At 42.9% G+C, this 480,412-nt stretch overlaps 1 protein-coding gene and 2 long non-coding RNA genes across 19 annotated transcripts; 2 read left to right on the plus strand and 1 right to left on the minus strand.

The window, feature by feature from the left end:
* Positions 1-18,981: 18,981 nt before the first annotated feature.
* SV2C (synaptic vesicle glycoprotein 2C) lies at positions 18,982-331,124 on the minus strand. Of its 15 annotated transcripts, none has more exons than XM_045021372.1 (19): positions 326,076-326,140; positions 318,532-318,676; positions 316,899-317,028; positions 316,651-316,748; positions 309,740-309,916; positions 209,175-209,226; positions 179,067-179,765; positions 115,914-116,094; positions 100,696-100,847; positions 57,245-57,378; positions 57,005-57,094; positions 47,422-47,532; positions 46,388-46,476; positions 44,636-44,800; positions 41,226-41,359; positions 38,618-38,821; positions 37,631-37,790; positions 28,725-28,896; positions 18,982-24,212 (listed from the first exon to the last, which is right to left on the minus strand). In XM_045021372.1, the coding sequence occupies exons 7-19, from the start codon at positions 179,644-179,646 to the stop codon at positions 24,174-24,176; spliced, it is 2,211 nt and encodes a 736-aa protein (XP_044877307.1). In that variant the 5' UTR covers positions 179,647-179,765; positions 209,175-209,226; positions 309,740-309,916; positions 316,651-316,748; positions 316,899-317,028; positions 318,532-318,676; positions 326,076-326,140; the 3' UTR covers positions 18,982-24,173. The 15 variants fall into 15 exon arrangements, with proteins under 15 accessions (XP_044877307.1, XP_044877306.1, XP_044877310.1 ...); XM_045021371.1 differs by having other exon boundaries at positions 316,651-316,777; XM_045021375.1 differs by adding an exon at positions 240,727-240,834 and having other exon boundaries at positions 316,651-317,028.
* LOC123372850 lies at positions 35,140-46,505 on the plus strand. 2 transcript variants are annotated; one of them, XR_006580474.1, is made up of 5 exons: positions 35,140-35,309; positions 36,382-36,622; positions 37,644-38,742; positions 43,992-44,191; positions 44,634-46,505. It is a non-coding gene; the product is annotated as an uncharacterized LOC123372850 (long non-coding RNA). The 2 variants fall into 2 exon arrangements; XR_006580475.1 differs by lacking the exon at positions 37,644-38,742.
* LOC123372849 lies at positions 309,890-312,188 on the plus strand. Of its 2 annotated transcripts, none has more exons than XR_006580472.1 (3): positions 309,890-310,023; positions 311,353-311,497; positions 312,131-312,188. It is a non-coding gene; the product is annotated as an uncharacterized LOC123372849 (long non-coding RNA). The 2 variants fall into 2 exon arrangements; XR_006580473.1 differs by having other exon boundaries at positions 312,134-312,187.
* Positions 331,125-480,412: the final 149,288 nt, after the last annotated feature.

A 480,412-nucleotide genomic window follows, 5' to 3' on the forward strand; every position in this document is an offset into this window, starting at 1 on the left:
ATACTATATTAATTTATAAGGTAATAAACAGATTTAAAATCCTAAAGTGGTTTTGGAAATTGTGGCAATAAATTCCAATAAGGTTTTAATTTCCACAGGTCAAAGTCTGCTTTCAGTAACACCAGTGTAAATCCAGAATAACTCCACTGGCTGTATGCCAATGTAAGTGAAAGCAGAATTTGACCTCATATTCTTACTTTGCACTTTGGATTCATGTGATTGATTTAGAAATCAGGACCTTAAAACCCTGCTGTTACAATCTGGTTTGTAAATGCCACACACATTTTTTATGGCTCTTTTGAGTTACAATCCTGGACTATGGTGGTGGTGCAGTCAACAAATTATATATTTTTTAAATGACCAATGATCCATTCCCCTGTCAAAGATCCTGTGGGTGCACCAGGCTAGGGACTGGAAAGTTTCCTACCACATTCTGCTCCTATAATGCAAGCCCTAATTAGCACTCCATCCTCTACACATGTATTTGGCAGAGACATATGCTGCAGTGAGACACTACTACCACACTGTGCAGACCCACAAGCAGGGTTTAGGTTTGCCACTTTCCCAGTTTTTCCAGGATCGTCCCTATTTTTAGGTAGCTACAGGGCCACCCAGAGGATTCAGGGGGCCTGGGGCAAAGCAATTTTGGGGCCCCTTCCATAAAAAAAAGTTGCAATACTATAGAATACTGTATTCTCATGGGGGCCCGGGGCAAATTGCCTCACTTGCCCCCCCTCTGGGCAGCCCTGGGTAGCTATCCTGGAAAATCTGAGAGTCTAGTCAGGACATTGTAAGTTCCAGTTTGTGTCAGTCATGCCATTGCTGGCTCCTCCAGTTGCACATGGCTGGCACCTGCACAGAGTGAGTTCTAGCTCCAGAGTGTCTCGGAGCCACATGGAGGGGGCAGTTTGGGACCAGTGAGTGGGACAGGGGAGTGTGGGGCTAGCAGCAGTGCAGGTACTAGCTGTGGGTTCATCACAGGGTGGCAGCAGAATTGATTTGGCCAGTGCTACATCCTATTTGTTGAGGTCAATGCCCAGGACAGCACCAGCAGCAGGAGCTAGCATGTGCTGGTACCCTCTCCCAGGAATGGGATGGGGAAACAATACCTTGGGTGGAGACAGGCAGTACCCAGGGTGTATGTGGTCAGGTGTGGGGGACAGGCAGATGTCCCATAGTGTGAAGGAGGAGGAGAAATGTGTGAGAGTGAGGCATGGACCAGGCATTGCTAGGCTCAGTGGTAGATTAGACAGGTGAAGTGAATATCAGATTTAATGAACAGAACAAATGTTGATGCAGTTTATTTCATCAATATTTGTTCTGATCATTAAATTTGATATTTGATTTGCCTATTGAATAGTTTGTGATTTCAGAGAAGTGAAAAACCGTTTTAACTGTATGTCGTAATAAGGTTTACATATTTTTGGAAACCAGCCACTAGAGGGGGACATCACTACAGAGTCTACACATAGACTAATCCAACAGAGGGCAGCAGTATATACACATCATACCAATGTACTACAGAGAACATATTACAATAAATAAAATAAGTCAGACTTATTCTGCCTGATACAGAGGACTATGGCCCAGTTCCTCAAAACTATTTACGCAATTAGGCACCTAAAATATGTTTGAGGATCTGGGCCTAGATGTCTAATAAGCACACACTTTAGATATCAATTTGGTCAGTAATCTAGTGTAAATGTTTCACAACTCAGGACTATGAGAATCAGATTAATGTAAAAGTTGTATTATAAGAATATAATATTGCAGATCATATATTTCTCACTGCTTTCTAATTCATGTTCCAGCTCAGAAATGGCTGTATATGAAGCAACACTGAACTACAGATAACAAATTGTAACAGGTTCACCATTTATTTATTTATTCAGTTGCAGCTGATAAGAGTTAAAACAGAAGAAATATGAAACAGAAAATTGATGAGGAAAAATACAAGTATCAGTGTCAAGCATCCCATTGTAGGAACATAGGTCTAAAAACAGAGTACTCTTCTATGCTACTTTGTATTTCTTGACAGTCCTACTGTGTACAAAGGGATTTTACACAAAGAGGATATTGATAGTTGAAATTCTTGGGTGGCTTAAGTAGGAGTGACGCAAATGCGTGCAGGTAATTAGAGAGACTAGGCTTTCTGTTGGAAATAGCTGCTTTGATGTCACTTTTCCTGTGACAATACATTTCTTTTATTTGTAAATTATGTGCTGTGATTAGTTGCATTTGTCCTACAGAAAGGGAAACTGCATTTGCTACTTTAAATGAGCTCTGTCCAAAATGTTAGAGAGCAACTGGTTATGCTTTAACTTGTACATGAGAGAAAGAGGGAAAGACACTGGGACTGAGGCTATGTCTACACTACAAACCTTGCAGTGGTACAGCTGTACTGCTGTAGCTGCGCTGCTGTAAGGTCTCCCCTGTAGCTGCTCTCTGCCAGCAGGAGAGTGCTCTCCTGCTGGCATAATGAAGCCACCCCCAATGAGCAGCGGTAGCTATGTCGGCAGGAGAGTATCTCCCACCAACATAGTATTGTCCACGCTGGCAATTTTGTGAGTGAAACTTATGTCGGTCCTGGGAGGGGGGGCGGGGGAGGTTTGACACCCCGACCAACAAAAGTTTTACCAACAATAGTGCTAGAGTAGACAGACCCCGAGGCAGAAAGATACAGTAATTTTATTTGGTAAACAGAGCTGTAGAATTGCTCTATAAGTGTGGCCAGTTTTATTCTGTGCAAAACAATAAGGAATGTAATTAATATAATTCAAGCTTTCAGTTCTCAGAGAACTTTTAGATTGTTTTCTTCATGCAGCTAATTAAAGTGTAGCAAGATGAAGTTATTCTTCCCATGCTGGCCCTGATGCAGACTAAATTACAATGCATTTGAACAAAAACAACATTGGCAGCATTTCTACGCCTATAGCTACAAAAAAAAACAAATTGCAATACAGTAACACGCATAAGAACTGGAATACAGCTAAATTCTGAGACATGCTGAGCATTAGGGCCTGATCCAGTAACCCTTACTCATATGAGTAGTCCAGTTGTGTTTGTGGATTTCTCACACGAGTCAGGGTTGGGCCCTGTTGAGCATCTACAGCTTCTGTTGATCTCACTGGAAGTCTGCAGGTAAAGCAACAGCAGGAAGAACAAAATTTGAACTTTCCTCCTCCTCCCACCCCCATCAAAGCTGTTTTAGCATTACCTAGAGCTTGTCTTCACTGCAACAGTTATAGCTCAAATTTCTCCACTCAGACTAGCCTGGTGAGAGCAGCCCAACTGAACAATACTTCAGTTTCACAGAATGATTGGATTAGCATCTGATTGTGCTAACTCTGGTTGTAGTGTGTAGCTGCATCAGCAGCACTCAAGCTTCAACCCATAAAACCTGTGGAAGAGCTCTGTGTGGCTCTAAAGCTTGTCTCTCTTGCCAACAGAAGTTGGTGCAATAAAAGATATTACCTCACCCACCTTGTCTCTCCAGCTAGCTTGAGTTAAAGGCACCACTTAACTGGAGTTAGAGATTTTTGTGTATCAACAGGAGTCAGGTTTGGGTCAACACTTAAGTTATATCTCAAGTTGACACTGCAGTGAAGACAAGCCCATGGATAATCAAGGCAGCCACTTCAGCAGAACAAGATGTTCCACGCACAGTAGCCTCGATGCTGCACTAGTAAATCAAGAGGAGTTTTACCCTTGATTTCAATGGGAGTTGGATCTGGGCCATAGAAAGAGAATCTGACTTCCCTTTCCAGTGAAGTGATCCAGTTTTGGGATGCATATGAAAAAATATGAACTTTTTAAAAAAATCAAACTCCTGTTTAATTTGCTGCCTATTATACTCCTACGTCCCTTTCAACCTTCCTTCTTCCCAGGTTTCTCCCTCCCATCAAATATCTGTGGTTTGGATTATTTTGCTCATATATATTTTTCCAAGTCAAATCTCATTTTGTTACCTGGAGGAACAGCAACTGCTACACACCATAAAAGAGTATGGTTTGCTATCCCCTGCCAGCCTTTTCCCAGCTGGTACAGAAAGGGGTAAGCCATGGCCATGCATCATCTTCACTCCACTCTCCAGGGTTTCTAGAGTGCAATGAAGGGTTAACCATCAGTAGGAAGGTTAAAGCTGCCGCACATCCTGCAGGACACAGCAGTACCACACTCCCTGTTGCTTCTCGTGGACTCTCTCATATAAAGAGATAGGCATCAACTGCAGAGATTAGCATAGAGAATACAGCCAAGTTAGATTGCAGCAGCATCAATATGGCATTTATTTTATACATTATCTTTTGTCATTAGTTAAATAAGCCAATATAGCGTAGGTACTTTTATGGCCGCCATCACCGTAGTATCTGAGCACCCCACAGTCTTTAATGTATTCATCCTCATAACAGCCCTATGAGGTAGGGAAGTGCTATCATATCTCCAACACCAAATGACAAATAAAAGGAACCCAGCATTTTAAAAATCTCATGATTTGTAATCCACTCTCATGGTTTGGGAGGACCCAATTCATGAGTATTGAACACATGGCAATACTGTGATGGTGGCCAAATGACTCCCTCCAGATTCAGCCCAGGCATTGTACTGTACTGCACATTAGAAGGTGGGGGGAGGGAACTTGTGTGGAAAGGCTAACTTCAAGTGGCATTTATGTTCCGCTAGTTAGAAAGCTGACGTTCCCTAGACATTAGAATGGAATGCTATGTTATTTTTATAAGGTGGGATCAGCTGGAAAAAAAAAGGAGCACTACATTTATTATACTCTTATTTTTAAATCTGTAACTTTTACACTATACGCTCATATTATTTAGATAGCTCAACATCAGCTGTTACACAACACTAAGACACCTACAGTAATTTTTTTAAAGATACCCAGATATCCACTGTCTTCAGTTTTTCCCCTTAACAAAGTTGGAATCCCAGCAGGGTCTGACAAATCCTGTCTGCCAGGGCCCCTAACAACCAACTTCTCTGCTTGAACAAGCTTTTAAAAAGTTTTTGTTCAAAATGTCTTGGACAAATGCCCTGAATCCTGCAATAGTGGCAGTGTTTTATAAGAAGGAGTTGATGGTGTTTTTCAGAGAATTCTGAAAGCATTTGTCACCTTGATTAAATATGTATTTATTTATTTAAAAGTATATTTTTACTTGAAAGAACCTTCAGCTCAAGATATAATGAATGACTGAATACTGAGATATGGAGCTACTCATAATGAGGGAACATCTGTGCTCTGCAGCTGCCAGCACAGTCAGTAACAACCACCCTTTACCAAGTAGCATGTGGATTTGGTGAGATTTAGATTGTTTCCTTACACATTATCTGGGGATTAGGCACTGTCTTGTTATTGTTTCTTTTTTTCTGTGGTACCTGGATGTCTTAGGATCTGCATGTGTCTTCAATTGCATGTGTCTAATGATGTACATGTGTGTTTCCTCCACACGCAATATTTACATATTTATTTATTTGGACTTATATTAGTGCCTATGGACAACTCTAGGCCAGGGATTTCTAAACTGTGGTACGTGTACGTGGCGGTATATGAGCTTGTTGGAAGTGGTAAACCAAAAACTCTTAAACAAAAACAAATAAACAAACACACCTTTCAGTTCCAAACAGTCATCGCATGCATTGCTGCACACCAGAAAATGCCCAAGAAATACAATACACTCTCCTCTCACACATTGATGCTGTATTTTGGGGTAACCTATTGTTGAAAATCCACAAGCAGCCATTAATGTGGAGAGAGTGGATAGATAAGAAAATAATTTGTGTCTCTCACTTGATCTCAGATGATCAGTTTCTGCCATTCTAAGTGCCCCAACAATGATATAATCTACCTGATCCAGCTGCATGGCATTACCTGCAGTTTAAGCTTCTCTTGAATAACATGTTTGATTCTGACGTACTGGAAGCACCAGAGTCTCCAGAATTGTTGGTGATGCTATTCACCCCCGGGTGCTGAAGAAAATAGCTGAAGAAATCTTGGCGTCACTGGCAACAACAAGGGAGCTATAGACCAGTCAGCCTGACCTCAATACCTGGAAAACTAGTAAAGCGGTGTATAAAACATTAAGTTTGTGAATACCTGGACGATGAAGGGGTAATCACTAGCAGCAAGCACGGATTTACTAAGAACAAATTATGTCAAACCAGCTTGACTTCCTTCTTTGACAGGATAACTGGTTTGGTGGATAGGGGGAATGCAGTGGACAAAATATACCTGGGTTTCAGCAAGGTTTTTGACACAGTCCCAAATGACATTCTGATAAGTAAGCTGGAGAAATGCAGGATTGGCAGAACTACCATTAAGTTAATACATAATTGATTAAACAGCTACAAATAAAGAATATCTATTAAAGGAATGATGTCAGATTGGAGGGAGGTCTCAAGTGGGGTTCCACAGGAATCTGTTTTGGGTCCAGTGTTAATTAACATCTTTATTAATGACCTGGATGTAGGAATACAGAGCAGTGATCAGATTTGCAGATGAGACACAGCTGGGGGGAGCTGCCAACACTTTAGAGGATAGAGCTGGAATTCAAAGGGATATTGATACATTTGAGAACTGGGCTATAGACAACCAAATGAAATTCAACTAAAACAAATATAAGGCGTTACACTTAGGGAGGAAAAAACAAATGCACAAATACGGCACTGCTGAGAAGGATCCGAGAGTTGTGGTGGATCACAACCTCAACATGAATCAACAATCCAATGTGTTTCCAAAAAAGCAAATGCAATTTTAGGTTTCTTTAACAGAGACATAGCATGCAAATCACAGGAGGTGAGACTAGTGCACTATTTGGCACTGGTTAGGCCTCAGCTGTAGTCTGATTGGACTGTGTCCAATTTTGGTCACCAATGTATAGAAAGGATGTAATGAAACTGGAAAGGATCCAGAGGAAAGTGACACAGATGATCAAAGGGATGGAATGCAAGCTATATGAGCAAAGGCAGAAGGAATTGGGTATGTTTAGTTTGGAAAAGTGGAGATTAAGGGGCATGGGGGACATGATAGCAGTCTTCAAATACTTGAAAGGCTGCCATAAAAAAGATGGAGAAAAGTTGTTCTCTCTTGCCACAGAGGGCAGACAAGGGGTAATGGGTTCAAACTCCAGCATAGCAGGTTTAGATTAAATCTCAGGAAAAACTTCCTATCTGTAAAGAACAGTAGGACAGTGGAACACACTGCCCAGGGAGATTGTGGAAGCTCCTTCACTAGAGGTTTCCAAAAGGAGGCTGGATAGCCATCTGTCTTGGATAGCTTAGACCCAGCAAATTCTGTGTCTTGGCATAGGGTTAGACTAGATGACCCTTGCAGTCCCTTCTAACACTATGGTTCTATGCAGAGAGAGCTCCATAGGTTGCAGCCTGTGATAACTTCATGGCCAAATGAACCTTCTTAATTTAGATGGTTCCAGACCTGGTGCAGACAAGGATTTGTGTGTATCCTGGAACACCAGCCAATGGGGAAGCATCTTACAAAACATTAAAAATTCTACTATTGATCTATTGTTAAGGCTGACTCATCAGAAAACTATATATCATCCATGCTGGTCCCCACATAAGTTACAGGCCTGGGCTTTGCAAAACAGGCTGCTGCTAGAGATGGATCTCCCAGAGCTGTACTGGCTCACATGCTTTGAGACTGTCCCAGGTTATGATCCTTTTGGTTAGAAGTAGGCAGGAGGATTAATGATAATGGATACCTCCTGAAAAGTTACTCCCCAGAACTGTGTTTTGAGATATCTCTCTTCATCTTGAACACTCTCCAGTTCAAATAATATTAACAACAAGAGGGAAGAAATGTAAGCCAAAATAGAGAAAGAATATTTAAATAAGTTAGATGTATTCAAGTTGTCAGGGCCTGATGAAATTCATCCTAGGATATTTAAAGAACTAGCTGAATCAAGCGTGGAACTGTTAGCAATTATCTTTGATATCTCATAGAGGACTGGAGAAGGGCAAATATAGTACCTATCTTTAAAAAGGGGAAGAAAGAGGACCCAGGGAATTATAGACCAATCAGCCTAACATCCATACCTGGAAAGATACTGAAACAAATTATTAAACATTCAATTTGTAAGCACCTAGAGGATAACAGGGTTATAAGGAATAGCCAGCAACAAATCATGCCAAACCAACCTAATTTCCTTCTTTGACAGCGTTACTGACCTAGCGGATAGAGGGGAAGCTGTAGAGGTGATGTATCTTGATTTTAGAAAGGGTTTTGATACAGTCCTACATGACATTCTCATAAGCAAACTAGGGCAATATGGTCTAGATTAAATTACTTTTATGTAGGTGCAGAACTGGTTGACAGATCGTACTCAGAGAGTAATTATCAATGGTTCACTGTCAAACTGAGAGGATGGATCTAGTGGGATCCCATAGGAGTCTGTCTTGGGTCTGGTACTATTTAATATTTTAATTAATTACGTGGCTAATGGAATAGAGATTACACTTATACAATTTGCACATGGCACAAATCTGGAAGGGGTTGCAAGCACTTTGGAGGACCAGATTATAATTCTAAACAACCTTGAAATTTAGAGAATTGGTTTGAAATCAACACGATGAAATTCAATAGAGACAAGTTAAAGTACTTCATTTAGGATGGAAAAAAATCAGCTGTAGTGATACAAAATGGGATATAACTAGGTAGGCAGTAGTACTGCTGAAAAGGATCTGAGGGCTATAGTGGATCACAAATTGGCTATGGGTTTGTCTACACTGCAATATAAAACCAGGGTTAGTTGAAGTAGAGTTGCAGACTCTGGGTTTGTTAGCCCTACGGCTTGAGTGTCTACACTTATTTGTAACCCCATATTAGGGATTGTTGAACTGTGTGACCCAGCCCGGGGGTCTAGTGTCTACACTGCATTAGGTGAGTCCAAGTCCAACCACCCTTATCCCAGATTCAGTGTCCTCCCAAAGTGGTTGGTCTAGCCCTTTGTTCATGATGCAGAGTGGAAAAGCTTGACTGCCCACCAGAACTTTAATAAATAAATGATTCAAGGTGAATATTTTAAAGATTTTCCTACTAGCTGAGAGATGTTTGCAAAGTTTCATTCAACAGTAAATCTTTCTGGCAGCTATAAATCCTTTGAAAATGAGTGTGTTGAAGTAGCCAATTTGGTTCTATGCATAGTACACTTCCTGGCAGTAACTGATGGTTCATTGTATGGCAGTAGTGATGGCTGCTGACTTGCTGGCAGAGAGTTCTTTCTGTTGGCACACCCTATAAGGAATACTAGTGTGCAGGTTTCACAAAGCCCATGTGGTTACCTGAGCTGAAAAATGCCCATATTTCTATGGAAGGATCACAGCCTGCCCTAGTGCACAACTGAATGATCATTGGAACTTTCAGTGATTCCTGGAAGCTGAATGCAAGTATTCTTTTCTCTGATAGACTTTTTTCTGTATTTCCCTATGCCCCCTGGTGATCAGACAGCAAATTGCACTACGCTATACGTAAGTGAATCTGTTTATTTCCAATAATCTGATATTGCCGGAGACCCAAGGCAATGTGTAATAATGACCTGGTGTAATAAAAAACCAAAACACTTGTGCCATGGTTAGTATTTGGAATTTTGTTAGTGCTCCAACGAGAGGGTGTCCATGAGGTACATTTTGTAAACTAACGTGGAATAAACTAATACATTTTCTTAGGTTTCAGATACAACAGGCACATAGACAAACTTCTTATTTGGCATTGCTAGTTCTACTGAGGATTTTTAAAAACATTTTGTGCTGCTGTAATTCAGTAGTTGCTCTGATTTTTTTTTTTAAACCTGGCAATTTGCCACTGATTTGCCTTTAAAATGTGGGTTAGGACCTTTTGTTTTGAAAATTGATTACAGTGACGTACAATCACTGTTTGAATTTCTTTATAATAACCATAATCTACATAGTTACCATAAGCACACCAAGAGTTCCATCCAGAACTCAGGCCTTGCATTGACTTTAAAGGATATTAGATCTGGCCTGAATCTACCAACTTGCTACAATAGGCCCTGATCCTGCAAACACTTATGCACGTGAGTAATGTTGCACTTGTAACTAATACCACTGACTTCTATGGAGCTCCTCATGTAAGTAAAGTTACACACGTTTAACTGTTTGCAGGATCAGGGGATTACTCTGGAAAGGCTCTGATGTAATCTGTTACAAGAAATTAAATGGTTAATCTAATTAAGATACACAAATCAAACTGGTGGATAAGATACAGATTACTCCCAATAAGTTCAATTTGATGGACAACTTGCTCCTCCTACTGTGCAGGCAGGGGCAGCTCCAGGCACCAGTGCAGCAAGTGTGTGCCTGGGGCGGCAAACCGGGGTGGTGGTGGTGGTAGCGTGCCAGTCGCCATGAGGGTGACAGGAAGGCAGCCTTTGGCAGCGTTTCTGCGGGAGGTCCGCTGGTCCCGCAGCTTCGGCGGCAATTCGGCAGCGGCTACGCCGAAGGGGCGGGATCGGCAGATCACCCGCAGAAACGCTGCTGTAGGTTGCCTGACTGCCGTGCTTGGGGCAGCAAAAAACATAGAGCCGCCCCTGTGTACAGGAGAAAAATCTTTGAAATTAGTTCAATCCTTCAGCTCTAGTGTTATGTTCTCTTGCACCTGGTTTTCTATAGCAGCAACCATGGCCATGTTCTGGGCCTGTCACGGGGTCTGCTAAGCGCCTTCTCATGGGTCATCTGGGGAATTAACTTGCCGCTTCCACACCCCATCCGGCAATCACTCAGCCTGTTTCCTCTGTCACTCGCACCAGGCCCCTCTATTACTCATCAGGAGCTGCAGTGCCTCTCCTTTGTGACTTAGTCCTCCAGCCCTGCTGGGTTATAATCAGAGTCTGCATTCTCAGAGTCTCAGGCAGTTGCCATCTCCTCTGTGCTGACTGTGGCACTACTGCACTGGTTGGGGGGGGGGAACCCAGGACCTCTCTCTACATCGGGTTCCAATCTGGGGACCCTTGAACCTGCAGTTCAGGTCTATCCCTCTCAGACCTTACTGCTCCCTCCCTGGACTGCTTCCTACTATGCCTTGCTCAGGCTCCTACTCTCTCCCTTGTATCAGGGAGCATGACTGCAACCCCACCTCACTGCAGCCCCCTACACTAGCCTTGACTTCTGGGCTTTAGAGAGGCTCTGCCTGTTTCTGCCCAGGTGAGCTTCATTCTCAGTCAGTCTCATTGCTCCTTAGCTACCCAGCAGGTGCAGCCTAAGGCTAATTGGCCTTTCTTGCCATTTTAACCCCATCTGTGCTGGTGTGTTGGGCGTTCACCCCATCACAGGGGGCTCTATGAAAATGCTGTGTTAACGAGCTTACCACGAAACTGTGGATCGACAGAACCATGGTTAGGCCAACTCTATCATAGAGCAGTGAAATGTGGACCCCGAGGAAGGTTGAAGAGTGGCATATTGATGTTCTCAATTCTCATCTTTGTCAGCAGCTCTATATTAAATGGCAGGACAAGATCAGCATTGAGAATATTTGTAACCAATTCCTGAAACTGTCTCCATCAGCACAGCTTTGGTTTGGGCAGCTTCCTTGGTGCAGACATGTTATTATGGTGGGAGACTAGCAACTAGGAAGCACTTTTATCAAGGACTGCTGCTACATGGATCCCATGGTTGCCAAAACTTCAATGGTGTGATAAGATCGCCATTGACTGAAACAGACAATATCCAACCAGACCATGTTAAGGACCTAGCCACAGATAGATCTGGGTAGCTGTCAATATACAAGGAAGCTATGTCCCTTTGGGATTCACCTTCATGTTGACTATAGATCCATAGAATTGTAGGCTGGAAGGGATCTTACAGTGTCATCAAGTCTAGTCCCCTGTGTTGAGGCAAGACCAAGTAAATCTAGACCATCCCTGACAGGTGTTTGTCTAACCTGTCATTAAAAATCTCCAATGATGGAGATTCCACAACCTCTCTTGGAAGCCTGTTCCAGAGCTTAAGTATTCTTATAGTTAGAAAGTTTTTCCTAATATCTAACCTAAATTTCTCTTGCTGCAGATTAAGCCTTTTACTTCTTGTCTTATCTTAAGTAGACATGGAGAACAATTGATCACGGTCTTCTTTATAACAGCCCTTAATATATATGCAGACTGTTAGCAGACCCCCTCTCAGTCTTCTTTGCTCAAGACTAAATACGCCAAGTTTTTTTAACCTCTCTCAAACAGGTTTTCTAAACCCTTTATTATTTTTGTTGCTCTCCTGTGGACTTTCTCCAATTTGTCCCCATCTTTTTTAAAGTGTGATGCCCAGAACTAGACAGAGGACTCCAGCTGAGGCTTCACCAGTGCTGAGTAGAGCAGGACAGTTACCTCCCATGTCTTACAAACAACATTCCTCTTAATACATCCTAGAATGTTATCACCCTTTTTTGCAGCTTTATCACATTGCTGATTCATTATCAATTTGTGCTCTGCTATAACCCCCAGATCCTTTTCCACAGTACTTCTGCCTAGTGAGTTATTCTCCATTTTGTAGTTGATTTTTACTTCCTAAGAGTAGTACTTCACAATTGCCTCTATTAAATTTCATCTTGATTTCTGACTACTTCTCCAATTTGTAAAGGTCATTTTGAATTCTAATCCTGTCCTCCAAACTTTTAGCAACCTCTCCCAGCTTGGTTGCATCTGCAACCTTTAAAAGCATACTCTGAACTTCATTAGCCAAGTCATTTATGGAAATATTGACTAGTACTGGATCTAGGATAGCCATTTGTGGACCCCACTAGATAGGCCCTCCCAGTTTGACAGCAAACCTTTGATAACTACTCTGTCTTTCAACCATTTTTGCACCCACCTCAGTAATTTCACCTAGACCACATTTCCCTAGCTCGCTTATAAGACTGTCATATGGGACTGTGTCAAAAGCCTTATTAAAATTAAGATTGTCATGTCTATAGCTTCCCCCCATCCAGAAACCCTGCCAAAGAAGGAAATTAGGTTGGTTTGGCATGATTTGTTCTTGACAAACCTATGCTGGGTGTTCCTTATAACCCTGTTATCCTCAAGGTGCTTACAAACCGACTATTTAATCATTTATTTCTGTAACTCTCCAGGTATCAAAGTTAGGCTGTCTGGTCTATAATTCCCCAGATCTTCTTTGTTCCCCAGTTTAAAGACAGGTACTATGTTTACCCTTTTCCAGTCCTCTGGGACCTCACCCACCTTCCTTGAGTTCTTGAAGATATTCGCCAATAATTCCGAAGTTGCTTCAGATAGGTCTTTAAATACCCTTGGATGAATTTCATCAGGCCCTGCTGATACATCAAACGTATCTAAATATTCTTTAACCTGGTCTTCCCCAATTTTAATTTGCATTCCTTCCCCGTTGTTGTTAATATTAAATTGTATTATTTGGTTACAATTTACCTTTTTAGTGACAAATAAAGCAAAATAGACTTTAAATAGCTTTCTTGATGTTGTCCCTTATTAGCAGTCCTTTCCTGCTAAATAGAGGACCCATAAGCACCGAATCCATGGGGGCTCCAGGCCTGGAGCATCCATAGAGAAAAATCAGTGGGTGCTCAACACCCATGGTCCCCCCCTCGCCTCTCTCCTGCAGGCAACTGCACTGATCACTCCTCTCATCCCTCTCTCCCTCCCAGCACCTCCTGCCCACTGTGAACAGCTGTTTCACAGCATGCAGGTTGGCTCCAGGAGGGAGGGGGAGGAGCAGGGATGGGGCACACTTGAGGGAGAGGGCAGAAAGAGGCAGGGTGGGAGTTTGGGGGAAGGGGTGGAGTGGAGCCGGGGGGCGGGGTTTGAGTACCCCACGGGTAAAGGGGAAGTCAGCACCTATGAGAGAACCTACACCTTCCTTCTCTTGCTCTTAATGTATAATAGAATTCTTGTTGCCTTTTATGTCCCTTGGTATGTGGGATTTATTTTGTGCCTTAGCTTTTCTGATTATGACCTTACACGTTTGTGCTGTTCTTTTGTGCTCCTCCTTAGCAATTTGTCCATGTGTCCACATTTTGTAGGATTCCTTTTAGATTCTCAGATCATTAAAGAACAGATGGTGCTATAGCAGCCGCTTTCTGTTCCTCCTAGCTTGCCTTCTGATTGGGATAGTTTGCAGGTACATCTTTAATATTGTCTCTATGAGAAACTTCCAGCTCTCCTGAACTCTTATTTCCTTTAGATTTTTTTCTCATGAGACCGTAGCTATCAGTTCTCTGAGTTTGTTAAAGTCAGGTTTTTAGAAGTCCACTTTCCTTATTCTGCTGCTCTCACTCCTTCCTTTCCTTAGAATAATGAAATCTATCATTTCATGATTACTGGCATCCAAATTGTCTTCAGCTTTCAGATTCATAACCTACTCCTCCCTGTTATCAGAATCAAGTCTGAAATGGCTTCCCCCTGGTTACTTCCTCCACCTTCTGAAACAAAAAGTTGCTCCTAGTACATTCCAAGAACTTACTGCGTTTATGTATAGACATCTGTAGCAAAGCACAGACTCACCAGTACAGCCCTTCCCACTGGTCATCCTGGGAATTAGCTCATCCAGCACTCTGAGCACCTCCTGGTGGCGAGCAACTCGCCTGCCAGAGGCACCCCCCTCCATGTCCCTCCCAGCCCCTGGTGCCCTTTACCTCAGGATTCTGCCCCTGCAGTACCCCCACACCCTGGGTCTCCCCTCCCAGGGGACCCCCCCAACCCTCTACACCCACCTGGCCTCAGTGGCTACTGCCAGTCATCATCTAGCCCCCACTTACTGGGGCAAACTGCAGTGGGTCATGGCCACTCATCATTAACAAGCAGGTTGGACCAGCAGCCTCTGCCTAACCCCAGGCTGCACCTCCCAGCCCTAGTACTCACATAGGCCTTTTATCATAGCCTCAGCCAGGGGGGGTTGCCAGGCTGGAGCTCCTCTTGCCCTTCCCCAGCCCTGCTCTGCTCTGCCCCAGGTACCCTATTCCCAGGCAGCTAGGTCCTTCTCTGGCTCCACAGCTAGAGAGACTAACCCAGCCCCTCCCTGAGTCCTTATAACAGGGCCAGGTTTGGCCTGATTGGGGTGTGGCCCCCAGCTGTGGCTGTCTCCCCACTCAGCCCAGCCTTCCTCCACCAGAGCAGGCTAATTGCCCAGCTACAACATCTAAGAGCTGCCTGCTGTTCGGGCCTACCTTGACCAGGTCCTGCATGAGGGTGAGCCCCGCCCACCCTCCACCCTGGGCCTTCCGGACCTCTTCATCGGGCCCCTGCCCCATGGACCCGACCGCCCCCCCCCCGACCCTTCTCTGCAAGCCGGCTGCACGATCTGCAGCCGGTCCGCTTCCAAACCGCGCCACGGAAACATCTCTACGCGCTTGTGCTCCACACCCTTCACTTCCTCACCCTCGTGTCCCGCCCCGACACCAAGTGGCGGGACCTCTTCCCACCTGTGGAGGGTGAGGAGCCCCGGTGGGCCAGCCTCTACTCCACCCTGGTCCCTAGGTCCGCCGGGGATATCAGCTGGCGGCTCCTTCACGGGGCCGTGAGCACGGGCGTGTACTTGGCGCGGTTCACCCCCGTCCCGGATACCTGCCCCTTCTGCGGCGTGAGGGAGACCCTGGCGCATGTTTACCTAGAGTGCGCCAGGTTGCAGCCCCTATACCGGCTCCTCACCGACATTCTGTTACGTTTCTGGCTGCACTTTTCCCCTCACCTCCTTATCCATGCACTCCCTATCCGTGGCCCCACAAAGTCGTGGAACCTCCTGGTCAACCTCCTCCTCGCCCTGGCTAAAAAGGCCATCCACGCGACCAGGGAGAGGAGGTTGGCCGACGGAGACTCCTGCGACTGTGGGGCTTGTTTCCGGTCCCTCGTCCGCTCACGTCTCCGGGCGGAGTTCCTCTGGGCGGCGTCCGCTGGCTCCCTTGACGCCTTCGAGGAGCAGTGGGCGCTGTCTGGGGTTCTCTGCTCGGTGTCCCCGTCAGGCTCCCTCCTTATGACCCTTTGACCGCACTCCTGTCCCTGTTATTTCCTTAGTTGTCCCGCAAAATCAGTTGGGTTTCAGGTCCTGTAGATCCTCCTCTTAGGCTTTGTGGGGGTGGGGGGATCCTTTAGCAGTGGGCGGGCTTCTGCCCACCCACTTCCCGGAACCCAATAGGTACATCTAAGATGTTTAGTGTATCCCCCTCTCCCCCCATCCTCCCAGTATCCCTCTTGTTATTCCTGTGATGCTACTGTAATTTTCCACTTCCCTCCCAACATTTATCCCTCTGTTAAGGTCACCAGGTTTTATACTTACCTATGTATTTTTGTCAATTGCCGCCTTTGAATTAAGTTAAACTCTTCCTTACTAGATTGGTCAGGTGGACCCAATCTCTTCCCAGAAGCCCTCCTTCCCAGACCAGCATCCCATAGTTGAAGCCAAAGCCCTCATGTTGACACCATCTGTGCAGCCATAAATTCATTGCCTGAATGCATGTGGCCCTGCCTGGATCCTTAGCCTAAACTGGGAGAATGGTCGAGAACACCACTTGCTTCCCCCAACTCCTTCATTCCCCACCCTGGTGCTAATGATGATGTGATTTCTGGTTAATCAATGGTCCTGGGTTGGCTTTGCCCTTCAAATCCAAGAGTTTGCTACTGGGAGTAAAGTGCCACAAATCCTAAGAGTCCAGTGCTGAACTATTATGTGGATGCATTCAGTCATCTAATTTTAGCACCATAAAACTTCATTGCCTGATCTTGGAACTGCAACCTGCCCTGGGTCCCCCAGACAGAAAAGGGATGGCTGGGCAAATTATGGTTTACTCTCACCATTACTACATGTACCTTTCCAGCTAAAGAATAGTAAGTAACAGGATTGTATTGTTACTTGGGCCCTTTTCTATATCTTTACAAACAATAGGCAATAGGCCATTGTACTCTTTGAGTCTTTTTTGGCATAATGGAATCCCATTGTAATTCCAATAAAAAAGTCTGATATCAGTGATGTCTCAGCAATAAATAAGTTTCTCATGCATTTGGGGCCTCAGGAGACAGGGTGGTGAGTCTATGCTACCGTGAGCTTGCATTTTTTTGACAATTATATTACTTTTTCCATTTAAAGTTATCCTCATTTTTTTTAGATTCTGTTATCTGTAACTCCTGTTACCAGGAAAGAAAGAAAAAACTCCACTAAGCTACCAAACAGCAAATACATCTATATTAAAACACAACAACCTAAAATAAAATTCCCTAGAACTGCATAAATATTACTTCCTTTAAAATGCTCTGTGAGCAATCTAAACAATGACACCCTCTTCCAGTGTTACAAACTTAGCACAGGGTTGGAACCTATTGCAGTAGAGTCACCAAGTAGTAAAAGAGCATCAGTCACTCTAAGCGTCTCCTGTTGGCTCTACTCAGCTGCGGGTGAATCACTCACAGCATTATCAGATTTCTACTCTGTATAAAGTCCACCAGCTAGGGTGGATTGTAAAGCTGTTTGTTTGCCTTTTAAATTCTGAACCACCTGACACTGGCAAGGGAGTTTGAAAGCTGCATGAATGTGCTTGAAATCAGGACCTTGGGGGGGATGGGATACATTTTTATTCTCTGTAAGAATGTTTAGTTTTTCTTTCACATAGGTTAAATAAAATAAAATAAAATAAAATAAAACAAATAAGGCTGGGCTTTTCAAAGGGGGCTTTCTTGCTTTGGTTTTAAAAACAATCTCCACCGCTGCCTACCATGTCATTGGTTTATTCCCCACTTTGAACTTTAGCGTCCACAAGATGAGGACCTGCATGGACTCCTCTAAACTTAAATCCTAGTTTAGATCTGGTTATGCTGCCACCAGCTAGAAATTCCAGTGTCTAGCACACTCCCTGTTCTCCCAAAACTTTCCCTGGGGAACACAGATTCAAACTCCTTGGATCTTAACACAAAGGGAAATAGCCCATTCCCCCACCTCCACCTCCCTTAGCCGTCAGGAGAGATCACCTTGATTCAAACTTCTTGAATCAAACAAAGAGGGATTCCCTTTTCCCCCCTCCTCCTCTTCCCCTGAGATTCCAAACAAGGGAAGAAATCAATCAGGTTCTAAAAAGAAAAGATTTTATTAAAAGAAAGAAAGTAATACTATCTCTGTAACACCAGGATGAAAAATATTACAGGGTCTAACTTATAAATCAAGAGGAACTTCCCCCCCTCCTTTCTCAGAATAATCAAAGTAACAGCAAACAGAAATAAAGAGATTTCTCCAGCCAACACACATTTGCAAATACAGAAATTAATTATAAGACTAATCCGCCTTTCTAATACTCACTATACTGAATAGAAGAAAATACTTCAGGAAACTTGGAGAGCCTGGATATATGTCTGGCCCCTCTCAGATCCAAAGAGAGAACAACCCCCCAAACAAAGAACACAAACAAAGACTTCCCTCCACAGAGATTTGAAATTATCTTGTCCCTTGATTGGTCCTCTGGTCAGGTGTCCGTCAGGTTATTGAGCTTGTTAACCCTTTACAGGTAAAAGAGACCTTAACCCTTAACTATCTGTTTATGACAATGGGTTCCTTCCCTGTGCTCTGTTGCCCATCCCAATTCAGTATAATTAGTGATCTCTCTGTCATATACTCTTAGGAATCTCCCCTAGTCTTTTTGCACATATACCTTCTTGGCTCACTTGATTCCTAACTTGGTTCAATTCAACAACAGGAAATAGCATGATCTCAAGCCCAAGTAGGTTTTTGTGAGAAGATGAGGATTCTGCTGGATAAGTTGCAATTTATTACAATTCACAATATGGGTTGTGAATCTCTTGTATCTCCTATGTGGGACCCTTAAGCAAATCTTCTTTTTCAGTGTTGTTACCAGGAAGTTAGATTCCAAAGAAAGCAGCAAGAGCTGCAGAATATGAGCAACACGAGGCAGGGACCACTTATAACCATCTTAATGTCAGTAACCGAATGGGTTACGCCACATTAGGCTGGAGTAAGCTCAGAATCTGACCGTGGATCCTTTATTGTTTCTGTAGGGCTCCATGCACACCCTTGGTGTATGCATACAATCCAAGTGACAAAATAACAAAAATAAATAATATTGCTAGCAGAGCAGTGGAGTGAAAGGCATGCTGAGGATGGCCCATGCCATATCTTACAGTTTGGTGTGAAATACTTTATATCCCAAGCCACAAAATGCTGCAGCCTCCTCTTACATATTGTATAGTTTGTACTGAAAGGTAGGCTGCTCTACATTTAAAAGTTTTACTGGCACAGGCATACCAGTCCAGGGGAGTGATTTTTTCCCTCCTGCTAACTGACACAGCTATGCTAGCACAAGCCTTAGGGCAGACACAGTTATACTGGCAAAAAAGTGCTTTTGCCGTACATCTTACTCTGTTTGGGGAACTGGTTTAAGCAGTCTGTTGGTGATATAAGCCCACTCTCCCATAGACTGGTTGGCCAGTATAACTATCCTGGTATATCTATAGCAGCAAACCCTTTCAAATGTAGACAAGGCATTCATTACAACGAAGAGCACTTTAACACATACCCCTATTGTGCAGTTTATGTAGTGACAAGACCAGACTTCCTTTTGTGCCATTATATAGTATTAAAATATGGGTCCCAGATGGCTGAATACAGAGGATCTTCACCTCCTACAAACGTAACTTTTATTTTGTATTGTTGTTATATTGACTTACATTTCTTTCACATTAGTAACTTGTTCCAGGTTTTCTTTTATCACTGTCTTGGATCTCTATCACCGGATATATATAATGGGCACTGAAGATGAAATACATTCATAGCCATAACAACAGAGCACTAAAAATACGTTAAAAGTACCATACTGATTAAATCAAAGCAATTGTTTTCAGTATTTTGTGGCTACAATAAAGAATGCATCTTTAACGGTCAGCACACCTGGTGTACATTCATTGCAAAGAATAACTCTTTATTGGAATATAGTGGAGCAAAAAATGCCCCTTTATTAATTTGATGTACATTAAATATCTTTGCATTTGTTACGTGTATGATAGGTATTTGACAGATAAATTTATTCACACTTCCACATTTTATAGATTTATACTGTACATAGTCATCCTACACAGAGCATGCCCTTTCACAGTTAGACAGACAGCTTTTCTCAGGGGACTTTATACACTTGGTCAAGCATTTTGGCAATCAGCAATCTGACACAGAGGAGCATGCCAGAAAGATGAGTTCACAATTGTACCAGCTGTACTTGGAATGAAAAATCCAGAAACCTGAAAGTGAGAATTTATCAATGCACACACATGCAAGCACATATATACAGGAGTGATAACTGTAACCCACATTACAGGAGATCATACAGAGCAGTAAAAAAAGAAAAAGGTCAGGGCCATTGCCAAGATCTCAGTACAAAATTGTGGATCTGAAAATGAATGTGAAGAATGGAAATTTAACTTAAAAATCTTAGTACTTTATATACAATATATACACATTGTCATGTTACAAAACACAGGATACCAGGACATACAGACACACCATGTTTTGTATGTTAAAGACAGTGTGCCAAATTCTGCTCCCAGTTGCCTTGTTTCAACACCCTTACTTTTACTTGAGCTGTACTGGGGAAAATTAAGAGCAGAATTTGGCTCAGCATAAAGAAAGCACATACATTTTTTCTTTTGTGTTTGCTATTTTTGGGGATTTAGGAGGCACAAACTAGTTACCAAGAATCAGTACCTTGACTATATCAGTAACTGATATTGAAGGCATGGAATTATATTTTCAGCTGGATGGTTATTTTTGTATACACAGGACTGAAATTAACCCAGTGAAGTGTGAAGAAAAAAACATCCATTTTTTGTTTGTTTACACGCCTTCACACGTCAAATATATTTGTGGCCACATATAAGTTACAATTTAATTTATTAGAATTTTAACTCAAGACAGATAACATTTTTTACATATATAAAATGGCTGGAAAATAAAGTGATCAGTTGATTCATGTGGTTTCTGACCTGGGATGATATTACAATGCAGTGTATTGGTTGGAACTCCAGTCACTTGTATGAGGACATCAAAGGTTAAAATTATTAAGTTACAATCCATACATTGGTAGATTAAACCAACATGTTATAGAGAATTCCTCTCACCCCAGGACTCAGTAAAGAAGTTGCTTCCAATACTGCATAACACAATATCATGCATTTAACTGTTGTTTTTCTTTTAAGTTAACTTATAAGAAAGCTCAGGTCTTAATACCATAAACTGCTCCATTGACTTCCATTGTCTATATAGGCATAGGGGCTTGCCTGTATAGACCAACTTGCTGGATCAAGGCCTAAATCAGTAGGTATATGCTGCTCTAGTTCTGAGGGATTTTTTTAAATGAAAGTATATTCTTCATGATCATAGGTGAAGTGTTATAGAAACCGGCCATCACACTGGCTGGGATCCACACAGGGGGAGGGACGAGAGAGCTCTAAGTTTCTTACAAAAACATTGTATTGTTAAATATAACTATTTAAAGTTAATGTTTAACATTCTATTACTTTTTCTTCTAAATTATTTCATTTTAATGTTTGTTACATAGTTCCAATTATGATGATAAAGTCAGCAACATTCATTGGAAACCTAAAGACTCATTTTCATTTTTTAAAAGAAAGACTACAAGAAATTGCAGGCTACAGTGTCCCACCACTGACATTTTTTTTTCTTTCCATTAGAATATCCACCATCCACTAATGATGATGTTGTATCAGCATTGCTGCACTGTTGTGTGTTATTACTTAACTAAATGGCTCAGAATGAATTTCACTCTCAAGTAAATCAGGCAATACGTGTGATTTCCAACTATGGACAGTGCGGTGTTGTCTGTTTTAATTTCTTGTAAAAAGTCTTAGTTTTCCTGTACCAAATATGCTTTGTTCATTCTTGTGAGCCTAGAACGCCCTTTTTTTCTGCTGACTCCTTAATTCTGCAATGCACAGGCACACAGACTCCCCGGAAACACATTGGAAAGAATGAAGTTGTTTGCATCTAGGGAAGAAGCATAATGAGTGCTGGAGCTCTAGAAGTAACTCTCTCCACCCTCCTTCCTTGTGTGTGCGCTTTTTCAGACTGGCTTCACTTGAATAATAGCGGGAATGGTACTATACACTGCTCATTACGGAGCTAGATCTTTGTCAACGTTAATGATTAATTGAAAGACATCCTGACAATGGCTCTGTTTCTAGCTGGTCAAAGAATGCTGATAAGAGCAGTGGCAAACAATTCAGCCATAAGAACATTATTAGAACAGCAGCAGCTATGTCTGCAGGAACAATGAAAAACATACAGTACAGAAAGAAGACAGACATATTCCCATATATTACACAGAAGTTAATACGTTGAGATCCATATGGAACATTATTCAGAACATACTTTGCTTCCAAAAAGAAAAAAAACCCCAAGAATTTATATTTGATTTTGAATATTCTAGAATGCTGAGTCACTGGAACATGTGTGACTGATACTTCTATATGGTTTGTTGCTTCATTGTTTGGCACAGCATGGCGAGGGAAGGATGCAGCTAAATCAAAGCTTACTCCTAAAACAATTACAGGCGTTCTCTTTCAGTGACATCAAATGAAGGGCAAACTAAGAAAGCACTTGGCACCACAGCAATTTTATGGATGATTAAGAAAAGAATTTTGCACAAGGAAATAAGTAGTGTATTTTGTATTCAAAGCATAATGCAGCAAATGGCAATCAATGGCACTGAGAATGAAACTGCATTTTAAAAACAACATTCCAAATTAAGTTTTATAATGTATAAAAGTCTACACTTGTCATACACACACAGAGAGGAATGCGTGTGTGTGTGTGTATGCATTTTCACCACAACTGTACAGTACATCTCTTTTACAATAAACAATACTCACATAGCTGCATTATATCAGGGCAGTGATTAGAACTCAAAGAAAATTTACTGCAGAAAAAACCTAGGACCTGAACCATAGGCCTCTAACCTACTACTCCTGACTTTATTTTGTTTTGTTTTATTCTATTTCATAATCTCTCACTTTCTCTCTCCCCCTCCCCCATCTTTTTTTCTTTATTGAGCAAATATGCTCCTGTTGAGAATGAGAAACTGATCCTGCCACATTGCTTCAGCTGGAGATAGGCCTGAATTTACCAGTGGGATGCCGGACAAGTATAATGGGAGTGAGTTTGAAAGTGTGTGCAGTGATGGGAAGAGAAAAGCACTAGATGGCAGTTCTAGCTGGAGACACCCATGAAATGGGAGCAGGGCTACAGAACACAGATCTATACGAGCACCTGGCAGAGTGGTTTGCTCTCAGCAGTTTATATGAAGTGATGTACAGTGTCCATTCATGGCATTGCAGTTTAGGGTTGTACTGCGGGGGCTCATGGTTCAGATCTAGGGATCCTGGATGCCCAGGCTATGGTAGGTGGCTAACCTTAGAAGTAAAAAGATGTGGGGATCTTTAGGATCCAAGAAGAAAGTAGCAGAGCTGACTGGCCATGGAGAGACCAAGGGAAACTGCAGTCCCCCAAGTTGATCCTCCCTTTCATTACTAGATTGATGTCCTGGGTTATAGCCTGCAGCTCAGATGAAAGGAGGAACTGAAAGCTGGAGTAGCTGACAAGATGCATAGTTCAGCTACTCCCACATGCCCGCTAGGATGTCTGTCCTATTAAATGTATATCAATGGAGAAGGTGGGTGGGAGGGACAGTTCTATTTTGTGTTGAGTTACTCTTATCCAGTGACCATCGTGGCTAAGCAATCCCTTTCCCCTCCTGAGAGGGTGAGGAGAAAGTAGCATGTACTAGAGCATTCTACTAAAGAGAAGATCATTAAAGCCCCAATCCTAGAAAGCAATTGAATTTGTGATTTGTCCCACAAATCTACTCAGCCTTGAAAATCAAGGAGGCATGATAGGCTCCCCAAAGTCACATTTTTGCTGCACTAAGAGGAGTCTCAGCGCAGCAGATAATTTCACCCGAATTTATACAAATTTAGGTGAAAAAAAGACTGCAGACAAACTCTACTTCCTTTTAATTTAGTTTATTTGGGTTGGATGCAGCCCTGCACAAGCTGGTAAAGGTGGAAATAACACTAGTGTAAAACTGGTGTACCCAAGAGAAGAATCAACCAAGCACACTGAACCTCTGGATCAAAGAGAAGACCTGAAGTGGCCTGGAGTCCTCTCCAGTAATTTTAAGATTCTAGAGCAGAGTTAAATGTTGAAGGATCCTCCTAAATCCAAGAAAAGAAATGGAGGAAAACAGATCACTATAGGAAAAATAAAGAATAAAAAACAGTGACAGGCCCATACATGTTTTTTATAACCAGGTTAAACTGCACCACACACACACACACACAATGCTTGAAAGTTTTCAGAAAGATCAATTGGGCCACGTAGCAGATGCCAGCAGGATGATGTCAACCCGAGGACTATAATTTAATCATTCTGTTCTACAGAGCTTGAGAAGATCTACTACAAACTAATGCCTTCTAATTAGTTTGTGATTCTGCTTTTGTGTTACAAACTCACATGTCTGACACATGTTTGCCATATCATGGCAAAAATCCAGATTTGTATTTATCTGCATGTTAAACTATCTTTTTTGATACTGTTTGCAGTGTTGTGACAGCCATGTTGGTCCCAGGATATTAGAGAGACCAGATGGGTGAGATAATATCTTTTATTGGACCATCTTCTGTTGGTGAGAAAGACAAGCTTTCAGATTTCAGGACCTGAAGAAGCTCTCTCTAGATCTCAAAAGCTTGTCTCTTTCACCCACAGAAGTTGAGCCAATAAAAGATATTACCTCACCCACCTGGTCTCTCTTCATGCTGTGTTTCCTGAACTGATAGTAAAGGATCTTATTAACAAGGGCTGACATCTGACAGTGAATTTGGTGAACAGGAAGGCAGGAAATGCTGAGGAAAAGTAGTCCGTCTGACTTGTTTTCTTCTGGAATTTGACTGCTGAGCATTTTTTCCCCACATTCTGGAGGAAGTGGAGCAGCTCTGCTTCACTTCCTGTATATGTGACCCACTGAGTGTACAGTATTGAGGATTCACTTTTAACCTTGTGTTTGAACTGTAGTTCCATTTCCAGCTAAATATAAAAAAATAAAGTGTGTCAGACAAGTTATGCTAACATAGCGCTGCCTTGGTTGGATAAGGGAGCTATGATAGGATGTATGTAACTGTCCCTGGCTGAATGAAGAAGTGTTTTAAAACCCTTCACTGGGGAAAGAGCTAAAGCCTAGCCAATAGAGACTGCCTGAGCTGTCAGGCCTGGAGAAAGGAGCTGACAGCTATGGCTCCATTAGGCTACTGGAAAGTGGCGCTGACAGATACGCCTCAATAGCATGGCCAGCAGCTATATAAAAGTGAGGTTTCCAGGGGTGCCAAGAAAGAAAAAGGGTGAAGCTTCTGCGAAAAAAGAATGAAACTTCCTCCCAAATGGAGCTGAGCTTGGTGACAATACCAGGGTACTTTCCTTGATCTTCATTCACCACATCTAAAGGGATAAGTGGAGCTTCTGACAGGATGATCTTTATTCCTTGATTATGTGTGTTAGTTAGGCCACCTGGACATTAAATGAACTTTCAGAGACTATCTACTTCCTATGATGGGGACAACTTGAAGGGCTGTTTTGCTTTACCTTGTTTTCCAACCTGGGTTAAAGAAGTGTTGACCTCAAACCCAAAGGGTGGAGCATTGTCTTATTACTGGAGGATATAAGGAAATTAAAGGCAATTGAGAGGAATAAGTGAGGGAATTTAGAAGAGGATTTTTGGAAGGCAAGTTAATTTGGAATCAGTACAATGGTAGGATCAGGGAGAAGAAAGGAAAAAGTGAGACGGGAGACTTGATAAATGTAATAGCCTGTTTGGAAATCTTGGGAATAACAGGGAACATGAGGCTGGGCAAGAGGAGGACAGCTGGGCTGGAGCTATCAGGCAAGGAGCTCTGGCATCTTTTCTTCTGTGATTAAAGGCTGCATGATTGTCCTCAGTGAAGGCACTGGCTAGAACCAGGCACTATGAAGGCAGGCTTCCCTGCATCTCTCTGCCAGCCTACTTCAATCCCACCCTGCAGGAACCATGCACTAGGACCATTCTAGTCCTAGCCCTCTCTTTCTATAGTTATAAATCTCTGACTACCTGGAGCAAGCATTAGCGCTGTGTTGAACCCTCTTCATTTCAAAGCAGAAAAAAGGCTAGAACTTGCATCTTCCTCCACAAATAACAAGGGCCCCCAACATTTGAACTGAAAGAGAATCTCTGTTACCTCACAGCAGGATAAGGACTATGACACACAGATAAGTAGTTAGGATTTCATCAATTAGAGGGCTCTGGTACATTAACCCAAGCCAGTTTGGTTTGTTCTCTCTAATATGTACACACACAGTACATGGCATTCTCCTATGAAGTTGCATGTGATTTATCTTCTTCAATGAAGTAGAGTAACATCTGGACCTAAGCCTCCAAAGGTCAAATACTGGTGCTCCAAGCGGCTATACTACCAAGCCCCTGATTGTATGTCCACAGCTGCAATTATATTCTCTGCTCTTGCCATCACAGCATAACATGTTGGGAATATGGAGGAGGGAGGGCTTGCATTTATATTCTCTTTGTTCCTCTCCCCTTCTATTCTTCCTTTTCTTTTCCCCCTTCCTCCTTCTCTCCCTTCTTTTCCCACTCCCACCTCACTTTAAGTGTGTGCGGGGGAAGGGTCTTATAACATTCATTGGTAGCCTGGAGCTGCATCCAGGCACTCAGGTATTTTCTTTTTCTGTAGGCCAGTTTATATCACTAGTCTACAGAAAATCACACTATGTGCTCTAATGCTGTTGGCTACACTGTATCTAGGCTGAGTCATAGACTGAGGTGGCTATAAGCAAGAATCTAAGATGTAGCCTAGATTTAGCAAAATCACCAGCATTGTTGTGGATAACGGTGAAATAGTGGTGAGGATTTAATAGTAAATGAGCATGTTTTAAAACATAATGAGATTTTAGCATGTTAGCCCTGAATTGGAGCCCTCAGTAACTGATCCTCACTTTCCTACGTCCCCTTTTCTCCACACTGGTCATAGCCCTACACACACTGAATTTCATAATTCTTTAAAGTAACATACAGAACTAAACACAACATATCACTTTAAATAGACAGTGTGTGCACAAAAATGTTATTTACCACTGGTTGTTGATCATCACTCTAAATCTGTACAGAGGCTTCAGATTTCGAAACAAGATGTGCAATAAGTACAAGGCAGTCATCTGACTAAGGGGTGACACAAGGGAGTGCCCTGAAAAATGAGCGAGCGAGCAAGAGCGAGACGCACATAATGGCCAGAATTAGGTACTATCCTAATTACAGGAAACGGCTTTTCACTATTGCTAAGGCTGTGACACATAGATAAAATCCACGAGACTCAAGGCTAACATTCTGGTTTTTTTTTTTTTTTGAGAGGTGTGCAGGGCTGGGAGGACTAGGAAGTGTTAAATGATGAGATATTGTTAAGATTAATATTTGCAAATTTATGCCAATTGTATAAACTGATATACTAAGAAATGTTACTTTTTTTTTTTTTTTTAAAGTTTAGCAGCTGTAGGTAAATGATTTAGTTCCGGAGATTGTGATCATGTTAAACAGAGGCCGAAGTTAACATGTAGGAGGCACTCTAATATAAAATATTTTTTCTAAATATTGTATGTCATCAAGGGAGTAAAAGTTAGTAGGTTAAATAGCAAAAGCACTTTTCTTAAAGCTGTTTACTTTTCATACAGGCATTGGGCTTTATTCTGCCTTCACTCACACTAGTTTTACATTAGTGAACTATTGACTAGATTAGAACTACTCATGGTTTACACTGGGATAAGTTCAGACAAAGCCCTTGTTTTCTAAAATGCTCAGAAATTTCCAGACATCCAAGTGTTGGTATCTCTAAATACACTCTGGAGGATCAGCAAGCAGTGAAAGTGCTGCTTTTCCTATTCTCTTACTTCCCTCACCCATTATGAGCTTTGCTGGCCTCTGTAACAGGAGTTGTTTCTCCTCAGCACAGACAGTTTTACTGTTATGATTGCAATTGTTAATCTTTAACCACGACTGAATCTACATAAGATGGTTTCCTCTGAAAGAGGCATTGCCACTGCCAAAGCCTGCCGTGCCCTTTTCTAAGAAAGCAGGAAGTCCCTACTGCTTAAATATAGTCACACAACGTTAATATTCTCAGTACGGATGTAGAATATGCAGTTTCCTGTTTAATGCTACATGCATTGATCTGTGTAAGATTGACATTTACTGCACCAATACTGTTAAATAATTGACTTCCATGTCTGTATCACTGTGGAAGCTAATGGTGTCATGGCAAAAATCTAGAACCTATTTTTTCATGTCCAAGATGTGACAATCCGCTTGGATTTTAAACACCTAGCTATGAGCATGGTTTTCTCTTCCTGAATATGTCTTTGAAAATGTTTCAAGAGGTAGCTTTGCAATTTGAAAGATAAAAAGTATTAAACAGCAGAAGTATGCAAAAGAAGGTGAAACTTTAAAACTTTCTTATGGAAGTTTCTAAACCTCTGTCACAGAAAAAAATCTCATTTTGAGTTAGATTTCTGCTATCTGATCACCATTCTAAGAACTGAAAATCTGAAGCCTTTGCACCATTCAGTTACGAGAGCTGACACTTGAAAGGAGAAGGAAATAAATCATAAATGGCTTTTTTCCAGTTTTACATCAACACCTGGGTTCTTGTGTCAGGAAGTCGAAGTCCCACCAGACCTCCACACACGAGAACAGTTGAAGCTAGAAGAATGGGGATTGCTTTGGTGATGCCAACAAGGGAACCAAATATTAAGTTTCCAAGTACAGCTGCTGCTTTGCATAGTGCATTCAAAAAGCCGAAGCCTGTTGCCCTAAAAGGGAAAAAAAAAAAGAACAACATTAAACATGCTTGAAAAATTAAAGCCTTTGGGACAGATCCTCAGCTGGGGTAAATCAGGGTAGCCCCGTTGACTTCAGTGGAGCCATCCCAATTTACACTAGCTGAGGATCTGGCCTCTTGATTGTACAGTGTGCCAACAAAACAAGGGGACGATCATCTTTGTATGAGGGAACAGAAAGTTTTAATTTCCTCCAGCTGGCACACCTGATCAAACAGTTGGTGGAAATGCTGATGAGATCTTATCCTCATATAATAATGAACATTAAGACTTTGTACATGAACCGAATGGGGGCCTTGAAAAATGGGTCTTGGGATGGAGGTGAGATGTAAGGGTATAACTACACTGCAAAGAAAACCCCACAGCCCCGAGTCTCAGAGCCCTGGTCAACTGACTCAGGCTCGTGGGGTTGGGCTGTGGGGCTATAAAATTGCAGCGTAGACATTCAGGCTCAGCTCTGAAAGCTTGCAAGTAGGGAGGGCCTCGAAGTACAGGCTCCAGCCCCAGCCTGAACATCTACACTGCTATTTTCAGCCCCGCAGCCCAAGCCCCATGAGTCTGAGTCAATTGACCCAGGCTCTGAAATTTGGTGCCACAGGTTTTAATTTGAAGTGTAGACGTGCCCTAAGAGATTCTGCAGGATAGGGAAGGGAGATGGTTTGCTAGCTGAGAATCTAATAAAAACACTTCCGAGTGGACATTGCTTTATGGAAACATAATATACGATCCTATTAATATTCTGTATCAAAGCCGAAGAGTAACTCATCTGCTTAGCTGATGACAAGGTTAAAACTAGATATGTTCTGCAAACCACTTTGATTTTAAAAAACCTTGTTTAATCAGGACTATATCATATGGAGACTGTTGCTTAGGTAATTTTGCACAGGATGTCCCAAAGAGAACAAAACCTCTAATAGAAACAAAAAAAGGCAAAGGGTATCAGAAGTGTTAGTCAATATGGGTTTGGATAGAGATATCTTGTGTCATCAGGGGCTTCAGTCAGAGGAACACAAGGGTGAAGCCTGATGATCAAGAAGACACTGTAGTGGGATGTTGTACAAATGCTGAAGCCAACATTCTTCTTTTCCAAGAATTCTTATGGGAGAAAAATCGTAAGTGTTGATATCTATTGTTTCCACATTAGCTCTGTGAATTATGTACTTTCTGAACTCATGACACATGCTCAGTTTTGCTGTGTGATTATAACCATCACTGCTATGTTAGACCCTTGGCATATACTCTGGTGCCCACAGGTCACTTGCAGCCAACAGCTGTGTTTTATGATTCCCTTGCAACTTTTAAAATACTTGGACTTTAGCAAAATATTGTTCCTTTTGATTAAAGTATTGATTATTCTTTTTTATACCACATGGTGCCCCTTTAACATACCACACTAGGGAAAAAACCTCAGTGATATGTCTGGGAGCTATCAAGTGATTAAAAAATTAATCATGATTAATTGCGCTGTTAAACAATAGAATACCATTTACTTTAAATATTTTCGGATGTTTACTACATTTTCAAATATATTAATTTAAATTATAACACAGAATACAAAGTGTACAGTGCTCACTTTATTTTTTATTACAAATATTTGCACTGTAAAAAACAAAACAAAAAACCCCAAAATTATATTTTTCAATTCACCTCATACAAGTACTATAGTGCAATCTTTTTATTGTGAAAGATGAATGTACAAATATAGAATTATGTACAAAAAAACTGCATTCAAAAATAAAACAATGTAAACTTTAGAGCCTACTTTGTTTTTACCCGCATTCTGCATATATTTCATGTTCTAGCAGTCTCGGATGATGACCCAGCACATGTTCGTGTTAAGAACACTTTCACAGCAGATTTGACAAAACACAAAGAAGGAACCAATGTGAGATTTCTAAAAATAGCTAAAGCACTCAACCCAGAGTTTAAGAATCTGAAGTGCCGTCCAAAAATCAGAGAGGGACGAGGTGTAGAGCATGCTTTTAGAAGTCTTAAAAGAGCAACACACTGATGCAGAAACTACAGAACCCAAACCACCAAAAAAGAAAATCAACCTTCTGCTGGTGACATCAGACTCAGATGATGAAAATAAACGTGCATCAGTCCACACTGCTTTGGATTGTTATCAAGCAGAAGCCATCATCAGCATGGACGGCTGTCCTCTGGAATGATGGTTGAAGCATGAAGGGACATATGAATCTTCAGTGCATCTGGCATGTAAATATCTACCAACTCTGGCTACAAAAGTGCCATGTGAACGCCTGTTCTCACTTTCTGGTGACGTAAATAAGAAGCAAGCAGCATTATCTTCTGCAAATTGTAACCAACCTTGTTTGTCTGAGTGATTGGCTCATCAAGAAGTAGCACTGAGTGGACTTGTAGGCTCTAAAGTTTTACACCCTTTTGGTTTTGAGTGCAGTTATGTAACCAAAAAAAAATCTGCATTTGCTAGTTACACTTTCACCATAAAGAGGATTGCACTTCAGTACTTGTATCTTGTATGAGATGAATTAAACTAAAGAAATAATATTTTTTATCATTTTTACAGTGCATATATTTGTAATAAAAATAATAATATAAAGTGAGCACTGTGAACTTTATATTCTGTGTTGTAATTGAAATCAATATTGGAAATGTGGAAAAACATCCAAAAATATTTAATATATTTCAATTGGTATTCTAGTGTTATAAGTGCGGTTAATCACATGAGTTAACTGTGATTGACAGCCCTATTTTTTTAATTATATATATATACATACACACACACACACACACACATACACACACACACACACTTATTGTAGCTTCCACTAGTGCCCTAAAGCCAAAATTTGCCCAAAAGATTATGAACACTGAGAAAAACAATGTTTATGTAGCGATAATGTAATCGTTTTCTGTCCACAGGTCTCAGCCTAAATGCAGTAAAAGCTAACAGAATAAGAGTTAACAGAACTAACAAAAGAATATAGATCTAGCTAATGCAAATTTAGACACAGATCTAGACATGAAATCTTTGGAAGGGCAATGCTAGGGAACATATGGAGATACTTTTTATATTACTCTGTAGAGGTAAATTGCTTCACAGGTGCTATCTGCTTACATCATCTAGTTATACTGCATATAATTTCCTGAGCATTTGGAATATTTATTTTCATATCCTGTGCTCTACAACTAGCACATTCAGAACCTGCAGTATATTCCGGGACTGTTATCAGGTGGATGTCTCTGTATTTTAACTCAAATATGAAGGTACTTTTTAAAGATGGTATGTAATATATTTGAACTAAATTGGTGCAGTATTCAGGTACTGAAAAAACCCAGCTCTTTTGCAAAATATAATTGGCATAGTCAAACTTTTGCAACTGGATGGTGCTGCTAATTTTCTGATCTCATGAACATTGTCAAATGATCATAAAGAGATGAATAAGACTGTTAAAATAAGCCCATTTTTCTTTGGCTTTGACTGTTCCAAGGTTTTAAAACGAACAACCCTGTAGTAAATCTCATCTTTTGATCTTTACGCAGTCTCCACACATAAAATGTTGCATAAAATACTATGTTGTTAATTGTGACCAGGAATAAAAATAAGATGTTCAAAAAATGAAGAAAAATGTCTGAATAATGTAGTCCTTTCTTGGTGCATCTGAACAGTGTTCTCTCTATTTTCAATCATTTCTGATCGCTCACTTGAATCTTGAAATTATGGGCCCGACTGTGCATGCCCTGTGCCCCAGTAAACACGAACAAGAGTTTCGATGCACAAGGAAAGCAGAATCAGGCCCTACAGCTTTAAAATACAAACATATTTGTTAAAATATTTGTGATTCAAATCAATTAAATCCCATATTAATACTTCCCTTCAGTGCACCCATAACTCATTCTAGTACAACGGCAGGACAGAGAAATGTTGTATGTATCTGCCCCAATCCCCAAGCACAACAGGGCCCAGTCTCCCTCTCTATCTCTGCTGCAATCCTTGCTGCTGTGCTTCGAAGAAGAGATGAAGTGTACTGACATTCTAAGAATCATCAAGGAAACCTGGTGAATCATCAAATGCACTCAGTGTGGATTGAAATGCAGATGCCTGAAGGCGTGAAGTCATTACCAAACATTGTACCAATCTGCACTACATTGATCAGTTAATGGGCAAATCGTTGGCACAAATTCCTGTTTTCTGACTTAGCTGTGTGATCCCCATTAGGGACCAGGGGAGTTATGTAGTCATAATCCTGTGCACAGCTTAGAAAATTGACAGGAACACATCACATCAATACTGGTAGTGCAGTGGGGTGGGTTTATTCAACTCTTCAAAAATTATTTATTTTATATCTTTTAGTAATACTAGAACCATATGCAAAATCCTCCAGAAATATGGGGGTGTGACAGGTCTGCCAGTGTGGTGGCAGTGAGAAGGTAGGTAAGGGAGGCCTGGTTTAGTTAAGACATGACAAAGAGAAATGGCTTCCTTTAGCCAAAGTCACAAATGAAAAAAACTGACTAAAAATGGGAGGTTAGTGACCCAAGCATATAGCTCACCAGAGCTCTTTCCCTGAATGCCATGTGTATTCTTCTGTGGGCCAGGTACTTCTACTACTAAACTTAATGGTCTGGCCTTGCAGCCGTACCACCCAGTGACTATCTTCCTGAAATCCCAGCAGCACTTGCAGGGGGACCTGTCTGTGCAGCCCAGGGGTTTGACACTTTATTTTCCAGACCCAGTGCCAGGTTCCATCCACATCTTCGCACAAATCTATGAATAACATTATCATGGCTCCCTGAAATATATGTGAGAAGATATAATGGAAGTTAGCAGTTTTTCCTCAATATGTTATGGCCAATCTTCTAATGTTGACAACCCAAGCATGTCCAGTTTTTAATCCCTTTCACATTAGGGCACAGTTTCATATCCTAGACTAAGAAGGTGCAAAATTTTACCCACAAGTAGGACCACAGAATTTGCCTTTCTGCATCTGATTAATGGTTCATCAAGGACAATTGTATAGTCTGGTTATAAATCTCTGAAATGGGATCATTTCACCACCACACATAGAAGTATACATTTGGAGATATAAGAAAAGGAACTAAAGTCAGAGAATTAGGAGTCCTAGATTTTTGCATTCTTGATGCTGAAGAGTGAGAGGGAGGGAGGAAGGAGATAGACACTTTGACAAGTACCTAGAGAACTAGATCAAGTGAGTTAATAAAACCCATCTGCTTTTTACAAAAAAAATTTCCAGCTGAGTTTATCTGAAGTCATCTGCTGGACAGGACAAGTGCAAGTCAGCAAATGGGAATGATCAGGATTATATTACATATGAATCCTCCTTGAGATAATATCTGAAACAAAACATACAGCAGTAGCCTAAAAATAAAGACAACAAAGAAAGATTTGTGAGGCATTTTATGTCATAAGAATAGAAACCTGAGTATCCACAGAGTGCAGTTGAACCACATCCACAGGATGGCAGTAAAAAATAACTGCCAGGAAGTGTACTATGAGTCAGTGACTGCAAAGCTATGTCTGAGATGAATATAAAATTTCTCTTCTGACAGCAACAACAATACAACCTAAGGTTTAAAATATCCTGTGGATAATGTTTATCACTCTGGGGGAGTTCTCCAGGCTCAGAAAGGGAAATGAAGGATGGGTGCACTGAGCGGTAGGTAGATCTGTAATTTTTCATTTTTGACCAAACTCTATGCACTCTTTTCAAATGCTCTGGGAAAAGGCAGGATATGATGATTGCATTTTACAGTACATTGTGAACTCTAAATTAGCTGGCCAAGATCAAAATCCAGATGTCTGGCAGACCTAGTGAAGTTAATGAACTGTTGGATTACTTGATCTAATGTGACCGTGAGGAGATACAATGAGATGACTATACTTTTCAGTCTTATTCCAAAGTCCACTTAGGTTTGGCTTATTTATCTGGTCACAGCTACTCCTGGGTCAGAGTTCTAACTTCTAATCGTGGTGCTTCCCAAACTAGTTCACAACAAGCTGTTGTCATTTACATGAATGTAGCAATTGAATGTTAAAGAAAGAAAATCTTCCTAAACATCTCTTCTCTAGAGAATTTTAGCCCTATTCCATTCAAATGTGTATTACAGTTAGAGCTGGTTGCCTGTGCAACCTTAATTCTACCTCCTCATGCATATGCATTATAGTAGTGTCTTTAATTACTTGACTGCACACTATTTTTTCCCCGACAGGTCCCTCGCCTGATTCAGTGCATGGCATGGACCTGCTCTGGGGATAAATCAGGGCTGTACAATAAAGGAGACTGTTGTCTGTAGGACCCCTGCCTCATTTGTTGAAGAAGCTGGAAGGTGTGTACTGAATGAATCATGGGAATGCCGAGGAGAAAGGACAGTCTCATCTTAAGGTAGTTGAATGCTGGCCTGCAGAACTGGATTCTATCCCTATCTCTACTACAGAGTCTCTGTGTGATGCCGGGCAAGTTGCACCACACTTCTCTAATTGTGTGTTCCTCATTTTCTGGGTGTCCAACTCAAGACTCCGGAATTTGATTTGCAGAAGTGTTGCAGCTCATAGCTGCAACTGAAGTCAATGGGAGCTCTGCTTCGAACATATAAACTGTTATACGATGCTAAGTATTCTGAGAAGTTAGATCTTAGGTGTCTCAAATTGGAAACCCAAAACTAGTGGACACTTCTGACTATACTGTGCCTCAGTTTCCCCTGTGTGAAAAGGGAACAATAATACCACCTTTCCTCACTGGGATGTTGTGAAGATTAATTAATTTATGATTGCGAAGAACTAAGAAACTGGAATAAGAGCACCTTAAGGGAAAAAAACACAGGGTAATTATAATTCGGTAGTCAGTGCAGGGTTTCGATGGTGTGCAGTACTCTTCACATAACTCTGCAAAACATAGGGCCAGCCCTGCATATAAATAACCCAGAAGGCCACTGTTAGGCCAGAGTTCCTATTCAACAGCTTCCACTGACAACAACAAGTGGTGCTGGGAGCTGAGCTCTTGTGAAAATCTGGCCCTTGTGAAAAACTGGTATATATTACCAATGGCCAGTCAAAGATCAGCAGATTCTACCAACCAGCCTTTTTATGCAATATAAAAATATTTGCTCTCTGGTTGAGCCCTCGTAGAAGAAATTTCAGCTGGAAGTCATCTTTTGTGGTGGAACTGTGGGCAGCTGTTATTGTGTGTAAATTGTTTTAAAGGGACAAATAGGAAAACACTTTGTTGTAGTAATGGTATTAGCAGAAACTGCTAAAGAGCAACTATTAAGTAAAGATGTAATGCAGACTCACTAGGATATATACTGAAATGTAAAAAAGTAGATGGAATAGTTACCTGTAGTAACTTTTTATTATTAGGAAAAAATATTTTTTCCTTCCACTAAAATTAATGAGTTTTATCACAGTAATTTCCCTCTACTTGGCTTTAATAAAATATTTACTTCTATTACATTTAGGAATGCCAAGAAAATAGCTATCTGTAAAGAAGGTTTATAATGCTTGGTTGATGGGATGATTATTATCGGAAGAGCACTTCTTGAGGTGTAATAAAAACACAGTGACATAAAAATAGAATGCTTTGGATTCATAAGTCATCTGGTATGGTTATCTTGAGATAGCTACAACAATGGAGATGAACTTCCAGGGTAAAAAAAAAGAAAGTGTCTTTGAAGCTTTTCTGCCAAAGAGGAACTAGAGGTGAGTGTTGTACTTATTCTTGTATCTATAATTTCTCCTTTCCCGAGGAAATGTCTATGCATATATTCACCCCAAAAGCTTGGAATAGCATGTAAGGCATTAGGCAATAAGTAGCCTCTGGGTATTTTTATGTCCAGTGTTAGAAATGTCTAATGCCTTCATGACATGATGTACAATAATGTGAGAAAAGATGCCCCCCCGGCTTCACTGACAGGAATCTGAACAATTACAACAGAAGCATTTTTTCAAGAATAAAAGAAAATAAACTCTCTCAGTTTTCAGATCTACTAGTTTTACTCTTTATGAACTACATCATCTTATACATCCTTGTCCTTTTAATCCCTTCACTGACATTAGACCAATGATCTAGAGCTCCAATCTTAGTGTGAGATGAGAAACTTTCTTGCAGAAATTGGGAGTGGCCTGGGGGCCCTTCAAGAGCCTGGAAAGGTCAGAAGCAGTGCTCCAGAGGCTTCTTTGTAGCTGGTTAATGAAGAGACCACAGAGATACCTGCTGACCCTTCATACAAATCCTCACAGGACTGATTAATAGTTCATACTTGGGCCAAACACATTAGCTCTCCCAAAATATGCTATAATCACTGGCACAGGGATTTGATATTACAATCTCCACATCATTTCAAAGTCGATACACAATTATACTTTGGTTCAAATTCTGCCCTTTAGTTATACTATTGTAAATCCAGAATCAGTCCACTGAAGTCAGCAGAATCACTGCATATTAGCACAGTCTAAATGAGAGCAGAATTTGAACCTACACGTTTCACATCAACTATACTTCCTATGGTATTAATTCAAAAGAGCAGGTATCTGATGCAAAATATGTCTCAAATCATTATCAAACAAACTGCTCAGAAACCAGATTCTTTTTTGCTCTGTTTGCAAGAGAAATGAGGAGTGGAAGACTAGCACACTAATACTCAAAGTCTTATAATGTATGTTTTGCAATGGAGCCAGCAGGACTAACACAGTTATATTTCAATGTACCTTCTGTCTGTAGGATACAGTTCCACAGTAATGACATCAAGGGAGTTCCATGCTGAGATGGTGAGACCATTGTACAAACACAGCATGCCTATCATCATGGATTCACTGGTACCAAACCACAAGAAAAAACAGCTAATTCCAGAGAGTACCATAGAACCACCTATATTAAAGGCAGACCAAAAAAAATCATTGTTTTTACAGAATAATAATATTTATAATCTTGTTTGTTTTGCATAACAATGGACTTTCCACATTGGACAGTTTAAATCACTAAACTGCATATTTGAATTTAAAACTAAATTCTAAAATAGAACCCATTTCTCTGGCAACTGTCAGTTGGGACCACACCTCTTGCAATTACAAGGAATGCATTTACATACCATAGTAAACTAAACTAACAAGAATAATTTAGTAGGACTCAGTCTTTATGTAGGATGTTGCTCATAGAAAATCAACATAATAAATTACTTAGTTATTTAAGTAAAATGAGCATAAATTTGTCATTATGAAGAGTTGACATCTGATTTTCAACCTCCACTAATGTCCCAAAATAGAAACTTGTCTACGGGCTCCTCTAAATTATACCAGCTAGATGGTTCCCTACACTCAGTAAATGGTCTGGTCCACCATCTGAGGATTACCTGTGCACAGCTCCCTCTCCCTTTAATGGAGCAAGCCAATAATGAACACTTTTTAAAATCCCACAATCACAAGTGCTTAAAATAGTATACTTCTTTTATTTTATGGTAATACTGAGTGATGAACAAATATATGGCAGTTGAGAATTGGCTGAGCTCCTTAACTGTTAATTTCCAAACTTTCTAACATTTGGGTGTTTTTGAATAGGAGTTTAGGATTATACACTAATGAAAAAATCGCTGGAAGGGATTTTTTCTTGCCTTTATGAACAGCAAACCCTAAAAGAGAAAACTTTATTTTATCTAGACTGCTTTAGGTTTTTTGGGGGGATTTTGGCAAAGCCCATACCTAACATCGTTAAACGTCCAATTCTGTCCATCAGAAGAGCAGATACAATATTCCCTGGTAACACAGCCAAAGTTCCCAGGAAATTAACAAAGTAAATCCAATAAGCACTGTAGTCATCATCAAAGGTAATCTGACATCCTGTCTTGTTGTGCTTAAATATGCAGTTTATAAATTCAGTGTCAATGAATTTATATTGCTCGAGATCTGTAGAAACAAGGGAAGTGTCAGCAAAAACAATATCAGATAACTCATAACCCTATGAGAAGCATACGATTTAAAACATCCCAAGATTAGACACTCTGATTGATAAACAGGAGCTTTCATGCTGCTTTGCTTAGTATAATATGGCTAGTTACTGCTGTTACTTGTTGGTATATAATATATATATATATATATATATATATTATTCTCCAGATGAATTCAGAGCTCATGAAAATAAGGGACTACGGCCTTGATCCAGCAAAGCACAAAAATTGGTGCTTAAAGTTCCATACGTGCTTTGCTCAGCTGGAGGCTGATAATACAGCCTACCACCCGGCATACTGAAGATTTACAAACTTCCACCACATAGCATTGTCAATGTTCCTCAGTCTTGTTCAGCTACAGACCTGGGTCTCACTTGAACAGAGACTGTCAATCATGTCACCTTTTGGTGGGTTTGTGGTGAGGATGAATGTCCACTGGAAACTCAGATGAGACTCATTTTCTTTTGGGATCGGATGTATTAGTTTTCAATTGCAGTTCTATTCTAAAAAAGTGACTGCAAGAATGCTCTGGAATCACTGAGATGCAATTAGGTTTTTCTAAGGCTTGTCTATGCCCTCCAGAGGGGTGTAAATTTGAGGGTGCTGTAAGACCCCATGTGGACCCTGCTGATGGACTAGGAACCTTTTAGAGCATGTCAGCAGGGTCTACACAGGGCAGTTACTGCACTTTCCAATTGACACCTGGTGCATATTGCCCCTCATGTAGAGAAGCCTTAAGTGCCAGCTCTGCAAACACAGCCTGAGGTGTGGGTTTTGTTTGTTTCCTTTTTAGTGAGACACAAATGAGGCCAGAGCATCAGTGACTGCTCCAGTTTCCACCTTGTTGTCCCACATGGCCATTTACTTCAAGGGCCCTCCATAGTAGCCCTGGACTATGTTAGGGATTTGAACATAGTTCTCCAGAGGTATAAAGCTAGTGTGCTCGCTCACTGGCATTTCCATTTGTTACGTTTTGAACCAGGAAGTGAACAAGCTATTAAATGCAGACAGTTTTCCCCCAGTGTCCTCCAAACTCGCTCTGGAAGATCAGACCCTGCATTTCCCCCTTTGCTTCTCTTACTGCTGTCAGCCTTGAGGTCCTGAGTCACATAGACTTTCCCTTCAGGCAAAGAGGGCTGGGCATTTTTACCTCAGACACCTACCAACACAGCTTGCAAGATGGCCATGTGGGAGAGCAATAAGAGCTGCTACATCCCCCAAATGTTAAGCCCAGCGAACCAGATTCTCATCTCATTTACATGGGATTCAACTGGACAAAATGGAGCTACTCTGGATTTACGACTGTGTAAATAAGATCAGGCCCTGCCCCATTGTCTCTGCGATATTCCCACCTCTTATTGGCCTAGGTAATGGAGGAAGGGAGGGAGGGGGAGAGAGAAAGAAAGAGAGAAAAAAAGAGAGAGAGAAAGAAAAAAGAGAGAAAGAAAGAAAGGGTATGAATTGTGAACTTAGATCCCCTCCTCTAAACATAGTAGCATATTGCACATCACTACTAGACAGGTATGCCAGCTCCGGCACTGATCTTTTTAAAACTCCCATTCAGCCAAGTCAGATATAAGCCTAATTAGAGCAATCACTATACAAGTAAACAAACTTTCTCTTATGCGTTCTGAAACTCCACAGAGACTTAAATTGGAGAGATTTAAAATTCACTCCCTGAATTAATAGTGGGCATGTGATCTTTTAAATGGGTGTGTTCCTTTACATTTATTTTTATTATTACTATTGTGCATGTTTATTACAGTAGTGCCTAAGGACCAACCAAGGGTGAGGTCCAATTGTGCTAGGCACTGGACAATCACAGTAGTAAACAGCCCCTTCCCAGAAGAGCTTGCAGTCTAAATAGACAAGACAGACACAGGGTGGGAGAAGGGGTTTAAACACAGCAGCACAATGTGCGCCAATGCAACAGCAAATGCCATGTTATTTCCACTTTTGTTTTGTTTGTTTGTTAAAAGACAGATTTAGTTAGGAAAGGATCAGCTAAATGGAAAGAAAAGGGATGGGGAAAGGATACATTGAAGGGAAGGGAGGTGAGGGGGACAGGGGAGGAGAGAAGAGGGTAACTGGCAGCTGTGGAGTGAAACTGAGGTGAAGAGACTATGTGACAAGGGAAGGAAGAGGGCTGCAGCAAACAGCCAATCAGCACAGGGCAGAGAAAAATCTAGTCAAAACTATGGAAAACTTTCTGAACGTCCAAAGGTTCCTGCTTCACCCTGGCGCTGGAGTCTCTGTCTTGTATTTATATCTGTTGCTTTTACCGCTATTGTATTCCTGACAAGCAGCTTTGTGAAATAAGACCACGGTAGTTGGACAGTGATATGATTTTCCTTTCAGCATACCTGTGCTGGAGAAGTTGGTTTCCACAAAAGTACAGTTCCTGAAGTATGTGCTCACAGAAGTAATGTCCTCAAATAAGCAATTCTTAAAAAGGGAATCTTCAAAGGTTACTGATTTAAACTTCATCATAATAAACCTGCCCAATACAAATAATTTCCATCAGTCTGCCTTCATGCATCATGATTAGAGATTCAGCTGTGCAGTCTTACATGGATGCCATTCTCAGAAGTCCCAGGCCCACAAACATAATGCTTCTTGCAGAGTCAGAATGGCTGATTGCCTGATGCTGTGCAACCATTGTTGAATACATTGATTTCACAAAATGGCATTCCCTCACAGCTGCTGGGCATACCCTTTTCATAGTTAATACAAGGATAAAATAGTTATCACCAATCTCTAATCAAAATGTAAAGAACCTCAGGACTCTGGTGTAATATACTTTTAAAAGCAATGTTAAATAGCATTTCACAAGTGCCACTGTATTCTTCGCTAAGGCTCCAGAAATCTGGCTTCTTGGAATAAATGATTAGTGGAGATGCTAACAGATTTTAAAGAACCTTTATTTCTACAGCCAGACAAAACCCTCTCCATCAGGTCAGGCTCAACATTTTGGTCCAGAATTTTAAAAAACGTTTACACAAAAATGCTGGAACACAGTCACAAATATTGCATGTGCAGATAATCTGCTAGATGTCTAAATGGAAATATGTTTATGTTGCTACTGTGTACAATTGTAATTATAGTGCACAGAAATTATGCACATGCATTTTTGTGCACACGATTCTAAAATTGCCTCTTTCCAGTTCCTAGCTCTTCTTACTTTCTGTCCCCTCCTTCTTACTGACTCTCAGATAACTAATACCATAGCCTTTTGACCTATTTAATTAATTTTAAAAAGTAAAGGAAACCATACATAATATAAAAACATTAGACTCAATATTCTTAGGCCAAGTCTACACAACAAACTTTTTGCCAACATAGCTATGTTGGTCAGGGGTGTGATGAGGTGTGATTTGTGACCAACATAGCTGGGTCGGCAAAAGCCCTTTGTGTAGAATAATTTATACCAGCAAAACTGCACTTTTGGCAGTTTAGATTTTTTGGGGGGAAATGGGAGGTGGTGGAATAAGCTATACTGGCAAAAACAGTTTTGCAAGCATAAGCTGCATCCACCCTAGGATCACTTTGCCAGTATAGTTATACCAGCAAAGCCTTCTAAATCTTAGTCTAGCTAAAATTTCTACTAAACAAACTTCTCATGTCTTATACTAAACAACTTATTTAAGTTTTAGGTCAAAGAGCAATTTTCTTCTTGGGGTAGAAAGTAGGAGTAGGAGTTGGGGGGTGGAAGAACATCAAACAAGTTTATTGTGAGGTAGATAAAAATGGTGGGAATTAAACTCTCTCACAGATAAAATTGCTAGAATCACATTTTTTGTAGGAAGAGGGGACCCAAAATTCTATTTTGATTTTCATAGGTTACTGGCTAATGACTTCGCTGCTAGTATTGGACAGGAAAATGATGCCTTCGGTCTATTCATTAATTAACAACTGTACCTTTTCTCATCTGTGACAGACTCAGATTAAAATCTGTCGAATTCAGTGTCAACCCATTATCCTTTTTCACAACACCACCATGCTTGGTCTTCCTGCTCAAAATATTGTCTCAATTGTTTAAAAGGGAAACAAAGAGCAACAGGACTAACCAATTGAAACAGAAGAGCCAGACTGTGTTCCCTGCATGCATACTGCCAGATGTGTCTTTTGCACTTTGGACAGGAAACATATTTTGAAACAAAATGAAAAAGAAAATCCAGCTGCTATAAAACTGGTGTAGATTGTTGAGATGGTTTGAATTCAGATCCAACCAGATTTAGAAAGTTAGAACGCTGAATAGTGTTGGAAACATGTTCTGATTAAGAGAGATTATGAAAAAAGGAGCAGAGGCGGCAAAGAGAAAAAAATCCACACACACACAAAAATCTACTAACTGCCCCCGTGAAAATAGTGAATCTTTTTTTGGAGGGAACGAACGCAAAAGTTTACACTCCTGGGGAAAAATGGCTCAAGTAGTTCACCAGTGTCAAAGTTTGCATACTTGATAGATTCAGGGCAGATTTGGAAGCCACAGTATTTTTACAAGCATTTTTATTTGGACGTGATCTGCAGTACCTGGTCTGGCAGAGTGCACAGCAACTGAAATTTACTGAATGATAATAAAGGGCTCCACTTTTTTAGACAGCATCCATCTCCTGAAATGGAACTAAATTTGGAAGGCAGACGCTAATTTAAAATGAAATAGGCTAGTCATAATTTTCAATTGCTCTGCATTGAACAAAACTTTAATTGTTTCCAAATTCAAATTCTTATTAAAAAAAGAAGCCTTCTTATATTACCAAAACCATTAATATAATACACTTAAATGTAATTTTATTATATAAATAACAACTATTTAGTACCACAGGGCTTAGAACCTTAATATACTTTATATTATATACATATGTATTGTAGACAGAGACCAGACACTTAAAACAACTCTGTGACCATAGAGTGATTAAACACAATTGGATTGCTTTGATGTCTTTATATAAGTAAGTCATTTAGAATTGTGCTCTGTAAAATCCTAGCTAGTGCCTTTAGACTTCTGGACTCAATTTAAAAATAAAAGGACATTGCTCATCTGGATTTTTTTACTTTTTACAACGGTTCATACTTTCTATCAAATGCCTCTTGTATTTATCTTTTCAACTATTTTTTCCCCTTTTAAGATGTCATCCTGTAAGGTGCTCAGTGTTTCTGAAGCTCAGCATTTTGCCAGAAGAGACCCTAAGTGAGTACCAAGAAAGGAAAAAAAAAGTAAAAAAGGAACAAAAGAAAAACCACCCTGTCTCCCACCATTAGAGATACATCTCCTGCATTCTCACATGCCACACACATTGGGTCTGAAAATCTGAGTCCCCTGGTGAAAGTAAGTACCAATAATGTGTATCCTCTAGTCTGGTTTATCAAAATAACCAAGGCCTCAATGCAGCAAAAGGGATCCACCTACATGGACCCATAACCCATGTACAGTCCCCATCTACTTCCACTAGAGTGCAGGATCAAGCACCAAGGAGATAAGAACAAAATGACTCTTCCAAAAATTAAATGTAAACAAACCCAACCCAACCAACCTATTAACGGTCAACACTGAAAAACATTAGTGTATTAAGAGCTTGTCTACACAGTGAAGCAAAGTACTCTAAAAGGGGGCAGTGAGAGCTCAGAAAGCACTCTAAAAGGGGGCAGTGAGAATCAGAATGCTTTACAAATCATGTCCCTCTACCATTTTACCATATAGACAAGCCCTTAGGCAGAAACTTAAAATGTTAGTGAAATTAATGATATTTTCTTAACCAAAATCTTTCTAGACCTGTCATTGATGTATGATCCATTGATGTGAATCTGATTTTCCAATGTGAAGTTGAAGTTGAAATCTACAAGTCTCTCTCCGTTAAAACGTTTCACTTTGGATGCATATTCGTCCGATTGCAGATGTTTAATGACATCAGGGAACCAGACGGACAATCCATAGTAGCTGTGAAAAGCAGAAGGGTTCAGTCACAAAGCTCACCTTAATGTCAGAAGTATGTACAGACTAGAGAGACAACCTACAGCATCCAACTACTTAAAGCAGATAACTAGATCTGCAGAAACACTTCTACTTCTACCTGAATTTTAGATTTTTAAGCATCAAGCATAAGAATGCTTTTAGGATGAAATGCATTTTGCTTGCATAAAGTCAGAATACTGGGGTCTCTCACACTCTTCATCTGTGTGAGATGGGAGGAATAAATCCATCCTCCAATCAGGATCAGAGCTCAGGGGTGCACCATAGACCTCCTACAGCTGCTCGTTTAACCTGTTGTGCTTTCAAGGTTGTTAGAACCACTGGAACTGTGTGGTCACCTATCCATTATTTGATTCACACTGTAATCGTTCCCTATGCCAGACTATGCAGGGCCAGCAGAAACACCATCAGTGGGATGCAGGGAGAGTGGAGACCCTCGGTTCAGATGTTCTGCCAGCTGCTCATGCTGTGCAGTCCCAACACAGAGTTTAAGTGGCTGGAGAATCTTGCCCAAGCTCTCTTCACTACAGTGAATGTCACTGTGAAGTTTAAACTCTTTAGTTAGGGATTGGGCCCCAGCAAATTTACACGGCATAATGATTACAATGGTCTGAGAATTATCCTTAGCCCTGAGAGGGACATGATTGCTATAGAAATTCCCAAACCAAAGTAAGCTGGTGTATCACTTACTCTACTGTTAAGGTCTCAAAAAATGTTATCTGGAATCAGGGGACAACTGGCTGGAAGCTGGAGTGGGTCAGAGTGGAGTGCGGGTTGGGGCACTCTGTATAGTGGGAAGTTGCAAAGGAGATAAGGAGATGTTGTTGTGGAAGGGATCCTGAAATAGAGGCGGCAGAGAGCACTTTATGAAGGTGGAGGAAAGCTAAGGAACTAAAAATGAGTTTTACTCTCCTTCAGTTCCTCAGTGTACTTCAATGAGGATAAATTTAGCACAACAATAATTAATTATGATTAAAAAATACAAGAAAAGTTCATTTTCTGACAGTTCAATTTAAATCTATATAGAACGACAGTCATTAGGTTAATAAGGAAGCAAATAAGTGAATTACTGTAGCATCTGTTCACCAATAAAACATGTGCATGGAACAATAAGCCATAATAATAATAATATTATTATTGAGGATTTATATAATGCTTTACATCTTCCAAGTGCTTACAAACTCTGACCCTTAATCCATTTTTTTCTCATGGGAAATCTCTTTTTATTCAAGAAGATAGTGTGCTGGGCCTATATATTCAGAAGTGACAAGTGATCTGGAGTTCCTCAGTTTTTGGTCACACAACTCAACACCTTGAAGAGTCCTGAAAGTCAGAACCCTTTAAGGTGCCAGCTGGGAAACCAAAAATGGAGTAACCCCAAAATATGATGTTTTATTTAAAAGGTAATGTAGTAAGTATTGTCAATAAGAAAAGAAAATCACAATGGCAAAACAGATTTGCATTCTGCATGACTGGCAGCATTAAACTTCATCTGTATTTCAAGATTTACAGGCTAACCACGGAAAATTCATAAAGAATCCAAGTCAATCATACCCAAAAGACAGCGTGAACCATACAGCTGTAAGTTTGATTGTATTGTCCTTGACTGGATAGTTGAAACATCTCATAAATGTTAACCAAATCTGTAAAATATGGGAAAATACATTTAAAAATAAACAGTGTTTTAGACAATTAAGTTATAGAGGCCTGGTTCTGTTCTCTGCTTCATCAGTGCAGCAGCAAGCAAGGGGCATCACATTACAGCTCTTTGATTCTCAGGCCAGACCTGAACGCTGGTGTAGGTAAAAGCAGGTATTGCCAAACTCCATTTATCACTCACCTTTGATGGTCTCCCCTGCACTGAATCCACTGTGGTTACTTCTAACATTCTTAATCCCTATATAGCTTCAAACAATCACTGTTTAAAAACAAAACGATCAGAAATATTTCCATCTTTCCTGCCAAAATTATACTGTTCTGAGTGGGACAGGCAATATTTCGCCCAGAAATACTGACACTTTCAAGGTCTGATATGTCATGACCCATCACATCTAGAACTTGGTGCTTTACACAAAGGGGAAGGAGCTGGGACGGCCTTCATTTCAGAAGGTTTACAGCAGAGCTGGTTGGAAAATGGGGTTTTCCACGACATCTCCCACGATACACCACCGTCTCCCTTCCTGGAGAGGCTTCACAAACTGTTAATAATGTGGCCATCCCAAACCTTAAACAGATAGAACCTTTTCATCATCATATGTTCCCCTGACCCAATATCACACTTGTTTTTCCAGTATATATTAAACAGTGCTTGAGACATAGTCCCATATTATTGTTAGGAATGACTCATAAGGGCCTGGGCTGCCCTTTTCCTTATGGAGGATGGACCCATCATCTCTATGATGCTCAGTTCTCTCCCACTGTCCTGCGAAACTGAAATCTTGTGATTGTTCCTGAAGCCAGGTGTCATATTCAGTGTACAGCACACCAGCTGTCCACATCAGGTCATCCAATCACTCCCATTTCTGGGCACTAATGATGGCTCTCTTGTTACCATATACACGAACTACAGCTTGGATTTTATTACTTACCCCATATAGCTCTGTGTGGATTCTAACAAAACACCTTCTGTACCAGGTTCCTGTGTCGCTCTGAATTTCTATGAGCTCATCTATCTGTTTGGGAGTTTTGATTCTGTTAACCTGTAAATGGAAACAGGGCAGCATTGTCTTGAACCGTTAAAATGCAATTAAAGAGGACTTGAAAGTTTAAATAAGCTCCATAAGTTAAAGATGGGCAGACAGTTAGGGGCAGATTGTCAAAAAGATAGAAGTGTAAAGTTTTCACTGGAAATTAACAACTACAAATATCCTATTTGCAAATGCAATATAGTTTACATGCCCAAATCAGGTGTGCTATTGCACACACTTTTGCTCTTGGACCTGGGTTTCTGCATATTCAAACACTAGTTTCTGTGCAAACAAACTAGGTCAACTTTGCAGCTGCTTTAACAAAGAGTTGCCAAAAATGTGGGCCTTAAGGTGCTATTGTGGGTAAGAGCATAACAAGCAGAAATACCCAATTTCTTACAAACTGAATGAAGTATGAGACAATTTGCCATGTATGCCATGCTGTCCTATTTGAAATATATCTAAGGTACGTATTTGGGGGAAAACAATGGGGAGGAATATGTGGCTAATCAACAAACAAAATGCACAATAACACTTTGGTGCTGAGAAGGGCATGCCTTGGGCCCATTAGGGATAAAATGTTAATGAAACCCTTCTTCACTATTATAGCATTAAAGAGGTGAGTGTGGTCCAGGGTTATGTGTTCAGTTATTGCTGGGTTACTTTCACTGTGACAAACACCATTAAAGGTCTTTTAAATCATTTATTAGAGATACCAAAAAAGAAGGAAAATAGTTAAAGCTTTTGAAATATAAAGTATTAGGTACAGCTTTGATTTTAACAATATCCTTTACTCTTTTTCCCTTTAGCTGTGGGGAGCTTTTATAGGGATTTCCCACCTCTCTCTCCCGCTGCTTCACCATCTTTAGATGGTATTAAAAATGTTTATTAAATGTCCTTTTTAGGAAAAGAGAACGTTAGTTGAAATGGGCTGAAGCTGTTGTTGAAGTCCAGTCCTGTTTTCTTTAAGACAAAACCAAACGGACAAAAGGGAAGCAAAACAACAGCAAAGACAGAAAATGCAGCTTGTGTGTCTGGTGCTGACTCTCACTTGCAGCCTTGCCACCAGAGAAACACAGACATAGTACATGGCCTTATCAGCTACTCTGACACCTGGCAAATTTGTACCAGTGCTGGGCTGTTTAAAGCTGTGATTTTAACTGCCTGTCTCAGTGGTCCCCAATGCGGTGCCCGCGGGCGCCATGGTACTCGCCGGGGCATCTATGTGAGCCTGCGTACTGTCCGGCGGACAAGCATCCACCGAAATGCCGCCGAGAAGCATCATCGCCACTGAGGTGTCGCCACTGAAATGCCGCTGTTTTTCGGCAGTGATGCCTCTGGATGCTGCTGCTTGTCGATGGCATTTCGGCGGTGACGCCTATTGACACTGACGCTTCTCAGCAGCATTTCAGCGGATGATCGTCCACCAGCCATGGTGGCTCGTTGTCTGGCGCCTGCCAGATGAAAAAGGTTGGGGACCACTGGCCTGTCTGGAGACAGGCTCACAGCAATATGGCAAAAGGTGGAGTTGTCTTGGTCAGCTCAGCCAGACTTTTTTTTAGACAAAAGACAAATAGAAAGGTAAGAAATAAGGTATGGAAGAAAAATGCCATGGGGGGAGGGATAACAGCAGGAACTCAAGGATCACACTCCAGATATTATATGGGATTTAGCTGAAAGCAGTGGAGGTGGCAACGTCATCTGTTTCCTTTTCATTTGCCCAGTTTGGTCAGGATCAGGACAACAAAGGCCCAATGGTGTCATGATAGATAACAACGTCTCCAGAAATAGAGAGGGTGGTGGCCAATGATGATAAAGCTTGCTTCTTTCAGTCCACCCCCGCAACCCCAGATATACAGGCCCTGAGCACCATTTTGCTGGGCTCAAGGTAAATTCCTAACACGGGTCCCCATCTCACCCCGCACTGACACTAATGAAAGAAAAATTTATATTTGTTCTGAAATGGCATAGCTAGGCCTCATCACTTTACGACTCTACTTTTCCAGTGCAAAAGCACAAAGGACCCCACTAAAGTCAATGTTTTCCTATGAGTTCACACTCAATAGGCAAAACAGCAAGATGACTTAAGTGTTCCTGTGCCATTGTAGATCTGCAGTTTTTGATGATATCTAGGTACGAACATGCTCACCGAAACTGACTAAATATTATTTAGTCAAACTCAAAGATCCACAATTTAGCCTGAATTTTTTTTTCTTGGTGATGTGCTTGTGGCCCTCTGGCTGGGTTCCTTGGACCAGACTTGGCCCTGGTAAAGTGTATCCATTTCCCCCCTTTTACTTGGGGCTTGGAGATATACAATGTCCTGGAAGAGGCAGCAGCCTCATTCCATTAACTAATCAAAGCACACTTCAGTGATTTTTACTTTCAATTCATTGCCATGCCAACCAGTGACTTTACCAGGAACTTTGAAGAGTCTAATGTCACAGGTCTTTTAATCTAATCTAAACAATCCAATTTGGACCCATCTACTTGTCTCCAACTTTTCCTGACCTTCATAAAGAATTTTGTGGAACAGGCCATTATTTTTTTTTAACCTTGAACAACTTAGTGTACAGGCCTCTGCACCACAACACTTGCATAAAATAGCTGTAACTGATAGACACAAACAGGCAGACTGCTGGATAGATTCATTTCTGATCAACAGCCAATGTGCAGGGCTTACAGTAAAGAAAGTGTGTTCTCCCCCCACACCTCCCTTAAAATAGAGGAATGGAAGATAACCTGCCCAAACATAGCTCATTGTAGGCTTCAAAGTAGTAGCTCATTGTTTTATTCAGTATGACTTTATCTGCACTCTTTACCAGCACTGTTGAAATGTTTCCTGTTTAGAGCCTGTAACAGGATGGCATCCACCTCTTGCGTGTGCACTCTTGGCCGAGTGCATGTGCATGCCCTCTCTAATATTGTGGTTAAGTCTTCAGTAACTCACCCCTCCGGTCGAGTCACACAGTCTGAACATGAAACACAACTCCCTTCCAGGGTAAACAGTTGTAATGGGGGCCTATCCCAATACCCCTTGGTTGGCCTCTCGCTTCCTGTAGCCCTCCCAGGCTCAGGTCCTGGCCCTGGTATCGAGCCATACCTCCAGGGATCCCTCCTCGGAGGCAATGTCTTTGCCACCTCTGGGCCAGCTTGGTTACTAAACAGTTCAGGTCTCCTTCTGGAGGGTTGTATTCTCAGTTCAACATCCATGCCACTTCCCCAGCAGCAAATGGGAGAAACCAGACCTGCCCACTACTCCAGGTCCCAGCCCTACAAATAGCAACCACTCGCCATGTCCCTTTAACTAAACTGCATTGCTGCTACAATTTCCTGGGCCACTTCCCCTTGGCCCCAGCACTTTTGCTCTCACTGTTGGGCTGAAGTCTTTGAGCTTCTCTACTCCCCTGCTCCCTTCAGCAGCTGCTCGAACCATGATCCTGTAGCTCCCTCAGCCAGCCAGGAACACCACCCTTACTCCTTCAGCTCCAGAGAACAATTGCCCTCACCTCTGCCCTGCAGCTCCTTTTATATGGGCCTGCTGTGTCCGGACTGGCTGCTCCCTGCAGCCTCTCTCTGATTGGCTGCGTCCCATGCAGCCTCTCTAGGCCACGTGGAGGACTCACCTCTACTTCTTCTTTCTGGGATGAGGTGTGGTAGGATCATGAGGCCTCCAAGGAGGGGGCCTCAGGGCCTGGTAGACCCTGTCACAGAGCTCTTTCTAGCAACTAATCTTCATTGGATACAGCCCAAAATCCTCATCCTTTTAAATCAGATTCTGGTAGCAAAATAGAAATGTTCCTAATATAAATAACTATGATTTTGGTTAGAGCTGGAGAACTTGTTTTTGCAGAATTAACTCTACACCTATAGAATATACAAGATGCTCCTCAACAATGACAACAAAATACAGTTGGATAATATACTGAAAGAAATAACAGAATCCCTTTCTGACTAAAATTATTAAAATGCTCAGCTGAATAAGTAAAAAGATTTGAAGAAACAAGAATACTAAGTTATCCAATCATCCATTTTATGTCTTTTATCTGTAAAAATTTGTGACTATAATGAGAGAGCTGCAAGACTGAGTTATTCTAAGTGGGAGATTTTCTGTTGGGTAGGTGTAGAAAAAAATATTTTGAAGCAAGTCTAGTTTCCAGGGTATGAAATATGGGAAAAAAACAAAAACAAAAAACCAAGAATAGCTGCATATTTGAGTGAAAAGGCAACTTCCATATTCCACAGATGACTAGAAGTACATAGTGCCTCAAATTTTACAAACTAATGAAACACGGTAAAGGAAAATTCACCAAGAAAAAATGCTCAATTAACATAAATGCCATATGAATTGACTGAGGGGGAAGAATTTTGGTTGTAGTGGATTGGAAGATTTTTTTACATGGATATCGATCCAAGGCAACTTAATGTATGCTTTTTTAAAAGCCCTAGTTCAGGAAGGTAAACACGTGCTTAAAATTTAAGCATGTGGGTAGTCCTGGGGCCTTCAATGAGACTTACTCATATACTTGAAGTTAGGCACGTGACTAATTGTGAATCATGGCCTAAGAACGTAACTGCCTAGAGGTATAAATATTTGCAGTGTTGTTGTAGCCATGTTTGTCCCAGGATTTGACAGGGAAAAGGTGGGTGAAGTAGTATCCTTTATTGGACAAACTTCTATTGGAGAAAAAGACAAACTATCAAGCTTCACAGAGCTCTTCTTCATGTCTTCTAGAGCAGTGGGGTGCGCAAGAGGATTCTTGGCGGGTGTGCGGCAGGAGCAGCGCTTTTTTTTTTTGCGCTTTGCTTCGTCAGTTTGTGCGGGAGTCTGAGCGTCTTTTTTTTTTTGCTTCATCAAAAATGGTAGAGCCGGCGCGTCACGGGATGCGTGCTCAAATTTTTTTTTACTGATAGGGGTGTGTGACCAAAAAAGTTTGGAGACCACTGTTCTAGAGGTATAAATAGGCACTTCCTGATACCTCTAAATAAATAAATAAATAAATAATGTGGTAGCAACTAAAATGTGCTAAGCACCACACACCTATTTCCAAAAGAGGACTCAAATTGCACCTGCAAAATTTGCCTACGAAAATTATGGGCTTGATTCTCCACTCATTGATGTCAGTTTTACACCAGTGTAACTCCACTGAGTTCTACTGATAGTATAGGCTGTTGTAGTAATACATTTGTTAGTGGACAGCAACAAGTTTTTTCTTGCCTGTGCAACAGGAAGAATACTGTATTAATAAGTCATTTTTTGAATTAGAGGAATACAGAGAAATGTTAGACAAGCCAAAATGTCAAACCTGGGTAATTTTTAATGACGTGTAATTTAAAAATAGTTGAACTGATTTTCTTGAATCTGTGCAGAAAAGTTCTTTAGCCTTCCAACATTCAGGCCATATCAGTTTTGCTCACCAGAACTCTGGGTGCTTAAAAATAAAACAGAACCTGCTAGTAGCTTTAACGATGGAAAGACTATTCTTTATCCATAATTTCATCTGCTTCTAAAGTGCTTATCTCCATGATATCTAGGTACTCTTTTTAGGTTTTACTATGGCCTCCATTACCAAAGTATCTCATGGCCTTTTATCCTCACAACACTCTGATGTAGGGAAGGATTATTATCCCCATTTTAAAGATGGGGAATTGAGGCACAGAGAGACTAAAAGTGACTTGCTCAAGGTCACACAAGGACTCAACCCAGGTTTCTTAGGTCCCAAGTGAGTGCCCTAACCACTGACCCATTCTTGCTTTCTAACACGGGTCACAGAGAACAGTGGGATCCACTCTACATGTTGCTCTTTAGTTTAATCAGTGGCTTCTATTTTGAAGTCAGTGATAATAAGGACTGATTGGTTTGTCCCTTCCATGTTAAAATTAAGGGGTTTTCTGTCCAAAGCATTATGATCTGCTGTTTATCCCAGTCACTGCAATTTCCCAATAATATTACATGGTGTCTTTCATAGTTTTAATTGGGCCAGATTTTAAGAATGGATGTCAAGGCTTTGTCTACACTACAAGCTGGGGTGTGATAGCTCTCAACAAGTTAGCACGAGTATAAATAGTGTAGCCAGGGTAGCATGAGTAGCGGCAGCTGAGGCCTGTCTTAGCCATGTTAAATACACACCCACCTGAAACTGGTGCGTACTTACTCAGCATGGCCAAGCCAAGCCTCTGCCGCTGCTATTCATGCTACCATGGCTACACTGCTATTTATACCTCTGCTAGCTAGCATGAGTATGTGTACACAAGCAGAGTGATCACAACTCAGCTCTAGACAGGCCATTTGTTTGGTTTAAAACCAGACAGTCCTCTTTTTGAGTGGCTGTACTCAGATAAAACCGGATGTGGTTTTGTCCAGTATTAGACAAGGGACACCATTCTGAAGAGTCATGCTGTTCTGCCCCTGCTGGTGTGAGCTTGCACGCACCGCGAGTGTGAGGTTACACTGGCAGGGTCACACCAGCAGGGGCACAGCCGTGTTATTCCTGGAAGTACCAGCATGTCTGCTATTCTGGGAATGTGTGAGTGGCCACCCTACCCAGTTACTAGTGTAGGCATAGCCTAAGTGTATTCCCCACCCCAGTTCAATTTGTCTCCTTCTCATTTTGGTTTTGATAACCATATCTAAAGGTGAAGCCCTAATCATACTGGAAACAAGTGTAAATATTACTGGCAGATGACAAGTGGCTTCTGGACAATATGACATCATATAATTAGGAAAATGTATCAAAAAAACCCACTCATATTAAATTAAGAAAAAGGAAAATCACCTGAATTTAATAGAAATTACATCTGCTGCAGGATCAGAAAACATGTTAACTACCAAAGGATCTGTATCTTTTTGATATAACCATTAACACAGACGTCAAATAAGAGATGACAAATTATCAAGGCATACAGTGAGACTGGATAAAGCTATGAAGTTTAAGAATACCAGCTGAGTAAATAGTTGGATAACAATTCACAATAGCCAGGTCTAATTTAAATTGAAAAAATTAAAGACAAAAAAGCAAATTACACAAAAATTCTTTGCATGTGTGCCTAATATGATAAGATGCTAACATAGTCCAATGAGGAAACTGTGATAAACTAACATTCTAATCGGTTAATATTGTATTAGGAAAACACAAACCTACATTAGGAAACCACTTTGATGCATAACCTTGATGTACAATACAATGGTTCTAATCCTTTAATACTTTGGTATTGGAGTCAAGTTTTCCCACCACTAACAGCAGCAGCACTGAAAAATCCCCACCCCCTGATGTTTTACCTCTTATCCATGCAATAGGAAAGTGGAGGTTTAATCATATTAAAAGTTGACAAACTATTTACAAAATTTAAAAACACACTGAGTTTAGTTTTAATAATTTTTCCAGTATTTTATTTCAATAATTAATGTAGAACAGTGGTTCCCAAACTAAGAACCTGTGAACCGCTTTCACTAAAATGTCAAGTCTCGCGAACTCCCTTCTAAAAATGAATATTTCCAGGGATTTTCTCCTTTACCTGAGCATAAATTATAAAAGCAGTGATCTTGGAAATAACAAAAATGTTTTTATGACATGCTTATTACACACTTAATTATTATTAATTATTTATCATTACAGTATTTTATTACATTATGAAAACAAGATCTTCCAAGATCTCACTTTTGTAGCTTGTATCTCTTTGAATAAGCCTGTTATAAGACAAGGCTCCTATGTTTCATCCAGGAGTATCAGATGTGAAACAGCATAAAGGTATTTAAGAAGCCAACTCAAAGAGTTCCTCGTACACAAGCATTCAGGTCTCAGGCAGTCCAGGCAAACAACGGATGTTACAAGAAAATTTTAAGAACAAGTTAAAGCTATTATGAACAATACTAGCTGCCTATTTAATTTTAAAAACAGCAAAAAATATCCACCTCCCTTTCTATTTCTTATAAGGAGTCTTGAAGTTTAAATCTCCTCAGTGTGATAGATAGGCTTGCTTTGATCTGCTTAGCTCCTGGAAGTCCAGGGGCTCCAGGCTGCTGGCCCCATGCTGCCCGGGGTCCCTAGAGACAGCTCTGTATGCCATTAGGGAATCCCCCCCAAAGAACCCCCTGTAACATTTCATGAACTCCCAGGGGTTCACCCCAGTTTGGGAACCACTGATGTAGAAGGAGGTACTGTTCTCTAGCAGTTAGATCAGTGGAGCAGGAGTAACTAAGCCCAGGTTCTTTCACAGCTCCACTGCTCACTCACTGTGTAGACTTAGGCAATTTGCTTTATCTACAAATGACACTAGGTATTAGCAGGTGTAATAACAACAACATTATGCTGGAAGGTTTTAATGGCTGCCATCAAGTGGATCTTTGATCCAAAGGCAGTCACAGACCTGGTTAAAGCTGATGGGAGTGCTAAGCACCCTTCTTTTAGACTAAACTGAAAGAGCAACTAAGCTCCTATATGAAGACAGCTGAAGAGGACAGACACTACCACCCAAGGCAACTGGCTACATGGCAAAGCCTGAGCAGAGTTACATTGTGAAGTCTGAAGGGTTCTCCTGGGACTGATTGCAAATGCAGGGAGTAGGGGATTATTTTTGGCAAGATGTATGTGTTAAAGCAACAAGAAAGCCAGCAGAAAGCAAGAAAAACCAGTCATGGGCATTAGTCTGAGAGGGAGCAGAGAGACAGAGTGTCTTGGGGCACAGAACTGGCCGGAGAGGCAGACTTGGATTTCTGAGCAAGGAAACTGACTATTGTGGTTTGTTTCTGCCGTGTTCAGAGAAACAAGACTTCGCATACATTCTTTGTAAATAAACAGGATTGCACCAAAGAAATACTTGTCTCATATAATCCATTTCTCCTCCGAAAGGAAACGAATCTGCAAGGACCTGAATATTGGTAATAACTCAGGCCAAAGAGGCAACAATAATAGTCGACTTCCCAGGAGGGTATCAGAAAATTATTTTTAAATATTTTGAGATCTTGATATTAAAAAAAAAAGACATTCTACAAAAGTGCAGAATACTTTATTCTTTTAGCTGGGTAAAAACTGAAATTCATTTGAAAAGGTTTCAGTGCATAAAAAGCAGCTGTTAGAGGTCCAGTGACGTTATCCTTCTGTATGTGTTTACTATTATCCATGTTAATGCAGAGGTAGGCTTTGCAGCAGCTTTCTTAAGGAACACTAAAACTGGAGAATATTGGTTACATCACTGATTCACATGCTCTGCAATATACCAGCTGAGGTTTCCAAAGCCAGCTAAGAGATTTGGACACCTAATACCTATTCATGTTAAAGGAAACTGGGTATCTAATTCCCTTAGGTAGATTTTAAAACTGTAGCCATTTAGTTTATATGGCAGGGCTGTAGAATAACTTCCTTACTCTGAGTCAGATGTACCACAGGTATGTAGAGTACAGTTACTGCTTGCTAAACCATTCAGGACCTGGTTGACAGGAGAACGGATGCTGCTCTAAGAGATCAGCTTGGTGATTAATACTCACTGTGAAGACTTTTTCAGGCTGCCCACGAGCTCGCATGTTAGTGTCATGAATTTGCTTGAGAATCATCCAAGCTTCATCGTGTTTTCCAACCTATAAAATTTGACCAAATTACGGAAAAGATTTATGTTAATACTTCTTAAATAATATTGGTACCTGGTGCTGTGATACTATGGGGATGAATGCTTCAGACACAAGATTGACAGGAACAGGGAATTATAAAGAACATGTTGAAAGTTTTACCTCCAGCAGAAACCTTGGACTTTCTGGCATGAAAGTGAGTGCTACTACTGAGGAGACACAGGGCAGTGCACAGACGACTACAAATACTCTCCAGCTGTGAAACTGGTAGGCAGACCCCATACTAAAACTCCACCCTATGGGAGAGAAAAAACAAACATGAAAAGAAACAAGGAGCACGTCACATGTTGACGTCTGTCGACTTTTAAATAGTTGCATATAAACCTACACCAAATTTGGCCCAGCAAATATTTATTTTGAGAGGGAGGGAAGGGAATTATCCCCAGCATTTATTCTATTCTTGTTCCACAGACGTTCAAGGGATCAAGCTTTACTTACACAAATGCTCACAGGATGAATTTTAAACTTCTCTGTGATTATTCACACTGGAAATGGTAATACCTTATGTGGGATGGGAGGCTGCTCAACACAGCTGGGGGAAAAGTTTCCCCAACCCCCTGCCAGAAACCTCATCCAGAGATAACAAAATGAACCAAAGAAGGACATCACTGCAACCTTCGCAAATAGGATCTCACAGATACACATGTGTGAATATGACAGGAAAATTAAATTTAAATGCTACACCCACCCAATATGTTTTACAATAGTCTATTTTTTCTAGGAATGATGCCTCTGACAGGACCTGTGTGAGCCTGAAAGGACAAGCTTAGTATTTTATAAAATTCCATCATCCTGCTTATCTGCTACATCTGGCTCTATTACTACCACTCCCTGAGAGAGTCAAAGTCCGAGTGGCTTCTTCAGACTTTCCTATTGATTGCTGATAGGATTTAGATCTATCCCATTAGGGAACAGTAATGATGCCATGGGACTTTTGGATAACAAGTGTCGAATTCTCAAACTATTACTAATCAATCCAAACAGAGTAGAAAATTGAAAAAAAAAAGTGACAAGTATATTCATATAACAAATAAATTTGAATCAATAGCAATATGTAAAAAGAGGTTAAAATCAGAGTAAACTTTTCATTGTGAATTATTTGCTCAGTTATCTGCTTTAAACTAAGCAGGCATGTTTTTATTTTTCTGATAAAACACTGGAATTTTGTTTTGTTTTTAACTGAATCAATTAATTTTTTGGTATAGGATCAAGAGTTTCTGAAATTGCATTACCTCTCATTTAGAAAAGTGAATATGGCCAGAGTGAATTCCTTTTTAGGTTTGGGTGAACAGCTAAGGAATTTTTTTGGTGGTGGTTTTCACCCCACTAATTTTTATAGAACTGAAAGATAGAAGAACAACAGTTATTTTGATTTAAGATTCCAAAGTCTGCTTTTTATTTATTTTTTCTACAAAAAGAAGATGCTAATGTCAATAAACTCAGTATGGAAACAGAGTCCGAGAGTGCAATACAAGGCAATGCACAATGCATAGACAATTACAGGGCATAACTCTCTTCACATCTAGTTCCAGAACACTGTACAAAGAGCTATCTAAAACCTATTATCATGAACATCAAATGCCTTCAGTTGGAAGTACTAAGAAGAACATTCAGTGTTGAATCTCAGATGAGAGTTTAAAGTCCTTAATCCTGAAGCAGTTAAGGCTAGATTTGAGGCAAAATAGGAGCGGTGAGAAGAAAAAACCCCGAAAATAACTGTCCCCTTCCTCCAAAGGATAGATCTTGTGAAGGAACTCTAACAGAAATATCACTGAGTTGAGTTAAGAATAAGTTTTCCTAGCTAAAATGCTTCAAAGAAGACAAAGGGAAAGAGGGCTTCCCTTTGGCAAAAAGTTTATTAGTCAAGCCTTGATCATTTATAGAACAGTCAAAACTCTGAAAATGCAAGTGTGCTTAAAAGATACAGGTATGTGGATACACATCATATTGTATATTCTTTGTGTAATAGATACACATATATTCTGTTGAAGATTTCCTTTGCATCATTTGTGTACAGCACGATTACAGAAGCATGATTGAAACTGGTAACATGTCCCCTGATGCTCAATTAAAACACTGTAATTCTCCCTTTTACATAATGACACAAATGTGTTTGACATTAAGCTTTTTCTTTGTAGGCTATTTTTGTTCCACAGAGTGTGTCAGAATATGGTTTGTTATGCATTTGCCATAATACAATGAAATACAGCTTTGTTTTGTAGAGTAGCTTTCATAAAAACTTTACCTGAAAGCACTTTACAGAGTTAAATAACAAGAGAGAGAGAAATAATACAGTTAGAGTGTAAATAATAGCAGAAGGAGAAAGAAATTGAGGTAAGAGAAAGAAGATGTTTTCAAATAAGAGTTAAAAGGAGATTGAATTAATGAGGCAAAGAGTTACAGTAAAGCTGTTACAAGTGACAGCTGCTGCAAAGGAGAAGGTTCTTGCACCAACACTAGTGAGATTGTGTGAAGGGACAAAGAGGGGTCATAAATCAAAGTAGCTCCATTGAAGTCAATTAAGTTATGTTGATTTACATCAGTTGAGGATCTGGCCAAGGACAATTGTGACCTGGATCCTGAAGTGGGCGTGGAACCAGGAGAATTGTTTGAGGAGTAAATGAATGCATTGCAGTTCTAGGTATGGTAACATGAGAGAAGACGGGCAGCAGTATTCTGCACAGGTTGGAAACATTAGAGCCTATAGGGAATGGACTAACAAGGTGAAAGAAGCTGATGGTTTGGATGCGAATTTTCAGCAGAGATGGAGTTGAGACAGTAATGTACCTTGGCAATGTTACAGAGATGCTAACAGCAGATTCACAGACAAAGGACATGTGTAAGCAACGAGAATTTAAAATTCAAGAATTACATCAAATTATGGACTATAAACCGAATTATTCTGTTGTTCCAGCCCCCATAAAGCACCCGTAGGCTGCTGTGTTTGGGTCCCACTATGCCAGACCAACACATTCTTAAGCTTCCTTTGGTCTGAGTCAGCTGCAGCACTTTTTCTTTGTCCTCTTGGTCACACTTTCTGAGCACAGGCTCTCTGGCTGTTACCCCGTTATGTAAGCGGGACCTCACGGTCCAGCTGCCTTGGACCCCGGGACCAGTGCTGATCCCCCAGACTCCTTAGTAGATTAAGAACACCCTTTTCCAGCATTCCAGCCTCATGGGCACTCTGGTTTACAGTTCACCTCTTTAGGGATGTATCACAGTTGAAGGACATAACATGCAGGCTTTGTAAAGGTTTCTAACACAATCACTCCACCTTAGACAGCACAAGCAATATACAGAGCTAGACTAAACAACAAAACCTTTGTATGCATTTTCCTGCCTCAGTTTCCTCATCATACTTGAACGTTCTTAGGTCAGAGTCATCTAGGGTGTTCAAGACCTCCCTCTTGCCCATGGCTTCTCCTCCAAATCATTGAGTGTGTGTGTCTCCCTTCTCTCCCCTAACCCCCTCCAGCCAGCTTCATTCTACTCTCTCCCCAAAGGACTGAGAGACCCTTTCTTTTACCCCCCCAGTCCTCTATGTCAGGTGACCCCCATGATCAGCCTCATCAAGTGATTAAAGTCACCTACCAGCTGAACCACTGCTTAGTCATCAGACCATCTAGGCAGACTGGTTCTGGGTGGTAGCCAACTCTTTGTCCTAAGGGACTTCCATGGGAATAGAGGACCATCCAGTTTTTAACCTGCATTGTTCTCTCTGTGCCACCCCCCCCTGGAATTTCAGTCCAAGGCTGAGGTGAAAAGACAGAGAAGCCCCACATTCAAAATGGAGTTTGCCCTCTGAAACAGATGTACATATGATATCAAACACAATTCATAAGCTGTATATAGACAGATTCCTGAAATTGTTACACATATACAATCACACTGGGAGACACATTTGCAATGGCACAATTAAATAGAATTTGGTCCAGTGGAAGCAATAAATTGTTCAAGACAAAGAGAGAGAAGGGAGGATGTTCCTTATACCCAAAAGCAGAACTTCTGTTTAAGAGACATTGAGCTGAAAGAACTTAAATCAAAGCCACAATTTGCTTAGTCAAAGCAGGTGAGGGAAAAGACAGTTTGACAGGTGGGAGAGGAACCACAACAAGAAGGAACAAGAGATGTCTGTATAATTATGGAAGTGGACTAAGAAGATGGAGTGGTCCATAGGGTGGACCACACAATAATAAAGGAGGAGGAGTCACCAGCAGTCGAAAGAATCAGTTATTAACTGCATGGAGGAACAACAAGGAGTCTGGTGGCACCTTAAAGACTAACATTTATTTGGGCACAAGATTTCGTGGGTAAAAACCTCACTTCTGCCCAAATAAATCTGTTAGTCTTTAAGGTGCCACCGGACTCCATGTTGTTTCTGTGGATACAGACTAGCAGAGCTACCCTCTGATAGTTGCATGGAGGAATGTGGCTTCTGTGCTACAATTAATGGAACGCAACCAAGGACCTTGTTCTAGGAGAGGTAAGTGCTGAGACAGAGAAGGCTACATAGTGGTTTCTTTTAAAAAAAAAACCATTAAGATGACACTGTGTAACAAATAGTTGTAGGGGTTTGATGGACATGGAAGAGAACATAACTGTAGTGGGATCTACAAACCCCATACTGAGCAGAGGTAGAAAGGGGAGGGGAGCCTCTCCTGCCTGCAGACAAGCAGCCTGACCACATCCCTACACAGCTGCCAGAACTGCCAATCGTGGAGGCAGGCACTCACAGCTGCAACCAATACAGGAAACAAGGCCTGCTATAAAAGGAAAGAGCTCAGAGAAGGAAGAGAGGCAGAAAGGCTCGGGACAGTGAAGGGCTAACACCCCTGCACCAGCTTTCCTCCAGAAACATGGCCCAAAGGGACTGAAGGAGACCACTAGGCCTAATTAGAGGCCAGGGGCCAATAGTTGTCCTGTCCAGGTGCTAACCAAAGAAAGCCAATCGGGGGACAATAGAGACCCTCTGAAAGACCACATCAAGGACTGGTGACAACAACACAATATCTTACACAGCCACTGGCAGCACACAGGAGATACATTATGGCAGATCCAGGTGATGCTTGAAGAGCATCACCAGAGAGACATTAGCTGGTGATATGGCTCATTTCTGGATCACCATTGCCCAGGGATGGAAGCATCAATAGTAGCAATTTGTGTCAGGAAAGATGCTACTAGGAATGGAAAAGCCAGTAACACACCAAAGCACTATTTGAAGAGGACAGACTTGTTACTGCCATCATAGCCCTGAATCATGTTTCCTTGGGAAAAATGAGTTATTCCTTTGGCACATTTTTTAATACATCAGGACATAGTGCAATAGATCAGTAACTCATGGTATTCACAAACAGGGCCTGGTGTAAGACTAGTCTATAGATAATATACTTTCTATGGCAGGAGTTACTCCTTCCCACCACCCACTCATTTATCTTTATTTTGTCTATATGATGCCCATATAGTCTCTGATCCTGCAATTTAGTGTATACACAAATAATATCAAAACTGATTTAATAAAAACCAGTAAAAATTATCCCACGGTGTGAAACTGATTTATTTATTTTAATTCCATAATGTGTTAGGCAATTAATAGTTGGTGCCTGTGACAAAGAGCTTACAAACTATGGTACTCATCCTGCAATTTACAATGCATGGGATACCAAGAAAGCGATACACACTGCTATAATAAACTGCTTCCTAATATATGAACAATCAAGCAGAGCTGGAAATAGCAGCTGCCTCTATCTTGATACTCCATGTATTGTAAATTGCAAGATTAGCATCTTAGACTGTAAATTCTTTGGTGCAGGCACCCATCTGTTAAGTGCCTAGCACCTTCTGGAAGCAAAATACATAAATGTACAGTGTACCATTTTGATATTATAAAGTACAGGATTTTCAGGCGTGTGAACCTGTTTTTCTGGCTTTTTGACTAGGTTTTGTAATTCAGAAACTGCATAAGATTACATCACAGGATCATTTAGTGCTGCTGCCTCTTTCTCAAGAAGAAATGAGAAAGAAAACAAAGTGACTGATAACCCTTCAAGGGTTGTTTATTACATTCAGTGCCTGAGAGAGAGACACACAGACATCTAGGCATGGAAAGTTTCTTGAGCCCTTGCTGGCTTTGAAAAAACTGAGACGCTTAGCCCCCCTCCAAACACACAGATTTTTACATAAAATTCTGCAGAAAATTGTTTATTAAAAAAGGATTTATTTGTATTTCAGGTTGATTGACTGAGGAACATGTGACAATGCATGTGAATCAATTAATTTGAGCAAGTAAAGATGTACTTTGATTTGATACATTAATTTTTTATAACAAACAAATTGGAGGCTACTTTCCTAACAAACTGCTTCCTAATATACAGTCAAGATGAGCTAGAAATAGTGGCAATGTCTGTTGCTGTCTTCATATCCTATGTTATATTCTTGAGTAGCAATGGCTCCTTCATAATTAAGATTGAAGCTTGCCTCACTTTATAAGCCCAATTTTTAACCTTCCCCTTGAAAACTTCCCATAAAAGAAACCAATCCCCCTGAAATATCATGTTCCTCATTTCATCCTATAGTATTCTACTTGGAAGTTTGGGAAAAAAGCAGAAATGGGATTTTAGTGTTATTTAAAATGTATTTTTCACTGACTTTAACACCCTCACCCCCTTTTTTTTTTCATTCAGTGGATCTCCAAATGGCCCGGGCTACAAAATCTAAAGTTTTATATTTGACTGGCCTATTTTTTCGGGAGAGGGAGGATGTAAAGAAGAAGAGGTGGCAAGGGAGGTAATTACAAACATATCTAGTAAAAAGAGCTTGTTATGGGGTGTGCATACACTATGCTGATAGGTAGGGAAGGAGCGACTCATTTAAAGCAGAAACAAGGTCTGGTCTACATTTAAGTTAGGTCAACATAGCTATGTTTGTGAGGGGTGTGAAAAATCCACACCTCTGACTGATGCAGCTATGCGCTGATATCGCCCCCAGTGTATATGCAGCTATGGCAACGGCAGAGTGCCTATGTCGATGTAGCGACTGTTGTATGGGGATGTGGTGTTTCCAGGGCCGACTCCAGACCCCAGCGCGCCAAGCAGGCGTGTGGGGCGGCATTGTCGGGGCAGGGCGGCATTTGTCTCCGGCGGACCTTCCGCAGTCATGGCTGCGGGAGGTCCACCGGAGCCCCGGGATGAGCGGACCTGCCGCAGGCATGACTGCAGAGGGTCCCCTCTTCCCGCGGCTCCGCTTGACCTCCCGCAGGCATGACTGCGGCGGGTGCGCTGGTTCCGCGGCTCAGACGGAGCTCCCGCAGGCATGCCTGCGGATGCTCCATCGGAGCCATGGGACCACGGGACCGTCCACAGGCCCTTCTGCCCCGGCCGCGGGACCGGGGAAGGGCGGTGTGAGCGGCGCAGCGCGCCGCCCTGCTTCGGGCGGCGGAATTTCTAGAGCCGCCCCTGGGTGTTTCTACACTAGCAGAAAAACTCCCTTTGTCAGCATAGGCTGCATTTATTCTATGGGTTTATGCCAGCAGCATAACTATGTTGATGTAGCAATGCCAGTATAGTCTCTACAGTGTAGACATACCCTCAAGCAAAGGTAATGGAAGTTGGTGCTGTATATACCAGCAAAAATGTTATTACCGTAAGTCAAGTGTGTAGCAAAATCCAATTTTAGTGGACAGTAACATATTTGTTGATATATTTTTATGTAGAGAAATTACATCCATATTTACAAAAACCAATATTCTTGGCATCCTCCCTTTTCAGCCATCCAAAGCGCCCTATTCTACACAATTCCACCCCTCTAAAAAAAGGTCACTATTCTTGATGGTTCATTTATAAACTCCACAGTAACACTTTACATTATTCCAGTGATAGGGCAAAAATAATCCTTGGCATATAATCTGTTTATCTGGTTTCCCTGATTTGGTTTGAACTTGTTCTTCTCTTAGACTCAATGTGTCATCACTTATTGAAAAACATTACATCGCATATTGCACAGAGTATGTTCCTGTGCAAATGAGCCTCAGATCGATTTTCAGTCAATTCAACAATCACTTGCTGTAGATCAAGCTCCAGTCTGGGCTAAGTAACAATGTTTGTTTTTTAACCACCATCTTTGTTTAAAGTCAGATGCCACAAAACTGAAATTGTTGTGCTCTTGCCACTCCTTATTTTTGGGAATGAGAATAATTTACACACACACACACACACACACACACACACACACACACACACACACACACACACACACACACACACACACACACACACACACCTTATTCTACATATGCATCTCAGCTTAGAGACTCTTATCCAATAAACGTCAGTCCCAAACCCCACATTTCAGGTTTGCACAAAACAGATTATAAAGTTCTGTTTCCAATGTCAACCAAATACCATATAATAGAGCAGGGACCACATCAAAACGGATACTCTGGAAAAGAGGTTATAAATAAAATAAAACCAAATCTCAATGAAATACAGATACAGTACGAACAAAATCAGCTCATGTTATAAACCTCCGAAGTCAACATCTTGTATGACTGATTTTTACCTTTTTATTTATTTAATAGAGGATCATACTCAAAGTCAAGTCATCTCATTTTCAAGAAACAGGTTATTGCTTGTGTTTCTCTGACAGCAATCCCATCTGCAAGCTTCCAAAGCGAGTGTATGCTGTTTTACTCTCAGACATATAATCAGTGTTACAGTCCTCCAGACAAATTCCTATGAAACTCCTATGACAGCCACAGTAAAAAGATTGTTACCCATGCAATTTCAATTAGTAAAAAAGACCTATACAAATCTTTCAGATCAACACAATCAAAGCAATAGCTGATGTTGTCACTAGAATTAGTCACAGTAACATATGCAGCTAGGATTACACAATCCCCACTCCACCTCTTAATTTTCAGACAAGTTCATCCATCCTTACTTATGTTCAGGAGTCTAATTCTACCAGTAGTTCCACTGAAGTAAACTGAGTTACACTGGCATGAAAACTGGTGTAAAACATTAGGCATGATTCTCCACTGTTTTACTACTGCGGTGCCTCCTATTTAATTCTGGAAAATCCTAGGCAATAAGTCACTTCCCAGCTATTAAGTTTAGTGAACCAATATTTAACAGTGCTACATTTAATGAATAACACCCATTCACAGCTATGGACACACACTTTACCTTCTGCTGTCACTCTAACAACATCAAAACCTTTTTCATTGTATAACTCCTTAAGATTCCTGGCACCTTCTCAACGGGTAGGTTCATTAAAGATTTTATTGCTCTTATCCTTTTTTCCTCCCTCTTCTCTGTTTTTCAGCTGCTGCAATTTATCTCTTGTTTTACTCACATTTCCATTATTATGAATTATTATTCATGGCAAAAATATTAAAAGAAATATAGGGAAAGGGGGGGGGGAGAGAAGAAAACTCAGTGGCAACACATTTTTCTTAGCCTTGGGTTGCCTGTTGTAATACCCATTCTAAAAATCACATGAGTAGCAAAACAAAATTAAAAGCATAGCGACTATCTGCTTATTATTATGTTTAACACATTCAGAAACTGCACCAATTTTCTTAGATCATGAACTAGACTGGGAAACTTGGAACGACTATTATGATAATTTTGGAGTTGGTCCCCAAGATATCTGTCATTCTGATTGTTTGAAGATAAGCTTTGGAGCCAAATGTAAGCATGTTCTTGGAGCTAACTCAATTTGCCTCTCCCATCCCTGAGATATGGTACAACAACACGACAGATGTAAGAGCTTTTACTCTGTTTTATTCTGGGTGTTGTGCAGCAGCTATCCAGAGTTAAATATCACCCTGGCTCCTTGGAAATGCTGTATCCCAAAATCATTAATCTGAAGCCAGTAGCAAGTTCCAAGGTGCTATGGATTGTTAAAATAATTGGTCCCAGTGTATCCTGGGAATAGTTTTCATAGGCCACGGTGCAAAATAAAACCTTCACTGACTAAGCTGGAAGCTCTGTAGCAGCTTCTCACTCTGATTACCAGAAATGACCAGATGAATCACTGAGCCTGCAGCAACAGATTACAGAACAGTAGTAGTGCAGAGCAAATCAATGGCAAAATGTACAATGATGATAATTTACATAACCACTTATTTAAATGTCAAATTCCAGCCCTTGTCAGATTTGTTTTCTATTATGGCACTGCATCTCCTACATGGAATTATTAAACTGAAAGAATATCTTTAAACAAAGGATATGTCTACACTACCCACCAGATTGGCAGGTAGTGATCCATCTATTGGGGAAAGACGATTTATCATGCCTAGTGTAGACGCGATAAAATCGATCCCCAATTGCTCTGCCGTTGACTCCGGAACTCCATTGCGTGCGAGAGGCGGAAGCAGAGTTGACGGGGGAGCAGCAGTGATTGACTTGCTGCCGTCCTCACGGCTAGGTAAATCAACCTAAAATACGCTGACTTAAGCAACTTCAGCTACATGAATAGTGTAGCTGATCTTAGGTTGACTCCCCCCCCTAGTGTAGACCTTGCCTAAGTTTCTGATCTGAGGAAAGAAAGGACATTTCAGTTGTACACATGCTAATGGAAGTGATGCACAGCATACCTTGGAATTTGTTTCTAACAGGAATTTAAGGCCTTTTTCTGTGGTGTTTTCATGGTACAAGATTCTTGTAAAAGAGATGCTTCCTATCTTCATTTAAAAATAAATAGCACTCACTGCAGAAAGAAGGGAGGTTATGGTCCAACATCCCATATCAACACAGTAGGTACAGTTAGGGGATTTTTATCCCCAAACTTCTAGACATGAGAATCTCATATCTTTGGTAGAAATGACCCCTTCTTAACAATGCAGTTTTCTAAAGGTGGCAGTGAGCGAGGCACTTTCCAGACCTAGGTATTCTTCTCATGGGGAAGCCTTCAGATCTACAGTAAAGTCACAATGTCTCACCTACTGGGACTCCGTGTGTGTGTGTGGGGGGAAGGCGGAGGAGAAGGGGGGCGGGAGAGCAGCCCAAAATGTAGGTGGAAGGGAAATGGCCAGGGAAGCCAAGGGAATTCATTGATTCAATGTACGTCATCAGCAGCTTCCCTTCTATGCCCTTCAACAGTGCTTATCACCCTGGGACCTGAGCACCTACACTGGCCACAACTCCAAAGCCGTTCTCCACTCTCTTATGTTTACTTTTAAATCTGGCAAATGTGCTCACTAAACAGAACCTGTGATTAACCTAAATTGCCGCTTGATGGCACTGTTACTGCACTCAGATATAAAATAGCCAGTAGATAATTCAACTCTACAGTGAACATTGCTGGGTAATTTAGAAAACCCTAGATATAAGCTAAATCTAAAGGATAAGGCTAGAAATATTTTACACTGGGCAGAAGTTGAGACACACTGTTACTAGGTTTCAATTGGTAGTAAATCTGCCCATAGCGTTTCCCAATTTAAATGTCAGCAATATCAGTGGAGTTAAAAAAGGACTGCAGCTAGAACATCCACGCTTTGAGGTCCTGAGATTGGAACAATGGATTTTGACCATATTAAGCTAAATCATACTCCTATGGGATCAAGTTAGATATTTTCACAGGGTCAATTGAAATAAATGTTTTCTGACAAACGTAGGTACTATTTTGGGATTACACTGGAAACATGTTCTTGATGGGGGGCTATAGTGTCGGGGAGCTGGTTACCACACTAGTCTTGCATATACATAAAGATAAATCTTGCTAAAATCACACATGAAGAGTAGTTTGATGGTCTGAGACTAATCACCAATGGATCTCACTCCACATCACAAAAACCAGCATGCAACCTGGCACAATAAATCAGCTACTGGCAATTTTTGCAGAAGAGAGCCCAGAGCTGAAATAGCTGGAGTGTTGCAGGTCATGACTGAGGTACATTATCAAAGCTGCATGTAGAAGCTTGCATAATGTCTGGCTGCATTATGTCTGGATCTCTAGCCAATGCTATTAGTCCCTGACATTCACAAGGAGGAGCAATTTAATACAAGAAGAAAGTAATACTGTTAAGCAGACATCCTTACATTGTATCTTTTATAACTGTATTAAATTCCTAGCTCAGGCCTGCTCTGAGGACATTTAAATCTTTGATTAAAAGCAATGAGGTATTTTAGAGACAGCCTCAGAAATTTAACTGGGTCTTTTAAAGTTTTGAGCTCCAAGAGCCAGAACTGCAGATGGTGTAAGCTTGTGTAGCTGGAGCTATGCCGAGTTACACCAACTGAGGATCTAGTTCTGTGTGTGCAGGGTTGGTGAAGAGGTGTTAATCAATGGAGCTCAAAGCATTTAAACCCAATGATCATGATGGCTTACCCTCTCCCCCATATCCAATAAGATTATTCTGGAATAAGGTAACTGGCCAAAGCTACAAACACACGGGGTAGCAGGGAGTGGAACAATCTATTCTTTACTATTACCATTGGCTGCTTCATTAGCAGTAAATGATGTAAAACATCAGCAGAGACATAAGGAACAGTGTTCATTAAACATACTGTGAGGCCAGCAATACATGCTCAGGCTCAGTTGATTCTCTCCATGTCCCACACAGGAGCAACCTCCTCAAGCCCCCCCCCCCCCCCCACAAAGCCTCTAAATCGCACAGTATTAAAAGTTCCACCTTAACCCTCATTCTCTTTCTTCGATTCCGCTCATCATATGACACCTTTCCCATTTTTACAAACACATTAAACAAATGAACTTCTATTCCACAAAACACCCTAGGCCAGAGATTACTAACACTGACACTAGTCAGTCACATTGTTGCCACAGTCTCAGGTGGATGGATAGCCTCTGAAAGAGTGTGGTTCCCTGAGCAGATAACTGGACCTATCTGTCTCTAGATTCTCTTCCAACACTGCAGCATTGGCCAAATTTGTTCTCCATCTCTGCACTCTCTAGCATTCTTGGTCTCTATGGCTGCATGTTGGGTGGTTTCCCATTGTTCCTACTGTATCTGACTTACAGATGTCTGTAGTTTTGTTTTATTATTTAATATTTATATTGCAGTAATGCCTAGAGGACTCAACCAGTTTGGATCCCATTGTGCTACAAACTGCACAAACAGAGAAAATGACAATCCCTGGCCCAAAGAACTTACAGTCTAAAAGACAAGACATAGGTGGATGAAACAAACCAGGGGTTCAGGCTGAAGACTGGTGGGAGGGTATAACAATAGTAGGGTGTAGACAATTTTCAGTCAAAAGCAGTGATCACAATCTGTCATCTGCCTAGCTGTTACCAGGTTACAGTTTCCTGTGTGCATTATGGCAGCGGTGACTCTAGAGAAGGCATTTGTTGTAATATTTGTCCCTCCTGAGTGATCACCTTGTATAATTTGGGTGACTCTGCACTACTCATGATTTCTTTAGTCCACCAGTTCTTGTACCTTCCTAAAGGCTTGATCTATATTCCAGAGCTGCTATCTTTGACCGGCCATTTTCCATTTGGTAGTTTCTCACTACTTTTCACTGTAGCAAGTCCCTCTTCATTGGCAGCGAGGTTTTTGCCCCTCACACCATCAGAACTTGCACTTGACAGCTCTGCAACGGAAAGTTCTCAAGGTGTCGGCCAACATTAGAAAAGTGGTATCTACCTTTTCTGAACAGCGTTGCAGGTGCACTGGAGGATGCTTGAAAGATGTGGATGCTTGTATTGCAGCAGTCACTGCAATATTTTGGAGGCATCGTGACATCAAGCTTACCACGGATCTACAGATTGACAGAACCACAGTTAGATCAACTTGACCGTACAGCTGTGAAATGAGAGTGCTGAGGAAGGCTGAAGAGCAGCAAATTGATGTTTTCAATTCTCCTTGCCTTTGCCAGCTGCTTTATATTAAGTGACTGGACAAGATCAGCAATGAGGATATTCATAGCCAAATCCAGCAACTCCCTCTGTCAATAATAGCTTAGTTTCCGTGGCTTGCTTAGTACAGACATATTAGGATGAAAGACCAATGAATTAGGAAGTGTGTTTATCAAGGAATGCTGTTACAAGGTTGGTGATTACTCAGGTGCTAAAAGCTCTGGTGGCCCAATAAGATCGCCAGTGAGAGACATAGTATGAACATCCAGCCAGCCTGTCTTAAGGACCTAGCTAGAGATCGGCCTGGATGGCGCTTCAGCTGCAAGGATGCTACATCCCTTCGGGATTTGCCTTGATGATTATGATGATTGTGGGGGCACTAACATTTGGGGTGCTACAGAGGGGTTTAGCCATTATTGTTTCTAGTGGTTTTGGGTCTGATTGTATTATTACAAAGCGACCATAGATATAGTGGTAGAACCAATCCACTCCAAACACTACGGAGTCTTGATCTCTTCTATTTTGGTCAGTTTCCAGTAGAGTTCTGCTGGAATACAAAATTGGCTGTCCCTGTATGTCAACCACCTACAAATCCTTTCTCTGATGCACCTTTCTCTGAATCCCCTAGTTGGTAGTACTGATGCCCTTGTGCTGAAGTAATCAGCTTTTTAAATGTTTCAAATACTTGTTGATGTGGCACTGCTCAGTCCCATTTCACATTCTGCCTTGTAAACCAGCATATGGGCAGTGCTACTGCTACCAAATGAAGACAGAATCTGGACTGGAAGTTTATAATTCATAGGAAGTGCTGCACCCCAGGTACATCCACTGGGACTGGTATCTCTCTGAATGCCTGGGCCTTGTTCGGATCTGCTTTCAACCCTTCTGCTGTTAGCAAATAAACTTATGTAGGTCACCTGTTGCTGTCTGAGATACAGTTAAACCCAGAAAAAAAAAGTGTATGTTCTTGTCTCAGCATTTCTACAGAAGCCCTGCAGTTGCCACACAAGACCTTTTAGGAGTTTTAATTCTAGCAGGCAGCACTGACAGTGCAGAGCAGACTGACACTTCCTGCTGTCCCGGGGCTAGGTAGGTACCTGCTATTCTCAGAAGATTTCAGTACAAGGTAGTGGCCCGACTTAGCTGGCACACTCCATCCTCGTTAGACAGCAATAGTTCCTGGGGGCCTCAGGAAGGAAAAGTGGTGTGGGTAGAGGAGGAAACATCGATTCTCATGAGATTTCTGCTGTTTTACTTTGGATAAACTGTTGAAAACCTAAATTCATCCAAATATGGACACAGCATAAGATCAGCCCCTCTCTAATGTTGTATATATGGATGGATTGGAAGGTTTCTGTTAGTCTTCTACGGAAATGCTAATATAATAGCTGTGACAAGCTTGCTCCAAGAGCTATAAAAATCAGCAGGAAGTCCAGAATGCTACAGAAGGCTTAGGAAATGAGGAACAGGGAGGAGAGTTCAAGTTATACTGTGTGCAGACTGTAATTGTTGGTTTTAAATCTGAGATTCAGTTGGCCCAACACTACAGATTGAGCAAGTTGCTGTGATTCATAAGCCTCAGATTTATGAAATAAATTAATTTTTTAAATTGTAGAGGTGATGGATGGATGTGATCATGTTACAGAATTAAAGAATGACCCCTAACAGGAGAAACCTGAGTATATTGCTGGATCCCTAATAGACTGGTACTGCCATTTGGCAGCTGTTAAAGGTGGCAAAGGATGGCTAATCAGTGGGTTGTTAATGACTATAAAACACAAGTGTCTTTTGCCTTTCTGGCTAAAGGGAATTGAATTCATGTAGGAAAACCATGGAGAGTTGAACCAGATTGTTGTAAATGCTGAGCTGACAGGCAACTTTGTATCCTTGCTTTTAATGCCATATTCCTATATACAGTTTTCCTTCACTGGGGAAGGAGGTAGGACTCACTATACAAAACAAAGACAACGATAAGGAAAAAACTTACTGATAATTCATTTTTTTCAGGTTTTCAGAAAAAAACCCTCCTCTTTTCACACTGTGGAAAATTCCAAACGACCAACATGATGGTACCATCTACGCCAGGAAGCAAGAAATAATGAAAGACAGAGGCTATAAGGGCAGACTTCATCCCTTCAAGCTCTTCACTGAGTTCTACAGCCAATAATTGATAGGATCTCATAACACAAGGGGAGAAGGGAGGGAGACAGAAGAGAAGAAAAGGGACTCTGACAAACTGAATTACCAGTGTGTAATTTCTTCTTGTCCTGTGTCCCCCTCTTCTACTATCCTGTGGATAATTCCAGAGACTCAGCAGATATAGTGAGCAGTCCTATAAGAGGAGATGGGCTTAGCAAAGAGGCAGCTTATGAAATGTTGGGAGCTAACTTTATTCTGTCTATATGCACAAGGGAGAGCAAGAGTAAAGCAAGGATATAAGTAGCACTGCAGAATTTCAATGTGGTGACCTCAGCCATCTCAACCCAAAAGGTGGAAATATCTATGATAGATTAACCCTTTACTGGAAGAGGTGCAGTCTTGTCTATCTGCCCACAAGTCAAGTTAATGTACAACTTTAACCAATGACAGATATGGGCAAGACTGCAAGAGACCCTAGTGTGGGTCATGGAAAAGGACAAAATCTCTTTGCTTATGTACAGTAGTGAGTGTGAAGCAAATACATCTTAATGGATAGCTCTATATCCAGAGAGGGCAGTTTCTTATTAAAGGGGGAAAAGAGAGTTGGGTAGAGGATTGGCAGGACCATGAGCTCATTCACATGGAACATTTAGGAAGTAACTCCCGAGGCAACTGACACCAGTTTGTTGGTCAAAAAACTAAAAAGCTTGATTCTCAAACACACCATCCTGGGGTTAGCAACTAAAAGAGTGACTGGGGAAATTTTCCTTTCTGTACCCACAGACCCTTGCAGTCCTACTGAGGGGTCACGTTTCTGAAAAGTACCATGACTGAAAAACATGGCGATGAAAGGATTGGAAGTGAAAGTCCATCAGACTTCAGAACAAGGCAGAGATGGCTGAAACCCAAACTCCGAGACCAGGAAGCTGCAGACCCCCATCTAACCTGGCTAAAATAAACTCAGACATACTATAAGGAACAACTCAAGGCTGTGAGAGCCTGCACACAGATCCATGAGAAATACGTCATCCAGATGTACGATTAAGCTTCTTGCTCAAGGGCTTGTGGCTATTTAGCCAACATGTATGAAACTTTGAAAGAGAGGTGAAGTGACTTGCATAAAGTCATAGAGAACAGTGACTGCTTTGTCTGTGATCTTATTTGAAGTCCAGGGGATCAAAGGGAGCAAAGTAGAGTGGATGGAGAGAGGGGAAAAGATATTTAAATGCTTTCCCTCAGTTCCAGGAGCATAGTGTGAGGACCTTGGCACAGGATCTGAAGGCAAACCAACCCACGAGAGACTTCCCTAATAAAGAGAAAGGTAGAGGACATCTTTTAATGTAAGTCCCATTGCTCCAGGATAAGGGAACCTAAGTTTTAATTGGGGAATTCAATCTCTTATTTTTCTTCTTGTCCTGGAAATAAAAGAGAAAAATAGATAAAAATAGAGCTGAAGGCATAGGGCTGCCTTCAATTCTTCTTTGAAGAAGAGTATTTCAGCTTAGACTAGCAACATACGTGATACCACCTCTGATTCTTCACACAAATTCTCTGTGGTTCTGCAAAATATCTTTGGAGACAGCCTGGGCAAGTTGTAGCCATAGACACTGTTGGTGACTCAGCCTCCCTATCTATAAAATGGGGACAATAATACTTCAGTTAAGGACTAATTCATTAATGTTTGTAAATTCTCTGAGAACTTAGAAGACATTAAATAAGAGCAAAACTAGCTTCCGAAACAAACATCCAAAGAGAGGAGACTGAGTGTAGCTGAATCCCTGGGGAAAAGCGAGTAAGTGGCTTGAGAGGCAGAGCCATTATCCCTGTGGAGAAAGACTGCATAGCAAGTGGAGGCCCCCTGCAGGGTTTTCACCAACAGTCTTGCTGCCAGGGCCTGTACAGTCGATTGAAGGTGCTCTCCCTTTAGGCACTGGGACCTTGCACAACAGGTGTAGGGTCACCATACAGTGCTCAGTTTTGGCTTTTTCTGGTTGGACCCTTCCTGTTTGTGTCCCTCTTTTCCTTGTCTCACTTCTTGGAATCCTCTTCCTCTGATCTTCTAATGCCATCCAGGCATTCCTAGAGGGAAAGAAGGAGTTAGATTCAAAGAGCTGAGAGCAAAGCTCTATGCTTCCAGAGAGGAGGTAAAGGATACCAGAACTAAACGGTGAAGACTGTCCTTAAATCCTCTGCCTCTCACAGTTCTTTGCCTCCTTGCTTTATGGCACTGTAACACTGGTTGTCTGGAATTTTCCAGAGGCTGGGGAAAGAGGTGGACAAAGTTCTAACAATAAAACATTTTCTTGAGATTGCCTAGTGATAAAATTATCTCCCCACCTGGCTATCACCATGCAGAATCCAATTTTGCATTTGAAAGCTATGTTAATATTACCTTGTGCAATTCTGTGCTGAATACAGACACAACACGTCTGCTTTGAATAGCTGGAATTTTGTCAAAGCACTTTAACGCCACACTCGAATGGGTAGGCTAAGGACAGCATTGAGGAGCTCCCACTCTGTCCGGAGTCATTTTTCCATATTCAGAACACTTGTAACCAGGATTTAAACCTGCACAGCCACTGCAGTCCCCCATGCTGAATGCAAACACCATTATATTTAGAACCACTGGAAAATGGGGTAAACCTTCCATGCCAAACAAGGATTTTGCTCTGTTTCTGGTAGAAACTAGATTCTGTAGATTCTAGACTAACAGAAAAAAATGATCTGTTGTAAGATAGATCTGTAGTAAAAAAACCCCAAACCAACAGTATACCCAATGTTATTGTAAATGGAACTGGAGTGAAGAGTTAATATCTGGATCCAGGTTAAGTTTAGGTTAGAGTTCAGTGTTCAGGTTCAAAACTGAACAAGAGCTATAGCTCACAACAGAACAGAAATCTCAATAGTTATTTTCTCTATTTTTAAAAATCTATTTTTAATGCACATCACACAACAATGGTTGTTTTTGTGAGATTTCAGCTGCCTTGGGGTGCATCAAAACCAGATTTGGAAAACAGGCCTCTTCCAGTTTTGGATCTGATGCAGACCCAAAACTGAAGGTGAGTTTAGGATACTGGGATTCTAACTTCTGCTTCCTCAAGTCTACATGAACTGGGGTGGGGGTAGGTGTTTGGATGTGAAGTACAATTTCAGGTCTCTCTCCAGATTTAAATACTGTTCTCAATTGCAATTTTCCTAATGTTCTGATAAAATTTGAGGGTGTAGGGAGAAAGGAAAGCAAAAGGCAATGCTGTGATGCAATTGCTAAGAGCATCTTGAAGGGATGGTAAAGGAAAGAATGGCATACTGGAATGTTGCCTTAATTTAACAAATAGGTAAAAAATAAGCATAAAAATGATAATTTTTTTTTGAAAAGCAAGTGGGATTCACTTAAATATTTACATCAAAATTTCCATTATAGCTCCCAAGGAAGAATTTCCATTGAAGAATTTCCAGGGAACTTTCCATTATAGCTTCTGAAAAAGAGCTCTGTGTAATCTTGAAAGCTTGTCTCTCTCTCCCACAACAGAAGTTGGTCCAATAAAAGATATTACCTCACCCACCTTGTTTCTCTAATATCCTGGGATCAACACAGCTCAACAACACTGTGTATGTTACAGCTCAGGGCAGATCAAAAACAACATGAAGAACTTGGGAAGATAATGCTCTAATTATGTATAAAAGCCAGAGCAGGCCACCGAGGGTTAATGTTAAACTGATACCATTGAAAATCTCATTACAAGGATTGTGGCACATAATTGAGCTGACAGTATGGCTGACTGAGTCAGTGGCCCCAGAGATTTATATACCCACACAGCTCTGCAGAGTCCTTGATTGGGTCTGACTCCACAGTGCTATTCAGTTAGAGCATTTTACAGTGTGCAAAAGTAGATAAAAACCTATGAATCAGCAGCAAACATACTAGAGATCACTCTGACAACAGGCAGTAACTTAAGGGATACCCTCAGCATTAGTGGGCTCATCAGACTAAAAGAATCCAGGACAAAAAAAAATAATCACCTCTTACTTTAGAGAGATTGCTGATCAAGCAGCTTCAATTAGTTAACAAAACTTGTTATTTTAAAAGCTGCTGCTCTGCTGACAAAATTAAAGACTCTGCTGACAAAATTAAAGAATCAGATTTTGGGCTATGTAGTCAAATGGCATTAAAAACACCCTTGAAATAAGGCTTTAAACTGCCTCATTTCAGACTTCTTGTTAGACTTTTAGCAATAAGATAACTCTTCTGTCTATTTGGAATTTTCCTCGACTTCCTTCTGCTGCATTTGGTGAATTAAAAAATTGACCCAATGGTTTGCATATGGAGTTGGACATCTCTGTTTGGATAGCACTAAAGAGTATAATAATATTTATTCATCAACAGTAAATGTAACATTTCCAAATATCACTGCCCAGGGCAGTATTGAACTATAGGCTAAGCTGAAAAGAAAACACTGCCTGAAACAGGATCTGATTATATAATTTTGGAAATAATGACTTCTAGCCTACAAAATACACAATCTATACTGATAGAAAGATAGCTCTATATCTATATATTGGTCCTCTACAACTGAGCCCACAATTTTGAAGTTTACAGTTTTCTATTCTAGCCTGTATAGATTCTCATACTGCGCTCATCACTGTAGTATCTGAGCACCTGACAGCGGTGTATTAAGCAACATGGCTAACATCTGTTGTGTTTGTTTTCTCATCCGCTCTTCTGGAGGAGGAGAGCATGCAGTGGAGCATCTTGTCTTTGTAGGGATTTTTTGTATGGTTTAGTGTGTGTATCACCATAAGTTGGTGGACACAAATATTATGATTTCAATAGCTACTTGATCTGTGGGTACAAACCACGTTTGTCCCCCAAAATCAGGTAGTGAATCTTCATCAAAATTATGTATGTACCTACAAAGATGAGAGAATGTATTGCAGGCATCTATTTAAAGGCTGGATTAATGCCCTTTGAAAATGTGGTTCATAAGATACCTATATAATACACAGAATAATGGACTGCTGAAAAAGACAACTCAATTGACTATTTTAGGACTGTGATGGCAATGCTTAGAATGCATACGTCTTCAAAAGTGTTGTATGTACATGAACTAATTCATCCTCACAATTTTCCTCTGAGGTAATTTTGACTCTGGCTCCTAACATTACTTCTTTTACATTTTTTTTTTGGTAAAAGACAAAAAGACAAGCAATAAAAGTAAATACTTGAGTAAATAAAAAGAACAAGTCTCAAACTGTGGCATTAAAATTTACATGAGAGGGAAGGATTTTGCTTTGCACCACCTTCCAAAACAACTCTAAAATATAACCAAACAAATTCTAAAAAGAGCTAACTGAATTTCACTGATGTTTTATTGTTATATTGCACCAAAACATGAAAGAATTAAAATGGATATCACTGGTCGTTATACTGCTCACTCTTTGTACACCATAGTGAAAATGTACTGTAGAGTTTTAGTGAATGATTTGCATGTAAAAGTTAAACTAGATAAACAGCTCTATTTCCCTTTGGTAAACTGCAGCATTTTAATATGCCACTTACTGATTGCATTCTTTGATTAATCACTTCTCTGTTCTTGGTCACAAGAAGCCCATCTTTTAAATATCCGTAGATCCAGATGCCCATAAATCAGTTAAATCCAAACCAGTACTGAAACACTTACATTTTCAATTAACATCCAGATTTAACTGCTGCTATTAGATATGATTACAACAATCTGAAAGGCCATACCACATCTAACACTTAGGTTGGGATATGGCCTTTAGAACCCCCCTGCAAAATATTTTCAAGATTTTAATGCATGTTTCTGCTTGCAAGTTTATCTATTACTCATTAAATAGATTTGGTCTTTTGTCTGGGGAATGCAAGTTAAAGTGATTGAAATTTGACTATATAACTGTGACACTCTGTACCTCAAAATAGCACCCTGGGACCCCCATATTCACCACTGTAATATGATTATGTGTTTTGTACAAAGTATGCCTTGTGAGGTATAATTTGAGAAGTCACAAGCTACTGAACATTACTACCCTGTTGAATTATGCGTGTTACCATTGCATGTGGAGTTATGAAGTATTGCTTTGTGTGTGTTACTGAAATATGTTGTGAGGCTGGGAGATGCACACAGCCAGCCTTTCAGTGGCAACAAAGGAGCACCTATTGAGAGAGATTTTCATCAGGACCAGCCAGACATCTGTTGATGGCTCATTAAGGGGAATCCTCAGAGAGGGCACGGAGGCAATGAGGGCTATCTAACTCATGTAACACAGCAAGGATCCTTCTAGCAGCTGGAGGAAAGTATAAAAAAGGGACAGTGACATCACCACTTGGCCTCTCTCCTCCCCCATCTTAATACCTGGAAGAATGTCTGGAAAACAAAGACTTTGTACTGGGGAGATTGGTCCCCGGCTGAAAGTGAATACAGCCTGTGTATTAAGAATTGTGATCTGCCTATAGGGTAAGAAAAGCCATTTGATTCAAATATTGCTTAGGCCTGGTCTACACTAGGACTTTAATTCGAATTTAGCAGCGTTAATTCGAACTAACTGCTCAACCGTCCACACCAGGAAGCCATTTAATTCGAACTAGAGGGCTCTTTAGTTCGAATTTGGTACTCCACCCCGACAGGTGGAGTAACGCTAAATTCGACATGGCTAGCTCGAATTAGGCTAGGTGTGGATGCAAATCGAACTTAGTAGCTCCGGGAGCTATCCCACAGTGCACCACTCTGTTGACGCTCTGGACAGCAGTCCGAGCTTCGATGCTCTGAGCAGCCACACAGGAAACGACCCGGGAAAATTTGAATTCCTTTTCCTTTCTGGACAGTTAGAATCTCATTTCGTGGTTGGACATCGGGGCGAGCTCAGCAGCACCGGCAGCAATGCAGAGCTCTCCAGCAGAGGAGTTCATGTAATCTCTGAATAGAAAGAGGGACCCGGCATAGACTGACCAGGAACTCTTGGATCTGATCGGTGTTTGGGGCGAGGAGTCTGTGCTTTCGGAGCTGCGCTCCAACAAACGGAATGCAAAGACCTACGAGAAGGTCTCCAAAGCCATGATCCAGACAGAGGATACAGCCATCATGCAACGCATCGCCGCGTGAAAACCAAGGACCCCAGACAAGGCTACCAAAAAATCAAAGCGGCAAACGGACGCTACGGAGCCTGCCACCACTGCCCCACCAGTGACCATGGACTCTGATGATGGGACAGTGTCGACGGACAGTTCCTCGACGATGTTTACGGACGGGGAAGATGAGGAAGTGTTTGTGGAGGACGAGGCAGGCGAGAGCGCTTACAACGCTGGTTTCCCCGACAGCCAGGATCTATTCATCACCGTCACGGAGATCCCCTACCAACCCTCCCCGGCCATGAACCCGGATCCTGAATCAGGGGAAGGAGCAGTCGGTAAGTGCTTTAACCATGTTAACTTTTATTCTTAATATAACAGGAATCTGAAGTGTGTGAGAAGGAGGTCTCTCTATATATGGTGATAGAACAGAAATCATCCTGGGAGATCTCCACGAAGCTCTCCTTCTGTTAATCGATAAGCATCAGCAGGAGGTTCCTGGGGAGAGCTGCCTTATTGGGTGCTCCGTGATAGCACCCTTTTCCGCGCGAGGCTTTCATGCGGTATTCAGGGAGCATTGCCTCCCCGAGCACGGCTGCATAGGTCCGTGGTTCATGATAGATTTCACGCAGCATGCGCTCTCTATCTCCTTCAGTGCCCGTCCTCACGGTGATCTCGCTAGGAGACTCATGCATCTAAGTAGTGGAATTACTGTTATGGTGCGCCTGGTCCAAAGTATTTTTAATAAATCCACGGACAGACGGCATAGCACAGACTCAGCACGCAGCTGCGTGACGAGCGTAACGGAAAGCCAAAGAATCAAATGGACGCTCATGGAGGGAGGGGGGAATGAGGACGCAAGGTATCCCACAGTTCCTGCTGTCTCCGAAAATCATTTGCATTCTTGGATGAGCTCCAAATGCTTCTATGGTAAAACACCGTGTCCGCGTTGGTTCAGGGCACAGCTCTGCAATTTACGCCCCCCCCCGAAACCGAGAAGTTAAAGGGAAATCAATCCTCTGTTGACTCGTTTACATGTCACCGTATCTTTACTGAATGCTGCAGATAGATGCGATGCTGCAGCACTCAACACCAATATCCTTGCTCCCCCCCCCCCGCCATGGGTGGCTGACGGTACAGTACGATTGATACCCGTCGTCATCGTCAGCCTATTGGCACATGGGGCAGTGCAAAAGGGCTGGTAACCATGCCGACTAGCATCAGTAAGGTCAATCAAGGGTGCCTGTCCCTAATTTTTCATGGCAGATGGTGCAATATGGCTGGTAACCGTCCTCATCATTGCAACAGGGGGCTGAGCTCCATCAGCCCCCACCCTTCATTGTAAATAAAAGATTCAATTGCCCCTGGACTAGCAGAGGGATGATGGGCTCCTTCATCCACAGTAATTAATGTCCTGCCTGGACTATCATTGCAGCTGGAGGCTTCCTTCCACTCATTTCTCACAAACAAGTCACTGTGTCTTATTCCTGCATTCTTTATTACTTCATCACACAAGTGGGGGGACAATGGTATGGTAGCCCAGGAAGGCTGGGGTAAGAACGGAATGAACAGGTGGTGTTGTTGCAGGAGCACCCCCTGTGAATAGCATACAGCTCATAATTTATGCAGGATCGGACACAGAGCAGCTGTGCTCTCTGGTTCTATGATACAGTGGTTCTCTAGTACACTTGCCCATATTCTAGGCAGGACTGATTCTATTTTTAGATACCAAAAAGGAGGGATTGACTCAGGGAGTCATTCCCAATTTTGGCTTTTGCGCCCCTGGCTGATCGGCCAGGGGCACTTATGACAGCACCAAATGGTGCAGTGCAAAAGGACAGGTAACCATGACCATCTTATTACCGTCTTCTTACCAATTCATGGTATGGTAGACGGTGCAGTATGCCTGGTAACCATCGCTGCTGTCATGCAAAAGCAAAAGCATGCTGCTGTGCAGCGCTGCTGGCCCACCTCTGTCAGCGGCATCTAGTACACATACGGTGACATACACAAAATCCAAAACAGGCTCCATGGTTGCCACGCTATGGCGTATGCCAGGGCAATTCATGGAAAACGTGCTCAAAATGATTGTCTGCCGTTGCTTTCCCGGAGGAAGGAATGACTGGCGACATTTACCCAGAATCCACCGCGAAAATGATTTGTGCCCTAGCAGGCACAGGGGTCTCAACCCAGAATTCACACAGACAGCTTAGACTCAGTTAATTGTTCGCAAAAAAGAATATTTGCAAGGAATTCACTCCCTGTTTCCCATCTCACAGCTTCCACTGTCTCCAGACCTGACACAGCATCCCCCTCGCAGAGGCTTGCAAAGATTAGGCGGCGAAAGAAAAAGGGACAAGATGTTCGAGGAACGTATGGGCTGCTACCTAGCAGAGGCGGACCAGCAGAGCCAGTGGAGGGAGACCGTCTCTCTGTGCCAGCGCTCACACAGCGAACGGGAGGAGAGGTGGCGTGAGGAAGACAAGCAGGCGACTGAAACAATGCTTGGACTAGTGAGGGAGCAAACGGACATGCTCAGGCGCCTTGTGGATGTTCTGCAGGACCGCAGGAGGACAGAGACACCCTGCAGTGTATCTGCAACCGCACTCCCCCGCCACAAAGTCCCATACCCCCCTCACCGAAAATAATCAGGAGGAGGGGTGGCCGGGGACGTGAATACTGTCACTGCACCACAGCACAGTGCTCAAGTACCCAAAAGCTCTCATACCCTACATTTGCCGAAGTCCTTCACTTCCAGACTCACAGTAGTCCCAATCCCAGTCCCATCCCCTAACTGTCTACTTAATTAATAAAAATGCTTTGCTGTTAATTACTGTTTCCGTTATGTTTTTTCAAAGAAGACTGTGTTTGAATGGGGGGCGTGGGGAAGGGGGTGGTTAATTGCATAGGACAGTCACCTTTCCCAGGGTACAGACACGGGGGCAGGATCAGCAGCGGGTCACACACACGGTGCAGTCAGTAGGCACCCTGGTCGGTATGGGAGGTGGTTTCCAGGATCTGTGTGGGCGGGGAAGATGTGACTTTGCAGCAGGGGAGGGCGGTTACAGATCTTATACAGCGGTCCTTGTCCTGGACCGCTGAGTCACGCAGCTGAGGAATCTGTATCCGTCCTCCTCCACCACAAGGTCACATATCCGCCCGCACACAGAATTCCATAAAGAGGGATGGCAGGCTCCATTGAAAGAAGCATTCCGGCACTGCGGACCGCTCTAGGAGCAGGAGCCTGTCATTCGTTGAGTTTAGAGGCGGTCTTTACATCACCACACACCCTACCCAGCACAGTCTGCCTCCCAGTTTCAACCCTTTAACGCAAAGTCATGAATAAAGAAACCTTTCTTCAGTAACAATGGGACATGTATTTTATGTTTACACGTGTGTTGGAAGTGGGGGAAACGGGGTGAACAGGGTATGTAACCGAAGAGGAGAGTCAATAGTCAGTGGGTAAAGAAACAGGGGCAGGTTCAGCTTCTCTGTAAAGAAAATGAACAGTCACAGGTCACGCTGCTCGCTGGTATTTGAAGAGTTCCTTGTCGCTGTCCCAGGCGCCTGTATAGGGCTTCATGAGCAAGTGCATTAGCGGGCAGGCTGGGTCACCGAGGATCACTATAGGCATCTGCACATCCACAACAGTTATTTCGTGGTCCGGGAAGAAACTACCTTCCTGCAGGCGTCTGAGCAGCCCACAGTTCCTGAAAACACACGCATCATGAACCTTGCCCGGCCACCTGACGTTGATGTTTGCAAAACGTCCCCTATGGTCCCCCAGTGCTTGCAGCACCATTGAAAAGTAGCCCAATTTCTCATCAGCTGACTGTGGAAGAGGTGGACGATAAAGTGCGAGGAGGAGAAAACGGCGATGATCGCAGCGGGCTCCATGCTTGCAGTGCTGTGGCGTCCGCGCTGTCACTGACCAGAAAAGTGCACGAACAGATTGCCCGCAGGCGCTTTCAAGGAGGGAGGGAGGGAGGGTGTGATTGACGGTTCAATGACGACACTTACCCAAAACCACCCTCGACACATTTCTCCCCCCAGCAGGCATTGGGGGCTCTACCAGCATTCCAATGGGCAGCGGGGACTGCGGGAACTGTGGGATAGCTTCCCACAGTGCACCGCTTCCAAAGTCGACGCTGGCCCCGTGAATGTGGACTCAGAAATTCGAATTAGTGTATTTAGTATGGATACACAAATTCGACTTCATAAGGTCGAATCCACAAATTCGAACTAAGTTGATTCGAAATAGTCTTGTAGTGTAGACAAGGCCTTAGTCTGTTACAGTTAGACTTCAGACTGCAGTCTTATTTTTTTCTTATGTAATCAACTTTGATCTCTGTGCCTATCACTTAAAATCTATCGTTTAGTAGATAATAAATCTGTTTTATATTTTACCTAAAACAGTGTGGTTTTGGTTGAAGTGCTTGGGGAATCTCAGCTTGGGTTAACAAGGGCTCTTGCATGTCCACTACTCTTTTATCAAACTGGTGAACTAATTAATGAGCTTGCACAGTCCAAGGGAATCTTGAGCAGCATAAGATGGAGTATTTCTGGGGTGCAAGGTTGGGGTGATTGGCTGGTATCTCTCTCGGTATAATCCATGAGTGGCTTGGTGAGCTTCACGCCATTAATCTGGGCTTGGGGATCCACATGCTGATGGCTGAGTGAGCACAGTGCCTGGAGGAGTTCACTGTCTGTCAGTGGCATAACTTTGTGAGAGACAGCCCAGGCTGGAGAGTTAACAGGGCACAAAAAGTCCCACAGTTCCAGGCTGTACCCTGGAGATCCTGTCACAATAACTAACAAAGACAAGGAAGAAAATATTATATGGTGTAAGCTTGCGCAGACTCACCCGGCAGTGCTTCCTGCTGGTTATCTTCGGGAATTAGCTTCCAGCGTCCAGAGCGCCCTCTGCTGGCTTGTGATTCGCTTTACTGCTGGCCCCCATGTCCCTTCCAGGACCCCGGTGCCCCTTTAACTGGGTGCTGCCCCCTGGCAGTAACCCCACAGTTCTGGATCTCCTCCTCCCAGGGGAACCCCCCACCCACTATCCCCACTTCACCTCAGTCTTTGCTACTGCCTAGTCTCCATCTAGCCCCCATTCACAGGGGCAGATTGCAGTATAAGGCACTCATCACAGGCAAAGGGATTCGGACCTGCTGCCTCTGCCTACCCTTGGGCTGCCCCGTTGCAACCCTGCACCTATTCGGCCTATAGCGAGGCCCGCAGCCTGGGGCTTTCCAGGCCAGCGTTCCCAGCTCCTCTGGCCCTTCCCCAGCCCTGCTCCCAATCTAGGTGTCTTGCTAGGTCCCTGCAGCCAGGCCCTTCTCCCTCTCCAAGCAGAGGGAAACCTACTGGGTTTCTGGCTCACAGCCTCTTATAGGGGTCAGCTGGGCCTGATTGGGGCATGGCCACAGCTGAGCCGACTTTCCCCAATCAGCCCAGGCTTCTTGCCCCAGCCACAGCCCCCTCCTGAGCTGTTTCAAGCCCCTCAGGGCAGGAGCAAGTAACCACCCGGCTACATATGGTAATATAAACAGATTATACTACTTTTTTCTCTTTTCAAAAATCCTCTCAATTTCCCTAGCTGAATCTAGGATTTTCAAAGGACTGTAAGGAAGTTAGGTGCCTAAAGCCCACTGAAACTCATAGATTCCTTTGAAAATAGCAACCTAAGAGCCCTATACTGATCTCATCTACTAGTATTCATCATTGTTGTTTTTATGTATTCTAGTAGCACCAAGACAATCTAACCAAGATTGAGGCCCAAACATATAGTAAAACACAATCGGTGCCCCCAGAGAGCTTACAAAACAAATAGGACAGAAGGGAAAACAGAGAGGTGAGATGAAGTGTCTTGCCTAATCTTACATAGCAGGTCAGTAGTAAAGCTGGAAATAGAACACAGATCTCGCAAGTCCTAGGACATGTGTACACTGTTGTGCAGTTCAGACTACAGGGCTGTGAATTAAAAAAGGACTGCGTTAACATAAAGTAGGAACCTTTTAGTTTGCATCTGCAGTGTCCCTACGGGGGACTTACAGCACCGCACTTTGTGCAGTGTCTAGCTTCTCTGTACTCTCATACTGCTGCTCTGTTCACATTTCACTGTCTTTCCTGCTAGTGCACTCTGTAAAACAGAGAAACATGAACCTATAGATTAGGAATGTTGTATTAATTTTGATAGACTATATGGGCTTAAAGAGTTAAAGGTGTTAACAGGACCCTGTTACCGTTTAACGTTAATTTTAAAAAAGGTTTGGTATACAAAGACCTTAGCTTGGTTAGTACCATAACAAACATTTTTTTAATTTTTTATTGAAAAGAAGGAAAAACAGTTAAAGCATTTAAAATTTAAAGTATTAAATAAAACTTTTATTTTAACTATAACCGTAGGTGTGTGGTTTTTTGTTGTTTTTGGGGGGGATGGTTAGTTGTAGAAAGCTTTTCTAAGGAAAACCTTTCTGTTGGACAGTTTTTTAGCTGATATGAAAGATGGCAATAACTGGGTTTTTTGGGGGGGAAAGAGAAAGTTAGTTGAGATAGGCTCCAGCTGTTGTTGTCGCAGTTGTTAAATTTAATTTTGTTTCTTAGAAGACAAGGCAAAGGCACACAAAAGGGGAAAGAAGACAACAGCAAAGACAGAAAATGCAGCTCAGGCTTGTGGGGCTTGGGCTGTGGGGCTATTTCATTGCAGTGTAAACCTCCCACCCTGCAGGGTCTTAGAGCTAGGGCTCCAGTCCAAGTCCAAAAACCTAGACAGCAATGAAACCACAACACAGCCTGAGCCCTGTGACCTCGGGTCAACTGGCACGGGCCAGCCGTGGGTGTCTAGTTACTGTTTAGACATAACCTCTGAGACCTGCAAAGCACAGGGTTACTTAGGGCATTGATTGTAGCTGTCCTTTTGGTTTCAGGCTTGCAGCAGTGGTGCAAAATATACAATTTTGGCCAGCTAAACCAGACTCTTATTAGATAGAAGGAAAAGCAGAAGGATAGGAAAGAGAAGAAATGAGGTGGGGAAGGGAAAGAACATATGGGGGAAGGGAAGTAATGCCTATTTTCCCTCATGTATGCTCAATATCCATCTGTAGCAATGAATACACACAGCAAGGTATATGATCATAGCACCTCTTCAGATACTGTCCATGAGTACAAAAGCTTCGGTGAAGTAATTTACTCAGTATCTAGGTGTGACTACTAGAAATAACAGGTTATTTTTTTTTTTGAGGGAGAGGAGAACTAAGTTTGCTAAAAAAATAAAGTGCACATTCTGTAATTAATTCTGTTCATCTTATTTTATAGGCAATAGCATTACAAATTGAAGTAGTGAGATTCAAGTTGTACAAAAGCTCTATGGGCTGAATCTGTTACGGAAATCACAGTAAATTGCAACTGCAAGGGAAACTGCTGGCTCTTGTCAGCCTGAGAGTACAGTAAACAAGGATGGGTTAAGAGACTTGTATTTTATTCTAAACAAAATGGACATAGAATTGTATGCATCTAAATTCTCGTACCAGCTCTGATATCTAAATGACTGTTCATTAGCACATAGCTGCACTTTTCTATGATTTACTGTAGGTAGACCACACAGCACTGATCATTTCTCTGTTTTATGGAAAAAAGGCTTTGGTCTCTAAAAAAATAAAAAGCAGATCCAGGAACAAATTTCACCAGAACAAACAAACTAATCTCACTTTATTCATTACTGGCAATGACAGGCAAAGATTATGCCTGCTCCTTCTTCCAGTTTGGAAATATTATAATCCCCAATGCACCAGGCACTTCTAAAAGATCCTGGGCCAGATCCTGGTGCAGCTCCATTGATTTCAATTGAGATATTCCTTATTTACATCAGTGTGAGTTGAGAATCAGGCCCGCTGTGTAAAATGAGTCTTTCAAGCAAACACAGAAAAGGAGTCGCTGCTCTGATACTGCCATAAAGTTACTGGCTTGCATTTTTAGTTTTCTCTAAACCTCTGGGAAAACAAATCCTTTTTCTCTTTTTCAATCAATTTACAGAGCCACGGGAGAAGGTTCTTTCTGAAGCTCACTTAATGAACATCTTTACTATTCATTAAGTAGATGTGTTAAAAGCTACTTAAAGCTTCTAACAGTTGTGATTATAAACTTTTAAATGACCATAAAAAACCCTGCAGCAAGGTACAGAAAATAGTGCAAAGTGATAAACAAAAGAATTTGTTTTGCTTGCCTATCCTGATTTGCATAAACATCCTTTCTGTATTCTGCTGTGTTGTCATTCTTGTTGTTGCTAAGATAAAGATAATATTTATAAGTGTACACCTTGAGTATAAACTAATTAGACAGAATTTTCAAAAACAAAAAACAATTCAGGAGTGGGAGTTGACCACTCAAGCTGTCACTAAAACTACCTTGTTCCCACTGTAATTGACTAAGATTTAGAAAATGCAGTATTAGCTTGCAGGAGACAAAATGAATGGAAATGCACTGAATGTCAGCAAAAAGTCAACACTTTGGGATCATTATGCCCTTTAGTGGAATAGAAAATAGACCAAAAGATGTTTCATTATACAGTAGATGCTTTTATGTCTTATTCTATTTATTTTGTATTACACGGGTTTCATGGCAAATGTAGATTCGAGCATAACAAAGCTAAAATATCATTGAAGTCCAAAATAATATTTTCCCATACCTAAAATATCTACAAATAGCTTTAGGGTGCTATAGCTTTCCTTACCCACAATGACACTCCTTTTTATCCTGTTCTCACTCCCCTCACCCCAAATGCCAAGTTGGGAACTACAAGCCCTATGCTTTGTCTTGTCTGATTTTAAGTGTCTCAGATTATGGGGATTTTGCCAATTCCTGTGGGAGACTGTTTCACACTCTAATAGATCTGGGACTGGTTTCCTTTTTTTTTTTCTTTTTAAATCTTCACATTATGCTTTTCTCAAAACTTGTATTTACTTTTCATTCACAATGCAATTTGTTTCTTTGTCTCATTTCATTTTTACTTAATCCTTTTTATCCTGACAGCTAATAGATTTTTTTCTATGCAGTGAGGCAAGCAAAATCCTGACAGAATTCCCTTTAAGAAAATATATTGTCAGCCACACTGTATTACTTAAAGCTGTACTCAAAAGAGCAAGGAAGGGTGGGGGACCAAAGGTTCACAATAGGAGCTCAGACTGCATGATCACAGTGGTCTGGCTCTGTAACCTAGGCATTTATAACCTATGCATTAATGACACCGCTGTATTTTCCGGTTAATCTATCAAAAGGTATTTATAATGCACCAACCACAACAGTATCAGTTTTATAGTTATAGGACTGTGGTGAAGGTTTTTTGTATTTTTCTCCCCATTTTAATTTTCTTCTACATTCATGCTTTTTCTTGTAGTTTAAAATTTTTATAAACTCTTAATTGTGTTTTGTTTGTGCCTTTCTTCTATTTAGGGCTGTCAATTAATTGCATTTAATGCATGTGATAAATGCAAAACAAACTAGATTAAAAAAGTCACAATTAATTGCAATTTTAATCACACCATTAAACAATAACAGAATACCAATTTAAATTGATTATAAATATTTTTGGATGTTTTTCTACATTTTCAAATACACCGGACTCTCGCTAGAACGCGCGTCTATATAGCACAAATTTGCACAGAACATGGTCGCGGCCATGGATCCCAAATTTAATTACTTTAATTGCAATTCATTTTAACGCGGTCCCCTCTATAATGTGGTCCTCATGTTAATGCGGTACCACGCATGGATCCCAAATCCCACGTTCTAGCGAGGGTTCGGTGTATACTGATTTCAGTGACAACACAGAATACAAAGTGCACAATGCTCACTTAATATTATTTTTGATTACAAATATTTGTACTGTAAAAAAGATAAATAAAAGAAATAGTATTTTTCAATTCACGTCATACAAGTCCACTCAGTCCTACTTCTTGTTCAGCCAATCACTAAGACAAACAAGTTTGTTTATATTTACTAGAAATAATGCAGCCTGCTTCTTATTTACAGTGTCACCTGAAAGTGAGAACAGGCATTCGCATGGCACTGTTGTAGCTGGCGTTGCAAGGTATTTAAGTGCCAGATAAGCTAAACATTTGTATGCCTCTTTATGGTTCAACTTGTAAGCTCAGAATTCCCCCAGGAGTAGACTCTGGAGGCAAATACCTCCAGACAAGAGGGTCCTTCTGTTTCTATGTACCAGCATGACCCCATCTGGGTTCCAAGAGGCTGGGATGGGGACAATAGCTTCCCTCCTCATGTAAATGGTTTGAAAGTGCCATTGCTACCTGTTTATCCAGCGATTCTCTGGGGGCCTAGCTGCCTCCACATGCAGCCTGCCTGTGTATTTATGTAACCCACACACTTTCTGGGTGTGGTGCTCTGTTCTATCTAAGTGGTCTCGGTGCCACTAGAGACAGAGTTAAATGAGTTTTTTTTTTATCAGAGAGGCAAAATGATTACAATGGCTTGGGATGACTCCTCTTAGTTTCTCAGCCCCCAGTTGTGGGGTCATTTGACATTATATTGAAGGAGATATTTGGGAGTAATCCAAATATCCATTTAAATCTGCAATGGAAACAGGAAAACATTTTTTCAGACTTAAGACGGTGCATTATATGAAAACCAAACACAATGCCAAACGTTTACTGCCTTTTGACATTCATTAAAGATATTTACCTTCAAATACTATGCAGAACTGGAAGTTGCACTTTCAAAATCGTGTACAAAATGGCTCATTAACCTTCCTATAAAACCTAGCCTAGTGAAAGTGTAAGTCAATGTCTCCATAGTGACCAGGGGCAGCTCTATGATTTTGCCGCCCCAAGCATGACAGTCAGGCGGCCTTCGGCGGCACGCCCGCGTGGATTCGGCGGTGTTTTTGCGGGTGATCTGCCAGTCCCGTGCCTTTGGCGTACCCACCATCGAATTGCCACTGAAGCTGCTGGTGCCTGGAGCCGCCCCTGATAGTGACCCATGCTGACCTTGTCCATGGGTAGTAATTGTGAACATCTCTTCACAGACGTTTCCACTTCTAATAGCAGCTCTGTGACATGAACTCCTCTTTCAGGGACCCTAGGCAAGTCCACATTCATTTTCAGTTTTAATACAAAGGACAACAATTATAAATTAACAAAGCCCTTCAACAGAGGAACTAGCACTTAGAGCGGAGATTATGAGGGACCTGAAGCAGTGATCTTTCAACACAGGGTCCCTGAAGTACTACATCAGTTCCACCTTATGATCTTTTTATTAATGAAAGTTTTGCTTCGATTTTACCCTATTAGCACATTGTTGGTTGTGTTAACAATGAGAGGTTGGTGCCAAAGCACTATTAACTTGTTCTACTTTGCCTTTTGATAGCCCCCTGCCTAGCCTCCAGGAATTATCATGCTGCTTGAACAGAAAAAGAGACAAGTTATTGCATATATGCCATGTCATTTTCTTTCTCTCCTGACAAAAAGCGAAGGCTAGATGCTGAGCTCGTGTAAACTGACATTGCTCCACTGCCAGCAATGAAGCTATGCTGACTCACAGCAGCTGAGGATCTCCCCTTTTTTCAGAAGTGTCTTATATAAGAGTGTGTACTTCTGAAAGGTGTACACTGCTGAGAAAAAAAGGTTCTACCCTCTCCTTCTAGTTACCCTCTTTTTATACCTGCAATACAAGCAGGGACAGCTCCAGGCACCAGCACGCCAAGCGCGTGCCTGGGGCGGCAAGCCACAGGGGGCGCTCTGCTGGTCGCCGCAAGGGCGGCAGGCAGGTTGCCTTCGGCGGCATGCCTGCGGAGGGTCCGCTGGTCCTCCTGCAGGCTGCCGCCGAATCCGTGGGACCGGGGACCTCCCACAGGCGTGCCGCCGAATCCGCGGGACTGGGGACCTCCCACAGGCAAGCTGCCAAAGGCAGCCTGCCTGCCATGCTTGGGGCAGCAAAATACCTAGAGCCGCCCCTGAATACAAGTATCTACCACGGCTGTCAGCTAATGCGTTTTTAAATGAGCTAACACCTATTAGGTTTGATTCTTCTCTCTCTTAGGCCTGGTCTACACTAGGACTTTAATTCGAATTTAGCAGCGTTAATTCGAACTAACCGCTCAACCGTCCACACCAGGAAGCCATTTAATTCGAACTAGAGGGCTCTTTAGTTCGAATTTGGTACTCCACCCCGGCAGGTGGAGTAACGCTAAATTCGACATGGCTAGTTCGAATTAGGCTAGGTGTGGATGCATATCGAACTTAGTAGCTCCGGGAGCTATCCCACACTGCACCACTCTGTTGACGCTCTGGACAGCAGCCCGAGCTTGGATTCTCTGCCCAGCCACACAGGAAATGACCCACGAAAATTTGAATTCATTTTCCTGTCTGGGCGGTTTGAATCTGACGTTCTGGTTGCACATCGGGGCGAGCTCCGCAGCACCGGCAGCAATGCAGAGCTCTCCAGCAGAGGAGTTCATGTAATCTCTGAATAGAAAGAGGGACCCGGCATAGACTGACCGGGAACTCTTCGATCTGATCGGTGTGTGGGGCGAGGAGTCTGTGCTTTCGGAGCTGCGCTCCAACGAACGGAATGCAAAGACCTACGAGAAGGTCTCCAAAGCCATGATCCAGACAGAGGATACAGCCGTCATGCAACGCAGCGCCGCGTGAAAATCAAGGACCCCAGACAAGCCTACCAAAAAATCAAAGCGGCCAACGGACGCTACGGAGCCTGCCACCACTGCCCCACCAGTGACCATGGACTCTGATGATGGGACAGTGTCGACGGACAGTTCCTCGACGATGTTCACGGACGGGGAAGATGAGGAAGGGTTTGTGGAGGACGAGGCAGGCGATAGCGCTTACAACGCTGGTTTCCCCGACAGCCAGGATCTATTCATCACCATCACGGAGATCCCCTACCAACCCTCCCCGGCCAGGAACCCGGATCCTGAATCAGGGGTAGGATCTGTCGGTAAGTGCTTTAACCATGTTAACTTTTATTCTTAATATAACAGGAATCTGAAGTGTGTGAAAAGGAGGTCTCTGTATATATGGTGATAGAACAGAAATCCTCCTGGGAGAATGCCACGAAGCTCTCCTGCCGTTAATCGATAAGCATCAGCAGGAGGTTCCTGGGGAGAGCTGCCTTATTGGGTGCTCCGTGGTAGCACACTTTTCCGCGCGAGGCTTTCACGCGGTATTCAGGGAGCACTGCCTCCCAGAGCACGGCTGCATAGGTCCGTGGTTCGTGCTAGATTTCACGCAGCATGCGCTCTCTATCTCCTTCAGTGCCCGTCCTCACGGTGATCTCGCTCGGAGACTCCTGCATCTAAGTAGGGGAAGAAATGTTACGTTACGCCTGGTCCAAAGTATTTTTAATAAATAAACGGACAGACGGCATAGCACAGACTCAGCACGCAGCTGCGTGACGAGCGTAACGGAAAGCCAAAGAATCAAATGGACGCTCATGGAGGGAGGGGGGAACGAGGACGCAAGGTATCCCACAGTTCCTGCTGTCTCCGAAAAGCATTTGCATTCTTGGCTGATCTCCAAATGCTTCTAGGGTCAAACACAGTGTCCGCGGTGGGTCGGGGCATAGCTCGGCAATTTACGCAGCCCCCCGACCCCCAGAAGTTAAAGGGAAAACAATCCTCTGTTGACTCTTTTACATGTCACCGTATCTGTACTGAATGCTGCAGATAGACGCGATGGTGCAGCACTCAACACCAACATCCTTGCTCCCCCCACGCTATGGATGGCTGATGATGAGGATGCATTTCCATCTTTTTGTACCATCAGCCTATTGGCACATGGGGCAGTGCAAAAGGGCTGGTAACCATGACAACCGTACCAACTTGCTTGGGACCGGTCGGTCAAGGCCGCCTGTTGCTAATTTTTCATGGTAGATGGTGCAGTATGGCTGGTAACCGTCCTCATCATTGCAACAGGGGGCTGAGCTCCATCAGCCCCCACCCTTCATTGTAAAGAAAAGATTCAATTGCCCCTGGACTAGCAGAGGGATGAGTGGCTCCCTCCTCCACACCCCTTAATGTCATCTCTGGACTATCATTGCAGCTGGAGGCTTCCTTCCACTCATTTCTCACAAACGACTACCTGTGTCTTGTTCATGCATTCTATATTACTTCATCACACAAGTGGGGGGACAATGGTATTGGAACCCAGGAAGGCTGGGGGAAGAACGGAATGAACAGCTGGGGTTGTTTCAGGAGCACACCCTGTGAATAGCGTTCAGCTCAAAATTTATGCAGGATTGGACAGAGAGCAGCTGTGGTCTCTGGTTGTATGATACAGTGGTTCTCTAGTACACTTGCCCATAATCTAGGCAGGACTGATTCTATTTTTAGATACCCAAAAAGGAGGGATTGACTCGGGGAGTCATTCCCAAATTTTGCTTTTGCGCCCCTGGCTGATCGACCAGGGGCACTTATGACAGCACCAAATGGCGCAGTGCAAAAGGACAGGTAACCATGACCATCTTATTACCGTCTTCTTACCAGTTCATGGTATGGTAGACGGTGCAGTATGCCTGGTAACCATCGCTGCTATCATGCAAAAGCATAAGCATGCTGCTGTGTAGCGCTGCTGGTCCGCCTCTGTCAGCGGCATCCAGTACACATACGGTGACATATACAAAAGGCAAAATAGGGTCCATTGTTGCCACGCTATGGCGTGTGCCAGGGCATTTCATGGAAAACGTGCTCGAAATGATTGTCTGCCATTGCTTTCCCGGAGGAAGGAATGACTGGCGACATTTACCCAGAATCCACCGCGCAAATGATTTGTGCAACAGCAGGCACAGGGGTCTCAACAAAAAATTCACAGAGACAGCCTAGACTCAGTTAATTGTTCGCAAAAAAGTATCATTGCAAGGAATTAACTAACTGTTTCCCATCTCACAGCTTCCACTGTCTCCAGACCTGCCACAGCATCCACCTCGCAGAGGCTGGCGAAGATTAGGCGGCGAAAGAAAAAGACAAGGGACACGATTTTCGATGAATGTGTGGGCTGCTACCTAGCCGAGGCGGACCAGCAGAGGCAGTGGAGGGAGAACGTCTCTCTGTACCAGCGCTCACACAGCGAATGGGAGGAGAGGTGGCGTGAGGAACACAAGCAGGCGACTCAAGCAATGCTTGTACTACTGAGGGAGCAAACGGACACGCTCCGGCGACTTGTGTATGTTCTGCAGGACCGCTGCAGGACAGAGCCCCCGGCAGTATCTCTGCAACTGCCCTCCCCCGCCACAAAGTCACATTCCCCCTCACCTCAAATAACCAGGAGGATGCCCGCCCTGGGCCGTGAATACTGTCACTGCACCCCAGCAGAGTGCTCAAGTAACCAAAAGCTCTCCTACCCTACATTTGCATAAGTCCTTCCCTTCCGGACTCAAACAAGTCCCAATCCCAGTCCCATCCCATAACTGTGTACTTAAGTAATAAAAATACTTTGCTGTTAAGTACTGTTTCCGTCATGTTTCTTCACTGAAGACTGTGTTTGAATGGGGTGCGTGGGGAAGTGCGTTGCTAATTGCATAGGACAGGCACCTTTCGCAGGGTACAGACACGGGGGCCGGATCAGCAGCGGGTAACACACACAGTGCAGTCAGCAGGCACCGTGGTCGGTATGGGAGGTGGTTTCCAGGTTCTGTGTGGGCGGTGGGGATGTGACTTTTTAGCGGGGGAGGGCAGGTACAGATCTTATACAGCGGTCCTTGTCGTGGACCGCTGAGTCACGCAGCAGAGGAATCTGTATCCGTCCTCCTCCGCCACAAGGCCACATAGCCCCCCGCACACAGAATCCCAAAAAGGAGGGATGGCAGGCTCCGTTGAAACAAGCAGTCCGGCAATGCGGACCGCTGTAGGAGCAGGAGCCTGTCATTCCTTGAGTTTAGAGGCGGTCTTTACATCAGCGCACACCCTACCCACCGCAGTCTGCGTTCCAGTTTCGACCCTTTAACGAAAAGTCATGAATAAAGAAACCTCTCCTCAGTAACAGTGTGACATGTATTTTATTTTTACACGTGTCTTGGAAGTGGAGGAAACGGGGAGAACGGGGTATTTAACCGAAGAGGAGAGTCAACAGTAACTGGGTAAAGAAACAGGGGCAGGTTCAGCTTCTCTGTAAAGAAACTGAACAGTCACAGGTCACGCTGCTCGCTGGTATTTGAAGAGTTCCTTGTCGCTGTCCCAGGCGCCTGTATAGGGCTTCATGAGCAAGTGCATTAGCGGGCAGGCTGGGTCACCGAGGATCACTATAGGCAAATGCACATCCACAACAGTTATTTCGTGGTACGGGAAGAAACTACCTTCCAGCAGGCGTCTGAGCAGCCCACAGTTCCTGAGAACACACGCATCAGGAACCTTGCCCGGCCATACGACGTTCATGTTGGTAAAACGTCCCCTATGGTCCCCCAGTGCTTGCAGAACCATTGAAAAGTAGCCCAATTTCTCAGCAGCTGAATGTGGAAGAGGTGGACGATAAAGTGCGAGGAGGAGAAAACGGCGAGGATCGCAGCGGGCTCCATGCTTGCAGTGCTGTGGCGTCCACGCTGTCACTGACCAGAAAAGTGCACGAACAGATTGCCCGCAGGCGCTTTCAGGGAGGGAGGGAGTGAGGGCGTGATTGACGGTTCAATGACGACAGTTACCCAAAACCACCCTCGACACATTTTTTCCCCCAGCAGGCATTGGGGGCTCTACCCAGCATTCCAATGGGCAGCGGGGACTGCGGGAACTGTGGGATAGCTTCCCACAGTGCACCGCTTCGAAAGTCGACGCCGGCCCCGTTAATGTGGACTCAGAAGTTCGAATTAGTGTATTTAGTATGGATACACAAATTCGACTTCATAAGGTCGAATCCACAAATTCGAATTAAGTAGATTCAAAATAGTCCTGTAGTGTAGACAAGGCCTTACACTAGTGTAAATCAGGAATAATTCCAGTGAAGTCAATGAAGTTACTCTGATTTTGAACAGGTGCAACTGCATTCATTTCCATGGAATTACGTCTGATTTACATTTGTATAAGGGAACAATCACGCCTCGTGCACACACCGTGGCCTGGCCTACACTAAATTTTTGCTGGCTTAGCTATGTTGATTGGGAGTGTGAAGAAAAAGGCACACACCTAACTGACTTTGCTATGCTGGCAAATGCCATAGGGTAGACACAGTTATACTGGCAAAAAAGTTTGTTTGCTGTTATAGCTTATTTTGTTCAGGGAGCTAGGATAAGCTATACCAGCAAAATAATTCTTTTGCTGATATAAGCTCACTAGGAGGGTTTGCCAGTATAGCTGTATCATTGTAACGATGTTAACAAACCCTTCCTCGCTTAGACAAGGTCCACATGAAAAGCAAAAAGCAGAGAAATGCCTCCAGTCTAAATAAATAGATTACTGAAGTGGGTGGATTGGGCTATTTAGAATTCTGATTTGCTTCCTGGTAGGTGAAGATATAATGTTGAGGATGACTGGAAAGTATTTTGGGGGACAACTGAAGATTTTGGACCACTTCTGGGGGAAATGTAGAATTTATAAAAGAGAAAATACCAATACATGTCGTCTGTTTGACCCAAACCAATGTCAAAAGGGTAAATCATTTAGAAATTAATTTATCAAACTTGTTTCAAAATAAAAAGGGAGGAAATCTTGAAACACAAAGCACTTCTCTTTCCTTGTTTCTTTTCTTTCTCTTTCCTCCTCCTTGGGTGCCATTTTGGAAAGAGGATTGGGGGGGGCGGGAATAATGTTGTTCAGCAGATTTATGTGTGTTTGTGTTGCCATTCTGTTCTTTCCTAGTCCTCTGAAATACCCTCCCTGTCTTCAGTCTCACTGCCCACTATATTATTTTCTCTCTCATTGATATCTATTATTTTATAGCACCTGTAATGGTGCTAAATGCTTCACAGAAGGCCTGGTCCCTGAAGCCTGAATCAAAGGTGTCATACAAGTGGGAGCAATGAATAGTATGACTCTGATGAAACAGGAAGACCAAGATTTGCAGCAATATGATCATGTTATTACTCACCCAAATGCACATCTTAGTGGTTCAAGTTTTTTTTTTAACATTACACCTACATGTGATAAATGTATTTATCATGCACATTTGTGAAGGGGATATACTAGGAACAAGTTGGTGTCTGGAGAGCACTGCACTCTGGCAATCCCCAACTGGCAGATGCTTTCCCAGAGACCACTGCCAGGTGGAGCATATTAAAGCAAACCCCAGACTGCCCTAACATGTGGCAAGCCAGGCTGAAAACCAGGGAAGTGTAGCCAGCTTTCCGATGGTTCCACATCTCTACTGCACTCTGCAACGCTGGAAGTGGCAGAGAATCTGGCTCAGTGAGTGATAATGGAGGGCTAGAATTCAGCAAAATACTTTTTGAGTAGAATTTCATTTTAAACATTTGAATCTTAACCTTTCGCAGTGTAGCTGCTTAGTTCTTGTTAATGGCAAGAAGAGTTATGCAGCATGTGTAGATGATATGGACCTCATGGGTTTTAAATGTAATCTAGGTGACAAACAGGATCTTCTAGAAACAGTGGGCCACATCCTTAGCTGGTGTAAATTGCCATAGCTCATTTGATTTCACCGATATGATCCCACTTTTGCAGCAGCTGAGGATCTGTCCCATTGTTTTTAAATTAGCCAGTGGGGTTAAGTAAGTCCGTCTGAGAGTGATGACCCTTGTAAGTCTCCCCACTAAAACCCATACAAATGGTTTTACCAATTTTGCAAAACTGATGTTTGAACAGAAAAGTTTGTGCTTTTTCACTGTGATGAAGAGAAATTTTTGCTGGCAATTTTTCCCCTTTGCTGTTAGGATCCCCCTTTTATGGAGGGGGAAAAACGCACTGCAAGGTCTAAGCGTTGTGTGGCTGAATCTGAAGAATATCATCCCTCAGAATTTCCTTTTACATTTCTTTTTAGGTCTCCAGCTGAAGTGATACCTCCCAATAACAGGGCAGAAAGGCCTGATTTAGTATGGCTTTCTATTACTGGTGTTCTTCCACTGTTGGAGGATGAGGGGAATTAATTCCCGAGTGTCATTACTTTGGCATACGGGTATGCATTATTATTTGAGATTTGTTTTCATATAAAGTTACAAAACACCATCTCAGGAAAGGTTACTGAGGTATTTCCAGAATCTGCAGTAAAACTAGACAACCTTTTAAAAATCAATTTATCATAATGTTTGCATTTCTGCTTCAAGGTAAGTGTAAGTGAAAGAATAATGTATACTAGAATGAAAAGTTACTTGGTATCCAGAGTACTTTACTAATTGAAAAGTAAAATCAATTCATATACTCTTGCCAGTAATTGTTTTTGAGTTTTGGCAACTCAAGGACTGAGAGGCCGGGTCAGGAACTCAGATTCAGCTTTTCTGTGAGATTCCCTGATTAATTTTAATCCAAGATTCTTTGCTATCTGATTAAGCAGTTTTAGTCTGTATAGTTATGACCCATTCCTCCTTTTCCTTCTCATCACCTGTCCTCATCTCCTTTATGAAAGCCTCAAGAATCCCCTGTTTTCTTCCCTTTACACTCCAACTCTTATGGTCACCATCGTTCTGGCTGAAGAAAATTGGTTAGGATTTCCATTACATCTCATGGCAGTCCTTTAATTGTTTGGAAAGGTGCAATGAGCAACGTTTCTACATCCTGCCTATTCACAAGAGCTTATTTTTAAAGGGCACTGAGCAACCTCTGTGCCCACTGAAGTCTGAGAGTAGTCAATACCTCAAAATCAGGCCCAAGTGCCCAGGAATCAAAACTGTATCTCAATGTTACCTTTTCACTGTGCTATGACTTTCAGGAGCTCTTTCATTATATTGGTATGCATTGTATAGCTGGACGTTTTGTACCTTTTTCAATCTAAAAGTTGTTACATTAGATTGTAGTCCATTCTATTTCTACATTTCTGAAGTACAAGAATAATTTATGGCCAACCAGCCACTGCAGCATTGTCTTCTGAGCTGGAGTTGCAAACATTAATAAGAACCACCTTCCTTGCTCTCCTTTCCGAAGATTTTAAGATCTAATGCCTTACTCTTTTTTTTTTTAAACAAAGAGGATAACTTTTCCCTTCAATCTATTTCAGCAGCAATGGCACAAATACAACACCATTGTTTCAAACTTTTTTTGTATGCTGCAAGTTATTATAATATCTGTTTACTGCAAATACATTTCTTCAGTTTCAGTGATAACATTAATTAAATTACAAGAGATTCCAGTGTATTAAGTTCCAGTCTCATGAGGTTCAGGGACAACTGGCTGAAGAATGAGCAATGGCTGATTTTTGCATGTTTCAATATTTTGTAATTTATGGTCTGATATAATGTTCAACTTGCCTAAAAACAATCAATTAGCCCTTTGTAGTAAGTGGGTCAATATTTTGAATACAAACTCAGAGTACTCACTTTTTCTGATTGTAAAGTGGTTTACTGATTATGTACGATAGGAGTAATACACACGTGGGAAAGACTTGTTTCTTACCATAGTGAGGAATTATTGCCCAAGCCATGGCAGAAGCATAGATGCCTCCAATCATCCAAAACATGCACAGCCAACTTAAGTGTTCACCACGCTTCTCTCGAGCAAGAACTTCAGAAAAATACGAGAACACTGTTGGAACAGCTCCGCCAATCCTAAAGGGAGACACAAACCATGTGTTAAAGACAGAGCAATAGCAAGCCTGAACAAACATCACTACTGTACCTGCTTAGAACCTGAACTAGTATTCTTATCTTTGTTTGTTTTTCTTCAGTACACTGCCACTTTAATAAAGGTCTTTTATGTGCCAAAAGCCTGACTGCAGTGCATTTGAAAACTTTCGGGGAAGCCTCACACTTTTGACACAATTAAATGCATAGATTTTCATGGAAACAGTATGGTCAATGAAGAAGTGCCAGATTAAATTAATTGTCAGTGAGCTGTGTTATAGAGCTTGCAGAATTGTAACCAGCATAACGTTGTGTATTTGACTTAATTTATATGAAAATCCATATGATTATTATGGTAGGATTGGTAGTCTACCAACCTGATGACAAAATTCTCATGTAGTATAGAGAATTTTTTAAAATTAATTTTTGGTAAAATTTTCTGGAGTCATGGTATAAGTAATAGCTGCTCTCCGTCCATTTACTCCTTCCCACCCCAACTCTCCAAGTCTTGACTTCCCTCCTTTAACAGAGGATAGGCAAAAAGGATGTTGAAATTTGCAATATCCCTGATTATTGCATGTATGCTTAAAAAGTGTTATGCAGTTATATTTTGTCTGATTTGCTAGTATCTTATGCTGATTTTTCTCTTTTTGGTCTTTGAGTATTGAATTTTAATTTTGGATGCAATGACTAGAGAGTTGTTATTTTATTTCTCCCTACTGTGCAATACTGTACGTGCTGGTAACTCTTTGACGTTACACAGCAATAAATATTTTATTGCTACCCACAATGTTAGACTCCTATACAGTATTTTTACTGAATGAACAAATGCTAATAAAAAACAAAGTTTAAGAAAATACCCGTGATTAGAACTGAACAGTTTGAAATGAGAACTAAAGGCCTTTTCTTCATTGTAGCATCCTGGCAGTTCTACCCTAGTTAGGCATTTCTAAGGTGCCCATCTTCACAGTAGCTAGGAGACTAGAAGCATCTCCTACCCTATCCAGTTGTTTTAGAGTATGAAATGAATGTTTTTTTATTACAATGAGCATTTCTGAAGCTTGTGCTACCAAGGGCCATACTGCTAAAAAATGATGTCATCTGTGACACCAGCAGTATTAAAATTGGGATCAATAAACCACCATCAATACCAATTTACCAATGAGAAGGAGGAACTTTGTTGTTTAATATTTAAGCAAAATGTTTACTCGTTATGATTGCCAACTTAGATTTAAAACAATGTAAATTGGTTTATTACATCTGATACTAAGCTTGGGTTGTTCTGGGGGTCCAGCGCCAATGACACAAATCAAGCCCCTTTTCTGCAATGTGGCCACTGCCTGCAGACAGCTTAGAAATGTCTATTTAAAACACAATTTTACATAAATTTTACAGTTCATCTATGGTGAAAATATGGACCTCTCAAAAGGCTACAGTGAGAAAAATGGTTCAGCTTTCTTCTATAAAACCTAATAAAATTCAAGATATGCATAATTCTCAGCATTAGATTCAGGCCTTTCATTATTGGTCTTTAGCTCTTTGCTATAGGCCAAAAAGACAGTTAACCTTCTTAAAACTGCAAAATGTTCCATCATGTCCCAGGACTCAAGATTTGTGCTTTCATTTTTCAGTGTTCAAGACAATGTCTATGGGACTTCAAGGAGTATTTTCATATCAGTGAATCTCTCAGAGGACGTGGGATATACTCTGTAAAACAGCTGCAATTCACACCTGGTGAAGTTGCAACTGAATTTCAAGATAAGGGTAAATGCACATTTATGCTGCTCTCACACTGGCTGCTAAAACTGAATGGGAGAAAGAAGCAAGTTTACCAACAGGTTAAAACAAATATTATAGAGGAAAAGAGTAATACAAAAATAAACTTCTGCCCTATGAACATTCAATGCGTTCCAATACAGTTTATTTTAGAAGATGTTAAGGTACTTCACTAAGTGGTTACATGTCTCAAGGGGGTTGTTCTTTTGTTGCTTCCTTCTAGGCATCAATTTGCAAAGGATCCATAATAGACTCTTACATATATTATAAATAGCTCCTGAGATAGACTGAAGCATGCTAGTTCTTAAATTCTCTGCAAAAGTCCTGCTACCCAGATTCATAGCCCCATAAAATACAGCTCTTGCTACAGAGCTAGAAATGTAGTGTGAAATCTTCATCCCCACTCCCATCCTTTTATGGTGGATAAAAGGGCCAGAATGGTGTAAAGGGGACCTTACAGCCTCATACCAATCTGGGTGAGAATCCCCCTGGTATAGACACAGAAGACAATCATAAGGCTGTTCTCCAAGGATCCGCTTTAAGTCCTGGAGTAGGGAACTGCTGTATGTAAGCTTGTGGAAAGCAAGTCAGGGATGAGGCTGCAGCCCACAGTGCTACTGAGATTCTGAGCCTGTGGAGGATGTTGTTAGTTTAGACAGGCCCTCAGAGTTGCCTCAATCAGGCTGGGGTCTAGTCTCCAGAACAGCCCAAGACTGGACATGTACAAAGGTGTCTTAAAGCTGCCATAACCTCCCCTCCTAGTCTGAGGTGGAGCACTGACCCTCACCCCTACAAAAATACCCTGAGTATAGTACTCGCTGTTCAAATTAAGTTCCTTATATTATGTTGGAGAATCACTGGCAGTGGCAGAAACATGTGTTCAACACCTCGTAGGATTAGGCAGGGATATGGAACATGAACTTGTGTTAACTTAGCAATCAAAGTGCTCATCTCTTAGAAACAACACTTTCACTTGGGGCTTGCTTTATCCTGTTTTTTTAACACCATATTTGCTTTGAAAACGAGTTCTTGGCATGGCAGTGATTTTTTCCCTATAATTGATTCTATCCATTAAAGAAGTTTGTGGTGGCCTCTGGGTATATTTAACTGGTATTTACATATTCTGGTCACTCTTCTACTAGTCTTATCACCATATTCTTGCTTCTAAATTTGATTAAATGAGGGTCCAGATTGAAGCAAAAAGGAAAATAGTCACTTCTAAGTTCTTGTCACGTAGTAGAGAACCTAGTCTATATCCACATATTGCAGTTACTATGGTAGTAGTTACAAATTCAGGTAGACTATGCAATGTTGTATTAATAATAAATAGTCATATTTAAGTATTTATATAGAGCTTTGCATGTTCAAATCATTTTACAAAAATTATCTAGTACACAGGGACAGTTCAGGCAAATCTGAGGCCCATGACTATGAAATTCAAGATTCAGCATGTAATCTTATTCCAAATCTCCAAGGCCATGCAAGCTGTGGGGCTCGGAGATTAGCAGAGCTCAAGGCAAGGAAATGTGTCTTGTGTCTAGAATTCATACAAGTGTCTGTGGAGGTTTAGGGGGAAATGGCTGGATGTTTCCTAGTAAACAGAAGGAGGGAGGAACTTGTAATGTGCCATATCCTAGTGTCATGATAAAAGGAGAGAGATCCTGATCCCCGACAAGCAGCTTAAGATCTCACCAGGATGCTCTCTGTCAGCATAAAGCAGCTCAAACTCCTGTGATGAGGTCTACAAACCCAACATAACACACAGGCAGAAAGAGGTTAAGAGCTCTCCCTGCCTGCAGACACCCAAACCAGTCCCACCCTGGCATACCTATGAGAAATAAAGAGGGAGGAACAGGATAAGAAGGGGGCCGAAGAGTATGGGACTTCAAGGGAGCAACAACTCTCTGCCAGTCTTGCAAGGGAGCTAGCAGCCCCTGGAAGTACAAAAGGATGGGGACAGAAGCCCTGAGAGCCAAGGACTTTTTGACTCGTTTATGGACTATGCCTTTACTTAGTTGATTTGATTTAAGCCACTGCTGCTCAGGTCCAGGCCCAACAGAGGTCACTTCAACTGAGGTTTTGAAAAAGACAGTGTCCATTACTACTGATGGGTGGTACCAAAAGTGGGATATCGCTACCACTGAAAAGTGGACAACTCATTAAAAACAAAACAAAAAATTTACAACAAAAAAGTCCCAAATGAAGGTAAATCAGCTTCTACAGTGGCTAGTCAATTCACAAGCACGACAGCAGCAGTGACAACAGCAACTGTTAGAGCAGATGGTGACATACTAGTAACAGTTATTACAATATATGACTGACCTGCTGCCTTTACAAAGCTGCTTGAACCACACCATGGCAGGAGCTGTGCCTACCAAAATTTGGGGAACGTCCCTAGACCTAACATTTCCCAAGATGATGGCAGATGACGATCCCAGGTCCTTCCTGATAATCTTTGAGAGAGTAGCGTTGGCATCCCAATGGCCCTCAGAGCAGTAGGCTATCCAGCGTGCCCCATTTTGGCAGGCGGAGCTCAGGCAGTGTACCAGGACCTGGATTGGTTGGCTGCACACGATTATGAACTCGTGAAGACAGCCATATTGAGCCTGATAAGGCATTAATGAAGAGACCTACCATCAGCTCTTCTGCAACGAGAGATACCCCCAAAGGCCAGGCAATGAGCGGTTGCCCAGAAACTGAAGGACTTCTGGTGGTGCTGGTCAGAAACTCAGATGGGACCCCAGGCAGTGGAGCTGATTGTTGTTGAACAGTTTATACAGATTCTCCCATTGGCAGGCCAAGACTCGGACACTGGCTGGAAACACTGATGGAAGCGATCCACCTCATGGAAGACTACCTGACTGCTCAAGCTGCCTGGGAGCCTCCCACCAAAGAGGCAACGTGGGCCACTACGAGCAACAAGGAAGAGAACCGCACCATGAGGGAGAGATGGGAACTAGGCCAGATAAGGCCCAGGAAGGCCCTAACACCCAGCTGGGTGTCAGAAAGAGCCCACAAGGGTGCCCCGACAAAAGTCCCCCAGGATGACAAACAGACACCCGGAAATATTCAACAAGACCTTCCCCACCTGCTTACACAGGCACAGGGTCGCCTTGAACCTTCACAGGAAGACAATAACCAAAGTCACAGGCCAGGGCAGGGTGCAGTTGTTTGTTTCTCCTGTGGCCAACCGGGAGACTGGAAGTACAAGGGACTTAGATGGAGATGGAAGCCCTGAGGGCCAAGGGCTTTTTGTCTTATTTATGTTATGTTTATGGACTCTACCTTTTTCTAGTTGCTTTGATTTAAACCAATGTTGCCCAGGTCAATGAATGACCCAGGCCACTCAAACTGGGGTTTTGCACAAAGCAGTGACCATCACCACTGAGAACACCACACTGGAGCATGGGCAGCTAACATCACTTTGACATGTCAACCTGCTTTTAGCAGGCTGGATTGCACCCTATGACTTAAAAACCCTGTATAGCTGAAGGTTTGGAAGCATTATTTAAATTTGCCTTGGTAATATATGATAACTCTCCAATGACTTCAGCTGAGATTCGAGATCTTTGCTGGCATAACAGAAAAAAATTTGATCCACTGTATTTTTATAATAAAATTAAAAATGATGTATTAAAGCAGTCTGCTTTGAGTCACCACTAGCCCCTTGGTGAAATTATAAACAGGCGTGAAATTTTGACTACCATGAAGTCAATGGAAGTTTTGCCATTGAATTAAACGTGACCAGGATTTCACCCTGCATTTTACAGGGAATACAAACACCATTTCCCACAGGACACAATATTAAATCTGCTTCAGACAATTAATTAGCTGAACAAAGTATGCTATGTGCCCTTGTTAAATTTATGAATTATGTTGTTAATCCTCATTTGTAAAATAAACATCAGGCACCAAAATGTATATCTCTTCACACACACACACACACACACACACACACACACACTTCTATTTTTTTCTATACTGAACTGAAAAGACTTGGCCCTAGCTTAAAAATGCTGGTTATTCTGACAGCAGGGTGGACTGATTTAAATCATGATTGAAATCACCTGATTTTAAAAAAACAACAATGTTGATTTAAATATGTCTGAGGCTTCATAAAACCAGTTTGAAAAATTGTGCAATTTATTGCAATTTTAGATTGAAATTTATAATGAACTAAATTATAAATGCTTTCTAAAAAATGTCTCTACTATTAGGGTATCTTATCTGAATATTATAAAATTTCTATAGGCAAAGAACAACATATCAAAAAGTAATGCTGTGATCCTACAAACACTTAAGGAGGTTCATAACTTTACACACATGAATAGTTCCATTGACCTCAAAGTGCATAAGTGTTCACAGCATCAGGAGCTAAAGCCTAAATCTGTATTTTTGTTTAAAACTTTTCTCTTGGTGGCATAAAATCTTTATCACTTCAACACAAAATTGCTTCAGTTTTAATAGTGGACAATTACTTACATTTTCACTACATAAACAAAGTTACTGTGAACTTTCAATACCTTGCCCTAAGCACTTCAGCTTTCTTGACTAGTGGAAGTTCAATATATTGCCCTAAAAAAAGGACTGAGACTTTGAAGTTGATGCAGTATTCTGTGGGAGGCGAGTGACACGAGCAAGAAACGGAGTGGGGTGGCGACACCCCAGATTGCTGAGGAAGCACATAGCTGTATTTTGTAATATTCCCAGGCATAGTGCTTACAAGTCCAGCTGGGAAGTAATGAAGGCATGCACTGCTGTAGTCCAGTTGGGTGGTAATGAAGGCATGTTTTATCAAGACAAGGTCATCATCTGCAAGAATGAGACAGTCTTCTAGCCAGTTGGAGTCCTGCTCTTGGGGATTTTCATTACAGTAGATATGTCCTTCCTAAAAATATTACATGCACTTCTGAGCACTGCCTCATGAATTCATTCACTAAGAGTGTTACAAAATTTATACCATTTGGATAAGTGCTAGACATAATGGGTTAAATTCATTAAATGGGCTTACACCAAATATGAAAGTGTCCAAAATGTGAGGGTTGTTTTTTTTTAAAAAGGTATCCTGTTGTTTTACCTATCTTATTCCAAAAAGGACCTTAACTGCTTCTTACATTTATCCTATCTACATCTATCATGCCCATCTGTCATCCAACTTCAGTGAAGTTTCACTCAACCTCCATCATAACTGTGTTTTCATATCAATTTTCGATCATTCTATTTTAGACAGCAACATTTAAAGAAAACGATTACTTACTGGAAAAAAATCACTCAAAATAATATATTATGTCTTAGTTTTCAGCAAAAGAAGGTGCAATTGTTGACCTCAAAAGAAAAAATCATACTGAATACAAGTTTAAAGGAACAGGGATTTACATTTTTATGTTTGAACTAATCAGTAGTTATCATTTGTTCTGTGGAATTACAAGAGTGAAGAACAAAAAAGAATTTAGCCAATATATGGCAGGAGAGATGGATTTCTGAAAATAAACAATAAACTAAGATGCATCTCTCTATTTGTCACATCAAAAAAATTATAAGCGTCTGCTAATCTACCTGCAGGGCTGTAATTTGTCGCAATAGATTTGGGCAACACACACTGTGACAGCTGGGATGCAAGCAACACTTATGCAGAGCAATCAGGAACCTGGCTTTAGAAAGTATCTGGTGTTTGTTTGCAGATTTACTCATGAAAGGGGCTTGAAATGCAGAGGCATGTCAGGAATAAACAGATACATAGGAAAAACACACAAGATTAAAATACATAAGGCAGTAATATGCTCTTTGACTGAAATATCTAGTCACCTTCTGCTTATAAACTGAACCAGAGCCAGACAGTGAAAGTACAGTAGAGATTATGTTGGTCTGTGATGGCGTTTGCAATATTCATCCATCCTGTTACCTGTGGTCAGCTAAGATGCTACATGAGAGAGTTTGAAACATACAACTGCTATTAAGTTGCTTCTTGGTTTGGATCAACCCAACTACTGTCCTGCTTTTCCTCCTCCACTGTCCGATTGCAACTGTTACTTCCCCTTCCTATCAGCTCCTCTTTTCTCTGCCTGGTTTTTATAGCCTGGTGACAGACTCCCACTGGCACCCAGTCTCATAAAAGACTTTTTCCCTTCAGAGCCTTCAGGAAACTGGTAATATCTGAAAGTGAGCAGGCAATCATAACAGTTTCCCTTGAGGAATAACTGCTGAATGATGCCTTAAAAAGTTGTAATTTAATGAAAATCAGTACAATGCAGTTCATTGTAACTGTGTTTTAAATTCAAGTGCTTCTGGACCATGTACAGTAGGATGCAGGTCATTCGCGTACATGTGCAGCCGGAGGTTTAGGAATTTTAATCACTAAGAGAAGCCCATGACTATGGGGTTAGGTGACTGGGGCTCATGTGACTGCTTCTGGGACTATACAATACAAACCTCTAGGCGCAAGCTAGATATATGGAGCTATGTCCTTACCCTTCCTCAGAGTTCCTTCTAGTATCTCAAAGGTCAGCGCATAGACTATGAAGAAGTGGTGACAGAAGGTGGTTTGTATGGATCCGTGCAGGCACTTATCTCAAAGGACTGCCATTGCACTCAACCTGATTCTGGTCCTGGAAGTTTGGTAACTGTGATCCTCATAAAGGTGGTCTGAGCAGGATCAAAATAATGATTGTAACACTATTCAATTAAGTACCAGCTCTTCAGGCTAAATCTAGGGAGCAATGTTATGCAAAAGCATGTTCAGAGCACCAGGCAGCAGCTTTGCAAATAGGCTCTATTGAAAAGCTTCTTAGAAAAGCAGTGGCAGCTGAGCATTGACTCCAGTTAAATGTGCACCAAGGTTTGCAGGATGGAAACTCTCTCTAGATCATAACATGTCTTGAAATAAACTGTTATCCTCTCAGCAGGTGTATAAAGCCCGACCCTTGGATATGTCCCCATAAACTACAAAGTCGAGGGGACGTATCTGTGGCTTTTGGTCTATTAATTTAGTAGGTGATTGTTCTTCTCACATTTAAGCTACCGTAGAACCGCAAAGATATGAACTAACCGGTCAATCACATACCTCATTTGGAGCCAGAAGTATGTAATCAGGCAGCAGCAGAGAAAAAAAAAGTAAATACGGTACAGTACTGTGTTAAACAAACTACTAAAAAAAATAAAGGGAAAGTTTAAAAAAAGGTTTGACTAGGTAAGGAAACTGTATGATGGTTGAGACAGTTCTAAGAAAGCCAAGATTTCACCCTTCCCCCCCTTCAGTCTTTCCCTCCACCCCAACTGAAAAGTTCCGGCCCCTTAGAAAGTAAATGTTTCACCTTGGTTTGCGCATACTGAAATAAACTAGAACTTTTAGAAAGCAGCCTTCTCACTGTTACTATCATTGCTACTGAAACAGCTGCGACATTTGAGGCACTGTAAGAAGCCTTGATTAGATGGTTGTGGACTCTTACATCTTCAAGCAGATGATCCATGAAAGATGACAGCTTGTTCCACTTGGCGTAGTCATATCTAGCAAGAGGATCCTGATAATTAGCCACTCTCATTTGTAGAGTTGCAGATAAATAAGCCTTCCTATTGTCAGGATAGTAGGGGAAAGTAGTCAGAACTAGTGGCAGGAGCTTGGGATTCCAGAACCGAAGCTAGGGGTCAAAGCCAGTATTAGGGTCAAGAGTCAAGCTGAAGCTCCAGCTGGAGTCAGAGTCAGAAATTAAGCCAAGGGTCAGACCCAGAGTCAGGAATCAGGCTGAGGGTCAATACCAGGTATCGAGGTCCATGTTGGCGTTCTAGTGATCAGCTGGGAGTCAGACCCAAGCTCAAGACCAGAGGTTCATGAACAGAGAAGCAGGGCAGTCATGGCAGCTAGCTAGGGATGCACCTTGTTGCCTGGACACTAGCCGGTACATTCCGTGGGTTTATATAGGGACAAGGAGCCAATTAGGGATCACTAAGACTACTGTCAGTCAGATCACTTGAGGTGGAACTTCCTGTGGTGGTGAACCTCTCTCTGTAGATTATGGGTCAGAGGTAGAAGCCAGCTTACAGCTGCTACTGGGTGGCAGTGTGGGCCTGTTAGTTGCCTCATAGCACTCCAGGTTTGGGTTCAAGTCCTACTGATCTCTACATCTAGTCAAATAAGCCAACTTCTCACATCCTTATAATGAGGAATGGATTTGTGGTTTTGACTTGCACTGGCTCACAAGCCACAGCCACTACTGAAGACTTCAGAGCAGGGCTGCAGTAGAAGTAATGGTGGAACCAGAGCCTTTCTGGAAGTAAGTGAAGGGTCATCTAGAGGTCATTGACCAGTCCAGTCAACCCTTCATTGGTTGGTACAGCTACTCTACAAGATGTCATGATTTTAATATATGAGACTTCTTTTGGACAGCTGTCAGTTCCAAGTCTAAGACTGTAGCTTTAAGGATTATCAAGTGTTGAAAGAAGCAGGGAACTAGTAATGGAGAAGATGTGGGGAAGTGGAATACCAGGAGGAAGCATGAGAAGAAGAGCGTAAGAGGGGAGGACTCCTGCCTCATACTAAGAAAGCAGGATAATCAGCGAGTTATCTTAAGTCTCTATACACAAATGCAAGAAGCCTGGGAAACAAACAGGGAGAACTGGAAGTCCTGGCACAGTCAAGAAATTATGATGTGATTGGAATAACCGAGACTTGGTCGGATAACTCACATGACTGGAGTACTGTCATGGATGGATATAAACTGTTCAGGAAGGGCAGGCAGGGCAGAAAAGGTGGGGGAGTTGCATTGTATATAAGAGAGCAGCATGACTGCTCAGAGCTCCAGTATGAAACTGCAGAAAAAACGGAGAGTCTCTGGATTAAGTTCAGAAGTGTCAGCAACAAGGGTGATGTCATGGTGGGAATCTGCTATAGACCACCAGACCAGGGGGATGAGGTGGACGAGGCTTTCTTCAGGCAACTAACAGAAGTTACTAGATCACAGGCCCTGGTTCTCATGGGGGACTTCAATAACCCCGATATCTGCTGGGAGAGCAATACAGCGGTGCACAGACAATCCAGGAAGTTTTTGGAAAGTGTAGGGGACAATTTCCTGGTGCAAGTGCTGGAGGAACCAACTAGGGGCAGAGCTCTTCTTGACCTGCTGCTCACAAACAGGGAGGAATTAGTAGGGGAAGCAAAAATGGATGGGAACCTGGGAGGCAGTGACCATGAGATGGTAGAGTTCAGGATCCTGACAAAAGGAAGAAAGCAGAGCAGCAGAATACGGACCCTGGACTTCAGAAAAGCAGACTATGACTCCCTCAGGGAGCTGATGGGCAGGGAGAATAACATGAGGGGGAAAGGAGTCCAGGAGAGCTGGCTGTATTTTAAAGAATCCTTATTGAGGTTGCAGGAACAAACCATCCCAATGTGTAGAAAGAATAGTAAATATGGCCGGCAACTACCTTGGCTTAACAGTGAAATCCTTGCTGATCTTAAACACAAAAAAGAAGCTTACAAGAAGTGGAAGCTTGGACAAATGACCAGGGAGGAGTATAAAAATATTTCTCAGGCATGCAGGAGTGAAATCAGGAAGGCCAAATCACAAGTGGAGTTGCAGCTAGCAAGGGATGTTAAGTGTAACAAGAAGGGTTTCTACAGGTATGTTAGCAACAAGAAGAAGGTCAAGGAAACTGTGGGCCCCTTACTAAAAGGGGGAGGCAACCTAGTGACAGAGGATGTGGAAAAAGCTAATGTACTCAATGCTTTTTTTGCCTCTGTCTTCACAAACAAGGTCAGCTCCCAGACTATTGTACTGGGCAGCACAGTATGGGGAGGACATGACCAGCCCTCTGTGGAGAAAGAAGTGGTTCAGGATTATTTAGAAAAGCTGGATGAGCACAAATCCATGGGGCCGGATGCACTGTATCTGAGGGTGCTAAAGGAGTTGGCTGATTGCAGAGCCATTGGCCATTATCTTTGAAAATTCATGGTGATTGGGGGAGGTCCCGGATGACTGGGAAAAGGCTAATGTAGTGCCCATCTTTAAAAAAGGGAAGGAGGAGGATCCGGGGAACTATAGGCCAGTCAGCCTCACCTCAATCCCTGGAAAAATCATGAAGCAGGTCTTCAAGGAATCAATTTTGAAGCACTTTGAGGAGGAGAAAGTGATCAGGAACAGTCAGCATGGATTCACCAAGGGCAAGTCATGCCTGACTAACCTAATTGCCTTCTATGATGAGATAACTGACTCTGTGGATGAGGGGAAAGCAGTGGACGTGTTATTCCTTGACTTTAGTAAAGCTTTTGATACGGTCTCCCACAGAATTCTTGTCAGCAAGTTAAAGAAGTATTGGCTGGATGAATGGACTATAAGGTGGTGTAAGCGGGTGGGTACTCACCCCTGCCGCGCCTCCTGCTGGTCAGTCCCGGAATGTCCCTCGGTCCGGCCCTGGAGCGCCCCCGGCAGGCTGGTGACCCGCCTGTTCTCTGGCCCCGGCGTCCCTCCCTGGACCCGGTGCCTGCTATCTATAATTGGGTCTCCCCCTCCCAGGGGAACCCCGCGCTACTATCCCCGCCTTGCCTCAGTAGTGGCTACTGACAGTCATGGGCTAGCCCCACACCCTGGGGCAGACTGCAGTATCAGCCCACTCATCACAGGCAAAGGGGGTTTGGACCTGCTGCTTCGTCCTACCCCTGGGCTGCCCCTTGCAACCCACAGTACCTATGGCCCTTTGCTAGGCCGCAGCCTGGGGCTGTCCTGGCTAGAGCTTCCCTGGCTCCTCAGCCTATCCCCCAGCTCTGGTTCACCCTAGGTGCCTTCTCAGCTCCCTAAGCAGCTAGGCCCATCTCTCTCTGGAGCAGAGAGAGACTCTGTCTGGGCTCTAGCTTCCCTGCCTCTTATAAGCCCCAGGGCTTCAGTTTGGGGCGTGGCCTCCAGCTGTAGCCACTTTCCCCATCAGCCCAGCCTCCAGCCGCAGCTCTCAAGCCCTGCCAGGCTGCTTTTCCAAGCCCTCAGGGCCGGAGCAGGGTCCGCCCTGCTACAGGTGGATAGAAAGCTGGCTTGATCATCGGGCTCAGTGGGTAGTGATCAATGGCTCCATGTCTAGTTGGCAGCCAGTATCAAGTGGAGTGCCCCAAGGGTCAGTCCTGGGGCCGGTTTTGTTCAATATCTTCATTAAAGATCTGGAGAATGGCGTGGATTGCACCCTCAGCAACTTTTCAGATAACACTAAACTGGGAGGAGTGGTAGATATGCTGGAGGGTAGGGATAGGATACAGAGGGACCTAGACAAATTAAAGGATTGGGCCAAAAGAAATCTCATGAGGTTCAACAAGGACAAGTGCAGAGTCCTGCACTTAAGATGGAAGACTCCCATGTGCTGCTACAGACTAGGGATCGAGTGGCTAGGCAGCAGTTCTGCAGAAAAGGACCTAGGGGGTTACAGTGGACAAGAAGCTGGATATGAGTCAACAGTGTGCTTTTGTTGCCAAGAAGGCTAACAGCATTTTGGGCTGTATAAGTAGGAGCATTGCCAGCAGATAGAGGGACGTAATCATTCCCCGCTATTAGGCATTGGTGAGGCATCCATCTGGAGTGCTGTGTCCAGTTCTGGGCCCCACACTACAAGAAGGATGTGGAAAATTTGGAAAGAGTCCAGTGGAGGGCAACAAAAATTATTAGGGGGCTGCAACACGTGACTTATGAGGAGAGGCTGAGGGAACTGGGATTATTTAGTCTGCAGAAGAGAAGAATGAGGGGGGATTTGATAGCTGCTTTCAACTACCTGAAAGGGGGTTCCAAAGAGGATGGATCTAGACTGTTTTCAGTGGTACCTGATGACAGAACAAGGAGTAATGGTCTCAAGTTGCAGTGGGGGAGGTTTAGGTTGGATATTAGGAAAAACCTTTTCACTATGAGGGTGGTGAAGCACTGGAATGGGTTACCTAGGGAGGTGGTGGAATCGCCTTCCTCAGAGGTTTTCAAAGCCCTGGCTGGGATGATTTAGTTGGGGATTGGTCCTGCTTTGAGCAGGGGGTTGGATTAGATGACCTCCTGAAGTCCCTTCCAACCCTGATATTCTATGATACTGTATCCTCAGGAGAGGATGAAGACTCTCTCTAGAGGAACTCTAATGAACAGGGTCGTCTTCAAAATCTTCCTCTTCTGAGGTTCCATAGATTTAGATCTGAAGGCAGATGAGACTTTCTTTTGTGGTGCCTCAGAAGTGAATGGAGGAGACGTATATTTTGTGGCAAGATAGTCCTTGGTCTTGACAGAGCCTTTTGCTAGGTGTTAGTGTCCTAGGCTGACCAGCTCACAATGGCTACACTGTCTATGGAGCACAGGTAACAAAATTGTTAAGATCCCAGTAAACCTTAGACTCTAGAGGAACCAAAGGGAAGTCAGTCTGTATCCAAAAACCTCCGTCTCCACCATCATTCCAGAAGCAGAAGTCAGAACTGAGGGAGGAAGCTGGAGATCCCCACTGGACCACCCTAAGGCTGCAGACTCTGTGCAGGGATGCAAGTGGCCTGAAGTGAAAATGTAAGTGGTATCATGGGGGAATTTCACCCTTTGTGAATCTAATGCTTATTAGGGGGTGCCAAATTGTTAGTGCCGGAGACTAAGTCCTTGTTTATCCACAAAAGCAGAGGAAGAATACAGGCAGACTGCAGAAGCTTCCCCATATTACCCCAACTCTGACCAAGGCAGGGTTTAAAACTGCAACCGAAAAGGTCCTACTACCAATCTCTTAAATCATCCCACCCCCATCAAAAATTATTTAGACCAAAAGAAAAGAAATTGAAACAAACAGAGCCCCAAATATACCCTCAAGGTAACACCCACAATATGGGGCAAGTGTCACTAAAGGTCAGTTTTTACATTTAGCAATCAACTGCTAGTAATATTTTGTGCTTGAATAGCACCATATATATGAAGTTCTCAAAATGCATTACAAACATTAATGAAGTCTTAACACACACCTTTGAGATACGTAATATTTTATTTTGAGATAGGAAAAGTGAGGCACGGAAATTGTTAGCTGTCCGAGTTCACACAAGGCGTCTTTGGCATAAACAGGAACTGAACTCCTGTCTTCCAGTTCTCAGTCCCATGTCATAGCCAAAAGACAATCCTTCCTCCCCTTTGATAGGTCTTTTAGGGCTAGTCACATATGTGCACTGTGTAATTCTCCAGCCACTGAAACAAGACTATAACCTTACATTACATAATGTGCATTTCCATATATGATTAAACATATGGCAAGTTTCATAAACACAGAACAATTAAAGAAATGATAGAAAGCAGAAGAGCTTACCCAAATCCAGAAAATAAGCGACAGAGGAGAAAGAGGCCATAGCCCTGGACAAATGATGACAGGAAGGCAAAGAATCCATTGACAGACATGCATATGAGGAGAGACTGCCTCCTTCCCACCTTGTCTGCCAAGCCTCCCCAGAAGAATGCCCCCAACATCATCCCAAGGTACACTATGCTACCTGCAACACACAGAAAACAAGATGTTACTTTGTGAGCTACACAACTGATGTCAATTGACCAAAAATCAATCATAACATACTAGAGTATTTTTCCAGCAAACTTTTTAACTTGTGAAATTACAGAACAGGAAGTAATTTTGTCCCCTATCTGCTTATGAGTGAGTTAGGTGTATAAATTGCAAATGCATCTGTGGAAGAATAGACTCCCTATTGTGGCTGACTCTTTTGTTAGAGACACATTGAGACTTAATATATTATTAAATTAGGTGCCTCTAGCTATACGCAGACGAGTAAGAAGTGGAGAAAAAGTTCCAGATATCCCACAGCAGCACACTGCATGCACGATAACACTGCAAAAATTGAAATCTGCCCTATAGAAATGCATCGCTGGAAACCTAATAAAAACAAGCAGTTATGTGTGGGATCATTAGCCACCAGTAGTTATTAAAAACAAGTTGTGCTTAGTCTAAGAATTAAGAAACAAATGAATGGTAGTTATCAGAGTGCAGCAGTAGCAAAGAACCACTACTTTGTTATTGGTCTCTTTTTCTATGTCTGTGCCAGGCATGGCCAAACAGTGGTTTGTGAGCTGTATGCAGCTCTTCTACAGTTAAAATGCGGCTCCCAGAGCCCTCTACGCTCTTGAAGCTTACTTGGAAATCACAAATGGAGGAAAATGTGATGGTTTTCCTGCTTAATAGCATTAGCTGCGGGAAACATTCTCTGCCTACAAGACTGGGAAGGGGGGGAGCTTGGTGCTTCTACTCTGCGGCAGTGTTGTGCGATGAGGGGTTTCTGCTCTACGGCGGGGTGGTGGGACGAGGGGCTTCTGCCCTGCAGGGAGGTGAGTCTAAGGCAGGGGTAGGCAACCTATGGCACACGTGCCGAAGGCGGCACGCGAGCTGATTTTCAGTAGCACTCACACTGCCCGGGTCCTGGCCACCGGTCCGGGGGGAGGGGGGGGGGCTCTGCATTTTAATTTAATTTTAAATGAAGCTTCTTAAACATTTTAAAAACCTTATTTACTTTACATACAACAATAGTTTAGTTATATATTATAGACTTATAGAAAGAGACCTTCTAAAAACGTTAAAACGTATTACTGGCACGCGAAACCTTAAATTAGAGTGAATAAATGAAGACTTGGCACACCACTTCTGAAAGGTTGCCGACCCCTGGTCTAAGGGCTTTAGCCCAGTGCGGGTCATCAGGGCAAAAGCTCCACACCCTGGCAGGCATCGCCCCGTAGGGCAGGTTGTGTGTATCTTGCAGCTCTTGAACTTCAAAAGATTATTGTATGCGGCTCAGACGGTCAGTAAGTTTGGCCCTCCTGGTCTGTGCTTTCCTCAAATAGTATTGTCCTGAACAAAAGACAACACTTGAACAACATTGTTTTAAACAAACTTTTTAAACATGGCCAAGCACATTAAAAGAACACAGTGAAAAATTCGTTGTGGATATTATAATAAAGTGATGCTGTTTTAAATTTACAATGAAGTGCATGATATCGATAAAAAAATTGGAGCCTTCAAACTTGCCAGTAAATTCACTTCAAACTAAAGAAAAGGAGAACTGTCAGGATAAAAATCATATTTAAAAAAATCTTTAGCTACATTACTGTCATCATCTTAGAGTATAAAAATTGACAAGTTAATGTAAATAGCTTTCAGAAATCTAGGTTGTTTTTTTCACTCCTTGCACTTCTCTCTATTTGGACAATGAAAATAGCCTACTTCATTTCTAGTCAATTTCATTTTCAGGTTCTAATGCACTGGGACAATGCTACAAGGGTATTTTAGTTTAGTTTGTTTGTTACATTTCACATCAACACTTCTTAGTCTCCGGTTTTGTAAAATACACACAGATATGATATACACATTTTTGGCCAAAAATGACCTTACAGTGCCCATTATTTCACAAACGTGGATCAGACAAATGACATTTCAGTCACACACATTTAGAAAAACACTCTCAATACTGACATTACCATTTCATGCAAGATACGTATATTATCCTGTTACACTGATTAAAAAGATCCTGAGTTTGACTGTTAGAAACTTGATCCTTTTTGATTTAGAGTTTGGCTGAGGAATGGCTTAGAGCCTGCACTGCTCTCACTGGCTGATGATTTCCTAGTGATGGACAAGGAGTCCACACCCAGTGATTTTATTACATCTGTTAGCATCTTTTTATACTGTAAAGATGGGGTTTTCTTAACTAGCATATACACAGTTCATAGTGGGGGTAGATGGTATGGCTCAAGTATTTCTGGTCTCTAAGAAATCTCTGTGGATGATTTGGAACAATTACCTGAGTTCTCTCTTGCATGTAGGGAATTATTGCATTACTCTTTAGATGGGCGCGCTCTTGAAGCTTACTTGGAAATCACAAATGGAGGAAAATGTGATGGTTTTCCTGCTTAATAGCATTAGCTGCGGGAAACATATTAGACCTATTTTGACAACTGCTTTGTCACTACACCTCTATCCCGCTAAAATACGGTCGTGGGGAATCAAAAATCCCTTCTGCATTATAGCTGAAATCCCGTTATATCGGGGTAGGGGCGGCAGGGCTCCGGCGGTGATTTAAAGGGCCCTGGGCTCCCCGCAGCAGCCGGAGCCCTGGGCCCTTTAAATTGCCGGCGAGCCCCACTGCCGCAGCCCCAGGGTAGCAGCGACAGGGCTCTGGCGGTGATTTAAAGGGCCCAGGGCTCCCCGCAGCAGCTGGAGCCCCGGAACTTTTAAAGCGCCACTGGAGCGCCGCTGCTACCGCACTATATGCAAACCCATGTTATATCGGGTCGCATTATAGCAGGGTAGAGATGTATATCCATTTCAGGGGGCAGCTCAATTGGTTGAATGTTATACTTGAAGCCCTAAATGATTTGAGTCCAGGCTGTCAGAGACCACGTCTTTCCATGCTTGTTGAGGTTAGTTGCTGTAATATTTCAAGTGTTTGAAGGCCCATGATGCACAATTAACCTCTTTTCCCAGATTTATTCTTGAGGATGGTAGGATGGATTGGGTGTGGGTTTTTTGGAAGTCTCTTTTTTCCTTTGCTTCTCAGGCAAATAGTGTGTGCTTTATTAAAGATACATCTTCCTTTGTAGTGCATAAAAAGGCACAATATGGCAGCCCTAAGCAGAGCTTATTCTTCTTCTCCAACGCTCCTCTGACTATCATTTTTTATTGCCGTGGATAATACCACCATGATCCCCATCATTCAGGATCTCATGATGGACTCATCCCTCTTCTCCTCATGCAGACACACAGTTTCCAAGTCTTGCAATTCCAAAAATGTAAACCGTCCTCTTTGTCTCAATAGCTAAGACTATTGTCCATATCCTGGCCATGAACTCTGCTTTAGTCTGTCTCTTACCCACATTGCTTCCCTGAACTGCATTCAAAATACAGCTGTGAAAATCATCTTTCTCAGCTGTCACTCCCCTCTGAATCCCTCCCCTAGTTCCTATTTGGACATCTCATAATTGCCTTCAAGGTCCTACATAACTCCTCCCTAGTCAGCTTTCATTTCTATTTCCGTCAATGATACTCAGTTTCAAAGCACCTTCCTGTCTTCCCCTCCTTTCTCTTCTTTGCATCTCCTTCTGTGTGGCCCCCTTTACACTGAACACACTTCCAACTCCAGACAACCAAGTCCGCTTCCTCTCTTCTTTCAAATCACTGCTCAAGACTAACTTTTTTCTGCAATGTCCACAATAAGCAGTGAAAGCAACAAAGATACAAAATTCTACCGAACAATGGATGTAGCAGAATCGTCATATAACATAGTCAGATAACCACATCATTTTAACCTCCAGCCTCCCTTTTCCCCATTCCACATATATCCAAGAGTTCATTGCTCTTGTTTGTCACTTCATGTCAATAACAACAGTGTAAATGGCTTAGGGCAGATCATGTCTCTTTTATTTACTTTATAAATCACTTAGCACACTTGATACATTTCATATATAATTTTAGATGTCTAGAAAATAATGTGTAAAACACCCTTCTTTTGGACAACCCATGCTCCCTTTCTCAGGAACTTTAAAAGCACAGGCCACCACCTTAGATAAATGAACACCTCAAGACCTAACATTTCATGTGGAAGACAGCATCCTTTCCCCAACCTCCCCACTCTCACCGGCGGCGGGAAGTGGAGCGCCCCAGGGCTGGGAGCTGGTGCACTGATTCGTGGGAGCGCTGCTTTATCGCACTGTATGCAAACCCATGTTATATCGGATCACGTTATATCGGAGGTGTACAAAGGATACAAGTGTTGCACCCTGAATAATGATTTGCTCAATGAAGTGTGATGCAGTCCAAGCACACTCAGTTATCTGGTAGACAATCCTTGAAAACAACTCAGTGGCAGTAGAAATCAAACTAATCCCATGCTAAAATTAACATGTTCACCTGCTGTCTTTGTTTTCACTTTTTTTGCTTCACTTTTTTTTTTGGTGCATATTGGGAATGCAGCACACTCCAATGATATTCCTGTTATTCACACATGCATAACAGATACAAAATACATGCTTTGTGTCTTTCCTCTTCAGATTAGGGACTGTCTTTCTAAACATACTACAAATAATCTGCAAAAGTGCTTTCCCCAGACTCTTCTTTCCTCCAGAACATGGATTGAAATGTCTGCATTGGAAGGGCAATGAAAAGCAAGCAGTGATTAAAAGAATTATTGCCCGGCCATGCCAGAAGAAAGACAGGAGAGAGGAGGCAATGGATGTGGTTTAATTAGATTGCCACATTATTCACCTAAAATATCAGGACATACCCAACAATAAATTGTACAGTGAAGGTCATTATCCTGTCCCTAATCATTTCCATATAATCCCCAGCCTGGTTCCCAGCCATCCAATGGCTGGGACCCTGCTGCCCTTCCCTCCTCTGAGATTAAGGGGATTATAAAAGGAGGGGGACTGGCTCCTCGCTGTTCTAGTCATAGGAGCCTCAACTCCCCCCTTACTCAGCTTCCTTCAGGGATGCTTTCCTTCAAATCCTTTCTAAACTGTTTTATCTGACAACTGTATCCCTTCCATAACAATACCTGCCACATCTGCCACAAGGAGACATCAGCAATGATGCCTGGCTGCCTCCTCCTACCCCACTAGGTTAATATCAGACATAATTATATGCATTCCCCCAGCAGATAGGCGTACCCCATCCTCCCTGAATAACTCAGATGCCCAGTAAGAGGTCCCAGTGGAGAATTACACCCCCCCCTTGGGTATATATGAATATAGCCTGTCACAGGTCTCACCCCCACTTGGAGCTGTTGGGTTCCAATGTGGGGACCTGCCTTAGTTTCCCTCTAAACTAAAATCCTAGTTTAGGCCTGGTTCTCGCTGCCACCAGTCAGGTTAAAGTGTCTGACACACTGCCTGTCCCCCAACTTTCCCTGGGGAACACAGATTCAATGTCCCTGAATCTCTACACACAGGGAAGCAGCCCACTTCCCTCCTCCCTCTCTCCTAGCCACTCTGGAGAGATATACACCGAGTCAAATCCTTGACTCAACACAAAGAGGGACTTACCTCCCCCTCCCCTTCCCTAGTCCTGGAAAGAGATACCTGATTCAAACTGCTTGAATCAAACCCAGGAGGAACTCTCTCTTCCCCCCTCCCCTTCCCCTGAATTTCCACAAGAGAAGGAATTAACCAAGTCCAAAGAAAAGAAAAGAATTTATTAAAGAATAAAAAGAAAGTAACTTGTCTCTGTAATCCAAGATAGAACCATACAGGGTCTAAACTTATCAATCTCTGGAGAGAATCCCCCCTCCCCCTTTCTTTCTCAGTGAAAGCAAAGTAACAGCAAACAGGAATAAAGAATTTCCTTTAGCAAACACACAATTGCAAATGTAGAAAACAACTCAAAAGACTAATTCGCCTTTCTAATTAATACTCACTATTAATTAGTAGAAACTACTTCAGGAGAACTTGGAGACATGACTGTCCTCTCTTAGGGCTAATCCACACTTACCGTCCGGGTCGACGCGGAGAGTTCGACTTCTCGGAGTTCGAACTATCGCGTCTGATCTAGACGCGATAGTTCGAACTCCGGAAGCGCCGCGGTTGACTCCGGTACTCCACCACTGCAAACGGCGGTGGCGGAGTCGACCTTGGAGCCGCGGAGTTCGACCCCGCCGCGTCTGGACGGGTGAGTAGTTCGAATTAGGGTACTTCGAATTCAGCTACGCTATTCACGTAGCTGAATTTGCGTACCCTAATTCGAACCCCCTTTTTAGTGTGGACCAGGCCTTAGATCCAAAGAGAGCTCTGAGCAAACAAGGAACACAGACAAAGGCTTCCCTCCACAGAGATTTGAAAATAATCCTGTTCCTTGATTGGTCCTCTGGTCAGGTGTTTCTCAGGTTACTGAGCTTGTTAACCCTTTCCAGGGAAAAGAGACCTTAACCCTGATCTGTTTATTTATGACAAGCCACTTCGCTATTCACAGACCCCCTGGACTTATTGACCCATCAAGTCTTCATCCCCCCCAGCCACACACACACTGTGCTGCAACATGTCAGGCCCAAAGAATTGTCACCTCACAGAACAATTCCTGGATCTGCCCAAAAGCCCATGTAGCTCTGAGTAGCAATTTGACCCCCTTACATCTTCCCAAATCCTTTCACCAAGGTGAACAATAATGGCATCAAGTGTCTCCTCGCAGGCTGCCAGAGTGTGAACAAGGGGCATCAGCTGGACCCATAGCATGCCCCTGTTTCCATGACAGCTCAGGATTGCCTGACCACCTAGGCCTAGCTGAGAAGCGCCGCTTGTGTGCCCAGTACACAGTGCTATTGTGACGGGTTGAATCTCAGAAACCCCCCTGAGAACTGCCAAGTGATGTGCCAAGGCTGCTTCTGCCCCTGCTTTCCCTGACAGCTCAGAACTCCAGCACCCTGTCTTGCTGAGCCAGACATGCCCGTCTTCTCCAACACAGACCCAGGGTCTGAATTACTTGCCCCAAAGCTGCAGACTTAACTGAAAGCAGCTTACAGAAGTGTTCTTGTCTTTAACACTCAGATGCCCAATTCCCAATGGGGTCTAAACCCCAAATAAATCCGTTTTACCCTGTACAATTCAGTTGATGATTGGCATCAAAAGGGACATTTAGTCTAGACCAGTGGTTCTCAATCCTTTTTCATTTGCGGACCCAAAAAAAATTTCAAATGGAGGTGCAGACCCCTTTGGAAATCTTAGACATAGTCTGCAGAGCCCCAGGAATCCGCAGACCACAAGTGGAGAACCACTGGTCTAGAGAGCATCTACATCATGCGCACACATTTGGACACTCTGGGCGAGATGTTCAAAAGTGCTCAGGGCTCAGCAGCTCCCATTGTGACACTTACGGCCAGATTTTCCAAAGATTTTAGCACTCAGAATCTGACCACTTATTTTGGTGCCTAAGTGAGCTTTGAGCGCTTTTGAAAATCTGGGCCTAAATACACATTTCATTAAGTGGTATAAAAGTAAAACAGGACTAGCATGCCGTAGAATAATATAGTTAATCAATGGTGCTATGTCCTCCTGCTAAACCAGCGTGTGCTTTAGTATACCTAGCGTATTGCAGTTCCCCCTAAACGTGAGCAGATTTCACCAATTTCCCCTTTTTTATTGTTCTGGTCATTAGACTGAGTGAGGAAAGTATTTCAAAAAATTAGAAACAGCCTCTTAGTAAAAAGTGACCCCTTTCTTTAAAATAAGATTATTTGTACTTTGGAAAATAAGATCCTAGACACAAAATCCTAAAATGGTTTCAAATAAGAGAAAGTTAGCTGTTATCTAGAAACACACAATACTTTACTTATTGGTTGTATTTATTCATACAAGGGACTTCTTGCAAGCTACCATTATGGAAATATAAATATTAATAGCAAAGAATGTAAGTGCCAAGCGTAGCATAATGAATAGTAATACCCAGATCTATCTTTGGTTTAACCCTGATTAAAAGTGTACATAGAATTTAAAGATTATAATCTTTCACTCCTATATTTGATTCTTGCCTGTAGCTAGTCTACCTGATCAGAGAGACCATGGAGAGAATTATAACCCACACAGCAGTTTCCCTGAGACAAACATAGCTTCTAATTGCTCAGAACATGATCTAATTAAAATGAAAGGTTTTACACCTCTAAGGAAAGAACAAATATAAGAATAACTGTAATTACGCTAGAAATAGTAGAACAAGACCTTCATATTCAAAACCCATGCCACTCCCCATTTCCCTGTGTATTCAGAATACTAGATCTTCAGGATTACTCATCATGTTGCACTGCTCACCTTCTCATATGAGCTGCATTCAAAGAATCTTAAACGGAGGGAGAAGGATGTCAGAACTCTTAAGTCCAGTGTCTGACCCTCTTGCCACAACCTCACCCTCCTGCAGACACAAACCATCTGTGATCTAGTTTCCTCCTTCCTCAAAACATTTTTTCATGCAAACACTGCAAAAGGCTTTTTTCGTGTGGCAAAGTGAGGGGAAGTCAGTTGCTGACAGGTAATTTGGGATATGGATGGAAGGAATAAAACTTCCCTTCCTCATTCTTCTTCCCCTCAAGATGATATATGGCTCTCCCCAACAATCCTTGAAGTCAGTGAGACTCCTCTCACTAGTCAAGTAAGGCATATGCCTGTGTTGGAGGACTAGGTCCTTAGAGAGGGGCAACAGCTTCCCTCTAATCAAAATCTGGCCATGTCCCCATCTGTATTCATTTTGTCTCATACACTTACACACTAAATGATTGCTCCTATCTAACTTACAATATATGCAAATCCCAAAGCAGTACTGAACATCACTCTTTTCCTCTATTACCATTCTCTAATCTAATCTACTTCTTCTGCATTCCCTTTTATGACATCTGCAGAGGAGGACAATTAATTATAGCCTTAGGTCGGCAATTTGGAACTGTCTAATGCTAATATTTAATTACACAGTCACTTTGAGGGTTTTGTTTTATCTTGCTAAATATGTTACATATTTACAAATATCCAGGTTTTTCCCTGCTTTCACATGCACTTGACAATTGTGAAAATAATTCTAACAGTAATGTCTATTAGCCACAAATCTTCATGAAATTAGGATTATAAAAATGTTTTAAAAGATGCACAGCAATTTTTCAATCCAAACACAAATGCGTGTACAAATGTTTTCTGTTAGTACAGTGTCTGCCACATTGGAGCCCTGTCCTCCAGTACAGTGGTTCTCAACCAGGGGTATGCCTACCCCTGAGGGTACACAGAGGTCTTCCGGGGGTACATCAACTCATCTAGGTATTTGCTTAGTTTTACAACAGGCTACATGCAAAGCACTAGCGAAGTCGGCACAAACTAAAATTTCATACAGACAATGACCTGTTTATACTGCTCTATATACTATACTCTGAAATGCAATGACAATGTTTATATTCCAATTAATTTATTTTATAATTGTATGGTAAAAATGAGAAAGTCAGCAATTTTTCAGTAACAGTGTGCTGTGACACCTTTATCTTTTTATGTCTGATTTTGTAAGCAAGTAGTTTTTAAGTGAAACTAAAGTTTTTAAGTAGTTTTAAAAGGTGAAACTTGAGGGTACACAAGACAAACCAGACTCCTGAAAGGGGTACAGTAAGTCTGGAAAGGTTGAGAGCCATTGATCTAGTACTACCCTAATAAACACAGAATTAATGGCAGCTCTTAGTTATGCAGAGTTTTTAACTTTTTGTGATATAGTTTTAGCACTTAAGTGCATTTCACATTCTCACTACTGTAATACAAGGGCAGCTGTACTTTCATAATAAATAATGTCAAAATATTTTCAATACCCATGTTGCCTACTCTTTTAGATTACTAAAGCTAAGGCTGGCATTAGCATCACTGGAACAATTTATTTCAGAGAAGTTGGTTTACAGCTAATATTGTTGAGCAAAGATGTTATTTTTCTATGATACAGCAGTTGGACTAAAACCTGGTGGCCTAAGAGTGTGGGTGTGTGTGTGTGGGGGGGGCGAAATCTGTCTCTATAATATCCGTTGTACAAGTGCTACTGTACATAAGCTTTTATTTAGCTAGTGATTTTAGGCTTCATCTTTTTTTCTGTTTATGATTTTAATGACTATAGACCCATGGTCATTCATGCATGCATGTGCATTTCGCCACCATCAAAGTACAAAGTAAGCTCAAATTAAGCAGTTTTATTTTAGAAAAAAATGCACCTAGAGAGGATCAAGAAGTTGAAAGAGTAATTTCAACCTTGACTCTAAAGTACTGTAGATACGTTGCCTGATACATGAAGATCTTACATTTGGAAACTGGCGTTTAAGTAATTCATTCCAGGGCAATATGAAAATGTATTTTCACTTTCAGAAAATTTCTTCTCTAAGTTACTAATGGTTTCTCAGCAGTAGAGAAGACATGTACCCTTACATTCCCAACATGAGGGAGAACCAGAAACACAACTAAAGAGCAGGGATCCAAGCTTTTTCTTTCTGAGGCCCCCCCAACAAGCTATAAAAATTCCACATCCCGTCTGTGCCACAACAACTGTTTTTCTGCATAACGAGTATATTAAAAGCCAAGGCCAGCATCATGGGTTAGCAAGCAGGGCAATTGCCCAGGGCCCCATGCCACAGGGGGCCACATGACACTAAGTTGCTTGGGCTTCGGCTTCAGCTTCAGCCCTGGGTGGTGGGGCTCGGGCTTTGGCTTTCTGCCCTGAGCCCTAGCAAGTCTACACCAGCCCAAATCTGGTTTATTTTGGCAGACTCCTGGAAACCTGGTCATGCCCCCGCAAGGGGTCATATTTATAGCAATTAATTAATTAATTAATTATTATTTTAAATAATGTTTTTACTCTGCAGCAGGAGGTCAGGTAAAACTTCTGGTAGCTATGAAGGCAGAACTAAAACCTTGCAGGCTCTTCACCCTCCCCTATCAGTGACTAACAGGTCTGGTTCTACCTATAAACCCACATGCAGATTGAGAGCCTGTTGGTTAATGGATCTGTGGACCTTGTAGATAAAAGAGAACGACCTGATGTTAGTACTGTACTTCTATACAGCTAGAGAATAAAAACGTCAAGGAAACTGTTTTATTTTTTGAAAATGAATTAGGGCTTCAAAACCCTGTTTTTTAAAAGTATGGAGACACTTGGTAACTTAAAAAATTGTTAATGCTTCTGCATTACACAGCGCAAAACCTTCTTATTAATTAAGGACCTGCTCTAGCTCCCAATGGAGTAAGATTGAATTTTGCTGCTGACTCCAATGGTTGAAGGATTTGAGATAATAAAGCTCTGTCTCGGAGGTTGCACATCATCATTATTATACCAAAAGAGACAAGAATGTGAATTTTAAAGCCCATTACAACACAATAACACTATAAATATTTGCCATTTGTTAAAGAATGTAAAGATTCTTCAAAGAAAATACACAGTACATCTGTTGGTGTCTCTTGGCTCTGTGTATCAATTCAGTTTCTCAGGCATTTGCCCTGTAAAACTGCAACGATAATCTGTTTTTTCAGAGTTGTAGCTGATGGAGGTCTTTGATAATTCACTGGTAACCATTTCCCAGTAGGAAAAGAGTTCTACAATAACACAGAAGAAATTCCAAACAAACTCAAAACTGCAGTGCAATACACAGAGTACTGCAAACATTCTTGAATTAACTGGTATGTACTTTTTGAAATCTTGATGATAAATTTATGTTGGGTCCTGGTCCATAGCTGGGGCTCGTAGGTGCTACAATAATAAATAATATTTTCAAAGCATGAAAAATTGCTTATTTTTATACTAATTCTAACATAAAAAGGAAACTCAATGATATGTTCTATCCAGGTAGGTCAAACAGGATTTAAACAGACAATAACAATCTTTCTACAGAATTTTTGAGCAAACCTACAGAATTCTGTAGTGAGGAAAAGAAATTTCTACTTAATTCTCTTATTATTTGTGCGCTTTAGCGTAATATGCCTTGAAGTGTACCAAGCTAAACCACCCAAAGATACTTCTAGTGTGCAGTAAAAATGTCCAGATGGGGAGGTAGTGTAGTGCAGCTAAGGGACTCTAAATTCACACCCTGGCTTGCTGTGCACTAACTTCTCCATGTGGACAAGCCCTAAAAAGCACCACAAACCTCACCACCTTTGGCTCCAAGTGCAGGACGCACTTTGACTTTGCTAATATGCACACATAACACGGCATACATATAATTTAAAAGAATGAACCAAAACTAAAACATTCCACTGCACGTACAATTTTTCCCCTGAGGACAGAAAGAATGAATCACATGACAGATTTTAGTCATATTGCTTAAAGCTCTGCTGGAAGGTGCTTAGATACTATACCAGGGGTAGGCAACCTATGGCACGTGTGCCGAAGGCACTCACACTGCCCAGGTCCTGGCCACCGATCCGAGGGCTCTGCATTTTAATTTAGTTTTAAATGAAGCTTCTTCAACATTTTAAAAACCTTATTTACTTTACATACAACAGTAGTTTAGTTATATATTATAGATTTATAGAAAGAGACCTTCTAAAAACGTTTAACTGTATTACTGGCACGTGAAACCTTAAATTAGAGTGAATAAATGAAGACGTGGCACACCACTTCTGAAAGGCTGCCGACCCCTGTACTATACAGATGAACGCTGTATAAGACCTTGTATAGAACAGAATTCTCACAATCATTTTTCAGGATTAAACTGCATTTTAATCACAGGTTAAATATACTTTTCTAGCAGGATTGTCCACATGATCTTGAGGGTCATTTTTCCCAGGTAACATTTAATGAGCCCTTTATGGATCTCACAGTCTTTGAAGTATAGTTTGTCATGCTTCATATTGTTTACTATATTGATACTGGAAAAATTTATACAAAATTATGATAAATCATGAACTAAATTTCAAGGAGTGGACCTTAAAATAAATATGAACAGATATATGAAAATTCAAAATGTTTTCATAAGGTATAAAGAAGAAAAAAATGGGCATATGCCTAACCAAGAAAGTCTTGGTTACCCTAGACTAGGAGACATTACACAGTCAAATCACTGCTATTTTTAAATATTATTCTCACAGAACATTGCTGTAAGTATTTTCAAATCTTTTTGTTATTGTTTCATTTATTTTAGTAATGTTTTTGAGCTTTATACTGTCAGTATCAGAATGCTACCAAAGAAAAGCTTTAAGGAAGTACAAACATCTCACTAACAGCACTAAACAGCAACATTAATGGGCTCTGTAACAAGTCTTTCAAGGTGCTATAATGCTCTCCATCTGATTCAACTCTTCTGAAGTCCATTTCCCTAGTACCTTTATACAGAACACACTTAGCGAGCCAGGGAGAGTCTAGGCTCTGAAGCCTGAGGCTGCCACCATAAATAAACCTATGTGCCTCACAGCTCTGTCTAATTCACAAAGGGAATGATTTAACTGTAAAGGGCTCTACAGTTCAAATCTTACTTCTACCAGCAAGAGAATGCCATTTTCAGGACATATAGCGTACTTCTAAAAGTATAAAAAGAGTTAAACGAAAAACAAGCAAGCAGTGAAGAAAATGAACAGAGCGGTAAGTGGAGAAGTCACTTATTACCAGCACGAAGGATGCAAGGCCTGAGGAGCAGAGAACTGACATATCAGTAAAACACAAGAATGCAGACAAAGGGCCAAACTCATCCCTAGAGTAAATCCTTGGAGCTCGGTGAATCAATTATAGTCAGCTCAATGGAGCTGCACCAGGGATACATCTGGCTCTTGAGGAATTTATTTAACCTAATGCCTCTTTACCAAATACTGTAACTGATTCATTGCAGCACTGGATTTCAACCATTGAAGAGAAGATGGCTTTCAGAAAACATTTTTCAAAACAGACTTCTTTCCCATGGTAAATAAAAAGTGAAGAATACCAGACACTTAACTAGAAAGACTTCTAGTTTAGTGACAGAAAGAAAAGCAAAAAAAAACAAAAAAAAAAACACCACACCACCTCTTTCAACGGCTTTCAGGCATGTCTACAAAACAGCTGTAGACGCTTAGTTGGGACCAAACTAGGGACTTCACATAAATGGAAAGCAGGTGAAAACCGCATCAGATTCACAGGCAAAAGCACTGTGTTCTCAGAAAATACTGATGAACTATAATAGGTGATAGAGGAGCTCAACCATGAAAGTCAGGAAAATAAGATTAAAAATGAACCTAAGCAAAAGAAAGATCATGCTCAGTTGATCAGTGTAGATAGGAAATTGAGAGAGCAAGTAACTTGACAGATCTATCTTGCTAAGCTGTTTAGGTCTTTTAGAAATCGGGTAAAAGGAACCATGATCAGAAACAGACTGGCCTGGATCACATTCAGGTAAATAGAAGTCTATACCTATAGTATTCCATCCTTCTGCTAGTGGCTTAACACAGACACTTTATTGATACATGTAATCCATTTACAGAATTGCTATTGTGATGCAGCCAAGCACTGTACATCTAAAGAAAAGCCAGCTAAACACATAAACAGCAAGCTAAGATGGTGCCCAGTAAAAATAAAAAAATATTATGGGGTCAGGCAGAAAAAAGAGACCAATACCCACGCCAAGAGGATCAAGTCCTAACTTGTTATAGGAATTGGAAGAAACAAATGTGGGGTGCAGATGCAAAATCGAGAGAACAGAGAATAGTCACAGGCCAACTGAAACGAAGTGAATGGAACTCACAGTGTGCTCTACGGGCAACCAGCAAAGGACTCCCAAAAGAGTTCCACAACAAGGGAACTCTACCGTAGGTTGGTCTTGATTGAGCCTAGTATTGATTCGTTATGACAATAACTGTGTTCCTGTTTTGGGGCATGGAGGATGGCTCTAGCCCTACCATACATCCTTGTCTTGCAGCTATAGAAAGAATTGGCTCAGCTGACTATAGCTGCAAGACAGGGATGTATGGTAGGGCTAGAGCCATCCTTCATGCTCCAAAACAGGAACACAGTTATTGTCATAACGAATCAATACCAGATGTTTTAGAGGAAGGTGTAAAACACAGCCTATAATTATGCAATAACATATATATGGAAGGAATTTCTTCCTAACCCCTGGTAGTTAGTGGTTGGCTTTACATTCAGAAGCACAAAGGCTAATAGCCTTTACACTTTTTTATCTTAGCTAATACAGCAACTAAGCTAACACAGCTAAGACTTCAAGCTGGAGATTAATTTCCAGCTCAAGGAGACATACTTGCACTAGCTCTGTTCAAGCTAGCAGACTAAAAATAGAAGTGAAGCTGCCATGCCATGAGCAGTGGGAGGGGAGCAAACACAATCCCGTCTGACACCCTAGGCACATACTTGGGACAGCTTGCCACTCCTGCTGCTCACACAGTGACAGGTAGACTTCTGTTTTTTGTGCCCTGCCTTGATCAAAGCCAGCATGGTTGTGTCTTCTCAAGCTGGAAATTACTCCTTCAGCTTGCAGTGTAGCTATACCCTCAGAGAAGACTGAATATAATGAACATGGGACATCAACGGGCACTACAAATATCTCTAGCTCTGCTTGATTGTTAACATCTTAGGAAGCTGCTGATCGGTTAGGAAAGTAAGTAGCAACCTCTATTATTTGTGTTTTTATGAAGAACTGCATTGCCATTTAGGCCTCCTATCACTGATCGACAATGTTACTGCTTTTAAGATACAGGGTAGATGCTCTCAGTTGAGTTCTGCCTGAGATACATTCATTCATTTACATTCAATCTTGCAACCTCTTAGAGCTAGGATAGAAGAAGTTGGTATTTAACAGCATCACATATTGCCAAGAGGTTCAGACGGTTGAGTACAATGTACATCCCCTGTCTTTAGACAGGAGGAGGTCATTCATGAGAGTAGCCTGTGCAGTCTTAGTCCTGGCCTAAAATTTGTTGGCATGGCACCAGGCTGTTGTAGGCATAGAAAGTGGTGTTGAAGGCTATTTTTAGCTAGCATCTCAATTAGCTTGTGTTACAAGTCTCAGAATGATGCTAAGTTTCTGTCACTGTTATAAAACTGCAAGAGAGTGGAAAGGAGGCAATTGCACACAACTGTCTGCAGAAGCCCTAGATATTGCCTAAGTGAAAGGAACAGCGCTCCAGGTGGTGGCCCTGATTGCTGTAATTGCTTCTATCACTAGTTGTGTGAATAGTCCAAATTTTGAGAATGGAGCACTGTATTTCCAGTCTTGGGTCTGGTTTGTTGTTTCTGGAAATTAGCAAGGTCACTTCAGATGCAGGTCTTCTTTTCTGACAAAAAAGAATGGTAATTCCCCCCAATGAGAGACATTCAGTTCTGGGTATGAGTGCAAAGAAGTCTGGATTTACAAAGTGAGTACTGTGGCAAAGTTCCTCCTCTCCTCTAGTAGGTCCTGCGCTTCTTGGCAGATTTCCTCCCCTCAGTGGTCTTCCCCTTGGATGAAACCCACAGTCTGGATCAACTCCTCTTATGTCTGATTAGGAGTAGCGAGGCTTGGGGGGAACCCGGGCCCGCCCTCTACTCTGGGTTCCAGCCCAGTGCTCTGTGAATTGTAGCAGTCTCTAAAGTGCTACTTGTAACCGCTGATTGACCGCTACAGCTCCCTGGGCTACTTCCCCATAACCTCCTTCAAATACCTTCTTTATCCTCACCATAGGATCCTCCTGGTGTCTGATACGGCTTGATTTTATGGTGTTTCCTCAATCCTCCAGTAGTACACCCTCTCAGTTCTTAGTTCCTTGTGTCTCTGACTCCCAGCTCCTCATTCACACTTCCTTCCTCTGGCTCCTCCTCCCTTGACTGGAGTGAGCTCCCCTTTTTATACCAGGTGCCCTGATTAGCCTGCCCTGATTGGCTGCAGGTGCTCCAATCAATGTAGCTCTCTCCAGTGCCTTCTAGAAAGTTCTTAATTGGCCCCAGGTGCCTTGATTATCCTGGAGCAACTGCCATTTTGGTTCCCATGGTACTAGGGATTTGCTTAGCCTGGGGCTAACATACCTGTTCCTCAGTACTTTCCTGTAGCCATCCGGCCTTGCTCCATCACAGTACCATCCAGAAGACTTCTGAAAGGCAGGACTTTGCTGCCTCCGTGAGTGATCAGAATTAGGTTCTTTTAGCCCCCATCAATGCAGTTGCGTAAGTTCAAAGGAATTCTTAGTGTAGGAGTTTGTCTGAACAAGTCTGCATTTTTCTCCAGTTCTGATCAAGTTTTCTTTCTTCCTGCTTCTTATGTTGCAGGTTATCTGAGAACCAAAGGAATATGGTGGATGGCAAGGTGAGAGGGGGTGCTTTTGTACTACAGCACCTTTAGTGATAGTCAGGGAATGTTATAGAGTTTTACCACTACTTCTACTTCTCAGTCTCTTGGTTGAGTAGAATTTTCTATACATATTTTAGAATTTGGTAGAGTCTAGGAATTTTCAGGGATGAAGCAGGCTTCTTCTTGTCTTCTGATGGAGTGGGGAGTTCTTATCTACCCTGACAGGAGAAGGTGTTCACCCAAGATGGTAAGGAATTGCATTTTCAATGTATTTATCCATCCTAGTGTGTGTCCATCCTTACGAGCGGTTCTAGAGGTGGGCAATGGATCGGCGTTCACGACACATCCCCTGTAAGTACCCAGCTGCACCTTGTCTGCATTCTGGAAAAATGGATGATCCAACTAGCAGATCAAATTTGAGGATTACTATGAATCTCAACCAACCAACTGGTTCCGGATGATAGTTTTCTAGTAATACGTCCTCTAGTTAAGGTCCTCCAGCTGAATGTTGAAAGGTTATCTGCTGTCAAGCTGGAATTTATTGGTTTTCTGTCAAAGGAAGTTCTAGCAGATGTCATTTGTCTACAAGAAACTCACATCACTCTGAATGAAGCATGTTGGTTTAAGATCATTGGTTTTGATCTGTTAAGTTACAATCTTTAAGTTAAACATGGATGAGCCACATATATCCGTAGTGATATATCGGATGCTGTCCTTATTGAATTTTCACCCTTTTGTGACATGAAGTTGGTGGGTTTCAAATCACAAATGTATATAAGCCACCAAGTGAAACGTGGGGTCCACAAGTCCCCCCAAGGCTTACGCATCTGACAGCATACATTGGTGACTTTAATAGTCATCATAGCGAGTGGGATCCTGTGATTGCAGACCCATACAGTGAACAACTGTTGGAGTGGGAACAAGTAATGATCTCACCCTGGTCCATGAGACTAAGCACCGTGGTACCTTCCATTCAGGATGTTGGAATAGGACTATTGCCCAAACCTGTGCTGGGTCACGTCATTTGCCAATCACCCACAGCCAGTGGCATGTACTGTACTTAATGATTTTCTACATAGCCAATATCATCCATCGATTCAGATGGGAATGCATCTTCTGATTATAAGGAGTGTACCGAAGCTTAGACAGAACTTCCAGAAGGCAGATTGGGGGTTCTTTACAGAGTACTTAGAACAGACATCGTAACCATCCAATTAAACAGTATCTCCATGGAAGATGCAAATCATTATTTCTGTTGTGCCATTTTTAAAGCAATTCCATGCAGTTTTCTACCAGTGTACATTCCATATCTGAATGAGGATTGTGCAGACTTTCTGAGGCAGTATGAGCAGTCGTGTGATCTGGAGATTGTGGACCATCTTATAGAATCATTGGATGCCATTCGCTGGGCTCAATGGGAGGAAGCGACAGTGGTGCTTGACTTTACCCCATCAAGCAGGAAAAGCTGGAGCTTAATTCCTCGACTAGGTGTGGCTCAATGTCTCTGTGCACAAAGCAGGCTGGCAGTTACTCCAAATCAGATTGCCAGTCATTGGTGAAGGTCACCAAAGCTCCTGTTAACAGAGTTGTCAAATGACAGGTACATGATGAGTGGTGGTGTTTCCTAAGGAGCAATTCAGCCAATAGTAAGATGGAGCCATTCACTAGTCTGGAACTGAATAAAGTGCTGAATGATTTAAAAACATCTACAGTTCCTGGATACGATCAGATTACACCTAAATTCATGAAACATCTGAGTCCTCATGCTCGGGAATGGCTCATTTGGTTTTTCAACAGAACTCTGTGGGAATCCAGACTCTCTAGAATCTGGCACCAAGCAAAGGTCATTGCCTTGCTGAAACCTATGAAAGATTTACACTTGCCTTTGAGCTACAGACAAATTTCACTTTTAAATGTGTGCTTTAATGTGCTTAAGTGTCTGATTTCACAAAGAATTTCACCACCTGTGGAAGGCATGCTGTCATCAGAGCAATCTTGTTTTCTCCGTGGTCATAGTACATATGATCAAGTGCTGGCGCTTACAACTTTCATCGAAATTGGATTCCAACATAAGCTGAAGACTGGTTCAGTTTTCCTTGGCCTGACTGCAGCATACAATACAGTGTTGGTTAATATGTGCAATGGCTCCGTTTCTGAGAAATCGCCATTTCCACGTGCATATTGGTGATATAACAAATACATGGAGGCACCAGAAGAACGGCCTCCCACAAGGATCAGTATTATCTCCAACATTATTCAATTTACATTCAAATGACCTACCATATACTGGGTCTCGCAAGTTTGTTTATGCAGATGACATATGCCTCAGCACTGTTCTGAATGCAGATATGACTGATTATTGTTGTCGGTGGTATGTGATACCAAGTGGAAGTAAGACGGAGTCAAGTGTCTTCTGCTTACATTATGCGCAAGCGGGTAGAGAGCTGAATATAGTTCTCAATGGTCAGCAAATAAAGTATGATTCACACCTGGTCTATCTAGGCATCACGTTAGACAGAACTCTCAAATATCGTGACCATCTTACAAAGACAGTGACTAAGGTCAAAATGCGCAGCAACCTGCTCAGAAAACTGGCTGGAACGACATGGCGCCAATGCCCAAATGTTATGCACTTCAGCCTTGACACTCTGTTATTCAGCAGTGGAGTACTGCGCTCCAAAATGGGCTTGCTCATCTCACACAAAGATGATCGACATACAACTTAATTGCACCATGCATATTATTTCCTGTACACTTACATCTATTTCTGTACCCTGGTTACTGGTTTTCTGCAGTATTCCCCCCCGCCATGTTTCCAGAGAGAAAAGCGTAGCAAAACTTGTGACAAAATTGTGTGACATGCCACATCTACCATTAATTAAAGACTCATTTAATCCACCATATATGATTGTCTGCCCTCACAGCGCCGGTTATGGATAAGTTTACCAGGTGAGGGATTTCTGGTAGAGGACATGTGGCAAGCTTTGTGATCCACAGACAAAGTGACAAATAATTATTTTGTCTCGGACCCCACTCAGTGTCAACCCCGGTATGATTTACCGCAAAAGCAATGGAGCTGGTTTTGTACTGGACATGGAATTTGTGCTCCAGCGGAATTTTGGTGGTGTTTCAGAGACAGTCCACTATGTCAATGTGGGCAGCCACAAACCATGACACACACTGTTGAGGACTCCAAAATGACAACTTCCTGGAAGTCTTTGTTCCTTGAACACCATGGATAAGAATGCTGTGGTTTGGCTTGACCAGATTGCATACACCAAATAATAATAAATAATAAAAGTGGTTCTAGAGATTACTTCTGAGAAACCAAATATGGAAAGGTTGGTATGATGCCATATCAGAGGAGTCATCAAATGTTGCAGACCCCCAAGGCAATCAATTCTGTAAACTTCATTATTGTGTCAGACAGCATCTTGATCAGATCTTCTGGGAAGCCTTTAATGTCCAGAAGTATACAGATTAGCAAAATGCTTGTGTTTGATTTGTCTCTGGACTCACAGATTAAGTGGTACACTCTGAGGTTTGTGGCAAGTGAGCCTTTCCTGGATTTGAACTCTGAAGTGAAAAGAATGGCTACACCACCTCCACGTTTGTCCTGACTGGATGTGGGTCTGCATCGGCAGTGTATAGAATAGTCTTAGTAAACCAGGTGATCTAGCACTGGGTCTGTGGATATGCACAAGCTATCTTTATATTACTTGTTGATTATGAAAACAAAATATTTTTCAATGCCTTCAAATTCTACATGCAGTTAGCTCTTCCCACACACCAGAAGATATCTACATTATAATACATGCAAACAACAGGTGTGCTAATCTCATATGCCTTTCTTTTAATTAATTAATGAGGGTCTATGTGTTTACAGAATGTGATTTATGGATACTCTGAACCTAGGATTATTTAAAGTAAAAGACATTTTAATAACAAAAGAATAACCGATTTACTCCTTCTTCCAGTCAGATCAAAAACAGATAAATGCTTAACTGCAGAGTGGGAAGCAGGGTAACTGCAGAAGGATGTCACAAGTAATAGATTGCTCACTAGGAAGGAGACTTGCCTCCTCACAGCTGTATTCTCTGATAAGACAGCAAAATAAGGAATACAATAAACCAATGACTTTGCAGTATATGAGCTTCATCATTTGTGCTTTAAGAATGTTATCTTTTTAATAAGTACATCTGAGATCAGAGAAGCCTTACAGAAAACCCATGCCACAGCCAGATGTTTAGCACCCTTAATTATTCATTTGGTTTATCCTTATTGGGTAGCTGCAATCATGCTACACGCATGAACAAACTGGACACTGCTTGTGATTATTGCAACAAATGGTACCACACAGCACTATTATACCACTATTGCTTGACTAAGCCAAATTAACAACCTCTCACAGGCTGTCGGAGACCAGTGCAACAGTTCCCTAATACCTACAAATAATCCCTGCTATCATTATTCAAAGTAGCATAAATACAGTGCTGTAAGAATCAGTTATATCCAGCTATCTTGCCTCCCAGGTAAACAACATTTTTTAAAAGATACTGTTACCAACATGTAGCATATACGGCACTAGATTTATCAAAACCCCAGTTAATCCCAGATAATGATGTGAAGCCATTGATGGATTCCCTAGTTACTATGACTGAACATATAATTTTTATGCTATCTCCTCCTTTGATCCAACAGTTCCTTCTGGCATTAGAGAAAATCCTAACTGACAAGCCTGAGATAAAACACACCTAGTTAAGCCTTCCTAATACCCCTAATTCCTGGTTTCTCTTCCCTTTGCTACTGAGGAAAGTCCTCAGAATTTTTTTACTCTGAGATTTTAATGCTACTTACAGTGCACTAGTCACCTGGCTCTGAATTGACCCTGTCATGCTAGCAAATTGGTGTGACTTTGCAATTTGAGATGCACTTCTCCGACAATACTCAGAATCAGAATGATTATGAATGGTGTATTTGATTGACCAGCACAAAGCACTTCCTATGCAATGTTCAAAGATTAATTCAATCTCACAGCAGAAAAAAAAATCCCCCAAAGCTTTTAATTGACCACACAATCATTTATATGCCTAGTCTCGTTTCATATCAAAACTCACCATTTTGGTCACTTGTTTATTTTCTGAACACTAAATTATTTTTTCCTTGCTTGATGCTATTTCTGAATTCAGGCACAGCTGAGTAATACTGTAAAATATGGTCCTGTTAAATTAATGCTGCATTAGACATGAAAATCCTATCGAAGTACATACCGTACATCTACATTAATACCAAACGAACCCAACACAATTAGTGACATTAAGGAAATTAAGTTAATACATTATATCTCCGGTGCTGGTGTTTGCACACTAATAAACAGCTAACAGCTAATTTTTACTTCGTCATTTAATTGGCTCCAAAAGCTGCTTATTGCAATTATGCTCCGGTGGTGTACGCACTGCTTTCCTGGTATACAAGGAAATAGCATTTTCAGTCATTATCTCTTTACACAAAGATTTTTTGCTTCCTTTGTGTAATGGTTTGGAACCAGATTGTGGTTGCTGCCACCTTTGCAGCTCTTTTCAGTAACAGACAATAGGGCCCTAACTTAATAACTGAATTGGTGGGAAAGGGAGAGAAACCAGTGAGAGAAAAAACGGACCTGAATTTAACCCTTTGACTCTCACTGATTTTTCAATATAGCTTTGGATCAAGACCTAACTGATCTAGAGTGTGTCCCTAAAGTGAATAAATGTTCAGATGTATGGATGTATGTGAAACAGAGGAACGGACTCAAAAAATATCAGTATTAGTGTGACTGGATTGACTGAAAATGCTCTCAATTGCAGAACAATGATCAGCCTTTTTTTTTTCTTTTCAAATTTTATTGTTTAATCCTGTAAATTCTCTTTCCTTGTCATTTCTGTTCCTAAAGTTCCCACACCTGGAATATTTTATTTCCTTTATCAAATGCTCATACATTAGCATCTCTGAATTATACTATATATTTTATTCATGGTTACAGTAACTAACTGCTTAACATTAAGAGAAGATATGTATCGAACATGTCAATAGTATTTAGGTCAAATCTGATTGACTTTTATGGATTCTTTCCATGCTCTTTATTAAGTAGGGGCCAGAGTGAAATTCCAGTTTGTGATTCAGGGACCCCTTGGTGCCAACTAGCAGAGGGTACAAGGACTGCACAGAGTTTTACAGGGATCCCTGAGGTTAGATATCTGCATAACAGTTCACGGAAGGGTGGCATGCAAGGTCTCTGCTTAGAGCCAGAAGCCCACTGATGATGATAATTGTGAAATGTATGGATGGATAATATTCAAGGAGTTATGTAACAACACTGAAAATGATGCTCTCAAGGTCTTGGAGTTAAGGCAGGTTACCAGGAGGTGACTTGGAAATCCTCTTTTCAATATCTTTACATAGTTGGTATTTCCCCCAAATGGTACTTTTTTGTACTAAGATATTACATTTCCATTTTTGATGAGTTAAGTGTGTGATGCTTCCAGGGGCTGCGCAATGTGGGAGGAACCTTGCTACCACCTGCTCTGTAGCTGGCGTTGCAAGATATTTACATGCCAGATGTATTAAAGATTCATATGTCCCTTCATGCTTCAACCACCATTCCAGAGGATGTGTCCATGCTGATGACAGTTCTGATCAATAACAATCCAAAGCAGTGCAGACCGACACATGTTTATTTTCATCTTTTGAGTCGGATGCCACCTGCAGAAGGTTGCTTTTATTTTTTGGTGGTTCAGATTCTGTAGTTTCTGCATTGCAGTGTTGTTCTTTTAAGACTTCTGAAAGCATGCTCCCTTCATCCACCTCTCAGATTCTGGAAGGCACTTCAGATTCATAAACCTTGGGTCGAGTGCTGTAGCTATCTTTAGAAATCTCAGATTGGTTGGTACCTTCTTTGCGTTTTGTCAAATCTGCAGTGAAAATTATTCTTAAAATGAACACGTGCTGGGTCATCATCCGAGACTGCTAGAACATGAAATACATGGCAGATTGCAGGTAAAACAGAGCAGGAGACGTACAATTCTCCCCACAAGGAGTTCAGTCACAAAATAATTCTCACATTATTTTTTTAACAAGCGGCATCAGCATGGAAGCATGTCCTCTGGAATGGTGGCCAAAGCATGAAGGGGCACATGAATGCTTAGCATATCTGGCAAATAAATACCTAGCAATGCTGGCTACAAAAGTGCCACGCAAACGCCTGTTCTCACTTTCAGGTGACATTGTAAATAAGAAGCTGGCAGCACTATCTCCCGTAAATATAAACAAACTTGTTTATCTTAGTGATTGGCTGAACAAGAAGTAGGACTGAGTGGACTTGAAGGCTCTAAAGTTTTACATTGTTTTGTTTTTGAATGCAGTTACGTAACAAAAAAAAGTGAATTGAAAAATACTGTTTCTTTTATCATTTTTACAGTGCAAATATTTATAATAAAAATAGTAATATAAAATGAGCAATGTACACTTTGTATTCTGTGTTGTAATTGAAATCAATATATTTGAAAATGTAGAAAAACATCAAAATATTTAATAAATTTTAGTTGGTATTCTATTGATTAACAGTGCGATTAGAACTGCAATTAATCATGATTAATTTTTTAATTGCGATTAATTTTTTTGAGTTAATCATGTGAGTTCACTGCAATTAATTGACAGCCCTAATTAGAACTATGGTCTTTCATCTCCAAAAACACAGGACTCTACCACTTGAACTGAAAGGAGAATTCCCTTTGTTAACAGTAGTAGCAAGTACCTTGTCTTTTCTATGGTCCCTATCCCCACTCCTACACACACAGAGCCAATGGAATACACTGGCCCAATATCAGTCTCAAGAAAGATGTACCAAAAATAATAATTACTCTTTAACGGTGCCAGTACACCTACAGCTGCTGGCAAGGCCAAATTACAAAACTCCGGGCTAAATAAGCTTTTTAATTATTTATTCACAATAGTGCCAACAGGCAGTGTTTTCATTTCTAAAGGAAAGATTATTCAGATGACTGTATCTACCAGTTCTTGATCTCCATTTAAGACCCTGGCCTGTGGCAACTTCAGAACTGACCTAGAAAATTGCTATGGATTCTAGCAGACTGGAAAAATCCTTCTGCTTTTTAAAAAATGAGAAACTCTGGCAAGCTCCATACAAGATCAATACACAGCACAGCAGAATGTGGCACGTCATCACACAGGCTATGTTCATCTATACTCCTGCAAGTTCACAAGAGGTCATCAGCTCGTCTATTTACCATTATGTCACACATCATTGCTGGCTAGCTTCAAAAGCAGCAAAAAAGTCACTAACTGGCCACAGATCTGTGCATTTGAATGCTACTTTCAGTGTGAATGCAGACCCAACCAGAGGCGAAAGGAAGAGTACAACGGTGAAGAAAGAGTGCATTTAAAAACACAACGTGTTACACATTCATAGGTTTCCTACAATGTTGTTCACTACTGTTATTTGCACCATACTTGCTATATGTTCCCCTACACACACACACACACACACACTTCCTGCCCCAAAGAGAGGAAACAGAACGCCCACCCCCTGCATAGGTTTCCTCTACATTTCCCAGGAAAGCCTCCAGGTAGGGCCAATTAAGGTATAGTAATGTAAACCCCCTTTTCTTTTTTTCTGGCGTTCAGTTAAAAACCTATTGCTATAATTACAGCTGCTGTTTCTACTTGCTCTGAGCTGATATGGAAACATTCCCAGGCAAGGTGGCAGGATAGAGGCTGGAGGGACTTCAGTCAAGTATTTGCTATTTCAGCACACTAGACTAGAGGGAGAGCAGGAAGTTGTTAACCACGATCAGTAGCTGTTTTGAAGCTGGTGTGGAAGGCTTCATTAGGGGCAGACATTCTTGCATGTACATACATACCACTTTGATCAGGGGCTTCCAGCTTCTAACCTATCAGTAGAGAGTTCTATCAGGGGTACGAAGTCGGCAGCCATTCTGAGCACCAGTCAGATCTAGCCCAGTCATGTAGGGAGAAGACAGAGCTGCCAAGAATAACCCAAACTGAATCTGTGGGTTGGATCTCAATACAGTTTCCTGTAATTTTATAGAAGTCAGTGCGACTGAGACTGGGAAAACACCATAAAGAAGGAATTGCAGACTGGAGGCCAAATGTCTTTGAGAGTTGTATCATATCATTGAACCAAAGACATTGTGTGAACCTACAGCTACAGTAATTATCAGTTTTTCTTACTGGCTCCAGATTGTGGATGCTGAAACAATTGGTTATGTAGTACAACTAAAAGTTTAATCTAGTTGTCAATATAATACCCAATATGAGCCTACGTGAAAGTAGATCTCTGATTGTCACAAGTTCAAATCCCTGTACTTATTTAAAAAGAAAACCTTTATTTTATTTATATCAAATATAAACACATAACAAAACAAAAAATGCATGCACAAGATGGAAATACCATATAAACAACAAAATTCAGTGTTCATTATTTGTAAAAAAAAAACAAGAACCCATACTGGTCATGTAGGACAACAATTTTTATAGTGACTAAATAGATAAATAAGTGAGAACATAATCTACGAGTATCAGAGACTAATATATGCTAAACTGCAAAGTATGCAGTAGTTTAATGTGTGACCGGACATTCTCAGTTTTTTCCAAGTGTTTCTATTAGACAGACATTTTTCCCATGGTTACTGTAGTACATTTCTTTGGTGGCCTCAAGCAGGGTGCCATATTGCAGCCAGGCAGATGGAAAGGGCAAGGGGTGCCCCAGAAGCAAGAACAGGCGCTACATCCCAGGCAGTAGACTGGGGAATGGGAGAAGGAGAGGGAGTGCCATGGATGTCCTCAGGGAAATTGTCAACCATCATTCCCTGATGGACATAGAGCTTGACCACCACCCAGACAACTCTATCACCTTGACTTTTGTCCAGGTGGAGGACACTTGGTTTTAGCACTCCTGGTTGGATCACATTTTTGTGTTTTGATTTCACATCTTGGTGGCTCACTACTCCAGCATCAGGCCTCACTGACACTCGAGAGGCCAGGGCCAGCCTACTAGCTTTTCAGTAGCAGCTTGTTGGAGGACGTGGGCTTTGCAGCATCCTTCCGGGAGTTATGGCTGGCCTGGTAAAGGCAGAGGCATGTCTTTCACTTAGCACAGAAGTAAAGTGGGATGTGGGGAAGATATGTTAACCCCAAAATTCAAACCTAAGGCACCTCACAGTGACCTTTATACCCTAACAACTCAATTGTCCATTTGGTCTGTTTGGGTAAGTAACAGGAGGTGGTCCACCCTAGAGGAATTACTCGGGTTTTACCAGGGAGTTTGTCTCTGACTTATGGAGGACTCCCCAGAACAGATTAGCTCTGTTAACCCTTGGGAGGATACAGCCTTCCGCTCAAAGGATTAACAGTGAGGCAATAGTTTCTTCTAAAACAAAATAACCTTTATTTAACACATAATATTCCCTAATACAATACATCTAATACATATACCAAAAGAATAAGCCATAAACCTTCTTAACATAACAGTCATATATTCGAATACAAACTCTATCAGCACATATTCATATTCAAATACCCAATACTTCTGCTATTACATGACTAAACACACTTTTAAGTGGTTACATCCTGCATGCAATGGCCAGTTACATGCAGAATGCTGACAGCAAAAGATTAAAACATAATAAACAACAAACACACACATACACAGACATCCAGACTTATTAACTCAGGCATACACATAACATGCTTCAATTGGAGTCATTTACTAAAATCACAATGCTTGCTTTCTCTGCTGTCTTCTTTCCCTCTGCTCTGTCTGGGTCCTTCTGTTCTGTCTCCTGCAGTTGGTATCAGCTCCGTTTCTTCAAGTGTTTCAGCTCCTTTAGATGTTCTTCTTCTTAATCTTCTCTTCCAATGATGACTCTGCTGCTCTTCTCATACAGGTGCCTTCCACTCACATGAGATGGATTGACTATGGCCTGTCAGCTCTCCTCCTTATATACAGTTGGCCCACCAATCAGCTTCAAACCCTTTAGAATCTGGACAAGATTGAAAATGTACACCTTTAGCGCTGGACATGTTTGAAGACCAGTGTTCTAACTGACTGACCCCTTCCTTTAGGTGTTGGAGTGACCTTTATTTCACCCTAGTTTACCTACTTGCCATTAGTCAGACCATTTTAAGACTGCCATTTTGATTTTCACAGCTCTGATTCCTTGTGGCCGTCATTTTGTTTTCCCTCACTGTGACTGCTTAAAACTATCTATCTTTAGAATTACCAAAAATTACATATTTATATGCACCTTATTATGTTTCACTGTCACTACTCCAGTTTCACTAATTTACATAAGCCCAAATCTTGATCTTTTCCCTACTTCAGCTAATGGTGACAATCAGCACCATTAATGCTGGACAGCGCCTAGTGCTGGACAGCGTTTTTTCAGCACAAAGAGCAGCTGAAAAATCCTCTGTATCAGCTCTTCTGATGCAGTTACACCCAGGAGACCAGCCAGAGGAGGGATAATGATAGAGCTCCTGGAGAGGCTCCTGGCTACTCACCCCCGGGGATCCATCTCTCTGCAGCGTGTCAGAAGTGGGATGGGCCCTGGACAACCATCGGGCTAGGGGCACCTTTGCTTGATCCCACATCCAGCTCCTTCAGGAGATGGATTGTTGCTTCCACTTCTTCTATGCCCTGGAGAAAGAGAGGGGTGCCAAAAAGCATATAATCCATCTCCTTGTGGAGGACAGAACTTCTCTCATGGATCTGGCGGAGATGCAGGGAAAGGCCAGGGCCTTCTATGCCAGCCTCTTTTCAGATCCAACTGAGAACATGGTCTGCGGAGTCCTGTAGGACACCATGGCCTGCGGAGTCCTATGGTCAGCACTGGCGACTGGGACTAGTTCATAGATTTAAGGTCAGAAGGGACCATTATGGTCATCTAGTCTGACCTCCTGCACAACGCAGGCCACAGAATCTCACCCACCCACTCCTGTAACAAACCCCTAACTATGTCTGAGTTACTGAAGTCCTCAAATCATGGTTTAAAGACCTCAAGATGCAGAGAATCCTCCAGCAAGTGACCCGTGCCCTACGCTGCAGAGGAAAGCGAAAAAACCCCCAGGGCCTCTGCCAATCTGCCCTGAGGAAAATTCCTTCCTGACCCCAAATATGGCGATCAGCTAAACCCTGAGCATGTGGGCAAGACTCACCAGCCAGCACCAGGAAAGAATTATCTGTAGTAACTCAGATCCCACCCCACCTAACATCCCATCACAGACCACTGGGCATACTTACCTGCTGATAATCAAAGATCAATTAATTGCCAAAATTAGGCTATCCCATCATACCATCCCCTCCATAAACTTATCAAGCTTAGTCCTGAAGCCAGATATGTCTTTTGCCCCCACTACTACCCTTGGAAGGCTGTTCCAGAACTTCACTCCTCTAATGGTTAGAAACCTTTATCTAATTTCAAGTCTAAAATTCCTAGTGTCCAGTTTATATCCATTTGTTCTTGTGTCCACATTGGTACTAAGCTTAAATAATTCCTCTCCCTCCCTGATATTTATCCCTCTGATATATTTATAAAGAGCAATCATATCTCCCCTCAGCCTTCTTTTGGTTAGGCTAAACAAGCCAAGCTCTTTGAGTCTTCTTTCATAAGACAGGTTTTCCATTCCTCGGATCATTCTAGTAGCCCTTCTCTGTATCTGTTCCAGTTTGAATTCATCCTTCTTAAACATGGGAGACCAGAACTGCACACAGTATTCCAGATGAGGTCTCACCAGTGCCTTGTATAACGGTACTAACACCTCCTTATCTTTACTGGAAATACCTCGCCTGATGCATCCTAAAACCACATTAGCTTTTTTAACGGCCATATCACATTGGCGGCTCATAGTCATCCTGTGATCAACCAATATTCCAAGGTCCTTCTCCTCCTCTGTTATTTCCAACTGATGTGTCCCCAATTTATAACCAAAATTCTTGTTATTAATCCCTAAATGCATGGCCTTGCACTTTTCACTATTAAATTTCATCCTATTACTATTACTCCAGTTTACAAGGTCATCCAGATCTTCCTGTATGATATCCCGGTCCTTCTCTGTGTTAGCAATACCTCCCAGATTTGTGTCATCCGCAAACTTTATTAGTACATTCCCACTTTTTGTGCCAAGGTCAGTAATAAAAAGATTAAATAAGAATGGTCCCAAAACCGATTCTTGAGGAACTCCACCAGTAACCTCTTTCCAGCCTCACAGTTCACCTTTCAGTATGACCTGTTGTAGTCTTCCCTTTAACCAGTTCCTTATCCACCTTTCAATGTTCATATTGATCCCCATCCTTTCCAATTTAACTAATAATTCCCCACGTGGAACCATATCAAATGCCTTACTGAAATCGAGGTAAATTAGATCCACTGCATTTCCTTTGTCTAAAAAATCTGTTACTTTCTCAAAGAAGGAGATCAGGTTGGTTTGGCATGATCTACCTTTTGTAAAACCATGTTGTATTTTGTCCCAATTACCATTGACCTCAATGTCCTTAACTACTTTCTCCTTCAAAATTTTTTCCAAGACTTTGCATACCACAGATGTCAAACTAACAGGCCTATAGTTACTCGGATCATGTTTTTTCCCTTTAAAAATAGGAACTATGTTAGCAATTCTCCAGTCATACGGTACAACCCCTGAGTGTACAGATTCATTAAAAATTCTTGCTAATAGGCTTGCAATTTCATGTGCCAGTTCCTTTAATATTCTTGGATGAAGATTATCTGGGCCCCCCGATTTCATCCCATTAAGCTGTTCGAATTTGGCTTCTACCTCGGATGTGGTAATATCTACCTCCATATCCTCATTCCCATTTGTCATCCTATCATTATCCCTAAGCTCCTCATTAGCCTCATTAAAGACTGTGGCAAAGTATTTGTTTAGATATTGGGCCATGACTAGATTATCCTTAACCTCCACTCCATCCTCAGTGTTTAGCGGTCCCACTTCTTCTTTCTTTATTTTCTTCTTATTTATATGGCTATAGAACCTTTTACTATTGGTTTTAATTCCCTTCAAGGTCCGACTCTACATGGCTTTTGGCCTTTCTCACTTTATCCCTACATGTTCTGACCTCAATATGGTAGCTTTCCTTGCTAATCCCTCCCATCTTCCACTCCTTGTAGGCTTTCTGCTTTTTCTTAATCACCGCTCTGAGATGCTTGCTCATCCAGCTTGGTCTACAACACCTGCCTATGAATTTTTTCCCCTTTCTTGGGATGCAGGCTTCTGATAGTTTCTGCAAGTTTGACTTGAAGTAATTCCAGGCCTCCTCCACCTTTAGATCCACAAGTTCTTCAGTCCAATCCACTTCCTTAACTAATTTAGCGCAATCTCTCACTCTGGCATCCTTCTTGGGAGTCCTCCATCTGATATCCACCAACAAATCTCTGGTCATTGACAGGCTGACTGTGGTGTTCTACCTTGCATTCTGGGATGTGCTCAACCTGGACCTCACTACCATCTGGGCCAAGTCCTTAGGGAGCAAGGTGCTCCCCCTGTCATGCAAGCAGGTTGTGCTCATCCTAAACTAAGGGACGTTGCAACTTCAGGAGTTGGGCCCAGATATGTTCCTGAGCATGGACTAAAAGTTGTAGCCAAAGCAATCTCACTGCAGCTGTGGTCCGTTCTGGCAGACATGATCCATCCCAACCAGACCTACACTGTTCCAGGCCAGACCATCTTCAATAACCTCTATCTCATCCAGGACCTACTTCATCTAGCATGTACCATCCATCTAGATGGTCTGTCACTCGCCCTCCTGTTTCTGGATGAGGTTTTCACCAAGAAGGTTGGTGGCGACTGGATGTCTAACATAGTGAATGCCAGTGAAAATGAGGTAGGATCAGAGTCTAGGTAGGATCAGAGCCTAAAATAGGGAAAGAACAAGTCAAAAATTACTTAGACAAGTTGGATGTCTTCAGATCACCAGGGCCTGATGAAATGCATCCTAGAATACTTAAGGAGCTGACTGAGGATCTATCAGAGCCATTAGCAATTATCTTTGAAAAGTCACTGGAAGACAGGAGACATTCCAGAAGACTGGGAAAGGGCAAATATAGTGCCCATCTATAAAAAGGGAAATAAGGACAACCTGGGGAATTACAGACCAGTCAGCTTAACTTCTGTACCCAGAAAGATAATGGAGCAAATAATTAAGCAATCAATTTGAAAACACTTAGAAGATAATAAGGTAATAAATAACAGTCAGCATGGATTTGTCAAGAACAAATCATGTCAAACCAATCCGATAGCTTTCTTTGACAGGGTAACAAGCCTTGTGGATAGTGGAGAAGCAGTAGATATGGTATATCTTGACTTTAGTAATGCTTCTGATACTGTCTCGCATGACCTTCTCATGAACAAACTATGGAAATACAACCTCTATGGAGCTACTATATGGTGGGTGCATAACTGATTGGAAAATTGTTCCCAGAGAGTAGTTAACAGTGGTTCACAGTCATGCTGGAAGAGCATAACAAGTGGGGTCCTGCAGGGATTGGTTCTGGGTCTGGTTCTAGTCAATATTTTCATCAATGATCTAGATAATGGCATAGAGAGTACACTTATAAAGTCTGCGGATGAAACCACACTGGGAGGGGTTGCAAGAGCTTTGGAAGATAGGATTAAAATTCAAAATGATCTGGACAAATGGTCTGAAGTAAAGAGTATGAAATTCAATAAGGACAAATGCAAAGTACTTCACTTAGGAAGGAACAATCAGTTGTACACATACAAAATGAGAAATGACTGCCTAGGAAGGAGTACTGCAGAAAGGGATCTGGGGGTCATAGTGGATCACAAGCTAAATATGAGTCAACAGTGTAACGCTGTTGCAAAAAGAGCGAACATCATTCTGGGATATATTAGCAGGAGTGTTGTAAGCAAAACATGAGAAGTAAGTCTTCCGCGCTGGTTAGGCCTCAACTGGAGTACTGTGTCCAGTTCTGGGTGTCACATTTCAGGAAAGATATGGACAAATTGGAGAAAGTCCAGAGAAGGGCAACAAAAATGATTAAAAGTCTAGAAAACATGACCTATGAGGGAAGACTGAAAACATTAGGTTTGTTTAGTCTGGAGAAAAGAAGACAGATGGGACATGATAACAGTTTTCAAATACATAAAAGGTTGTTAGAAGGAGGAGGGAGAAAAATTGTTCTTCTTAACCTCTGAGGATAGGACAAGAAGCAATGGGCTTAAATTGCAGCAAGGGCAGTTTAGGCCGGACATCAGGAAAAACTTCCTGTCAGAGTGATTATGCACTGGAATAAATTGCCTAGGAAGGTTGTGGAATCTCCATCATTGGAGATTTTTAAGAGCAGGTTAGACAAACACCTGTCAGGAATGGTCTAGATAATACTTAATCCTGCTGTGAGGCAGGGGACTGTACTAGATGACCTCCTGAGGTCCCTTCCAGGTCTATGATTCTATGATTTGACAGGGTGGATCTCAGGTATCTCACAGGCAATTTATAGGTGTTCAGCTTCAGGGCCTGCTTTGTGGGGCTTCTCCAGGTGCTGTATGCCCCTGTGGAGTGTCTGGTCAAGCTCAATTGAGCCTTGACCAAGCCCATCACCTTGGATTGAGAGTTGCTTCAGAACTGCCCGCTGCCCAGACAGCTCTATACCATCACAATCAAGCCCTTCCTCTGTTTCCTCCATAAGAGGATGATGGGGTTGGGGCTTCAGGAGCCAGACCTGTGCGTGATCCTGTCAGCATATGTCCTCATGGCCCAGGACACAGGAGAGTTGGCGTGGATGGAGGCTTGTAATGCCATCTATTCGGTGGTCTCCTCTGTCTGGGTCAACTAGGTCAAGAGCTCTGGCATGATGCTCAGGGACGGGTAGCAGGTGGAAACCCTTCCACCATCACTCTGCCATCCAGAGGGGCACAAGTCTACTGTTTTACCTGGGCATCTACCTTTCTGCCACTGATCTCTCCCCATGGAAGAACTGAATCAATCTAGAAAGCAGGGTATCTGACTGATTGCGGAGGTGGACAGGGCTGCTCCAGTGCTGTTCCTTTTGTGGAGGGCACTGCCGCTCAACCAGCTCATCCTGTCCATGTTCTGGCACTGGTCCTGAGCCTGCCTCAAGGAACCCAGACCAACCTCCACAGCCCACCGGGGGATATTAGCTGGTGGCAGCTCTTCCATGGAGCCATGAGCATGTGTACTTGGCATAGTTCACAAACTCCCCTGATACCTGCCCCTGGCACACATCCTAAGTAGGGGGCATCAGGTTGCAACTTCTCTTCCAGTTCCTCCAGAACCTCTTATGGGGGGTTCTGGCTTCACTGTTTCTCACATCTCCTCGTTTATGTGGACTTCATCCAGGGACCCACAAAGTCATGGGCTCTCCTCGTCAACCTCCTCCTGGCTCTGACCAAAATGGCCATTCATCACTCCAGGAGGAGGAGGAAGCTGGACCAAGAGGGGAGGGCGGGTTGCTCTGCAACTGTGGGGTCTATTTCCATTCCCATGTTCAATCATATCTTTAGGCAGAGTTCCTCTGGGTGGTGCTGACTGATTTCCTAGATGCCTTTGAGGAGCAGAAGCTGCTATCTGGGGTTCTCTGCTCATTATCCCCCTCTGGATCCCTCATTTTTAACCTTTAACTTCACTTCTGATCCTGTGTTCTCTTTCGTTGTCCCAAGTACTCAATTGTGACCTGGGCTTAGTAGGCCCTCCCCCTTAGTTGAGGGACGGCCTTTAGTTTTGGACAGGCCTCGACACATCTGTCCCACTACTCGGAAGTTCCCAGAATTTAGCAGAGTTACTTGGGCTGGGTACAGAATTGGGATTGTGGAATGAATAAACTATGACCAGAGAACTTCCAATAAACCTCTTATCATCCCATTCCAGCTATTCTCTGTGCTGCACACTATCATTCAGCTGTACTCAGCGTGGGAGATTCCCAGGTTCATACGTAGATTTGTATCTTTATCTCTCCTCTCTCCACAAACAAGTCTTTCAATTCTTTATGTGGGTGATATAAAAATGGTGAAATAAGTGCCAAATATAAATGAAAAAGCAAAGTTATACAGCTGGATAAATAAAGGTGCCTTTGTGGAATTGTTATTCACCGCTGTAATTGCTGTGCCTGTGAAATGTTTGCACAAATCATGCATTATAAAACTGAAATGTATTGTTTCATATTATTTACTTAGGCATTTTGCTAAGTAACTTCAATGGCATTCCACTATCAAAGTACTTTATAGTTGTAAAAAAAACAACAACAACACTGGGCTTGATTTTCCACTCTGTTGCCAAGAGCTTTACAATTCAGTGAAGTTACATCAGTGTAAACTTGTATTAGTGGGTAAAGAATCAGGCCTAGTATACTCAGAGCAGCTGTTCCCACTTCTGAGGCAGATTTTTCTCCCACTTAAATGCTATCAGGGTTAGATAAAAAAAATAACTGCATTTTCTTGCTTTTAAATATCATCATTTGAATAAACAAGTAAAAGCTTTGGAATATACTGTATTTTAATTGGCTACCAGTTCTTGGCTGACTTGAAGGTACAAAGATACAATTAATAGCCCAGGGCTTTGAAATGTCCTTAAGTCCTGGGTTCATTAGGTCCCCATATAAAAAACATAGGTGGAACAGAAGGAAGAATTTATTCAACAGTGGACTTGGAGCTTATGGCTTATGTTCATTCCACTCTTTAATAAAGTTAATTAATATCCCTCAAGTATACTTTTATACTTCCTGCAAAGGAGTTCTTATGTCCTCTCTTTTCAAAACTTAAATTTTGATATAAGATGTGATGTTCAGGAGCTGAGAAGAATCAGATAATAAAGATCACCATCTTAATAAGTGGCGACTTGCAGACCATGATTTATCTACACTGAAAAATTAACTAAATAATGGACTTTGGGGAGAGTTCAATGTTGTGTTAAAAATGTTCAGTTTGGTTTAAAAACTAGATTTGACATCTAATGCATTAAACAGTCAGATATCTTCACCCAGAGGAGCCCAGACAGCAGAGATTAAAAAAAAGTGGAGGAGAAAGCCAAATTAAATGTGTAAAATCACCAAGGCCCTAAGGCTTTTCCTTTGGGAGGCGATTCTTTCTTTCTGCCATTCTTGTACAGATTGTAAATTTCTATGTGATGTGAACGGTAGAGTCCTGATTTGTCGTGGAATAAATAGAGCCAGAAAATAACCGACTCTGTCTGAAAAAGGAGCACAGCAATTTCTAACTACTTTAGACACAAGTGTGGGGAGGAGAAACACCTTATGGTGTTTGAATTAACCTAATTCAGTATTGCCAACCACAAAAGGATCAAAAATCATGTTTTTAGATTGTCTTTTTACTAGGGCTGTCAATTAATCACAGTTAACTTATGCGATTAACTAAAAAAAATTAATTGCGATAAAAAGAACTGCACTGTTAAAGAACAGAATAGCAATTGAAATTTATTAAATATTTTTGATGTTTTTATACATTTTCATATATATTGTATTCTGTGTTGTAACTGAAATCCAAGTTTATATTTTTGATTACAAATATTTGTATGGGCTTAGAAGCATTCATGCCAGATGTCAGGGATTGGCGACGGCCCTCCAGGGTAAGCACCCTGGTGGGCCAGGCCAGTTTGTTCACCGGCCGCGTCTGCAGGTTCAGCCAATTGCGGCTCCCACTGGCTGCGGTTTGCCGCTGCAGGCCAATGGGGGCTGCTGGAAGCGGCACGGGCCGAGGGATGTGCTGGCCACTCTTCCCGCAGCCCCAATTGGCCTGGAGCGGTGAACCACGGTCAGTGGGAGTCGCGATCAGCCGAACCTGCGGACGCGGCTGGTGAACAAACCAGCCCGGCCCGCCAGGGTGCTTACTCTGGAGGGCTGTGTGCCAAAGGTTGCCGATCCCTGTCCTAGGTATTTTTACCTCCAAGGTGGCCACCCTACTCCTTGTTGACTTCAGCCAAAATGACAGCAATAGGAGATGGTGGCCATTAAGAATAAGGGAAAATTCATGAGTTGTCAGCCTTTCGTCATGTTTTCATGAGACAAGTACATAAGACATCCCACAATCACTAGAGTTGCAATAAAATTATGAGAGTTGGCAATGCAGCTAATTTATATGTGCAAATACATAATGTATGCATGCACATTAGTTATCTGAACACGCTGCCAAGTAGACTTGTAACTGGCCACATGAACATGCAAATACCTGAATGTGGGTGTGAACATCAGGTATTTGTGTACATACATTAGGGCCCCAAATCCCAAATTTCAAGGCCTAATTTTAGTCACCTAAGTAAAAATGATGTTCAGAGGTTCTCAGCACCCACAGCGCTCACTGATCTCAATAGGAGAGTAGGGTGCTCACCACCTCTTAAAAAAAATCAGGCTATTTTTAATTTAGAGGTCTAAATATGGATTTTGGTGTCTCACTTTAGGCTCCCACGTTTGAAAATGTCAGCTTAGGTGCACACAGCTGTATTCATGCACATATTGAACTCGTCCCAATGTATACAAACATAGTTATGTCCATGTAAACTAAAAAAAAGAAATTAGCCAGAGGAGAAATACTCAGACTATCATACAAATCTTGCACTCCTCAACAGTGAAGTACCGGTAAAATATGGTGATTGTCACATGTTTAATGTAATCGTGCACTACTTGTGGTGTGCACTTTTTTCCTGTAGAACTGCTTCTCAAATATATGCTGCACTTTATACTTGTTCTCTAGTTCTAGTCTATTTACTCCACTCTGCTGACACCATTACAAGTTATTAACCTGATAGATGTGAAGAATGAATGACACATGCTAACAGTTTTCCATTTGTAGAAGTCAATGATAAAGCTACAGATTAGAAAATCTGAAATAAGGTTCATGGCTCATATCAATGGTTTTCAAATAGTTCTCAACTTTTCCCATAGTATGACCCAAATTACTTTGGATCACCATCTACTCATAGTTCTGGGTCCCCATTCTCATTTCACCACACAGAGAGAGAAGGTGGATATTCATGTTGAGAACCCATGGCTCAGAGAATTGGATATACCGCTTTTCATTACTGGTTCAAATCTGACCATAATCACTACCTCGGGACAGGTCCACTGTTCCGTGTGACATATATTTAGTCTCAGTCCAGTTCATAGCAGACAAGAACCATCTACTCATAGTTCTGGGTCCCCATTCTCATTTCACCACACAGAGAGAGAAGGTGGATATTCATGTTGAGAACCCATGGCTCAGAGAATTGGATATACCGCTTTTCATTACTGGTTCAAATCTGACCATAATCACTACCTCGGGACAGGTCCACTGTTCCGTGTGACATATATTTAGTCTCAGTCCAGTTCATAGCAGACAAGAACCACTTCACAAAAACCACCCTGTCCATTGATTTCAATGACATAAGGCTGATTTACATCAGCTGAGGATCTATCTTAATTTTTTCCTCCCACACAGAATTCTCACATCATTAAGGTTGATGGCCAAACTGAGCATACATCGCAAGAAGAATGCTCTAACTGTGAAACTGGAAAGCAAGTGGGCTGTGCCAAAGACAAACAATACACATGATAATGTTTGTATTTTTATCACCTTCATCTGAAGAAATAAAGTATTAATTCTACTTGTAGCAAATCATCATCTTGCTTGGGAATATTTCTAGAAATTTCTATTACCACCCCAAGAATTATTACTACCATTAAGCACAAGCACAATGAACTCCCACTGTTATTTCAATGAGATTCCTCACATCCTAAGGGTTGCCACAATTTCACTACCCATTCTTAACCTAGACACATTTCCAGAGAATATAATGATTTTTAAAACCACTCCTATATATCAGTCTTTTCAAGAACTATGCTTACCTCAGGGAAAACTATCATTCACACTAAGAACCAAATTTCAGCCATCAGAAAAAATGAGAGTTTTAATATTATTCCAATACAGAATTATTACATACACCTTAGCGACAGAGAGAACTAAGATTCTATCCATGTTGGGAGCAAAACAGTGCTTCTGCAGCTAAAACGCTCCCTGAACACAGTTGTCACCAGCAGGGTCTAGCAGTAAAAGTACAAATAGGGTGTGATTCCCCATTGCCTTGCACCTTGTGCAGCCAGTTATATCAGTGCAAAGCAGATGCAAGTGTTTGTAAAATGTTACCAAATCACAGTAGTCAAAGCCAATTCTCAGGTATTTGCAATCCAGTATCTATACATAGCTATACATAACAAACCTCACACTTCTATATAATGGCATATGAGGTATTTAAAAAAAAAAGTGGGCGTGCCAAGCACTAGTTTTATTAGCAGAAAGAAATCTCGTCATCTACTACACAGGAATGGTTATGTGATTATCAGTTACTATTCAGACCTATTTAAAAAGAAATGCTGAATATTTACTCAGGTGTTCCAGTCAGTTGTAAAATCACATGTGGACGATATGTGCGGTCCAAAGTAAATATCACTGAAATTGAATTGGGAGACAACCATATGCTCACTTCCAGTAGATAATTATTAAATACTAATATCTGGGCAATTTACACTTCCCACTTTTTTTTTTAATTAAAAAACAATTAGACTATATTATAGCTTCCCAAACTGCACTCTTAAAATGAAAACAAAAGTTCAAACTAGCAGAAACTACTTTGGATTTTAAATTCTGGGCCTGTTTTTGACTGATTGGTTTCAGTGAAGCTACTCATGGAGTATGGTACTATTCAGTGTAAGGTTAGTAGAACAAGTTCCTGTGGATTTATGAAAAAAAAAATCCAAACCAGTAAACTTAGTTTAAAATTATCTCTGCTCAGACTTACAATCACATTTCTTTAAAACTGGTAATATATATAAATGCTGTGACGTAGCCAGCAATCAACAAAGATACAATTGGTCCTGCTTTGAGCAGGGGGTTGGACTAGATGACCTCCTGAGGTCCCTTCCAACCCTGATATTCTATGATTCTATGACTCAAAGTTTAGCTTCTATAGTAAATTAGTCTCTTTAAAAAAAACTGTTCAATGTGGCTCAACATATTTCAAGTTTCAAGAATCAAAAATTACTTAATTACTAGAAAACACGTGTGGCATCAAACATATTGAAAAAAATCAAAGGAAAACATATGAGATGAAATGAGATTTTGTTTAAGATCTTCCTAACTGATCCACCAAATCAAGAGAAATGTAGTTTAGCCTCCTTCCACTGCATCCATGAAGCCTGTTTCTGGAAATAAATTGAAATGCAGGGGCTAAATTGATTAAGTACAAGATAATCCCACTGATTTCAATAGGAGTCAGGTGACTAGGCACCTTTGAAAATCCCACTAGGGGCCTATCTGCATCTTTAGATACCTAAATACCTTGAGATCCCAGTTCTTCAAGTCACTGCACACTGGCACTTTGCTGCATCCAGAGCGAGCCTCAGAGAAGCCAGTGGGACTGCATGGGGGCTCAGCGTTAAGTCTGAGTGCAGGATCAGGACCTTAGATGGATAAATCAATATGGACTTGGCAGTAAGCCTCAATCCACATAGGCAAACTAATGAGCTTGTATGTAGCCCCACTGAGTTCAGTGCAGCAGGTGGATGGTGAGGTTCAATCACATGGAGCAGCTTTGCAGGACTGAGGCCTAGAATGCTGAGAAGCATTTCTGTACACGATAAAATATTAAAAGTAATAATGCTTGCCACAAATATAGTCACATTCAGGCCTCCTTTGCTGATAGAATGTACAAGGAATGTTTTCCTGGTGGCTGACATGTTTGTAGCAAAACCAAAGCCCTTTAAAAAAAAAAAATCTTAAATATGCACCATAACATTAACAGTGAAATCCGCATGGCAGCATAGCAACCTTTTTAAAAGCAACTTTTTCAGCTGGATTAAATTTAATATTACTAGTGATGGGAGCAAGAAAAACTGTGTGACCTCATTAGCAGCATTTTTGTATTAATTAGACCCAATGCAAGTGTCAAAGGTTCAATTGGTTTAACTCTCTTGGGCTGTGTCCCTGCTGCTGGCAGCACAATTTTATGTGGTAGATCTTCATTAAGTCAGTCTTTTTCTGTCAGGCCAGTCAGTTCAAAGTCAATACCTTTTGAAATGAAGACAAGTAACTAAGAAACTGTGCAACCATCAAGATGTATGCAGTAAGAGCTGAACTGACCTGATTTTTATGTTGTCTTTCCCCATCACAATCCTATTTGTCTCCCCTTGATGTTCTTGGCTTATTTTATTTTTCCTCTCCAAAGCACCATGCATATCTATGGTTGTATATAAGTAATAAATAATGAATTCTTCTAAAGGTCACAGACAATTGTTTCCTTAAATAACCAAAGAAAAATTTATTTTATTCAGTAAACACAAAAAATAAAATTAGGTTAGATTGTTAAGTAACTAAGGGCTGTGATGCTAACACTTTTTTAAATTATAGAAAAAGTACAGAAGATTCTCGATAAACCTAATTATCTGTTATTTTAGCAGAGATCGTAGCCACTTCTGACCTGCCACTTTGTCTCCTGGACAGTCTATCCTTTCACAATGAAGCCAGGATTTCTCTAGACTAGAATTATGTTAGATCATGTTTAACATGTGCTAAAGTACAACTTGTCCTGACTAGAGTTTTAGAAGGTATTCAGGGGCGGCCCTAGACTAGCTGCCAGCAACTGGCGCCCCAGGCAAACCATGCAATCGGTGCTCCCACCCCCAAGGAGGGATCTAGGCTGAGGTTTTTGGTAAACTGGGAAACATTTTGCCCCTTTTTTCCTTTTAATGTTTTTTAAGCGTTTTTTTTAAACAGAGGCTTAATTATTCGGTTTGTCCGTCCATCCGTCTGTCCAATCAATGTTTCTGAGATCAGATAAAATAGAGACACGACATTTTCAGAATAGATTTGTACATGATGGCTAGATGATATTTCAGTCTGATTTCAAATAAAAACACATTAAAATGTTAATTATAATTTTTATTATTACAAATCCAAAATCATCCATTACACTATCCTGCTTTAACTGCCATTACCACCACATCCAATATAGAAAGAAATAAGAAAACTCTTCAATGAACTTTAACCTGTATTTACAAAACACTCTGAACACTCTGCGCTCTTAAAACATGACTTTTCTTGCTTTAAGTTTTGAAAATTCAGTCACTAGTTCTTTTAGATCCAGTTTTCCAGATATTTCATGCTCTATTGACATTGTGGCAAGTCGAACAAGTCTCTCTTGCACCATCGTTGAACGTAGATATGTTTTTATCAATTTTAACTTTGAGAAGCTACGTTCTCTACTAGCTACGGAAACTGGCAAAGTTAAAAGAATGCGTAGAGCTATAAAAATGTTTTGAAAACTGAGTTTATTTTCACAAACTATTTCAAAAACTTCAGTACTTCTTCAGGAGTGGAATGTTTCTTAAGTCATCTTGAAAAAGCATGAAGCTCACTACACAAATCTGTAGCATCAATGTCTTCTGAATTTTCATGAGTCAATGCAGACTCTAGTTTTATAGAAAATTCTCTTATCTGTTTTGCTGTTTTCTTTTGCAAGCAGTGGATATCATATTGAAAGCCAAATACTGACTCTAGCTGCTGCATCTTTTGAAATCTTTCGTCAACTGAGTGAATAGCAGTATCAAGGACTGCGAAGTAGAAATTCACTTTGAACCTTTGTTTTGGGTTCTGAATGGGTGTGTCTTGTCCTTCATACAAAAACTGCTGTTTCTTTTGCTGAATGCAAACTGGCTCTGGTTCAAATTCTGTTGGAAAGTCTATTTCTTCAGCAATGTCGAGAGAATCTACCAGTGTTCTTTTGAACCCTTCATCATTTTTTAATTCCTCCAGGATATTTTTAGTTTGCTTCAGTTTTTGAATAGCAAAATGTATGTTCAAGTTCTTTTCCTGAAGCTGCTTACTAGTGAGGTTAATCTCAAAAATGATATTATACCACAAAATGAGTGAAATCGCAAATTTGCAAGAGCTTCTGCATCTGAACATGCCATATTGCCAGATGACCAGTAAAGGTAGTATCATCAGAAATTTCAATTAGGGCATCATAAATGTTTCCAAGTTTATAGCAAAGAGACTTCAAAGCATCAATGCAACTCTCCTATCTTCTCCTATCTTCTCTGACTAAATGGTTTCACAGTTAGAGAATTCACATGGCGAGTCAGAATCTCCCACCAACGTGTTGACCCTGAGAAAAAACACATAAACACTTTGCACCAGGTCAAAGAAACTGCTTGCCTCCAAACAGAATCTAGCAGCCTCATTGACAACCAAATTCAGAGAATGCACACTGCAAGGAACGAAAAAGGCCCTAGGATTGATTTCCATCATTCTTCTTTGCACACCATTGTCTTTACCCTTCATATTACTCCCATTATCATAGCCTTGGCCACGTAAGTTTTCAACAGATAATGACATTGTTTCAAGCTCTTGTAGAATAGTTTCAGTCATAAATGCTCCAGCTGTCTCCTTCAGTGGTACGAAACCCCAAAAAATGTTCTTTTATGAGCACTTCAACATTATGTTCATCTGCAGACTTCTTCATAGCCACAAAACGAATGATCATCATCATTTGTTCAACATGACTCACAACTGGTGTACTGTCCAGTATTATTGAAAAGCATTTTGCAGAATGGGCATGTAGTGAGGCGGCCTGGCTCCCGACGGCCCCTGAGAGGGAGGAACCGGAACAGCCACCTCAGTGGGCGGAGCCACCACCGCCTGTTCCCACCCCCCGGAAGTCAAGGGGCGGGACAGGAAGTATAAAAGCCCGGCCTCAACACTCAGTTGGAGCCCAGAGGCCGGAGAGGACGGACGCTCCTGTTCGGGCTCCTGCCGGACCGCCCCTGCCCCGAGCCAGGTACCCTGACGCGGACGGACCGAGCCTCCCTCGAGCCAGGTACCCTGACGCGGACGGACCGAGCCTCCCTCGAGCCAGGTACCCGGACGTGGACCGGCCGAGCCTCCCTCGAGCCAGGTACCCCGAGGTGGACTGGCCGAGCCTGCCCCGAGCCCGGTACCCCGAGGAGCTGCCCGAGCGTTCCCGTGACCCGAGTCCGGAGGAGCAGCCCGACCTAGAGAGCCCTCAGCACGCCGAGGAGCCCATGGTGTGGGACCCCGCTGCAGAGCCCAGCGAGGAGCAGGTACCCATGGAGGGGGAGATGGAGTGTAGCCCGGGGGTAGCCGACCCCTGTCCGGCTGAGGGCACTGACGTGCCCATGTCAGTGTGTTGCGGCCAGGATCCCCACTGACTGCAGCGGATCCACGCCGCTGTTAGGGCCCCGGGCTGGGACACAGAGGAGTGGGTGGGCCTGTGTCCCCCCTGCCACCCCACGCACGGGTGGCAGACTCTCCCTCCTGCCAGCACTCAGGCAGAGAAGCCTGCACTTACCTGGGCCTTGAACTATTGTTTATTGCCCCGCCCTGACTAAGGGTCTGGGCTTCCTGACTTATTGCTGTGGTTGAGCTCCTGAGACAAGGACCTGAGCCCTGGACTGATATTACTGCTCAGCTCCTGCTAAAAGGACCTGAGCCTTGAACTCTTGTTTCTTGCCCCGCCCTGATTGAGGGCCTGGACTCCCCGAAGTAGTGTGGTAGCTCAGCTCCTGCTATAAGGACCTGAGCCTTGAACTATTGTTTATTACCCGCCCTGACTAAGGGCTTGGGCTTCCGGAACTATTGCCATAGCTCAGCTCCTGAGACCAGGACCTGAGCCCCTGGGACTATTGTTTGTTGCCCCACCCTGACCTAGGGCTGGGGCTTACTGACTATTGTTGCTCAGCTCCTGATGCAAGGACCTGAGCCCTGAACTATTATTGTTGCTCAGCTCCTGCTGTAAGGAGCTGAGCCTAGAACTGCTGTGTTTGGTGCCCCGCCCTGATTGAGGGCCTGCGCTTAGCTTGTTAACTTTGTTATTGCTCAGCCTGCACGGGGATCTGAGCTCCCTGGACTTTTGTGTGCTGCCCCCCCCCGAGCTAGGGCTTGGGGCTTCCTGACTTTGTAGCTGCTCAGCTCCGGCTGCCAGGACCGGAGCTTAGAACTGGTTCGCTGCCCCGCCCTGAATGAAGGCCGTGGCTTATGGACTTTATGGGTGCTCAGCCTGCGGGAAGGATCTGAGCCTAGACCTAGTGTCTGTTGTCCCGCCCTGACTGAGGGCTGGGACTCATTGCATTAACCGTGTGCCTTCTGTTCAGCCCCTGCTTGAGGGGCAGAACCCCAAGACCTTCAGAACCCGGAGACTGATTTGGGCCGTGTAGTGAGGCGGCCTGGCTCCCGACGGCCCCTGAGAGGGCACGGCCCCAACCTCGGACGATTACAGGGCAGCTTTTACAATTTTTTTTTAAATGGCATTTGCTAGGATTTGAATCAGTTCATTCTGCCTATTTATTCCTAAGTAATGAACCTGTGTTTCATGATCAGTTATTTTACGTAGATGCTCCTTCATGACTGGATCAAACAAAGCGAGGTATTCAACAAATTTTAAAAAGTTTCCATTACCTGGAGTGTGTAATTTTTTATTTCTACCACGGCCACAGAATGCTAAATTTTGCCCACCAAGAACTCTCACTAAAGTAATCAGATGCTCTAATATTTGTTGCCAATATTCTTCTTTTTCCTTGATCACACGTACATTTTCTTCATCAATAGTTTTTCCTTTTTTCATTCGTAATTCAAGTTCTTTCCAATTTTGAAAACATTCCAAATGTTCTGTATTTCTTTCATGTGAAGAGAGAATTGAAGATATGTTTTTCCAGTCCTTCAAAGCATTTTCAGTAAGTGATGTACCAATTGCTTGATTTCTAAACAAGCTGCAGCAAAAGCAAAACACAGAGTCCTTCGACACTGAATATTGTAACCAGTTTCGATGAATTTCTTCCCATTAATGAGTTTCCTCTTGCTGAGCAGAGAATTTTCTTTTATTTCCATCCTTAGGGAAGGGAAATTCACGAACTTGTTCGGGTCCATGTTCCACAAGAATTTGCCACACACTGTCATCACATCTGGGCCATGAAGCTGGGTCCCCATACTGTAATTTGTTTGTAACTTCCTCATCCTTTCTTCCTTCTACTTCATTTACTTTAATTTCTGCATGTGTCTCTGAAGGTGAATAATTTTTTCCACTCCCATATCAGTCTGATGCTGTGAGCTACCTTCATCTAGAAGTAAGTTTCCATCATCTTGAGTTTCCAAACTGCTTTTTTGTGGATGTGAGCTAACCTCTCCTAGTAAAATTCCTTCATCTGGATGCTGTGAACTGCTTCCATCTTTATTTGGATTAAAAGAGAAGATATTTCAGGAATATCTGCTGTTTTGTTTGGTCCTTTTCCTTCTCAGCCTTTCGTTTACAATACTCAGGTCCTGAGGGTTTTCTTTTTCCTCTTTCTGCCATGGGGTATTTGAATATTGTTATGTACTGTGCTCCCAACTGCAAGAATTATAGTGTTAAGGATGGCTGACACGTCACATGGCTGGCGATTTAAACCACATTGCAGCCATCCCAACAGGTCTTTTCACTGCTTAAAGGTTCAATGATTGGTAACATACACACACTAACCTATTAAAACAGTTAGTTACAGTGTTTACATGGAAACAAAATGACATTTTTTGACATTATAACCGGACACTGGTGGTTTGGAAAACAATCACCTTCCTCATGGTTACCCGCTTGGAGTGTGACATCATCATTTTCCTAGTCTATTAAGTGTTAATGCTGTTACTTTTCTTTTATGGACCTTATTTATTATATATGAACCAGTTATAACAAAGAAAAGTTCATAATTATAAAGCCCGATAATAATGCTAAGGTTTAAGAACGCTTAAAGATACTCATATTGTGGATTTATAACACTGAAAGATGTTATTCTTTATTCTTTGGCACCAAAAAACACAAATTTCCACAGTATTTGCTCGATTCTTAACCATCTACCTGCGACGTGTTAAAATGATTGTTTGACATGTATCAACTCGTGATATCTCTGCTTTACATGAATTTCCGGCTATGCGACCTTGATGTATAGTCAAGTTAGGTGTCACTAGCATTGCAGCTCTTGCCGCTGGCAGATGTGTGTCATTGTGGCTGAGTTATTGCTTATCAAAATTGCGGAGTGGGTCATCTTGACCCTACATCACAAATTGAATTTATTTTTTTTGCTAAAATATTATTTATTTTTGCCGTAAATAAAAGATTTGACATTAATAAATTCTCAGAAATGTAGAGAAATTAATTATAATTCATATTCCCTCCGTATGTGCACGGGAATTGAAATAATGACATCTGCGTTATTTTATTTATTTATTAAAATTTGATTCCCCCCCCTCTTGAATTTGGTGCACCATTTAACTTGGCACCCTAGGTGACCGCCTAGTTCGCCTATATGGACGGGCCGCCCCTGAAGGTATTAGTTATATTGAGCTAGCTAACACATACTAACATCACATCTTTAAAGCCTAATCTAAGCAAAGTCTCTGACATCTTGTCCTGTTGGTCGCAAAATGGAGTCAGAGTGTCTCTGACCTCCAAGATCTGTTTCGAACCTTCTCACACACTTTTGAACCTCACTCTTGAGAATATCCTGTTTAATTCAAGTACCAGTCTGATGAGCTTTGGGGAAAACATTAAGTCAGGGTAATTTCTGATACTGAATTTGTGGGGTTTCAGTAAACATCTTGATGACTCAAGTAAACTCTCCTTGGATGTTCACCTTCCCAATCTCAGCACTATTATCTCCTTATGGTTGTCTTTACCATCATGTCTGAATCATAAGGATGCCTACAAGTCATCCAAAGATGATAGAAGCTTGGCACAAGTTGAGTGAGAGAGTTCTCCACTTTACCATTCTGAATTCTAGTACAGAACTACAGAATTAAAAATCATAGTAACAGATGTCAATGAAAATAAGTGATCATGTTGGTTATAGCATGTCACCCTCATCAAATAACTCAGAATACTTTAAAACCAAAAAGAAAAAAGCCCTTCCATGAGCAGCTGAATGGTATTTTATCTTAGATTTTTGATCACAGCAGATGCTGCAAAGAAATCTTAAGATGCTCACAGAAAAATCTTTCAACAGACCACACTTCATCTCAACAGGTAACAGTAAGAATTAAACAGAATCTGCAAAAGACAGGTCACATGTTTCAACGCCTTGCAAAGCAGGCTACTAGTTTGCAACTGTGGATGTGGGAACAGAATATATGTGGACAAATATAAATAATGAGACACCCGCTCAGAGAAAGAGAAAGATGCTGTAACTTAGTCAACCCTACATCATTTACACTTATATAACTCTTCACCTTATTCTTTAAATATAAAGTATTCTCTGTGATTACAGATTGAAAGAAAACATTTAACCATAATTTTGTGTTCCTTGGAAAAAATCAGAAATTCTACTACTACTACATCAGCTGAAGTGTAATTAACCTTTAAACAACACCAGGATTCATTCTGAATAGCATTAACCTTTCAACACAGTGAAAACAACAATTGGGCAATAGAGCACAATGAAGCTAAACTTATTATGCTTGGAAAATTGGTTTTGGATGCAGACCTATAGTGCAATTTGAACCGCTGAATCCCCTGAGATGCAGAATATCCTTCTACAGCATTTTGGGGCTGTTTGTTTTATTTCCATAAATTACTGTCAGTGAGGACATTTTTGGTGACTTTTTCAGTCTCTATAGAATTCAGTTAGATATCTGTCATGCAAAGAAAAAATAAATAATTTCTCTCTGGTGATCCACTGTCATCAAAAGCCTTGAAGACACTGCCATAGTGCAGACCCTCTTCCCCACACATTGTTGCCTTGTTTAAAGATTAAAAAATTGAAAATTTAAAAACAAGGAAATGTTTTATCATTTCTCACACTTGCACGTGTGCTTTTATATAAATCAGTCAGTTACTGCAGTGGAAAGTAACACACAATGAACTACCTTACAAATTCTAATGTGGTGGGGAATACCCTTCTGGAACTTCACCATATCTTTTTCTTCCTCAGTCTCTACTGTTATTCTGAGCACAAAGACTATGATTTGCCCTTAGTCCTTGAGGGGCCCCTTATGCGTAGAAAGCTCCTTGAGCCCTCTTCTGCTGCTCACCCTCACAAGGGCCAGGGATAATCTAGCCCTTAATGTTTTTCGATGTGCTGCTGCAATACAGTCAGTAAAAGGGATACAACTAAACAAACTGTATTCTTAGATTTATGCGGATACTGGTGATAACAGCAATGATGCTTCAGACCATCAAGGAAGAAAAAAACAATATCTCCAGGAGAAAAAAAAAGAGGAAAATATATTAGGCAGTTGTAAAAAAGTTCAGAGGCAAGTTAGGAAAAATCCCAGTTGTCAGACAGCAACCTTGGACAAACAAAAACCAAAGCTGGTCAAGCAAATGGAACTATTTACTGCTTATTGGATGAGCTGCTGACCAAACTCTTGTGAATTCACTGAGCAGCACATCTTACCAGAAACTAAACATGACAACTGATCTGACACCTGTTTCAGGGTACATGCTATTGAATGGATCTGCCCACAGGCAATAAGAAGTGCTGCTATTATTCTGTGCCATTTACAAAGAAACTGAGGTGACAGGCCAGTGTTCATGTTTTTATTTCAGATCAGATGTACCAGTTAGTCCATATGCCTCGGATTTTCATGTTCCAGTGTGATTACTACTATAGCTTTTAATTTCGTTGAGAGATTTCTGTATTGCTCATCATTGATGTTTCCATGCTCCTCACAGATATTAATAGGTTTACACTCCCAGCACCCAAATGAGGCAGGGAAATATTATCCCCATTTTACCAATAAGGAAACAGAGCACACAGCGATGAAGTGACTTGTGCAAGGTCATAAGAGTAGTCTGCGGCAGAACGAGGAACAGATCACAGATCTCGTTAAGTCTCACTCTTGTTCCTTAACCACAAGATCAGCTTCCAAAACAGATTTAACTTAAAAAAATACACACACACTCCTTTTGGCTACAGAAAAATTGGGCCAGTCATATTTTCTTGTGGACAATCAACTATGAGATCTGCCTTGTCCATAAACAAGTCATTAGCAATGGCTTTCTAGAGGGTTTGGATATCTCATTTAATTAAGCAAGTAAACTTCTGGGTGCTTATCCAAGCCTCTTAGGGGTGCAGAACTGCAAAAACAGGCTTTCCTATGAGTGAATGATCACGTCAATTCTTTTATCTAAACTAGTAAACTCAGCCATCTTATATACGTATATTACAAGTTGAGGTAGTTGTTTTTTTAAAACTTTCCAATTCTAGCAATATAAGAGTATGGAACTGACTAACACTGAAAACTTCTTACTATTATAGAATAGCTGGAACTATAAGATTTTTTTTTAACATTTTACAAAATATTTTTTTTCTTAAAAAAAAAAAAGACTAACTTGAAAGTAAGACTTGTATGGAAAGATTTCCAGCCTATCCCAAAAGAAGGTATCAAGATTATTCCTTTCCTACCACTCTGTCCCTTTTCTGGTTTCTCCTTTTCTTCTACTGATCCTGACTTCAAGGCTCTGCATAACACTTACTCCCATCTGTAATATATCCCCTACCATTCTCTTCCCTCCAACCTAACTTGTCTCTTCACCACTCACTTTTGGTTCTTTTACTCACTTGCAACTTTATCCTCTTTTTCACCCTGCCCCTGCGACTCTGAAATGCCTGAAATCTGGTATTCTCCTCCTTTAAAAAAAAACAAATGTCTTGAAAACATAACTGTTCCACGAAACTCTACTTCAAACCGAGTGTTTGTTGTCCCATATATTGCTTTGTATTGTATGGAATTGTTCCTTTAATCTCTTTGGGGCAAAGACTCATTTTATTTGGCACATTTACACTTTATGCATTAAAGGCACTGACTTACCACTGAGCTGTGAATGTGATCCATTGAAAATACATCTGCATCTACATTAATATACATACAAAAACTACATTAAAAACATTAGGTTTGCAAAGTCAAGCATTCAAAAATTAGAAAATACCACAATTTAGATTGCCCATGTAGCCTTAAACTGTCCCCTTGTGTATATGCATTATGATACAGTCTTTAATTACATGATCACATGCTACTTTTTCCACAGGAGCCCTGCTTCTGTCAGTGCATAGGATGAACCTGCTCTTGGGAGGAATCATGGCTGTGGAGTGAAGGAGGCTGTTTCTAGGATTCAGTCTCATTTGTCTAAAAATCTGAAGGTGTGTAGTGAAAGAAGCAGGGCACCACATGAAGAGATATGATGCATTTGTGGTAAGATAGATGAATACCACTCAGGAGAACTTAATTCTATCCCTGCCTCTGACGTGGACTTCCTGTGTGTTACTGAGCTACCCACTTAACCCATATTTTGGCAGATGGCCACTAGTTTTGTGTTCCTCATATTTTTGCTGTCCAACTTGATATACATGGGGCTTGATTTAAGTGATGAGCATACATTTCAATTCAATTATTAACAGTGGTAGATGGTCAGTTCCTCTGGCAGTAAGACAGCATGGTATGGGGGAAATGAGCACAGTGTTGAGTCAGGAGATATACAGGCCTGGACTACACAACAAGTTTATACCGAATTTAGCAGCGTTAAACCGAATTAACTCTGCTAATTAACTAGGAGACAATGCAGGCAGAAGCCCAGCAGCAGAGTGGGGGCTATCCAGTTTATTGCACTGACTGTCGCATGTATGATTACCTGCCCTGTGGGCGGGTGGCGTATGTGTGCGGTCGGTGCAAGGAGCTCCTGGCCCTCAGAGACCATGTACGGACTTTGGAGGCCAGGGTGGTGGAACTGGAGGAGCTGAGAGAGGCAGAGAGGTATGTTGATGAGGCTTTCCGGGACACTGTAGAATTGTCCCACCTCCGCTTAGACAGCTCCTGTGCTGTTGAGGAGGAAGAAGGGCCCAGGGAAGTAGAGCAGTCGATGGGAGCAGAGGGAAACCTTCCCGTAGTCGGGACCCTCCTTCCAGATGGTGCTGGGGTTGCCTCTCGCACTGAGGTTGCCTCTCCGGGGGAGGGAACTCCAGTTTCTAGGAAAAGGCAGGTGTTAGTAATGGGAGATTCGATTATTAGAAATGTAGATAGCTGGGTCTGTGATGACCGGGAGAACCGTATGGTGACTTGCCTGCCTGGTGCGAAGGTTGCGGATCTCTCGAGGCATCTAGATAGACTTATGTGTAGTGCTGGGGGGGAGCCGGTGGTCATGGTACATGTAGGTACCAATGACATAGGGAAGGGTAGGAGAGATGTCCTGGAAGCCAAATTTAGGCTGCTAGGGAAGAGACTGAAATCCAGGACCTCTATGGTGGCATTTTCAGAAATGCTCCCAGTTCCACGCGCAGGGCCAGGTAGGCAGGCAGAGCTCCAGAGTCTCAATGCGTGGATGAGACGATGGTATAGAGAGGAGGGGTTCACGTTCATTAGGAACTGGGGAAACTTCTGGGATGGGAGGAGCCTATACAGGAGAGATGGGCTCCACCTAAACGAAAGTGGAACCAGACTGCTGGCACTAAACATTAAAAAGGTTGTAGAGCAGTTTTTAAACTAGGAGATGAGGGAAAGCCGACTGCTGCAGAGGAGCGTGTGGATCGGACACAGACTTCTCTTAGGGGAGAGTCTGATGATAGAGAATCTCCAGGTTATAGTCAGGAGCAGAGGAATGAGAAGTATAATGTAAGGGCCGGATCAGATGATAAACAGTCACATAAAAAAGAATCTGGCACATCAGAAAAAGGCAGGCTAATAAACAGGGACAAGTTTTTAAAGTGCTTGTACACAAATGCCAGAAGTCTAAATAATAAGATGGGTGAACTAGAGTGCCTTGTGATAAAGGAGGATATAGATATAATAGGCATCACAGAAACCTGGTGGACTGAGAGCAATCAATGGGACACAATCATTCCGGGGTACAAACTATATCGGAAGGACAGAACAGGCCATGCAGGGGGAGGAGTGGCACTATATGTTAAAGAAAGTGTAGATTCAAATGAAGTAAAAATCTTAAGCGAATCCACAGGTTCCATAGAGTCTCTATGGATAGAAATTTCATGCTCTAGTAAAAATATAACAGTAGGGATCTATTATCGACCACCTGAGCAGGACAGTAATAGTGATGATGAAATGCTAAGGGAAATTAGAGAGGCTATCCAAATTAAGGACCCAATAATAGTGGGGGATTTCAATTATCCCCATATTGACTGGGAACATTTCATTTCAGGACGAAATGCAGAGATAAAATTTCTCGATACTTTAAATGACTGCTTCATGGAGCAGCTGGTACGGGAACCCACAAGGGGAGAGGCGACTCTAGATTTAATCCTGAGTGGAGCGCAGGAGCTGGTCCAAGAGGTAACTGTAGCAGGACCGCTTGGAAATAGTGACCATAATACAATAGCATTCAACATCCCTGTGGTGGGAAGAACATCTCAACTGCCCAACACTGTGGCCTTTAATTTCAAAAGGGGGAACTATACAAAAATGAGGGGGTTAGTTAGACAAAAGTTAAAAGGTACAGTGACTAAAGTGAAATCCCTGCAAGTTGCGTGGGCCCTTTTTAAAGACACCATAATAGGGGCCCAACTTCAATGTATACCCCAAATTAAGAAAAACAGTAAAAGAACTAAAAAAGAGCCACCGTGGCTTAACAACCATGTAAAAGAAGCAGTGAGAGATAAAAAGACTTCCTTTAAAAAGTGGAAGTCAAATCCTAGTGAGGCAAATAGAAAGGAGCACAAACACTGCCAACTTAAGTGCAAGAGTGTAATAAGAAAAGCCAAAGAGGAGTTTGAAGAACGGCTAGCCAAAAACTCCAAAGGTAATAACAAAATGTTTTTTAAGTACATCAGAAGCAGGAAGCCTGCTAAACAACCAGTGGGGCCCCTTGATGATCAAAATTCAAAAGGAGCGCTTAAAGACGATAAAGTCATTGCGGAGAAACTAAATGGATTCTTTGCTTCAGTCTTCACGGCTGAGGATGTTAGGGAGATTCCCAAACCTGAGCTGGCTTTTGTAGGTGACAAATCTGAGGAACTGTCACAGATTGAAGTATCACTAGAGGAGGTTTTGGAATTAATTGATAAACTCAACATTAACAAGTCACCGGGACCAGATGGCATTCACCCAAGAGTTCTGAAAGAACTCAAATGTGAAGTTGCGGAACTATTAACTAAGGTTTGTAACCTGTCCTTTAAATCGGCTTCGGTACCCAATGACTGGAAGTTAGCTAATGTAACGCCAATATTTAAAAAGGGCTCTAGGGGTGATCCCGGCAATTACAGACCGGTAAGTCTAACGTCGGTACCGGGCAAATTAGTTGAAACAATAGTAAAGAATAAAATTGTCAGACACATAGAAAAACAAACTCTTGAGCAATAGTCAACATGGTTTCTGTAAAGGGAAATCATGTCTTACTAATCTATTAGAGTTCTTTGAAGGGGTCAACAAACATGTGGACAAGGGGGATCCGGTGGACATAGTGTACTTAGATTTCCAGAAAGCCTTTGACAAGGTCCCTCACCAAAGGCTCTTACGTAAATTAAGCTGTCATGGGATAAAAGGAAAGGTCCTTTCATGGATTGAGAACTGGTTAAAGGACAGGGAACAAAGGGTAGGAATTAATGGTAAATTCTCAGAATGGAGAGGGGTAACTAGTGGTGTTCCCCAAGGGTCAGTCCTAGGACCAATCCTATTCAATTTATTCATAAATGATCTGGAGAAAGGGGTAAACAGTGAGGTGGCAAAGTTTGCAGATGATACTAAACTACTCAAGATAGTTAAGACCAAAGCAGATTGTGAAGAACTTCAAAAAAATCTCACAAAACTAAGCGATTGGGCAACAAAATGGCAAATGAAATTTAATGTGGATAAATGTAAAGTAATGCACATTGGAAAAAATAACCCCAACTATACATACAACATGATGGGGGCTAATTTAGCTACAACGAGTCAGGAAAAAGATCTTGGAGTTATCGTGGATAGTTCTCTGAAGATGTCCACGCAGTGTGTAGAGGCGGTCAAAAAAGCAAACAGGATGTTAGGAATCATTAAAAAGGGGACAGAGAATAAGACTGAGAATATATTATTGCCCTTATATAAATCCATGGTACGCCCACATCTCGAATACTGTGTACAGATGTGGTCTCCTCACCTCAAAAAAGATATTCTAGCACTAGAAAAGGTTCAGAAAAGAGCAACTAAAATGATTAGGGGTTTAGAGAGGGTCCCATATGAGGAAAGATTAAAGAGGCTAGGACTCTTCAGTTTGGAAAAGAGAAGACTAAGGGGGGACATGATAGAGGTATATAAAATCATGAGTGATGTTGAGAAAGTGGATAAGGAAAAGTTATTTACTTATTCCCATAATACAAGAACTAGGGGGTCACCAAATGAAATTAATAGGCAGCAGCTTTAAAACAAATAAAAGGAAGTTCTTCTTCACGCAGCGCACAGTCAACTTGTGGAACTCTTTACCTGAGGAGGTTGTGAAGGCTAGGACTATAACAATGTTTAAAAGGGGACTGGATAAATTCATGGTGGCTAAGTCCATAAATGGCTATTAGCCAGGATGGGTAAGAATGGTGTCCCTAGCCTCTGTTCGTCAGAGGATGGAAATGGATGGCAGAAGAGAGATCACTTGATCATTGCCTGTTAGGTTCACTCCCTCAGGGGCACCTGGCATTGGCCACTGTCGGTAGACAGATACTGGGCTAGATGGACCTTTGGTCTGACCCGGTACGGCCTTTCTTATGTTCTTATGTTCTTATGCACCCGTCCACACAATGAAGCCCTTTATATTGATATAAAGGGCTCTTAATACCGGTATCTCTAATCCTCCCTGACGAGGAAAGTAGCGCTGAAATCGGTATTGCCATGTCGGATTAGGGTTAGTGTGGCCACAATTCGACGGTATTGGCCTCTGGGCGGTATCCCACAGTGCACCATTGTGACTGCTCTGGACAGCAATCTGAACTCGGATGCACTGGCCAGGTAGACAGGAAAAGCCCCGCAAACTTTTGAATTTCATTTCCTGTTTGCCCAGCATGGAGCGCTGATCAGCACGGGTGGCCATGCAGTCCCAGAATCCAAAAAGAGCTCCAGCATGGACCATACGGGAGATACTGGATCTGATCGCTGTATGGGGAGACAAATCTGTTCTATCGGAGCTCTGTTCCAAAAGATGAAATGCCAAAGTATTTGAAAAAATCTCCAAGGCTATGATAGACAGGCCACAGCAGGGACTCAGCACAGTGCTGCGTGTCAAGCGTAATGGAAAGCCAAAGAATCAAATGGATGCTCATGGAGGGAGGGAGACTCGAGCTATCTCACAGTTCCCGCAGTCTCCGAAAACCATTTGCATTCTTGGCTGAGCTCCCAATGCCTGAAGGGTCAAAAACATTGTCACGGGTGGTTCAGGGTATATGTAGTCAATTTCCCCCCACCCCCCACCGTGAAAGAAAAGGGGAAAAAATCGTTTCTCGTCTTTTTTCAATGTCACCGTATGTCTACTGGATGCTGCTGGTAGATGCGGTGCTGCAGCGCTAAACAGCGGCATCCCCTCCTCTCCTCTCCCTGATGGCAGACGGTGCAATAGGACTGATAACCATCGTCATCATCCCGTGAGTGCTCCTGGCTGGCCTCAGTGAGGCCGGCAGGGGGTGCCTGGGCAAAAATGAGAATGACTCCCGGTCATTCCCTTCTTTAAGCTTTGTCTCCTGGAGATTCAGTCCTGCCTGGAATATCATAGCAGCTGGAGGCTGCACTCCTCTCCCCTCTCCCTTTAATGTCTAACGGAGATTCAGTCCTGCCTGGAATATCATAGCAGCTGGAGGCTGCCTTCCCCTCATTTTATCTCAGTAAAGTCAGTGTTTCTTATTCATGCATTCTTTATTACTTCATCACACAAATGGGGGGATAACTGCCACGGTAGCCCAGGAGGGGTGGGGAAGGAGGGAAGCAATGGGTGGGGTTGTTGCAGGGGCACCCCCTAGAATGGCATGCAGCTCATCATTTCTGCGGGATGTCTGGGGCTCTGACCCGGAGCGGCTGTGCTCTCTGGTTCTCTAGTAGACTTGCCCCATATTCTAAGCAGGACGGACTCTACTTTTAAACAAAACGTAAAGAAGGGAATGACCTGGGGAGTCATTCCCATTTTTGTCCATGCGCCCCCAGCCGACCTCAGCGAGGCCGGCAGGAGCACCCGTGACAGCAGCAGATGGTACAACAGGACTGGTAACCGTCATTGCCAATTTCCAAAGCAGCAGACGGTGCAATAGGACTGGTAACTGTCTCTGCTACCTTGCAAAGGCAAGTGAATGCTGCTGTGTAGCACTGCAGTACCGCGTCTGTCAGCAGCATCCAGTAGACATACGGTGAGAGTGAAAAAAAGCTAAATGGGCTCCATGGTTGCCATGCTATGGCGTCTAACAGGGCAATCCAGGGAAAAGGGTGCAAAATGATTGTCTGCTGTTGCTTTCACGGAGGGAGGATTGACTGATGACATTTACCCAGAATCACCCGCGACACTGTTTTTGCCCCATCATGCATTGGGATCTCAACCCAGAATTCCAGTGGGTGGGGGAGACTGCGGGAACTATGGGATAGCTACCCACCGTGCAACACTCCGGAAATTGACGCTAGCCTCGGTAGATGGACGCACACCGCCGAATTAATGTGCTTAGTGTGGCCACGTGCACTCGACTTTATACAATCTGTTTCCAAATACCGGTTTCTGTAAAATCGGAATAATCCCGTAGTGTAGACATACCCTTAGTGTTAATCTTAGCTCTGCCTGATCCACTGAATGGCCTCAGCAGTAAAAGAAAACAAAAAATACACCCCTCCCAAAACCTCCTTTCTCATTGGGGAGATGTGGACATAAATTCATTAGCATTTGTAAGGCACTTAGATACTAGCCTGATGGACACCCATGAGAAATTAATAATTCTGTATTATTTGCTTTGGATGGTGTGCAGTAAAAAAGGAAGTGGCCACGCATTGAGTGATGAGGATAAAAAAAATTAAAGAACTACCTAGACATTGAATGAGACTGTGGGGAGCTAGACTCTGTAGAAAAAATAATGTATAATTAAAGACTATCATAATTTATAGGCACAAGGGGGCCATGTTAAGGTCAGATGGGCAACATAAATTCTTGCATTTTCTAACATTCATGTGCTTGACTTTGCAATCTATGTAACACTCTTTTAATATGGGGGGTTGTAAGTAGTTTCTGGCTTTTAAGGAAAAAGGTAAACACTAATTCTATTATGTACATGAGTAACATTTGAATTCTAGGCCTTCAGCACTGCAACTTAGCTTGAGCTACAGACATTAGCTTGTAGCAAGAGAAAGGTGAACCCTAGCAGGGGAAAATGGACTGCTAGCACCAGGTACTGGATCCAGCATTTGGTCAGGGGGCGCTCAGACTGGCTCCCTCTTTTCCCTGCTGAAGGAGATAGTGGACTCCTGCCCCATGTAGTGACACTTGATGGGGCTAAGGGGTGCATGACCTGGCTCTCTCCTCTTTCACGTCTCTCCTCTTCCAGTTCCTCTGACAGCAGCAAGTTGTCTGTTTTCAGGATTTTCAGTGCAGTGGCTGTGGCTGTGGAGGTGGCAGAGGCAGCATGGGCCCATTTCTTTAGAATGCTCATGTTTAATTATTATTTTGGCAAGCAGCCAACATTTTTGCTGACAAAGGAAGCATGCACTTGGAAATGGCAATTGTCAACAGTTTATAACAGCTAAACCTGAATGGAATTTCCTGAAACAAGAGAAGGCACTTCTCTAGCCCAAAGGCTTTCTCCCTGCCAAATTACAAAGAACTGATGCAAACACTGAAGGTGTGAGAACTTCTCAAAAAAGGTCATAAGAATCTTTTATAACAGAAAGTGTTAGGCACCATAAACGTAAATGGTTGCCATCAGCGCCTTTGATAATAAATTATAATCAATGAATCACAGTATGTGTAACTAAACCAAATGGTTTCGTCCTTCATGAGTCATCTCTTTCTATTCTCCTCCTTACAATGAAAAGCATGAGATCTCACATAGACTGACTACATGATATTGTGTGTCATACTTGGGTTTTATACATCATCCTGAGGTGATATCATGGCCCCTCCTTCTCTCTGCCCCTCACTATGTTGTTCTCAGTCCACCAGCCTGAATGTAGCAAAATCACAATAAGATTGCCCATAAGGCAGGCTAGTATACTTTCTCCCTTTGAGTGATCTGATAAACTGAGGCTAAGATGCTCTGTTTGAATCTACAAGGAAGGCAATTCCATTGTGATTTTGCTAAAGTAGTCAGGAAGCATTCAGTGGGAAAGAGATTGACATCTTTTTATTCTTAGTGTCAGTAGAAAACATTGTATTTTTCTTGTCTTTCTGAACTCCCAGGAGAAGGCTTTGCCTCAAGGGAAAATATTTTTAGTACATCAGCTTGAGTGTATCTGCTGCCGCACTGAGTGCAATTCCAAGAAACATAAGTTTCTACCTACTGGGCAATGGAAAGAAAATCATTGAAAATATTTCTACAGAAATTAGAGTCTAATACGTTGGATTTCTTAGATCTTCTTCCTAATAATTGCATCAACTTTTAGCCCTGGTGCCATAACTTTAGAATCCTAACAACATTAACAATCCCATTAAGTTATGAAATTATAATAGTAAAACAATTTTAAGGTCTGTCTAAAAAGACCCAGTTAGGATCTGATTATGATGTGAATTTATAACCGCAAAATAATGGAAATGCATGTCTGTGAAGGTCAAGTTATGATGCCATTAGAATGCTTCTGCCACAGAGTCTCATGATATTGAAGAATACTACATATCACTGGGGATATAGTTATTCCATCTATGCAGGCTGTGTATATAATGGATATAAATATTATGTTCACCACTTGTACTGTAGTATTGTAATATACAGCACTTGCATTTTGTTAGGGGGCAGGTAATATCACTATGTTTTTGTGGGCCCTATGGCTATGATGACCCAAGGGGTCACAGTGCCGTCGGTACATATTAGGGGAAGATAAGGCTTCAGTGGCAGGTTTAATTCTGATTTTCCTCGCTTGTATGTGTTAATCTTTTAAAGCGGTATTACCAAATAAATAATTATATAACACAGAATCTAATATTGTTACTACAAAAAGATACAGGAACATTTATTATAATTTCCATATTTGAGGCATGAGACTACTATATAACTATCTGAGTACTAAGTGTGTTCTCTTTTCTTAACTTTACAAGCAAGGTTTCTATTTACATAATTTCTGAGGAATAAATTCATACATATTTCTGTAATTAATCTTAGTTAAGATTTGACAGAAATCATTTTAATATCACTGTAACAGTGTAGCCAACCTTGACTACAGAATGAGCCACACCTGGCAGAGATCAGGATGATTGCCCTATGAAGAGCAGCAGAAGAAGGCAATGCTCAGGGATTAGAGACTGCTAAGAGTGAGCAGGCTCTAGCAAAGAGTCCTGACAGTTAGGACTCAAACTTCAGCCAGGTAAGGCCTGAAAGTGGCCTGCCAAAGCTGGAAAGGCCCCAGGCAGGAAGTCCTGGGAGGAGAAAGAGAAGCTTTTGTTTCTGTGAACTTTTGGCTGGACTTGAAAATTTAACAAACATTCAAAATAAAGTTAATAGTGCACAACTCAAGAAGGGAAGGGAATGAACAAAAGAGTATATGTTTCTTGAACAGTCCAAGAGGGGGAACTGAGGCAGGCTGCCTGTAGCACGACGCTAGGCCATGCAGGGTCACACAAGACCCTGTCCACTAAATTCTGGCCAGTCCACTAAAACTGGCATAGTTGGCAGGATTTTACAGAGTCATCTACTATTAAGGAAGGAAGTGGCAACAGTGCAGCAATTGGAGGAAGCTGTTCATCTGATGTCTGAACAGCTGCAATGGACATAGGCAGTTCTTCTGCAGGAACGGTGACAGCAGAAGGTACAGATGGTGGGGTTTGGGGCCCAGCAGTGCTGGCACGGAGACCACTGCCTCCTACATGAGAGTAATCTCTGTGCGTGTTTCTGATTTGGCAGAACAGGCGACAGAAGATTTCAGTGCCGCAGGAGGCAGTATGAATACTGTGGGGGGACATATAAGAAAAAATAGAAGCATGGGAGGGTAAGGTCCCGGAGTAAGGGTCCACCCAAATATTTTAGAGCAGAGAGACAGGATACAGTAAAAGGGTATGTCCTTCCATAATGAGGTCGGTGGGAAGGGAAAATCCATGAAGACCAAGAGAGAGACTCAAAGAGATGGGCAGTCATGAGGGGAGACAGTCTGTATGTTACAGAGATACGTCAGCCCCAAGTATCGGTAGTCAGGGAAACACTTGGGGGTGATGATGGTCACAGAAACCTCTACTGTGATTGAGTGGAGGGAAGAAATAAAGCCAGAACTGGCTGCTGGGCAACATGTTAAAATGTAGGAACCCCTAGGGAACAGCAGGGTTGTATTAGCATTTGGGAGAAGGGGACGAAGACTGAGGCTGCAATAAAAGTGGACCTTCCCATCATGGCAGCACCTCCTGCCAAGAAGTGAAATAGAGCCCCAGGAGGAGACGATATAGGCAGCATGACCTCCCTGGTGGAGAAGTATCAGCAGGAATTAGCTGCTATGGAAGAAGCCAGGTAGCTTGCTCTGTTGTATAAGTTCAGCCATCTATCTAGGTCATCAGTTAGATGTCTTCATTAATTTTAATGAAAGACTAATCTTTGCACCCCACACAAATAACTAATGTATTTTGTCTCTAGCAACAAAGTATATGAGCCTCCAACTAATATAAAAGCAAAGACCGTCTTAAAGGATGCTTATTGGTGCAAATTCTGCCCTCAGTTATACCCCTGCATCCCTAAATAAGCCAGTCAGGGTGCATGGGTGTAAATGAAAACAGAATCTGATTCACTTTATTAAAACCTAGCAAGTAAACTATTGGCGTCAATGTTGAGAATTCCATCTGAAATAGGCTTACTACCTTAGTAAGACAGCTTCTGTCATAACGTAAATTTTGTAGGACAGTCTAATTTTTACATACTGAGCATTTAGGAAATTCAGATAGTTCCAAAACAGTCAGGAACAAAGGGACAAGAATTAAAACAGTAGCAAAACTGAGCTAACATGAAAATGAGAGAGTTCCAACAAAACCATGCACTATAAAGATAAAGAAACAAATAATTTTAATGCTGTAGGGTCACAATCTACTCATTTATGCCAGGATAAATCCAGAATAGCTTCACTCATCAGATCACATTTTTAATATAGTTCTTCTGGATGTCTATTGCTGTAATTGAAAGCAAAATTTCAAACAACAGTAGATCAAAGCGCATTTTACTCTGCTGACGAAAGGTCCACATGCCCAGTTACTGTGCGGCAAGCTAGTGGACTGTAGATTTACACCCCGCTTGCCATGCAGAAAATCCTGAAGACAAGCCCTTAGACTACAGAGAAAAAGAAAACACCCATGACTATCTCAATAGTATTTGTGTAGCTACTTTTGTTGACTGACTGTAAAAAACAAACATTTTTTTTAAATTAGTTTTCATTAAATGCATTTCAGCCATCTAATACATTTAGTGACTTGCAAAGTCACATTTAATAGAGGGAAAAAATATTTTTCTTAACAAGCATTAGTGTTGGCAAAATAATAAGCAGACTACAAATGTAATTTGTCATAGCGTAGAAACATAGATTTGACTCACCTAGCCATCCTGATCCAGAATTGGGTATGCACATGTCTGTCTCAGCACTGGGCAACACAAATCCAACCACAAAAACCTCTACCCCATCAGCCATTAGTGCCATTCCAAGAACAAAGAAGAGGGCCCACTGAAAACGGCCATGTCCACACTCTTGTATAATCAGCTCATACTGCTGCGCTAGCTCCTCTTCATCAGCTTTCCTCTCTGTTTCCAGTTCATGACGGTCCTTATATTCATCATGGATGGGCTGCTGTAGGGCCACTATGCCATCCTTGCCTTGCCCTATGTTTGGGATTCCCTGATATTCCCCCTCGTAAATCTCATCATCTTCATCATGCCCTTCAGTTGCTTCACTTGACCCTTCATCATCATTGGCTTCTCCATCATAATTTCTTCCTTGTGTATAGTAGTCATCACCATCTTCCTCATCCTTGAATTGTTTGTAGGATCTCTGCGTATACCCATCCTGAACTTTGTCTACCGTTTTATTCACCTTCTTTACAGTTTGTCTCTTCACCTCCTTGGCAATGTCCTTAGCCCCTTTCACTAATGAAGTCCTGTCTTTGTATGTGTCTTCCATCTTGTATTAATGTACGATGGTCCTACTGCAAATGGATCTATTGATTCTGTCTGGAATATCTATTCTGCGCTAGACATCAATAGTGGAGATCGAGAACATGTTCAGCTTCAACAAGATATCTGCAAAATATAAAAAGAGAATATTCTTATTTATATTTTGTTCCCTCTTAGATGCTCCTTCACACTGGTATAGTACCATATTAATAATTGTTTGGGAGCTACAGCTTTCAGTGGCTGCATTTCCACAACTATAGCAAAGGGCTCCAAAGATGGTGTACATACATTTTCTTTTAATGTTATTAAGAAAATCCCTGTTTCCCGACACATTTGCACTATGGAATTTATTGTCTGATGGTGTCTCATCCAACATTAATTTTCAGTCTGAAAGAAAAAAATCTCTATACTAGTACTTTAAAAAAAATTGCGTATTTCCAATTTATGAAAAAAATGTAAGGGATGAACATCACACTACAATGTCATTTTTTAATAAGTTAATTTATGCTTGTGAAAAGTGAACAGATAAACAGCTATGGACACATAAGTCTATTTACAAATATCAGCTGTGCAAGGTTCCCCATATTAGCCCATCAATGTGCTTCAACTTTGACCCGGAGGAGCCACATCTAGTGGTAGTCCAGTCTTCATAAAGATTCAAAGACTGTTCCAAAGTATGTTGAAATCAATGGAAAGACTTCCACTGACTTCAATAAGACATTAAATCATGCCCTCAATCCTTAGTGACAGTTTTAAACTGTAATGATGTTGACACCTGAACTAAGGAAATGGATTGAGAACATTAGTTAATTGCACACAGGCCATGAAACATTTTGTGGTTAATGCCTTTAGTCACCTTGGGTGGTATTTTCAAAGCAGCTAAGTGATTTAGTACATAAGAACAACCATACTTTCCTTTCACACCATTCCTTACCCATGCTAGCTAATAGCCATTAATGGACTTAACCGCCATGAATTTATCTAGTACTCTTTTAAACCACAAATAGGTAATAATTGGAGATATACCAATCTCCTAGAACTGGAAGGGACCTCGAAAGGTCATCGAGTCCAGCCCGCTGCCTTCACTAGCAGGACCAATTTTTGCCCCAGATCCCTAAGTGGCCTCCTCAAGGATTGAACTCACAACCCTGGGTTTAGCAGGCCAATGCTCAAACCACTGAGCTATGTTATACTCCTAGTCTTCACAACCTCCTCAGGCAAGGAATTCCACAGGTTCTTATGTTAAGTTGATTTTAAAGCATGCCTCCTTCCCGTTAAAATTAGCATATACTATAAAAAGGAAGGGGCTAAAGAAAGTTATTTTGAAGAAGTTTTGCTTTAAGAAATATATTATGACCGAAAAAGTACTCAAACTGATATAAATTAAAAACTGAACCTGGGGTCAGATTAAAAGCCAATGTTTGGTTGGGTTTTTTTTTAATCAAATTCCCTTCCTTATCTCTAATGCATTCAATTTTTTCCCCCCATTTTAATAGTTATCCACCATTTTTGCTGTTTGCATAAACAAGTAGTTCATGCAGTGGTTCTCATGCCTCAGCATGCAGTGATTGGAGTACAAACAATGCACAGGAATGTTTAAAACCAAGATAACTACTGTTTTTGTTGAAAACAATTTGATTCATTAAACCATTTACATTAATAATAAGTTTAAACTTTCCCCCCAACCAACTTTTTACTAATTGGCCTTTTAAAAATAAAGAGTATTTTACATGTAAGGTGGAACTTTCAAAAGTGCTCAGCATCGGCTTAACTCTGCTCCTTGCACTAAAGTCAATGACAGTTTTGCAACTGAGCTCTGTAGGAGTAGATCTGAACGAATGCTGATTACTTTCTAAAATCCACCCTTAAAGTAATGTGCTGTACTAAATATTTATCCTTAAAAGTGTAGTTCAGAAATCCATTTTTAGATTGGCATTGTTCTGGGGCATAGGCAGAATTATAAAATGCATTATGAAAGATAGGACACAGTAATTTTAACAGAAAAAACTGAAGTCATATAATGTGCATCTAACCTTAAAAATCAGTATATTTTAATAAAACTAAAAGAAATGTTAGGACTTTCTTCATAAATATTACCAAAAGTCACCACAGTTCTCTATTTTTTATTCCCTCAGTCTACATTAATTTTACACATTTTGAATGTTCCTCATATCAATCAAAGGTCAGAGTAACTTTCAAATGTTTTATGCAAACCAAAGCAGTCACCAGCAGAAAAACTGAGCACTTAAAAAAATGAGAGTGCGATATTTATGATGGAAAACTATAGCCTAATTTTAGACTCATATTGTTCCTCCTAAGTAGGTCTATTGGGCCAAGGCCACTGCTGTCATTAAAGTTCTTTAGCTTTGAAAGTCTCCCTCAAAAGACATTATTGGTAGGATGACCATATTCCCCTACGCGGAATAGGGGACACCTAGTATAATTACTCATATTCAAGCGAGTTCAACGGCAATCAATCAAAACTATCCAGTACAAACATTCAAATTATCAAGTTGACAGAGCCCCTGTTAAAAAGAAATACTGCAGAGCTGGATTCTTTTTATTTACCTTTTTATCTTTAAGGCTTTAGGGTTCACATGGGGATGGGTGACAGACACCCCTACCTCCCCCACGCCACACACACACGGAGAGATCACACACACACACTCCCATACACCTCTCTTACATAGGGTGACTGACGGACCTAACCCTCCCTGCCCAGCGCTCTCCGCCCTCCATGCCTGGCTGGGCCCCTGGGACAGACCCAAAGAGTGGGTGGGTGGGTGGGTGAAAGGGGCTGCTGTGTAGCCTGCAGGTTGAAATTGCTTCCTCCCCGCAACTCCAGAGCTTAGCTGAGGAGAGGAGAGGCTCTCCCATGCAAGCACCGTGCTGGGCTTTGGCACATGCAGGGCTCAGCTCCTCCAGGCCAGTGTCCTGACCCGGAGGGCCTTGGGCTTTCCCAGAGCGCCAGCCCAGCCAGAGGCAGCGGGGAAGGAAGGTGCCTGACAGCCAGGCTGTTGGTGAGCTGAGCGCTCCCGCCAGGAGCTGGTTCTCCACACAGCACTGGGAGTGGGACGCGACCTGCCGTAGGGGATATGGAGGAACAGCAGGGTGGGGGCCAAGGGGCAAAGCAGAGAGAGAACAGCGAGAGGGGAAGCACATAAAAGATGGATGAGTGGACAGCAGAGGTGACACATAATCGGCCACTGCCTGGCACCTGCCCACACTCACCAGCCACCGCAGCGTGCAGCCAATGCCAGCCGGAAATGGAATGGGGCCCTGCTGGCCGAGAGCCGGCCTCATGCTGCACCTTTGCCCCACCACCAGCCTTGCACACCCATCCCCCATTGTCAGCCACTGGACCCCCACCACTCACCACTGGCGGGCGGCTGGCTGGCGAACGGAGATCCGGCCAACACTACTGATGGGTGGGAGGAGGACAGAAAATGCCAGTCAATCTGCCCGTTTTTAAGAAAAAGATGGGCCACCTGCAGGAGGGTTTAAATACGGGACTCTCCCTTTAAAAGCAGGACACTGCGGTGGCTGATGTCCACACTACCCTTCTTCTGTCAGTGGTGTGTCCCCTCATTAGGAGTGCTTCCACTGACTGAAGAGGGACAGTGTTGGGGCCAAGAGTCAGGGCTCTCAGCTCCATACAGCTCCCTACTAGGGGCCCAGCAGCCCCCGGGGTCTTCTCGTCTCCATGCTTCCAGCCAGGAGCTGGGGGGGGGAGCCACCAGGGGCAGGGGGGCAGTGTCATGGAGCTTCTCGCCTCCACGCTCCCCACCAGGAACAGGGGGGAAACCGCTCAGAGCTTCTCTCCTCTGGCGGGAAGATCTGAGCCTCGAGTCCAATCGGCTGCTCCTGGCGGGAAGCAGGGAGTCAGGACCCCGGGGGAAGCAGGGCTCCCAGTCCCAGCCCAAGCCCAGAGCCTGGGTGGCAGCCTGGCTGAGAGCAGAGACCAGGCAGCAGTCGGAGAGCCAGTTTTCTTGTCAATTTCATGGCTCCAGCAGAGCCGTGAAAGTGACAAGAATGACAGCCAACAGCCAATGTAAGGAACACAGTGTCTACACAGACACTGTGTTGCCCTAACTACACTAACATAAGCTCTATTAGTCTCATGGTGGTGTTTTTATTATGTCGGCATAGCAGGGGAATTACATCAGCAGGGGAGCATTTCAGTGTGTACACCTCCACTGTTTTGTCGACAAGGCTTTAGAGAGAAAAGCTACTGTTTTCTTGCAAGTTGTCTCAGATGTGAAAAATGACTAAGGAGAAATATCATATCATATATCAAAATATAATGCTTTTCAAAATTTTATTCAAGTTCTTTAACATTTTATATGTGACACAATTCACGAGACAAAGGCCTGTATCCAGAAAACCACATGCTACTTTAAGCGTGCGAGTAGTCCCTCTATACTTAGTTACACGTGTGCTTGTGCGTGTAGCTGGAATAGGGTCTTATGTAGCACAAAGCTTGACTATCTGCATGCTAGGTAGCTCCACAAGGGGGATGTGGGGAAACCCCTGAGGCAGCAGGAGTCCCTAGGACCATTACATGCTGCCTCCTCCTAGGGAGAGAGAAAAGAGGAGTCGTGGAACAATGGATCCTTCAGTCTCATCCCCAGCCCACCTTTATTTATTTGTGCCTATGGGGCCCCTGCAGAGCTCACATCAACTGGAATGCTACCCTCCCCTTCACGAGGAACTGTGCTGGTATTGCTGTTAAAGGAGCCTCTGCAGTCACAGGGGTGGTATTTGCTTCATAGGGCAGGTAAATCCAATTAAAGGATAAATACATTAATTTAAGGAAGAGGAGGTACCAATGTTTCTAAGTCACCACACCTCATGTCCAAAGGTGGAATCTGAATAGTATTCTACCTAGTTGTAAATCAAAGATAGACGTTTCATGTGTAAGCCTAATTTATATCATTTGCCTTGTACAGTAATGATTGCTGAGAAAATTATGGCTTTTCCTTTCAGGGAAACCACTGGAAGTCAGAAGCAGAAAAGGATTTCAAATGAATACAGAAATCAGACTGAAGGGTATTTAAAAAGCCTTCTGTCAGGGTTCTATAACATCAGATTGAAACTTAGAATACACATCCCAAACTAAGAGAATTGATTTTCTTCATGTAAAAATGGATGAAAAAAAAATATCAGTATTTCTGAAGCTACGCATTTTTTTAAAATTGGGATTTAAAAAAAAATACTATAATATCCAATAATTCAAATGGTTTCGGTAGGTGGATATTCTACAACCCAAACTACTTTTGCCTTTTTAAACAACAAAGCAGCCACTACACTGAATCTTCCAAATGAAATACTGCACACACACGCCACAGTTCACTTATTTTTGATTATTCGGTATCACTGCACATAATTGGATCTGTATACTCTACACCAATATACATCATAATTATGTCTTCATAAAAATTCACATACTCTGTTGCTCCCCTCACAATTACATGCCATATCAAGATAACAGCTGATGAAATTACAGTAATTATATTAAAAATAATAATCCAACATACATTATTTTTAAAAACAAGGAAATAACCATAATGAAGATCATATTGTGGCAGCACTGTATGCAATAGCACTCTAGGGAGAGGGAAGCTGGGGTAATATGTTGGCTTACTAGGTTTTGAGACATGCTTGTAATGAATAAATTCATCTATATTACATAGCTGCAAGAAGGGGAATATCTGAGTGTTTGATTATTCCTTCTGAAACCCTATACGCTGTTATATCCAAAACTCAGTTTTATAAAACAACAACCCAGGGCCCAATCCTCATTTACATTAAGTCTCTCTTTAAAGGGCCCTACAGTGAATGTAAAAGGTAACTCCCACCTACTTTAAAGGGATCATAAACTGCCAGAACAATGCAAAAGGGCCTTAGTGTAAATGAGACTCAGGCCCTGGTAATGTTTTTCCTGCTTAAGGACACTCAAATCCACCTGGCAAGAGACAGGGAAACTAGTTCTCTGCTCGCACACTGTTTATACAGTGTAACTCCATTGACTTCAACCGATTTACTTCTCAGTTACACTGGTGTACTAAAGAGGAGAATCTGGAAACTGCACTTAGTATAAATAAACAAATAAATAAGTAACCCAGCAACATTACTGCCACATTATAACTTAGAAATAAAGCATACAAGAGACAGGAAATGCTAAAGTGAACCAATGTTCTAGAAAAGAATCTAGAAACCTTCTCCGGGCCTGTGTCTTTTATTGATAAAGATTTAACAATATGAAGAGTACTACATTAAAGTTGAACACTATATTTAACAAGGGAAGCAGAAATAGAAAATGCTATGTGTGCAACTTTGTGGAGTTGCTAGACTGATCACCCTTTACACTTATTGTGTAAAATATAGCCAATTGCTTGACTATACTTATGGTTCAGTATTAAAAACGTTCAAGAGACCAAATAACCAAGCTTAGCCAATTTATTGTCTAAAGACAAGGCAATACAATGCAGAAGGGAAAGTGTTACTGCGTTACTAATCCATCTAGGACAGGGGTGGGCAAACTTTTTGGCCCAAGAGCCACATCAGGGGTGCAAAACTGTATGTAGGACCTGGTAGGGAAGGCTGTGCCTCCCCAAACAGCCTGGCCCTTGCCCCCACCTGCCCCCTGACAGCCCCCCTCAGAATCCCCGACCCATCCAACACCTCCCCCTGCTCCTTGCCCCCTGACTGCCCCCTCCTGGGACGCCGGCCCCTAACCACCATCCAGGACCCCACCCTCATCCAACCCCCCCGCTCCCTGTCCCCTGACTGCCCCCTCCGAACCTCCATCTCATCCAACTGCCCTCTGCTCACCGTCCAGTACCGTCCCCCCCGAACCTCAGCCCCATCCGCACTGCCCGGCAGGAGCAGCGGGCCAGGGCAGTCTGCAGGGGAGGGAGAACAGCGGGGGAGGGGCTGGGGGCTAGCCTCCCCAGCCGGGAGCTCAAGGGTCGGGCAGAATGGTCCCTTGGGCTGAATGTGGCCCACGGACCATAGTTTTCCCACCTCTGATTTAGGAAATAGTTTTTTCACAGCATTCAGTTCCCCTTCTATACTCCAAACTAGCCCTATTTATCATATGTTTGTTTATGAGCTAAAATCACTCTGTAGGTCACCCAAGATTAATATTCACCAATCAGATTTCTATCTTGTTTTTCTTGTGTCTGGGGGTTCCTTATCTTTTGTTGTTGATACTACATCCCAAATCTTAGGGGCTTTGAAGGCACTCCCTACCTGTACCAAGACACAGAACAAATATATCTTGCCTTTAACAAGTTTCATATTTGCCATTGCAAATAACATTACTTCACTCTTCCCTATAGTAAGAATAGTGAACATTACAAATACTGAGGTAACTATAACTATTAAGTTAAGGTTTTAGCGGCTAGACTTTAAGGGCAACCACTGTATGTGGCACTGTACAACACACATGCTGTGACAAATGAAGTGGGGAGGTGGTAGCTCCCTTTTATGGACACCCAGCCAGCCAGCCAGCTATAAAGTCCCTCTTGGTGGCTGTTCTCTGCTTGCTTTACCTGTAAAGGGTTAAATAGTCTCCCTGGCTAGGTAAAAGAAAGGGAGTGGGCACCAGACCAAAAGAGCCAATGGGAGGGCTAGAACTTTTTAAAATTTGGAAAAAAAACTTCCCTTTGTCTGGTGTGGTTTTTCTCCAGGAAAGAGGGGAACAGGATGCAGTTATGCTGTAAAAAACTTTAAAACCAGTTCTGAAAAAGCATCAAATCATACTCAACCCTACTTATCTGAAACTCCAAATATATAAGTAATCAGGGAATGTCTACGAAGACACACGATTAGGGTTATTTCTTATTGGCTTGTGGACTCCTCTGCGCTAACCTCAGATGCTTTTGTTTTGCTTGTAACCTTTAAACTGAACTACAAGAGAGCTATCTTGATGCTTAATTTTTATAATTGTTTCTTTTAAGATCTAGCAAAAAGCCTAAGTTCCAAATGTATTTCCTTTCTTTTTGGGTTTAATAACATTTACCTTTTTTAAGAACAGAATTGGATTTTTGCGTCCCTAAGAGGTTTGTGCATGTTGTTTAATTAGCTGGTGGCAACAGCTGATTTCCTTTGTTTTTCTCTGAGCTCTTCCCGGGAAAGGAGGTGGTGAAAGGCCTTGAGGGTACCCCACAGGAAGGAATTCCCAAGTGTTCCTTCCTGGGTTCTCAAAAGAGGGCGTTCTTTTGCACTTGGGTGGTGGCAGCATCTACCCATCCAAGGTCAGAGAGAAACTGTGACCTTGGGAGTTTAATACCAGCCTGAAGTGGCCAGTATTAATTTTTAAAATCCTTGTGGGCCCTCACCTTCTGCACTTGAAGTGCCAGAATGGGGAATCAGCCTTGACACATGCATTTTTCCTTTTTTCTGAAATCAAGACCATTTCTTGTCTAGGAAACAATAACTGACAATAGAAATATGTCCTGGTCACAGTTAAATACCCCATACACCTTTTGTGAAGCTGACAGGATAAAATATACAAAAAAATTACATTTACTGTTAAGAGTTATTTAAATCTCTGATACAAGTCACGATGGAGCCCAATCTCCATCATTTCCATATTTGCCCCACTGTAATTAAGTATTGGAGATTTCATCCCAAATGATCCATTTAATTGCTTTTGTAGGTTTTACCATCAGTGTTATTACAATCTAATTTTGCTGAAGAGTTACTTCTTTTCTTTTCTTTTTTATATGGGTGTGTGTACATGCAAGAAACAGTTCAAGAATATTTGGTGCTCATTAACCATGGTGACTTAGACCTGGGTGACTAATACTACAGCAAGTTTCAGGCAGGCATTTTAAAAGCTTCTCCTATATACTTTTGCCAATCCACCTCAATCCTGAGCTAGGCCACCCTTCCTACTCCTGTTGAAAGCCTTGAGTGAGCATTTACAGGTGCTCTCTTGAGTAAAGAATACTAAATTGCATCAAATGGTGCAGTGGTTTTGTGATGCAGACAAATATCCCGCAAGGAATATTGTAAGCCTAAACTGGATGCAAAACCCAAATGAAAAAATATTGAACTAATTTACCAGCCAGTTTGTCCCACTGTAAAAGAAAGTGTTACATGAATGTAAGCAGAATTAGCATTATTTTTCTAAAATATTTTTCTTTAACTAAAATATTTTTGACTAACTCATTTCCCACCATATTTTTCAAATGGTTATTGGTAAACAAAAAGCCTGTTTCCTCCAGGAAAAAGAGCTATGCTCCAGTCTCATACTTTCCTCTCTTTAAAATTCATTGCGTGTCCATCAGAGGTATCCAGATCCAATGTATACTGTCATTTTCATCTGTCAGCATCAAAGTGAAAACAACTGTACTGCATTTAATACAGAACAGAGAGGAACTGGCACAAAGCAATGGGACAAGCTCTGTTCTGATCGCTTGAACTCTGTCAGTCAATAAAAAAATCCTGTCAGTGCTGTTTTATTTTTGTATATTTTCTAGCACACACCATCTTTTTAATATCTACCATGATTCTGTTCCTTGTCTCCTGCATAGACGGAGGGAAAACAGCCTCCTGTGAGACCCATACCTTGGCACAGGCAGGTCACCTGGCAGGAGCTGGTGTGACGTGCTCAATCTGGGGAGAAGAAAGTGAAGGAACTTCCTTAAGAAAGGAGGGGATATGCTCCAAAAATAAGGAAGGAAAAGCTTGAATTAGATGATAGGAAAAAAACAACCTTAAGTTTTGTAATAACTAGACATTGAAATTGAGTTCTAAGAGCAGTGGGCAAGGCACCCTGTCTTGAGGTATCAAAAATTCATTAAATAAGACGTTGGAAATTATATAGAGAGTAAGTCCTGCAAAATACAGCAGAATCAGACTGGATGAGTTGAGTGGTCTTTTCTTACTTTCAAAACATCTATGATGCTTAAGTATTATGGAGATGGGGGCTGTATATGTATCCAGACAGACAGATGCCACAGCACACCTCAGATCAGAGAGCTGAGATCAGTGAGCATATGTTAAGGTCAGAGAGGGCCTTGCAGAGCAGGTTGTGCAAGACCTTGGAATTAAGAGTAAAGGCTTTCTATATATCAGAAGAAATACAGGTGTTTAGCTCCTGCTGGAAAAATACATACTGTGAAGGGGAGAGAGAGCGAGAGAGAGAGCAAGCACATACAATATCCCTTTTTTGGTGGTACGCATCATCTTTGTGATCAGAGAATGACAACTCCAAGACTGTTCTCAGTCCTAAACTAATATAGTCTGCCAGCTCTCGCATGCTCTTTGCTGCTGGTATATATGTCCTTATCTTCTTGGGGAATCAGCTACTTGCTGCCAATAAACCTTGATAAGAGAGCAGGAGTTTTGGCACAATGTTATGTATAAATGCTGGCAGCAGCTAGAGAACATCTAGTTGCCTGAAAAATAGTTTTAACTCCCTGGTATTTTTAACCCCTTGCTTTCCAGGCTCTGAGCAAGGCTGTGCCACACATCCATAGCATTCTTCTTCTTCTTCTTCTTTTTTTAAATTGTAACACTTTTTACTTTTCATTGTTTGCGACAGCCTATAAACAGGTTGAAAATAAAAACCCTTCCCAGTTCACTCTCTCCATTTTCAAACACTTCATTTTGCACATTTTTGCACTTGTGTACCTCAAGCTTGACATAAGGGATGATGCTAGCTCTAAGAATCCAGCATTACTCCACACCAACCCTTTCTTCCTTGAATGAAATAAGTTCTTGTTGCCTTTGCTGGGCAAAAAAATAACAGAGCCTTTACTAGGCTCTCAGTAGTGCTACAGATCTTTGGGTACGTCCACACTACCCGCCGGATCGGGTGCAATAAATGCAATAAAATCGATCCCCTAACGCGCTCCCCGTCGACTCCAGAACTCCACCAAGGCGAGAGGCCAGTGTAGACCAGGCATTTGTGACTAAAGCCTGCTTCCTCATTGGTATTCATCCAGCATCCCATGCAAAGAGTCTTTCACAAATTAATATATCAATAAAAAGAACACTACTAACATCATTCAAAGCCCCTCTGGTGAGAGACTGTCTCACTGCCAGGAGGGGAGGAGGAACTGAACGGAGCCACCAAGTCTACCCCATTGGAGAGAAGTCACATGGTGTGTCATAGGAAGAAAGGAGCAGTGTGTGCATCAATGAGTCTGCATAAGAGATGAAATAAATGCTTCAGTAGAAACAGGTAATGAGTAAAAGCAGCTCTTGGGATTTGAAGGGGAAGAAACTGTCAGTACAAGAAAGGTGCATCAGAGCTTGGTGGCATAAGCCAGTTCATGTGTAGCTTGTTATTTAACTGGTCTAGAAAGCAGTTAGTGGAGCTCTGCAGGCAGTGCACACTCTGTATTTTGTTCAAAAGAGTTTTTGGGTTTTGTTTTTTTTTTAACATCTCATTGAACTGTTGACCTAAAAAATGGAGATGTAAACTGTGGAGACTATTCCCACTGACTTAAAATCAACATTTAGGTAGGTAACATTTAAAGCTGATGCATGTTAACAGAAATCCTTTAAATAGATGCTGCTTGCCTGTCTTATTTAGCTGCAGCTGAAATTAGATTTTTGAGCGGGTAACAAGAAGTATTGCTAGATTTATCTTCCTGAATGATAGCAGAGCCTATGCCTCCTCTTCCAGTTAGTATCACGCTGTATCCTATCATGAGACAGCAAGATTCATGTCTGGCTATATTTGCTGCCTCCAGACATACAACTCATACTTCTACCACCTTCACCTTCACAAGAGAATTTTCTTCACTATGAATCTGCAATGGAAGGAGTCACATTCATTTAACTCTGCACAGTCCAGCCAGAGGCAAGCAGCATATCAGCAGGGAGAAAGTGTCATTTACACAGGGCTGGTGCAACCTATTAGGCAACCTAGGCGGTCACCTAGGGCGCTAGGATTTGGGGGGCGGCATTTTCTTTGGCCGCCCCAGTCGCCGCCGGCATTTAGGCAGAGGGAGCTGGGGCAGGGGGGTGCGGGGAGGGTCACCTGCAGCAAGTAAGGGAGGGGGTACGCAGGGGAACTCCCCGCCCCAGCTCACCCCTGCTCCGCCCCCTCACCCAAGTACGCCGTCGCTGCTTCACTTCTCCCACCTCCCAGGCTTGCAGCGCCTAACCTGATTGGTGCCACAAGCCTGGGAGGCGAGAGAAGTGAAGCAGCAAAAGCGTGCTCGAGGAGGAGGCGGAGCAGGGGTGAGCTGGGGCAGAGAGCTGCCGCATGGCTCCCCAGGCCGGGGAGGAGAGCTGCCACGGGGAAGGGGAGGGCGCCTCAGGGCGGAAAGGGGGTGGGGAGCTGCCGCCTGGGAGGTGCCTCAGGGCGGGGGGGGAAACTGCCGCAGGGCTTGGGCAGGGGGTGGAGCAGAGGTGAGCTGGGGTGGGGAGCTGCCGCATGGCTCCCCGGGGGAGGGGAGAAGCGCCGGGAGGGGGGGTACCTCAGGGCAGAGGGGGGGTGGGGAGCTGCCGCGGGGGGCGCCTCAGGGCGGAGGGGGAGAGCTGCCGTGGGGGGGGGGCAGGGAGCTGCCGCAGGGCTCGGGGAGGGCGCAAGGTGGAAGTTTCGCCTAGGGCACGAAACACCCTTGCACCAGCCCTGCATTTACAACTGATTATTCAGAAGGGATTAAAGAATGAACAGGTTCCTATGCAGCTGAGTATGCTTAGGGTTGAGCTCATTGAGGAATGAAAGTATCTCACGTTTTGAATATTGAGAAAATTAGACGAAATATTCTGTCAAAGGGAGCGAAGAAAATACCCGATTTCAAACAGCCGCAGAGTAGAAATGCTATTAGTCTGATCCTAAGATGGCAATCTAGTATGGCATTATTCACAAACTGCCCATGGCTTGAACTATTATCATCCATATTTTACAACACAGAAACTGAGGCTCAGAAACACTGAGGCCACTATTTTGAATTTGGATGCCTTAAGAGACTGATTTCTAAAAATGCTGAGCACTCCCAGCTCCAACTGAAGTCACCAGGGAATTGTGGATGCTCAGCATCTCTGAAAATCAGATCAATTATTTAAGTGCTTAAATACATGTGTAAGTGTCGAATTATAAGCATCCAACTTTGAAAAATTCAGCTTAAGTGATTTGCCTGGGAGAGTTTTCTAGTCTGTTGGGCTAGGCATGTACTGAGAGTTAGAAGGCCTAAATTCTATTCCTGATCTGACACTGATCTACAGAAGTCACTCTCTCTGTGCCTCAGTTCTCCCATTGTAAATTAGGACAATGATATTTACCTACAAAGCGAGGGGGGAAAAAACCGCTCAGACTGCTGCCCAAACTGCCAAAGCAAAAAGAAAAAAAAAAAGCCGCCCGGACTGTGCCGCCCCAAGAATGGACAGAATGCCACCCCGGGCACGTGCTTCCTCCCTGACTCTGAGCACTGTACTTAATCCTTTAAAACCAGGGTTTCTCAACCGTTTTCTTTCTGAGCCTCCCCCCCCCAACATGCCATAAAAACTCCACAGCCCACTTGTGACAACTGTTTTTCTGAACATATATGTGAAAAATGTGTAAAAACTATATATGGTTAACCTTTTCCCAGAAATGTTGCTTCTGCATGCTTAATAATAATGCACAGTTTGAAGGCTCTGTATAATTTTATTGAAATATAAACATACGAGTCCTTTTTTCCTTAAGAAATAATTATGGTTGGTGACCTACCTTACAACAGCTCAGTACTGCATGTAGAACTTTCTTGCCATTTAAAAAAAATGTAACATGCTGCATATTGCCTTAAAGATTGAAGCAAACTGTTCATGTTCACATTATAAATGAGGGAGATAGTTTTGTTTGCTTCTGAAAGAGCAGGTACATCTGGGATGGACAGGAGGGGACTTTAATAAGGAATTTATTGTATTTTAACACTAACCTAAAAAGCTAAATTCTCCTCAAGCATCTGTTTAACAAGAACAAACAAGACAGCTTAATCCCTGTTGTGAACAAATTAAATTCGATTCTTATCCACCCCAGTTTTCTTCTGCTTTCTTAATTGCCAAACATAGGGTGCTTTATAAATTATTCAGTTTGAAATTCTATATCAAGTATATGCCAGATGATATCGTTTCCATTTCATCCTGTTTCCTGCAGGGCTTTCCTAGTACTGTATTCTCAGCACGCTAGCCAGCTACTATATCAGGATGCACTACTGTTACTGCAACTTGGTGGTTTGTTATTCAGATATCAAAAATATTGTAAATCCCACAAAAATACCCCAACTGTGAGAAAAAAATCCCAACATCCTGGATACAAAATGCTAATTAAATAGTTCATGAGATGAAAACCACAGTCAAAGATAGATGATAACAAAATTGGATGTGACTTGTATATTTAGAAAAGTACATTCAAAAGGGAAAGCATTTTGTCATCTTCAGAGTTCATTCTAAAACCTGTGTGTTGGCTGCATTTTCTGTGTTTTCAGGAAAGTGTCTGCATGTTCTATTGAACTGACATTAGAAAATACCATCTACGGCCAAACGTCTACACCAACTATACGCTCCTAAACCATCAAGAAAATATGTTGTTACACAGACGTTATTAGTATTAACTCATGATGTAATATATCCTAATAAACTTCATACCATCCCTCACTGGAAATGTCCATGAATGAAACAAATAAAATGGAACCAAGAAAGAAGAATGCATGCTGATAAATCATCACAGGACAGGTGATTAATCTGATTGTTTTTACTCAAATAAATTACAGGGTACTGATCTTTGTACTATCCAGTAATTAATATCTTTCTTCTTCAAAATGTAATAATTTCTGGAGGCAAATATACAGAAGGCGGTGGAGGAGGTAAAGGGTAATTCTAGAAGTTTTTTTCCTCAAACTTTGAAATTGAGAGCTGGGTTATTTCTTGCTAAAATAGTGTCAATCTGTCCTGCAGTGACTCAAGAGCATGAGTACCAACCAGGATACAAACCTCAAACTGTCTCAGAGTTCTATACTTAGATTTCACCAACCAATCATGAAGTGTGAACTCCTCAGGCACTATAACAGCTTTAACATGGAATCACAGACAGTCCCCTTGGGTACTTCAATCTGTCTTACCACCTAGGTATGCTTACCTTTGTGATAGACAGATACTCTTACACCAAGGATCACAGAAATATTCAGGTCCCAGTCCCAAAGTATCAGTCATTTACCCTGGTCAACTGTAGCTTAGATCTCACACTAAAGACAATACCTGTAGCCATTACTACATTAAACTATCTAAAGATTCATTATACAGGAAAAGGAAATGAGATTTATTCATAAGGTTAAAGCAGGTAAAAATGTGTACACACAAATGAGTTCCAATCTTGACCACCACCTCCCTCCCCCACCCCGAGTCCAAGCAATATAAAGATCCAGATACTCCTTATTGCAGGCTTTTATTTCCTTCTCCTCTTCTGCTTAGAGCTGCAAACTCAGCTAATGGGAGGAATTCACCTGTAAGTCTCATCTTCATGTGGGGGGAGGTGGAGAAGAGTAATCAGCAAAGGCTTTAATGTTCCACTATAGTCTGTCTAGCATCAAGAGGCCTTCCTTGTCGGGCAGGACATAACCCCTTCTATTGGAGACTAGCATTTCACATTAGTTAATGTTTCTCTCCTGTCTGGTGATTTACAGTTACAAAGGCTTACAGTACAAATGCTCAAATATTACCTTTCAATATGGGACACAGAGGTTAGGAGTGAGATTAATGCATGCAGCAACTCATAAGCGTTCAATAAAGTCTAAACACTGAACACATGCTTATAATTTTAATACTTATTATAACAATACTAACACAGACGTGAGCCAGACTGGTTCTAGCTATATATCTGTCAATGTTCAGAGGAGACATGGGGATCTTGGCATGAGTTGGCACCTAGTCTGCCAGCATCACAACATTAATACAAAACATCTTGATTCACACAAAGCACCTTAAGGTAACAGAGTGAAGGTAAGAGCCCATGAAAACAAGAACATTCTGTGTTAATGGTGCTGATCGCTATAACTCACCCCTTTATCCTAAAAACTGCAGCTCACATGGTACTCAATATCATCCAATGCCTTGCCTTAATAGAGGGCTACTTCACAGCACTGCTCAAAAAAGCAGTTTGAACACTATTTATTTGAAAGTCCTACCACTCATCTAAGAATGAAACTTTAACAATTTTAGATGGAAAAAATGATGGTGGCGTCTGACTCCTTGAATACGCACTCTTAGCTTAAAAGGCTATCAAACTATAAATATTTTAAGCCATCCAAAAATCCAGTTATTGAAAATCCAGACCCACCTCTTCGATAATTGTGCTGGTGTATTGCTATAATGCAGCTATTATTTACAGTCATTTCAGTTTGTACCAGAAAACCACTTTTTTAAAATGTCATACATCTGTTTTCAACCCTAAGTCAAAGACCCCTCTACGTAGGTTCTTACAAAGATAGATAAATCCAGTCTTTCAGCCATGTTATAAATGTGTTATTCACTGCAAACCTGTTTAATATGATCCTACACAGATTAAACAGAACTGAGTTATACAGCAAGTTGCACTGTAAAAAGCTGTCTCATTCTGGGGTGCAATCCAGACCAGTGAAGAGTTGTGTCATCTCTTATCCTATAACCCAAAGTGTCTCACAATGGCTCGGGACACCCAGAGTCAGCAACAAGAATGCACTCTGTCTCTGTATTGGGCAGCCCTGGTCCAATGCTTTGGTTCCTGGAGCCTGCCTGTAATACATCCACCAGCCTTGGATACCAACTAGTAAGGTGACTCTACACTCTCCCCAACCCCAAGTTTTCCCCAAAACATGTGTTCTGAAATGTCCAGTCCGTCATAGAACAATCAGAGGAATATTAAGTTTTTTTGCCTCTTTAAGAAGTTAATATTCAACAGTTTGTTACTTTAACTGGCATTCCCAAACAGTTCAGTTTAAACATAGCACTGGATTGGTTTAGACTGAAAATAAAACAGATATATTTAACTACTAAGAGATAGGTTTTAAGTGAGTAAAGTATAAGGATTAAAGTCAGATATGGTTACAAGAGAAACAGAGAAAATATTTTCTAGAAACTAAAACTTAACAAAAAAGCTAGATATGGTCCAAGGTAAAATACCCATCACATGTTGTCATCAAGATGGCTGACCAAAATCCTGGGTCAGGATCTATCCCCCAAAGTCAAAAGGCTGGTACCTCTGTCTTCTTAGGTGAAAGGCTGATAACGTAGGGTTTCTTGGCCCCTCTCTTTTATAGTCCGATGAATCTTTGAAATGGATTCTTCTGAAGAATCATTCCAGATCCACGTCTATTTCCAGCTGAGAGGTAGGCAACATGGAGTCTGTCTTGAAGGAAATGTCCTGCTGCTTCCTACCTTGCTGGAGTCGTGTCTGCTAAAATGCAAATTTTTTAGTTCCTGCCTCCTCTGGAGCAACTAAATGACCATTAGACATGCAACTGTCAATCTCCTCTGCCACTGTGATAGTGTGAGGTTTGCCTCTACCCCTTGTTAACTTGATAGGTCTGTTTACACAATATGTGCATCCATTCCCACTGTCTTTCAAAGTATTTTGGAAGTAATGCCCCAGGTGAGGAGACCACATTCCTGGGGTGGGGTAATCCTCCAGTGAGGTAAATTGGCTAACACACCTTAAGAATTAGAATTTCAGTTTATTTCCACAACTTTACGCCAGTTGCTTGCACGTACATTACATGATGATACAGTATTAATAACCCGTGAGTCATGAGCTTTTCACTGACACTTTGCACAACACTTTTCAGATATATTTATGATATTAAAGAAATGAGGTGCACTAGAAGTGGATAAGCCAGTTGCAGTTCATTACCAGATATCTGGGTGCCTTTTGCCCTGTCCTTGGGCTGTTCTTAATATCACAAAAGCACATTTAGCTTTTCAATAAGTCAAAGAAAGCACAGAGGCTAAATGAAGTATAAGCTAGGCATGGCACAATATCTAAATGAATATTTTCCCTCGGTCTTTAATGAGGCTAATGAAGGGCTTAGGAATAGTGGCAGAGTGAGTGATGGGAATGAAGGTGCAGGGTTGGAAATTACAGTATCCGAGGTAGAAGCCAAACTTGAACAGCTTAACGGCAGTAAATCCGGCGGCCCGGATAATCTTCATCCTAGAATATTAAAGGAATTGGCGAGTGAAATTGCAAGCCCGTTAGCGATAATTTTTAACGAATCTCTAAACTCGGGGGTTGTACCGTTTGACTGGAGATTAGCTAATATAGTTCCTATTTTCAAGAAGGGGAAAAAAAGTGACCCGGGTAACTACAGGCCTGTTAGTTTAACATCTGTAGTATGTAAAGTCATGGAAAAAATATTAAAGGAGAAAGTAGTTACGGACCTTGAGGTCAATGGCAATTGGGACAAATTACAACATGGTTTTACGAAAGGTAGATCGTGCCAAACCAACCTGATCTCCTTCTTTGAGAAAGTAACAGATTTTTTAGACAAGGGAAATGCGGTGGATCTAATATATCTTGATTTCAGTAAGGCATTTGATACGGTACCGCATGAAGAATTACTGGTTAAATTGGAAAAGATGGGGATCGAAATGAAAATCCAGAGGTGGATAAGGAACTGGTTAAAGGGGAGACTGCAGCGGGTCGTATTGAAAGGTGATCTGTCGGGTTGGAGGGAGGTTACCAGTGGAGTTCCTCAAGGTTCGGTTTTGGGTCCGATCTTATTCAATCTATTTATCACTGACCTCGGAACCAAAAGTAGGAGTGAGCTGATAAAGTTTGCGGATGACACGAAGTTGGGAGGTATTGCCAATTCGGAGAAGGATCGGGATATCCTCCAGGGAGATTTGGATGACCTTGTAAACTGGAGTATTAGTAATAGGATGAAATTCAATAGTGAGAAGTGTAAGGTTATGCATTTAGGGATGACTAACAGGAATTTTAGTTATAAGCTGGGGACGCACCAGTTGGAAGTAACGGAAGAGGAGAAGGACCTCGGATTCCTGGTTGATCGCAGGATGACTATGAGTCGGCAATGTGATGTGGCCGTTAAAAAAGCTAATGCAGTCTTGGGATGCATTAGGCGAGGTATTTCTAGTAGAGATAAGGAGGTGCTAGTCCCGTTATACAAGGCGTTGGTGAGACCTCATTTGGAGTACTGTGTGCAGTTTTGGTCTCCCATGTTTAAGAAGGATGAATTCAAACTGGAACGGGTACAAAGAAGGGCCACTAGAATGATCCGAGGAATGGAAAGCCTGTCGTATGAAAGGAGACTTGAGGAGCTCGGTTTGTTTTCCTTAACCAAAAGAAGGTTGAGAGGAGATATGATTGCTCTCTTTAAATATATCAGAGGGATAAATACCAGGGAGGGAGAGGAATTATTTCAGCTCAGTACTAATGTGGACACGAGAACAAATGGATATAAATTGGCAGTCGGGAAGTTTAGGCTTGAAATTAGACGAAGGTTTCTAACCATCAGGGGAGTGAAATTCTGGAACAGCCAACCGAGGGAAACAGTGGGGGCGAAGGACCTCTCTGGCTTTAAGATTAAGCTTGATAAGTTTATGGAGGGAATGGTTTGATAGGATAACGTGATTTAGTCAATAGGTCAATAACGTGCGACCACTGGTAATTAGTACCGAGGGTCAATGTTGGGATATTGAAAGCATGGGTTACATATGCTTAAGGCTAAGATTTTGTCATGGATATTTTTAGTAAAAAAGTCAGAAGGGACTGGGCAGCTGCAGAGTGGCTGGGAGCTCTGGGACTCCCACCCCTGGAGGCTCAGAGCTCCAGGGTTGCCCTGCCCCACCACAGCAGCCAGAGAGCTGCAGGATACCCTCACTGCCCATGGCAGTTCAGAGCTTGGGGGCCCACTGCCTCAGGCTGCGGGGGTACCTCACAGCTCCCTGCCGCTGCAGGAGGTGGCAGGACCCTGCAACCCCAGGCCACTGGGGCTGAAGTCACAGAGGTCTTTGGAAGTCACGGATTCCATGACTTCCGCGACCTCTGTGACAAAATCGTAGCCTTACACACAGTCAGTACTCTGATATCTAGAGTCATACAGGCTCTAAAGCAGCAGAACTAAAATGAAACCACTTTTCAATCTAGAGCAGGGGTCAGCAACCTTTCAGAAGTGGCCTAGAGGAACCTCTTAAAATGGTTTGTTTTGAAAACAGGCTAGTTGCCAACCTGAAAAGTGTTCTGCTCCCCAAGGTCTAAGTCCATATTGCAATATGGTATAGGTGAGATGAGAGCCACACATTTCATTCCAGAAAACATTCTGCCATTTAACACCATTAATTTATTTTTAAAAATAACAAGACACACACTATTTTTACTCAACCCAGACTTAGAGGCTGTAGGGCCTGGTTCAGTATTTCCAGCTGCCCAGATTATCATTATTTCCACTAAACTCTTGGTGGTCTTAATTTATTACCTGCTAGCCTCAAATTCCTGGAACATGAGCAAGCCATTCTACTCTCTCTCCCCTTTAAAAGAATCTTTAAATGATCAGCTTTCAAAAAAGTGACTACTCAAATATATATCCAAAACAATTGACTCATTTCTCCCCACAACCTGGTACAGTATATGGAGATGTTCTGACAGCAGCCAAAGAAAAATCTGTCATGTTTCTAGATACTAGAAAAATATGTCAACATCAGCTTCCAATAGAGACCAGTCTATCACAACTCTTCCCTGCTTCACTGGTGGGAGGCTCCCTCTGTTCATTGGTAGATGTTACCTTAGAGACAGGTCTTGGTTTGAGTCTCCTCTGTGGTAACACACAGGAAACGTATACAGCAATTTCAGCTACTCAGCTGCAGATTCAAATATCTGGCTTATGTTGCATATCTGTAGTTCCTTCCTTGTATTCCATTCATCCAGTTATAACACAAGAAACAGTAACAAACCTACAAACCTAAAGTAGCTGTTTACATAAGGACATCAACAAAAAGGAACAAAACTTCTCCACTTGATCAAATTCCCACTTAGTCAATGGAAGTTCTTTCCCTGAGGACAAGGGGAGAGGGCTCTGATGTCTAAACACCAGCATGTGGAATGGGTAGCTTCAGTAGTCTGCTAACAAGGAATATTTAAAATATGCAAAGAACAAACAAAACCATGCAGCTCTGGTAATATTATTAACTGTGATTGCGGATTTGTAACAATCCACATTTCTGGCATCATGAGTAAAACAAACAAAGCAATAACAAACAATACACTTAAAGAAAGGGAGGTTTAGGACTAGTCTGGTGTTTTGATTTTGAAACTGTTGTATATTGGGGACCACAGATTTGATTGTCAGTGCTGCCAGTCAAACAGCATATTAGAAGTGCTGTCAAAGCAAGTGTTGTGCTGTCGTACACAAGGCAGAAGGAATGAGCGCAGTTACCTTCTGGGGGGAAGTCAAGAAACCCTGAGAGTGGAATTGTATCATGAAATTGGAGCACAATAGGAACAATATGGCTCCTAAGTGATGTTGTCATGACCCATACCTGTCAAGCAGTGGGATTGAAGGTATAAACCTAGAAGCTAGAAGGGGTGGGAAAGGGAGAAGACTATAAAAAGGAACTGTCATAAAAGGAAACATGTAGAGGACATGAGGATTCTGCATAGTTATTAAAAATTGAGTCTTAATTGCCCAATAACTAAATAAAAATGTTTCCTATTGCATTTCCTCTGCAATGATCTTCCCTTCTCAAGATAATCGAGTTACTATTGTGCTCACAAAATACATACAAGAGCCTCTGCTCTTCTCTGTTTGAAAGCAGAGGAAAGGGGAGCAGGTGGAGCAGCAGTTTCACACACAGGAGTTGACCTCAAAATGAGTGCAGTCTCCTTCTCATTCAGCACTTCTGACATCAGGAAATGATCTTGGGGTTCATTAAACAACAAACCAGTGAATGAGAAAGGAATGAAATTTTGAATAAAACAAACTAGAGAGCTTCTGTGGTAAACTGCAGCACACAGCTACACTGTGTTTTCCACCCCTGCTTACAAAACATCTCAAAATGCCTGTATTCATAATACTGTCCCTTAGGAGGGAGTGTCTATAAACTATCATCTCGCACAAACATATCTACATCCTCCTTCTAAACAAAGTGCTCGATACTACAGCAACAGGGGCCATGTAAGGACCTCTGTAGATAGAGGGATAGATTTATTAAGGAATGACAATTCCAACCGTTCCCTTCCAACCTTGAGTTGCAATTTTGTTTGATAAATCGAACACTTAGCTAGCAGAGAGTACATAGCATGTTTAATTACCTTCCCATGTTACCTCCAGGCTTTCTTAGATGGAACACCATCATTACACTCACAGTCTAATGTGGCAAAGAAGGATATGTTGTAATACACCTCTACCTCGATATAACGCTGTCCTCAGGAGCCAAAAAATCTTACTGAGTTATAGGTGAAACTGCATTATATCGAACTTGCTTTGATCCACCGGAGTGCGCAGCCCTGCCCCCACTCCGGAGCACTGCTTTACCGCTTTATATCCGAATTCGTGTTATATCGGGTCACGTTATATCAAGGTAGAGGTGTACTGCATATTAGAAAACAAAAGGAAGAGTTTAAGTTCAGGTTTCTGGACATTACCAAACCTTGCTCAGTTCCCCATGAACAGGCAATTTTGTGAAAGATTCAGACTGTTCCAAACTTTTCACCAACACTTATTGTTGCCTTTGTCAGCCTTAAAGCAACAATATTATCTCTCCATAAGGCTGCAAGGGAAACTGAGGTGTCAGTCAAGCCAAGCTGCCGTCTGGAATCATTTCCTTTTAATTTATTAGCTCTTTCACTTCTCCCCCTCGATGATTTGATATTAATCTTTCGCACTCTGACTTTTTACTGATATTGTCCTTGCATAAAAATCAATCCTGCTCCTCAGCAGTCCCTTGAATCTAAAAAGGCTGCACAGTCATAGCATATTCACGTTCATCACAATGAATGTTTTGGAAAACAATTAGCTTTGTGTGTAACTAAAGACATCGCGATTATCAGTAAATCAGGGAAGCACTGCCACATCAATAACATCCCCTGTGTGCCACAGATAAGGTGCATGGTGCCCTGATCAACACCTTAATTATACACGCTTACAAGCTTTTACCATTCACTTTTGGCTGGCTCTCCAAATATTTTCTCATTTATTCTTTATAACATGTTACCCTGAACTTTATTCTATTATTCTGTTGCTTTGGTAACAAACTTCTTAAGTGTTCCACATTAATACAGAATATGAATATGAATATGAATTTCCTCTGTCCGTTCCCCTCCCCACCTCTGCCGCCACCCTGTACCACCACTTTTCTTATTTGGGAACAACCTTGAAAACTCCAGCTCCATGTGAGCAGCGGTACTGATCACTCACCTAGTCACAGAGATGACATATTGTCTGCCCTCCCAGATAGCTGTAAGAAGCTGCAGGGTTATGTGCCAATTTTGGGCCAGAAAGAAATAGGAACTAGGGCTGTCGATTAATCACAGTTAACTCATGCGATTAACTCAAAAAATTAATCGCAAATAATTGCACTGTTAAACAATAGAATACCAACTGAAATGTATTACATATTTTGGATGTTTTTCTACATTTGAAAATACCGGTATATTGATTTATATTACAACATAGAATACAAAGAGAATAGTGCTCACTTTATGTAATTTTTTATTACAAATATTTGCATTGTAAAAATGATAAACAAAATAAATAGTATTTTTCAATTCACCTCATACAAGTACTGAAGTGCAATCTCTTTTTCATGAAAGTGTAACTTACAAATGTAGATGTTTGTTACATAACTACACTCAAAAAACAATACAATAAAAAACTTTAGAGCCTGCAAGTCCACTCAGTCCTCCTTCTTGTTCAGCCAATCGCTAAGAGAAACAAGTTTGTTTACATTTATGGGAGATAATGCTGCCCGCTTCTTATTTACAATATTACCTGAAAGTGAGAACAGCTGTTTGTATGGCACTTTTGTAGCCAGCGTTGCAAGGTATTTACATGCCAGATATGCTAAACATTTGCATGTCCCTTCATGCTTCGGCCACCATACCAGAGGACATGCTTCCATGCTGATGATGCTCGTTAAAAATAATGTGTTAATTAAATTTGTGACTGAACTCTTTGGGGAAGAGCTGTATGTCCCCTGATGTGTTTTACCTACATTCTGCCATATATTTCATGTTATAGCAGTCTCAGATGATGACCCAGCACATGTTGTTCATTTTAAGAACACTTTCACTGTAGATTTCACACAACGCAAAGAAGGTACCAATGTGAGATTTCTGAAGATACCTATTGCACTCGACCCAGGGTTTAAGAATCTGAAGTGCCTTCCAAAATCTGCGAGGGATGAGGTGTGGAGCATGCTTTCAGAAGACTTAAAAGAGCAACACTCCAATGTAGAAACTACAGAACCTGAACCACCAAAAAAAAAAAAATCAACCTTCTGCTGGTGGCATCTGAATCAGATGATGAAAATGAACATGCGTCAATTCGCACTGCTTTGGATGATTATCGAGCAGAACCCGTCATCAGCATGGACACGTGTCCCCTGGAATGGTGGTTGAAGCATGAATGGACATATTAATCATTAGCGCATCTGGCACGTAAATATCTTGAGCCTCCAGGTACAATGGTGCCATGCGAACTAATGCCTGTTCTCACTTTCAGGTGACATTGTAAACAAGAAGCAGGCAGCACTGTCACCTGCAAATTGTAACCAAACTTGTTTGTCTGAGCAATTGGCTGAAGTAGGACTGAGTGGACTTGTAGGCGCTAAAGTTTTACATTGTTTTATTTTTGAATGCAGGGTTTTTTTGTACATAGTTCTACATTTGTAAGTTCAACTTTCATGATAAAGAGATTGCACTGCCGTACTTGTATTAGGTGAATTGAAAAATACTATTTATTTTGTTTTTTATAGTGCAAATATATTTAATCAAAAAGAAATATAAAGTGAGCACTGTACATTGTATTCTGTGTTGTAACTGAAATCAATATATTTGAAAATGTAGAAAATATTTTAAATATCCAAAAATATTTAAATAAATGGTATTCTATTATTATTTACCAGCACGATTAATCGATGAATTTTTTTAATTGCGTGATTAATTTATTTTAATTGCTTGACAGCCCTAAAAGGAACAGCTCATTCTTGGGAGCATGGAGGTTTCAATTCATAAAAGAAAAGCAAACAATTAATTAAGTCTAGGTAACATACAGTGGCCTACCTCTAGCAGTTATTTTCCAAAAGAATAATCCAATGTCTAGAACATTCAACCTCAGTAGGCCAAGCAATTTAATAAATAAGTTTCTGCCTCACCGGTGAATCGGTGTTCTTGATTCTAGCACACTTATATCTTTATAAGATATAAGTGGCCTCAGACAATTTAGAGCACTGATGAAGTGCTAACAATACAATGAATGTATATGGCAACTATCATCCAAAAAGATTCCAAAAAGTCCTTTATAGGTTGTGGTGTTACCCAGGGTTCTTTCAACCCAAAGCTCTTGGTAACTTTTACTCTGTGCGAGGGGGTGTCAGAAAATAAATCAGGGGAGACACGGCCGTCCGACCAATAGATGGCCGGCACAAACAGGACAACACAAGAATGCTTTCACTTAAAGCTAACCTTTACTTAGTCTCAAGCACTTACACACATCCGCAACAGGTTAGTAAAACACCCCCAACCCTCGATAATTACCGAAGCTGAGTGTGGCTCTCGAGTGGCACAGCGGCAGCCCGTCTGCCGGTGGGGAACACAAGATGCATCCAGAGGGAGAGACCAGTCCTGAAGAGTCCCCAAACGAGTCCCACTATCTCAAGCTTTTCCCCCTTATTTATACATTAGTAATAGAATGACATGTCCCTTAAAGAAACCTTGTTAAGTAAGCATTTCAATGATCAAGCAAGAAATTCCTTTTGATTATTGATTAACCAGGTGTGGGTTTTTCCACAGTCTGCAGCCTTGAGACCCCAATAGACATTCCTGGGACATATCAGCAACTTCAACACAATTCTTATCAGGAAGGACGTGGGGTCAAGCTGCCCTTTCTGTGGCACCCCAAAACTCCCCTCCCCTCCTGCCTTGGTCAAGCTGCATGGCCACTTTACAGCCTGCTGACTAGGCCGCCCTTAACAATAAGCCATAGTGGTTTCAAGCACTCTGCTGGTTTGCCAAAGTCTCCCCATACAGTGGACCTGATTCAGGACAAATATGCATCCACAGGGTAAGCTCCAGCAGGGCAGGGTATTCATCCCCATCAGGAAAGGGCAGCTTTTAAGTCAATCCAGCACTCGTAGGAGTTTAAATCAACACGTCTTGAGCCCTCGGGACACACCCCTCCCCTGCTGGCCTCTTTCATTGACTTCAATGGGACTACTCACTTCAAAGTTTGCAAGCTCATACCTAAGCTTACTGTAACTGAAAGGGATTAAAGGGGAAGTATCTTTTTCTTTTTCTGTTTATTTTATACATTTGGCTGCACTTCGGGACAGATCTTTAAAAAAGTATTCGAGCATCTAACTCCTGTTGAAATCAATGGGATTTAGGCACCTAAATATATTTAAGACCCGGCCCTTTGTGTATAATCCATTTCACAGTTTCCCTCACAAACTCAGTTAGATAGTTCCCACCGATCTTTATATACAAACAGGAAAGAGAAAAAGATTTAAAAAAACAAAAACAAGAACATGTGATTGTAAAACCTCAAAAATTTACAGGAAGGCTTGGGGAGCAGGATAGTATCTGAAAGCACTTTAATTAATTTTGTGCAATGGAATAGTTTTCAGATTGACGGTATCCCTTAAACTGCATAGTCCACCTATGGACATAAAAATTATGCATGTAGTATTACTCTAGTTAATTGTATAACTTGGCTACATCCATGTCAAATTAAGAACCAAATGCTGCTCCTTACAGCATAATCACTTTTGGTAAGTGAGAAAAGAAAAGAATATTTTTTAAAATGCTAGTATGTGCGGTAAGATGTCAAATGGGATATGGAAGTGTACCATGTTAACCTTCAATGCAATGGAGAACAGAAATCACTGAGGCAAATCACGATCTGACTTGCACAATGTGTACTCTCTGAGCATACAATTGTTCAGCCTTCTGAATGTCTGACTTCAGGTAGTTGTGTGTGCATGTTGAGAGGACAGTCCCATAGCAATGGACAATACTGTAGCCTTAGGTATTGGAGTAGGGATTTGAACCTAACTCTCCCACATCCCCGATGAGTGCCCTAACCACTGAACCAGAGAATCAATCTCTCTCTCTCTCCCAATAAAATATCATTTAATACAAAGTGGAACAGCTCCAATGGGAGAGATTGACCACTCCAATAGCCTGGTGGTGAGGGCACTCTTCTAAGAGGTAGGAGAGTTAGGGTCAAATTCCTGCTCAGGATCAGGCAGAGTGGGGATTTGAAAACAGCTCTTCCACATCCCAGCTGAGTGCCCTATCCACTGGGCTATTGGCTATAATGGGGTGAGGTGGGGTGTGTTTCTCTTTCCCTGTCTTTTTTGTGAGACAGGGCTAACTTGCCTTAAGCACCTAACTCCAGGAGAGGGGTCATGGCAGAGAATCCTGAGCAGAAGAGGCACCTGCCTCTCCTTCCTCAGTCAGGCGCTTACAGCCCAGACAGTGGGAATTAGGTACCTAGCTCCCTTCATAGATCTGGGCCCCAATCCCCTGCCCCTTTCCTCCTCATTTCACTCCTGTCTAGCTTAGGGGCTCCCTGCTCAGCCTGCTGGCTTCTGAGAATCCCTTTTTTAGGTGCCTAACTCTTCCCATATGTTGTATGAGAAGCCTATCTTGAGGCTGTGAATTCCACTGGGCAGCAAGGAGCCTAGGTGGTTGCTATTTTCAGCATTACAACACCTAAGTCCTCTTTGTGATTCTAGCATGAAGGGCCAGGGACATAGAACCAACTACCAGGAAATACAGGATTCCAGAGGTCAAAGAGTTGCAACCTGTGTGCTGTAAAGCTGTGCTCGCTAGCCCCCTACACTCCATAGGCTGGGGAGTAGCAAGGACAGATCCAGAGAGCCACTCACCATTTTCCCACCTCAAGAGCGGATGCACAGCAACCATGAGCACTACTTCAGCTGGGAGGCTGCAGCAGTGGTGGTGGAGCAGCAGCACTGTCTCTCCATAGCTTGAGGAAAGAGTCTTCCTTGCAAGTTTCCACAGTGCCAAGCCCAGTTACTTTGTGGAATAAGTACTTACTTTCTCCTATCGAAATGAAAGGTTTACACTAGAGCATCACAGAGAGAGAAGATGGCGTCTCAAGACCCACAAGGGCTGACAATCTGTAGAGGATGTCATGTCCAGATCCAATGGATCCTGGGATGTTTTGTGTAGCCAGCTCCCTCTCTGGTGCTCCCCAGATATCCCTCCTCCAGAAATAGGCTCGTTACCTTGGGCTGAGCACCTATAGAAACAAAAGCCTAAGGAAGTAGTCAATACTGGTACCAACAGCATTAATTACTGTACAGATTTCCAATCAGAAACCTACAGGTAGAGTTGTGGGGAGCAGATCGCTCTTCCAGCCTAGCACACATACTGAGACCTGCAGAGACCTGACCACAAAGGGGAGCTTCTGTAGAGGAGGGGAAGAGATGCTGCTTTACCTTAATTTATGGCACAAATGGATATAAGTCCTTAACTTACCACATTGTGCATACAGTGCTTCTATATCATGATGCCAACTTTTCCCAACCTAGTGCTAAAAATTTCCCAAATCTGCTGAAAAATTCCCAGATAAAATTTTTTCCAGTGCTTCTATATCCTGGGAAATCCCAGGAAATTTCCCAGGATATAGAAGCACTGTGTGCATATATTTTGCAGGGATCTCTGATCTGTGCAATGTTACATGCAAAAAGTGCTGTAAGTGCTGGTATTATTAATCATCATTATAAATTCCTAGCTCAGTTAGAAGTTAGGGATGGAATGGCCATCTTAGCTTTTTATTTTCTGGCTTTTGCTGTTTTGTGTTAAAGCCTTAATGCGAACTGCTGGCTGGCAGAAATGCAGTCAGACTTTGATAGGATTTCAGATCAAACAACACTTTGATATCATGATGAACACTGGATAGAATCTTCAGCAATTTTATGGTTATGCCTGAGTTATGTAAACATTTCTTTGCCTGGGGGGAAGATTGGGAGGAGAAGTGAGAATTCAAACATGATTCAGAACAGATAAAGATACTTTGCTTAATTTACCTTTTATAATTGTCACTGTTGTCCTCCCATTAAAGAACCCTGTAAAAATATTACCAACCCTGTAAAAATATTTGCTTGATTGTATTTAATGAACAGATATTTATCTTTTTCAAACAATTTAAATTGTATACAGAGCACAAATGGCGTAATAAAGTCTGGCAGTGCATGCATTTCCACAAAAATAGATATTTTTAATCTTTATAACTCCTGTAAAAGAGTACTGATCCACTAAATTAAGAGGTTACTAAATCCTATTTTTATAACTTTATAGTAAATAAATATTTCATCAAGTAAAAATGCTACTCATATCTTTTAACTTACAGTTTTAAAGCAGAAGTGATATTTTCTTCAGTAATTGAAGCTGTTTTCTAATCTAAAACAGAAATTTAAAAATCTGATTTAATGTTTTCTTAGCACTATTACCCTCAACATTTCAGACACACTAATAAAAATGATCTAAACAGAAATTTCTAGTTTAGCAAATTACGGATAAACACTTAAAGAAATCAAGCCCCAAATTCAATCCATTGCAACATTTTAAAAATTATTCCTTATCTGTTTAAAGATGAAAACATTGTGTGCTATATAATACCATGGCAGCAGCAGGTTCTCCATCATAGGTTTGAAAAGATATTTCATCCAATTGATGAGCTTTTGTTTAAACAAGCATTGATATGCATGTTGTGATGCATGTGGTCACAAGAAATTCTCAGCAACATATAACCCAAGTGATTAGGCTACTAGATAAAAACAGTTTTTACAGGATTCAGAATTTTTTTTCACTAATTCAGTATTAATTATGCAAAAAGAGTTTTATTTTTTAAAAGACACTTCCACCATATTTGGCCCGATTCCGATCCCATGGAAGACAATGGCAAAACTCCCACCAACTTCAATGGGAGCTCTGGGCCCCTGAGAATAAATGCTTACTTACTGTGCTTTGGAAAGCATTGTCTTTTAAACTCATTTAAAATTAGGCATTACTGTATAATAATTTGTGGACCAAGCAAGCCTATATACAGTATTTTGAACTGACAATTTTATAGTGGTCTTGGTCATGCATATAGCATGTTATGACATCATTTATTGCATCTGCAATAAATCACATTTTAAGAGTATAACTACAAGCTTTATGGATGATCTTACTATGTGGCATGTTTATTCCATGTTGCTGAGAACTGAGAAAAAACAACTTTTTCATTTCACTGCATCATAAAAAAATAATTAGATTTCTCGAATACAGTATATAATCAGAAAGTGCTTGGTTCTGGCCTCATTTGTGATAAAATAATAAACAAAAAAAAATTTATTTTTTCAGAAGCCAATGATATGTGATTTTACATCCGGCTGATGTTTGAGAAAGTCAATGCCTTGTCTGCGGTTATTGATCTTCAGGGTCATCTTTTAATAATATCAAAAAAGCTTCCAAAATAAAGACCTTAAAGCTTTTTTCTTCCTTTTTCTTGTACAGGTTTCTTTTAAAGATGCTTGTCAGCACTAGCTCTGTCAATAAAGTTAATTGGCAAACTGTCTCTTTGTCAATATATGGCCTATGGCAAGCTTTCCTAGAAATCTATACAAAAATCCATTTGAAATATATTATGGTTGTACTTGAATAGGGTTCTGTGCTTCCCTGGAATTTATAAAGAGGAAGTCTGCCTGTCTTCAAATGGTATGATACAGACAAAAAAGCAACTAGCAAGATTCAGTAAATGTTAAAATTCAATAAACAGCAGGGAATAGAGGGCTGGAGTATGTGTCTGATGGTGTTTTGTTTTCAGTGGAAATGGGAAATAAATGCGTAACTACAGAAAGAACAATGAATATTTTACATAACAGCATAATGGAAGTTCCAGTTCCCATAAGCGCCACACTTCCAAGCAAAGAAAATTCATCACAAAACTTAAATAATGCATGTTTTCATGAAAGACAGGGAGTTCCCAAGGCAATACAGGAAAACAACAGCGATTCCACAGAACTATACTCCTTTCACAGAATCTATGGCTACAACTTTATGTCCTGTTTGTGCTAGCTAATCCTTTCCATAAATCCTCTGTCCTCAACTGTGAATTAAACAGGGAGTTGCTTGTAAAGATCCCTCAATAGGAACCTGTCCATTTCCGAATCCATGTGTAATCATCGTATGGAGCAAAATCCTTTTGATGGTGAGTAGAGCGTGGCACCCTACAGACACAGGAACAGCTCCCTTTCCCTCCTCCTCTCCAAGCACAAGTTGCTGTTAGCTCGCGGCACTGCAGTGCAGTGCAGCCCAAACCAGGCTAGGCGGGCCACAGCCCCCATCTGTTTGTCTGTGTAGGGTTCCCCGTGCTGTGCTAACCCCCTGCAATCCCCTGCTCCTCGTACACGCTCATCATGTCTCGGCCTCCTAACTCTCTGCGGGAAGGAGCGCTGGAGGCTGTCCATCCCCGAGAGCCTCTGGGCGCGCTCAGCATCTTTTGAGGAGACGACCACCTCCACCCTGCCACCTCATTTGCATCCTTCCCCTTTTCCCCCCAATCTGGCCGCCTCACTTTGCGCACAGATGTTACGTGGCCGCCCCGGCCAGCATGACTCAGCCCTCCAGCTTCCTACTCCATGGGCACCAAGCGAGTCCTGCATCCCCAGGCACGCGCAGAGCTCCCCAGGGGACTTCAAGGGGGCGTTACGCGCGCGCGCGGATTTCCCGGGGGAGTTCTGCCTGCGCCCCAGGCTACGCAGCACGTTGTTTCGGCCCCTCTCTCTTTTTTACCGCTCCTCACTCCGGACACCACCCCTCCCCTACTGCAGTCCCGCAAACCAACCCGGGTGGAGGCATCAGTCTGCCCTCTGGTTGGAACTCCCCAGGGATTTCACTGGGACTTGTGCCAGGGCTTAGCCTCCTCCACCCCCACACACAACAACTTAATTAAGGGACTTCAGGATCTGTCCCCAAAGCAACTGGAGACCAACAACTTTGCACGCTTCAGGAAACTCCAATCCTCGCCTCGAAGCCGCAAAAGAGGCAGTTTGGGAGGGGCCCCACTACAAAACATCCTAGCCAATCTGAGCCCCGCTCCTTGCATGCCGCCTGGGAAGGGGGAAGGCAGGGCGGGTTTCAAAGGCACGATCTGACGGTTATCATTGATCTATTCGCTTAGGGTGAAACACAACATGCTACCCCGCGCATCTGAAAGCCTCTGTCTCCTCCGCAGCCTTTCATGCATCTTCCGGACCATCTTTGCCCCCAGCACCTCTGCAGCTTCCCACTGCGTCCCTAAAGCCTCCTGAGCACGGAGCCTGCAATCGCTGCCCTCCGCCACGCAAAAGTTGTGCCAGGCTTATAAGCGAGTCGGTTTCAAAGGCACGCGAGTTGCAAAGCAATTCCCACCCCGGGGAAAGGCAACCTGGCGTCGGTACCGAGAAGCGCCCTGTAGCCCGGCAGCCGCCCCAGACTGTTTAATCCCCCGCAGCCAAAGTCAGATCGCCCCGGGAAACCATCCCCCGCCGCAGCCCACCCGCTGCCTGCCCCGGCGAGCAAAGCCGCTCGCGGCTCCCGCAGGGCGCCGGGGAAAAGTTGCAGCTCCTCAAACACGCAGGCTCGTAGGGAAAGTTGCCCCGGAGGCAGGACCAGCCGCCGCTGCCGCCCATGAACTCTCGGGCGCGCCACTTACCCGCGAGGACACACCGACGCCCGGGGGTGCCCGCACGGAGCAGCGGCAGCCGCCTCCCGCGTGCGGACGGAGCTTGTCACTTTCTCCTGCCTCCCCGGCTCGGCTCGGCGCTGCTGCTGGCGGCGGCGTCTCCGGGAGGAGTCGCCAGGCGTGACAGAGCCAGCGGAGGGGCGGACAAGGGGCTGTGTGGGCTGCACGTTGCAGTCCTCCCTCTGCTGCAGTGCTGGAGCGGGAGAGCGCGAGGGAGGTAAAGACGGGGAAAGCGGAGTCACAGAGACTGGGGGGAGGCAGCGCACGAACAATAATTGAAGGCGTGGGAGTGGGCAATCTCGGCTCACGCATGCAGACAGACTCCTCCGGGACGCGATTGGGGCATTGCAAGCCAGCACCTGGGCTGTGCGGGAAACCCCCCCTTAAACTGCGCCCCCCTTTTCTGGGGGGGAATCCACACCCATCTACACACACATGCACTTCGTCCCGAAGTTAATATTTCAGTAAAGGCAATAGCAGAGAAGCCTGTGTGAAAGGCTGTTTGCCTAGGAGCTGCCAGGAGCAGGCTCTTAACAATCCAAGCGTTTTTGAGTGGCTGCTCCTTTTATTATATCACAATGCTATTGGTGTGCAAGGTGCTGTACAGACATGTCCCCCAAAAGACATTACAGTTTAGGGACACCCCCCCCCATGCTCTAACCCCCATTCTCTTTGCAGTCCAGTGACTTTAGACTTCTTATACTAGTCTTAGGACAGAAGAATCCCATGCACTGCTACAGACTAGGGACCGAATGGCTGGGCAGCAGTTCTGCAGAAAAGGACCTAGGGGTTACGGTGGACGAAAAGCTGAATATGAGTCAACAGTGTACCCTTGCTGCCAAGAAGGCTAATGCCATTTTGAGTTGTATAAGTAGGGGCATTTCCAGCAGATCGAGGGATGTGATCATTCCTCTCTATTCAGCACTGGTGAGGCCTCATTTGGAGTACTGTGTCCAGTTTTGGGCCCCGCACTACAAGAAGGATGTGGAAAAATTGGAAAGAGCCCAGTGGAGGCCAACAAAAATGATTAGGGGGCTGGAGCACATGACTTATGAGGAGAGGCTAAAGAAATCCCCTTGTCTTTAGTCAGTTTAAATAAAGTTATGGTGCTTGATTGTCCATTGCTTTGCAGCTTGTGTAGTCATTTACACTTCTGCAGAATGGGTATCTGCATTTTACACTCACCTTTCAAAGGTGCCAATGACTACACCAGCTGTAACTGATGGAGAATCAGACCCACCCTGTCCTGCACTGAGAACTAGGGTATAATTGACACCTGATCTGCATATAGCATCACCACAACGAAGGGGAGGAAACAGTGAAGAGAGCAGATAGAAGTTCCTTCAATAAGGAATCCTTTCAATAGACAGACAACGCACAGGTAGTTCAACAGACCCTTCATTAGATTACCCGAAAAGAAAATGGCTCAGCTACAAATAAGATCCATAGCAAGGGGCTAGAGACAACAAAGAAAGACACCAGTACCAAATACCCTCTGGTCTCTTAGCAATACTGGCTAAATATACTGTGACCCTAAGAGCACCCCCGTGACAGATGGCACACTGTTGTCATGATCTTTACCCAAAAGATGGCATGTAATATCACTGAAAAACTAACAACACTGATCATTAATCTTCCTTTGTGAATTATGTATAGTTAACCCACAAAGAATTTTACAGATGTTCTGGAAATATGTGGCTAAAATAGGTTTAAACCAGGCATAAACAGGTTTTTCTCCAGATAAAGAAAAGAGGCCAGCGCCTCAAACTGGTGTGGCCATATTCAATGGGCAATTCATTTGTATCAGAGCTTGCAGGAAATGATCATTTGCATTTTAGAAATTACTAGCAGGGGAGGAATGAGCATGGTGTCCACATCCAGCAGGGGACACGAACATTATCTGTAGGGCTCTACCAAATTCATGGCCATGAAAAACGCATCACGAACCATGAAATCTGTCTTTTGTGTGCTTTTACCCTAGCATACAGTTTTCATGGGGGAGACCAGTGTTTCTCAAACTGGGGTTCCTGACCCAAAAGAGGGTCACAGTAAGGGGATGCCAGGTTATTGTAGGGGGGTTGCAGTATTGCTTCTGCACTGCCTTCAGAGCTGGGTGGCCGGAGAGCAGCGGCTGCTGGAGAGGTGACCAGCTCTGAAGGCAGCACCCTGTCAGCAGCAGCACAGAAGGGTGGCAATACCAAATTACTTCAGAGTTGGGCAGTCAGAGAGTGGCGACTGCTGGCTGAGGTCCCAGCTCTGAAGGCAGCAGCACAGAAGTATGGGTGACCATACCATACCATGCCATCCTTACATCTGTGTTGCTGTTGGCGGTGGCACAGAAATAAGGGTGGCAATACCGAATTCCCCCTACAATAATCTTGCAACTCTCCCCACAGCCCCCTTTTGGGTCAGGACCCGCCTAGTTACAACACTGTGAAATTTGAGATTTAAATATCTATAATCATGAAATTTACTATTTTTAAAATCCTATGCCCATGAAATTGACCAAAATGGACCGTGAATTTGGTAGGGCCCTACTTATCTGGGAATATATTTCAGAAGAACACACTTCAAAGGTTTACTGGACTATAAAGAGAGAGGGAGAAAATTCCTAAATTATCCATCACCTGAGGAGACAAAGGAACTGAGTATTTTGAGGTCTGTGAAGTGTCCTGGCTAAAAAAACTGGTCAGTCATACTAGCAGAAAGACTGGTGAGAAACTTCTTTGAACAAAAGACTGTAGTTTGTTACATTAGATTCAAGTTTTAGAAGTATATTCTTACTTTTGTTTGTAACCATTTCTATCTTTATTCCTTATATTTGATAGCACTTCCACCTTTGTCCTTTTATTAATAAACTTACTTTACTACAAACTATCTTGGTGCTTTGATTGAAACAGAGTGTTTGTTAACCTCAGTTAATATAACAAGTTGCTGAGTACTGTCTCTTTAAAGGAACAATTAATTTGATAAGGTTTTATGACTATGACCATAAGAAGGAGCTTCAGAAAGACTTCTCTGAGGGACTCAGGGATTGGGGTTTCCAGATTGTTACCTGCTAGGCAAGGTTTGGACTAACAGTGTCCTGAAGAGTATGCTGGCACGAACTGCCAAACTGATGTGTCAGGGAGCTGAGACATAGCATAGCAATAGCAAAGCTCTCACTTGCTGAGGCTAAGAGGGGTGACCCAGTAACTCACAATTTGGGGAACCCCAGCAGGCTTTCACATATACCAAGTCTTCTAGACAATTAAAAGTAATTTCAAGCACAGCAGCCTCCCCTGAGCCTTCCTGCCTATGTTTTTGGGTTTTCATTCATGTTTTCTTACTTTTAAAAATGCTCTTCTCTCCTCTGTTGCAGTGTGTCTCTTCTCTCCTCTGTTGCGTGTGAAAGACTCACACAAACAGCAATTGGATGACTACCCAGGGGAAACAGTGAATGGGAGTATATACATAGTGCTGTCAAATGCACAAAGCAAACAAACAGAAAAAATAGAGAAAAAAATCCTTTTTCCTCTAGTCCTTCTTAGGTATTACTTGCAAGGACAGTAACAATTTCAGTCGGAAGTGTGAGCTAAAATAACTCTGATCATCTAAAAAAAAACACACCATGAAAATGCAATTTAGAATATACAATAATATTCAAAGGGAAACAAAACAGATTGCCAAGTTTTCTCATCAGCAACAAAAGGAGGTATTGCAAAGTCATTATCACTGCATAAGCAAGAAATGCAGCAAATGTCTCCCATTCAATTCATTATGGTCTAATTAAAGTTGCTATATTTCTGAATACAAAATGCACCTTGTATTTTATTTGATTTTACAAAGTACCTCAAAAGAAAATCTTTTGCTTAAGTAGAGTGACCAAGAAGAAAGACATGTTTCTTGTGAGCCAATAAAGGAAAAATTCATGATAAATTTCATTAGAATAAGTTTTGGAACTGTACAGCGGTTTTGTAGGTCATATCTAAGTCCTAAGGACAAGAAATCATGCTCAGACCAAAGAGCAAAAAGAGGCCCAAAAGGCCTTTATAACCAATAGTGCAGGTCATTGCAGCAGCCATCTTGTTCCTCTCCTACCCCGTCAGACAGGGAGAGCTCTATTTGAGAGCGTTGAGACACACCCTGCCATAACAGACTGACTTCATACAAATTTTTTTTTTCTGAAAAGGTGAGACTTTATCTACAAAATTAAAACCTCTGGATAGACACATGAGCAAGGTGGAGCAGCATGGAGGCAAGATGATGGCAAATGAAGATCAATATTGATAAATGCAAAGTAATGCACATTGCAGGGGAAAAACTGAACTACTCACATATCTTAACAAGGTTCTAAATTACCTGTATCAGCTCAAGAAAGGGACCTACAAGACAGCTCAAGGAAGACCTCTGCTCAGTGTGCAGCTGTGATCAAAAAAAGCAAACGAGGTTCAGATGCATAAGGAATGGGATGGAAAATAATATCAAAAAATGCCTTTTATGTAATTCAATGATGTGGCCTCATCTGGAGTAATACTACATGCAGAACTGGCTACCCCATCTCAAAAAGGATATTGCAGAACTAGAGGGGGTTCAGAGAAGAGAGATGAGAATGATCAAGGGCCTGGAAAAATTCCCATATGGAGAGAGATTGAAAAGATTGTGTTCTCATTTGCAGGGATGGGTCCATATATTCAGCAGTGATGGGTTCTTCAGTCGCCATATTACAGCAGGCAAAGTGAGATGTATTGATTGGCTAGTATGAGTCTCGAGAGAACTTTTCTGTCTAGTGAACAGCCCCTCCAGAATTCTCACCATTCCAAAGGTGCAGCAGGCTATGACTCAGGGCCTCAGTAGATTGACCACACCCTCATTAATTTTTTCTTATTTTTTCCTACAGTTTTTCCTCAGATCTCCACCTTCTTAGTGCAAAGGGTTACTTGCTTTTTAAGGACCCCCTGGGCATTTGCAGGGACTTTTATTGAGCTCTCCCCTCAAATTAGCCCCTGATAATGCCTGAAAAAGTAGGATGAGGACAGGATCTGTACCCCATGCTCAGCACCTTTGGCCGAGTGTATTAAAGGGGAAAAGTGTTCCTTTTGCTCCCAAAATCTCAGTGCTACTGTGGTTACAAAACAGGCCACCAAGCTATCCCACAGGACAGAGTAGTGGTGGCCACAGACAAGTGTGGGGCCCCAGTAAGGCAAAGTGTTGAAGCAAGATACAACAGCCCAATCCCTGGCCACTGATGTGAACTGGGCCGCATTGCCAGGTGTCACACCTCAGGAGGGTGAACCTCAGAGGTCCCAGGATCTCCAGTCAACAGAACTGGCACGTAGTAAAACACTGAGGCCCCAATCACTTTCCCTCCTCTCCTTCACCAACCAAGGCATCACAATGGGGCCAGTATGTTTCCAGGACTCTCCTGTCCCTGCCATTGGGATGCTGTGATCAGGACTCCCCTACCCGCCATTCCTCAGAGGTCCCAAGAACTGCTAGGGGCACAGAGTAATCAGTTTCCCACCTTTGCCTCCTCTTCCCTTATGGCTCCAAATCCTCACCCCGTCTCCTGGTAGTACTCCCTGTAAGTAGGCTCACGGTCACAAATGCAGACATAAAGCAAAGAAATCCTAGAAGATCCTCAGCAATTGCTGTTCCCTGCACAGTTTTTCAAGTCTGTTCTGTTGTGGTTCTTGGTATTTCCCGAGCATTCACCAAAAAAGAATTAAGAAGGGGATGAGGAGGAGGAGGAGAAGGTAAAAACTGACACTTACACTCGTATCCCAGCCACCCTGCTTAAGGCCATGAAGGCAGAATGGTAAACACAGCAAAGACGAAGTATCCAATCCAATTCTCCCCTTCCCCCCGAAAAAATGTTTAAAAAATTCTAGTGCCCATTAGTCAAAGGCATTCTTGGTTGCTTTACCCAAAATATGTGCAGCTTTGTCAACCCTTGTCAAGGACAATATCAACCCCAATGAAGGGGGCTTCCTATCCAAAGTTTTCACTGACAGAAGGGTGGAATCAGCTCACCACAGAGATAATGATGCAGTCTCAGCAGTACTTGGAGCCTCAGCAAAAGCCATTTTTTGCACCAGAGCATTCTTTGGTTCTACTGAATCCCCACTGTTTGACATTACCACAATGCTGAAAAGTGCCAAAGGGCTGGGATCTTCTTTAAAGAGAATTTCCATAAAACCTGCTCTAGTTTCAGATGCATCACTTGATGCTTTCAGGTCCTCCACCAGATCCATGGTGTCCAGCACAGTGGCAAGACAGCATCATGGCTAAGGGCAGAGATATTTCTGCAAGATGGGTTTTCAGTAGCAAACCCATACTCTTGAGACATCTTCTCAGGGAGCCAATCAAAAAAGCCACCTTCAAAGTACAGGACAAAAACAATGATGGTAATAAGAAAAATCAGTATAGAGTTTTTAAGCCATTTTTCTATTTTAGGCAGCCCTTCCAAGGTTATGGAGCTTCATATAGATGTAGTAGGAGAGACAACAGGGTCTCTAAAAATAGATGGGAGAAAACCAGGGTCGTTAAACCCAGAGGTGACTCATTCTCCAGGAATGCCCCTAAGAACAATCAGTGACAACCTCTCTCTCCTTCCAACATACCTGGGGTGGAGGGAAGGGCACTTGTCTCTTTTTGTTCCTACCTGGTTTGTGACCATCACAGATGAACGGTTGAGACACAATTTCCAGCGGTTACATCATAGAATTCAAAAGGGCCCCCGACCCTCTGTCACAGAGTCTGGTCTATGCCCCAGCCTGTAACCAGTCTCCTGGGAGCAACCCCTTTAGTGTTCTGAGTCCCAAGGACCACACAGTTCCATAGAGGCACGCCTCCAAAACTTCAGCACCACCCAATCCTCCCTATGTAGCTTCCTGCAGTGAAAACCTGCCAAGCCAGACTCCTGGAGAGGCTTGTACTGTAGCCCTTTAGGGCACAATGCTTTCAGGGAATATCTACAGTGACACCACCGACCTTTTCAAAACAAGGTAACCATTTATTAGTCACATGGCACACAGAATCTGGATGTCCTGAGGCCCAACCCCCAAGCTGTAGTGAACCCTTTGTTCAGGCCCTGTGTGTCTCTCAGTCTGACCTCCTCAGTCAGTTTCCAGGTGAGAGAGCTCCCAGTTTTCTACAGAAGCCAACATTTTATCCCCCACTTTACACCTTCCAGTGCTTTATTCTTGAACTGGGACCTTTGCTCAGCTTCCCTGCCAAAAGATGGGGGAAATCCATCTGCCTCTGGGTCATTGGCTGCTAGATATCAATATCCTGGTGATTGGGTTTTCTATTATCTGTTTGGATTTTCCAATGATATGGGGTCCTACCAGATGACTGGAGGATATCAAATGTGATGCCAATTTTTTAAAAAGGCTCCAGAGGCGATCCTGGCAATTTCAGGCTGGTAAGCCTAACTTCAGTACGGGGAAAATTGGTTGAAACTATAGTAAAGAACAGAATTATCAGACACACAGATGAAAATTATTTGTTGGGGGAAGAGTCAACATGGTTTTTGTAAATGGAAATCATGTCTCACCAATCTACTAGAATTCTCTGAAGGGGTCAACAAACATGAAAATAAGGGTGATCCAGTGGATATAGTATACTTAGATTTTCAGAAAGTCTGTGACAAGGTCCCTGACCAAAGGCTTTTAAGCAAAGTAAGCTGTCATGGGATAAGAGGGAAGGTCCATCTCCTGGATCAGTTAAAAGATAGGAAACAAAGGGTAGGATAAATGGTTAGTTTTCAGAATAGAGAGGTAAATAGTGGTGTCCCCCAGGGGTGTATATTGGGACCAGTACTGTTCAGCATATTCATTAATGATCTGGAAAAAGAGGTAAAAAGTGAGCTGGCAACATTTGCAGATAACTATCTTGAGTAGTTTTGTATTAAGTCCAAAACAGACTGTAAAGAGTTACAAAAGGATCTCACAAAACTGGGTGCCTGGGCAACAAAATGGCAAATGAAATTCAATGTTGATAAAGGCAAAGTAATGCACATTGGAAAACATAATCCAAACTATATATATATAATGATGGGGTCTAAATTAGCTGTTACCATTCAAGAAAGATCTTGGAGTCATTGTGGATAGTTCTCAGAAAACATCCACTTAGTGCACAGCGGCAGTCAAAAAAGCTAACAGAATGTTGGGAATCATTAGGAAAGGGATAGATAAACAAGACAGAAAATATCATATTGCCTCTATCTAAATCTATGATATGTCCACATTTTTAATACTGCATGCAAGTCTGGTCACTCCATCTCAAAAAACATATATTGGACTTGGAAAAGGTTCAGAGAAGGACAACAAAAATGATTAGAGATATGGAACAGTTTCCATATGAGGAGAGATTAATAAGACTGGGACTTTTCATCTTAGAAAAGAGACAAGTAAGGGGGGATATGATAGAGGCATATAAAATCATGACTGGTATGAAGAAAGTAAATAAGGAAGTGTTATTTACTCCTTTTCATAACACAAGAACTAAGGGTCACCCAATTAAATTAACAGGCAGCAAGTTTAAAACAAACAAAGAGAAGTATTTTTTCACACAACACACAACCAACCTGTGGAACTCTTTGCCAGAGAATGTTGTGAAGGCCAAGACTATAACAGGGTTCAAAAAGGAACTAGGTAAGTTCATGAAGGATAGGTCCATCAGTGGCTATTAGGATGGGCAGGGATGGTCTCCCTAGCTTCTGTTTGTCAGAAGCTGGGAATTGGTGTCAGGGGATGGATCACTTGATGATTACCTGTTCTGTTCATTCCTTCTGCAGCACCTGGCATTGGCTACTGTTGGAAGATAGGATATTGGTCTAGATTGACCTTTGGTCTGACCCAGTATGGCCGTTCTTATGTTCAGTACTTTTGTCTGGCTCAGACAGTGAGGTGACACATACACATACCTATGACCATGTCTACACTAGCACTTATGTCAGCAAAACTTGTCACTCAGGAGTGTGAAAAAAAACCACACACCCTGAATGACATAAATTTTGCCAGCATAAGTGCTCATGTACACAGTACTGCCACTCATTGAGCTGATTGTATTATGTCAACAGGACAGCTCTCTCCTGTCGGCATTATGCAGCTACACAAGCTCTCTTATAGTGGCACAGCTGTATCAGTACAGCTCTGCTGCTGTAAGCCTGTAAGTGTAGAGATGGCCTAAGTCTCTTAGCCTGCCTTGAGAACAAATTTAGAGTTTTTTCCCCCCTCACTGGGTAGCTAAGCAAAATATAGGAGGACTCATAGGCATCATAAAAATATTACAGAAAATTCCCACTTTGTCACACTCCCCTCCCTCAACCCATCCAAGAAGAAAATTATGCTCAGGCAAATCTATCAAAGTCTTCAAATCAGGGCAACAGAATGTGTTCTAGACCAGGACTGATATCGGGCTGAGGGCTTATAATCCATACTGTTCCCGTTTCCAAAGAAATCTGGGGAGAAGAGGGGAGGAAGGTAATTTGCAGGCACAGAAGCTGGAGCTTGATGAAGAGAGTTGCTTATCAGAAGAGGGCTAGATTAGAAAATAGGAGCACTTAAACAATTTGCTTTGTTTGTTTGATATTTTGGTTTCATACTGTGGTTTCATAAAGCTCCCCACAAGAGGTACTCCCCACTCTGCAGATGTATGGTCCTTAGCCAAGTTAGACTCTCACTAATGTGTGTAATGATTGTTAGCCACACATGCATTGATATATTAAAATAACAATAAAAAAGAATGACCAGAAGAAAAATCTAATATTGGGCAGTCTAATAAAATTAACCTTTTAAATAGATCTGTATAGAATTGATGAATCCGCCCTGGCTTATGCTAGTCCTCAGTAATTATGGGTTTCCCATGGATTTATAAGTCACAAAGGAGTCCAGTCATAAGTGAAAAGGAGCAGAGGAACTCTCTACTCTACAACCAAAGGTGAAATCAAGTAAATCCTCAAGCAATATTATTGTGAGCAACATTATCCATTGTCTCAGGTACCGTACCAAGAGAACATCTATTGGCATTTGAATTCTGTTGGACATTGTAAATATATGAAGCAATAGCTATTTCTCCCTTTGGACAGTGGCACTTCTGTTTCTGTGCCATTGCTGTCTGAGGGCAGATCTACACTACAGCCGGGATCGACGCTCTGATTTAGTGGTTGATTTAGCAGATCTAGTAAAGACCCGCCAAATCGACTGCAAATCACTCTCCAGTCAACCCCTGTACTGTACAGCCGACGAGAAGAGTAAGGTAAGTCGACGGGAGATTTTCTCCCATCGACCCCCCATGGTATAGACCCTGCAGTAACTCAACCTCAGGTACGTCAACTCAAGCTACGTTGTTCATGTAGCCGGAGTTGCATAGCGTAGGTCGACTTACCGCGATAGTGTAGACGTAGCCTGAGTAATCTCAAAAGATTATTAAGGAGAGGCAGTGGGATCCTGGCAGATAGAGAACTGGACTTAGACGCAGGAGACTCTAGTGTAGGCATTTCTGCTGTCTGTCTGTGTGACCTTGGGCATGTCACTTCAATTCCTTGCGTCTCCGCGTTCTGTGCCTTGGGGTATATGCTGTCATGACTCTGCGTTCTGTGCCTAAAAGTCATACTGCAGTGCCAAGAAGCTCACTATGGACAGGTGTTCCCCTGTCATATGTAAGGTATATGTCTGACAAAGCCTTCTTCCACGAGATGGATGCTGTTACTTAGGACATGGTGGAGGGAAGTCTACAGAGATGAACAGGTATGTTTTTCCCCTAGAAGCTTTTGGCAGAGGTCCTGTGCAGTCAACATGGGCAAATTCCCAAGCGTACTGTGGAGATATCAGGACCAAATTCCCACAAGTTTCTATTGACTAGGTTTTAATATCTACCCCATCAGAGATGACTTCACACATTGGATAACATCCTCTCATCCAGACCTGTGAGTCTCGATTTGACATATCTCAGCGATTTCTAGATGACTAGGTAATATATAATTATGTAAGTGCAGTAATCATATTGTAGCATGTATGTGACCATACATAATGGAGGAGCTCTTCAAACTCTAGGAGCAGCCTTTCCCACAGGGGAGGCAAATCCCATCTCTGGCCTAGAAGATACAGACAGATGTGTGTTAAGGGAGGGTCATGGAGATTTCCTTCCTCCCAAGCCCCCATCCTCAGAAGAGCAGTGTCATTCACTTCAATGTCTCATTCACTTCAGTGGGACTACTCACTTAAGGATTCACATGGTGAAATACCTGAACTGGAAGGGTAGAGAATTCTGCAGCATTATTCCACTGTAAAACAACTTCGTTAGTATACGTAAGATATTAAATATGGAATAGCTTAAAAACACTTTAATTCAGGTTTTTTTTTTCAAATAAGAAACAAGCCCCACCCCTCCTTTGAAATAACTGATCAGCACAAGACCTTAACTCTGGCTTTTCAGCTGTCACATGCCACCTAGGCTACAGCATGCTTCAGTCAAATCAAAAATTGTAACAAGCCTTTAACTTTACTGACAGGCATGCCAAAGTGTCACACAATGTTGCAGACCCAGCTCACATTTTTATAAACTATTCACATATAAGTGAATTCTCTAACGTGGTGTTTAGAGATAGAAATTGTCTTCATTTCTTTTAACTAATAGATGAATAACTAGCACTGAATTATACCAAGGCTACCTTTAAGAGTGAAGAGTATTATCAACAGTATCTCTCACAGCCTACATACAGCAGATGGATTTCTGTAAATAATCCATTCTTTGGATTATGCATCCACAGTCCTGGATACAAATTATACCCATGGCGACCCTGAGTGCTGAATTTTGCATTTGTGAAATGTGTAATCCACAGGTTGAGATAAAGTTCAGAAAGCTCTCTGTCATCTATCTATGCATCTGAAGAGGATCATCTGCATTGTTTATTCTAGCAAGTGCTAGGAACATATTGCGCTGGTGAAATGGGCCATGGGATGCTACTTTGATGTAGAATTATAGTTTACTGGGCTAAGTCCTCCTAACACGTCTGTTCAGACTGTCACTTTCTTGAGTAAGTGGTAAGGCAGAACTCCCACTGACTTGAATGGGTGCAGGATAAGTCTCAAGAACAGCAGGGGAACATGCACAAATGTAAGGTGAGTTCTAGAAACAGCAGCTCACAATCCTCTTACTGAGAGCAGAGATGTTTATGAAACTGAACCTAAAAATTAAGTTAGAACCTTTTCAGCAGCACTTGAATGGGCAAAATCAAGACCTGGTGTAAGTGGCAGGATTGCCACTTATCTAGGTTTTCCCACGATCATCACTTTTTCAAGGTAGCTGTCCTTGGAAATCTGTAAGGGTGTCAGTAGACTCTGTAAGATGTCCAGTTGAATGGACTCAGGATCATTGTGGCTGTCCCTTTTTTGGTACCCCGGAGATGGCAACCCTAGCAAGTGGCCATAAATCCCATAAAAATCTGGGCTAAATTCTGCATGAGACTGTAAACTCTTTGGGGTAGGGCTTTCATTTATTACATTTGTACAGCACCTAACACAATGATACCTTCACCTGATTGGCCTCTAGCTACTATTGCAATATAAATGGTAAACAGCAACTTAACTGGCGATGTAAGTTATACATCAAATTAGATTGGTCAGAAAGCTGATGAGGATAATAATGGGAGTAGGTTGCAAAGTATAGCTCACACACTTTGTGGGTTGAAGTGGATGAACAGGAACTACAGCTAACAGGAAGGTGTGAAATAAAGCAGGCCTCTCCCATACCCTCTTTTGATCCTTCCTAGTAGTTGCTTTTCCTGCTACATCCTTTTTCATTGGCTTGGCACCTAAATTACACTCATTTTGCACACCTCTTTGCCCTGGTCTACACTGGGGAGGGTAGGAGGGAATCGATCTCAGTTATGCAACTTCAGCTATGTGAATAACGTAGCTGAAGTTGACATACTTAGATCGACTTACTGTGGTGTCTTCTCTGTGGTGAGTCGACTGATGCCGCTCCCTTGTCAACTCTGCCTGTGCCTCTTGCCGAGCTGGAGTACAGGAGTTGATGGGAGAGCGCTCCGGGGGTGTGTGTCAATTTATCGTGTCTAGACTAGATGTGATAAATCGATCCCCGCTGGATCGATCGCTACCCGCCGATCTGGATACCCTTAGGCTCAGTCCCCAGCCCTAGCTCCAGCTGCTTGGCAGCATGCCAGTGAAAGGGCATTATCTTAAACTTTAGGAGCCTAATCCTGCTCCCCCTGAAGTCAGTGGAAGATTTGCCACGTTAGTGGGTGCAGATTGGGCCCTAACTTTTCTATAGCGTGGATTGTTGTGCACAAATGCCCAGTGCTGCTGGAACTAGGGGTGCTGGTGCACCCCATGACTTGAAGTAGTAATAACAAACACCAAATACATGGCTTCCCTGGTTTCCGTCATCAGCACCCCTACCATAAAAATTGTTCAAGTATGCCTGCAAATGCCCCCAATGGTTGGCTAATTTAAAAAATATAACCTTTAAACATCTTGGAAATACAGGGGTGATACCATCCATTAAGTTGCTTTTGATTCACACAGTAAAATGACTGTAGAGATTTATACTGAACTGATGAGTCACTGACATAAATCGAAAATACTAAAATATCCTCTTTGGTGTGCAGAAAGTACAGCAATCATCTGCGGAGCAGGAAAACGTGTGTTATTTTCTTCTTCCATTACAGGATTTTGTAAATCAGCTATATGGACATCTGCATTTAGAGAGATACAACCTTAGGAGTTTATAAATGGTCACAACCCACTACCCCATACTACATACTCATTCAGGGGCAGACAGTGAAATCCCTACTCACACTGGAGATCTTGAGTAGTCCCACTGAATTATTCATGTGAGTAACTGCTCAACAATGTGACTACGTATTTCATATTGTGGCTCTGAATGAGGTTTATTTTCACCCTGCTTCCTCTCTTGCTTTTGGTCTGCACTGTCATTTGATTGTTCTGTCATTTCTATATTAGATATCTTGAAGTCTTTCCTGAGTCAAATAATTTGCAAATCAAATCTAAAAAATGCTCACTGGGCCTTCTCCAATAACATTTGTCATGTCATTAATTTTAATGCAGTATCTGCAGTTTCATAATACACTAAATATTATCAGCTTATGTTCTGGGGAACATTAGCCTTTCAACATGTTTGTCTTGAATAATTTTCCCCACTATATTTTGCAGTTCATCTTCAATTAATATTCTTTCCCTAACCTTACATTTTTAATATTAAGCATGCCAACTTCTCCAAGATGACATGGATTTTAAAATGGCTATAGAAAGCTCATAGGAAGTCAAATTTATTTCTATTTTTAATGTGGCATAGCTTTTAGAATCAAACTGATCAACTTGTAATGGAGCTTTAGAGTTTTACATAGTTTTTTATTAAAAGGGGCATCAATGCAATGAATGTAAGTATGAAAGTAAAATCATAGACAAAAATATTGGACAGGAAACATTGTCCTGACACATTTCTAGCTTTGGTTTCATAAGCAAAATTAATAAAACATATATTTAATTGAAATATTGTTTATATGTATCAGATGCACATATATTTATGAACTCTGTTGTAACATAATCACAGCACAGATTTAGGTTTTCTGAAAGAAATAAGAGTTTGACTTAGAATAAGCTGCACATATCAAAGGTTATTTTACTGTCACTATATTTTTTTTCTTTTGTCAGCCTCCTTCGAGCAAATGCCCAAAGTATGGTGGCATATAAGGGTACCACAGGATTCGGGTTTTCTTCATCTAATAGTGTTTCTTTGATTATATATAATTACCACAACCTCCAAACTGAGATGCAATATTCTTATTGCATATGTACTGCAGATACAACTAGTAATTAATTTACTGTATACCACACTTTAATCAATTTTTTTTTTCCACAAAGCCCACAAACAGTAACCCATGTCAGCCAAATGCCCTCTGCGCCTCAACCTTATATAACTGGAGAAAAGCAAGGGGTGGGGCCATGACTGGAGAGGAGAGAGAGAAAAGAAAAATAGTAACAGTCTTAAGTTTATGTCACAGTTCAGGGTAACTGCACCTGTATTCCCACTTTATGGTCCACCAAGGGCACCCACTCTTAGGTTTTGATGCAGGGTTTAGGCTCATTTTCTTTCAGAAAATTTTAAAGAAAACTGGAGAAATTGCATTCAGAGGTTGTGTGAGGTAGCTCTTGGTTCCTTATTGTTTTTAATCAAGCAGTGTAAAATAAGAAAGACAAACTAGTCCTTTAAATATCTTACAAAAAACACATGTAATTAACCCTGGGAAGGATTAGTAGCTGTGTTAGTGGGACTGTGGGCCCAGGCATGGGCCACCTGTCCTACTGTGTCATCCCTGAACCCGGCCCTCATTTAATATAAAATGAAAAAGAAATTGGAAATAGGAGAGAAGAAAGCAAAAGTGAGCCCAATCTTCTATAGATAACATCTGAAAGAAACGTTTAGGCCAGCCTGTGACTGCCTTTCTGTGGATGAGTGGGAAGGAGTGCAAGGAGCCATGCTCTTGCATATCCTCCTACCCCACTGGTTAGGGCTAGTCAGAATTGCAGGCCCTGACCCATGCTTGCCCCACCACCACTAGCCCACAGAAGAGGCTGAGTACAATGGGGAAGAACAGGCTGCACCATAAAGAGAGACTGAAGAGACTGGGACTGTTTGTTTCCTCTGAAATGTAAAGGAGGAGGGTAGGACATGCTAAAGGTTTAAAGAATAGCGAATGGGTACATAGAAGGTGAACTGGGAACTTCTATTCACTCTCTTCTAATACAAGACCAAGGGGGCATTCAATGAAAGAGAAAGGTGGCAAATGTAAAGCTTATGGAAGGAAATACTATTTCACACCATTAACCAGTGGAACCCACTGCCAAAAGATATCATTGAAGCCAAGAGCTTAGCAGTATTTAGAAAAGGGCTGTACACTCAGATGGATAACAAGAGCATATAGAGTTATAACAGTAAGGAGTAAAAACCAACAAAACCCCAAGAGCATCCTTTACACTCATGCTTTATGGCATATACCAACCTCTAACTAATAGAGGTTAAGAAGACAGTTTCTTTGTGAGCAGGTTATCCCATCAAACCATCTGCAGTGTTCTTCCACCTTACTCTGAAACAGCCAGTACAGACCGCCACTGTCAGAAAGGATACTGAATTGGATGGACCATTGGGTCTGATCCAGTCCAGCAACCTGTAAATTCCTTAATACAGAAGCACTTTCTACTTCTTTAAAGTTTTCTATTTACTCTCTGCTGTCTCTATTTCATCTCATCTCCTCGGTTCATCTTGTAATTTTCCCTTCTCTTTCTTCCCATTCCATTATCTTTTTTCTTATTTCTTTCAAGGAATAGAAGGGGACTTCAGAAACCTTTGCATTCTGATGGACAGAACTTTTCAAATTGCCTGTTTATAAGTTTAGATTTTAAGGCCACATTATGATACTTTACTTTGACCTCCTGCATAACACAAGCCATAATATTTCACCAAGTATTTCCTGCATCAAGCCCACATCTTGTGCTTGAACCAGAGCATATCTTTTAACAAGACATCCAGTCTTGATTTAAAGACTTCAAGCGATGGAGAATCCACAACATCCCTTAGCAAGTTGTTACAATGTTTAATTAACCTCACTGTTAAAAATTACACCTTATTTCCAGTCAGAATTTATATCGTTTCAGCTTCTAGGCATTGGATCATGTTATGCCTTTGTCTGCAGATTAAAGAGTGGTCTACTATCAGAAATCTTGTCCCCCGGTAGGTACTTACAGGCTCTGATCAACTCACCTCCTAACCTTCCCTTGGATAAATTAATACACTGAGCTTCTTAAGTTTCTCACTGTAAGGCAGGTATGAATGATTCTCATAGTTCTTTTCTAAATTCTTTCCAACATCCTTTTAAAAATACGGATGCTAGAATTGGACACAGTATTCCAGTAATGGCTATACACAAAAGTAAGAATCTCTCTCTACTTCTACTTGATATTTCCCTACTTATACATCCAAGGATTGAATTGGCTTTTTTAGACTACTCCATAACACTAGAAGCTCATGGTCAGTTGGTTATCCACCCTGATCACTACTTCCTAAATACAGTACACATCTTGTGTGTGAAATCTATATTCTTAATTCCTAGATGTATGACCTTACATTTTGCTGTATTAAAATGCACGTACTTACTAAGCTATCCAAAATGTTGCTGTAGAACTCACGTGTCATTATTTATCACTCCACCAATTTGTGTGTCATCTGTAATGATTTTTTCTTCTAGATCACTAGTAAAGATATTGAACAACATCGGGCCAAGATCAGATGCATGCAGAACCCCTTTAGATGATGATTCCTTATTTACAATTGCTTTTTGAGATCCATGACAGTTTTTATTCCTTTGGAATTTATATAAATACATACATGTTGCCATATGATTATGTTAAAGGAGGCACATGAAAGTCATGCCTCATATACTTGGAGCAAAAGGTGGTGAGGTTTGTGATGGTCTTTAGTTCCTGTGAGAGTTCATTCCAGTATCTTGGGCTAGCCCCTGAGAAAGCTTTGTCTCCTTCATGATTGTCCTACATCTTTCCAAACATAGAACCAAAATATTTATCAAACACTTCTGTCTTCTGCATCATCATTGACAATTTTAACGTCTCAACCTAGTAACAGATATTATTTAGTAGTAGTAATAATAGTAGTATTGCTTTTATGGCAACACCTAGGGACCCAGTCAGAGACCAGGATCCCAGTCTAGTAAGCACTGTATAAACATAATACAGTCTCTGCCCAGAGGAACTTGCAATCTAATTATAAATCAAAAGACAAAAATGGATACGACAAACAGATGGCAGGGAGGGGGGCCACAATGACAAAGCCTATACCATTGCTACGTACCTAGTGCACCAGAGGTATTTACAAAAATCATTCCTATTCTTAATTTTACTGGCCATTGATCTTTCATTGATCTATTTAGCTTCCCTTATCAATTGTCTGCATTCATATCTTCTAATTAACAGCCATTGTTATCAACTTCCCCTTCTCACCCATATTTAAAATTATATACTTGCTGTTTTTACTTCCTTTCATAAGCAGAATGTTTTTAAATCTTATTTATAATATCCATATCCCATCTTGTAAGATAATATTTGAGTATTTGCATTGTAAATCTCTATAACTGTGTATCGCTAGATAGAAGACAAGCATTGACTAGTGTGAAATATTAGTCTTCAACAGGTGTTAGGTCCTGCCTGACAAAGAAGGCCTATTGACACCAGACAAACTAATGTGGAACATCAGAAGACAAGAGACTTCTTGATTGCTTTCCATCCCCTTCCCCCCATGAGAAGGAGAGTGTAAATGAAGTCCCCTCATTAGGTGAGTTTGGAACTCAAAGCAGAAGGGGGGGAAGGAAATAAAACCCCCTAACAAGGAGGAATTGAATCATTATGCTGCTTGGACTCTGAGGGGTAAAGATAACTGAGCACAAGCAAAAGATCCCAGTGCTTAGCCTGTGTTGGTGCAAAAGACATATAGATAGGGCCTTACCAAATTCACGGTCCATTTTGGTCAATTTCACAGTCAGGATTTTAAAAGTTGTAAATTTAATGATTTCAGCTATTTAAATCTGAAATTTTATGAAGTTGTGGGGGAGGGTCGCAAGGTTATTTTAGGGGAGGTTTGCAGTACTGCTACCTTTACTTCTGTGCTGCTGCTGGCAGTGGCACTGCCTTCAGAGCTGGGCAGCTGGAGAGTGGCGGCTGCTGGCCAGGAGTCCAGCTCTGAAGGCAGAGCTGTCGCCAGCAGCAGTGGAGAAGTAAGGATGACATGGTATGGTATTGTCACCCTTTCTTCGCTGCTGGTGGAGTACTGCCTTCAGAGCTGGTTGTCTGGCCAACAGCTGCCACTCTCTGGCCGCCCAGCTCTGAAGTCAGCACAGAAGTAAGGATGGCAATACGGCAACCCCCCTACAATAACCCTGTGACCCCCTCTGCAACTCCATTTTGGGTCAGGACCCCCATTTGAGAAACTGATCTCCTCCCTGAAATCTTAATAGTATAGGGTAAAAGCACACAAAGACCAGATTTCATGGTCTGTGATGCATTTTGCATGGCTACCATTTTGGTAGGACCCTACATATAGAGCTTACTTATCATAGAAAATTCTATTACTTTTTAAAACTTAACGCTGGAACTCATTTGTGTTATATGTGAACCTGTTTTAACCTTGTGAATAGCTCTCTATTTCCTTTTCCGTATAATAAATGTGTAGATAGTTTCCTATAGAATTGGCTACAAACATTGTCTTTGATGTGAGATCTAAAGTGTAGTTGAGCTGGGGTAAGTAACTAGTCCTTTGGGACTGGGAGTAACCTGAATATTGCTGTGATCTTTGGTGTAAGAGTATCTGTCTATCACAAAAATAGATCTATGTGCATGGCAAGAGATTGGAGTACCCAGGGGGACTGGCTGTAACTCCATGTTTAAGGCTATTCTAGTGCCTGTGGAGTTTACACTTGATAATTGGTTTGTGAAATCTAAATAGAACTCACAACCAGTTTGGGCTTTGTACTCTGGTTCTTAACAGAGTGCCCTAAGGTTGGTACCCATGCTCTTGAGCCACTGCAGGACAGCTTGTACCAACACTTATGGCTAGTTTGTCTTGCATAAGCTAGTGTGATAAGACATGTTACACAAAGACTGGAAAATTTTAGTCCCAGCTGCAAGAACTGAATCCTCTTGGTGATATCAAGTACCTCTTTCACATAGCGGTCTCCTATTTTCCAGCAATTCAGGTTGCCGCTAGCACACTGGAAAAAGACTAGTCATGTGCCTCCTTCATTCTACCTATATTTGCAGTGTCAGCTGCAGTGAAGGATAACTGAGGAAAGTTTATGGCTGAGTAAAAATCTGGTGATAACTAACAGACGTTTTCTTCGGTGATGACCCAAATCAGTCAATTGACCACTTCCTGAAACTAAGTTCCTAATTAGCAAGGAAGTGTACATGAGCATTTTAAAGATTGTCACAGACTTAGTGTGTGTGTGTGTCTGTGTGCCTTGTAACAGGATCCAGTCAAGATTACTGAAAAGTAGCTTTTGAACTGAAGTTACTATTGTTAACTAGGATTATAGAACACTGTACATGTCTACCCTAGTTAATAGTTTCACGTTGCCTGTCACGTTCTAGGTATATAGAGACATAAAATAAGACCAGGTGTGCACGCTTTTTGAACTGCATTCAGTCGGTCATAAATGTAAGAGTTTATTTTAGGTAGTTAGAAGTGTTAGTCAGATCCAGTGGCTAATATCATTCCTTGAGAAATAGGTTAAAAGGGTTGACTACTATAGATCTATTGGGAATGAGACCTTGGTGAATTGGAATGTAAGTAATTGACCAAAAAAAATCATTTTTTTTTTTTAAGATCTAGCTTTGATTGAGTTTCTTCTGTTGCATTAGCAATACTGGAGTTGATAAACAATTGGCACAAGTGAGCCCTATTCCGAGGGACTCAGTCAAATACTCTACACAAGGTCACCTTTCCAAGATAGCAATTGAGTATGTTATTTTTTTGTTGTGGTTGTGTAGTTTGACTCTGAAAATCTAAGTGGTTGTATCAACCAATTTTTCAATTTACATAGCCAAATCATAGTCCAATGATTTGCCTTCTTATATCCTATTTATTTGCTATTAAAGATATTTAACGAACTCTATAAAACTAATCTGAACTATGAAGTCCTTTTTTTTTTAAGTTAAGCAATCAAAATAATAAAAAAAACTAAGAAAGGTGATAAGTGTAATCAGTTAAACAGCTGCTTAACCAAGGTTTGTTTTATACCCTGCCTTTCTTACACAGAGTGAGGCATCACCTCATTCTAACAAGATTGTTTTTCCAGACATGCATAAGATAGCTATTTCTATAACAATGCAGAAGTTATCACCAGGGATTTCCCTACACCCTCCCCAGTTTTGTAAACTAGTTACATGCAGTGTTGCCAATTTAGCGATTGTTTGGAAATTTGAATTGAAATTGAAACATGAATACACACTTTAAAAGCATATAAAGTATGATAAAATACGCGTATCTGAAAAAGTATAATAAATTTGAAAAGTACGAACATAGCCTAGCTTCCTTATACATCTGTTGTTTTTTATGACAATGTCAGTGCATTCATTTTGGTGATGTTGGCCAACTTCATAATTTCAAATTATGATTTGTAAGCAAAGTCTAAATGAGCTCTCCCTGACAGCTAGTGATGAGTTGGGGGCTGAGGGAAAAGGCTTCAGGACCAGATTGTATTTACATTCACACCTAATCTACCTAGGTATCCAGCAAATAGAGCTGTGTTGCCGAAGTGGTAGATTTTGTCTACGGTTGGGTTACAAATCACTTGAATGTGGTGGTGGGCGGGAATGAAATGTTGTTGTTCTTATTGTACGAGTAAAGGGCAGTAGAACTGTACTTAGCCTGTGCTGATTGAGGGTATCAAGAGAGAGGGTGGGGACAGCTGTTTTGCTTGATGGTCTGCCTGAGCAGGTGCCTTTTTGCCCCCCCACCTGGGAGGTGAACTCATGTGAAAGCACCTCTGAACTCTGAATCTCCACTGACCAAGGACAACACCGGTAAGCGTTAGTGAGGCTGTTAAGAATGCTGGAGACACAACACAGTTCATGCGAGCAAACATGGCTGTGGCATCATACTTTCTATTTAAGCAAGAGATAACATTGGCCTCCAGTTTGTAGCATGTGGTAAGTGCATTGTCACATGTTTATCTTGAAGTTGAACACTGGTCCCGAACAAGACCAGCAAATGCTCACTATCTTTCTGCAAGAAACTCAACTGACTGGCTAGAAGCATGTGGTGAAACAGTGAAAGACTTAACAGTTGAAAAAGTGAAAAAAAACTTTCTTACCACATTCAAAAAATTTGCATACATGGCTGATTAATGCACCGATGCAAATAGCCATCAAGTATTAAGTCATTGTGTATGTTATCTTGATGTCAGTGGTAGGCCAGTAGATGCATTTTTAGATGTTTAAGTTATAAAAGACACATTGTTTGCATCTGTGACAACCCACATCTCAGGATACATCTACACTACCCGCTGGATCGGCAGATAGCGATCGATCTATCGAGGATCAATTTATCGCGTGTAGTGTAGATGCGATAAATCAATCCCTGATCACTCTCCCGTTGACTGCTGAACTCCAGCTCGGCGAGAGGCAGAAGCAAGTCGATGGGGGAGCCACGGAAATCGACCCCGTGCCGAGAGGACGCAAGGTAGGTTGAACTAAGATATGTCGACTTCAGCTACACTATTCTCATAGCTGAAGTTGCGTATCTTAGGTCGATTTCTGGCCCCCCCCACTGTAGACCAGGCCTCAGAAGAGTTAAATACTTGTCAATTGGACCCCAAACAGATGGATGCTTGTGCATTTGATGGAGCTGCAAACTTCTCTGGAAGACATGGTGGAGTACAAGCTTTTCTCTGAGCAAAGCGTAACTCTAATCTCTTCTATACAAACTGCAGAGGCCATCTACTCCAACTAGCATTAGTACAAGCTGCAGACTCTTCAAAAGACATTAAAAAAGCTATACATTTAATGTCTTCATTATATTCTTTTTTCAGCAAGAGTCCAACAAGACTGAATATCTTGGAAAATATAGAAGATACACTGGGACTGAAGTTCAAATTAGTCCAACCTGGGAAAACCCTCTGGCTTTCTCATGAGCAATTCTTGGCTGTTGTCTTAAAATTACTCCAGCCATTATTACTGGCTTTGGAAAGTATCTACCAAGATGGAATGGATTTAAGTAGTGAGGCTGGTGGATTACTTTTGCTACTACGTTCAGAGAAGACTATTGCCATTCTCTCTCTTGTAAGTCTACTGTTGAAACCACTTGGGTCATTAAACAATACCATCCAGGCACCTGCTACAACAGTAGTAGATCTTTGTCCAGCAATAGAAGTTACATTTGGCTCAATCAGAGAGCTATCCATTGGAAATGTACTGGAAGAAGCAAAGACTTTAGTCCAGAAGTTGACTAATGAAGTTGACTCACTCCTTAAGTGAAGACAAGAAGTGTTTGTTAAGACAACTGAAAAAAGTACACAGACTTGATTCTTAAAAATCTACAACAGCAACTACTAGACTCTACTCAACCGTTACATAGCTTTTACAGATCCTTGTCCTATAAAACACTGACAGTTGAGTGGAGTGAGGCAATGGGGCTACCATGTGCTCAGAACAGAATAGAGAATTTGAACACAGAGTGGAATATCATACGATGAATGAATGACTATTTGACTTCAACGTCTTTTTTATCATCACTAGTGGCTTGACCCAATCTTTATGCTGTTTCCTGGGATGAAAGAAATAGGAAGTCATCTCTTGCTACTCCCAGTCACAACAGCTACTGTTGAGCATTCTTTTTCATCATTGAATAGAATTTTGTGGTCTGAAAGAAGTCACCTTCTGCCTGATCAGGTGAATGAACTGATGAGCCTATCAACTGAAGGAATGGAAGTACCGGACACACAAGAAGCCACCAAAGATCAATGCATTGCATTCAAGAAGTTTATTAACAGAGTTGTGCAAAATTATAACAAGAAACTAAGAAGGATATAGATGTAGTGCTTCATAGAAGGCTTGAGTAGTCAACTTTAATTTGTGTGATGATTTTAAAACATGAATTAAATCTAATAAAATGGTCATGAAACATTTTTCAGTTTTTACTATGGTGCCATACAGCCCACCTTCACCCTTATGGTCTCACCCCTCATCAGCCCTGACAACCCCCTGTAAATTCAGTCCCCCCCTTTCAATTCCTGGGGAAAACACTGGCTACCACTATTTTATTTATCTAGGTTGTGCTCCAACAAAGCACCTAAGCACATGCTTAAGTGCTTTGCTAGACAGAAACCTTTTTATTTACTAACTTATCTGAAGTACTCATCATGATAGTTCAAGTACATTCCAACTCTGATGAATCTCTCCTCACAGCATGCATGTGAAGTGGAGAATTATTCTTCTCATTTTACACATGGGAAACTGAGACAGAGAGATTAAGGGCCTGATCCAACACCCACTGAAATCAATGAAAAGGCTCCCACTGACTTCAGTGGACATTGGACCAGGCCTTAAAGCAGATGCAACAGTGGCTGTAAAGCAGCTCCAGTGTAGCTTAGGAGAAGATGGATCCCACCCACAAAAGTGCCAGGATCTGTCCCAGCAAAGATTAGATCAAAACTGTCAGCTAAAATGGGAGCCAGCATTTAGTTTTTTGTCAAAATAAACTTTCACTAAGACTAATAGAAATGTTTTCATATTTCTTTTTAAAATTGCAACCAAAACAATTGTTAAACTAACATCATCCTGCTGTGTCTGCTGCTAAAACACTGCAGCACTAGGACCTGAAAGAGAAATCAACTTCAATGTAAAATGCAAAATGTAAAACCAGCATAAAGAGCAAAAAGTATGTTGGATTTTATAACTCTCATCTTAATAATGTAAGATGTTAATTGTTAACTAGATAAGGCAATGTGTTGATTTGAAATACATAGATTTAAAAAAACAACAAACAAAACATCACTATCTGTGCCTGTTTATAATAAGCCTGAAAAGTACTCAAATTTGGTGGCAAAGTTCCCAACATTAGGGCAAATTTTTCTTTAACTTCCAGAGTTGGAAGACATTTAGGCCTGGTCTACACAGGGAGGGGGAAGGGGAGGATCGACCTAAGATACGCAACTTCAGCTACGAGAGTAGCGTAGCTGAAGTCGACGTATCTTAGTTCAACTTACCTTGTGTCCTCACAGCGTGAGGTCGATTGCCACAGCTCCCCTGTCGACTTTGCTTTCACCTCTCACCGAGCTGGAGTTCAGCAGTCGACGGGAGAGCAATCGGGGATCAATTTATCACGTCTACACTACAAGTGATAAAATCGATCCCCAATAGATTGATCGCTACCCGCCGATCCGGGTAAACATTTGCCTACAGTCACCATAGACTAGGAAGTAACTGCAGTATTACATGTATTGTCATGTAACTTGGCCAATATCTACCTTTTAATAGCAACCACTGTAGATTTGCAATTACTTAGTTTTTGCACTCACTTTTGTATTAATAAATGTAGATTTTGAAAAGGGGCTGCAAGCTTAAAATTAGGTGGTACAAGTGGAGGAGCTGGTTTGATAATTAGGCCTACTATGAATTATCAAGGAGATCCACTGGGTTTGTTTCATAAAAATTATAATAAAAAAGGCAACATCTTACTGGCTCAAGAAAAGCTTTTTCAATATGTAAGAAGGACCCAACTTTGATTAATGGATTTTAATAGTGTTCAAGTTAATACAGGAGCTCAGATTTTGTTTTGCTGAATAAAAAAACCCAAAAAACTCAAAGGTAAAAAGTGGTAAAAAGTGGTAAAAGCTGTATCTCATTCAACTGTGGGCCAAATCTCTGAATTCAATGTCAGTTTTGCTTGAGTGAGGCAAAATGTAATTAACAGGTTATTCTGCAGAGACACATGCACCAATGTAAATGGGAAAAAATTAAAAATCAGTGCTATTCCAGTATCCCCAGGAGTTTTTTTTCTCATTTCCTTTTTGGCCTCATGAGTTTAATTTAATTATGTTTTCCAGTATATATGAAAATGCCAGTGCCTGATCAAGAGCAGTTTGCTGTTCATATTTTGAAAAAAACCCATCTCTTTACCAAAACATCTTACAAAAATATTGTGACTCTTGGAAGAAGTAGCTGTCTTTTATGGATTAACTGCTGCAATTTCATTACATTCTTTAAAAGAAGGTAAATTATTATAATCTTGTAAATGAGGATTGTGGATTGACAGACTCACTGTCTGACAGCAAAGGTGTCACTTAACCTTTTGTGAGTCAGTTTGGGCTGAGGCCGACCTCTGTGTGTGCACCATGTACCCACAAAATCTGTGCTTGCATCTGAATACTTGCATCTCTAGCTACCCAATTTGTGCCTACTTAATATTTTTAGTTAGTCCTCACGTCTATGAAGTAGGTAAGAAATAATTACCCACATTTTACAGCTAGGACAATTGAGTCTCAGACATGCTAAAAGGCTAGAACTTTCTAAAGAGGTGCCTAATATTGGGTACCTCAAATTTGGATGCCTGACAAAAATGTTTGTAGGGGCAGATTTTCAAAAGAGCTGAGCACCTACGAATTCAGGTGAAGTCAGTTGGAGCTGTGGGTGGCTAGAATCTCCAAATTCACACCCATGTTGGGCAACCAACATTGAGCCACACAGCAAGTCAGTAACAGAACTTGCATTTGCCTGACACTGACTTAATCCACTGGACCACAGTGCCTCGTAGGCAAATCACTTCGTCCCTGTGTCTTTCTGTTTCTTTGTACACACCTCACAATGTCTTATCAGTAAAATGGAATGAATACTCATCTAACAACCTACCCACCCCATGGCTCTCTTTCTTAATGAAAAGAGAGCTCTTTTGTTGACTTAAGTAGATGTGTGAGAAAAATAATTCACTTCAAAAGAGACATGTAGACCAGATGTCAGACCAGTCATTGTAGGAAATCCAATCTAAGGCATAAAATGGCTGCCAGTTATGCCCCAAGAAGCATATGATTACCACCACCATATAGGTGGTGTGTGTGTGTGTCTGTGTGTGTATATATGCATATATACAGGTATGTATGCCTTATTTATATATATGCCACACTTTACCCATCTGTAAAGCGAATACAGTAATGTATACCCATCTGAGTGGTGGAAAGGTGTTCTGTGGTTTAATCAATGTGTGTAAAGCACTACAAAAATAAATATATACAATTGATACAGAGAGGGAAAAATGTCAAAAGCAGTCATTGTAGTAGCTGAGTGCTGTACACAGATATGAATGTAATGGTAGTGCTCGTATTTTTTATACACACACAATAGGAGAAATAGATATTAGGATTTAGGAGGATTCATGTAGTATTTCAAGTTAATACTTTTATAGTATGAAAGATGTGTTGTTTACAAAGATGTATGAAAGGTGTTGTACGCAACAACTTAAATCAGTACACTTAAAGGGGCGAATAGGTCAAACCAAGGTTAATTGCATTTCTTGACATTTCAGAGAAAATATGAGTTCTTCATGTAGTAAAAGCATGAAGGAGCAGCTGGCAGTACTTGCAGAAGAGCATAGAGCAGAGAAGAAACAATCAATATACAAGCACAATGGGAAAAACTACCCTTTAAGCCTAATTAGTAAGGCATTGTGAAAGAGGGGGAATTATATCATTGTAAGCACAACATTAGCTCAGTAATGATGGAAGTAACCCAACTGTTTCCTCTGTATGTGATTCTCTCTCCCTTTTTATACCACATTCTCTTGAGAAATTAAAGGAAAGGGAACAAAAACAGAAAAAGCCTCATTAATGGCTTTCAAAGTACTTTAAAATTCAAAAGCTCAACACGCAAAAGTACATATAATTAAAAATGATTAAACATATTTAAAAGATTTTCTCATATTAAACAATCAATCCTCTGCACACTTCTTAGAAAACATGGATACAAAAGTAGATTTGCAATGTAAGCCTGAGCTCGCGGTGGGGTAGGGTGGGGGGCGGGGAGGGAAGAAGGAGTGGGGGAAGAGACCAGAAAAAAACCAAAAAACTAGAGGAGATATGAAAACAGCTGTGAAAAATTCTGTTTGTGACTAACAGCATCATGCACTTTTGATGGGCTAACAAAATAAAAAGTGTGTAATACTGAATTAAGAAAAGTCCACAACCAGCTGGAATTCTATTCTATACAGATTTCTATACAGTACTACTACGATGGTATTGTGTGTGTAAACTATATGCACCTCTGAACTTCCTAGGTTTCTTTTTGTTTTCCTCAACTCCAGATTTAGCCCCCCTAGCCTGCCAAAACATACATAAATGCTTAAATTTATGCCCATGACTGATCCCATTGAAGTAAATGGGACTATTCCCGCATGTGAAGTTAAGCATATCCTTGCAAAATCAGGAAAGGCAAAAAGTATTATACTTACAGGACCCTACTCACACAAGTAAAACTGATCATTGGAACTATTCACATGAGTAAATCTATCTAATTTTGTGCAGCATCGAGCTGAAATGGATTTGATACTTGTAAAATAACCACTAGGCCTCTTTTTTGTGATATAAAAAATATATATATATATATACACACCTTAAAAGAACACAGATACTTGTTAAGGACCAGATCTGGCATTTCCTGTGCTCCCAGAACTTCCTTAGACTTCAAGGAGTGCAAGCAAGTTCAGGCATGATGTGATCCCTGCAAAGAAATTTCTGGCTGAAATTAGCTTAGTAGAGTTCTTATTGGTTTAGCTTGATAAGGAGGAGGATCCCTTCTGACTCATCTGGAAGAACCCTTCTGTTGCCCCTAACTTCTCATTCCTTGTAGTATGGTCAGCAAAAACAAAAAGCAGTCAGGAGAAAGCAGTTATTTGACTTCTTAGGATACACACTGGGATTGTAAGGTTGAAAAGAGAATGAATTAAGGCAGAAAAATCCTTGGGAGAGGAGGTAGAAACTAAAATGAGAGGATGGAAGACTGAGCCAATAGAGTGTATGTCGCTCAGGGGTGTGTGAATTTTCACACCTCTGAACAGCATAGTTAAGACAGTGTAGACAGTGCTAGGTCAATGGAAGAATTTTTGCCTCTCAGAGAAGCGGATTACCTATGCCGATGGGAGAATCCCTTCCATCAGCATAGATTGTGTCTATACTGAAGTGCTACAGCCGTGCAACTGCAGCGGTGTGGCTGTGCCACTGTAGCATTAAGTGTAGACAAGCCTTAGTCTCTCCGCACTTCAGTTTCCTATCTATAAAGTGGGGATATAGCACTTCCCTATCTCAAGGGTGAGGTGAGAATAAATACATTAAAGATTGTAAGGTGCTCCATAAATATGTACAGCATTTTACAACACATAGTAAGACACTGTCGCCATCTCAAAGAGCTTACAGACATCACAAGATAATGCCCCAAATAAATGCACAGTGAAAACTCTTACTGTACATATTGACAGTTTTGATATTCCTGGGGTAAGAATGTAATTCAGAATGCTGACCTATTTTACACATATCTTTATCTTAATTACATTTTCCAGAATCACTGTCACAATTACAATTTATCACTAAAAGGTTAAAAACATAAACCTATGCATAACTCCCTTTTGAGAATTTCTCTTTTTTTAAAATCAGATCATGCTGTGTTCAAAGCAGGGCCGGCTCCAGGGGTTTTGCTGCTCCAAGCAGCCAAATTATATATATATATATATCGCGATCTGCGGCAATTCAGCGGGAGGTCCTTCGCTCCGACCAGGAGCGAGGGACCCTCCGCCGAATTGCTGCCAAATACCTGGACGTGCCATCCCTCTCCGGAGTGGCCGCCCCAAGCACCTGCTTGCTAATCTGGTGCCTGGAGCCGGCCCTGGTTCAAAGTACAGTAATGAACCCAGTTCCTCATTTCCACTTTTGCTGACATAGAGAGTAAGACAGTATTTGAATAATTCCACAAAGATAGTCATGGCATGTCATCCACAGCCAAACACAAAACATATATTAGTGTGGGTAATATAGGGTGGAGACTGTAAATTCTGAGTAGCATTACATTACATGATAAAAGCTGTACGTTTTTGGGTATATCAAACTGATTATGGAATAAAGTGGTTCAGGAGGCGTGAGCTGTATCTTAACAAAACAGAAACAGATGGAGATAGATTTTGCCAGATGTGGCCTGGACATATTGAGCCCACTCACTTGCGGTTAGCTAAAGCATCCACCAAAAAGGAAGGTACCTAGTCTTGACATGAAGACTTCAAGAAATGAAGAATCCACCACTTCCATTGGCAGATCTTTCCAGTGGTTAATCACTCTCTGTTAAAACTGTGCACCTTATTTCTAATTTGAATTTGACTTCAGCTTCCAGCCCTTAGTTATTATGCCTTTCTCTGCTAGATTAAAGAGCTCTTTAGTACCCAGTATTTTCTCCCCAAAAAGGTATTTCTACACTATAATCACATCACCTCTCAATCTTTTTCATAAGCTAAACAGATTGAACTCTTTAAATCTCTCACTGCGAGGCATTTTCTCTAGCCCTCAAATCATTGTTGTGGCTCTTTTCTGCACCCTCGCCAATCTTTCAACATTCTTTTTGAAATGTGGGCACCAGGACTGGATGCATTATTCCAGTATCCGTCTCACCAATGCTGCATATAGAGGTAAAAAAAATCACCTCACTACTCTACCTACTCCTCCTCTGTTTATACATCCGTTAGCCCTTTTTTCCAGACATGCGAAAAGACAGACAAGATACTTCTCAGGATATAATACTCCCATTCTGTAGGTATGTAGTTTCTTTTGCTCTTGCATTTGGCTATTTAAAAAAAACATTGTTTGAATGGGCCCACTTTACAAAGTGATTCAGATCGCTCTGTGTGACTGCCCTGTCAACATCATTTATCCATCCGCCTATCGTTGTGTCATCCACAGCAGTGATTTTATGTTAACCACCAGACCACTGATGAAAAGGTTGAATAGTATTGGGTCTAGAACTCACCCTCATTAGAAACCCCCTTTTGCATTGGTGCAACTGTGTCCCTTCTGGCCAGCTGGGTTGAGGTCCCTGAGCTCACTCAGCCTGGTGGGGTTGTCAGTCTATTCCTGGTGCCCAGGGGTCTGAAAGCCCTCTCCACCCTTAAAGTCCACAAGGAGGCTGGTAGGGGAACCCAGCCCACCCACTCCACTGAGTTCCAGCTCAGGGCCTTCAAGCTAGATAAGCTTGCCTCCCACTGCTCTGAGCTCTTCCAACCTCCCCCCGTTTCTGTAGGCTCTTGAGCCTGCTGGTCTGGCTGTCTCCTTCTAGGGTGTTGCCCCTGAGTGGCTCTCCAGCAGCTTGCTGGCAAGAATTCCCTTCTCCAGCCAGCTCATTCCTCTGGTAGCCACCATGCCCCTCTGCTTCCCAGTCCTTTTAGCCTCCCAGCTGCTGTGAAGCTGCCAATCAGCAATGGCTGGCAGTGCCTGTGTTAACCCTTTGGTTGCAGGCCTGGCATGGGGTACATACACCCCATGACACACCACATTCGATGATGATTCTCCATTGACAACTACTCTGAGATCTGTCAGCTCTTAATCCGTTTAACATTTGCTTTATTAATATTATATAGTGCTAATTTTTAAATCAGAAAGCTGTGTAGTACTAAGTCAAATGCCTTGCAAAAGGCTGAGTATATTACATTCAGTTACCTTTATTAAGCAAACTTGTAAACTCCTCAAAGAACAAAATCAGGTTTGGGGTTTAGGGTTAAACCTATTTTTCATATAACTATATTGCAGGGGTGACCAAACCGCAGCTCACAAGCTGCATGCGGCTCTTTTGCAGCTAAAGTGCAGCTCACAGAGCCGCCCCCCCTGCCACTCCCCACCATTCTCTGCCTACCAGACTGGGGATGGGGAGGAGCTTGGGGTTTCTGCCCTGTGGCAGGGTGGTGGGACTAGGGGCTTTTGCTCTGCGGGGAGAGGGCATCTTGGAGCTTCTGCCCTGCCAGAGGTGCCTGCTGGGACTTCAGCCCCACGCCATGGCAAGTGCTCAGAATTCCCTAGCCCTACCACAGGGCAGGAGCTCCGGTAGGCCCATCCCACAGGGCTGAAGCCCCAAGCCCCAGCAGGAACGCTCAGCTCTTGAACGTCTGAAGATTATCGTATGCAGCTTGGAGGGTCAGTAAGTTTGGCCACGCCTGCTATATTGAGAGGCATTAATTATATTCCCAACCTTTAATTCTGTATTGACTGAATCCTGTATCATCTTTGCCTAACGTCAGTGTCGGTATAATCAGTCTACATTTACCCCGGTCAACCAACTTGTCCTTTTTGAATTGACACAACATTAGCTCTCTTCCAGTTTTTTGAATTTCACTAGTATTCCAAATGTACTAAAAATTCATGTCAGCAGGCCAGATCTCTCTTCATTTAACTCTTTTAGGACTCTTGGGTGCAAGTTACCCAAGCCTGCTCATTTAAAAGTGTTTATCCCTCGTAGATGTTATGATCCTCATTAATTACAATGAGCTGGAAAATATTTCATCATCCTCATGTGATATGAGTGCATCCGTCTACTTTTTTCCAAATGCAGAATAAAAATATTTATTGAGTATTTCTGCCTTTCCTGCATCACAGTTAATTTTACTATCTCCATCTAAGAATGGGCCTATATTATGTTAGGATTTCTTTTGTTCTTCAAAGATCTAAACTCCTTTTTATTGTCCATTAGCCCTGCCAACCAGGAAAGTTTCCTTGATGTCTTTAGTCTCTCTTATTAGTTTCTACACTTCATAACTTCTGATTTGTATTGATTCCCATCTACTTCCCCTTTTACCCAAAGCTGCCTCTTTCTTCATTGTGAAATTGTGACATTTTTCAAATTTATAATTTTCCTCAGTCTGGGGAAATTAGCCCTTTCAATGCACCAAGTATATATATTACTAATTGGGACTGTCTTCTGTTTACCCATATTGAATGTAATCAGGTTACAATCACTGATCCCTAGGCAACCACCAACTTCCAGCCCCAGTGATTACTTCGTTTTTATCTATCATAATGGAGTTCAAAATAGAGTTACCTCATACTACGTGTAATACTTCTGTAGTGATTTACCATCAGGGGCCTGATTTTCAGAAAGTGCTGAGCACCCACCTTCTGAAAATCATGGCCCTTTACTGTGCCTCAAATTAGAAGCCAAAAAAATTGAACAACCCAAAAAAATCACTAGACACTTTCTAAAACTTTGGTCTAAATGCTTAGATACAGAAGCAGTTTCAAAATGAATTTTAAGAAGCGTGCTCAGTTCCAAGGAGAACCCTGAGGAATGGAATGCAGCCAACGTATTATTAAAGGTGGATCTAAAAATACATCTTACTATTTTTTTTTAAATTTCAGTAATGGGAAAAGTCATAGGAATTATTTTAAGAGATTAATATATATCCAAGGAAGAGTCACACTTTCCTAATTTGTTTAAAAGATCAAATTGCCGGAGCAGATTTACAGAATGAAATAAACATCATGTTCTCTACACGCCAATCTTGTTTTAACATTCTTGTATTTAAAGCAACTGTACATTGATGCACACTAGAAGGTTAACTTTTTGCAATGCTTTCGTTTTTTTTTTTAGCTCTCAATAATATTGTAAAACGGGCTGATTTTCAGAAGACATCAGGCAAACTAATTTTTAAAGCCTGATATCCGCCCCCCGCCACACACACAAACAGACTTTCTATATCTGAAACTCCCCTTTTTACTATTAATTACAGTTATTTCCACAAGTATTACAATAATCAATGAATAAATAGGGCAGCTATCCTTCCCAGAGTGCTCTTATACAGTCACTCTTACACCTTATATATAGCTTAGAACCACAGATTGTAAGACAGCCTTGATCAGGGTGGGCAAACTACGTCCTGTGGGCTGGATCCAGCCTGTGAGCTCCCGCTGAGGAGCAGGGTCTGGGGCTTGTCCCGCTCTAGCCGGGGGGCAGGGTTGGGGGCTGCACCACGCAGTTCCCAGAAGCCGCAGAATGGCACCACTCCAGCTCCTACACGCTCCAATGGCCCCGCTCCAGTGCCCCCTCTAACACTCCAATAGGAGCTTCAGGGGCAGTGCCTGCAGATGGGGCAGCGAGCAGAGCTGCCTGGCCGCACCTCCCCATAGGAGCCAGAGAAGGGATATGCCCCTGCTTCTGGGAGCCACTTGAGGTAAGCACTGCTCGGAGCCTGCATCCCTGAGCCTCTCCCCATGCCCCAACCCTCTGCCCAAGCCCTGATCCTCTTCCTGCCCTCCAAACCCCTCGATCCCAGCTTGGAGCACCCTCCTGCACTCCAAACCTCTCATCCCCAGCCCCACCCCAGAGCCCACACCCCCAGCTGGATCCTGCACCCTTTCCATACCCCAACCCCCCGCCCCAGCCCTAACCCCCCTCCTGCCCTCCGAACACCTTGGTCCCAGCACAGAGCATCCTCCTCCTACACCCAAAACTCCTCATTGTCAGCCCCACCCCAGAGCCCGCACCCCCCAGCCGGAGATCTCCCCCACCGCACCCTGCTCCCCCACCCCACCCTGGAGCCCCCTCCCCACCCTGAACTCCTCATTTCTAGCCCCACCCCAGAGCCCGCACCCCCAACAAGAGCTCTCCCCCCTCCCACACCCCAACCCCAATTTTGTGAGTATTCATGGCCCACCATACAATTTCTATTCCCAGATGTGACCCTTGGGACAAAAAGTTTGCCTACCCCTGATCTTGATGGTCCCTAAAAAACAACCCCAAACACCTGATTAATAGTGATGAGGCTTTGTCAAACCAGGTGCTATGTTTCACAGTGGTCTGGTGGCTTTAATACATAAGTAAAATAGGTTCTAAACTCTAAAATGTAAGCCACCGAAAGCTCTAGTCAAGTTTGCTATCTGCTTACCATAGAACTATCATACATGCCATTGCTAGTTTAGACTTTTATAACCATAATTTGCTGAAGTGGCATCTTAACAGTTACATTCAGTCAGGTGAGGGTTAAGTTTATAATTGTGTTAGTCTGTAAGCAAGAGTTTCTCAGAGGCTACAGGAAAATATCAGTATCTCTTACAGGTTTTCATTGTTTTATAAGGTGATAATAGGTATACTGGTTTTATACTGGTATAAAAGGTTGAGGCGGGAAGCATGATGGATCATAGAAACATAGAATATTAGGGTTGGAAGATACCTCAGGAGGTCATCTAGTTCAATCTCCTGCTCAAAGCAGGACTAACACCAATGAGAAAGCAGGATTAAATATGTAACCCATGTTAATGGGTCTGATGAAAAAGGGAGCCAAGCTTTTTGCTGGATAGATGAGAGATGGGGGAAGCTGCAGTGCTCACCTTGCCAATAAAGGAATGGATGGTGTTGAGCCTTGTGACTGGGTGAACTCTAGGGGATGGAAGGATGACTCAGCCAATAGGAGGGAGAATGAGAGGAGAACAGCCCTGCCTTAGAGAGCGTGGGCAATCTCCTGTCTCTCCCTGCCTGAGGGGTTGCCTATTTTGCCCTGAAAGGGGTTTGCCAAACTACTCTTGGAGAGAGCAACTGGACTTAAAAACACAGAGCAAGCCCTCTATGCCATGGGGACTTTTCCCCACTGTGAATAACATCTATTTCTGCCTCAGAGAGGTTAGTCCCCATGGCAAATCAGCACCTCAAGCACCTTCAGGTCTGCAACAACTCATCAAGCAAGTGGGTTCCTCCACATTACAAAGCCCACTAGTGCGGAATAAACTGGACTTGTGAATCCAGGGAAATTCTCCCAGCGGGTAGTGTTACTTGCAGGTGTTTGGTGTTACTGAGGTACCTACACCAAATCAATCTTTTCCTTCCCTTTATATGCTTTCTCTATGTTGCCTCATGTAAATAAAGCGTACTTTGATTGTTGGTTCATCCATTATAGAGGTGTCAGAAGAGTATATGTACAAGATACCAGGCTTGTTATAAGGATAAGTACTGAGTCAAGGATAGTCAAAGCCACATAGGGAGGTAAACTAGGGTACTCAATACCTTAAAGAGTCAGGTGGTGGCACCACCAGTTACCATTTAAGAACCCAGGCCATTGAAACCCACTGTGGCCAAAGCAGAGGGACACTGTGTAACAGCTCCTATTGATGGTTAGCAGCTCCTAGGTATATGGCAACCCGTAAAACCCACTTACATTCTTGGAAGCACCACTGGGATTGGGAAGAGAAAACAAAACCCTCCTTATTATCCCCTCTGTGTGAAGAGAATGAAGTAGGCCCACAATAGGCTGTGGTGGTGGGGGGTTTTGGCAAAAGTACCTCCAGACAGGGCTGACTCCAGATTTTTTGCCGCCCCAAGCGGCGGAGGAAAAAAAAAAGCCACGATTGGCGGCACTTCGGCGGCAGCTCTACCGTGCCGCTTCATTCTTTGGTGACAATTCGGCGGCCAGTCCTTCCCGCCGAGAGGGACTGAGGGACCCGCCACCGAATTGCCGCCGAAGACCAAGACGTGCCACCCCCTTCCATGGGCCGCCTCAAGCACCTGCGCTGGTGCCTGGAGCCGACCCTGCCTCCAGAGCACAGACTGTAGAGGCTGTGGCTACAGTAAAGGCCTTAGGGAAGGTCACCTCCTGTGGCAGAACCTATCAGGAGGAAGAACAGAGATGGTAGGCCTTATGTTATGGGTCCAAGAGATCTGATGTGAAGATGGTATCCACAAAATAATTGCTGATGAAGATGGGGTGTATTGGACTCTACAAGCCATAGGCATATGCCAATTATGCCCCCTACTCCACAGGATGAGACATCTGATTTTCAGGGAGAAATTCACAGTTTACTCCAGAGACTGGGAAAGAGGAAAGATTTGAGGGCACTGTATAGTGCTGCTGCCCCATCTTCTCACCCTCTGTCAGAAGGTTCACTTCTGCCATGGGACAAGTGGTAGGCCTGGAAGCTGGAACTGGCAGTTATCAGAGACGAAGAACATTTTCAGGAATCATCAGGAATTCTAGAAGTCCTTAGGCTGCCCCAAGTGTTGTGACCAGTAAAAGAATGGGGATGTACATATGTGAATAGATTATTGTGCATTGAATACATATACAATCTAACCAATATACCACCCCTAGAGCAGATTATGTGTTAGACTGTCTAACAAGAAGCTGCTGGTTTTCCATTTTGGATCTGAGAAGTGGATACTATCAGGTACCCATACAGCTGATATGGAAAAAAACTGCTTTCATTTGTCCACGCAGATTCTACAAATGTCAGCGACTGCTCCAAGTAACATCTGGGGCCACAGCCACATTCCAGAAATTCATGGAGCAGACAGTTGGTGACATGAACCTTCTGGAAGGCCTAGTGTATCTGGATGACTTGATAGCTTTTTGTCACACTTTGGAAGAGCATGAAGAATGCTTGTTGAAGATATTGGACTACCTGCAGGAACAAGGGCTGAACTATCCCTACACAAATGCTAGTTTTCTCAAGAAAAAAGTAAAGTAAGTAGGGCATATCATCTCTCAAGATGAAGTTGCTGCACATCCAGACAACCTGGAAGCCCTGAAGACATGGCCAAGACCCAAAACCTTGAAAGACTTGCAGAGCTTCTTGGGATTCTGCAATTACTATAGGCAATCTGTAGAGGGATTTTCTGCCCCCACAAGAGGAGGTCAGGGTCTGCATCCACATATCAACTATTAGAGCCAGAGAACCCTTGGGAAACTAGTGGACTCCAGATTGTGAGAATGCTTTTCAGATGTGAATAGATGCACTGATGCATACTCCTGTGTTAGCTTTTGCAGATAATAAAAATATGTATCTACTACACATTATGTTAGTATGGAAGGCCTTAGAGGAGTCTTCTACCAAGAGTATCAAGGTGGATGGAGAGCAGCTGCCTATACCAGAAGAGGTCTAGCATCATTGGAGAAAAACTATCCTGTTCACAAACTAGAGTCCTTAACATTAAAGTGGGATGTGACTGAGAAATTCCATGATTAGCTCAATGGAGCAAAATTCACAGTCTATACTGATAACAATCCCTTAACTTACATCCTGAAATCAGCCTATTTGGACGCCATAGAATGTAGGTGGTTAGCAGCATTGGCCACCTATGATTTCCAAATACAGAATTGTCCAGGACATGTGAACTTGGATGCCAATACACTATCCCAAAAGCCAGACAGAGAGAGATCACCTGACTAGGAATGGATTGACATCCCAATTCCTGGAATGAGAGCTTTGTGCAAGAAGGATGAGAGCCCAGCCTACTGATGCCACTGTGAACTAGATCAGAGCCATGAAGATGCTTGGAGTCCCTCTCTATGCTCTACCTGAGGTGTAAACAAATACCACCCATCTGGACCTTACTTCATTATCCAGATGGCATTGGCAAGCTATCCGCCATGCCCAGCTTAGGGATCCTAGCCTGAAAGTTATCCTGACTGCCAAAAGACTGGGGAGACCTATGAATACCATACAGAATATCCATCCAGATATCAAACAGATTTTGAGACAATGAGACTGGTTGACATTGAAATGAGGCCTGTTATATCAAGACACTAGGGACTCTAAATCACCATCATCATCAGCTGGTGTTGCCAGGAGAATGCAGGGACCTGGTACTGAAGTCCTGGCATGATGAAAGAGGGCATTCTGGGGCAGAGCAGGCATTTCAAATGGTAAGGTTCTATTAGCCCAGATTAGAGAGAGATATAGATGAATATTATAAGAATCACACCAGATGTTTAGCTTGGAAGATGTTACCCAGAGCATCTGCCCAATTAGTTAACATGCAAAGCTAGGAACCCATGGATCTTTCATGTATTGACTTTCTGTCCTTAGAACCTGACAACAAAAAGAACACTAATATATTAGTGGTAACAGATCATTTCACTCGCTACTCTCATGCATTGCCCATGAAAGATCAGCAGACTACTACGATAACCAAGATATTATGGGACAAGTACTTTGTACACTATGGTTGGCCTGCCAGAATCACTCAGATCAGGAGACTTATAGAACTAATACAAGTAATTGGGATAAAGAAATCCTGGACCTCTCTGACCCACAAGGAGACCCACAGCCAGAACATTTCAATAGGATGCTTTTGAAAATGCTTGGACTTTCAGTCTGATACAAAAGCACAAACAGAGCCAACACACTTCACAGCTAGTAAACGCTAATAATTGTACCAAGAACAATGCTACTGGATACTCCCTTTATTATCTAACGTTTGAAAGGGAAGCGAGACTACCTGTGGATATTTCTTTTGGAGTGTCACCAAGATGGAGGTGGCCTTGAGATGTAGCTCCAACATATAAAGAAATTAAAGCAACAACTGGAGAACACTTATTGACTGGCTACAGACTCAACAGTGAAGATAGCAACTCAGAATAAGATCAGACATGACCGGCACATAAGGGAGCAAGATAAACTTGAGTGTAACCAGGTTTTGATAAAGAACTTGGGAGTAAAAGGGAAGACCAAACTGGAATTTTCCCTCAGGTCATTCAGAAATTACCTGGGATTCCCATATATCGGCTCCAGATGGATGACTGGAAGAAGAAATGTCAGAATTCTTCACAGGAAGCACTTTTTGCCTATTGGGCAATTGGTACCCGTTCCTGAAAGCGAGCCTGGGAGAGAGATGGCAACTAAGCCTATTACTAGAAGTCAGGCTTTGACATAACTTTGATGGTCTGGCCATGACTGAACAGGGACATGAAGATGAGAGCATCTCTGGTGATGAATCTGATGACTGGGATTTAACTACTTTTGTCAACCCCCCAGAGCCTAGGATAACAATGCTCTGTGAGGCTCTACCATCTATGGGTCCCCTGCACAACAGCCCCCAGTGGCAAATACAGCTGCAGAAGGTGAGGTGCCCTTAGTGAGGCCCAAAAAATGAGGGGACAGTCCATTTCTCCCACCAGAAAGAAACTTTGCGGGGGGAAAGGCTGGTTACCACAATGTTTGCTGACTGAAAGAAGGTTAAGGAGCAAGCTTCACTATCAGGGCTGTTACCTCAGACCTTCTTCATCCTACTCCTGACAGATGTCCTGACCAGACTAGCCCAGAGAGGGGGAGCCAAATGACATCTTCACTGCCATCGGCTCCTGCTAAATCTCAACCACCACTCGGGATAGAAGCCTTTGTCTCACACCTCTCCCCCACTTCCTCATGTGTTCTTTCCTTCCCCATCTGAGTTCTTCTGTTTCCTATTATTCTCCTTTTCCTGCTGTGTAATAAGTCTGGGTTAGCCAGTCAATACTATGTATTTTGCAACACTGCTGGAAGCCGGTGACCAGAAGGAGGCAGGCAAATGTGACGCCCTAAACTGCGTGGTGCTGGTACATGCTAGCTCAATGAGAGCTATTGTGAGTAGAAATAGCAGTGTATACATGAAAGCACAGGCAGTGGTAGCAGCCATACAGGGTAAGTGTTCATGGGGTTCAGGCAGGTTTGTCCTCAGCATAGCCATGCTGTCGCTGCCTGTTCTACCATGGCTACACGACTATTTATATTAGTGCTAGTATATGTACTCAAGCTAGGAATCACAGTCCTAACTCATAGTGTAGCTGTAGCCTTATAGTCAACATCAAAGACAGAAGCTGCATTTTCCATCTTTCTATTCTTTTCCTCACCCTCTTTTTTGCAAGTTCATTTTGTTTGGTCCTTTAGGAAATGGGACTGGACTTTGGCAACAGCAGCAACTACCACAGCTCCAGCCCATCTCAATTAACTGTTTCTTACCCCCTAAAAAAGGACAGTTATTACCATCTAAAAGACTGTTAATCAGTGGGGGTTATTTCTAAAAACTCTCTTCAAATAAACAGAAAGGGAACAAGGGATGTTGTTAAATGAAAGCCTTATGAAATTCTTTATATTTCAAACACTTTAGCTGTTTTTCCCTCTCTTTTCTGTATCTTTAAAAAAAAAAAAAGGTTATATGGATTTTAATGGTGTGTTCACCATGATACTCAGTGGGCTGAGGTTTCTTTATATCAAATCCCAAACCTTCTTTAAAACTGTTTATTGTTGGACAGTTTTGGGATCAGTTTCTCTTTTTGGGCCCTTTATTCCACCTCAAGTAATACAACACTTCCGTTCCTGAACCATAGGCGCGCTGGCTTTCTCTGGGCCCAGGGGTGGTGGTGGTAGTCAACTCCCCACTCTGCCCCGGCCCTGCCCCCACCACACCTCTTCTCCCAAGTCCCTATCCCCGCCTCCACCCTGCCTCTTCCTGCCCAGTTCTGCCCCATCTCCGCTCCTCCCCCTTCCTCCCAGAGCCTCCTTCACACCGCGAACAGTTGATTGCAGCGGGTGGTAGGCACTGGGAGGGAGAGGAGTTGATCAGCGGGGCTGCCGGCAGGCAGGAGGTGCTGGGGAAGGGTGGGAGGAACTGGCTTTCAGTGGGTCCTAAGAATTCACTCATTTTTTTCCATGGGTTGGCGCCTATGTCCTGAACCATCTGGATCCCTCCTACAAGAGGATGGGACCTACTCACTCCACCTCCTCCCAATGGCTGGCCTGCTTTACTACTTCTCAGATCAATATTCTTCCCTTTCACCCAATTCTGCCCCCACTTCCTTGAGCCAAAAGACCACAAAAGCTGATCACACTTAGCTATAGTTTATGCATAGGATCTAGTTGCACTGTGAAGAGGTCAGTTAATTTTCTTGGTAAACAAATCTAACAAAAATAATTTCATAATATAATATTGGATTGTGACATCTGTGAACAAGTGATGAGAATAGTTGCAATCTAGAAGCCCTTTACCAGGTGTAGAATTAGCTTGTGCGTAAAGCTTTAACAGATGCACAAACCGTGATCAAAAATATTTTAAGAACATCAGGGGAGTTAATAAATTGGATTTATTAAAACAAATATTGCCAGAAATTTGCATGTTATTCAGCTTTACTGGCAGTAAATGAAACAGTCTAGACCTTCTGTCAGTTACACAGAATTGTGGTAGAATACAAATGCTGTGTGAAGAGAAGAGTGACAGATAGCCACTCAAAAGTCAAGTTAACAGGAAAAAAATTGTAACCCAAATACTTTGCACTCCAATTATTCACTATAGTATACCACGGCTGGTTACTTCAAACATCTACGGTTTTAAAGTCGTTGGTGCTAATATCAAAATGCAGAACAAAAAAGCTAGAAAGTCACAATGAGCAAAGCCCTGTATTTTCCTAGTTTTCTGCTATTGTTACTATTTTGGGGTAAAAAATATCTAATTGAAATTTCAAATGTGCTTTTCTGTACAGTCAGACACAAAGCACAGTTGAATATTAACTCCATTATGTCTTTCCTGGGTGTTCCTTTACAGAACTCCTTGATAATGAAAAAGGCAATGATATATGTAAATAGCTCGAGTTTACTTGCAGAAAACATTTAATCTTCTCAGAGCCATTTCACAAGCTATTAGAGTGCTGTACAAAATGCAAAAGGATTTAATTCCAAATTCTCTTCCTGCCAACAATATCAAATATACACTGTATGTTCCCTATGTCTTGCTATGAATATTGAAATAGCTTTAACAGTTCTTTGAAATAAAAGGCACTTGCGCACTGACAGTAAGTTGCCACCCCCAGTACTTTCTGATTTTCATTAGACAACAAATTTGTAGATATAATTAAAAGCAATATTTTGCATTCTTTTCTTTTTTCCGAATTAGCAGCACATTTTTATATTAATGTTAATCCTTTCAGAACTATCAGTTAAACATATTCAGAGAGCTTAGATTTTGCATGGATTTGGCTTAATCTTTATATATATGATAAATATGCTAATCTAACCTAACAATCCCACAAGATGGTAAAAACATCCTTTCTATGTACAGAAGCTAGAGGAAATGAAACCACTTAGAAAATCTCTCAGTTTATCACTATTCTTTTATTTTTATGGCCTTCACCATGGTATATCACCATGGAAACAGAGTTCATAGGTCATCCATGCCTAAAATTCCCTTCAGAATTAAAGGACTCTAATCATCAAGATGTCTGGAAAGAAGTGATTGCAGCAAATCCTAAGTGTAGTACTTCAGAAACTTAATTTAGTCTCCATTGTGATTACAGAACTTGGACATCAGACTTGCCAGGGCTCTCAAAGCTTTGCATACCATCACACTGGATCATATGGATATTGTCTAGTTTCCAGCTGTGTTAGTCTCTGTTAATAGACAGACTGAGATCTGTTTACATTTCATGGCACTCATATACCTAACAAAATTGAGTGTCATTGATTAAGGCAGTGCCTGTGTCACCCAATGACTAAAGAGAGATGGATAAAGACATCTCTCTTCCACTTCTCTATCAGGTTATTTTTATGCTCTACTTGGTTATGCCTGGAAATATGGCATGTAAGAAGCCTAAGTCATCACATTGGTTTCATGTTATGCAAAATGCAGCAGGCAGTTACTATAAAATGGTTACATTTGTCATTGAACTGTTATTGTTGATCTGACATCTCCACCTTGCTTTTAGTTTTCTGAAGGCACACACTGTCATCATCATCCTGCACCTGCTGAATGCATAGATGAACTGGATCTCACTAGTTTTCTGTAATCAGGGTTCATTAGCCACAGATAAAGTAGGTATGTAGGGTCACTCACCCACATGTAGAGTCACCTCCATCTGTGGGGATGGAGACATCATTAGCATTAATTGTTCCCAACAAGTTAAGATTCCTACACCCTGTCCATTTTTTAAAAGGTCCACAGTTTTAAAGTTTGGGCTTATGTGCTTTGCCTGGCCACCTCATACACACAAACCTTGCAACATTCTACATAGTTCCAGGCAAACCTTCAAGACACCACCACCCACCCAGGGATTTCCTGACACCAAAATAGTACCCAACTGACCCGTACGTCTCCAGGGTAGCTAGCCACCTCAGGGCAACAGATATTCATGGTGATCAAAGCTCTCATCTTCCTGGGGCTGCACTGCAATATCAGGATGAGCTAACCACAAAGGTATAGAAAAAAATCTTTCTTCATTCTATAGTTATGTAGCTATTGCTGCTTGTCCTGTATTTTAAGAACACAGTCCTCAACAGCCTGTGGTCATGATCCAGACTCAAAAGCAGCACTTCATCAAATTAACCTTCAGCATCATATAAAGCCAGTTTCTTTGAGGGTGAGTGTGCACAGTCGTTGCCACAAAATCTTTGTGAACTGCTGGTCTCTGTATCTGGCTATCTACAGTATTGCCAGAACACCTTCACCAGCTTGCTTCAGATATCACACAACTGCTTTTTAAAAAGCTCCTGCAGAAACATTTATTGCTGAGCAAAAATGAGACTTCTTTCATAATTCCTGTCAGCCTTTTCTATCCTTTCAGGTTTTCATATACCTGTCACCACCACCCTATCTGAGCACCTTCCAATAGAGCATTAAGCTATATGATGAATGTTACGTGTCATTCGTTCACATTTCCTCTGCCCATGGGAAATTGTGAGGATTTTTAAATTTAATCTATGTACACTCTGTGGAGTGCTTACATTAGCAATTGCAAAGCTGAAGAAGTATGCTTGGCACTTGGAGCACACCAGACAGAAGTTTTTGGTAGTTCTTAGATTGTGTGGGTGTTTGTTGGATCTTGGACCAGCCCCCAAGAAAGCTTCAATCTCCTGCACAGACATGTTTTACATTTGTAGTGCACCATTCCATTATGCCTGAGGAGGGGAAGCTGTTGACTCCAGTCCTCACCACCAATCAGTTTAGTCAGGTCCTTATGAACACCTCGGTGTTCTATGGGTGCACATGAAATCTGTTAGTTTTGGCTCTGGTTTATAGTATTACACAGGTAAACTCAAATGACCCTGTCTAACCCAATGTGATTTTTTTGGCTCTGAAGTTCAAGGAGAAGACGAAAGCAATTCCATTGGCTTTTTTGTCCTTTCATGGCTTATGGTAAGCTGAATAGTTTGGAAGGTCTAAGTTGGCTAAACATAGGACTTGTGGTGTTGTCAATCCAATTTTGAAATCTCCCTGATGCCATTGCCAGGTACCTAGAGAGCCGTGTAAATACAGGGGTGTAGAACAGCACAAATGTATATGTGGAGCAGAACCAAAACAGTATAGCTAACACTGATACACTACACCCTACAGTGCTGTCCCATTGGTTCAGCTACCAACAGTTTAATTTTTTAATACAGAGACAGCACTAGAGAACTTTATCCAGGGCAGGGGTACATGGCACAGAGAAAACAGCAAAAAATCCCACAAGCTACACTGAAGGCTTCCTTATGTTGCCCTTTACATCCAGCAGCAAATATCTTGTAAAGAACTTCACCAATCACCAGGCTTTATAAGATGCCTTATCTCTCTGTCTCCATGTACTGAAGACCTACCTAGAGAAATGAATAACCCGGAAGGCCATGAGTTGTTCTGTTAATGCATATAATTTAATTTCAGCAGGCATCATCAATTTACAAAATATGGGTTAGCAATACATAAGTGCTTCCACAGAGAGCTTCTTGGTGTTATGTTGGCTGCCTCTGAAACTATGGACACTAGACACCTATATGACAGAAAGACACCCCAATCAGCCGGTGAGAGGGCACAGTGCCACCCAAACATATTGGGATGAGCATAGGTAGCCAAGAGATCATCCATGAGCTTCAAGTCTGTGTTGAGTGATGTCAGAATTAGGGTGACCAGACGTCCTGATTTTATAGGGACGGTCCCGATTTTGGGGTCTTTTTCTTCTATAGGCTCCTATTACCCCCCACATCCATCCCGATTTTTGACACTTGCTGTCTGGTCACCCTAGTCAGAATTCCCAGCCTGGAGTGTCCAAAGAGCCATCTGTTCTATGGGAATATACCTGCAGTTAGGGGAATATTCTGGCACTAATCTACTGCTTGTTTACAGTGAATTCAAAAATTACAGATAAGGCACAAGTATCCATCAGATGTGCTAGTCTGTAGGGGGCGTGGAAGCTCTGTATAAAGGAGTACAAGGGAGAGAAGTATTACAATGGAGTTTTCCCTCTGATTTTTTCATAAGACAGTCACCAGGTAACAGAGCCTGGCATCCTCACAAGATGGCTTCCATTCACCTGCTGGTTCTCTGCTTCTGACTATAATTCAGCATGGTGGGGACATATGTTTGAAGCCCTTACATTTTTACAACATAAAGCTCTGCTTTATTAGCTAATAAAGGAGGTACATCTAAAAGTAAAGGATAAATTTAAGATAATAAATGAAAAATTGCAATGAAAGTGTCCTCACTGTGAGAGCTGCTCTACTGAAGAATATTTCATCAAGTCCCATTGCTCGAGTCATTTTTAAATGGATTGGACAAAGCACTAGCGCAGTGGCTCTCAGCCTTTCCAGACCACTGTACCCCTTTAAGGAGTCTGATTTGTCTTGCGTACCCTAAGTCTCACCTCACTTAAAAACTACTTGCTTGCAAAAAAATCAGACAAAAATACAAAAGTGTCATGGCACACCATTACTGACAAACTGATGACTTTCTCATTTTTACCATATAATTATAAAATAAATCAATTAGAATATAAATATTGTACTTACGGTTCAATCTATAGTGGACAGAGCAGTATAAACAAGTCATTGTCTAAGAAATTTTAGTTCGTGCTGACTTCACTAGTGCTTTTTATGTCGCCTATAGTAAAACTAGGCAAGTATCTAGATGAGCTGACACCCCCTGGAACACCTCTGCGTACTCCCAGGGGTACACATGCCTCTGGTTGAGAACCACTGCACTAGAATACACTTTGCGCTGGCAAGGGGATGGCCTACCACTTTTCCATGATTCTACTGCATTTTAAGCAGAGCTATCCTTTCCAATTCTCAGTATTCTGCTAACCATTAGACTGGAAGTTACAGGGTATCTATCTGCAGAGACTTTTCAGAGAATAATTACTTTGTTGCATTGTCTAAGAACAGCACATTCTGTTATCTGGCTAATGAAAGAAGGGCAGATACCGGTAGCTCTAGTATTCATTTGTCATGAATATCTATTTAGAAGAATTTCATTATTTAACTTTAATTAATGAAGTTCAGCAACTCTATTTTCAAATAGCGTTAATGAGAGAAGAATTTGGCCCTAAATGTTTATGAAGAGCTGATGAAACTACTTAGTTAGAAGAGTACTGTAACCAGGGCCGGCTCCAGGGGTTTTGCTGCCCCAAGCAGCCAAAAACAAAAACAAAAAAACCCAGCCTCTATCGCGATCTGCGGCAATTCAGCGGGAGGTCCTTCACTACGAGTGGGAGTGAGGGACCCTCCACCGAATTGCTGCTGAATACCTTAAAGTGCCACCCCGCTCCGGAGTTGCTGCTCCAAGCACCTGCTTGATAAGCTGGTGCCTGGAGCCGGCCCTGACTGTAACTAAGTTAAAAGTTAGAAATTGAGTTCTGCTAATTGGGTTTATCTTTGTACATTCATTATATTCTAGCTGTGATGGGGCGTTCATCCCACACCAGCATGGATGGGGTTAAAGTGGCAAGAGAGGCCAATGAGCCTTAGGCTGCACCTGCTGGGGAGCTGAAGAGCAATGAGATGGAGAACAAAGTTCACCTGGGCAGGAACAGGCAGGACTTCTATAAAGGAGTCGAGGATGTAGGGGGCTACAGTGAGGTGGGCCTGTGTCATGCTCCCTGATACAAGGGGGAAATGAGGAGCCTGAAAAAGGCAGGGCAGGAAGCAGTCCAGGGAGGGATCAGTAAGATGTGAGAGGGATAGATCTGAACTGCTGGGTCAAGGGTCCCTAGATTGGAACCCAGTGTAGTGGGCAGGCCCAGGTTCCCCTACCAGCCAGTGCAGGAGTGGCACAGTGGAGATGGCAACTGCCTGAGACTTTGAGGAAGGAGACGGTTAATACTCTGAAAGGGGAGGACTCTTGTGACCTGGCCAGAGGGCTAAGCCATGAAGGAGAGGCATTGCAGCTCCTGATGAGCAAGAGAGGGGCCGCAGTCACTCAGTGGGTTGACTGACTGCCCGACAGCGTGCAGACAGTGGTGAACTAATTCCCCAGATGAGCCAAGAGGAAGTGCTGCTGAGTGGTGAGTAGTAGACCATTTTACACTAGCAAATCCATCAAAGAACTATAAGGTTTCCCTACATGTTACCTGTATGGAGAGCATTAATACCTTGCGGCTAGGGGTCAAACCCAAGACTTTACTACAAGCCTAAGCAAAACAACCTTTCAAGTGACAATATGACACAGCTTGCAGTACCTATTTACCTAAGAGGCATCCAGTATTTCATATATTCAGAATGCCCAAATTCTATACGCTGTGTAGGAGGATAGGGAACCACGGAAGATTTGTTACGGCCTAGTTTAGGCAGTTCCGCTTTCTCAGCCTCCGGTTATTGTAGGACACGGCATGCTAGTTTCAACCTGCCATAACCGGCTGGAATTGCTGCGTGGCAAGCCCCTAGGCTGTTGGCCAAGGGGGCGGCCCTGGAGGGTGGAGAGTCCCTATTGCATTATGTATGAGCTGGTTTGCTGCTGTTTATATAAATATGAGCATGCTTTGTGTTTGCTTTTGGACTCCGTACCAGGCCGAGCTCCAGGGCGCTGGGTTCCCCACCTCTGAGACAGCAACGCTTGGAGTCCCCGTTGCGGATGTGTCACTTTACCTTCATTAAAGCCAATAACTCACAGTGTGTGTGGGCCTCGTTCTTACAGAGCACCCTGGGAGGGCCTACAGCTCCCCTGGAACCTAACACGCTGCATGAGGAAGAAAGCTTTTAAGACCCCCTACTCCACTCTGCATATTGCACTCTCCTATGGAAAGAGGGAGTTACACCTCTGAATCATGCTCCCTTTCTCCATAACCCTCCAAAAGCTTATCTGTGACGTTCTAGCTCTGTGGAGTTGTAAGATGCAAGTAAGCACCTAAAGATTATCCCATACAATCTCCACCAGACTGGAAGTGGTTAAGGAACTAGCCTGGGATCCATAAGACCTGGCTGAAATCCCTGCTCTGCCACAGGCTTCCTGCGTGACTTTGGACTTCAGTTCTCCAGCTGTAAAACTGGGGATGATAATAGTTCTCTGCTCCACAGAGGTGTAGTCAGGATAAATACATTAATGACTGTGATGTGCTCAGCTGCTAGGGATAGGGGCCCTAAGCAGATAGGGGAACATACAGGAAGTTCATACAGCTAGGACTGTATTATCTTGAACTGCTTCATCCTCTGCACTGTGGAACACTTCTTTGGGAGAGACTCCAGGGAAACTGCAAGCAGGGGCAGCTCCAGGCCCCAGCACGCCAAGCGCATGCTTGGGGCGGCATGCCATGGGGGGCATTCTGCTGGTGCCGGGAGGGCGGCAGGCGGCTCCGGTGGGCCTCCCGCAGGCATGCCTGCGGAAGGTCCGCTGGTCCCACGCGGCTTTGGTGGAGCATCCGCAGGCACGTCTGTGGGAGGTCCACCGGATCCGCGGGACCAGCGGACCCTCCGCAGGCACGTCTGCGGGAGGTCCACCGGAGCCGCGGGACCTGTGACCGGCAGAGCGCCCTCCGTGGCGTGCCGCCGTGCTTGGGGCGGCGAAATGGCTAGAGCCGCCCCTGACTGCAAGAGCAGCATTGTCCCATACCCATTCAGTGCATGGGTGGGACAGTGCTCACTGAATGAGCAGTTGGGCAAGATTTTATCCTCATTGTTCAATGCCTTATTTACTCCACATTATTCAAACCCTGCTCTGAAGACAGAATTATTAATTTCCTCACTATGGCATCTCAGGGCTCCCCAAACATGAATTTATCTTCATAACACCCCTGTGAGCTGAAGGGGTGCTATTATCCATATTATATAGATGGGGAGCGAAGGCACAAATTGATTAGGATCAAAAGTGTCTGCTAATTTTAGGTGCCTAGTTTGAGATACTTAGGACCTGATTTTTCAGAGTACGTAGCATCATAGAGCACATGATATGTTCAAAGCACTGCTCCCTTAGACTTCAGCTGCAGTTATGAGTACAAAACACTTCTGAAAATCAGACACCAGGGTCAAGTTGGGCACTCAGAAATTAAGAAAAACACAATTAGCAACCAGCCCTGAAAAGTCTAAACAAGTTTCCTAGCATCACACTGGAACTCTGTGGCAGAGGCAGGGATAGAATCCAGTTCTCATGGAGAGCACTCCACTGCCTTAACCATGAGACTGTCCTTTCTCTTGCTGCAGTCCCCTACCTGATTCACTACAGACCTTCCAACTACACAACCCTGATTCAGCCCTACAGCAGGTCCAGCATGTGCACTGGGGTCCTGTGGGGACAAAAAATAGTATGCAATCGTGTTGTTAAAAACTGTATCAGAATGCATGCACATGGTGGGAGAGGAAGGACAATCACACATGGGAGCGGTGAGAGGATGGAGCATGCTCAGTGCAGATGGACTCTTCCAAGAATTTAGCTGCCAAATTCGAACAAGTCTCTACTGAATATGTGCAAACTGCAATTTTTCAGAGGGGTAGAACTTGGCCAAATTTGGGTGACTTTTCACAGGGATGGCAAAAGGCACATCCCTCTCCCTGACAAATTTCAATACCCTGCTCCAAAGCATGGGGACACTACAGGGTCTCAACAAAATGGTTGTAAAATATTTTTGAACATGGGAAAAACAACTTATTTTTCTCTAACATCATTCTTGGAAATGGCTGAACAATTTTAGCCGAAACTTAAAAAAAAGCTTGAGTCAGATGCCTGGTATGGAAAAGTTCAGCCTGAGCGTTTAAAGTCTGGCAAAATTATAAGCACCTTAAAACAGGGTCGTGAAAGTGTTGGGCAACCCTAACTATAGGCAGTACTACTTGTGCTGCCTATAGTCAGATCAGGGATTCAAAAAATGGGGATGTGATCTAACTCAACTACCTTTCTCTAGTTGATATACTGACTGTAACTAGCATAGTATTTGAATGGAAGGGCACCATACCTTGCCCACAACAACCTTTTTCTGCCTTCAAAATCATGCACAAGTCACTAGAAAAATAAAATGAAAAGCTTTTGCAGCTGTTCATCAAAAATGACCATTTCATTATAATGATAAGAACATAAGAACGGCCATATTGGGTCAGACCAAAGGTACCTCAAGCCCAGTATCCTGTCCTCTGACAGTGGCCAATAGCAGGTGCCCCAAAGGGAATGAACAGACAGGTTATCATCAAGTGATCCATGCCCTGTCACCCAATCCCAGCTTCTGGCAAAAATCATTTGGGACAGTTTCTTGAAACTATACAGAGTTTCAAACATAAAAGTAACAAAATGAGATTTAAGCATGTACTTAAGTGCTTTGCTGAATCAGAGTCTAGAGGTGCCTTCTGGTCTTATCCACACAACGTGGCAATGCCAGGTTAAGTTTGCCCACCTAGCCTTGCCAATGTGCCTCAAACCTGATCTCAGTACATGACCACATAGAGGTCTTAATTTTTAAGTACAGTCTCTCATGCCCATCCAGTCCATGGTCTCTCTTATGGCGCTGTCAACAAGAGTGCCATTTATGGAGTTATGACACATTTGTTGCCAATGCCCCTTTGTTGCGATGGTTTTTGTGACACACATGCCCACTAGTACCTAGACCAGGGGTGGCCAACCTGTGACTCCAGAGCCAAATGCGGCTCTTCAGAAGTTAATATGAGGCTCCTTGTATAGGCACCGACTCCAGGGCTGGAGCTACAGGCGCCAACTTTCTAATGTGCCGGAGGTGATCATTGCTCAAACTTTGGCTCTGCCACAAGCCCTGTCCCCATTCCACCCCTTCCTGCCCCCTCCCCTGAGCTGCATGCCATGAAACAGCTAATCGGCAGGGCTGCCAGTGAGTGGGAGGTGCTGGGAGTGGGGTGGGGGGAGAGCTGATGAAGGGCTGCTGACGTATTACTGTGGCTCTTTGGCAATGTACATTGGTAAATTCTGGCTCCTTCTCAGGTTGGCCACCCCTGACCTAGACAGAGGCCACTAATCAATTTCACATATATCTACCAACAGCCATCAGAGGATCACTTGGTAACTATCAAGCTGGAATTAAATTGACAACCTAGAGTGGTCAGTTTGTTGCCCTAAAATCATCCAGATGCACTAGCCCAATTTGCTTACCATCAAACAGATGGTGCTCTGAATTGGGACGTCTTCTTGATAGGATCCAATGTACCTACAGTTCTGTGCTGTGGTAACCAATGTGCCTCCCCTTAAACTGTGTGTCACACAAGGAAGTAATGTAGTTTACATTTTTAAAAGAATACTTTAATATTAAGACTAGTAAAAGGTTTCCATTTTACATGAGAAAGATCACTGAAATTCCTAGTAGTTCCACTGCTTTTATAGCAACATACTCTAAAGTTGTGACAGCAATGGTGTCTGGGTGTGAGTCAGAGGTGAATGGCAGATAATTGAACAGCTGTGATGCCACTGTTAGTTCATTTTTCTGACAGGATTGAGCCCATATTTATAATTAAGCAAAATGCAACTCTCCTCCTCTCCTAATTTTTGTTTTCCAATCTAAAGAGAGATAAATTAGTGTAGATTGGTAAGGGAATTATGATAATAGACACAGCTGCTTCAATGGTAACTGGATGTATGTTGTTAAATTTAGATTTAATGCAGATTAAACTCATTACTGTCTCTTACACAGAAACATTGAATGTGGCTAAATATAGGAACCAACTGATGGAAAAGGAAAGCTTTGTTTTCAAACTTTGCTACAAGAGCAACCCCAGTTATTCTCATCTCAATTCTTTACTGATCCCATCCAGAGATCCATTAGAATTGCACCTTGTTTTAGGAGAGTTTAATTTATTAACTAAATACTTCTCATTTGTATGTGCTGTGACAGACTCAGGCCAGTGGGGTACAGGAGTCTGGTAGAGGGCAAATATACTGGTCACTGGATGAGTAGTTTTCTGTTCCCTGAGTGACCAGAGCAGGGGCTGCACTAGAGTAATCAGGAACCTGCTAGAACCAATTAAGGCAGACAGGCTGATTAGAACACCTGCAACCAATCAAGGCAGGCTAATCAGGGCACCTGGGTTTAAAAAGGAGCTCACTAGTCAGGGCGGGCGAAGCCAGAGGAGAGGAAGTGTGTGTGAGGAGTTGGGAGCAAGAGGCGCAAGGAGCTGAGAGTGAGTGCTGCTGGAGGACTGAGGAGTACAAGCATTATCAGACACCAGGAGGAAGATCCTGTGGCGAGGATAAAGAAGGTGTTTGGAGGAGGCCATGGGGAAGTAGCCCAGGGAGTTGTAGCTGTCATGCAGCTGTTACAGGAGCACTATAGACAGCTGCAATCCACACGGCCCTGGGCTGGAACCCGGAGTAGAGGGCGGGCCCGGGTTTCTCTCAACTCCTGATCAGCAGGGCCGGCTCCAGAGCCCAGCGGGGCAAGCACCCGCGTGGGGCGGCCCTTTCCCGGGGAGGCGGCAGGCTGGGCCGGCGGACCTGCCGCAGTCATGCCTGCGGGAGGTCCACCGGAGCCCCGGGACGATCGGACCTGCCGCAGGCATGACTGCGGAGGGGACGCTCGGCCGGCGGCTCCAGTGGACCTCCCGCAGGCATGACTGCGGACGGTTCGCTGGTCCCGCGGCTCGGCTGGACCTCCCGCAGGCATGCCTGCGGCAGCTCAACCGGAGCCACCGGACCAGCAAACCGCCCGCAGCTGCGGGAGGTCCAGCCGAGCCGCGCGACCAGTGGACCCTCCGCAGTCATGCCCGTGGGAGGTCCGCTGCTCCCGCGGCTCGGGGGCGCCTCCCGGGCATGACTGCTTGGGGCGGCCAAATTTGTAGAGCCGCCCCTGCTGATCAGACACAGGAGAAGTTGACCCAGACTGTGGGGAAGATCACTGAGGTGAGCAAATCTGCCAATAAGTGCAGGACCCACCAAGGTAGAGGAGGAACTTTGTCACAGTGCTGGGTATTCAAATACTTGAGGAGAGAATATTTGATTGATATAGATGCAAAATTATTAAAAAAGATAGGATGACTAAATCCATAATTTAAATGAAAACTAGATTTAAGGGTTTGGTTATATCCCAGAATGAGGTGGACTTCCCACACCTCATGAAACATCTCCAGGAATAGTTGAGAAAAGAGTTTGGGAAACCTTAGTATTGCTTCTCCTTTGGAAGATGGTGAAAAATGGTCTCCAAAAGATTTGTGCAACTGTTTGGCCACTCCAGTGAATACATTTATTTTACAGAGAATAGATTAGATTAGCATATTGTGCCTATGAAGCACAGCTGACAAATCCAGAGAAACTACATGACATGAATAAAGTGGAAGTTTACCCATTTTCTGAAGATTCAGCCTTAATATTTATTATTTGATCCTGATCTTCTAACAGTGGACCTATTAAATCCATCAATGAGGAAGTGACACAAAAGTGAAGAATGAATTTTGCTGTTAGAGAGAAAGTTGAGACTTCTTTCCAGAATGTGATTCTCATAACACTCAATAGCGTGACTTCTCAAAGAATGGAACGGAAAGGAAGATTTGAGAGAGGTTATGGTTCACATATGCATGCTCCATAGAAAACAAGTGAGCTGGCATGTTTCACTTTAGGCTACAAACCTTGAGAACATATTTTTAATAGCAAATCTAAAAGATATTCAAACATTGCAACTGCATAATGAGAACTGTCTCCTGTAGTGTGTAATGTATAGCAGTAATTACCATGAAGGTATTTGGAATACCACCTACTTGTAGTTGTACCTGTATCATGTCATGGGTACTGAATTAGGTAGTTAATCAGATGTGTAACTTTGAGCAGGTGAATAGTCCCATTAATGCCAATCAAGACAATGGAATTGCTCATGTGCTTAAACTTGTGCATCTGCTTAAGTACCTTGCTGAATAGGGACCTTAATACAATGAGGCCCAGATCCTCAAAAAGCTACTTAGGCAGAGTTTGGCACTTCAACAGCTTTGAGGATGTGGGCTTAAGTGTCTGTTTGACAACACAACTCAGAGACCTTTAAAAACTGGAAGGAGTGGAGCTGGACATTAACAGAGTATGGTAATAGCAACAAACCACCCAGCCTCTCATAAAAATCAGAAGTAAAGTGGGAAGGGGAAAGTTTCAATAGATCATCTGCATAAAGTGTCTTTTCCAAATCATTGTGTACCCAAATTCTTAGTTTATAAAAACAAGGTTATTATCTGATGACAAGCTAAACCTGACCAAATATGAAGGCCTGGACTTTAATGAGGTATCAATAGAGAAGGTGTCAATAAAGGAGACTTTGGAACAAATGGATAAATTGAACAGTAGTAAGTCACCAGGACCAGGTGGTATTCACCTACGAGTTCTGAAGGAATTAAAATATGAATTGCAAAACTATCCACTGAGATCTTTCTTGAGTAGTAACAGATAATTTAGACCTCATCATTTTGTATGTATAGGTGGGATTATGTGTTCCAATGTTCATTGCTTTGCACTTATCAACACTGAATTTCAGCTGCCATTTTGTTGCCCAATAACTCAGCTTTGAGAGATCCCTTTTGTAACTTTTTGCAGCCATCTTTGGACTTACCTCGAGTAATTTTATATATGCAAATTTCACCGCCTCACTATGCCCCGCCTTTTCCAGAACACTTAAGAGTATGCTGAAGAGTTCAGGTCCCATTACAGACCCTTGAGGGACCCCACTACTTACTTCTCCATTGTGAAAACTGACCATTTATTTCTACTCTTTGTTTCAACCTGTTACTGATCCATGTGAGACACTTGTGTGCTTGCTGGATGTCAACCTGAGCAACCCTGCCCCCTAAAAACTTGCCTTAAGATGTCATTGATTTGTGATAGCCTTCAGAATGTGTATTTAAAGCTACTGGACTACAGATTACATTCCTACAATACAAACTAAATTTGCATTGGAACAATCTTAGAGCAGATTTCTTCTGAAACAATCCCTGACAAGGGCTTATTTGGAGACAAATGAATACCATGTACATTACTGGACTATTAAGAATACAGCAGATAGACTTAGCTTGCATTTTCATATGTGGAGCAGTACGTACTTCCCTGACCCCAAATGACAAACTGTTCAAATATATGTTTTGCACATCCACCAATACTAAAATAGTTTTAAAAGAAACTACAAAAAATTCCTCATATGCAAATGAATACTACAATGTACACTGCACAATACTATTTTTGCATGGAAAGACTCAGTGGTGAGCTGGAGCAGGTTCCCACAGGTTCTCAAGAACCGGTTGCTAAAATTAGACCTCCGTGGAGAACCGGTTGTTAAAGGGCCGGAGGGTGAGCAAAGAACTCTGGTCTGTGGGCCGGACCATCCTGTTGCTCCCAGGATTCCCAGCTGGGGAGGCTGAGGCTCCCCCGGCCCTTCCCCCGCTTCCCCCCAGCTGCAGCGTGGCCAGCCGCCGGCACCAGCTGGGCAGCTCAGCTGGGCAGCTCAGCTGAGCTCTGGAGTTGTCCTGCTGCCACTTTTTGAATGGCCCTGCAAGGTGGGGGCGGGGGGCTGCTGCAAGCTCCAGGACTGGCCAGAGGAGAGGGGAGGGGGCAAGTGGGGCAATTGGCCCAGGCCCTGCAGGGGCCCCTGGCCCCACGAGGATCTCTCCCTGGCCCCTCCCCCGCTCCCCCCCTTAAATCAGAACTTTTTATAGGGAACCGGTTGTTAAGATTTTGGCAGCTCATCACTGGAAAGACTGTTTTTTATTTTAAAAACAGAGGCCTAATGTCTGCACAGATTTGTTGGCCTACGATTGCTGTGATACTTGGGTGTTCACACATGCCAGTAAGGGTTGCAGTCAACTCTCTGTGCCTTAAATGCTACGCTGATGTGGCTCACAGCCTTGACACCAACAGCCAGCATAAAAGCAAGAAGGTCTCAACCCGACTTCCACCACCCAATTTCTCTTTGCAGAGGGACCTCAACAACCCTTCCACCCTTGAATTCTCCCCAAAAGCATAGCTCTTCAGTGCTCAGCCCCTCCCACTGTAGCACTCACACAAGCGTATCTAGTTTACTGCTCTTTTAAATAGCCAGTACACAGTAGCCTGTTAGCTTAAGTGGGGTTAACAAACCCTCCACTTTAATAGATAGCACTGAGTTTAGCTTCTAAGGCTAAAGTCTAATTTAGAGTCTTGTTCAAAGTAGTTTTTTTCACTACAGTCATTCTTCCTGCATGGCTGGCCAATCTTCAGCCAGCATCCAACACAGAGCCCAGAGCACTTTGTTTCCTTTCCCCAGGTGAAGGATAATAATATGGCTTCTTTTCTTTGCTTATATCATCCCAAAATTCATTGAACCTATTTGAAAAAGCAGAAAGGCTCCCCCTTGAGAGTGTTAAGTGGTCATCTTCTCCCACTTGCTTGCCTGATGGCTCTGTTTACCTTGCATGTAAATGTGCCTTTCATTATCTTAGGTCACATCTTGCTAATTTACATCAGAGAGACAATCAAGCCTGCAAAACAACATTCCATTGTATAGGACCAGCTGAGCTTAGGCACTGTCTGCCAAGCACATTTGAGGGACATATTTCCAGCACATCTGTATAGGTTTTTGCATGTTAAATGTAGAATAAGAATATTAACATAAGAATATTAATGATCAGTGATTTACTAGTTTTCCAATGTTCTTTTATGAAACTCCTTTTAGATAAATATCCTGATAACAGTGTGTAAGGTGAGCTAAGCTGATCAGATTAACTGAAACTCACTGCTACATACTAGGGAGCCCCTTGCCCTTTGCCATTGGGGTGTTCACGAAGTCACACTTGTGTTGTCAGTTTGGCTTGCAGGCCCAGCATCAAACAGATCAGGATGTGTATGTCTGATGTCTTCCTGGAACTGCTTCAGCTTGTTCTTGGGTCTTTTGCTTGCCACCCCACAATATTCCATCGTATATTTCTTCACTGGTGTTTCCTTGCACTAGATTTAACACTCCCTCCAGGACACTTGCATGAGCTGAAATATAGCAACAAGAAGCCAATCTGACACTACTTCATCTAGATCTTGAAACTTTAGCAGAGCACCAGAGAATGGAGGGGAAAGAAAGTCTTCCTCTATGCTTAGCCTTGTATAGAATGAATGATGAGCATACAGTATCTATGACTAATACGTGGACTGAAGTTAGAAAAGTCAAGTGTTTTATGATCTTCTGGAGTTTTAGATGGCTTAAATATGTTCCTCCTGATCTTCTACAGAAAAAAACACTGGAGCTGTGAATAGCTGTTTTGAGCTTCCCCCAGATCATTTTTTCCAGTAGCCAAGACAGTGGAAGGAAGATGCTTTTTGCAAAACCATGTAAACCATATATAGAAGAATCCAAACAGGTGTCCTGGGCCTGATATCTAGCACCTGACTGCCACCAGTATATGTGCAATTTGCAGGGCCAGGTCTACTGTTTTTGCCGCCCCAAGCAGCGCGCCGAATTGCCGCCGCGGACGACGGGTGCAGTCCGTGTGCCATTAGGGCGGCACGTGCGTTTCTGCGGCGGCAGCAATTTGGCGGCAGCTTCTGACTTCAGCCGGAAGACAGAAGCTGCGCTGCTGCAGACAACTGAACATAGAATCATAGAATCTCAGGGTTGGAAGGGACCTCAGGAGGTCATCTAGTCCAACCCCCTGCTCAAAGCAGGACCAAACCCAACTAAATCATCCCAGCCAGGGCTTTGTCAAGCCTGACCTTAAAAACCTCTAAGGAAGGAGATTCCACCACCTCCCTAGGTAACCCATTCCAGTTCTTCACCACCCTATTAGTGAAAAAGTTTTTCCTAATGTCCAACCTAAACCTCCCCCTCTGCAACTTGAGACCATTACTCCTTGTTCTGTCATCTTCTACCACTGAGAACAGTCTAGATCCATCCTCTTTGGAACCCCCTTTCAGGTAGTTGAAAGCAGCTATCAAATCCCCCCTCATTCTTCTCTTCTGCAGGCTAAACAATCCCAGTTCCCTCAGCCTCTCCTCATAAATCATGTGCTCCAGCCCCCTAATCATTTTTGTTGCCCTCCGCTGGACTCTCTTCAATTTATCCACATCCTTCTTGTAGTGTGGGGCCCAAAACTGGACACAGTACTCCAAATGAGGCCTCACCAGTGCTGAATAGAGGGGAAGGATCACATCCCTCGATCTGCTGGAAATGCCCCTACTTATACAACCCAAAATGCCATTAGCCTTCTTGGCAACAAGGGCACACTGTTGACTCATATTCAGCTTTTCGTCCACCGTAACCCCTAGGTCCTTTTCTGCAGAACTGCTGCCCAGCCATTCGGACCCTAGTCTGTAGCAGTGCATGGGATTCTTCCATCCTAAGTGCAGGACTCTGCACTTGTCCTTGTTGAACCTCATCATATTTCTTTTGGCCCAATCCTCTAATTTGTCTAGGTCCCTCTGTATCCTATCCCTACCCTCCAGCATATCAACCACTCCTCCCAGTTTAGTGTCATCTGCAAACTTGCTAAGGGTGCAGTCCACACCATCCTCCAGATCGTTAATGAAGATATTGAACAAAACCAGCCCCAGCACCGACCCTTGGGGCACCCCACTTGATACCGGCTGCCAACTAGACATGGAACCATTGATCACTACCCGTTGAGCCCAACCATCTAGCCAGTTTTCTATCCACCTTACCGTCCATTCATCCAGCCCATACTTCTTTAACTTGCTGGCAAGAATACTGTGGGAGACTGTATCAAAAGCTTTGCTAAAGTCCAGAAATAGCACATCCACTGCTTTCCCCTCATCCACAGAGCCGGTTATCTCATCATAGAAGGCAATTAGGTTAGTCAGGCATGACTTGCCCTTGGTGAATCCATGCTGACTGTTCCTGATCACTTTCCCCTCCTTTAAGTGGTTCAGAATTGATTCCTTGAGGACCTGTTCCATGATTTTTCCAGGGACTGAGGTGAGACTGACTGGCCTGTAGTTCCCTGGATCTTCTTTCTTCCCTTTTTTAAAGATGGGCACTACATTAGCTCTTTTCCAGTCACCCAGGACCTCCCCCGATCGCCATGATTTTTCAAAGATAATGGCCAATGGCTCTGCAATCTCATCGACCAACTCCTTTAGCACCCTCGGATCCGGCCCCATGGACTTGTGCTCATCCAGCTTTTCTAAATAGTCCCAAACTACTTCTTTCTCCTCAGAGAGCTGGTCACCTCCTCCCCATACCGTGCTGCAGAGTGCAGCTATCTGGGAGCTGACCTTGTCTGTGAAGACAGAGGCAAAAAAAGCATTGAGTACACTAGCTTTCTCAACATCCTCTGTCACTAGGTTCCCTCCCTCATTCAGCAAGGGGCCCACACTTTCCTTGACTTTCTTCTTGTTGCTAACATACCTGAAAAAACACTTCTTGTTACTCCTAACATCTCCGGCTAGCTGCAACTCCAAGTGTGATTTGGCCTTCCTAATTTCACTCCTGCATGCCTGAACAATACTTTTATATTCCTCCCTGTTTATTTGTCCAATCTTCCACTTCTTGTAAGCTGTTTTTTTGTGTTTAAGACGAGCAAGGATTTCACTGTTAAGCCAAGCTGGTCACCTGCCATATTTACTTTTCTTCCTACACATCGGGATGGTTTGTTCCTGCAACCTCAATAAGGATTCTTTAAAATACAGCCAGCTTTCCTCAACTCCTTTCCCCGTCATGTTATTCTCCCAGTGGACCTTGCCCATCAGTTCCCTGAGGGAGTCGAAGTCTGCTTTTCTGAAGTCCAGAAGCTGCCGCCGAATTGCCGCCACCGCGGAAACGCGCGTGCTGCCCTAACGGCACACGGACTGCCCCCGCCGTCTGCGGCGGCAATTCGGCGCACTGCTTGGGGGCAAAAACACACGGTCTGCCGCCCCTTGCAGATTGCTGCCCCAAGCACCTGCTAGGAATGCTGGTGCCTGGAGCCGGCCCTGGCAATTTGATACGTGTGTCATCTGCTCACACATGATACTTCAAATACTTGCACACACAAGTAATAGATTCTCCCTTGGGAAATCCATTTTCTAAATTAAACTTAATCATATGCTTGCAGAGCTCTTCTGTCAGAGCATCTCAAAATACTTTATAAACACTAATTATGCCTGAACTCCCACACTGATATAATTAATTATAATCATTTTACAAATGGAGAAACTGAGGCATGGAGAGGCTAGATAACTTACCTTAAGTAAGACAGACAAAGGAAATCTCTAATAGAGCTGGAAATAGAATCCAGGTTACTGCCTCCCAATCATATGCTTTAAACACATGACCCGCCTTCCTTACTGAATCTTCCACAGAAATTTCTTTTTGTACTTCAAATCCTCATGTCAGAATCTACTCTCTGAGTCAGCTTTAGAGGAACCCGAACTCCCATCTGCATCATTCTTCCTATTCTTAAAAAAGTTATTGCCTTTGCACAGCATGATCAGTATCAATTCTGAGTGATGCCAATGTTCAGGTGCATTAATATAAAACCTCTGTAGTTTCTTCCTCACATCTTCTTTTCATTTAAACTTTCATTGCTGCATTTCTTTAGCTGTCTTATTGACACTCACTAGTACAGCCCAAGAAATCATGTCATGGTGTGAATCCAGTTATCTTTCCACAAAACTACTAGTTTGGTCAGTTTGCTTCATGTGGAAGGAAGATAAAAATCTGGTAAATCAACTTACAAACATATTTCAGTGACTGTTATAGAGAAAGCTGAGAAGCCTTTAGAAGAATGAAAAATTTCCTACCAAATGGAAAGATTTTCAATTATTTTATCACTAAAATAGTTGTACCAGAAGGAGTAGGACAGTTAGCCCCAGTGTCTTAGCTAAATTCCTATACTCTATTCCGCCTATTTTAATTTCACCAGCAATTTTAATTCAATATTCTTCTTCATTTTGTCATCTGTAACTATAGCCTACTGAATTAGACATGGAGTCTTCTTGGGCCCTTCAAAATTTCAGGTGTCTCACACTGATCTTGTTTTCTCAATTAAAAAAAAAACTTAACTGCATTGTTAAGGTTTTCACAATTGAGTATGTAAAATGCAAAATTAAAAAGGTCAACTTTAATCCTACAGAACTGATTACCTTTAAAATTGGCTTCCTTTGTTGACTTTTGAAAACAATCAATCAAGCCATGCTCAGTAGTTTAAAAATCATCAATGTTTATATTTGGCAAATGAATCCCAAACTGGGATGATCTTAATAGCAAGGTAAGGTGCACTGAATGTATGTGGAACTGGATATGTTAAACGCTCATAGTAAAACTTCACAGATTTTCTTGAAATTAGACCTCAACCTTAGATAGTGAGACCACTACGGAGCAGAGAGATTTCCAGAAAACTCTCACCAGAACTGAAGATCCCTTCCCACAACCCTGCAGGGGAAGCAGTTGGAGTCAACCAGAAAGGAAACAGGAGAGGCCATGGGAGCCTCTATGTTGGCACCTGAAGAAACTCGGAAATGCTTTTATGCATCAGTCTCTTAATGATTTAAGAATTTCATGAAGTCTAAAAGGGGGTACAGGGTAGGTTGCCAGGAGGCATACAAGGAGGGCAGCCTTCAGAGGCTGAGGGCTAGATAAAGGGAAGACTGCAAAGCAAAAGGCATCAGGTAATGGGACAGAAGGACAAGTAAAAAAAATCAAGTTAGAAGGAGATGTGTACCAAACCTCACTGCAATTTGCTTTTAGAACATAGGCCTCCCCCCCGCGTTTTATCCTTTTAGATAAGCTTGTCAGGGCAGAGACTTCTCTTTATTCTGTCTGCCAAGCACCTAGCATACTTGGCAGCACATGGGGAAATAAAGTAAAATGGGAAGTTTGCAGCACAATTTTTTCAATGGTATGAGCACAACAATTCTAATAGGAATGTGGGGGGTGTGGACTTTTTTTTCTCCTTCCACACTACGCAAAAATGTCTAAACCCCTAAGGCTCAAGCTTTCCAAAATTAATCACACTTGGGCTGAGAACAAGTATGGACAACTGTCGCATCGCAGGCGGACCTGGACATATGCTCAACAGTCAGTATGATTGGATAGCAGAGTCATTTATTTCTCTCCAGCATACATCTTTATACTCTTGAAGCAGGCAAGCAAGCAATTGCTAATTGGTTAACAAAATACACACTAGCACTGCTATAACTTCATAGGGTAACATCATCCTAGACAGCTTTCTAATTTATTATCCTATTATTGCCTGCTAGAGAGAAGTTAGCCAAGGCCAACTTCTCAAAACAAAACTCACAGCCTAATTAACCCAACCTAAAAACCTAAACATCTCAAGCTTCCCACACTACCATCTGGCAAGCTAGCAAAATATTCCCAACAGACAACTTCATCCCAAAAGGAATTAAGATCTAAAACAAATCTCGCAATTGGGTGCAGAATCCGGACCATACATTTTTCTGTGCTTACTAGTCTATCATCTGTCATAAGTCTGTCTGTGATTGAAGGGCCCCACAAAACAAAAAGATATGGATTAAGCCATGGCCTGCAGTGATTTCTCACACATAAAAAGCTTACACAAATGCTCTTTGTAAATAGTGTCCATGCTTTTTCTCTCAGCGTTTAGAAGCTATGGATTTCCATTTTCATACAGCACACATCACTGTACAGGAGTGGAGGCAAAGCGGTGACTCGAATGCAGTCTCAGCATAGCATTTCCACTAAACACCATGCCACTCTCTGCACAGCAGTCATTCCACACTGGAGCAGCTGAGCTGACAACCACCTGCTTTCATTTCCCTCCTGCTGTCTTTGTCCATATTAACCCACGACCTGAGACATACCATTAATACAGGAATAATGGAGATTTTCACACCAAAGAGGGCATGGCAGAAAACAAGAAGTGAGCAAGCAAATCATCAGTTGCCTGAGGCTGTGGGATGTGTCAGTGTTACGGCTCAGCAGTCCTGGGACAGTGGCAACTCAGCCAGCCTCAGTCTGTAATGACTGGGTGCTGTAAAGGCAACAAGATGAAGATCTGGGACACCCCATCACACCACAGCAAGTAGGTTTGATGGTTAACTTTTATTTACATTTCAGGGTTTTTCTCTTTTTAAGTTTTCTATTGTGAGCAAATAGATTTATGAGGCATTGAAATCACCTTGCCATCTTCTGAACTATCTATGGCCAAGGCATATGCCCACAATCTAATATGACTCAGGGAATTTGGTCTCATCTGGGTGCATGAGAGGTGTTAGGGCTCTCACTCACTTGTTTGGGCCACCTTTGCTGCTTCATGAAGTGCATGTGGCTTGTGCAGCTCAGGCCTGGTCTGCACTACGTGTTTAAACCAGTTTAAGGAGCGTAAAACCGATTTAACGCCACACCCGTCCACACTAAGAGGCCCTTTATATCGATATAAAGGGCTCTTTAAACCAGTTTCTGTACTCCTCCCTAACGAGAGGAGTAGCGCTAGTATTGGTATTACCATATCGGATTAGGGTTAGTGTGGCCGCAGACCGACGGTATTGGCCTCCGGGTGGTATCCCACAGTGCACCACTGACCGCTCTGGACAGCAATCTGAACTCGGATGCAGTGGCCAGGTAGACAGGAAAAGCCCCACGAACTTTTGAATATTTCCTGTTTGCCCAGCATGGAGCTCCGATCAGCACGTGTGGCGAGGCAGTTAAAAATCAAAATAAAGAAAGAGCTCCAGCATGGACCATGCGGATGTGATTGCTGTAAGGGCAGGCAAATCTGTTCTATCAGCGCTCCATTACAGAAGACGAAATTCAAAATCATTTTTAAAAAATCTCCAGACAGACGCCATAGCAGGGACTCAGCTCACTGCTGCGTGACAAGCGTAACGGAAAGCCAAAGAATCAAATGGACGCTCATGGCCTGGAGGACTCAAGCTATCCCACAGTTCTTGCAGTCTCCGAAAAGTATTTGCATTCTTGGCTGAGCTCCAAATGCTTCTAGGGTCAAACACAGTGTCCGCGGTGGGCCAGGGCATAGCTCGGCAATTTACGCACCCCGCCAGCCACCCCCAGAAGTGAAAGGGAAAACAATCCTCTCTTGACTCTTTTACATGTCACCCTATCTTTACTGAATGCTGCAGATAGACATGATGCTGCAGCACTCAACACCAACATCCTTGCTCCCCCCCTGCCATGGGTGGCTGATGGTGCAATAAGACTGATATCCATCGTCATCATCAGCCTATTGGCACATGGGGCAGTGCAAAAGGACTGGTAACCATGCCGACTAGCATCAGTTAGGTCGATCAAGGGTGCCTGCCCCTAATTTTTCCTGGTAGATGGTGCAATATGGCTGGTAACCGTCTTCATCATAGCAACAGGGGGCTGAGCTCCATCAGCCTCCACCCTTCATGTGTAAAGAAAAGATTCAGTTGCCCCTGGACTAGCAGTGGGATGCTGGGCTCCTCTCCTACACACTGCTTAATGTCCTGTCTGGACTATCATAGCAGCTGGAGGCTGCCTTCCACTCATTTCTCACTAACAAGTCACTGTGTCATCACACAAGTGGGGGGACAATGCTATGGTAGCCCAGGAAGACTGGGGGAAGAACAGAATGAACAGGTGGGGTTGTTGCAAGAGCACCCCATGTGAATAGCATACAGCTCATAATTTCTGCAGGATCTGACACAGAGAAGCTGTGCTCTCTGGTTCTATGATACAGTGGTTCTCTAGTACACTTGCCCATATTCTAGGCAGGACTGATTCTATTTCTAGATACCAAAAAGGAGGGATTGACTCAGGGAGTCATTCCCAATTTTGGCTTTTGTGCCCCTGGCTGATCTCAGCCAGGGGCACTTATGACAGCAGCAAATGGCACAGTGCAAAAGGACTGGTAGCCACGATCATCTTATTACCAATTTATGGTATGGTAGATGGTGCAATATGGCTGGTAACCATCTCTGCTGTCATGCAAAAGCAAAAGCATGCTGCTGTGTAGCGCTGCTGAATCGCCTCTGTGAGCGGCATATAGTACACATACGGTGACAGTCACAAAAGGCAAAACAGGCTCCATGATTGCCATGCTATGGCATCTGCCAGGGCAATCCAGGGAAAAAAGGTACGAAATGCTTTCCCAGCGGAAGGAGTGACTGACGACATTTACCCAGAACCACCCGCGACAATGATTTTTGCCCCATCAGGCACTGGGATCTCAACCCGGAAATTCCAAGGGGCGGGGGAGGCTGCGGGAACTATGGGATAGCTACGGAATAGCTACCCACAGTGCAATGCTCCAGAAATCGACGCTAGCCTCAGACCGTGGACGCACACCACCGATTTAATGTGTTTAGTGTGGCCGCGCACACTCGATTTTATACAATCTGTTTTGCTAAACCGGTTTATGTAAATTCGGAATAATCCCGTAGTGTAGACGTACCCTCACCTGCTAACCTGGTTGGGAGACATCTGAATGGGGAATTTATCAATGTAAGATTGTAAATGCTTCGGGGCACGGATTGTCTAGTGGTTCTGTGATTGTACAGCTCCTAGCACAATGGGGTTCTGTCCCGTCATTGAGACTCCCAGGCACTACTGCAATAAAAATCATAAATATGAATACAAATAATCTCCTTGCCATAGCCGTTTAGAAGTATTCACAGCTATTCCCGCAAAGAAAGGGAGATACAAACAGTTCTTACAGGCTCAAAATAAATTCTCCACATTGCCTCTCTTGCATATATACCATGATCATCATATTGCCTAAAAGGTGTAGCCAAGTGTTTGACTACAGCTGCAGTTCAGTCTTAAAAATGTTTAAGAGACCAAATAGCCAAACTTAGCTACATGTTTTGTCTAAAGATAAAGCAGTACAATATGAAAAGGAGACCTACCTACCCTCCTTTCGGGAAGCAATTCTTATCTAGTAGCATGTTCACCTTATACAGGTGCGCTTCAAAGATGCACATTTCAGCCAGTAGCATTTTAGTATTATTTTATAAGTTACACAACTCTTGACACTTTACTACAATACAACCCACCAGTTCATAACTGTTCATTAACTTGGTTGTTCTGTACTTGTCTTATCTCTGTTTTGGATACTATATTTCAAACCGGCTGGGGATAGAGGGAAGATCCCAACCTGTGCTAAGACACACCATTCACATATTTTGGCTCTGACAGGCTTTCTATTTTCTAATGCCAAAGCTGCCTTCAGCTTTGCAGCTACTTAACAGAATTGTGGGAAAAGCATAATGCATTCAGTTAACATAACCTTCCAACACTCATATATAAATGCATACTGTATATTATATACATATTGTGCACATAATACCCATTAATGGACTGTATACTATGCCTAACATATAGGTCTTAATGCCTTACAATAAAGGATCTTCTTTTGTCTGGATATACTCTTGCAGCAGGTATTGTTTGTTTGGGAAGGTTTGTTATAGTGGGAATCAAAGAGATCAATTTTACATTTTAAGCTAAAGGCTGAGGCTCAGCATGGAAAGTTTCAGCCCCAAAGGAGAATTTTTGGGAAAGTTCTGAGCAAGTGAAAGCAGGAGGCTATAATAATGAAAGTCAAGTTATTAGGAATATTACAACAGAACCTACATACCAAGTTTGGTATCCTATTGTGCCAGTCAATGCACACACACAGAGCTTCCCCACCCTGATGAGCTTACATTCTAAATAAGTTATCACCTTAGCCATTGGCATCGCTATGTGAAAGCTGGGAGGACATGCAATATACACACAAGTTAGATTTTAGTGATAGAAGCATATTTTGACTTTTGTTTGTTTGTAATCATTTATATCCCTATTCCTTCTCTACTTGGTATCACTTAAATCTAAGTTCTATTGTTAATAAACTTGTTTTACTTTTACAGAAGCATCTCTGTGTATATTAAACTAAAGAGTAATAGCCTCTGCTTATCTAGCAGACTGGTGTATATTCTGCCTCTTTGGAGGCAGTGAACTTGAGAACTTCTGTGAGGGTCCAGTGAGAAGAACTGAACACTATAGGGGAGACTGGAAGGGCTGTTGGGTCACCGGGCAAGCAGTAACCAGGCTGGTAGAAGCCAGGGTGAGGCCACTGTGCTGTGAACAGGCTGCTCATGTCAGGGCTCTGAGCCAAAGCTGCACAGCACAGAAGCACCCGGGTTACAGAGTAGACGGTGACAAAACCCCTTACTGGTCTAGGTCAAACCCCAAAGCATCACAATGGCTCCATCTGGAGCTCTTTAATTACCTGAAAATCAAGAAGGAATCCTACAAAAAGTGGAAACGTGGATGAATTGCTAAGGAGGAGTACAGAAAAATAGCACACACGTATAGGGGCAAGATCAGAAAGGCTGAGGCACAAAATGAGTTACACCTAGCAAGGGACATGAAAGGCAATAAGAAGAGGCTCTTTAAACCTGATCTGTCAATTAATGGCAATGAACACTTGCAATTAACTGAAAGTAAAATTAGCGCATTAATTTTTTAACACGTTAATCCCATACCTGTGGGTGGGACGGGAGACATCAGCAGCAGGGGGTTGAAGCAGCCCCAGTCCACAGCCCCGAGCCCAGAGGGGTTGGAGCCCCGAGCAGGACAGAATCTGAGAGCCCCCAACTTTGACATTTGAAAACATAAAAAACCCCAAAATATTTAAACAAACAATATTAGAATACCATTTAACAGTGCAATTAAAACTGATTAATCACAATTAATTTTTTTTAATCACTTGACAGCCCTACTTTAGCGCACATTAGGCACAACAGAAAGATGAAGGAAAGTATAGGTTCTCAATGAAGTGGGGAAGGAGAGCTGATGACTGAGGTGAGTCATACCTATTTTGCTTCAGTCTTCACTGAAAAGGTTATTGGTGACCAAATACTCAGCAAAATTAACATTAACAACAAGGAAGAAGGAACACAAGTCAAAACAGGGAAAGAACAGAATAAAGAATTTTTATGTAAATTATATGTATTCAAGTTGTCAGGGCCTAATGAAATTCATCCTACGGTACTTAAGGAACTAGATGAAGCAATCTCAGAACCGTTAGTAATTATCTTCGAGAACTCATGGAGGACAGGTGAGGTCCCAGAGGACTGGAGAAGGGCAAACATAGTACTTATCTTTAAAAAGTGAAAGAAAGACAACCCAGGGAATTACAGACCAGTCAGCCTAATTCGAATACCTGGAAAGATACTACAATAAATTAAACAATTAGTTTGTAAGCACCTAGAAGAGAATAAGGTTGCAACAGACAGCATGGATTTATCAAGAACAAATTATGCAAAACCAACCTGATTTCCTCTTTTTGACAGGATTACTGGCCTAGTAGATGGGGAAGCAGAAGATATGGCAGATCTTGCTTTTAGTAAGGCTTTTGACACAGTCCCACATGACATTTTCATAAGCAAACCAGAAAAATGTGATCTAGATGAAATTATTTCCAGGTGGGTGCACAACTGGTTGCAAGACCATACTCAAAGAGTAGTTAGCTATCAATGGTTTGCAGTCAAACAGAGAAGGCATATCTAGTGGGGTCCTGTAGTGGTCAGTCCTGGGTCCTACTATTCAATATTTCCATTAGTGATTTGTATAATGGAGGGGAGAGTAATTCTTATAAAATTTGCAGATGACAGCAAGCTGGGGAGGGGGGTTGCAAGCACTTTGGAGGACAGGATTAGAATTCAAAATGACCTTGACAAATTAGAGAATTAGTCTGAAATCAACAAGATGAAATTCAATAAACAAAAGTGCAAAGTACTAGACTTGGGAAGAAAAAAATCAAATACACAGCTACAAAATGAGAAATAACTGGCTAGGTAGTAGTACTGCTGAAAAAGATCTGGGGGTTATAGTGGATCACAAATTTAATTAATCAATGTGATACAGTTGCAAAAAAGGCTCATGCCATTCTGGGATGTATTAACAGGAATGTCGTATGTAATTGTCCCAGTCTACCTAGCACTGGTGAGGTCTCAGCTGGAGTTCAGTTCTGGGTGCCACACTTGGAGAAAGATGTGAACAAACAGGAGAGTGGAAGGGGAGTCCTTGAGGGCAGGGAGGCCTCTGGGTAAAGGAGAGCAACACAAATGATAAAAGGCTTAGAAAACCTGACCTATTAGGATAGTTTAAAGAAAATGGGCATGTTTAGTCTTGAGAAAAGGGCTGTTATAAAGAAGGGTGTGGAATCCTCATCATTGGAAGTTTTTAAGAACCGATTGGACAAACACCTGTGAGGGACAGTCTAAATTTATTTGGTCCTGCTTCACTGCTCAGGACTGGACCTGATGACCTCTTCAAGGTCCCTTTCAGCCCTATATTTCTATGATTCTATGCTTAAAATTAAACAAGTGCTGAATTCCCATTGTCTCCAATATGACTTGAGTGTACCTTTAAGTGTGTTGCTGAACTGGGGCTTTAGAGACATACCATTGTAGTAACAGTTGCTGAGTGTCAGCCCAAGTTTTGTTATAGTGAATTGGACCTGAGCCAGGGGCAGAAGCAAGCTAGGAAGGGAAAGTGGGTCTTGTTTTCAGGGAGGGGACTGGAGGAACAGGTGGTTGTTTGGGACTTCTGAGGTAAATCAGAGGCAGGAGGGAGTCAAAAATACAAGTGAGGAATTTTGGGACAAAAAAAATCAGGGCATATAGGAGGGCATGGAGTGGGAAGGACTCTGTTGGCTTTTTTGGAACCTAATTGGGATTTGGAAGGGGTGGGAAGGTGGAGAGACAAGAGATAAGCCTTGGAGCTCTTGGGAGTAGTGCACCTTTAGTTTTATTTTCCCCGATTTGAGAACAGCCCCCACCCCACCACACACACAGTATGATGACCAAAAGTACTGTATGTATGCTTCCATAAGAAAAAGAGTTTAAAGATATTGGGTTGTACTGTTAGAGAAGAGATTACAAGAAAGTATTTAGCACAGGTCACAGACTTAACAAAGCATCATTAACTTTATAAAGACGTGCTGCTGTAAGTTAAACCAGCCCCTCAGAGAGGTCACTGAAATCACATGCTGGTGAGTACTATTGGTAATGATAACTCTGTTGCATTTGTAAGGGGACTGTTGCCCCCTTACTAACATTCAGTGGGGGTGTTTTGGTTGGCTAGCTCCCAGCACTAAAAGAATGGGGAGAGGCCAATGCTCCAGGTCAGCCTCAGCCTCTGAGCCTGATTAACATGACGGGCAGGCTAATCAGGGAGTCAGAAGGCCAAGTAGGTCCCGTCCTCTGTGTGAGCTGGAATTGCCTGGGTCAGACAGAGTGAGGCCGAGCTAAGGAGAAAGCAGGGGCCCAAGCTGAGCTGGGGAGCAGAGATGTGCCAGACCCAGAGGAGCCAGAAAAGCAGCCCAGGAAGCAGATCAGAGTTGGGAGCAGAGTCACAGAGCCAGAGACACATCCCAGGGAGAGAGCAGATCCTGTGCTGGGAGCAGAGCTGCAGCCCCAGAGCCAGGTGTGGTGAGCAACTGGGGCCAGCCAAGGGGGGACCTGGGGCAAAGGGCCCAGCACAGAAAGACACCCCCAGCCCAGGGTCCTTGCAGGCCAGACTGGGAGGGGGATCTTAACCTGACGGGGGGCTGATGCTGAGAAGAAGGGTCCCACCACCCAAAGCCCGGAGGTGTGTGGCCACCGCCATTGCAAGTGTCCAACCCGCAGCATCCCTGCAGCACAGCCAGGGCCTGAGAAGGAGACCTGGGACCTACAAGGAACAGACTGTGAAGTGCCCTAATGTCCAGAGACACTGTTTGTAATGTTCCCTGCCACAGAGCAGGGTGATGTGTTTTCCTTTAACCTTTCCCATTTTTCCTTATTCTTTTTTTAAATTAATTGTTAATTAAACAAATTGTATTTGTTTTAAATTGTATGAAATGATCAGTGGGTCAGGGAGATGCCCAGTGCAGAGAGTACCCCGGAGTGGGGACACCCTAGCCCCTGTCCCAGGTGACCACAGCAGGGTTGGGGGTTGAGCCCCCCAGGAATCCTGGGCCCAGCCTTGTTGGGGTTATGAGGACTCTGCCAGACAGGAGAGTGGAAGGGGAGTCCTCAAGGGCAGGGAGGCCTCTGGGTAAAGGAAGTGGGAGCGAATACTCAGGGTATGTCTACACTACGGGATTATTACGATTGTACAGAAACTGGTATTTGGAAACAGATTGTATAAAGTCGAGTGCACGCAGCCACACTAAGCACATTAATTCGGCGGTGTGTGTCCATGTACCGAGGCTAGCATCGATTTTCGGAGCGTTGCACTGTGGGTAGCTATCCCATAGCTATCCCATAGTTCCTGCAGTCTCCCCCGCCCATTGGAATTCTGGGTTGAGATCCCAGTGCCTGATGGGGCAAAAAACATTGTCGCTAGTGGTTCTGGGTACAGCCTCACCCTCCGTGAAAGCAGCGGCAGACAACCGTTTCGTGCCTTTTTTCCTGGGTGAACTGTGCAGACGCCATACCACAGCAAGCATGGAGCCTGCTCAGCTCAAGACAGCAATCATGGACGTTGTAAACACCTCGCGCATTCTCGTGCAGTCTATGCTGAACCAGGACCTGCAAAACCAGGTGAGGAGGTGGAGGCTACGGCAGAGCGGCGACAAGAGTGATGAGGACATGGACACAGAATTCTCTCAAACCGTGGGCCCCGGTGCATTGGAGATCATGCTGGTAATGGGGGAGGTTCTAGCCATTGAACACCGATTTTGGGCCCGGGAAACAAGCACAGACTAGTTGGACCGCATAGTGTTGTAGGTGTGGGACAATTCCCAGTGGCTGCGAAAGTTTCACATGCGTAAGGGCACTTTCATGGAACTTTGTGACTTGCCTTCCCCGGCCCTGAAACGCCAGAATACCAAGATGAGAGCAGCCCTCACAGTTGAGAAGCGAGTGGCGATAGCCCTCTGGAAGCTTGCAACGCCAGACAGCTACCGGTCAGTCAGTGAATCAATTTGGAGTGGGCAAATCTACTGTGGGGACTGCTGTGATGCAAGTAGCCAAAGCAATCACTAAGCTGCTGCTAGGAAAGGCAGTGACTCTGGGAAATGTGCAGGTCATAGTGGATGGCTTTGCTGCAATGGGATTCCTTAACTGTGGTGGGGCGATAGATGGAACTCATATCTCTATCTTGGCATCGGAACACCAGGACACCCAGTACATAAACTGCAAGGGGTACTTTTCAATGGTGCCCAGTGCAGAGAGTACCCCGGAGTGGTACTCAGATCCTTTCGCTAGCCCACTTTACCGGGGTAGTGCAGAAGCCAGGAAAGTTCCCCACAATAGCGGGACCATTCCCCGCTTACACATTACATGAAGACAAGAGTCATTGTGGTGTCAGTTCCCTAGACAGAGTGGCATGTTATTCTTGTACCATATTAGATTTTAGACTGTTATTTCCATTTCATTTACTTGTTTGTTTAAACTTACTCCAGTTACTTCATGCACAAAAAATAGTTAGTTATTTTTGCATAAAAATTTGCGTTTGGAATTTTTCTTTCCAGAGCTGTCAGCTGACAATCAGGACAAAGCAACTTGGTTCCTCCCCGCAACACTGGGAATATGATTCATGTTCCTTGAAATTAACTCAGAAGGAGTCTTACAAGCACACATGTCTTCTTCCGTGCTATATTCTGCTGCAGGAGTTAAAGTTTGTGGGTAGATTTTAGATATGTGGGTAGCGGTGATGGGTGAACTACGGAAGCTGGTTTCAGTTTAGATGAACAGACAAAACTTTGGATGTTTATTTGAAGCCCTTAGTCTTCAGAAGGGGGCTGGCAATCTCACAGTACCGGCCTTTTCTAGTTTTCTTGTATTCCTTGCTTCTAGTCAGCCTAGTACAACCCATTACTGCATTTCTGCACTTCTGTCCATGGCAGAATGCCAGTAAGTCTTCTGGAAAATACCTAGTTCCCAGTTTAATACTTAAGGACTGACTAGTTTTTAGTAGTGCTGATAATTGACAACATAGCAGGGAGTGTTTCTGGCCAGTAGTGTATTGCATATTAAATCTGGGCTCTGACTTCGGTTTAGGCCAAAGCCCCTCTTCTGTCCATACAGAAATCAGTCTGACTTGGGAAAGAATTCCTCTGGACTCCAGCCCACAAACTCTGCTAGGGGGGCATATCAGAGCCTGAGTCCTGCTGTGAGTGGGTCAAAGCCCAGAAATTTTGCTGGTGGATCCAGCTCAAGTCCAGACAGTAGAGAGTCCACCACTACTGTTGCACAATCCCTGTGGGCTGTACAGCCCTCTGCCCAGCCCTTCCATCCCAAAGCTTTCTATTCACTTCCCAGGAACCAGAAGCAACTTCAAATGCAGCTTCTTGGTGTTTAACCCCCCATTTCCATATGGACTCAATTGAAAACACCGTTAACCCTCATGTGTCTTTACTGTGGTCAGCTCTAAGGACACACACACAGCCAGATTCTGATTAACCTCTGATGCGAGGCAAGGAAGACGCCTGCCTTCAGCAAGAGCACATCAAATTATCATATCTGCATACCTATATGCAAGTGGCTGGCAGCACTGGAGATCGACGGGACAGCAGAACAATGCAGAGAATGAATAAAGCAGCTGTAAACAGATTACTGCAAAGTCAAAGATTCTAACAGTACCTATGGGAACTCCCCAACTTCCTGCCTCTTTTGTAAGAAATTAGACCAGGTAGTGAGAACTGTGGTAGCACTGAGACCACAGTGGTGCATGACAACCTACTGAGCAGGGGGATGACACACTTATGACCCCCCTAGTCACAGGCACCACCAGAGGAGAGACCGCCACCAAATGAAGAGCAAGAGTTGACCCTGGTGCTGAGACCAGTAACTGAAGAGGCTACTACAGCATCCTGGGTCTGTACTCAAAGGAGCTGTTTGGATACAGTCCTGGGGAGCAGTCCACTGCAGAACCAGCTACAGAGCAAGTGCTAAAGCCAGAGCCTGGTAAGTTTCTGCCACCATGTTTGTTTGTAATGCCTGGATTTTGGTGTGCTTCCATTTAGGGCAGAACCTATGCCATGCCCCTAACACTCCCTGCTGCCCCCTGATTCCATGTAGGATTCAGAATGGACCCTGTGAAGTGAGGAAGAAAGCTAAACAACTAGTTATGAATTTTTTACTAGTTACTCTCTGGCTGGTATATGTACAGGTTGGGTATCCACAATTAACAACTTCACATACCCATCCTGTCTAACATAGCACATCTTATAATAAATGGGCCATGCCCACACTATCCTGGAGCACCTGTAAATGGAGTCTCCTCTCCCAAAAAAAACCTCAGAGTCCAAAGGCCAATGGAGGGTGGCTGTCTATGTTAGGAGTCCATTTGGCAGTCAGAAAGTTGTGTCTGTGCATGAACTCAGGGTGCTTTTAAGAAGCCTATACTGCATCTCCATGCTAAATCAGCATCTTGTTGTTTACCATCACATAAGAAATATGACATTTCATCCATTGCTGGCTGGTGATGAAGGCAAACTTCTACCCTGGAAAGTAATCAAACATCTGGAGTTCCTGTTCCATGAGGACATATTTATTAGGCCCGCCTCTAACTCATGGGCCCCGTCCATTCCAAAATGTGCTGATCACTCACTAGAAGATTAGTACACACAGATAACTGTCCTTCACTGGCCTGGAACAGAGATTCCTACTTCTGCTTGGGGACCTCCAGAATATCAATGTTCTCCACAGCTTGCCCTGCCTGAAAGGATGGAAAAACCATAGCTAGTGACTAGACCACTCATAATTCACCCCATCCCCAGAAAAAAATGAAGAGGATATTGTAGTAAGATGAGGCCCTGAAACATAAACTCTTGTGGGTCAGAGGCCTCATCTGAGGCCTGAAGCCTGAAGCAAAATACTTCCAGGCATTGCTAAGCAAAAGCTGGGCTGTGAGCCAGAGGCAGGCCTCACTCACAGAAGTGGCGAGAAGAGGAACTTGTGCCAAGATGACATCAGGACACTCCACAGACATAACAAGGAACAGGCAGGTGCATCTTAAAGACAGGACAGCATGATGGATAGATCTGTTTGTCTGGAACAACATGATCAAAGGGGAGACAGCACCCTAATAAGCCAAGGGGCTGTTCCTAATACGTCAGTAGGGATGAGTAATCTGTCCTGTAACTGTATAAAAGTTGGTCCTGGAGTCTGCATCTTTGTCCAGCCTAGGGGGCAGTGGAGTGTCCCACCACTGACTGAGCTGTGTCCATTGCCAGGGGGTAGTATATCCTGTAGAGGCTATAGGAAACTATTACTGTGCTTCATTTGACAATAAACCTGGCTCGGGTTCCTTCGTACCTTACTAGAGTCTGTGGTCTTTGGGGGTTCTCTCGGGGTTTGCTGTGTCAGCGATCTGTGCAGGGCCAGGGCAGCACACAGAGGGAACACGCAGGCAGTCGACTGTTATCATCGTCAAACAAGAGCAGAGCACCACACCGGTAGCTACTGACAGATATATAAATCATTTCAATTTCAATAGAATTTTTCACATGTATCTTATCCTGATGTGTGATGGCTTTCAGTGCTGCTCCAAAGGATGCCTAAAGTGGCCAGTGTTTGTGTGACTAAAATAAAGCCCATTGATAAAATGTATCTTTGACCTTGAATATAAGCAGCCCCTTTGACAGAGTGGCAAGTGTAACTTTTTATCATGGTCAGACAATAATGTGCTATCATTTTCCTTTCAAGGCCTTTCTACCTCTGCAGGGCAAACACGTGGCACCAGGAGCCTGGGGGAGCAGAGCCACCTACCCTGGGCAAGGAGAACAAGTCCAAGATAAGCTGATGAGAGAAAATCAGCAGATAAAGTTCCAGAAGGACAAGGATGCAAGAAGTGTGGAAACACAGAGGTTGCACAGAGGGGGAAGGGATTGGCTGACAGATTAATGGAGCGTGACTGCAGGTTGAGGGAGGAAGACAGTGTGCAGCAGAAGGAGCTGTTTGAGTGATTGCTTGTGCTTGTGGCTACCAGACTTCAGGCTGCACTGCCACCTTTGGCTCATGCTCCAGCCTCTGCAGACTTTGAACAATTCAGGGGCTGGCTGGACCATGTTACAGGCAAGGAGCAGTAGCACTTGGAATCGACAAATGTTGCCTGCGCACTCATCCATTCCAGTCTAGCCATGGCCTGTAAGTGTAAAATGCACCAGAAAGGCCAAAGCAGAACAGAGGGACAGGAGACTCTCAAGAATGGTTGGCCATGTCATTTGGTAACATTGCTCTTTTGCTGTTTTGACACTTGAGCTTGTTTCTTGTGTTTGTAGATTTTGTTGACATCTGGTCTCCCTATCTGGTTCTTACGCTGATATGTAAGTGTGTGTAAAACAAATTGTAGCCTTGTGTGAAAATTCAACAATGACAAGTTTTATTATTTGTAATGTTAAAAATAACACAAACTGTTGAGAATGGGCATGTGAGGACATTCTTTATCTCAATGCAGAAAAAAGCATGATTCCCCTTGGGTGGAGCAAGGGAGCTGGGGAGAGGTGGCCAGAGTTCTAATGCACAGTTTCTCAGCATGGAACTCCAATGTACTTGTCTTTACTGCTTTAAGGGCTAAGAAAAATTTTCCTAGAACCCCTGTGCCCCCATTTTCTACCTTTCCTTTCCCCTCTCCTCCATTTCCTTTGATAGAGTCCTATTTTACTGCAGAATCCAAACTCCCTGATGCAGTTTGAAATGACAGCAAACAAACAAGCCAAGACTTAATACATTAGCTCAAACCAAGTATTATACAAAACCAGCTTTTCCCTCACCCTTGACAAGCTCTCCTCTTTCCCCTACAACCAGTTCCTAGCCTGACAGTCATTTGGGGGAACCAGCAGCAATGGAGGTGGCTTCCCTGCAGTGGGGATGGGTTGTGTAAGGAGAGGGTGTCCAGCAAGAGTGGGGCAGGACTGACCACACACAAGGGTGCACAGTGGGGTTGGGCAGAGGGAGTATTCTGGATAAAATTCTCCCTCCCTATAGACGGAAAGAAGTCTTTTGCTTTAAGTAAATTCTCTTTGTTAAAGGCAGAAAAAAACCCAACAACTCACCAATCAATTCCTGGAGATCAGCCAAAGAAAGATATGCCCAAACCCATTAGGCTGAGAGGGTTTCATTGTGTAGCTCTGCTATAAGATTAAGTAGCCTAGCTGACTTCAGACTAAAGTACCTGAATTAGAATTATGATGTTCTTTGATATAAGTGACGAACAACAAGCTGCAGATTGTATTTCACAGGCCAGAGCTATATCCTGCCCTGATGTAAAGGTGACTCAACAGGCCAATGACCAGAGAACTGGATTTAAAGATAAAAATCTGCACATTTGAATTAGATTAGAACAAAAACAAGTTTTGATTTTCCAATGGCAATTTACAAAAAGGATATTCTCTGCCCATAGTATCTCAGTTTACCTGGACAAAACCTAACAATCCTAAATCGCTCCAATTCTTCATGTAATAGACTGTTTCTTTTTGCTGGCACTATAGCATGTATTCTCTCGTCTCTTCCTAGCTATATCATGGGGCGGGGAGGTAGGGGAGAAAGATATGGAGAATGGTGAAAAGCAGCAATGGTCTGGCATGGACATGCAAAGGAGTTTGACTCCATTCATCCAAAGTCCATTCTTTTTACACAGGGGCTTGGAGAGAGACAAAAAATTAAGACCTCCACGCATGCAGGAATTATGACTGGTCAGTTTGCAGAAGGGGCATAGACAGCATTCAGAATAATGAATGGTACAGACCAGTTTGTCCTGGCCCTTCTAATTATCCTTTGCCAGAACAGGACATCAAATACAACTGAAACGCATGTGACATTTTGATTAAAAAACTAGAAAGGTAAAATTAATATGGCACACATTAAATGGATTAAAAGCTGGGTAATTGATAGATCTCAAAATGTAATTGTAAATGGGGAATCATCAATGTATGGGTGTGTTTCTAGTGGAGTTCCAAGGGATCAGTTCTTGGTCTTAGGCTAAATAAAATATTTATTAATAACCTAGAAGAAAATATAAAATCATCGCTGATAAAGTCTGCAGATGACACAAAAATCAGGGGAGTGGTAAATGGTGAGCACATTGTCAGAGGTTATGTCCCCTGCACTGATACAGAGCGATCTGGATTGCTTGGTAGGCTGGGCGCAAGCAAACAATATGCATTTTAGTATGGCTAAATGTAAGGGTATGCAGTTAGGAACAAAGAATGTAGGTCATGGTGTGTGTAGAATGTGGGGGACTCTATCCTGCAAAGCAGTGACTTTGAAAAAGATTTGGGGTGATGGTGGAGAATGAGCTGAACATGAGCTCCCACTGTGATGCTGTGGCCAAAAGGGCTAATGTGATCCTTGGATGCATAAAAGAGTAGGAGCAGACAGGTTATTTTACCTCTGTATTTGGCACAGTGTGCTGGAACACTACTGCTATTCACAATACACAGTTTGCTACAGTAGATATTAAGGGGTGAAGGGCAAAATAGGCTTGGTTTGAGCCAAGAGATGACTCAGTATGTCCCTGCTCCAAGTCCTGCAGTCCCAAATACAATTAAAATGAAGGCTGTATTGGACATAAGAAATAGTCCACTCCTACAGATGATTAAGTGGTGTGCAATTACCACGCAGAAATGAGACTGCTGAAGAGCTGGACAGGCTTATCCCCCAATTGTTAAGCCACACTGACAATCTGCTAATGGAAGAGTTGCAAGAAAACATCAGCACGCAAGAACACCAAATAAATACTCTTCAGAGGTTATGTCCCCTACACTTTATGAATTATTTGCCAGCTTGTGACAGGTACAGTTCAGATCCTATATATTGTACACAAGACCACAGGGGGAAAAAGGCCCAAAGTGTTCATATCAGTAGGCAAAAATGTCCAAAAAAGTCATCTCTCAGCAGGAAGACACTTAAATGCAGCAGAAGAACATGACTGAGTCATCAATGAAATATTCATGCCTCAGTGAGGAGCCAGATGGGGACATCGTGAATGAGACAGTCACCATACACCAGGTGTGAGGGAACTCCACACCATGGCAAATGCCATCCATAACATGAGAGTTTTGTGGCAGGCTAGTTGGCAAATTGTCCTGGCTTGCATATTTGTATAAAAAGAGAGGTTTGACCCTTGTGCCATGTTTGACATAAAAAATATTATTTAGCTTACAATATCTAAAGTCCTGGAACTGTGAAACACCTCCTGTCTTGTAGGACAACACAGTGACTTTTAAAAAGAAACATTAAACCCCAAAGAGGTTCCTATTCTGTGGAAACCCACTGCAGAACTGATGAGAATTTGTTAAAGGCTCTAGGACTGTGTGAAGATTGGGATGGATTTTGTATCATGGCTGCCATTCCCACCTTTGTTTTAATAAAGCCAATACATTACTGTTATTCTGTAGACTAATAGCATTGGGTCTTAACTGATGGACGGTCTTGCACTATTGTATGGTATTTGCCAATTCTGGTTAATTATTAGATAGGCTTGATATGGAAAAAATCATCATATTAGTTAGCTGAAAGCCCGTGCTGTTGCACAGATGTGGCAGTTTGGTCAAGTAATCCACCATCTGTGCAGTCTACCTCATACAAACAATGAAATTGTTGCATGCAAATTAGCTGTAGAGTACAGATGGTGATTGGGTGAGTTACCTCGAATATCACAGTGGTCTAAGACTCTTGGCATGGCATAGATACATGTCTTATTGTAGCTGTATACCACATGGGTATAATTCATAAAGTCAAAATAGCTGAGATCTTTAAAACTGGACAATGACAGACTGCGAATCCCAATGATAATTGATCCTGGTGATATTCTGTCTCAGCCATGCATGTAGCTGTTTCCATCCTCTCTCATTGACTCAGATATTCTAGGCTTCAGCGTGACAATCCTGGAATCTTATTGAATAGATTTTGTATGGTCCACAGTGTTGTTAATTCTCACATTTTGTCACATGTTTTGCAACATTTGGTCTTAAAGCCCCAGCTTTTGGAGACATTGGATTAGGCGAGAATCTCCATTTTCATTAAAAAAAGTAAGCTCCTTGTTTGAAAACATGACTCATGTGTACCCTAAAGACCCAGAAACCAGAAGCAAATAAAAAGAATCACACATTTTTTAAGTCTCTTTTTTTGGCAGGGTGTTTGGGGAGGGGAGGGCTGACATGATTTTTGACCACTCCAGAGTGGCAATATTGCTGTTACTGAAAGACACAGGTGACTGTGGCACTCATCTCTGTCTAAGGTAGGATGATCCTCTATGGAGGCCAGTCCAGTAAGCTGAAGTAGAGAATTCTAAACCAAGAACACACATATAAGCAAACACTCAGTGCCAGCTTAACAATTAGCCGAAAAGAGAACAGGAATAGTATAAATCTCCAAGAGACACACACAGACATTTCAAGTTTGAGGGTTTGCTTATCTCACAAAGCAGCCACCTCTCCCTTTAAGGGGGTGCACTTGACCCTTTGGGTAAGGTTAATAAGAAAGTTTATTCTCTTTGTTTGCCTGAGTAATTCACCCCAATGAGTTTCAACGCTCAGAGGTCCCCCAAAGAAGAAATATACCCTCTGTAGCTTACTGCAGTCACACCTAAATGAAGATTACAGTCTGACTTGCTCCCTCACCAGCAAAGATCAAGGGTACCTTTTGCTTGCCAAGGTTATTGACCCTACCAACTCACAGGCTCCTTCAGATCACAACGCTCTTCCCTCAAGAGGAGCTTCCTTCCCCTAACACCTGATCTGAGGCCTTTGAAATCAGATCCTTTTTATAGCAGCAACCACATCTGAGTCCAGCTGGTTCATTTCCTTCCTCTCCTTGGGATCTGTATTGATCCTTGGGGGTATCTACGCTCCATGCACTACCAGCACAGAAGGACTGGTATTGGAGTTTCACAATAGGATCTGCTGTACTGCCGGGAATGAGGAGCTGAGTGGGCAGGTCTCTCTGAGATGAGTTTGCCCTAGATTTCACTAGCAATTCAAGATATTTTTTCCTTGTAGAGAAACCCTATCTGTCTCCCATATCCAGCGTAGTGAAAGAGAATTTAAGCACAGCGCCACAGAAATCTATGTAATACAGATGTGCTGCCCTCTTCATGTTAAAATGCCATTAGAAGATGCAAAACCAGCCAAGGATTTGATCCTGCAAGTTTTGGATAGGCAGTTGTCTGCACAGATGCAGCTGCAGGATTGGAGCCAAAATAAAGGGAGGCACAGGGGAGTTTTTCCTACATCAGTTTTTGTAGATCACTAGAAAAAAATCCTACAAAAGCAAGCCCCACTGAAAACATTAGTGAAATCCACTCAGTGAAAACATTCTGTTGCAATACAGGCTGCATTGCTACTGAATTGCATATAATACCCCCATCTCATTATAAAGGAAATTTGGAAATTAACGATACAGCAGATAAATAGCTTGAACGCTTCCCTCCTTTTTTCCTGTGAAATCAAAATCCTTTATTTCCCTTGTAATCAATCAGTTTAATTTTCTGACTGTCAAAACAACTATCCTCATACAACTGTGCAGTGCCATAGCTCTATACCAGGGGTAGGCAACCTATGGCACAGGTGCCGAAGGCGGCATGCAAACTGATTTTCAGTGGCACTCACACTGCCCGGGTCCTGGCCACCGGTCCGGGGGGGCTCTGCATTTTAATTTAATTTTAAATGAAGCTTCTTAAACATTTTAAAAAACCTTATTTACTTTACATACAACAATAGATTAGTTATATATTATAGATTTATAAAAACGTAAACATGTATTACTGGCACGCAAAACCTTAAATTAGAGTGAATAAATGAAGACTCGGCACACCACTTCTGAAAGGTTGCTGACCCCTGCTCTATACAGTGTAAGCCCTAGTATTCATAGATAAGAAACATGACTACACACTCCCTATGCCCTTGTTTCACTATATGGCTAGTGTTGCTGTTAGAAGCAAATTTGGGGGCCTTAAAAGTCTGACTGTCCCTTTAAATGAAATACAAGAGATAAAAGATACAAAAATTAAGCAGCACAATCAGGCACCAAGTCATTGCTTTGCAAAGATTTTTTTTCAGTTGCAACTCTCAGATTTAATAGGCACAGTACAATTCTAAATACATACTTCAACCAAATCATTTTAAGGCAACCATAAAATATCCAGTCTTCCTGAAAAATCTCCCAAGCACCAAAACAAACTTCCCCCATCAATCATCTGGGAAAACAAGTGAGTCTTGCAGCTTATCCCCAGGGTCAACAAATCCAGCCTCTGCTGCACTCAAGTGAATTCCACAGCCAAAGTGGACTCCAAAGGAATTTTCTCCTCCCACAAAAAGTCTGATCTTCAGAAGGGTTATTGAAATGAGCTTTTTTTTTAGAAAATAAATGAATGAACGAATAAATAAATAAATAAAAAGATTCCTCTTATTTTTGCACTATTTAAGTGAGGGGTCACAAATGGTTCATTGACAACCATGTTTACCGAATTCTCACTCATGAAAGAAAAAAGATAGTATTGCTCGTGATTTTTTAATATGCATTTGAGTTAATCATTGTGCTCAAACAGATGAAGTGGCTGACACTATTGAAAACTGCAATGCTCAGACCATTTGCTATAATGGTCTGATTCAAAACAGCTGCCGTATGGGGCTTCTGCCACTCCAATCCAATCTTTATTTTATAGCATCTATTATGTATGCATCCCAACATAATTAAAACAACCATTACACTGAATAAGCCTTTAAAAATGAAAATATCCTTTTATCGGCAGTCCTTAATACCAGAGCCATCGGCATCTAGATGCTGAGCTGTTTAGCCAAAATCTTTACTAGCAGGATGAATTCTAGCAACACTTAACTGACATGCATCTAAAGAACACAAAGAACCAATAATTTTATATTCAACCTCAACCACAGGAGCAAGACAATGATGAATTTGATGTGCCAGCTAGATCTTAAAATCAATTCTTGCTGCAACTGACAGCCAATGCAGCTGAAACAGAGCCAAAGTTACAGCATGTGGGATAGAATGACTTTGAATTAACATGTGTGCTATTGAATTCATTACCATTTGGGGTGCTCAGATGGATGTAAGGTCAAATCAGGGGAAGGAGGCAGAATTCTCCTTGTCTCGGACATATTCACAGCTACAGAAAATCCAGGAAGTCACATGGGATGCATACCCATTGACTTGGGATCTCTGTGTTCCTCTTTGTAAGATTTGGCAGCCCAGCATTATGTGATCACAGTGCTGAATATATGCAATGAATAGCTTTACTTAAATAAGTAAGTGAGATGGAACCCCACAAAAGGACTTAACTGCAGAGGCATCATTTCAGTAAAATGCAGTGGGGGGGGGGAGCAAAGTTGTGTCAGCAAAGTTGTGTCAGCAAATAGAACACCGTATGTGATATTATGGGAGTGGAAGACATAACAGAGCATATAGACCTATGAAAAGCCTGGCAGATATTTTTGTTTTGGGGGTTTTTTGTTTTATTTTAAAGGCCTTTGAATTTGATGGACTTTGAATACCAGACACTTGAGCCCTTGTTGTTTTTTAATGAAGCCATCCTAGTTTACAGAAGCATTGAGTATGGCCCCAAAAATGTTGATTTCATCAGTCCAAAAAGGTACCTACCTTGAGGTATCACAGGCCTGACTTTCATAGCTGTTGAATGTCTACAGCTCTCATTGATTTTAATGGGAGCTGTGGATGCCCAGCACTTCTAAAAGTCAGGTCTTGTGTATTTCAGGTTGGGCACCCCAAAAACTGAAGCACAAAAAAATGACAAGTCACTCTTGGAAATGCTGATCTCAACCTTTCTGGGCCTCTAGTTACTTGTCTGTAAAATGGGATTAAAAATGCTTATCCATCTTGGTAAAACATTTGTGATCTATCAATGAAAAGCCAGAGTCTGATCTTGATTACTTTGTTGTAAACCAGGAATATTTTTAATGAAGTCAATGGAATTACACCGATATTAAACTGGTGAAAGTTTGATGAGATTCGGGCTAGAAGAACACTATATGCATGCAAAGTATTATCTCAAAGCTCTTTATTAAAAAATATGCAATACAAATTTCTGTGAGCCAAGGAAGTAGTAACAGCTCCATTACACAGAAGGGAAAACTGAGGTGCAGAGAGGTAAAGTGACTTTCCCAAGGTGACACAAGATATCCATGACAGAGACAGAAATAGTACCGAAGTCTGACTCCCAGTCCAGGACTTCAGCCACAAGACCATCCCTCCTCTCTTTACTATCCAGGACAGCATTATGTGCTCCTATATTTTTAAGTACTATATGATATAAATGGGATTTTGTTACCTGATTTAAGACTCACCTGAAACTGGCCCAAAGCAGAAACATTAAAAAGAAAGGGAAAGAAGGAGAAATCAGAGGCAGAAATTGCAAGGTAAGAAAGAATGGAGGAAATGAAGAATTCATGAGTCTCCTCACAACTGCTGCTTACATGGTTAGTTCATCTGTCTGAGGCAGACAAAACACTTAGTAAAAGAGTAGTGACTATCGGACTAATTAATCTCGTCTCTGAGAAAACATCGCCACCACTTCCCTTTCACATGCCAGTAATCAGGATTGGTATTCCCAAACAATCAGGATTGTGGCACTTTTATGGATTTCCAGTAACATGTAATAAGGTGGTATATGCAAACTACAGCTGTACCCAGCCAACTCCAGCTTGAATCACTCAGAGCAAATTAGAACAACCCATAAATTTGTCAAAGTCATGAAGAATTATTACTGTTTGAGGAGTCCATCCAACTAACGCTAATGCATACATGACCGGATGACATTCAGTTTGAACCTGCAATATCACCTTGCAACTCTCAGAACAAAACAACAACGTTACTAGTCTTTTATCATTTTCCTTAGATCTGAAGTCCCCACAGACTATAAGGAATAAGAGAACCTAGGAGTTATTTTTTTGCCTCCAAAGCTTTCTTTAGCAAAGCAACATTATGTAAAACTACAGGTATTTCACTTTTAAGCCTCTCAAAAGTCAATTCACTGCTATCAGTTTCATAGCTAAATTTTTTTTCTCAACTGTGAATTAGCAGCTAATGGAAATTTTAACCCTCAGACCTGGCAGGCTTCCTGCACAATAATGAGACATGAAAGTGCTAAGATTTATTTAAGAGGAGACTTCAGTGTTGACTGCTAAGGACTTCTATGCATAAAACAATGGAATTAAAAGAAGGGAAGTTTTTCCAGTTTTGTTTCAGTCATGTTGTTAAAAATAGTATTATACTGCTATGTACTGTTTTGTTTTTTGTTTCTGTGAGCACTGTTCTCTCACACATAGGATGCATTATAAACAATAAAACACTATTGCTATGTAAGTATACCAATACCTATAAATCAGGCTTTCACAAAATCTGTTAGCACTGATCCTCACAGTGATATGGTCTCCACACCCTTTTCTGTTTGAATTGTTTCCCCATCTCATTTGTCTATCTGTATTAGAGCCAAATCCTGCACCCACTGAAATCCACAGGAAAACTCCCATTGACTTTCATGGGAATTTCCTTAGATTGCAAGGTACTTGAGCTGGTAGAGATTTTTTGACCAACAAATTTTCCCAACAAAATACAGCAGTTCGTTAAAATAGAATTTTTTCCAGGGAAATGTTAATTTTGACAAACTTTTCAATTTTTGGTGGAAAAATTAAAACCAAAATACTTTGTTTTGAATCAATATGTCAATGTTTCAAAATGTCGAAAATGTTGATATTTTAAAAATGTGGAATGTGTATAAAATGTTGACATTCTAAATGAACTGTTTGATTTCCATTGAAAATATCCAAATTTTACATTGTCATTTCCAAGGAAGTATTTCAGAACTTTTCTTTCTGTGAAAATTTTTGCTATTTTAACTTTTTGTCCTGTTTTGGGATGAAAGCAAAAGTTAAAATATCGGCATTTCCCACAGGATGGAAATTCACTTTTTCAAACAGCTCTGCAAGGTACCATGCTACTTATGCAACTGTAATATATTATATACATGACAAATGATAATAAAATATATTGTGTGTATCCACACACACTATACATCTTCCTGCTAGTAGGGATATGCACACTTCAGATTCACTAGTATCCTGTCTAGTCTAATTTTAAAGTGCTAAGTGATAGCTCTTACACCATTTCCCTTGGGAGAGTTTCCCCTTACAGGCCAATAGGTATCATACCCTAGATATATTTCTATAGATTTATTTCAGGAGTGAGGAATGTGATGTGATGGTGTGGTACCCAGGTTTTACTGCATGAATTTGTGATGGACATGTTATTTCAGGTATATAAAGGCACAAATGGATTATGTTGGTCATTGCAAAAGAGCACCAATAAAAGCTTTATGCGGCACTGTATGAAGATGGATTTGTTTGTGCCGAATTGTGTACAGAACAGCTATATTAGAAATGCTTTGAAAAAAAAAAAGCATGGATATATTTCTTCACAGCACTCCATCCGGTAAGCCTGGTAGCTTTAGTACCAAGAGTCCAAGTGTAGAAGTGTTGGAGGAAGTAAAATATTAATTAAAAAAGTAGAAACCTCTAGAAATGATCCAAAGTAGCTTTTCTATAACTCAATGTGATTTGTAAGGTCTGATATCTTTGCTCTCATAGGACTAGAAACAAGTGACGCACCTTGTTAAAAAGGAGGGGATTCCTAGTGTCCCAGTGGTTTAAAGTATCCATTCCTAGCCCTGAAGACTAACAAGCTAGCGATTCTTAAATCTGCAAACAGTCCAGAACCAATCCTGCATTTCAGATCATGGCGGTTTTATTGCTGTTATTGGCTTGAGTGTGTGTGTGTGTGTGGAGGGGGATGTGCGCTGGGGGAGGGAGACAAAACTCTACATTTGGTTGTGAGATGGGGGACATTTTTGTGATTGTCATGATTTAAAAAAATGACAACTCTTTGAAAGTTGCTCAGGGTACGTCTTCACTACCTACCAGATCGGCGGGTAGCAATCGATTTCTCGGCGTTCAATATATCGCATCTCATCTAGATGCGATATATCGAACCCCAAACGCGCTCCCATCGACTCCGGAACTCCACCGGAGCGAGTGGCGGTAGCAGAGTCGACAGGGGAGCCGCGGACGTCGATCCCGCGCCGTGAGGACGGGTAAGTAATTCGAGCTAAGGTACTTAGACTTCAGCTACGCTATTCACGTAGCTGAAGTTCCTTACCTTAGATCGACCCCCCCTAGTGTAGACCAGGCCTCAGTGATTTGCAATGTTGTTAATATTTCTGATAGAGGTAGGTAGATGGATCAGTGAACAAACTGCCAGCAAGGCAACCAAAGGTGATTGCTGCCCCCGTACCATTGACAGGACAGCCTCACCACCACCTCACTTCAAAGAGCAGCCATTGTTTTCTAATTCAGCCTGCCAGAGAAATGTTGCCTTCTTTTCCCCAAATGGGGAATTCCATCTTCTTCTCCCCCAAACTAAACCTACATAATCTGAGGTAAATATGAGGAGCAGCGTGGGCAATATTCAGCTCTGGCTAGACGAAGTCCAGCATCTCTTGACCAATGAAGCAAATGGAAGCGGGAAAAAGAAGTGTTCTGATCACTTGCCCCTGGGCAGCTGAGATTGCTCAACAAGAAAGCATCGTTATTCTAATTTTCAAGCTCAGGTCTCATACTCTCAGGTAGATTAAAAGAAAATACTGTGGTTGTTGCGACTGGCTAAAGGCATTTCTCTGCATTCTGCTCAATCCATTATGGACTACTGTGCCCAGGGCTTTCAGTTCTGTCCTCTTGTTTTTCATCTGCCTGACTTGCACTTGGTGTTTTATGTTTAGCTGGCCCTTTAATGTAAATTTTGGCACCACAAGTCAGAGAGTGTGAGCCAAAGCCAAGACTAGCTCACAGTTTTTTGCTAATTCAAAATAAATTTGAATAACTAAATAATACAGATATAATCATGTCCATATGGCTGGAAATCTAGGTCTGACCATACAGAACAGCAGTTGACTACACCTTCACTAGCATTATTAGTTACTGCCCCCTGTGGTAATGTCTATGCATATGTTTTGTGTCTGGCCATTCCCTCATATCTGCAAAAAAAATCCTGGAGTGGGCTTTACTACATAAACTTAAAACAAGTTAATGCAGTGTATCAGTCATATTCTATTACTGAAAGTATTTCCCAAGGCAAAAACCCTGTGCCCTATCATTCATTGTGGAGTTCATGGTAGTTAAGGCCTGCTCTACACACAAAGTTGCACCAGTTTAACTGAAGGTATGGTCCTACAATACAGTTTACTTAAACCAATGTAAAATGCAGATAGACACTCTTAAATCACTTTAAGATTTATAGCAGTTTAGCTCGCGTTGGTAAGTGTACAAGCACAAATTAAGATAATATAACCAGTTTTAAATACAAGTGTGTCCACAATGGGGTTTTCATGGGTTCATTTTAAAGCCGCTTTTATGTGAGCTAATGCAACTTTTGTGTGTTGCTAAGGCCTTAGCGGACATTGAGAGGCAAATAGTGATGTAGGGCAGTTGTCATCTTCTCACTCCTTGCCTGCATAGAGTGAGCTAATAGGTAGATTGCCATTTATTTTAATTTTTTAATCTGCAGGTTCACTAGTGGCTGATGTAGCCTGGTGATCCCCTTGTTCAAGCAATCAAGTCATTTCGGATCCTGTGACAAATTACTACATGCGCTCCAATAATGTCAAATCAACACAGGTGTATTGCTGGCAGCCACTGGCTATTATGCTCATACTCCAACTTTAAGCAGGGCTCACACATTAATCTCAGTGGGGCCAGGATTTCACCCATAGATCTGATTTTAATTTGTTTCTAACCACCCACAATTGCAAGCATGGCTCAGTCTAGGATTGCTGATATGAAATCTAGAACTGGGGCAAGACTATGCAGCATTGTGGGGTACATCCTATAATTTAATTAAATTATTCCCTAGTATATCAGCCTTACTAACAAAAGATGATACACCTCTATCTTGACATAACGCTGCCCTCAGGACCCAAAAAATCTTACCGCGTTATAGGTGAAACCGCGTTATATCGAACTTGCTTTGATCCGCCGAAGCGTGCAGCCCCACCCTCCTGGAGCACTGCTTTACCACGTTATATCCAAGTTTGTGTTATATCAGGTTGCATTATATCGAGGTAGAGGTGTACTTATTTATATTTCTTATGCTAAGCAAAGGAACCAGAAAAGATCAGCAGTAGCTACTGGTTTTTTAAAACCCCCAAATCTGGAGCTTTTTGAAACACTGAATTTGGGAGAGTTAAAACTTTTGCTTTTTGAGGGTTAGAAAACAATTGCTGTGATGTTCAATGCTATTAACTGCATTTTGTTCAATTATAATGCTCAACATTGTGGCAATTTTGCATCTCTTCTAGCCTGATGTGTGGAAGCTTATTGACTACAATGGATTTAATATGGAAATATCAATCTTGTGTCATTCTTTTGCAGTGAACAGTTTGACAGTTGCCTGAATCTGTGCAACAAAATTGATTATTCTTGTTTTCGCTTTATAATCATAGAGGTAATCTTCTAGCACAGCGGTGGCTACAGTATTCTGCTCTTTCTTGTATCCCTAGCAACACAACTCCAGTTCCCTTAATCAAAGAGTTCAGGCTAATAGAAATGTGTCACATCCTTCCTGAAGGGACATGAATCAAGGCATTTTCCCCATTATGCAAATACAACTAGGAGTTGAAGGAGTTTAGCAGGTCATTAGAAATGCATATCATTTGAGAGGCTATGTGGTGTAATAATTGTGGACCTGGGCCTATCCACTTTGGAGTCAGGGTTCAATCAAAGTCAAATTCATAGTAAAATTAATTTGATGGTCTCATCTCCGTTATTGATGACTGATTACTATGTTCTTAGTAAAACACTAGACAAATTAAAACCACCAGTTGTTTCTGTTCAGGACTGGGTCATTCTGAATATTACAGGAGTCAGTGACTGAGAGGTCTGATTGACAGCAAGGTGAGCTCTGAGATGATCAACAGGATAACACTAGCGTCAATGTGCTGTCAAATACGCAGGTCTATTGCCCCATTCATGTTGATTTCATACAAATATCCAGAGTGGGAGGCAGGAGAGCATGGGTGGTAAAAATCACATAAGATATTGGAATTTTATATTACTTTTAATCCACCGGGATGCTGTTTTCAATAAGGAAATCACAACATCATATCAGTACATGAAACAACAGCTCATGTGTTGTTAATTTTATATAAGATAAAAGCAGCAATATTCCTAAATAAATTTCATGGAATAAAAAGTTGTCAGGACAACCTCATAGAGGGAAATTACCCCATCTAACCCCCACATAAAGACAGAGTGAAAACCATATTTTAGTTTGTGTAAATATCAGCACGTGAAAATGCTAAATTTCACCCAGCTCAGCCTACTGACTCTTGGTAACTTTTGTTTCCTCTTATATAGAAAACTATTCAAGGAAAGAGAAAAGAGATTAAATTCAGTTGTACAACTATTAAACATTAAGGCTACCGTCAGGCTGTCCTCCTTTAATCATAATCTGTTTCTTAAAGTATTTAGTCCATTCTTCTACCTCTCCCCCCATCCCCCACCCTGATAGGTTGCATGACAGCCACTGTACATGTTAGAACTCAGTCTCAAAACAAAATCTCTCTGTACTAGATGTGACTGTCATTTGGAGATATGGCCTTTGGCGGGCAGGGATTGATCCTCTAGGATCCTCTAGGATCCTCATACTTTTCATCATTATACCTTGTTGTACCCCACCCCTTCCATCAAAGATCCCTATCAATCCAACCCATCTTGCAGGACAAGAAAGGTGCGAGGGCCCCTTTGAAGTCACATATGACTGCTATAGGGACAGCTGGAAAGTGACATGATGCACATCTCCTGCAGAGGCTGAACATGTTATCTGTGATATGTTTACATTTATTTCATTTCCCTTATTAAAGAGGAACAGAACAGAAAATCTTTCAGCTTGTAAAAACATTTCTAAACAGTCTAAATAGAATTTAAAACCAGCAGATATTACCGTTAAAATTAATGTATGTATTTTTTTAAAGATGCATAGAGTGAAATACTCTAAAATTAGCATGCACTGAAAAGCTGGTTTCTGACCACTTGGCTAATGACCTGGTGCTCAAGATTAATAAAAAAACATAATCAAAATTCTTCTTCTCTATATTCCAGGACAAATAATTTCACTTACAGAATCTTTAGTGTGCAAATAGAAATAAATGAAAATGTATGTCATGTACAAAACTGATGAGAAAGAAAAAGGCCAGAGAACTCTCTAGTTCAGCGATTCTCAAACTGTGGATCAGGTCCCAAAGTGGGTTGCAACCCCATTTTAATGGGGTTGCCAGGGCTGGTGTTGGGCTTTGGCCCAGGGCCAAGCAAGTCTAAGCCCCACCGCTCAGGACTGAAGCTGAAAACTGAGGGCTTCAACCCTGGGTGATGGAGCTCAGGTTACAGGCCCCCCATCTGGGCTTGAAGCACTTGGGTTTCAGCTTTGGCTCCCCTCACTTGGGGCGGTGGGGCTCAGGTTTTGGTCCCCAATCCTGGGGGGTCACGTAGTAATTTTTGTTCTCAGAAGAGGGTTGCTGTGCAGTGAAGTTTGAGAACCGCTGCTCTAGTTTGTATCATAGGTCTGAAACAATAGGACTTTCCTGTGAAATATTTGAAATTTGTAATATTTCTTTGAATGAGAAGTAAGCAGACCCAATTTACACTGAGTCTGTGAGTAAAAGTTAACTGCCCTTGAGAATAAACTATTATTCTGAGACAGATACATGGTGTAACTATGCTGGGCCATTTAGGTTGCAGAAGGTGTAAAGGGCAACACCTCCGTAATTGCGTTGACTCAAGGGGGTGGAGGACTTAGTTGGCCCAGTTTAGCTAGATTGTGAGATTGCTGAACATAGCAGTATGCATGATGAAGAAATAGGAAATAATAACACTTCTTCCACAAGAGCAGAAGTGAAGGACCAGTCTTATCACCTCAGGACCACATGGTCAGAGCTGTTGGGCCTTCATCTAACTTGTCTATGCAAAAGGGGTCAAGTACATTTAATGAAGGGCTTGTGATGGCTAGACAGAGGTACAGCCAGCCTCTCTCTCTCTCTCTCTCTTCCTGGTGTAGGGTTGGGGCAGGGGCAGGGGCAGAGTGGGGGGAAGAATTAAGACTGAGAGCAAAGGAGAGCCACAGATGGTTCCTCTGAATCTGTTTCTTGCAGTGGATGAACATGCCTCTCAGCTCCTAAGACACAAGTCAGGCCATGATATCTAAGAGTGGATGTTTGTCAGTTTTCTGAAGCTTTTCTTTATCTTTCTCCATAGTAAAGATTTCTGATAGCATGAATAAACCTACTGAGTAGCTTCTGGAAATGTAGTTCATGTCCTGTAGGAGACCATTTTTATGTTGTTTTGTTTGCTACATGATTTTGTTTTTATAAAGCATGTGCATTAATATTACAATTACAATTCTTTTGGGTTCATATAAAAAGAGGTATCATCTCAGACTCATTACTCAGCAGAGGACTGGTCCATTATGGACAGAGATGTTTTGACCTCAATAGCTGGGCAGTAAGAGGAGTGTTTGAAAAGCAAACCCCATGGCATTGTTTTATTCCAAGACAAGCCATAGTGGCAGTAGCACAGGGGTGCACATGCTGGTGTTTCAGAGGCTGTCTGGGACAGCCTGGGCAAGCACTGAAAAGATACAATAATGAGATATCCAAAAGGGAGTCTGTGTCAATAAAGCATTGGAATTTCAGGAAAAATAATTAGAAAGAGAGAGGGAAAATACTGATTAACTATTTCACCCTGTTGGTGGTGAATTATGTCTTTTGTCCCTGGTTTTGCACTTTTATTGTCAATTATACTGAGAACATACATCTATCGGAAAGCTGAAAAACTTGCTTTATTGTAATTTATAATACAACAGTTCATGATAGATGATCACTAATATGTACATTTTCATGCATGGCTCTGGGGATGCTTCATATAAAACAGAATTAAAACATATAATGCATACAGGAAGGAAAAATAATAGGATAAAGTGCTGAAGCTTCTCAGTTACAGACAGAGCAGAAGAGCAGATAGACATTAGTCTCAGACAACATATACTGACACCAGGGTTGTACACTAAAACATGTACATGTCAGAGCCATAGAGCTCATAGCAGTCAGCTCCAAAATCTCAGTGCTCTTCATCTGTTGGAGGCACTGGGGCTCTGTGGGCTGTCACAGTGCTCTTTGAAGGCAGTGTGATGTGGTGGATAAGGTGTTGGACTAGGGTTCTACTCCCAACTCTGACACAGATAACACTCTGTAACCTTGGGCAAGTCACTTCACCTCTTTGGACTGAATTCACAAAGGGAGTTAGGTGTGGTAACACTGAGCCCTGCTGCACCTCAAAAAATCAATGGGATTCACAAAGGCTGAGTTTGGCACCTAGGCTCCCTAGACAAGGCATGGGGAGATAGGTGCCTTAGAATGGGATTCACAAAAGCCAGCACCTTAGGTGGCTCCTTGCATAAGCTAGCCAATGGGAGATGTCAAGTCCAGAGGGGTTTGCTATGCCTTGTCCCTCTTTTGGGCATAGGTGCCTAAGTCCAGGCTGTGGGGAGATTTCACTCTCTGCTTGGGATTCTCAGATTCAAACCCTTTCTTGGTGTATGGCTCCTACATTCTTTTAGCAAGAAGCTGGGGGCAGGAAGAAGGACTTCCCTCATAATTTTTAGCCCCATGGTTAGGGTACTCACTCCCACCTCCCAGGTGAGTGTCTAACGACTAGGCAACAGAGTCATTCTAATGCTTGCACTCTCTCTCTCTCTGGCCAATGATTTTTTCATTATTTATCCACAGGAGACTAGCTTCAACCAGGATCCAGTCATGCTGCTCCAATGACTTCTTAAATTATATATCCTTAGAGGAACAACTTCAACAGGAGAGACTGGGGGACCCCCCCCCAGTGGAATATTCCATCATTCAGTGGCTCGGGCTTGCACCTGAGAGGTGGTAGATCCTTGTTCAAATCCCTTCTCTCCCTCAGTTGGAGGGGGACTTGAACCAGGGGTTTCCCACATCCCAGATGAGTGCTCCAACCACTGAGCTAAAATTTAGGAGGGAAGTTCTTCCCACCCTGGGCCATTTTGTGTAAGCTCATCCATGGAGGCCCACTCTGGTAGGCGAGGTCTGAGTACAGTTACTGGATCAGGTCGTGCAGAGAAATCAGGTAGAGGAACACCTCTCTTTTTCTGGTTCACGCAGTGACGTAAGTAGGCATTTTAGAGCCTAGGGTGCTCAAGCATATTTGTACCCCTTACCTTTTTTTCCCGATTTTTCCATTCCCCTGATTTTTCCCCTGTGACTTTGCACCCTGAGTGGCTGGCCCACTCGCCACACCCTGGTTACAGCCCTGGGTTCATGCATAGCTCTGGGGCTTAGGAGTCCAGATGCCAGGCATGGGGCTGCAGTGCGCATGCTCAGGGGCAGAAACATAAATGCCTAGGGAAATTTTACTGCAAAAATTTAGGCTCTGAGTGAGTTTAGGCCCCTGCAGGGTTTGGCGGCAGCTGTGCGGGGTCTTTGTGAATCCCAGCGGAGCCTGAATCTGGGATTTAGGTGCCTATAGTGCCAGTTAGGTGCCTAAATCCATTTGTGAATCTAGTCCCCTGTGCATCTTTTCCCTCTCACCTTTTGTCTAATGTCTCGTAGTATTTTGAGCATAAACTCTGCAGGGCAGGGATTGTCTCTTAGCATGTATTTGTGCAACATCTAGAACAAAAAGGCCCCAATCTCAGCTGGGGTCTCTAGGTGGTACTCTAATATAAATTATAATCTTCTTTTTATAGCAGTGACCAAAGAATGAGACAATTGAAAACTGAACACTTGAGCATGATCTGACGTATTCCGGTCAATAAAGTAGATTCATTAGCTCAGCATATAGTTGTGTAGGAGCAGGTTTCATATATTCAAGCAGACACAAATAAGAAATCCCTTTCATTTAGTATTATTATTTATTATTTGTATTGCAGTCCCACCTAAGGGCCCCCATCAGGGATCAGAAATGTAAGGTACCAAGCACTATACACACTGTTAATAACAAGATAATCCCTGTCCCCAAGCACTTACAATTTTAGCATCTCATGCCAGGCAACAGGGAGAGAAAACAAACAAATGGGGCTGGGGGACACAGTAACTGTGAAAATCAGCTCTACCAGGTACAATATACAACAGTCTCAGCACATCCCCTGCCTTGTTTTCATAACCCTATCACCATCCACACACTCATTTGTTAAGGTAGAGCTCACCCAGGGACTTCTGGGGTTCTCATCAAAATCAAATGGTCAGATCCTAGTCTGCTGGCTACATAAATACAAAACCCTTGGCTGTCACATGGGTAATAGAATTAGTGACCTTCTCTTAGAAGTACATGCCTCCGTCACTTGAATTAAAAGACATATCCACTTTGCAAGACTCCACAGGCCAGAGGGTAAGAGTTAAAAAAGGAACACTTGGGCGGCTCACCTGACATGCTGTAATGAATCCTGTACAGCGGATTCAGAGACCTGTGTACATGAATAGGGCTACGGATTCCAGTATGCTCTAGTATTGCATGTGCTTACCAGCCAAGAGATCAAAGGGTGGTCACTCTTTCATGCACACGGTCCTGCTGATAAATTCTGTAAGCAGATTTTCTGGGTCCAATTTAAAAAAAAAACAGAGCTGGCAAGGGATTTGGTTTTTAATGGTTATCTAGGCACTATAAAAACATGTAACAAAGATGGTCGGTCTATAACTAATGATTTAGGGTGGGATTTTCCAAGGGATTGTAACAAGGCAGCTTGCCCTGAAGGGCCAGCTAATCCTGATTAGGAAGGAGCCATACCTGGCTTGGATCAGGTGGTTCCACTGTTAGAGCTACTGAAAGCAGCAATGAATGAGTGAGGTGTCCTGGTAGTAAGATGGGGAAAAGGAAATGCCCCGCCCAGGTGAGGATACAGCTGGAGACCACCAGGGTAATTGTTATGTTGTGGTTTGCTGTTTTGGGAAAATGAGAATAAAAGCCTGGCCAAAAGGGCTTGTGACCCTGTCTGGTGGGACTGCAATTAGAAGGGAGGAACCGTTAGCATTGCAGAGGCACCCCTGGTCATGAGGGGTTGCATGGAAGCAGGTGTGTTGAAAGAAATTGAGGGCCCTGGGACATCCTGTTTTCTGGGTTCTCACACCCTGCCATTTCACTTTATTTACACAGATGGGTTAGGCCCCCCTGCCCCAGAGCTCAGGGGGCTGGTACAATTGTCCCCCTTTTCCCTCCCTCTCGTCAGCCCTGCCTGGGAGGGGGCTGATGCTACCTAAAAGAAATAGGTGCCTAATTCCCATTGACTTTCCCTGGCATTTGAGTGCTTTACGCCATTAGGGTCCTTGAAAAATCCTGACAAAACTCTGATATTTAAAATCTGGTTTCAGACTTTATTTTAGGGGAGAGAAAAAGGCTGAAGCAGTTTTTATCTATAGAAAAGCAATATTAAGAGCTGATGCTATTTTTCATAGTGTAGGTTTTGTGCAAAAGCACTTAACACACAAAGAGAGCTCCTTTCATAGCTATAACTTCTGTGCAGCTTATGAAAGCATACACTGCACTTTACTTTAAAAAATAAAACTACAAACCCTGAACATATTTAAGTACAATACAAAAGCACCCCAAACTCAGTGTGATGGAACACTGTATCAGTGGTAACTGGCTAAACAGGGACTTGTACAGTAGAACAAATTTGATAAATAAAAATGTTTTTACAAAGGAATTTACTTCATCAATATCTTCTGTTTCTGTTGCTGTTATTAAAGATATTTGTATTTTATTAAAGGCTTTTCCCCTACCCTGCTCTGTTTCTTCTGAGCCCATTGAAGTTTGATGGGAGGTTTTCAGTTGACTTCAAGGGGCTTTGGCTCTGGTCCTTGGTGCTATTTTTGAATTCATAATCTGTTGCCATAGAGATGATTGTGATCTCAGAGTTCCAGCATTATGACTTCATTGATGAATCAGAGGAAGATTGGCTGTGTGGAGGAGAAAAACCTTCGCTTAAAACTAAGCAGTTTGAGAAATGACAAGCAATTTAAAAAATGAAAGTTAAATAGATTCACTGTGCATTTGTTTTATATTTGTAAGTATTCCTCCTTGTGCCTTCTTCTGTAAAATTATCTTGGAGAATGTTTTCAGACCAGGCAGAAGTTTAATTATTTTTTCAAGGAATCTAATTTGTAGTTAGTAATTTGAACGAACAAATTAACTCGAGAACAAAATAGTAGGTGATTCGCAGAGCCAATGGCAAAACAGATCATTTAGTTCAGAAATAACCATTCTAGCCTAAAGAAAACAAGGAGGTGGCATTCTTGACATCTATGATTTAATATTCATTATGTATTTCTGTGGCAATGGGACACACAGAAGACATTATATATTTATATCTATATCGATATAGATATACATATAAAATGCACTGTGCGCTGATTTTCTGAGAGTTATATTTTTCTTTAATTTCCCATTTGTGACATTGGCAAAGAGGCTCCCTCTGATTCTCATCTCAGCAACATCATGGTGTTCATGTGATTCAAACTCACACTTTACTAATCACCAGGGACCTTCCTCACCTTGGGGCCTAGATTCTTTAGCTTTCTCTATGCCCCTTGGTGGTGCAAAGGGGCTGGAAACTGCCCAGGTCAACCCAGGCAGAGATTTCTCCATTGTGAGGTAAGTGCCAGTGGACAAATTCCTTGCATATCTGGCTCACGTCTACCCCTTCCAGCACCTGGCATAGGGTATGTGTCAGGGCTGATCAGGTGCAGCCAGAGCATTCTCTGGCTATTCCTGGCTAGCAGATTGCCATCTGCCAGCCCCAGAGGACTAAGCTTCACCATCCTAAGGGAAGTTTGGGATGCGATTGTGCTGGAGAAATTTGGCATTCAGTGGGTGCTAAGAATGAGTGGAAGCTACACTACTTTGTCAAGTACCAGTTTTCTTACCAATTTAATCCTGACGTCTAATTTACCTCACCATCTTACACCAGCACTGAGTGAATTTGGAACAGAGACTTCCACTGGAGTTGACTCTCCTAAATCCAGGCTGCATTTGGCCCTGTGCCTTAAATGGTATGCATTTAAATTCATCAGTGATTAGAGGGCTTTGGAGCAGAGCTACCTAATCTGTGGTTTGGAGCCTCTGGCCCAGTCACCGTGGGGCCACTGCAGCTCCAGGGTGGGCACGTTGGAGTACTAGTGACATTACAACACATGCAGAATAGACACAGTGTGATGTTAGGCTGTATTAGGAAAATACAGGAGGAAGGGGGAGGTGTTACTTGCTGCAGTGCCAGCCAAGCACAGTCTTTTGGGCCCAGAACAAGTTGGGCACATAAATATTTTTGAGGATCCAGGCCTGTATGCTTCATCTGCTCTTTCTGCTTGACACCACAGTGAGGTTTGTGTGTACACAGGTGCTGTGGCCTCAGTGCAATTGGGTGATGGCAGAGCTTCAGCTGGAAGAAGAATGGAGTGGCTGAGCTGCTGCAGCAAGACAGGCTACCATCTGGGAGGGGTATGGAGTTGGAGGAGTACTTGTAGGCAGCACTATGAGAACAGGTAAACTAGCCTCTAGACTGACTCAGCTCAACTGGGTGGTGAAGGAATGTTCCAGGGCCACCAGCCATGTGATAAAACTGAAGGTTCTACTGAACCGAGCACCAGGAAAGGCCTCCTGTTTAGAAGCAAGCATTGCCCAGAGTGCTAATAATGTGTAGAGCCATTTTCACGCGACACCCATCTGGGCTAGGTGCTTTATTAGTCTTGAGATGTTTAATACCCATGACAATCATCAATGATTGAAGAAATAAAACTGCTAAGTTTATTGCAAAGTGATAAGCTGCCATTTGGTTGATAGTGTATAGAGAGCCGTATGGAAGGGTAAAAAACGTGATATTGGAATCAATGGAAATTAGGATCCTAAATATCTTTGAGGATCTGGGTCTTAGTTTCCACTTCCAGATCTTAATTCCAATAATAACAGTCATTGTGGCAGCTTCTCCTTGCATGCAATACTTTATAAGAGGTAATACTGTGAACGTCAACCACACACCATTCAAAAAGGTCAGGGCCACTTCCCTGCAACTTACAATGCCAGTACTTCCCATAGAGCCTTGGAAAATATTGTAGATATTGAATAAAATCCACTTAAACAAAGACTTACAAGTAATAACTGATTTAATTTTTCAAAAGCAGATGGATCATGGTTAGGATTGGAAATGTCCCAAATCAAGAAGCATAATCTTCAGGCGAGTGAGCATTTTTAATATCTACCATGTTAGTTCTGGATATTAATGTTTCTGAAAACAAATGGAAGGAAAAATATCAATGTTTTTAAAATGATGTATGTAGCTTGGAACGCTAGCTAGAATTCTGTTCAAATGGATGTGAAGCCCCCAAATCTCAGTGAGTTGTAAATCAGAAAATCAATTTATGCCCAAATCCAAAATGTAATGACATGCTAAAGCCTTGACTGAGACCCAAAAGAATTTAACAAAAGCCCTCCTAGCATTTAAAAATGTGAATGTAAATACTTCTAAAAAAAAGAAAAGAATCTACTTAAATGCATTGATATAAAAAGTATATTTGGTACTGCACAGAGTGCTCCAGAAATCAATGTTATTCTGTCTCCTAAATCAATATACATTATAGCAGCTCCCAAAGGCAGAGGTTTATGTACTGAAATAGCTGCATCTTTCTGACACAGGCCAAAGTGACAAAAAACCCATCCATCTCATTCTCTTCTGAGATTAGAGTTTGGTTCCAGCTCTGCAAGATACATCTCTGGGATAAAAATATTTGTAAAAGAAAAAAAGATTTTTCCTTTTAAGAGGAGAATAAATATAATGAACTTGGAAGGTGAACTTAGCGCTTGAAAGGGGCCAGATATACAGATCTGAAAAGCGAAGTTCTCTCTGTGTCTATAAAACGGTTGGACTGTTCAACCTGTTCAAACACAGTTTTTATTGTTTTGTTTCTTTGTCAGATGAAAAATGACCTGCCTGCTTTCTCCCCCAAAGTGACATCCCACCATACAGAATGCTGCCAGGTCTCTGTGGAATCCAACAGGGGAATGACAACTGCTAGCCATCACTTTGCGATGAAAGCTAGTGACCTGTGATTTCGTAGCAGCCTAAAATGTGGGGAAAGGGAACATTTAAAATCCCTTTTGAGCTGAATGGCACTCACTTATATTTTCTGTTCAAGACATTCTAGGTCCTGATTCAGCAAAGTATATTATTATTATTATTAATTTGTATTACTGTAGCATCTTGGAGCCCTAGTCATGGACCAAGCTAGGTAGTATACAAACACAAAATGAAGAGATATTTGCCCCAAACATATTCTTAACACTAAGTGTGCTATCCTATCCCTAGCCATGTGCATATGTATATTGCTGAATCAGAGCCTTAGCCCATCATTTGACAGTTAGTTAAAATGGCAGTGAGAAATACTGCTGGCAAGAAAGCCAAATATTTTTTTGTTTTGATCTACTCCTTTTTTTTGTTAGAGGTCTAAACACCTTGGTTTGCACTAACCACAGCAGTGACACTCTCTCAGCTTCCACTACACTATTATGTTTTGCATTTTGTGGTGTACAGTGCAATACAGTTGTCATAACTTAGTTTTAATATACTGGACCTTCATATTTCTAGAAATCATCCCTTTGTTGGAAGCAGCAGCATTTTGTGTTCAGCTGAGATGCAGCCCATTACAGAGGAGAAACCCATTCTCTTTTCTCAGAGACCTTTTTGGTTCTCTCTTTTCCTAGTTTTCTCTTAGTCTAAAATGGAAAAAAATCAGTCAGACTGAAAGTATAAGGCTGCTGTTTGTGTCTGGAAAAAGGATAACATATGATGGAATCCAAACAGGGAAAGATAAAATGAATCAGGGTATTTAGTTACATCAAGATGAAGCTAAGATAAGGAAAAGCTGTCTCCTATGTAATGGTCCCATAATCACAGACTAGTAATGGCTGCATGAATGCTCTCCCATTTTAAGTAAAACTTGTCTGCTCTGTTATTGCTGTACTGGGTTATTTTTAAGTGTCATGAGTAAGCAATGTGCACTAGATTTGAAATCAGTCTTCCAGATATTCTCCTTATTACTGCTTGGGACTCATGATTTAAATCCTTGAAATTTTTTTTATATATAATATAGTAGTATTTCATACTGAAATAGCACTATAACAAAGTTCTATTTCTAAGCAATTGCTGCTGTACTACTTACTTTAGCCTCCAGTTAGTAAAATGCTGGATTTTCATCTTAAAGTGACAATGTTACTAGTTGGGTTTGGTCCTGCTTTGAGCAGGGGGTTGGACTAGATGACCTCCTGAGGTCCCTTCCAACCCTGAGATTCTATGAAATGTTGTGTTTTGTCACTGCCTTCCAAGAGATTAGCCTTCATGCAGTGATAAACTATTCTAGAATTTCCTCAGTTGGAAGGGAAGGTAACATATAATTTTCAAAGCTCCAATACATCTGGGGTCTTTCCTCTCTCACCTTGGAGTCACTCTCCAGATTTTTTATTTGTGTTAGGGTAAAAAAATGTTTAATGGTGTCTCCAATGCCCTAAGCAGCTGCTGGATCAGAAATTCTAAGCTGAAATTTAAATGCAACATGGAGGCCAATTGCTTATATAGGAAAAAGGCTAAACTAAAATAAATTGCTGAAGGTCTTTTTATTAAACTAAAATATACTGCAAGAATAAGCCACGCAATTTTCAAGACTCACACTCTTGTTATCAGGCCATGGGGGAAAAAAAAGAGAGAGAGATCAGGCTGTGATCTCTCAGATCAGTGATCTGTGAGGACCTCACAACCCAGAGATTTACTCCCAGTTCTCTTATGGGGTGTGTGTGTGTGTGTGTGTGTGTGTGTGTACAAGAAAAGTGGTTTTGGTATAATAAAAACAAATGCCCGTATTCATCCTACTTTGTTTCATAGATATATATAAAAGGGGGGAGGCGTAAGATATTTTGGGTTTCTTTATACTCAGTTGGGAGTCAAGGCTATTATAAATAGTTCATAATAAACAGAATGGCCACATTGGCAGCTAAGTGGGGGAAAGGTTCCATCACAGGGATTAGATTTCACTAATCAATTGAATAGAGCTGTGAAAACAAAATGGAGAAAATAAAGTTGTGTGAGCTGAATAACATTACAGCCTGAAGCACCATGCAGCATTGATACAGCCCCAGACTTCTGGAAGGTTCTGACGTGGCCCATCCTTTGAGGCATTGGCCAATCTCTTGCTAACATTTAAAATAAATCCAAAGCGAACACTCACAGAACAGGGAATTCTGTACATGTAAATACCCTGGATTTATATAGGGTATAGGAAGAAAACAGGCAAAGTAGAGGGACATATGTATTCATTCCTACACCCCAAAAACAGGGCTGGTAGCTGGCCAAAATTATAGATTATAATTTATGTGTGCATTTTAATCAATCAATAAGCTCCAAAGCATGTAGTTATGCACACAGCTGGTCTATGCTAACATGTTGCCCTCCCACACCTCCTTGTTCCATCTGGTTTTAAATTACATTGTAAGCCCTTTGAGCCATGTATTGCATTACTAGAGCACCCAGCACAAATGGGCCCCAATCCCAATGGGGGCCGTAGGCCCTGCCAATAAGAATAAAGTCTGGTCGATCTAAGTTAAGGCTAGAAGCCTTGATGATATGCCTTTAAAATAAATAAGTCATACAAATCACCTTTACCTTACCCAGGAAATGACCATACATGGATATGCTTCTACAATTTACTTAAAGATATGATAAAGGGAAAAGTGAATGAGACAAAACTGATGATTAAAGAGCCATAAGGGAGCTTGCTAAATTTGCAGCATAATTCCTGTCCCATTGCCTAGTATTCTCCATGAGAAAAAGAAAACCATTCAAAGAGTACCAAGGATTCCCATTTATTAAGCCCTGATCCTTCGAACACATACACACAATTAACTTTATGCACAATGGGACAACCCATGTGTAAAGCCAAGTATGTACATAAATATCTGCAAGGTCAGGACCGAAGACAAGGCCACAATATAGTTTGCAACATCTATAAGCTGTTCAAGATGTTTCTGGCAGATTCAGACATGGGTTTTATTACTCCATTTGGAATGGATTTGTAAAAAAACGGTTTGTCAGATATACTACTATTTAGCTATGACAGGTGAGGCCAAGTAATCTCCCCAACACTTCATTGCTGGTGGTGAATATTTTCTGGCAAAGCACCATACTTTAAGACATGACTCGCCATGATTTACTGCATCAAAAGCCAAATAATTATGTAGCTGACCTTTGTAAATCATGTGGATACTAAACTATGGATGTTAAAGTAACATACAGTTGGGTGAAAAAGGGGACATCAAATGTCCCCTCAGTGGTTCAGTTCAAGGGAAAGAAGAGGCAATTTCTGCTACAAGGCTGGCCTCTGGGGTATATTTTGGGAGGATGCTGATGACGGTAGTGGGAGGAGGCAGAGAATGAAGCCTGGTTGCTTGGGGAAAGGACAGGAATGGGGTGGGTGTGTTTCTAGTAGCCCACTATCTCCCCATAGAGACAGCACCCCTGCAGTAAAATAAATCCTCCCATTACATACTTACCTTTCCATTCATAATAAACTGTCCCGTTTCTGTCCCCCTCTCTCCCAGTGGTGAAAACTATCTACACATACAGGGGGAGGGGGGAAGAGAGTTGCTACCGTACCTCCACATAGTACACAGATGAGAGGAGTGAGCCTCCCAGGAGAGTTAGAAGGCAGTGACAGAAGGCAGTTTCTCACAGCCCAGTCCATCCTACCCACTCTGTGAAAGAAATGGGAGGGTCTGCTTCTCTACAAAGGAGGAAGAGAAGAAACACATGCGTATGTGTTGGGAGGGATGGGGGTAGCCTTCGTAGCCCAATCCTCATTCCTCTTGATTACAAAGGCTCAGTTTAAAACAAGGTTTGCAGACCTCTCTCAAAAAATTGTCCATCTCAGGAAACCACAAGCCATGCCCAAGAAACTTTTTCTTCTTGATCTTTCATTAGTCTCTTCTTCGGTGGGAAATCAGGCCACACAAGCCGGACCCTCAGCTCTGTTCTCTGTTGAAGGGAAAATGAGCTGAAAGGTAACTTATTGCTTAGGAAAATAGATGTGTTCTATCACTTGCAAATAACTTTTACAAATACAGTATATATTGTTTCTGGTTACAAAATATGTACTGCTGGGATTTTCAACAGAGTCTAAAGGAGTTCCCTTAGGCTCCCAACTCCCATTGCATTTCAATGGGAGTTGGACATCGCTCCTTTGAAAATTTCAGCCAAAAATAACTAGACTACATTAAGCACAAAAGATAGACATTACAGCAAAATATCCAAAATAATGCCTTAATACTAATACCTTTTATGTATCTATCTCAGGTATTGATGAGGCACCGATGAGCTTCATATCCAATCTTAGAAACTTATGCATGAGGATGCTGAAAAGTCTTTCACAAAATGTCTATATTTTATGTGACCATGGACAGAGGAAAATATATATAAAATAATCAAAGTATCATAAAGTACTTTCTAAAGTAGGCATAAGCATGGAAATATAGATAGGAGGGCTCTATCACAGCATATACTATATAGAGTTAGCTGGGAACAAACAGGAATCAAAGATCAGAATTAATTTTTAAATAAAATTAGTGTACAGATAAAACAACCTTGGAGAGCCTCGGATTCTGAAGTGAGTTATAGCTGACTGGGTAGGGGAAAGAAGAGAAGAGAAGAGACTCTGCATGGATTTCAAAAGCTATGACTTTTCTGTGAATTAAAAGTCATTAAAAATATATGCATCCCTGTGTGGTTTAATCAGATACTGGAAAAATTAGACTTCGTGTGTCATTGTTCCACTGACATTGTGTGCCTTCACTAACAACATTTTTGCACCATGTCATAAAATGGTTAAGCTATTTAAAATACTGATGGATTCGGGAAAGGCCTAGTGGTCTGAGCACAGGATGGAGAGACAGGAAATTTGTAATCATGGCTCTTTAATTCCTTCCCTCGGCGGCCTTGGGCAATTTACATAACCTCTCTGTGCTTTGGTTTTCCCATCTGCTAAATACCTACTTAGCTGACTGGTGTACTGTGAGGATTAGTTAGTTATTTTTTTTGTAAAACACTCTGAAGATTAAATGTGTCACAAAAATCCCCAATTTAAGTATTATCACTTCTAGATATTCAGACCAAATGCAGCCTATGGTATCATTTTCAATTCCTAATGGACTTAGGAGCCTAAGTACAATTTTCAAAAAAGATTGCCTATTACGTTTGAAAAATGAGACTTGTGCTCCTAAATCACTGAGGCACTTTTGAAATGGTCACACAAAGACTACTAAAAATAGCATAGGGAGTCTCCTGTCTTCTCATTGACATGAGAGGGTAATGATCTACTAACTCTCTCGTGGTTGATTGCCTATCAGCCACCTGGGGAAAAACTGTAATGGATGTGTGATCTGAAGTTTGTTGGGTTCTTTCCTGGCAGCAGGATCAGTCCCCCGCAATGAATATTCATAAACCCTAACATTTTGTGCTCTTTCCTCAAACTTTACACTTTACCTTTTAGTACTTTGGGAACAGTTCAGAGATCACGGAGCTGCAGCTACCCTGCTGCTCTAGAGCACCTTCTTCTCATGGAAATGACTCTCCAGGACCAGCTCTGTAGTTCTTTCCCATCCTCATTCTCCTTCTTCCCTTTAGCTCTCTGTGGCCGCATAGAAAATGATACATTTGTGGGTGGGGGGAAAAAATCACATGAAGTTGACAGTTTGCTACAGTTTCCTTACAGTTGCATCCAATTTTCTCTGAGTCAGAGCAGTAGTAACACGACATTTCTCTTTGCTGCAAAATTGCTCTCAGCAAATTTGAGCCCCTATTCCTCCTCCCCTCCATCACAGACACACTTAGAACCAGAATAGAACATTAATACCTAAAGATGGCTGAGACTACAAGACAGCAATAAGTGTAAAGAGATGGGGTTTTTTGGGGGGAGGGAATCACATTTGCCTTTCTCATCTCATAATGACATTAGATTAGAGAGACTTCTCTATGTTCTTCTGCTTAAATACATGAACACAAACACAATGCATTAGAGTTATCTTTTCCTAACTTATTCAGATGAAGGGCACGATCATTAGCAGCTTCATCTCATAACTGACAAATATTAAGGGAATTCTTAACCCTCCCCACTACCTTGTGACCCTAAGAACCCCTCATTGCCAACTGGCAAAGGGTTCACTGTTCTGTCAGCAATTCCCATAAGTAGGGCCCTATCAAATTCACAGCCATGAAAAATGCATCATAGACCATGAATTCTGGTCTCCCTCTGGGAAGTCTGGTCTTTTTTGTACTTTTACCCTATACTATACAGATTTCCCAGGGGGAGACCAGTGTTTCTCAAATTGAGCATCCTGACCCAAAAGGGAGTTGCAGAGGGGTTGCAAGGTTATTTTAGGTGGGTCATGGTATTACCACTCTTACTTCTGCACTGCCTTCAGAGCTGGGCAGCCGGAGAGCAGCAGCTGTTGGCCGAGCACCCAGCTCTGAAGGTAGTGTCACCGTCAGCAGCAGTGCAGAAATAAGGGTAGCAGTACCACTCCCCCCTCACACACACACACACTGTCTCTGTGTGTGTGTGTGTGTGTGTGTGTGTGTGTGTGTGTGTGTGTGTGTGTGTGTGTGTGTGTGTGTATACCACTGTGGAGTGTATGTATTAACACTATGAGGAATTATGTATACCTACTAACAGGTCTTAAATTCAACTGGAGCTGTTTAAAGCGGAGCTCCGGTAAATATAATCCCGCTGGAGATTTTATAGCATTTTTGGGGAGAGGCATGGGGGTCTCTGGGAAATACTCTATAAGAATTTAAGCGCTGCCTACTAATATTAGGCTTTAAAGTCTGTAACCAAAGGGAGAAGAAGCTTTCTTCTAGATCCGAAGGAAGGTAGCTATCTCACTGCAGCTGTAGATTAAGCATTGTGAGCCAAAAAACAATGGGAGCTACATTTGCTGTAAAGTCAATAGGAAAAGCAGGTTGACCTGGGGTGGGGGGGGAGGCAGGATGTGAACTCAACATGGCACCAGCACTCCAGGGAACAAACAGCAGGAATAAATTTCGAAAGGTCTATTGGTCGATAACAGCATGCAAGGACAAATCTCCCCCCCGCCCGCTGCCCCCATTATCCATTTCAGTGAGGAACACTCTTGGGAGAGGGAGGTGGTTAGTGAAGGAACTGGACTGAGTGAAAACCAGAAAGCTCTGCAGAAAGACTTGGAGGGTGAGAAACTGCTTTAGACAAGGATTGTAACTTAAATTAGTCAGCCTTAAATCTAGAAAGCATACACTTTTGCTTTATTTGTAGCCATTTCTGTTTCCATTCTTACTCGATACTCACTTGAATCTGTGAATCTCTGTTCGTTGTTGATAAACTTATATTTGTTTTCACTATAAATAAATTACAGAGCTGTATTGGTATAAAGGGTCCAAAACCTGAGTTGTAACTTTCCATCTGTGTGTATACTGTTTCTTTGGGAGGCAACTTGCCATGTAATTTCTGTGAGTGTCCAGTGACAATGTCTGGATGCTACAGGGGAACACTCTTCAAAGGGGGCTCAAGTATTGGAGTGCCCCTGCCATTAACCTGCAAAGCAAAATACAACTGGCAGAGTCTGAAGTGTGTTTGAGTGCTTGAAAGGCTGACAGTGTACAAAAGTTGACACCCAGCTATATCAAGTTAAAAATCCCTCATGCTGGAGGCAGGGGTGTAACAAGGTGTCCCACAATCCTGAGTGCCCCAAGAAAGTGTTCGCCGTCCATTGTCATGTGATGTTGGTAGATAATCTCAGAAAACTGATTTCAGTGGGAGTTAAGGGCACCCCAGGATAGGGTATGAAACACTTTAGAGTGCACATTCAAAGTGCTCTTTTATCTGGGAAACCAGAGGCAAATTTCTGGGAAAGTAAATTCAAAGCTGGAGGCCAGGGTTCTGTAAACTCAGTTTCCTTGACACTGGATTGGTATATGGTACCACATTTGTGACAATGTGCAACGCTTTATGGTTTGGTAGCAACTCCGATGAACATACTGTGCAGACCAAGTACCACTTGGGTGAAGGGGCAGCTCCAAAGCAGAACAGGTTGGCAGAAGACTGTGAAGGTGCTCCAAGCATATTTGTAACTCTGATCCTAAGATTTATGTACTTCTGCAGAACTGTGTGGTGAAACCTAAAATCCTGCTGCTTGCGTTATGACTGACTCACCTACAAAGCTGTCAGCTTTTGAAGTATAGATTAGAGCCTAACGAAGAAAAAAAGTGGGGTTTTTTTGGAGTAATTTGTTGCCATTGTTTGAAACAATAATGCTCATGTCGAAAAATAACTTTTGGAATAATTGATGTGCAGCTCCTCTGGTGTAAATCTGATATATATCAGAAAAGGTCTTCTCACATAGTTTCTAATCTATAGAGCCAGACTAACACAGCTCCGTGATCCAGCAACATTTCTTCAGTGGGCCGCTCAGTATTACATCATTCCGTTTTCCACATTTCATCATTGATATTTCATCCCTTATTTACAGTATTGGTGATTTGGCTTTAGAAACTTAAAACCAAGGTGCCCTTTCCCATAAATTACGGAGGATGAAACAGTCTATCTAAATAAGCCTTATTAGCCAAGAAAATTCTCCTCCTAAACAGGAAAAAACAAACAGTTACTAACCTGTTCCATAACTATTGTTCTTTGAGATGTGTTGCACATGTGCATTCCACTCTTGGTGCCTGTGCACCCAAGCACATGGCCATGGGAAACATTTCCCCCTCAGCAGTTCCCAGCCATCTCAAGCGCCTGCTGCTGTCATGCACAGAGCATGCAGGTATAAAGAGCAGAGCCCTAGCCCCACCCCCACCGTCCCCCAGTTCTTTCTTCAGAGAATTCCAATGCAGATGGGCAGGAGGACAGGTTGAGGAATGAACATGTGCACCACATCTTGAAGAACAACAGTTACAGAACATGTTAGTAACCATTTTTTCTTTGCGTGATTGCACATGTGCATTACACTCTTGGTGACTCGTAAGCCATGAAACAGGAGGTGGGTTTGGCGTCTAATTTAACAAAGACTGGAGGACAACCTATCCAACTCTAGCATCACCTCTCAAGTCCTTAGTGCATGGCATAATGTGACGCAAACACGTGCACTGAGGACCAAGTTGCTGCTCTACAATTGTCTAGAATTCAAACTTGCACTAGAAATGCTGTGGAGGCCACTTGAGATCTTATTGAATGAGCTGTGATCTTAATTAGCAGGGTGAGAGTAGCGAGGTTGTAGCACATGGAAATGCATGAGGCTATCCAAGAAGAGATTCTTTGAGCAGCAACTGGTTGTCCTTTCATTCTGTCTACTATCGCCACGAACAGATGAGAGGATTAGTTCTATCAAAGAAGAATGCCCGCACTCTAACATCATGGGAGTAAAAACGCTGTTTTTTCCTGTTTGAGTGTGGTTTCAGGAAGAACAAAGATAAGAAAATTGGCTTGTTGACAAGGAACAGAGACCACCTTTGGGATAAACTTTAGATGAGGGGGTAGGTAAACCTTGTCCTTTAAGAAGATTGTATAGGGAGGCCCAGACATTAGCACATGCAGCTCTCCTACTCTTCTAACAGAAAGTAATGGCTACCAATAGTGCCACCTTAACGGACAGATGTAACAGTGAGCAAGTAGACAGGCTCAAGCAGCAGAGCCATAAGTCTTAATAACACTAAGTTGAGGTCCCATGGGGAAACAGGATTATGCACCTGAGGATATAATTTGTCTAGGCCTTTCAGAAATCTTATGGACATGTCATTAGAAAATGCAGATCAATTATCCACCTGAGGATACATAGAAATAGCCAGTAAACGTACCCTGATAGAACTAACAGCCAAACCTTGACCTTTCACGTATAGTAGCTATTCTAGCATGTGCTGGATTGAGGAGCAGGATGGCAAAACTCCAGAATGATGTGACAGATGGAAAAAAAGCTCTACTTAGAGCATCCGACGAAGTGGGTATTCACCCACGAAAGCTCATGCTCCAATATGTCTGTTAGTCTATAAGGTGCCACAGGACTCTTTGCTGCTCTTAGAAAGGTAAGTAGCTCTCATGGATGGTTTCTACTGTTTAGCACGACATTCTGTACCTCTTTTGAACAAGATTGTTCTCTACAACCCTTGAGCATCCATGCAGTTAGATGAAGAGCTTGGTGGTTCAGGTGGAGCATCTGACCATGATCTCAGGAAATTAGATCTGAGAGTACTGGGAAGGAAATCAGGTTTCAATTACAGAATCAGAAGAGTGGAGAACCAGTGGTGGCAGGGCCATAAGAATGACTCAGGCCTGGTCCAATCTGATCTTTAGCAGGACTTTGGGAATAAGCAGGAAAGCAGAGAGAAGCCTGCCTGACCAGAGAAACAAGAACATACCTTTCAGGGAACCCAGGCTGTGGTAAAATGAGTCTTTGTCTGCCTCTCTCTGTCCTGTTTCTGCTCTTTAATTTAGCTCTTGTTTTCTCCATATGTATTGTCGTGCTTATGCCCATTTATTTGCTGTTCAGCTCTGAAACAAAGTTTCTATGAAACATAGCATCATATGTTCTGTGTTTTTAGGGTTTGAATCCTGCATCCCTTGCATAATCAAATTTCCCATTGTTCTTGAGATCTTAAAGAATTACTATTATCAGGAGCTAAAGTAAGGCGGAAACAGGAGGGCTCACCACAAGTAAGGGGGTCCATGCCATGGCTTGGGGGAGCAGCATTCTCCCACAGCTCCATCTCCTCCTTGGCTGGCACAGTAAGAATTCTCCGCCTGTTTCAATCTATTTTAGCCACTGTTTATTAGTGATAGTTGTCTGTTATATGTCAACTTTCCTTTCCTTGCATTAACATCCCTAGTCAAAATGCAAAACTAGAGAAAAGAACTGAGCACTTCACATTCACCTATGAGAGAGGTATAACTTTGTCATGCTCTCTAAGAAATGGGCTAGACCTTCATGTGATGTAAATCAGCTCAGCTCCCCCTACATCTTTGTCTTTTGTAAATTCACAATATATTTTATTGTAATTGCCACTGTAGTAGCACAAATACCGGTAATAATGAATGAGACAAAACCTTCATACAGATGAGAAACAGTAAAAGAAAATAAACTAATATAAAGGAAAAAATAAAGATGAGTAAAACTTCAAAATAACAAAAGAAGAACTTAGTGGCATGTGTCACTTTCTTTGGTTCAGTTCCCCCCACCACTTTCCCACATCCAGTTTGTTAGAAATGTTGGTACCAGAATCAGGGGCATAGAGTACAGTATGCAGAAATAAGCTCTTACTCTCCAGCCAACCTAAGTTTGTGTTCTGTTTTTTCCCCCTGTAACTTCAGCCTCCCTTACTATTAGAATGAATGGATAGTTCCCTTGAGCTGGACATATAGTCATTAGCCTCTTAATAATTTCTTAGGGATAAAACAGGTTATGTCTCTGTTTTGTGGCTGATCAAGACCAAGATGCCAATCTTCCAAAGAAAAAAAGTGCCGTCAAAGGATTTTCTTGCTGGCTTGGCAGTCTAGTGAAATTGCACTCCAATTTCAGCCCTGGGCTCCTGATCTTCCTGAGCAATGGATTCAGTCCCTGGTAGGAAGAGAGCCTCAGACTGTCCTCAAGAACTCCCCACTTGGTATTGAAGAGCTCCAGCAAGAGCCATCTGCAACAATCGGCAGCTGGAAGGAATGAAACTGTAAAAGAGAGGCATTGGTTGGCCAGGGAATAAATGAAGGGAAAAGGGAAAGATCCCAGAAGATCAAATATAAGCCACAGATTGAGTTTTCAATCTCTTTTTTAAAAAAGGCATGAACTCTCTCATGCAAGATGAAGATCTCATTGTGATGCAGAACACTCAAACTCTATGCAGTCCTCATTCTAAGAAATGGAAAGTGAAATAATCACAGAACAATGAATGGCAAATTGCAAATTAACCTATTTCTTGTATAAAAGATACTTAAGCATTTTATATAGGACAGTCAACAAGTATATATCTACTTCACAGAACTAAATTAGCAAAATTATTGCTGCAGCAGAAAATGCACAAGACTTATTAATAAAGTCCAACCAGAATGAGACTTCTGAAATCCTTAGGACAACCAGTTTTACAGGACAAAGGACATTCCTTTTCTGGTACTGGATTGTCATTTTCTGCCAGTCTCATAATCATCTTTAATTAAGGAAGTTGTCAGCAAAATGAGGCATATGCGTCACTTAAAAAAACATCTTCTGCTTCATGCCACTGACATTTGCATCAGGTGTCACCAAGGCCATATGAACAGCATGGCTTTGGAATCTAGCCCAGTTCAGTGAATAAAATGTTCATTTTTTATGTCATGTGAACTGCAAGAACAGTGAACAACAATGAGATATGATTAGAAGGATCACAGGGGCATAATAAACTCTCCTTTTAAAAGTACCTTTCAAATATACTCTCCCTGGTGGGATTCCCTTCTTTCAGAACCCTGCAGCTCCAATTCTTTATAAAGCAAAACGCAGCTAGGCCACCATTTGGGTTATTTAGAGTAGTAAGAATGATCTTGTACTTCACACAGCTCAGAAGCCATTGGAATTTGTCCTTAAATTTATACATTTGGTCAAAAAACATTTTTATATGTGTTTGATTAAAGACCTGCCTAAGGTTTCAATTTTTCACATTTCAGATCATTGGCAATTTATTAATCTACTGCTCAAATATTTTTGCTTGAGATGGGCCCAAACCAAAACCCTAGATCTGAACATCCCAATCTTTGGGGAAGTTCAGCTCTGAATCCATCCTTTGTGGCTCAGATCCATCTCTATTTTTATAGGTTCCAGTATTGTACCTTTGGCTTTAACCTGGGAAGTTTTTGTTTTAGTATGGCATATAAGAAAAATGAAAAGCAATTTGACCCCATTATCTTTAAAGCTGTACTACACAGTAACATCACCACTATTCTTTGTCCTGTATCAATATAAACCTAATATGGAATGTGTATGTGTAATACTTTATACAGATATGTACACATTTACATGACAAATGAGTGCTCTGCTTCTTACCCAATATGGCAATAAATGAAAGCAATATCTGGTAATTTCAGTGACAGGTACTACAGCAATTTCATCTGGGTGAAAAGGAGAATTGATAAAACAGAGTCATGATAAGAAACAAGCATTTTAATTGTGAGAGTTTTCCTTCTGTCCCAATAGATGATTTTCTTCCCTAAGCCACACTGAATAAAGCTTCCCTAAGCCACACTGAATAAAGCAGGTGCTTATATAAGACCTATCTTGGTTGTATTTCACATGGAGCAGCAGTGACACATATAGTTGCGCAAAATGTATCAAACACTTGGAGATTTGTTTTTATGACAGCCAGCATGTAGATTTGGGGGAATCCTCTGCTGATGTGTAAAGAGGATGCGAAACAGATACTTGGACCTAATCCGGTGCTAATTAAATTTAGTGGAAAGTCTCTCATTGTCTTCAGTAGCTGATGGATCAGCCCCAATATCAACAGTTTCAGCCTACAGGCTGCTATGGGAGTGCCTTGTGGTGTGTACCAATTTTTGTGTACTTTACTTTTATTTTTGCTTCTCTGGCACCTTCCTAGTTATTGTGCGACTTACCCACTTCCCCCAACCCCAAAGAAACAGTCTCGTTTCATTTTTTGCTTTTATTTCTGATTTAAGGACATTGGTGTGTACTCATTCCCCTTAGTTATTAATTCTTTTTATTTAGATTTATAAAACCGCATACACAAAAAAGCGCCTAGCCCACGTGCTAGGTGCTTAACAATTACTTAAAAATACAATGAAACATGACAAAACCAACAGCAGCCTCCTCCACATTTGTCAATAACTAGTCAGATCTTATAGCAAAGACATATGACCGTACTTCCCTAAACCATGCCCCTCAGGAACATCCCCATCCCAAGGACCCCACTAAAGAGACCAGCTTTGGTCAACACATTCAGGCTATTTTGTACCAGGTGCTGGGGGTGAGTTCCAAATTTACAAGCAAGACAAGGGCTAAATTAATTGGGTAATTTGTTCACTATGAATAAGTTTATCTGGCACTATTGTTCTTATTAGTTTGTCTAAATACGTAAGCAAAGTTTTCCCTATTTGCAGATTAAGCCTCTTACCTCTTGATCTGTCCTCATTGACTGATTAAAATAATTAGCCACTGTCCCCATTTTAATACTCCCTTTTTATATATTTGTACTGATTAATGTCTCCCCTCAGTTTTCTATTCTCTAAACCGAATAAGACCAGTTCTTTAAGCTTTCTTCACAGGTTTTATTTTCCAAGATACTTACAGTATTTATTGCTCAATTTAAATGCATAAGAGGGTTTTATATTTAATAAGCAAAGAAACAAGCAGTATGCACAGCTAGAAAAACACCAGCAATGCTTCACACTACATCCACAGAGAAAACCAGCATTCCCCTATACTACATTATTTATAATACAGCAGTATCCAGACACCCAGTCAGGATTGGGGATCCATTTTACTAGACATTGTATAAACCAATGGTGGGCAACCTGAAGCCCGCCTGGAATCCCATTCAGAGTCAGATTGCCCCTCCACCTGGAAACCCACCTCAAGCCTCTGTGCATCCAGATTCCCCCCATACCTAGACTCCCCACTGAGCTGCCTGCACCCAGATTGTCCCACACAGAATCCTCTCACCCCACAGCTGGATCCCCCCACACTGAGCCTCTCCACACTTGGATCCTTCCTGGTTGAGCCTGCCTGCCCCACACCTGGGGTGCCTGGTGCAGAGGGGCAGGGACCCAGGGTGTTTCTGGGGGCAGGCCTAGGCCTTGTGCTGTGTCAGGGTTGGGTGCAGCCTCACCACTGAGTCTGTGTCCCTGGGATGGGAGGTGGAGAGGCTGCAGGGTGATCTCCCACCTTCATGCAACCAGGGGCCTGTGCTCACCACTGCCATGCTGGAGCCTCTGCATTTATTTTTTGACAGATAATTCTGCAGAATTTTGCAGAATTTTAAAATATTGTGTGAAGAATTTTTAATTTTTTGGCACCGAATGTCCTCAGGAGTTCTATTTACACCGCATGAGCAGACTGAAGTCAGTGCAGCTGCATGCAGGCAAAGCAGTCTGCTTTCCCCATGGTAAATTGCACAATTGGTGCTCAGGGCTCTGATGCTGCATACAAACATGCATGTACATGAATAGTCCCTGTGATGGTGTGTCCACTCCACACAAGCCCTGAGTGGGATAGTGTGGGCCAGTAGTGGTCAATTATCTTTGACTCTGTCTGTAGGGGAGCCAGGGATTGATGGTGCCTAATGGCAGATGAAACCCAGCTGAGGGAGGAGCTAGGCTAGGAATATAAAGCCAGGAAGCAAGAGCAGGAAAATGCTGCAGCGGGGAGGTCTACAGTAAGTCTCTAAGGGGAAAGAGTTGGCTAGGGACAAGGCAGAGATCCAGATGGAGAGTAAGCCCTGGGGACCTGACCTAGGTTAGGGAATTTAACAAGAGGCTGAGAGGGGTGAAGTAGCCACAGGGAGTGGAGGAAGCTCCAGTGGTAAACCTGGAGATAGGTGAGAAGATAGAGAGGTAGGGTAGGAAGAAGCCCAGGGAAACAGGAACAGGATCCAAGACTGAGCAGATCTTTTGCTTAATTAAAAAGTCAAATAAAATAAAGTGTTTGTATTGTTAATAAGACAGCAATAAATATGACAGTGTCATTTTGCTAAATTGCCTTAAGAAAATTCCAGATTTCAGCAGAAAAGCTCAGTTTCTTTTCTTAAAGATGTTAAATATCCATTTTAATACATCTAGATGGTTTCTGGAAGGTATTTTGGTTGCACTACAAAAGGTGTGGCTGACTTATATTACAGGATAATTACCTTTTGCTGATGATTTTCTGAAGATATGTATGGAATCTGAATGGAGCCTAGCTATGGGTGATCCAGCAATCAGACTCTCCATCAGGAATTGAAACCCAATTCAGTAAAGCACTTAAGCACATGCTTATGTCCCACTGAGGCTACAGAATTCAGATAACATCCTTTATTTAAAAAACAAACAAAACAAAAAGAGACCACCACCACTGTGGTTATTTTGATGAACATGCTACAAAAGTTTGCACAACTACTGTGACCACCAGCCTGTTAACCGACTCGTTTCCCCAAGGCCCAATTTAATGTAACATTGTAGAGCTTGTAATAATTTATACCAGCTGAAAAGCCAAGAGATTCAATTTTTAAACTGAGTTAATTCACAGGCACTGTGTTTCTTATCATAAATGTTTAATCATTCTCAGCTATTTTAAAATAACTTTCACAGTTTTATTAAAATCTTATTGAAGCTTGTTGAAAACTGACATGTTAAGGGGCATTCTACCTCTAATGATCTGATGTCTTCTCCATTCCTCCTATCGTTTTCTCATTCTGGGCCCAGTCCTACAATGAGCTCCACAGGGGAAGACCCGCAGTGTAAGCACAGAACCCCATTGATTTCAATGGGACATTATCAAATATTTGGGGTTGCAGCTGGGGGATTCTAAAAAAGTCCTAAGAGTGTTCAGGTCCTTTTAAGGCCTCTAAGGAATGAGAGGTCATTTTCCCAGCACAGTGAAGCAGGGGCCAGCAGGAGCCTTCAAGGACAGCCCTTGTGCAGGTCATTGCAGAATTGCTATATTGGGGAAATTTCCCACAAAAATTTGTCCCGCCCTGCCCCCCCCCCCGAAAGATGTTGAAATTCATAATTTTAGACCAGCTCCATATGTTTTATAGTTAATTACTATTATACTTTATGTTGTCCTGTTGTGCCTTTCTGGTATCCTTGACCAGTGTTTCGGAGGAAAGTGTGCCACAAACAAAATGTAATACAATGCAACAAAAAATATTTTTACAAGTGGTAGAGTTCATGTGCAGATAAAAATTCTGACCAGACTGTTGAGATGCCTCTAAAAAATAAGGCATGTAGGAGTTGTTTTGGAACTCCTAATGGGCTCACTACTGCAAAACGCTGAGGAAATCTGGCCCTGATCCAACAAAGCACGTGCTTAACTTTAAGCACATAAGCAGTTCCACGATCATGCCCCATTTGAGGGAGTTAGCTCTTTTGGGACAGATTTTCAAAGGTAATCAGGTGCCTAAAGTTGCAGATAGGTGCCTAAGGGGACTTTCAAAGCTTTAAGTGAGTTAGGTGCCATTTCAAGGGGCCACTATGACAGTGTAGTGGGCAGGAAGTTTCTGTTTCCGTAGAAAGTGTAGCAATCATTCCTACAGCTTGTGTAATTATTGTCAGGGCTGCTCACGAAAAGCCCAGTCCCGCAAGGTGTTGAGTACTGTACCTACTACAAGGTAGGGCCTGGTGAGCTGGGCCAAGCAAAAAGTCTGTGTTTCCACACAGTGATGAGCTGCCAAAATCTTAACAACGGGTTCCCTATAAAAAGTTCTGATTTAACAACGGGTTCCCTATAAAAAGTTCTGATTTAAGGGATGTGCGACAGCATGTATTTTTTGTACCAATAGGGTTACCATACGTCCATATTTTCCCAGGAGGTGATTAAGAACCGAAAAGCCTGACATGTCCAGGAAAATACAGATGTATTTTAACCCTACCTAAAGTTCTTTTTTAAAAAGATGGGGCTGAACTAGAAATGAGCTCCGTTTCACATGTGTGGGTGGTGATCAGGGACAGTCTCAATTTTTGGGTCTTTTTCTTATATAGGCTCCTATTACCCCTCACCCCCGTCCCGATTTTTCACACTTGCTGTCTGGTCACTCTAGGGTGTGCACATGTGTGGGTCCCAGCTGCTCCCTGCCTCCCTCTCATTAAAGCAGGTGTGCAGGGTTACTGCCCTGGGAACTGCAGGGCACCAGTGGATGTGGGGCTGGCTGCAGATAGGGGCGTGGGGCAGGGCTAGCTGGAGGCAGGGAGTGACACGGGCTGGCTGTGGGCAGGTGATGCAGACAGGCGGGCTGCGGGTGGCTGCGGGCAGGGGGTGGCTGCGGGCGGCTGTAGCAGGGGCTGGCTGCGGGCAGGGAAGGCGGGGGAGGGGCGCAGATACTCACACGGGGGGAGCAGCTGGGAGCAGCAGGACGCAGCCGGGAACTCACCAGGGCCAGAGGTCCAAAGAGCAGGAGCAGCAACAGGGCCAGGAGGCAGCTCACATGGCTCTCGCAGCATAGCGCAGCGCTCCCCGGCGGCCGGGAGGAGGAATTACAGGCTTCCCAGGCAGAGCCCATCAAAGCTTCCCTCGCAGGGAAGCTAGTTAACAAGCGGTTCTAAAAGCGCTTCTAAATTTAACAACGGGTTCGTGCGAACCGGTGCGAACCGGCTCCAGCTCACCCCTGTTTCCACAGGGTTAAATGTAAAGTCATGCCTCTAGGAACCAAGAACAAAGACCATACTTACAGGATGTGGGGAACTCTATCCTGGGAAGCAGCGATTCTGAAAAAAGATTTGGGGGTCATGGTGGATAATCAGCTCAACATGAGCTCCCAGTGCCACGCAGCGGCCAAAAGGGCTAACGCAATCCTTGGATGTATAAATGGGGGAATATTGAGTAATAGTAGGGAGGTTATATTACTACTGTATTTGGCACAGGTGTGACTGCTGCTAGAATACTGTGCCCAGTTCTGGTGCCGACAATTCAAGAAGGATGTTGCTAAATTGGAGAGGGTTCAGAGGAGAGCCACGAGAGTGATTTAAGGATTAGAGAACATGCCTTATAGTGATAAATAGATTGAATTTAACTTAAAGAGAAGGTTAAGGAGTGATTTGGTCACAGTCTAAGTACCTACCTGGGAAACAGAAATTTGATAATACAGCACTACAATCTAGTAGACCAAGTTATAACAAAATCCAGTGGCTGGAAGTTGACTCTAAGCAAATTTAGATCAGAAATAAGGTGTAAATTTTTAACAGTGAGTAATTAACCATTGGAAAAATTACCAAGTATTGTAATGGAATCTATTACTGGACATTTGTAAAGCAAGAGTGTGCTTTCTGAAAGATATGCTCTAGTTCAAATGGGAACTAATTCAAAGAAGTCCTGTGTTATGCAGATGTCAGGCTAGATGGTCATCATGATCCGTTTGACGTTATAGTCCATGAAACTACCATGGACTTAAATAGGAGTTGAAGACATTTAGCATCTTCCAGGGGTACTCACGTCCTCACATGAACTGGTCCCTAATTGGTAGGTGTGCATTTGGATCACAAGTTAAGGGATGGGAAGTACCAAGTTGTTCCAATTATGCCAATCACAATTTTCTGAATCTTATACATAGTGTAAATCTTGAATGCAAGCCTAGTACAAAAGATGGAAATACTGCAAAAACCATCTACAGTAAGTATATTAAATGGGGGAGGAGGGAAAGTCCCCAAACCATGATATTAAATAAAGTTATGGCTATAAGTATCCAAGTATAAAAAATTGCCTGAAGTTTATGGTTGAAGGAACATTGCTTTTTCATACTCAAATAACTCAAAATCATCTGAACAGGTTCTTTTCAAAATTTCCATTAGAAATAGATCAAGAACAAGCATGAGAAATGTCAGATGAAAAAGTAATTGAGGGGGAAGTCATAAATCACTGGAAGTAAGGTCTTAGAATGAAAGCATCATCTGACCCAGAACTACAGCACTGCTGGCACAATGCTATAATGAAATAACCCTAACCCAGCCCAAATATAGCAACTTGTTGATCACACTACTGCTGAAGCCATTCTTTATGTAAACTCCTGCAGACATATGTTTTGTTTTCCAAGCACATCCACAACTACTCATCAGAAATAAGTGCTTGTTCTGTACTCCTACAATTAGCCAGTCAGACAGATTATGTGTATCCCTTCTGTTCTGCCAGCTAAACACACTGGCATTATAAATGTACCCACAAATGGGACAACGGAGACTTTCCTTACTACCTGCAATTCCAATAAGATTTCATGAGTCCTCCCAACATGTTAATAAGTTTATGAAAGTTAGAGATGGAAAAGAAATGTTAGATCAGAGAGTCCATGCCTCTGAAAGTGCAGGACATATCATCAATAGACTATACCTGACCACAACTGTGTGGTGTGGGAATTTACCCCTCTTGCTTGGTGAATATGCTGCCAAGTCTCTAACTGAGTCTATCACCATTTATTGGTGCCCTCTAGATGCATTAGAGCATTTCTAGAAGTACTAATTCAGGAGGAGAGATGCAGATTTTTGGATCACTGAACTGGAATTTTTACAAGCATCGACCCCAACAGGCAAAATCACTGGGAGCTATGTGGAAAGGAAGACTCTTAAAAGAATTGGTGATACTGGGGTCCCCATGAACAAAACTGAGTAGTGGGTGTACCGCTCACACCTGTAATTATAACACTGAGTAGCCACCATAAGCTCTTATTCCTTCTGTCACCCGAGGAGGAAGAGATAGCTTCCTTTGGATTGTTGTGCCCGGGAGAAAATGGTCCCCATCCTACCCCAGCCCTATTCTTCATTATAATGCAAATCTAGCCTACTCAGAGTGAGACCAACAGAGTCACAAGTAGTGTCCTCACCAGAGTTAAATCTTAAGCCAACAGCCACTGCAATGCTCCTTCTGGGGGAGACAAAAGGAAGAGAGCAGTATACGGCACAGCTTAATACATTCAGGCGGGCTGTATTGGCTCAGAGAAATTACTACTATGCTAGCAGGTCTAGGAGCAAGTTTCCCTAGGATATATTTGATAATAAGGACATTTCTGAGAATCTCTAGCAGCAAATTCAATTAATAAAACAGCTATGATGTTCCATTTGCTGCCCTTCCTACCTTGAATAAAGAAACAAACAAGAAGCAGCTCTGTGCTAGTCTTTTGTGACAGGTCAGAATATTTGCTTTACTATTACAAGACATCTTTGGATCTGAAAAAAATATTCTGTTTTTCTGTTGAATATTTTAAAGGAATCAAAAGTTGGAATTTTTTAAACACACTGAGTCACTCTGAATATAGAGCTTACAAGATATTTGCATCTCCATGCCCTTGTCTCTGTAGTTCAACCTGTAACAGGCGGGTCCGGGGCTCAAACCTCTGAGGGGAGGAGGGGAGCCACACCGGCCCGCTGGCCTCACGGGGGCTCTGTCCTGTCCCTTTAAGCTAGGCAACAAAGACAGAGTCAGTTGGGGCTCAGGCCTCTTGCTGCAAGGCTGAGCTGCAAATAGTACCAACAGTATAGGAAAGGCCCAGGCCCTCTGGTGCAGGGGCTGAGCAGTAACCAGTATAGGAGCCCAGGCCCTCTGGTGCAGGGGCTGAGCAGTAACCAGTATAGGAGCTCAGGCCTCTTGTAGCGGGCTGAGCAGTAACCAGTATAGGGGCTCAGGCCTCTTGTAGCGGGCTGAGCAGTAACCAGTATAGGGGCTCAGGCCTCTTGTAGCGGGCTGAGCAGTAACCAGTATAGGGGCTCAGGCCTCTTGTAGCGGGCTGAGCAGTAACCAGTATAGGGGCTCAGGCCTCTTGTAGCAGGCTGAGCGGTCTGGTGAGGGGGATAACTGCCACCCGTGAGTGGGGTGGCAGGGGGGACACAGGCCCACCCACTCCACTGTGTCCCGGCCCGGGGCCCTAGGCAGCGGTCGCTACCGCTGACGGTCAGTGGGGATCCTGACCACAACACACTGACATGGGTATTGTCTGATCAGTAGCCTGACTGAGGTCGGCTGCCCCCGGGCCACTTCCAATATCCCCCTCTTGTCCTACCTGGTCCACGGCGTCTGGTCCCGGGAAGTCCCACTGCATGGGCTCCTCACAACCCGGGCTGGGGGGTAGATTGGGTAGTTCCCTGGGGAAGTCCGGCCAATCCTGCTCCGGGGGTTCCTCGGGGTAACAGCACGGTAGCGGGGAAGTTCCTACGGGCTCCTCGTCATAGGTGGCGCGGGGAAGCTCCGGCAGGTCTTCCCAGTAGCGAGGTGGGGTGCTCTCCGGCCAGTCCAGGCAGCTGCCCGGGGCTCCAGCGGTTCCTCCAGTAGGAGCTCCCTCAGGCAGGTCTGCTCTCCCCGGTGGCTGGGCTCTGACTGGGCTGGAAGGGCCGGCTTTTATCCTTCCAGGTCGCCGTCTGACCCTCTGAGGGGCGGGCTCACCACTCTGTAGCCCTGCCCCTTCCTGTGTCCGGGGCTCAACCCTCTCCGGGGAGGAGGGGAGCCACACCGGCCCGCTACAAACCCATACTTTTGATAGTTCAGTGACAGCTGGATAAGACTGTGCCCATAGCTCAGAAGCTGGCAAAATGCCCAATTCCCATCCAGCCTCCCCAACAAGACCCCAAATCTTTGTCTTTGAAATCCTTCCTTAAAGCCCACATCTTCAAGCAATCCCTCCACCTGCCTAATCAGGGCAAACATTCCTTTTCTCCCCACCATCCTAATTCAGAAATGTTCCCGTGTTTTAGTCATAAGTAGGGCTTAATCCTACAAACCTTACTCATGTGAGTAGTGCCAAGAGATTTCACATTTGAAATATGGGACTAGCTGCATGAGGGAAGGATGGCAAGGTCAAGTCCCCAGAATGTAAATTCTTCAAGCTCTTGAAGTTAACAGCACTAGTTCTATGAATAACTGCTCACCAATAGGAGTTTGACCCTATGTGTATTAGGCACTTCACAGGCAAAGCCAAGCAAGCAAGGTCCCTAAGCCAAAGAGTTTATAAGTTAAGAGCTAGGTTGTGATTAGCCCTGATGTGGCTGTGCAGGGGAGCAAGGCTTCCTCCCATTCCCCTGCATGGTAGGGTCTGGGCAGGAGGAGAGCAGGGACTGCACAACCATATATTCTGCCTTTGAACAAGTGGATAGGGGAGGTTACAGTATGTGAAACCACAGCTCCAGTTTGCAATGCACCAGCCAGTAAAACTCAGCTGACATGAGGAGGAAGTGAGCTGCACCCCACAGAACGATAGGGGAGGAACTGTGCCTCAGACAGGGGCGGCTCCAGGCCCCAGCACGCCAAGCGCGTGCTTGGGGCGGCATGCCGCGGGGGGTGCTCTGCCGGTCGCCGTGAGGGCAGCAGGCAGCTCCGATGGACCTCCCGCAGGCATGCCTGCGGCGGGTCCGCTGGTCCCATGGCTGGGGTGGAGCATCCGCAGGCACGTCTGCGAGAGGTCCACCGGAGCCACGGGACCGGCGACTGGCAGAGCGCCCCCTGCGGCGTGCCGCCGTGCTTGGGGTGGTGAAATCGCTAGAGCCGCCCCTGGCCTCAGAGGCCCAATCTCAAAGCCTCCCGGAGCCATACCAGACTCCCTGCAACCTACACATTTAAATTCTGCTGACAGCACCAAGGAAAGATTTAACTGCTAGTTCAGCAGGTGCAGAATGACACTTTAGTGCCCTTTGGGTAGATTGAAGGGACACTGGTGTTTTTTCCCCCATCGAGGTCCAATCTTGTGACTAAACATTCCAATAGTTATAGCTTCACAGATACTATGCAGGACACAGTGGGCAGCTGAGGAGGAAGTCACCGCAGGGATGGAGGGTGGACAGGGCCGGTGCAACCATTTAGGTGACGTAGGCAGTTGCTTAGGGCGCTGGGATTTGAGGGGCGCCATTTTCTTCGGCAGCGACCATGGCAGCCAGATCTTCGGCTGCCCCGGTCACCGCTGGCATTTAGGCGGAGGGAGCTGGGGCAGGGGAGTGCGGGGAGGGCCGCCTGCAGCAAGTAAGGGGGGGGCGGCACACAGGGGAACTCCCCGCCCCAGCTCACCCATGCTTCGCGCACGAGTGCCCCAAGCACGCCATCGCTGCTTCACTTCTCCCGCTTCCCAGGCTTGCGGCGCCTAAGCTGATTGCGGCGCCTCAGTGTAGAAGGGGGGAGCTGCCGCGGGGGGAGGGGACGCCTCAGGGCGAGGGCATGGGGGGGGACACGCAAGGTGGAAGTTTCGCCTAGGGCGCGAAACATCCTTGCACCGGCCCTGAGGGTGGAGCAGTTGTCTGCTGAGTTTGAACAGCCAGACACAAGGGCTATTGAAAGAGTTCAACTGTCATATTCATAAATGTGCACCAACAAGCATACAATTCCTAACAGGCCCCAGAACAGCAGGGCCAAGTAGAGCACCATACACCACAATGCATTACTGTGGCTCACTGTTAAAGTGCTCTTTCCAAGCCTCCCTGAGCTGTATAGCTCCACATTGACCGTAGCAATGTGGACATGAAAGTGGCTGGTGTATGGATTCATGAGCCAGGGAGCAAGGGGTAGGATGGGTCCCCCAGGATCACTACTGACATTTCAACACTGCCAATGGTAATCAGCCAGTCTGGAAAGAAGGTCTCTGCTTGTAGCTTTCTGAACAGTCCTATGTTTTTAAAGATGTGAGGATCATGCACCTTCCCTGTCCAGCCAACACTAATGTCAGTGAAGCGTTCCCAGTGATCCACCAGCACTTGCATAGCCATAGAAAAGTAGCCCAGTGCCAAAATTGAGATGTATGTGCCATCTCTTGTTCCACTGCAGTTCAAGAACCCCACTGCTGCAAATCCATCCACTATGTTCTGCACACTGCTAAGAATCACAGTCCTGCATAGCAGGAGATGATTGATGGCCTTGCATACTTACATGATAACTGCCCCCATAGTGGATTTTCCAACTCCAAAGTGATTTTCCACTTACCAGTAGCAATCCAGTGTTGCAAATTTCCACAGTGAGATCGCCATTCACTTCTCCACTGTCAGTCTCATTTTGGTGTCTCTGTTCTGGAGTGCTAGATCGATCTTGACACACAGATCTAGGAACATGGCCTTGTGCATCTGAAAGTTCTGCAGCCACCCCAAGCCTGCATTACAATGCGATCCCACCAGTGAGTGCTTATTTCTCAGGCCCAGAAGCAGCACTTCACCATCTGCAGCTGCTCTGTGAACACCACCAGCAACCTTGAATTAGTTCTCATTATGTCCCACAGCCGTCTGTCCTCCATGAGATCATCATGTTCCCCACTGGTCCGGTTCTTCTTGTGACTCTGCAAATACCAGTGGGTTGCCCTGTGCTTGCAATGCTTATGACTACAGTGCAGAGCTGTGCAGGCTCCATGCTTCTGTCAGAGATGGCGGACAGTGAGGACAACCACACAAATTCATAGGATTTTTTTAAAAATTATGGGATATAGATGACATTATGAGATGGAGATAGCTGCACACTGGGAAATTGACCACTTCCTCCCAGTGATCCCTGCACAACTTCTTTCTGCCCCACCATGCATTGCCAAAACTCCCCAAAAGATAACGTACTGGCTGGTGGGGGTTGCACACTGGGATACCTACCCATGGTGCACTGCACATTGACAAGCACTCCTCGTGATTACGCTCAGCAGCAACACAAAGAGCTAAGTATGCATGCGCACAAGTCATACACTAACTGTGGTAGCTTTATGCTGCCGTAATTTACATCAGCCAGAGTTTGTAGAGTAGGTATGCAAGACAGCCACAAAAGAACAAACTACAATAGAAGCATTTTTATTCAGAGAATGTTGCTTACTTCAATGGGTCAGCACCACAGTCCTTCCACAAATATCAGGTCAAATCTCAGTGCCAAACCTCCTAGTCAGTTGTAAAGGCAGATTAACGCTTCCAGTCTGAAGAAAAAAATAAAATAAACCAAGCATAGCAACTATAACAGTCAAAGGAATCACAGCTGAAGCAAGGATGCATGCAGTATTACTGTGTACGGTTCTGGTCTCCCATGTTTAAGAAGGATGAATTCAAACTGGAACAGGTACAGAGAAGGGCTACTAGGATGATCCGAGGAATGGAAAACCTGTCTTATGAAAGGAGACTCAAAGAGCATGGCTTGTTTAGCCTAACCAAAAGAAGGCTGAGGGGACATATGATTGCTCTCTATAAATATATCAGAGGGATTAATACCAGGGAGGTAGAGGAATTATTTAAGCTCAGTACCAATGTGGACACAAGAACAAATAGATATAAATTGACCATCAGGAAGTTTAGACTTGAAATTAGACAAAGGTTTCTAACCATCAGAGGAGTGAAGTTCTGGAACAGCTTTCCAAGGGTAGTAGTGGGGGCAAAAGACATATCTGGCTTCAAGACTAAGCTTGATAAGTTTATGGAGGGGATGGAATAATGGGGTAGCCTAATTTTGGCAATTAATTGGCCTTTGACTATTAGCGGCAAAATATGCCCAATGGCCTGTGATGGGATGTTAGATGGGGTGGGGTCTGAGTTACTACAGAGAATTCTTTCCTGGGTATCTGGCTGGTGAGTCTTGCCCACATGCTCAGGGTTTAGCTGATTGCCATATTTGGGGTCAGGAAGGAATTTTCCCTCAGGGCAGATTGGCAGAGGCCCTGGGGGTTTTTCGACTTCCTCTGCAGCGTGGGGCATGGGTCATTTGCTGGAAGATTCTCTGCATCTTGAAGTCTTTAAACCATGATTTGAGGACTTCAGTGGCTCAGACACAGGTTTGATACAGGAGTGAGTGAGTGAGATTCTGTGGCCTGCGTTGTACAGGAGGTCAGACTATATGATCATAATGGTCCCTTCTGACCTTAAAGTCTATGATTCTATGATTCCCCCTGCAGGTATGGCTATAAAAGAAATGCCCAATACTGGAAGCAAAGGTGATAATGGAGACAACTAAGGAAAGTATCTTCAAAAGCCTGAAGAACATTTTGCTCTGCAACTGCTAGATAAATGACAAGATAAAAATAAAATGCAGTTGATCCATCTGTCGTGCACCTAAAACAAAAACCTAAACCTGGAATTGCTGTATGCATTGGAAAAAAATAATGAAGATCCTCAGCTAAATTCCACTCATTTACATCCATCTGAAGTCCCCATTTTGCACCAGCATATCAGTGTAGAATTTGGCTCAAATATTGAAAAGCAGAGTTGGAACCTGTTTAAGGAAAACAAACTGAAATAAGCCATGTACTCTAAATATACATGGCTTGATTTGTGTATAGGATAAAACATAAGAAATTGAGAAAATATATAAAATCTCCATAAGAAGGAGAGTACAGTGATTAACAGTTTGTGCCTGAGCTGAAACACCATTAGCTGCTTCTGCAGCAAGGAGGGGGAGTCCTCTACATTTAAAGGCACAATACTCAGAAAAACAAGAGTTTAAATCCCACTCTGAACTTCCTGAAGTTGAACAGTGTCTTCCAGTCCTAGTCTCATCTTTACTAGGAAAGAGAAGGTTTGCCATTATAAAGCTGAAGTCAAAACAACAAGCTAGAGAAACTGTTTAAAGACAGTTACCCAAATCAAAACAGCACTTCCAAAGCTGTATAACAAACAATATGCAAAAGAAAAAAATTGCACAGTACAAAAAAGAGCAAACGAGAAGATTGGTACTGTTCTTGGAGAAGCCTTTCAGCCAGCAATGTGAAGTATCAGCTAAAAGATAAATCTGTGACAAAGTTCATTTTGCATGGGGTATGCAACAAAAGCTAGAAAGCCAGATACTTGACTCTGCTGTAGCTGTTTTAATTGTATAAAGCGGCAAAAAAATATTAGCGTGTGATGTGAAGATTCCTCACCTGATAGGCAAATTCTGGGTGGCGTAGAATTGCTGTAGGAGCTCCTAAAACACCTCTCTCCTGGTAATGTGGAGCTGTAGACATGGCTAGATTAAAGAGGGTGTGGCCAGCATGTCCCTACAATGTGCCACTGGCTCCCAAAATGGACTCTTGTGCACCCAGGTATAAATTAGCAGTCGTATCAGTGGTTTAATTTATGCTGGGGACTGGCCCAGTTCCCTGCCTGCTTTACTTACACTTGTGCAAAAAGTGCAATGCAGGTGTAGCAATTTGCACACATGTAAAAAGCTACACAAGGTGCAAGGCAGTGGAGAATCAGGCCCACTGTCTTTTGGAGAATGCATTGCTTTGGCTGGTAGACTCAGATTAAAATAAGATGCTGTACCTGTGCAAAAACAGTAGCTGATAAATTATACACAGATAAAAATACATTGTAAGATAATATTGCCCAAGAAGGCACAGCAGGAGAGAAATCCACTAGGGTATAAGAAATGCATTGAAAGCTAGAAACTGAAAACCTTAGCAAGAAGAATGAGGGGAAAACGTTAAAGGAGAGTGCAGGTGAGCAGGAAAATATTATAGGCGGCCAAGTAGACTTCTAAAAGGCTGCAAAATGGAAGTGTCATCATCTGCATAAGAATGAACTAGAACAAGATCCTGAGACTGTATGCATGTGGAAGCTCTGTTAGGATCATTCAACTGGAAGCATACACTGTTTGACCGTTGAGACAGTTACAGTAAATGATGTATTCGATTGCAGTTAAACTTTTGTTTAAAAAAAAAAAGTTTTGTTGGCCAGAATCAACAGTTTCGTGTTCAAAGGGCAGGGATGTGGGGGGCAGAGTATGTGTGAAATGTGCTTCAGTAGTCTGGTAAATTATATGAAAAGTGGGGAAAGCCACTAGTATAATGCATTAGTGGGTGTTTCCATCTCACAGATGAAGAAAGCTGGAAGCACAGTTACAACAAATCCAGATCAAAGGAACAAAGACAATTTTGTAATCTTGGGCTGGGGGGAGAAACATGATAACTGAAGGAAATAATTCTAGTAGTGCTGATCACTAGCAATCACACAAGAAAGAACTTGGAGGAGAACTGTATTTTCCACAATGAAATTACAGGAGCTGTAGGTATACACCCTGCAAATATCAGAGAGTATTTTTGAATTGGAGGATCAAAATCAGCTAAGCATCTGTCAACAAAAATTAGGAAAGAAAATACATCAGAAGCTGATGAAGAGGGTTTAGAGTTAAAACTTGAGCTTCAGTCTGCAAGAATTTATATTGCTAGACAAGAAGATTGAATTATGAATATTTGCTTTAATTGTCCCATGGTTTTGTGATATGCCTGACTAGATTGTTTTGCGCTGATTCTTCTTCCTGCAGTATTCTGAAAATGGATCTTTAAAGTACTCAAAGACTACAGAATAGGCTCCAGATCTTTGGGGATTGTGGAATGTGAAGTTACACAGTGTTTTTAACTCTTGGGATATTTTGTGTTTTTCTTAAAGCCCTAGCTCCTGAATTTATTTGATTATGTGAGAAAGTCAGCTTTCACACTTGAGAGTTAGCAACTTACTCTCTGTAATGGTTATGGAGAAAAGCTTGGGGGGGGGACGACACCAATGGAATCCACATGCAAACTAAAGGCTCAGAATTCAGAAGATAAGTCTTTAGTTCACTTTATTATTTTTATCTCAATTTCTAAGCCTCTCTCATGATACTGAATGGGTGGAGTTGGCAATACTGAAATAACAAAATTATAGTTGTGAATATTCATGGAGATTTACACAATTTTTTGTGGACACTGGTCTGTTTTGGTGCCTAACTGTATTTTTATTCAAATATTTAAAACAGAAGTATTTTAAAAAACAGAAACATTCCCTACAGCAGTTGCAAACCAAACACTGAATCATTGTAATAGTGTATGAAAGTGAATTTGAGTGGAATAAGTGAAATTGACCAATACTGTCATTGGCCAAGCTCAGAGAAATAAAAAGTCAATTGTAATTTTATTAATAAATATTATTTGTGATTCAGCTAAGACAAATGTTTTAACCTTACAATTTTCTTAAAAATCAGGATATTTTCAAACTTCAGGATAAGTGTGTTTCTAGTTTTGGTGGATAGTTCAGATCACCTCCTATTTTATCTATGCCAGTTACTCTTCGTGGGAGTTTATTAGTTATACATTTGTTTTGATCTCCTGTTTGCACAGACCACTATTCTTCATTTTTTGTGTTTTCCATTATATGCTATTGTAAACAGTTGGCCTTTATAAATCTATTATTCTTTGTAAATATTCACCATAATTTCCAGAAACCAGCTATCCAGGTCAATTTACCTTTTTGAACAGATGAGCAATAAAGGATAAAAAAATAACTTCCCCACACTTACTTGCTATTGAACTATTGATTAGGTCTCAGTCGGAACAGATGAATAAAACATCAAGGAATAAGATAACAGTAAAATACAATATTGAACCATCAGTACATTTATAAGTGCACCAATACACCTATCTAAGGATAAATCAGTGAGAATTAGCTGCAGTTTCTAAATGGCTTTAGCAATCCAGACACAAAAGATGCATTTTTATGGGGTACCTGGGCAGTGGCTTTTTGCAGTTGTTCCTCATTTTAAAAGAAGGGATCAGTAAAATAAAGTCAGTTGACTACCGCATAGTTTTGATTAATTACAGTCCACGAATAATAAATATAATGTAATTCCATCAATTGCATGACTACAGAGTTTGTGAAGAATTAAGCCAAAGATCAAAATAGGAGAGAAATATTTTTACTTACGTTGAGCATTACTTGTATTAGATCTAAGGATAAAGGGAGATCCTAATCCTAGTTGTGCTAGTGTAAATCCAGAGGGTGAATTCCTGGATCCATTAAGTCAATGGTAAACTCCCATAGACTTCATTGGATTCAGGATTTCACCCAGATAACTCCAATATCTTCAGTGAACACAGAATGGGTTAGAAGGGACCACAAGGATCATCTAGACTAACCCCCTGCCAAGATGCAGGATTTGTTGGGTCTAAATCAACCAAGACAGATGGCTATCCAGCCTCCTTCTGAAAACCTCCAATGAAGGACCTTCTATGACTATCCCGCCTCCCCTCCCCCTCAGTCTGTTCTATTGTCCTACTGTTCTTACAGTTAGGAAGTTTTTCCTAAGATTTAATCTAAATCTGCTATCCTGTAGTTTGAACCCACTGCATCTTGTCCTGCCCTCTGTGGAAAGAGAGAACAACTTTTCTCTATCTTTTTTATGGCAGTACAGTATTTGAAGACCGCTATCATTTCCCTCCTTAATCTCCTTTTTTCCAAATTAAAACATGCCCAGTTCCTATAGCCTTTGCTCAGATAGCTTGCATTCCATCCCTTTAATCATCTTTGTCATTTGCTTCTGTATCCTTTCTATATATGCAGTTTCTTTGCATCCTTGCTATATATTGGTGACCAAAATTGCACACACTACTCCAGCTGAGGCCTAACCAGTGCCAAGTAGAGTGGTACTATCACTTCCCGTGACTTACATGCTATGTCTCTGTTAATGCAACCTAAAATTGCATTTGCTTTATTATTTTTTTTGCAACAGCATCACATTGTTGCAAAAATACCCTAATTTATACTAGTGCAACTGAGATCAATGTCTCATCTTCTTGTTTTAATGGAGATATACCTATCTCATAGAGCTGGAAGGGACCCTGAAAGGTCATTGAGTCCAGCCCCCTGCCTTCACTAACAGGACCAAATACTAATTTTGCCCCAGATCCCTAAGTGGCCCCCTCAAGAATTGAACTCATAACCCTGGGTTTAGCAGGCCAATGCTCAAACCACTGAGCTATCCCTCCCCCCTGCATATGTTACCTCTGACATCAGCAGTAAGTGGCACTGGTCTAAAATGAAGGAAATTAGTTTCATAACTGAAAGCTTTTCCTCACTTGTTTTGGCTACATTTTAGAGTTAAAAGCATATTTCCACAATGTACCAAACTGATCCCTGAAGTCAACTGAGTTACACCAGGGATTAATTTGGCCATCCAAGTAAAAGTAATATCTAAACATTGCATACACAAATACAAAAAAAAAAAAAAGAGTGGGCTACAGCCAGCACGTGCTGTACTTTGGGCATTAAAGGTGTAATCAATCTAGCCTCCAGTAATGTGACATGGCATTCAGCAGCTTGTGGTGCAGAATTAAGGAAACATTTGTAATAACATTTGAATCCAGAGCTATATTCTGGAGAAAGAGAATCACTCTTGTGGTTCCTGTTATAAGGTGATTCTATCAGTTGTAGAAGAAATAATTGTACTGATTATTAATACAGGGGGTCCCCAGTATATGGCGGGGTTGCATCCTTGAAAAGGGTGATGGATATTGAAAGGACGGATACCAGGGAATTTTTCCCCAAAAGAAATAATGGTCTGCCCTGCCTCTTCCTGCCCCCCCTCCACCCTGGCCCCACCTCTTCCCACCAAGTTCCGCCCCCTCCTCCGAGTACACCCCATCTCCGCTCCTCCCAGCACCTCCTGAATGTCAGGGGAAGCACCCTAAGAAAAACTGCGCAAAAGGTGAAGCGATGGATATGTGGATCAGGACCAATGTGAATTGGAACACGTTCCCCTATTGATAAGCAATGGATATGTGAAACAACAGATAAGGGGGAGATGTATACTGGGGACCCCCTGTATACAATAATCCCCGTAGCCTGTCATATAGAGATATAGATGAGAAGTATTGATTAATGCTGCAATGCAAATAGCAGGCTCAAATCCTGTATGACAAGGTTGTTTAGAATAACTAAGGTGTAGCTTTACATGAATAGCTTGATAAATGAACTAACAGACAAGTGACAGTATCATGACTGAGTATAGTGGGAAGTGAAAACCTCAAAACAAAAGTTATTGATATTTTAGGATAAGTTTAAGGAACAAAAAACTGAAACTTTTATGTATTAACCACAAAAATATCATGGTAATTAATTGACAAATAGTAATGAGTTTGATGTAAATACTTAATTAACCTATAAGAATTGGGGGACCTCAACAGAACTGGAGAGTGGATGTTAAGATAAGGAAAAGGGGCTGAAGGATAAGGGGCATAAGATACCATGGGTGTCAGCATAACATATTACAGAGATGTTACCCTGCCTGGGGGAAACCAGGATGACAACCACTGACGATGGCAATGATGAGGATAATGACCGACACTGAGTTTCCCAGCAAGGGATAATGTGAATAATGCAAGGACAATTCTGTATTATCTCTCCCTCATTTTAGCTATAGTGCAGCATGTGAAATCCCGTTTTGCTTGTTAAATAAAATTTCTAGAAGTAAAGGTGTTATATTGCTTCCTGTGTGCTCCTCGGGGTACTCATTCTCATTACAATCTTTCTATAGTAGCTGACCTGGGGAAGTGACCTCCCTCAGACCACTGCATGCTAAACTAAAATGAAATTCCAAATGTTAGATGAGGCTACACTCCCTAGACTAAAAGGGTGGATCTGGGTCCTTTTTCTATTGTTGTCAGTCACACTCAGCTATCCCAGGATTAAGAGCCTAGCTATAGTAAGGTCATACTCAGATACAGATTTTAATGCAGAATTCCCAATCGGTTCCAATAAGAAGCCCATAATATTTAACAATTTATATAGTTTAACAAAATGTGCTTCCAGGTGCTCAACCACCACTGACACTTAATTGCATGTTAAGGCAGGATGGTTTGGTGGATAGGACACTAGACTAGGTGTCAGAAGACCCGGTGTAAAGTCCTGGTACCATTGAAATCAATGGCAGAACTCCTACTGAATTCACTTATGCCTGTATTCACTCCTGGTTTCTATTGCCAGTCTTACTGACCCACTAAGTGACCTTGAGCAAATCACTTTACCCCTCTGGCCCTCTGTTTCCCCTCCTATCCTTTGTCTGTCTTGCCCACATAGCATGTAAACTCCTCAGATCAGGGATGTGTTTGAACAACAGCTAATACAATAGGGCCCCAGTCTCAGTTGGAACCCATTGGCATTACAGTAATACAAAAATAATAACCATTGTATTGAAAACAGGACAGTGACTGTCAGCTAATGGCAGATTTCAAAGTAAATCTGTTTTCACAGAACTGGGATGTTGAAGGTAGATGCTGATGAAACATTACCTTTTCTCCATTCTGAAACTGTTACCTTTTTTTATCTGCTTTGATTTGCTTCCCTTTTAATTTTTGTGAAGGAATTAATTACAAAAGCACATAACTCTGCTTTAATAAAGTTTTCAGTAAGGCTGAAAGCATGTTTCAGTGGAGTGCAATGCACCCAAAACCAGTATTATGTATATTTTTTTAAACAGAAGTTTTGCATCCTTTCAACAAATAAAACACACCACCACCACCACCACACAAACAAAAACAAAAAAGTGTGATGCTTAGAAAAATCTGAAAGGGAAGCATTAAGAGATCCAGTCAGTTCCCTACAATCATAGTGTCCTTCATGGACCATTATCACACACCAATATTTAATGTTGCTAAATAAAGTCTGCAAATATACATATATGAAGTTAAAATAAACAAATTATTAAGATATTGGAACACCTAGTCTTTAAATCCCAAATTTTCAACTTTAGATAATGAATATTGTTCAACAATGGACTTCTGTCAACTATGGTCTCAATGTAGAAATATTTTATTCAACATGTCAATAGACAAATTAATAACATTTTGTGCAGTGGTTCTCAACCTTTCCATAAGAACATAAGAATGGCCATACTGGGTCAGACCAAAGGTCCATCCAGCCCAGTATCCTGACTACCAACAGTGACTAATGCCAGGGGTCCCAGAGGGAGTGAACCTAACAGGTAATGATCAAGTGATCTCTCTCCTGCAATCCATCTCTACCCTCTGACAGAGGCTAGGGACACCATTCCTTACCCATCCTGGCTAATAGCCATTTATGGACTTAACCTCCATTAATTTATCCAATTCTCTTTTAAACCCTATTATAGTCCTAGCCCTCACAACATCCTCAGGCAAGGAGTTCCACAGGTTGACTGTGCATTGTGTGAAGAAGAACTTCCTTTTATTTGTTTTAAACCTGCTGCCCATTAATTTCATTTGGTGGCCCCTAGTTCTTATATTATGGGAACAAGTAAATAACTTCTCCTTATTCACTTTCTCCACCATGATTTTATATACCTCTATCATATCCCCCCCTTAATCTCCTCTTTTCCAAGCTGAAAAGTCCTAACCTCTTTAATTTCTCCTCATATGGGACCCATTCCAAACCCCTAATCATTTTAGTTGCCCTTCTCTGAACCTTTTCTAGTGCCAGTGTATCTTTTTTGAGATGAGGAGACCACATCGGTATGCAGTATTCAAGATGTGGACATGCCATGGATTTATATAAGGGCAATAAGATTTTCTCCATCTTATTCTCTATCCCTTTTTTAATGATTCCTAACATCCTGTTTGCTTTTTTGACTGCCGCTGCACACTGCATGGACATCTTCAGAGAACTATCCATGATGACTCCAAGATCTCTTTCCTGATTCATTGTAGCTAAATTACCCCCCCATCATATTGTATGTATAGTTGGGGTTATTTTTTCCAATGTGCATTACTTTACATTTATCCACATTAAATTTCATTTGCCATTTTGTTGCCCAATCACTTAGGTTTTTGAGATCTTTTTGAAGTTCTTCACAGTCTGCTTTGGTCTTAACTATCTTGAGCAGCTTAGTATCATCTGCAAACTTTGCCACCTCACTGTTTACCCCTGTCTCCAGATCACTTATGAATAAGTTGAATAGGACTGATCCTTGAGGAACAGTCCTAGGATTGATCCTTGAGGAACACCACTAGTTACCCCTCTCCATTCTGAAAATTTACCATTTATTCCTACCCTATGTTCCCTGTCTTTTAACCAGTTCTCAATCCATGAAAGGATCTTCCCTCTTATCCCATGACAACTTAATTTATGTAAGAGCCTTAGGTGAGGGACCTTGTCAAAGGCTTTCTGGAAATCTAAGTACACTATGTCCATTGGACCTCCCTTGTCCACATGTTTGTTGACCCCTTCAAAGAACTCTAATAGATTAGTAAGACATGATTTCTCTTTACAGAAACCATATTGACTTTTGCCATTTATGTTCTATATGGCCGACAATTTTATTCTTTACTATTGTTTCAACTAATTTGCCCAGTACTGACGTTAGACTTAATGGTCTGTAATTGCCGGGATCACCTCTAGAGCCCTTTTTAAATATTGGTGTTACGTTAGCGATCTTCCAGTCATTGGGTACAGAAACTGATTTAAAGGACATAGTTAATAGTTCCGCAATTTCACATTTGAGTTCTTTCAGAACTTTTGGGTGAATGCCATCTGGTCCCGGTGACTTTTTACTGTGAAGTTTATCAATTAATTCCCAAACCTCCTCTAGTAACACTTCAATCTGTGACAATTCCTCAGATTTCTCTGGATGGCTCAGGTTTGGGAATCTCCCTAACATCCTCAGCCATGACTGAAGCAAAGAATTCATTCAGTTTCTCCGCAATGACTTTATCGTCTTTAAGCGCTCCTTTTGTATCGCGATCATCCAGGGGCCCCACTGATTGTTTAGCAGGCTTTCTGCTTCTGATGTATTTAAAAAAACATTTTGTTATTACCTTTTGAGTTTTTGGCTGGCTGTTCTTCAAACTCCTTTTTGGCTTTTCTTATTACATTTTTACACTCAATTTGGAAGTGTTTATGCTCCTTTCTATTTACCTCACTAGGATTTGACCTTCACTTTTTAAAAGATGCCTTTTTATCTCTCACTGCTTCTTTTACATGGTTGTTAAACCATGGTGGCTCTTTTTTAGTTCTTTTACTGTGTTTTTTAATTTGGAGTATACATTTAAGTTGGGCCTCTATTACGGTGTCTTTGAAAAGTGTCCATGCAGCTTGCAGGGATTTCACTCTAGTCATTGAACCTTTTATTTAATTTAATTTGATTACCTTTTAATTTCCAGACTACTGTATTTCTTTCACTAGGTTATTTGTCTTGTCTACCCCAAGTTTCATCTCACTTAAACTACTTGCTTACAATAGACATAAAAATACAAGTGTCAGAGCACACTATTACTAAAAAATAGCTTACTTTCTAATTTTTACCATATAATTATAAAATAAAGTGATTTAAATATAAATATTTTACTTACATTTCAGTGTGATACTTGTGAGCCTTGTCTGAAGCCTGAGACCCAGGCAGCCCAGATGAAGCATGTAACTTAGCTTTGCCAGGCCCCTGGTGGTATGAAGTCCTGGGTAGCTGTCCAGCCTGCCACCCCCTAATGCAGGCCCTGCACTTGTAACCCCCCCAACCCATCCCTCGCCCTCCAGTGGCTGTAACCCCCAGGTTGAGAAATATTAGCTAGATGAGTGGAGTACCCCCTGGAGGACCCTGGTTGAGAACAACTGATCTAGAGGATTCCATCTAGGGATCTCAAAGCACACCTCTTTGCAAACATTAACGAATTAAGTCTCAATATCTCCAGAATGTACAAATTAGTATTATACTCATTTTATAGAGGGGGAAACTAAGTGACAGAGCAGTTAATTGACTTGTCCAAGTCACACAGGAAGTCTATGACAAAGTCAGGAATAGCACAGTCTTGTTTCTTGCCAAGAGATTTATTTCTAGCAGTATTTTCAAAACTTTCCATATCATTCTTGCCTTTGGCTGACTCATTCTTCTTTCTTTTCTCAATGTCATTTCATTTATCCTAGAATATACTTGGCAAGTTATCCAGGTCATTTATCCTGGAATATACTTGGCAAGTTATTCTGTGATGCAACCACCTCACAAGGGATTATTTTGCCACCTTGCTGGAGTTCTAAGAATTGGTTCTCTTTGATCTTGCTGTTTAATTAATGCTCATCTGTGCACTGAAGTGGGGGGTTAACTACAATTTGTGTTTGTGTTTCAGTGGCTTCACAAAGTCAGCACATGCTGAACTAGTTGTATTTTTGATCTGTAGCCATTTACATTCACCACCTCAGAGTATTCTAGGCAGCATTTCCCTGCTCCAATTTACCTCACAGACCAGATCTTCTTGTTTGTTTCCTTCTCCCTTCACTCATCCAGCACCTGCTTCCTCTGGACTGCTTTCCGCAGTCACTGGAATCTTCTCCTCTACAACTTTTGCCATCTGGAATACTCTTCTATCTCCCTTCAAATCCATATTGAAAATATTTGTCTTTGCCTCTACATTTTCACCCACTCACCCACAGATACTAGTCAATTATTTCCACTATTAAATGGCTTTATAAAGACATTTTCTTGTAATTTATATAGCACATTACTTTCTGATGGCTTAATTTTTAATGTTATACAGCATTTTGGGTTGCAGTTGATAGGACATAGTGATGCTTAGATATCATGGAGGGATGCACTAGAAATGCAGAGCTAGGTAGCAAATAAAGTTGTATCATCATTTGGATTACTCATTATCTAGCATTGCATTATGAAGTGATATAGGATGCAAAGGCATGAAGTGTACTAGAGGCTGTGGGCCAAATTGTCCTCAGTTCAAGGGGATTATATCAGTGCAAGTCCAGGGCACTGCCTGACTTGCTTTCTGATACAAGTTTCACTTGCTACAGTGCTACATTTGATTTTATATTGTCTATGAATATTTGTTTTAAAGTCGATGAACCCTGTTTTCAGCCAAAACAAATAGAGATATACCTTAGCATGCTAATGAATACTTCAAATCCTAACAAAAACTGCTCCATGAAGGATGTGAGTTTAAATTCAAAAGGACTTTATATCCAACTTATCCCCCGGATAGGCTCAAAGAGTTCTTTTGAAATGGATCAAAGATTCTTGAGATTACCCCATGCACCAATGCAAACTAGAAGGAAATTACAAGATTTTGCATGTGGATAAAGGAATAATGTGCTTTATCAAATTTATTGGAACTTTGAAATGTAGTTGTACTTGTTGATGGGTGCCTGGACTAAAGGATGAGACAATATACATCACGTGAAGTAAGCCTTTTAATACCCAAACTCTCAAAGCTGCACAGGACTGTAAGAAAAGTGAGGAAGAATGGAACTTAACACACTGTGCTGGAAAACACACGACCTGCTTCATTCGAGGAGACCAGAACACCTGGTTGCTCCAAGAAGAGCAACACTTCAGCTGGCCATACTTGCCACTGCAAGAAGCTCTTCAAGTGACATTTGTTTCTAGGAAAACATAGTACCTGAAACAAGAGATTTCCAGGTATCTAGAGTGTCTAGCTGACAGCCTGGCCAGCTGGCAAAGAGAGAAAAGTTGGTAATGTGTGAGGTCCATAGATAGCTTAATCAGAATTCTCTGTAACTAATGAAGCATAGGGACACACTAGCTATGCTCCCCACAGTGTTTAGGCTGGCTGTGCTCATGTTTTGTTTAACATATGTTTATGGTTTATGATTTTCTTGATTTTTTTCCTTATGCCAAAGAAGCGTTATTTTAAACAACTAGAATTGGACGTGGTGACTATTGGAGTTACCAGGCACCTTGGAGATTAGAAAGTTAACTTCTGACCTTAAAGCCTGGCTATAACAAGTGTAACTGAGTAGAAACTGGCCTTTTTAAAGCTTAGCTTGTAGGCTCGTTATGGCAAGGAGTGAGTCTAACAATAGGTTTTTAAAGCACCTTGTACATTTGGGAAATGGCTGCCTAGGAAGGAGTACTGCGGAAAGGGATCTGGGGCTCATAGTTGACCACAAGCTCAATATGAATCAACAGTGTAACACTGTTGCAAAAAAAGCGAACGTCATTCTGGGACGTTTTAGGAGGAGTGTTGTAAGCAAGACACAAGAAGTAATTATTCCGCTCTACTTCATGCTGATTAGGCCTCAACTGGAGTATTGTATCCAGTTCTGGGTGCCACATTTCAGGAAAGATGTGGACAAATTGGAGAAAGTCCAGAGAAAAGCAATAAAATTATTAAAGATCTAGAAAACATGACCTATGACCTAACTGTCAGAGTGGTTAAGCACTGGAATAAATTGCCTAGGGAGGTTGTGGAATCTCCATCATTGAAGACTTTTAAGAGCAGGTTAGACAAACACCTGTCAGGAATGGATAATATTTAGTCCTGCCATGACTTCTCAAGGTCCCTTACAATCCTATGATTTACACTCACCACAAAGTTCACTTGTATTTATAGCAAATAAATAGTAATAGTGTTTTATTAATGAGGAAGCTGAATGAAAGATACATAAGCACACCTGAAAACAGGATCTTGTGACATCTAATAATGTTTCACCCTTCCCTTCCTTACTATTTGTTTTTGAAGTACCACAATAAGCTAGTGACAGAGCCTCATTTGGATACAAAGAATGAAAATTCTCTCCACTTCTATTGATCTCTTCACAAAGTATCTTTCAGGCACCCCAGTACCCATTCTAACCAGCTCTTCGTCCTGGCTCATTTAGTGTGAAATAAAGCCTGGTCTACACTACGCGTTTAAACCGGTTTTAGGAGTGTAAAACCGATTTAACGCCACACCCGTCCACACTAAGAGGCCCTTTATATCGGTATAAAGGGCTCTTTAAACCGGTTTCTGTACTCCTCCCTAATGAGAGGAGTAGCGCTAATATCGGTATTACCATATCGGATTGGGGTTAGTGTGGCCGCAGATCGATGGTATTGGCCTCCGGGCGGTATCCCACAGTGCACCACTGACCGCTCTGGACAGCAATCTGAACTCGGATGCAGTGGCCAGGTAGACAGGAAAAGCCCCGCGAACTTTTGAATATTTCCTGTTTGCCCAGCGTGGAGCTCCGATCAGCACGGGTGGTGATGCAGTTAAAAATCAAAATAAAGAAAGAGCTCCCGCATGGACGATGCAGACGTGATCGCTGTAAGGGCAGGCAAATCTGTTCTATCAGCGCTCAAAATCATTTTTTAAATATCTCCAGACAGATGCCATAGCAGGGACTCAGCGCACTGCTGCGTGGCAAGCGTAACGGAAAGCCAAAGAATCAAATGGACGCTCATGGACTGGAGGACTCAAGCTATCCCACAGTTCCTGCAGTCTCTGAAAAGCATTTGCATTCTTGGCTGAGCTCCAAATGCTTCTAGGGTCAAAAACAGTGTCCGTGGTGGGTCAGGGCATAGCTAGGCAATTTACGCACACCCCCACCCACCCCCAGAAGTGAAAGGGAAAACAATCCTCTCTTGACTCTTTTACATGTCACCCTATCTTTACTGAATGCTGCAGATAGACGCGATGGTGCAGCACTCAACACCAACATCCTTGCTCCCCCCACGCTATGGATGGCTGATGGTACAAAACGACTGGTATCCGTCCTCATCATCAGCCTATTGGCACATGGGGCAGTGCAAAAGGACTGGTAACCATGCTGACTAGCATCTGTTAGGTCGATCAAGGGCGCCTGGCCCTAATTTTTCCTGGTAGATGGTACAATATGGCTGATAACCATCGTCATCATAGCAACAGGGGGCTGAGCTCCATCAGCCCCCACCCTTCCTGAGTAAAGAAAAGATTCAATTGCCCCTGAACTAGCAGAGGGATGCTGGGCTCCTCTCCTACACACTCCTTACTGTCCTGTCTGGACTATCATAGCAGCTGGAGGCTGCCTTCCACTCATATCTCACTAACAAGTCACTGTGTCTTATTCCTGCATTCTTTATTACTTCATCACACAAGTGGGGGGACAATGCTACGGTAGCCCAGGAAGGCTGAGGGAAGAATGGAATCAACAGGTGGGGTTGTTGCAGGAGCACCCCCTGTGAATAGCATACAGCTCATAATTTCTGCAGGATCTGACACAGAGCAGCTGTGCTCTCTGGTTCTATGATACAGTGGTTCTCTAGTACACTTGCCCATATTCTAGGCAGGACTGATTCTATTTTTAGATACCAAAAAGGAGGGATTGACTCAGGGAGTCATTCCCAATTTTGGCTTTTGCGCCCCTGGCTAAGAGCAGCCAGGGGCACTTATGACAGCAGCAAATGGCACAGTGCAAAAGGACTGGTAGCCACGATCATCTTATTACCAATTTATGGTATGGTAGATGGTACAATATGGCTGATAACCATCTCTGCTATCATGCAAAAGCAAAAGCATGCTGCTGTGTAGCGCTGCTGAATCGCCTCTGTGAGCGGCATCTAGTACACATACGGTGACAGTCACAAAAGGCAAAACAGGCTCCATGATTGCCATGCTATGGCATCTTCCAGGGCAATCCAAGGAAAAAAGGCATGAAATGCTTGTCTGCCGTGGCTTTCCCAGCGGAAGGAGTGACTGACGACATTTACCCAGAACCACCCGCGACAATGATTTTTGCCGCATCAGGCACTGGAATCTCAACCCGGAAATTCAAAGGGGCGGGGGAGGCTGCGGGAACTATGGGATAGCTACGGAATAGCTACCCACAGTGCAATGCTCCAGAAATCGACGCTAGCCTCAGACCGTGGACGCACACCACCGATTTAATGTGTTTAGTCTGGCCACGCACACTCGATTTTATACAATCTGTTTTGTTAAACCGGTTTATGTAAATTCGGAATAATCCCGTAGTGTAGACGTACCCTAAGACTTGAACCTGCCTCTCTTTCTCCCAAGAGAGATGGAGGCAATAAACACTGTATTGTTTGGTTTTGACAGAGCATCTGTTTTATGTATCAATGGAGACAAGTCAATTTAATACTGTCTGAGGGTTTACTTCAGTCACACATTTATCCTGAAGTGTTGTCACTCAGGAGACTGCTGCAGGAAATAAAAATGATGAGAAGCACTAGCACCTGTTCAGGCAGAGCCCCTACCCACTCAACCACTGCTCCCATTGCAAGTGGCTTGGAGTGGAGCTGGGAGAAAAATTTTCTGATGGAACAGGTTTTCCCATCGGGAAATACTGGTTCCACAACATCAAAATGCTTTGTAGAAACAATTTGTGACATTTTCTAAGGGCACTTATCAAAACACATCATTTCTATAAAATCAGAATGTTTTGTTTCAATAGTGTATGCAATGTAATAGCTGCGCTGGTCCCAGGATATTCGAGAGACTGGGTGAGGTAATGTCTTTTATTGGACCAAGTTCTGTTGGTGATGGAGAAAGACAAGCTTTTGAGTTTACACAGCTAATCTCAAAAGCTTCTCTCTCTCTCCCCCCAACAGAAGTTGGTACAGTAAAAGACATTACCTCACCCACCCTGTCTCTTCTTTCAATTATGTCACTTCAGCAGCTGCACCAAATGAAAAACCTTCCACCTAAAATTCAGTCTGCTATTACTAGATGTAGTATAACACCACTGAGCATTTGCAAAAGAAAGGCCTGATACAAGAACGGATATGTTTAGAACAAATATCTACAGCCCACCAAAGAAGCGGTAATCGAAATGTCTTGTAGTACTTAGTCAACACCTTACAGAAGTCTAAGTATATTAGATCAGCAATATTATCCTTATCAAGGAAATTTTTCATCTTAATACATTAAAGGGTAGAAGGGACCATTGAGTTTGTCTTCCTGCAGAACACAGGCCACAAAACCTCACCAACTCCAGCATCAATCCCATATCTTCTGGTTGAGCTAGAGCAGCCCTTACATTTTCTCCCTCCCCAGAGCTGCACCAGGAGTCTCTACAAGACTAAAATTACATGGCACTGTAGTACAATGCCCTCATTTTCCATCACAGAATAAACTAGAGTCTTGGATTTCTCCCAGAAGTTCCCAACAACTTCAGTTTCAAAAAAACATATTAAAACAAAGATAACACATTTTGTATACAGCTCAAAACAACTGTCCTCGGTAGGTCAAGAGAGCTAGCATTTTATGGTCTAAGCATAGTTAGCACGATTCTCTACCGTGTTTGAACTCCGCTCAGGTGCAGCAGACACTGTCATGAAGCAAGTTGCTGCTCCCTGATTCTCAGCTTCCTGGACCTAGTATAATTTAAAGTTGGGGGATGGATGGGGAGTTTAATTTATACCTGTGATGTAAGGAACCTGAGGGACCATAAATTATGCCAATGAAAAATTGGACATAGTGGGATCTTGCTCTGTCATGCCCTTTCCTTCCCATGGTGCCTGGAGAGGAGGTTCTAGCCAGGAGGCAATGGAGTAACCTCTTCCATCTTTAAACTGGCAGACACCCTACACAGGGGAAGTTGTCCACCGCAGATCTGCTGCCACCTTTAATTCTCTTTGCACCACATATGCAGGAACACAGGTTTCATATTAAGGTAGGCTAGGAATGCACTGTTCATTATTTATTCTTAAAATGTATCTTCTTTAAAGAACATATTGGATCGAACATAGCTTATAGAAATCCTGGAAAATTAGGAGCTAACTTTTACCTATTCATCCAGTTATTGCTCATTCTAAAATCTTCTCATTTTCCTTTTCTCTCATATAGATATAGAATAGATCATGATCTTCAACTTCAAATGTGTATTTACAATATTTTTTGGTATTTAGAGAGACAATAAAGTTTTTACCCTACAATAGAAGTTACCTTTTTGAGAGGGAAGGGAGTTCATTGGATTTAACTATATAAAATTAGATCAAAGACAAAAATAGCAGTTAGGATCCACAAAAGTTAACTGTTCGTTATAGTTATTAGGTTAAAAAGACACTTAAGGAACTGGCTGTGAATAGATCATGCACATCATTTTTAAACAAAAAGTCTTTCAGGTGCACTAAAGGGAATAGTGCAAGTGTAGTTTGATTGGTCTTATGGTAGCATTAATAAATGCACGACTCTTGGAAAAGTGGTAGTTTAGGAAATGATAAGTGGAGACTGCCAACAATGTTATTTTGCATGATTGCACTGTAATTATTTTATGTCATTGAATCAAGCTGTGCATGATTAAAGGCTATTTTAATTCTAATGACAAATAATCCATTTTTGTATTGCTAAAACACTGTACAAGACTACCATCATTGGATCTGGTTACAATTAACCATAAATCTTCATTAACAGCAATTATGGAGAAGTGAAAGCTGCTCTATAGTTAAAGCTGACGTTCGTGTCCCATTATAAGCTATTTATGTTTTAAAAAACCTACCTTCCCCCCTAAAAAAAATAAATCAGTTTCCCTAAAATTTCCATGCAACTTTTCATTACAAGGTAGAATTTCTCTTGGAAGTCTAGTAAAATTCAGAAAAGTTATGGTATTTCCAAAATTTCCCTCTCATTTACTATTCAAACATGTTCTTAACTTTGGTTTTGGCTCACAGTGCCAGTATATGCAAAGTGATTTGGCCTGCAAGTTCTGAATTCATTTTTTTGGCCCTACTGAGTTACCTTTTGGCAATTATTGGCAGGGAGGAGGGGAAATAGTGGGAGTCTAAAATAACTGTTTATGAATTTGTAAATTACTTAGAGAGCAATGTTTATAATAATATTAAGATGCATAAGAAACAAGGTGCTAAGTTTTAACTGTGTGGATAATTAACCACTGGAAAAAACTTAGCTAGGGATGTGGTGAATTCTCCAGCACTGGAGGTCTTTAAATGAAGATTAGATGCCTTCCTAAAAGACATGCTGTATCTCAAATAAACATTATAGGCTTAGTACAACCAGGCCCTCTCAGAGGTCCAGAGAGGCCCAGGCCACTTTCAGCTTTTGAGGCCACTAGCCATAATAAAAACAAAAAATGATGACACATGATAAGGCACCAAAAAAAGAGAGAGAGACATAATTTGAATTTTTTTAACAAATGCTTTTCTAGCCTTTTTCTGTGCAAATCCACTAATTATTGAGGAAAAATCTAGCTTTCATGCAATGTCACAGTTGCTATTAAACATGGCGAGCCCATTCAAAAGCTTTCGCCCCATAGTTGAATGGTGATAGTTCTTAAACTGCTTCAACATGTCGAAGGTGCGTTCACCTGAAGCCACTGATGCAGGCAAACACCCCAGAGAGAGTCCAAGTTTGCATATTTCTTGAAGCAATTCCTTTGGCTTGCAATCCAATTTAAAGTTCATGGAATACATTTGTTTGAGGAAGATGACCTTGACAGTGAGATCTTTTGAGATTTCTTTGTTGTGCTGTTGCTGAAATTGGCAGTTCAACAGACTGAGTAATGAAGATCTACTTTCTTCAGCTGAACAAAGAAACCCAAAAAGGGTACAAATTGCAGTGACTCAAATCGACGTGTAAGACCTGATTGAATAGAGTTAATGATGACAAGGAAAACACTGACCCTATAATGCTGCTCAGCATCGGATTCAGGAGGTAAGTTGCGTTTGGTGGAGAACTCAGATGAAATGCCAATATTCTGTGCGACTAATTTGGACTCAGTCAGGATCGCTTCCCATTCTTCACAAATCTGTTGAATGTCATTGATAACACTTTCAATGTTATCCCTCTCAACATCAAGTGTAGCATTGTGTGCTTCAATTACCAGGTTAATTTGGTGGATCAATGTAAGTAGCTTCAACCACAGAGATGACATCAGAATGCATTCAAATTTGGACATGTGCTTCTGAACAGACAAGTTCAGTTCAAGCCTGTGCAGTGTGATTGAGAGATTCAAGCTAATTTAAAGACTCTCATTGAATTCAAATGCTGTGCAACTGGTTGAACACCATCAATCCGTGCATACCATCTAGTTTTGGACATCCCATGCAGTGAAACGGGACGATATTGCTTCAGAATTTCCCACATTTGTGGACTGCTACTGAAGAGATTGTACATTTGCTGAACAGTTCCAAAGTAAGTAATTGCCTCCTTGCTTGATTCAGCACAATCAACACCTACAAGGTTTAGTGTGTGGTTTCCACAGCTGGAGAAAATACAGTCTGAATTATGCTCAAGCAGAACGGCTTGTACACGTTTGTACTTCCCAGCCATATTAGTTCCATTGTCATAGGCTTGACCAATGCAGACTTGAAAATCTAACTTAAAACCTTCTAGATTCCTAGTACTTTGAGCAGCAATTTCTTTTCCAGTTTTTCTTGTGAAATTATCAAACAAAATAAACCTTTCTTCTATTGAAAATTTTGAGCTGGCTACAGTCTTAACATATCGAATAACCATAGTAGTCTGTTCCTTGTGAGAACAATCTGGAGTGACATCAACAATGATTGATTGAAAAAGACTTAGCATTTCGAATCTCATCAATAATTGTTGTTTGTACAAATGACCCACATAGCTCAATAAACTCGTTTTGTATATGTGTGGAGAGATAATGGACTTGCATGCGCTTTTGACTCTCTTGCGATTCCTGAACATGTTTAACACGCTCTGATAAAAAAGTGGGTCATATTTGCTGAGGAGCTCAACTATGCCTAGAAAGCTTCCATTTGCATGATCGCCAATACGTTGACTGGAACCAAAGAAAGCCAATCCCCGCTCAGAAAGAAAAAGGACATCATTCTGGATGCGCTCAAGAAGTTTTTGCAGTTATTAGTTTCTGTAGAGAGTTCAGTCAAGAGTAAATTCTCAACTGAACTTTCAGCTGATGCTGCCCTACTGGCTGATTTTCAGGCAACATAATTTTCTTTGTGTGATGTTGATCTCTTGTGTGATGGTATTCGGTCTTTCAACTTCCTCCAACCTCTGTTGATGCTCCATCCTGATTGCTCAGAGAGAACTGATGCATTTGCAGCACTTTTGTTCAAAATGAAGCAGGATGCACAGTGCAGAGATTATTTTCCATACTTCAGCATAAACAGTCGTTTCTGCAAGTCTCACCATTTGGAAGAGTTTTTGACAGCAGACAAATAGGGAAAGCATGATTATCAGCATCTTGTGGAATGTTACTTGGAATTTCAAAACAACTAATTTGAAGAAAAGATTACATTTGTGCAGCATTGCTCTTGTCAATAATTCCAGTGTCAGTCATAGTCAAACGTGTAGTACTCACGAATTGCTGTTGCTGCATAAGATCTATATCTTCCTGTTGCTGTTGAGTTTCTTGATCATACACAGGATCTTCTGCTGCATCTGTTACTCTTGGCACATCTCCTTCTTTATTACTGTCCTCACGTTCAGGTATTGGCACTGAAATATCACCTGTTGCAGTTGCAGAGTTTTCATTATCTGTAGCATTGTTTGTTGGGTAAGGTGTGTTTTCCAGTGGTTTGAGAAATGAAGTTATTGGCTTTGAGCTCTTAGCTGCTGCTTCACTCAGTTATTTTCACTGTCTCTTGCTTGCACCACTTTCAAATCTCCCCTTCATAGTGATCTATCTGGTCAATATGTAGCCTATCCACACTTGAAATATTCTGCTGTAAACATGTACACGAATGGTGAATGGTACACAAGTGCTGAAAAGACTTAAAACGAAGGAATACTAATTAAGAACACAAAATGAAACAGTCAGACAGGTTATTATCCTTATCACTGAATCAAAACTCAAGCATGCAAGATATAATATAACAGGCTGACCTGAAGACAAAGGGATGACATATATACAGTAAATATAGATAGAGGAATAATGTAGAAAAATTTCAAATGTGTGTCCTCACAAAACTCACTGTACGAGACTGTCCTCACAAATTTTCACCTTGAATCATAGTCTATAGGCCTAGAAAGCCTATGATGATGGCCAAGCTACCAAGCTAGGGCTTAACCAACCAGCCAGTCACCTCTTTTAGCTCCCATCTGCAGATAATGATGAGGAATTCTCACACATAAATAATTCCTTAGTCAACTAGACGTAAAACTATAAAGACACTAAAATGCAACAATTCTCTTCCTTTCAACACGCACTTGATCCAGCACCAGCCACTAGTAGTGGTTTGTTTATATCATCAGCTGATCTGAGAGGACACGTTAATCACAGTCTAATCTTGTACCATCAGAACCAATATATTTTTATTAATATTTATGAAAATTTTTAACTCTTTAATATGATAAAATCTATATCAGTTAACAAAAAAATTATGTCTTTTACCAAATCCCATCTCTTATTTGCTTAAATTTGCTGCTCTAAGTTGAGAGAATGTGTCACATTTCGGTCCAACAGGGATGTGCATAAAAAGAAGTTGCGAAACTTATCAAATGCCAAAATATTAACAAGTGCCTAAATTTGAGGCCCCCTTTGAGCTTGAGGCCCAGGCCAAATGGCTTCCTGACCCCGCCCGCCCAATTGGCCCTGAGTACAACAATCATTTGGTCAAATTCTATGTCTGTGTTACATACAAAAAGTCAGACTAGATTATCAGAATGGTCTCTTCTGGCCTTGATGTCTATGAATCTGTAACTATAAACATCCATTGATATAGACTGACCTTCTGTTGACTCCAAGCGCTGCTGCAGCAAACAAAGGATGGAGGAGATAAGGATTACAAGAGAGGCAGGCTAGGTGGGAAGGATATGCAGTGGGGCAGGAGCCTGGGTGAGCAGTGTCAGTGATAAGGCAACTGTGTGTGACCAAGGATTCTGTGGGGGAACTGACTGGATCCTCTCTCTTTGTGTCCAACATCTGCATTTTTGAAGGGGTAACATTTTTGTTAAGAAAGTGTAATTTGGGGCGTCTCTGATCTCCACTGAAATGCACTTTCAACCTTTTCTTTTTACTCTTTTTTTTTCAGTTAGGCTGGGCAGCATTTGTGGCTTGCTGGCTCTCTTTTTAATCTATCTATCTATACACACACCTCAGTGATATGATGTGCTATCCACAAAGAAATCCTGTGTCTCATTTACAGTGCTGCATACTTCAGGCATAATTTAAGCAAACAGGTATTTATACAAAAATCAGATACCTGAACATATGTTTTCAATCACTGGGCCAAACGGAAAGATATGTCAGGATTTGTAAGTTCACATCAGTGGTATGTGAAAGCAAGTAAGTGGAGGTATTGGTTCACCCATAATTGGGATGTGACAATATCTGTGGGGTGTGGGAATGGGTAATGAGTAAATGAGCCATAGCTTAGTTGTAAACTGTGTTCAGAACCTCGATAAAGACTTGGGGACAAAATTACACATTAGTAAGTGGATTGTAAGGTAGGGTACTCGCTACCCATAGTGCCCCCTTGTGTCAGAGTGTGATGCTGCAAGGGGACCTTGTCTCTGGTGCCTCTGTCTGGCTATTTGCCTCCCACTAGGTCTTCCTGGCTCAGCCCTCTGGCCAAGTCACATAAAGTTGAGTCACCTTCCAGGGTAACAAAAGGTTCAAATGTAAAGCCAGATTAAACATCCAAATAATAATTATAATTCTTCTACCCCTTTTTTTACTGGTCATCCCTCAGGCCTTCCCTCACAGGAACCTAATCTACTCCTGTAGTTGGACTTGCATGGCTCTTCCTCAGGGGCTGGTAGGGGAGCCCAGACACACCCTCTGCTCTGGGTTCTGGCCCAGGAACCCTGTATTAAGCAGCTAAATCTGCTTCTTCAGACATGCTGCTGTTTCCCTGGGCCACTTTCTACCAGTAAACTCCCTTGTGCTGCTTCCCTACAGTCTGTACATAATATAGCCTCCCTTTGGAGCTTAGGCCTCTGGATTCTTCCTCCTCTACTGACTCATAAGTCTTCTATCCCTCTTGGGTTCCACAAAAGTACTTTTCCTGACCCTACCTCAGGGCCTCTCCTACAGGAACCCAATTCTTCATTTCTCCTTAGCAGGCTTTCACTGTCTCCCTTTCCCAGGGACTATGGCAGCTTCCTTTATGGATCTCTCTGCTCCTTGTTGGCCCTAGCTCAGGGCTTCTTCCACAGGAGCCTAAACAATGTTGGCACCTATGGGTTCTCCCACCTACAGGAGAGTCATGCCTTCTCTGCAATCTCTTCCTTTAGACTCAGTTCCAACCTCTGTTTAAGTAGTCCTGATTCCCTGCAGCTGAGGTCACTAATCATCATTAAGTTACCATACCCTAGCTACTAGGTTACAGGCAAGGCTCAGCAGGCAGCCTGTAACATGGGTCTAAAAGTCTGGGAGAACCTCAGTGAAGGTATTTTCACACTGAGAAACTTGAACCAAGTACATATTACTCCTGCATAGATACATTTGCTCCTACTCCTGCTCCAGCCCTGTTCTTGCTGCTGCCCTGCTCCTAGTCCAGCTCCAACCCTATCCTAGATGCCTGATTCTAGCTCTGAGAATTAGGCCTGACCATCTCCATCCCAGTTTCTGACAGAATCCAGTTTAGCAAACATTGAAATGCTTTGTGAAATCATGTTGGTTTTGCCAAAAATTCATTTTGGAGAAAAATCAGAAAAAAGAGTTCCAATAATGTTGAAACATCCCATTTTGACATTTTTGGGAACAAATGTTTTGAACTTTTGTTTTGAAATGACTTTGTTTCATTGCTTTATTTGGTATTATAAAATAAAAAAAGTTAAAATACAAGAAAAATACAATGTTTCTTAGGTGAAGATACATAATGAAGAAATATTTCCAAGCGTCTAAGGCCCTGATCCTGTAAGCATCCCTGTGTGGGCACAGGACCTGAAAGGGCATAATACATGCAGAGTATTATGCCTTCAGAAAATCGTCAGTAAAACCTGAAATGGAAAAGGCTTGGAAGTGATAAAATTCCAAAACAGACTAAAGCCGAAAATGTATTCCTGATTTCTCCATTGCAAATCAGTCACTGACATCTGTAACTTTTCCTCTTCTTTTCTGCCTACAAACTAATTGGTTTTCCATGATGGAATTCACAGACAGTGAATGTTCAGGAGCTAATGTATTCCTTGTAACCATAATACCTTTCAACTTCAATCAGTCCAGCCTGACACAAACAGTAATCTCCACCTTTACCTTTCTCATTTAGGAGGGTCCTTCTCAATTTAGATCCAGATTTTATCAGTCTTGACTGACTTCTAGCCCTCTCAAGGAACAGTTTAATCTTTTTATTCCCTTAAAACGGTTCCTTCTCTGTCCCAGTTATACCTAGGAGGTCTGCAGGCTGATAAAGCTGATTTTAACATTGTAACTAGAAGGATAATGCATCACTTGTTCTGAATAATTATGTATAAGCAGAAAAACAAACAACGTAAAGCCTCAGTTAAATGAGTCATGATTTTATTTAGAAGTGAATGGGAACATAGATATACATGTCACACAGACAACCATGTGCCAGCCTAGGCTTGTTGCAGGAGCAAAGCTCTTCTAGTCACCATGGTTATTGTATGCAGTGTAGCAGTGTTGGTGCCAGGATATTAGAGAGACATTTACAGAAATGTCACATTGGCTGTAAATCATGTTTACAGCCAATGAGGACAGTAGCTGGTTACAATGTAGACGTGGCCTAAATGTCTTTATCCCACACTGCTTTTGAGCCAAATCATGGGTTGCTCCTCTATAGAGGACATGGAGCTCAGTGAGTTTGATCCTTCCTTCATGGGGGGCAAGGGTGCCTCTTCCCCAGCAGAATAGGCAGGGAATGTTGAACCCAAAACTTGTAAAACTGTTGAGAGTCTCCATGCCTCTGCACTGCCTCCTGGCCTCCTTAGTAGCATGGTTCCTGCAGAAGTCATGCTCCTATGCACATCCTAGCTGGCTGCTGCTCTTGGGCTTGCTGTAAGGTGAGAAACTCTGTGTGAAAGGTAGAACTTACCTCTTGGGGATAAAGGGAAATACTACATAAGGTTCCCTTAGCTCTGCCTTTTCCAGTCCCTGGTTTGCCTCCTCCAAGTCCACGAATTACCCATGGAGAGGTGAGGATCAAAGTTCGTGCAAAGCGGATACTTCTCCTTCCATGACCTCTTCCTACTAGGACCCCCTGTTTTTTTGGTCCCTTCCATTCATCGAAGTAGAGAGGAGCATTTGGCCCAATAAAACTATGGTATGTTTCAGATTTACTACTTTAGAACTTTTACAACATTACAGTGAAACTTCTTGAAGAGAAAAAGCCTCAATTCTGTTCTTTACTGAGTTTAAAACTTCCAGTAAAATAATGGTGATCTTTGCACATTCTAAGAAGTGCCAGATGAATGTTAAACTCAATTATGGGATAAGTAACAAAATTAAGGGTGCTAGAAATAGAAAAGCCAGATGTGCTTATCAGAAGAGTTATAAAGAAGGAGAGGGGGCGTGGATAGAAGAAAGACCTATCCAGCACACCAGCTGGGGAAAAAATGATCCAAAGCAAAATAATAATGTCTACCATTTACATATTTTCACTTAGGGCAAGAACAAAAAGCAGAGGAATGAATATGTTGGCAGAGTCAGACTTTTCAACAAAAAATCACTGCAGAAAACAAAACCAAAAAACAACCACACAATTTAGTTAAAAAAAACCGCAAAAGGGAAAAGTTTCAAGTATGTAGTTATAATGATTAAATTTAGACAAATTGTAGCATTCAGCAATGAGTGAATGGTCTGAAGACCAGGAGGGTCAGTTATGAGTGGTCTAAAGATCTTACAATTAGTGCAGATTATTTCTCACAGCTGTCATTGTCTGAGTATCCTTTTCCTCATAGTCTCTGTTCTGCTTTAATTCTTCTCTTATTTCACTGGCAATTTGCAGCCTAGAACCTTAGCCACCAATGCCAATATTATGTTGACCTGCCAGGAGAGTGGTTGGCCCTTCACAACCAGAAACTAAGGGACAGATGCCAGTTACAGCAGGATGGGGGCAGCTGCCGGTTACAACTCCCTGTTGCTCTCTCCTAGCCCCACCTTGGGGGCTGCTCTAACTTGAGCCAGCTGGCTATGACTTCCCAAGGAGCCATAGCCAACTGGGGATAGCTGGAGCACACAGTGGTCTGGTCATACCCCTCTGCCTCAGATATCCCCCGTGCTTGTGGTGACAAGGAGAAGGATGTAGGAGCTAGCTATGCTGGCTCTATGCCCCCTTGAGAATCTCCCAAACTGGGGGAACCCCAAGCAGGTGATTTGTAGGTGTTTTCCATTCTGCTTGGGCCATCTGATGAGCAGAAAAGGAGAACAAGGCAGAGCATCTGCCCCTAAGATTCTCATTTGCATGATCTCCTCATTTCATTCATTCTGTTTTAGATTTTAAGGTCTGTTCATGACTCATCTTGAGATGGATGGGTATTTATATACCTGCCACACTCTCGTACTCAGGAGTACTATCAAAAAATCTGACTCACTATGAGTAAACTTGATGTTCATATGCACTACCTTTCACCAACTTAACACCATTTTGCTGCTACAAAAACAACTGTCATAGTGGTACTTTCATGAATTATGGGAAAAAAATATAGCTTTGTCTCATGTAATGTACAGCCTAGTATGTACAGTGGTCCCTCCTGGACTGGATGGAACTAGAACTACTCAAAAATTGTATTCCTCTGAGATGGCCAGCACCTCCAACTGAAGTAAGTTGAAAGTTGAGAACGTGCAGCATCTCACAAGAGGTGCTAATTGTCAGTTTAAAAATGCACCCTAAGTTACCTTCTAGTGGCAGGCTTACAGAGTATACGAACTATCTTGAATGGAAACACTCCTTTAACTGACAGAGGCCTGTATTTCTGACCGAAAAGTCTGCAAATCACATGTCCAGAGTTTAGATGACTGATTTTATTTCTAACCCTCTGTATGTACAAGAACATGAATTCATTATAGTCCTTCCATTTTCCCTCTCCCTGCATCGGCATGCAAAGGAGATAGCAAACTTCAAAACTTCTGGACAGTGAGGATAGTGGAGACTTATATTTAGCAAGACAAACTCTGGAGGTGTAGCTGATATATCAAATCTAGTCAAATTCCTTTACTCTTCCATTTGCAGTGATCATCTTTAAATAAACTATCCCCAAGTAGCTGAAGAGTTTCTTGTTCTCCACAAAGTGGCTTTTTAGAACTCCTGGTTTTGGTGTGGAAATGCTGCAGCGATTGTTGGGGGTGGGTGGACACTTTCAGCAAGAAGGCCCTGTTGGAAACTGATTATATTTGTGATAATAAAAAAAAATGTGATTCCCCTAGAGTTCTTTTGTAGGCGGAATTAGTAATCATAAAGACAGGAGGGTTTAATTATATGTACTAGTCTTCTGCTCTGTACAAATGTAATCTTGACAGGCACTGCAGAATATCTGCAATGCTTTTCTTCTGCTTTTTGCAAGTTCGGTGTATGTATATTGTCTATTAGCAGCACAAAGAGCCCAGAAGCAATGGTAAGGGATGTGGAGGAAGAAAGGAGGAGTTGCTGAAGTATTCCTCTTTTTGTTCTTTTGAGATTAGTACTAGTAGTGTCATTGTCTACTCAGTGTGTGACTGCTTTTAAGAACACTATTAAAGCTAAAAATCATCACTGATTTTAGAGATTAAGAAGCTGTATCTGGCTTTCTGCCAAGGGAAATGGCTTATTATGGAACAGTCACTCTAGAGTTAAGATTGTATTTATAATAGAAATTCAGTTACACAATTATTTCCCTGTCTCTGAGCTTCACAAAAAAATGTGATAGCCGCCTCAAAATTGGTAGGTCTGCTCTGGGGCTGAGAGAGAATTTTTCTTTGAACTTATATGTGATTTATAAAAGTGGTTCTTTAATGATGACACCCTAAAAATAGAAGTGTTCAACAGAGTTCAAAAATTCTTTGTATTGCCTTTTACAGCAAAAGAAAGAAAGGAGGAGATAAATGACACTTAGTTCACTTACCTGAAATCTAGAGCCTAATACCAAATGGAACTACACTATGGAATATTACCTTCTACAAACTAAGGACCTAATCCAAAACCTGCTGAAGTCAGAGTTCCCCATTGATTTCAATAGGCTCTAAGGCCCTAAGATAGAAATCACCAGAGTCATTCTCAAAGACACTGTACGAACAGACCAGGACGGTGGGAATAGACTTCTAAATGATCCAGAGGAATTCTACAAATCCCTGGAGAGAGAAGGCAGCAGATGATATGCAATATGAATTCTGGAGGACTATTGCATCACCAGTTTAAAAGATTTTGTTCATACAGATGATATCCACTATAGGCTAGAGATAAGGTAGTGCAGCTGCCTGCTTTGGTTTCAGAATAGTGCACACAGCTGGTCTCAGAAAGGACCAATTTTAAGAAGGATGGCATCCTTTAATGTGCCCTGTCCAAATTACATAGTGATTCACAATGCCAACATTTACGTGGGTCTCATAGGAAGCAGACAAACACATTCAGTGGAGGGCAGGGACACACGTGAGTCCAGCGGCCCGTGCTATACGGGACACCAGACTCCTTAGAACCTGTGTGCGATTAGACCCTGCAGCCAACCCATGGCCAATAGTAGATATCCAATTATGTACAATCAAGACCCTTTGTGGATCCCATCCAAAGGTACGTATGCATTTAAGTTTGGAGTTTAGGTGTCTAAATCTTGGGTTTAGGCTCCATTGCAATCCACAAAATTCCCAATGAACACTATAAGTGCCTAAACTCACTCTTTTTTAGGGAACAAATTCCCTAGGGGCCTATGTTCTCGCCTCCAAGCATATGCACAGCTGCCTCTCTAGGCATCTGGACACTTTTCTTCCACCTAAGCCACAAAGCAATCCACAAAACTGAGGGAAAATAGGAGTTTCCCACCTCTCTTGCATGTGGGGGAGGAAGGAGGAAGTGGTGCTCCCACTGTCCATTTTATAACATTTAGCCCAGAGGTTAGAGCACTCACCTGGGATGTGAGACACCTAGGTTCAATTCTTCTCTCTGCCTGAAGGGGGGGGGAAGGATATGAGTAAGAGTCTCCCATCTCTCAGGAGAATGGTCTAATAACTGAGTTATGGGATATTCTGATGTGGGGCCAGAGAGAAAAAGAGCATGAAAATGACTAAAGAATCCACTGGTAAGGGCAGCCACCTGGGAGGTGAGAGACCCCAGGTCTGGTCCTGTTGTTCCAATCACTCTTTCATTTACCCACAGTGGAGCAGCTTCAACAGGAGAGCCTGAGGGAGCCCCACATCAGAATGTCCCACAACTTTTGTGGATTACATTTGAAGGTGTTTATCTCTTCTGATTTGTTCTATAGGGAACCTAAGTGCATAACTCAGACGTTGGGGATTGCACTGTTGTTCCTGTAATTTTCTAGGCTCCTGAAAGTTAGGTGCCATGACACTGAGTATTGTAACACCTAAGTCCATTTGTGGATCCCACCCTTTGAAAATATGCTATTATGAGGTCATTGTCTCTTTTGTTTTGCTTCTCATTTAATATCTTCTCACCACATCACTCCACATCAATCTCTCAAAAGTAAGTCTGACAAAACTCTAAGGGCCTGGCTACACTTGCAGATGTAGAGCGCTGAGAGTTAAATCCACCTTTGTAGAGTGCAGTAGGGAAAGCGCTACAGTCTGTCCACACTGACAGCGCACTGGAGTGGCCACATTTGCGGCACTTGTAGCGGCATTGGGAGCAGTGCATTATGGGCAGCTATCCCAGCATGCAAGTGACTGCAACATGCTTTTCAAATGGGGGTGGAGTGTGACATGGAGTGTGTTGTGTGTATGTGGTGAGAGAGGGTGGGTTTTTGGGGTGCTGAGTGTGTCAGCATGCTGTCTTGTAAGTTCAGACACCCCGCTCTCCCCCGCCTCTCTCTTACTCACTCAAAGCAAACAGTAAATTTTTTTTGTCTTGTGAAAAGAGGACCAGAATAGCATACAAAAGATCTGGGTGACTTTGAAAACCAGAGAAATAAAAATGGGATGAAATTTAATAGTGCAAAGTGCAAGGTCTTGTACTTAGGGACTAACAAGAATTTCTGGGGACATATGAGTTGGAAGCGACAGAAGAGAGACCTGGATGTGTTAGTCAATCACAAGATGACTATGAGCTTAACACGGCGGGGCACAGACCATCCAATAAGTTCTTGGACTGCATTGCAGACAACTTTTTATTTCAGAAGGTTGAAAAAGCTACTGGGGGGAAGCTGTTCTAGACTTGATTTTAACAAATAGGGAGGAACTCGTTGAGAATTTGAAAGTAGAAGGCAGCTTGGGTGAAAGTGATCATGAAATCATAAGAGTTCACAATTCTAAGGAAGGGTAGAAGGGAGTACAGCAAAATAGAAACAATGGATTTCAGGAAGGTGGATTTTGGTAAGCTCAGAGAGCTGATAAGTAAGGTCCCATGGGAATAAAAACTGAGGAGAGTTGGCAGTTTTTCAAAGGGACACTACTAACGGCTCAAAAGCAAGCTATTCCGCTGGGTAGGAAAGAAAGAAAATGTGGCAAAAGACCACCTTTGCTTAACCACGAGATCTTGCGTGATCTAAAAAAAATAAAGAGTCATATAAAAAATGGAAACTAGGACAGATTACAAAGGATGAATATAGGCAAACAACACAGGAATGCAGGGGCAAGATTAGAAAGGCAAAGGCACAAAATGAGCTCAAACTAGCTACAGAAATAAAGGGAAACGAAGACTTTTTATCAATACATTAGAAGCAAGAGGAAGACCAAGGACAGGGTAGGCCCACTGCTCAGTGAGGCGGGAGAAACAGTAACAGGCAATTTGGAAATGGCAGAGATGCTTAATGACTTATTTGTTTCCATCTTCACCGAGAAGTCTGAAGGAATGCCTAACTTAGTGAATGCTAATGGGAAGTGGGTAGGTTTAGAAGATAAAATAAAAAAAGAACAAGTTAAAAATCACTTAGAAAAGTTAGATGCCTGCAAGTCACCAGGGCCTGATGAAATGCATCCTAGAATACTCGAGGAGCTAACAGAGGAGGTATCTGAGCCTCTAGCTATTATCTTTGGAAAATCATGGGAGACAGGAGAGATTCCAGAAGACTGGAAAAGGGCAAATATAGTGCCATCTATAAAAAGGGAAATAAAAACAACCCAGGAAACTACAGACCAGTTAGTTTAACTTCTGTGACAGGGAAGATAATGGAGCAAGTAATTAAGGAAATCATCTGCAAACACTTGGAAGGTAGTAAGGTGACAGGGAATAGCCAGCATGGATTTGTAAAGAACAAATCATGTCAAACAAATCTGATAGCTTTCTTTGATAGGATAACGAGTCTTGTGGATAAGGGAAAAGCGGTGGATGTGGTATACCTAGATTTTAGTAAGACATTTGATACAGTCTTGCATGATATTCTTATCGATAAACTAGGCAAATACAACTTAGATGGAGCTACTATAAGGTGGGTGCATAACTGGCTGGATAACTGTACTCAGAGAGTAGTTATTAATGGTTCCCAATCCTACTGGAAAGGTATAACAAGTGGGGTTCCGCAGGGGTCTGTTTTGGGACCGGCTCTGTTCAATATCTTCATCAATGACTTAGATATTGGCATAGAAAGTTTGCAGATATCAAACTGGGAGGGACTGCAACCGCTTTGGAGGATAGGGTCATAATTCAAAATGATCTGGACAAATTGGAGAAATGGTCGGAGGTAAACAGGATGAAGTTTAACAAAGACAAATGCAAAGTGCTCCACTTAGGAAGGAACAATCAGTTTCACACATACAAAATGGGAAGAGACTGTCTAGGAAGGAGTATGGCAGAAAGGGATTTAGGGGTTATAGTGGACCACAAGCTAAATATGAGTCAACAGTGTGATTCTGTTGCAAAAAAAAGCAAACATGATTCTGGGATGCATTAACAGGTGTGTTGTGAGCAAGACACGAGAAGTCATTCTTCCACTCTACTCTGCGCTGGTTAGGCCTCAATTAGAGTATTGTGTCCAGTTCTGGGCACCGCATTTCAAGAAAGATGTGGAAAAATTGGAGAGGGTCCAGAGAAGAACAACAAGAATGATTAAAGGTCTAGAGAACATGACCTATGAAGGAAGGCTGAAAGAATTGGGTTTGTTTAGTTTGGAAAAGAGAAGACTGAGAGGGTGTCATAAGGAGGAGAGAGAAAACTTGTTCACTTTAGCCTCTAAGGATAGAGCAAGAAGCAATGGGCTTAAACTGCAGCAAGGGAGTTTTAGGTTGGACATTAGGAAAAAGTTCCTAACTGTCAGGGTGGTTAAACACTGGAATAAACTGCCTAGGGAGGTTGTGGAATCTCCATCTCTGGCGATATTTAAGAGTAGGTTAGATACATGTCTATCCGGGATGGTCTAGACGGTATTTGGTCCTTCCATGAGGGCAGAGGACTGGACTTGATGATCTCTCGAGGTCCCTTCCAGTCCTAGAATCTATGAATCTATGAGCTGCCAATGTGATGTGGCCATGAAAAAAACTAATTTAATCCTAGAATGCATCAGGCGAGGTATTTCCAGTAGCAATAGGGAAATGTTATTACAATTATACAAGGCACTGGTGAGACCTTGTCTGGGAGTACTGTGTGCAGTTTTGGCCTCCCAGGCTTAAGAAACATGAATGCAAACTGGAAGAGGTGCAAAGAAGGGCTACTAATATGCTCAGAGGAATGGAGAAACTACCTTGGAGAAAAGACTTAAGGAGCTTAGCTTGTTTAGCCTAACTAAATGAAGGCTGAGGGGAGATGTGATTGCTCTATATAAGTACATCAGTGGGATAAACACCAGGGAGGGAGAGGAGTTATTTAAGTTAACAGCCAATGTTGGCATTAGAACACATGGATATAAATTGGCCATCAACAAGTTTAGACTTGAAGTTCGACAAAGATTTCTAGCCACCAGAGAAGTGAAGTTCTGGAACAGCCTCCCAAGGGAAATAGTGGGAGCAAAAAAACCAAACTGAATTGAAGACTGAGCTTGAGAAGCATATGGAGGGGATGATACAATGAGATTGCCTACAATGGCATGTGGCCCATCTGCCACTGCTAGTAGCAAATATCTCCAATAGCTGTAGATGGGACACAAGATGGGGAAAGCTCTGAGTTACTACAGTGAATTCTTTCCCAGGTGTCTGGCTGGTGGATCTCATCACCTGCTTATGGTCTAACTGATCTCCATATTTGAGGTCAGGAAGGAATTTTCTCCCAGGTCAGATTGGGTCACTTTAAATCATGATTTGAGGACTTCAGTAACTCAGCCAGAGGTTATGGCTCTATTACAGGAGTGGGTGGGTGAGGATCTGTGGCCTGTGATGTGCAGAAGGTCAGACTAGATGATCAGGATTGGCCCTTCTGGGCTTAAAGTCCATGAGTCTGATTTATACAAGACTAGAAAACAGAGACTTATGGCTTATGTACATGGGGAAATTACAGCAGTGTAAGGTAGGGTATGAATTTAAAATACAATGGTTATACTGGTATAACTTCCCACGTGGATACTCTTATTCCAGCATAAGAGCAGCTTTTTCAGAATAGTTTAAGCTAGAATGAAAAAAGCCACTTATTCTGGAATAAGAATGTCCACACAGGGGAGTTATAACATAGCAATTTAGCTATGCCAGTAAAATGATACCAATATAACTGGGCAAAGTGTCTCTGGTAGACAAGCCTGTTGGACTAGATCCTCAGCAGTGGCCAAGAAGCCCACAGGGCAGCGCAGGACAGGGGCTGAAAAGATGACAAACTTGGGCCAGCTGTGTGCCACATTGATCTCCCATCACAAGTTAAAGCAGCTTTCAGGCCACTTTACACAGCACAGGCTGCTGGTGGCCCCAAAGGACCAATATGGCAGCCGGAAGATGGCAGGGTGTAAGGTGTAAGCACTCTGCTGCACCTTTCCCTTCCCAGGCACTAGTGTCCCTTTGTGAATTCCTCCTGCTAGCTGCCTGGTCCAATATCCAAATTCTGGAATCCTCAGTGAGTATTTTAAAATAATAAACTTTATTAAAGAAATGAAAGTAAAACCATAAACACCAGAGCTCTGTTGGTCAGGCAGAGTCACAGTGGGGCAAACACACACACACTTCAGATTTTCTGCTTGCAGATTCCCAAAGAATTGGCAACAATGGACAATATCTGTATATTAACAATTGACCAATCAATACAGAGAAACAGGGTCAACAAATACAGAGAAACTGTTGCTGGGTAAGGTCAGAAACTGTTGCTAGGCAGAGTTGGTCTAGTAACCTTCAGCTGGATCACAACCACAACAGGACCTGCAGACCTGCAAGCCTCAGGCCAGGAGTCTCTTGTGCACATGTGCAGATCAGCAAAGGTCACACAGCTGCACTCATTCTACTGGCCCTATGCTGTTAGCACAGCCTACATAGAGGAGCAACAGCTATGCCCCTGGCCATCCCCCAGCCTCTGCATCACAGAGGAGCCCTCTACACTGGGGTGATCCCGCTGTGTCTAGCTATGGCAGCCTTAGGGCTAAAGCAATGTGGGGCATATGTAAGTACAGCAGGACCAATTAAAAAAAAAAAGAGAGAGAGAGAGAACAGCGAGAAATGGTCTATGGTGTGAATGCACAAAGAATACTTTGAGCCTGTGTTAGTAAGACATGGGGAACTATGAAATCTCATTTAACTACATTTTGAGTCATAGCATCCCAGGACTCTTGATAAAAGCACACCAGTCTAGATCTTCATTTAAAAAAAATAAGTCAAAGGCCTGGTGGATGCTAAAAATACAATCAATGAGGAAAAAGCATCCATCATATTGTCAGCTTTATCAGGGAATAAGTCATTGATGCAAGCACTATGCACTGCGTTATCAGACAAGAAACTGGAAAAATAATTATGTGCATTTAGCATTGGTAGGGCACTGTGGTGGAAATAAATCAGTGCTGAATAAGGTTAGTTTTGTTTCATTATGTTATTACAATACTACATGCAACAATACAGCTTGTCTAGCAGTGACTGATTCATAACTGAGAAATGTCTAAAGTTTATTAGATCTTTTTTAAAGCTATATGCAAAAGTGTGTATACTGTGTATAAACACAGTGTCTACAGATATTGACAAACGTTTCAGAAATATGAAAACTAAACTAGTAAAATACAGTAGGATCAATTTCTTTTTCCAAACAAGACTATGGTTACTATACTCATCCAGAAGGCAGGAATCTAGTTACATTAGATGAAAGTACTGTGTGACAGAAGTAAAAATATGAAAAAAATTGTTCTAGTTAGAGACCATGCAACATAACTTAAGCTGAATTTTATAAATCAGTAGTCCACATGCAGCATCTGAATGTGTTGTTGAACTTGAAAACAAACGCTGCACATGAACACTTCACAATTTGTTATATTTGCCCAATCAGAAGGTAGCTAAAGTCACCCAATGTTGTTACATTATTTAGGTCTTTGCACCATTTGGCATTCCTGGCAGCCTTTAAACATGGGCCTCCCTTGAGAAAAGGGCAGAGCCTCCACTCAGGGGTAGCTGCAGGAAGGACTGTGCTTCAGAAGGTGTGCAGATAGAGTGTGCACACTGCAGCATGGCCATGATCCAGCAAGGATTTAAACTCTTATGTGAAGTTACAATTAAGCACCTACTTAAGTCCCACTCACTGCAATGGGATCAGCTGTGCCTTTGAAAATCTCCCCCATAAGCATGAATCTTGAATGTGTCTAGAAGGCAGAGCCAGCACTAGGCATAAGTAGACAAAGCAATTGCTTAGGGCCCGGAGCAGCTCAATGGACCCCCTATTCATTATTGGTATGTGTTGGGGGGGAACAAAATGCTCCAGCTTAGGGCCTCTGCGTGAAGGTGCAACCTGCACACCCCAGAGCTGTTGGCCAACCCTATGGGCTTGTGCAGAGGAGGAAGTAAGCTATGATCTTATAGCCTCCTTGTCCCCTTTGGGGCTACTTAAACCCCCAGTCACTACATCTGAGCAGTCCCTGTGCTCCTGTGTCTGGCCCTTGCTCAAGATGTGTAAGGAAGGGGAAGTTATGGTGTCCCCTACTCCACATACCTATGCTGGTGCATATTTGTATCTCTTGGCGCTCACCTTACAAAGCTTTGCACAGACTGTATTTTAAAATGCTTTTCGTATAAAAGTTTATTAAAATCAGAATGCTGGGATTGAGTTGTTTTGGATAGTTAATACTTAGCATTTTACAGCAATTTATATTTGTAAAGTCCTTTAATTATTAAACTCAATTAAATCGAGTAAAACTTAATTACCCATCTCACATGGGAGTGGAGAGGTTTAATCAGTTAATGTATATGTGATGCTTTGAGGTTCAACCCGGACCAGCAAAGGTTTGTGTCAGAACCTGCCCTGCGACTCTGGGTGTCTTATATGCGATGCTGCTATGGCTCACATCAGTGACACTTGCAGCCAGCCTACAAATCTGGCTTCTATCACCTAGTTACTTTTTGCACAGTGACCCCCAATACTCCCCCTGTTCCAAATTTCCCCAAAGCTGTTTATCAGTGTGACAATCTGCTGAAGTTCCCAGAACTGAGAGTTCCTGGGTTGCCCCTCTCAGCCTCAGCAAGGGAGAGTTTTGCTACTGCTAAGCTGTGTGACAGCTCCCTGACACCCCAGCTTGTCTCCCCTGCCAGCAATCTATTCAGGACTCTGCCAGGCCAAACCTTGCCTTGCAGGTAACAACCAGTGAACCCCAACTCCCGAGTTCCCCACAGTGTCCAGAAGTTAAGTCCATGTTCCTTTAAAGAAATGGTATGCTGCAGCTCATTAATTTAACTGGGGCTTGACAAACACTCATTTCAGTCACAACACTGAATTGGTTTATAGTAAAAACAAGTTTATTTAACAAAAGGACATAGAATTAAGTGATAGCAAGTATAAAAATAGAACGGGTATGTAACGGGTCGGACTCACCCCTTGTGGCGCCTCCTGCTGGTGACTCTGGGAATTAGCTCTGATCCAGCCTGGAGCGCCCTCTGCAGGCTGGTGATCCACCTGTTTACTAGTGGCCCCGTGTCCCTCCCAGGACCCCAGTGCCCCTTTGACTGAATCTCCCCCTCCCAGGGGAACCCCACCCCACTATCCCCGCTTCGCCTCAGTAGTGGCTACTGCCCAGTCTCTATCTAGCCCCCGTTCGCTGGGGCAGACTGCAGTAGTCAGCACTCATCATCGGCAAAGGGGGTTTGGACCTGCTGCCTTTGCCTACCCCTGGGCTGCCCCCTGCAACCCCCAGTACCTGTTAGCCCACTGCTAAGCTACAACCTGGGGCTTTCTAGGCTGGAGCTCCCCAGCTCCTCAGCCTTTTCCCAGCCCTGCTTCACTCAGGTATCTAGTCTCAAGTTCCCTGCAGCTAGGCCCTTCTCTCTCTGAAGGCAGAGAGAGACTATCTGTGCTTCTGGCTTCCCTGGCCTTTTATAAGGCCCTGGACTCAGTTTGGGGCGTGGCCCCCAGCTGCAGCCACTTCCCCAATCAGCCCAGCCAAAAGCCCCTTCCCAAGGCTGTTTTTAACCCCTTCAGGGCAGGAGTGGGTAGCCACCCTGCTCCTGCTCTGTCTGCTTGGGCTGCCCTGCTGGCTGGAGCATTCCCCCTTCTCTGGCTGCCTTGCTGGCTGGAGCTCCTTCTCCCTTCCTGGGCTGCTACTGCTGCTGGCGGGAGTGCTCCTTCCCTGGACTGCTGCTGCTGCTGAGCAAGTGAGTGAGGGGTGGGGGGGCCTTGCTGGCCAGCCCCCACTCCCCCACCTCTGGAGGGAGAAGCCAGGACCCCACCACCACCACCACTACAGCTACCACCTGGGGGGGGTCCTTCCTGCCTGGCCACCAGGGCTGCAGGAGAAGGAGTTGCTGCTGCTGGAGCTGTGTTTGTCCTGGGGAGCTGCTGGAGCCTGGAGGACAAGGAGGAAAGGGATTGGGAAGACCACCGGCTGCTGGGGAGCACACAGAACACCGAAGACCACTGTGGAGGGGGCCACCAAGATTGAGTAACTCTTTAACTGTGCTCTAGTGGTGGGGGTTTAGACTGTGTTTGTGGGGACACAGGGGGTGTGGCGTGGAGCCTGCCCCCTGGTCCATCTGTGTCCCCCCAACCCCCACCACCATCGCTGCCCCCTCCACCACCCCTGCAGTCCCTTACCATCTGCCTCAGTTCCTGCCTCTGGGACTCAGCTGCTCGCCTGGCCTGCCACACCCTATTGCCACCGTTTGGGCCTCCAGCAGCAGCCAGCCAGCCATTGACTGTGCACAAGTGCTTGTGGGTGCACGCACCCCCCCCTTCCCCTGGATTGACCCCTTCCCCTCTGCAACAGGCCCCCTAGCTTTGCCCCTAGTAGCCTTCCCCCACCACCCCTCAGCCCAGCTTCAGTTTGTTTGCCTGCCCCGCCCGTCTCCCTTGGAAGCTTTGTTTGTCCTGCCCCAGCCCTGAAGCCAGCCCCTTGGTCCCTCTGCCCCACTCCCAGCCTGGTTGCTCCCCTCCCTCCGCGGCCCCTCGCCCTGATTAGCCCCTTCCCTCATGCGCCCATAGCCCCATCAGTGCGCTTGTGCCTCTCCCTTGTTTAAGTTGCCCCTCTTGCACTGCACCCCCATTGCTCTTGTTTCCCCTCCCCTCCCCTAGTGCAGCTAGAGGAGCCGGATTTCAATCTCGTGTCGGTGACTGACCCCCTCCCCCCCCAGTCGTTGATACTTCCCCTATCTGCCCCCCTCCCCCAGTTTGGCACCCTCCTCCCCTGCCCACAGCCTAGCAGGGAGGAGTGGTTGACCTGTTCCCCTCCCCCCTTCCTTTCTCCGGTGTTTTCCCTCCCTCCCGACTCAGCATGGCGGGAGACGCGGCGGGTGGGACCCCTGGGACAACGCCTGTCCCCCCTCCCCCGCCTGCTCCCCCCAAAACCCCCCCAGTCTCGACCTCACCCGCCGCTGCCGGACCACCTGCCACTGCTCCCGCTGAGGCGCCGGCAGCGGCGACCGACGGGGTGCCCTCTGCTGCTGCCACGTCCCTCGCCCCTTCCGCCTCTGGGGGAGCCCCTCCAGCCGGCGGAAAGGGCCAGGGCAAAAAGAAGGGAAAAGGCCCCGCTAGGAAGACAAAGCCCTCCATGGCGGAGCCTGCCACCGCTGCTGCGGCCCCGCCACCGGCCGCGGCGTCCCTCCCCGCTGTCCCCTCCACCAGCTCTGCAGGTGCCCCTCCCTCGGCCCCCAGAGCGTATGCCCAGGTGGCGGCGGCCCCCCCGCCCGCGGCTACGTCATCTCCCCCGACCGCCGCCTCCGCTACCATCTACAGCGGCCGGGGCCCCTTCCCTACCTTGACCAGGAAGCACGGCGTCCGTTGCCTCCTGGTGCCCGCCTCGCCCCACGTGGAGACCTACGTGCGGGCGTTGGCGAGGGTGGTGGGGCCCACAGCCATCGTGGCGGCCTCCAAAATGTACGGCAAGGCGGTCTTCTTCCTTGCCTCGGAGGCCGCCGCCCAGGAGGCGGTGGAGAAGGGCCTGGCGGTGGGGGGCGTGTTCGTCCCCCTGGAGCCGCTGGAGGACCTGGGGGTCCGTGTGGTCCTGACCTCCGTCCCTCCCTTCCTGCCTAATGTCGCCCTGTTACCCGCCCTCTCGACCCTGGGGAAGCCCATTTCCATTGTGAGCCCTCTCCCCTTGGGCTGCAAAGACCCTGCCCTCCGTCACGTCCTCTCGTTCCGCCGGCAGGTGCAGCTTCAACTGCCGCCGGCGGCGCATGGCGGAGAGGCGCTCGAGGGGTCTTTCCTGGTCCCCTATCAGGGGGCCCATTACCGGGTGCACTACTCGACGGGGGAGGCCCGGTGTTACCTCTGCCAGGCGACGGGGCACGTTCGGAGGGACTGCCCTTTGGCCCGGCACGGAGGAGCGCCCGGGACCCTCGAGCCCCGGCAGGGTGCCAGCCCCGTCATCGCCGGCGCTCCTGGCCGCCCGGTGCCCAGAGTCGCCCCTCCTCCTCCTCAGCCGATCACTGCTCCCGCTCGGGCCTCAGAGGTACGTCCTCCAGTGCGCCCAGACGAGCGGGAGAGCCCCGCCTCTGCCGCCTGCACTCTGGCGGGGCCTGTGGAGGAGGGTGCGGCAGGGGTACCGCCGGGTGTGGGAGAGGGCTCTCCCCAGGGGGACTCTACCCTCCCTCCTGCTGTCCCACCAGTGCCTCTCCGAGCCCCCGAACTGGCATCCTTGCCCCCCAACCCAACCACTGTCGACCAGCCTGCAGGCGATGCCATGGAGGGCTGGACCCAGGTACAGGGTAAGCGGGGCAAGCGGAAGGCTCGGACTCCGCTCATGCCATCTGACGCGGAAGCCCCCCGTAAGACCAGAAAGGGGGCCGCCGACACCGAGCCTTCCGCCATGCCCGCGGGGTTGACCCATCTGCCAATGACGGCTAGGGAAGACGTGGCAGCACCGGAAGGTACCACCATCCCCCCTCCGCAGTCCCCCCCTGCGGAGGCCTCCGCTGCGGCCCCTCCTGTTCCCTTGCCGCCTGTACCCCCTGCAATACCTGAGGTGAGCGTCGCCTCGGGCGCGAGTGGGGAGGACCCCGGGGTGGGGGGAGGTGAGCTCCCCTCCATCTTCATGGAGATCGAGGCCCTGGGTCTGACCCCGGTCACCCCGGGGGAGGACGACCCTCTGCTAATGGGCCTCGACCTAGCTGACCTCACCCCAGCTTCCCCTTCCCCATGCTCCACCGTCCCTCCTGTTGCGTCCGCTCCCGCCTCCGAGGGTCCCCTGGGCCCCTCGACTTGCCCGGCTGCGGACGGCACCCTGCTGCTGGTCGCCGAGCCTGTTGCGGCGATGGCCGGTGCCTCGTGGCCGGGAGAAGGGCTACCAGGGGTGTCCCTCGGTGGTGCGGGGCAACCGAGCTCCTTCCCGGGCGGGGGCCCCCCCGAGGGTTCTGCATCTCTCTGCGCCGAGGCTGCTTTACCTGCCATTGAGCCCGATCCCGGTGTCACTGGGGACCCCCTCCCTGCCCCTCAAACCCCCGTGCCTGGCCGCGAGGAGCCACCCACTGAGAGTCTAGCTCTTGCGGCCCAGGGTCCCATCTCTGTCCCTCCCCCCACCCCTGCTCCTGACCCCAGCCCTGCCCCCTCCACCTCCCATGCTGTTATTGCCGCCCCTGGAGCTGTCTCCTTCCCTTTCCCGGAGGATGACTCCCAGGGAGCGGCCTTTGAGTTCCACAGTCCCGACCCACTAGGGGCTGCACTCTTCCCTCCGCCGCCCCCCACTGAGCCAGGGTCCGCCCCTTGCTTGCCCGTCCGAGTAGGCCACGGGGCTGCGCCAGAGGCCCCACCCCCCCATGTGCTGAGAGAGGAGTTGCAGGAGTTCCTAGAGGACGTCCAGGGCTCCCGCAACAAGATCCCGCTTGCTCTCCAGCGCTGGGGGGACTTCCACAAGATCCTTCTGGCCACAAAGGCCCTCGTGGGGGAGGGCAAGAAGACCGGGAAGCAGGGTGCCGCGGCTTACCATCGGGTGCGCAAATTCCGTGACTCCTTGCTCACCTTCGGGGTGGGCCACGGTTTGCTGCGCGGCCCAACGGGGGCTGCGAGCGCCCCTGCCGACGAGGATCCCCCCCAGCCCTCCTCATGGCACTCGTCACCTTTGCCACACTGAACACCCGGAGCTGTAGGGTGGGCTTCCGCAGGAGCCAGGTGCTCTCCTTCCTTCGGGAGGGGGGGTACTCTGTGGTGTTCCTGCAGGAGACCCACACGGATCCAGCCGCCGAAGCTAGCTGGCGGCTGGAGTGGGGGGACGGGGTCTACTTCAGCCATCTCACGACCCGTCGGGCTGGAGTGGCTACCCTGTTCTCCCCCAACCTACGGCCCGAGGTGCTGGGGGTCACCGAGGCTGTGCCGGGCCGCCTGCTGCACCTCCGGGTCCGCATGGAGGGGCTCGTGGTCAACCTCGTCAATGTCTATGCCCCGACATCGGCCCCGGAGCGGCTGCAGTTCTATCAGCAGGCGTCCGCCTTCCTCGGCTCCTTGGATCCTCGTGAGTGCCTGGTCCTGGGCGGGGACTTCAACACCGTCCTAGAGGAGCGGGACCGCTCGGGGACCGAGCAGTGCCCGGCCGCCGCGGACGTCCTCCGGGAGATCGTCACCCATCACTCCCTGGTGGACGTCTGGCGCGACCACCACCCGGACGATGTCTCCATGTTCACCTATGTCCGGGTGGAAGCCCATCGGTCGTGCCGCTCCCGGTTGGACCGCATCTATTTGTCACGGTTCCATCTCTCACGGGCCCAGTCCTCCAGCGTCCGGCCGGCCCCTTTTTCGGACCACCACCTCGTCACCGTGACGGCCTCTCTTAGTGCGGAGAGGCCGGGGCCGGCCTATTGGCACTTTAACAACAGCTTGCTGGAGGATGGGGGCTTCGTGGCGTCCTTCCGGGAGTTCTGGCTGGCCTGGCGAGGGCAGCGGCGTGCCTTTCCCTCGGCGCGGCGGTGGTGGGATGTGGGGAAGGTGCGCGCCCGGCTCTTCTGCCGTGACTACACCCGGGGCGCCAGCCGACGGAGGGATGCGGCGATAGGGCAGTTGGAGCGGGAGGTCTTGGAGCTGGAGAGGCGTCTGGCCGCCAGCCCCGAGGATCCATCCCTTTGTGGAGCGTGCCAGGAGAAGCGGGAGGAGCTCCGGGTCCTCGAGGACCGTCGGGCCCGGGGCGCCTTTGTTCGATCCCGCATCCGCCTCCTTCGGAAGATGGATCGCGGCTCCCGCTTCTTCTACGCCCTGGAGAAACAGAGGGGGGCCAAGAAGCACGTCACCTGCCTCCTGGCGGACGACGGCTCCCCCCTCACGGATCCGGCGGAGATGTGCGAGAGGGCCCGGACCTTCTACGCACGCCTTTTCTCCCCGGATCCGACCGATCCTGCCACTTGCAGAGTGCTCTGGGACGGGCTCCCGACGGTCAGCGCGGGCAACCGGGACCGGCTAGAGCTGCCTCTCTCTCTGGCCGAGTTCTCGGAAGCCCTCCGCCGCATGCCCACCAACAAGTCTCCGGGCATGGACGGGCTGACCGTGGAGTTCTACCGCGTGTTCTGGGACGTCCTCGGCCCGGACCTGGTCAGCGTCTGGGCCAAGTCCTTGCGGAGCGGGGTCCTCCCTCTCTCGTGCAGGCGAGCCGTGCTCGCCTTACTGCCGAAGAAGGGGGACCTCCGCGACTTACGGAATTGGCGTCCCGTCTCGCTCCTCAGCACGGACTACAAGATCGTAGCCAAGGCCATCTCGCTGCGGCTGGGGGCCGTGCTGGAGGACGTGATCCACCCAGACCAGACCTACACCGTCCCGGGCCGTAGCATCTTCGATAACCTGTATCTGGTCCGGGATCTCTTGGAGCTTGGGTGCAGGGATGGTCTGTCGTTCGCCCTCCTGTCCCTGGATCAGGAGAAGGCGTTCGACAGGGTGGACCACGGGTATCTCCTGGGCACTCTGCAAGCGTTAGGCTTCGGGTCCCAGTTTGTGGGGTTTCTCCAGGTGCTGTACGCTTCCGCAGAGTGTCTGGTCAGGCTCAACTGGACCCTGACCGAGCCGGTCAGCTTCGGGCGGGGAGTGCGGCAGGGGTGCCCCCTCTCGGGCCAGCTGTACGCCCTGGCGATCAAGCCCTTCCTCTGCCTCCTCCGCAGGAGGTTGACGGGGTTGGTGCTTCGGGAGCCGGAGCTGCGGCTGGTCCTGTCGGCGTACGCCGACGATGTGCTCCTCGTGGTCCAGGACCCGGGCGACTTGGCGCGGGTGGAGGCCTGCCAGGCCGTGTACTCGGCGGCCTCCTCCGCCCGGGTCAACTGGATCAAGAGCTCTGGCCTGATGGTCGGGGACGGGTGGCAGGCGAGCTCCCTCCCACCCACGCTTCAGGCCATCCGGTGGAGCGCGGGTCCGCTGCTCTATCTCGGCGTTTACCTTTCTGCCACGCATCCCTCTCCGCCGGAGAACTGGCAAGGTTTGCAGGGCAGGGTGGCGGAGCGGCTCCGGAAATGGACAGGACTCCTCCGGTGCCTTTCCCTCTGAGGGAGGGCACTGGTGCTCAATCAACTGGTCCTGTCCATGCTCTGGTACCGGCTCAACACCCTGGTCCCGGCCCCGGGGTTCCTGACCGACCTCCGGAAGGTGGTTCTGGAGTTCTTTTGGCCGGGACTGCACTGGGTCCCTGCAGGGGTGCTCCACCTGCCCCTGGAGGAGGGAGGGCAGGGCCTGAAGTGCCTGCGCACTCGGGTCCACGTCTTCCGCCTCCAGGCACTGCAGAGGCTCCTTTATGGTGCGGGTAGTCCGGCATGGAGAGCCCTGGCGCACGCCTTCCTGCGCCGCTTCCGAGGGCTCCGATACGACCGGCAGCTCCTTTATCTCGACCCGAGGGGCCTTCCGCGAAACCTCTCCGGGCTGCCGGTCTTCTACCAGGACCTCCTCCGGACCTGGAAGCTGTTCTCTGTGACCAGGTCCGTGGCGGCCACCGAGGGGGCAGACCTCCTCGCGGAGCCCCTGCTACACAACCCCCAGCTCCGTGTGCAGGTGGCGGAGTCCCCCGCGGTGCACCAGAGGTTGGTCCTGGCAGAAGCCACCAGGGTCGGAGACCTCCTGGACTACGACCGGGGAGACTGGCTGGATCCCCTGACGCTCGCTCGGCGGATGGGGCTCTCCAGACCTTGTACTCCCCAGCTCATACTACAGGAGGTGAAGGCCGCTTTGCCACCCGCTGCTCGGGCTTACCTCGACTGGGTCCTGCGTGAGGGCACGCCCCGCCCACCCCCTACCCCGAGCCCTCCGGACCTCTTCATAGGGCCCCTGCCCCGTGGACCCGAACGGCCCCCCCGCCCCTTCACCGCCAGCCGGCTGCACGATCTGCAGCCGGTCCGTTTCCAGACCGCGCCAAGGAAGCAGCTCTACGCGCTCGTGCTCCACACCCTTAATTTCCTCACCCTCGTGTCCCGCCCTGACACCAAGTGGCGGGACCTCCTGCCACCTCTGGAGGGTGAGGAGCCCCGGTGGGCCAGCCTGTACTCCACCCTGATCCCGAGGCCCGTCGGGGACATCAGTTGGCGGCTCCTCCACGGGGCCGTGAGCACGGGCGTGTACTTGGTGCGGTTTACCCCTGTCCCAGACACCTGCCCCTTCTGCGGCGTGAGGGAGACCCTGGCGCACATTTACGTTGAGTGCGCCAGGCTGCAGCCCCTATACCGGCTCCTCACCAATCTCCTCTTGCGTTTCTGGCTGCACTTTTCCCCCCACCTCCTTCTCAATGCACTCCCTATCCGTGGCCCCACAAAGTCGCGGGACCTCCTGGTCAACCTCCTCCTCGCCCTGGCGAAAATGGCCATCTACGTGACCAGGGAGAGGCGGTTGGCCAGTGAAGACTCCTGCAACTGTGGGGCTTGTTTCCGATCCTTAGTCCGTTCACGTCTCCGGGCGGAGTTCCTCTGGGCGGCGTCCGCTGGCTCCCTTGACGCCTTCGAGGAGCTGTGGGCGCTGTCCGGGGTTCTCTGCTCGGTGTCCCCGTCAGGCTCCCTTCTTATGACCCTTTGACCGCACTCCTGTCCCTGTTCTTTTATTAGTTGTCCCCCGCAATTAGTGGGTTTCTGAGGCCCTGTGGAACCTCCCCTTAGGCTGGGGGGGGATCCGTTAGCATGGGGCAGGCTTCACCCGCCCCGTTTCCCGGAAACCCAATAGATACAGGGTACAAGCAAACAAAAGTAAAAATATGCTTCTAAGACTAAAACTTAATTTCAGCAAGTTACACTCTTTGCCTAAGCAGGTTTCTCACCTAAACTCAGCTCTCAGAGACTTCAACCCCCTTGGTTGAAGGATTCAACATTCTGTAATTTCAAGATCTCTATCATCTTTAAGCCCCCAAGTAATGGATAACCTTGGGGTTCTCTCCCCTAGCTTTCTATAGTCCTCTACAAACTTTGATATGTATTCTTTGGAAAGTAAGCCCACACAAAGCTTCTCGTGTCTGGGGGGGTGTAGATGCCATGTTGTTTTCCCAAAGTTCATTGACGCTGCTTCAAGAGGCAGGAAGGTTTCCTGGGGGTGCAGTCTCTTTCCCCCCTCAAGATTAGCTATTCATCTTTCCTTACTCACTCTCCTGATGGTTTGGTTTACTTTGTATGTAAATGTGCTTTCCTGCGCCCCATTACTTGTTAGTGTGCAGTAGTGCTAACAGTAGAGGATAATAAGGTAACAGACTTATGACATCAGAAATATCCAAAGAGAAGTATCCAGACCATCAGCATCCAGAAGCAGACTGCACAGAGGTAGTTTTCCAGGCCATGGAACTAACCTGCTCCAGATCAGAACACATTGGAGACAGTTTTCTTGTTGGTTAATGAGGTGTGACTTGTTTTACAAATCACCTATCCAGTGAAAAGAAAAGGATTCTTTCTGCCTGTATTTGAAACTGCATACAGTGTTTGCAGTTATGCTGATCTTTGAGAGAGTGCTCATGCAAATAATATTACTGCCTTACCTGTTGCATTTTATCCACTATTTCAATGTTATCAGCTAAGAGTGCAATCAGCTAAAACCCCACCCAGATGCCAATATTTTTCAAAATCAACATATCCATTATACCCAATCTGATTAGTAATATGCCAAAATGAAGCAATTCAGAGGGAGTTAAGAGTGCTCAACATTTCACAGGGTTGGGCACAATTTCGCCTCCTCTTCTTTCAAAAATTCCTCCTGTATCATGTCCCTCTACCCATCATTTAGCTAATCTATAATACTCAAATGATTCAATTGGTGGAGCTCCATTAGGATCCATTACATTTATTCTAAACTTGGACATTACAACTCATTGACCAACAAAGAAGTTGTCTCCACAGTGAGTCCCATAGCTACACTAGTTGGAGCGCTGTTAACTTTTTCTTAGTTCCTCCAGCTTCTTAATCAGTTTTCCTTGGTCTCTTCCGAATTCATCTACGTTTTACTCAACATGGTAATTTCCCCTACATTTACAATAAAGTCTCAGATTTTACCTTTGACTTTGATGTCCATAATAATGTGCAAATAGGTAGCATATAGATAAACAAGTATGACTTTGGCAGGAAGGAGGAAATGTAGATTTGAAAGAATTTTATTCCTGTGTACGGGTAAATTCAAACTGTAAAACTCACTCATTTTGGAAATTTATCTTATTTGTGATGAACATACCGGTTCCTTACACAAGTACTTTCAACAAGCAGGGAGTGGGGGAACATCCCACTTCCTCTCTGCCCTAGTTACAATTAGGTAAGTTGCCTCAGAATGCCCTGAAAATTAACTAACTTTAAACTTGAATCATTTGCCATTTTATTTATTGAGATGCTCAGGGAGATTAAATGCAAATTTGTTGCCTTCACATCAAAAGAAATTAAACTGATGTGTGCTTTTCTGGCAGAGAAGCAATTACATTTAAGAAAGTTAAAAAAGCCAGTTACCAAGCAACTACATTCAGCCTACATATATTGTCTATTCATAATCTCTAGCAAAGTACAGAAAATGACAGGCTGTCACTAAAGAACAGGGACACAGAGAATTATAGCATTCTTACTCTGTGTTCTTCCTACAGGAGAAAGTTCAATTATATCCTACATACAATGATGAGTTTAAATAACTGCAATAAGTATAAAATGCTAGGGTGTCTCAGAAGGAACATGAAAGGCAGAGAGAAGCTTCAAGAAAATAGTCACCACATCTAAAGCAATTCTACTGTCTATCATACTTTCTGGACAAGTGTCCCAAACAAACCTGTCTAGGTAGAGATGGGGCTTGAGCTTTCCCAGAGTTTTGGAGGATGACCATGTGTTCCTGATTGGCTTCATGGCTGTTTGTCATTTACAAATCATGGCCCTGATCTTGCAACGTACAACACTCAGGTTGGCTGTTGCACCCTCATTAACTTTAGGGGGACTCCCCTGGGTGTAGTGATTTGCCCATGTGATGTAAATTGCAGGATTGAGCCTGGGCTTAAAACAAACAGACAAATAAGCCAACATTCTTTGTTAACGTGCTCTCCTGAAAGTCCATCCTTGGTTACGTTTCAAATACTTGATGAAATCCAGGCCCTGGATTTAACTGAAGTCAATGGGGGTTTTGCAAATGACTTCAGTGGAGCCATAGTCTCACTTCTGCTCTTTATGTCTAAAAGGGTGATAGTTGTTGAAAGGCGAGAGCCTGATGAATAGGCATTCCTGTCTTAAACATTTTAAAAGGGGTGTTGTGAAGGAGCAGAGAGACTGCAGCTGGGCACAGCAGGGGTTAAAGAACACCTGTGGGTTCAGCTAGCCGTGCCACATTATACCTGCAGCCAATGCCAAGCCTGGAGGAGGGAGAAAAGAAGGGATCCTGGCTCAGTCAGGGGCAGGAGCTTTTTGGATGCCTTCCTGAAGGCACAGACCAGCAACCTGCCTGCCAATGCAGCCCCTGGAGGCAAGTAAGTCTTCCCTAGCCAAGGGGAGCCTACAGAGAAGCCTCAACTGTGGGGCAACTAGGCTAGCAGAGCCATGCAGTACTGGATTTACCATGGCGCCGGGCCCATGTTCCAACGGGACCCAGGACCGGCCTGCTCTTCTCCACCCCCCTGCCCTCTCCTGTGGGGGCAGCTGGCAAAATCTTGGGCCTGCCAGCTTCTGCTGCAGCAGGGCAGACTCTGCCAGCAGCCATGCTTCCCCAACCCCACCTCTTCCCCAAAACATGCCATGTTCCTGCCCCTCCCCCTCCCAGCAGTTCCCTCACTGCTGAACAGCTGTTTGCCAGCATGAGGGAGGAGGCGGAGAAGAGGTGGGGCCTTGGGGAAGGGGGTGGAATCAGGGCATACCCCTGTAGCCTCTTGCCATGAGCTGCTTGGGGCAGGGGGCTGGGAGCACCCCCATGACCCCAGCCCTAACTCCTGTACCCCCCACACATACCCAGTCCCCCTACACCCCTGCCCTGACTCCTGTACCCCCCACATCCCCACCCTGAGCACCAAACAAGAGCTCCTGCCCACACACACCCCCCCCACATTCCTACCTGTACCCTTCACACCAAATGGGAGCTGCCCCAGGTAAGCACTCCACACCCCAACTTCCTGCCCCAACTCTGAGCCCCTTCCCTCACTCTAGCTCCTGGCCAGATGCTGCACCCTAACTCCTTCCCAGACCCTGCACCCCTAGCCCTGTGCTCAGTGCACCCCCACCCTCAGCTTAGTGCAGAGAGAGATGAAGAGAATGGGCTAGAACCAGGGAGAAGGTAGGTACCCACTCTATGTAGGCAGGGGTGGAGGGGATCCTGTTTACCACCTCCCCAGCCCTGCTGCACTTGCAGTTTACCCCCAGCCCCTCTCTTGCTCCAGGGACCAAACCTAGCTCCCTCCCCGCTGTGCTTTTGCCCCCAGCCCCTATCTTGCTCCAGTCAGCAGGGACTAATCCTCCCTCCATATCTCACTGTGCTCATCTTGCCCCGGCCCCTGCCTTGCTCCAGCTGGGGACCAATCCTTCCCCCCACCATGCCCTGCTGTCAGGGTGGATAAAAATAAATGACTTTTTTTTTTTTAAATAAAAAAAAATATTTAAATTGGATTTTTGAGGAAAACCTAAAGATTATATCTCATCATGGAGTGGAGATTATAAATTCTAATTCTATAGTACAAGACAATACATTCATGAAATGTTTAAGAAAAGTTTTGTAAATTAGTTCCAATATTTCATGGATTAGGGACCCAATTTTATGGGGTTTCAGGGGCTTCTGTATAGATTATTTATGTTAATCTTTCTATCTACCCAATGGGACTCAGGGCTCAGTCTAGAAGATACCATCAGAGATGCTTAGTTTTGCAGTTCTCAAACTGTGGATTTGTATCTCCAGAGGTAACATGCTTGTTAACAGCAAAAATGTTTTAAATAAATAAAATAATAGAGAGGTGAGAAATAACACACCTCAACTCTATTGTCCCTCTGCAAATTTGTGTACACATGGTCAATCCCTTACCTCTCTTTAAAAGTGAAAAGTTTCAAAAATGTCAATGAATAGAAGATTGTTAGGGGTGGAATAGACAAGGAGAAAAAGTCTGGAGATAAATGTGAGAAGTAAGGGACATATGCTTTTTTGTTAAAATATTATGTTTGCTGTTGAAGAAAAAAATCCAGAATACGGTACTTAACATTGTTGTTTTAGTTAAATAAAACAATTTAAATGTCTGTCTGGTGATATTCTCCTCCTAATACAGCATGGCAAGAAAACCTCCAAATATTAATGATTAACCTGTTGAATGGGAGATAGTTCACCTCCCAATGACTTCATAAATATCTGCTTCAATTATCTTTGGTAAATGAAATAACCAAACAATCATTCATTTTCTGATATAGCAATAAAACTCATCTGAAAAGTTTTCAAAATAAATCACTGTTTAAAAATGTATAGTGTGTACCTTCTAAAAATGAAATCTACATCTACCTCTGAGTTGTGAAGAATATGTATTAAGGTTTTAACAACCAACAAAAATGCACTTTTATGTAGAAAACCATGATTAAATTGAGTCTTCCTGACTAGTGATTTAAATCATGATTTAAATCAAATCCACCCTGCCCACTGTGCTCTTGCCCCTGGCTCCTCCATTCCCCAGAGGTCCCACAAATATGTTTGGCGCCAGGCCCACAAAATTAATCCGGCCCTGGGCCATGCCCCAAACCAAAAGGACTTGCATAAGGAACAGGCCAGGAAAAGAGGCCCTGAACCCCCCACTCCATCTGGGAGAAAGATACATCTCCCCCGTTTAGGGATTGAGCAGCACAGGACCCTGGGCCAGGACCTGAGGGAGAAGGAGGGGTCAGGTCTCCCTACAGCCCCCCCAACCAATGATCTAGCCACTAGGCTGCCCGGCCACTGAGGGCCCTATCACAAATGATGAAGAATGTGGGCATCACCCTAGTCCCTGCTGAAGGGAATTAAAAAAATTTTAAAAAGGAGAGAGAGAGTCTGGAGGACAAACCCTTGAATGGAGATGGAACAGCTGTTGAAATGGATGGCCGAGTAAAACACCTACCATCAACAGCAACAACAACTACTCCTGCAGCAGATGGCCATGCTGCAGCAGCAGCTAATTCACTAACTGGCAGACCAACAGCAGCAGAAGCAGCTGGTCTAACAGGTGGTGTACATTTTCATAAAATCATAGAATCATAGAATCTCAGGGTTGGAAGGGACCTCAGGAGGTCATCTAGTCCAACCCCCCAACCAATGATCTAGCCACTAGGCTGCCCGGCCACTGAGGGCCCTATCACAAATGATGAAGACCTGCTGTTCCAGCAGAGGTGCCTAACTTCACCCCAGGCCTTCTTAGAGACTTTCGAGGGGTGGCCACAGTGGCCCCAAGACCAGTGGACTGCAGTAGTGGTCCCATACTTAACCAGGGTAGCACAGGCCACATATCATGCTTTAGACCCCACCGCTGACCAGAATTATGCCCAAGTTAAGGCAGCAATCCTTGATGCCCTAGATATCTTGAAGGAAACATTCTGGCAATGCCTCTGGGGGGGAGCGCTTCCCGCCAGGAGCCTGACCCTGCCTGGTTGCACGGAAGCTGCACAACTCATGCTGGAGATGGTTCAAACCAGAAGCAAAGATGGGGGCACAGGTTGCTGAGTGGGTCCTGCTAGAGCAGTTTGTCCAGTTTCTGCCCCTTGGGGGAAGAGAGTGGGTGGTGCGACATCACCCTGACACCATGACGGATGCAATACAACTCATGGAGAACTACCTAGCTGGTGAGTCCCCCATGATGAGTCCCCCTTTGGGGTCAGCTGTAACTGAGAGCCCTATGCCCCTAAAGGAGGGAACCACCCATGGATCCCAAGATCATGAGGAACATTGGCCTCCTCCCTACCAGAGATTTGGAGGCCTCAAGATCCATGGGTGCCAGGGCTCCCCATCCCAGAGGTCCAGAGCCATTCACCTGCACTCCAGCTCGGGAGACCACAGGTCCTCTGGAGGCCCAGCCCAGGCCTGTACCCAGCCCAGAACTTGGGGAGACCCGTCGTGATCAGACTGCCTGGGTACCCAAGCAGGAAGCCCCATGCGCCACACAAGATCAGGACCAGTGTTTCAGTGTGGCCATTCTGGACACCAGTCCAGAGGCTGTACATACATGGAATGTAGCTTTGGGAAGATCTGAGCTCCACAAGATGCCCTGGGGACCCAACAAAACTGACCATCCCGCTGTGGGTAAATGGGAGAGAAGTGATAGGACTAGTTGATCCAGGGTGTGCCCAAACCCTGGTACAAAAGACAGTCTGAAGATGTGACCCTTGCGGGAGTGTGGGAGCTTGCTGACCTTGGTGAAGGGACCTCCCAGTCCTCAGCGTCAATCCAGACCAACCAGGCCCCCCTCCCAGCCAGGATGGGAGCTTCCCCCATTACCCGAATCTGAGATCCTGACTTGCCTCTCTGATTTTGTGGAGGAGCAGTGGCCTGACAACACCCTAAGTCGAGCATACGCCCAGGTGACAGCGGTGAATGGGGAGACTGTCAAACCCCACCAAGTGGGACAGTTCCCACACTTTGAGATTCAAGGTGACCATCTGTACTGCATAGAGAAAGACCAACTGACCGAAGAGGTCTGACATCAGCTCTTGGTGCCCTGATTATACCGGAGGGAACTTATGCGATTCATCCATGCCATACCCGCAGCTGGGCACCTTGGAAGGGAAAAGACGCTAGCCCATATTTTATCCCGGTTCTTTTGGCCAGAGGTCTACCAAGACGTGGCAGACTTCTGTGCCTCATGCCCAGAATGCTAACTCACCACATCTCGTCCAGCTGAGAGAGCCCTTTTGATCCCCCACCCACTTGTAAGTGTACCCTTTGAGCAAATTGGAGTCAACATAGTTGGCCCACTGGAGAAGAGCGCTGGCGGATACCTGTTCACTCTTGTTGTAGTGGACTATGCGACCCGTACCCTGAAGCAGTGCCGCTGCACTCCATGAACACCAAGGAGGTGGCTACGGAACTTATGAACATCTTCGCCCAAGACGGGGAGCCCCAGTAAATCCTGACAGATCAAGGGACAAACTTTATGTCCCAGATGATCAAGCAGCTCTGCCAGTTATTCAAAATCAAGACCTTAAGAACATCTGTATACCACCCCCAAATGGACGGCCTGGTAGAGCGCTTTAACCGAACCCTAAAAACAATGCTCCAAAGGTTCATTCTGATGGATGTCCCACATTGGGACCAGCTGCTCCCACCTCTCTTGTTCGCGGTCTGAGAAGTACCCCAGTCTTCCACTGGCTTCTCACTGTTTGAGCTTTTATATGGGAGGCAACCCTAGGGGATTTTAGACCTTGTGCGAGAAAATTGGGAAGAGCAACCATCTTGAGCCAACAACATCTTACAGTATGATTTAAATCTGTGGGAGAGGCTTGAGGCCCTAGGCTCGTTTGCCAGGGAGAATGTCCTACATGCCCAAGATATCCAAGAAGCAGCCTACAACAAACAGGTGCGTCTCCTGGAGTTTCAGCCTGGTGACCAGGTGCTGCTATTGTTGCCCAGTTCGGAGTCAAAGCTCCTGGCTCGCTGGCAAGGATCATATGAGGTGATCCAGCATGTAGGGGAGGTGAACTATGAAATCAAGCAACCAGATAAATGGAAGGTATGACAAATGTACCATGTGAACTTGTTAAAACCGTGGAAAGCCCAGGAAGGCTTACTAATAGCACCATATCCACCAGAACCTGAACTAGGCCCACAAGCTGCTGAGGCCTCAACTCTAGGGGTGGTCAAGATTGGGGACAATCTTATCCCAGAGCAGAGAGGGCAGGCACAAAAACTGATCACCATCTTCTCTTCAGTTTTCTTGACCTGACCAGGGCAGACTCACCTGATAACTCATCATATTCAGATGGACCCAGGCATTAAGGTCAGAGAAAACCCCCATCCCCTCCCCCAGAAGCTTAAAGAGGAACTCCGCTCAGTGTTAGCATTGGGGGTGATTGAGGAGTTGTTTAGCAACTGGTACTGGTCCTTAAGCTCAATGGAAGCACCTGTTTCTGCATCGACTTCCACAAGGACAATGCAGTATTGAAGTTTGATACCTACCCGATGCCACGACTAGATAAACTGTTTGACCGGCTGGGAAAGGTGGAATATATCACGACTTTAGACTTAACGAAGGGCTATGGCAGATCACCCTCACACCTTAGTTCAGGGGGAAAAATACTTTCTCCACCCCCTTCAGGCTCTTCCAGTTCCAGACCATGCCCTTCAGTTTGCATGGGATCCCGGCCACATTTCAGCAGCTGATGGACTGAATTCTCTTTCTCCATAGCAGATATGCAGCTGCATACCTAGATGATGTGGTGATTTATAGTTGCAACTGGCAACACTATTTGAAACATGTGACTGCGGTCCTGCAGTACCTCAAGGAGGCTGGCTTGATGGCGAACCCCACCAAATGTCACCTTGGGAAGAATGAGACCTCGTACCCCAGGTATACATTGGGAAAGGGCATAATCTGACCCTTGATTAGCAAAGTCCAGGCCCTCCTGCTGTGCCCCACGTCATCCTCAAAGAAGCATGTATGCTGATTCCTAGGACTGACCGGATATTACCGCCGCTTTATCCCAGGGTTTTCCTCCATTGCGGTCCCTCTTTCTGATCTCCTCAAGAATGAGAGTCCTAAAAAGATCCAGTGATCCAGAGCCTATGAGAAGCGTTTCAAACTCTGAAGGCCCAGCTCTCGCAGGAACCCATCTTGTACAGCCCTGATTTCACCAAGGAGTTTCTGTTACAAACAGATGCTTCAGACATAGGCCTAAGAGCAGTTCTATCACAGGTAGTAGGAGGCGACGTACACCCCATCTTATATATTATCAGGAAGCTGTTCCCATGAGAGAGAGACCTATTCTGTAATTGAGAAAGAAGCCCTGGCAGTAAAGTGGGCCATGTACTCGCTACGTTATTATCTTCTGGGCATGCATTTCACCCTAGTTACCAACCACGCCCCCTCTGTTGGCTCCACGCCATGAAGGACACAAATCCCCGAATCATGAGATGGTACCTTTCCCTCCAGCCCTTCTCCTTCCACATCCAGCACCAGGCTGGGAGAGCCCATCTGAATGCAGACTTCTTTTCATGGGATGGTGGTGAGCAGTTGGCAGGGGAGAGGGCAGACCCCAAATGGGGTCATGTGGGGGGGATGTGTGAAGAAGCGGAGACTGCAGCCAGGCACAGCAGGGGTTAAAGAACACCTGTGGGTTCATTTAGCCATGCCCCGTTATACCTGCAGCCAAGGCCAGGCATGGAAGGGGGAGAAAAGAAGGGAGCCTGGATCAGTCAGAGGCAGGAGCTTTCTGGATGCCTGCTTGAAGATATAGACCAGCAACCTGCCTGCCAACGCAGCCACTGGAGGCAAGTAAGTCTTCCCCTACAGAGAAGCCCCGACTGCAGGGCAACTGCACTAGTGGGGCCACGTCCCAAACCAAAAGGTCTTGTATAAGGAGCAGGCCACGAAAACAGGCCCTGAACACCCCCCCTACCCACACGGCTGGGAGAAAGATCCATCTCCCCTGTTTAGGGGTTTAGCAACACAGGACTTGGGCCAGGACCTGAGGGAGAAGGAGGGGTCAGGTCCCCCTAAAGGCCCCCCTAACCACCGATTTAGCCACTAGGCTGCCTGGCCCCTGAGGGCCCTATCACAGGTGTATTTAGTTATAAAATTACCTTTGAAAAAGTACAGAAAGCTGAAAACTGATGTCACTACATGTTCAACAGACAGGCAGGAATATGAGAACCAGTCAGTTACTGTTTTACAGTAGTAACAATGAGTAAATGCCTGAACCCATAAACATTGAGCACTTACGTCATTGCCTCCCACAAGTAGGTAACGTATAATAAAAGTTAAGGTTGCCAGCAAATGTTATACTTGGCTTGATAGTCTCCATTCTGCCTGTTTATTTTTTTATAATATATATATATATATAATATATATAAAAATATATAAAAATTCTACTTTCTGCCTGTTTCAGTCCCTCATCATTTTCCCAAATACATTCCCTTCAGGCTGTTTTTCCAAAATTTGTCTTATGCCCATGGTGAATCGTTGCACAACTTTGAGCAAGATTTGTTGTGTCATGTTTGAGTTTAAAAAGTATAAGTGTTGCAAAAATAAAACATACACTTTTCCCATATGTCCCAGTAAAGAACGGTGTGATTAGATAACACAAAAAAGTCTGAAAATAAAAACTTCAAAATTGGCTTGTTTTAAAGTCATAAGGGCCCTATTTTCCATTTTCATTACACTAGCTTTATGCCACCTCCTCTGCAAGTGCAGAGATCCTACATAGGATTCAAGACTTGTGGCAAAGTGTCTTGCCAGCCAATGCACTGTGTTGTGGCTGGGTACAGCATTGTCAGCTTTGTTCCTCACCATCATCTCACTGACCAGCATTTCAGGTCTGCTGGTGGCCACCCTTTGTCCTGCCACTTGATCCTCCAGCCAGGTCACTTTTTAGTCTGACACCTTCGGAGTAAGTCAGAGTCCAGTCAAATAACAACCCAGCAGCCCTGTGCCAGAGCTTCAGCCCAACCCTAAGCGCATTAGGCCTTATGACCCTGCTTCCTCATGGACTTCTTCCTGCTGTGGCCTGCCTCTAGGCCTTCTTCCCCAGCCCTCCAAGGGAAGGTAACAAAGGAAAGGCCCAACACAAAAATAGTCCAAACGTGTTCCTGGCCTCCCTCCTTTGGGAAGTACCTGCCGAGCCGTAGGGCAGCTCAGTGTCCTGAGGGCTATCATGAAGTGTTCACAGGAACCCTCTGCCAGCCTCATGCTCTGTAATGCTTTTGCCTGGGAGACAGAGGGAGTGGTCAGTCCATCTCCCAGGGCTGGGCCCTTTTGAACTGGGCCTCCTCATTTTAAGACTCAATCCAAGACTGACATTCTTCACAAGTGCCCCAGAGCAGGGCTACCTAAGCCCAAGGCAGCCCTTCTTGCCTGGTGTACATCCCGTCACAGGGCTGCCTGCACATCAGTATGTGATGTAAAGTGGGATGATCTGGGGGGAGCGTATTAGATCTACGTAGGGGAACCACAGAGGCTGTTTTAGCCCCAAATCTAGAGTGATGTCTGGTCCCGACAACAAGATTCCCACAATGGTGAAAAATTAAATAGATAAAAATGGAAAAAAACGCTTAAAAATAAACATCATTAGTTGTTGAAATTGTAAATAAATAAAAAAATTGAATTCTGCCAAGCCTACTTATAAGTTATAGCTGCCCTCTTGCAATGTAACTTACTCCAGGGCCGGACACCTGCACAGGTGATCATGCCGAAAGTTCTTAATTTTAAAGCTATTCCATTACCTATATTAAGTCCAGTTTGTATGGAAGAAAGCAAGTAGGACTTAGTCTGTTAACACACTTGAATGGGCAACTCACCTACAACATAAAGACCACATGCAGCTCTGACATTTCAGTGCTGCTATTTCAAAAAGATTGGCTGCACTAACTTTCTGTAGAGTTTCTGTAGAGTTTCTCCAGCAACTTCAAGTCACAAGCTACCCAGCAAGATAATGCAGTTTTGTTTTATTAAGAATACCCTCATTTGAGATAACATTGTGCACGCTATTTATGATTTAATTTTTCACCGTTGTGGGAATCTTGTTGTCGGGACCAGACATCATTATTTAATGATAGCAGAGGTTGAGATTCAAAAAGTTAAAAGTTCTATAACTGTTAAAATACAAGTATCAGGGGGTAGCCGTGTTAGTCTGGATCTGTAAAAGCAGCAAAGAGTCCTGTGGCACCTTATAGACCAGGGGTCGGCAACCGGTGGCTCGCGGCTCGCCAGGGTAAGCACCCTGGCGGGCCGGCCCGGTTTGTTTATCTGCCGCGTCGGCAAGTTCGGCCGATCGCGGCTCCCACTGGCCGCGGTTCGCGGTCCCAGGCCAATGCGGGAGGCAGGAAGCGGCGCGAGCCGAGGGATGTTCTGGCCGCGGCTTCCTGCCTCCCGCATTGGCCTGGGACCGCGAACCGCGGCCAGTGGGAGCCGCGATCGGCCGAACTTGCCGACGCGGCAGATAAACAAACCGGGCCGGCCCGCCAGGGAACTTACCCTGGCGAGCTGCGAGCCACCGGTTGCCGACCCCTGTTATAGACTAACAGACGTTTTGGAGCATGAGCTTTCATGGGTGAATACCCACTTCGTCGGATGCTTCGTCTATAAGGTGCCACAGGACTCTTTGCTGCTGTTAAAATACAAATCATCAACCTCACTTGTCAAAATATAATAGTAAATATCCTTAAATTAAAGTCTAATAAGTTCTCAAAAAGCATTTTTCTTACTTTCCTATCTGTACATTTCAGTTATTGATGGAAATATTTTTTGTTAGTTTGCGTCTATGGTGAAATTGATATTTACCAAAAAAAAAATCGAATCCTTCCAAACCTACTTATAAAGGACTTTAGATCAGTGGGAAATTGGGCTTAGCAGACTCTCTCACTCTGCCCATGCACCCTCCTCTGTCCCTGTCTTTCCCAACTCCATCCCCCAAATACGCCTTACTCTGGGTGGGAGTTCCCTGCAGCACAGGAGGTGGTGAAACCAATGGCAGAACTGGTGTGGAAGGCACCAGAAGCAGGTGGCAGGGTCACCTCCTCACTTGTGTAGTTTCCCTCCTCCAAAGGTGGAATTCTCTAATGCAAATCTCCAGCTGCTTTAGGTTCACTTTCCCCTGCAAACTGGCAGACCAGAGATTCCAACACATTAAAATTAAATTGATAGTTGTTAAAGCTTTGCGCAGATCTGAGTGATTTCTTCATTTTTATTGGTAAATCCCATTTCACAATAGTAGTAGGAAACTAGGCAGGAGGTTTACTGTACTTTTCAGAGAGTTAAAGTCTCTTGACTATTGGCCTTGTGCTTTTTAACACCATTCAAGGCATATTATAATTGGTCCAGAAATGGTCTTTTGTGTCTTGTTGAACAAACTCATTCCTTTCAATCCTGGCATAATTGCATATGGAGAAACATGATGAAATCTGATGGGCTTCCCACTTGTAAGTGGTCACTACTCTGAGTGTTTTGCCTTAATAAATATTTGTTAGACCCATCTGCTGAGTAAATGAACCTTAATCCAACAGATTACAGTGTTCATTTACTGAAGTAGAATGAAACACTGTGTTATAGCAGCTCTGTGATATAGATCTTTAGTGGCCCTCTCACTCAACACTTTAGGTCCTCTCGGTCTTTACAAATTATAAAAAACGTTTTAGTGAGTGGGGGTGAGGGAGGAGATTATCTAGCGTGGTCATAAATATTTGCTTGTGACTGAAAATTAACATTCAGGGTTTTTCCCACTAGCAAGTGTTAAACAGCACCAGATTGCAAGGTGTGCACATCTCCAGCTGACTTGGGAACCCAGCTGATTCAGGCAACCACTACCCCCAATCTCTATCCCAAGCACTCCACCCCATTCAGCTGTCCCACCTTCCCTAGAAATAGGACCCCCAGTATGGGGCAGTAGCTGCTGATCAACTGCTTCTGGGAAGAACAAGGCATGGGATAGTCTCCTAGTGATGACACAGCTACTAGAGTAATATTTTCAAGGATTTCTTTACAGAGTGGAAGAATCCAGGAGGTACATGCTGAACCTTGACAAAGGAATCAATGCACGAGCAGATAGCAGGACATTTGTTCATTCAGTGCTCTCATTATTTTTAACGTTGTTGCAGATTTACTGCTGCTGAGAAAGCTTTTTGTTCTAATTAGAACAAGTTAGTGGTGTGCATCAGTAGCAGCTGCTGCACAGAGATTTTTTTGCTATTAGTTACTAGCCACATTTGCATTGTGAAAAAAACAGCTTCCCAGATAGGGATTCCATGTTTTCCTTTTCTGTCTCTGAACTTGACTCATATCTTTCGAACCACATTTGAGAACAAGCAATATGTTTTTTGCTATTGTTTGTCATTGACATTAAGCACTTACAATGTTCCACACATGTACGGGGACTGCAGAGGTGTACTTAGGATGATCACAGCCTAATCATGGTCAGAGAATTACCTCTTCCAGCTTGGAGTCAGGGCTCCCTTTTGCTCCGGTCAGTGCAGGGGAATGTATTTTGTTGGTCTTCCCTGGCTTAGTGATAGGTCTGGGATAATTTCAGATTTCTTCAAGGGTTAATATTAGCCAGGGATCCATTGGCCCTGTAAGATGGTGTTAGGGCTGACCACGAGTTACCTTAGGCTAATCTTACAGAATGGTTTGCGGGGAACTAGTAGTGAACTGACTTTGACCAGCCGAGCTGGCTTGCAGCCACTTGGCTAAATAAAAAAATAAAAAAGGCCTGAAACTTTGAAGGGTGGGAATAAAAAACAGCAGTGTTTCCCGCCAAAGCCTGCTTGTGGGTAAATATGCCCCCCCTTAAAAAAAAGTAATAATTAAAAGCAGCTATAAAAATTGCTTTAAACAAACAGTCTCACCTGCAGACCCTGGCCTTGTAGGTGCCCCAAAATTCCCCACGCTAAACCAGCACCTGCTACAAGCCCTCAAAAACAAAGCAAAATGGTCTGAAACTGTCCGTAGCAAAAAGGGCGTAAGCATTAATTCTTGCTTGCTGGCTAAAAAGCACATATTTAGTAATGTGTTAAGGCTAAAAAGCTTATTATACTTAAGCATAACCGGTGTTATTGCTAATGCACCTAGCAGGCTTCACTAAATATATCCAAGCCCTCCCACCCTTAAAACTGGCAGATGGATCTTACTCTCTACATCTCATAGGTTGTTTCTTCCTCAGTGGTTAAACCTCACACAATTTAGATATCACTCAGCATCCAAAGAGATTCTATCTCCCCATCTCTCCACATTTCCCATCTTTATTCTCTTTCCTCTCCTTAGTCTCTCTTTGTTCCAACTGTGGAGGAGTGATAAATAATGACACCATTAGTGGGGTATGAAGAGGCATGGTTAGGTTAGGGCTCAGATGCATCAATTCCACTAAAAGTTTCACAGCCAGGACATACTGCTGAGACCAGAACACTCTGCTCCCAATGCCAAAGAAGTTTACCTAGGGTTCTGTGAGCAGCAGCAACCACATGGAGTTTAGTTGTCTTTGAGGATTGTGGATGGAGAAATGGTGGGACACTGACAGCCTCCCAGTGCAAGAGGGCAGGGGGCTCACTGGTATCTAGTAGTGAGTTTCAGCTGGCCTGACCAGTTGATTGTACTCCAACTCATTAATCTCATGTAAGGTATTAATTGAAAGCTAATAACATATTGATTACTGTTATTGCATGGTGTAAATATGGAGGCCAAATTCAAAATAACAAACATATTGGAAATTATGTTTGTGACAGGTTGAACCCCCCCCTTCCGGGGTGCCACCTGATGTGCTGGGGTTCCACTGAGCCCATCCATTCCACCAGCCTGGATCCCTCACTCTGTCCTGCTGTGCCAGGCGCACGCACGCACACACACACACACGCACGCACACACACACACACACAGCTGTAGAATCACACAGAGTCTGCAATCAGCTCTGTGTGAGAAGTCTCAGCTCTGGGATTGCCCAGCACTCAAGTGCACACACCCTCTGGAGTGTAAACCCAAAATGATATTGTCTTGCACTTATAGATACTTATACCATGCAAGCTCATGAAGTTAGCTCTCTCCCTCAGTGCAGAGGAAGATATGCGCAGCTTTTTGCCCACCCAGTTATGAATTGCGCAAACTGGGTTCTAGAACAAAAAACAAGTTTATTAACTGCAAAAGGTAGATTGTAAGTGATTATAAAGAATAGCAAACAGATTAAAGCAGATTACTGAGGAAATAAAACAAACACGCAAACTAGACTGAATACATTAAAGAAATTGGCTACAAATAGTAATTTCTCACCCTAAAAGTTGCTTTATGCAGGTTGCAGAGTTTCTTGATGGTAAACTGCACTCCCTGCAGCTTAAATCTCTAGGTATACCCTACACAGGCTGACCTTTCTTGCCTGGGCTCAGCCCCTGCCTCCCCCACCCCCAGTTTAGTTCCTTTGTTTCTTGAGGTGTTTTCAGCAGCCTTGCTTCTTGGGCAGGGAGGCAGTGGAGAAAAGCCCAGATTAACTCACTTCCCAGCCTTAAATAGGATTTACATATAGCAGGAATCCTTTGTTTCCTAGTTTGACCCCCACTCCTTTCCAGTGGAAAATACCAGAAGTTCAAAACAATGTCCAATAGAAGGTGACATGATCACCTGACCCTGCAGTGTTAAAGCAGCATCCCAGGAAACTTCTCAGGATGGAAGGAAATTAGTATGGTCAAAGTCCTATTGTCCTTCCTAATAGAGTGAGCATTCCCCAGGTGCAAGCACTTTTGTAATTGATACATAGTCCATACTCCTAACTTCAGATACAGAAATGATACATAACCTTTCCAATGACATCTCACATGACCCATCTGGCATAAAACATACCTTAGTTATGCCATATTCATATCATAACAATATTTCTATGAAGAATATGGGGCATAATGTCACAACATTATCAAAGTGTATCTTGGAGGCAAGGCTAACATTGCCCCTCCACCCCCCAATCCCCCAGACAAAGGAATGTGGTTCTGCTACCTGATGATATTTCCAAGGTACATTATGAGACAAAGGGAATGCAATTTATACAGAAGCTAAACAGGACCATCAAGCCAACAAGGGGAGGAGATAACCACTCAGCATTACAGCAAAGGGAGGAGATTGCAGGATCAATTTGCATTTTAGCAAACACCAACAGAGCAAGAAACCAGCATGAAACTCCCTTCGCCAGGAGACTCCCTATCACCTTCCTCACAACTTGAATGAACTCTACTTTGGGGTGTAACCATCAGAAGAGTCCTTTTCAAAGGTTCACTGGACTATAAACAGAAGGGCAAAGAACCCCAACTTACCTTTCACCTAAAAAGACCACAGAACCGAGCACTTTGCACTTTGTGGGGCATCCTGACCAGAGGGGTTGGTCAGCCATCTTGCTGGAAGGTAGAATGGTAAGGAAACTACCTTGAACAGAGGCTATAGCTTGTTTGTTGAGTCATAACCTCTAGAAAGCATTTTTCACTTTTATTTGCTTGTAACCATCTCTAAATCTGTCCTATCTCCTTTTGTTAATAAACTTCTTTTACTTTTAATCTAAACCAATCCAGTATTATGTCTGATTTAAAGTGGATGTTAACTCCAGTTAATGTGGTAAATGGCTGGGTACTGTATCTTTAAAGGAACAAATTAACCTTAATATCTTTCTGAATAGTCCAGAAGAGGGCTACACATTGCAGAACACATGGTTTGGGGAAAATTCAGGACTGGGAGATATTGGGGGTCATCTTGAGAGATTTGACCATGGCTGGAGGAGGCCAGAGTGTGGCAGTGGTGTAACAAACAGGCTGCTGAAATTAGAGCTACTGAACCAGAGCTGCTTAATATACAGACACTCAGTGCATCCTTGTATGTTAGATGGAAGCATCCAGACAAAAGAGCTGCTGCAGCACAGCAATTTGAGGCACTCAGGACAACAAAGGCAGAGATAACCATGGCAAAGTCCACATTGGAAAGAAAAGAGATTGCATTCTCTTGGCCAGTCACAAATGAAAGAAGGTGTTTGAGTCCACCAGTTCTCTCTGGGACTCTAAAAGCAAAGCAATGCACAGTTCAGCCAGGGATCTCTCTGAAAGAAATGAGTGAGGCTGACCTTAAGGAAATCTGCCATCTCCTGTTTTAGCCTACATTCAAGTCAACAACACTTCATGGTCAACAGTACTGAAGGTTGATCTAATATAATCAACATGTATGTTTAACCTCATTCCATTGGCCTCAGAAGACCCTTGATCACCCACTTTAATGCTATCTCTCCATTCTGTATCCGGGTGTGAAGCCTGACTGGGGTATGAAAACTGAGGTGATATCATATCCTGCTGAATTTGGCTCACCTCAGTGACCCTCTCCAAGGAGGAGAGAGAAGAAACTTGATCAGCAGCAGTTGGGGAATTTGTTAATGTCAATAGACAGTATTTTCCCCACAGGCACCAGAGCACTGCAGATTAAAAGTTTGCAAAGCTGCTTGCCCTTCTTCAGAGAGCCATTAATGCTCCCCATCAAGATGGGCCCAACCATGCCCTCCTTGTTCCAACTACTATTTCAACAGTACATATTGATCTACAATAAAGATGATGGTGTTATGTCACATATTCTAGATGGGATGGGAAGGAAATCTAAGATGTCGTTTAAAAAGCTGTGCATTTTACATAAAGACAATCCAATATATCAATTTGCAAAACTTAAATCCAAAACATTAGTAGCTGTAGTTTTAGCATTTATACAAGAATATAGACTTTTAGCTAAATAGAAATCTACATGTGTAAACACTATTATAGCATTCTCTCCTGAAATTTCTAATAAAAAAATTACAGAAGACTTCTCTATCCACCCACAATTATTGGTATTCATCTCCCACAAAGGAATACGTTGTGAGCATCTGAGGGCAACATTTGTCCCTGGATATATGCACAGGAAAGGCCTGATCCTTAAAAGTGATAAACACTCTCATCTCCTGTTTGTGCAAGACTCATCACTCGTCAAGATTACTCAGCAACATAAGTGACTAGCTCCACATTCTCACAAAAGTGTTTTGAAAGAAACTGTATGTAGAATTCTCACCTTCCACTATGCGTAAAAAGAATTATAAAAAACTCAATTACTTATATTCTAATTAAAACACCATTATCAGGAGCTGGAAGTGGCCAGTATTTTCTCATGGTGCCTGCCACCTTGTGCTCTGGAATCAAAACTTTCTTTTTTTCTAAAAATTTTTTTTTAATTTTCAAAGTTGTGACTAAAAGCTTCAGATGTGAACTGCATATAAACCAATGCAGTAATGTCTGCCTCAGTCTGGAACAATCATTCTAAGCTAGTGTTTCTTAACCAGGAGTACACATATCCCTGGGGATACACAGACATCTTCCAGGGGGGTACATCAACTCACCCAGATAACTGACTAGTTTTACATCAGGCTACATAAAAAGCACTTGCAATTACAGTACAAACTAAAATTTCTTACAGACACTGACTTGTTTATATTGCTCTATATACTATACACTGAAATGTAAGTACAATATTTATATTCCAATTGATTTATTTTATAATTATATGGTAAAAATGAGAAAGGAAGCAATTTTTAGTAACAGTGTGCCGTGACACTTTTGTATTTTTATGTCTGATTTTGTAAACAAGTAGTTTTTAGTGAGCTGAAACTTGTGGGTACACAAGACAAATCAGCCTACTGAAAGGGGTACAGTAGCCTGGAAAGGTTGAGAGCTGCTGTTCTAAGAGGTGTAAACTGCCATTCAACTAACTGGTGTGTTCACTATAACATCTAATTATAGTAGTTTAAATACCTGCACTGTTAACTATTTCACAATGATCAAAGAATACAGGGGGAAATGTAAACTACTTATGCACCATAGCGGGTTCTTAATTAATAGTATCAGCTCAAGAAAGAGACCTGGGTGACACTGTAGACAGCTCATTGAAAACTGCACAATGTGGAGCTGCAGTTAAAAAGGCAAATAAGATAACAGAATGCATAAGGATTGGGATAGTGAATAATATGGAGATTATTATAATGTCTTTATATTTTAATATGTGACTTGATTAATTATATATTATAATCAATGATGCAGCCTCATCTGGAATAGTGTGTGCAGTTTTCACCCTATCCAAATGGTTATTACAAAACTCATGGGAATTCAGAGAAGGGCCTGGGGAAAAAACTCTCATATAAGTGTAAGCAGAGTCAGGATGAGCTCTCCCTGACATCTGGTGGTAGATTATGGGGAGTGCAGAAAGAAGTTTCAAGTGTTCACATTAGCATTTCAGTTATTTGCATTGGCACTCCCACCCCACTTAGTATACCACACAGCAGCCTGGGATGGTTATTTTCACAGCTATTGGAGCCCCAATTTCGTTGTTATTGGGGCAGGAGCAATAAAATGTTGTCATCCCGATTAAGTAAATGAGGAACTACAAAACTGTCTTATGATAGAGGGTTTCATTGTCAACTAAATAGCACTTGCTAGACAAGGGACATGGGTTCCAAAACCCAGTCAAGAGAGAGAGGCTGGGGACAGATATCTGTACTGGGTGGTGCAGGCTTCTTGTGTGAGCCAGAAGCACCAGTTCCACCTATGCCTCTCTCCACTGTGGAATGTCAGAGTTAATTTTTTGATTCCCTTAAGAGTCTAGATACAGGTTACTGAGCTGAACTCACTGGCACTGGGGCTCCCCTACTATGAGATGGAATCACTAAGAGCTGAAATCACTGAAGAGCTGGACTTGCTGAGCTGAGAGCACTGAGTACTGTGCTAATGAGTGGGGGAGCCTGAAGCAATACTGTGGAGCAGAGCAGCTGGCAGAGCGGAGTGGAGCAGTTTGTGCAGCCACTGGGTGAGTGGAGCCAAACAGCTCGCGAGGACGGCTGGAGTGGCTCACAGGACAGCTGGTGGACCAGAGCATCTGGCAGAGTGGAGCAGCCCACAGAGCAAGCGGAGCTGAGCTGTTTGCAGGGACGACTAGTGAAAGCAGAACCCCACGAAGAGGCAGGGTAGTTGGCCCCGAAACCACGTAAGGTGCCCTTTTCTACCCAGGCTGGGGAGGGGGACCTCTGCAGAGAGACTCTTGAACTCTGGGGCTGCACTGACCTGGGGCAGAGACTTTTGGATTGTGGGACTTTTGGGACTGTGGGTGATTTGGGGGTTGCTGGACTCAAGGGCCCCGAGAGAAGGACACGGGCCAATTTGCTGGGGTGGGTCTTTGCTCACGGTTTGACCTATGAACTCTAGCTGAGGTATTTTCCCAATTTAATGCTTGTTGTTTATCATGTAATTAAACCTATTCTGCTATACCAAGACTCTGTGCTTGCGAGAGGGGAAGTATTGCCTCCTCGAGGCGCCCAGGGGTGTGTGTAAGATTTTCCCAGGTCACTGGGTGGGGGCTCGAGCTGGTTTTGCATTATGTTGTGGGGAAGGGACCCCTATGTATTGAACCCGGCCCTTGCTGCTATCGTTTCGTCCCGGCAGAAGGGTTACATAAGGAAGGACTGCAAAGATTGGGATTGTTTACCTGGAAAAGGAGAGAAACAAGTGGGGACGTGATAAAGTATATAAAATTAAGAATAGTCTAAAGAAGGTAGATCGGGGACTCCTGTTCTCCCTGTCCCATAACACAAGAATAAGATGACATTCAATGAAATTATAAAATGGCAAATTCAAAACCAATAAGAGGAAAAATATTTTCAACAAATGTCTAAACAAAGTCTCATACTCATTGATGCAGTAAGGCTAAAGACCAAGAATTTAATAAGATTCATAAAGGCATAGGCTAATTATTATAGATAATTAAGAATTCTAGATACTCTAGATAAATATAACAAAAACTTCATGGAAGGGATATTAAACCTCATGCTTCAAGGCCTAAGCCAATCTCTGACTATAAGATAGCAGGATAAGACCTAATGTGGGGCCAGATTATCCCACATCTGCTAATGAAGAGTTCTTGTACCTTCCTTTGCAGCATCTGGTTCTGGCCATAGGCGCCAACTTTTCCCAGTGCCGGTGGGTGCTCAACCCACCCTGCTCCCGGCCCTGGCCCGACTCCACCCCTGCCTCTCCCCCTCCCACCCTGTCCCACCCCCATTCCAACCCCTTCCCCAAAGTCCCTGCCCCAACTCCGCCCACTCCCTGCCCCTATTGGACTCCTTCCCCAAATCCCCGCTCCGGCCCCACCTCTTCCCCGAGTACGCCGCATTCCTCCTCCTTCCCCCTCCCTCCCAGCTGTTTCGCGGCAGCAAGCGCTGGGAGCTAGTGGGAGAAGCAGGCTGCGGCATGCTCAGGGGAGGAGGTGGAGGCAGAGCAGAGGCAGAAGTGAGCTGGGGCGGGAAGCTGTTAGTGGGTGCAGAACAGCCACCAATTTTTTTCCGTGGGTGCTCCAGCCCCGGAGCACCCACGGAATTGGCGTCTATGGTTCTGGCCATCGTTGCAGACAGAATACTGGACTAGCTGGACCTCAGTCAGATGACAATTCCTATGTTCCTATGGTCCTACAAGAAAGAAGTAGGATAATCACATTAAGATTTCCACAGGTTACTCTAAGAATCATCTTCCTTTGGTGTCTTCAATGGGTAGAGCCTGGGAGAGTATCAATATTTATTATTTTCCACCCTGATACCCATTATCATGCATGTGTTTTGGGGAATTGTGTGAATGGAAATAAAACACATCAGTAAAATGGGGATAATTAGACAACTTCCTTTGCAAAGTGCTTTGAGATCTGTGGATGAAAAGTGCTAAATAAGAGCTATGAAGTAGTAGTAGTGTGTTTATCCTGGTATCTAAACGACACATCTAGGACCCCAAACCTGGGAAACATTCAGTTTCTTGCAGGGTCAGGCTCTAGTGTGGAGAATTCTTGACCACAGTGCCTCAGAGTATCTATCCCTTAGTCATAGATGTGAGCCAAATATCCACCAGGCAGGCATACTGTAAGTAATAAGGACTGATTTATCATTTTCTGACCCATGTTCACTCATCAGACAGACAGATTTCATATTTTATGTTCTGTTCAATGATTTTCACCTTGCAAAAATTGCCTCCTGCTGAAACAGACAATAAGAAGTAGCCTAGTATATTTAAAAAATGATACTTGGATGATTCATACCTTTTCTGAACAGAATGTCACCCACAGTATACATTTATTCTCTCTTCTGTGTATTCCTCAGTCCTAGAGGAAGTCACTGTTCATGAAAAACAATTCATTTGACAAGAGGAAGCAGTTGGGAAAGGAGCAACAAGATAGAAATCCAGTTAAAAAAAGAAACTTCATGTTATGCTTCTGTTGCATTTGCAGCTAAGTGTGATGAGAAAACAGAGCTTGGATCACAATAGGGATATATAATGGGATTTATGGCACTGAAATAAAAAAAGACAGAGAGCCAAACAGTGACGGACTAAAATTAGAACTGTGAACAAGTTAACAACAGATATGGAGCCCAAACAAAGTAGACTGAAGAAATGAAACTGTCTAAAGGAAAAGCAGTTACTAAATGATAATATTTATAGAGCAGATCTAAGTGCTCCCATGTGAGGTAACAATCTTGGATGAGCAACTTTATCTGAACAAGTCATCATGGTTCTTTTTAGAAGCATTTGAAGACGACTCGAGTAAACCTCAGGGCTATCTTTGTTTTTTAATTTCTGCATGATGATGGGGAGCCAGATTGTTTTTTCCCCTTTTGGTCATGTGGCTTGCTTTTTCTGAAGAACACATACTCAAAAAGTAAATTAAGGTGCCTAATCCCCACTATGCGCACTAATGTTTATGGCGCAGCTAGCAAGTCAAGAAGTTAGCTTTATTTAAATTGCTTGTTATGGCAGCTTCCCCCATCTGTAGCACCAGCTCTAATTACCTGGTGAGTGAGACTGCCAACATCATTATAAACAGCTTGCTATTCCTACCATAACAGCAGAGCATGCCAATGAGCATGATGAAAGGAAAGATTAAAATGGCTACACAGCTTGGAGGAGATCTCTGGAAAAAGTGAAACGGTTCATTTCTTTTATGGAACCACTCGTTTGCACTCTAATTTCCATTCTGCTGCTTATTCTGTAATCCATCCAGACCCTGGTTGGTACTGCAGAGGTGGCACTGTCAAATGGACTGCGTACTGCTTGATACAACTGTCTAAAATTGGAAACCCAGGCAAAGAGAACACATAATAAATCTGAGGGGGAAAAAGCCTGTAGCTTCACAGAAAGATTCTGCAGCAAACACCGTGTACAAGCTATCTATGCTCCCATGTCAACATCCCAATGATTTATTTGGTAGGAGGCCTGATGGCATTGCCATCAGAGCGAAAGGCACTTAGAATTTGATTTTTTCTGGGCTATAGAAATTAACACCATTCTTCCTTTAGTCAGCAGCTATATTGTTAACATAAATCACATTAGAATATTAAACTGTCCACATATGTAAAGTACCCATACATGGACTACTATATGCATCAGCCTGCAAAATCCAGAAAGCAGCTTGTGGCAGATGGCCCAATAAAATAGAAATTAGTTAATTTTTACCACTAAGAAAGATTTTTTCAAGTAAAAAAAATTGAGTCTCTCACACGCAGGTAAACAATGAGAGGAGAGGTATATAATGCCTATACACCATTAAAAAAATAGAGCTGATTGAAGTATACACAGCTTGATTTTCTCCACTCTTATACAGGTTTTACACTACTGAAATTCCATTGACTCCATGAGAGCTACTCCTGATTTACACTGGTGAGTGGAGAATCAGGCCTATACAGCATTTGCTCTCTGAAACCGTTTGCCTTTCTTTAATGGACAGCTATGGATAATATCTGAAGAGGTCTCCATCTTCTTTCCATGCAGCCAGGTCAGCCTACAACTAAGCACACTACAGCACTACCTCCAAAATGGGATTTTCTGGTATTAACTGGCAGCAGTAACATATCAGTGCTACTGAGACTATTACATCAATTCTTCAATAGCAGGAAGGATGGGAACAAACATGTTACATCCCACCTTCTTGCACAGGTAAATGTGTGGAAAAATTAGGTATAAGTAGGTAGAATCTTTCTCTAAAACATACCTCCATCTCCTTATGGCTACTCATGATATTATGTGAAATGCTATTGTCCCACTTTCCTGCAGAATTAATATTATACCTTTTAAGGTAGATTTATTATTTTGAACAGGTTGCATAACCCTTAAGCTGCAAAGTGCCTCTTGACATACGCTTTCTTGCGCATATGGGCTTAATGCAAGTTTTATGTATTGGAAAATTTAGGAATAATGGAATTTAAAAGGTACAAAGGCCAGTCTTTGAATAGCTGACTGTTTGTACAGAGACAATGTGGGTGAGGTAATATCTTTTATTGGACCAACTTCTGTTAGGCCATGCCCTACTCTACAAAATTATTTTGACATAAATTATGTTGGCATAAAGCTGCCGCGGTTAGCACATCACTTGTGTGCGTGCATACTTGGATCCTTTTATTGCGGGTGTGTGTACTCCCCAGAAGTGCTTGTATTGATACACAAAAGTGGTGCACCACAGGGAAGTATTACCACCATCCAGTGCACTGTCTTTTCAGAAGTTTTGGCAATGCATGATGGGGCAAAAAATTAGTTGTGCCGGGGTGACTGGGAGCAAGAGATCAACTTTCCAGTGTGCAGCTGTCTTCATCCCATAATGTCATCTACAGCCCATAATTTTTGCACCTTTTTTCAAAATCCCACAAATCTATGCAGGCCTCCCTTGCTGTCCACCATCTTCACCAGAAGTGTGGAACCTGCACAGCTCTGCACTATTGTCATGAGCATTGCAAGCACAGGGCACACAATCCTGCAGTATTTGCAGATCCGCAAGAAGAACCAACAATTCAGTGGGGAATATGACAATTTCTTGGAGGACAGACTGCTGTGGGACACAGCAAGAACCAATTCAAGGTTCTTGGTGGCATTCATGGAGCAGCTTCAGACAGTGGAATGCTGCTTCTGAGCCCAAGGAATGAGCACTGACTGATGGGACTATACTGTAATGCAGGCTTGGGATGATAAGCAGTGGCTGCAGAACTTTTAGGTGTGCAAGGCCACATTCCTGGATCTGTGTGCCGAGCTCGCTCCAGACCTCCAGCACAGGGACACCAAAATGAGGGGTGCACTGACAGTGGCAGGGCCGGCTCCAGACCCCAGTGCGCCAAGCGCGCGCTTGGGGCGGCATTTTGCCGGCAGGGCAGCAGGCGGCTCCAGCAGACCTTCTGCAGTCATGCCTGCGGGAGGTCCACCGGAGCCGCGGGACCAGTGCAGGCGGCGGCTCCGGCGGCTCCGGCAGACCTCCGGCGGCAGGCGGCTCCGGCGGACCTTCCGCAGGCATGACGGCGGAGGGTTCGCTGGTCCCGCGGCTCGGGTGGACCTCCCGCAGGCATGACTGCGGAAGGTCCGCCGGAGCCGCCTGCCGCCCTCCCAGAGCACCCTCCGCAGGCACATCTGCAAGAGGTCCCCCGGAGCCGCGGGACCGGCAGCGCGCCCCCTGCGGCATGCCGCTGTGCTTGGGGCGGCCAAATTCCTAGAGCCGCCCCTGGACAGTGGAGAAGCAACTGGTAATTGCACTGTGGAAACTTGCAATGCCAGATTACTACTGGTCAGTTGGAAATCTATTTGGAGTCAAGAACTCCACTGTGGGGGCTGTTGTCATGTACATATGCAAAGTCACTAATCACCTCCTGCTATGCAAGACTGTGACCCTCAGCAATGTGCAGGATATAGTGGATGGATTTACAGCAATGGGGTTCCCAAACAGCAATGGAGAGATAAACTGCATGCATATCCCTATTTTGGCACAACCCCACCTTGCCAAAGAGTACCTCAACAGAAAGAGCTACTTTTCTATGAGTATGCAAGCATTGGTGGATCACCAGAGATGCTTCACTGACATCAATGTGGGCTGGTCAGGGAAGGTGCATGACACACACACATATTTAAAAACATAGGATTTTTCAGAAAGCTGCAAGCAGGGACTTTCTTTCACAACCAGGGATAACCATTGGAAATGTTGAAATGCCAATAGTGATCCTGTGTGACCCATTATTCAATAATAGAATACCAATTTAAATGTATTATAAATATTTTTGGATATTTTTCTACATTTTCAAGTATGTTGATTTCAATTGCAACACAGAATACAAAGTGTACACTGCTCAATTTATATTGTTATTTTTTATTACAAATATTTGAACAGTAAAAAAGATAAAAGAAATAGTATTTTTCAATTTACCTCAAACAAGTACTGTAGTGCAATCTCTTTATCATAAAAGTGCAACTTACAAATGTAGAATTATTTTTTACATAACTGCACTCAAAAAATCAAACAAACAATGTAAAACTTTAGAGCCTACAAGTTCACTCACAGTCCTACTTCTTGTTCAGGCAATCGCTACGACAAACAAGTTTGTTTATATTTATGGGAGATAATGCTGCCTGCTTTTTATTTACATCACCTGAAGTGAGAACAGGCCTTTGCATGGCACTGATGTAGCCGATGTTGCAAGGTATTTATATGCCAGATATGCCCTTTCATGCTTCAACTTGTAGATTGCACTCTCTTTTGTTTTTCTTTTTTACAGTGCAAATATTTGCAATAAAAAAATAAAGTGAACATTGTACACTTTCTATTCTGTGTTGCAATTTAAATCAATATACTTGAAAATGTAGAAAAACATCCAAAAAGATGTATAATACATTTAAATAGGTATTCTATTATTGTTTAATAGTGTGATTAGATGGTGATTAATCGCATTAATTTTTTTAATCTTGCAATTAATCATGATTAATTTTTTGATTGTTTGACAGCCCTAAAAGAAACACACACAAGTCAGATATTAGGAATGGGAATATACAAAAACCTGTAGGAGAACACTTCAACCTCCCTGGACACACAATAGCAGATTTAAAGGTAGCCATCCTGCAGCAAAAAAACTTCAGGACCAGACTCCAAAGAGAAACTGCTGAACTTCAGTTCATTTGCAAATTTGACACCATCAGCTCAGGATTAAACAAAGACTGTGAATGGCTAGCCAACTACAAAAGCAGTTTCTCCTTCTTTGGTGTTCACACCTCAACTGCTAGAAGAGGGCGTCGTCCTCCCTGATTGAACTAACCTCATTATCTCTAGACTGATTCTTGCCTGCATATTTATATCTGCCTCTGGAAATTTCCACCGTATGCGTCTGACGAAGTGGGTATTCACACACAAAAGCTTATGCTCCAATACGTCTGTTAGTCTATAAGGTGCCACAGGACTCTTTGTCACTTTTTACATGGCTATCCCTCTGATTCATGTCCATTTCACCTACATGTACCCCAACTGTGTGGCTTTCACAAGTTAGTGTATGTGAAGCTGTGATTGTCTTTAACATCCCACCGGGCTGGAGTGGCAGGGGTAGTGCAGCGGCCCCTGATGTATGTGGAATGTTGAGTTCTCAATGAGCTGCAGAGGGAGGCGAACCTGAGAATGTTGACTCTGCAGGTACACCAACATCTGTGTTTGCTGCCTGAGAAGCTCCATTATGTCCTGATTCATCTCCCTCTCTTTTTCCTGCACCTTTCTCCTCTCCACTTTTTCCTTCTCCAGGCTATCCCCAGTGTTCATCCTCCAGGCCCTGTGCTTATGGTCCGATGCAGCACGGCCTTGCAGGATTTCATTGAACATGTCCTCCCGAGTCTTCTTCTTTATCCTCGTTATCTGGGTCAGGCGTTTCTAGTGCCACCACAAAGGGAGTTCTTTCTTCCTTTTTATTAAGTTGTGGACCAGAGTGAGTGGTTATTTGTTGAATTAGTTAATTCTTATTCTAATTAATTAGTTAATTCCTTAATTCTGCTAAACTTTCTGGGTGTCTCTGTGGCCAGATTCCCAGTTTATCAGAGTAATAAGGGGTTAAGGTAGCGGCACAGTCTCTTAAGGAGTCAGTGCTGAATGCTACGGTATCCGTTGAGGTGGCTGGTTAGTTCTGTGCAGTTATGGGTCTGGTCAAACCCGCCATTACCTGCATTAGGCTCCAATGGGTTAAATAATTCTCAGGATCCTCAGTGGGTTCTTGGGCCATTATCACCACTTGTGCCATTAAATGCCTGCAGCCCATCAGTTCCCCAAAAGTTGTTAACAATTCTACAATATTTGTGTTGGGCTCACAAATTATTCTATGAATATGCCCCCAAATTTCGGATGCGGCACAGATGCTCATTAGGTGCCACACTTCATTTGCATTTAGAGTTTCTCGGCCTGCAAGTTGGAGGACATTTAAACTACATTTAGAAAAATTCTCTCGATTTAAGGGTCCTAACCATTTTGACATAGCTTGGAGATCGGAGGCAGAAGCACCCACGAAAGCTCATGCTCCAAAACGTCTGTTAGTCTATAAGGTGCCACAGGACTCTTTGCTGCTTTTACAGATCCAGACTAACATGGCTACCCCTCTGATACTTGACAGTGTGTCTTATGGCTGCCAAAGGGATTTCATGTTCCTTGTTTTTAGAATCATAATCCCAAATATCTCCATCCCATGCTTTACTGGGATCCCATGGTTCATCATTCCAATTAGCAGTGGTGCTTTGCTGGTTGTCACCCCATTCTCCTGCTGTTACCACCGCCATCTGGTGGGTTGCAAATCCCAATTTTTGCTTAAGGTGTTTAATAAAGGATTCACAGCGATTATGATTGGCAGGGGCTCTGCCTTGTTCTAAAGTTAATTTCTTAACCATTCCCTTGTAACACTTGATTTTCTTTCTCTATCTTATCCTTCTCCCAACCTGCTCCACTAACTCTCTCTCACTCTCTGTTTCTCTTCTCTAAGTGCATCCCAAAGGGAATCTAACTGACTTTATATTCCCATTCCCGGTACCTTCAATTTTCAATTTCTTTTTCCGCTTGGGAAAGCTTCTTATGCAGAGAGGCATTCTCCTCTTGGCAAGCAGCCAGACAGAGATATGACTCATTGCATCCTTCCCATAATAGCATGATTACTGCCGAATCTCTTTTAGCCAGGGTGGAAAAGTTTATAACCAGCATGTATTTAGCAAACTTGTCTTCTAAATCTGAGATGGTGTGGACATCTGCCAGTACCTGTTTGGTCCATGGACTATGTCCATCTTTTTGCAGGATTTGTTTAAAAGGAGTAATCTCTTGAACAAAAGACAGTGATCCCTGTTCTCCTCCCTTGGAGGCATCATCTTTGGATTGCTTCCTTTTCAACATTCTTACAAAAGGTTCCACCTTATATACAATTGCTTTATGTACCACTATTTGCCCACAATCCTCTATCCTTTAGAGCTGGGTCTTACACAGGAAATGCAAGAAATACTGCTTGAAACTCCTATACCCTTTGGAGTTTACTCCGGTGCGTGGGTTAGAGTGAGAAACATGCTCATTCTCACTGCTGTTTGGGAATGCTTGTGCACAGCACCAGTCACAGCAGACATGGTGAGTATGGTCTCCTAGGGGTTAGAAAAATGAGGAGGGAATTGCTTGGTTGCATGAAACTAGTAGCATAGGGCATTGGCACTGAATGCTAGCACCATTTTCCACAAGCAATGGTGATTTTAGATGATATCTCACTCCTGAGGGAAACAAATGCACAGAAAGCAGAGCTGCTGCTGGCATCCCAAAGCCACTTGGGCCCATATGCTGCTAGCCCATGTACTGAAATGATGCCTGTCAAAGTTATCACTGACTGACATAGGAAAGTCTCCTACCGCAGAGGAAGAAATAAGGCTGCCCTCTCTAGAAACCTTTGGCAGAGGATTGCAGATAGGGACAATCAGAGGGAAGGTATTTATCTTTGAAAATTTGGCCATCTTTAGAGATTTGTGTATTTTTATTTGTACAATTGTTTATATGCTTCTTGAGGTACCAGGTTTCAGCTTAGTATATAGGAGTTATATCTTTCTACCAATCACATTCCCTGCCATTTCAAAGCACTGTACTATTACAAAATGCAATCAGCAACACAAGGCTAAGTTAAAAAGTAGCTTTAAAAGTGCCTTTCAAAGCATGTATACTTTCAGATTTAAAAGATCTAAAATCAAACTACAGTGAAAAAATATTAACCTGCAAAGACTTTATAGCACATCAGCAAAAATACTAATTAAGATCTCAGTGAGACAGTTTTTAGGGCCACACTACTTTTTCTGGATATAAATGTAAGATTAAGCTTAGTTATCACATGTGCATTCAATCTAAACTATTTTTCTAGATCTTTTAAATCAGGGTTGGTTCTGTTAAATACAAGACCCTTCAGTTACCCTTCCTGTCAATTAATGGAAGATTAATAAAGATGTGTGGCTGAATCCCCTAGAACGATTTGAAAAAATCTCACCCAAGGTTTGAAATCCCCACTTGCCCAAAACTACAAAATTGTTATTGTGTTATCCATCTGATTTTTAAAACCTGAATTTAAATAAAAAAGCTGAAAAATATTGCACCAAAAGATATCACTCCAGTGCTTAAGTAAGGGAATAAACAAAACATGTCATGTTGGCTTCAAGCTCCACTAGAAGTGCACCACTGGAGTGGAGATACATGTTTTCTAAATGAAAATGAATACAAAATTTACACAGGAAAATAATTATATTCAAACTTCTAATATGCATGCAGATATAGGCGCCAATTCAGCAATGCACTTGCTAAGTGTTTTGCAGACTAGATAATAAATAAATAAATAATAAAACCCACCACTTAGAATAGAGATGGATTTCAGCAGGTACTTAAGTGCTTTTTGAATCAGGGTCATATGGTACAGCGGGTGAGATCCTGGTCCCGCTGAAGTCAATGAAAACTTCCCATTGACTTGAATAGAGACAGACATTCACTTGGAATGTGGAGATACAGTTAAAACAAACTCCTGAAAAATATCCTTTTAAAGCATTTCACTGTTGCTGTCACCAGTCCCTCTTCAGCCTTTTATAAGTAATTGAATAGAGAAAGATACCACCCTGGCACTGCCTGAGGGTCACTTTAGGGCATGTCTACATTGCACTACAATGCGCACCACAAAGGTGTGAAAGCGGACTAATGTGCTGCACTCTAATTGGTCTGTGTAGGTCCTGCTGGTGCACCCAAAAAGTTCCCTAGTGAACTTTCTATACTAGTGAACTTTTAGTGCATACTACCAGAGTCGACACAGACCAATTAGTGCACAACACATTAGTGCACTTTAAAAATCACACCCACATAATGAGCATTGCAGCACCATCCAGGCATGCCCTTAGTCTTTGATCTTGAATCACATTTATACATTGACATGCTTTTTAAGCCAATGCAAAGTAACTTGGGGCTTGCAGAGAGACAAACCACTATTATTTCTCATCTCTGCAGCCTTGTAAATTCATGAAAAAGATTATGAAGAAGAAATTACTCAGTTTTTCAGAAGGAAATATTTCTTCCACAAACATCCATACACTCCCAAACACCTGGAAAGTAATATCTTCAAATAGTTCTCTTCAAAAGGTATAATCAAAGTAGTCTCTCAACTACATTTCCTCCTACTCTCCCTTAAACTGCAAAGGAAGAATAATTATTTTTAAATATAAGAAAAGGCAGAATCTACAAAACTCTTCCAGCTGTAGCCCAACTCTAATATTTCTCATCGTACTCTCATCCTAAGTCCAATTTTGTGCCTTTGGTTGTTTTTTTAGTCACGATCCAGGTCTCCAATTTCAGACACTATCATATACTCCCTTCTCTCTGGATGCATCATCTTATTTTTCAGCTGCATTTTGCTTTAGACTGATGTCTTCTTAAAAATCTGTAGTTTAGGTTCCAAATTGGTTTTGCTTAAAAAAAATAGTGGAGGTGCTGGGGGAAAGAAGCGCTATGAACTCTAAAATGGATCCTGATTCAGGAAAGCACTTAAGCAAGTGCTGAAATCCATCCCTGTTCAGGAAAGCACTTAATCATGATTATGTGCTTAAGTCCCGTTGTCTTCAGTTAGACGTAAGCGTGTGTTTAATGCTTTCCTGAGTCAGAGCTGTGAATAGTTCTCATTATTAGCATTTTTTAAGTTTTCAATTAAAACAGGCAACAGGTGTGTGTAGGTGATATAAACAGTCCCCTCAAAGTGTGGGAAGACTAAACAAAACAATATTGTGATAGCATATGAGACCTATAAACTAACCATAAGAGTAAATAAATTTGACTAAACCAGTTTTATTATCCACATTTTCACTACCCAAATACAAAAAGTAATTTGCATAAATTGTGAAAACTGACATTTTAAAATGTCCCATTGTAATAAATAATATGAATACCTAGCTATTATATAGCATTTTTTCATCAGCAGATCTCAAATTTCTTCACAATCTTTAATGTATTTGTCCTCACAATACCCCTGAGAGATAGGAAAGTTTCATATCTCCATTTTACAGATAGAGAACTAAGGCACAGAGAGGCTAAGTAACTTGCCCAAGTATGCTTAGTGAAAGAGGTGAGACTTTTAAAATATATATATATATATAAAAATTGGATCTTGACAGAGTCTCTTTAAAGTTACTGATTTTTTTCCCCAGAAAATCACTGTACTGGAAGCCAGCTAACGCAGTATTAGGACTATCCCAAAAAAAAAAACTTCAGGGCTAGTTTTTTTGATGTTCTTATCAAATATAAGAAATGTACAGAGTAGAAATACTGTGGGTTATACAGATACTGTCTACTGTATCTGCATTGGATCTGAATAAGCTGTGACCCTAAAAGCCCCTCAGTGCCAACTGGCAAAGGGTTTACTGTGATGTAACAGCAACTCCTATCAGGTCTGACAAACTTACTACACCTAACACATTACTATCGTTGCATTTATCTAGAAAAATGTTGTGTAAGGTATCAAATAAAAGCTTATACTGTATCATACTGGTCATCATAAGCGTGGTGAGGTGTATGTATGGCTGTCATACTAGAAGTTGTTTGTATGTACTCAAAATATGTTTAAACTAAGTAACCAGGCGGGGTTGTGAAACAGGTTGTTCCCAAACAAAGGAATGCCGGTTTACCTATCCTCCTAGCTCAACAAATGTAAATCAAGCAATGTGTAAGTCAACATGAAGGAAGCTTCATTCGCATATTACTTCAACAGGAAAAGCAAGTTAACAGGAGAATGAGAAAGGTTTTCTGGACTAAAAGCAGGAGGAAAGGGAGCCCCTTGGTTATCCATCATTGAGGAAGCAAAAAGAAGAATGAGCACATTTTGTAACTATGAAAGCTAGATCCTGGACCCTGGGAGAATAGTAATGCCAAAGTCTTTGCAGGATCAAAACTTTAGTTTGTATTTCTTTATAATTTTCTTATTCTTTTTTTCTTATTTTAATCAGATGGAAGACTGATGCTGGATTAGCATACATGGCCAACTAGTAAAAACCTTAGTCAAACAAACTCACACCTTCCAAAACAAATTGTAACATGAATAATTAATCTCCTTATCCAGAATATCCTCACTTGTTTCCCACACTGTGCAAAACTGAGAAAGCCGATTTTGAGAGGGTATCCTAAGCTCAAGTCAAGTTGACGCTTTCTTGCTGACTCCAACAGCTGCTTCTTCAAAGAGAAATTAGAACCTGGTGTGTAAATGCCAATTCGACTGAGGAGCCCATGACAGCTCCATCAAGAACTCAGCAGTAAACTGACAAATTAGTGCCTACTCAATCTCATACTGAAGCTTCATTTCTTGACTCTAATACCAGGTTTCCCCTTAGTTAACATTCAGTCATTCTGGTCCATTCTTAATAAAATAAAATAAAATAAAATAAAAAATAGCTTGCTACATGCTAGGATTGTACATACATTTACAGAGTGTAAAATCCGACTGGGGGCAGAATTTCAAACACCAATAATATCCTGTGAGGGAATGAAGCCAGCTGCACGTTGGGTATCATAACTTCACCATACACTTTTCCCTTTTATTCAAAGCAGCATGATTCATTTTGGCATATTTATGGATTTTTCCCCCTCCTCGCCTTCCTTTTGCCCTATCAGAAACCAGAGGCGGCTTGCTGCGCTGGTGCCTGGGGCAGCAAGCTGCGGGGGGCGGCCTGCCAGTCGCTGTGAGGGCGGCAATCAGGCAGCCTTCGGCGACATGCCTGCGGGAGGTCCACCGGTCCCAAGGCTTCAGCCGCGGGTACGCCGAAGGGGCGGGACCGGCAGATCACCCGCAGAAATGCTGCCAAATCCGCATGACCAGTGGACCGCCCACAGGCTTGGGGTGGCAAAAAACATAGAGCCGCCCCTGTCAGGAACTCAAAAGAGATGCTGTCCATCACAAGAAAAAAAGTTGTTAGAAATACTGGCTATCAAGGTTCAGAGATTTAATAAATAAACTTCAAATGGCTGGATGCTGATGAGGAAAGCTGGTTGGGGCTTCCCCCCAAAATGATAATGGGTAACTATGTTTACTCCAGTATGAGTTTAAAAATAAATGGCCTTCTTGTGCATTAATTATTTACTTTGGATTATTTTTCCCCCATTTTATTTGATGTGCTTGTGAAAGAATTGACACTGTTGAAAGAATTGTTCACTGCTTGATAATAAAAAGTTCTCTGCTTAATTAATTAAGGCTAGATTCTGACTCTCCCTTCTGCCTGCACAAGGGAGCAAGAGAAAGAACTCCCTTACACACCTATGTGGGTTACCTGGCCTTTAGGTCCTGTCATGTAAGAGTAAGTGGGCCTACTAGAGTAGGTTCATAGATTCCAAGGCGAGAAGGGACCATTGTGATCATCTAATCTGATCTCACATGTACCTAGACCCTAGAACAGGGGTAGGCAACCTATGGCACACATGCCGAAGGCGGCACACAAGCTGATTTTCAGTGGCACTCACACTGCTGGGGTCCTGGCCACCGGTCCGGGGGGCTCTGCATTTTAATTTAATTTTAAATGAAGCTTCTTAAACATTTTAAAAACCTTATTTACTTTACATACAACAATAGTTTAGTTATATATTATAGACTTATGGAAAGAGACCGTCTAAAAACATTAAAATGTATTACTGGCATGCAAAACCTTAAATTAGAGTGAATAAATGAAGACACCACTTCTGAAAGGTTGCCAACCCCTGCCCTAGAAGTTCCCCAAAATAGTTCCTAAAGCATGTCTTTGGGAAAAAACATACAATCTTGATTTAAAAATTATCAGTGATGGAGAATCGATCCTGACTCTTGATAAGTTGTTCAAATGGTTAATTACCCTCACCTTATTTCCAGTTCAGATTTATTAGCCTCAGCTTCCAGCCACTGGATTGTATTTCATCTTTGTCTGCTAGATAGAAGAGCCCATTATCAAATATTTGTTCTCCATGTAGCTACTTCTAGACTACAATCAACTCACTCCTTAACCTTCCCTTCGTTAAGCTGAATAGAATAAGCCATGTCTTAATTTTTGCGGCTCTTCTCTAAACCCTCTCCATTTTCTCAACAGCCTTCCTGAATTGTGGATACATAATTCCAGCAGCAGTCACATCAGTGCCAATTACAGATGTAAAATAGCCTCTTCACTTCTACTTCAGATTCCCCTGTTTATGCATCAAGGATCTTATTAGCCCTTTTGGCTACAGCATTGGACTGGGAGCTCATGTTCTGCTGATTATCCACCATCACCCCCCAAATCTTTTTCAGAGTCACTGCTTCCCAGGATAGAGCCCCCCATCCTGTGAGCATGGCCTGCATTCTTTGTTCCTAGATATATGTATTTACATTTAGCCATATTAGAACACATTGTTTGCTTGTGGCCATCTTACCAAGCAATCCGGACTGCTCTGTATTAGTGACCTGTCCTCATTGTTTACCACACCTCATTGGTCATCTGCAATCTTTATCAGTGATGGTTTTATGTTTTCTTCCAGGTCATTCATGACCCTATGCTATTTAACATTGTTAAGACAGACCTCTGTGGGACACCACTAGAAACACACCCACTTGATGATTCCCCATTAACAATTCCATTTTGAGTTCTCTCTGTTAGCCAGTTTTTAATCCCTTTAACTTGTGACATGTTAATTTTATATCTTTCTAGGTTTTTTAATCAAAATGTCTTGTGGTACCAAGTCAAACAGAAATCTAAGTATATTAGATCAGCACTATTACCTTTATCAACCAAATTTTTCATCTTAATACATTAAAGTGTAGAAGGGACCATTGTGACCATTTAGTCTGTCTTCCTGCATGACACAGGCCACAAAACCTTGCTTTAACTCCTGCCTCAATGGCATATCTTCTGGTTGAGCTAGAGCATCCAATACATTTTTCTCCCTCCCCAGAGCAGCAGGAGAAGTAAGAGGGAGATTGTGGCTGAGTCACCATCTCCCTTCCAGGCTGCTCCAGGAGTCTCTATAAGACTAAAATTATATGGCACTGTAGTACAATGCCTTCATTTTCCATCACAGAATAAACTGGAGTCTTGGATTTCTCACCATTAATTCTCAACTACTGTATAGTTCCTAAAAGAACATATTAAAACAAAGATAACATTTTTACATACAGCTCAAATAACTGTCTTAGGTAGGTTAACTAGCACAGTACAAAGAACCAATCCCTGCAAGGCCCCACTAGAAACACACCTGGTTGATGATGATTTCCCATTTATAATTAGATTTTGAGATCTATCAGTGAGTCAGCTTTTAATCTATTTAATGTATGTCATGTTATTTTTATTTTAAAAAGTAGGAGATACAAAATTGTCATGCAATACCAAGTGAAAAACCTTATGGAAGTCTTATTACATCTACACTATTACTTTTACAAACAAAACTAAATTTACTCAAAAAATATAAAGTTATTTTGACAGGATCTATATTTAATAAACCCAGGTTGATTGGCATTAATTGCATTATCCTCCTTTATTAATCGAGTTCAGTATCAGCTACTCTATTATCTTGCCTGGGATCAATGTCAAACCGACAGGCCTATAATTATCTGGGTCATCCCATTTAACTTTTTTTAATACTGGCACAACAGTAACTTTCTTTCAGTCTTCTGGAATTTCCCCAGTGTTCCAAGGCTCATTGAAAATCAACATTAATGGTCCATAGAGCTCCTCAGCAAACATTTTTAAAGCTGTTGGATGCAAGTTATCCACACCTGCTGATTTCAAATGTCTAACTTTAGTAGCTGCTTTTTAACATCCTTCTGAGATACTCATGGAATGGAAAAACTATGATCATCATCATATGATATGACTACATAATCTGTTTTTCCCTAAATACAGAACAGAGATATTTATTGAACACTTTTTCCTTTTCTGCCTTATTATTGATAAATTCTACCATTTCCATCTTGTAATAGACCAATAACATTGTTAGGATTCCTTTTATTTCTAATATACTTTAAAAATGTATTGTCCTTTAGTTGCTGTCCAGGGACTCCTCCTTGTGTCCCTTTACTTCCCTTATCAATTTTCTTTTGTCCTAACTTTTGATTTATATTCATTACTATCAACTTCCCCTTTCTTCCAATTGTTTTTTTTTTAATAGTGGTCTTCACTTCCATGCTAAACCAGGTCAGCTTTTTAACCAATACGACCTTCTTCCTCAATTGTGGCTCTTTGAGCATCTAGTAAAGTGTTCTTAATCAAGTCCCACTTACCATTCACATTTTTTTTGGCCTCACAGTTAAGGTTTAGATTTTTTCACAGTTATTTTTAGTAAAAGTCACAGACAGTTGCGGGAAAAACAGAAATTCACAGAAGCCAGGACCTGTCTGTGTCTTACTAAAAATAATGGGGGAGAATGATTGGGGGGAGAGAGAGAGGATGACTGAAGCCTGAGCCGGGGGGAGGAGAGAGACTGAACAGAGCCCCATGGCAGCTGGGGACTCCCCCATCACCACCACCTGCAGCAGCTGGGAGATCCAGGGCCCCCCAGCCATCAGACAGATCCACCCGTGAGCTGAAGCGGAAGAGGTCACAGAGCTCTCTGAAAGTCATGAAATCCATGACTTCCGTGACATAATCTTATCCTTACTCATAATTGTTTTTAGCTTTGTGAAACTGGCCCTTTTAAAGCACCAAGTACATATTATTGGTCAGGACTTTATTCTGTCCGCACATTATAAATGTGTTCAAGTCATGATCACTTGTACCTAAGCCACTTTATAATGGCCACTTTGTTATCCCAAAATTCAGACATAAGGCACCCCACAATGGCCTTTCTACCCTATTAACCTAGTTAACGGGTCGTGGCCCACCCTAGAGGAATTGCCCAGGTTTTACCAGGGAGTATGTCTGTGACCAGCAGAGGACTCCCGAGAACAGACTAGTTTTGTTAACCCTTGGGAGGACACGGATACAACCTTCTGCTCAAAAGGATTAACACTCAGGCTGTAAATTTCTTTGAAAATAAAATATCCTTAATTTAACATATAATATTCTCTAATACAATAAGTCTAATGCATATACCAAAGGAATAAACCATAAACATAACAGGCATAAATTAGAATACAAACAAACAATCAACATGTATGCATATTCAAATACCCAATACCATACAATTAACAGAGTTTTAGGTGGTTACATTCTGCATGCAATAGCCAGTCACATGCAAAATGCTGACAGCAAAGCATTAACACATGGACACACATACACAGACATCCAGCTTTATTAACTCAAGCATACACATACACACTTCAATGGGAGTCTTTTATTAAAATCATGATGCTTACTTTCTCCAATGTCTTCTATTCCCTCTGAGAGGTCCTTCTGCTCTGTCTCCTGATATTGCTCCAAGCTCTGCTTCTTTCTTCTTTCTTCTGTGATTTCAGCTCTTATGATGTTCTCCTTCTTGGTCTTGATATTCTTAATGGTTTCGCTACTGCTCCCACTCATGCCAGCGTCTTTCACTCAGGTGGATGACCTCGAACACGGACTGACACAGACTGACTAAAGCCTGCCAGCAGTCTGCCTTATATAAAGTTGATCCACCATTAAGCATCAAGCCCTTTAGAATGTGGACCTGATTGAAAACTTGTGCCTTTAGAGCTGGACCTGTTTGAAGCCTTGTGTTCTACCTGACTGACCCCTCCCTTCACGTGTGGAAGTGACCTTTATTTCACCCCAGTTTACCTGCTCGCCATTGGTCAGACCATTCTAATGCCACCATTTTGGTATTCACAGCTCTAATTCTTGAGATTGCCATTTTGTTTTCCCTCACTGTGACTGCTTAAAACTATCTTTATTAACTATTTAAACTCTTATAATTACTAAACAAATTACATATTTATATACACCTTATCATTGTGTTTCACTGTCACCACTCCAATTTCACTAATTTACATAAGCCCAAATCTCAATCTTTTCCCTGCTTCAGCTAACGGTGACAGATCAGCACCATTAATGCTGGACAGTGCCTAGTACTGAACAGCATTTTCAGCACACAGAGAGCAGTTGAAAACTCCTCTGAATCAACTTAGTTTTCGGTAGTCCTCCTAGATGGGCAGAGGAACAATTCCCATGCCTGAATTCACAAGTTCAGAGCAAACATTTTCAAATTTATAAAGTAAAACTTACATATTTTCTTATAGCATGGAATACCGACATTACAAGTGAGATTAATGCATGCAGCAACTTACAAGCATTTCATAGTCTAAATACTAAATACATTCTTATAAGACTAATACCTATTTTGAACAAAACAAACATATAGGTGAACTGGTTTGGTTTCCAGCTATAAGTTTGTCAATTCTTAGCTAACACCTACAGCCTGGGTCAGAGCTGGCACTTGGTTTACCAGCATCACAACCCCATCTTGTGTTTTAACTGTTAGGACATCAACCCATAAGCATTCAAGATCATTTTCTTCCAACTTACCAGTGACTCTGAAATAGGTGATGCCATTTTTGCTACTGTCCCTCCCCTTGTGCCCACTCAATCCTTCTTAAATAGGTTATAACCATTACATTCCCATCATCCTCAGGTAGCAGTGGGGAATGAGCACAGCTTGCACTCCACCCCATTCGCTGGCCACAGTAGCTGAACCAGCATGGGATGGTCAGTTATTTAGTTATGATATAGGGATCAGTAAACTATTCCCACAGTCAGAGGTGGTGTCTGAGTCATAATGCTTCCCAGGGCTACTCTTGGGTTGTGCAGTTTATAAACCATCCTTATTCAGGGCTGTGTCTAAACTCAGAACTTAGCCCTTACCCGCTTGTACAACACTTTGAACTTGTGATGCGCTATACGAGTGCTAAGTGTTGTTATTACATAGTCACTGAGGAACACCACAAACATGTTACTAAGATACAGAGACATGTACAGTATGGTCAGAGAGACCACAATATGTCTCACCAACATGCCTCCATATTGCCCGGCATGCTGACGGCAATGCCGTTCAGCCGCCATCATTGTACTACTCAAGTCCCACCCACTTTTACATTTTAACAGGTACTTCTAATGAATATTTCTTATTTTCCATATTAAATAGTGGATAACTGCAATGGCACTTCTGCACTGCTACTGGGGATCTGAAAGACAAAGCAGGAGAACTAATCTGGGCTCCTTTTGTCCTTCCTGCCTCATCTTTGGAACAGGCAAAGTAAGAAGAATACAGATCCCTTGGTGCTCCTCTTCAGCACCAACGCTGAGGAGGCCTGCCTTGTTTCCAAAGGACAAAGACTGATCATCCAGAAAAATGCCAGGGAAAGGGAACTTCAAGCTGAATGTAATTACTCAGACAGGATTCCTGTCCCCCAGGAAACAGAATTATCCATTCACTCCAGTCCTCTATGAATTGCAATGTTTTCTGCAAATGTACCATTTCCCCTCCCAACTCTCCAACACACATTAAAACACTTTGACCTAAGAAGTTCAGGCTTAAAAGAGGTTAAATCTGACCTGGTCAGTAATGTTCACATTTTCAAAACATGGCTTTAATGTGTGTGTAGGCAATTTTGCATATTCAATCATTTAATGTGAAATTGGGCATTGCCACTGGAGCACATGAATGACAGAATTTACACATGTAAAATCCCATTGGGGTACCCTTCCTCCATTTTCCTCCAGCAACTAAGCTGCCTCAAGAATACACCCATCTCTGATAGCCAGCAGTCAAATACCTAATAGGAGTTCCAATCTCTGATACATCTCATTTTTAAAAAGGACGTATGTCGCATCTCCATGTCTGGAAGGGATCCAAGCAACTGCTGTGTTCGAATAATGCAGGTCATATTTTATCAAGGCTGTTTGAACTCTATTGCATCTTGCAGTCATACAGTCTTAAAAAAAGTAATTGTAATTGTAGTAGTAAAATTATTCCATATTACAGCTCAGAGACTAGTTTCAATAACATGTGAGTGAAGATTCCAGCAGCATATTGAGAACGTTGTACTCAGAGGATGTTTTGTGGGGCGTGTGCACGCACACACAAGATTAATTTCTGGAACAGAGAATGGCAGGGAGGAGAAAACAGCCTTTGTTCCCTGAAGCTGGCTCATGCTGTTGCAATCAGTGCTGGCATTCATAACACACACTCTCATACACATACACTGCTGTGAGAAAAGCTTTTAGCATTCTGGTCCCTCCTTTTGATTCCCAACTGGAAATGATCAAGGAACAGAAAAATAAAGAGGAGAAGGGGGGAAGGAAACTGAGATTAATGTTTTATTTTCAATTTACATTCAATTGTTTTTATCTTTATAATAATTTGAAAACAATGGTGCCATGTTGCCCGTGAAAATAAAATAGTGCCTATCTGCTCTGACTATGGGCCAGATCCTAAAGTCTTCCCCTCTGGCTGTTTTAAACTGTGCTGGAGGCTCAAGTCATACTGCCTACCTGGGGATTCCACTAGGTTAAGGGAAGTCCCTGGGCCATATAGAGCTGAGACAGCTGCCACTACATCACCCCAGTCCAGGCACAGAGGGCATGTTGGTCATAGCTGGGAGAAAGAGGATGTGGCTGGAGTGCTGCTGTACTCCAGTGACCTCTAGCTATTCCAGTGTCCCCAAAGGGCTTGTGGCAGCTGCACACAACTTAGAGCAGTCCTGAGGCCACTAAGTTGTGCTGGAGGCCAAATGGGTACAGGTCCAGTCTCAGACTTGGGATGCGGGGGACACAAGAGATGGCATCAAGCCACCTAACAGCTGCTGTGGATGCAACACCATTGCAGCTGAGAATCTAAGCCTATAATCTTAACCTTAAATCTGCCCCCTTGCGCACAAATATTATGATACAATATTTCATTTCCTGATGATAGACTCTTGCCCAAATACCATACTATGTCAGCAAACTGCAGTTTTTCCTACAAAACTTAGATGGGCATATATTATCTGTCATTTTTTCTTATATTTACAACTATTTAATTATCTAAAAGTCCAATACATCTTTATTGACTAACGCTTTGGGATGTAGGTTCTCTTCTGTTTAAGGATGTATTTAATAATTGTCACCACCCACATTTCAACCAGAAGCATAGTTTTCCTTCCTTTGGTGCAACCCAGGTGATAAGGCAATGAACTACACAGCTAACTTAGCTGCAAACAGATATGCAGCACAGACTCTCTTAGGTGCAGTTCAGGAGCTGAGCAAGTTAACTGTGAAGCCAACGTACCCAACTGTGAAGCCAGTTCAAGGCAATCTGCCACCTTAGGCAACACTTCAGTGTGCTGCCTCCACACCACTCAAATTCTGTCATGACAGAGAAGCAGCCAGGCCAAATCTGCCATCCTAGGCATCTGCCCAGAAAACTGGCACTCCAAGTAGCTGCCTTACTTGCCTATAGCTAGAGCAGCCTCTGTGGGTTGTAAATGAGGCAGAAAGAGAAAGGATAGTTTCAGGGCTAAGACAGTTTGAATGCTGCCCTGGAGAAAAGACAGTTATCTTTTTCCATAACTGGTGTTCTTTGACATATGTTGCTCATGTCCATTCCATATTAGGTGTTTGTGCTCGGCACATGCACCGGTGCCTGAAATTTTTCCATCAGCAGTATCCATAGGGGACCAGCTCTGGCGCCCCCTGGAGTGGCATGCATATGCTGCAGCATATAAGGCACCACCAGTCCCCTCCACCCTCAGTTCCTTCTTGCTGGAAACACCAACAGTGGGGAAGGAGGGCAGGTTGTGGAATGGACATGAGCAACACATCTCGAAGAACAACTATTTATGGAAAAAGGTAATGGTCTTTTCTTCTTTGAGTGATTGCTCATGTCCAGTCAACTTAGGTGACTCCCAGCAGTATCCCTGGAGGCAGGTAAGACGTTCACAGATACGTAGATTGCAATACAGCTCTGCCGAACCCAGCATTGCCCCTGCTGTGTGATGGCATAGTGAGCCATGAATGTGTGTATTGAGGACCACGTCGCAGCTTTACAGATGGATCAGAATGTGTGCCAGGAAGGCTGCCAAGGATGCCTGTGCTCTAGTTGAGTGGGCTCTGATGATCGGCGGGGGAGGGACTCCCACTAACTCATAGCAGGTCCGAATGCAAGAGAGGATCCAGTTAGAAATCATTTGCATGGATGCTGGGAGGCCTTTCATCCTATCAGCTGTAGAGATGAAAAGCAGAGTCGACTTACAGAAAGGTTTTGCCCAATCTAGGTAGAAAGCCAGAGCCCTTCTTATGCCCAAAGCGTGAAGGCACCTCTCTTCACTAGTCTCATGAGGCTTAGGGCAGAAGACCGGAAGAAAGATGTCCTTCTCATGTGGAAAGCGGACACCACCTTGGGGAAGAAGGCTGGGTGAGGCCAGAGCTGGACCTTGTCCTTATAGAAGGCCATGTACGGAAGTTCTGAGATCAGGGTTTGCAACTCGGAGACTCACCTTGCCAACGTCACCGCTACCAGGAAAGCTACCTTCCATGATAAGTGAGATAGGGAGCACAAGGCCAAAGGCTCAAAGGGCGGGCCCGTGAGCCTGGACAGAATCAAGTTGAGATCCCACTGAGGGGCCGGTGACTGGACTTGAGGAAAGATCCTCTCAAAGCCTCTAAGGAACCCGACCGTCATGTTATGGGAGAACACAGTCTGCCCCTGGATTGGCAGATGAAAGGCCAAAATGGCTGCCAGGTGCATCCTGATAGAGGAATGTGCCAGGCCCTGGTTCCTAAAATGAAGCAGCTAATCCAAGATCAACTGCACTGAAGAATGAGAAGGGGAGATGCCCCGTTTGGCCACCCAGTAGGAGAACCTCATCCACTTTGCCAGGTAGGTCTGTGTAGTCAAGGGCTTTCTACTCTTGAGGAGGACCTTCTGGACCCCATCCAAACAGGCCTGTTCATCCAGGTTCAGCCACGCAACATCCACACTGTGAGGTGGAGGGACGCGAGGTTGGGGTGCAAGAGTTGGCCGTGATCCTGATAGCGTCCCGAACCAGTGCTGGTGACGCCACACCAGGGTGATCATGTTAACCTGTGCCTTATCCCTCTTGATTTTTGCTAGGACCTTGCTGATGAGTGGAATCAAAGGGGACGCATACATCAGACTTCCTGCCCATGGCAGGAGAAAGACGTTGGAGAGGGAGTCCTTTGTCAGACACTGTCTGGAGCAAAACCTGTGGCACCTCCTGTTCTGCCTGGTGGCAAACAAATCCACTTGGGGAATTCCCCACCTCTGGAAGATCATGCCGGCTACCTCTGGGTGGTGCGCCCATTCGTGGTGAGAGAAGAAGCCCCTGCTTAGGTGATTTGCTAGCGTGTTCCTGGCACCTGGAAGGTGACACACTTCTAGATGGATTCCATGGTCAATGCAGAAGTCCCAGAGATGGAGTACCTCTTGGCAAAGGGTTGAGGATCACGCTCCACCTTGCCTGTTGATGTAGAACATTGAGGCTGTGTTGTCCGTGAGGACTCTGACCACTCTGCCCGACGGCACCACCCTGAGCTCTTTGACATTTATATGTCGTGTCAGTTCCTCTGGGGACTACATACCTTGGGTCTGGAAGGTGCCAACATGCGTACCCCACCCCCGAGCTGAGGTCTGAGACATCCAAAACCAACTCAACTGAGTGAGGAATGCTAACAAAGGGAACTTCTTCCAGGACTTTTCCGGGGTCGGTCCACCATCGCAGTGAGGTATATACTGTTGTGGGGATGGTGATGACCTTCTCCAGGTGGTCCCTGGACTAGGAGTAGACTGTCACCAGCCATTGCTGCAGGGGTCACACCCGGAGCCTGGTATGGCACACCACTTATGTACACGCTGCCATGTGACCTACTATGTGTAGGCAAACCTTGGCCATGGTCAGGGGAAACACAGGGACTTCCATGATGAGGTCTGTCAGTGCCCTAAATCTCTCCAGTGGCAGGAACGCCCTGGTACAGGTCAAGTCGAGCACCGCTCCGATGAACTCTATCCTCTGTACTGGAACTAATGTGGATTTTGTGTCATTCACCAACCGGCCAAGGTGATAGCACATGACTAGAAGTACCACAACGTCCCCTTGGACCTGGAGTTGCCCTTGACGAGCCAATCATTGAGTTTCTGGCAGATCTAGATACACTGATGTCTGAGGTAAGCCGCTACCACCAACATGAACTTGGTAAATACCTGTGGTGCTATCGCTAGGACCGCAAACTGATAGTGGGCGGGACCTACCTTGAACTGGAGGAACCATTTGTGTCCCTCGCAGATGGCGATGTGGAAGTATGCATCTTTCAGATCGAGGGTGGCATATCAGTCTCCCAGATCAAGGCAGGGGATGATGGAAGCCAGGGAGACCATGCAGAACTTCAGTTTCGTTAAGTAGCAGTTCAAGCCCTGCAGGTCTATTATGGGCCGCAGACCACTCTTGGCTTTGGGGATTAAAAAGTATCAGGAATAGAACCCCTTGTTCCTGCACTCCACAGTAACTACCTCCACCGCACCCAGCTGTAGTAGAACCTCTACCTCCTGTATGAGAAGATTCTCGTGAGAGGGGTCCCTGAAGAGAGATGGGGGAATTTTGAAGGGGGGGTAGAAAGTAACTGAAGGATGTAACCCTATGCCACCATATTGAGGACCCATCGGTCTGATGTTATAGACACCCACACAGGGAGGAAGGAAGAAAGGTGGTTGGCAAACAGATGAGAGGAAGGATCTGGGAAACAGTCCAGTAGGTCACCCTCAGGCATACCCTCAAAACAGGCATTTGCCCATCTGTGTACTGTGCATTGAGCCCGCCTGGGATGTAGATGGGGGTTGGTGGCCAGGACGCCTCTTGTAGTCCCTGGATCTTTTGTGGGAGGCTCCTGACGAGGGTGGCTCCCCTGGCTCTAAGGCTAGGGAGGTCTTAAATCACTTGCAGGCAGGGCCAAGGATGTACAGGTCCAGTGTTTTTAGGGTCATGTGGGAATCTTTCAGACCATGGAAGTCTGTTCTGTAAACAGGGCATGCCCATCGAAAGGGAGGTCTTGCATTGACTGCTGAGCCTCCGAGGAAAGACCAGCAATGAGCAGCCAGGAAGCCCTGTGCTACAGAATCATAGAATATCAGGGTTGGAAGGGACCTTAGGAGGTCATCTAGTCCAAATCCCTGCTAAAAGCAGAACCATTCCCCAGACAGATTTTTACCCCAGTTCCCTAAATGGCCCCCTCAAGGATTGAACTCACAACCCTGGGTTTAGCAGGCCAATGCTCAAACCACTGAGCTATCCCTCCCCCAATATGAGATGGCCAATACTATGGTATGGGCAGCAGTGTCCGCTGAGTCCAATGCCGCCTGCAGAGCTGCTCTGGCTGCAGTTCAGCCCTCATCCAGGATCACCTAGAAGCCTCAGGAAGGGCGCTCTCGAACTTGGTCTTGGCCTGCCACATATTAAAATCATTGCGGCCTAGTAAAACATGATGGTTGGCCACCCACAACTATAGACTGGAGGACAAATAAACTTTACACCCAAACAAGTCTAGTCTCCTTAGTCTTTATTCTTAGAGGTAGCCCCCAGTTGACCCTGTCTCTCCCTGTGGTTGACCCCCTCTACCACTAGGGAATTGGGACCAGAGTGGGTATAAAGGTACTCGTGGCCCTTGGCTGGAACAAAGTACTTGTGCTCTGCTCTCTTGGAGACTGGAGGCAAGGAGGAGGAGGTTTGCCAGAGGGCATTTGTAATTTTAGTGACCCCATCATGTAGGGGCAAAGCTACCCTGGCCGGGGAGCACTGCCAGATAGGTGGAGACTGTGGTGGACCCAATGCAGGTTTACCCCGGGACCCCACAGGGGCTGGAGTGGGCAGCACCAGGAGGGACATAATATCTCGCACCACTTGCAGGGTCTCCAGCGAGGATGGCACCCAGAGCTGACAAGGACCTCTGCTGCTATCTGGGGTAGCCAGCAGGAAGTGGGCTGGGCTACACTGTTCTACCTGAGCTGAGGCCATGGATCCCAAAGGGGATGAAAAGGTGCCCAAGACAGGGCCTTGGTCTATCCCAGACTTGTCCTTTCCCTTGCGGGAAGCTGGAGACCTTCCTTGCCCCATCTTCCTGGGCTTCTTGGCTGGAGCCATGGAAGGAGACCAGTGCCGGCTTGTAGACGGTACCAGCTGGGCGCTGCGCACCGAGGTCACAGTGCTCAGTGCCAAATCAGAGCACTGCTCCAGCATCAGGGTAAGGTCAGACTCCATCAGGAGCGCCCTCAAATGAATGTCACGCTCCTTCTTCATCCTGGGTTTGAAGGACTTGCAAATTTTGCACTTACCACTAATGTGACCTTTGCCCAAGCTCCATTTACTTGGCACTGGTGCAGCTGCTACTGGAATATTGTGTCTAGTTCTGTTGTCCATAATTCAGGACAGATGTTGATAAATTGGAGAGGGTTCAGAGAAGAGCCACAAGAATTATTACAGGATTAGAAAACATGCCTTATAGTGATAGACTGAAGGAATTTAGCCTATTTACAAAGAGAAGATTAAGGGGTGACGATCACAACCTGGAAGTAACCACATGGGGAACAAATATTTGGGCCATTGAATCTATTGGAGAAAGCAATAACATGATCCAAGGCTAGAAGTTGCAGCTAGACAAATTCAGAACAGAAATAAGGTGTACATTTTTAAGAATGAGAGTAATTAACCGTTGGAACAATTTATAAAGGGTCATGGTGGATTCTCCATCACTGACATTTTTTAAATCAAGATTGGATGTTTTCCTAAAAGATATACTCCATGAATTATTTTGGAGAAGTTCTATGGCCTGTGTTATAAAGAGGGTCAGACAAGATGATCAAAATGGTCCCTTCTGGCCTTGTAATCTATGAGATTCACTTTTCAGAGTTTCCTCTCCATTTCCTTATAATGGAGTGTGAGAGGGAGGGTGGTTCTGATCTTGTGCAAAGGGAGAGGTTAGGACATAGAAACTACACGGAGTCCTACAATTCTTTAAAAAAAGGAGACTCCATTCCCAAGGATTCTCAGGTCAGTGGTGAAAAGGGTAGACCCTTCCATGATGCTCCCTGGCCACTCCCCTTCCATCTGGCAGCATGGCTCCCTCAGGAACCATGCTGCAGAAGTTTTTCCCCTGCACTTGCAATCACTTTTCCTCCGAGAGGAGTAAAGAGGACATAGAGAGAGTTAAGGCTGCCTAGTGCAACATTAACTCCTGCATGTGTTTACTATTAAAATCTGCTAAGGTCAGAAGGGTCTAAGACATGTAAAAGCAGCTGTTCCAAGGCACTGCCCCCAACACGGTACAACACTGATACTCAGATGCCAGACAACAGAGCATAAAGGTTGATCCTACAAACTGTAGCGCACTCTGGCCCCAGTTTAACAAAATACATAAGCACTTCAACTTTAAGCATGTGAGTAGCCCAAAGGGACAATGCATATGCTTCAGCTTAAGCACATGTTTAAGCATTTTGGGGATCAGGGCCAGAGCCCTTGCAGGGCTTTGCCCCAACAGAGGTTCTTCTGTAGACTTGGGCATGGGGCAGCAGGCCAGGGAGCTGCTCTCCCTCCTCTGTGCCTTATTTCCACTTGATATTGCTCTCCTCCATCAACATCTAGGAGTTACATGGACTTTTCAAAGAGATACAGTTTAAAAGGGCACAGCTAAATTTTGGGCCCACTATAATTCTTTCAGCATGGCTTAAAAAAACTTATCTGGAGCTCTCAAAGGCATATAGAATGCTCCACCATTTTCAGAGCTTGGCATATAATCAAAGGAATGTGGGTTATTTCTCCTGGAGCTCCCTGCAGTTAGGGTGACCAGACAGCAAGTATGAAAAATCGGGATGGGGGTGGGGGGTAATAGGCGCCTATAGAAGAAAAAGACCCCAAAATCGGGACTGTCCCTATAAAATTGGGACATCTGGTCACCCTACCTGCAGTCCTGAGCCAGGGCAGGCTGCTTGCTCAACTTTCTTCCTCTTCTCTTGTCTTTGGGCAGCTGTATTTCCACATTCAAAAACTACTGATCTTAAACAATAAATTCCAAAAAGAAAATGGGTGACAGCAGCTTTAATCTAACTACCCCTTGTTCATTTAGTCATTAACAATGACTACAATGACCACTGCCAATAAGTTTAATAAGTGCCCGATTCTGATCTCCCACCAGTGTAAGTCAGGAGCTGCTCCACTGAAATCAGTGGCATTACAGCAGTGTAAAACTTGCTTAAGTGAGGAATATCAGGCCCAAAATTTTAGAGGCAACATTTTACATTATGAGCTCAGTTAACTCGGAGTTTAACACATAAGAATATGGTTAGTCAGTGTCTGTTACAGAGAAAAAAATTATTTTTTTGGCATCAGCATACAATTTAAATACTGCACGCAGATTAACCTGGCAACTGAGAAGACTAAACGGATTATAGTATTAATAATTCTGTAAATACAGCCTTGCAAAATTCTGTTCACCCAGGTAGGGATTTTTTTTAAAGAGGCACGTAAAATATCTTCAGGGTTTTTTTTCTCCATGTAATTTTCATTCTATTGAAGGGCAGACAAGCAGAGAGAGAGAGAGAGAGAGAGAGAGAGTCACACACACACACACACACACACACACAGTATTGGATGTAACTGGGAACAAAGACTACAGGGAACAGAGTTTAATGGATTGTGATTACTGTTCTGGAACAGATTGAAACTCTTTATAGCCTATGAGAAGACAATGTGAACTGAATTCAAACAAAGAACTGATAATGGGTTTTACTGCAAGCTACATGGTTAAAAAAGAATCTCTTATAATGTACAACTATGGACAATATTTCAAAGGTAAAAAAGATTTAAAATAAATAAGACATATCTGGAAACCCACAAACTTATTTATTTTCCCCTGATACAACAGGCTACCTCCCCTGAAAGCAATACCAATAACATTCTTATTTTTATTTTAACTGTTATCCTTACTATTGTTATGTTCTGGTTGTTTTGCACTAACATAGTAACTTTCATTTCTTGTTGCTCACTGAAGCTGCTATTCATGTCTCTGTCCAGCACAAGTCCTTGCTGCTGCTGAACCAGATCAATTGTACTTCAGCCAATGCTTCAAAATGAAGCATAGTCTGTCAGCAATTCTGTTTTGTTCCCCTCTTTACTCCAAATCAAGCATTCAGGCATTTTTCTCCCCTATAATCAGTGGGGTAAGGGAAGAGATGTTTTCTCAGCTATCCATAATGTTCCTGTGTAGCTGGTGGCATGGGGGAGGGGAGACACGCCATCACTATGTAGGTACCTCCCTTTGTGGCAAAATATTCAGTTCTGTGATGCACCCAGCCTTGGTTTATTCATTTGTATCTTATCTCCCCAGGTAGGAGAGGAACATGAGACTCCACTATTTCATAGGTAAATGACTCCTGCATTTTAGTAAGAGAATGAGCAAATTAACTAAAACTACAGCATGGAAGCAGCTGCCTCACCTTGCCATGCCATCCTGATGCAGATTCCCCTCTCATAAACCAGAACATGCATGATCCCATTTCTTACCAATAGAGACTGCCAGATAAAAGTTGCTCTTTGTGGGAATGAAAGGGTAGATGAGTTAACCCATAAAAAAAAACACCAAAATGACTAGAACCCAATTGCGATTTCTCTCACACCAGTGGTATTCAGGAGCAATTTCACTAATGTCAATAGGGTTACACTGGCATAAAAAGTGATGAGAGATCAGAATCAGGCCCCAAGTCTCTACAGATAACACTCAACTTTTTCACTGAATTGTGGCAGGTCTGTTCTGTGTACCAACAACAGTTTTCACATCTTGAATTATTGTTCACAAACTGTGACACTAGAAATACTGGTGAGTTTGTCAGAATCGAGCTCAAGTCAAAGTTTTTGCAGTAGAATATGACTGAGTAGTTCCCCCCCTCTAAGTCTGAATCCTCCCACCAGACGCCCACACTCCTCTAGTCTTTTTGTACTGCCTGCACAACACACATCTCCAGCAGAAAGACTCAAACAATTACCTAATGGTGCAGAACAAGCACGACAGCCCTCTGTGCTGTGCCCCCCATTTCAATGAGGATGTGTTCTGTATGACTCAGAATGAATCAGACTGAAGAAACAGAACTGCAGCCTCAGAAATAATGACAGTTACAATTTGGAGCAAAGATAGTACACTGCCTAATCATTGCCCATCTCCTAATTGCATTGCATATTGTATGCCTAATAAGATATACATGCATACGCATGATCATGCTTGTAATAAAATAAATGCCCTTTAAATCAATCATAATTTGATTTTGTTAGGTGCATTATCAAAATAAAATAGTGAGAGATATCAAGAAATCCATTCCCCGGCCAACACTTTGGCTCTGCATGGGAGTGCATCACTTGGGAGAGGTCACAAGGACCTTAGACTCTTTAGACTCATGGACTTTAAGGTCAGAAGGGACCATCATGATTATGCACTCTGACCTGCACATTGCAGGCTACAGAACGTCTCCCACCCACTTCTGTAATAGACTCCTAACCTCTAGCTGAGTTACTAAAGTCCTCAAACCATGCACAACAGCCAGGCATGACTGGGCTGTGGATTGCAGGTTCCCAAAAGGAAGCATGGCCATGGACCCATACTCTTCAGAGTGGTCTGCAGAGTCCACCTGACAAAGACCTGAGTGCACACTACACCTTTTGGAAGGTTAGCAAGCCTGTCACTCCAGCACATGCTCCTCTGGGGCCCCAAGAAGAATTTTGGCTGACTCAGCCAGAATTCCTTCTGCTGACATGCTCCTCTCCCAGTTCTTCTCCAGCACAAAGCACTGCTCAGAGCCCAGCTCTGGCCCTTTAAGCACAGATTTTGTAGCAGTAATGTTCAGTCAGAAAATTCCCATCCCTGACCTCTCTTCTTCTGTCTCACTTCAGCTAGATATTTTTTAAAAAAAATAATAGTCCTTTATTAAAATTTTATCAGACAGTTCTTCCAGATTAGAAGAGAAAACATTATCTTGGATATTACAAAGCAATAATATAATTATTACATTCATGTATCAGGCTCTTACCCCCTCTAATCCTCCAGTATCTATTTTCTGGCTTGTTTTTCTAAATCTAGTCCTCTTGCATATACTGATGCTTCTTATTTCAGTGACTATTTTCCCAACTTCTTTCATGCATTTCTATTAAGCTCTACTCTTATATACTCCCATTTTTGCATTATGTCCTCTTGTTTTCCTATATTTTTGTCACAATAAAGGGTTTATGTGGATCAAATTTTAGCAATCCATAGTGAAAGGATAATTAATCTCAATAAGGTCAGCATTAAAAATCTGTTCTTTCACTACTAGGAAGAAGTTCAATCTCCTAAGTCATTGCACATAACAAAAAATCCTTGAGATGTCCTACACTGCATCATCTCACGGCCAACTGCATCTTTTCAAAAGCATTAAAGTTAATGCAGTACTTACTAATGCTTCTACAGAGGGACATGTTCCCTGGGGACAGTAACTCTGGACCATTGCAGCTGCACATTTTCAATCAAGAACATTTTTATTTGTTTTTTCAGTTTGTTACACATGGTAAATGCCAACATTTCACCTCCCCAGGCTGGGATAGCCTCTGTTCCAGAAGGGCTTCCCTAGAAAATGTCTGAGTTCTGCTCTGCGAGGCAGAAGAAAGAGCATAAGGCTGCTTTTGCCAACTCTATTTCATCATTTTCTTACCACTAAAGGGAGATGAAATTGATTGTAAAGAACAGATAGATTCCTCAGCAATCAGCTGCTACAGCCCCTTTTTGTTTCCCAGTTTCTTGATCCACTCTGTTTCTTCAAGGATGACTGCTGGGCTTTCCTTTCTTATTCGGCTGCTATGCTTCACCTGAAACAGGAGCTCCAGAATCTGTCAAGAGGCTTCCTCCTGCCCCAGATCACTAACCTCAAAGTCATTTTCACATGGGGAGAGGGGAAAGACAGAAAGGATCATGCCAGAACAGCAAACTCTGAGTCTTCAGAAACTCTGGTTTTACCCTACTACTTTTTTCTTCCAACTTTCCCTCACCAGTCCTCCCTTCTGGGTGCATGAGGCCCCATCTTGCAGCAGGACTAAGGGCAGAAAGGGGGTGGTTATGGGAGAGGTTAGAACTTGCTACCCCGCCCCAGAACTCTGCTTAAGACACTCCCCCTATCCAGCCCCTCTGATCTGAGCATACCAGGCCCCATGCAGCACCAATCATCCCCCAAACATGTAGGTTTGGGGAAGGGAGAAAGACCAGGAGGAGCTAGCCCTGAGGCAGGAACACAGTTGGCTGGAGCAGACACAGAAGCAGTTGCATTGGGAGTGGGGGGGCACATGGAAGTGATGAGCCTCCACCTAACTTACACTTCCCCATCCCCAGCACTACCCAGGGCCAGAACCTCCCATACCTCCAAGGGCACCAGGTGCCAGGTAGTGCTACCGCTACCTTGGCCAGAGGAAGGAGAAACTCCTAGGCAGAGCCAGCCAGCAGGAGCAGACAGCAACAGGGCAGCAGGAAACTTGGATTTTTTGGGAGACTAGGTGGTGTTTGTTTGTTTCCCCCCTCCCAAGTTTTTACACTGGTCTTTCCTTCCCCGGCTGACTGGCTCCATCTTCCACAATCACTTCAGTTCAGCCTCACTCCTTCTGCCCTCTTCCCTTCCTTCACTACTTCTTCTCCCTTATCCTCAGAATAATGTTGAGGGGAAGTTAATAAAGAGCTTCAGGTAAAGAGCAGCCAGAGGAAGCTATTTATGGTGTAGTATTGGTCCTACAGATTCCAGGAACTATGCTACTTATTCTTAAGTGCCATCTACTGGCACCCTAGATATTAACTAGTTACTTACACAGAAACAGAAGACTCCTGAAACAAATATCCCCCTTCCTCACAATCCCCCACCCCAAAATTAAACAAAAAAAAAAATCATGTAACTAGTATGACATTTACAAACCATCACACTGTTAACTCTGCTGGTACACAGATTAACTGAGGCAGAGCAGAAATGAACCCTAGTTATAGTTTGGGGGACACAAACATTTTCTCTTTTTTTACCTTTATGAACCTCCTTGTCAAATAGTTACAGACCAGTGAAGCTTTGGTTTTACTTTTTGGAAAACTAGAGCTAAAACAGCCATCAAGACTAGAAAGATGTAGATAGCACACAAGCCTGCCAAAACAATATCCTGGAGATTATTTATCTAGACATTTGCTGTGCACCACATTTAAAACTTTCACCAGCAGAGAAATATCTTAATTATGTTGTTGCAAAGTTCCCATCTAGAATACTAGGGGTGAGATTCTGTTCAGTTACATTCGTACAAACCTGGAATAACTCCCTTGACTTCAGTGGAATTATTCGGAATTTACACTGGTACAACAGAGAACAGAGTGTGGACCAACATTTAAAGGTGATTATAGAGACAAAATTAAGCAGATCATGTCTCCTATCTTAGGTACATATAAGTAAGATTTTGTCATGATTATTTTTAGTAAAAGTCATGGACAGGTCATGGGCGATAAACAAAAATTCACAGAAGCTGTGACCTATCTGACTTTTGCTGCTGCAGGTCCATGGTTTCTCCTGCCACCATGATGGCTGGGAGCTGCTGGGTCTCCTCCCCACCCACATGCGCACAAGGCTGTCACCAGTCACTGGAACCTGCAGGAGGACCCTGAGGAGGCTGTCACCCATTGCTGGAACTCAGCCAGGGCCCCATTGGCTGCTAGCTCCAGTCCCATGGCTCCAGGGGCTGAAGCAGAAAATGTCACGGGGATCTCTGGAAGTCATGGATTCCGTGACTTCTGTGACATCAAGGTAGCCTTACGTATAAGGCTCATTTCTGTAGCATGTGAGCATCTCACCACCTTTAATGTACTTATCCTCTCAAAACCTCTGTGAGGTAGGGAAGTATTATTTTCCATGTTTTACAAGTGGGGAAACTCAGGCACAGAAAGACAATGTGCTTGTTATGGATCACACCAGAAGTCTGTGACAGAGAAGAGACTTGGACCCTCAAAAGGAAGTCAGTTGGTCATTTAAAAGAATTTACTATGTTGAGAAATATTAAAGAGTTGCCATTTGTAGAAGATCCTATTAAAAAGGAGGACAATAATAAATACTGACTATAGCACACTCAAAACACTGATGTTTAGTGAAGACTAAATACCTGTTAAGAGGAGAGGTCTTTTCCCCAAATGGACAAAGAAATTAATAGATTTTAGGGCCAGAATGGAGCATTACAATCATCTACTCAGACCTCCTGCATAATGCAGGCTATAGAACTTACCCCAATATTTCCTGTATCAAACCCATCACTTCTGTTTGAGCTACTACACTTGCTTTAGAAAGCCATCCAGATAAATAGAGAAAACAGAAATATTGTACATTATACCCTGTGGTTAACTCACAAATGAGAGCCTAGACCAGTGGTTCCCAAACTTGTTCTGCTGCTTATGCAGGGAAAGCCCTTAGCGGGCCGGACCAGTTTGTTTACTTGCCATGTCCGCAGGTTCGGCCAATCACGGCTCCCAGTGGCCAGGGTTTGCTGCTCCAGGCCAATGGGAGCTGCTGGAAGCGGCGCGGGCTGAGGGACGTACTGGCCACAGCTCAAAATGACCATCGATTTTATGAAACACTGCAGAGTAGTCTTTACCTATTTGTAATAATGGACAAGTATTCCAGATTTCCTGCAATAGCAGTGGTGTCATCCTCATCTTTATGAGATTGTTTATTCACAGTGTAAACAATTCATCCAATAGTTAAATCAGACAGTGATCCACCTTTTAATGTTCAAGGCTTTGTTTATTTTGCAAATTAAATATAGTTTGCACACAGAAAGACACCATCACACACTCTACAGGAAATTGAATGGAGGAAGACTTAAGTCAATAAGATCAAGATTGCTGCCATCTATCCAAAGAATTTGAACAGGAAAAGCATTAAATACCTCTAAGATATTGCAGCTCAGGAAAAACTTTAGTTCACAGGTGAAACTTCTTTAAAGTTGGTGATTAACAAACTGGTGATAATACACATCCTGAAATCTTAAGAAATATACCATTCATTGATCCTCAAATTTAGAAAAATGATTAAAAAAAAAGTCAAGCAAAATGCAGATCTTAAGAGGCAGGCAGTACATTCACTTTTGTATCTGAGACACCTGGGATGAAATCCTGGCTCTATTGAGGTCGACAGCAAAGGTTCCATTGACATTAATGGGCCCAGGATTGCATCCCTAGTATAGGTAAAACAATCTCTTCATACTGGGTGAAATACACACCTGTGCAAAGGGCCAGCACAAGGCCTATGTGCCTCTCAAGTTCCATTTAAGATTTATTTTAAGTGGTGCTTAAGTGGTGCATAGGCCTAATGGTGACTTCTACGGGAGTGAATTTCACCCACTAAGAAGATTACCCATTTAACCATGTCTGACTATGGGTAACATGGAAGGAAAGGGTCCATGATAACTACAGAAGGATGTGGGAGAACACCAACTAAAAATTCACCTGATTTCAAAGAGGATCTAATGAGACGGTAAGCTCTCCGGCACTGGGACAGGCTTTCCAATATGTGAATGAACAGCGTCTAACTGCACAATGAAGCTCCAGCCCCTGAGGGCAGGGCTTTAGAGCTGTGCTCCAGCTCCACTCCAGCTCCAGGCAAAAACCTGCAGCTCCACTGCTCCGGAGCTGCTCTGCGCTCCAGCTCCGGGCTCCACTCCAAAGCCCTGCCCGAGGGCAGCCTTTATACACAGCTTCAATTCAGGTGATGCTATTTTGAAAAACACCATGAGAAAACTAGGAAGACATGAATGTATTTAAAAACATGTTTGAATACTAGGTCTCTGTAAATACATAGAAGTTCTATTTTAAAAAGCAGTGTTCTGTATAATCAATAAGACTTTAGTACTGTGACTTTAAGAACTGGCTGCCTAACTGTACCATCAGTCAAGAGTACAACTTCCTGCTGAGTAAAAAGATCAATGGATACCTTTAGTCACTGAACAGAGCAGATATCCTTACTCCATTTCAATAGAAAGTATTAAATAAAGGGGTTTTGATTGTAACAAGAAACTGAACTTTCTATCAACTGATTTTCATAATATGCTAAATCACAACTTTAGAGAGGTTATTTTTCCAGGAAGATATCGCAAGTTCCAGTGCTGAGTTGCCAGTCCATCAACTGCAGTTCTACTTCTACCGCATCAAATCTTAAAGCATAATCAAAGAGATTTCCCTCACTAACTTTTCTGCGTTCATAAGTGAACACATCACATGGCTTTTCAAAAATCCATAGGCACAGAAAAAACAGAAATATTGCTCCATTATCCAGCATTCATGGTTTTAAAACAAAATTACTTCCCTGGTCTTTTTGGTAATAAAATGTCCAATCCTGCACAGCGCTGGGAAGTTTCAACTCCCACCTGAGTCAAATTAAAGGTGATTCAGTGGGTGACAACAATATGCAGAACCTCACAGGGAATCAATATCTCTCAGGATCAAGGCAGAAGATCTCTTTCTTCATGTAAACTAGTGTACTGGTGTCCTGTTGAACTTGCAAAGGACAGATAGAGAGGAATAACCAATTAGGCAGAAACCTGAACCAAGCTGGACAGTGGCTATGTAAAACTTCCAATCCAATTCCCAATCTTTCCTCTCTCTTCCTGTACTCCAGCATTAAGAGTTTAATAAGATTTAAAATTATGTATTATAGTTTACTCTAATTTCCAGTATGCTAACTTGGCAGTAAAACCATATGCACTAATACAATTAGTTTTACTTAAATGGCACATCTTGCAACTCATTGACAGGATATGCTGCCTTATGAATGGGGGAGCCAGCTGAATCCAGGAACAGAGCAGCAAACATGAGCTGCAGCAGCAACTTCTTCCGTGAACCTGTTTAATTATATTTCATTGATTCTCAGTCCTGCAAGATGTACAGTCTATTAGTTACAATGATTATTGGCACAAATATACCTCAAAAATAAAAACAGACTCACATGGATAGGAGTTTACCTACAAATTCACAGAAACAGCAGGAAGGTCCTACCCTACATTTTTCTGTTTTAAAAAAATTTAAAAAGGCAAAACAAAGGATAAAGCAGAAAACTAAATAACATTGTCGTATGAAATGGGATGACAATAGACATTACAACAGGAAATCCTTCAATTCAGAACACATCAGTAGAGAATTATCCCCAACACTTCCACAAAAGTGTGCCAGATAGAATTATTTCTGCATAGGCATCAACAAGATTGATGCTGCCATATTATATACTATTTACAAATTAAAAAAATAAAATTGAAAACAAAGCATATTTCCACCCACATTTTCCTGTAGAAAGCACTGCCTAACTTTCTCATCTGCTGAAGCAGTGGATAATTTGTCTTTCAACAACAACGAAAAGTATGGCCAGATTACGGGTCTAGATGACCTCTCATCTAGCAACTCTGTAAAGTAATAGGAAAGGCAGTGGTTTTGCAGCATTTCCAGAGACAGACCAGAGAACCCTCTGTATAAACTCTGTGCTGACAGGGTTCCGCATACATACAGAAGATAATAGTAGTGCCCTAGCAGTAACGGGGGAGGCCAGGAGACAGCCACTCTGCACGGCACAGCCCTCCTTCTTGAGTACAGGCAATAGTTAGTTGTAACCAGTATTAACTCCCCTCTGTCCCTCAACTGTTGAGGGAATTCTTGGGGGACAAAGCTATGAGAGCTAAGGGATCCTGTGTGTGAGTATGAGAGAGAAAAAAAAAGTTCATTACGGAAGGGTCAGCTCCCCACATAACCACCTGACACCCCACAGGATGGAGCCCTAATGTTTCCAGGTCTTCCACACTGTATGAATCACCATAACTCATTCCTTGAAAGAATGCTATTGAAGAAATCTCTAAGGATCCCTTCCTGGAGTTTCATGCATACTTTTCTCCAGTTGGTTTTCCCTGGTAAAGAAGCATGAAGCCCATAGTTCATATAAAATTGTTAATGTGTACACTGGAGGCAGGGGTAACAAGGATGACTTGCAATCCGGGGTACCCAAAGAACTGTCTGTCATAGGTCTCACCCCCACTTAGAGCTGTTGGGTTCCAATATGGGGACCTGCATGAATTTATCTCTAAACTAAAATCCTAGTTTAGATCTAGTAAAAGCTGCCACCACCCAATCAGGTACGTGGATTGGGACACAATCCTTCCCCAAAATCCTAGGGGATCCCAAGAGCCCCAAATCCATGGAGTTCTTACACCCAAGAGATATAAACCATTCCCCCTGCTTCCTCCCCCATCCCTTTTCCTAGGAGAGATACCGGGATTTAACTACAGAGGGATACCTCACCCTCCCCTTTCCCTGAGAATCCACCCAAGGAAAGACCAACCAAGTCCTTAATAGAAAAGAATTTATTAAAGAATAAAAAAGAAAGTCACTGTCTGTGTAACCAAGATGGAACAATATACAGGTCTAAACTTATCAATCTCTGGAGAGAATTCCCCCTCCTTTCTTTCTCAGTAAAAGCAATAACAGTACAGAATTAAAGAAATTCTATAGCAAAACACAGAATTGCAAATACAGAAATAAAAGTATAAGAATACTAGTTCCTTGCTAATACTCACTAGCTTGAATAGAAGAATTTATTGCAGAAACCTGGGAGGACTTGATTAAGATGTCTGGACTCTCTTAATTCCCAAGAGAGACTCTCTAAGAAAACAAAGAACACAGACAAAGGCTTCCCTCCACAGAGATTTGAAATTATCTTGTCTCTGATTGGTCCTCTGGTCAGGTGGTCATCAGGTACTGCATGTTAACCCTTTACAGGTAAAAGAGACCTTAACCCTTAACTATCTGTTTATGACACTGTCACAGAGGAAAGCCCAGGACTATAACAGCGTTTAAAAGAGAACTGGATAAATTCATGGTGGTTAAGTCCATAAATGGCTATTAGCCAGGATGGGTAAGGAATGGTGTCCCTAGCCTCTGTTTGTCAGAGGATGGAGACGGATGGCAGGAGAGTGATCACTTGATCATTGCCTGCTAGGTTCACTCTCTCTGGGGCACCTGGCAGTGGCCACTGTTGGTAGACAGATACTGGGCTAGATGTACCTTTGGTCTGACCCGGTACGGCCATTCTTATGTTCTTATGTTAAAGGTATGAGCACTCGTTTAGCACAAAATAGAGATGCTGAGAACAAAATTAAGGACCCAAAGGTTATAAGGAGAAATTCTTTAATCGCCTATACACCAAATGGTAGGAGCATGGGTCACAAACAAGAGGCATTTGAATTATGTTCATAAATGTGCAATTGCATTTAGTGGGTATTACTGAAACACGAGGGGATGATTTGCACAATTGGAATGTTAAAATCAGTTATAATCTATTAGAAAGGATCAAGAAGGAAAAAAGGAGGGAAAGTGGCACTCTGTCAAAAAGTGGTATTACCTGTTACAGAGTCACTGATATCTTGGAAGAAAATGATCTTGAATGCTTATGGATCAGTGACCTAAGAGATAAAATGCAAGATGGGTGATTACCTGGTGTTTTCTACAGATCATCAAATGACACTAGGGAACAGGTTGACCAGCTTCTTATGCACTTATTTATAAGGGGGCGGGGAAGCTGCATGAACTTCAATTTGAGTGATATGCTGGAGGTCTCATGCTGCCAGTACTAAAACATCCTTGGAAATTCTAAATGTTATAGATGACAATTTCCTAACTGAAAGGGTAGCATCCAGCACATGGAAATTCTGTTAGACTTCATCTTGACAGATAAAGAGGACTGATCATAGAGGCTTAAAAATAATGGTAGTTTAGGTACAAGTGGTCATTATTCAGTTTGCACACAATAAATGTAATCAAATCAAGTCCAGACCAGAGACAGATATATATTTGGTGTTCTCAAAGGGTCAATTTCACAAAGCTGAAAACAATTATGAGCCAATTCAGCTTGAAGGAAGAACTTAATCAGAAAAATGTGAATGCTAACTAGGAATTGTTTAAGAATAGTTTACTAGAAACCCCCAAAAGCCACAACTGAGGAAGAAAGTTCAAATAGTAACATGGTTTAGAGGTGAAGTGAACACAGGTGTGTGTAAGAAAGGGAAAGACTATGTAATAAATATAAATCAGAAGTTAGGATGAGGGAAGCAAAGGGACAGAAGGAGAAATCTATGGCCAGCAGAATTAAGGACAATAAGGAGCTTTTAAAATATAGTAGGGAAAAAAATCCTAACAATGGTACTCATTGATTATTAGATAGAAATGGTAGAATTATCAATAACAATGCAGAAAAGCAAGAAGTGTTCAAAGAATGTTTTCATTCTGTATTTGGGAAAAACAGATGATGTAGCAATATCATATGAATGCACTCTTTCCATTCCACTAGTATCTCAGGAGGCTGTTAAAAAGCAGCTACTAAAGTGAGACATTTTTAAATCAGCAGGTTTGGATAACTTGCATCCAAGAGTTTTAAAAGAGCTGCTGAGAAGCATGTTGGACAATTAATGTTGATTTTTCAATACGTTTTGGAACACATGGGAAGAGTCAAAGAAAACTAATGTGGTGCCAATATTTTAAAAGGGCAAATGGGATGATCCAGGTAATTATAGGCCTGTCAGGCTTACATCAATTCTGGACAAGATAATGGAGTTTCTAATATGGGACTCTATTAATAAAATGTTAAAGGAGGGTAATAAAATTAATGCCAATCAACATGGACTTATGGAAAATAGATCTTGCCAAACTAAGCAGATATCTTTGTTTTGATGAAATCACAAGTTTGGTTGATACAGGGTAATGAGGTTGATTTACACTTCTGTAAGGCGTTTCACTTGGTACTGTATGACATTTAGATAAAAAAACTAGAATATAAAATCAACATGGGATACATATTAAGTTAATTTAAAAAGATGGCTAACAGATAGATCTCAAAATATAGTTGTAAAAGTGGAATCATCATCAACCATGTGGGTTTCCATTTTTATCAATTACCTGGAAGAGGATATAAAATAATTACTGATAAATAGGGCTGTCAAACAATTAAAAAAATTGTGATTAATCGCATGATTAATCACGCTGTTAAACAATAGAATATCATTTATTTAAATATTTTTGGATGTTTTCTACATTTTCAAATATACTGATTTCAATTACAACACAGAATACAAAGTGTACAGAGCTCGTTTTAATTTATTTTTATTACAAATATTTGCACTGCAAAAAACAAAAGAAATAGTATTTTTCAATTCACCTAATACAAGTAATATAGTGCAATCATGAAAGCTGAACTTACAAATGTAGAATTATGTACAAAAAATAACTGCATTCAAAAATAAAACAGTGTAATACTTTCGAGCCTACAAGTCAACTCAGTTTTACTTCTTGTTCAGCCAATTGCTCTGACAAACAAATATGTTTACATTTGCAGGAGATAATGCAGCCTGCTTCTTGTTTACAATGTCACCTGAAAGTGAGAACTGGTGTTTGCATGGCATTGTTGTAGCCAGCATCGCAAGATAATTACATGTCAGATGCGCTGAGATTCTTATGTCCTTTCATGTTTCAAGCACCATTCCAGAGGACATGTGTCCATGCTGATGACAGATTCTGCTCGATAACGATCCAAAGCAGTATGGACCAATGCATGTTCATTTTCATCATTTGAGTCAGATGACACCAACAGAAGGTTGATTTTTTTTTTTGGTGGTGGTGGTGGTGGTGGTGGTTTGGATTCTGTAGTTTCTGCATCAGAGTGTTGCTCTTTTAAGACTTCTGAAAGTATGCTCCACACCTCATCCCTTTCAGATTTTGGAAGGCACTTCAGATTCTTAAACCTTGGGTTGAGTGCTGTAGCTATCTTTAAAAGCAGCAAAGAGTCTTGTGGCACCTTATAGACTAACAGACATTTTGGAGCATGAGCTTTCGTGGGTGAATACCCACTTTGTCGGATGCATGACATGTATCCGTCGAAGTGGGTATTCACCCACGAAAGCTCATGCTCCAAAACGTCTGTTAGGTTCCAATATCAGATTTCTAAAGATAGCTACGTATCAGAGGGGTAGCCGTGTTTGCTGCTTTTACAGATCCAGACTAAGAGTCTTGTGGCACCTTATAGACTAACAGACGTTTTGGAGCATGAGCTTTCGTGGGTGAATACCCACTTCATCAGATGCATGACATCATGTCATGCATCCGATGAAGTGGGTATTCACCCACGAAAGCTCATGCTCCAAAACGTCTGTTAGTCTATAAGGTGCCACAAGACTCTTTGCTGCTTTTACAGATCCAGACTAACACGGCTACCCCTCTGATACGTAGCTATCTTTAGAAATCTGATATTGGAACCTTTTTTGTGTTTTGTCAAATCTGAAGTGAAAGTGTTCTTAAATCAAACAACATATGCTGAGTCATCATCCTAGACTACCATAACACAAAATATATGGCAGAATGTGGGTAAAACAATGGAGCAGGAGACATACAATTCTCCTCCAACACATTTTTTTTAAATAAGCATCATCAGCATGGAAGCATGTCCTCTGGAATGGTAGTTAAAGCATGAAGAAGCATATGAATGTTTAGCATGTCTGGCACATAAATACCTTGCAATGCCAGCTACAGAAGTGCCATGTGAATGCCTTTTCTCACTTTCAGGTGACATAGTAAATAAGAAGCAGGCAGCATTATCTCCCTAAAAATAAACGAACTTGTTTCTCTTAGCAATAGGCTGACCAAGAAGTAGGATTCAGTCAACTTGTAGGCTCTAAAGTTTTGCATTGTTTTGAGTGCAGTTATGTAACAAAAAAAAATCTACATTTGTAAGTTGCACTTTCATGATAAAGAGATTGCACTACAGTACTTGTATGAGGTGAATTGAAAAATACGATTTCTTTTATCATTTTTACAATGCAAATATTTGTAATAAAAAGTAATATAAAGTGAGCACTGTACACTTTGTATTCTGTGTTGTAATTGATCAATATATTTGAAAATGGAGAAATACATCCAAAAATACTTAATAAATTTCAGTTGGTAGTCTATTGTTTAACAGTATGATTAAAATGGTGATTAATCTCAATTAATTTTTTTAATTCTGATTACTTTTTTTGAGTTGATCATATGAGTTAACTGATTAATCAACAGCCCTACTGACAAAGTTTGCAGATGACACATATTGGGGAACTGGTCAGTAATGAAGAGGACATGTCACTGATTCAGAGAGATCTGGATTGCTTGATAAGCTGGGCACAAATAAACTATGGGTTCTAATATAGCTAAATGAAAATATATACATCCGGGAACAAAGACTATAGGCCATACTTACAGGATTGGGAACTCTATCCTAGGAAGTAGTGACTCTGAAAAAGATTTGGAGGTCGTGGTAGGTAATCAGCTGAACAAGAGTTCCCAATACAACTCTGTGGCCAAAAGGGCTCATGTGATCTTTGGATGCATAAATCTTGAGTAGGAGTTGACAGTTATGTTACCTCTGTGGCACTGGTGTGACTGCTGCTGGAATACAGTGTATAGTTCTGGTGTCAAACAGTTCAGGACAGATGTTGATAAATTGGAGACAGTTCAGAGAAGAGCTCCCTTCTGGCCTTTGAATAACAGTGGCCCTTGTTATAGGCCAGGCTATACTTACAAACTTAAGTTTATGATTGTTTTGGCTGATGAGGTTTGTCTAGGCAAGTTGTCTAAGCAAGATTAGAACCCAGGTCTTATGATTTCCAGTCTTATGTGCTACCCACTAGATCATCCAGCAGGTCTGGCTCCACTGGGTCCTCTTGAGATCTGTGCAGATCTTGAGGCATCCCCTGGACATACAGGGATCTATACATAGATGGTCTGCATCTCTACATGATCTCAGGGACCCCCTGTAGCTATCCCCAACTTCCAGGAAGATTCCCATATGTGGAAAAAGCATGGTGGAATAGGTAATCAGCCTGGTTTTTCTGAGTTCTGGAGGTAGAGATGTGCACCCCCACATCACCTCCCTGGCCAATTGAAAACCTGGTCATGCAGAGTGCTCTGCAGGGTTTGAAGTAGGAAGGACAGTGCCAAACGTTGCATCTATATGAGCCGGGTGAGATCTGTACATAGATATGAAAGAATGAGTTACTCAATAGAGACTGTAAATCATGAAGTAAGCAGGTGCTGCAAGAAATGTCATTGATGCTTTAAGTGGCATTCCTTTCTGAATTAGTACTGAGGTTAGTAGTAGGCACAAGATATGGAGGTACCATAGCTTACAGAACCCAACCAACTGTAGTCATCAACCACTTTCACGAGAGTAGGGTCGCTAGCCTCATTAACCCAATGTAGTTAATGACATTCAACCTACCTATGTTCTTTCAATAGCTTCCGTTAGATATGGAGACTGTGAGCTAGATCCTCTGCAAGTGTAAATCAGCATAGCTGTGTAGAAATCAGTGGAACTGCACCCATTTATACCAGTTGAGGATCAGGCCTGCTCTTTTGATCCCCTTGTTCTAAACTGTTGCATAGCATTGCTATATGGTGTTTAAATAGTTTCACTCCAGTCCACAAAGGAAAAGGTGCTGCAGTATCTAAAAGTAGTTTTTCATTCTCCTTATTGAACAGAACACTTCTTATGGTTTTCTCATTAGCTGTGAATGAAAACTGCTTTTTTTATTTGAGATTCCAAAAGAAATTCATTACCAGAAGCATAGGTCTTTTGAACAGAAACATTTGGATATCAACCTGCTTTTTGTCTGGCATATCCATAAATATTAGGCCTGATCCTGAGAGGTCCTGAGCCTTATTTAATCCTAAATATTCCTCTTACGCCACCCTCATTGCCATTTTATCTGAAAGCCAACCAAAAAACTATCACCACTGTCTAGATGACCATACATAGTCCAGTGCACTTCTGTTTTCCCTTAGGACAGCAGTGAAAATTTTCCTGTTGAAGTAAATTGGAACTGAGAGAGCCTAGCACCTCTTAGGAACCACATAGCACCTTATCAGACGTGGTTCATTAAAATGTCTGCAGCGGTGTGTGTTTTGTTCTGTTCTTTCTCCCTTTGGCTTGCTTATTTATTTAGTCATTTTAGGTGCTTTAGCATCATGGCACCTTACAGTAATTAAAAATTAAGCAAACATTAAAGCTGCTAACATGATCAGATAACCAAGCTAAATTGCTGCATCCACTTGCCAACATAAAATTACTTAGTTAGCAAAATGTCTGATAAATGTAAGTGTCCCTTGGATCACACTCTGAAAACCACAAAGCTCAGGTTATGGTGAACTACAAGGGGGAGCAAGTTCCCCTGGTGAAGATGCTCTACACAGAGCACTACCCTGCCGCTAATCCTAAAATGGTCTCTTCGAGAATATGATAGCAAGAGGTGCACCGCTGATCTCTGTCCCCATGGTGTGGTGAAGGCTGGGTACAACACATGAGCATAACAGACAGACATTCTAGGATTTATATTCTGGTTTATATATATATATATATATATATATATATATATATATTTGGGATGCGGGATATATTCTAGCAGCAAAACCTGGAGTAACTGTGAGGACATGTTCCTTTAAGGGCTGTAGCCAGTTTAGCTGAATAGATACATTAGGTGGACCTGTAAGCAGTTCTGACACAGCCATGTAAGCAGTAACAGTACCTTCTAAATTGCTGAGCTTAATCTATAATAAACAATATATTCTGAGCTTCCTAAAATCCTGACTGAGTCTCTTTATGCAGAACCCATAAACACGGCATGGTACCAGAAGTGGACAGATAAGTATTGTTCCGAGTATAGGCTGCTCCTGATTATAAGCCGCACCCTTAAAGTTTGGTGCTATTTTAAAAAAACTTAAATTTTTAACTTTTTTTAACTTAAAGAAAATATACACATGCAATTTGTAAAGGCCTATTTTTCTCACTAAAATCTTAGGCTGTGTGCAAACTCACCAAAAAATTCATATTTTCAAATTATAGTTTAAAAACCTGGATTAGATTGGTGCGATGGGGCTTAATCCCCATCACCTGCAAGATAAGGGACAAACACTCCAGTTAGTCATGCTCTGCATCTGTAGGGTGGCTGATTAATTAACTGCCTCCTGGCCAGAAGAGGCAGAGCAAGGCCTAATAAGTTAACTGAGGGAGCTCAGTTGTGGAGGGAAGACCCATGAGAGAGGAGGTAAGGAGTTCCCTCCCCGGGAAAGGCCTGGGGTAGGCAGACTAAGGAAGGCCAGAGGGACAGGATTGGTACCCGTGGTGGGCCCTGGAAAAAATGGGGGCAAGATCTAGGGAGACACTGGGGGAAGGCAGGACTTTTCTACAGAGGGAAATTCACAGCGGGAGTAATGTAGGCTCCTGTGGGAGGGAGCCCTGAGACAGGATTTTTAAGTAGAGAAGAGAACGGTAGCCCAAGAGGGCAGAAGAATTATTAATTTGGACTTTTGTTTGGACTTGTTTCTGCTACCCTGGAATGGGTCTGAATGTAGGTGACTTGGGTGGAGCCACAGAAAACCTGGGACTCTGATTCCCCGCCGCGGCTGAGATTTAAAGGACTCTGGGCTCCCCGCCGCGGCGGGCAGCCCAGAGCCCTCTGAGTCCCGGCCGCGGCTGGGATTGAAAGCGCTCTGGGCTCCCCGCCGCGGCGGGCAGCCCAGAGCGCTCTGATTCCCCGCCACGGTTGGGATTGAACGCGCTCTGGGCTCCCCGCCGCGGCGGGCAGCCCAGAGCGCTCTGATTCCCCGCCACGGTTGGGATTGAACGCGCTCTGGGCTCCCCGCCGCGGCGGGCAGCCCAGAGCGCTCTGATTCCCGGCCGCGGCTGGGATTGAAAGCGCTCTGGGCTCCCCACCGCGGCGGGCAGCCCAGAGCCCTCTGATTCCCCGCCGCGGCTGGGATTTAAAGTATTTTTATTGGTTTTTTTTTTTGCAAGATCCCGCTTATAGGCCGCACCCCTAGTTTAAAGACTTAAATTAGGGGAAAAAAGTGTGGCCTATACTCGGGACAATACGGTAATTGGAGAAGAGTACACAGGACAAAATGGGTAAAGAAAATGGAGCAGCTGAGAGCTCCACTAGAGTTGAAATTATCTGGCAATGCAGCACATAACTGGAAAAGATTTCAAGAGAGATTCAGCCTGTACATGTGAGTGGCTTCACTGAAAAAGATGATAAGCAGAAGGTAGCTGTTTTTTTAAATATTCCAGAGCAGATAGTGCTAGCTGTTTATAATAGTATGCAGGAAAGTCAGGCAGAGAAAGCATATTATGAGAAAGTTATGAAGGAGTTTGAAGACTACTGCACACCCAAGACAAATGAAACTTTTGAAAGATATAAATTACAGGAGAACTCAGAGAGAAGGAGAGTCGTTTCAAGAATATATGTTGGATTTCAAACTGTTGAGCCAAATATTTAATTATTTTATCTCTCCGCTGTCCATAATCGGAGCTCAAATAGTGATGGGCTTTCAAGATCCAAAGATTAGAAAAGGACTTCGGACAATGCAGATTTGAACTCAGACAAGGCAGAAAGAATATGCAGAGTAGCAGGGGTTACCCAGAGCAGACTGACTCTTTTGGAGGGAAATCAAGACACTGTCTTGATTGACAGAATCACAAATCCTCAATGTAAAAGGAAACCCAAGAGCAGTGCACAGCAGAAATGTACAACAAGCCTGCAAAAAGTGAGTTTGCAAGAAAGGAGTTTGTTGAGGACAACATAAAGAATGGCACAAGGTGTAGAAGCAAACACAGACCTCAGCAATGTCCCACCTTTGGACAAAGTGCAAAAATTGTAAATATTTTGCAAGAGTGTGCAAGCAGGAACAGCAGGTGCACAAAAAGAAACACACTGGGTACCAGGAGGACAACAGAGCTAGCAGTACAGACAAAGAGGGTTTTTTTAGGATCTTTGAAGCACCTACACCAAATGATTGGATATTTCCCTGGCAATGAATTGATCTTTTGTGAGTTTTAAACTAGACACTGGTGCTCAAGCAAACATGGTATCGGAATATATGTGAAAGGGTTAAAAGAAAAAAAATGCGTATAATAAACAGGTATAGTTAAGGGCTTACAGTGGAGACTTCATTCCTACTCTGGGCACATGTAAACTAGAGTTAAGTTAGAAATAAGATTGAAATAACAAAAATTGTAATTGTGGCAGGAAAAAAATGTGCTTATGCTGGGCATGAAAACATTTCAAGTTCTAGGTATAGCACAGAGACTATACTCATTAGAGGGACAAGGAGATCAGGCATTGAGAAGCAGTTTCAAGATGTCTTTAAGGACATAGGAGAACTACCAATGGAATACCAAATTGAATTGATAGAGCCTAATTGCCCCACCACATATTCCCCTAGAAATTCCTCTAACCCTAAGAAAATCAGGGGCACTAAAAATAATCAAGAAAATAGAGAAGTCTACAGAATGGGTACATTCATTAGTAATTGTGGAAAAGAAAGCTGGAACCCTAAGGTTTTGCTTAGACCCTAAAGAACTTAACAGATATGTAAAAAAAAACACATTCCCATACCCACTGGGGAACACATTTTTGGAAAAATAGCTGGTGCTAGATATTTTTCCACATTGGCTGCATGAGTAGGATTTTGACAAATCCCCTTAGATGAGAGTAGCATATGTTTATGTACTTTTTAATACAACATATGGAAAATACTGCTTTTGTAGACTGCCATCCTGGTTAAGATCTGCACCAGAGGGATTTCAGAGGACTGTGCAACAAATATTTGAAGGTATAGAAGGTGCTAAGGTATACATCGATGACATTTTAATATGGGGAAGAACAATAAAAGAACATGACTACAGGTTACAGCGACCACTGGAAAGGGTTAGGGCAGTAAGATTAAAATTAAACAAGCCAAAATGTAAATTTCAGGTCTGAGATATCACATACCTTGGAGAAGAGTACTGGCATAGGAAGTTCAAATATATCCTAACAGAGTTCAGGCAATTACAAATATGCCATCCCCAGTAGACAAAGGAGTGTAACAATTCTTAGGGATGGTTAACTCTGTGGGAAAGTTTGTACCTAATTTGGCTGCTAAGACCAGCAACCTTAGAGCGCTCTTGCACAAAAATAATCAATAGAGATAGGATGCCAGTCTAGACAAGGAATTTGAAAACTTGAAACAGCTAATTAAGAAGGCTCGGGTCCTTAGATTTTATGATTGCAAGGGACAGATTAAGGTGTCCACAGATGCCTCAAAAGCAGGCATAAGGGCAACGTTACTACAAAAGTATGAAGAACACTGGAGACGAGTGGCATATGCTTCTGGGGCCCTCACTAAAACTGTATGTCAATATGCACAAATTGAGAAGAAGGCTTTAGCTTTGGTGTGCAGTTGAAAGAAATTTCATGTGTTCATCTATGGGTCATTGCTAAAATAGACCATATGCCTTTAATATCTGTTGCAAAGAAGGGACTGGCTGACACTCCTCCCAGAATACAGAGACTGTTTTTTCAGTTGCAGTTTTATGATATGGAAATAGAATATAAACTAGGAAGGGGTTTAGTGGTAGCGGACACTCTGTCTAGAGCTTTTGGCAATACTGTAGCAGAAAATTATTCAGAATCTGATATAGTGCATGTGAACCTTTTTTAAAAAAACAACTACCCAGTCTCTGACAAAATGTGGACTGTGTTTGCAGAAGTCACAGCACAGGATGAAACCTTGCAAAGATTGATCAAAGTTATAACAGTAGGTTGGCCTGGACACCATACACTTAGTCCATATTTTCACTTCAAAGAAGAACTTTCAATGACTGATGGTATTTTGTTTAGAGGCAACCAATTAATTTGTTCCCAAAGTGTTACAGCCTGACATGCTTATTAGAATTTATGAAAGACACTTAGGAACTGAAAAATGCAGAAGGGTCAGAGATGTGTTGTATTGGCATCAAATGAATGAGAATATAGAAAAAGCAGTTAAGAAATGTTAAAATTTACAGTCTACACCTGGGAAAGAGCCTATGCTTTAAAAGCCTGGAATAAAGTTGGTGTTCATTTATTCTATTCTGCTGACAAAGATTGTTTTGATTTTAAATTATTACTCACACTTTCCACAGATTGCTTTACTGGACACACCACAGCAAAGCATGTATTAACATGCATTAAATCAATATTTGCTAGACATGGTATTCCTGTAGGGGTAATGTCAGACAACATTTTATAGCTTGCAGGATATGAACTCAAGAAATTTGCAAGAGACTGTGAGTTTAAGAATACTACAGAGAGTCCTACATACTCACAGCCAAATGGTCTAGTACAGAAGGGTATACAAATAATAAAGAGGCTATTAAAAAGTGAAAGCATCTAATTCAGATCCTTACTTGGCATTGCTTAACTATATGGTAGCACCTTTGAGACGTGGGTTGTCTCCTACAGAAATTCTATTTAACAGAAAACTAAAATGAGACTTCCTAATTTTGTAGGAAATTATGTTAACAATGACCGTGATGTAAAAGGGTTGAAGAAAGCTGATAAGAAAAACAAAAAATGCACTATGACTGAGGGTCACGAGAACTAGACCCTTTGCAGCCTCAGGATGTTGTGTATGCATATGATGGAAATTGTTGGGAAGAAAAGGCAATAGTTTCTGTGCAGTGGCTCCTAGGGCAGATGAAATAGTCACTCCTGAAGATCAGACTTACCGAAGGAACAGGACACATCTCCCTTTCTTCAGGAATGTATTGTAAGAGGAGGAATAAGGTTGCCAGGTGTCCTGTTTTCAACCGGAATGCCGGTCAAAAAGGGACCCTGGTGGCTCCAGTCAGCACTGCTGACCGGACTGTTAAAAGTCCAGTTGGCAGTGCAGTGGGGCTATGGCAGGCTCCCTGCCTGCTGTGGCTCTCCAAGGCTCCCAGAAGCAGCAGCACATCCCCGCCCCAGCTCCTAGGCATAGGGGCAGCCAGGGGCCTCCACATGCTGCCCCCGCCACAAGCGCCAGCTCTGCAGCTCCCATTGGCCGGGAACCAAGGACATAGGAGCCGGAGAGAGGACATGCCACTGCTTCTGGGAGCTGCTTGAGGTAAGCGCCACCCAGAGCCTGCACCCCTGACCTCCCGCCCACATCCCTTAAAACATAAAATCTGTGTGATATTTTTTTAAATTAGTCACTACATATATTATCTATATTGCAACATAATCAGACTTCAATTTACAGTATATTGTTTACTTAATTGTCTAGGTATCTTGGATAAACAATTATAACAATATTTTAAATCAATCGGGCCAAAAATACTTTTCTTTTACCAAAAACACAGCTTTTTGCTTCCACGTTTGCAAACAAAACTCAGTAAATAGGCAGTCTTTGACAACAAATATTATGTACCAAGTAAATGAAAATGACTGTTAGGTGTTTAGGACCCGTGTTGTGGTGGGAAAACACATTGACTATGCACAGAAAATTATTACAGTCCTCTATATCTTATCTTATTTAATCAAAAAAATAATCAAGGAGTTCAATACAGATTATGATCTTGGTTTACTGTTCACACAGTTCCACTTTTTAAATGAAACTGCTTTCAATGTTAGAATGAGTGAGAAGGCTCAAAGTTTTATGGCAGGCTTGTGACTTTAAAGTGCCCAAATGTATCTGAAAAATAAAGTTTATGAAAATCTTATAAACCCATACACATAAATAGAAACAATAACAGGTCTTGAGGGCCTAAATGACATAGTTAGAATAAAAAGATAATGATACAAAACTGATTCCTGCTATACCTCACAATGACCTCTTTTCAGATAAAAACACTATTGTGTCCAGCTCTTTAATCAGTTGACACTTTCTGTCTTCATAGAATCTGCTCCTGTTAGACCTCCACAATGCCGCACCTTACTTGCTTCACACAGAAAATTCTCTTGCTGTTTACTAAATTATTGTCCATAATGTCTTTTGCATTTTTCTTGTCTGCCCTTACAGAATAGCAATATGCCAAGGAAGTCCCAAAAGTCAGCATTAATGAACCATGATCTTTCTTTCCTGAAATCATGTTTGCTGTCTTTAATCAAGCTGCTATTTTTAGACACGTTCACATCTGGATCCCTTAAGAGTTACCAAGTTTTAGCTGATGTGAAACTAAGTGCTCTTTAATATTTTGTTGTATCCTTAGGCTCTATTTTAAAGAATGATGCCACCATACTAACCATGTCACAGGCTACAAGAGTCTCACCAGAAATAAATAGATTTCTGAGAATTCTAATAAAGCATCTCTAAAAACTTACCTTACTATTACATGAGGCATAACAGTGTACTATCTGTTGTAGGCCGCTACTCTCCATAGTAGTGGGCAGAGTATAGCAGAACTAGCTGCATGGTGGGCACTCAACCATTCTAACAGCAGAGGATATGATGCCCAACTACAGCCAGTATGGATAAGGAAACATATAGTTGGGTGCAATTTACATAACTTGAAGCAGCATGTAATCCCTTCTCATGTATACAACTGACAATACCACACACAAAGCAGAACAGGTCTCACCATGACCCGTAACTAACAAACTATGCCTTCTTTAGGCCAGAGGGTACCAGCTGTGGTGGTGGCTGATCTCCCAACGTAATGCTCTTGAGTAGTAAGTTTGGAATACTGTAGAACCTCAGAGTTATAAATACCAGAGTTATGAACTGACCAGTCAACCACTCACTTCATTTGGAACCAGAAGTAGGCAATCAGGCAGCATCAGAGACCAAAAAAAAAAAAAAAAGGCAAAGCAAAGCAAATACAGTACGGTATGTGTTAAACGTAAGCTACTAAAAAAATAAAGGGAAAGTCACATATTTCTTCTGCATAGTAATGTTTCAAAACTCTAGTATTAAGTCAATGTTCAGTGGTAAACTTTTTAAAGAACAACCATAAAGTTTTGTTCAGAGTTATGAACAACCTCCATTCCCAACGTGGTCATAACTCTGAGGTTCTACTGTGTTGTGCCTTGCAGGCATGAACATGGGCTGTGGAGCAAAAGACGAAACCTCCCCATGACCTCTTCCCCCAACTACAATTGGACAGCACAGAGCAGTTCTATACCCAAAATCATTACCCAGTGGCTATAACAGTAAATTCTGAGCAATGGGCATTTTCCTTCTCTCCTCTCTGCATCTACCTGTATCTCTATCCAAACTACTTATTTTTCAGGGATTTCCAGGGCTCTCTATTCCATCTGTCATACTTTTTCTCCTCTATTCCCAAACACTATACATCACAGATACACTCTTTCCCCTGAGAAGACCTGTGCTGACCTTCCTCTTAAGTCTGTTAATGTCACTAATTTCTTTATTTCAACACAGAGGAATACTATTTGACTCAATAACTCATCAGTCTGAGGATGCTTTAAGCTAGGTTTCCTACTACAATCAGCAATACTAGCCTTTAGCCTTTTGACATTAACTGTTATGTACAGTGTGACAAAGACTGGAGAAATCAGATATTGACAGGTTTATAATGATTACAGGCATGTAATCAGGTACTCACCTCTGACACGTCTCTGAGTGGCAAGGTACGGTATGACAGTCTTTTTCTTGCATGTAGTGCCTTCTGTAGGCTTCTGGCCAACTTTGGTGGGTCTTCAGTGGCTTGGGCCTCCGGCCAACTCACAAAGTCCAAATGAACCCCTTCTGGGGTATTAGACTGTTTATTTACTAGATTCTTTATCTGCCCTCCCAAGGGTCTTCAGCCTCAGTTCTGGGTCCTTTAAATTCAGCCCTTTGTTCAAGCTCCCAGGTAAGCTTTTGGGGTTTGTGAGAGCACAAAAGGAGTGAAAGAACTGCCTGTAGTAGACTTGATGCCTGGAGTAAGCTTGCTAAATGACCTAACCAGAGACACCTGGTGTGGGAAGGGAACTGCAAGCAGCTGGTTCCTTATAAGAAAGCTGAAGCAGTTGTTTGAGGATGCTGACTCTGGAAAGTCAGCATGACATGATGCATGTGAGCATGACAGATGCAAGCTGAACCCTGAGGTAAGTCACCCAGTAAGAACTCATAAATAGGGAAAATGACTTGATGAAGGAAACTTTTTGCTCACCCTGGCTCTTGAGGTAAGAGCCATGCCTTAGGACAGATTTCGGGACTCTGACTTTTGCTTTTATATTATTGTCTGAGTAAACTTATGTCCCTATAAGGGTGGTAATTGGACAAGCAAGTGTGTAGAGTCCTTGTAAAAGAGCCTGGAACAGGGAGAATAAAAGGTAGGGCAGAGGCACTTTGGCCACAAGAGGATACATGGGTGCAGCCCATTCAGCTACAGGATTTATGTAAGTTTATCTGTGGCTGGTAAACAAACCTAGGGTTACCCAATATTCTAGCTTCCAATGCAAGGACCCTATAAAACCACACTTCTCAATGTGGTTAGTTGCTGCTTTTTCCCTGGGCCTCTTCCTATATTGTCCCTTCATCTTCACCTTTATCTCAGAGTTAAGGTTCTTAGGTCATCTCTCTTCCCTGAAAACCCTGCTATGCAAAATGCAGGCAGAAAACAAACTCTGGCTATCCCTCAAGTTCCTTTCTCCAGAGAGGACCCCCCCCCCTTTTTTTTAAATATGTCCTAAACTGGGGATAAGGGTATCTTTAATTGCAATGATAGAAAAAGTGAAGTAACTATAGTTACAGTGATAACCAGTCATTATGGCCTGAATTTTAATTTATATTTACTAAACAAGCACAAAAGTGGATTGTGCAACACATGTAAAGTCCAAGAAACAGTTGAATATTTGCTATAGCAATGCAGGGAGAATTACACAGATAGAAAGATTCTCTATGAAGAACTGAGATGCCTCAAAATGAAAGAATAGTCTGAAAGGACAGGTGAGAGTTCTGGGAAAGTGAGGTAGCATTAAAAAAGCATTTCTTCGCTCTTTTAAGGATATTTGACTGAGTGAGAAGATAGATTTTTACTAATGTGAAAACTGCTGTAAATGGCAGTCACAGCTTCACGTGCTGTTACTGAAGAAATTCTCCAGCCTCCATTTTTGTCTGCCAGATCTCTCTTCTGAACAAGGAGGAACTACTCCATCCTAAGATGGGAGCTGCTGATCTTAAGCATGCTCAGTCCTGAGATAGGGTGAAAAGTTTAGACAATTGGTAGAAAACCCAGAATTTCCAAGACAGTGACTTGGCAAAAGGCCAACTGTGTGTGTAGGAGTCAGCAGAATCACTCTGAGGTAAACAATATCAGTGAGCATGTGAAAAGTTAATAGCTACTGAGCATGTGCAGTACAGGGTAAGAGAGAGGTTAGCTAGCTGACTAGTCACAGTGCACTCATGGGGGGACATGGATCAGGGTTCATGTCACACTCCCCATCAGTTCCTGGGCCGGGGAAGCTAACGATCCAACCAGCAGACCAAATTCAGTGATGAATCGTGATTACATTGCGTATATGCTAAGAAGAACCCAGGGCCGGTGCAACCATTTAGCGACCTAGGCGGTTGCCTAGGGCACTAGGATTTGGGGGGGCGCCATTTTCTTTGGCAGCGACCGTGGCAGCCGGATCTTCGACCACCCCGGTCGCCGCTGGCATTTAGGCGGAGGGAGCTGGGGCAGGAGGGCACGGGGAGGGCCACCTACAGCAAGTGGGGGGGGCGGCATGCAGGGGAACTCCCCGCCCCAGCTCACCCCTGCCCCGCCTCCTCCCCGAGCACGCCGTGGCTGCTTCACTTCTCCCGCCTCCCAGGCTTGCGGTGCCTAAGCTGATTGGCGCTGCAAGCCTGGCAGGCGGGAGAAGTGAAGCTGCCACGGTGTGTTCGGGGAGGAGGCGGGGCAGGGGTGAGCTGGGGTGGGGGGGGTGCCTCAGGGTGGGGAGCTGCTGCGGGGCGAGTGGGAGGGCGCAAGGCGGAAGTTTCGCCTAGGGCACGAAACATCCTTTCACCGGCCCTGGAAGAACCACACTCATATCTGTTACAACTTGTTCAAAAGATCAGATCTGTCAGTCTCTTAGGTAAAGGTTGATATTGAGTATGTGCAAATGAAGTAATTGCTTACAAGAATAGGAAGGTATATTAGGAGAGAGAGAGTGCAACATAAAGGCCAGCTGTCAGCAGGCTGAATTGGATTTGGGGAGAGAGAGCCATATGGAAAGGATGGACGAAGGGGAGCTGCTGCAGAGAGAAACAAAGAAGACCAGAGCAGAGCAAGGCTGACTGATCAGAGCAACGCAGAGTGATCCAAGCTGAGGCAGTGGCAGGCAGCAATTATAATGTAAGGAATACCAACAGATATATAAAGTAAGCCTACTATTTTTAATTCTAGTATAGCATAAGTACAGTGTAGAATAGTATATAGGATTAGCCTGTGTGTGCTTACAAAAATGCATAAAATTCTGTTAATTGCAATTTACCTATGTAAGCTTCAAAGCACTTTTAAGAACTGATATCAGGGGTTTGTTGTAAACTGGACAGTTGTAACAAAGCACTCCACTTAGAACCATTTAGCATATATGCTATTGTAGCTTGAATGCTCTTTAAACGTGCAATAAGAGATTTGTGTAAGGGATGTTGTGCCTTACTTAGGATTTCTAGAATATACTGTACTAGGGATCATTAGTTATCTTAATAAAAAGATACTTTGTTTTAGTATAAAAAGAATACTGCCTATGTCAATTACTTTCAGAAGGTTATATCTGTATCCTTTATTGTTTTCCTTAACAACCCTGGAAACTTATATCTCAGTAAGGACAGATTTAAGGAAGCAACAGGCAGGTCATTTTGGGGCACCCAAACATCCATTTTTCAGGGTAACAGCTGAGGCTGCTGTGCTATAAAACAAGAGGAAAAGAAAGATCTCTTTAGCTTCCAAGATGGGTGTTCCAGTGAGGCTTCTCTACGCTGGTCTGGAGGACCACCTTTGCTACTCTTTTCCTCTCACCTCTCTGCTTCTTGGGGCAGCAATACCTCCAGCAGGAGCCAGGAAGACCTGGTACTGTTGGGAAATAGGTAGGGGTGTGTGTGTGTGTGATTCATATATTCATGTAATGTTATAGGTTATTGAGGCCTATGAATGACATATGCTTGACATGAATATGCGTTGCACGTTGGCAACCGAAGCAAGAACTTAAGATTAAGAACTATTTGTGCAAAAACAATTCTATGTTTTAGGGAAAATATGGAAAATTAGCAGAAAAGGAAACAACACCAGATGGACTGATATAAAATTGTATAAGAATTGGGGGGGGAAATGGCACGCCTTGAATTAAGGCAGCCCGCCTAGGATTGTTTCTTTGGAACTGTGTGGGTAGAAAGCTTAGTAAACAAAGGCAAAGAACCAATGACGTGACAGAATGGACTATAAATGGTTGCCTATGATTTTTGCAAATTGGAATTGTTTATTGATTTAGAGCCCCATGTGGATATAGATGTGGTTTTTGCCAGCTCCCCGCATCTTATGATTTTATGATTGGAAGAAATCTCGAGTGGCCATCGGGACCAGTCTGACCTTTGGACTCTGGTACAGTATTATATAACAATACTGTGTCCGGTATCTGCCTACTCCCCATTCCGTAGGAAAACCTCTATTGCAGGTCTAACAGTACATCCGTCACAAGGTGGTGTCACAGAATTACACTTTTTTTTTTGTTCTCTCAAAAAATAATTCCCAGTTTTGCCCAATACTTCTACCTCAATATAACGCTACCCGATATAAGACGAATTTGGATATAACGTGGTAAAGCAGCGCTCTGGGGGGGGCGGGGCTGTGCACTCTGGATTAAAGCAAGCTTGATATAGCGTGGTTTCACCTATAACACAGTAAGATTTTTTTTTTTTGGCTCCCAAGGACAGTGTTATATCAAGGTAGAGGTGTACTTGCACAATTCACAATATACTTGCACGATATTGTTCAATATCAAGTTCTTGTTTTTTCAAACACCTTTATCCATTTGCTAATGTTTTGAAGAGGTAGACTTTTTTTTATTTTGAATAAAGTCACACATTTTTAAAGCGTAATGATCTGTCTAAAATCTCAAATTGTTTTTTAAAATGTAGAACTTTCATTGCTTGTGTAACTTCATTGCAAACACAAGCTCCATACTTATTAAAAATGGACGATTTCACTCTGCATTTTCTGCTAGCACACTGGAGATGTCATTAGCACACAGTTGCATCTTTCAGTGAATAGACTATCAATAAGTAATCTAGGCAGTAAATAAAAGGCCAAAGAGAAAATCTAGTTGCTAGTTAATTTAGAGGCTTGAACTGAAAACAGAATAGAAACATGAGAGAGTTTAGCCACAAAGTCCTGTAATTTTCAGGTTTCTTAAGACTAGATGTTAAAGCTCTATAATCAGTGAGGGGTGAGAGAAGAAAAGGTTCCAGAGAGTGAGGGCCACAGTCCTGCAGTCCAAAAACAAAATGCCATTTAGGAAGCGATTGTAATTACAGCTGCTACTGAGAACTGATAATACTTACTAAGGAAGCTGTTTCTACAAGTGAAAAAGCCATCCTAAAGTGACAAGTGAAAGGAGCTCCCTTTATGGAGGAAAAACTGTGCATAGTTCTAGGGCGGAAGCTTTTCTACGAATGACTGTGAAGACCCCTTAGCACTGGAATTCCATAACAGCAGGCTATGGAAGGGATATCAAAAGAACTCATCCCTTTAAACTGTATTTTATCAATTTATTCTTGCCAGGAAATCATGATCAAGACAGAACTGAGAAATGCTACCTCTTGGATCAGGTAGGATTGTGACATGGGGGGGAAATATATCTACATTTAACTTTCTAGGACTTTTATTTCATTACAAATACCCCTAGGGGGAAATCCTTACATTTGAACAAGGCTCTGCATTCATAGTCTAAAAGAAATGTTTTTATAACTTTGCCTGGGGAAAAAATATTTGTTTTGACTTAATTGCGAACGATCATTAATTATGTAAGAGGTAAAGGGAGCTGGGGAGCACATTCATGCCCATCTCCAGATGGATGATATGTTTATGCATGCTTCAAAGGGAATTCTCACACGTTAACGTGTGAGTTGGGCTTTTGTGAATATGTGCTGAGAGAGGAGAATTTAAGACTGTCATAGGAGTTTAAAATTGTAATCTTTATAGTTAATAGAAAATAGTTCACCTTCAACTGAATGCTAGCTTTCATATTTTATTTCCTTCTTCTTGCATCTTAGCAGACACTTACTTTAGAATTAGAAATATTCACTACATTTATTTTCACAGATTTTAAGAGTCCATTCAAAGTAAAAGCACATGAAATGCTTACAGTTCTCCTCCCTGCCTCTTTCCTTTGCCACTATCCTAGCAAACAGATGCACTTTTCCTTATTCCTCCTTTTCCTGGGCCATATTGGGTCATTGTTGCTGTGGCAGTTAGCAGTATGGCTGCTTCTGCTACTCAACCCAGCACATAAAAATAAGCAAGCATAAATGTATAGCTGGTCTCTTCTGTGTTAAATAAATCTGGTGTGAAACATACTAGTAGTTATGAAATTGTTCAGGGTCCTGAAAAATGGAAGCAGAGAACTAAATGTAAGGTGTTGCAGTGCTGGTGACTAAGGATGCGCTCCAATTAATGAAAGGGAAACTGCTAAAAAATGAATGACGGCAAGTAAATGTTTTTGTGTTTGGTATAACTGTATTTAGTGCTTGCTAGAAGCTGAACATGGTGAAGAAACTGGACCAGAGAGTGAAATATTTGTATGAATAAGGAATACAGGTAACTCCTGCAGAGTTGAAGGGGACACGTCCCTCCAATATTTTACTATTTTGATCATGGTCTTCTCAGTATGTCTGTAGGACTGACACATTCTAACTGCTCTACTACCTTTTAAAATATGATTGCATTACTACAGTAAGGCCAGTTCTTAAGTGTCATAACAAGAGATTGAGCTGATGTATATTTAAAAAATCAAAATACATGTGCTGATAATAGTTGTTTTCAAATTGTGTTGCTAATTGGCTAGTGTCACATCCTGAGAGAAGAAAACTTTGCCAAGACTCTTCAACTAGTAGCTTAATCAAGAAATAATCAACGCCAGTTCTTTTCCTAGGAATTCTCATAAGAGCAGCTTCCGAGTGTGTTTGTTAATCCACAAATTGTCTAAAACAACCCAATACAAACATGCCTCCCACTCCATTATTACTGATTCTATTTACTTTATTCCAATCAATGTCAAGACAATTGAAATTCTGCTATAATCAATGTTGTTGTGCTCTGTACATCTTATCTACATAAACACACCTTTATCTTCCTCCTTCCTCTCCTGTCTTGTAGGTCTGTAACAATTTCCTATAATCACTTTATTCTATTTTATTTTAATAAAAACTCTTCTCCCCGCAGTCATCAGATTACATATATTATTCCTTTTTTCAGCTATATCTCATAATAATGTCCTTCCTAAATTTGGCTCATATACCAGTTAAATTGTTTTTCTTTGACTTTTCAAATAATTCAAAAGCTTTCTATTTAACCACCTACAATGCCATTTTTATGTCCATTGTATGTACAGCACAGTACAAGTTATTCACCTTTTTTAATAAAAGATCTTCCCTTTCAGCTTTACAATTCTCTGTGCTTTTCTGTTGGGTCCATAACACATTGGATCCAGCTCAGCCTGGCATAAGCAGACACAGCCCCCATTTAATATAATTGGAATTGTGCCAGCTTAGTCCAGAAATAAATTTGGCCCATTCATATCAATGTTTTCACAAGTGGCTGTTGATTTGGGGCCCCCAGACTGAGAAAGATTGGGCTTGATTACCAGAAGCTCTGAGGACCCCTAACTCCAGTTGAAGTCAAGAGAAGTTAAGCTCAAAATGGCTCCAGCTTCACCTGCCAAAACAGAATGAGCTGAAGAAGAGCTCTGTGTAAGCTTGAAAGCTTGCCTCTCACCAACAACAATTGGCCCAGTAAGAGAGATTACTTTCACCTATCTTGTCACCCCAAAACAGAGGGATACAAAATCAATGGTTGCTTTTGAAAATTTGCCTGCAGGTCATTTTTATATAAATTCTAGTAACTCTTGTATTCACAGTCAGAAATCTGGTCATTAATCTTACAGAGAAAAGTGCACCTTGCACTTGGACCAGAAAGTGGTGAGATTTATGATCGTCCTTAGTTCTACAGTCTTGGACTGTCTATAGAGAAAATTCTGTCTGCTGCACAGATGAGATTTACTTTTATTGTTGAGAGTTCCATTTTGCCAGAGGAGTAGAGTTGTTGACCATGGTCTTTGTCCTAGAGTTTTAAATGGTCTTTAAAGGCTCCTGGGCCCATGCCAGTGAGCACTTTGAAGATAAGGACTGAGATCTAGAACTTGATTAGAGGGGACTGGACTAGATGATCTCTTGAGATCTCTCCCAGTTCTATGATTCTATGGGAAGCCAGTGTAGAGAGTGGAGGAGAGTGGATATGTTCCCAGTAGCCTGCATTCCTGAGGAGATGTGCTGCAGCATTCTGCACTAGTTGGAGTTTTCTAACTGCTGAAGGCTTCATGCCCAAGTATATTTCATTGCTGTAATCCAGCGAAGAGGTGACAAAGGCGATTGTAACTGAGACCAGGTCTTCATCCACCAGCAAGGGACAGAGTTTCCTAGTTAACTGGAGATAGTAGAAAGAATTACTTGTAGATGCAGTGTCAGCAGGGAATTATAGAATCATAGGGTTAGACAGGCCCACAAGGGCCTGAACTGACCAATTGTGGGTTTGTATCTTCAACCAATGGGGAGATACTGTGGCTGCAAGCTCTTCAAAATACTTCCCTCTGCCCACAAGCATCAGCTCTGTCTTGCTTGGGTTCAGCTTCAGACAGCTGTTCTTCATCCAAACACTGGGCCACCGTGGTGGTAGTAGTGGGGTCATATATGATGTGGTCATATGTGATGAAGGATAGGTAGAACTGTGTATTACCTGCATATTGTTGGCACTTGAGTCTGTGTTGTCTGACCAGTTCCCCTAGTGGTTGCATGTAGATGTTGAAAAGGACCAGAGAGGAACTGATCCTTATGGGACTTTACAAGTGAGAGGTATAGAGGTGGAGGTTCAGTTTCCCATCACTACATATTGGGAATGTTCATCTAGGAAGGACTCAGCCATTTTATTGCATTGCCCTGGACTCCTGCCACCTTTTTGCAGGCAAAACAGCAGAATCTCATGGTCAACAGTGCTGAATGCTGCAGAGAGGTCTGGCAGGGTAAGAACAGACGTCTGTCCTTTATCCACTGACATGAGAAGATAATCCATCAGTGCCATTAAAGTGGAATTGGAAAAATTCCATGTCCTGGCCTGAATTCAGATTGTGTTGTGTCTAGAATGTTGTAACTTCAGTTAGATGATCTTGTTGTTGGCCTCTTTCTTAGCTTTTCTATGAGCTAGGCAGTGATTGGCTTGGACTGAAGTATCCAGGGTGGGTTTCTTCAGTGTTGGTCAGTCTTTTGCATGGTTGGAGGGGGAAGGGAAACATCCCTCTCTGAATGAGATGTTGGCTATTTTGGTTAGGAGTGGCACTAGTTGTTCATGACTCTCTTTCACAAGCCAGGAAGGGCATGGGTCAGATTCAGTAGTCTTGGGTGTACTGCAACCTCAAACCCACTCCCATTGTGAACGTATCCTGGAAAAGTAGTCTTACAGCTGTATACCACAGTGCCTGAGCTGGGGAAATCATTCCCTGTCTAGATACAAAGCTTTTGGGGCCCTTTTAAGCCACTGCAGCCCTTTTATGAAGCGCAAAGAAGCCAGAGAGGTACATGTGGGGGAAAGGACGGACAGCAAAGAATGTATTCACAGAGGTGTGTGGAATGCCCCTGCTTATCCTACATAGTTTTGCTCTGTGGTCATCAGCTTCTCATTGTAAAGAGTACTGCAGATGGGTCAAGGGTTATGGTGGTCAATCCATACACAGTGTATTTCCACTAGGCCAAAACCCATGAGGGATGGGAGCAGTAGACCACAAGAACTGTTCCTCCTGCATATACATCTATTAGGAGGTCATGACCCATCTGTAATAATACCATGGTTAGTTGGGTCTGAGGGTTTCATCCCTGAACTCGGCAACATTTTTCTGTGTAGAGCAAAATTGTTGTATCTGCGGTTTGCTAACATTACCAGGATTTGACCCCAATTACTTATTCCAGGAAATTGAGAAGACAGAGCACTCTTTGCCTGTCTGACCCTAGTGCAGACTTCAGCAAGAAATGTCTTTTGCCACTGCGATCAATAAAACCCAGACTAAAACTGTCTCTCCTCCTATGCTGTGTAAATTCGAGTAACTCCTGTGTACTGGAAGAATTTGTTTTCAAATGCAGCTTCATGACAGAGCAGCATGTTGTGTTGCCACCTGGTGTAGATGTGGTGTAAAAAAAACCCCAAAAAAACTTTCACTTCTATGTGAGCAAAGCCTGCATAATTGCAAAGGCAAATCTCTCAGAAAAAGAAAAAAATCTCAGCAATGTGACCAGCCTGCTGACTCATGCAGTGGACTGAAGTTAGTTCTGGTGGAAAAGACTGTACTCCAACTTGTGATCTAGTCCTGTGTCTAATCCCCACAGCTAGAGGATTTGACAAGGGGAAAAGTTAGGGTGGCAGGCAAGGGAATTACAGCACTCAAACTGAAAGGAAAAACGTACAGCTCTACAGTTGTCAATCACTAACACTCATGGGTGGCAAGTTTGTAAAAATTTTGGTGGGGCCCAGAACCCGCCCCCAACTCCGCCCCCCCAACTCCGCCCCCACCTGCCTAAGGCTCTGGGAGGGGGCTCGGCGGGGGAGGTCTGGGGTGCAGATCCTGGGCTGGGGATTAGGGTGCAGGAAGGGTGCTGGGTGCAGGCTCTGGGCTGGGGCAGGGGGTGGGTGTGCAGGAGGAGGTGAAGGGTGCAGGCTTTGGGATGGAGTTTGGGGTTGGGAAGGGGTGTGTGGGAAGTGGGAGGGAGTTTGGGGATAGGAGGGAGTGCAGGGTGAGGACTGTGGGGCTGAGGATGAGGGGTACATGATGCAGGAGGGGGCTCAGGGCTAGGGAAGAGGGTTGGGCTGTGGGGTGAGGGCTGTGGATGAGGGGTTCATGATGCGGGGGGGCTCAGGGCTAGGGAAGAGGGTTGGGCTGTGGGGTGAGGGCTGTGGATGAGGGGTTCATGATGCGGGGGGCTCAGGGCTAGGGAAGAGGGTTGGGCTGTGGGGTGAGGGCTGTGGATGAGGGGTTCATGATGCGGGGGGCTCAGGGCTAGGGAAGAGGGTTGGGCTGTGGGGTGAGGGCTGTGGATGAGGGGTTCATGATGCGGGGGGCTCAGGGCTAGGGAAGAGGGTTGGGCTGTGGATGAGGGGTTCATGATGGGAGGGGGCTTAGGGCTAGGGAAGAGGGTTGGGCTGTGGGTGAGGTCTGTGGATGAGGGGTTCATGATGCAGGAGGGGGCTCAGGGCTAGGGCAGAGGTTTGGAGTGTGGGGTGAGGGCTGTGGGGCTGGGGATGAGGGGTTCATGATGTGGGGGCGCTCAGGGCTGGGGCAGAGGATTAGGGTGCGGGGGGATGAGGGCTCTGGCTGGGGCTGAAGATTAGGGTGCAGGAGGGGTTCATGGTGGGGGGGTGCTCAGGGCTGGGGCTGAGGATTAGGGTGTGGGGGGATTAGGGGTTCATACTGTGGGGGTGCTCAGGGCTGGGGCTGAGGATTAGGGTGTGGGGGGATGAGGGGTTCATGATGTGGGGGCGCTCAGGGCTGGGGCTGAAGATTAGAGTGCAGGGGATGAGGGGTTCATGCTGTGGGGGTGCTCAGGGCTGGGGCTGAAGATTAGGGTGCAGGGGATGAGGGGTTCATGCTGTGGGGGTGCTCAGGGCTGGGGCTGAAGATTAGGGTGCAGGGGATGAGGGGTTCATGATGTGGGGGTGCTCAGGGCTGGGGCTGAGGATTAGGGTGCGGGGGGAATGAGGGCTCTGGCTGGGGCTGAGGGTTTGGGGTTGGAGAGGCTCAGGGTAAGGGCAGCCTGCCTTGCCAGTAGTGGTGAAGGGCAGGCACTAGGACCCTGCGGCAGCAGACAGCAAATCTGCTGGGAGCCCTCCGGGCAGCAGGCAGGGGAGAGGCGCGCTGTGTTCTGTCAGGCAGGGACGCAACACAACGCGGCGGAGGGGGGGGAACACACGGAGGGGGGGGTGGCAGGCGGGGGCTGGGACCTGCTCCAGGCAGGGTCGCGGCGGCGGGGGGAGACCTGCGGTGGCCGGGGCCGATCCAGGCAGGACCGGGGGTGCAGGAAGAGACCCAGCTCCAACTATTGCTGGAGCAGGGCACCCAGCCCTGAATATTGCTGGGGCCCGGGCCCCACACAAATATATAACCTGCCGCCCATGCTAACACTACGATCCTGCCACAAACATTGAGTGTCACACAATTGCTCATATAAATGGGATACTGTTAAAGGAAGGATGAAAGACTGTTTGTTTTAAATTAATCGTTTCCATTTTTCTTACACATCAGTTTCCAAACAGATCTATACTTATAATTCTATTCAAAGGTTCTACCTAGTATTCCTTTGCACAAAGAAACTCTTAAAAGCAATAATATAAGTAGTATGAATATAATTAAAGCAGACAATAATGATGGAAGCTATTGTTATTTCTAAAGGGTTTTTTATTGGTGAACAAAGTTAATATAATTGAAGTTTAAAAGCTCTTTACTTATGTTCACAAAAACAGTTTAATTGTTGCCAGCAGTTCTTTGTGGAGTCCAGCAAGTAAGACTTTTCTGCCTTTCTTTAAATATTGCATACTACTGCAAACAAGAATTACAAAATAAAAATTGTCTGGATTTGAATAACAGATTTCAGAAGAAACTGCAGTCTTTTCTGAAAGATGTTGATATTGTGCATTTTATAGTCATCCAGTACTATATCGTTATAGTAGAATTCTATAACTCCTGAAGGAAAATGTCACCATAAATATGTTGCACATATGCATATTACCACTGAGGTCTTGGGAAATGTTATCTTTTTTTATCTCATATCAGAAGTGATTTAATTGATCATCTGTTACTTTATAGTTTTTTTTAAACTATAAAGATCTTTACCCCAGAAATACTCAAGTGGTTGCTTAGCAAAATTCTTGATGGATGATGTTTTGACTACACTGAAGACTATTTCCTGCAGGAGGAATATGTCAGTGAATTGGGATTGTGTGACATGGCACTATTTGTAGCACTCTAGTCACTGAAGTTGCTGCAGCATGAAGAAAGCTTTAGGCTCGGCAATGAACAATTATATGCTTTCTGCAGTGTGGGAACCAAGCACCTGCATGGTAATCACTGGGTTAAAATTGTATTTGGGAGGGTACAAGTGGAAGGAACAGGAAGAGGGAGCTCAGAGGGCTGAGGAGTGACACCTTCCCTTGCTATAAACGTGCACTACACTGTGTTACTTTGCAAGGAAGGAATAATTGAACAGTAAACCTGGGGAAATGCAAAATATCCCTGAGGGATGACTGATGCCTTTTTACTAACCTTTTAGTGGCTGGTTACTAGCGCCAGATGGGAAAAGGGTGTGTGGGCACTTCAGCTAGCCCAGGGGTCGGCAACCGGTGGCTCGCGGCTCGCCAGGGTAAGCACACTGGCCCTGTTTATCTGCCGCGTCGGCAAGTTCGGCCGATCGCGGCTCCCACTGGCCGCGGTTCGCGGTCCCAGGCCAATGCGGGAGGCAGGAAGCGGCGCGAGCCGAGGGATGTTCTGGCCGCGGCTTCCTGCCTCCCGCATTGGCCTGGGACCGCGAACCGCGGCCAGTGGGAGCCGCGATCGGCCGAACTTGCCAAAGCGGCAGATAAACAAACCGGGCCGACCCGCCAGGGTACTTACCCTGGCGAGCCGCGAGCCACCGGTTGCCGACCCCTGAGCTAGCCCCTTATCTGGCTGGTGAGGCTCAGGTGGCCTATATGGCCCTGAGCGAACACCAGGCCAAAAATTGATACCCTGTCAGAAAAATCCTGCCAAAAATTCAGGGCAGCCAGTTGAAATGGCAGGATACATCCCAGGGCCTTTGCACAGAAATTGTTAGATTGGACCCCTCAGTGGTTGCGTCCAGATAGACAAGACATTGGGGCTCTAATGGACTCCCCATTATTCTGGAACAGTTTACAGAGGGCCTCCCTGAGACTACAAGGGTCAGGGTTCAGAGGCACCAGCCAGACTCATTAGAGGCAGCAGTAAAATTAACAGAGGTGTATGTGGAGATGGACTTTCCATGGAAAGAGCTCTGTCCTGCTGTGACCAAGGATGGGGGGAAATAAGGTTTAAGAAACTCATGTAGGGACGCTCAGGAAGGCAATGCAAGGGGCAAACAAGGGGCCCCAGCTGCCTGTGCAGTAGTTTGTTACTAGTGCAGGGCAGAGGGCACATAAAGAGAAACTTCACTTTCATGGATTGCAGGATCGTAGAATTCTATGGGTGGACAGGTGTAAAAGGTAGGGTGACCAGATGTCTCGATATTTAGGTCTTTGTCCCGCCTCCCGACTGATCTTTGGTCAGGACGCAATTTGGCCCGATATTTTGTTCCGCCGGCAGCACTTGGCTCTTCTCCTCCCCCCGCTGCTCTGCCGGCACCACTCAGCTTTTTTTCTTTTCTTTTTCTTCCTGTCTCCCCCACCTCTCACTGCTCCACCACCAGCAATCTTGTGCCCGCCCTCCCACATCTCCCAATATTTTCTCTCTCTCATCTGGTCACCCTAGTAAAAGGGGAACCTGGGATAAGGAGGATTCCTGTCACAGCAGGCTGAAGAATGACACAGAGTGTTGTGGATTCAGCAGCAGCATGTTCCCTTGTATAGAGCACCCTGATTAAGTCACAGTGGTGACAGGAGGGGGTGACAATAACTATTTATTGTATGTGGGCTGGGGAGGGGAGGGGAGGAGAAGAGCACTTATCCAGTGGCAATTATCCACTGGGAAGTTTAGATGGCAGCAAGTAGGGACAGTGAAGTCATTGCCTTACTCAGTAATCCTAGGAACTGACTGGACCCCATTCCCCTTATGTAAAATGTGTAGACTATGGAGGAAGAGAACCCAACTGGTGGATCCATGTAAAAAGCTCACAAGCGTAGACTCTCCAGTGAGTCCTCCAGGTCTAGTGTGTGATAACCCTAGATAACAAGCTCAGAAAGATGCAATACATCGGAAGACTTGAGGAGGAAAACATGAGACGGGGGCAGTGAACCAGGGAGTGCTAGATCAGGGACACCTAGAGAAGGAGGGCAGAGGCTTCACCAACTCCCAGGAGGTACAAGCTCTGGACAGGCATGGGATACCGAACACACAGGAGAGGGAAGGGTTCTGACAAAGAAGCCATGGTTCACAAACCTACCCTACTAGTCCCCAACTAGGGGCAAGATAAGTCAGGAAGAGAGGGATCCCAAGATTCTAGCTGTAGGGGGACAATTCATGGGGGTTGATGTGAGCCTGGAGCCAAGTAAACTAGAGGAAAGATGGTTGGGATGTGATTGGTATGATCAGTGGGCAGAGATGGAACTGTGGGGAAAACCTTCACCCTCTAATTGTACCTTTTGTGAGTGGAAGGGGGGAGACCTTCACCAGTGTTCCATGGAGGCTAGCTCCAAAGGGAATGGGATCCCCCAGTAGAATCCCAACCCTGTACAGACAGTAGGGCACAGGCAGCAAAGAAGACCTCTTCTGGAGGCAAGAGAAGACCTTGGGTGAAATAAGCATGGGAGGGCTGTGACAGGGCACTGTTAGAAGCACCCTGGTCATTGATGTTCCTGAAACATAAAGAAGGCTGCAGGCTCAGCTATGAGTAATTAAACTTTTCTATTGGGGGTATACTTATGGTGAGCGCTTCATAAAACAATTTTAAAGTCACGACTCCTGAGGTATAAAGCACTTTTTCCCTAGGATACAGAGACTCTGTTTACGACCATAGCAATCAATGTTTGTTAATTCACTACAGGACGGTATCATAGTTACAGGGTTAAATGCAACTCTCTTTCCCTTCTGGTCTCTGAGTTCCCCCCCTCAGGCCTTGTCCCCTTACCTCTCCTGGGGTGGAATCATGTGATTCTTCTCCTTTTAGATCAAGTCCTGGTCTATAGTAGCATGGTAGATACACAGGGTTACCTAACAAGTCTGATTGGGTTCGGACCCTGCAATTCTCCCCTATGGGAGTCTGACTAGTGATGAACCAAGTGACCAGACAGCTGTCTTAAACCCAAGTATAGTTTTATCTTAACAGTAGGAATAAAGCATAACACAAGAGAAAAAGGATTTTAAATCAGCGAAAGGTCTACACACATCTTACCTAGAGTCCTGTCATCCTTTAGTAGCACCCCCAATGGGCCCTTACTTTCCCAGTCACCCCTAACCTCTGGGGTCAGGGTGTCAGTCTATATCACTGTCTCTCCCTCTGCTTGAAGAAGTATGTCACTTTAAATCTAGTCAGGATCTTTCTTCTCTTGTTCTCCTTGGACCCCACCTTGACAGTCTAATCCAGTGAACTCATCAGGGGGTCAAAGGTAAAACACCAAAGTCAGTGGCTATTGTATTGTCTCTAAGAGTTAGTAGTCAGCTATCTCAAGCCATTGTTCTGCTTCCTGATTATTTTTCCAACATCCTGCTATTAAACCAAAACATTCATATGTAAACATCCCAGTATTTAGCCTGTATTGTCATACAGTAAACATTCCAATAACCAGGTCAAATACAGTATTCATAAATTACAAAGCAGCCTCTCTTGCACAATGGAGGACTCACGTATTAGTTCCCAAATTCAAGGGAAACTTATTGAGTATTATAAGAACTAGTGTGTGTAACATAGTTCAGGCCAAGGTTGACAAGCACGAAAATTTCATGCAGATGAGACTAAGTTCACTTTATCTTTTGAATCCTTCGATAAGTGTTTTGAAGAACAAGGGGTTTTTTTGTAGGTGATATTAAAATGATTAAATTTGTGCAAAAAACACAAACAAAAACACAGAGAAAAAAATAACAGCTATAGTATTTAGACTTGTTAACTTTTCCTACATGGTTCAGTCTGTACAGAGAATACTTTTTCTGGCTTCAAACCACTACTGTGATTAGTTTGACTAGAAAAGCAAATGAGTATAAGTAGCTGGAAAGGCCTAGAATAATTATCTTCCCTCAGTGAAAATATCTGTACATACTGCACTGCAATAGAAGCTAACAGTGAAGATGATTAGTATTTTTGATGCATAGTAGGAATCAAAAAGTTTCAATAGATTTCATCAGTCGACAAAACCCAAAGTGTGGGAGGAGAATAATTATTGTCATTTCCCCACTCTCTAGGCATCTACAATTATCCTTTTCATTGTAGTAATCAGCTTCATACCCTTTGATCTCCTTTGCCTTTTATCCACCTAATTACAAAGTGCTGGTAAAGGTTTGCACAATAAAGATTGGTTGGAGTAATCATTGCGACCCCCCCCCCAATTTTCAAATGCTTGGATCTCCTCAACCAAAGGCAGTATCAGGTTGAAAAATTGACACACTCATATTTTCTTAAAGGCCAAATATTGCTCTGACTGGTGAGAATCATATTACAATATATTATTATTATTTATTTATTATGGACCATATGTTTACGAACTGTTCTGTGGGGGCATACACTGTTGTTTTATTAAAGAAGGAGCAATGCGCACCCTAAACTAGCTTGTGCTGCACAACACTGCATATACAATGGCTGTTTGGGAGCTTATCCATGTTTCTAGTCAGAAGAGTGTACCCCATAGGTAGTCTGGCCTGAGGCAAGATAGCTTGACCCCCTCTTAACATTCAAATACCAAACAGGTATCCTACTGTGCAGTGAAGGCACTGTTGAGAGAGTGGATGGTGAAAAGCCTTTTATTTCCTTTGCCCGCAACTGTTCCCATGCAGTACAGGCAGTATTTGCCCCTATATAATGTAACTTCACATCTTGGTTACTTTTTAGGAATATCAGATAACGTTTGAAAGATATTTTCTTTTTAGAATTTCACAATGTACATGTACCTCTTCTGTGGAAACACTAATCAATCCTTTAATTGATGCATTCCGCTCAAGTGGAATGCGTGCTGGAGCAGTCTTTTAAATGCCCACATGGCATTGCAACATTTCTTTCACAGAAATTTGCCAATTGGGTAGAACTAGAAGTATATTTTACCCCATATTAGTGGTATGATGAGGTAGAAATGAAGCCATTATAAGGGACCAGGGCATAAGTGGTCTGGCCTAGAGATCACAGCTGGGCTGAAGTCCACAAATGAGGAACAGTAGCCAGTGAGCAGAGGTCAGAGGAATCACTAGAGCCAGTTTCAATAAGAAAAAGAGTTGAATCATAGAACCGTAAAGTTAGGATCACAAAGGTGATCTAGTTGAATCTAAACCAGTGGTCACCAGCCAGTCGATTGTGATCGACTGGTCCACCCTATAGGCTCTCTCAGTTGATCGTAATCTACAGCAGTGGAGTGTGGGTGCAGCTAGGGCAGACTTCCTGCCTACCCCAGCCCCACACCACTCCTGGAAGCGGCCAGCACAGCCCCAGGGGCAGGGTCTCCCTCTGTGTGCTGCTCCTGCTCCCACTGGCCAGGAGAGCTAGAGAGGGGCAGCGCAGGGAGCCACTTGCCCCCTGACTTCCTCCAGGAACCACAGGTGCACACTGGCTCCTTCCAGGAGTGGTGTGGGGCTGGGGTAGGCAGGGAGCCTGCCTTAGCCTCGCTGTGCCTGCCACTGACCAGAAGCTGCTGGAGGTAAGTGCTGCCCAGTGGGAGGCTGCACCCCAATCCTCATCCCTGAGGCCCCTCCTGGAGCCAGCACCCCATACTCCCTCCTGCACCACAAATCCCACCTTGCACCCCAAGTCCCACCCTGAGCCCCTTCCCAGAGCCAGCACCCCAGGCCTCTTCCTGCACCCCAGCCCCAAGTCCCCTCCTGGAGCCAGCACCCCATACCCCCTCCTCCACCCCAACACTCTGCCCCAGACCATACCCCCCTCCTGCACCCAAACTCCCTCCTAGAGCCTGCACCCCTCACTCTTACAGCAGCTACCGCACCAGCCCTTAAAATAGTTGCTGGAGCCCCACTGCCTCCTCCCCAGGGCTCCGGGGACGATTTAAGGGTCCAGGGCTCCGGGATGGGGATTGACTATTGCTTGGGATGATGTTTTGTGGTGGGTTGGCTGCTTTTATTTTGATTAAGTGTATTTTAGTGGGTGTTAAAAGCATCTAGAAGTAACAGAAAGGTTTTAAGGTATATTTATAAAAATCTAAAATAAAATACAGTATATTATATTTGTGTGTATATTTGCTCTACATTTATACATTTAGATGCTATGTTTCTTCTGTCATCAGGCTAGTGTCAGGCTAAATGTCATGTCTATTTCATAAGTTATCAGAGCCAGACTGTTGAACATGTGTCTGTTGTACACCAGATGGTGTATCTGTCACCAGCATAACTGGAAGCTATAATTTAGTGTGAAGCGGTTTTACACCCCACCACCTGTTCTACAAAAAGTATGATTTAAATGGTATCAGGATCAACAAAGAGACTAATGGGCAAAGGGCTTCTCTATATTCCCTACTATATGCAAGTGCAGCCTTAAAATCGAAATCTGACTTTCTATTAATTATAGCCCAGGACTTATTGCTATTGGCCACC

This window comes from Mauremys mutica, chromosome 6 (genome assembly GCF_020497125.1).
Source record: "Mauremys mutica isolate MM-2020 ecotype Southern chromosome 6, ASM2049712v1, whole genome shotgun sequence".
Classification (NCBI taxonomy): Eukaryota; Metazoa; Chordata; order Testudines; family Geoemydidae; genus Mauremys; species Mauremys mutica.

Bases quoted from the DNA above. Each gene is read 5' to 3' on its own strand.
- SV2C (XM_045021369.1), bottom strand. From the start codon at position 179,646: ATGGAAGACACATACAAAGACAGGACTTCATTAGTGAAAGGGGCTAAG. The intron at 41,360-44,635 runs GTCTAGAAAGAT...TGTATTGGGCAG, and splicing joins GGATCATACATCAATGACAG to GTTTATTATGATGAAGTTTA. The intron at 38,822-41,225 runs GTATGCTGAAAG...TTGTTTCTACAG, and splicing joins AACCAACTTCTCCAGCACAG to ATCTCGAGCAATATAAATTC.